Source organism: Pseudonaja textilis, chromosome 2 (assembly GCF_049901715.1).
Source record: "Pseudonaja textilis isolate UNSWEBS1 chromosome 2, rPseTex1.2, whole genome shotgun sequence".
Taxonomy (NCBI): domain Eukaryota; kingdom Metazoa; phylum Chordata; class Lepidosauria; order Squamata; family Elapidae; genus Pseudonaja; species Pseudonaja textilis.
The window spans coordinates 119,715,660-120,261,904 of NC_141991.1; the positions used below are offsets into that span (position 1 = coordinate 119,715,660).

The window sequence follows — 546,245 nt, forward strand, 5'->3', positions numbered from 1 at the left end:
ACACAATCAAACTTTATGTGGCTGGCAACCGGCATGTATTTATGATGGTTGCAACATCCTGGGGTAGTCATTTGCAAACTTCTTAGAGAGCTTCTGACAAGCAAAGTCAATGGGGAAGCCAGATTTGCTTAACTACCACATGATTCACTTAATAACTGTAGTGATTTGCTTAACAACCATGGCAAAAAGGGTCGTAAAATAGGGTATGACTAATTTAACAACTGTCTTGCGTGGTAATGAGAATTTGGCTCAATTGTGGTCATAAGCTGAGGACTACTTGTAAAAGCTTGTTTTCTATGTCAGAGTCTTGGCACAAGAAATGAAGATCGTGGGGGCGGGGAGGGCAGGGGCTTGAACAACTGTGGCCATCATTGTGTAGGAAGTTAGCACCCACTTCTCTCCTAGAAAAATGAAATATCCTGGGAAATATTAAAAAGGCAGAATATTTCCCCTAAAAAGAGTAGAAACTCAAGAGCAGAAACTCACCTCAGAAGCAAAAACTCACCCACACCTTTGTTAAAGGGTGGGTCATTAAGGCCTGGGCCAGAGTACTTTACATAACAAAGATCTCCAAGTAAAATTATAGCAATTGCTCAAAAGCCCTTCCAGTGCATCATCCAGCAAGGCTCAACCAAGCCTGGAACTCAGGACAGCCTACAGAGTTTCCCCTGCATGGCCCCATGGGAGTCTGACAACCAATCAGAATATAAGCTCCAATTCAAATCCCAACAAAACCCAGGCACTCTCAGTGTACCAGCCCTTCTTGATCTTCTCTTTTCACCTTGGAGCATGTGATCATCCTTTTCACTTTGGAGCTCCAGGCCATGTGGTCCTGTCCACCACTAAACCTTCCAAACAGCCTCCATGGTTCCAGTGTCTTTTTCCCCACTTGGAACTGAACCCAGAAGGATATTTCTTCCAACAACAGACTAAATGACAGGCTTCCTTTCAAACTGCACCTACACACATCATTTGTAATCAGGGTTTAGATCCAAACTTGGTACAGAAACAGCCACGAGTAGAGTTAGATGGATGATCTCAGAGAGGGAGAGGGCAATTGTGTTAATATTCCTAGATTTCTTGACTGGGAGATATCTACTTGGCCCTTGGGATTTTACTGATTTATTTACTGGATTTACATCTGCCACAATCAAAAAGATCCATAGCGGCCCCACAAGTTTTTATTCCTTACTACCAATATGGAACCACTGAGAAGGATCACATTGTTTTGGAGCCAGTTGCCTAAATGCTGATGATATTCAGCTATACTTTTCCTTTCTTGAAACTCAAATTCTGTTATGAAGTCAGAATTATAGCCTGAGGAATGGGCCCAGACTCTCCATTAAGTAACTGATTTGCAGTCTGAGGGTCCTGCTAGGACTAGCAATAATACTAAACAGCCTCATAAGACCAGTTGCGGGGAAAGTTTTTTTTTTTTTTTAAATCACCTTCAGCATCTAAAACAGCTGAGTCTATCCACAAAGGACCTGATAGTAGTGATTGATGAACTGATAATCTCAAGGCTCAATTTTTGCAAGCTGTTCCTTGTGAGATAGTCATGAATGACATACTGGAAACTGCAACTAGCCCACAATATAGCAGCCTAGCTGGCGCGGTGAGCCATGATGGTGCAGTGGTTAGAATGCAGTATTACAGGCTAATTCTGCTGACTGCAGCAGTTCGATTCCCAGCAGCTCAAGGTTGACTCAGCCTTCCATCCTTCCAATGGAAGATTGGTAAAATGTGGACCCGGATTATTGGCAGCAACAGGCTGACTGAACTGCTTAGAGAGGGCAGTAAAGCACTGTGAAGCATACATAAGTCTAAGTGCTATTGGTAGTGAGTGGCACCATTTGGAAGTACTGTATCAATCTTGTACTGAAGCCAGTGTACCAATGGCTGTTGTTTTTTGAATCCCAAATATACTCACCTTGATATGCAAAGTTTTACGGAGCTAGGCCAAAGTCACTTGCAGAACTGCTTACTCTCACACCTATAGTTCCCTGTAAAGACCTGCAAAGTATTTTCCAACTATTTTGTTTTATATGGTATGGTTTCTGGCTATTCTACAGAAAAATTACTTCTCCTTCTAGGCAATTTTCAGCATTCTATCAAGGGCATTTAAAAAATAATTCAAGAATCACCTCTTTAGTCTCTTTGATGCAAATTAATTAACTGAAACTCCAGAATTTATATTAGGATGCTTCTGGAAAATTGACAGCAATGGTCTATTAACATTCCTCACCTTGTTTAATGCACAAACATTCTAAAAGGGGGGGTGGAGAATGACAGACTGTTTCAAAGTACACTTTAACATCTAAATTATATCACTAGAACGCTTACAGTGCAGAACAGAAATAAAAATAAATCTGTAATTTAATTGTGGGCCAGATAGCAGCATATTACATGCAAAGTGTGATAAATCTAATTAACATTTTTACCCCTTTCTTTGAAAGGAGTTGGGAGTTAGGGCGTTTAGGAAGACTCAAGCAATAAAATTAATAAATCGAATAATGAATAAATAAAAAGTCAGTTTCTGATACTATATTTCTTTCAAGAGTAAAATATTTATTCTACAAAAAATGCTTAGAAGAACAACCCAGTATTTTGTTAGTTATTTTACAAATCTCAGTATTTCATAGTTGAAGGCTTTATGGTTTTGAAAGATAACCCACACAGCTAATTCATAGTGATATAATTGTAAAAACTCGGGGGAGGGGGGTTAGGAATTAAATCCAGGAAATTTAAATTCTTATTATGTCATGCAACACACACACACACTTGATATTTCAGCCAAAAAAAGCATTAATGTAAACACTGGCATGGACCTTAATAAAGTACTACAATATTTTAAGATAACACAATATTAAGAATTTAGTCTTATATATTGTCTAAATAAGACACGTATTATGATATATTTCCCATGTAAAAAGACAGGAAGCATGACCAGATGGGCTAATTCTCCTTTATTGTAAAACTACAGTATATTAACAGAATCTTACAAGTTTGAAAGTACCAGTTTCCCAGAACCGCTCCATAACAGACTGAGAAGCTATGGAGGGTCCGTTCTGAGTCTCTTCCTCCACCCATTATGCCACTGTGAGCTATGTCCTCTTTTATCTGACCTAGGCAGCATTTTCTTCTCCTGATTCTCAAGGTCTTTTTCACATGCCACTGCATATATACTATCATATAAACTGCACAATATTTGTCATATATATTACATGATTTTAAGGCACCATATTAGAAACCAGGAAACCATGAGTTTTAATCCCACTTTAGCCATGAAAGCCAGCTGGGTGACTTTGTGATAGTCACTGTCAGCCCAACTCACCTCACAGGGTTGTTGTGAGGAAAATAGCAGGAAGCAATATTAGATACGTATTTGAGTTGTTCATAAAAATAATAAAGGTGGCTCTGCACTAATTCTTAAATTAATCACTCCCCAAACCAATCTGTTTAAGCATGTAATAAAAATGAAAATTTGCATTTATAGGGTACAAATTATAATGTACTGGAAGAATATAAGAAATGAGCAGACTAACCAGCTATTTATGCACAACCAGGGAATCAAAAAGTAAATTTAGTCATTATTTCTCAGCCTTCAAGCACTCGCTTTCATTATTGTAACAAACAATAATGCTTCTCTGGATAACAGAGTAATGTAACTTGATTTAGGACTGCTATACACTCCAGGCTTTGACTGGATTCTACAAATATCTCCCCAAAATTCATTGAAAAAATTAGCCCATCTTCCCTGCTTTCACAATTTCATTTCAGTTTTTGCTGCACTGTTTAGATAAAATGGGAATTGTGTTGGAAGTCTTCTGATTTTCACCTTCCAGCAGGCCAATCAACTGGTAAACAAGTATGTTATCACTGACATAAAAGGACAGATATTACATTACTCTCTCTATTGCACAATCTCTCCCATGAAGACACAATATTTGCTGGCAAAGACATTGCTTGCTTCTTCTTCTTTTTTTTAACCTATCAAGGTTCTTGCACCAGAAGAGTCTGGTATGAAATACTTTATCCTAGTATATTCAACACTCCTGTCCAATGTTTATACTGTGATGGAGTTTCTCCTCCACTACATTCCCCATCTCCTCCCATAACTTGCTTTAAGAAATCCCCTCAACTCTCTAGCAAAGTGGAGGGTGTGTGTGTGTGATGGAAGCAATTCTACTGCTAATAGCCAGCTACATTTCATACAGATGGTATATGGAAGGGCCTATATGCTTTGTTCAAAGAAGGCACAACACAGATGCAAAGAGTTGTAAAAGACTTTGTAGTCATTTAATATACCCACCCATCCCATTCACAGAATGGGACTCTAACATGCCACAAAGCATTAACCTCGAGCATAACTTGCATTTCCATCAGTTTCTCTGACACAGCTTAAAAATACATGGAGGGTGTTTGCTTATTATACAGAAATGTTGGTATTTTGCTTTTCCATAAAATTCTTTTAAAATTTCAGATAATTCCATTGCCCCAAAGACATTGGGAACTCTAGTCAAAATATTAAGGCAAACAGTTGCCAACACACCATAGAATTTCTGCCTAATCTCTAAACTTTTTGAAGCTCTTTAGCTCTCAGTTGCTATGATTTTTTTTTCATTTCAAACCAGCATTAAAAGATCAAGACAGCTTTGATTAATTTATGACCTCTAGAACATTGAACACAGGACACAGGACAGGATACACGGGGCAGACTGGTTTTTAAAAGTAAAAAATGGCGCAGTGATTAGAGTGCAGTACTGCAGGCTACTTCTACTGACTGCCGGTTGCCTGCAATTTGGCAATTCAAATCTCACCAGGCTTAAGGTTGACTCAGCCTTCCATCCTTCCAAGGTGGGTAAAATGAGGACCCAAATTGTTGGGGGCAATAGGCTGATTCTGTATAAACTGCTTAGAGAGGGCTGTAAAGCACTGTGAAACGGTATATAAGTCTAAGTGTTATTGCTATTTTATTCTTGAAACAATTATAAGTTTCCAATTTGCTGTTGGGCACAAATAAGTCCTGCTGAAAATATAGAAAGCCTTAAAATATGGAAAGCCTTAAACACTCTGCAGGGAAAGGTAAAAAAAACCCAGATAAGATGACATTTGTATATGTGTTGATATTGATACATATATCAAAAGGGAGGGGCCTAGATTGTGCTATGATGACCTCCAATTTCCTGTTTCTTTTCTCTCTGCAGATGCCCCTGAAATCGAGATATTTGAGGAACTGCAGCTTTCTGTATCCACCAGCCTAGTGTTTGATATCCATTCTTTTCATAGGACCATTTAGGTAACCAAACATGATTACTAATATGAAATTGGCCAGCCCTTATTGCTTCTTACCAGGCGGCATCGCTTTGGCATAGACTGTATAAACCTTTGCACGTGATCTTTGGTGACAATGTGGTGCCAGGCTGTAATAATGGATTCAAACAGCTCCTGCTTGGTCTTCGGATGCTTCTTGCTTATTTCATAACCAATCTTGGCCCACAAGTTCTCAATTGGGTTCAAATCCAGGCTCTGAGCTGGCCAATCCAGGAGTCGAACACCATGCTTCTTCATCCACTGCTGGACGGACTTGGCTTGATGACAAGGAGCGTTGTCATCCTGGAAGTAAAAGTCCTTCCCTACAAGTTGCTGAGCTGAAGGAAGCATGGTCTTTTCCAGGACTTCAACATACTGCTTGGAATTCCCTGCATGATTTGTATCTGACCAATACCAGAAGCAGCAATACAGCCCCAGATCATCACTTGCAATGGATGCTTTACAGATAGATAGATGCAGGCAGTACGGCCTAAATTCTTCATCTGGAAATCTTCTGACATACTTATTGCACTGATTCCCAGTCAAGTAGAAATTGCTCGTCACCGAAGATGACCTTGGCCCACTGTTCGTTGGTCCACTTGGCATGTTGTACAGTCTGCCGAAGCGATGCCACCTGGAGATAAGCAATAAGGGCTGGCCAATTTCATATTAGTAACCATGTTTGGTTACCTAAACAGTCCTTTTCAGGGCTACAAACAATAAAAATATTAACAAAACACTAGCATCGGCCTTAGTAACACGTATGCCACTGGGTATGCATCAATTAATCTGTTTTCATAGTCATTGTAAGCATGCATTGTAAGCATGCAAGAAAATTCACAATCCCCAACCAAACAGCACCACATTGCAAAAAGCTTATGTTTTTCACTTCAAAACCACCAGTATTTATTTAAATATAACAATATTTGCATAGCAGTTAGCATAAAATATCATAAAATCAATGGCCTATCCAAAAAAGTCATAAACTGTAAACCGTGCAGGACTTTTTCACACAGCTGTAAATATTAAATTGTAAAACTGTGAAATGGGCAGTGCCACTTCATTCAGTAATCAGATAATATAAAAACCGAAGAAATGCTTAAACAAGTTATTATGTTATGAAATTACTGTATTCAATCAACTTTAAAATTACAAGAAAATGTAACGTTTTTAATGAATTCTACCTTCATGGAACCTTTCCAATTAGCTTGCCTCCAGAGGAACTTTTAAATATTGAAGAATATTCTCAAAATATGTTCTCCACTGCAAAATTAATACACAGTAAAAACAAGTCATTCTGATGGAATTACCTTAGATCCTTACACTACACCAACATGGCTTTAAAGAGCTGGGGAAGATCATTACCAGTAATCAGTAGGCTGGGAAAAATATTTGACAGCTACATTGCCTTCTACTGTATGGAACAATTTACACTTTCTCAAGGATCAACTGGTTCATTTTGGATTACCAACACAGGAAGAGCTATCTGGAGCATCTGATTCTTTGGCAACAGCTGTCCAGAAATGAAAAAATCCTGGAATATCCTTCAGCAATCCCATTTGAAACACTTCCATAAATTTTCTGACTGGTCTCCCAACTCAGTAACTTCCAGCAATTGCTGATTTTTGAAGAGGACTGGTTTATAGAGGGAAAAGGTCACATTACAGTATCAACCCCAGAAGGAATAGAGAGAAAGAATTCTCGACAAAAAGATAGAAGAGCTCATACAAGGGAAATAATTTCCAACTTCAAAAAATTAATGGACACTGCCTATTGAACTCTAGTCAAGAGGAAAGAGTTGAAAATGGCAAAAGATAAAATTCTTTACAGTTCCAACTGAAGAAAGAAATGAAAATTCATACACATATGCCCTCCAGATCCTCAGAAGGAAAAGACTGAAAAGGCTGAAGGGATAGCTCCAATTGATGAAACAATGGAAATGGAAGGAAGAGCGCAACATGTCCCATTGTGCCAGTCTTCAATGATGTGAAGGAGTAAGGAGGCAGATGTTCCACTGAAGGATGTAGTAAAGTTTGTTATGATCTGTTCCTGTTCTTCTGAAGCAGAGGCTGAATGGTCTGACCTGACAAGTTGTCAGGGTCAAACATCAGGAAGCAATCAATTATCTTTGAAGCTGGTCACAGAGGCAATGAGCAGGAGCAGATAATGGCAGACTCAAATAATATGGAGCCAGATTCTGGCAGGTCACCCAGAAAAAGGGCATGAAGGACAAAGCAAAGGCAATCTGCTTGGCAAGGATGACAATGAGCTAACTGAACAGTGCCCATAGCTGGAGCTACATAGCAGTAGTACCAGAACCTCGGTGTCCACTGTAAACAAGTCCCCCAAAATCAGGCCTACATTCCTATATTTTTACTCTCTTGTCAAGAGTTTATGACTCAAACTGGCTTGTGGAATTCCTTTGTTTTTGAATCTTAGGCTGATACAGAACATTCTTGTTTCTCTGCCTCACCTCACACCTTTTATCTGGACCCGCTTCCCATTAACTGCCAGTCTTTTATCCCTGCCTCTTGTTTGTTGTGGCTACAATTTTGGACTGTAAATCTCTAGGATTTTTTTCCTCTGGACTCTCTGCTTCAAGCTGCATTGGCACTGCTGGCACAGTACCCTGGCTACCAGACAAGATCTCACCTTCCCTGGAGTTTGTGCCTGAGTGTTTAAGCTGAGTATTCTACTCTCATCTTTGTTTTCTGAATTACAATCCCATTATTAAACTAGTTGCAACTTGCTACTATATGATTGCTCAGTCAAGAAAAGGATAAAGAGAAAGGGAGATATGGTGTAAGAACTGAAGTCAGTGAGGCTGGAATCTCTGATTCTCATGCTTAAGACAGCCATATTGTAAACAAGAGACAGAAGGTACAAACCCTCAAAACTGAGCAGTTACACAACAAACATTTGGTTCAAAAAGGCAAGAAGAGCTCTAGAATGAAACCTGGAGACTAGCATACATAGACAGCATGATTCTACTATGTTGTTAGACAGAATATTCCTTGATATATATGGTTTCTTAATTCCCTTCAGGAAATCTATACATCCAAACTTCTTGTGTCTGGTTGAGACCACAAAACAGAGAAAGGGTTTAATTGCTTTACTGACTCTGAAAACCATCTTTGCCCCCAAAGCCTCCAAAACATTCAAAGATTCCCAGGAATACAGGTTTAAAAACAGTGCTGTAACAGAACCCAAACAACATTAAACCTACATAATCCACTTCTGATTCATCAGGATTGCTGGCCAAAAGTATAACAATTATAAAAAAGAATACAAATGCTGTAGAGGTAACTGGAAGATATTTTCTCTGGCTGGTGAAAAATTTCAAGTAAAGTATTTTGTCACGGAATGCTCTATAACTGAATTACAAGCTTTAATTTTAACACAATCTGAGCTAATAAAACATTGGGAATATTTTTATTTCCAGAAAAGCAATTCAATCTGTTATGGCACAAACAAAAATACAAATGCTATCCAGCATATGTCACCAATATTTTTGTTGTGATCCTGAGACATCTGAAAGTGTACTCCTGTAGAGAGCTATAAACATAGAAATCTTCCATTTCCATAATAAAACTTTCTATGGAGTGGGGAAGGGCTATCCATTTTTCTAAAGAAATCAATATAAAGATGATTTCCATATAAATTCAGTCCAAATAAGTGCATACCTTCCACAATTACAGTTTCCCATATAAGGTTTAATGGGTCTTCATATATAAACCCATGCATCAATACGCTATACTATTTTAGGGGAGGTGCTAAGACTGCAAAGGAGAAGCAGCTATTTACTGAGCTAGTCTTAATTTTTCTATTTAATTGAACAGTTACTGTGCACTATTTCATTTTTATCCATTTTTTAAAAAATTGAATAAGCATACTATGGAGGGAGGCGGGTTTAAATCTCAAGATCCTGCTAAGATGGAAGAGCCTCTTACTACTTTGGAAGCAAATTGAATGAGAAGTAAAATCAGCAACAAAAGGATTGGTAAGCACAGTATAAAAAGGGCCAAACACAGGTGTTCCATCAAGAAACATAGAACAGGGGTGTCAAACTCAAGGCCCGTGGGCCAGATTCGATCTGCTGGGTGCTTAAATCTGGCCCATGGGGCCAGCTTGGAAATAGCAAAGAATTGGCCCAGTGCACCTCTAGCAGCTGAAATGGGGCACGGGGGGCCATGTGGGCCCCCCCGTGCCCCATTTTGGTTGGCAGGGTGCTGCAGGAGGTGTCCATTCTGTCCCCCCCCCGGCCCAGCCCAGTCCGCGGAGGACAACTACAACACTGATACGGCCCTTGAAGAAATCCAGTTTGACACTCCTAACATAGGACCATCAAATCTCAGAAAACAGTGATTGACAAGCAACCACAAACCTAAGGATTAATGGCTATGCAGGATGAAGCATATAAGCCTCTTTCATTCCTGGTATCCGTGATTATACATTTACCTGGAAGCTTGCAAGCTATTATCTTATCATAAAGTACCAGTACCTAAAAGACTTGGAATTATGCTATTTCATCTCAACAGCATACAAAATGTGGTCGGCACACCGATTACTAAGTAATACCTATTTTCATATATCTGGAATAAATTTCTGGCTTACTATCTTTGGACATGCAAACATCTGTAATTATTCCTTTCAGTTAAACTATCTGCTAGAAATCATTATTCTTACATAAACAGGCAAGGCCACATAAAATCAATATTACATAACAGCCAGTTCAATTTATTTTTAATATGAGAATATTTTTAATATGAGAATTCTGACAACGGCATTGGAGACATTCGTAGCAGGATTTGATTTTGATTGCTTTAGGATATATTTGTTAGATGACTAATCAAGGGGCTTCTGTATTAAAACAGAAAAGATTACTCTTGGAGCTAATAAGACTTACAGAACAAACACTCTGCAGTACATGAGCCCCCTAGTAATCCACTGAAAATCTCTCTGCAAGGCTGGAGGCCCTCTGAGCAGAGCAAAGGTGATGCTGAAAAATTTGAGTCACCTTCAAGAAGCCTCTGCTAAATCAAAGACTCTTCTGCAACCAGAAGGCACTCTTATATTAGTGAAAGAGCGAAGATTAATCCAGAAAGTTACCTCCATTTAATATTAGTCAATACATAACATTTCATTGATAGAAGAGAATATTTGTAGCTCAGGGTTGAGCTATGGGGATGGTCTATGAGCTTGGTGGTTTTCTTGTATATGTTTCATTACCAAAATAGGTAACATACATCAGTTGTGAGTTTGGTAATAAAACATCTGCAAAAAAAAAAAAAAAAAACAGTTGAGAGCGCATCCGATGTGTAGAACTGGAATTATGCAGATAAGACCAAAGATTTATCAATATGGCTGCCTGCCCAAGTTTTACACAAACAATTGTCCATTAACTCTGAAATCAAAATATTTTTATTAAGCTACTACATTTCATTGACTTAATTTAATTGAATCCCTTTTAATTGATTGTATTAAGAACTGTTTAAACAAGCCTTCAGGAATAAAGATGCTTTATAAAGTTTACAATGCAATCTGAAATTCCAAGAGAAGCAAAAAGATTCCATTGTGGAAAGTAATATCTGCTTTCTATCATTTTTGTTGCATGCTACTGGCTGTCAAATTGGGTTTTGTTGTCTGTTACTTTGATTATTTTTCACATAAAATTTAAGGTCTGGACTCTGAAAGTAGGAGAGTGAAGAAAGGAGCATCCCAATTTTTTCCCAAGAAAAGAATTTCCAGGAACAAAAGAGTACAAACTCCCAATAGTGATTTCAGATACTGTCCATTCACAGAGTTAAAATGCTATCTACAAATCTTATCAATATTCCATTATAGTCATCATAAATTCTGAAAAACTCTACCGCAGGGGGTAGTAACTTCCATCTACTTAAAAGCTGCACCATTTTTTTTCCCCGGGAGAGGGGAGAAAGAGAAAGCTCAGACTAAGATGCACCAGATTTGAGTGATATGAACCAGTCACATAAACAGTGTTGTTGTAGAGCGGCGGAATAACCTGAGGAAAACTTCAGCTGTTACTTTATTGAAACAATAAGGGGTTGCTGTGGCTGCCGCGCTAACAAGGCAGCCAGCTGGCGGACAACAGCTGATGCCGTTTGACAGCTCCCTTTTATAGCCAGCTGTCAAACGGCATCAGCCAATAGGAACGGTCCGTGTTCCCGCTGGAAACACAGACCGGAGTGAAGACTTCGGCTGAGTCTATTTCGAACGCCACACTCCTTTCCCCCAGAACGGAGCATGCATAGTCCTTTAGATAACTCGGGCGCTTGCGCAGGCGGCCAGATCTTTTAAGTCCTGACGAAGCTGCTGCTGGAAGGAACTTCTCTGCTTGCTGGGCAACTTCTGGTGCCAACGAAGCTGGCATCTTGGCTTCAGACGTTTCTGGGCGAGGGACCGATGGCAGTTCAGGTAGGCTTGTGTTCTTGTCGGATCCGAGGGAAGTTTCTTTGGGCGCTGGCAGTTTCTCCGTTGCAGGAACGTTTTGAGGGCCATCTGCAAATGCACTCCAACGCCTTCTAAGCTGGTCGATATGGCAGCGCCAGATGCGCCCGTCTTGCAGTAGAACCCTGTAAGACTTAGGACCAGTTACTGCCACAATTTGCCCAGGCATCCACAAAGGGTGTCCCACATAGTTCCGGGCATAGACCTGGTCATTCTCAGCGAACTCCCTTGCCTGGCTTTTTGACCCTAGGGGTGTGACTGGGGCATAATGCAGATGGACTCTGTCTAGGCTGGTCCTCAGACGTCTACCCATGAGAAGTTCAGCTGGAGACTTATTAGTGGTGGCACAGGGGGTTGTGTGCTGGGTCAGGAGGTACTTAGTGAGCCTAGAGTGCCAATCTATAGGCCCAAACCTTGCCAGGGCCTCCTTAACTGATCTGACTGCCCTTTCAGCCAGGCCATTACTGGCAGGATGAAAAGGAGCTGTAAGTGCGTGCCTTATTCCTAGGTTGGCTAGGAAGACCTTAAACTCACAGGAAATAAACTGGGGGCCATTATCAGACATGATGGTGTCAGGGAGGCCATGGGTAGAGAATATCCTTGACAGAGCCTTAGTGACAGCTTCTGAAGCTGTGGTGGTCATCAAGGTCAGTTCTACCCATTTAGAAAAAGAATCAACCATGACCAGGAATGTACGCCCATGAATGGGGCCAGCCAGATCAATATGCACCCGGGACCAAGGGGCCACAGAATCTTCCCACCTGCCTGGCTATTTGGGATGGCTTAGGGGAATAGTGGTTGGAAAGAATTTCCTGCAATTCTTCCCATGGAACAGTCTTAACTGAACATGGAGCCAATAATGCCGTAGCAGTGTCAAATACTGTGGCTCTGCAAAAACTTAAAAAGTAGGACTTTTTCCTATGGTCGGAAATGTCAACAAGATCTATGGCATCTAGTAAAAAGTCAGATCGGTTTCTGTAGGACTCCCATGTTTCCGCTGTCAGTCTGAAAGGTGGGAATGCAGGGTTCAAAGTCATCTCGACTCAGCGGTGCTGTATCTTTCGAAGAAAGTTGAAATTCACGCTCGCAAATAGTGACAGTAGCTCTTAAAGTGACGTTCAGCTTGGTAGTGACTTCGGCTCTTTTTGTAGTGACTTCGCTCAGCGATTCTTTGCCTCTTATGGGGATCTCGCCCTCGTCGCCAGTGTTGTAGAGCGGCGGAATAACCTGAGGCAAACTCGGAGCGTACTTCAGCTGTTACTTTATTGAAACAATAAAGGGTTGCCGCGGCTGCCGCGCTAACAAGGCAGCCAGCTGGCGGACAACAGCTGATGCCGTTTGACAGCTCCCTTTTATAGCCAGCTGTCAAACGGCATCAGCCAATAGGAACGGTCCGTGTTCCCGCTGGAAACACGGACCGGAGTGAAGACTTCGGCTTAGTCTATTTCGAATGCCACAAGTGTGATAACTATTTTTTTTACTTGTTTTACTTAGGGAAATTTTGAAGTAAGCCTCTCTCCCTTATGTGTGAAATGAAATAATGCATTTGTGTGTTGTTTTTAATGAACCAAATGCCATTAAAGCATAAGTGTTCAATTGTAATTTTTTTTGTAACCTGTAAATGTATTTATTTACTAAATATACAGCTTTTCTTTCTAACCCAGTAGGTTTTAACCTATTGTAGTGTATCCACATACAAATTCCACTTAAGTAATTATTGGTTTGTGTATAGCCTTTTTCTTCTCCCTGTTCTGTAGAATGCGGCACAATGGCTCAACGGTTAAAGACGCAAAACTTGTCAGCTGGAGAACTGACAGCTCAGATTTGAGAGCCGAGCTGCATGCAACTGGGTGAGCTCCCATTACTTGCCCCAGCTCCTACCCACCTAGCAGTTTGAAAGCATGCAAATGTAAGTAGATTAATGGATACCACTTTGGTGGGAAGATAACAGCGTTTCCTAAGCCTTTGGCATATAGCTATGCCATATGACCATGGAAGCATCTTCAGACAATGCTGGTTCCCTTGGCTAGGAAACAGAGATGAGCCCTGTGCTCTAGAGTTGGACACAACTGACAGGGAAACCTTTTATTCTGTAGAATAAAATTATTTATTCTGTAGAATAAAATTATTCTATTATCTGCTTACTTTGGCCAACGGAATCATATGAATTTCACCAATGTTAAAAAAAAAAAGGTAATGCTCTCTTTTCCCTATTTTTACTGTTACTGCTTTAAGGTAACAGGAGAAAATAATAGTATCCACCGTAGTCAATGCATACAATGATCATTAAAACACAGATACCCACAAAATGTATTAGAGAAGATGTAATTTGTGATCATACATATTTACTGAAGACATTTCTCAGTGATAATTGAAGTTAGTCTTGATACCTCCTTGATCAAAGGCCTCATACCTTAAATACTGTTGGAAACAACAATGGAAGTGGAATTCATCATCGTTAAGTCATTGCCATAAATGGCTGGATAAAATAGGTTATGGGGTTGATTCAGGATTTTTCTTATATTCATTATTTCCAGAACAAAGCAGCAACTATGTTAGAATATGTCCATGAAGCCATCCATTTGTTCATAAAGTTTTTTCTACTCCAAGAGTACCTAAAAACTGCTGGGTTTTTTTTTTGCTTTTTTTTTGCGGATATTAATTCTCAGAGAAAATACTATAATTCATGCTCTTCCATGATCAACAAGAAACTTCAGCCTTGAATAACCAAACAATTATTGGTAGAGACTAGACAGTAAATTTTAGTCTAAACACTAGGCTAAAAATCTTTCCATGACTCCAGAATGGGGTCAGTGGGACCTGGTCAAAGGTAAATGCTTACCGTGGTTTTTATATATGTTAGGGGAGTAAATATAAGTAATAACGTTATTCTAAAACTAAGTGCATTGTTAGTTTTGAAATGGAAAATTTTATTTGATAATTTTTATTTACTGGTACCGAAGAAGTGATAAGATTTTTTCCCATTTTTAAAAGGAAAAAAGTTATTAGGTATATAAGAAACTCAGAACATACTTTGTCATGTCTCGATTAGTAAAGTTCATGTTCCTACCATCCTAAGATCACTTTTACATGGTTTCGCATTAACCATGGTTAAGGGAGTAAATGAACAAACATGTCTCATATAACAGCAATCAAGGCTGGCTTTGGCTTTTCAGCCTCTCACACCTTCTGTTCAGTATCCAACTGATGAGCAATTCCTGGATTTTTAGAATTATTTTTTTTAATGAACAGGTAGAACTAATTGTTTTGAAGAAATAGAAAGTACAACTGTTATGACAAGGATTTCAAAATAATCTCTCAAGTTGCTCAGTTCTATTCTACCATTTGTACAATACAGATAGTCCTCGACTTATAGACATTTGTTTAGTGACCATTTGAAATAACAACATTGAAAAAAGTGACTTATGACCGTTTTTCACACTCACAACTATTGTTAGCATCCCCATGGTTACATGATGAAAATCTAGATGCTTAGCAACTGATGGTTGCAGTGTCTCAGGGTCAAGTGGTTACTTTTTGCGACCTTCTGACAAGCAAAGTAAATGGGGAGTCCAGATTCACTTAACAACCATGTTACTATTTTAATAACTGCAGTGATTCACTTAACAACTGTGGCAAGAAAGATTATAAAATAGGGCAAAACTAATATAATAAAAATAATGAATGCCATTTCATTATTTGGGATTGAAACTTACTATAATAGTATTTCCTTAAAAAACAGCAAGTAATAACATCCTAGGAGGAACATTAAAATTGGAATAGCACTTCTGAGGCTTTCCTTAAGATTATTTCAAGTGCAGACATACCATGACTCACTAGTCAAATGTAGGTGAAATGAATTACTGACTCTTAACTTTAGAAAAGAACTTCCTATGTGTTACTCTGGGAATATACAAAAGTGAACAACTGTAAATATTTTTTAATGCTGTATTTTCTCCTTCTTATTGTGGTCACTGAATTGATAGGGGAGAAAAGAAATACATTGATGATAAGACAGCTGTATTTCCCAACCAACAAAGTTAGACGACTTCAGTTATTTTGATTACAGTTTGGCTACTTTTGGCAGGGGTCTCCAATCTTTCTGGTTTGGTGGACTGGTGGTGGCCACAATTGGGGGGGGGGAGGATAGTTGCACGTGCAAGCCGCTTTCATAAATGCCACTTTGTGCCCACACACATGCTCACCTACCACTTCCAGAGTCTGGCTCCTAACAAGGTAGGCCACAGACCAGGAGTTGGGAACCCTGATTTATGGCACATAATCAGATTCCTCCATAGGAGATTTACAATAAGACATGGCAAAAGTATGTAACTACAATTCTTCAAAATTTCCAGTAGTGAAATACTGGCTGAAAGATTCTACAGGATGGGCAAACCTATAAGTAAAAGTGAGCACATACATTAACAGCTTGCAATTTTTTATGTCAGGAAGGGACCAAAGAAACACAGGTGCTAAAATGAAATAAAATGTGTGAGTTTTACAACACTCCGTTCCATGCATTTTTCACTGAAGACTCATAAAAGTAATATCCCAATTGACTCCGATTGGTTAAGTAAAATCACTTGCACACTAATAACATTTCAGGATAAAATATTTGTCATGGATCAATGTGTGATTCTACCACAATTACTTGAATTATGTAGATACTATATGTAATCTTTAAAACAGATTCATCACTCCCATGACTGACGCATATGTTTTTAACAAAATAGTTGTAATTAGATTCCATTTTAACATTTCTAAAACTAGAAAAATATGAACTTTAAAAAATATTATACATTAGAAACGCTTTATCTTTCATATTATATATTAATTACTAAATCTCAAACAGGGATTTGATAGATACGTTTTATTAGATAGGACCATCATATATGCCTGCTTTTAATTGGAAATCTTCCCCAGTCATATTAGATACTCCTTTAAAAAGAGGATTCCTAGAAACACTTAAATAGAAGTAGTCCTTGCTATATATACTAGGGTTTATTTCTTACCAGTGAGGATCTCAGATATGACTGATTTTGGCCTAGTATCCTGTTTATACTATGGTTTCTCAGCTGTGATATATTACTTAGGATGATGCATGAGCATAGCAGTAAGTTCATTTAAAACTATAGCTTTAGTTTACTCATCCCATGAAATTACTAACCAAAGGATAACAGCTTAAAAAATATTATCCTTTATAAACTGTGTTTTGTAATAAACAGAACACATTGTCTCTGTGGGAATTCACAAGTTAAAAGAAGCTGGGCATTTAGTACTTTTTATTTCTTTCAAAGTGAATGTATTTGAGTCAGAAAATGTTTGGGCCTCTTTTTTTTTCTTCTGAGATGTATTCAGAACTTGTTATCACAAAGCAAACTAGAGATCTTTCTGGTAAGTTTATTGAGTAACTCTCTCACATTCATACTGCAATGACAGAGGTGGGTGAGTGTGAAGGAAGTGTTGTGGTTTGCCAGCATCTGGTGCAGATGGCAGAGGTATCAGACAGTGAGGACAAAAGGGAACCTAGTCAGGGAGTCTGAAAAGGACTTGGACGAGGGTTCTGCATCCGATGCCAGGATGGGGCCAGGAACATCTGAGAGTGGGGTGCTGCCTTTGGAGCTTTCGGAGTCTGGCAGCAACGAAGCAGAGGACCCCGGGGAGCCTGTTCCCAGTGCGCGTGTGCAGAGCTGCTAGAAGCAACTGAAGCAGCAGGGGCAACTCAGGAGTAAGGCTGGGAGGTGATTGCTCCTCCCATCAGGGATAAAAGCCAGCCCTCGGTGACGTGCTCTTTGCAGGAAGCAAAGAAGTTCATTAGATTCTGATTCCTCATTGAAGCCCTAGGAACTCTGGTTTGTCTTTGCTGGAATTTCTGTCAGCTTATATTCTAAGTAATTGAACTTCGGTTTCTTGGCAGCCTTTTACAACCCTGAAAGACGTGAGCTTATTTCAGAGAATTGTGTCTAATGAGCTTTGGCTGGGAATGCAAGAAACTCCCAGCGTTGCATTAAATAGGTTTGATTTTACACTCAGTTTGTGTTTCCTTAATTTGGACGAAGCCTGGGTCAGTACAGGAAGAGCCCGAGGTCCTAAAGCAGGATATAAATCTCTAAATAAATAAATAGCAGAAGTAACATCTCTTAAAATGATCCTGTATTTTCCTATGCTGAAGAAAAGAACAGGTAATAAAATATTTATCACTTGCAAAGTACTTCTGTGTATATTCAAAAACCTCATGAATGAACAAACGAACATTATATATTCTCTCAAAATCCTTACACCAATCATCTGAATTAGATCAACATTAATATATTCAGCCACAATTTGATGCCTTCTTTCACAATTCTGAGTTCCACAACTATATGACAGTAATTATCTTTTACTAAATATGAATTTGTTGCATTATTGCATGTTTTCTCCATAAATTTAACAAATTTGCGTCTAGAAAAATGCAAAGTAAGATTTGTTTATACGACCAGATTTACAAATGTTATGGGCTTTAGATTTATAAAATCTGTTAGCAGTATTACACTCATTATCAAACATTAGATCATGGAAGATATTTGGTTTGGTCACCATCTATAAATATCAGAGGAAAAAAAGCTGTATTGCAATAAATGACTTGAAAACCATAATTTACCACAAAAACATAAACTCTCCTCAGTTTTAAATTTAGAACTTTTGCAAGCTTTTTAAAGCCTACATCTTAAAATTTTATACCTATTAGGAGAAAATGCAAAATAACCAAAGTTTTAAGCCTTTTCTCTCTTTTAATACAAGATATTTACTTTAAGAATTACACACACACACAAATGTTCCCCAAAGATTTGTTATAATTTTAAATTGTACTTATGGAATAATGTAACACATTATTTTTGCTATGTCTTTACATTTCCTTTTAATTAAAAAAGCTAGCATTTCCAAAACAATAATTACACTATAATACTAAACACATTTACTCAAAAGATTAAATTAATTGTTACCATATGTATTCTCAGTTAAGTGTGAACAGCAACCTTAATAAAACTGTATTTTTTATTTTATTTAACTGTAAAAAAAAGTATGTAAAAATCTTCTGATTTAAATCATATTTGAACAAGTTGAAAAGATAATGCTTAAATCCTTAGTTTCTGTAGTGCAGATCTCAATCAATCAATGAATCTGATGACTTAGGCTAAGATCCATGAAATCTTACACAATAATATATATGTTGGTCTTTAAGTACCACTGTGCATTTGCTGTGAAAAGTTAAATGATATCAACCATATCACTGAAAATGTTGAGATTCAAATATTAAGGTCATTTCCTCTTATTTGATTGAAATATGGATGCCTATTTTCAAGCTTTGGTTCTACAAGTTATAATATCATCTTAATGAAACTTAATTACTACTTATAAATTGCTTTGCATAAAAAGTTACGCTTGTACAAAAAAAATCCCTCTACATGTTGTGAAACTATATGATTTTAAAACCATGTCCAAAAGACAAATTCCAAGAAGAAAACTGATTTTAAGACATTTTCTTTGCATGTGTATTTTCATCCATGTATTTAATATATTGATATATAAGTACATACTTGTATATTCACATTGATATTTAAGTTAAAACACTGGTATAAAAGTATATTAAAAGTTATGGTTTTGATATTTATCATATACACTAAATATCAAAACAGTAACTTTAAGGTATGGACAGATATATTCTTTTCTTATTCCCTCTGCAATTAAGTACAGTACAGTGCTCTGTTTTTGCAACTGCTTTTAAACATTAACTTTTCCAGATTATCTTGCTTAGGACCCTAAAAAGGAATTCCTTCTAAAGCTGTAGTCACCAATCTGAACATTTCCTTCCCAACTCAACTCCAATTCCAAAATGTTCCACCCCACACCAAAAAAACAATAATTAAAAAAAAATCCCTACTCATCATTTAATTCCAACTTCAGGAACCCAGAAGTTGCTGCTCATCCTAGAATGGGGGGGGGGGAGGGGATAATAAAACCTACGTGACCACTTTTTTTGGTGGTGAGAGGGGTAGGGATTTTTCCCTTTATAAACGTTAAAAGAGTTGTTCGTTGCTAAGCCTCACAAAAGCCCAGAGACGATTCTCGAGGAATTCGCTTTTCCTATCGCCCGCCCTGTAAAAAAGCTTCCTCCTTCGCCCGCCTCACAAGAGGCAAGTCTGACTTGGCTTCAAAAAAAAAAAAGAGAGAGACGGAGGGAGAAAGGGGGGGGGATCAGAAATACACACACACACAACACACACACGCCTTCCAAGGGTGGATTTTTGCGCCTCTTGCCTCCAAAAGCCTTGAAGGTACCGCTCGCCTGCTTTCGTAGTGAAGGACCCGAATATCCGCCTTCCGTCGTAACCAACAGACCCCGCTTTCCACACACACACACATACACAAACACACACCCCGAAACAGTTTCGTGCCCAGGACCCCGGCGGAGCCTCCGCGTAAACAGCCCAGCCCGCCCACCCCACCCCCACCCCACCCTCCGCTTCGCCCCGGGCTGCGACTTCTGCAGGCCCCTCCGCAACCACAGGGCCCTCTCCGGCCAGCCCCGGTCCGCGCTCCGCCGGGGACGGAGAAGCCTTCTCCTATAATCCCGAGGGACCGCCACCCGCCCCCCCCACCCCACCCCAGGCTCTTCCCAGGCGGCTTCGGAAGGCTTCTCACCCGGTCCCAGCCCCGGCGGAGCTTTTTCCCCCTTCGTCCCTTCCTTTTTCCCAGCCAGCAAACAGGGAAGTCCTGACTTACCTGTCATTACTTTCTACGCCATCTTGGATCCACTTGTCAACGTCCTCCCAAAGCATTGTGGGTAAAAAAGTGTCTTCTTTTCCTCCCCTTCTTTCCCCCCTCCCCACCCTCCTTCCTCCTACGGCGCTTCACCGCCCCTTTCCACGTCCCACCCACCCCTTCCCCCCCCTCCCTCCCCCCCTCGCGCGCCCCGATCGGAGCGAAGGGAACGCTTCAAGAGGGAGGAAAGTGCCGCCCGGATGGGTCCTTCTGTGGCGAAAGAGCGAAAGGCGGCGGGAGATCGGGTGGTTTGCGCCCCGAGCAGCGGTGGGAGGGAGGGTGGGGGGGAAAGGAAGGATGGATGGAAAGCAAGATGGTTGGTAGGCTGGGGGAATCGGCGCTTTCTACCCGGTTTTTAAAACCACCGTTTGGGCGTTTTGCTGTCTTTCGGGCGGAAAGGGTTAATGGGTTCCGATGGACTCCCTGAGCTGCCTCGCGAGCAAAAAGGGGCTCAAAATCGATCTTGGCTGAATAGGGAGAGAGATGCGCGTCCTCAGGATTACTAATGCATGCATACCCTTCTTTTTCCCCACTGCAATCGATTCTGAGAAATTTGGGCTGAGTAGAAATTGCAACCATCTTGGCGATGGATTGATATAAATTGGAAAACGGCAGTTAAAGTCGTTCTGCCATCCGGAGGCTGACCTAGAAGTGGGGTTTCCCCCCTCCCCTCTATTTATAAATTTTTATTGCACTGTGCTGCATCTGGGAGTTAAAAGTAATTCTTCTAGGCGACGGTACTAAAACGAGCTTTCATCGAGTGGTATATCAAATAATTCAGCTAAGTAGCAAATACGGGTAGTCCTCAACTTACAACTGTTCATTTAGAAGGGCCCTGAAAAAAAGTGACTTGTGACTATTATTCACAGTAAATGACCTTTGCACATGATCAATATTTGGAGCCTTGGCAGAGTTGGTTCATTTTTATGACAGTTGCAATGTCCCAAGGTCATGGGATTACTTTGTGCGACTTTCTGATAAGCAAAGTCAACTGGGAACCCAGATTCACTTAACGACCGGGTGACTAACTTACCAATTGCAGTGATTCATTTAACAACTGAGGCAAGAAATGTTATAAAATGGGGACTTAACAAATGTCTTGTTTAGCAACAGAAATTTTGGGCTCAATTGTGCTTGTAAGTTGAGGACCACCTGTATTTGGGTAGAATGGGCTAATGGGTTCCGATTGACTCCTGAGCAGCCTACTGAGCAAAAAGTGGTTTGCAGAGCTGCTCATAATCAATCTTGACCTCCCTAGGAACAAGTAGAGATGTACACATTCATACAATTATTAATACATAAAATTATTTTTCCAAAATTAATCAATTCTGAGAAATTTGGACTGACTAGAAATTGCAACCATTTTGCAATTGATTCTTATAAATTGGAAATAGTAAAGTCGTCCTGCCATCCGGAGCCTGACTTAGATGTGAGGGTTTGGGGTTTTTTTTTTTTCTATTTATAAATTTGTATTGCACTGTGCTGCATCTAAAAGTTAAAAGTAGTTCTAGTTGATGGTATTAAAATGAATTTTCCATTGAGTGATATATCAAATAATGCATCTTAGTAGAAAATGCCTGCTGCTATGAATGACTAACCTCCAGCTATTTTTCCTTCAGCTTTCCAAGGATAACAAATTCTTAAAGGCAAAAATCATGTCAGACTTATCACTTAATCTCTTCAATGTGCAGTTTCCTGCAAGTGAAAGAGCTGATGCATTTGTTTACAGATACTTTTGCACAAATGTATTGCTTATTTTTTTGCAGATCTAAAACCAAGAACAGTATTTGTGGTCATTTCTTTTTATTTTCTCTCATGATAAGCACTTTCCGAGGTTTCTGAAAAGGTTTCATTTCTTCTCATTTTCACCGATTTCTAAAACAGTTATTACTAAGAAGCCCTCAGTATCTGGAATAAATATAGGTAGTCCTCAACTTACAACTGCAATTCAACCCACAATTTCTGTTGCTAAGCAAGGTAGTTAAGTGGGTTTTGCCCCATTTTACGACCTTTCTTGGCACAGATGTTAAGTGAACCACTACAGTTTTTAAAACAATGGTTGTTAAGTGAATCTGGCTTCCCCATTGACTTTGCTTATCAGAAGGCTGCAAAAGATGATAATGTAACTCCAGGACACTGCAACCGTCATAAATACAAGCCAGTTGCCAAGCATCCGAATTTTGATCATGTGACATGAGGATGCTGCAATGGTCATCAGTCTGAAAAATGATCAGAGGTCAGTTTTTTCACTGTAGGTATTGAGATCATTAAGATCGCAGATATGTCATGATGTCATTGTACAAATTACTTCAGATCACATCAATATTTGATCCTAGACCAGCATGTAAAACCCAAAAATCACAGTTAATTAAGGTAAAAGGAAAAATGCAATTATTTGAAAATATCTCAAAAAGATTAGAGTTAATGCATCATATTGTGCAGTCTATAGAACAGTACTTGGCTGTGGTCAAGAAAATAAAATCAGATTGATTTAATCATAACTTCTTGAGATAAAACAAAGTGGAACGAGCCGGATATTTAGTAAAAAATGGGAATAAAAATTTCTGGTGAGTAATACAGAATAATATATTTAGTGCAGTTGATTTATGATATTTGCATCAGTTGCCCTGCCATGACACCCCTTGTAGTAACTACTTTTGATTCTGGGTGTTGTTCAGTAATTCCAGTTGCGTAAACATGTCTCAACATAGCTAATAAGGTCTGTGCTCCAGCTTGCCTGCCTGGGCTCTTGAGGATCTGCAGTTTACTACTGTCAAGATGAAAGGGTCCATCTGTAAGCAATTAGAAATTCCAAGGTTTCAGTAGTATAAACTTAACAAACATTTAATCTAGAGGCACTGGTTAATGATATTGTCCTTGGATTCAAGGGGGATAAAGATGATTAGTTGATTGCTTTGTGTTTCAGTAGATGGTGCAAACCTAAACAATTGCATTAATTCACTAATACCATGTTTAGTTAAACATGGGTTAATATATAATGCAAAGACAAACCCCAAAGTGCCCCGTTGGAGGACAAATGTACCTCATTTGATTTAATCATGGAGTCATGCATTTCATTAAGTCACAATATGATCTGACAGGTTTGGGCTTAAGTGTTGTGTGAATCCAGCCATTGTGGCTTCTTAACAAAATCATGGCTTGGGTGCATGAACCTACTCCTTTATTTGAAGAGAAAGAAAGAAAGAAAGAAAGAAAGAAAGAAAGAAAGAAAGAAAGAAAGAAAGAAAGAAAGAAAGAAAGAAAGAAAGAAAGAAAGAAAGAAAGAAAGAAAGAAAGAAAGAAAGAAAGAAAGAAAGAAAGAGCAGGAGGAGAAAAAGGGGGGAAATTAATGTATTCACACTCTCTTGGGAGGGGTTTTAAAGTTCACAGAAAGGATGCTGGAACTCAGGCAACTCCTAAGCTTTTGGTCTAGCACAGGGGTGTCAAACTGGATTTCTTCAAGGGCTGGATCAGCATTATAGTTCTCCACAGGCCGGCCAGGGGGTGGGGAGACAGGACAGACACCTCCAACACCCTGCCGGCCAAAATGGGGCACCATGGGCCAGTCCTTTGCTATTTCCAGGCCAGCCCCGCGGGCTAGATTTAAGCATCCCATGGGCCGAATCTGGCCTGCGGGACTTGAGTTTGACACCCGTGGTCTAGCAGTTAAGGCACCAGACTAGACTAGAAACTGGGGGATGGTGAATTTTAGTCCCACTTTAGGCATGAAAGTTAGCTGGGTAACTTTGGGCCAGTCATTCTCTCTCAGTCCAGCCTACCTCATAGGGTTGTTTTTGTGGGAAAAATAGGAAGAGGAGCAGGGGTGGGATTCAATTTTTTTTTACTACCAGTTCTGTGGGCGTGGCTTGGTGGGCGTGGCAGGAGAAGGACACTGTAAAATCTCCAGCAGAAGTGGTATTTGCTGGTTCTTTGAACTACTCAAAATTTCCGTGACCAGTTCCCCAGAACTGGTCAGAACCTGCTGAATACCACCTCTGAAGAGGAGGTACCAAGAGTACAAGTACACTTTAGGCGAAACCTGAGAGGAATCTTGGAGTCCTAGTGGATGATCACTTAAACATGAGCCAGCAGTGTGTGGCAGGAGCCAAAAAAGCTAATACAATCCTAGGGTGTATAAACAGAAGCATAGAATCAAAATCACGTGAAGTTGTTGTGGCCTGTTGGCCACCAGACCCTCCAGCAGCTGAATCAGAGGAGGAGGAGGAGGATGGATGAGAGCTGTACCCCTACCTCTCAGGAAAAATATGATGGCAAAGGTGAGGGGTGTGACTAGCTCTGCCCAGTTCCATTGGAGAGCAGCTGTCAGGAACTTGCTTTTCCCTCTCTCCTACTATCTGACTTGAGTTGACTGCTTTACCAAAAGCCTGATGGGCTATAGGAACAAAAGCCAGAAATTGTGATTCAAGAAAGTCCACCACCAAGGGAAGGTTAGCCAAGACTGAATAGTTTCCAACTTACAATTTTTCAATATAGTGACCATTCAAAGTTACAATGGTCCTGAAAAAAGTGACAATAACTGTACTGACCCAAGCCTCGTTCAAATCAAATAAACACAAAGTATATATAAAAGCAAACTTTTTTACTACGTCTCTGTGAATTCTGTTCATTCACAGCAAAGAGTCATTAAAACTAATTGTCCCAGATAAGAGCAAGCCCTTTCAAGGTTGTGAAAGGCTGCCAAGAACGCAAGATTAATTGCAAGGAACAAAAACAAAAGTCTCTGAAAACAAAACAGACTAGACAAGACTTCCACAAGAATTTGGAGTTGAAATAACTTATTTGCTTCCTGCAAAGAAGCCAACCCTGAAGGCTGGCTTGTATCCCTGATGGGAGGGGCCATCACCTTCCAACCTTATTCCCGAGTCGCCTGTGCTACTTCAGCTACTCTTTCCTTTGAGCAACCCTGTGCGCATACGCATTGAGCACAGACTCCCTGGGGTCCTATTCATCACTGCTGTCAGACTCCACGACCTCCAAAGGCAGCACCCCACTCTCCGATAGTCCTGGCCCCATCCCTGCATCACACACAGGTCCCTCATCCAAGTCCTCGCTCTCAGAGACCGCTGCCATCTGCACCTGTTGCCAGCGAACCACAACAATACAGTTCTTCCCAACAGCCATTGCAGCATTCCCATGGTCATATGATTAAAATGTGAACGCTTGGCAACTGGTTCGTATTTATGATGGTTGCAATGTCTCGGAGTCACATGTTCACCTTTTGCATCCTTCTGACAAGCAAAGTCAATGGGGAAGCCACATTCACATTACAACCATATTAGTAATTTAACAACTGCAGTGATTCATTTAAGTGGCAAGAAAGATCATAAAATGGTCTTAACAACTGTCTTGCTTAGCAACAGAAGTTTTGGTCATAAGTTGAGGACTACCTGCAAACAGAAATGTCAATACATTTCTAACCACTTCTTTGTAGCTTGGGAGAACTGATTTTCTCCTTTCCTGTTCACTGTGTGTCTTTCTTTGCAGTTTTTAAGCAGGTCCCATCCTTCTGATTTTAATGACAGTAAGATACTTTGAGTGACAATAATGATCTAGACAAAGTGTGTTAAAATTGCATTGGACCCCATCAATAAATGATAATGATGAGAATGGTGTGGAAATCCAATTATTAAATAAACGTTGAGGGGGGAAAATCCACCTTCAAAACTTTGGCTTTGGCTAAACATTTTTTTAATTATTTCAGTGGTTAACATTTGAATCTAAAACAGAAACAATCCAAATTGTGACAGATGCCAATCAACTGCTACTGCAATACCTTTTCTTCCTCTGCCAACTTCTTAGGTTGAAATGGTCTTCAAACAGACCTAAACTGAAACCCTGAAAATTGACCTACTGTATTGTACTTTTATGGTACAAAAGTTTTTATTCTGAAGAATGTATGAATTTACTTATGAAGCTTGACTGCAGGGAGAGAGATCTGAAAGTTAAATTTATTTTATGTTGAATTTCTCTATATATTTTGCAAGGTAACTGGTCAGATAAAATAAATCACAATTTCCATCATAGAAACTGTAGGTAGTTAAATAACACTGCTTAGGCACTGTGGTGCCTGCATGCAACACATTTCATTCCTGGCACAATTTCCATGTTTGCTGGATGCCCTAGTTTCCTATCTCTAGGTCAGAGGGAAGAAATGGCTAAGTCATACATCAAGTTGGGGTCAAGATAAGTAAACTAATAACAAACCTTGGATATGGTAGGGGCAGGATGAACTCTGCCCTACTTTGCAGAAGTTTTGAGTTTCAAAAGATGACTAATGCAGTTTGAGCACTACTGACCTGAAGAGGTATGTCACAGAGATGCAGTCTATAAGACTATGGAACTGATCCAGGCCAAAATATTGGGAGAATAACATATTTTGCATTTGATACAAATTGAAAATCAGCATAGCTCTGCAATTATTTACTACAGTGACTCACAACTATGCAACTTGCTCTTACATTACTGTATAAGTGTAATTTGTAATTCTCAGAGCCAAAGAAAATATACTCTATACCAGGACATAGGAAAATTAGAGCTTTTTACAATCCATCTGAAAGATCAAGTATGCCATTTCCTGTGAGCGCCATGGAGCACTGATAGCCTGCTGGGAGCAGGACTGCATTTGCAAGGAGAATCATGGCTGGATATCAAAATCGGGAGGAAGGAGAGATCATTGAGATTATGACTCTGGACAGTTGCTCGTCCTGAGTAGACCACAGAAACTGCCATTCTGCAGTTGGTTTATGAGTTGAGTTAGCTAGGAATCAGGATTTCATCAAGCTAACACATGAAGCAGCCTTTAAGGACATTAAGCTTGACTTAGCCTTATTCACTTATTATTTTTATTTGGAATGGAGAGATTAAGACCCTTTAGACCAGGGCTGCCAAACTCTCAGCCCACAGGCTGGATGCATCATGCGCTGGCCATGCCCACACCAGTTTAGCAAAAGGAAAAAAGTCTCGATATGGCACATAACACCACCGTGACGTGAGTTTGACACCCCTGCTTTAGACTGATAAGGATCATTTATTTATTTGTATCCTGTCTTTAGTCAGGACAATGGCTCAGTGATTTAAGACGCTGGGCTTGTCAGCCGGAAATCCGACAGCCCAGGTTTGAGATCTGAGCACCTTGGGACGGGGTGAGCTCCTGTTTCTTGCCCTAGCTCAGTGGTGGCTAACCTTTTTGGGTTCCTGTGCCAAAAATGGTGCGCACGCGCACTTGTGTGCCAGCACCCAGAAGGCAATGCATGCGCCTCCCATGCCCCCTGTGCATGCACACGCAATCCCCTGCCCCCTTACCTGCACTGCACCTCCCAGCTGATTTTTGGCCTGTTTGAGGCCTTTTTCAGCCTCCCAGTTACTTGAGGAAAGCCTTTGCAGGCTGAAAAATAGGGCTGTTTAGTCACTTCTGGTATTTCTGGAAATACAGGAAGTGATGAAACGAGCCTATATTTCAAGCTGCAGAGGCTTTGAAAGCACGCATATGCGAGTGGATAAATAGGTCCTGCTTCAGCAGGAAATGTTTACTGTGTTTTGTACTTTCACGCTGGCTATGTAACGGAAGTATCTCAGACAATGCAGGCTCCCTCAGCTGAGAATTGGAGATGAGCATTGCTCCAAGTCGGTAACAACTGGAAAGGAAAACCGTTAAACCTTAAATTCTGCCTTTGTTATTTTTACAAATAACTCAAAGGTGGTAATCATATCCAGCACACCTTCCTCCTATTTTCTCCCACAACAACCCTATAAGGGAGGTTGGGTTGAGAGCGACTGGCTCAAAATCTCCCAACTGGCTAAAGCAGAACTTGAATTTGCTGTTTCCTGCTTTCTAGCCTGGTGCCTTAGTGACTAGACCAAATTTACTATATTTATCAGTGAGTCTCCTTATCCTTAAGAGGAAGATGGTATAAATTTGATTTTAAAACTTTTGGAAACATGGAATTTTTGGATGATGCATATGGATTTTTACAGTGGATTAATGGTCCAGATTGATTTAGAATTATAGCTTAATTAATTAGAAGAAATGTTCCCTTGGGAAATAGTGATTGTTTTGGATCTTCTTATAAGGGGACCTTGAAAATTAGATGCTAGGGAGCTAGAGGTTAAAGAAAAGACTGGAGTAGAAATGAGTATTTGTCTGCCAAATTCCTTGGTAAGTTATATGGACAGAGTTACAGAACAAGTTGCAGTGAATAACTGTGAAATTATTTTGAAGGGGGACTTAAATGCACTAAGCAATGAGGATAGGGAAAAAGATAGGGAAACACAAATTGAGGCAATCAATAATTTATTTCCTAAAAAAGAGATGTATAAACATTGAACCAGAAAACCGATTTGTTTTTTTTTTAAACTGGACATACAAGAGTTCAGTGAAGTCCTGAAGGATTTTATTAGAAGTGACAAACAAGGTATATACATAAATTTGTAAAAAAAAACATAGGAACAGAATACAAGGTTGCCTACTTCTGTCAGGGCTAAATAAAAAATATTTATAACTGGTTGCCCTTATTGGATTTTGCTGACAAAAGAACAACTGACATTTAGATTATATTGCTTAAGGGATGAACTACTGAGTGAAGAGAGATTATGTTGAATTTAAGAGATGGCAATAAACCATTAAAATTATCTCGGTAGGATGAAAGGAGAAGTTTTTGCACTTTTTTCCTTTTTTGAATTTGTTTTTATTTTTGTAGATTTTCTTTGTAATTCAGGTTTGTTTCTATTCTTTTCATTAATAATTCTTAATAAAATTATTTAAAAATTAAATCTAGTATGGACTTGTGAACTTTCCAAATTTCAGTTTGACCTATGGCTACTATTCATTGTTCCTTAAATACAAGTCAGGAGTTCAGAAGGATCTCCGGATCATGAACTGATTGTCCTCTTTCCTACACCCTTTCCCAGCATTATGGGTTGTTCAAGAGATCTAGGCCTTTGTATAATATCTCCAGATTTTAATTTGAACCCAGTTGGTCAGAACAGAAACAAACACAAGGCTAATGTGAGAGCCATGGTGGCGCAGTGGTGAAAATGCAATACTGCAGGCTATTTCTGTTGACTTCCAGCTGCCTGCAATTTGGCAGTTCAAATCTCACCAGGCTCAAGGTTGACTAAGCCTTCTATCCTTCCGAGGTCAGTAAAATGAGGACCAAGATTGTTGGGGGCAATAGGCTGACTCTATAAACTGCTTAGAGGGCTGTAAAGCACTGTGAAGCGGTATATAACTCTAAGTGCTATTGCTAATTCAGTCTCCTGTCTCAAGCCTTGGCTCAATTGCCGATTTACTCTCAGTGTGAGAATACATATCTTGTTTAATGATAGTGTGGATAACTAGTTCAAGCTAAAGAAATTTTGGAAATTTAAGAAAGGAGTTTGCAGTGAACTGCTGTTGCCTAGGACAGTATATTGAGTATTAATTTCATCATGCTTATTCCTTGAATAAAAACTAGAAAGTTTTACATTAGAATGCACAGCAACTTTCTCCACCTCTTAATTACAAATCACGTTTTGATTGGAGAATAAATTAGTTTCTTTTTGCAGAGAAAGATTGCTCGTTTGATATTAAAGTTCATCTATTTCACAATGCGCAATTACTCCAGTTATCTGTTTTGATAAGGGGAAAGCAGACAACAAATTGCCTAGAGTTTCCTTTGATGCCATGAAATGAGTCCTGTAATATTGATTTATTATCGGGCTGCAAGCTATTCAGGTTGGACCAGTGGTTAATTGATGCTCAGTACTTTAGTTTTGTTAATGTCAGGAAAATAATTACTCAGTTAAGTTGAGAAGCGAAGTATATTTCCCTTGGGGCTGAAGGGATCTTGGGAAAGTAGTTCATCACCACTCCTAATTATGTTATTTGACCTATAGCAGGGATTAAGGCACCTGTGAGCTATGAGCCAATTGCAATCCTCAAGCCTCCCCCACCCCCTTTAAGCATTCTGAATTTTAGAAGCAAACTAAAAAGAGCTTCCCAACTTACCATGGAAGAAAAAAATTAATAAAATGGAACGTATGGTCTTACCGCTAATTTGATAACGTATGTAGCCTTTGGAGCTAAAAGAACATTGTCTTTCATACTACAGAATTATTCTTACTCTTGCTTTTGGTTTTTGTTACAAGTTATGTTGATCTTCTCAGTGGGTTCAGAATAGCTAGAACAGGTTCAGGCAAAGGCAGCTAAAATATCATTGAGAAATTGAATGAACTGTGAATGTTTAGCCTTTGAGAAAACAGAGGGCTATGAGCGCATTCTTTCAAAATGTTGAAAAAACGAAGAATAAAGGATTTAAATAATAAAACAAATATCAGTTAAATATTTGACAACTCTTGCTAATAGCAAGTCTTAGCACTGGAATCAGTTGCCCAGGGTTGAAGCTGAGACTATCCTAGTACAATGATTTGGACAGAGATTTAGACTTGCAGGACCAAATCACCCTTCCACTTGATGCTAATATTTAGATATAGTTAAAGGTAGAGTTTTGATGTATCAGAGATATAAATTAAGATCACTAAGTATAGGGGAACATATTACAGGTTTAGGGAGGTTGTAATGTGTACGTTTTATTTGCCTCATACTCTTTTTACCTTTTAGAAACTACAGAATGCATAAAGTTCTCCAGATCACTTCAGGAAATGTCCTTTGATAACATGTAAACATGTATACACATTTCCCTTAGACATCATTCTATTAAAAGTGACATGATACTCTAGAAAGTATACATACCCAAACCTTGAATCATGTTTCAAAATCAATACTCTGAATTGCTAACAAAGTAAACACAGCCAACATTGTGCCCATTAAATGTTTTGAAAGACAACTAGCACAACTCTCCCACAACACAACTTATGACTCAGAATGGTAAGAGAGGTGGTCTAAAACATTCAGTGGGCACCAGGTTATTTTTTTAAACACTTATAATGAATACTATATTTATACTGTTATTTAAGCAAAATTTGTGGTTTTCATATGTACACCTAATAAATCATCCTAGTAGATGTTATGATTTATTTCTCACAACATATTAAGCCATAATGCAGTTTATTTAATTTTGGCTCAAGTTACATGAATCCAGCCATTTTATTTTACAAACCATTGTTTATGGTTTAGTATGTTCTGCAAATCCAACCATTTGTCATTTACCAAATCTCAATTAACGAAACCATGGTTTAGGTCATCAGGTGACCTAATCTTACCAAAGTACTGTGTAAAGAAGTAGCAATTGTCTAGAAGCATTAAGTGGCAGTCAATTGTAAATCTAGTATTTTTTTTAAATTCAAGCACAACAGAATTGCATGGAATTACCACAACATAGACTCCTATTCCTTATTAAAATTATATCTCAAGTAGACACCCTAAAAATTTACACTCTTGCTCAGACAAATCCGTGCATGCAATCTGATTTATCTCATTCTAGATTAATATAATAAACATTCAACATGTTATCTGATACTGTAATCCCAATCACTCCAAAAGGTTTGTAGTGGTATACACTGAGAATGATATTCTGCTGGTGGATCAGAAAGTAAAATACTTATTTTTTTACCTATTTGAAAAAATATTGTGTGGGGTAGTTGCAATTGCTGAACAAATGTTTCAGAGCACATTTCCTATTTTTTTTTTTTTTTAAGCGTATAACCTTGCTTTTCAAATTAGTTTTTGTCTCCTTTTTTCATCAAAATTATACTTAATACACCATTCCTCTCTTCTGAATTTTATTCCACTGCACTGGAAATGGAAATGAGTTTGAATCTTGTTAGTTAAAGATGGAACTTCAATGGGATTTCATCAGCTCCTGAAGAAAAAGGATTTGCATGTTAATACACCATTTCAGTCTGACTCATGCGGATTAAGTTGTCATAATGCACATGTTAGCTGCTTTCCACAGGAAAACGTGAAGGCAAGAATCACTATTCTTACTAAGGCTACCTATAAAGCGATATTTGTCTGGTTTGCAATCAACAGCAATTGATTGTATCCTTCTTTTTGGATACAATTTCCATTAAACAATCTTTAAACCAGCTTTATATATTATAGAAAATATACAGCCCATGCAAGACATCATTAATGACTTGCCACTTAAGACCAGTTTCACTTACAATTAAATCAGTTCTAATTCGAGGCTTATTAGGGAAAGAGATAAAAGTGAAATACTATACCTACCAGCTTATTTCAGTAAGTTGTGACTTTCCCACCATGGTTTCAAATGTATTGTATACAGGAATCATACAGATGGGGGCTTCAAAACAGGAGTTTTTTCAGTTTGTTAAGTTTGTAATTAGGAAAGTATCTTGCTGGAGTGGATGCTAACTTTCACCTAGATCACACAGCACATAGATAACGCAGTTGTTTTAATTGATATGTTCTGGGATCCCAGCCACAAGAATTTTAAAATTACAGTGCAGACATGGCCCATTTTGGTTTATTCAGCAAACTTTGATTAAGCAATGACGTAGTGGAATGCACGTCTCTGATGAGTGTTTAAAATGATCTCTAGAACAGAATGGGGCAACTTGGCACGGCCAGCTCGTCACAGCCAACTCACTGAGGGACAGCTTGCTGCAGAACAATTCAACAATTTAAAGTAATTTTGTCATTTTGTCCCTTCTTTTGCATCTTTTCTTTAATGTTTCACCATTTCTTTGATATTAGTGTAACCCTTGTCCCATGGTGAGTTAGCCGCAGCGAGTTGTCCTGCAAGTTGGTCACAGCGAGTTAGATGTGGTAAGTTGGCTGCATCGAGTTGTCCTAGACCCCTCTAGAAAAGGTAAAAGGAATCACATGGAAAATAAAATATATTTACCCTGTAAGTTGAATGTCATATAAAGAGCACGGGGAAACCATTGTTATGGTAGATAGAAGCTCAGGAGAATTTAGGATTGTGTTATAGAAAGAGGGCAATTGGCATTTGTTCAGATCCACAGAACTAAATGAAGAGTGGGCAGACGATTCGTTTTTTTGCCACTGATTTTTTTTTTTCCAAAGTGTTGTAAGTAAAGAACAATGGCACAAGAATCTAGGGGAGGGATGTCAAACTGGATTTCTTTGAGGGACAGATCAGCATTGTAGTTCTCCTCTGTGGGGTGGGGAGCAGGGGGGAGGCAGGAAAGACACCTCCTGCAGGAATTTGCTGGCCAAAATGGGGTTCGGGGGGGGGCTCATTTTTGGATTCCATGGTCTCCTGCAGCACTCTGCCGTCCAAAAATGGGCCACATGGAGACCCCGCAAGGCTCCTGCACAGCCCATTTTCAGCCTCCAGCAGCACTCTGCCAACCAAAAATGGGCCATACAGAGGCACCCCCGCACTGCTCGGTTTTTGCAGAGTGCTGCTGGAAATCCGGGAGGCCAAAAATAGGCCACAGCCAGTTTTTTGATATTTCCAGGCCAGCCTGCGGGTCTTGAGTTTGACGCTCCTGATCTAGGGGAAGTTATCTAAAAATCAGGTAGTGGGGAACCTTCTATAATCTTTGTAGGCAGTGAACAAAATTTTGCAATGCAGCGAAGGCAACAGAGCTCAGTTGACATTGACCTTTTAACACGGATAAGAAATTAATCTCTCAATGTTGCACACCTTAATAGTAATGAGAATCAAGCATGGTTTTAGATACTCACTGGGCTCGTATCATGACATGAGGTAGCACAATATAGCCACACATAATATGCTGGACAAGCACTTTATGGTCAAGTATTGCATCTTCTGGTCCTTTGTTACATTAATAAGACATCACATGCAATACATAACACTTAAAGGTTAAACTTTACATGGCCAAGATTGGGATGGCTGCTTTCTTCTAGGAAAGTATCCACTGCCTTTTGCTAATCTACTCAAAGACTACTCCTATATCAAGGAGATTGAGGGGAGTTGGGGGAGAATATTCAGAAATATCACTTTCCATTCTCCTCTTCTACAGGCATTTCTCTCTAAACCAAACCATTAACTGGGGTCCAGGGTTTAAAACTCTGATCACGAGATCGCTGAAAGCTCCGTGTGGACTCACTTCAAAGTTCTGTTAGAAAAACATCACATACAACTATCAACAATTCTTATATGGAATAGTTGAATCTCAGAATGAACCTGAACAAAATTTGCCTGTACAAGCAACTGTTCTATTACAAGCAACTGTTCTATTTACATACCATGCAAAATGGAACAAAACATGTAACATAAACTATTTTTGTTTGTTTATATAGGCTATGATCCAATGTTGGATCAATTTGTTCTTTAGAATAGCAGAGCCCACCCCTTACTTCATGCCACATCACAATCTCTCAGTGAATATTTGTGAATATATAAAGGAATACAGTTTTTAAAAATGCAAGCTCAAAGCATTAACCTCAATGCACCCAAGGCACTTACCTATGCACACTTTGTATTGTTTTAAGTGCCATTTTTAAAACATGTTTATATGGAAACAACCTGTGGCAGTATCTCAACATGGCTCATAATTAATCAATCAATCAATCAATAGCAGCAGTTAGCACTCTGCAGGCCTGTACATTTAAAATTTGACCTTCAAGTTTATGAGCCAAAACTTAAATGGCTATTTACCAGTTGAATGCAAGGTTAGAAAACCAGTTTGACTTATTTACATTCTGCTTTCAGTTTAGATCTTAAGGTTACTTGAAACAGCGTAGATAATTTCCTTCATCAAGACATAATGAAGTATCAGTAATGCTGTAGACCTTTTTTGGAAACTGTTTGTGTTAACGTACCTAGCTAAATGTAAGTGAAAAGCATCGATGTATAAAAACATACAAAACAGCTACAACTTAATTCCATGCTATTCTTGATCTGCTATAAACCTACCATACTTTAACATAGGAGAGAAATTATACTTGTTTCATGCTTGAACTTTCAGTCTAGGAGAATCAACATTAAATAAACACTTTGTCACATTTCTTTATAAAAGAATGTATTACAACATATATCTAACAGTGTAAAAAGATATGCAAATCAGACAAATCCAGGATGAATTGGGATAAATCAAAGGCCATTTCCATTACACAAGCGGTACAATTTTATTTTTCCCCATCAATTGCAGCAAAAAAAAATGTTATAAACCAAATCAATAATCAAAGGAACTTAATTGTCAACAATTCTTCAAGAGTGATTATGTTCTAAGTTTCATCTGGAAGGGAGAGATGAAAAAATATACAGTGGGATAAAGTCTCTATGGCCAATTCAATGCCTCTCTAAAGCATTAAGGCTACTGAGGCACCTTATTGCAAGTTATGTATCATCTCCTCTTTGGCAATGAGGTGTGTAGTTTTGTTAACTAGAGCCATCAGCGAATTGAGCTTGTGAGACCAGTCATTGAGTAAGTTATTTGGGTCCTTGGGTCTCTGAAAGTTGATAATTCCTGCCAGCCTATCAACTTTTGCAAAGATGGTCTTATTCACCACTAAGTTGGACAAAAATTCTTCAGATTCCTGTAAAGCAAATAAATGAGAGAATCAGGTAGTCAAACTAACAAACTATTTTGGATGAAATTTCATTGTTTCACAGTATTACGTACAGTTATCCATACTCTGAAGAAATGAATATACAGTTAGTCAACTTATGACCATAATTGAGCCCAAAATTTCCATTGTTAAGTGAAGCATTTGCTACGTGAGTTTTGCCCCATTTTACAACTTTTCTTGCCACAATGGTTAAGTGAATCACTGAAGTTGATAAATCAGTTACCTGACTGTTAAGTGAATCTGGCTTTGCTTGTCAGGTCTCAAAAGGTAATCACATGACCTGGGACACATCAACGGTCATAAGTATGAACCAGTTGCCAAGCACCTGAATTTTTAATCACATAACCATGGAGATGCTACTTAGGTCGTAACTGTGAAAAATGGTCATAAGTCACTTTTTCCAGTGCTGTTGTAACTTTGAATGGTCACTAAATGAACTGTTGTAAGTGAAGGACTACCTGTAAATGCACATACATACTTCCAAGGAAATGTACTTAAGAAACATTTAAATTTGGCTGGCATAAGTGGTTCAGCACTGAAACTTTGATTGCATAGGTAGTCCTTCACTTATGATCTCAATTGGTTCCTGAATCTCAATTGAGTGAAGCAGTTGCTAAGCGAGATGCCCCATCACCACTTTGCTCATTTAGCTGCAATCCTGAATCTCCTAGCTGTGTTTAAGTGACTTGGGGGGAAACGGCACAATTATACATCTAAGCGCTATTGCTATAATTCTCATGATAGTTCTCCCTGGTGGGGTGCGGAGAAAGCCCAGGCCTCTTGGGTGTGTATGTGGGGTGGCCCTTCCTCCAGAAATGAAAATGGTAGCAAATGCCATTGTTCTGGAAGGTTCAGAGAGCTGGCTTTCACTAATGTTTTCCACTATGGAAGGTGGTAACAATGGCATTCACTAAAATGTTAGTGAACGCCAATGTTCCGACTCAGGTTCCCCTCCAGCAGAGTAGAGATGATATTGACTAAAAGATGCATGTTCTGAAAGGCTCGCTAGCTTTTTTGTTAGATTTGAGGTCTATTCCCCTACACGTGGGAGAATTTACGCTCCCTACACGGGGAGGTGAGGGGAAATCCCTTAGCATTCTGGGGAAACAAACCTCAAATCCAATTTCCCTTCTGCTTGCAACATTTTCTGCTGGCTTCTCCGATGATTTTCTGGGAAAGCTGGCAGAGATTATTTCAAATGCAATCACATGATTGCAGGGCACTTGGCAACAAGGCAGTAATGTCAACAGGCTGCCAAGGATCTGAAATGCAATCATGTGTCCAGTAAAGGCTGGCATGACATTTTATAAGCTAGAAAGCACTGGTTCTGAGGTTGTTGCGACTGCCAACCACTGTTAAAATGACCAGCCATATGTAGAGGATTATGTGTATTCAAACACATTCAACCAATCTTAATATATAAATTAGCTGATCAATATGTCAAATTAATCTTGCATGAGGCAACACAAATCTGTAACTAATAAACTGTATGTGGAGCAGAGTCCTAGTGGGTGTAGTGGTTGGAATGCAGTACTGCAGGCTGACTCTGCCTACTTGCCAAGAGTTCAATTCTGAGCAGCTCAAGGTTGACTCAACCTTCCATCCTTCTAAGGTCATAAAATGAGGACTCAGATTGTTGGGGGCAATATGCTAATTTTGTAAACCACTCAGAGAGGGCTGTAAAGAACTATGAAGCGGTATATAAGTCTAAATGCTATTGCTATTCTGGAAGTGTCTTCCAGAATTCCATGTAACTATGATGGCTAAAAAAGGAACACAAAAATTATCTACAATCCTATCCTTCCATCTGAACACCTCAGGTAGCAAAAGAAGCAGAAGCCGATTCATTTGGGTAAAGATTTAAATGTATGGAACCCATTAAAAAACCTAGCTTTCAACAGTTCAGATACCCACAACTGTTTTGACTAATCTAGAAGCTACAAACTTGAACAATGGCCATTCTCAAAATTGCACTTCAACTCCAAAATCTTTCCCAGGCCCAAAATTGGGAATGCTAAGTGCCGTTTGGTTGTAGAAAGACCAAAATATTTGAATAACGGCAACATGGGGAGGCAGGTGGGAACGAATTGGATACTGCTGAATAAAAACATCTGAAGCAGTCTAAAAGAAGCTCTACCTAACTGGACACTCTTTCTACGGCCCCCTTTTTTAAAGAAGGTATGTGCTGGATGCACCTACTTTAAGGTACTGACAACATCCCCAGATGAAGGGGGATAATAGGATTAGCAATTACAATTAGTTTTTTAATTGGCCTATCATTGGTAATGCTAAGAATGCTAAGAAATTACATCTTAAAAATGTTTCTTTCTGTTCTGCATACTTTTTACAATATTATATTTACACAGGAAATATAAAAAGTATATCTCATCAATTGACAAACCACTTTTAAAAGACCTCCCTCCCAAAACTGCAGAGACTAGTCACAGCAATGGTCAGGAGCCAACATTAATTCAAGCAATAACGCAGCCCCCTCCCTCCAGGATTTAGAACAAATTCATGTAAATTTTGTCAGATATAAGTTCACCTATAAATAAGTCCAGAGTAATATGTACAGGAGCAGAATCTCAATGAGATTTATTGACTCTACTACTAAATTAAATGTACATCACCATGGAAATCGGTTTCTAAAAGCTCCAAAATTACTACCCGTGCTCTTTTTTTTCAACTGTGTCGTACATTTTCTCTCATGTGAAAGCCATAAGCAATCTCAAGCATCACTTACATCAACTGATAAATCCAAAAGTTGTGCCATTCTCTTCATAGTAATTCTGGTATAATATTTTGCCATTATTCTAATATTCTAAAGAAAACAAAATCAGAATAGACCCTTGTTAGGTATTAATTGAAATAATTTCCCAAAATATAAAAGGAAATCTTGCAATGGATTCAAGCATTTGCTTGTGTTTCAAATACTTACTAAGAAAGAGTTAAATAATTTATTCAGTTTATTATGTAGGAAACATAAGATATTCTCAGATACAATTATAATGTATAGCAAACAAGTTGCTGGAAGGAATTAGCAGTGAATTACATTTTAAAGACAACGTTTTTCCATATTCCTCTCTTTATCAAAGTTTATTTATATGGAACAACACTGCCACACTATTCAATTTATATTCCTATATTCCAACTAAAACAAAGATATGTATCTGTCAAAAATAACTTCTCAAATAGTTTGGCAATAAGCATTGTCAGTCCCACTGACAAAAGTTTGAATGAAAAGGACTGGTATTAATGACGAAGGGCTAAAAAACAGAATTGACTTACATGTTCCACTACTCTGTTTTTTAAATCTTTCCATCTTTTTTCACCTTCTTCTGTGTAGCCAAATACATCTGTTGCAGGACTTTCGAGGGATCCTTCCCTCAATTCTTTCCCATAATCCTCCACAAGATTAGTCCAGCGCATCAATTCCATCGTAGTAAACAGTTTTAAAAGATCTCTGTTTAAAAAAAGAAAGTATCTCTGTAAATGGCCAAATCCTCTCCATGTCCATCAGAACACTGCATCTTCTAAAAGACTTCTGCCAGTGCTACCAGTGCATTAATCTACCTTACTTGCTTTATTAGATATGTGTAATTGCATGAATACGTTAGAAACAAAACTATTAATTTAAAAGAGTACACCAGCATCACTATACATATCAGTATGCACATAGCTATTTACCAAAAATTCTTTACAAATATGCATCAAGGATACTAATAGAGTTTCAGTTTAACATATATACAAATACAAACTTGGGAGCAGAAATCGATAACTTACATGCACACCAACATCACAAGTATCATTTTACGTTCTATAAACGGAGTAATTCAGATATGTTCAAGACATATCATAGCCATCTCCCAACCAACGACACATTATGATTATTATATGAAATTCTACAAGAAACATATTCTGCAAATTAGCATTTGTGGCGATGTCATTCCCAAATGTATTCTTAAATTTTTTTAAAAAAATAGAAGCCACATACTTATATTTGGGGATGTCTTCTAGTTTTTTATCGCTGCTTATTCTGTGCACCAAGTCAGACTGTTCATTATCATAAGGGGATAGGATGACATACAACACAACGCTCTTCAATGCCTGTTTCAGAGAAAGAGAAAGAAACCGATCATATCAAAATAAACAACTTTATTTGGAATAAGACGCTGATTTTTTTTTAATGTACCAGTTTGCAATCAAATTCCGAATTACAAGTTTGGAGAGCTGAAAGGAACCAAACTAACCATCAATTTTATATACAAAATGAGGAAATTAATTGAAAACAATTTAAAGCTTTCTTGCTAGGCTAAAATTCTCTATTTTAAAGAAGATGTAAGTGGAATTAGTGGGATTCCCATATATGTACCTGAAAGCATTTTCAAGACCTTGGAACATTGTTCCATAAATTTGTGTGGAGTTTTCAATTCCTAAGATACCTTTGACAAGTAAGCAAATAGGAACTCTGGTTTCCTGCATCTTAAATAATGTGTATTTTTATCAGTAGCAAATTACTAACTACATCAGAGGTATGAAATTCAAGGTCTGTGGGCTGGATCCAACCTGCAGGGTGCTTAAATCTGGCCCACAGGGCTGGGCTGGAAATATCAAAAGACCAGCCCGCGGTGCCTCTACTGGCCAAAAAATGGTGCCTCCCCAGCCTCTAGCAGCACTCTCCAGCCAAAAACGGGCTGCACGGGGCATTCACACAGCCCATTTTTGGCTGGCAGAGTGCTGCTGGAGGCTGAAAATGGGCTTTGGGGGGCCTCCATGTGGCCCTTTTTGGCCGGCAGAATGCTGCAGGAGACGTCTGTCCCATCTCTCTCCCCCCCGCCTCCTGCCGTCCAATGGAGGAGAATTACAATGCTGATCCGGCCCTCAAAGAAATCCAGTTGGACATCCCAGCCCTACATGCATGAGAATCAAGATTGTTTTAGATTCCTACTACAGACTACATGGCCAGAGCAAATGTATACAAGGTGGAATGAGAGATGAGCATCCATGGAGAATCCTGCACTTATGAAGGTCACTCATCAAAGGTTCTACCCAATTCTAGTTATCATAAACAGAACGTGGAAAAATCTGCATTGTTTTAAGTTATTTAAGCAGGGTCAGGTTAGAATGAGCTCCCTGCTCAGTGTTTCCTCTAGCAATGCAATAGAGGCCTGTATAACTGGGTCTCCAGTGTACCCATATAATTAAAAAGATGTTGCAAAACAAAGTACCAGCCTCCAGCACAGCCTGTACGTCCAACAATGCTGATTTTTCATTCTCCTTGCAGTTTTTCAATCTTAATTCGGAGAAAAACTCTTTGAGCAATATGTGAAACTTTACAGAGACACATGAAAAATTACTTTCTACTTCAAAAGCTTTGACTGAATTAAAGTAACTTTCAAGAGGTAAAGAAGCATTCCCCATATGCCAAATAGTATCTATTTTGAAAATACAGTACTTTCCAAATGGGTTGATAAGATTGTGTTCCAGTGGTCCTCAACCTTTGCGGCTTGATGGGGGAGAGGGGAACTGAGCCACATGAGCGGTGGGTGTGCGCATACAGGCATGCAGCCCTTGCACAAGTGGTCAGCTGGCGCATGCACATGTAGCCCTTGGTCAAGAAGTGGTCCAGCGCCTGAATGCCCACCAGCCACTCATGCAGTCCAATTCTGCATAGGCCACGGCCTGATAGTGGGCCGTGGCTCAGAGTTTGGGGGGCATTTTAGAGTTACAATTTATTTAATAAAGAAAGTAACCTTGAAGCTGTTATAGAAACAACAAAATGCTATTTCAAGAAAAGTACATGGAATATAAATCACTTTTCCCTCTAAAATATTGATAATGGGAAAACGATAACTTTGACTTTCATTGCCCTAAAAATTAAATGTGTACCTTCATAAAGGCAGCATTTGCTTACACAGACATTAACAGCTTATAATCCATTTTCCTCTTCTTTTTACCTGTTGCCATTTTTCACCTTCAGCCTGGATGCAGGGTGTATCATAAATAGCTCTATAGTGTTTACAAATGGAAAGATAAGAACCTTCATGCTGATCCAACTGAATCATTAAATTGTAGTATTTCAATTTTAGTTTCTGAAACGTCAAATAACATTGGGTTAGGGGAGACACATTAAGCATACACATCTGTCACTTCCCCAGCAGAGGACTATTTAAGATGTCTGAATTACACCCCATAAACCAGCAAATCAAAAGTTTTCTACGACCAGACGTACTTCGGTATTTTCTTCCTGGAAAAATTTGGTGTTGATTTTTTTGCTTATAATTTGAGTTCGAATGTAGTCCTTTACAGCCAGACAAAGCCTCATCTGTTCCAAGATGAATTCCACACGTTCCTTCTTTTCCATCGATCCATAGGTCTCCACCTAAAGTTCAGAGCATTAAAATATTATAGACTGAGACATGTGAAATTCTAAGAACTGCACACAAAGCTAATAAAAACATTATTTTTTAATTTTTACATAAAACTTCACTTAGTAGTTACAAGTCTACAGCAAATCAAAACAGTTACAGTATGACAAGATTCTGTAGACAAAGCCTGCTCAATTCCCAGTTGAATAAGCTTCATTTATTTTGAATTTTGGTAAAATTCAAAATGAAATTTAAGCTTTTTGACAAATAACAGATTAAGTCCTCAAAAATCTATTCTTTTTTTTAATCATTTTTTTTAATTTTATTCTACATATATATACATCAATGCATAGACAGTATGGCACCTAAGCATCATACATTTTGGTGCAAACAAAAACAACATTAATCATATCTCTTACATTCACCAAACTTACATAATTCTAATGTTAATACACATATTTGTATTAAATTATAATCGTTCATTATTTAATTATTCATCATGCCAGTACATTCTTCTAATGCCAATCACCATATTGTTTAAACATCCATGATATCATTATTCAATTTCTTCTTTTGTTTTTATTTTTTAAAAAAATCTCTTTTGGCGAGTAGTGCGGTTTCAGGTTTTTACATTTCAATACAAACATGATCATAGTTACATATGCATCATTCTTATTCAATTTCATATCACCTTATTGCTTATTCTATTTTCTTTTAAATATTCTCAAATATTAAATTCATTAAACTTATTTTATCCAATTTCAGTTTATACCTTATTTCATTTTTCTTAAAATATTCTCATATCTTACTTTACAATATTATCTAAGATTCTTATTTCATTTCTACATTCTACACATATTACTTTTATCCGTCACATTTGCAATTTTATCACATATTTTTATTCCATTTATTATTCAATAATTCCATCTCTCAAAAATCTATTCTTAAAGGCTGGAAGCCGGGAGAGAAAAAAACTCCCGTTGCAAAAAACGATGTCATCACACTGGATTTCAGACCCCACCTGAAAATCTTCATTGTTTTTTGGGGGGGATTGCCTACAAAGATGTTTATCTTCTAGCTGGAAAAGGTAAGCTTTGCAACCCTTATTAGGAAGTAAACAATACTGCGTGGGCAATATATTTAACCGCTTTATTTAATTTAAAAGGTTTCTAAAACACAAGAAATAAATACCCCAAAACCTCTGCATTATTTAATGTTCTTATATGACTAGTAGACAACTGATCAAAACATCTTTTAAAAATTGAAAAATTGTATTTGAAACACGGGCACTGATCTCAAACTAAGCTATTATTTTTTATTACCTGAAGTTCCTGCAAAATTGAGGCTGCTTCTTTTACGTCACCATTTTGCTCTTTTATTTTTGCCAGTGTATTTGTCAGCCGAGCCCTTTCAATTTCAACATATATCTAAAAACAGCAAGGTAGAATTAAGAATTAATCACTGCATAAGCCTAGTATTGTATATGTGGAAGAAGCCTTATTATTTTTACAAATATAAAATATATTTATCGATGTCATACTTAGAATCACTTATACAAGCAATCTGTTTATTAATATCTTAAAAATAATGGATAAAAACTTTTTTCTCAGTTAAGATTTAATTTATCTAAATCTTATAATCTATATTCTATAGCATCATATTGTATTTTATAATGTAAATAAAAAATGAATTAGAAAAAAATAAAAGCCAAAGTAAAATAAAATACAGTAAAAGTTTAATGTGCTAATGAGTTGTGTATGTATGTGCTAATGAGTAGGCCAAGGCCAAGTTATTACAATGAATAGATCTTTCAGATATACCATGACTGAGGAGAGATTTGGAAGGCATATAGTTACCAAAGTATCCTGGAATTGTGGCAGAGGAGGGACAGCCAGAGCTCCTGCCAGATCTTCATCTGTATACTGATTCTGTGCTCTGCTGTCTATTCAATAATACTTTCCAAGCTAATGTGAAGCCAATTATCAGCATTTCGTAAATGCTGAGAATCAATTACAAATCCATCTTACAGTTACCTTACCCGCATTTTGTCATTTCTTTAATGAAGATATTATGAGAGACTTTGCTGAATGCCTTGCTGAGAAGACAGTGTTCCTTATGTACTAAGCTAGTAATACTGTCAAAAATTGACATCAGTATTTCCGCCATTTGGGCTAAATATGTCAAAAGAAACATAAAAGTACCCTGAATGAAAACAAGAGTAAGTTTCTTAAGAACCTCAGGTGATAAAACAAAGACGGGCAAGAATGAATGGGTAAATCAATATATGCAGATTGAATACAAATGTGAGTGACCAATATAAAATAGATGGCTTTTATATAGAGAGAATGAGGACCGAATCACAAGGCAAATAGAAGAATAAATGGATCAAGATTAACTGATTATATGCCATCAAGTTGTTGTCAATCTTAGTAACCCCACATATTTTCTGCATGATGATCTCTTCCTAACCTAGTTCTTCAGGTCTTCTAATGGTGCACTCACCACCACTATAACTGAGTCTACCCACCTTGCTGGTGGTCACCCTTTTCCTTTCCATCTTTCCCAGCCTTTGGAGAGCTAGGCTTTCCAATAATAGATCTAATTAGAGCCTCATCATTTGTACCTCAAATGAAAACTCTGGGCGCGTTCAATGATCTATTGGTTTGTTTTCTATGGTAGTTATCTACATTCTTCTCATGAATCTTCTCCAACATCAAAGTTCAAAAGCATCAATGGGTCTTTCTACCTTGCTTTCTCCAAGTCCAACATTCACTTTTCATAGTGTCACAGGTAATATTATGGCTTGTATGATTCTGAGCTTTGAAGGTACAAACACATCTTGGCATTTGAATATCTTTCCCAAGGCCTTTAAAGCTGTTCTTTCAAATCCTAGTCACAGATGTATTTCTTGACTTCTTGGAGTGTTTGGTTCTATGCAGTTTTATACCTTCCATTAGCAAATATTAAAGCTGGAATTTATCGACTTGTTTCATGATAACTATATTTAGTTTGCAAGGCACCAAGAAAACTCTGACAATTACATAAATATGACAGAGAAATTTTAAAAAACCACAGATTGTGGAAAGCAAAATATCTTACCTTTCCTTCTGTCACTGTACGTAATGTGTCAATCAATTGCAATTTGGTTGGCAAATCTGTAATCTCTTCAACGTACGTACAGCACTGTTGGACCATTTTAGCAACTGCCTAGCATAAATAATGAGGAAGATTACACTTACTGAATATAAACTTGCAAAAACAGTATATGTGTTCATTTGTTTCAGTAATATTGCCTGTTATGCAATTTTATTTCAAAATATCAAAGGAAACTGAAAATGTTTGCAATCCAAAGAAGAGACAGGACAAAACAAGTAGATTGTCAGTGATTGTTTCCCTTCATTTTCACATATGTACCTCTTGGAGCAAAAACAAACAAACTTCCTGCAAGAGGATATAGTGGAGTTATTTTTGTCTATTTTTAGTAAGGTAAAGCTGCTAAGAAAAAACTTCTCCAGTACTATGTGGAAAAGAACAAATCATTTGCCTACTTTAGGATTTCAAAAGAATTGTTTCTTTACTTATCGTGACTTCTACAACTTAAAATTAAAACCAACACTAATTTTTCCTTGCATACTATACTAGCATTATGTACAACTTTACTAAAAACAAATATAACGTAATTTAATTTTGCCTGAGACTTTGAACTATTTGTACTCTATATATCTTGTACTATTTGCTTCATATGCAGTTTTTGTTTTGTTTTTTAAAGCAATCAAGTGATAGTTGAAAGGGAGCAAAAGACTTTAAACAACATAAATAAACTAAGTCTCCCACACAGCTTGTCAATTTGTTGAGCATCACATTTCAGTCAAAGCAATGTTATTATTCATGGTCACTACCACAGTAAATCCAATTACAAATTGTAGTCATTTTTATAAAACAATAAAAATAGAGGCTTGGATATTAATCTATACCAATTGAATTATTTATGATCAACATAAAAACTTCTTCATTATGTACCTTCAAGTTATCCAATCAAAATTACCTAGAAACTCAAGTAATTTAATTTAGCTATCTCTGAATCAATTATTGTCTCTGTGTCTCAACCCAGCCTACTTCAAAAGACTAAAAGGAATTTAGTTGGGATGCTACACAAAGCACACTTATGTCACTATGCATAAACCGCAACAGATAGGAAGTAAAAAGCAGACTTTTGCACCAGATCTAATCTTTAAGCAAAACCTACTATTAAGTTTAAGCAATAAAAGCTGATCTGTACAAGATGGTTAAAAGTCATCAGGATTTAATCCCTTACAGAAATCTTAAAATAACAGGAGCAAATAATTTTAAACTGCCAGAAAACCATCTTCAAAACACAGAAACACTTTTCATTTGACCTGATATGATTCAGGAAACAATTAAATCCAATTCTCTTTTACACATATGAAATCTTGATCTGTCTACTTACAACATGTACCAATAGTTGCCGAACTGTACTGTAGGAGACCACATCAAAGAAATACAGATAGTCCTCAATTCATAACCGCAACTGAGACTGGATTTCCAACCATGAGTTATTGCAGTCATAAGTTGAGGCACCCACATGACCAAACCAAAATGCACAGCATTTTTTTGTGGTGGTGGTAAAGCAAATCACTGCTGTCATTAAGTGATACAGTCATAAATAAGGACTCATTCTTCTAGATGGGCATTTTTTTTTTTGCCAGAAATCAGCAAAAAAATAAATAAATTATCACAAATTGCAGTCATGTGACTGTGGGATGCTGCAACCAATTGTAAAGTTGAGCCAGTTACCAAGCATCCTAAATGTAGTCATGTAACTTTTTTTTTTTTTGGGGAAACAGATGGACAATATCTTACAAGAACGGAAAAGCAGGAGAAAACCTTTTAAACTTCCCCCTTTTCCCTCAGTAAACTCACCTGTTTTAACTGACTCCTCCTTTTCGAAAGAAGGAAAATATTTTCATTAAGAGCATTCCAGTCTTTAGCATCGTAACACATTTTTACTACAGCAACCAAGATGCGAGATGTGGAAACCATATCAGAAGCCTAAAAAAAGAATAGGAGATAAAATATATCATTTTTAGTGTAAAATACTTGCAAGAGTTCCTCTAGAAAATTAAAAACTTCACTATTTATGAAAATAAATATATTTCTGATCACAAGAGGAAAAGTAACTCAGAATTCACAAATGAACAATTCATTATTCTAGTATTCACATTACAATTTTTCCATATCTTATTCTTGCTTATAAACGGAGATTTTACTTTATCAGAAAATGTACTATTATTTAAGCATGAACTCCCATATTCGTATACTGTAAACTAATTCTCCTTCATTGTTTTCTAAAATTAATGAGAATCTCATTGTCTGTAAGAACATATAAAAAAGCTGGAAAAAAGACATCAATTGCTATTTTGATATCTGCAGAAGAGACACATGCAATTTATAAGAAAAAATGAATGTCTAATTTAAAAATTGAAGAAATGACTAGTACATTTTAAAAATGCTTACAGTTCGAGTCTGTTTTTCCAGTGACAGCAATGTTTCAATAGCTTCCTGAAGCCTTCCATCCTAAAACAGAAATATGGTACTTAAAACAAAATGAAAAAAGTACTTCTAAATTAACTAAATTGCCAAGTTATATATCAGTAAATACAACATATCACAAAGATGGATGAAAATGTGTTATTTATTTAACCATATTTAAGTACCGCCCATCTCGCTGTCAGAGTGACGCAGAATTAGGAGTGATTATAAGTTAGAAAACTATAGTTTCAAAGCCAAAATATATCTTGCTTGTTTATGGGAATCCAGCAAGACTACTTTGTAAACCATGACTGATTAGATCACATAACCTAGAAAATGGTGGTTTCTTCAGTAAAACATGGCTAAACAATACTGCTTGCTGGAAGATGTTACTTGTTTAATTTAAAATAGGAAAGCTTGTACTAAATGTAACCAAGCTGCATGGAAAGCAATTAAATTTAAAAAGAAATACAGAATCACTTATCGTGTTGATTTCAACTACACTTATGTCAATATTAACTACACCAGGAATAAGACTATGAATCAATCTATCAACCTATCAATCTCCAGTCTAACTTCCTGTGCTTCTTTTGCAGGTGGATTGAAAAGCAAAGTTTCACTCTTTAAATTACAACCACTTTGTAAAGGTAGTCCTCGACTTATGAAACATAATTGAGCCCAAAATTTCTGTGGCTAAGGAAGACATTTGTTAAGTGAGTTTGCCCCATTTTATGACCTTTCTCCCCCAGTTGTTAAGTGAATCACTGCAGTTGTTAAGCTAGTAATAGTTATTAAGTGAATCTGTCTTCCCCATTGACTTTGCTTGTCAGCAGGTCACAAAAGGTGATCACATGATCCAATCCACCACTCCCACAATTCAAGCTCTGCAGGTGTATGTGGGCTGGCCCACCACTCGCACAAGTTGAGCTGCGTGCATGCACCAACCGACCTCTCATGCAGCCCTGTTCCAAACAGGCCAGAGTCTGGCAGTAGGTCGTATATAGCCATTTTAAAAAGTGAGAGTTAAACTATACCTGTAAGTTTCCTGAATTTAGAATGTGTTTCCTTAATTTTATACTCAATTTCAAAGGAAGAGGATGCTATTAAAGCTGCCTTCAAATATTATTTGTCTAATATTTATCAAGATCAAATCTATAAGGTATTCATTCAGATGCCAAAAGGGAAATTACAGCATGCACCTCATTTTGCCAGATGCAAGTTGCTTCTTCTCTCAAGTAAACAGCAAACATATTTCTGTTCTGCTAAACATAATACTCTATATTAGCTATTCTCTTCCAATTAAATTATTGCATCTAATTATATGTACTTATATTGCCAAAGTGAAAAATCCCTTGCTATTGCAAAAAAAAAAAAAAAACTAGGGAAAATGTTTAAACAAAGAAACAAATTCAAAAATGTATTACATCAAGCCCATCACGACAAAAGACAGCAGGGTTAAAGGACAACATTCCTGCATAGTTCTTTCCAAATCAGGATAGATAGATCTTCTTCCAATAATTTAATCATAGCAACAATATGGAGTAACTTGACTGGTGAATTAGACAGCTATCTAAATGGATGGAAGTTAGTTAGTTCCATCTGTGTGCAGTAACTTCTTTAACCAGATAATTTTTACCATTCTCTTGCATAAAACTCTCTTTTCAATGTTTTAGATTGTATTTAACATTACACATTTTCCATGTACAATTTAATCCTGGTTTACTCCAATATAAAGCAGGTGACTGCACTTAGTCAACCTTAGCTGACCTGATATAATTATTCAAGAAAATTCCAGAAGGAATATTTTAAAGAAAAAAATGGGCAAAACCTAACTATTTCTGTATTATTGCCAAGAAACCGATATGGATGCATTCTTGAAATAATCAGAAATTAAGATCAATATTTTAGAAGGGAGACTTTACCACTTAAATTCATACAGTATGCTTAACCATAAAAGCATCACAACACTGAGCTAATCCAACAAACTAAATGAAAATCCAGTTTGATAATCTGGAGTTCAACAAGTCATGTGTACACAACCTTAACAGGACAACATGTAATCAATAAGTCAGGGAGCAACAGTTCTTCACCATCACCATTTGGTCTGGATAATGATGGGCACTTCTGTATTATTTTCTAAATTCAAGATCATTAGAACCCTGGATAGATTCTTTTCCCCATGGACTTACATCTTTTAATAAGCTATTACTTCTCTAGGAAGTAATCCTAGGTTAGCATCAGGAGTACCCAATTCTAAAAACAATGTGAAAATACTTAAGTATCCAATCCACCTTTTTTTTTGGGGGGGGGGGTGGTATGTGCATTAATAACGCACAGCAAATGAAAAGAAAACTATGCTAAGCAGCGATGCCATGTACACAAGAAACAAATGAAACCGTACAATTCATAGGATAGCCATGATTTGCAGTATAGTACAATATCCATGCAAATCTTTTAATATTACTTCAACATACGCCACCAATGTTCTTGTAAATCCGACAGGAGTTCAAAAGGAAGCCAAAGGGTTCCCCTGTGAGAGAGACGGGTGGTTTCTAAATAAGATTAATCAATAAAACTAAAAAGTCCCGAAGCAGCAGCAGCTACACCGATTTACATTGAGGAAGAAACCCACTAAATTTAAAGCTCCAGTTAAAACACAGGGGAAAATGTCAACCTTACTTCTACAAACCTCAAAAAAACAAAACAAAACACCCCATAATTGCCTCTTTTCTTCCAATGCAAGCAAGACACTTTCTTACCTCTCGGGACGAGCCGCCCTCATACATTACAATAAAGAAAATGTCTTAATTTTTTTCCCCCTATTTAATATTTACATTTTTATTTAATTCCGGAGGCCTCGTTCCTCCGGAAAAACAACGCACTGGGGGGAAAGGTCCGTCCCGGTTTCTACCCCTCCTGAATTATAGAACCACGGGAGCGACCCGCGCTTTGCCTACCCCACGCACGATCGGCCCTTCCCGGCGGGAAAGAGAGCAGCAGCAGCAGCACCACCACCAGCAGCAGCAGCATGTCGCCCCGTTTCTCCCATCTCGGCCACCCAGATGCCCATTGGCGGCATCTCCTTGGCTTTCCCACGCCGGGCAACGCGGCTTGCGGAGCCGAAGGGGCCCCCCCTTCTCCACCCCCTCCGCCACCTGCTTTGCCAGAGTCCCCCGGCCAGGGTCAGTCCGGAGAGGCGATCCTTCCCCCCGCGCCCGCCTCCCTCACTCCCACCGGGAGAGCAGCGGCTCCCAAGCGAAGGGCCGATGCGGCCTAAAGTCGGGCCGCGCCATGACTCAGCCCTCGGCGGGGCCTTTGCTCGCTTACCCGGGCCATCTGCTCGCACTCGGGCAGGCGCTGGTCTACCGTGGCGCTGTAATCCACCTCCATTTTTACGATGCGGCCATCGGCCCGCTCCGCGCCCCCGTCCGCCATGGTCCGGTCTCGCCCAGCCCGGAATCGCTCTCAGGGCTCTCAAGTCAAACACTCAAGTCACGCACTGACTCACCGGAACCGGAAGCCCCTGGCTAGAATGGCAGAGGCAACCACGAGGACAGCCGGCTCGCCGAGGACCCCCCTCGCGTCTCACACCCGGCGACAGGCACTGCGTTAGTCACCTTGGAGGAGGGAGGGAGGAAGGGGAAGAGGAGGAGGGACGCTTTTAAAATCACAGCAGCCCTTCTGCCATATCGGGACGCCTTTGTGTCTCTTTATTTCTGCCCTCTGGTGGGCATCCGAATTTTTGCAGCCCGGATCTGGAAGTGGAGTGTGAAGGATGCATGTTTGTGTTTATTTTCATGGTCATGATGTGCACTGAAGGTGGTGTTTGATTTCGTTGTACGAGGTGCAATGACAAACTCAACTCAACTCAACTCAGTATTAGTCTGGGGGGTTAAGAGAAAGAGATGGGAAGCAAGAAAGGTTGTTGAGGGATAAAAGAGAACATATGTAGCTCAGGGATGAACTTGGCGCTCTCTGAGCTCGGTTGTTTTCTTGCAAGCATTTCATTACAAAACTAGGCAACTTCATCACTGCTTGAAGGTAGTGGGATTTTCTCTCTTTATCTACAAAGGTCAATTTTGGTGGGAGGTGGTCTTGGTGGTTTGGTTCCTCGATTAGGATGTTGTTATTTGTATATCTGAGTTGGTAGTTCCTTGATTGGGCTGTTATTTACTGATGACTGTCACCTAGTTGGGTAAGGAGATACCTGCAAGATATCAAAGCAAGGCTAGGGAGCACCAAAGACCCCAAAGAAAGGAGTGTATTAAATAGGAAATTATAAACCTACATCCCCCAACTTGGTACCCTGGAGGTGTATGTGACTACAGTTTTTCAAAAGTCCATTTCAGGAGGCAGCTGAAATATATCAGGTGGAAGAAAGCTGCTTGACCATCACTCTGTTCAGGAAAGAGTTGGGAAAGAAGGAAAACCCAAGTTAGAGAGAAGCTCCATTTCATTGAGGTTTATATTATGAATCATTTTACCTATTCTCATGAAAGCAAGAGATGTCAGTCAAGTCACTTGTCCTGAAATTATGAAGTGGAAGAACCATTGAGTTCAGTTGTGGTTCTGAAAATAAATGCCTGTGCTCAAATGCACTCTTTTCCCTAATTCTCAATGTAAGCTTGACCCAAATCATTTTCAATCGGTGTCTAGCTAGTAGGACCTGGGTTGCAGCAAAAACCAGGCTAGATCCAAGGGCAAGGAAATTGACTAATTAACACTTATATAAAAATACACCATTAGTCTCTGTCTAAAATACACCTTAATACATAGCTCTGGGAATGGATGGGGGCAGGAAGCACCCTAAGCAGATAACAGATAATCGGAGTTGGAAAGGACCTTGTAGGTAATCTAGTCCAACCCCCTGCCCAAGCAGGAGACCCTACACCATTTCTGACAGATGGGAGTCCAATCTCTTCTTGAAGGTCTCAAATGATGGCGCTCCCACAACTTCCAAAGGCAAAGCTGTTCCATTGGTTGATTGTTCTCACTGTCAGAAAGTTTCTCCTTATTTCCAGGCTAAATCTCTCCTTGTTCAGTTTCCATCCATTATTCCTTGTTTGGCCTACAGGCACTTTAGAAAATAGCTTGACCCCTTCCTCCCTGTGGCAGCTCCTCAAATATTGGAAGACCTCTATCATGTCTCCCCTGGTCCTTCTCTTTACTAGACTAGCCAAGCCCAGTTCGGTGGTGGGATTCAAGAAATTTTACTACCGGTTCTGTGGGCATGGCTTGGTGGGTGTGGCAGGGGAAGGATACTGTAAAATCTCCAGTCAGAGGTGGTATTTGCTAGTTCTCCAAACTACTCAAAATTTCTGCTACCGATTCTCCAGAACTGGTCAGAACCTGCTAAATACCACCTCTGGCCCAGTTCCTGTAACCGTTCTTCATATTTTTTAGTCCCCAGTCCCCTAGTTGCTCTTCTCTGTACTCTTTCTAGAGCCTCAACATCTTTTTTATAATGTGACCAAAACTGGATGCAGTACTCTAGGTGTGGCCTTACTAAGGCTTTATAGAGTGGTATTAATACTTACTTCACTTGATCTTGATTGTATTCCTCTGTTAATACAAGTTAGGACTGCATTAGCTTTTTTGGCTGCTGCTGCACACTGCTGATTCATATTTAGCTGGTTGTTCACTAAGGATCCAAGATTCCTCTCACAGTTACAGCTATTGGGCCTGCTTTCACCCGGTCTGTATGTGTACTTTTGGTTTTTCTTGCCTAAGTGTAGGACTTTACTTTTCTCTATATTGAATTTCATTTTGTTAGATATGGCCCAGTGTTCTAGTCTGTCAAGATCCATCTGGATCTTGAGCCTATCTTCTTGGGTGTTAGCTATTCCTGCCAGCTTAGTATCATTAGCTTTCTTTATACAGGTAATCCTTGACTTACGACCACAACTGAGCCCCAAACTTCTGTTGCTGAGTGAGATATTTGTTAAGCTAATTTTGTCCCATTTCATGACTTTTCTTGCCACAGTTGTTAAGTGAATCACTGCAGTTATTAAGTTAGTGACACAGTTGTTAAATGAATCTGGCTTTCCCATTGACTTTGGTTGTTAGAAGGTTGCAAAAGGTGATCACATGACCCCAGAACACTGCAACTGTCATAAACACGAGTCAATTGCCAAGCGGCTGAATTTTGATCACGGGACCATGGGGATGGTGCAACAGTTGTAAGTCTGAAAAATGGTCATAAGTCATTTTTTTCCAGTGCCATTGTAACTTCAAATGGTCATTAAATGAACTGCTGTAAGTCAAGGACTACCTCTATTGCCATCAGGTTACTAACGTTTGGGGGCAAACTTCAAAGATTTATTTTTCTACTTTTCAGTTAAATTGGGGAGGGTTTTTTTTTAGCTACTAACACATTAAAGTATTCATTCTCACATTTTCCTTTCAAGGAGGAAGAATAATAATGTCTCACTGCTATGATTATCGCAACTTTCCTCCCATGTAAACAAGAAGATTAAGTAAGTTAAAGAAACTCAGTTACATATTACATGGATGCTATCCAAGACAATTAAGAAAAAGTTTTTTTGGTTTCACTTCGGCTGATTTCCTTCACTTTGAAAAATATTGAAGTTCTCCATTATTCGGGGGGTGGGGGGGTTGCCTCCCTTCAGAAACCTTTTTTTTAATACTAGGCTCTATTTTTATAATCTTTTTTATATTAAACTCCTGATTTTCTTACACAACTCCAAGGTCAAGCTTGATAACAAAACTATTTGGCTTGAAACTGTTAATCCATTGTCACATAAACCTGTATAACTTGTCTGGGGAAGTCACAGGAAGGTTAGCATCTGATCTTTGGAGTGATAACTGGGCCTACTGCTATTAATTGCTATATAGGATCAGGCAGAAATTATGTTTCTCTCCATAACCTTTCCGTGCCACTGTGGATAAAAGAATGTGGGTATTTTTTTTTTCAAAAGTAATAAACCACATTTTGTTAAAGCAATAATAGATTATTTTTTCTTTAAAAAAAACTGGTTTAAAAATGAAGCCATGATGAATACAAACATTTAAAACTTACTCAAGCATACAAGCTTTTAAAACATAAGGCATGAACTTCCACCAATACTTTGAACAAACAAAAACAATGTACAATGATTAGCCTAATTTAGTGGCCTGGACCCTCCCAGACATTCCCTCCATTCAGGGTCAGGGCCTATGTCAAATAGCATATCCTTGAGATGGTTTGCTGAGAGCAAACATACAGTATATTTGCTAGGTCCCAACTAATACTCATTTGTGAAGTCTCTGGGTCAGAAAATAAGTCTTGTGTATGTGGCCTGGAATCGAAACCAAAGTTGTTTAAAAGTATCACAAAGAAGCCCCCCTTAAGAATACTGCCAGGAAAAAAAATCTTGTAGCATTCTTAGATACCAATTTTAACTAAGGGGAAAAATATCACCCTAAAATCCCCATCCTACGATTAGTTATCTTACACTTCCCCCCCCCACACTGTTAAAATAAATGGATTCTCCTCCCTTTTAAGTAATCTATGTCCTTCTCTTTCCCCAACCCATAGATTCAGGCAATGTTTTAAAAATGTCCAGGAAGCAAAATTACAAGAAACAGTGAAAATAGGAAAGACAGATGCCTGGGAAACAGAGGAAAGAATAAAAATGGTGTACTCTGAAGTTGGACTTTAAAAAAAGGTAGGTATCAGAATAAGAAATGTGACATAATCTGTTTTATTTAAAAGGGAGTCTCTGCAGTTTTTATTCCACTAGTCGTAGCCCTTTCAAAGCTATGGAGCGAGGACTTTCTGAAGACATTTCCATGGTCCTGTGGCCAGCATGATGTCATGGAGCGTTGTTACCTTCCCACTGAAGTGGTACCTATTTATCTACTTGCATTTTCATGCTTTCAAACTGCTAGGTTGGCAGGAGCTGGGCGAGGACAGGAGCTCACCCTGTTTCATGATGCTTGAACCTGGGCTCTCAGCTTTCCAGCCAACAAGTCCAGCGTCTTAACAGCTGAGCCACCCTGCTGCCCCAATCTGTTAAAAGCCATCCTTATAAATCTGATCCATCATCTCCAGAGATCTATGTGGCTCTTTTCCCTCATCAAGAGGTCTAAAGTCTAGAACCGGAACTCCTTCTTTGGTGTCTTCTTAGGAGCATCTTCAGGCAACGTCCGTACTTGCAGCAGCAATCACAATTTACCTAGAGTAAGATAATGAGATGTCAGAAATAAGTCGTCCGCCAGGGTTTCTTCAAGGCAGAGAATATATCAACAACCAAACAAGTTTCAAAGCCATAAAGTGCAAGGCAAAGAGTTTTTTTAGATGTGGAAGCAGAAAGAAACAGCAAAATGTCCATAACAGAAAGTCTATATCTTTACCCTGACAAAAAGTAATCAACTACTGTATTCACTGTGGCTTCAATCTAGTTTCCAGTAAAGATTCTTACCTAGCTGTGCTGTTGACTGTCAGAGAGATTTCAGCCAAGTTTGTGCCTCATTCAACCACATTGACTTGGCATTTAGACATTTAAGTCAAGATCCAGTCCAAGGAACCAAACTGGAGGCTATACATGCAAAGCAAACATTCCCAAAGCAAACATTCATGCCTTGACTCTAAATGTGAGTATAGGTACATTGAAAAAGGTGAGTTACAACCGTTTGTCACAGGATCAAAATTCAGATGCTTGGCAAGTGGTTCATGTTTATGACAATTGCAGCATCCCAGGGGTCATGTGATCCCCTTTTGCAACCTTCTGACAAGCAAAGTCAATGGGGAATCCAGATTGATTTAACCAGGTAATGGACTTATCAACTTCAGAGATTCACTTAACAACTGTGGCAAGAAAAGTTGTAAAATGGGGCAAAACTAGCTTAACAAATGTTTCATTTAGCTACATAAAGCTTGGGCTTAATTATGGTCATAACTCAAGGACTACCTGTACATGTAGTCCTTGACTTATAGCCATTCGTTTAGTGACCATTTGAAGTTACAAAGGCACTGAAAAAGTGATTTATGACCATTTTTCACACATAGGGCCATTGTAGCATCCCCATGGTCACATGAGCAAAATTCAGATGCTTGGCAACCGGCTCATAATTGTCCTCACCTCAGTAAAAGCAGAAATAGGGAAGTTCCTTTATAATCCCAAAATGTCTTTTCCTTAGTGGAGTAACAGACTTGGAGGATCTGCTAGTCCAATCCCCCTGGTCAAGTAGGAGACCCTATACCCATGATGGCAAACCTGTGGCATGCATGCCATAGGTGGCACGCATAGCCATTTGTGCTGGTACACAAACTGCAGGCAAATTTACCTCACTGCGCATGCGGGGGGCCTCACAGCTGATTTTTTTGGCTGGTTTGAGGCCGTTTTCGGCCTCCCAGAGGCTGTAATACCAGAAGTGATGAAACAGGCCTATTATTCGGCCTGTAAAGTCTGCAGAGGCTTTTTTCAAGCCCCGGGAGGCCAAAAAAGGCCTCAAACCAGCCGAAAAATCAGTTGTGAGGCACAGTGCAGGTAAGAGGGCAGGGGGGAATGCGCGCACATGCGCGGGGGGCGCGGGGGCACATCGCCTTCTGGATGCTGGCATGCAAGCGAGTGCAAGCGAGCACACAAGTTTTGGCACAGGAGCCCAAAAAGGTTAGCTACCACTGCCCTGTACCATTTGAGACAAAGGACTATCCACTCTCTCTTTAAAAACTTCCAGTGTTAAAGCATCCACAACTTCTGGAGGCAAGTCGTTCCCGCCTTGTTCTGAGCTCATAAAGTGAAACGTTGAGTCCACTGAATCCTTGCTAAAGTAATACTTCTCAGAAATTACTTTTGATCTAGAATGTTACTCTACCTGATTTTTAACTTCGGATTCAAGCATACATGAGAACATGACCATTGTGTTTATTATTTAAAATGGTTTATAGCTGCCCATTCCAGTAGACTAGGACAGACTATTGAGAGCTGGCTTAGTATTTGTTTGTTTGTTTGTATCTCTGCCTTTATTATTTTTTTATAAATAACTCAAGGCAGCAAATCTATCTAATATTCTTTCCTCCTCCCGGTTTCCCCCAAACAACCCTGTGAGGTGGATTGGGCTGAGACAGAGTGACTGGCTCAAAGTCACCCAATCAGCTTTCATAGCTAATGCGGAACTTGAACTCATGACCTCCTGCTTTTTAAGCTTAACTGCCAGACCAAAATATTCATGGTTAAGCATTTGCAAGTCCTTAATCATCTTTTTAATAAAGCTTTGTAATACACACGGTTTACCATCAAAATGGGCTGGTTTCATAAATGATAAATTACAAACTCATGTTTTATATTTGTTTATTGTGAGAGCTTAGCTCAAGTTGAGCTAAGTGAGCCCAACCATATCTTTGCCCTTGACATATGCTTTCTAGCCAGCCCTGGACTTGTTGGCTTCATTCCTCTCCTATCACCTTGTCAAAACAATATACCTTGTTCTCCTGTGGAACAACAGCTGGTCAGCTATTTTGAGAAAGAACATCTCTTTTCCACTTATACAGCGGAGCAGTAAAAGAAAGCGCTGATGTCTTCATGCTGCGAGGGAGGGGGGGATTAAAACATCTGTTAAGCTACAGATAGAAAATTGGGAGGGAGAGGACAAAGGTTTCTGCAGGCATCATAGGTACATCTTGAAAAGCCCAGGCCTATGCAGAGGAAACCACAGTACATATAACATGCAATAGATTCCACTACAATAACCATATATTCTGTTTCTGTTTGCCTTCATTTCCCCTTTGGTTAAATATGTTTTTTTAAAGGTCCAGGAACTCATCAATCTTACTTTTTAAAAAGTCTTTTTCAGGTATCTTCAAACTTTAGGGCCATTTAGTGGTTGGCATGATGGGTTTTGTGATTATAAAATACCTAAAATATTGTTAGAGGATAATAGTTGATTATACAGTCAAATGTTATATGTTTGGTTATATAGTTATAATTGTATAAATAATGATTTTACATATATAATGAAATCATTTTTATATTCATCGGAAGGGTGAAATACAAAAGAATAATTTTAAATGTTAAAAACTTTTTAAAAATTAAAGGATTACCAAATACACAAACACACACATACAACATGAGAACAAGGCAGTCAAAATGTTGCAATAAGTAAAAATATCTTTTTAAAAATGTTAATAACTATGTATGTGCAGGAAATAATAGAATTGCAATATTACTATGGTTGGTCACACAGTCAACCGTAGATGTTTTGTCTGGATTTGGTATTTTTATCTACCTATCAAATCACAAGGACCTGGGATAGAAAGATTTTGTGGTCTGATGGGGTTAAAAGGTATCATTGCAGCATGTAAGCTACTCCAACTAAAGCTGCCTTTTGCAAGTGACGGGTGATGATGTTGTCAATGCCAATAGTATTCAAATGCTGATCCAGGTGTTTTGGGACTGCACCCAAAGTGCCTTTAAGATCTTCTTCACTGACATTTTTAATCTTCTTGACTTCAGTGTACTTGATGTTGTCAACTTAAAGGATGCCCAGATATTTGTAGTGTCTTCCTCCACACTCTTGAAGTTGTTTCCATAGCCATCCTGATTTCTTCAGTTTTCATTACTTTTTCCATTGATGGTTAGGGTGCCACATTTGTCCAATCCAAATTCCATTGCAGTATCTTAGCTGTGTATGTGGACAGAGTTGAGCACGACTCTGTATCAGGTGGTGTTTTCCCATACAGCTTCAGATCATCCATGTAAAGGAGGTGGGATAGCTGGGTAGATTTTTTGATGTTTGATAGCCACGATCTGACTTGTTCAGTATTGTTGACAGAAGAATCACTGCAATGGCAGGCAGCTGATCTTTTGTTCCTCTGCTCTTTGGGCAGTTTCCTTTCTGTTCAAGTGGAAAAGAGCATGTTTTCTACTAGATACTGTTGCATCGCCTCAGCTACTGCACAAGTTTAAAAAAATTAAATTGTTGGTAAGCAAGACCTGTTGCCTGGTTCTGTCCCTTCTGTTAGATCTTTCATTATCAGGTAGGTTTTGCCAGGTGTTAGACGTTCTTCAATTTTGCCTCCTTGCAGTAAGTTGTTAACTACTTGCCAACAAATGGGGGGGTGTCAAATATTTCAACCAAAAATCATACAGTTTATCTTCACCTGGTGATGACCAATTCTTGGTCTTCCTTGCCGTTTTCACCCTTTCTTCCACCCTTTCTGCTGTTATACAAATTCTTTCATTTCAGCTTCTTTTTATTCTCATCCACCTCCATTATTCAAGTTGCATGCCATATGCTAAAAATAAATAAATCCAAGCTGCATTCTTGTTGTATTTGTTTGGATTGTTCCATAGCTGCACCAAGAACTGCATTGTTTCTTCTTTGTCAGGTATTGGCTATTTTACTGCAGTTTCTCTCCATGGATGGATTTGGTAGGAACATTTTTGATTTGACTGAAATTGGAGATTTTGACTATTGTATGCAATTTGAGCTTCGTATCTACTGATCTTCTTGCTAATTATTATTTGCTACTTTATTATTTCCAGTGCTTCCTTATTTTTCTTTGATTCTAGGTGTTATTTCTTGGTCAGATATTCTTTGGTCTTCCTGTTCTTCAGCTTTTCTTTCATCTGTTCTAGTTTGCATCTGATCTTAGAATGTTGATTTTATTTTCCAAGCTTGCCTTCCACTTCTTGATGCATTGTTTGACTTTCTTTCATGTGTGTTGATTTTGCATCCCAGGTATTTGGTTACAGCTGCAGCTGTACACTCCAATAGTTGGTTTGTTTCTTGCAGTGAGCTGATGCTTATAGTTGGTATTACAGTATTGACATCTTTTAATACTTGTGCTGTTTCTTTGTAATGAGCTTCAATGCGGAAATCTTATTCTGTTGTTTTTGTGCTGCCCTAGATGTTCAGTTATTCTTCGTTTCAATTCTTCTTTTTCAGTTAGGGCTTTGTTCTTCTAAGAAGGCAGAGGAGAGGGTGCCTGGTTTAGGAATGAAAATGATTCAATAGTTATGCTGACTTCCACTTCTGCTGACTCCCGCTGGTTTGCCTTTATAGTCTGAGTTACTTCTGGAAAGGCTTTTGATTTCTTTGCGCTGAATAGACTTTTGCAGTTCTTCCAATTCTTTTTCTGTAAATAGTTTATTTCATATTATAAGTCAACATTGTGTTCTGTTATTTTTTATTCTGGATATTGTTTTTTCCCCCAGAACCAGTGTATTTTTTAGATATCCTCTTCTTATTGGACTTAATTTGTAATAACAGTTTATTATTTCTTTGTTTTCCGTCTTTGTATATCTGCAACAGGGTAAACAACTTTTCTTCTAGTAGTCCTGTAATCTTTGGGCCTATTTGATCAACTAACAGTCCTGAGTCCTACAGCCCATTTGTCACCATATGTACACCTACTGCTCTCCTTGACAACCCAGCTGATTGTTTTATAATCAGCGTGTGCAATGTTGCAAGAGCTGAGTGTATGACCTACTATTTTTTCTATCTCTTTGCACAATCTGCACTTTGAATTTGATGGTTTTTTCCCCCAATTTTGGCCTTGATTGTATTAGTCCAAATAGCTTTCTCCTGAGCAGCCAAAATCAAGCCTTCAGGGTTTTTTTTAATATTACAGTTGTAAGCCATTGCCAGGTTTCATCTTTATCCACTTTCCCTTTGATATTTTGTAGAAATTGATCACATAATGCTTTTCCTCGCCAACATTGTGTTCATGTTTTTATTACATTATTTCAATACTCCTGTTTTGATTCCTGAACATTCAGTAAGTTCCAATTTTTAACTTGCACCAATGCTTGTTCTTGGCTTTCTTTTGTGTATAATTTATACATTACAATGTATAATTTCATGTATAACGTATAATAACTAATGCATAATTTTCTTCTCAGCATTTATTGGTGACTGATCCTTATTTCTGGGATACCTTGTATAAGTTGCCAGAAGCATTATTAAAAATAAAGATGATTTTCAAGATGTCAGTTCTTATTTTATGTTAAAATTAATAACCTAATTTCTATGTTGCCTATGAAGCTTTGTACCCTACTGTGACATTAGTTCTCTGCCATATGGGCTCAATCTTTCCTCACTCTACCCCATCTGAACTTTCATTGGAAGTTCAAACAAGGGAAGGAAAACTCTCCCTCTGACATGTTGGCTGTGTTGGCAAAGTTCTGTGTGACAATTGCAATTATATTATAACCGGTAGATTTTGCAGTAACTGTTGTGCTTAACTCTTAAAGCAAACTCTTGACTAAAAAGGAAAACATTCCTGAATGTGTTTTCAACATTCTAGCATGACACATAGAACTATCATTCCATTAGAAGATGGTTACTTCATTGAAGTGCTTCCACATGTCAGCCTTTACAATAATTTGAGAATTGATTATACATAAATTCTATGGCTTTGTTGTAATAAGAAATAATTTCCTGAATAAAATTGTAATAGAAGAGAGATTTAAGAAATCATATTGTTTTTCTTCCGTAACTCCTTAGAGACACCTACTATAGATCAATTCGGATCCTGAAGAACTTTATTTCTTTTCAATACTTATCAATGGAGACCGAGTGGAGCAAGTGGCCAGTTTTAAGTTTCTGGGTGTTACCCTAAAAGAGGACCTGACCTGGGGTGCCCACATTGCAGCCCTGGTCCAAAGGGCCCAGCAGAGATTATACTACCTGAGACTTTTCAGAAAACAACAACTGAATGGAAAACTGCTGGTGACCTTCTACCGCTGCACCATATAGAGCATTTTAACATACTGCACCTCTGTATGGTTTGCCAATTGCACATTGGCAGATAGGAAAGCACTCCAGAGGGTTAACATCATTGCCCAGAAGATCATTGGTTGCCCTCTCCCCTCTTTGGAAGAGCTTTTTACCTCCCGCTGCCTTAAGAAAGTTCAAAACATTCTCAACCTGGGAACCCTTTTTTTGAACTATTACCATCTGGCAGATGGTACAGAATAATAAAAACAAGGACAAATAGGCTGAAAAACAGCTTCTATCCCAGGGTAGTAGCTCTGTTGAATTCTACTATAGAGTGCAGTGGTGGTGTGGTGTTGGGGGTTTTCAATTCAATGTGTGGAGTATGAAGGAAGTGTGTGTTTATTTTCATGGTCATGGTGTGCACTGAATATGGTGTTTGATTTCGTTGAACAAGGTGCAATGACAATAAGGTAAACTAAACTAATACAACTCTATACGATGGAGTCCAATCAGCCAGTAAGAATTATTGTAATTTCAGAATAATCCTCTTTTTGCAGTAGAAAGTACAAATGCATCAAAATGAAACTTAGAAGTGCTCTATAAATAGAAATGATCAGTGGACGTGACATATAAGAGCAGGATATAACCTCACCCATTTTCCGTTAGGTCACCATTTCATTAAAAACCATTTCATTAAAAGGTTTGCAAGCTAATCTCCCACATTGGCTAGAAATATAGATAAAATTTTGTATATATTACTACCCTGCTATTTTTGAAGTGAAGATTATGCAACTGATAAAGGATGCTGCTGCGTGTACATTTGACATTCATTAGTTAAGGCGATATTCATTTTTTGTCTGACTGAATGCTCCAAATGTTTCTTCACTTTTATAAATACATTTACAACTCTGAAATCTGAAAAGTATCACAAAAAAACCCATCATCACCAACAACTCCATAATCCTTTGTGGAGTGGAGTCTGGGCAACTGAATGGAGCTCGCAGTGTGTTGAATGGCCGAATGCCCTTCCTGTGACCAATGCGGAAAAAAAATATCAGAATATTAGGTAACAATAAAAACATCATTGGAAGATGCTTTTTCACCCTTTTGCGATCTCCATAGACCCTTGAATCATCCAATGAAAAAAGATCTGTTTGTCTCCAGGTCTAGTTAAATAAACTGATGCTGCAGCCATCACCAAGGTTGTGCAACGTTTGGGATTCAAGGGCAAAAAGTTTTAGATTTGGATCACCTGAAGTGCAAACCAAGCTGCAACTCCTTAATCCAAATCCAAAGAACTGCACATCACTACTCATTCCTGTCGATGTTTATTTAAGGCAATGCAGCAGCTAGTTGACAATTTTTAGAAGATATTTGCCTATCACACCTAGCCTAGTCCATATTACCCCACATGGGACTGGTGATAGAAGAATTGGAGAATCATAGAAGACTCTATTTGGCTTGGGATGGAATTTTGGAGAGGATTCCAGACATTTTCATAGTGACCATCATGATACATAACAAGATGCTGAGGTCCAAGAAAGAGTGCAAGGAAGAGCTACAATGATGATGAGGGGACTGGAAGCTAAATCATATGATGAATGGATCTAGATATGTTTAGCCTACGAGAGAAAGCTTAAGGGCAGTTGTATGATTCAACCGGTGTAACAACTGGTTCGGTGAGCGTGCGCTTTGTGTTTTAAAAAAACACTTTCAGATCTAATACTTACCTTCTTGTTATATATGGACTATATTGAAGAGGCAGGACAACGGTAGGAGGAAAGGATTTCTTTATTTAGCTCTGAACAAAAGACTGCTGCCCGGCGTGCCTGCTGTTCTTTTTACAGGCTGCTGTCCACAATTTCAGCCACTGACGGCTGTTCATTTTCCTGCCTGGAAAATGAACCAATGGGGGAAGTCTGACATCACTGACTTTTCCCATTGAATATCTAACACTTCTACTGCAGCTTCTGTGAATAAAACAGCTGAGGCCCAGCAAACCACTCTGCCATACGAATCAGCTGTGCTCTAAAACAACGAAATAAAGCACAGGAAAGAGCAGGGGTGGGTGGCTGGGGCCAAAGGCTCACCGGAATTACCCTGTTTAAGGGAGACATGATAGAAGTTCTCCAATACTTGGGCTGTCACAGGGAAGAGAATATTGATTTGCTCTCCACAGCACCTGAAGGCAGGACAAGAAGCAATGGGGTTAGGGCAGGGGTGGGGTGCTACCAGTTCGGCCCAGTTCTATAGAACCTGTAGCTGCGAAGAGCAGCTGACACTGAACTAGTTTGGTCTTTGGCCTACCTGCCTGCCCAGGGTCTAGGCTATCCTTTATTACCTGCTTTTCCCTCCTCAGCTGCTTTGCGCGGCACAACTGAGGTTGAAAAAGCAAGAAACAAGAGGATTTTCTTGCAAACGCTGCACACACAATTGTCCCCAGTTCAGAGAACCAGCAAATCACTTCACTGGCTGGCCCCTCCCCTCCCTGCCCACTCACTCCTTACCTGGCATGCGAGCCATCCAACTTGCCTGGTTTGGTAAGTTGCTATTTTTCCATTTTTCCCCCCCGACCATCAGCTGTTCTGCTCTGCCAGGAGATTTAGATTAGCTAGAAAGCAAGAAAAGCAGAACCAAACCTTCCTTAGGACCAAACCTTCCTTAGGACTGAAGCTTTTCAGTGCAGAACTCAGGTAGCCGATTGCAGATAGATCGATCTCTAAGTTAATCTGTGATTCTGTGAGCAACTCAATCTGCCTGCCTGCTTTGCCGGCTTTGGGGTAGAAGTTGTTCTTTTTTTAATTAAAAAAAATCAATATTTACATACATGGTGGTTGTGAGTTAACTTTGTGAGTTTGCTTGCTAGCAAATTATATGAGTTTGCTTGCAAGAAAAATTTATATGTCAGATTCAGATAGCCGATTGCAGATAATTCTAAGTGAATCCGTGATTCTGTGAGCAACTCAATCTGCCTGCTAGCTTTGCCTGCTTTGGGGTAAAAGTTGCTTTTTTAAAAAAAATAAAAAGTCAATGTTTACATAAATATTTATAATATTTACATACAAGCCATGCCCAGCCAGTCACATGACCACCAAGCCACACCCACAAATTAGGCTACACCCACAGAACCGGTTAAGAAATTTGAATCCCACCCCTGGGGCAGGGGTGGACCTGGATATAAGGAGGAATTCCCCACCAGTGAGAATGATTACTCAATGGAACAGCTTGCCTCCTAGGGTTGTGCTCCATCACTGAAGGTTTTCAAAAAATGACTGGACAACCATTTGTCCGAGATGGTATAAGGAGTCCTGTCTTTGTTAGGGGGTTGGACTTAGAAGACCTCCAAGATGCCTTCCAGCCCTATGATTCTGACTAGCTGGCCCTGGGTGTTACTATTGACTGTTGAGATAATTAAAATCCATGGAGGCCAGGGGTGGGCTGCTGGGGTTCACAGCTCCTAGCTAAGATTCTGCACAGTTTGGAGACCCCCGCAAATCCCACTACTGGCTGGCCCCTCCCGCCCTGCCCTTCCCAGGAATCCCCATGCAGCCTGTTTTGGATGCAGGTAAGTGCAGGGCGTGAGTGGAGGCTTGGGGAAGGCAAAAAACGGGTCTCCCGGAAGTTCAGGAAGGCCAGAAGTAGGCCTGTTTCTGGCTTCCAGAGAGCCTCCGGAGCCCGGGGAGACCATTTTCTCCCTCCCAGAGGCTCAAGGAAAGCCTCTGGAGCCTGGGGAGGGCAAAAACACACACACACCGCCACCATGGTGCAGGAGGCCGACTAGGCCATACCCACTGTTATGGTCAGCAGGTCCTCACCACTCACAAGTGGTGCTCTCTCTTTTTGCCTCAGGAATTGCCTCAGTTCATCAGCATCCCATCTTCGTCGCCAGTTTTATATTTGGCGCGCTTAGAAGAAGAGGCGGAGGCAGTATAAAGCTCTAACAGGCTTTACTGTTAACTTGTAACTCAGCTGCGGCTAGCCGAGGCTCAGCTCACAGCAGCAGCTGAGAGAGAGAGAGAAACAGCTGATTCCGTTTGACAGCTCCTTTTGTACTGGAGCTGTCAAACAGTCCAGCCAATCAGGGACTTTCCCGGTTCCCGCTTAAACAGCGGACCGGAGTGAGGACTTGCTGGCCATAACACTCACCATGGCCACGCCCACCCAGCAACCAGGCAGAGAACCCTGATGGAGGCTCACTGCAGACTGGAGAAGAGAAGGGACCTTTAACATCCTTGTCATTCCTTTGGGGATAGGCCAGATCAAAAGACACTGGGGCATGGTGAAAGACACAGGTATGGCAGAGATCCTGGGAAGGTACTGCAACAGAATTGTGACAAACCTTTTACTCTATATAATACAAAATCAAGATGGGATGGGATTTCTTTCTAACACTTCCTTCTTTCTCTGGGACTATGATCTTTTCTGCCAGACAATCTCCCCAGCCTGCCTTTTTTTTTTAAAAAAAAGGCTCATCCCTTCCTCCACCCTCCCTTACTAAATCTTTCCTATCTTCCCCAAGGTATTTTGGGTGGGAGGTTGGACTAGATGACCTACAAGGTCTCTTCCAATTCTGTTAACATGTTAAGATCAGCTCTCAATTCCGCTATACCCCCTTTCTTGCATTTCTGTTGCACCTTCCCTCCATAATTTTGAAGACAGGGAAAAAAGGAGGGTGAGTAAATATGTAACTGTAGTCCTCAGCTTACAACCAAATTAAACTCCAAATTTCTGTTGCTCAGTGAGATGTGTTAAATTAGTTTTGCCCCACTTTACAACCTTCCTTGCCACAGTTGTTAAATGAATCACTGCAGTTGTTATGTTAGTAATACGGTTCTTAAGTGAATCTGCCTTTCCCCATTGACTTTGTCATAAGATCTCAAAAGGTGATTACATGATCTAGCACACTGCAATTATCATAAATATGAGTCTATTGCTAAGCACCTGAATTTTGATCATGTGACCATGGGGATACTGCAACGGTCATAAGTGTGAAAAACAATCCCAAATCACTTTTTTTCAGTGCCATTTCAACTTTGAACGGTCACTAAATTAATGGCTACAAGTCAAGGACTACCTGTATCTCACTTTGCAGATGTTTTAAGCTTGGAAGTCAGGAAAGGTAAACTTCAAAGTAACTCTCCTTTCACAGTCTTTGCTATATTAAGAGCCCAGGCGGCGGTAAATCTTTTACAACAGAACTTCATTCAGAGGCGCTGCCAAATCCATAACTTGATCCAAAGTCAAGGTTTGTGTGACAGGCAAGATCTAAACAGAACCTACTTCTGTATACTATGCATATCTTAATATTTAGATTGTACACCATAATCTGGTGTATGAGTCCTTAAGAAAAGCAGAATCACTACATTACACAGTCACTTTTGTGATGCTGATTCATGCATGCAGCATCTGTTCCACTGGAATGCTTCAAGGTGTCGAAACCATAAAGTAGTAACATTTGTCATTTGTTGTGAGTCTATGTGCTAAAATATTCTTAGTTCGCCCAAATCTATAGTAGCACTATTCTCTGTGGATTACTACTGAATTCAATTATCTTAACTTGCTGAATTCAATTAATAATGCCAGGGTGTCTTGTATTATCACCTTTCTTGTGTTTTTGTGAATAGACTCTATTAATATTGTCATAGTCACTATACTTTGTGCAGGTCATTTCGCTGATCTTTACAATTCTCTCTTCTGATCAGATGTGTATGTATACTCCTGCCACAGTTGTTAACTGAATCACTGCAGCAGTTAGGTTATTAACACCGTTGTTAAGTGAATCTGCCTCGATTTTGCTTGTCAGAAGATTGCAACTGGTGATCATATGATCCTGGGACATGGCAACTGTCATAAATATGAGTCAATTGCCAAGTATTTGAATTTTGATCATGTGACTATGGGGTTGCTGCAACAGTCGTAAGTGTGTGAAAACCAGTCATACATCACTTTCTTCCAGTGCTGTTGTAACTTTGAACGGTCAAAATAAACTGCTGTAAATTGAGGACTATCTGTAATTTAATACAATGTTAAATTAAGAGATTCAAAACTCCAGCAGGAGAAATTCCATGTGAATTACTTAATAAAAATATTTTAAAACAATCAGCCACAGACAACTGAAATAACTATTCATATTTTCCGAAAGTATAAATACAAAACAGTTTTCTAACAATTAAACCATATAAACCAAAAGAGCTTAGAAATTGGCTCGTGCTTTATATTATATGTTTTAGAATCACAATAAATACATTCCCCATTTAGATGTCTCAGGTTTCATTCTTTATACTGTACTAAAACAGATTTTATGGCTACTCTCCCTAAAAATTAAAAGGAGCCTGTTTGCAATCAAGTCTTCTCAACAGACACAAAACCAAATCCACGTAATCTGCCGATCAAATCATCCCATTTTAAAAAGAAGAATCCAATCAAACAAGAGTGGCAAAGGATAATTTAAGCAGAGCTTTAAACTAAGAAAGGATATAATGTAATACTGTATGCCGCAGTTATCATTTGCCCAAGGAACAATTATGAAATGTAAGAGATTTTTTTTAAAAACTTTGATTTTCTTTTCTTTCTTTTTTTACCCATGCAAGGATTACAGATAATGTTTATGTATACTCAGATGGTTTGGAAGGAGCGAGAAAAGGGGCCTGGCCTCTTAAAATGGAGTTCTCCTTAATTCTCTGCTTCAGTTCCCTTGTGAAGCATGTAAGGCTAAGATCACATGCTCAGCAAAAACGCCGTTAGTGTTTCTCTAGCTCAGCCCGCAGGGCTTTGCACAATAAAATCTGTCAAGAGAAGGAAACCAGATGGAATGTGTAGTCGGGGCCCTGCTGTATGTGCTCCAACTCAACACAGATGGGCTTTGCAGGAATCAAAGCTCAGCTGCCTGTATACACACAACACCTACACCCTCCCACCCCCCACATACAAACATACGTCGTCCCCCCTTCCTTTTCTTTGTCTTGTCGGAATGAAGTCCCTAGAAAAGGCTCTAATAAGAGTCTTAGGATGTATACATGCACACACAAACAGAGGCTACCTTTCCTTTCTCTGCGCTGCTGAAAGACTGGCGTCTCGGCTTGCCTTAGATTTCACCTCGAAGTCCACGTCTGGACGGGTGTCTCGCCGTCCAGGCTGCCTGATTAAGAGAACAGAACAAGGGGTGGAAGGGACCTTGGAGGTCTTCTAGTCCACCCCCCTCCCTACTCAAGGAGGATACTCTATATCCCATTTCAGGCAAATGGCTGTCCATCCTTCCCAAAGACCCTCATTGCTTCTACCCCCCGCCCCCCACTTCCCGGACCCTGGAGATTTCTTAAACTTGCCAGTTGCCCTCCACTACTCCTCAGAACTTACACGTTCACACGCACGCCCGTTTTAAAGGGAAAAAAAACCCCTGAGCTGATTTTGCCCCCCAAGCATGCCCTCCTCCTCCCCCCCCTCCCCCGCCCGCTGCTGCCTGGCGTGCAAGCGGCTTTCCTGTCCTGTCCTTTCCCCGCCGCCGCTTCAACCGAGGCAGGCTCTGCTGTTTCAAAGGGTCGCCTGCCTGGCTCTGCCTCGTCCCCATTGGCCGGATGGGGCCCTCCTTCCTGCCGGGGCTGCTGATGTCAGCCACGCTCTCACACCCTTCCTAAGCTTGCCGCCGCCGCCGCCGCCGCTCCTGCTGCTGCGGCAGAACCTCCTCGGCGCGATCAGCCACGACCCGGAGCGACAGGCTCTCCGCCGGGGCAAGGCCAGCCCCGCAGCCGATCCAGGGACCGAGCGGACGCCGCTCCTTCCTTCCTTTCCTTCTTTCCCTCCAGCGCTCGGTCGGAGAGGACGGAGGGCGCTTGTTTACCGGGCGGAGAAGGAAACGGTAGCGAGCCGTCTTTTGTCTTGGAAGGAAGCATCTCCTCGATTTTCCCGGGGTCCGGGAGGCGCGCTTTGCTCGCTCCAGCCTCTTTCGCCCGGACTTCGGCTTCGGCCAACATGTCTTGAGGTTGCGGCGGTTAAGAAATGCCTCTGGCTGGAGCGGTCCCGGCGGATGCCTTTGTATGATCGCCGCTGCCGCCGCCTTTGGCTCCCGACCCTCCTTCGGCGTGTGCATGTTGTGAAAGGCAGCAGAGCTTGACCGCGGTTCGAAGCTGCCAACCTGGAAGATCGGAGCAGAGCATCGCGGCGGTGTTTTCGCCGTCCTTCTCCCCGGGGGCTGGCTCAGCCTGCTGGATGGTAGCAGCAGCAGCGGCGACGTCTACGGCCCAAATTGCCAAGCGGGCGACCTCCGGGGCGCTGTAGACCAGCGGCGGCGGCTTTGCCTTTGCAGGATCGGGGGGGTGCCCCGTGGTTCGCGTTTCTCCTGAACTGCTGGTTTGCCTTGAATGTGTCGGAATATGCTCATGAAGGAGTATCGGATCTGTATGCCTTTGACAGTTGAGGAGGTGAGTGCGCGTTGCCTAATACGGGCTGAGGGGGATCGCTTGAGGAGGGTGCCTTATGCGAGGGAGAGGGGGGATCGTCGGCGATCCAGTGACGGCTTTTCCACGGCTTTTTCTTTTTATTCCCTGCAAATGCACGGAGGGAAGCCTCGTTCTTCAAGAAGGTGGATGTCAGGCACAGTTGCATCAGAACCTCCATTGGCCACCCAGCTTTGCTTTGGGGAAAAAAACAAAAAAAAGAAAGAAATACCTTCTCACACACATACCTTGGGTGGCCCTGATGTGGGCTGCAGTTAATGTAAGAATGCATTTGGTGAAAAAAATAAAATAAAAACAAGTTAACAAGAAAAGATTCGCGCGCGCTCTCCCTCTCCCCCCCCCCCGTTATTTTCATTTCCCAAGTTTATTTAGCTAGCGATACATGGCCGTTTCTATGATTTAAACTGCCTTCTTTAAAGAGGGCTTTGCTACTTTCCAATTACCTGGAATCAAGTTAGCCAGCCTTTCTTCGAGGGATTCGGCTTAAGAAGCAATGCGTATCATAACATGTGCGCGCTGCGCTAAGGTGCCTAAATTGAAGCGGGTGGCAAACAAGCATGACGGCGGAGGAAGAAGGACTACATACAAGGGGCTGTTCATGTGCAGAATACAACAGGCTTCGGGGGAGGGGGGTGTCATACCAGCTATAGTTGTAATCAAACTGATACGGTGTAATAGTCGCTTTACTGACATAAAGTTTGGATGTTGTTTATACCGTAAAAACTTCAAATTGTCTTTCTCTTTCTGTTACCCTTCTCAGTTTTGGCTGTGAAACTGAAAGGCTGCAACCTGAGTCGGAGAACCGTTTAAATTTACAGTTGCTGCCTTAATGGCAAGCCAGTCAATACATTCAAGTTTCTTTTTCGCCTTTATTCTTTTGGCGCTGCCAAAATATATTCGGTCTCTTCCTCTCATTCTTCCTTCCAAAATCTGCTGTTCGCCACAAGGGGGCGCGTTTTGGATAGAATTCTCTCGTCTAGAGCGGTGTTCTTTTCCTTTCTGTTTAATGCAGATACTGCAAATACGTTGGGAAGAATCCTATTTGTAGATTTAGGGGTGCGGAGGTAGGTAGGTAGGTAGATATTTTTTCTATAATAATGTTTTATTCTTGCATTCCGACATTTTTCGCTCCTTGCCAGGATTTAGAATGAGTTTTGCAGTTGCAGAAAAACTAGTTTAAACGTTCTGGGGTTGCCACGATCTTTTGCAATTTGTGTCATGAGAAAATAAAAATGCAGATGTCAGTCATATGATTCACCTTATTCCGCCTCTATATTATTTGAGCCCGCCAAAATCCAGTGCCTATGGTCTATTTTGTATTTTTAATACTGGGGGCTGCCTGGATGTTGTATGAACTTTTCCTCCAACAGCTTCGTGGCTTTTTTTTTTTTTAGGCTCTTCTGTTGGAAACCAGCATTCTGGTAGTTAAGGAGAGTTTTGCCAAGAACTCAGCAGAAGTTGCTATTCCTTAAAAATGAATGCATCTAACCCTGTGTTGTTAATGTTCCTCTTTAATTTATCAGTAGTTAAATTTTAACACTACCTCTTCCTCCCTTTCCATTTCAAGCCTGGTTGCCTAGAGCTTGTCACAACCAAACGAGACAAATGGCTGTTTATAAGCCTGACTTAAAATGCATTTTATAGTTCAATACAGAGGAGCAGTTTGGTGTAATGGTTAAGGCAGAGGGCTAAAAACCAAGAGACTCTGAGTTCTAATCCTGCCTGGGGCATGAAGTCAGCTAGGTCTGGGAGTTGAAGTCCACCAGGCTTAAAGTTGCCAAGGTTGGCGACCCCTGAGCTAGGTTACTTTTTATCTCACCCCTAGGAAGAAAGCAGGGACAAACCACTTCTGAAAAATCTTGCCAAGAAAACTGCAGGGATTTGTCCAGCCAAATGCCAGAGTGAACATTGATTCAAAGGAACATACTCACATAGACTAATATAGTTCGGTAGAGGTAAAAAGCCAATTATCCTTAGTTCTTTGCATAGATGCTTTCCCTCCCTGGGTAATGTCTGAATTTGCGAATTGTGGTCCATAGTTTCCTTGCTGAACAGGACTGGCTCAAATGATTTTCCACTTTGGGAAAATATACAAAATAGAGGTTTTCCTTAAAATGAAAGAGGGAAGCACAGAAACACTGAATTCAGATTTGGGTTGCCAAATTGAAATCTTACGTCGTGTATGAATGAACATTAATTAACTTTGGGGGCTAAAAATATGAATCAGGAACAGAACGTCATGGATTTTAGCTCAACCTTTTTACAAGTAACATCAAAGGATTGATTGTGTTTATGATTGTGCAGATGATGTGAGGTAAGATTTTTCTATATTCACAAAAAGTGTAGATATACCGTTCCCACTCATGGAGATGCGTGAGTCCTACTCTCAGCTATGCTTCTCGAACTGGGGTGGAGACCCACCAGATCTTGAGATATTTGTTTTATAGCCACCCATCTTATCTCAAAGTTGCAGAATTTCCGTTCTACACCCAACATGGTCAGTGATAGGGGGATGCTAGATGATCACAGGTTGCCTCTTTCTGAGTGCTCTTGGCACCCAGTTTGCCAATCTTGGCTGCTTATACAAGGGGATATAGTTCAGTAGTCTTTCCTTGGAACGTGTTCCTTCAGATTATGCTTAGATATCAAACCTAGCTTAGGGTCTTTACAATCATAACAAGAATGAAACAACTCATCCTTTTATGCAAATATAAAGTCTCTACTCTGGAAGACCTGTGGTTTTGAATTGTGACCATGCTATTAGTTGAAAACCATAGCGGTCAGTGACTCTACTTGTTTCTTCATCAAATACTGGAAAATGTATTTAAATAAGTTCCTCTTGGTGTTTTTTATTTCCTTCTCAGCAACTGTCACCTTCTCATTAATGCTCAGAATCTTTTGCCGTGTTGTACTATAAGCAATGATAAATGCACAAGTACATTATGTGACTAGGCTTATAGCAACAAGCTGTAGTTTTCCTTGGATCCTTGGTTGCTAAATCGCTTTCCTTTTATTAATAAAAAATGGCTATGAGTATCTGACCTTTATATCATCAAACTGGACTTTTTCCTTGAATAGTTTGTGTATTTGCTGTAATCCCCATGTGACTTGAGTCAGATTGGGATAAAATGTCAAAAGCTCAGATTTAGGCTGTTGTACTTACTGTATGATACAATTTCTGGTAAAATTTCTTCCCAGATGGGAAGAAATATAATGTAGAAAATCTGACTTTGTTAAATTGCTGATTATATGTTGACTAAGGATCTCATTACTCGGTTTATATTGCTTTACCTAAATACAGGTAGTCTTTGATTTACAACAGTTCATTTAGCAAACTTACAGTGGCATTGAAAAAAGTGACTTATGACCATTTTTCACACTTACGACTGTTGCAGCAGCTCCATGGTCATGTGATCAAAATCCAGATGCTTGGCCACTGGTTCATATTTGTGACAGTTACAGTGCCCCAGGGCCATGTGATCATTTTTGCAACCTTCATATAACAATTGTGGCAGGAAAAATTGTAAACTTAATAATTGTCTCGCTTAGCGACACAAATATTAGGCTCAATTTTGGTCATAAATCAAGAACTACCTGTATTGCATTCTGAGCAAAGTCTGGCACTCACTAATATTTCAAATAGATATTCACCTAATAGCTTCTTTAATACAAAAATACTCTAGGTTGAAAACATTAAGGCTACTTCCTGATAACATGTTTGCTTACAATAAACAAAGTCCCCTTGGCATAATTAGCATTTAGGAATGGAAAAAGGTCTGAAATAAATTTTCCCTGAAGATTTAATTGTTCCTGGTTTTTGTTCAAGTTCATGGCATGTAGGCAGGGCTTCCGCTTAGCACATTTCCCCAGACTTCCACTAAGTTACAATGCTGTCTTAATTTCATGATTGCTTATAAAAATAATTTTACCCCTTGCTTTCAGAAAGCGATAAAAGAACCTTGATGGCAGCTGTCAGAAACTGATAAAAACAACTCATTATAAGTGAAGCATTACAACAAAACATGCAAACTAAACATAATTGAGGAGCAAAGGAGACATAGGACAAAATATTCAGTTATTGAAACAGATGTAATGCCTGGTATAGTAGAAGTGAATTGATCAAATGACTGAATTTCATTAAAACAAAGAGCTGAAAAAAGAGCTTCTCAGGAGTTCTGAATCTTAGATGCTGGATCTAAACATAATTCCCTATTCAAACTGTGTCATTGGAATATTAAACGAGAAATACTGTCCAACAAAGAATATTTATTATAATATGTATTGCTAATAATGTTGTGCTGGTTAAACACATCTGCAGCTCTCATGAGCTGGATGGTAATGAAAGAAATGAGATGCTTGATGCAAAGCTTAATCAGCTTTAACACATCAAGATGTCTTAAAATGACTACTGGTGGTGTGTTGCAGGTTGGATAACTATGATAATTTATAGGTAGTCTTCAACTTACGACCACAATTGAACCCAAAAATTTCCATTGCTAAGAAAGACAGTTGTTAAGTGAGTTTTGCCCCTTTTTATGACCTTCTTTGTTGCAGTTGTTAAGTGAATCACTGCAGCTGTTACGTTAGTAACACCGTTAAGTAAATCTAATTTCCCCATTGACTTTGCTTGTCAGAAGGTTGCAAAAGGTGATCACATGACCCCAGGATGCTTCAACCATCAAATACATGCCAACTGCCAAGCATCCAAATTTGGATCACGTGATCACAGGGATGCTGCAATGGTCATAAGTGTGAAAAACAGTTATGTCACTTTTTTCCAGTGCTGTTGTAACCGAGTTTCCATGTTGGAAAACGGACTTATGCCTCAGTTTTCCCATTCTAGGTCCCACACTGTACCTTAACTGGCCCATCAGATTGACATCACTTTCTAGCTATAATCATTTGGGTCAGAACTTCTCCTCAGCTTGGTCTTGTTATAAAAATGCCAGCCTTTGTGCTTGCTGGTAATCTATTTCCAACTGACCTTGGGAAGTGATGTAGCTTTGCAAATTATTCAGGTAGGGAATCTGTCAAACTTCCTCTTTAATTCAAGGAAGTGGAGGTAGATGGGTTTTTTTCAAAATGATTTTTTTTTAAAAAAAACATTACTTTTTAACTTTCCATCTCTCTCAGAGAGAAGGACTCATTGGTATTTCTGTTTGCCAGTTACAAATACTCAAAAAGGGATAGCTGTGACATTGGCCTTTTTGTTATTCTTGCGTGATATTTTAACAATGTTCCATGATATACTTTTTCTTTTCTGCAAACTTTTTCTTTCCTTTGGATCTGCTCGTTTTTTATTTCAAATGTGTTTTGTGTTGATGACAAGCTGCCAGCAAGAAATACTCTAAAATTCTCTTTTGCATGGTGTCTGTTACTCTTACCCAACCTGCAAATTATTAAGGTCACCTTTGCATGAAGTTAAATTTATTTGAGCCCTGCAGAAATGGAAGGTGGTGAGACTCCTGATTATTGTAAAGGCTGCTGCAATTTTCAGATCTTCCCACTTTGTACAACATCTTACAAAGGGTAAATAACTAATTAATGCATGCCCTAGGACAGGGGTCAGCAACCTGTGGCTCCAGAGCCCCATGTGGCTCTTTTATCTCTGCTGTGGCTCCTTGTTGTCAGTCAGCTCCACAATTGATAAGGCTTTCAGTTAGGACAGGTAGAGGAAAAAGGACACTGTGCTAGGAAAAGGCTCTATGGTGGGGGAACCACCATAGAGTCTGGTTGGCTCCAGAATTGAACAGGGGGCTTCCGGTTAGGACCTTTGTGGCTCTTTGAGTATTTACGGTTGCCGACCCCTGCCCTAGGAGAAATATAGAGCCCTATTCCCATCTAGTACCATTCTGCCTAGAAAGCTGCCATGAAGATTTTCGAATTACGACCCAAATTGAGCCCAACATTTCTGTGATTGAGACATATGTTAAGTGAGTTTTGCCCCATTTTATGACCTTTCTTGCCACAGTTATTAAGTGAATCATTACAATTGTTACATTAGTAATCTGTCTCCCCCATTGACTTTCCTTGTCAAAAGATCACAAAAGGTAATTACATAACCCCGGGACACTATAACTGTGATAAATATGAGTCAGTTTTCAAGCATCTGAATTTTGATCACTTGGTGATGGAGGTGCCGCAATGGGCACAAGTGTGAAAAACGGTCATAAATCTTTTTTTTTCAGTGCCGTTGTAACTTCAGTGACTAAATGAACTGTTGTAAGTCGAGGACAGAGGTGGGATGCAAATATTTTTACTACCAGTCCTGTGAGCGTGACTAGGCGGGAATGGCCATGTGACTAGATGGGCGTGGCTTTTTTTGCAGCACCCTCCCTCCCATGCTCCAGTTTTTTTGTCTCCTGGGCCTCAGGGAAGTCTCCTGGGAGGCTGTTTTTGCTCCCAGGAGGCTTCCCTGAGGCTCAGGAGGCCAGAAACCGAGCACGGGGGGTGGCGGTTTCGCTGCAAGGGGGATCCTGGCACAGCTGATCAGCAGAACAGCTGATCGTTGGGAGGAAAGAAAAGAAAAGAAACACTGGTTTGGCTGAACCTGTAGCTGTTACTACCGGTTCAGCTGAACGGTAACGTTTTTTACTACCGGTTCACTTGAACTGGGCCAAACCGGTAGAATACCACCATTGGTTGAGGACTATCTGTATTTAATTTTAATAGAGGAACACACTGCATTCATCTTCACTGCTCTCTTGACTTCTGCTATTTACCCATTGCGAAATGCATTGCAGCAGTGCTAATGGGTGTGGCAACTACGTTTGCTAGGCTCTAAGAAATGTTTCATTCAAAATATGTTTTAATGTATTTTTCACTCTATTTTTGGAGAGTCTTATCTTTGTATTGACTTTCTTTTGACATCATATACGTCACCACTGCAGTTTTCAGATTCAGATCTCTCTTATTTGATTAATTCGTGCCTAATTATTATACTCCCATCAGGAAAAAAAGAACAACAACCAAGGTCCTTATGGTGATTGAAAGCCTACTTCATTTAGTCTTATATATTCCAGGGATGATATCCATTTCATTATGGATCTTTATGCTAAAGCTGGCATTTCTATACACCCCTGCTTTTGAGACACTGAGAATTGTAAGCACCGAGATTAGACAAAAATGAGATAAAAGAATAGAATGTGATAATTACCTTATTGGTTGTAGGTATTCAAAAACAGAATGGAGCAAAAATCCTTTTTTTTATCTCTAATCTTTTTGGGAACTTTACCTGCAGGCATTCTGTTTAAGAGCAGCTGAGTCTCAGCCATCTCATATCTTTCTTCTGGGTAAAGCACAGAATCAATAGAATGATGTAGTAGGTAAAATATTGGATTAAGACAGAAGACTCACTGCATAACTATTGCTGTCCCCTGAACCAAGTAGGAGAGAGGGTTATAAAAGAGTGAGCACACACAGACACACAGAAAGAGAGAGACAGAGACAGAGACACAGAGACACACAGAGAGAATGAGAATATCTGTCTCTCTCCATCCTTATCCCTCACTCTATCCCTCACTCTATCCCTATTTGACAAGCAAAGTCAGTAGGAAGCCAGATTCACTTAACAACTGTGTTTCTAACTTAACAACTGCAGTGATTCACTTAACAACTGTGGCAAGTTAGGTTGTAAATTGGGGCCAAAATCACTTAACAACTGTTTCGCTTAGCAACAGAAATCTGGGGCTCAACTGTGATCGTATGTCGAGGTCTACCTGTTCTGGCACTTGGGGGGGGCGGGCTCTAGTCGATTTCATCTATCAGCAATCCGCATCTTAATCTTTCTGGTTGATTTGAATCATCAAAAGCCATCGGGCTCCATTTTTGTCGCTGGTATAAGCAGCCTGCATTGAACTCTTGCTCTGCCCCACTGCCCTGACCCTGGACTCAAATGAGCCATTTCTCACTCATCACCCCCTCTGCTATCACCTAACAATCCCAGCTGCAACTGTTGGGGGGTGGGGAAACTCCTGCTTGTAAAGCAGGACTATTAGGCCATCATTACAGCTTTTGGGAGGAGGGGAATTTATATGCAGGAAGAAGGAAAAATTATGATGGCTGGGCAGCTTTCTTTTCCTATCAACTCATATTTTTTTCCGCAAAACAGCTTCCACTGAAAGCTATTAATAAACAGTTTTTAATTCTGGCATAAGTAAAAGGAAGTTGCATAGACATACCACTGATAAGAGGGTTAGGACATAAAAACAAGCTATACACCGCCAGAGAAAAGAGAATTGAACGTTAATTCTCAGTTTATCCACATAGCACTACTCACAGTCAACCATTAACAAACATGACAGTGAAAATGTATTTGGTCTCGCATGAGTGCTGCCATCTATAACTTGGGAGATTCTGAGGAGCAAAGCAGCACCCTAGTCCCATATGCTTTATAGCCAACCTAGGTGGCCAATTTAAATGCAGCCCAGAAAAATCTCAAATCAAGCGGGTTAACAGAACATACAACAGGTAGTCTTTGACTTAGAAGAGTTACAACGGCAAAGACTTATAACCGTTTTTCACAATTATGACCATTGCCGCATCCCCATATTCAGATGCTTGACAACTGACGCACATTCATGATGGTTGCAGTGTCGTGGAAAGTGATGCGATCATCTTTTGTGACCTTTTCAAGGGGGGGAACCAGATTCACTTAACAACCGTGTCACTAATTTAACAGCTGCAGTTAACAAATGTGACAAAAGTTGTAAAATGGGGCAAAACTCGCTTAACAAATGTCCCGCTTAGCAATAGAAATGTTGGACTCAGTTATGGTCATAAGTCGAGGACTACCTGTACAGATTAATCCAAGGTCCCTTTCAACTCTGTTAATTCTGTTATTCTGTTCTGTTATTAAAAGTATACATTTATAAAATGATGGTCTTTTCAAAGTTTTCACTTTCTGTGTTGAAATGACTCCAGCGAGAGAATAAGGGATTGTCCCTCAGTGACTGCTTAAATGCTTCACACCAGGCAGGGGTTTTTCAATCATAGTTTATTAAGTAAATCACATTTACCTAGGTGCAAATTACTACATTCTGGTCTCTTCCTCAAAGTCATATTAATATGCATTCCTCTAGTGCAGTGATGGCTAACCTTTTTGGGCTCCTATGCCAAAAATTGTGCGCACATTAGCATGTATGCACTCGCGTGCCAGCACCCAGAATGCAGTGTGCCTCCCCCACACCCCCTGCACATGCGCACGCAATCTCCCCCCCCCCCGCCACCCCCTTACCTGCACTGCACCTCACAGCTGATTTTTTTGACTGGTTTGAGGCCTTTTTTGGCCTCCCAAAGGCTTGGAAAAAGCCTCTGCAAGGCTTTTTGGGATGAATAGGCCCGTTTCATCACTTCCTGTAATATAGGAAGTGACGAAATGGGCATATTATTCAGCTTGAAAAGCCTTGCAGAGGCTTTTTCCAAGCCTCTGGGAGGCCGAAAAAGGCCTGAAACCAGCAGAAGAATCAGCTGTGAGGCACGCGCATGCACAGTGAGGTAAGTTTGCCTACGGCTTGCATGTCGGCACAAATGGCTCTGCGTGCTACTTGTGGCATGTGTGCCATAGGTTCACCATCACGGCTTTAGTGGCTGAATTAGCAAAAAGATAATTTACACTGGTGCTGTAGTCAAGCTCAAACCTGCCCCAGTAACAAGGTTACTTACAAGTGGACCAGCTCTTACAACTTTGTGGACAATTTCAGAACAGCAATTATTAGTGTTTTATTCTGTAATACTACCATACCTACATTCTAAACATTGTCCTCCTTCCACCCACCTGGTAAAAATTACCACTTTCTCTCCTTAAAATGTGGGTTATGGGCTCAGGGAAATGTGGGCTGAGGCTAGGATGTGAGCCATTTTCAAGTTGCCTGAGTGACAGTTACCAGCGTGGAAATGCTCCACCTTCGTATCTCTGGGTTGTTTCTGAACACAGATCTGCTGGTTTTCTGGAAAGGTATTGGAGTTGGATGAAAAAATAACCCAGCTGGAGATGAGATAAAAGTGAGAAAGCTTGAACAAGGCTGATAAAGCTGTGTTCTGCTTTTATCTTAGTTTATCCTTCACTTAGCAACCTGTCAGATGAACTGTTTTGGTTTAGAAGCCTTGTCACTTGGGTTACAACCAATATGGCTTGTAATGGGCTACAACCTCCTGTCTTGAGGTATCACAAATCATTCATACACTGAACCTTGGGTTGGGAGAAGAAGATAGAACACACTACAAGTGGATCTTGTTTAGTGACTGCTTCACTTAATGACTATTTGCAGTTACGACAGTGATGTAAAAGTAATTTTATCATCAATCTTCACATTTACAATTTTCTCAGGCTTGTAAAGGAAAGGAAAGCCAAAGTAAGATCTTAAGCACCATAGCTATTTCATTTACTTACTGCTTTGCTGAATGGCAGAGTTGTTGTTCCCAATTATAGTTCCTAAATGAGGACTACCTGGATGATAAAACCAGAGGGGCTAGAATAGTTTTACTTCCATAGTTGACCAGGGAGAAGACAAACGTTGCATTATTTTTTTAAATTATTTTTTAAAAGTAGTATTATTGTGCTTTCTTTGTTTATTTTTATTGTTTAATTGCTTTGCTATTGTTATGTTTATATTTTTCTAATATTATTTTTTCCGTTTTACGGTGGTAAGTGGCCCAACAGTCAGATGGGCGGTAAATAAATTTAACAAAAAAATAATAAAATAAATAAAATAATGAGGAGATATCCTCAGAAAGTGATGAGTGGGGCTATTCTGAGTCATCATTAGCAATCTTTGTGCATTGTGTGAATTAAATCTAAGTATAACAGCATCATAGGAAAAGTACCGCCAAAGAAATCACATTTCAAAAACGGTTTTCCCGCTTGGGTACTTTCCACATGAATGGGCTTTAGCTTCCATCATTCTCAATGACAGTCATGCTGATTAGAGAATTTTGGGAACTTAACTCCAGATCAATACCAGGGAGAAAAGCTAAAATACAAATAGGCAACCAAGCATAAGATGTGTAAGGAATGGAACTCTTCTGCATCACACATATAATTTTCTATATAAATACCAAGGCAGTCTTGCCTGTTGAAGCGTATGTTTGATATTTGTACATTTTGTGTCACCTATTGTGGTTCGCCTGCAGCCGGTGCAGATAGCAGCGAATCGGACAGTGGGGAAGAACGGGGACCAGTCAGGGAGTCTGGAGAGGACTTGGACAAGGGTCCTGCGTCTGATGCAGAGATAGGGCCAGGACCATCTGGGATTGGGGTCCTGCCTCTGGAGCCTTCAGAGCCTGGTAGCAGCGAGGCAGAGGACCCACAGGAGCCTGTTCCCAGTGCGCATGTGCGCAGAGCTGCTAGAAGGCGAGAGCAGCTGAAACAAAAGAGGCAACTCAGGAGTAAGGCTGGGAGGTGATTGCCCCTCCCATAAGGTATAAAGGATAGGCAAAGATGATGAAACCTTTGCAGGAAGCAAAGTCATTTGTTCGGTTCAGATTCATTCTTGAACTTCGTACTTTGTACCAAATTTGGTTGGTTTTTTTCTACTTCATTAGACATTTCTGTTATTGACAGGACTTCACAGGGAAGAAAGGTGGGTGCTTATCTCGTGGAACTGTTGGAGAGTCATTACTAGCTGGGAATTAAAATAATTCCCAGCGTTGCAATAAAACAAGATTTGTTTTTAAAATAAGCGTGTGCGTAATTACAGTCTCAGAAGCCTTGGTCAGAACATCACCATGCCAATAATACATACAGTACTTATTATGACTGTTACAGCATCCCTTATGTGACCTTCAGACAAGCAAAGTCAATGGGGAAGCCAGATTCACTTAACAACCGTGTTGCTAATTTAACAACTGCAGACACTGACTTAACAAATCTGGGAAGAAAGGTCGTAAAATGGGACAAAGTTCATTTAACAACTGTCTTGCTTAGCAATGGAAATTTTTGGCTTAGTTGTGGTCGTAAGTCGAGGATTGCCTATATTCCCTTTAGTTTGTTGAATTTGTTCCTAGTATTATATGCCCTTGTATGTATATAACTCCTGGATTCTTTTTTAGCATAAGGTGTTTGTGATCTATTAATCAGAATAGTAATTTATTAAATAATAATTTATTAAAATTGTATGCTGCCCAACTCCCAGTGACTTTGGGCAGGTCACAACAATCTAGATTCATACCTCATTTTGCATTCTGTTATAAAGTCACTAATTAGTGCTTGTACTTGAAAGCTTTTACTTTAGTGATGCTTAATTTGGACCAATAAACGTTCAGCACTAATTAGTATCTTGAGTTTTTAGAATCTCTTTCTGAAACAATTTATAGATAACAAATTTCCAACGGTAATTTAAATGCTGACTTTTAAGAATAATATATGGATATCTTAAAGAGGATCCAATTATATTTTAGTTAATTACTTCTTCTATGATAAAGTTATATATTTGCTTTAGTTGAACTGATAGCCAACATCAAAGTGAAAATCTTTGGTGTTCTCTAAAATAGTTGGAGATTTTGGAATGCAGTACTAATTAGGATTGCTTTTCCCATTAGTAAAGGAATTAGAGGGATGTTTTGATGTGATAGTTTGTGGTTTAATCAAGATTTATTATTCTAGCCCTAAATAATATTGGAGTATAGTAACAATATTTATTGAAATTATGCATGTAATTTTATTAAGGATTAGTCTCTAAATCCATTTTTTCTAAACATCGGTTTGAGTCTTTCTTAGAACTATGTGCTTAAAAACAATCATGCTTTAGAAAAAACACAAAAAGAGACCAAAATATGGAATAATGGAACTCAGATTTATATTAGAAAGGCAAAGTGCATCTAATCCAGATTCTAGACAGTATTTCAATATTGACAAGGGAGTAATCCTGCCCTTTTATCCTAGGGCAGTAATGAGTAGTATTTTTTATTGCTAGTATTGTTTTAAAATGTTTTACTGTTGTATATTTTTTGAATTATAAGCCACCCAGAGCCTTTGATTGAGAAGGGTGACTATAAGAAAAGAAAAGAAGAAGGAAGGAGGGAGAAAGGGAAAAGGGAAAGGGAAGGAACTTTTTAGATAAAAAATATGTTGTTGCTCACTTTGCATATGTTCTTTGTAATAAGGGTGAAATGCCATTATGAGTCCATTAGCTGAACATATGTGACTCTCAAGCAACTACTCTGCCTCCTTCATCTCTGTCCTAAGTATAAAAGAAATGTGGAGTTCAGATGTGGTAGGAGAGCTTTGTCAAATCAGACATAGCACAGTATAATTCAAGTTCAGAATGGGACAACTCGCCATAGCCAACTTGTTGCAGGACAACTTGCTACAGCCAGCTCGCCATGGGACAACCTTTTGCGGGACAATTTAACAATTCTATTTAATTACTTAAAATAAATAAAAAAATATTTTAATTTTTGCAGCTCACATTTCATTCTGTCCCTCCTTTTTCATCTTTTCTTTAATGATTCTATTCCCCTATTTCTTTGATATTAGTGTAACTCTTGTTCCACAGTGAATTGGCCACAGCAAGTTGGCCGTGATCACTTGTCATAGACCCATTCAAGTTAACATCGCGATTTGCAAGCTGCCATTGTTCTCAGAGGTATTGGTATTCAGGGTTTGTTTGTGTTGTGGTTCGCCAGCAACCTGTGCAGACGGCAGCGGAATCGGACAGGGGGGAAGAAAGGGGACCAGTCAGGGAGTCTGGAGAGGACAGGGACCAAGGGTCCTGCATCCGATGCAGAGATGGGACCAAGACCATCTGGGAGTGGGGTGCTGCCTCTGGAGCCTTCGGAGTCTGGCAGCAGCGAGGCAGAGGACCCAGGGGAGCCTGTTTCCAGTGCGCGTGTGCACACAGCTGCTAGAAGGTGAGAGCAGCTGAAACAAAAGAGGCAAATCCGGAGTAAGGCTGGGAGGTGATTGCCCCTCCCATAAGGTTTAAAGGACAGGCAAAGATGACGAAACCTTTGCAGGAAGCAAAGTTGTTTGTTCGGTTCAGAGTCATTCTTGAAGCTCTTTGTTTTCAGTTGGTTTTTTTCTAGTTCATTTGATTCTTCTGTTATTGGCAGCACTTCACAGAAAAGAAAGGTGGGTGCTTATCTTGAGGGACTGTTTGCAGTTCATTATTGGCTGGGAATGAAAACAATTTCCAGCATTGCAATAAAATAAGACTTGTTTTTAAAATAAGCATGTGCGTAATTACAGTCTAGGAAGCCTTCGTCAGAGCAGTTTTTTTAAAAAAAACTATGAAATGCAATTAAGAGTTGAATGTTTAAAAGGATAAAAAAGCTGCATTTAATGAATTATAATTAATCAATTCAACAAATGTTCTCCCCCACTTTCAGTTAAGCACATCAGGATGTTCCACTCCCTTCAGCCAAAGTCAGCCTTCTGTAAAATTTATGTCCTTCCGATGGCTTGGAATTACAGTTCAGAATGGCTGAGGGCAAGGAAAGCTGAGAGGTCTTCCGAATGACATCAAGTTGCAGTGGATGGGCCTAAATTGTGGCTATATGAATGCATATATATTTCTCTCCTCCTCCCCTCCCCCACACCCAGTCCCACTGCTTTAAGTTTTGTGCTCTGGCTTTGCTTCTTGTTGTTGTGTAATCCTGAAACAATACCCCAATCAACTACCAACTCAGAGGAACAATCAAGTAGTAAACAGCCTAATCAGGGAATCTCCAAGTCAAGACCACTCCCACCAACACTGACGAGGCAAACCACTTGTATATAACTAAAGAACAAACCTCATTCCTTCAAGGACTGATGATGTTACCTAGTTTGTTAATAAAACATCTACAAGAAAATGAACAAGAGCAAAGAAGCATCAAGGATCTCACAGTTCAATCCTGTGACACAAATATTCTCTTCTATCCTGGAACTGTTTGTTGGGAAATAGTTTGGCTGTTGAATTGCAGTAAGTTGCTAGCATTCTTTTTAGACCACTGGTTTGGATTAAGGTGTGTTGTTCCACCAAAAAGAAACAACCGTGGCAGTTTGATCAGCATTGAGAAACTGCTCTTATGAAAGTGATTGGCAATACCTGAAGGAACTCTGCTTCAAGCATATAGTATGGGGACGGACAACTTTTGTTAAGCCTGTAGATTTATTGCAGCTTGCCTGGCTGACTCATGGAAACTATGGGACTTTGAAGACCTCCCTCCCCCTTCCTCTCATCTCTAAATTATCTACCCCCTCGTCTTCCCAAAAGCTGAAAAGAAGGTACTGGAAAAACCAAGACTTGCTGAGCCTCCAAACATTCCTGCTAGAGGACTTGTAAGTCCAGCTTTGCTTTAACTCCATGCAGGATGGAAGAAAATGAGTGACGTGGAAGGGGATTGATTCTAGTCAAGGAACAGGATGTCTCCTCCTAAGCTTCCCCCTCCCTTTTTGCAGTTTACTTAAGGTAGATGACTGGCAAAATCTGATCTGTAAGCAATGTCCCATGCTCTTTACTTCATATGATTTAGCTCCTTTTCTCCCACAACTTAGAATCATTTCTACAGGTAGTCCTCAACTTACAACTATTTGTTTAGTGACTGTTCGAAGTTACAATGGCAATGACAAAAGTGGCTTACAGCCGTTTTTCACACGATCATTGCAGCATCCCCATGGCCATGTGATCAAAATTCGGACGCTCGGCAGCTGGCTCATGTTAATGATGGTTGCAGTGTCCATGGGTCATGTGATCACCTTTTGTTACCTTCTGAGGCGCAAGGTCAGTGGGGAAGCCAGATTCATTTCACAACAGCCGTCTTAGTAACTTAGCAACTGTAGTGGTTTGCTTAATAACTACACCAAGAAAGAGTGTAAAACCGGGCAAAACTCGCTTAACAATTGTCTTGCTTACCAATGGAAATTTTGGACTCAATTGTGATCATAAGTTGAGGACTGCCTGTATTTGCATTTGTTTTGGGGTCCTCTATCTAAGGATAAACCATTAAAATATCAGCTGTCAGTCAAAGAGCATGAAATTGAGACATTTATTGTAACAACATTAGTAGATGGGAAGCCAGTCATTTGTTAATATGAGAAGAAATTATGTCATGCTCTAATTGAATGAAGAAGGAAGAAAACTGTTAGTCTTCTGCGCACAGTAACACTGGTGCCATTTTAAGTTTTACATATCAATCTCTGCTTTCAGATACTACTTGAGTTTTCACTCTCACGATTTGGAAATTCTAGTTGATATTTTGCTTCAGGCAAAGATCAGCTCCTTCTTTTGATTACTTTTCTTTCCCCTGCAGCTGTACAGCATTGACAAACCTTTGTAGGAAAGTATATGTAAACTTCTGTTTTATCCAGAAGACTTATTTACATGAACCACACAGAGAAAGTGTCTCTGGAGTTTTCTCAATGGCTTACTTTCCTGTGACATATAATCCTTCCTTTCAAAAATTAAATAAATAAAAGCAGAGATTTATTTGGAAGACCGAGAGAAAGAAGTGTCTGATAATTCAAAATTCAAGTTAGGTATTATCAAATTGATTCTTATTATGTACAGTAATTTTCATTGGACCAACTGGAAGCATGGGTGAATCTGGATTTTGATGCAGGGTCCTAATGTATTCAGAGTTAGGAGACATTTTTGAATTCAGATTTAACATAAAATCATGTTTCTTACTTTGGGGGTGATCTTGCTGGAACTAGACTGATGCATATTTTATCTTGCATGTTCATGAGAAAATAAAATGTTGGCTATTGTTTTTAAAATGTTGTTTAGGGGTTTTCTGTTTATTTTTTGTAATGGTCTACTGTTAGTGACAAAATTCCATCTCTCTTGAGGTTGTCAATATTGTATTAAAAACAACATATAGGAAAAATAGATTTAAGACATGATATTTACTTGTTTTAATAATATGTTTAAAACAAACCATGAGGCCCTGGTTCACATATTACTCACAACCAAATTGCATTTGTGACATAAACATTGTGTGTGAATTCAACCACTAATTAGATGCCTTTTTTGAACAGGAATCCATAAATTGCATTTATGATGTCAACTTGCACGTAAAAGTAGATGCCCTGAATTCAGGTCAACATTTAGTGATTTCATGGGCAGAGCCATTCAATCTTCATGCCTTTGTCCAAATATATTATTCTATCCATAGAATAATATTCTATCCATAGAATAATATCAGTATTGTGAAAAGTAGCCCTTAATATTAATGCCATTCATTCACCAATGTAGTCCATCCCATTTAAACTTGGGATTGTCAAGTTGAGGAATTGAGCTAATTCTTCTGAGATCCTATACATTTTTGTGATTTACAAGATTGGCGCCATCAGAATGTCTCCATCCAGGGTGGGGACTCAGTAGATCTTATGTTTCACCCCATCACTGGGTAGCTCCAAATCCTGTTCCACATAAGATATAAAAACATCATACTATACTAAACCTCTGTGTTAGAAGCATTGAGGCACTCCCATGGTGAAAGAATCAACCAGTGACATCACCATTGACAGGAGACAATGGCAATATCTCCTGGCCAGTTGGGGGCTCTCCTCCTATTAAGTTGCCCACCAAAGTGGTACATAGGAAGGTTACAAATGGGGATCATGTGTTCCCAAGACAGTGCAAGTATCATAAATGCATGCCAGTTAACAAGCAGTCATGGAGCCACTGCAATGGTCATAATTGTGAAAACCAGTTTATAACTCAGTTTTTGCAGTGCCATTATGACTTTGAACAGCTACTAAACAAACAACTGTAAGTTGAGTACCTTCCATTAGAGCAGGGGTGGGGAACTATGGCCCCTTTATGATGTGTGGACTTCAACTCCCAGAATTCCTGAGCCTGGCTGACTTAGGAATTCTGGGAGTTGAAGTCTACACATCATAAAGGGGCCATAGTTCCCCACCCCTGCATTGGATGCAATGGAGTTCGACTCTTTGGAAACTTGCTGTTTTAAAGCAACAGTACACATTAACCTGGCTGGTTGTCTCTTCCTGACTGAGCCATTCAAAGTCCTCTCTCTGGTTAAATATCTCCATGTCTCCTCCTTGATTTCTGCTGCTTCCAGGGATGTGCTTCACTTCACCAGGTCCCTCCCTCCCTCAAACTCTGTTCTTTCTCTCATTGTTCTGGTGGCTGTGGCTGCTATTCCCCCCTGGATATCTTGGAAGTTTATTCTCAGCATATAAGTTAACGTTAAAGCTATTATTCCTCTTCCATATCTTGCTTGGTTGATGCTTTTCTCTGCCACTGCAGAGAAAGAATCCTTGCAGAGCACAATTGGTCCTCTCCCCATTGCTGGAGAGAGAGACAAACTTCCATTTTACCCTTAAACTGCTTTTCTCTCCTTATTCCTTTTATTAACACACACACACCCCGCAACCTCCTTGCCTTTTTGGCCAAATTTCTGCTGTGCAGGCACCTTCTCGCTTTGCTTCATCTCCTTCTCCCCTTTCTTTCATCAATGTCTGCTCTCAATTTTCCACTAAATTTAATTTTGGCTCTCCTCCTCCTTGGAAAAACACCATCCATCTTGAAGACTTTTTGACTTTCATTTCTCTTCTGTTTGTGTCTTGCCACAATTCTGCTGGCGCCTAACAAGCAGAGGATTGCCCAAATGGATCTCTACAGCAGCACCTGGGTATCAGAGCATTAGGTTCACAGGGTACAGGTAGTCCTCAATTTACTATCACAATTGAACCCAGAATTTGCATTGCTAAACAAGGCCGTTGTTAAGTGAGTTGTGCCCCATTTAACAACCTTTTTTGTAACAGTTGCTAAGTGAATCACTTCAGTTCTTAAGTGAATGATACAGCTGTTAAGCAAATCTAGCTTCCCACATTGATGTTGCTTGTCGGAAACCAGCTGATAAGGTTACAAATGGTGATCACATCACTCTGGGACAGTACAACTACACCTCAGTTGCCAAGCATCTGAATTTCGATCACATGACCATGGGGATGTTGCAACGGTGATAAGCATGTAAACTGGTAATAAGTCACTTTTTTCAGTGCCGTTGCAACTTCAAATTGTCACTAAAAGAATGGTTGTAAGTCAAGGATTATCTGTACCCTTTTTTTGCCTTTGTGCCATAATAATGTAATGTTTGGTTTGTCTTCCGGCAAATTATTTATTGCTCTTCAGAGCAGAGGCGGATGAGGGGAAGCCAAATGTGTACATGCTGATTGCTGAAGTCTTCATTCATCTTTTCTCAAACCATTCAGCTGCATAAAGCCTTTGCCAAGAAGGCAAAAAAAAAAGTAGAAAAGATGCTGCTATCTACAGATGGTCTCTGGCTAGTGGTAGCTATTCAAAATATCACAAATTTCTTGGCAAATAAATACTATTTTGTTGACCGTAAGCCCTTCAGGTTTTAGGAAATTATTTGGAGGCACGGGCGTGAGATAGCTAGGGCCGCATAAACAACATTTTCAGCCCTTATGGAAGCAACGTGGCACTGAAACCTGAGTGGTTTTTCATTAGACGGAAGAAAGCAGGCCCTGAATATCAGATAAATGCTTTGCCAAACAAGTCAGCAGAAAAAGACCGTAGCATATAGCAACCAGAGAAGGAGTTAGCTTGTAATCAAAGGCCTAGTTGCTTAGACTGAAACCAAAGATGGAGGTTTATAAGCTCAGATGAAACTCACTGATCCTTTGTATCGCCTGAAAATTTTACAAGGGCCTCTTGTCCTTTGGATGAGCATGTTGGGGCCACCCATTTGTAATGTTGGAAGAAATGTCCATCTGGGTTCAGTTGCAAGTGGGGAGAAAGACACTGGAAACATGGAGGTTGTTTGGAAAGATGGTTTAATGGTGGATAGGACCACATGGCTTTGAGGCCCTGGGCAATTGAGCACATGGGGGAGAGAGAGAGAGAGAGAGAGAGAGAGATTGATTTATACCCTCTGTTGGGCTTTGAACTTCAGCTTCCTGTTCCTGTGGCAAGAAATGTATCCTATTGGTTGTCAGGCTTGCAGGGGGCGGGGGTCTTAGCTAAATTTGTAGGCTGCCTGTGTCTCAGGCTTGGCTGAATCTTGCTGGGTGGTGATGTAATGAAGAGGGTTGTGTTCTGAAAGGGTGTTGGGCAATTCCTATTATGGCTTAATGGCTTTGTCCTGGTTTGGATTTTGAGTGAGGGCTAATCCTGGAGCTGAAGGCCTTTTGTCTTGTAGATAGGATGGTCCAGTCTTTCTTGGGCTATTAACAAAGGTGGCGGCTGCTTTTCAAGAGCATGTCTCTCCTTTTCTCATCCAGGGAGGTATAATATTCTGCCTTTTTAATATTTCCTAGAATATTTCATTCCTCTAGGAGAGGGGTCGGTACTAACTTTCTACAGTAAATTGTGTCTACAATTTACAATATATCCTCGATTTACAATAATTCATTTAGCGATTGTTCAAAGTTAGAACAACAGTGAAAAAAGTGACACGACCATTTTTCACATGACCATTGCACATCCCCATGGTCACCTGAACAAAATTGGGACACTTGACACCTGACATGACATTTATATATTTATGACATTTGTCAAGTATCCTGTGGTTACATGGACAAGGGCCCATTGAAACTATAGCTCACATCATGCTATACCGCAACTTCTTATAAGGTCTCATGGACTCTATAACACCTCACCTAATAAAATATATGGGAAATATTGATCTGTTTTATGTGCAATTATTGTTATCAGATCAGTACAAAGTAGTTTCTCTTAATACGTCTAAATTCTGTTATGCTGCTTGCAAAATTAGACAGGCTAACTGTCTACTGACAATCCACCACCAATTGCAATAAATTATTCCGTCTGTCTTCTTTTTTTTCACTATTATTGTTTTAATGTTTTTATTTGCGATGCTGATCTGTAATAAAAATTGATTGATTGAAATGAATGCAGGAATGAGAGCTGTAGGAAGCTTGGAGTTTCAATTTCCAGCAGGAGGGATTTCTTGTGTTAAGTTTTGGTGAGTGCTAGTGTTAAATCATTGATTAGTGAAATAAGTTTCTCAATTTCAAAGTTGCATACTCAGCAGAAATTTACTCAATAATTTTGCTACATATCTCTTGGAAACCTCATCTGGAATTCTCAAAGAACTGTCCTTTCTCTATGAGCTCCAGGCATTGTTTAAACTCTTCTTTCTACACTATAAAAGATATTTACCATCGGAAGACTTGAAAGGCCAAGTTATCATAGAGAAAATCTATTTATGTGTTCACTACAAATAAAAAATGGCTTGATGGCATACAATCAAATGATATTTAAGAGCAGTGAATAAGTTTACTAGTTCAGTTACTTTTTTATTCAAACCTATTTCTGATCATGTCTTTTATTAATTCTCACATAACTCTTCCAGAACAGCGCTGGAATAGCTTAGTTGCTCAAATTAAGCTTTTCAGAGTGTTCTGCAGAAATATCGCTAGCAAAGGTTAGAAGAATTTGCATAAATAGACTAAAGTGGTTATTTGACTTTCAAGATTAATACCTTTAAGAAACATTTTCAAACACTTTAGTGAGCTTCAGAACACCTGATATTGACATTTAGCTACTTATTCATTCCTACCTTTTTTAAGGCCAGGAATATCACAGCCCAGTTGTGTGGTATTCACAATTTTCACAAAGTGTGAAAATTCACATGTGAAAGTACACATATGTATTTTCACTATTTCTTACTGCAAATATATCCATCTACTTCTAGAATTTGTATTGGTGTTTTTTTTTTAAAGGATTTTTTGGTTAACTGATTAAATGGGATTTGAAACTGGCCTTTTCCCCATAGAAATGATTGAAGGCAATGAGCAACTTTCAATATTTATGGACTAGAGTTATAATTATGGGAATGATTTTTTGATTATCTACTTTTTGAATTTCATTCTCAAAATCAGAATCCCTTGGTAAGGTTTATTATATCAAAGCTAGTGAAAAATGCCCTTATCATGGTATAGAACTACTATTATTCAGGATTAGCAGAGGGTACTACGATTCTGTTTGTTTAAAGATGTGCAAGCTCTTATTCATTTCATTTTAAAAATCCAAATAATATTTCATATAACAAGACACAATAAAATCAGGTTTTTTTAAACTATAAAATCAAAAATTATTAGCAATGGCTGATAGTATGACTGGTGAAAGATTTGAATAAATAAATAATTCCTTCTTATTAGGTACTAATCTTGATATGGAGACTGAAGAAATAATTTCACACAACAGAGGGCATCCTTCTCAAAATCCTCATTGAGTGGTCAGCAGTCGTTGGCGTGGAAACAAAAGCATAGGACTCAAAGATTAGGCAGACCTTTATAGAAGAAGGAGATTCTTCAGATCCAGACTATTTCAATCAGAATAGAGCTAGAAGGAACTTTGGAGGTCTTCTAGTTCCACCCTTTGCTCAAGCAGGAGACCCTATACCAGGGGTAGGGAAACTTGGCTCTTTTATCACTTATGGACTTCAACTCCCAGAATTCCTGAGTGAGCCATAAAAGGTTCCCCATCCCTGGCCTACTGGTTTTTCAGGTGTGGGGGAAATCAATTTTTGACTTGAATGGGGCTGTTTAATATGTCAAAAATTGATTTCCCCCACAACTGAAAAACCAGTAGGCCAGGGATGGGGAACCTTTTATGGCTCACTTAGGAATTCTGGGAGTCCATAAGTCCATAAGTGATAAAAGAGCCAAATTTCCCTACCCCTGCCCATACCATTTCAGACACATTTCAGACAGGTGGCTGTCCTGTTTTTTCTTAAAAGTCTCTGTTACTCAGCTAAAAAGTTGAACATGGATTGGTAAATAATTATAAATAAGTGCAGAGTTTTCAAGCTAGGCACTGTTTGAGTACAGTCAGAAGGTCTGACTTAACTCAGATTCAGAATCATTTCTGAGCTTCCATTTTTCAAACTAAGTTGGATGTCTTCATTCTTTCCCCTCTCTTCACTTTAGTTTATTTCTTTACTGGGACAAGGTCTGAGTACACAAAAGAATTCTCTCCAAGGTGAATGTGGAAATTTTTCTGTCATCAAGCTGAACTTTCTGCCTGTGGGTAAAATATTGCAACTTCAGATAAACAAAGGACCCTGTGTTTGCAAAAATTAGTTGGATGTAAAGATGGGCCTTCAAGTTGAGTTTCATTCTTGGTAACTTTCAGGCCAGGATATGTCAGCATCATTGGTAGAATAATATGAACATGATTTGTCATTACCACTTTTTCTATTTAGCTTTCTAAGATCCCAAGAGATTCATGGTATTATCTTTATCCTAAGTACCATTTAACTGAGTATACATTATGCCTTGATAATGTTAATTGTTTTCTTCCTCAGCCTTTAACTACAAAATCATTACTTAAGTCTTGGCTTATTAAGACAGAGTTTAATTCTTAACTGCTAAAGTTAAGCATTGTGCTCAGGGAAGCCCATGTATAATATAGCTGGATCACTTATTGGAAGAATGAAATATTTCCTTATTGTTGTTTAATTAACAAGTTGTAATAGAGCAGCAGGATTCTTAATTCACAATTTTGTGTGTCAGCAACTATGGCTATGGCACAGTCTGGAAAAAGAACTGATAATGATTTACTGGTTGTTGGAGGCAATATAACAGCAGGAGCTATGATTGGAATGCCCGGGGAGGAAAACGTTTTACTGCTTTCTTTGCAGTAGCAATGCTAGTGAATACTTCTTTGTTTTCAAGGTCATTCTGTGCAGATGCCAGGTGCTCAAAGATCTTTACCATCTGTACCTCTCAGGAATCTGCCAGAATCACAGTGGCACCCTAACCTGACAGAGCTGCAAAGTTTTCTTCAATTAAAATGCATTCTTCCAAATTGGTCGGCCCATGATTTGCAGTATAAAATATTCCATTATTTTATTTCATTGATTTTATTTTTTATATCCAGGGTTTTTTTTTTATCCTGGAGGGTGTTGAGAGAATTCTTGTAGAAATGTACTTTAGCATACTTTAGCTTTATTAGTTTAGCTTAATTTAGCTTAGTTTAGCCTAGCCCAGCCCAGTCATTCAGTCCAGCCCAGCCCAGTCAGTCCAGTCTAGTCATTCCAGTCCAACCCGACTTATTGCAGGCCATTTTTTCTTGCTCCGGAGCTTAGTACAGATAGCCCTAGACTTATAATCACAATTAATCCCAAAATTTATATTGCTAAATAAGGCAGTTTTTAAGTGAGTTTTGCCCCATTTCACAATCTTTTTTGTCACAGTTGTTAAGCAAATAACTGCAATTTTTAAGTGAATGATGCAGCCATTAAATGAATCTGGCTTCCCCTATTGACTTTGCTTATTGGAAGCCATATGGGAAGATTACAAATGGTGATCACATGCCCAAGTTTTGATCACACGACCATGGGGATGCTACAACTGTCATAAGTGTGAAAAACAGTCATGTCCCTTTTTTTCAGTGCCATTGTAACTTCCAACAATCATTAAATGAATGATCCTAAGTTGGTCTACCTGTATAGGCAATGAATAAGGATATAATTGGGGGTGGGGGAAAGACAGTGATTTCCTTCCAAATATGTAGGTACTACATATCTGGAATCTTTCACTTTTCTGGGAAAGGTAATGCTATTTTAACATCTATATTCCATAGTTCTTTACAGCATTCTTTGGGCCGCCTACAAGGTCAGCCTATTGCCCACAATAATCTGAGCCCTCATTTTACTGACCTCAGAATGATGGAAGATGGAGTCAACCTTCAACCCTGTCAGGATCGAACTCCAGGTTGTAGGCAGGATTAGCTTGCAATACTGCACTGTGCCACCACTGCAAACACTCCTTGTTCTCTCCTGCCCCATCAGGGCTGATACTACATCCATTCACCTTTAGCCTGCTTTTGAGGCAGAATAGTTGTTCTGGTGTGGAAGTGGTATTTTCTTTGTTCTCCCAACACAGAGTTTGGCCTCTGAACAATCTGGGGCTTCTCAGTGATGAACCCAAGGATATCACAGTCAGGGGTTGAGAACTGCCCAGGTTTTATTGATTCTGTGTGTCTGTTCTGATCATGAAGCACACACCTTGTCCCCACAAAACCCCTTTTTATTAGGCTAACATGAATTCCTACCATTCACATCCAGCAAAGTCCAGGCAAACAGTCTTTCAAGGACAAATTACAACCACAGACTTTATCAGACTTGGAGAGCTGCCAGGCCGATAGCTTCCAAGCACAGTGCTGTACAAGAAAATACTTGGCAAGGAGTCTCTGAGAGTCACGAAAAAATCTTCACACTAATTAAATGAACGAATTGTCTCCTGTAAACACCACTCCCCTTTTGCTCCTCTTTATTCCCTATGGGAGGGGCCATTCACTCTCCACCTGCGCCTTTACTCTCAAGTCGACCCCTGTTCCTTAACTATTCCCTTCTCCTGGCAGTTGTGTGAATGCGCACATTGGGACCAGGCTCCAGCTGTTCTTCTTCCCCGTTGATCTCCAACTCTGAAGGCAACTGATAACTGTCGGACAGCCTTTGCCCTATCTCTGCCTCTGACGCAGAGCACTCATCAGAGCTTTCCCCAAACTCCAGGGCTGGCCCATCTTCCTCCCCAATCTCCTCATTGTCCGAGTTTGCTGCCAGCTCCGCTGGCCACTGGCGGGCCACAACAATGTCTGCTTTGGCCATGTAGAGTCACTGGACACTGTAAAGGTATTGCCCTTTTGTCTCAGCTTTGAGTGAGATTGGATACCTGGCTTGGGAGTTATAAAAATTTGGCTAGCAATTTTACATTGGTGCAATGTTTACTCATTTTTGGCAGGATAGGGTTGGGGAGAGAGATGACATTCTGTCAGGAGAAAGTTCTATCAATCTCCTGGTAGATCTTCACACATCACATTTAAATAGACAAGTAGAGCGGAATGCAATGGCAAAAGCTGAAGTTTCCAGCCAAGGCAGTGGGGAAGCTTGCTTGCTGTTGAAAACTCTTAACAGGCTGCCAGACGTTGCAGGGAGGATCTATCAAATTCTTGGGAATAGTGATCTCTCTATATTCTATATCTTCCAAAAGACCGAGAGATTGTTATACCTTTGGCTTGAAATTTTTTGAATTTTTTTTTAAAAAACAGTCCTTGGCTGTATACCTCCTGTCTACTAATCTAATGGAGAACTTGGCTTCATCTTTTTTAGTAAACTGACTCATTTGATGCACTCATTTGTTCAGTCATTCAATCTATATAGCTGTTCATCTCACATTTGAGGCCCTGGGCAGCTCCTATAATTAAAATGGTAACAAAAACAATCAACATAATACAAATAAAACACGGGACAGATTAAACCATTAAAAACCAAATTAAAACTATAAAACATAATCAGCAGGAGAATATAACCCATGTATCTCAATCAATACAGTCATCTAGCAGGCTCCATACCACAAATGGATCCCCAGGCATGATGGCAAGATCATGTCCTCATTGCCTTCTGAAAGCTAATCTCTAGGAGAATGGTGTTCCAAAAGGCAAGTACTATGGGAGAAAAGGTCTCTTGTTGGGGGTTGTCTGATGATGCTCCTTAATAGATGGGATCTATAACACGCCTCTTCTCCTGGACCTGATGGGACAGGTAAATGTAACCATGGGGAAGAGGTCCCTCAAATCATCTGTCCCCATGGTGCAGAGAGGGTCAGCGTTCCAGCAACCTTCCATTCCAATCAATAACTCCGAGACAGACATCTCTCAAAGGTACCTTTATTTGGATAGTAACTGGCACACCTGTGGAATCCCGAATCTGAAAGTTTTGGGCTTTCTTGAAAGCCTGCCTGCCTTCATCATCATATTGAAGGTACTTCATCTTATGGCAACAGATGACGAGTGGCTTCATGTAGATGTTAAACAGAGGTGGAGAGTACCAACTGTGGAATCCTGTGGAATCCTGTAAAGCAGGGGCCAAGAATGGGATCTCTCAATTAACACCAACTGGAACTGATCCTGGAGGAAGGACAGTAATCAATGCAATCTCATCACACACACACAGCCCAAGGTCCATGGTATCAAAGGCCACCAAGAGGTCTAGAACGGTAAGGATGGATGTACTACCCATATCCCATTCATGCAGAAGGCCATCCAAAAACACAATAATTGCTGTTTCAGTCTCATGCCCAGACCTATAACAAGCCTGAAAGAGGTCCAGATAATCCGTTTCATCCAGGATCCTCTGACACTGTTGCACCACCACCACTTCTCAACAACCTTCCCTAAAAAGAAGGATGGATACAGGATAAAGCTTGCCCAGTATGGTTGAGGGTCATGATGAGAAGGGAACCAGCACCTCATTTCATCTCTTTTTCTCTTAAAATAGTCAGATGTGCTCTGGTTTTCCACAGCTACAAGGGGTTTCCACAGAGATTTTGATTGGTCCTCCAACAAAGCACCAAGACCAGCAGCAAAATAGGAAGGAAGAAGAAGAAGCAACATTATTGTTGCTGCAATCCAGCATTTGAGTGAATTGGGTGAATTTGAGTGATGGGCAGGAGCAAGGTAGTTCGTGTAAGTTAGCAGAGGATGCTGAGAGGTAATGCCAAGTGATAGGTACCAAGAATGGGCTGAAGTTGCTGGTCCAGTTTTGTTCCAAGGGGTTGGTTGAAAATGACAGGTGTTCAGCTCCTACCTGTGAGATCTCAGCAGACCTCTTGAGGATTGAGGACAATCATGTTCCTTTTCTTGAGTTTCCATCAAACATTGATAAGACAGTTCTCTCCCTTATTGGAGAGGTTGATCTTAAAATTCTTTTTTTCCTTTTCCAGCTTTTCTGTTATTATTTCCCAAGGGTTAGCTCTTTGCTATATTGTAGGCACAGTCAAGAAACGGTCACAGCAGGGATTTCAGGAGTGCCTTTTAATGTAAGAAAGGGCAACAGAATCTTGAAAGGCTGTCATAGTTTCTCTCTGCCTCATATTTAACAAAATAAAAATGGGGTTTCTGTTTAAATTGCAGAATAATCTTTTATTCTCCCCTCTCCTCTTAAGGATTTGCTCATCTCTTTTCTATTTTCAAGACCAGATCTATATTCATTCACACCAAGGACTGCAAAAATAACATTGTGTATTTTATATCAACAACCGGATCTCCCTTCAATGTTTGTTAGCAAAAAGATAAAATAAAAAAAAAGAAAGTTTCCTACAGTTTTCTGTTAATACGGAAGTCTTCCTTCCTTCCTTCCTTCCTTCCTTCCTTCCTTCCTTCCTTCCTTCCTTCCTTCCTTCCTTCCTTCCTTCCTTCCTTCCTTTCTTTCTCTGGCTAATAGAGCATAAGACAGTGTCCAACTTCACAGGGTAAACCAGATAGAAATCACAACCAAACAAGTACAATCCTTCCCCATCCTTTACAGCTCAAGAAACAAGGGAAGCTCTCTTCTGAGCCTTTTGCCCTGCCCATTTTTGAGTTGCAAGCTATGCAGTCTCATCTGGAGCCAGCCTTTCAAGATCTTCACCATGTACCATCATTGGTGGGCAAGCATATATGGGGAGGGAGGAGGCAGGGTCCCCCCCATATATTCTAGAGAACAATTGGTGATTGGCTTTCTGATTGTAACTGATGCCAGCTAGGAGGAGAAATGACAGCCAAGGGTCTACAACGGGTGGGAAACTATGGCTCTTTTATGACTTATGGAATTCTGGGAGTTGAAATCCACAAGTCATAAAGGAGTCATAGTTCCCCACTTTTGGCCTATAAATTGCATCCCTAAAACCCCCAGTGTTAACTTTGGTGGAGATAAGAAATAGCAACACTGCCTAATAACAACTCTTGACAGTACAGTGAAGGAATGCTCTTGGAAACACAATTTAGGTCAATTATCTATCTATCTGTCAGCCTCAAGGACAGAAAGAAAGCATGTCAAAGCAGCTGCATCCTCATGGTACTTTCTCTGGAAGCCTCATTCTCTAAATCACATTAGGCTCGGGGAACGACACCAGGCGTCTTTGGGAAAAGGCCTGGTGCAACCAGAAGCTGCCTGGGACAGGATACGTGGGCCTCTCAGCCACAGGAGGAAAATGGCTGAAGGTGAGCAGCATGTGGCAAATTCTGAGAAGCGCTCAGCAGCAAAGCAATTGCACCAATTCTCAAGCCCTGCACACCTTGAAGAATGGCATGAGGTGGTATTCTTCAGCACCACTAGGGCTGATGTGAAGGCAGGAAGGAAGTAACAGTTAACAGAGACCACTGAAGGCCCCAGATCTCTACTTTAGACCCAGCCTGAGTCCTGCCACGATAGTCACTATGCAGGGTGGCCTAGTTGGGGGAGGGGATAGGATGAGGGGGAGTTGCAAAGCCGCTATTGTCATAAATGTGGAAGGTTGCCAAATGTCCAAATTTTTTTTTATTCTAGAAAAAACTTTTATTTGACATACATTTAAAACGGACAAATCAATATATATATATGTGTGTGTGTGTATGTATGTATGTATGTATGTATGTATGTATGTTATTCAGCTTTGCTCGGGTATTTTCCCACGTCATTGTAGTTGTGCTTTTTAAGTTGTAGCAACGTTTCGGCAGAATCTCATCTGCCATCATCAGGCTTCTGTATTGTGTTTGTCTGTGAGTCAGACTTTTACAGTTGTTATTTGTTCGCCTGTAAGTCAGACTTTTATGGTTGTCTGGCTCACAGACGAACACAATACAGAAGCCTGATGATGGCAGATGAGATTCTGCCGAAACGTTTGGCATGATGCACAGGGGACTTCGTATATGCCTTGGTTTTCCAGATCAATTTTATCTTTGGGGTTTCTAAGGATGGCTGCTATTTTTCTGTCTGTTTTGAAGGCAGTCTTGATGTGATGTAGCATCTTACTGATACTACACAGGCATCACATCAAGACTGCCTTCAAAACAGACAGAAAAATAGCAGCCATCCTTAGAAACCCCAAAGATAAAATTGATCTGGAAAACCAAGGCATATACGAAGTCCCCTGTGCATCATGCCCGGCCACATACATTGGACAAACCAATAGAAGAATAAGTACCCACCTGGATGAACACAAAAATGCAGTAAAAAAGCTGGAACACACTTCCTCACTAGTCCAACACATGAAAGCCACAGATCATAGCATCAACTTCAATGGCACCAAAACCCTAGCCACTATAGAAAACCCCAGCCACAGAATTATCAGAGAAGCCATAAAGATTGAAAAAAGACCTGAAAGCATGAATAGAAGAGATGATTTCACCAGACTGTCAATCATTTGGAAGCCTGCACTCACAAACAAAAATATCTCCACACCACTAGCCAGGCAAACACCTGGGCACAAACAGATCCCCACTGATACCTCCAGCTCAAACACACCCCAACCAGGCACCCAGATGAAACCTAGCTTCCTAACAAATGATAGCCATCCATTTACTCAAAGCCAAGCTGCACTAAAAGCCTCCAATACAGGAACACAATGTTGCCAGCCAATCAAGCCACAAAACAGACAGAAGATATTAGAAACACCAATCAAGCAGAACACAGCAAACTCCAAGACCAATAAACACAGACCAAGACTCCCAACCAATCAGGATGAAGAAAAAACCATTCTAGCACAGCAGTAGGCTAGCCCCAAATTTAAAACTGAAACGGCTGTAAAAGTCTGACTCACAGACAAACACAATACAGAAGCCTGATGATGGAAGATGAGATTCTGCCAAAACGTTGCTACAACTTTAAAAGCACAACTATAATGACGTGGGAAAATACCCGAACAAAGCTGAATAACATATATATATAATCTGGTTATTTGGGTTTTCTCCCGCGTAAAATTGGAAGTATCTAGGCGACGTTTCAATGAAGTCTCATTCATCATCTTCAGGCTTGTGTCTTCGGCTTTGTGCTTCTCGGAGTAAGTATATATATGTGTGTGTGTGTGTATGTGTATATATGTGTGTGTATATATATGTATTGACTTACACTCCTGGAGAAGCGTTCTACTTTCAACCACAGGGGTAAGCCTCACCCCTAAGTACAAATAATAATAATAATAATAATAATAATAATAATAATAATAATTTTTTAAAAAAATTAAAGTTAGAGGCACGAGAATCAGTCCTCCACAATGGAAGGTGACAATGTCTTCCGCTCCAAGACAAATAAGTCCCGAGATAAGTCAGTGGGCCCCAAAAAGGCCCCTAAGGCGGCAGATAAGGATGCCCATAGACGGCACCAAGCCTTGGAAAGGCAGTTGCAGAAATGGGCCAGGGAGGCGGACAAGATGGCTATGACACAACAATCGGATCAGGGCCCAAGTACATTGTTGGGGCCCTTGGACTTATCCACCCAGCCCAGTCAGGCTATTTCTGGACAGCCTCCCATAGGCATATCTCCTCCAATGAGCACTGCCCGACGAATCCCAGAGACACCCTTCACCCCTACGGCCGCCGGTAAGACAGGAGTAGGGATTACCTGAGACTATTCCCATCAAAATGAGGCAATGGATGGAGATGGCCATACAAAAGGGCATTGCGGCTGGAGTTCAGCAATCCATCCAGACCAGACACTTTTTGGCTACTTCGGAAGCGGGATCCCTGTCTGCTCGATCCTTTGCGTATATGAGACATCATCAAACTCAGGTATTCCTCAATATTCCTGACATACCAGTCCAGGATCTTCAGGAGGAGGTGGAATTAGATGACCAGGATGTTCCCATGGAGTTGGGGTTGATCCATCAGATGGACTTGGGGTTGTCAGAGGCTGACCCACTAGAACAAGGAATGTCAGATGATGAAGGCCTCATTCCGGACCAACCTACCTTTTCTTGCCTTTTTCGTTCTTTAAATCTTTACTGTTCAAAGCAAAGAACACCGCTAAACTAGGCACATCAAGCCCTCATCCATTGTCAACAGGGTCTCAGGACGAATCCGAGGATCTAATATTCTCACAACCGGCTAATGAGGCAGAAACTATTCCTGTCCCTCGTATGCTTGCTGAATTAGTACAAAATCAATGGGCATCAGCAGCATCCTACCCAGCCCCAACAGGGTACGATAAACAATATTATATTTTGGCACCAGAGTTTTCAAATTTTCTCAAAACGCCGGGGGTGGATGAGCCCATTGTGGCACTGGCCTCTTCTTCAACCTTTCCCAATGAGGCCGAGGAAGCCCTGAGACCAGAGGAAAAGAGAGCAGAGTTGGCACTCCATAGGGCGCATGTTTCTGATGCTTGGGCCATTAGGGCAGCTACAGCTGCTTCCTTTTTTACACAGTCCTCCCTATGATGGCTCTTCCACTTGAGGGATATATTGCTTGCGTCAAATGTCAGAGCCCACCAAGACATTGCTAAGATTATTGCAGCGGCAGACTTCTCCGCCGACGCCACATTTAATGCAGTCAAATTCTCGTCTAGAGCCATAGCATCTCACTTATCAGCACGGAGACTGCTATGGGGAGCTCACTTCCAATCCCACACTGCACAAGGAAGTTGGATTATTTCTGAACAATCACAAAGCATCGACCTGTTGGAGCTGCGAGCAGTTCATCTGGCAGTTTTCTACCCCTTTTCCAATCACGCAACGTTCTGGTCTTGACAGATGATATCACAACCAAGGCCCACGTAAACAGACAGGGGTTACCCACTCCAAACTTCTGATGCTGGAGACGGCCAGGTTGTTCAAGTGGGCCAAGGCCAATCTGTTTTCGCTCAAGGCAGAGCACATAGCAAGGGCCTTAAACACACAAGCTTTCTTAAGGGTGCTGCAAACTTACGACCTCCTGTAATTCACCGCTATCCCACTTGGGAGCTCAACAAGGTGTTAACCACACTTACAACTGGCCCGTTCGAGCTTTAAGAACCGCTAGTCTCAAATTCCTGACATATAAGGTGGTCTTCTTAATTGCGATCACATCAGCAAGGAGGATTTCCGAATTGGCAGCATTGTCGATGAGAAAGGACCTGTGTGTGTTTCATGCGGACAGAGTGGTTCTCAGATTGGATCCATCGTTCACCCCTAAAGTAAATTCAGTCTTCCACGGAGCACAGGAGTTGGTGCTTCCAAATTTTTGTCTGAAACCATCCCATAGACTGAAGCATCAATGGCATCAACTTGACATTTGAAGGGCATTAAGCATCTATCTAGACCGCACGGCGGCATTTCAAAAATCTGAGGCTCTATTCCAATCCTTCAACCCATCCACTTTAGGACACAAGGTGTTGTCGACAACCATTGGTAGATGGTTAAAAGCCACCATAGCTAAAAGTTACGAATGCCAGTCCATCTCAGTTCCTAAGGGCATTACAGCCCACTCAACAAGGAGTGCGGCAACATCAGCAGCATGGGCTACACTGGCTTCCATAGACGAAATTTGCAGAGGGCCAACTTGGGCTTCACCATCGCCCTTTGTCAGAAATTATAAAATTGAAATCTATGCCTCAGCAGACGCTTCATTTGGCAGAAGAGTCCTGCAGAGGGTCCACAGAGTTTAGGAGTAGATTTCGATCCAGACGGAGTCCCTCCCTAAGGACAAGCCAAGCTTTGGTATGTCCCACTTCTGGATGCTCTGAACAGCTCATGGGAGAAAGGGCGTTGGTACTTACCTGATACGCCTGTTCTCTGTGAACTGTGAAGAGCATCCAGCCCCACCCATTTCTTTCCATCTGGTGGGGTTCTGTTCCGGTCAGGGATCTAGATTAGGTGATGAGTTCCGGACTTAGGCACTCAGTCTTCGCAAAACTGGGGGACGTTGAGGAGATATCCCGTGGAGGAGGAGGAGCATCCCGGAGTTTTAAGCCCTTTCCAGAAGAGACTGAAGCACCTCTCACTTCTGGATGCTCTTCACAGCTCACAGAGAATGGGCGTATCAAGTAAGTACCAATGCCCTTTTTCTTGGCATCCTGTAATAATTTATATTTCACTCTGGGTTTTTTCCTCTGCCATATAAATTTAGATATACATTTGTTTAATTCTACAAAAAAATTCTTTTCCAACTTGACTGGCACTGTCTGAAACAAGAACAACAGTTTTGGCAAAATATTCATTTTTACTATTGAAATACATCCCAATAGCGATAACTGCAATTTGGCCCAATTATCTAAATCTTTAACCATTTGTGTTATTAACTTATCATAGTTATCTTTTTTAATCGCTGGACATCTAGCAGTCAACCAGATCCCTAAGTATTTTACTTTATTTACCACCTGCATACCTAATTTAAATGTCCAAATTTTGATTATATTACTGGGGGTCCAATCAGTTCCATTATAAATTGGCAGCTGAATGAATATTCGTAAGTCAAGAAATATCTATATTGATTTTACCAGCATGCATTGATTTATTTATTCAATATTTTATTTGTTTATTTGATTGATTGAGTTTTGTTCCAGCTTTATTAATTTATAAGTAATTGGAGGAGACGAACCTTCATAATTCTCCTCCCTCCACCTATTTTCCCCACAACAACAAGCCTGTGAGCTGGATTGGGCTGAGAAGAACTGGCCCAAAATTACCCAGACACCTTTCATGCCTAAGGTAGGACTAGAACTCACCATCTCCTGATTTTTAACTCAGCATCTTAATCATTATACCAAACTGGCTTTAGTCTGTAAAAGACATTAGATGGTAAACAAAGTATAGTAGATTGGATAATTTTCAAATTTACTACAGTATTGTCCTTAATCTTTGATCTCTTGGAGCTTTGCTTCACAATAAACAATTTGTTTGCATAATTCACTTTTTAGACAATAATTAACAGGACAAGAGATTGCTTTAAAACATTTCTTAAACGTAAATATTATCAAAAAGTATTTACTAAATGTAGATAGGGTTAATATATACATGTTTGAGCCTAGTAAGATGCACATTTGGAATAAAAAGATTGATTCTACAGATTCTGGAATAAAGTTTATAAAAGCACATTCATATTAAGCTAGAAGTGTGATTCCTTCTACTAGTGATTGGACATGATATCCAAATAGAAATCACGGGTTGATATGTCCTTTATAAGCCAGGAGAAGAATCCAAGCTTTGTTCCTGTGTTAAAAAGCTTTATTTATTTGGAAACAGCAAACAGCCCCAGTTTTGGGCAAAAGCTTTGCTGTATAAAACATGAATGACAGGAATAAGAACTACAAATTGCTATGCCGATAAATGACATGCCCCAGTGAATTCGTGCAGATATTGAAAAGAGTGGGCAAAAAAGAGAACTTGGAGCATTCCACAAAGTAGGGACTCTGATCCTCCCATCAACACTAATGAGAGCTACCCCATTCAGGAAGAAGAATTACTGCAAATCACTTCCCCAGTTCCAGTCTCTTGAAAACAACCCTGGAAGGATGTTTGATTGGTTCCCATCTTCAAAAAAGGGAAAAAAAACAGACCCAGGAAACTATAGACCAATCAGCCTAACATCAATACTCGGGAAGATACTGGAAAAGATAATTAAAAAACAGATCTGCCAACATCTAGAAACAAGTAAAGTAATAACTAGCAGTCAGCACGGGTTTGTTAAAAACAGATCATGCCAAACCAATCTTATTTCATTCTTCAACACAGTGACTAAATTAGTAGACCAGCAAAATACTGTGGACATAATATATTTAAAGCATTCGACAAAGTAGACCACCTACTTCTTAGTAAGCTAGAAAAAAGTGGAATAGATAGCACCATCACTAGATGGACTCGCAACTGGCTGGCAAACCGTACTCAGAGTAGTCCTTAATGGTCTAAGTCTACATGGAGGGAAGTAAGCTGTGGGGTGCCACAAGATTCCATCATAGGCCCAGTACTCTTCAACATCTTCATTAACGACTTAGATGAGGGAATAGAAGGGGAACTTACCAAATTTGCAGATGATACTAAGCTGGCAGGAATAGCTAACACCCAAGAAGATAGGCTCAAGATCCAGAGGGATCTTGACAGATTAGAATACCATATCTAATAAAATTAAATTCAATGTAGAGAAAAGTAAAGTCCTACACTTAGGCAAGAAAAACCAAAAGTACACATACAGACTGGGTGAAAGCAGGCTCAATAGCAGTAACCATGAGAGGGATCTTGGAGCCTTAGTGAACAACCAGCTAAATATGAGCCAGCAGTGTGCAGCAGCAGCCAAAAAAGCTAATGCAATCCTAAGTTGTATTAACAGAGGGATACAGTCAAGATCAAGGGAAGTACTAATACCACTCTATAAAGCAGGGGTCAGGGAACTTTTTTACCTCTTACCCCCCAAAAAATTTATAAACGCAGACGTTACCCCTCCCGGCCTCTCCCCCTCCCGGCCACCTCAGGCTGCTGACACATAATTTGGAGGTCGAGGCGGGAGGAGGTGCCCTCCCCCCGGCTGGGAAGAAGGCGGATAGCTCGCTCCAGGGAATGAAATGTCACCAGGCTTCCCGAGGGCTTCTGGGAATTTTCTCGAGGCCAAGGCGGCAGTTGTAGGTGCCTCTTCGCTTCCTGTGTGCCTGGCAGTGATGAGAGGCTTCGGGGAGGGAGCCGGGCTGGCTGGCTAGTTGGCAGGCAGGCAGGGCCTGGGGGCAGGAAGCGGGAAGGGAGGATGGTATTTGGGAGCCACGGTGACACAAACTGCGCGGAAAAGCGTGCGGTCATCGCAGCGCGGGGAAAGCGTCCCTTTTCCCAAAATGCTCTGCCCTATGCCAGAAGCTCGCCTTCCCTAAAAACGGGCGGCGCGGCTCTTGCAGAATCTAGCCTGGAGTCATTTCCACCCAGGAAACAAGGGTGGGGTGGAGGGGATAAATTTGCCTCAAGGGTGTTTTAATAACTGCTGCTATGCCGATAGTTCCGCCATTGGCCAGCGCAACCTCCTCATTACCCCCAGATTTTCACTTTTACCCCATTTGGGGTAATTTACCCCTGTTCCCTGACCACTGCTATAAAGCCTTAGTAAGACCACACCTAGAGTACTGCATCCAGTTTTGGTCACCACATTATAAAAAAGATGTTGAGACTCTAGAAAGAATACAGAGAAGAGCAACCAGGATGATGAGGGGACTGGAGGCTAAAACATACAATGAATGGTTGCAGGAACTGGGCTTGACTAGTCTAGTAAAGAGAAGGACCAGGGGAAACATGATAGAGGCTTTCCAATATTTGAGGGGCTGCCACAGGGAGGAAGGAGTCAAGCTATTTTCTAAAGCGCCTGTAGGCCAGACAAGGAATATTAGATGGAAACTGAACAAGGAGAGATTTAACCTGGAAATAGGGAGAAACTTTCTGACAGTGAGACCAATCAACCAATGGAACAGCTTGCCCTCGGAAGTTGTGGGAGTGCCATCACTTGAGACTTTCAAGAAGAGATTGGACTGCCATTTGTCAGAAATGGTGTAGGGTGTCCCGCTTGGGCAGGGGGTTGGACTAGATGACCTACAAGGTCCCTTCCAACTCTGATTATCTGTTATCTGTCTGGTGGTGAAGGCACAGACTAGAAACCAGGAGTTAAAGTCCAGCCTTGAGAATGAAAGCCAGCTGGATGATCTTGAGTCAGTCCAACTCATCTCACAGGGTTGTTGTAGAGAAAATAGGAGGAGGAAGTTGTGTTGGCTATATTGGCCACCTAGAGTTATTTGTAAAAACAATAAACATAAAAGTAAAGATTCATTAAGTTAATAAATTATATTCATAATTTGATATAAATAAATAAATACAGAGAGAGAGAATGAATGAATGCACGCATGCATGCCATGGTTGATATATCAAAAACACTGAGAGGTCAAGGAGAACCAAGAAGGTCGCATTCCACCGTCTTAACTTCCATTCCTCTATATTATCTGATCTTGGCCCAGCTGTTATAAATTACAGTATAATATAGGATTGCATTAATAAAAACAATAGTTAACCCTATAGAACTATCCATAAGGAACAAAAGCTAACCCTATGGAGTTGTCATAAGCTATGTTTAGCTTCAGCTGTATCTCCAATCTGCATAAAACTTCTGCACAGCTGCACCATTAATTCTTGGGCATAGATCTTTCAATATAAGGGCAGTAAATTCACTGGTTTAGAATTTGCCTTGGTTGGGATATTTTCAATTACTGTATTTTACAATTTACACAGAGATTTGCATGTTTCTATAGTTGTAACCTATTTCAGTAAAGTAGAGTTCTAGTCTCCCTATGGACTCAATCTCCTGGCCTGTCTACTTTGTAAATCTGAAAGAACGCTTGGCTTTAGTCAAGAACTTTTACCATTCACTTTTTCTGAATCTGAAAGTTGATAGGCTGCTATGGTCCTATTCATTGGTCTATCTCAGTCCATTCAAGGCAAGATTTTTTTTTCTACTCTGGCAAACTGGCCTGAGACCAGAATAAAAATAGACAGTGGTGCTCTCTAGCTGTTTTGGTTTAAATTCCCATTGGGCTCCAAACATTTCAATCTGCCCCATGCAAATATGGGGCTGCAAAGTGTGTAGCATAAACATCTGGAAGATTCCAGGTGCTTGCTTCTGATCTATGGGACGACATTTCAATTCCTAGCAGTTAAGTTTGCCATCTGTTACCCACTGAGTATTAATTTGCTCTTGCAAAAACGTGTCATGATTCATGTTCTAAAATATATCAAATTAAGTTTTAAAGACGACATTGTTGGCACATTAATCACTTGGTGTTCTAGCTAGGTATTCCATCTTGAGAATACTAATGATGATAATTTTAGGCAGCAAGTAAGATTCACAAGAAAATGTTCGTTCTCTAATGGCTGCCCTCAAGTTGATCTTCCTTAAATAACATCTCATGGCCATGAGATTAGAAACACTCTTCAGTGTTGTCATTCATAATATGTAACATGGTACTGACAGAAGACAAAGTGGTTAAGTACTATCACTAATGATATCAACATGAGTTGACCCCTCAGAGGAACAAATAGTGACTGATTAAATTATGTGCAGCAGGTTACAATAGTCAGAGGCAACTGAAGTGCTGAACAAAAATACGTTATGACATGAAAGGTTTTCAGGGACACACCATCTCTTTTTCTATCAAAGATAATACACATAATTCTGTCACTCAAAGAAGCATTTAGTTAGATATTTTTCACAAGTGTGTAGCCTCAAGTATAAATCAATTTTAGTTCATGCAAAAGTAAATGTTTCCCCTGTCCAGTTGTGTCTGACTTTAGAGGATAGTGGTCATCTCCATTTCTTAGCTGAGGGAGCCAACATTGTCCAAGGATGCTTTCATGGTCATGTGGCTGGCATGACTATATGCCGAGGCATATAGAACAGTGTTACCTTCCCACCAAAGTGGTATCTATTTATATACTTGCATTTGCAATCTTTTGAGTTACTCGGTGAGCAGGAGCTGGGGCAAGAAGTAGCTTTTTGAAGTAGATTTTGATGAGAGAGTTACTGGTTCCCAGCTATGTTGCTGAATGAGAATTGCAAAACACTTTTTCAGATCTCTTATTTGTCATTATACTATCTGTGTCTTTTACCCTGCTATTTTTTTTCCAAGAGACTCTAGGTTAGAACCATCCTTGTATATCACAGTTATCTCTTACAATTGTTTCCTAAAGATCTTGGTGCTGGTTTCAGTAGGGTTATCCTCACCACAGGCTATTCTCACCATATTCTTGTTGTTTCCTGAAAATGTTCCTTTCAAAAATCTTTGAATGTTTCCTAATAGATTTTTTTGGGCAATTTACAAGATTAAAGGCAAAATGAATGTTCCACAAATTTTAGTGAAAGAGGGGATCCTTAGCATTGAATAAACTTAAATGGCAACGTGAGTAGTCTAGAGTGATAAGGAATTCTGGAATTTCAACACTGTTTGGAAATGTACAAGATCCCCATCTTTTCTGTATGTAAACAATTAGGACTTTGCTTTTCTGATTTTAATTGTTACTTTGAATTTTATAGGTATGTGTAAAAATAGCTTTCTCTTACCTGAGAAAGCTTCTATTTTATGCAAACAGATATGCTGGTGCTTACTGGATGTGAATATAAACTTTCTTTTTATTTATTTATTTTATTTATTTGTCAAGCAAGTATTAGATAACAGGTAAAGTATAAGCATGGTTATGAATACATGAAATGAATACGAATAATTTCTCATCTTCCATGGAAAGAACTGAAAATGAAGCCACAGCACTATAAAATATATGAATGTTGTTGCTATAAAAATACATAGAACATTTATTAGCTAGGTTTCATTGGGCTCAATTCTGAGAAAGTAACATGTATATGTAATTTTGGAGCCAATTTAGTGGGACCAGCTGCGTTTCATGGCAGACTGGGCCTGGCCAATTAGGAGGAGGGAGGATCAGCATCTGGAAGAACAAGCTTCTGAAATTGATGTTCTTTGGCATCCCGCTGTGAATGGGCAGAGACTTCCTTTTTTCTTTGTCCAAAAATACATCTTACTGAACCCCAGAGCCTTGAGAGAATTGCAGTAGAGTGCCATATTTAACACTTAGTTTTCACAAAGAGTTGCACCCCATTGCCGATTGGTTGGTTGGTTGCTTGGGTGCTTCGCACTGGTGGGTAGCTTTTTATATCCAAATTTGATTGAAGACATTTATGAAGTAAGATTATCTTCGCTTTGTTTTTCATACTGTTCATCTATTCTTTTTTAGATTTAAAAAGGTTGACAATATGGTTAAATTTGTTTTTTTTAAATAGGACTTTTTAACTTTCAACTAGAAATCTCTAGAAATAATGATGGTGAAGGTGATTAGTTTAGTTAAATAGAACTTTGGGCGAGTAGTAGGATTCAATTTTTTTTACTACCGGTTCTGTGGAGGTTGCTTGGTGGGGGTGGCATGGCTTGGTGTGTGTGGGTTGATGGGCGTGGCAGGGGAAGGATACTGTAAAATCCTCATCCCCTCCCCACTCCTGGGGGAAGAATACTGTAAAATCCCCATTCCCTCTCCACCCCACTAACCTGTTTTCCAGCGCTGTTCTCCTGTGCAGGGCAACTAAAGAAGACCCAGCCTAGAATAGCTTGGACTCGGGAGGCAGAGAATAGATGGGGATGGGGCCAGTCAGAGGTAGTATTTGCCCATTCTCCGAACTACTCAAAATTTCCGCTACCGGTTCTCCAGAACTGGTCAGAACCTGCTGAATACCACCTCTGCTTTGGGCCCAGTTCTAGGATGAAAAAGGCCTTGACTGACTTATTCACAGAATTATAACTTTGGAAAATACTTTGTTACTTTCGACTTGCTACTCCAGCCATCTATTCTGTGTAAATTTCACTATCTGTTATATTTTCCTGTAAAATTCTGAACCCCTTCTTCTGCTTCTCCATTTGTGTTGATTTTTTTTTATCCCAGTCCTTGACTTGATGTTCAGTTTCGGATTTTTGCCACCATCCATCTTTTTTCCATCTTCCTGATGAAACTGTTAAGGCACCAGTCAAACACTTTCCTCCCTGTTTTTGTAACAGGCATTCTGTCTTTCTTAGGTTTCCTTCATGAAGTTAGCAGGGGCTATTATTATAGAATCCAGTTCATTTTTTTGCAGCATGGCATAGCCAGTTGTTTACTTCCAAGTTCTGTTTTCTCTTTTTTGCCTTAATCCTCAACTGGAGGAAACTACCCGTGATCTCAATTTTTTCATTTTACTGTTTAAAGTATTATTATCTCTGGAAATTATTTCAAGTTCTCTTCTGGCTCCATCATTCATCTGTATGTATATCAAGAGGAAGGGTAGTTGTTAGTGGGTATGGAGAAGAAGTGACGGAACCTGGGGATGGAATCAATAGAGGAACCAGCCTAGAGTCTCTCTGGAGCCATAGACTTAGACTGATTCCTCTTTTGACTCTGTCCCCAGGTTCTCTTACAGTGAGCTTGAATAGTCAGGTATTAACTCCATCATGTCCTGGATATGATCATCAGGAAGCAGGATATCACACTGCGTGCATCTGCCTCTGTTCCTCTTAGCAGGGAAATTGTCTGTTGTGGCGATGTGCCTCTACTTTCTCAGGGTGACTTTTCAAGTATTTTTTTTTTAAATTCTTAGAAGCCTACCTTCTCTTACAAAGATCTATGGCACTTTGCTCAGACGGCTGTCTTCCATTCTCTAGAGTCTAGAAGGAGAAATAGATGATGGTTCTCGAGTGTCTTATATTTTTCTTGTTGGGTCACATTCTTCCATGTATTTGGAAGGAGAGAATGAAATGCATGTGTTTTCCATTCAACCAGATGTCAAGAATGCTATGTTAGAAACAAATTTCCTAAAGCAGTTGGCATATTCTGCAATAATCAAATGGATGAAATGAGATTGAAAATGAGCCCGGGAACATTGTGTAAACAATTGCTTAGGAGAGATGTGAGACTTAATTAGCTTTTTGTGTATGAAAGGATCATATTGTTAGCTCTGTTATTTTATATGGTCCAAGTTCTTCTAGCCTTTTGAATCATTAGAAGTGGGTGGACATCTTAACCTATGCTTCCCTTTGCCAGACAAAAGTAGAAGTAATATGAAATGGCAGTATGTCATCCAGGCAATCATTGTGGGAGTGAGAGGAGCATTTCCTTTTGTTTGCTCTTTATAAGAAGTCTGTTTGTATTTCTATTGATCAAAGTCTAATTTCTAAGCCTATATTTTTATTCTTAAATACACTAAGAATCAGCCAGATGTTAAGCAAAGAACCATGCCCAGCGGTCCCAAGTGGAATAGACTCTACAGCGGGCTTCTGGAAATTGTCTTTCAGCACCTTTGAAAGACCAGAAGTTCCTCATCCCAAAAGACACAATAGTAACTATTTACACCATGCCTTCTACCTAACATTCCAGCTTAATTTGTTTTTAAATCGTCATCAATCATCATCACCACCACCATTATTCCTGTGTTTCTCTGCCAGGGAAGATGAACCTACAACCAGAAGTTTAAGAATACTTCAGAATTAATGTAGAGATAAATCAGCATGGTGATAAGGAGAAAAGCCTGCAAACAATGATTTCTGCCTGGGAAAACTGGAGACAATTAATATGTAGATTTGGCAGTTAATATATCTTTTTGATAATTGCAGTTTGTTATTTAGAATATCGAGTAAATGAATATCTTCCCTAATCATCTCTGCTTGGCAGCCACAAGCACAGTTAGCCATGAACTAGAGGATTGGATTCCATCCACTTGTGTTTGAAACATTTCAAAAATTAAGGGAAGCAAATTATATTTCACATGGGAAAGTTTCTTCTGATCTGAGACTTATTTCAGAACTTGAAAAGCCACAATGACCAATTATACATCCTGCTTATTCTAAAGAAACCGCATTTCTCAAAGAAATATTTTTTGTTTGTTAGTTCTTTATTAATGATATAAAAGTTGCAGCTTTGTTGTGGATAAACAATGACAATAAGTTACCATTTTCTTTACCCATCGTATTAGGAGTTTGATCTTTGCTCTTTGATTTAGTGATGTCTCTTTGTAAGAATTCCATAAGAGAATTCAGGTTTAAGATATACAAACTTTATTGTGAAATCCTGTGCATGTGTAATGCATCTGGATTTCAATTTCAGTTATATCCCGGCCAAGTTTAACTATTACTTGCCAACAAGGATACAAAACAAGGATCCTGATTGCTAAAACATTTTTAAAAATAAAATTGTTTACAAGTCAGTCATTGCAGCTAGTAATAGATGTCAAAGAACTGTACATACTTTGAGTTCTACATGAATTATAATGGAATTGTTTAGCTTTATGAAACTAATTTTTGTTAAAGATAATCCCCTGCAATATGGATGTAGCAGTGTGTCAGTGTGTGACAATGGCATTACTTTCTAGGATTGTGGATGAGTCAGATGTGATTCAGAAAAAGCTTTGGACCCTTCCCACCATGAGCACAATACCTCTCTCATGCTCATAAAAGCAGCTGTGTCTTTTTCAGGCTTTTGTGCAAACTGAAAGGTGCTACAGCTTTAAGAGTCTCTTTAATGAATTGACTGTTTCTTAATGCAAAGAAGTTCCCAAGATGCAAAGCAGTCATTCTATATCATTTTTGATCCATATGCAGGGCCATAATTTCTTCTCTTCATACAAAATAGGTGACCACATGGGTCATGATAAACTAAAGGCCTGTTGCTCTTCCTTGGGATTTTAAAAAGTGCAATTTATTTAGATTATTGCTAATATTGTAGTCTTCTTGCTCCTTTGTTCATGAGGGATGGCTTCTGTGGTTTCCATATGATCTGCTAAGACTTTATCCTGCTATTAATAGTTCTGCTGTTAAATACTATACTGAAAGTAATGGTTTCAGCCAACTAGTTTCAATGTTTCACTTTTTAGATATTTGAAGTGAATCCATTATTTCCTTTTTTTTGTTCCTCCTACCACCACTGGAGTTAAACAGCATTTGTTATATATATATCTTCTCTACATTATCTTACCAAATATTTGGTAAGGTTTGATCATTTTTTCAAAGAAAATTGTGGGGGTTTTTCCCTCTAAGAATTCAGCTAGCTACAATTCTGACTTTCTAAAATGAACCATCGGCAGAGGTCTTGCAATGTTAAGAGACATAATTGTATTCCCATGAAAAAAAACCACAAAAAATCCACCCCTTATTTGAACTGTTTTTTGAATTGGCTTATTACTGAATTCTCTTTTAATTTACAGATATTTTGCCCTCATTTTCTGTTTACCCTTAACATAATGCTTCTATTGCACTTATTTCCCCAATATCGTAAATAGTTCTTCAGTATTGCCAGCACATTTCACTAGCAGTTATTGGCATCTGGAGAGCTGCAGGAAAAAAAAGCAGAAATCAGTTAGTATGCAATTAAAACAAATTCTTGGCCTGTTACATTTTATTTGATTATTTGGCAGCACATATTAAGTGTTGAGGATATAATTAAATTCATAGCAAACATCCAAATGTGTTGGCTTTCACTTTTATTATATTTTCAAAGTTTTCCATGCAACTTGAGAAGCATAAAATATTTAATCTTGCTATTCTCTGGATTCATTTGAAATGCTTAAGACAGATTCAAAGCACATTGACATGTGAAAAAATTAAAATCTAAAGTTCATATCCAAGCACATGAGACATACGACATTCTCAAAGAATGCCTTTTCTCTGTGTGGAATTTTTTATATACTGAATCAAACAAACTGCTCCAGGAAGTTGGCAATCTCATTTATATTAGTTTGATCAGGTCATATTGTAGTTCTCAAAAAAAAATAATTTGAAGAAAATCGTTTAGGCATGACACTTAGGAAATTTGTCAGGGAATTGTGCAGCAGGTGTCCAAGTAAAGTCAGATATGCTCTGTGTGTCTGTATCTGTGTGTGTGTGTGTGTGTGTGCACGGGCGCGTGTGTGTGTGCAGACAGTCAGACAAAGAGGAGCATCATGAGGTGAATCACAGAGCACCCAGGGCACCCAGAAGAAAGAGGTAGGGAAAAAGTTAAACTCTCCCTCCAAACCCACAACAACCAATCACAATGTAGATTACCTAACGCAGGAGCCAGCACTCTCCAACCAATATACCCAACTATAAATGTATGTTCTGGCTCATTGCACAACCCCACTGCTCCAGCTACTAAATTTAAATATCTTAACATGACTCTCTATTTAAAAGTATTTGGATCTCCAGGTTTTGGAAATATATTCAAGTAAGTTTCTTCAGTGAGAACAAATGCTAAATTGCCTAAACAAGAACTGTGGGATTAATTCTCTACTGAGTATATCCAGGAACATTTTGTAGGATGGAACACAAACTCAAAACGTTGGCCACAACTATGCGATTGAAGTTTTATTCCTTTTTATGTGTATTATGTAAATTATTTTTTAAAAGGGGACAGGAATTCAATCACATGGTTGTGGTCACAAACTTGACATATTTTTTAAACTTCTTTCTCCAATTACTCTGGATAGATTGAAAAATATTATCAGGCCTGAAGAATGTTGCATTTTCAAGCTCCTTAGATTCCTATTCTTTGCAACTGGGATTGATCAGCAGCAAGTTTTGAGAGTTGTTTAGAAGACCTGTGATTTACAAGTAATCCTTAACTTATGACCACAATTGTTGAGGTAATTCCCCATTAGGAGAATGAGCGAATACAGGGAGATGTAGTTAGAGTAATGTTGAATAATACACACACAGCACACAGATACACTGTACAGTAAATGTAGGTTTTTACTTCCAATAAACGTTTAAGCACAGTCCAAGATAAGCATTCCAAGTCATTCACAGGTAAGGCAGTCAGTGTTCAGTTCAGGGATAATCCAAATATCAAAGTCCAGTATCAAAAACAGTTCAGTAACAGACTTACATCAATGATCAGTAACAGTCATTAGGAGGAACAGCAACTCTCTCCAACAGAAGGAAACAGAGACTCACTGAGACTCACACACTCCCAGGTTTCTGGCTCCATCTTATGGCCGTTTGAGAAACCACACCCAATTACAGTTTTTGCATTTTCTTAAAGATATAGTATTAAAATGTCTATCCTAGTTTATATATTTCCAACCCAAATAACTGTTAGATGACTTATATTCCTAACAACAATTGAGCCCCAAATTTCCATTCCTAAGCAAGACAGTTGTTAAGTGACTTTTGCCCCATTTTACAATCTTGCTGGCCACAGTTGCTAAGTGGATGACTGCAATTGTTAAGTTAGTAATATAATGGTTAAGTGAATCTGGCTTCCCCATTGACTTTGCTTGTCAGAAGGTCGCAAAAACTGATCACATAACCCTGGGACACGGCAACTGTCATATGTACACTACATGTCAATTGCCAGATGTTCAAATTTTGATCACATGACCATGGGATGCTGCAACTTTTTAAAGTACAAAAACCAGTCATAGCCGTTGCAACTCGCGATTAATAAATGAATGGTTGTAAGTTAAGGGCTACCTGTATTGATCGTAATCTATGTCTTGTTTTTCCTATTTTTTAAACTTCTCATTTAGGGCTTCCAAAGCTTTCCTTAGTTTAAAAAGAATAAAATATTTTTTTAAAAAATGAAATTAATAAAGGAGCCATTTTGTTTATTATTCAGGTATTTTTATGTGTAGGAGGTTAGCACACACACCTCTCCCAGAAAATTGAAATATCCTAGGAAAAAAAAGGCAGAATATTTCCCCTAAAAAGAGTAGAAACTCAGAAGCAGAAACTCACCTCAGAAGTTAGAATCTCACCCCCACCTTTGTTAATGGGTGGGCCATTAAGGCCTGGGCCAGAATTCTTTACATAACAAAGATCTCCAGGTAAAACTATAGCAATTGCCCAAAGCCTTTTCAGTGCATCATCATCCAGCAAGACTCAACCAAGCCTGGAACTCAGGACAGCCTACAGAGTTGCCCCTGCATGGCCCCATGGGAGTCTGACAACCAATTAAAAACAAGTTTCAATTCAAATCCCAACAAAGGCTATAAAACCCAGGCACTCTCAGCATATCAGCCCTTTTTTTGATCTCTTCCTTCACCTTGGAGCATGTGATCATCCTTCTTCGGAGCTTCAAGCCATATAGTCCTGCTGTCCACCATTCAACCTTCCAAACAGCCTCCATGTTTCCAGTGTCTTTTTCTCCACTTGGAACTGAATCCAGAAGGATATTTTTTCCAACAGATGGATCACCATGAGGTTATAAATATCCTTCAACAGAAAACATACTACCAGTCGGGTATTTATTGCTCATCAGTGCACCCATGTGGGAAAGCTGTCAGTGGAGAATGTTACTTTCCACTTGATGAAAGATATATTTCTATGTCAAATGTAGCAAAAAGGTTACCATATTTTCCAGCTGCATTTTTTTTAATTGACTAAAAAGAAAGCATATTTTCCTGGAAATCCTGGTTAAACATGGGAGCAAATCTCTTATAAATATTTCTATTCTGGAATTCATGTAGTATGGGAAAGTTTAGTTACACTTGTCCCAAGTCATTTTTGGAAGAAATATTATTATTATTATTATTATTATTATTATTATTATTATTATTATTATTATTATTATTATTATTATTTGTAAATTTTATTTGAGTTTTCACAAAGAGAAAAATATATAAATAAAACATCTTTTTTGAAAGTAGGGTAATCCTGGGTTACATTTCTTCATACAGACACAAATTCAGGTTCATGCTCATTTTTATGTTCTATTCCATATCTTATTACTATTTTACATTTTCTGCATAGCTTCTCCCCTCTTTTAATTTTCTCAATTTTATTTTAATTATCTCATCTCAATTCAAATCATTGTATTTATATTTTTTGTCTGTCCTGTTTCAATTATCTATTATCTTTTCTCATTAAACAAAATTTCTCCTGTAGTTACTGATTTGGAGTATGACGCCTTTATATCTTTTCCCTAAAGTTGTAACATTCAATATAATACATAACTTCCATTCAAATTCTGCTTGGTACATTCTTAAAATACACACTGTATTCTTAAAAAAAGAAAAAAAATTATAAATGTATATAATTAAAACAACATTCCATTCCAAGTCAATTAATATTAATATTAATATTCATTAAAGTCTTAACATCTTTAACATTACTTTTCAATTAAATATCATACTTCTATGGGAACAATTATAAGCTTTCCATAGTTAATTCCCCCCCTCTTCACTTATATTTTATAAAACATTAACTAGTTAAAATGTTCCCATTCCTTCCTAATTCAATTTTCTCATTTATTTTATTTCACTTATTTTATTCACAAACATTTCACTAAATTACACTAACTGTTTTATCCCTCATTTTAATCATACGTTGTTTCCAATTTTCTAAAGTTATTTCTATTACTGATATAATGATACAATCTTATGTACCTTTACAGAATCCCTTTTTCAGTTAGATTTTCACCAATTTTCTCTAAATAGGTCCTGTTTCTCTATATCTTGTCCCGGTCCTTTGTAACTTCTTTTCCTTTCCTTCTTCCCTCTCTTCTTCTCTCTCCCCTTTTTACCCCCTTGTCTCTCTACCTCTATTTCTCTCTTCTGTATTCCCCTTTTCTGTTGCTTTCCAGTATTATACTTGTTTTTTGAATTACTTTTCTTTTCTTTGGTTGTTTTTTTAAGTCTTAAATTCTCCATTCTCTTTCCCCTCTTTCCTTTTTCTTCCCACATAGAATTGCTTGTTCATTAAAGATGGCTTCTTCTTTGTCCCAGTCTTCTTGTTTTGCAGTCTTTTCTTCTTGTTTCTCATAGTTCCAAATCTCCATTTCTAAGAATTGAAAACGAAGCCAAAAGAACCCTTCCTTCTTGCGCATCTTCTTTGTACTTTTTAAGTTCCATTTTCAATTCATCCAGAAGTGGTGCCATTGTATAAATTTTTAAACAACCACCCGATTGATTTTAGTCATTCAAATATAATAACCAAAAATCCAAAGATCACCAAATAGTCCAAATACACTTAAGCTGTTTCTTTTTTGCTCTTTTTTTTCACTTTCTCTTCCTGGGGTTACTATTTAGTTGCAAAGTTTCAGTTAAAATGTATCTTTTAGAAGTCTTGTTGAAGTTTTACTTTAGATTCTTTTTAATTCCAGGCAGTCTCCTCCCTCTTCCAGATCCTGCCCTTATTCTTTTTCTCTTTCTTCCTGATTATGAAAAAAAAAGTTCTTAATGTCCAGAAATCTTTATTATCCCTTTGGCATTTTGTTTTATTTTCAGCTTAATAGCCTATTGATGTCAAAGCGGATTTTTCTGATATCTTATTTAAGTCTCTTAGTTGTCAGTATAGGGAAGGAGAGAGAAGGGGGAAAAAAAGCCAAACCTTTCCCTTTTCACTTTCCTTCGCTGCTTCCGACTCTTCTTTGGGAGCGATGTTATTTTTTGTAAGTTTAAATTCCAGGGTACCTTGGTTGTTGCTTTTACAATTTAACCCGGTCAGCCAAAACTTTCACTTCTTATCTTCCTCCAGCACATTCTTTTCCAGTCAAGTTCTCCTTTGTGGTGGCCATTTCTGAGCACCGCTGCAACCTTCAGGAAAGGGAGTAATGGCCAGCTGAGGAGGAGAGATGTGGCTCTCCTTGACCCTACTGGCGGTCTTCCCCCTCTTCACCACCTCTACAGGGTGGCTTAGCCCCGAAACCAGCCGGCTCGGAGCGCTCCAGCGGCAAGCCCTGACAGAAACTGTGCACAATCACGGATTTCTGTCTGTCGCCGAAGCCCTTCAAACCGGAAGTCCTATTATTATTGAGTGTAGAATTCATCTAGAAAATTGAGGAGAGTTTTGTAAAATGCCCCCCCCACACACACACACACTTCAGTGATTTTATTGATCCCTCAATATATTTATTTGAGAAGAACTGCTTCAGGATAATTCATTTTTGATTCATTGCATTTTGGATTGAAATGTTAATGTTGACTCGGTACCCTTTTTCCACAGTCCAAAAGCTTAGGATTAAAACAAAACAAATACCAACACCCTCACATTTGGTTTATTTTCAAATGAAGCACACCTGAGGGCTTATTATTTGTTTCTTGCAAGACACATTTTTTTAAAAAAAGAAACCCAGATGTTTTTTTTTAAATCCTTTTATTCAATAGTACAAATTTTGAACTGTCTGTTTTTTAAACTTAGAGCATTCCATTGACATTGTCCATTCTCTGGAGACCCATGTAGCACTGCACTGCTCAAATAAAACAAATAAAACCCACAGCCCACCAGGAACTAGGCCACAGAAGCGAGTGAAGGCCCATCCTCGCACACACAGGATCCAGACCAGAGGTGGTATTCAGCAGGTTCTGACCAGTTCTGGAGAACAGGTAGCAGAAATTTTGAGTAGTTCAGAAAATCGGCAAATACCGCCTGTGACTGGAGATCTTACACTATCCTTCCCCTGCCACGCCCACCAAGCCATGCCCACAGAACTGGGAGTAAAAAAAATCTGAATCGTACCACTGAACCAGACAGCATGCAAAACCACACACACACACACCTGATCTGTGGAAATCCGCCCTCCACCGAACCAAACTCTGGCCCAAAAGGTTGGGGGCCACTGTTCTGGTCCAATCCCCTCCCCCAAGGTGGGAGTCCTGATACCATCTCAGGCAAATGATTATCCAATTGTTTATTGAAAACTTCCAGCAATGGAACACTACAATTCCAGGATTTTGCTGTTCTCATGATGATTTATCAAAATTTATTGATTAAATTTTTATGCTAGCCATCCCCCCCATTCAGGGTGGTTTCTCATGAAAAGAATGTCGCTCCCCCCCTTCTGAAATTTCACCAAGGTAAGGTAATAAATGTTGAGGTAGAGAATGAATATAATGCACCTTTTCCAATTCCAATTCCATTCTTCCCCAGCTTCTGTTCCACCACGCTGTTTTGAAATTTGGATCCTTTGATGACTTCTTGGTCAACAACCAATTGAAACTCTTAGGCAAGGATTCAAAAAGCACCAAACTAGCTTGCATCCGCAAGAAAAGTTTGGCCTATGTTCTGTAGCACTGGTTCTCTGATCAGTCAAAACAGATCAAGGTATCAATCAAAGGAAAGTCAGAATTTGACTACAATACATGTTTGTACTTCGGAGTACGTCTAAAGCTTCTCTTTAGATCTCAGTTTTTCCTTGACATATTCTAAGAAAGAATGATGAAGCAGAATTTCCTCCAGCAAAGCTTGTTTCATTTATGAGAGTGCTGAAATATTTGCAGCCAGGTAGAAATGTCCCCGTGGCATTTCTCCAAGTTTCAAGAAGACCTAACATAAGATAAATTGTGGACATTTCCTCTGTCAGTACAATTGTTCTCTGTATACGTGCACGCACATTCCTAGTCAAATTTCTTTTCATCAAGATTGGAAATCTATACTTTAATTAGCAAAAGGAGATTCCTGTAGCAATACTTTAAAAATGGAAATTGGCACTATTCAGATTTGACTAATTTTGACGCTTGAACATTTGCCTCTGTAACTTTCTGCCTACTTCACCACTGCATATTGGGACATGTGTCAGTGACTCAACATCCCTGCCAGAAGGCAGATTCTTCCCACAAAGGAGATATTCTGAATTTAGTTTTGAGAACTGCTATCAGGGAGAAGTCAAACTTCATTAGCATGAAAGCCCTGGGGTACCCTTATACTGCCAATTGTTCAAGGTACTTAACTGATTGAAAATTGAAGAATCTTAGAGCTTCCCTTAGGGATTTTCCTTTATTTAAGCTTTGCATAACCTACTTGTAGTCCAAAGGCAGAAATACCCTTCAAAGAATCGTCTTCTTGTGGAATCTGTCACTGAAGCCCTATTTTAGGAAGACTGATAGTCATGATACTCTATGCGTTAGAGGGGTCTTATGTCAGAAAAATTCATTTTACCCAATAATTGAATCCCAGCCTGTATTTAATTTATTAGCCCCCCTTCCATATGAATGGCCTTACTAGAAATGCATTGTTCATTCTAAAATAAACTTTCTTAGAAGTTTGGATTGAACGGCCTCAAATTTAGTGTATTTAGAGGTGCATGGACAAAGCTGGGTCCCACAGAGAGGATGCAAATGCCTTGATTGTCGATAATTTTACTGTGATGAAAAGTATTTACCCTAACTAGTACAGGTAGTCCTTGACTTACAATCACAACTTAGCCCAAGATTTCCATTGCTAAGGAAGACTGACGTTATATGAATTTTGCCCCATTTTTTTGCCACAATTGTTAAATGAATCACTGCAGTTGTTAAGTTAGTAATATGGTTGTTCAGTGAATCTGGTTTCCCTGACTTACAGAAGGCCGCAAAAGGTGATCACATGACCCCGGACATGATAACCGTCATAAATACATGTGCCAAACATTTGAATTTTGATCATGTGATTGTGGGGATGCTGCATCAGTAGTAGGCGTGAAGACAGGTCATAAGTCACTTTTTTCAGTGATGCTGTGACTTTGAATGGTCATTAAACAAATGGTTATGAGTCTAGGACTTTCTATATAGGAAAGATGTGTGATACCCAGTCAGGTTTGGAAATAATTCAGTGGGTGTCTCTCTCTCTCTCTCTCTCTCACTCTGTCTCTCACTCACTCACTCTCTCTCTCTCTCTTTTCTTTCTCTTCTCTCTCTCTCTTTCACACACACACACACACACACAGACATACACACACACATTTTCCAGCTTCAGCACCAAGCCCCTCAAAAATGGGGGAATGACAAATGCAAATAGCTGTTCTAATAAGTCAGGCTTGGTTAGAACAGGTGATCCTGTAGGTATTCAGATGCCAAGGCATATGGGCCTTTTTGGTCAATACCAGCATCTCTTCTACTGGAACCCAATCAGGACTCACTGAATTGATGTTATATATGAGAGCCAGTAACAGAGGTTGCCATACTGTGGACTAGTTACACTATCCAGGTTGTCTTTAAAGGCAGTTGCCTGTTACTGCAACAGTGTATCTTGGTAGTAATGAAGACCTGAGTTATGTTAACCTTGTCCTCTTGCCAAGGGACAACTACAGCTACACACCAACTGAAACTATGCATAAGCCCATGTGTTGATGTTTCACTGGGCTGATCACGCAGGAGCCACTAGTGCAAAAGAACCCTCAAATTGTTGGCCTAATCTTTCATGCAGTAGTGGCTACCCATGAAGAATCGACCCTGGTGGACAACCAGCAACTTTCTCTGCATTGTGTTGGCATGATGATATTCTTTTTAAATATATATATATATTGTTCCATAATTTGTTTTAACCATTGCTTCATGGTCATTCTACAGATTCTTCAAAAGGCAGATAAAGGAAACTTTTATATCTATATTTAAAAAGAGCCACCCACAATTTGTTATTTCTAACAGTCAAAAGTGTTTGTAAAAATCAGGAAAGCAAAAACAACTATTTTTCACTCCTTGCCTTTTCCATTATTCCTTAGATATTAGAAATTTGATCTGGGGTGTCACCTCTGCATCTAGTTTGCTAAGGCGTGCATTCTTGTTTCTTGTGTTGTGCTGGATTGCAAAATCTTGACTACAGTATTATCTTAGTAGCATGTAAGAAAAAATTAGGGCGTATCAAAATTTTCAATTTTCAATTCCCAAACATAGGAGTGTTCAAAAGTTGTGATATGTCTTGGGGATTGTAAAGATATTTGGGCTACTTTAATATAATTTAGATGTGCTTGGTAAATAACTACATAAATATCATAACTTTTTAACATTTTGTTTAATTTTGTAAGATAAGTGCAGTGATTTGTTCATTTAGGCATTCTTTAGCACTGTTATTTTGTGTTTTGGAATATAAGTGAATTTCCCCCCAGTTCCTTGGTCACTGCTATGTTCTCCATACCTAATTACAAATTGCAAGCACCACTTTAGTTGTAAGATTTTAAATAATCCTCCGGTAGTTCATGAACTCTTGCAACTTCTTTTACTTCACTTTCCAGAATTTTTGGCTTTAGTTCAAAAAAATTGTAAATATCAGTTTTGGAGTCTTTCTTCTCTATATTTGTTTAATCTTTTTGTATCTTCTTTCTCTGGTAGATCTTTGCCTCCTTTGTCTTTTATATTCATCTTCCCCCTACCCTACCCCTGTGCATAAAATACATTTTGTGCCCAACTTTGCATAACAAATTCCTTTGATTTCTGTAATTTTCTTAAATAAAACTCCTATTGTTTCCACTTGATTGTTAACCTCAATTTCTTTATTGCTTCTTTAAATATAGCTTATCTCTTTTGAATATCACTTTGAATAGCTTTGAAAACTTTGCAAAGTGAATGACTGTAGGCAGTTTAGTGGGAGATAGGATATGCAATTAATGTTGAGGAATTTAACATGGAATCTGTAATTAGTTTAAGGTCTGAGTTTCAGAAAACAAACTGCTTTTGATTGTTTCTTGGAACAGGTCAATCTCCAGGACTCTTACATAATACTAGCATTTTTTTGGTTGTTATTGTTCTTTTAGGCAAAAACATGTGTTGCTTTGGTGGCTATTCCTTTGATTGGACTAAACTTTGGTCTAGTCCATTCTTTCCTAAGTGGTGTTCCCAAAAACTTTAAAGTGTTATAGCTTCTCTCATGCTGGCTGGGGATGAACATAATTGTAGTCCAGCCCATGTGGAGCACATCAAGTTGGGAAAGATTGATCTGGTCTCCATTTTGTTCTGCTTGGAGTTTCGATATTTCATTCATTTCCTGCTCAATAGCAGCCCAGACTACAAGAGTGATTACAGTTCTGAGAAGCAGAATACTGCAGTAGTGCAGTGTAAGCTCATTCTGTGTGGTTCGTGGACTTTCTGTCTTTACAAAGCTAACTCATTTTGTCCAACTTTTTCAGGAGTCTAAAGATATTTAGCATATGTTTCTTCGCCATTGTGTTTTTCACATCCTAATCTTTCAAGCAAGATGAACGGATTTAGTTCAGTGGCAATGGGTGTACTGAAAGGAAGAACTGATGGTCTTGGAGAATATCTATGTGGTTTCTAAGAATCAGCACCAATGATGGCACATAATCAACCATTCAAAAGCAGTTTAATAAACAAGGCACTGCCACTGAAGTGGTAGCCCTAAGAGTAAGGAGGAAAGAACACATGGCCAAATTATTGCAACAATGTTAATGAATACTTCAGCTTTAACAACAACAACACTAGAGTGCACAACAGATATAAACTAAATGTAAACCACTCCAAACTCGATTGCAGGAAGTATGATTTCAGCAACAGAGTGGTCAATGTCTGGAACTCATTACCTGATTCTGTTGTCACCTGGTCAAACCCCCACTCCTTTACCCTCAAACTAACCTCTATTAACCTCACCCCATTCCTAAGAGGTCTATAAGGGCATAACCTAAGAGGTCTATAAGATTGTGCATAAACGCACAATCGTGCTACTGTCCCTGTCCTATTGTCCCCAATTATTAGTTCCTATTTTTTGTATTTAAACTTATGTTTATTCTTGTTTCTGTTATATTGTAAGCGTTTGACAAATAAAAATAAATAAATAAAAACAAAAATTTATCAATATTCAATGCCACACAGACTGGAAAGAAAGAAAACAGCAAAGTACCTTAGTGCTTTCATGTGCATGGTCCATTGATAAGAAGAATACCTTATCAACTTCCCTGACTTGACACTGAGAGGGAGATGTAAAGCTGTCAAGCCAACATTCTCTTTATAAGACATTTTTGAACCTGAGAGGAGGGTGAAGATGGAGGGTGAAGGGAGGGTCCCATGAAGAAAACTGCCCATGTTCTGCACAGCTGTGGCAGCTTTAAAATCAGCTTCAGGGCAAATTCACTTGCACTGCATATGAGCCAGAAGTAAATCAATTTAGCAGCTAAAGAGAAATGATGGCACGGGATCAAGGGGACTAGCACAAATACCTCTTATAGAAGTGCTGTAATAAATATTTAATTGCTTTATTGAACTGAATCATTGATGTTAGGTCTACAGAGGCCTTGGGACTAGTAGCCATGCCTCATGTTCTCTAACCTTGTCAGTTTTCAAGCGGTCTGCTGTATAGTTAATTAACTTCTACCTCCATTCTAGCTTCAGCTGCAGTATTAATGTTTTGCCCCATTAATGCTGGAATTGCAAGGCAGACATTATCTCATTGGCTGGAGTTCTCACTTCATCCTAACTTCTGAGTCCCAGGACCTTCTCACTTGCCTAGTGAAAAGACTGTGGTTGTCCCCATTTCTTATGAAGACTTATAAAGTCAAAGGGGCAGAGCTCCTTGCTACCCTTTACGTGGACATAATAATATTATTTATTTTTATTTTATTTAGTTGTATTCCGCCTTTATTATTTTTACAAATAACTCAAGGTAGTGAACATGCCTAATGCTCCTTCCTCCTCCTATTTTCCACACAACAAACATTCTTTGAGGTGGGTTGGGCTAAGAGAGGGCAACTGGCCCAAGATCACCCAGGCAGCTTTTATGGCTACGGTGGAACTAGAATTCCTAGTCTCCCATTTTTTAGCCTGATGCTTTAATGAACAAAGAAGACAGCCGATGAAGTTTCTGACATTTTGAGAGGGAAAGCTGGTGGCTTTATGAAAGTCCTCTGAGAGATGGTGGGAAAAGTGACATCGCTATTCTAATTACTTATAATTTTAGGGATTGTTTTTATGCCCATGATGAACCAGGGTATTATTGCCCTTAAATTTCTGTTGCTGTTTGATTCTTACATGGCAGGAATGATGCAATATAGCATACAAGCAACTGTTGTGATTCTCAGCTTGTTCATTGCCCTCTCAGGTTTTCCACAGAATGTGAAAAGTACAATTTGTAGTCTTCAAAGCCATATTTGGAGAATATCAGTGGTGGGATTCAAAAATTTTTTTACCACCTGTTCTGTGGGCGTGGCTTGGTGGGCTTGGTGTAGCTTGGTGGGCATGGCAGGGGAAGGTTACTGCAAAATCCCATTCCCTCCCCACCCCACTAACCTGCTTTCCAGCTCCGTTCTCCTGTGCAGGGCAACAAAAGAAGACCCAGCTGATCAGCTGGGTTCAGGAGGCGGAGAATAGATGGGGGCAGGGCCAGTCAGAGGTGGTATTTGCCGGTTCTCCAAACTATTCAAAATTTCCACTACCGGTTCTCCAGAACTGGTCAGAACCTACTGGATGCCACCTCTGGAGAACACCATTTAGAAGCAGCTCTGTGCCCCACAAGGTGCGGCATATTTTCTTTGTAGATAAATCACGAGGAAGATTATCATTGTAATCTTCTCTCACACGCATGAGAGATTGTTTAACAAGGGGCTCATTGAAACGGCTGTATCTCAAAAAAATCTAGGGCAACTTTTGAAGGTTGAACTACTCCAGTGTTGCATAGTTGCACTAATCTACAAGGTTTAGAATGTTTATCCCAGTAAGTTATTTTAATGAGATTGTCTTACTTTTATTGTGATCTGTAGATCTTTATGAGGTGTCTTATTTCACTAAACATTACTAAAAGAGACCCTAACTTAACCAGGGGGCTGAACTCAGCAATAGTTCCTGGGGATTTGTGGGGTTCAACACACACACACACACACACACACACACACACACACACAGAGGGAGAAAGACTCTCATCAAATTCTTGGATGCCGAAATAAATTTAATGGTTGGCAGCTCTGTTTTCCTTATCAATTATAAATAAATAGTTTCCCATTAACAAATGCGGTCACCCCAGGGATTCAAGCAGTATCGGTGAATAGCATACTCAAGTCAAAAGAAGATTGTGGTTAAATGAACTATGATACCAAATTAACCCAATTGCTTCAGTTTGCACAATAAAGTGAACTATATGCTAATAATACAAAATGTAGCTGTACAAAATACAGAGTCGCCCCAAGTTAAAAGGCTGTGTTCCGACTGTCCTTCAGCTGGTAGAAAACTGTTCCCTCTCCTGGTTCGGACTGACCGTCACCAGTGCTTACTCTTTTCATACACATCCTATATATGATAAGCAAAGTCATTAGTGGATCACTTCAACTTTGCAGTCCTCCTTCCCTCTTCTGGATATCACCAGCAGTGGGGAAAACAGCCATCAATAATTGCTTTGCAGCAGGAATGGCTCAGATCCGGCATACTGTTTGCTGAATGAAGTTTAAAACCTTAACACAGAGATTAGAGTAATAAAAGGCAACCGAGGATTGAGCAGCATTTTTATGTAGAATTTATCTCCCCCTTTTTTTCCCCCTCCGAGGATATAGGCAACAAATGCCAATTTCCAGATTCTTCCACAATCCGTTTAGGAGGCATGGAAAGGGTACCTCCCACCATATCAATAGCCATAGCATTTAGACTTATATACTGCTTCACAGTGCTTTACAGACCTCTCTAAGCACTTTACTGAGTCAGCCTATTGCTCCCAACAACCTGGTGAAAATCAAACTGGTAGCAGTGGAATGCAGAGTTAATCTGCAACATTGCATTCAAACCACTGCACCACTGTTCTGCTATTTCAGTTTTAGGTTAATCAGTATAATACCCCAAGTCAGTATCACTTCTGGGACTGTTGGTTGATGCATCTATTGCTATTATGCAATTCTTGATAGAATTGTGACAGCCATTGGATCAAACCTCTAGTCCAGGGGTGTCAGATCTGTGGTGTCAGGTTGTCATGTGGCATATCACAACTTTCGTCCCCTTTGCTAAAATGGGTGGGCGTGGCCAGCACATGACCCATCCGGCTTGCAGGATACGAGTTTGACACCTCTGCTGTAGTCCTTTTTACCAGGATTAAAAGGGTCAGTCCCTGGTTCTTGAATATTCAGGAATGGGGAGGGTCCTTCTGATATTGCCAAACTTCACCAGCTGGGAAAGATCAAGGAAGCAAGAACTAAAGAGATTCTGCTGTATTTTTAATGCTAGTCTTGGATAAATACAGAATTTTGGAAAGATTTCCCAGCCTTATTTAGAATGATTAAATTCAGGTGGCATCTCTTCCAGTGATTTAAACTGCTTTTCCCCAGGTTTTTCAGCTGGGCTCAATGGCTGTTTATGGATAAGCTGTTGGCTGACACACCTGCAGCCTCTTGACTTTCCTTTCTCAGCCTCCTCACCATCTTTCACAGCCACCGCTCTCAATAGTGTGTATTAGAGGCTCCTCTCTTTGCTTGCACTCACAAACATATTCTCTGCCACCCTGTTCAACCAAGGATGTAAGTTGAAATGACATACCTTGTTCTTCAGTATTACTTATGAAATGATGCTGAACCATATTAGTATATTTATTTGCTTGTAATTCTGGAACATCTCTGAAAGTGGTTACTTTGTACTGGTAAGTGCCTAGATCAGGGATCTCCAACCGTGGCAACTCTTAAGATTTGTGGACTTCAACTCTCAGAATTCCCCAGCCAACCATGCTAGGTCTAGAGATGCTAGGCACCTCTGCCAGTATTGGCATCCCCAGCACTTTAGGGAGACAACAACAGAATGGAGACAGGTAAAGTTGACCTAAGGAACTGGAGGAGAGGAACTGTGCCTGCCTCCTCTGACCCAGCCAGTAAGCATTGCTCTTCTCCCACCAATTAATGGTCACTTCACTTTGCCTCTGATGAGTGCGTCTATTTAAATTTATTGGCTACCCAAATCCAGTGGACTCTGGGGTGGCCAATTCATGGTGAAATATAGCACACTTGGGTGTTGCTGTCATATGCTGTGGGCTTAAGGGAAGAAAGTAATACTGATACAAGACAACTTGAAGGTGTCATCTGCATGGCTGGGTATAAAATGAAGGTATTATGCGAATACAACGGGGGGAAATGTTGCTGGGCAAGTTGTGTTCTGTGAGTAAAGCCCCATGTTATAATTTAGCCTATTGTGCAGATCCAGCCTATATATGACCTTAAGCGCAGCCCTTGTGCTTAAATACAGCCCTTGTTTTTGATTTGGAATGAAAAGCTGTTGAAACTGGAATGATTCAAACTGTGAGTAGGAGAGAAGAAAAAGTTCAGTTCTCTTTTCATTCACACGGGATTATAGCCCTTACAGCTATTATTTAGGGAGTAAAAACCAAGAACACCAAGGCTGTATTTACAAGTGACATCAAGCCATGGTTTTCTTAAACGTGGTTCATGGAATAAAGCCTCATTCATAGAGTTTAGACATAGTGTAAAGCCAAAACCAAATAATCATACGTGTGCATGGCAGGTTGGAGAGGCAGAATGCAGTGTAAGTGACCAAAAATGAGCACAGTATAAATCAGGGATGTCAAACTCAAGGCCCATGGGGACACCCTGGAAACAGCAAAGGAGCGGCTGCAGTGCCTCTGCGCGGCCCTCTCGAGCTCCATTTTCACTGGCAGAGGGTTGCAGGAGGCCATTGCAGCTGAAAACGGAACTCAGGAGCCCTCTTTCGCTGGCAGAGCGCTTGGGCCACCATTGTGCCCCCGATAAAGGTGATGTATCATGTATCACCATGACTACCCTGGCCATGCCCTCCCCAGCCCCCTGATGTCAAACACAACCCTGATGCAGCCCTCAGTGTCATCGAGTTTGACACCCCTGGTGTAAATGCTGTGACTTGCATGCAATCCTTTGGTCCTATATCAACAGGCAAGTACAAAAGGCTGGGACTTGTGCCTTGATTTCACGAGGCTCATTTGTTTGTTTATTTATTTATTTTTGTCCTTGCAGTTTATAGTGGCTGCCTAAGGGCTTCATATGATCAGGCGGTGACTAATATAATGGACTTGTTTGTTATTAAAACCATATTTCATTTGACAGGATGGAGGGAAAATAATTCTCAATGAGGAGAAATGGGAAGCTTCATGTCTATATAGTGACTGCTTGGTTTGTAAGCAGATTTAGTAATAATCTGTTAATAGCCTTCAAAATGAACAACACTGTTGTCCTAAAATCATCTGAAGAATATTAACAGCAGAAAAGACAACTCTACCTATACCTATGCTTTTTTAGAAAGAAATATTCTAATTTTTGCAGCATATCTACCATTTTAAAAGTCTATTAACAAAATGTACCACAACATCCCCCTTGGGATGCAAACCACAGCATATACTTGCTATCCTGTCCATCACTGATATGATAAATCTAAAACCTGTTGTAATATTAATGAATAATGGTGTATGCTAGCAATATCATACAGTAAATAATGTATGCTTGGACTTTAAATAGATTAAAACAGATTTCTCCAGTAGATGTTTCAGGGATGCAATGCACAGATTCTTGCCAGCAGATCAATAGCAAAAGTTAGTTCCAACTCTTCTTAAAGTGTAAAAGACCAGGAAAACTACACTTAGGTAATATTTTCTCTAAAATTGCTGTTTAGAGACCATCTGCTGTTGGTCTATAATCTGACCTAATACATATTGTGTATTGAAACTCTCATAACTCAGTTGCTATAATTGCAATTTTTAAAAAACAATTGAGCTTAATGTAAAGTAAGAAAGTCAGGTAATACTGTAGCCTATTTGTGTTGTACCAGTTGCCTGTGACTTAAGAAACTGGGAATGCACAGAGTCAGTGTGTGTGTCTTTTATTTGCTTAAAGAGGCTTACAACTCCTACTTCTACAGATAGTCCTCGATTTATGATCATTTATTTAAGCACCAATTCAAGTTATGACAGCCTCTGAAAAAGTGACTTATGCCCTGTACTCACAGATACAACTGTCATACCACTCCTGCATTTGCAGGAGCCTAATTCAGGCGCTTGGTATCCAGCTCTCCTTTAGGATGTTCCAGTGTCCTGCAGTCATGTGTCATAATTTGCAACCTTTTTTTTGCTGATTTGTGGCCAAAAAAGGATCATAGGTTTGTTTAATGATCACTGTAAAAATTATAAAATCGAGTCCAATTTTATTTACAACTGCAAGAACTTATGGTGGAAAGTCCTGTCCAAATTGTGGTCATAAGTCAAAGACTGCTTATAGACATTATGCTTCTGTTCCTGGTTTCATCCTGGTTTGTTGTCAAGAAAAAGGAGAAGCAAGCAATCCAAAATCACGAAATTTGTACATGGGTATTTCCACCATTTTCAGCACTGCCAGCAGCCCACATTCCCAGTATTTCCATGAATAAGGCAAGCTGGTTGTTAAAACAGAAGCATTGTGTCAAAACGGTGTAAAGCAAGGCACTTGTTATAGGAGCTGAACAAAGGTTGGTTCAGATCAAACACAATATGGCAATCTGGAGGGAAATTTGGATCAGCAAGGTCTTTAACCTTCCTTCTTTCTGTAATATACGGGTCTTGGCACCATGTCCAGAGTAAAGAGCCATAGCGCCACATCAGGTAGTTAAACGGGATCTTAAACCAACATTACATTGTGATGTGTAGGCTGATTCTCTGTATGTTTTTGGATCTGGTAGCTCAATGATGCCTCATACTAGCTCTGCTGAGGATGTTCTCCCCGCTATGGCTGCTGCCCTTATTCCCAGGAGAGCCTGAAGGGTGCAGGCCTTGGATCCAGTACAAATTTTCTCCCTCAGATGTAGTCATTAACTTTTCAACTGATGACTGATGTTGGGGTGGGGTGCCAGCAAAGTGACTTACCTTAGGACCCAGATAGCTCTGCTTGATTGGCAATGACAGCAGCACAGTCATGCTGATATACTTTTCTGACAGTACCCAGATGATATGACAGCAGTATAATTTGATGTAATGTAAATCTCGATAGTCCAAATTTAATTACTAAGAACTTGCATCTCTGTCTCTATTCTGGGGACATCATCACGCATGTGTAACTTGCTCCCCAGTAGCCATGGGGAATTTATATTATCCCATAATAAAGCATATTGTGAGGCATTACTTCTTCAGAAGGCAGGGACAATTTGGCTGTATATCACTTCACAGAAACAATTTCAAGGGATCTTCCTATTGGTTGTAAGAAAGAATGAACTGTGTTTGCAGGAGTATGTATGTACATATTCCTGCTGATCAGAAGGAAGGGCACTATAGCGCACACTCAGCAGCATGTTCACATGTCTTTATTAAGACCAAGGAGGCTTGTGACTTTGGGGGGAATTTTTGGCTTGAAAGACAAGCTTGGCCAATGTTCACCAAACAATTATTTCAAGTACCTTCTGACTTGGGTTACTGCTCTGCTCAGCCATCACCTTGTTTAGGAAAACTTTATAATTGCAACCCCTACAAATGGCTTGTTCTGCAAATGATTGCTGGAACTTTGAAATGGTTGGTTTGCATAGACTTTTAAAATTAAGCCAAGAACGGTTTCTTCCAGTTTTATTTACTGTTTTCCTGTACAGGCTGTCTTTGCTTTCATTGCATTCCTGCCAGTTAAATTCACATAAAACACAGACCTTTTGGGGAATTGACCCAAAGGTACTTGTCCTGGTGAAGCTTGGTTGAAAGGTATGAGCAAGATTCAGTTATATATCTGAATATAAATCTATATAAGTCTTTTGCCACAGAATTTGAGTCCATATTATTCAGGGTGTGTTGGGAAACTGCCAGATAAGCTGAAAGGTAAAGTGAGGGCCTAGCTTAGAATTCTTGCTTAGCCACAAGTGGAGTAAGATTGACTTCTCCCAAGATCCATGAAGTCTTATCTGGTTGTTCTCAGGGGAAGGTAAGTAATATGGGGAGATTCATAGGATCACAGCTTTAAACATTTTCTCAGGACAATGTTTATTATTTAGAGATGTGTCATAAGCATCTGTTTCAGTGTAACCAGATTCTCCTCCATGCTGCATCGAGAACCCAGGATGGGTTGACTCCGTCCTATGATGTCATTTAGCTGAGTCTGTACTAAGATATAAAAACCAGCCCCCGGAAGAGACCCCAGCTTTTGACTCAGCTCCTTTCAGTCAGTAGCTGTGTCTCTGAAAGCTTCTGTTAGATAACACCAGCGATCTTCAGTGCCGTTTTTCCTCGTTTCAAGCAAGGTTGGGAGCAGCGTTGCCAGAGCGCTGTTCAGGCAAGTTGGGCAGCGTCTGTAGACCTCCCCCACGGGTTTGAGCGGTCGTAAAAAGTGATTGGCAAACCGATAACAGCTTCAGCCAGCTGAGGTTCTGTACATAGCACTCACCAGCGATCTTCAGTACCTTTTTTCCTTGCTTCAGCAGCTCCCAGGATCTGGGCAGCTGCTCTTCCAGGAGAGCAGGGCTCTCTCTCTCCTGCAGCTTTGGGAGCAGCGTTGCCAGAGTGCTGTTCAGGCAAGTTGGGCAGCGTCTGTAGACCTCCCCCCATGCCTGCGGTTTAAGCAGTCATAAAAAGCGATCAGCAAACCGATACCAATGTCAGCCAGCTGATCGTGTGGCCCGAGGCTGCCCTTTCCTTTGCTGACTTCACTCGGGGCTCTTTATAGCCTAAGGAGAAATTCTTCGATCTCGGAGCCTGTCTCCCATAGTCAGTGGCCATCTTGGATTGAAGCCTTCCACCACGAGGTGAGCGGCCATTTTGTAAGCCCAGGGGCCAATTTATACCCAAAGAGGCTTAATACAAAAAATTTACAAACAGTTTCTTTCCATCGTAAGAGCCTTTATTCTTCAAATGGAGCAAGATAAGGGTCAGGCAGAGTCCTCCCCGCCCCCCAGTGGAACAGTCTCTTAAGAGAAAAAGTTGTAGGCAATGTACCCAATCAGTCCAGAGGGAGGTGGCTGCTAAAATCAGAGCTAGGGCTCTAGCCCCTAAGAAGGCAACTCAGGCTGAGTTGAGGGCAGAAAAGCGCAGACATGCAGCCCTAGAGAGGCAGTTCAACAGAACTATTCAACAGAAGGGAGTGCAACTACAGCATGTTTCAGGTGATACCTGTGGGCCCCATCCAAGCCCTCCCAGGGGAGGAGAAGTTATCTATGAGCCTGTCTCCTGAGGCTTTTGCAGTACAATGATCCTCAGGATCTAAGCAGATCTGGGCCTTATTTCCAACAGGCTTCTGGTTCCTATGCTCCTCCCCCTCCCTCCAGGCCTCGAACCTCTTCTCAGTCTAGGCCTGAAGCCACCTTCACTCCCTCAGCAGCGGGCCTTTGGCCTTCTGCCCCTACCTTCTCCCCTTCTAGGGCCTTCTCCCCTAGACCAGGGGATACCCAAAATGTTGTCTCTTCAAGCAAATCCTTCGACCTCCGCAAAGGGTTCAGGCCCTTCTCCCTTCTCAATCTATAAGTTGCCTCATCACCCTGATTTGCACAGGCCCCAGGACCTCAGGGTCCATTCTTCTCTACCAGAATGGGAGGAGGTTGATGACGAGGGAAGGGTATCACCATCTGAACACAGTTACTCCTCTCATTCAGAACGTGAAGAGGGCAAGACCTTTGACCAAAATCTTCAGAGGAAGAGGACTCGCCCAGAGCAGACATCCTCTGCATTGGTCTTCAATCCTTCTCTCTTCAGGCCATTACTCAGCATGGCCTTGGTCACTGCCAAGCTGTCGCCAGAGGAAGTGGCTCCCGAGCCACAAGGAATTCCCTCTAACCAGGGAGACTCATTCTTCTCCAAGCCTGTAGTGCATGCAGGGGTTTTGCCTTCTCCCACTTTGTTCCTGGACATGGTCAAGGAACAGTGCGTTTCCCCTTCGGCAGGTCCTCGGCCATCTTCTCTGGATAAGCGTTTCTACAACGTCAGCACAGCCCTGGACAATTCCCTGGCAGTGCCTTCTGTTGACATTCCGGTTCTGGCCTCGTTCCCATTTTCTGGCACTCATGTGGGCATCCATACGGTGGCTGCGCCAACTCTAGATTAGATTGCCTACATCTGACCTTCGGTCTCACCGAGGCTTTAATAAGATTATCTCAGCAGTGGAATTCACTGCAGATACCACTCTCAATTCCGCCAAATTTGCATCTAGGGCCATGGTATCTTCAGTAGCAGCAAGAAGACTGTTATAGCCCAGAAATTGGCAGGCGGAGTCACACCGTAAATGGAAGCTGGCTTCAGTTCTTTTCGCAGGCGATAAGCTTTTTGGTGATGCTCTGGAACCTTAATGTCATCGAAACCAGAGATAAACATAAAATTCTCTCTTCCTCTGGGAAGAGAGCCGACTATCGCCCAGCTCCTTCTACTGGTAAACAGACCTTTCGGGAGGGTGGGGATCGTACCTGCCATTGCTCTAAGTAATCCCTCGTTCTCCCCACCCATCGGAGGTCACCTAGCCTTCTTTGCCTCCAAATGGGAGGAGTCAACGGCGGATGCCTGCGTGCTCAGCACTATTAGGTCAGGATTAAAATTGGACTTCCTAATGCCCCCCCCCCAATTTTTTTTTTATCTGTCCTGTCTCTCAGGACATTTCAAGGCAAGACCTCATGAATCAGGCCATTCAACTCATTCTTGAAATCCAAGCTATTCAAACCTGTTCCCCCCTCTCAATGGGAACGTGGGCTTTATTCTTGCCTTTCATCATTCCCAAAGCCTCAGGGTGGGTAGCGAGCTGTCCTGGATCTAAAATTTCTCAACCAATTTGTAAAATACAGGCTATTTAAAATGCAGACTCTGCATTCTCTTTTAGAGAGCGTTCAGGAGGGCGATCTCCTCTCTTCCACTGATCTCATGGAGGCTTACCTCCACATTCCCATTTGGCCTCATCATCACCAGTTTTTCCATTTCTGTTATCAGAATAGCCATTACCAGTATCGAGCACTTCCCTTCGGCTTCTCAGTGGCTTTCAAGAACCTTCACGAAGGTTCTGGTAGCATTGGTGGCATCTCTGCATTCTATTCCAGTGAGGATCCAATGCTACTTGGATGACATTTTGATTTGGTCCTCCTTCATCCATGCAGCCCACCGGGTTCTGCAAATTACCCTGTCATATCTCCAGAGCCACAGATTTTTCCACTCCTGTCCACTCTAATGGTTCCTGCTTCGCTACCAAAGAGCAGGAGCCAGCCACTCATACATCAAGGTCCCGCTCCCGCCACAAATCTGGAGATCTCTCAATTGGTGGTGTTCCCCGTTAATCTGGAAGGGACTCCTTTTCAGGGTCCCAGACAGGCTAGTGATAACCACCGATGCCAGCCTCCTGGGTTGGGGTTCCCATATGCAGGGCCAGATAGCTCAGGACCTTGGTCCAGGTCAGAGCAGGCCCTTCCCATAAATTGGCTAGAGCTCAGAGCCATTTTTCTAGCTCTCAAGCATTTCAGGCACTCAGTGACCGGCTCTCAGCAGGAGCCTAGTCGACCAGGCAGAATGATCTATTCCTCCTTCTCTATTCAGGGACCTTTCCCTCAGATTCGGAACGCCAGAGGTGGATCTTCTCCACTCCTCAAATTGCCCAGGTCACCAGATTCTTCACCAGGTTTCCTTGCCAGTGAGCGGAGGGGACCAATGCCCTTCGGTGCAGATGGCCCAAAAGTCTCCTCTATGCCTTTCCCCCGTTCCCATCATTCCGGCAGTAATTCAGAAGGTGTTGGAGGAACGAGCGGAGCTCCTCCTCCTGGCACCCTATTGGCCAAGGATGCCCTGGTTTGCGGACCTGGTCAACCTGTCGGTGGCTTCCCCTTGGAGGATCCCTGCCCATCTAATCTCCCTGCATCAGGGGATTCTGCTCCACCCAGAGCCCCAGTGGCTCAAGCTGACCATGTGGCACTTGAGTGGCAGTGGCTAGAGGTGGCTGATCTTCCTGAAAGGGTCATCATCCCTATCCTGGCATCTCGCAAACCTCCCACAAGGCGCATCTATGATGCCACCTGGAAGGCCCTTCCCGATGGTGCTTTAGGGAGGGTCTCTCTCTCCTGCTTTAGCCCAGTTGGCAGAGGTTCTTAGATTCCTTCAGCATGATCTGGAGAAAGGTTCACCCCCCAACACCTTACGCAGGCAGGTTGAGGCCCTCTCCTCAGTTCTTTCATGGGGTTCGCTTCTTTCCTTATCCCATTCCTTATCCCATCTTCAGTCAGGAGGTTTTTGAAAGGGGCTTCCAACCTGCACCCTCCGGTGGTTCACAAGTATCCTTCCTGGGATCTTCATGTGGTCTTTTATGCCCTTACAAAGCCCCCTTTTGAACCCCTTAGAACATTGTCTCTCTGTTTTCTGACTCTGAAGGTAGTGTTCCCCATTTCCATCACTTCAGCCAGGTGGGTATCTGAGCTCGCTGCTCTTTCCATCAGACAGGACCTTTGTTCCTTTCACGATGATAGGGTTGTTCTTCGTCTGGACCCCTCATTTATTCCAAGGGTTAACACCTGTTTCACAGGTCCCAGGAAATTATTTTGCCTGGCTTCTGCCCCCTCCCACACCATGACTTAGAGCAGCAGTGGCACTCGCTAGACGTAGGTAGGGCTCTTAGAATATACATTAAGCACACTTCCTCCTTCAGGAAGTCTGAAGCCATTTTGTTTCCTTTTCCCTTGGGGCACAAGGCCTCTTCTCCTACTATTAGCAGGTGGGTCAGATCTTGCATTGAGCAGGCCTACAAAGCTGCGGCCCTTCCAGTTCCTCGAGGTCTGACAGTGCACTCTACCAGAAATGCGGCCACTTCAGCTGCCTGGGCAACCCAAGCACCCTTGGAGGAGATCTGTCGTGCAGCTACGTGGACATCTCCATCTCCTTTCATCAGATACTACCGTCTGGATGCCTTTGCCTCGGCGATTGCAGCCTTCAGTAGACGGGTGCTTCAACGAGTGGTTCAACAGTTGGTGTGATGAGCCAGACGAGGACCCGCCCGTGGACATGCAAGCTTTGGTATGTCCCATTCTGGGCTCTCGATGCAGCATGGAGGAGAATGGGCATTGATAGAAGTTACCGTGAACGCCCTTTCTATCTATGCTGCGAGAGAGCCCAGCCCCTCCCTTGATTCGTCCGGAGAGGGTAAGACATATTTCTGTATTTATTTTGGGCTTCCAGAGACACCTTTCAGTCTGTCAAGTATCTTCGCCAAAGCTGGGGTCTCTCCCGGGGGCTGGCTTTTATATCTTAGTACAGACTCAGCTATGACGTCATAGGAAGGAGTCAACCCATCCTGGGCTCTCTCGCAGCATAGATAGAAAGGGTGCTCACGGTAACTTCTACCAACGCCCATTCGCTGGTCTCTGTTATGTCTATCATTTCTCTTTGGATTTCCCAATTATTGCATTTGGTCTCTGCATTTTTGCTATGTTTTAAATTGTACTAAATTCCACTTCTGGAACAGGGTGATTATTTAATATTTTCCTAACGTAATCCCATTTTGTAAATAAGCTGAACAAAGTAATACAAAAACTCAGAAGTGACCTTTTCCATTAAAAAAATTGCCCCATTTACAGAATGACGCAAACTGAATTTTTCCAGATGTTACCCTAAATAGCAATCAGTACTTTTTTTCCAAGGTCAGATCCACACTTGGCACCAAATGATGACATTCCAGATAATTCAATGCAGTACATGCAGCCAAAACTTGATGTTCCCAAAGTGCTAGTAACTTCAGCAGATGGCAGTTCATAATTGTTGTATGGAAATTAATATTAGGGAGGATTACATAAATGTTCTCCTTAAAAAAAAAAGAATGAAAGAAGAATTGTGTAAACCTTTTAGATTGCTCTAAATTTAAACCCACATTCATGTCTTTAAACTGGGCCAAACGATTTTCAAACAAAATCAAAGAAAAGGGTTACCAGTAACAAACTCCTCAGTTTAAAATGGCCAAATCTTGCAAAACTCAGTAAATTCAGCCCTTCTGTTTTATGCTAATTAGATAGCGATCTAGTCACAGTTGTCAGTTTGTCTGGAAAAACTTATTAGGTGCCAAATTTGTAGTGATGATGTGTTTCACACTTTTCAGTGACCACAGCATTAGAAGACATGTTGTGTTTTCCCATAATGATTCAGTATTTTCATTTCTTCCATGTTGTAATACAATTACTGCTGATATTGTAGAACAATGGCAAAACATGAAAAGGACTTTAAAGGTCATATTTTCATTTTATTTCTCCATTTCTTCTTGCTAGAGCAAGACACTGAAATTTGGCAAAGCATGTTAAATGTTCCATCTCAACCAGGCAGTATTTATTTGTGATTTACAGGTTATGTAGATATTCCAGTCTGCCAGCTTTGAATGGCATCCAACCATTCAAAGGATTAAAAATTTTTTACTACCGGTTCTGTGGGCATGGCTTGGTGGGTGTGGAAGGGAAAGGTTACTGCAAAATCCCCATTCCCTCCCCACCCCACTAACCTGCTTTCCAGCTCTGTTCTCCTGTGCAGGGCAACAAAAGAAGACCCAGCCAATCAGCTGGGACTCGGGAGACAGACAATAGATGGGGGTGGGGGCAGTCAGACATGGTATTTGTCAGTTCTCTGAACTACTCAAAATTTCTACTACTGGTTCTCCAGAACTGGTCAGAACCTGCTGAATGCCACCTCTGCATTCAACTTCTCAATATATATTTGAGTTTTAAAAAACCAATATCCAGTTTACTGTAATGATTAAGATGTTGGCCTAGGAAACCAAGAAACTGTGAGTTCTAGTCTCACCTAAGGCATGAAAGCCAATTTGGTGACTTTGGGCCAGTCACTCTCTTAGTCCAACCCACCTCGCAGTTTAATTGTTGTGGGGAAAATACGAAGGAGGTGTGTTTACTGCCTTGAGTTATTTTTAAAAAGAGTAAAGGCTGAATATAAATAAATGAATAAACAAGTAACTGCAATAAATACTTCTGTGGAAGTGTTGCAATGTACAACATTAGTAATATAGTAATGAAAAGACATCCACTTCCTTGACTGAGAGATAACTGCAATAGTTTGAATTCAATTTATGGAATACAAATTAAAGAACACTTTTCCAACAGTGACCACAACATGATTGACTTTTGTCTCAACATACATCCACACAAAAATCTTCACAATGATAAAATCCCCAATTATAACTTTAAAAAGGGCAACTATGATCTTATAATCAACAATCTCTCTTCCTTTGATTGGCAATTCCTATTCACTGGATGCAATACTGTTGAAGACCATTACAACATATTCTTACGAGAAATCAAAAGAGCCATCAAACTATATGTACCAATAACAACTCCCAAAACCAGGAAGAACAGATTACTCATAACAATAAGGAAGCTTCAATCCAGAAAGAGATCACTTTGGCAAAAAAACAAACAAATCTGTCACGTTGCCAACTTCAAAAGCTGATACAAAGTCTATGCCACCAGATAAAAACTGAATGCACTAATTATCACATTAAACAAGAGGAAAACCTTCTATGCACAAATCCCACCCGTGCTTTCTACAATTATATAAACAACAAACTAAAAGACTCAAGGTCCATCCCACCCCTGAAAGGACCTAATAGCAAAGACTGCAACAACGACACCATCAAAGCAAATCTCTTTAACACATTCTTTGGCTCAGTATTTGTAAACAGCAATGGATCAAGCCCAGTACTTCCTAGTCAAACCACAGACAACTACAATGATCTAATACATATCAATTTTACAGAAGACATTGTTGAAAAAGCACTACGCAATCTAAAACCATCCCTATCTATTGGACCGGATGGAATATGTGCCTACTTCTTAAGAAAGCTATCCACTGCCATAGCTGAACCTCTAAGCATAATCTTTGAAAAATCTTTCAGGACCAGCTCCTTGCCAAAACTATGGTCACAAGCCACGGTCATCCCCATCTTCAAAAAGGGAGACCCCAGCCTAGTTGAAAATTATAGATCAATCTCCTTATGCTGCGTCACTTGTAGAGTCATGGAATCAATTATTAACCAATCCATTATCCTCCACTTAGACACAAACAACCTACTCTCTAATAAATAATTTGGTTTCAGAAAAAAAACTATCCTGCAATCTGCAACTCTTACACTGCAAAAACATATGGACTGCACAACTCGATCAGGGCAAAGCAATAGACGCAATCTACATAGACTTCTGTAAAGCCTTTGATTCAGTGGTACACAAAAAACTACTACTAAAACTAAAATCTTATAGTATCTCTGGACACCTGCATAACTGGATAGAAGCATTCCTGTCAACAAATGGTCGAAATTGGGAGCGTCCTATCAAATTCTGTACCTGTCAACAGTGGTGTCCCCCAAGGCAGTGTTTTAGGACCAACTCTCTTCATACTCTACATAAATGACCTCTGTGATCATATTAAGAGCAACTGCGTTCTCTTCGCTGATGATGTAAAGTTATTCAACACCACAGACAATACTACTACCCTCCAAAAAGACCTTGACTATGTATCAGAATGGTCAATCAAATGGCAACTTCAAATCTCAACAAATAAATGTTCTGTCTTACATATTGGCAGAAAAAAAATCAGAAAATAAAATACAAGCTGAGTAGTCAAGACCTTGTTGAGGATCCAAACTTTGTCAAGGACCTTGGAGTACTCATCGCTAATGATCTAAGTGCTAAAGCCTACTGTAACTACATAGCCAAAAAGGCATTAAGAGTTGTTAATCGAATCCTACGTAGCTTCTTCTCTGGTAATATCACACTACTAACTAGAGCATACAAAACATTTGCTAGACCTATACTTGAATACAGCTCATCAGTCTGGAACCCATATCATGTATCTGATATTAACACAATTGAAAAACTCCAGAAATATTTCACAAGAAGAGTTCTCCGCTCCTCTACTCATTGCAGAATACCTTATGCCACCAGACTTGAAACTCTAGATCTAGAAAATCTAGAACTACGCTGCCTCCGGTCCGATCTAAATTGCAATGTCCTACCTGCAAATGCTTCAATAATAACACAAGAGCACACAATAGAGACAAACTCAAGGTTAACTGCACCAAACCTGACTGCAGAAAATACGACTTCAGCCACAGAGTGGTCAATGTCTGGAATACTCTACCTCACTCTGTGGTTTCTTCCCCAAACCCCAAAAACTTTAGAGACTGTCTACTATTGACCTCACCCCCTTCCTAAGAGGCCTGTAGGGGGCATGCATAAGCGCACCAATCGTGACTACTGTCCCTGTCCTATTGTTTTTTATTTTTCTTATAAGTATCTATCTCATGTATTCAAAACTACGTATATTTATTCTTATACATGTATCTTGTAAGCGATTGACAAATCAAATAAAATGTAAAAAAAAAGTAAATGTAAAAAATTGCAGCAAACTTACCACCTTGGCTTGACAGACCAGGTCATCAAGTTCCCTATAAGAAGGGGAAGGGGCCAATCGCCCTCACTTCCAGGCTATTCCAGGTGAAGAGGACAGGTACTGAAAAATGCATTTACATGGCCTCAGATGCTGACAGTCTCTAATTGAGGAGACATGAATTGAGCCCACCTTTCAACACCTTATCAGGCTGGCAAATATGGCAGGAAGAAGTTGGTTCTACGGAGCCTGAATCCTTACCATGAGGGGAAACCAGCCCACTATCTTTTTCAGGGGAACAGTTGTGATTAGATTGAATAATTGTTCTATGGCATGCTAATTAAACTGCAGTAGCTTAATTAATAAGACAGAATAGTAGTTAGAATGCCAAAAATTTCTAAACGTAAAAACTCTTCCCAAAAACTATATACACAACTTCTGCAACCATGTTTTTTGAAAATGCTAAACTAATATTTTTAATTCAACGTCTTCTTCAAATATTTAATGTTTTATTAAATCCCTTTTAAAAAAGACTCATTTAGTGTTGCTATTTTATGGCAGTTTCACATGGTATTATTTTTCTAAATGATAACTAAGTTGTTGGCAGAAAAAGGAACATTGTTCATTATTATATTTAGTTCCAGAAATTTAATATTTAAGTTTAGTTAAATTTAGTTTCCAGAAATTTAATATTTGATTATGTCACATTTTAAATATTCATTTAATTTTGCTATATTTTGCCAGTCTTACAGGGTATCATTTTTATGAATAACTGTTGTTGGCAGAAAAAAAGGAATGTTGTTGATTATTGTATTTAATTCCAGAAATCTGAATCAGTTTTGAGCAGCAGGATTGTGATTCTTGAAAAGGAGAATAGAGACAGGCTGGGTGTGAAGGGTATTTCTAGAAGGCAGCATTCTTTGTATGCTACAGTACAGCTATGCATTTTTTCTACAACATCCAGAAGAAAGAAAATCTTCCACTTACTATCTTACCATCATTGCTTCCTGGAAAACTGACTTCATTATTTCTGAAGATTCAAGTAACTACAATAGCTGCCTCAATGGCAAAAGTCATGAGGACTTAGCTAGCTCAATTTGAACTTGTCATTCCTTGAAAAAATAGTTTTGTAAACTTTGAGAATTCAAGAGTGTATTTTACTGTATTGATAAGTATTTTGGTGGTGAGAACTGGATTCTTATCTAGAAGTGGCAGATTAGATAAACTATCAAATACGTTGATTTCAACTCTCAACAGTCACACCAACTGGAAATTCAAGGAGTTATAATCCCACCACATATGACAGTTTAACAGAATGGTGAAATAAATTATGGATGGATTGAAGTATATAATATAATATAAAATATGAATTAAATTAAAAGAAATCTTAGTTGGCAGTGTTATTGTTGCTGAATTCCTTTGGTATCATAACAGTATCAGCGTCGTATTTGTGAATTGCAGTGTTATATTTGGGAGTATAACTCAAATTTACAGGAGGACATGTTTATAGCTTAAGTATTTCTATAATTGGAAATGTAAATCTTTTAAACTCATTAAAATCAATTTTAAAAGGTTAATTCATATTCCCAATGAAATTATTTTGATCAGCTGAGAGAAGAAAGAACAGAACAATTTAGAACAGTGAAATAGAAAGTATAAAATTATTCACTGGAATCTATCTTCAGACTCTAGAAAAATGTATAAGAAGGAAAATTGGGATATTTTCATATATATATATATATATTTATTCATAACCACCTATTGCACCTTGTATAGTACTAGAATTCATCAGAATAATAATATTTCATTTATTATTTTACAGAACTTACTTGTTGCAAATGAATGTTAGTTTAGCTCCATATACAGCAAAATTATTTCCCTGGACAATGAGGTGGAAAAGTAACTTGCTGTGCTCATTGAAAACCAGATTTATTATCGGCTAAAAATATAGTTCCTAAAGTGCTAGGCCAGTACAAAGTAAAATGAGGCAGGTACACTGAGTCCTCGATTTGTCAGAGAATCAGTCATCGCAATAGCCATTTCCTATTCAAAATCTATCATATGCTTATTTACCTCAACCCTTAAATAATAAACCCTCAAATTGTGTCCTTATTTATCTAAACCCTCCAACCTTGACTCAAATCTCTGTATTCTGATGGTTTAATTGGCCATTTGATTACAAGGCATTATTGTGCCTTACCATGAACACACTGTATTAAACAAAAAACATTACCGTGTTTCCCTGAAAATAAGCCCTAGCCTGATTTTAAGTGTAGTACTAAATATAAGCCCTATCCCAAAAATAAGTCCTAGTGACAAGGGTGAGCATGGCCAGTACAGGAGGCGGTGAGTGAGCATGCATGCTGGCTGACAGTGTCCGGTAGCAGCCACAGCCCACATAGCGCAGGTGAGTTGATTCCCTGTCCAAGCAGCATATGGAGACAGGCACTGTGCAAAGCCGAGCTTCCCACGGCCGCCTGCCTGCTCTGTCCCATCAACTCTCAGCTTTCCCACGGCCCGCACAGTGCATCCCAGTTGCCTTCCTCTCCCTCACACCTCTGCCTCTGCCTGCTGCTTGGACAGAGAATCAAGTCATCTGTGTTGTGTGGGCTGCACAGCCCCACAGTCCCGCAAGGGACCAGCAGGCTGCAGCTGCTGCCAGATGCCATTGGTCCCTGCACGTTTTCTGCCTCTGGTATGCACGCTGGGAGGGGGCACCCAGTTGAGCTAATCACCCTGAAATCACGTTTCCCCAGAAATAAGCCCTAGTGCTTATTTAGAGCCCCCAAAAAGATAAGATCCAGTCTTATTTGGGGGGAAACATGGTATTACATTGTGTTAAAACATTAAAAATCCCAAGTCACTCACTTTACAATGACCAAATAGTAAAATAGAGCTGGTAGAATAGGATTTGGGCCTACACCACTATATATTGTACTGGGACAATTAAATCCTTGTGGTTGGAACTGTTAATATCTGAAAGTACCATGTTTCCCTGAAAATAAGACCCAACAGGAAAATAAGTCCTAGAATGATTTTTCAGGATCCTCGTAATATATGACCTACCCCCCAAAATAACTCCCAGTTAACAACATCAGCCAGACGAACACATTTAGTATCGTATTTCCCTGAAAAGAAGACCTAACAAAAAGCCCTAATGCGTCTTTTGGAGCAAAAATTAATATAAAACCAAGTCTTATTTTCAGGGAAACATGGTAGTTATCACTTGAACAAAGGTATCTAGAGTAGTGATGTTGAAGATTATTTGGATAACCCTACTCCAAGGTAATAGAGGTTCCCTCCAGATTTATATCATGATCACAATGGAGATTGTTATCCCACTGCTCTTCAGGACATCAGGCTGGGGTGGATTGATTTGTAAAAAGCTCAGAAGTCAGCCTCAGATATGGAAACACCTCTGGGATACATTGCTATGGGGTAAATGGAAGGATCTCATGCCCAGAGGATCTCAGGATACTGACATTTATTTTAGACCTCAAAGGCACACTTGGACACACCTTTAGCAGATGTTAAGCAAAGGCTGCTTTCCTTTACAGAGGGTATGCCTTCCATTCAATCCATGCAGGTGGAGAAATATGATGAGGAGCATTCCTTCCTACAGATCTTTCAGAACACACCTGCAAGGACAATACCAGTTAGTGTGTGCAGAATGGACAATGAAACCATTTCTGCAGGTGGAACAGAATCTGGCTACAGAATGTCAGGAGAGTTAACCTAAAGATACTTTCAGCAGCTATAAAATTCTTAGTTCAATCAGTTTGGTGCAGTGGCTAAGGCATCAGGCCAGAAACCAGGACAGTGTGAGTTCTAGTCCCACCATTGCTATGAAGCTGGGTGACCTTGGCCAAATCTTAGTCTTAGGAAGTAGGCAAACCATTTCTGAAACCTTGTCAAGAAGACTGCAGGGACAATTGCCAGAAGTCAGCATTGATTTAAAGGTGTGCATGCAAAACTGTGCACAACACAAATCCCTAGTGAGCTTCCTTCTTTTTTCCATCCTGGAAAAATCTCCTGTGGGAAGAGTTTTCCCCTTTCAAGCCTGCTTTTTAGCAAACATTCCTTATGACTGCATTTAACAGAATTGGGAGGGACCTTGGAGGAATTCCAGTCCAGCCCTGTATAAACAGGAGACCCTACACTATTCTGGACAAATGGCTGACCAGACTCTTTTTAAAAGCCTCCAGTATTTCAGGACACAGTCTTTTCTCTTTGAGAAGCTTTTGAGTGTTTTGGAGGTAGCTATATTTGAAATGTTATAGGGTTTCCTGCCTGAGCAGTGGGGTTAGACTAGAAGACCTACAAGGTCTCTTTCGACTCTGTTATTCTATTCTACTCTAGCTCTGAGTTTACTCTAGCTCTGAGTCCGATTTCTATATATTTTGAACAACTTCAGTAGCACCCACTCCACGCCAGTACCTCTGCTGCAACATGATTTGCCATGTTATTGAAATAGGTGAAATCATTTATGTACATAACTACTTAATCGATAAAAACACTATCAGAATTTTGAAAGATGAAGTCTGGTAATAATAACACTATGAAGAGGTCCCTATTTCATCCCCTGGGTAGGTAGAGCATTTTGAAGTGCTTTGTGTATAGTGCAAAATAGAAATATAATAAATAGGAAGGGTTATTCCATGTGCCTGAAGTGGCTGAGAAACAAAACGGAAGCAGGAGTTACACTGATATAGGAGCAATTTTGCTTCACCAGGCATTCATTGAGGTTTAAATTGCTGCTGTTTTGTACTTAATCTAAAATAGATTGTGACTACTCACTATCCCCATAATGACTATTCATCCAGGTTCAGTTGAGCAATAAAATACTTCTTTAGACAACTGTAAAATCCTTAGTAGAGCTAGTTTGGTGTAGTGGTTAAGGTGTCAGGCTAGAAACCAAGAGAATGGGAGTTTTAGTTTCACACTGTGATATAGCTTAGCTGAGTTTAGCATGCAAGTGTAATCCACATCCTGATGGCTACACCTTATGGTCATTGCTTTCTTATCTCCACCTTTTAGAATTCACATATCCATCCTTTCTTTCCCCACAGGAGTGATATACACTGGTACCAAATTTATCACGTTTTACTTGTTTGTTCATTTTTTTCCCCTTGTAGCTTAGCATGGAAACCCTGCTTTAAGAACGGAGAAAACTGATCTCATTGTTTCAAGATAAATGGAATTTTTAAAAAATTGTACATGGTAGTAATAAAGGCTCAATAACTGTTGTTTTTAAAATAGGGTCTAGTAACGCTCTTTTGTGTTTTTTCCTACATAGAAAAAAAGAACAGAGCAGACAAGCCATATTATAACTTACTTTACCACAGCCAGCTAGTTGTGGTTTGTTCCTAATTGTGGAAGTTTCAGTTCTCCACCTGCATACCTAGCCATCCTTCTGCTCTAAAAATAACAAATGAAAATGTGACCCCTTAATGACTTATCAGTTTATTAAACAAAAATGGATGTGCATGCTTTGTTCACAAAAGCTGATGCCGTAAAAAGTTTGAGGGCCTTTAAAGGGCCATGGTATTCCTCCTTGTTTTTGTTGCTAGAGATAAACGATGCAGCCATTAGGGTTTGGTCTCTTGATTGGGGCACTACCAATGCAAACAAACTTAACAGTAAACAACAACCTAATCAAGAAACTGCCAAAACCACTCCTATCAACACTGACAGGGCCAACCCACTTGTACATAAAGAGAGCAAGCCCCATTTCCCTTCTAGGGATGTTTAGCTTAGTTTGGTAATGAAATGTCTGCAAGAAAGCCACCAAGCCCAGAGAGCACCAAGGACCCCACAGTTCAGCCCTGAGCTACAAAAAGTATCTTCTGTTGATGCAGCTAGGGATCTACTGCTTAGGTCCAAGCTCAGACTGGCTTTTTGTCATCAGCTTGGAAAAGAAAAAGCTAAACCACTTACACCCTTTCTGTCTCCTGCTATACCTACCAGAGTCACCAAGTACAGATACTCCTTGACTTACAACCATTCATTTAGCAACCCTTTCAAGTTGCAATGGCACTGAAGAAAAGTGACTTGTGACCAGTCCCCCTACTTAGACTGTTGCAGCATCTCCATGGTCATTGGATCACCATTTGTGACCTGCCCAGGGGGCTTCCAAAAAGCAAAATCGATGGGGGGAATCCAGATTCACTTCATGACTGCATGATTCAACTGCAGGGATTCTGGGAACGGTGGCAAAAAGGACACACTCTTCACAATCACCTTGCTTAGCAGTGATAAGTCCGGTCCCAGTTGTGGTCATCAGTTGAGGAGCACTGCAGAGAGGTTCCTTCCATCAGGCTTTCTGAGTCGGTTCAGGATCAGACACAGCCTGTCCAGGACAATCTGAACCGAGTCCCTTTTGTTTTTTTTCCTGTCTCTTTTCCATGCAGGTTTTTCTAAGCACAGCTGGTCTTCTACTTTGAAACCTTGCACAACTTGCAGGCAGTTTGTGCTTCCATGGGTGGGAAATCATGTCTCATCTTATCATCTGCCTCTGGATCATAGATTCTTAATGTTTGAGTGAGGCATTGCTTAGAACAGGGGTCTTCAAACTTGACAGCTTTAAGATGTGTGGACTTCAACTCCCAGAATTCCTCCTCCAGTCATGTTAGCTCAGGAATTCTGGGAGTTGAAGTCAACAAGTCTTAAACTAGCCAAATTTGAAGGCCCTTGGCCTATGGAGATTCTCGGTCATTCAGGTCATGGTTGTCCCAAAGGTGCTTTTTTGAAGTGGCAACTGGACTTTCTGGTTTTTTTTCTTTGAAGACATTTCGCTTCTCATCCAGGAAGCTTCTTCAGCGAAACTGTCTTCAAAGAAAAACCAGGAAGTCTAGTTGCCTCTTGAAAAAAAAAAAGCACCTTTGGGGCGGCTTTGAAAGTATATTCTGAACTAGGGATCCCCAACCTTTTTGATTCTGTGGACCAGCTGTTGTGGCTTCGACAATTTCAGCAGTGGGGTAGGGGAAACAATTTTGCATGCAACCTAAATCTTGCATATGTGCAAATGAAGCTTCATGTGCTCACCCACTGCTTCGGTGGCCCGGTTCCTAACAGGCTGCAGCCCAATAGCAGCCCATGACCCAGGGTTTTAGAACCCTATTCTAAACTTTAGGAGTTATTATCTGATGCCACAGAGGCCTTGGAAAACATTAGGATCTCTGTCCCGGGATTATTTGCGATATTTGAGCAATGTTGAAAGGCATACAGTTCATGGAAAATACTAGATCAGATTGGTCCATTGAACCACAAAAGTCTTACGTGATAAATAAGACCCGTTAAAAATTGTGTCTAATATTGCCTTTTATGGGAGGGAGGGTCTGATCTTCTAATAGTTGTTTGGATAATTCTGAGGAAGCTGTGAGTTTCGAAAGAAAAGTTTATTTACGGCTTATTGACAGTTGATTAAACATTTCTTACTTGGTTTATTTGGTCCAAATGCTATTATTTCTGATTAACGGTTGTGGAGAAATTAATTTTGGCATCTAGCTGAAGGAAAATATTTCCTCAGAGAGTGTTTAATAAGAGTCTGTTGCAACCATGCTGCTGTTCAAGATACAATTCTGTTGAAACATTAACTCATATGGTTCAGTCTTGGTCACAACAGTATGGTCAATATGGCTTTGAAGTATTCCCTCTACATTAAGAATGCATATTCTTGCATTCCCTCTTGGTTATATAAGCAAACTTTGAAATCTATGCAGACATAAAGGACTTGGAATTTTCGGGCATAGCTGATGGTTGGAAGAATTGCCATACAACATTCAAAGGCAAAGTATCCCTGATTCCCTATGATAGATTCTGGTTGGATGATTGGGTTTTTTTTTTGTCCACAGTTGAAATAGTATTCTTTCAACAAATTCACACACACACACACACACACACACACACACACACACACACTTTCCCTTCTATCCTAATCTAGCCATTTTAACAGCATACAACCTTGAGTTGAATTGCTAGGAACAGTATCAATTGCAAAAATTGGAAGTGCTCAGTCCTTTCATCCTCATCACTAGAAGGAGAATTTTTGAATGAGGAAGAAATGCAGTTTTGCAGCCGGAAAGTTTTTCCTAGTAGGAAGAAATCTTAAGTTTTTGTAATTGGTCAGCTGGAGGTATACACTGAGCAATTCACTAATATCTTCCAGGTTTGGAGGTAGCTGAGGTAAACATGAAGTGGGGCTTCTAGTTGCTTTGTGTGGACTTGGAGAAAGAAGTGGTGATGTGCAAATGCCCACATTGTTTCAGAAAATTCCTTTCCTCCTTTTTGATCCTAATGTGGAACCACAAAGCCCAGATCCAAGTTCCTTTATGATTTATGATTTCCATTCTGTTAACATGCCATCGTTTGCAAATGTGGGTCTTCCAGGTTGACTATCAAAAGTCAGTGTGGAGCTGACCAAACTTTTTTTCCCCTTTAACAGATTATTTTTTTCTGGTATAAAAAGTGATGGGAGAATCCCGAAGAGTTAGAGATGAAACACACTGTTTTCTGGCTCTAATGTAAAATTCACTGATGATAAAATAAAAGCTTTGTCTGGAAGTAGTTTGTTTCCAAAGCTACTTTTAGTACACATTACTATTGCCCAGAGTGCATTCATGGATCTATGGAGGGGTGCACAAATGAATAAATCTATACAAAGTAGGTAACTTCGCTATTTGTATTTGATCCTGGGACACAGATATGAAAAGCATAGCTCTTATCACATTTTATTCATTCATTCATTCGTTCATTCATTCATTCATTCATCAGAATAGAGCTGGATGGGACCTTCGAGTCCTTCTAGTCCGTCCCTTTGCCCAAGCAGGAGGAGACCCTATACCATTTCAGACAAGTGGCTGTCCAGTCTCTTCTTAAAACCTCCAATGATGGAGCATCCACAACTTCAGAAGGCAAACTGTTACACTGTTTAATTGTGTTCACAGTTAGGAAGTTTCTCCTTAATTCCAGGTTGTTTCTATCCATAGTTTCTTGTCCTGCCTTCTGGTGCTTTGAGAATAAGTTGACTCCTTTTTTGTGGAAGCCCCTCAACTACTGGAATACTGCTATCATGTCACTCCTAGTCCTTTTCTCTAGACTAGCCAAACCCAACTTCTCCAACCATCTTTTATGTTTAGCCTCCAGGCCATTTACTCATCTTCTTTGCATTTTTTTCCAGAGTCTCAACATCTTTTTTGTAATGTGGTGACCAAAACTGGATGCAGTATACCAGGTGTGGTCTTACTAAGGATTTATAAAGTCGGTTGTCTTGAAAAGGTTTCACTGTCCATCTTGCAAATGTCTTCATTTGTTCATTCATTCATTCATTCATTGTTTGTAGAGGCCTGTAATAGATCATAAGAAGCCAAGGAGGAGTGATTTGAGGTTTAGCATTCTGTCAAAGGAAAAATAAAGGGGAAAGAAAGAACTGAAAAGATGAAGGCAAAAGTAGGGATGAGGAACTTAGGGATCTGTCATAAGGACCACTTTTTTGCCACTGTGCTTGGAGGAATGGAAGGACAAGAGGAAAGAAAGAGGAGGAAATTAGAAGGACAGCATACATATATACATAAAGTAGTGCAAATCAATATTAAATAAGTGTGATTATGTAGAATAATGCTTTGTTAAAAGTAGCAACATTGAGAGTTATCTGAATGACCACTTTAATGTTACACGAGAGTCAATCCAAAAAGGTAAATGCATGTAAATAACAACTTAAATATACTGTATTAAGACAAAATCCAAAGATATGGTTTGATTGAAAAAAATCATGGCTGGCTTAATTCAGTCAGAACAATGACCAATATAATAAGATTTATAGACCCTAATTATAGCTGCTTTTATTCAACTATATTAAGCCTTAACCTGGTGGTTAAACTGTATTACGGAAGGTACTGCTTTTTTAATACTTAGGTTACAGCAAATATATTCAGAGCCAAACTACTGGAAAGCCACTCCTTTTAAAGAGACTGTCCATGCTATTTCTCTTCTGTGGGTAACACCCAGAAGATGGCTTATCTCTACCTAATAACTCATGCTTGACTTCCTGGGTTGATGTCCAAAAAAGCCAGGTAAAGAATGGACTCACCAAAACATGTTATCTTTGAAACAGAGCTTGGCATTTATTGTTAGAGGTACACAATGAACAAAAGTAAATTTAGTATCCTTGTGGCTTTTTAGGGATGCCACTCCTAATTGTGCATTCTCTCTCTGTCACAGGGAAACACAAGGCTAGCAAATGTAACCTTTAAACAGCAGGGATGGAACAGCTGCATAAATTGTTGAATCTCACATAAAGCATTGTCAAAGCAAAGCACAGCCAGTTCCTTTCTGTAATCTGAATGCATTTATAACATTAAAAATGAAGATAAAACAAGATTATGTTCCCAATTACAAGCAACAAGGGGAGGCGGAACCCACTGGGGTTATTCATCCAAACACAGAAAAGCAGAATTTAGCTGTCTTTTGATCTTGGCTCCAGGGAATAGGTTTTCCTACTACGTGGCAGTAGGCAGCAAGCAGGAAAATAGCTACATCTGGATGGATATGTCTGTGTCAGGATCTTTAGGTTGTCAACTGGATACTGTAGGAAGAGGGTTGAATGGATTGGGCATACCCACTGCAAGGGACAGCTTCTCCGTATCTGTGTTAGATGTAGCAAGTATGGCATCGGCCGACTTGCCTTTGCAAAGTTTAGAATTGGGAGAAAAAGAGTCTGTGATGCTCATCTTAATGCTTCACTTAAGAACAAGACATTGTACACCACCGTGGAGAAGTGTAACACATGTTCATTCCTATCTCTGTTTGAACTTCTTTGCTCCGTTGGAATGTGAAGGATTCAGGTAGTCCTCAACTTATGACCATTCGTTTAGTGATGGCTCAAAGTTACAACAGCAGTGAAAAAAGTAACTTACAACCGGTCCTTGCACTTACAACTGGCATAGCGTTCCCCATGGTCCTGTGATCAAAATTTGGGTGCTTTCCATTTGGCATGTGTTTACATCAGCTACAGCGTCCTGGGGTCATGGGATCGCCATTTGCAACCTTCCTGGTTGGCTTCTAGCAAGCCAAATCAGTGAGGGAAGCCATATTCACTTAATGACCACATGATGCACTTAACAACTGCAATGTTTTACCTGACAACCATAGCAAAATCATAAAATTGGGCATGACTTAATAACAGCAAAAAATTCTGGTCTCAATTGTGGTTGTGGGTGGGGTTAGGGGGACCACTTACATAATCCAATGTACAGGTAGTCCTTGACTTATGGCCACAATTGAGCCCAACATTTCTCTTGTTAAATGAGTCATTTGTTAAATGAATTTTACAACCTTTCTTGCCTCAGTTGTTAAGTGAATCACTACAGTTGATGTTAGTAACCCAGTTGTTAAGTGAATCTGGCTTTCCCATTGATTCTGTTTGACAGAAGGTTGCAAAAGAGGATCACATGACCCTGGGACAGTGCAACCGTCATAAATACAAGCCAGTTGCCAAGCATTCAAATTATGATCATGTGACCACAGAGATATTGCAATGGTCATAAGTATGAATAACAGTCATAAGTCGACTTTTCTCAGTGCCATTGAATCTTCCAACAGTTGCTAAATGAATAGTTGTAAGTCAAAGACAACCTGTATAGACAAGGCATTAATATCTAGTTCAGAGAACCAGTTTAAATAAAAAACTATACTGCTACAATATCCTTTAAAAATTAAGAAGGAAGAAGCCAAAATAAAAACCTATATATCTTTGTGGGAGTTATGATATTGTGATTAGTCACTGAACTAGGCTGAAAACAACATCACCACATGGAAGCACTATTTTATGTGAAGAAATTAAAAGCTTGGGATTGTTTGATCTACTAAATGCTTAGGTGAAATAATCTGATTGCACTGAAAATATACCAAAGAAAGTAATCCAATAAAAGCAGAATAATTTGAATTAAAATTAGCAGGGATTCAAGAACAAATAAATTGGAAAATTGTACCTAACTTAACTAGTGATTTGAGAAACGTTGCCATATACTGCAAATGAATACTGAGTTTTTCCAAGTTGATGTAAACATACATAGCTTTCCTTTTTTAAAGTAGATAGCGCTACACAGCACTCATGATAGATTGGGCTACAGGGAGTCACATAAGCCCATGCTATGCGTCAGTTCGGTGTGCTAACTGAGTTTATCCCAACTAAAAAGTCAGAGATTACAGTCTTAACTTCGGATGTACAAGTACATTTCTGTTGTACGGGGAAAAGCAAGTATGGCAGCATTTATGTATCTGTTGGTATAATTTATAGCTTCCATTCTGCTAGCTCCCAGCAGTGTGTGTAAATGAAATAGGCATATACTTCAGTGAAAGAAGAAAAATATTTTGCCCTAAGCTCCATGGCACTTACTTAAATGTGCTTAAGTTGGTCGTGGTCACGGTCATGTTTATTTCGATACAGGACAATGAGTGAGGTTGTGTAGTGGAATGGAAACCAGAAACTAATCCATCTAGTTATAGATAGTCCTTGATTTACAACCATTTGTTTAGTGACAGTTAGGAGTTACAAAGGCACTGAAAAAAGTGACACAATCAGTTTTCACACTTAATGACCACTCTAATTCCTGTGGTCATGTCATCAAGATTCAGATGCTTGACAACTGGCATGTATTTATGACGGATGCGGTTTCTGAGGATCATGCGATCACCTTTTGCAAATTTCTGACAAGCCAAGTCAATGTGGAAGCCAGATTCACTTAACAGCCATGTTACTAACTGACAACTGCAGGGATTCACTTAAAAACAGTCATAAAATGGGCAAAACTCAGTTGACAATTGTCTTGCTTAACAACAGAAAGTTTGCTCTCAATAGTGACCAAAAGTTAAGGATTAGGCATTCTGAGGTGCTCAGGTCCATAAAATGGTACATGTGTATTAAATTGATTTATCATGAAGAAGGGGCTTGTAAGAGGGGGAAAGCAACGTTAATAAGCATTTTAACAGTGAACTCTTGGCAGAGCAGGGAAGATGTGAGTATACAAGAAGAGTTCTCCACTCCTCTACTCGTTGTAGAATACCTTATGCCACCAGACTTGAAATTCTAGACCTAGAAAACCTTGAATTACGCCGTCTTCGTTCCAATCTAAGTATGGTATATAAAATCATACATTGCAACAACTTACCTGTCAATGAATACTTCAGCTTCAACCATAATAACACAAGAGCACACAATAGATACAAACTCAAGGTTAACCGCACCAAACTTGATTGCAGGAAATACGACTTCAGCAACAGAGTGGTCAATGTCTGGAATACTCTACCTGACTCTGTGGTTTCTTCCCCAAACCACAAAAACTTTAACCTTAGACTGTCTACTATTGACCTCACCCCTTTTCCTAAAAGGTCTGTAGGGGGCGTGCATAAGTGCACCAACGTGCCTACCGTCCCTGTCCCATTGTTTCTTTTACTTTTCTTATATGTACCCATTTCATGTATTCATAACTATATATATATACTTATACCTATTATCTTGTAAGCAATTGACAAATCAAAATAAATTAAAATAAATAAATAAAATAAATGTATTTGCAAGTCAATGCATTTCCCCTTTTTCATTCTGATGCTGACTGCGGAAGCAAGCTTTGCTAATAGCATTTGACAATTATTTCTCAGAAAGTGGGAATAATGGGTGGAAAAGCAGAAGGGATGAAAACTTTTCCTAACACTTTCTTATCAGAACAGTAGGCTCAAAACGATTCTTTGCAGGGTTTGGTTGGTGAGTTCCCCCTTGTGCTGGCTCACAAACAGGCTTCAACTCTGCGTGTGCTATTAAAGACACACTGCCTGCCCTGCAGCTCCTCCCTCCATCTAAAAGGGTCAGGCTCCCCCAAACAGAACCCCACAATAGATATCTGATCTCTTGCCTTTAGGTAGCTAAATTTGGTCTTAGGCTAGGACTTGGCTGAAATCTTACAGAGATGCCTGAACTAGGGAAAGATATTTCGTGCAGGCAATAAGGGAGACCTGCAAAACAGCTGAGTGCCCACTCTGGGTGTAAGGGTGTTAAAAACCCTGAGCTGATGGTTCAGACATATGATGTTTACCCCCTGCCCTTTTCCCAAAGCAGGAACTGAAGTTGAGCAGTTGACTGTATAAACGGCTAGTTGTCAACTCTGGTCCGAGATCTGCCGAGCCCAATGTTCACTTTTCAAATTTTGTATCCCTTATACTGGGTTTTAAATATTTTATGCAGTACTGTGCATCCTTAATTAAGATATTAATTTTTCTTCTTTTGTGTTGTGTTTTTGTAAAGCGTACATGGTTAGCTTTAAAAATGTAGTAAAATGCCAAGTGCTACATTAGATGTGCTGAATATAACAATGGTAACCAACATAGATTTTGGAATTGACTTTGTCCATATGGAATCCAATCCAATGTGGAGATTGTCCATGTGTGTGCGTATATGTATGTGTCAATTCTGTAATGTGTCAGCAGCTGAAAAAAGGAGAGAGGGAATACAAATATTATATCTAACTTTTTCTCACATCAGAAAGTCATGGAATTGAAGAAAAGCAGATAGTAAAGAATAATTAAATGCAGTGATAATAAAGATAAGACGTTCTTTTGAGCTAGCAGCTTAGAAAAAAGTACCTATGTTCATTGCTTAAAATCTATTTTTTCAGCGAAATACTGGTATACATACCTGGTTGCAATGGTGTCTTAGTATGATGGCACAAAATAAGAACGCCCTGCCTACATCGTGCCAAAATATTCAGGTTTTATATTATTCATATTATTTTATTTATACTAATATCCAGTTACCTGAAGTGGGCCTAGAAACAATTTTGCATGAACATAACTGTTGAAGTATTATATGTCAGGCACAAAGAATCAGGATCTCTCATAATTTCCAGTTCAGAAGATTTATTTCTCAAAACGATACACAAGATTCTAGTCAACTCACTGTCAACACTAAATTAGCACTACATAAGACAATGAAAATCAAAAAAGAGCTGAACTTAGAGTGTTTATATACACATAACAATTCTACGCTGAGTCTTCTCTTGACTCCGCCCCTAGGCTCTGCCAACTCTTCTATATTATATTACTGAGCATTCAGCACCTCATTGTAGACAACCTTCTGCAATATATATTACTAACAAGTTCCAAACTTTTTTCCAGGTTAGCCCAGATAGCCCTGTAAAATATAACCCTGTTAAGTATTTAGGAACTTGTGACCATTCATAGCCTCACCCCTCTACAACTTTCAGAGTTTATGATATTGTACATTACACATTCCTTGTAAACCAGACATTTTGTGCTCTAATCAGGATGGGTGGATTACACTGAAAGCTTTTCATTTCCAGAAAACATCATACATTTTTGGTTGAATAGGTTTTGCAGAAGAACTGCACAAGCCTGTGAAGTGTAAGTAAAGAGAGTGGAACCAATTTACTGTATATACCACAAGTCATTATAGATCTTTGGTATATTCCTTTGGAGGGATTCCGGGCAATCCCAGCCCCTTCACTAAAATGAGCTCCAATATTAGCAGATCTGTTTTGACAGCTCAGGGTCAATATTGGTTGGTTGGTTGGTTGCCTAGCAATATCGGTCTCTTGGTCAGTTGATACTCCTGTGGCAAAAATAGCCTATATTTTCTCAAGTTGCTGCACTGATGCTCCCCACCAAGATTTGTTGAATTTTCTTGTATCCAACAGAAAAGATATTAATGGCATCTTCCTAATGGATGACTAAATTGTGATTTAAATCATTCAATCCTTCTAATTAATGGTTTAAATAAACCCCACCCTGCTAATAATGCACTGTTCATAGTCTCATCTTCCTTATTAACACACTGATGTTCCTAAATGCAAAGCCCAGAAGGGTAGCTGCTTAGGATTATTGAAGAAACAAATGAGGTTTTTGGGACATGCATTTCTGAAGACTAGAGTCTATTCCATCAGCTCAGACTTCCATTCAGTTTGGTATTTATGTGGTTAATGGATGTGTATCAGTAAGGGTTCTTCCCCCCCCCCCCCTTAAGTTCTGGATGACGCACAACTCCAGCTGACAATTAGAAAATGCTTAGTAAAAAGGTCAGTATATGAGGGAGAGAGATGGGATTGTGGACAAAGTTCATCATTTGAAGTATTCTGCGTACAGTAACACACACACCCGCCAAATACACCGAGAGCATCAAGCACCTCAGATTGATTTATTATCTCATTCTCTTTCTCATGAGAACATTTGAAATATAGGCCTGGTGTAAATTGGAGATATGGAATTATTTAAATATCTATCCTCTGCTTGGATGTTTGTAACTGTTTTGGACTGTATTGCTGCTCTCCTTGGAACTAATATACAGGTAGTCCTCAACTTATGACTACAGTAGAGCTCAAAATTTCCTGTGCTAGGCAAGATAGTTGTTAAATGAATTTTGCCCCTTTCTTGCTACAGTTGTTAAATGAAACACTGCAGTTGTTAAGTTGGTAGCACAATTGTTAATGAATCTGGCTTCTCCATTGACTGCTTGATGGAAGGTCACAATAGATCAGGGGTGCCAAACACATGGCCTGCGGGCTGGATACGGCCTGCGCAGCCATGGCCACCCCAGCCCCACAAGAGCAAAAACAATCTCGATACGTAACGATATGGCCCACGATGCGATCAGGTTTGACACCCCTGCAATTGATGATCACATGACTCCAGGACACTGCAACAGTCATAAATACAGGCCAATTGCCAAGGGTCTGAATTTTGGTCACATGATAACGGGGATGCTTCAAGAGCCACATATGTGAAATACAGCCATAAGTCACTTTTTTCAGGGCTGTTGTAACTCACTAAATGAATTGTTGTAAGTCAAGGACTATTTGTGTTCCAGGAAGTGGTTATATTTCTCCATTTCTACTTTGACCTTCCTTTGTTCAACATATTGTAGGAAATGACCAGGCTGAGCCTGAAGGAGGGGTCAAATGCATCATCAGTCTTGACTCCCTTTGAGCCCACAAGAGATCTAAATGCAGTCCACCTTAAATTCTCTTGACTCTTATCTACACCAATTTGCTTTGACAGCTAGTAGTTCAGATTCTTGCAGAGAGCTTAAGCTTGCAATAAATTTTATATTCATGTGAACTGCCTTGAACTGCCTGGATTTCATGATTTCCCGAGCTTGGCACCTATAGTGTTGTGACTAAAGCAGCTTGTCCCTAGATATTATTTGTCAGAAAGTCAAGTCCATAATCTTTTTCCCTTTCTTTTCTTTCCAGTTACTTTTGGGATAAGGAGGGTGGGAGAGAGAGGAAACATTAGTGTTATATTCTATCATATACAAGCCAGATCTTTTGACATAAAATTATTCTTGGCTTCAACGGAGGAAATCTGGGAGCAATCTGTGTTTATGCAGTTTTAAAGAAGAAAAGTATCTCTGCAAGTCAGAAGACTCACAAGCTTTTAAATTTTATGCTATAAAAGTGGTCGTCTGGGGAAGAATACCTTAATTATAACAAAACCCTTTGTGCTCTTGTTAAACACAATTTAAAAATAACAATTTAAATGTTAGTTAACGCAGCTGAAGAACTTGTTTTTTATAAAAGGCTCGAAGGCCAAAATATTGTGCTGTGGAGCTTTGTTGTGGGTAGTGATACAATCTCAGTTGTAGTACTTTGAGAAATGGGCATCTCCATAGTTCCAGGATACATGCCTAATTATATAGCTTAGACTAGTCATTCTATCTTAAATAGCAGGCTTTCCCTTTTACATTACTAGCAACCCCAACAGAGTTTTTCATATGGAAAAATCACATCACAATTTAATGCTCTTTGTTCAACATTGTCTAACAAGGCTAAACAAAATGGAAAACAACAAACTTTGAAAAATACCCAGTTTGGTCACACAAATATTTACAGCTGTGTCTAATTCCAATAAAGAGAACCAGTGCTAAAGGACTAAAAAAAATGTGTTAAGAGAAGTTTTTCACTCAGCTAAATTGAAATCACATTCTATTATGAAAATTGTTAAGTAACACATTTTAGCTGGATGGTTTTTAACTAAAAACCTCCCCAGAATTGTACTGAGTTTCACATAACTGCAGATGGTTCAGTTAGTTTCACATGATGTTTTTTGTTGTAACAGTTATGAAACATTGAGAAACTTGGACTTCTATTTGCAGATAGGTTCCAAGGAATTTCCAAGCTCCTTTGAAGATATTTTCGGTGTTTCATTATTATTATTTTCTTCAGCTGTAATGCTCAGGTTAATACGTAGAGCCTATAAGGAAATCCCATATAAACTGAATTTATATGTCAGGGGTGGGCAACTATGGCCCCTTACGACTTGTTGACTTCAATTCCCATAATTCCTGAGCCAGCAAGAAGGCAATGGTAAACTGTGTCCATAATGTTGCCAGAAAATGATAGCTTGCAGGATATTTTACCTGTGTAGTATGTCCCAATTAGATCAGATCTGGTGCATTCACAAACTGAACTGAACTGACAAATAAGCTGTTTATACAATCCGTGGAGCATTTGCAGTCGCTGGCTGCACTTAAGAGTTCAAAGCCTGTGTTTATATATGCAATAGGTTGAAATGCTACTCACCCTCCCCCCTATATTCTTGAGACTATTTCATGTGAGACAATTTACAGATACATCATACTATAATTTTGTCTAGATAGTTATGAAAACTTTCTAAGGGGGCTCCAGATAAAGGATTCACCAAACATATTATTGTAATAACAATGTAGAAGATGATCAGGCTGAGCTGGAAGGCAGAGTTAAATGCGTCATTAGTTTGGAATCATTGCACAGCCACAAAAAAACCAAGTCCACTCCTCCCCCCATGAATTTTGTTGAGACTTATCTAGCGCGAACTTAGCTTTGGCCATTAGTTGATCAGATTTCTTGTGTATAGGTAGCAATAATAATTCTTCTGTGTCAGGCACAAGAAACAGGGTTGTTTAAATGAATACAAGTTCATTCCATGCTAGCTCTCTACAAGAATCTGATCTACTAACAGTCAAATTGGTAAATTAAAGTCAAGCAAATTCAAGGTTGGCTGGATTTAGATTTCTTGTGGGTGCGAAGGGACTCCAAACTGATTATATGCTTGACACTTCCCTCGGGCTCAACTGGGTCATCTCCTACATCCTGTGTTTTGAACTCAATGAGTGTTCCTGGTTCTTTGCACCTGAAACAATCAGCTTTTAGCATTGTTAGTAGTTTCCATAATTGTTTTTAAATGTGCTACTCACTGTGAAGATGTTTTCTTTAAGGATTATGTAAAAAGAAAATAAACCCACCACCTAAACATACTTTTTCCTTCTTTTTGCATTGCAGTACAGAATTGGACAGCTGTACATGATCAGTAAACATAGCCATGAGCAGAGTGATCGTGGAGAAGGTGTGGAAGTGGTACAGAATGAGCCCTATGAAGATCCAAACTACGGGAATGGTCAGCTGACAGAAAAACGGGTCTATCTGAATAGGTAAACATTCCTGTAAGCGTTCTGCCATTGCATCCTCCTCCCCTAATGCATAAGCAGCTTTGGAAGTAAACTCTGGCTTTAGTGCACTTTGCACCAATCCTCTGTTTGTGGCTTTATGAGAATCCCACAGTAGGACATACCCTGAGAATGGCCAGGACTCCTCCGATAAATTACATGCTCCCTGGTTCAGATATGTGGCGAGTCGCTTCCTTCCTCCATGTTAAAAACTTTGGAGAAAGGAAAGTTGTGAAAATGAACAGAGTCATGTCAGATATTTATGGGTTCATACATTATGTTAAGTATATGTGATCACCTTTTGCAATCTTCTGACAAGCAAAGTCAATGGGGAAGTTATATTCACTTAAGAACTACGTTGCTAATTTGAGAACTGCAGTGTTTCATTTAACAACTGTGACAGTAAAATGGGACAGAACTCACTTAACAGCTGTTGCTTAGCAGTTGAAAATTTGGGCTCAGCTGTGGTCACAAGTTGAGGACTAGCTCTACTGTATGTGATCTGGATCATCAGTGGGAATTGGTACTGATCAAAACTTATGCAATTTACAAGTTACACTTATCAATATTTGTGCAGATTTGCATGAGCAAACCCCACACAATCTCAAAGATTTACGTCAGGGTGTTGTGTAAACAAACTCTCATTGAAATCCAACACATTATGTGAATGCTTGAAGATAGTTTTAATGGACCGGAGTATGATCACTCTAGTTTTTTGCTCAAAGAAATCAGCGATTAATTTGTTTTTTTTCTCCTATGGTTTCAACAGAAGAGAAAATGATATTGCTGTAACTTGAGGCTCAGAGAAGTAAATGCATCTGAAACTCCCAAATCAGTAACAAAAACCTTTTGCAAGGAGAAAACTTGCTTTTAAAATAAAATTCTTTTTGGTACCAAGGTCAAAATCTGACCTTGTTTCCATTTGTTCAACATCAGCAACCTGGATAAAAATCAGTCTGGCTCAAAGCATAGGAAGAACTGCTTACGACAGGAATATCCAACCTAGCTTCATAAGAAATGTATTTTAGTGAGTTCCTTAGGTGGCAAAATATCTTGGTAAAGAACAGCACCATCATGAATGATTACTAACCTTGTGCATCACTGTCCCCAAAGCAGTACTATTAATGATTTATCAAGTGAAATACTTTTTCTTGTCTGATACTTTTTAAAACAAAATCTGCATATTTTGTAAGATACTCAAACCTTGTTACTTTTACTGCCATTCAAGAGATATATTATGGTTTCTAAAAAATATACATATTGCTTCACCTACCACTGTGATTTGATTAGTGGTAGTCTAACTAAATATTGATACTTTTTTTTTTTGGCTTCTAAGCCTGGGGTCCATTGACTTCTATTAAGCTTGTGACCTTGGTAACAGACATAGCAATGATGTGCCCCTTACATCATGCAGTGCAGCTCTAGAATTTTGATACTTCTGACCTTTTGTAATTGTAGCATTTACGCTATACCAGCTATGTTCAAGTTGAAAAATCCGTTGAGGCAAAATGTTTCTTTAAGCTCAACCACAGTGTTGCCCTCAAAACAAAAGCTGAGTATGTTAATCAGCCTTGCGCACAGACATCTTCATTCCCAGCATGTCAAGAAATATACACTGTTCAAAAAAATAAAGGGAACACAAAAATAAAACATCCTAGATCTGAATGAATGAAATATTCTTATTAAATACTTTGTTCATTGCATAGTTGAATGTGCTGACAACAAAATCACACAAAAATTATCAATGGAAATCAATTTAGCAACCTGTTATGACTCCCCTTCAAAATTCAAACGAACAAAACAGAAAGCAGCCGTTTCACAATTAAATCAAATGGAAAGAAGTCTTACAAGATAACGGCTGGCAGAAACCACAGCATAAATCTTTACTCTGTCCGGCAAACCAGTCCTGGCAATAAATCTCCAGTCTCAGAGCTCCTTGCTGTAACGTCCTCACTCAAATAGTCATTTTGTTCCTGGCAAAATGTACCAGCCCAGCTGTGTCCTTTTATACTCATTGAGGCAATGTGCTAATTTACTGACTTTCTCTTCTCATTCGCTCCAGCTGATTTTGCCTTCTCAACCGTCTTCTATTTTTTACATTTAACCACAAATTTTCCAAGTTCTCATCTCCACTAGAAGACTCTCTCAAAACTTCCCTGTCAACCATACCCGGCTGTTGATCAGATAAGGAACCAGAGGAGGTCAAAGGTCCTCACAATTCTAATACATCAGGTCTGTCGTCCTTTGTCACATCCATCTCCTCATCCTGGTTATCAGTCCAATCACTAAGCCAGGCCGGCTCATATTTTTCTGCGATGACCTCCTCACTTGAACTCATATCAATCACAGGAGCTGAATCCAAGCCCGGAGCCACAACAGCAACCCATGGAGGTCTGGATTTGGAGTTACACTCAAAATTAAAGTGGAAAAAAACACTACAGGCTGATCCAACTTTGATGTAATGTCCTTAAAACAAGTCAAAATGAGGCTCAGTAGTGTGTGTGGCCTCCACGTGCCTGTATGACCTCCCTACAACACCTGGGCATTCTCCTGATGAGGTGGCGGATGGTCTCCTGAGGGATCTCCTCCCACACCTGGACTAAAGCATCCCCCAACTCCTGGACAGTCTGTGGTGCAACGTGGCGTTGGTGGATGGAGTGAGACATGATGTCCCAAGATGTGCTCAGTTGGATTCAGGCCTGGGGAACGGCCGGGTCAGTCCATAGCATCAACATCTTCGTCTTGCAGGAACTGCTGACACACTCCAGCCACATGAGGTCTAGCATTGTCTTGCATTAGGAGGAACCCAGGGCCAACCGCACCAGCATATGGTCTCACAAGGGGTCTGAGGATCTCATCTTGGTACCTAATGGAAGCAGGCTACCTCTGTCAAGCACAGGGAGGGCTGTGCAGTCCCCTAAAAAAATGCCACCCCACACCATTACTGACTCACTGCAAACCGGTCATGCTGGAGGATGTTGCAGGCAGCAGAACGTTCTCCATGGCATCTCCAGACCCTGTCACGTCTGTCACATGTGCTCAGTGTGAACCTGCTGTCATCTGTGAAGAGCACAGGGTGCCAATGGCGAATTTGCCAATCTTGGTGTTCTCTGGCAAATGCCAAACGTCCTGCATGGTGTTGGGCTGTAAGCACAACCCTAACCTGTGGACGTCAGGCCATACCACCCTCATGGAGTCTGTTTCTGACCGTTTGAACAGCCACATGCACATTTGTGGCCCACTGGAGGTCATTTTGCAGGGCTCTGGCAGGGCTCCTCCTGTCCCTCCTTGCACAAAGGTGGACGTAGCGGTCCTGATGCTGGGTTGTTGCCCTCCTAGGGCCTCCTCCACATCTCCTGATGTACTGGCCTGTCTCCTGGTAGCGCCTCCATGCTCTGGACACTACGCTGACAGACACAGCAAACCTTGCCACAGCTCGCATTGATGTGCCATCCTGGATAAGCTGCACTACCTGAGCCACTTGTGTGGGTTGTAGACTCTGTCTCATGCTACCACTAGAGTGAAAGCACCGCCAGCATTCAAAAGTGACCAAACCATCAGCCAGAAAGCATAGGAACTGAGAAGTGGTCTGTGGTCACCACCTGCAGAACCACTCCTTTATTGGGGATGTCTTGCTAACTGCCTATGCTTTCCACCTGTTGTCTATTTCATTTGCACAACAGCATGTGAAATCGATTGTCAATCAGTGTTGCTACCTAAGTGGACAGTTTGATTTCACAGAAGTGTAATTGACTTGGAGTTACATTGTGTTATTTAAGTGTTCCTTTTATTTTTTTGAGCAGTGTATCTTTATCTGACTGAAGAAAAATGAAGAACCTATTGAGATAGATGTTTTGGAAGGGATTGTCAGAGCTTGCATAAGACTGGTGCTTGCTTACTTTTATTGACATCAATGGAACATCTAAGTACCAACAAAATGGAAGAGTTACCTGAAAGGCTGAAACCTGCCAGGCTTGGTTTGTTCAAAGAAAAAAAAACCCAAGAAAGCCTTTTGAAAAGCACTTTTGGGACCAGCAACCCTGACCTGGATGATTGAGTATCTATAGACATTTGCCAGGCTGAAAGTTTGCCTCCAGCTGGCCTGATGTTACAAAAAGTATGAGGGAAGTATCTCAATCAGGAAAAGTATCCAGAATAATGCACTCAGCATAATTCTTCACCCACAAATAAATATCAGAAAACCCTGCATTAGAATCCCACAAAGAATAATAGTTTCTTTAAACGAAGCTTTAACAAGGCTTGGAGGCCACCATATATAGGGCAAACAGATGTTTTCCAAGGGAAACTGGACTTACCTGTGAGAATAAAGTGGATCAGGATTTTGCCTCAGAACATCTGTTTCACATCTGTATTTCAAGTGAGGCATTGCCATGCAGATCTCCACATAAAATAGCCTAGTTCTAATAAAAAAACATTATTTGACACAGATTGAAGATTTGCAGTGTTGTTCTTATGAATGTTGTCTTAATTGCTTTTGTGATCGTTTTATCTTTATTAGCATAGAGTGGATGCTGTAGAGTAGGAAGCTGAGCACCTTTTCTCTAAATAATTTAACTACTGCAGGGCAAAGTTATTGCCATTTGCAATGAAAATAATAATAATTATAATGTACTAAGCCTTTGAGGCATATTTATTATAATTTCTCAGACTTTGTTGTTTCCAAGTACTAGGAAATTGAAAGTGGATTGCTAAATATTTGAAAACCTTAATCTGTTTAGTGTGGATATTTCTCCGCCAATTACAATGGCAGTTGGTACATCTCTTATTGAATATGACTACCTTCATTTTAGAGTAAAATGAAGGGTTTTATTTTATTATTGCTAATGGCTGGAGACTCTGGGTAGAGGGTCTCTTTCTTGAGCAGAGTTCCTTCCAAATCTGTTATTCTGTTATTCTAATCTCTGAGTCATGGAAAGAATGATGACATCATCTACCAAATGGAAGATGGAAATAGGCTGATATATTTAAATTTTGAGAAAGCCTGTATTATGGAATTGATATACAGGTAGTCCTCAACTTACATAAATTCATTTGGTGAGCGTTCTAAGTTACAACAGCACTGAAAAAAATGATTGATGACCGTCTTTCAAACAGCCATTGCAACATCCCCATGGTAACGTGATCAAAATTGGTAACTGACTTGTATTTATGATTGTTGCCGTGCCCTGGGGGTCATATGGTCACCTTTTGCGACCTTCTGATGAGCAAAGCCTAGGGAGAAGCCAGATTCACCTAACAATCATGCTCCTAATTTAACCATTGCAGTGATTCCCTTAACAGTTGTGGCAAGAAAGGTTGTAAAATGGAGCAAAATTCACTTAACAAATATTTCACTTAACGATAGAAATTTTGGGCTCAAATGTGGTTGTAAGTCAAGGGTTACCTGTAACAGTTAAATAAGAAGGGCAATGATGTATCTCTATTTTAATAGTCTTTAGATTGGGGAATGGTAGAGAAGGATTTCATCGTCAAAGCAAGTAGGAATTCTGATGCAACGCCATAATTGGTCAGAGTAAATGGTGGTCTGTAGTTCTGATTATCAATCTCTTTCAAAGCAACTCCGTCTAGGAATTAAATCAAATGCTGTCTTCAGCTCAGAGAAGGCAGCACAGGGAGATTTTCATCGACAACTGCTATATTTTTCTGCTGGATGTTATGCAATGCTTTGGTCAAAAGTTGATCCATTAAGTATGAGGCTGGCTTGTTCCTTAGCCGGCGCCTTTGCTTAGATAATCCAATCAAGGAACTTATTATAGAAGAATTTAGCACACAATTTACTTTACTAAGCAAATTAGGCCAAAAATTAGTGGGATTGAATTATTGCAATTGGAATTGTTATAGATTGACCCCACTCTCCACATCTTGCAGGAACGATCAATATGGTAAATAAAAAGGCTAGCACAAGGATTGCATTGTTCAGAATTGTGTTTGAGGCATTCTGCTTAGACTGAAGTCCACACCCCACATAGTCTCAGAAAGTTTATAATTTTTCAGATCAACAATGGGTTTTGGAATTTTCTGGACTGTTGACAGAAAGCCAGTCAAAGGGGGTGGGGGGGAGCAGAAGTCACCGGTTGTAAGGGCTGCCTCATTATTATTAAATAGTTCATAGAAGTGGTTGACTTATACTGTAGTTAGGCTTAGAATCCTGGCCCCAGAACTGAATTGGACATCAGGAGATAGGAGAGCTTTGTCTTTGGCCTGCTTTGTATCAGTTTTTCCCAGTTGGCCAATTGTTGTATCGATTTATTTTTCCCCCCCAGAATTGCTTTAGATTCTTTTTCATGACACAAAAGTGAACCAATTTAGTCTAATGGATAAGATGCTGGCCCTGAAACCAACAGACTGAGTTCTAACCTTGCCTTAGGCATGAAAGCCAGTTAAGTGACTTTGAGCCTGTCTCTCTCTCTCCCCCCACCTCCTCTCCCTCCCTCCCCTCCCCCCTCTCTCATTATTTATAAAAACAATAAAGGTGAGTTTAAAAAAAACCTGAGAATGTTGTTTACTGCCACATCCAGCCTTGTTCCTTTTTTCTCATCCCCAGACTGAAAGTTTAATTCATTCTTAGCTGCAGTTGAAAACAACCATAAAGTATGTGAGAACTGTAATGGTTTGCCACATCTTATTTCAAAGGTGGAGTGACCAATACTCAGAGCATTATTTACGGACTGTTTAAGGTTGATATGGGCATGCTCTGTCTCCACCATTTTGTAGTCAGCCATGTCTGCCGTCATTCGGCTTCTGTCTCCTTAAAGTGTGGGGAGAATGCTGTGCCTACAGCCCATTGACACTGTTCAGTGAGGATAAACTACCCAAACAACAGTACTGGTAGAACATGATCTTGAGAGATAGGCCAGATCTGTTACCATGCAATACGCAGAAATGCATGACTTAAGTTGAAAACTGGTAGAGAGTCTGTGTAAGAGTCTCAGACAGATACCTCCCTAATTCACATGGCTATAAAAGGGGGGAGGAAGGCCCATCACAACCAGACCTGCAAGCCACTCTCAGTAACAGTGATCTTAGCTTCCTATGAAATTGATTCTTAGTCTGGTCTGCCTGGTGGGTTTGACAGTACTATAAATGGTTTTACTCTGTGGCCTTCTGTGACCCTTATAAGGCTAACGTTCCAAAAGGGTGAAAAAATATAGCTGTCTGAAGATAGCACAACAGTGCAGTCTTTTCATTGCATCCAAGGTGTATTGAACCAAGGCCTGCTAAATCGATGCTTCACTATAACTGGTTGCTGTTTAGTCTGAGTTGATCCTGCTTAATTAATATTGGTAGTGGTGGTATGGCACTTTCTATTATGAAAGACTTATAACTCAAAGCAAACACGAAAAGATAGCTTGGCAGTTGTTTATCGTAACAGTTTGAGAGTTTATGGTATCTCCTGTCATCATAATGAATGATTTGAAGTTGGAGTTGCTTAATGTGAATGGTTTAAAGACAGTGATGAAAACACCACAGGAAAAAAGATGTGGGGATTTTTGTTGTTGTTGTTCATGGATGAGAGATGGAAATTAATATCCATCACTAAGAAATCTTGTTCATTGTAGAATGACTGCATACCACATCATACGTGGTATGAAGGTAAAGGTTCCCCTCGCACATACGTGCTAGTTGTTTCCGGCTTTAGGGTGCGGTGCTCATCTCCGTTACAAAGCCGAAAAGCCAGCGCTGTCCGTAGACGTCTCCATGGTCATGTGGCTGGCATGACTAAATGCCGAAGGGGCACAGAATGCTGTTACCCCCACCAAAGTGGTCCCTATTTGTCTACTTACGTTTTTACATGCTTTTGAACTGCTAGGTTGGCAGAAGCTGGGACAAGTAATGGGAGCTCATTCCGTTACGCGGTGTTAGGGATTTGAACCGCCAAACTACCAACCTTGCTGATCGACAAGCTCAGCGTCTTAGCCACTTCTATACCGTATGTGGTATAGAAGACCCGAACAACTTGGTCCTTCCTTCCTCTTCCACCCCTTCTCCTTGTTATATATTTCTGCTTCTTCCCCTTTCCCTGCTTTTGTAGTGTGTGGGGCTGGAGGAAGACTTCTGGAGAAGTCAAGAATCTGTACCTTTTTTTGTGCTATTGGCTTGCCCTAATAAAGATACAGGCAATACTCATTTATCAACTGCCTCATTTAGTGACCACTCACACTTATGGTGGTGATGGAAAGGTAACCTTGACGACCCGTCCTCATGTTTACCAATTTTGCGGGTCTGAAAAGCAAAGGCAAACTAGTAAGCTTGTAACATTGTGATATTTCACTTCACAATTGCTTTGCTTAATGACCAAGTTTGACAGTCCCAGTTATGTTCACTAAACAAGGACTAACCTGTTCAGGAATACTCAGTTCTGGATATTGATTTTTTTCTCTCTTGCTTTTTTAAGTAATATACCCAATTCTCTCTGATTTAAAAAAATGTCATGCTTGCAGGCAGAGCTGATTTTTGGAGTATTTATCACTACTTTGGCAATATTTTTAATTTATTTGTCAGTAAAATCAAGTGACTCATGGCAGCAGTATCACCACATTGCAAAACAAATCCAGGCGGCTCATAGCTTATAGTCACAGCAAAACAGCACAGTTGCAAATAAAACCTTACAACAAGGTAAAAATATTTTCTTAAAGACCCATTGGTCTTCCAGGAAAAAACATCCCTCTCCTATGATTGCCCTGTTCATATAGATGAGACTATCATCCCACAAACAACTTAATAAAAAGTACTGTTTTTGATCTGATTTTTCTGGAGGGCATTAGGTGGGGCCAGTCTGCTCTTCTGATGATAAGGCAAGAAAGTCTGCTCCTAACTTCATAGAGAAGTATTGGAAGAGAGTGTACTTCATAGAGTATTGGAACTTCCTTTCCAATACTGTGCATATAGGACTAGCATCTTCAAGCTTGAAGAAGTCTTGATGATATTTAGGAGCCAGGCCATATCAAGTTTTATAGATTAATATTAGCACCCTCAAACCTATTGAAAGCCAGTGCAACATCCACAAAACATGACTGTATCAATTCTCAGATATAGTAGATGGTCTACCCCACAGTGCAGTAGTTGCAGATTTTCAAAGGCAGTTGAAAAGGTTTTTCAAAACAGGTTTTCAGAGGCAGCTCCAGACCAACTACATTGTTCTAGTCCAACCTCAAAGTGATTGTGCCCCCCACCCCCCACCCTCAGTCAAGTCCCACATAGTTGGCTAGCCAAGGAGCGAAAATTACATAAATCAGAGATGGACAGTCTAACCAAATTACTAAAAAAACAACAAAGATAGTGAATACTACAAAGTTTGGAACTGTTGGTAGGAATGGTTAAAGAAAAAGCAATATTTGACAACTGAATAAGTTATGAAACTATGAAGGACGTGCATTTAATCATAAAGTACTCCGTGAAATTAAAACATTAAAAGAATGAGGAAGGTACTGTAACAAGGTAGATCACGTCAACGTTATGGGGTAAAAGAAAAAAAAAGAAAAGAAGAATGAAACCAATGCTCAATACCTGCTGCAAAATGTATATATGTATATATATTTGTTTATATGTTTGTTTGTTTTTAAATGTTTTAAATATATGAAACTTAAATAAACTTTATTTAAAAAAAAATTACACAAATATGAGGAAGACACGTCAGACGTAAGATTAAATAGACTCTTCATCTTGAATCTCCCTTCCCATCCAATACCTTGCAAAGCAAACAGAAATATTGGCCCGCAGTTATACACAGTGGCAGATTATTATTTGAATTTTAAGATACTTTCTATATTAAAGAAGACATTAATCGCCCTCTCTTCTCCATCACTCTTTTCAAATGCCAAGAAAGGTGCTAATTATATTTCACTACTTAACATAGTTTCAGTTGAAATTGGGTATTGAAAGCAATACTGTATGCTAAATTGTATTGTTCCATTTAAATCAAATAAATTATTGAGGGTGTGAATTCCTTTGTATTCAACTGGTACAGCCTATCACTTTCACAGATGAGAACTTGTAAAGTCTGTTTAGTGTATCCAGAAAAAGAAAATTTTTAATAAGATTTCATTCCATCTTGCATGAAATTCCCCAAACCCATATGTTAATATTTTGTACAGCCCCATTTCATGTTGCATTCACTTTTTGACTGATTATGTGCCATCAAGTCAGTTCTGAATGTCAGTAACCGTGTAGATATTTTACATGATTAAATTGATTAAGTTTTGTTAATTTATAAATTAGAAGGCAGCTTTTGTCTAGCTAGATACTGGAATAGAATAGAATAGAATAGAATAGAATAGAATAGAATAGAATAGAATAGAATAGAATAGAATAGAATAGAATAGAATAGAATAACAGAGTTGGAAGGGATCTTGGAGATCTTCAAGTCCAACCCCCTGCTTAAGCAGGAAACCTTGTACCGTTTCAGACAAATCGTCCAATCTCTTCTTTAAAACTTCCAGCATTGAAGCATTCACAACTTCTGAAGGCAAGTTGCTCCACTGATTAATTGTTCTAACTGTCAGGAAATTAGTTCTAAGTTACTTCTCTCCTTGATTAGTTTCCATGCACTGCTCTCAGGTGCTTTGGTTACTAAGTTCCTTCTATTATCTAACCAAAAGTCTAGATAAGCAACCTCAAGCTAAAGTCAGAGTTTGCTCAGGAATTTGCAGATTTTTAATGTTGATCAGGTTTTCTCAGTTGATCCATCAAAACAGTTCTAGATTACCATAGTTAAAATGTAAGCACTTAGGTATCTTAAGATTTTATTCACTTTGAGTGACATTCCCAAGCAACCGAACCCCAAGTAGACTTGATCTCAGCAGACCCAGAGATCTCATGCCCTACATAGGTTTTGAATTGAAGACTTGATGTCCCTTATTTGAGATATCCTAGGCAGACTGTTACCATTTCTATGTCTACTTGATCAAGTGCAAGGAGCCAGAACCTCAGACGTTCAGCTGAATTCCAGAAAGAAAGGGAAACAAAGCTCTCATAGTAACCAAGAAATGTGTCCTTATTCATCCATATACTGCTCTGGATTCGGGTAACACCAAGCATCAAGATGATATTAAAGTCAGCTCTGGCCAACTTTACACCAGATAAAAATGTAATAAGTTTATCCACCATCCGATGGACGCTACCACTTAATATCTGTTTACTATATAACCCCCAGATACCGTGCATTTGTCTGTTAATTATCCACCCTCTTTAACGGACCCTCACCATGTTATACTCTCCATATCTCACTATTGCCCTTGTGCCCGCCTAGTGAATATCCACCCCCAAGGTCATTATTTTAACAGTCAGCATGTTCATCGCTCTGCCGATAGCCACCCACAACTTGTGATAGTTCAGCGTCTGACGTTATCAGGGCTCCTCGTCAATCTTCATCGGCAATGCGAACCCCGTGTTGGCTCGCTCGCTGGCAGGTACTTCCTAACGTGGTAGCACATTTGGATGCAGTAGAACGCTCGGTGTCACGGCTCCAGCATGCCATTGGGACGTGACACAGAACAAGACTGTGAGCTGATCAGAATAACTTATTTATTATTACTTGCCTATTTATTTTGCTGGACTGACTGCATCTCTTGGGAACAGTCAGGTAAAAACTTCAATGATATATTTATTTGGTGGGGGAGTGGAGTCAGATTTCAGTCTCATTTCTTCGATGCAACTACTCCAAGCTTGCCAGTTTCATAAATCCACTTCCTACTGTAACTGAAGATTCCACTACAACTTTCACATAGATTACTTAATGTATTTATCTAACATTGTTACCATTTAAATCCTATCATAACTATTAAGTCTCTGTATTAGTCTTAATACACTTGTATATAGAAATCTATATAGAAAAATACAGGAGTGTATCTAATGAAGAGTTAAGTGCAGTGTCCTTCCAATGTACTTTAGATCGATATTTGTCTATGCGTCCATCAATTTCCCACCCCTCTTTCTTTTATGCAAACTGCATATCTATATCCCATCCCATCCCCACCCCCTGTTTAACCTGTTTTTGTGTCAAGGAACTGTATATAAGTTTGGTCACCAGCTACAAAAAATATATATCCACACTGGCAATCTATCTCAGTGACATCGTCACATTTGCAACCAAATAGATTTGGAATCACAAATGTGAGAATTAGTGGTACAAGAGAAAGATACCAGCCAATAAATACAAAAAGATTAATGGAGGTAGGTATATTGGTACTACAGAAACCATCATTTTCCTTTTTGTGCTAAAATAGACACTGGGGAATATTTATCTTTGCAATAGAGGCAAAAATTTATCTTATATATTGTTAGTCATTTCTCCTGCCTTTGCAGTTGAGAGAAAAATTAGTGGACAGTACTTACTGGGGTGAGAAGGTGAACTAGGTTGGAACTAGGAATACGAAACCATCAGGGAATAATAGGATTATAGAGGTTTGATGAGGAAGTAAAACAAATTCCTGGAGGACATAAGAAATCAGTGACGCGCAATTCTGTATTTTTATGCATAAAACTGCATAGAAGTATACGTTTAGCCAGAGGTCTCCAAACTTGGCAGCTTTAAGACTTGTGGACTTCAACTCCCAGCATGCTGGCTGGAGAATTCTGGGAATTGAAGTCCACAAGTCTTAAAGTTGCCAAGTTTGGAGACCCCTACATTAAGCTATCAGGAGCTGACCTGAGAGAGACACCCTTTTTTGATCAGTAGATTCACAACAATAGAAACATCGTATAAAGTTTCCCATAGGCTGTCTAAATGTTTATTGTACAGCAAGACTAAGCACATTAGTGCGTTCTGGAGAATTTGAATGTCAGTTATGACTAGCTAGCATGTTCAGGGGTAAAGGGTTGTGGAAGCTGCAGTCTAAAATCTCTGAAAATCTGTCCATTATAGTCCATGGGCTATTATTTCCTTGACATACAGAAGAGTTCCTGTTAAGACAAGTAAACACAAAAGGCATTGCCTGTGTGTAGAGAGAGAGAGGGATGGATAATTATAGTTTATCAAGACATACGAACCTAGCTCTAGTGTTTGTTTTGAGTTGGAAAAAAAAATCTGTAAGAGCCAGTGTGGTTAGGAAGATTGGATTTGAACTTGGCAAACATACCAAAAAGATTTAACTGTGATGTTAAGGGAGATTGGCTTGCTGCTCTTCCTTCCACTAGTATCGTATCACCATGTTACATTTAAATGTATTTAAGATCATGAGTTCAAAAATCAGTAAAGTGGTCAATGCAATGGGTGTTTTGAAAGGCTTATCAAATAATTATAAATGCCCAATCATATACTGCCAAAATTACGGTAATGAAGAGGCAAAAGCAAACACTGACGCCACACAGAAATATTTAACTTGTAATCTCTTTTTGTTTAAGCAAATCACTTGTGGAAACCCAAATAATTGCCTTTCAAGAGGGAAGGCTGTGTATGTTTGCCAAATGTGTAGCAATAAAGGCAGGTGCTGTTGAAAATGGAGAGGAGTCATCAAGAGAAAACGGGAAAAGGCTACTAACCCCACCTTCCTCTTCTCACTTTCCAATGTATGTTTGTGTGGTGGGAAGTCTCTGTTCATGGAGACACTCCCCACAAATGAAGAGTGCATGGAGAATCTCCATGAATAGAGAGGTCTACCATACGGTACAGTACTAGCATATCTGAATTGCAAACTCCAAACACCCAGGAGAGGGCAACAAATAGATACAAAAAGTGAATTTTGCTACCATCTGGTGCCTCTACTTGTTATAGAGGCCCTCTACAGGTGAAAGGTAATAAGTGGAGAAGGAAACTAGCACTCAGACTGAATGAGACTAGAAATCCTAAGTATTTCCCAGTTACTGCAATTTGCACAGTTGAACTCTCAGCACACAGAAATCAGGCCTAGATTTCTGTTTGCCTACCAGGCTTGCACAAATCCCTAATTATTTTCCTTTTTGAAGACAGAAAGACACAGCTTCAAAGTTCTCCAGTTTTCATTACAGCCCCATATAATAAGCTGGCTTACACAGAGCCATCTATAACATAGCAGTTGCCTCTGCCCATCATGGACTGAAGAGAATCTTGCTATAGAGTAAGCCTGCAGACGTTTATACTTACAGAGTCCTGAAAAACAAATGCATGAAAGAGAAGACTGTTTGTATAGGTGGATAATTAACTTTACAAATTAGCTTCCCTATTTTGCAAGCAATTCTTAATCAGTAATTATTAATTCAATTAACATATTTTGCATTCTTGGACCAGGAAAGGTGTTTGTGTGTATGGGGATGGCTTACGGTAGGCAGTAGATAGACGCAAACAGAAACATATACAAATGCATTTATGCATAGGTATGTCACATGTGCATGTAGAGGGGATCTTTTGTCCTTTTGAAGAATTGTTTAAATACATCAATTTACCTTCCTATGGGGGTCAGTGTGGAAATAGTTTAGGCAGTCCACAAGTCTTAAAGTTGCCAAGTTTGGAGACCGATGCAGTAAAGCCTAATTCAGCTAAGTCTTTCTCAATCCAGTTTTCTCCAGGTATATTTCAGTCCCAAGGTATCTACAGGTCTTCTGATTGGGGACAGGTTGGCTTAGCATAATAGGGACATGTCTAAATAAAATTTAGCACCTTTGGCTTTTTGTCCCGTACTTGTATCAAGGGAAGAAGAGTTCATCACAGTCTCCTACTTGTCTGGATTTGGAAGCTGAGCCAAGTTGGATCTAGTCTAACCTGGGATGAGGGATTCCAGGGCTATAGAGTTGATGGAATAATCAGAAAAGATTCTGGAAGAAGATTGTGACAAAATGCTTCCATACTGTGGCCTTAAAATCTAGATGGACATGTCTGGTTATCAGGAGTCAGACTTGACTCAGGGGGGCATCTTCATCTTTACCTTAAATGTGAGTTGTTATAAAACTCACCTGGCTACAATTTATTTGAAAAATCAATTAGAGATTCCAAAACACCCTGGACAGCATAATCCTGCTGTGTGATCATTTCTAATTATTTATCTGATTGATAGTCATCCTTTTTATTGGCACTGAATACTTAAGGCAACTCACAGCATGCAAAATATAGATGCAAAATCAAAATTTAAGTGTGATGATGAAACTAGTGACAATTAACCATAAAACCTTGATGACAGGAATAGAAAACTGGATGGGGTCAAATGCAACTCTATCAAGAACACATTCTATGAGAGCCATGCAGAAGTAGACCCTTTCTGATATGCCCAATAAACAGGCCCTGATTGAAGGTTCTTTGTAACATCTGAATATCTTCATGTATGTATTTATTTGATATATCCCATCTTTACTTTTTACAGTTCAAAGCAGTGTACATAATGCTTCCTTTCTTGTCTTCCCCCCCACAACAATCCTTTGAGGTGAGTTGGGCTGAGAGCCAGTGGCTCGTAGTCACCCAGCTAATAGTTTTGCCTGAGGGATGTCTACGGAGATTCTCAGTCATCCAGGTCATGGTTGTCCCAAATGTGCTTTTTTCAGGAGGCAACTGGACTTTCTGGTTTTTCTTTGAAGACGTTTCGCTTCTCCTCCAAGAAGCTTCTTCAGTTTCTGGGAAGAAAAGAAAAACCAGAAAGTCCAGTTGCCTCATGAAAAAGCACCTTTGGGTTTGCCTGGGGGAGTTTCTCACTTTCTAATCCAGCACCATTGCCACTACATTGCATTGTCTCAGTATCACAAAAACTACTGGACTTTCAGATAGATAGGTCCTAACCCAGGTAAGGTTTAAAATGTAAATGCTAGCAACTTAAAATGTGTCTGAGAAATCACTGGCTTAGAACCATCTGTGTTCTTTCCATTAAGTCTCTTTTGTCGGAGTGGGACTTGCCTAACCAATATGTTAGCTCAAGAAAGCATGAGGTCAAGTCCTCCCCATACCTCTGCCTCAAGGAAGTAAGGAATCCTTGAGGATGATCTTGGCAATTTTGGTGCCTCACTGAAGAGTAGCAGGCCTCTAGGTCTGGATGGCCCTTAACCTGTTCTGATTTTTAAAAGCAGCAAACCCCGAGGTGGTATTCAGCAGGCTCTGACCAGTTCTGGAGAACCAGAAGCAGAAATTTTTAGTAGTTCGGAGAACCGGCAAATATCACCTCTGACTGGAGATTTTACAGTATCCTTCCCCTGTCACATCCACAGAACCAGGAGCAAACCTCATGCTTTTCTACAGGGCTTTCAGAGAGATGAACACCATATAAGACTGTCAGCATTTTACTGGGAAGTTTTTGGTGCCGCCAATACATACAGTATGATGGACTGGTTTTGATATTGTTTTAGAATTGTAAGTGACCTAGAATTAATTGTACGGGAGGCACATCCCTGCTCTCTTTTTTTTCTTCAGTTATTTATGACTTTTAATACTGTTCTTCATTGCTTTTGATAGTTTACAACTTGGTTTAATATCTCTAAATTTAAATCAGAATCTTGTTGATGGTCTCTATCCAGTGTGGTTTTAGCCAGTTTCATTTTCTAGCACCTTCATTCTTAGCATAGTTAATTCAAGGGATTTGAATAAGTAATATGACCAAAATAAAAGAGCTTGAGCTTGGTAAATTTAATTTCCAATGATATTTATTTCTTGATGCTATTCTCTCCCTCTTCTCCCTTTTCCTCCCTCTCCTTCCCTCTTTCCCTCTCTCCCTCTCTCTCCCTCATTCTCCCTCTCTCTCTCCCTTTGGTGTCTGAGCTCTGCACATTAGCAATCTCCATATCCATAATTTGAAGGAATTTAATTTCTATCTGTGTTTTTATTATCCAGTTTTCACAACTAGGTAGTTACAGAACAAACAGTAGCATTTATTATTCTGTACTTGGTATTATGACTGATATCCTTGCTTTTCCAGATCTCTATATGCTGGTTACCGCAGTACACTCAAGTGATACAGTATTCTGAAAAATCATATAAATCAGTTTAAATAATAAATGAAGTCTTTTTTTTTCAATATGGACACCAGCAGTGCCGAAGGGATAATATCTTCACTGTTGCATTTTACACTAAATGGCACTTCTGGATACCTCTCAAAATTATACTTCCATAACAGCATCTGACAATAAAGGCAATCATGACTGTTTTCTCCCCGCCCAACCAAAATACTTTTTATATTTGGAAAACACATTGCTAATTTTTCTTATCTCAGTGAATGCATGAAAAAAAATGTTCCCCATGCACAGTAGCCCTGCCACCAAGTTTTTTGTGCATCCAGTTAGTAAGCATGTCCCAACTCGTTGACTACCTCAATTTTTCACATTGCCTTGGTGAAATTCCCTGTTCTGGAGTTTGGGCATACTTGAACCGAACCTTATTCATCTTATTCATCTTCTGTTTAAGCTAACCACAATCCAAATCCTGTAGGGTTTGCCACCTATCTCTTTATCATCTTCCCTGCTCTCTGCTGGATCCTTACCAGCATATGAGAAGGATTTATACTGACGTCAGCATGCAAGCAGACGGCATTTTTTCCCATGTTAGGAGTATCATCACTCATTTAGCCACCACTTGATAATAAGAAAACAACTTTAGAATTGGGAGAGAAAAGTAAACCTTAAAAGTTATTAGTTGCAATACATAGCTAACATTTTGGATCGTTAATCAGAAAAATGCTACCAGGCTGTATTTTTGTGGTTGTTCATTATTCAGGGTTTATACAGCACCTAAACATTGTGTAGTGTAAGAACACTGGTGTGATTATTTAGATGAAGACAAGGGGTTGAGTTTCTAAAACGTGCAACACAACTCATATTTGAAAAAAAATCAGAACATTTTCATTTTAATAAGATATTTATTTTTGGTCCTTTACTGAATTATAATATATTATTGATGCCTAAAGTATATATTTGTTATAATAAGTAACTGGCTTGTTAGAAAAAGGGTTAAGTAGGGGAGGGAATCACCTGCCCTCTGGAACATTTCCCACCCCCCCACCCTGCCACCCCCCGATGTGAGGTTGGCCCCATCTCTCCTATCCATTCATAAGGGGCCAAAACCTGGCTGTGACAGTTAGCCTGGGGCTCACCTATATATATTATTGTAAACCACCCAGATTTAACCTGTGATAAGATGGGAGGCCAATGCATTTTATAAATAAAATAAATACATAAATCATAAATCAATCACCCCAGGTGTAGGCTAAGAAAAAAGGCCCAGAGAAGGCAGCGCCAAATCACTTGTGTCTTACTGTCAGGAAAACTACAAAACTGATCTGACAGCACCTGGAGTCAAGCTTGATTTGAGGGAGCTTTTGCATTTCAAACTATATTAACTGAATGGTAACGCTGGGAAAAATAATCCCGCTTTATGGCTGTTTAAAACTAAGCTTCGAAAATACATTTTGAGCAGTTGTCACTGTGGGGGAAAAAAAGGCTGCTATGTATGGACAACGATTTCCCAATTTATCACTGCAACACGTCCAGTTGGGAAGATACCTCTTCCTGTGACACTACTGTCCAAGTTCTAAATGTGCAAATGAGAAACATGGGAAATTTGAGGCTTTTGTTTTGTAGTGTGTAGTACAGAAATAACTATTTATTTATTATTGATTTATGATTTAATTCATTTGCCACCAATAGCTGTGGTCATAAAATATATATCTGTGACACCATCAAGAGTCGTACACTGCAGTACAGCTTTTGGTCTTACAATACAGTATTGCATGCTAACTTACTGCCTTCTGCCAGTAGTTCAATTCTCACCAGCTCAAGGTTGACTCAGCCTTCCATCCTTCTGAGGTCAATGAGGACTCAGATTGTTGGGGGCCATATGCTTACATATCTGTAAACCGCTTATAGAGGGCTGTAAAGCACTATGAAGCCATATATAAGTCTAAGTGCTATTGCAATCTGTCTTTATCCTTATATACAACCTTATATCATCTATTAATTATTATTCATTAGAGGAATTAACAGGGTAGATTGTATTTATGATTCAAATTTTTGTTTCTCTTGTAGCAAACTTCCAAGCTGGGCAAGAGCTGTTGTCCCCAAAATATTTTATGTCACAGAGAAGGCATGGAACTACTACCCATATACAATTACAGGTATGTTTTAAGGGGCTTGTGATGGTAAAGAAAGTAGATGTTTTAATTATTTCAGATGTTATATGATTCTGCTATTTTATCCTGGATTAAAAATGTTATTACCATTTAATATTTTAGAGACTAAACGCTCCATCTAATGCATATTAATTTTCAGTTGGGTATACATATATTATTTGTTCAGGTTTAGAATTGTGAGCAGTTAAATCAGAGGGAAATGACATGCAAAGTCTACACAGAGTGACAATTAGATTGGAGGTTAGTGTTAAGCAAAACAATCACCAATAAACATCAACTGTCACTGTCATTTTATAATGGCAGTGACAGTTGATATTCAACAGTGCTGAATTAATTAACCTCTGCAGTGAAATGGGAAATGATCGGTTCTACTTAGACAAATTAATAGAATGTAACTTTAGCCAAAGTCTTCCCGCGGAATTCTTTTGTTCAAGAATGACCACAGGAACGATAGTAGCAGGCCGGTTGAATCCTGACTGATTCCAGCTGACTCTGAAGATTGACTTTCTAATGTCTGATTTGCATCACTCGATTCTTTTCTGTATCCTGTGCAAATATAAAAAGATATGCAAATGTAAAAGAGGAGCAGTTTTTAGAGTGGGGGTTGTGGATTATGGATGTGATTAGATTTTTTTTCCTCACCCAAAAACTATCTGCTCACATTTCAATTCTTAACTTCTTTCCCCGCTATACTCCCGGTATAGAAACTGTATTTGGGCCCATTGGACAGCCTCCTGGGTTGCTGAAATTTGGATTTCATTCCTGCTTTGGTTCAAGAAACTGGAGCCTCCTGTGCATAGTAGTAATCACCTGATCCCTGAGAGCCAAGGAAGATTTGAGATTTTTTTGAGATGGCCAGATAAGGGGGAATTACCTCAGGCAAGACTGAGTTATTTTCTTATAGACAGATAATCTTTGACTTAAAACCATTCAAAGTTACTGTGGCACTCAAAAAAGTGATTTGCAACCATTACTCGCACTTATAACCATCACAGCATCCCCACAACCATGTGATCAAAATGTCAGTGCTTTGCAAGCAGCATGTATTTATGATAGCATTCTGGAACCATGTCAGTTGCCATTTATGACTTTCCCAGCTGGCTTCTGGCAAGTAGTTAATGGGGGAAGCCAGATTTGCTTAATGACCACATGAGACACTTAAATGCAGTGATTTGCTTAATGACCATGGCAAAAAAGGTCATAAAATTGGATGTGACTCTTTAACAACTGCCTTGCTTAGCAGCTGAAATTCTGGCCTCAACTGTAGTTGTAAATCGAGGACCACCTATGTTTCTCTCTCTCTCTCTCTCTCTCTCTCTCTTTTACTATATGTTCAGTGTGAGGATTCTTACCTTCCCTTGTTTGTAATAAAATTATTTCTCTTTTTTTAAAAAAAAAATTCTGGAGTTGACAATCTGCCTTCTAGCTCCCATCTCAGTTGCAGATTTTTTCAATGCCATTGTGACTTTGAATAGTGACTTAACAAATAGTTGTAAGTTGAGGGTTACCTGTTGTTGAAGCAGGCTGTCTTATTCTCAAATACATTTCATAGCCTTAAAAGTGCCACACAAAACTGTTATTTTCATAACACAAATTCACAAGTAGTCCTCTGGACATTTTTGCTGTTTCATGCGTTGCTCGTTTCCCCTCAACTTTCGTAAGCGAACTTTTTATAAGTTACAGATTAGGAAACCCCCAAATCCCCTTAAAAATAATGACTCCCAATATATATATATATATATATATATATATATATATATATATATATATATATATATATATATATATATATATATATATATATATATATATATTTCTTGGTCTAGTCTTTGCTGGATACATATTACCCAACTTTTTTCGCTGCTGCTTAAATGTTGCACTACATAAAATTGTGAAGTAAGTTTAATGTGTTATAATTCACCTGGTTGCTATAGCCGATTTCTCTCATAGTTAACCTAATAGCCGTATTGCACCAGGGAAATTTTTTAGTAGGGGTTAGAAGGATCAGGCATGGCTTCATTCAGTTCATCCAAGGACAAGTTGCCATTCTTCGTAATTAGAACTTTTGCTAACTGGAGAGGCAAGCTGAACACGAATTAGTCATACGGCTACAAATTATTGTTTATGGTACCAGAGCTTAGTTTGCTCTCTCCACATGCCTATCTGAAAATTGCATTACATGTCCAGGGCATACCCAGTGTTCTTGTAAAAAATAAAAACAAAAACCCTGCTCTCACTTTTGCCATCTGAGGTAAAATGTCAAGGGCATATTTCTCCTGGCACCGCAGAGTTTCTTTGGCACCAGAGGAGGACAGCAAACATGCTCTAACTTTGAGCTAACAGGGAATTGGAGAATTGTGCTGCCTGAAGGGAAGCCAGGGTTGTGAGATGTGTACATTCCCCAAAAGCCACAATGAAGCCTTGACTACTCTCCGGGGACAGAAATGTTCTCCCTGGGTTCTGTTGCTCTCATCCATTTAGATTGTTGTGTGAAACTATCCTTGGGAGTCCATCTCATAAGAATTTCCAGTTGCACCAGCACCATCTCCAAGGGTCCCTCCACTGGAAAAAGGGTCGTTAGCCTAGTGGTAGAACACACATTGACTTCTCCAGTTTACAAATTAAAAATGGAAGAAATATCATGGAAATCTTCTGCCTGAGAGTGGAGCTTTGAAGAACAGTTATCAGTCAGAGGAAAGACTACTGCAGAGGGATCAAAATAATAATTATTTTGGGACAGATGAATCTCAAGGGACTTTTGCCGAGTCCCATGAGTTTAGTTTTCTTATATGGTGCCATTTTTAGCTTTCATGTCCAGTTCTTCACCCCAAACTGTCATATCTACTTTCCTAAAAGAAAGCAACTATTCTCACAGATGAAACAGGATTAACAAAAATATAAACTTCTCTAACAAGTATTTTGCAGTTGTTTGAGGCAAACTTGTTATGTTCTCCATGCTTATTTATGATGGAAGCTTAATCTTTCCCTTGCCCTCCAAAGTGCGTGCTGTAAAAAAAAATCATGAATTGGTAAGACATTTTGGAGCAATATTTTTAAATTCAGTTTCCTCCATTATATTTATTGAGGCAGACTGCAGGGTTAAGGTTTCTCTTACATATACACATGCACAGTTTTTTATCCTTCCTTTGGTGTTGTACAGTTAGTATTTTGATATAATTCATAAAATTCCATCACAAAGAAGTGCACATATATTTGTAGACAAATATCATTATTGTCAACAATTTTAATTTATACAAAACTGAATAATTTATTGGGCAAAACTATAATAATTTAAATTTAATTAATTAAATGGTGACATGAAGTGGTGGTTTCAATTCTCTAAGGCAGGAATGTCAAACTCGCAGCCCATGGGCTGGATGCATCACGCTCTGGCCAAGCCCACCTCAGTTTTAGTGAGGAGGAAAAAGTTGTGATATGTCACATGATGACAATGTGACGACCCCGAGTTTGATATCCCTGCTCTAAGGACTATGCCTGACTCACATTTGTCATTATTAAGATAGCATTTGACACAAATTCACAATGCTTTGACACTCCAGCATTTGACTCTGACTTGAATTACTATGCAGTTTGCTGACTGGAACCCTGGGAGTATTCTTGATATATTAATTCAATTGATTTTCCAGTAAAATTTTGAATAACCTGCATTTATGATAAAATAAAAACTCTCATTTGTTTGGTGTATATGTGCATACATGAACACACATATATACAACACACACATTCAAATAGTTCTGTAACTTTAATATTTCATTAAGAGCAGGGAAGCTGAAAAGCAAAATTAGGCAAAAATGGCACCAAGTTCAATTCACAACTTCCAATAATTTATCTACCCATTCATTATTGAACAATTACAAATAGTGCCCCTTTGAATTGTGTTCCAGCCCATATAATTCTTAGGGCTTTGTATCATGCATCAAAATTAGCAGTGTATTTTGCATTTTAATTAAAGCAATGTGAACAATGAAATAATTTTATGCCATTATTTTTCCTTTTCTTTTATTCCCATCGGCCGAATGTGGATCAGAATACACGGTAAGTTCTGATTCTTCTTTGTCATGTTAAATAGTATTTAAAAGCTATGATTAGAACAAAACAATAGACTCTTGGCTTTTTAAAAGAATAAAAATACTGATTGCTCCTTCTTTTATATAGCTGAAGAATAGTTCTTCTAATATTATTAGTTATGTCACTGATATAAAAATGTAATAATTTCAAAGCTTGATATATTTTGTTACCCAGTAGCTGTAATAATAATAATAAAAAACCCTTTCTCTTTTTATATAAAAAAGAGGTATACAGGCTTTAATATGCTGGTTATTGCTAGTAATAGAGAGACAGTTTTTCATTTTATCTTTCATTAACTTATAAAGCATCCATCTGTCTTGATACACAACCTGGAAAATGCTGCAATCTCCAGACAGAATTAAAAAATTCTGGGCTCGGTGCCCAGAAAACATAAGAACTGAACTAGGCAGTATAAGACAGAAGAGACACAGAGCATACTTAAAAATACCATACCCTCCTCTGAGCAAAATCAATTTCTGTTCCATTGTCTCCTATGAAACAAATCTTGTAGAAATATATTTCTGTAGCAAGCACACCCTTCCCTATAACAGTTTGATCAACATTCTAAATAAAAAATAAAAAAATTCCACAGCGAGTTTAAGTAAAAAGATGGGAAGATTGGCCTTCACAAATTCAAAAGGTAAAGATGTCCTTAAGTCAGGCTTCTCATGTTGACTTCTTGCATCTGTTTATTATCGCCAAGCGTGCTTAGGAATAATTCAGAAGAAGTCCTGTGTGGAACCAAATATGTATGGAACATCTGTCAGCTGCTCATTAAATCATTGGTAGCAGTATGGCAGCTGTTTGTTAATACTGTCTTCTGGGATTTTATTGTTTACGTCGCAGTCTTGCCTATGGTCTTTGGGAGCCTTCCACCCAAGTAGTAGCCAATCCCAATGGTAAGCTTTGTGCCTATACAAGGTTGAGTCAGGTGCTTCCACATGTTAGGAGGTTTGCTAATTAACAGGACTAAACATAAGATTTTAACAAAATGTTATCCAAAAATGAGCCCAGTCATTGTAGGGTTAGAGATTTGTGGTACAAAAAACTTAAAGACCACTAAAGAGAAAACTATGCTCTCAAATTGCCCAAATTTATTCAGGTTGGATCTGGTAAATCTTGAGAGTCCTAGAATAACCTAGAATAGGGGCAAAACATTTATTTATGCTTAGAGTCTCCAAGAGAGCTTATATGAGAGTTCAATCTCATCTTTGTTATATTTAGTTTATTAATTATTCCCTTGACGCATTCCCAGGACAACTAATACTATTTTCTCTCTTTGTGGATGTTTGAACTTCTGCACATGATCTGTGATCTTTGTTTTGAACAATAGTGGCTTAAAGCATTTTATTGTTGAGATAATTACAAAGTATGTTATTGTGAGGACCATCAAGGCTTTTACTTTTGAAGAAAGGAGGCTGTATGTGTTTAAAAATATTCTTCATAATATTCATGCAGGAAGAAATAGGAAGATATAAAGTCATAGGGCAGTGATGGCTTTTCGTTGTCACGTGCCAAAAGTGTCCGTGCGCGTGCGTGCCTGCACCCGTACTGCAATGCGCGTGTGACACCCCTCACTCCCTTGTACATGCGCGGCAGATACCTGACAGCTGGCAGAAGGCGCATGCACTGTGGATCTGTTCCGGGTGATGGCTCGCATGCAGGCAGAAATGGCTTTGCGTGCCACTTCTGGCACGCGTGCCATAGGTTTACCATCATGGTCATAGGACATGAAAAATATCAAAAAGCTGATTTTGTCCATTAAAAAAGCCATTATCTCTCTGTGGACAGAGGGAACTGCGCTGTCAACAGATACTTTCCCATTCCTCTTGCAAACAGGTAAACCCTCAGTGTTATGTGGTCCTGTTCTCTGAAGTAGCTACTCCTGAGCAAATACATTGTAATAGAAAAGCAGATTCATGTGCAGGAGCTGTAACTAAGACAGCTATATCCATGCTTGCGTTATTTACAAAGCAGAAATTCTACTGCATTCATTTTCTCATGCCTAGTGAACATAACTGCAGTTTGAATGGAAAATTCTGCACGGACCAAATGGCCACCAATGTAGAACCTACCTTCTTGAAAAATCAACAATAAAGCTGATGTGCAGTCCTGCATTTTCAGCTGCAACCTCATTGTTTTCATTCATCTCAGCCAGAATACAAATTGTGTCTGTTTTCAGTAAAGGTAGATCCACAGTAGTTATCATCATATTATAGTGAATTAAACTAAGGCTTTTTAAGGCTCTTGAGGAATGTTTGGTATGCTGGTAAAGATGGCTGCTGCAAGACTTTTGACCAGAGCTAGCTATCAGAAATCCTGGATCTTTTGTAAATCTGCCCTCTGCTCTTTATTCTGTTTTACTCCTGCTTTTGTTCAGGGTGCAAAGCTGGTGGACAAGCACATGTACAAATATGGAACTGAATAACCAGTGAAGTAGTTACTTTTAAAGGTTGCTTAAACTAGGCCAGGGGCCTTCAAACTTGAAAACTTTAAGCCTTGTGGACCTCAACTTCCAGAATTCCTCCTCCAGTCATGTTAGCTCAGGAATTCTGGGAGCTGAAGTCCACAAGTCTTAAACTTGCCAAGTTTGAAAACCCTTGAACTAGCCATTATTTGAGAACATAGAAGCTAATAAAAAGTAAGACATCAAGCACACATTGAACAAGTTATCCCAGACCAAGTATTACAAAGGCACCTTAAAGGCTACCTTAATCTTAACAGTTGTTTTCTTGAACCATCACTAAGATCAACTGAGACAATCTGTTTAAGAGCATCATCTGTATAACATTACATACCCAATTTCAAATGTATCACAAAGGCTTACAGACTAAAACTGGAATATCTTATCATGAGGTCAGGTACAGTTAATAGCCTATGCGTTCAGCAGAATTATTTGCTGCGTGTAGGTAAGCAACAGTTGATAGCAAAGTTTTCTGTTAAATAACAAAAACTAAAGTTAGTATGTAAAAGTATGCCTGATGCATAATTTAATGCTAATTGGAAACCATTCTGGAACTGCAATTTTATATGTAAAATTTGCCATATCCAAAATTTGGGTTTAGAATCGATATTCTAATTTGATGTATAATTTATATTAATGACAGAGTGCATTATTCATTACTATAGTATTCTTTCAATGATGTAAACAATATGAACCAAGCATATTTTTAGGTTAAAAGCTAATGGGTTTGTGGATTTTGACTAGAAAAATGAATATAAAATATACTACTAAAAGTTTCCAATGATGTATTAAAATATATTAGCTTGATGATACTTAACATTTGTTATTTATCTACTCATTTCTCAATGGCTAGATAATATTTCTCAATCTATAAGTCATTTTCTTATTTGTACTACCTATTTCTTGTATTCTTTCAAAATATATATAGGTAGTCCTGACTTACAATTGGGATCAGAACTTTTGTTCTGATCTGAACTAAGCAAGGCAGTTATTAAATGAGTTATACTTGATGTTATGACCTTTTTACCAGAATTGTTAAGAGAACCACTGGGGTCATTGAATGAATCACACAGATGTTAATCAAATCCAGCTTCCCCCATTGACTTTGCTTATTGGAAGTTGACTGGGAAAGTCACAAATGGAAATGTTGCAACCATCATAAATTGCCAAACACCCAAATTTTGATAATGTAACATGAGGATGCTGTGATGGTTATAAGTGTGAGGACTGGTCATAAGTCACTTGTTCAGCACTGCCATAACTTAGAATGATTGTTAAACAAAAGTTTGTAAATTGTGGACTTCTCTAATAAAGAAATGGGAAGAGAAATATATTTTGAAATATAAGATAAAACATGTCCTGAAATCCTACTAACATATGAACTATCTTACTCTGAGTCAGACTCTCAACCTATCTTGATCCAACTAATAATATGATGTTATACAAACCAAAGTTATTAACTGAAAATACCAGGAATTATGCAAATTATGTTTCCCTTTTCCCCAGCGACTTTTTCTAACTCTTATTTGGTTTTGATCCTTTTCTGTTTGATATATTTGTCCTTCCTATCATTTTGAAAGAAGTGGGAGGTTGAATCATGCTTTCCATTTAGATGTTTCAATTTCATATTGAGGGAGACTGATCTGTTATCTTTTGCATTTATATTAACCATTACTCAAGGATGCTTGAAAGTTAGAATGTATCATATGCACAATAAGTAGCTTTCAATCACCATGAATCATTGTTGTGGTAATGAAAGAATTTAATCAGCTACTTTAAAACTGTAATTTGACAATTTCAGTTGAACTGTAAACCTGCATTGCAAAAACTGTAACTTCAAAAAGTGTGTTTATTTCAACAGTATGATTATACTTACTATCTAATATTATTGGTGGCTTCTTGCATTTAAATTGGTGCATAAAGTAATTGGAGAGAAAATTGATAATTTGTTTTGGAATGTCAGATGAAATGCTTGCATTTTTATTATAACCTGGTTGGGTTCAAAATTTAATTTATTTATTTTATTTTGTAATTATAAGATAACAGGTATAAGTCCAAACATAGTTAAATTGATACATATAAAAAAAATAATAGGACAGGGAGGGTAGGCACATTGGTGTGCTTATCCATGCCCCCAATAGACCTCTTAGGAAAGGTGTGAGGTCAATAGTAGACAGTCTAAGATTAAAGTTTTTGCAGTTTGGGGAAGAAACCACAGAGAAAGGTAGAGTATTCCAGGCATTGACCACTCTGTTGCTGAAGTCGTATTTCCTGCAATCAAATTTGGTGCGGTTTACCTTGAGTTTGTATCTATTGTGTGCTCTAGTATTGTTATGGTTGAAGCTGAAGTATTCATTGACAGGCAGGACATTGCAATATATAATTTTATTTACTATACTTAGATTGGACCAAAGGCGGCGTAGTTCTAGGTTGCCTTGGTCTAAAATTTCAGGTCTGGTGGCAGGTCTGCTATGAGTAGAGGAGTGTAGAACTCTTCTTGTGAAATATTTCTGGACTTTCTCAACTATAATAATATCAGATACGTAGTGCGGGTTCCAGACTGATGAGCTGTATTCAAGTAATGGTCTAGCAAATGTTTTGTATGCTCTACTTATTAGTGTGATATTACCGGAGAAAAAACAATGGAGGATTAGGTTAACTCTTAACGCCTTTTTGGCTATGTAGTTACAGTGGGCTCTAGCACTTGGATCATTAGAGATGAGTAGTCCAAGGTCCTTGACAGAGTTTGGATCATCAGTAAGGTCTTGACTACTCAGCTTGTATTTTATTTTCTGATTTTTTTTGCCAATATGTAAAACAGAGCATTTATTTGTTGAGAGTTGAAGTTGCCATTTGTTTGATCATTCTGATACATAGTCAAGGTCTTTTTGAAGGGTAGCAGTATTGTCTGTGGTGTTGAATAGGTTTACATCATCAGCGAAAAGAACGCAGTTGCTCTTAATGTGATCACAGAGGTCATTTATGTAGACTATGAAGAGACTTGGTCCTAGAACTCTGCCTTGGGGGACACTACTGTTGACAGGTACAGAATTTGTTTCAGTGTTTCAGAACTTTCACACTTGAAATGTGAAATATTTGTGAAATATTGTGTCTATGAAATAAGATTTGGTCTAAAATATAGATATTTGTGGTCTGAAGTTTAGATTTCCAAACTAAGTCTGAAATGTCTATTACTTTGTAAAGAGTTGGGAGAAAACAGAGATATATACAAGGACAGACCACACAGCTTCTTTGTTTCTTCCCCCTCTCCTCTCTCTCATCATGTGCATTTATTTGCTGTCCTGAAGGGTAAGGCTTACTCATTTCCTGCTCTTGTGTTTTAAAAAAACCTCAGTTACCCCATTACTTTTCTTAGAAATAACATAATAATAAACCCTTTTTATGCTGCAATTAAAACAGTTAAAATGCTAAAATATCAGCATTTTAATGATTCGTGTACATATTCTTTACTGCCAGAAATAATGAAAATAACAAGAGCACTACCCCCACCCAGAAATCTGAAAATATAGAAAAAGAAATTTGTTTTATTCTTTGCTTTGTTCTCCCATGAGCTGTGAAGAGCATCCAGTGGTGGGAGGTGCTTCAGTCTCTGCACGTCTAGGCTGGGCTTAATTTCTGGAACGCTCCTCCTCCTCCACAGGACTCCTCCCCAGCGTTCCCCAGTTTTGGCTCAGCCTCGTGAGGGATAGGCAGTACTTGTGATTCTTCCTTGGCTGAAACAGGAAAATTCGTTTTTACTAGCAGGTTTGAAAATTGACCAGTTTGTCTTTAGGACTCTTTAGCCTCCTAATCACATTATGATCTCTCAACGTTGGCTCTTTAACATCAGGCAGTCAGAGATTGCTCGCATTATAGGGAAGCGCTGATTCGCACCCCGCAGTGTAGGGAGGCTTTGGCGTTGCTCTGCGCCCCCTCCCCACAACCGCTCTTTCTACCCCTGCCATTCTGATAGATAGCCGCAGAGTTTATTACATCTGAACAGCGGCATGAGCTTTTTTGCTCACAACAGAGTCGTATCGCTCTCCTTCCCCCCTCTGAATACTGCCTGGGGGTGGAAGATTTAAATGTTTAGTTCCTTCCACCCTTCCCCACCATTTAGCCTTATAGGAGAAGCCCTTGGAGGCTACTCCTCCATGCGGCGGGAGTTTGCTGCCGGGGAGCGCGCCAAAAGGTTAACGGCCAGAGGCTTTTTTTTTTTTTTACAAAGACCTCGTGGCCACGCTGACTGTATTTCATTTTGTGCTGTGTGAGGTACTTTCTTTTCCGAGCAGAGGTTTCTCTTTGGGAACACTTGGGATCATTATACCCTCATCTTGTTTTTACTACATTCAAGGCTATCTGTACATTTAAATTGTTGGCTTAACACTCACTGCCCAATCAACCCAGCGGCACAACAGCGAGCACCTAGGCCTGTGTCCGCCTGCACAGGGAAGCTTTTGAAGGCCTCTACCTTCATCAACTTGGGCCTTTAGGCGTTCTCAATTTGGCTGTTTGGATTTTCAATAATTTTAGCTTTGTGCTATTTATTTGATATCCATATATATATATAGCTATATATTAGTGATTTAATAATAATAATCATCATCATCATCTATTTGGTATAATATTTTAATATCAATCAAATATTATTACTGAGATGCGACTCATTATAGATAGGTATTTAAAAAGGCGGGGGAATAAAACATCATCAGGGCAACCAGTCTGTTCTTAGATCAGGCCCCTGGGCATGCCAACCACCTTCACAGTATTGCATTGAATAACGAACATACTGTAATTCCTTCAATCGAAATGGCAGGCAGTAGTAGCTCTCAGACCTCAACCCTGAAGGTCAAAGCCAAATCTCAGCACAAACCGAAGCAGACTAAAGGGAATTCTAAAACTTCAGAAAAGGATGCCAACAGGTGCCATAAAGCATTAGAAAAGCAGATACATAAGTGCACATGGGAGGTGCACAGGGCTTCACCGGACTTTCCACCCCACAGTCCAGGTCCATCTACCTCTTCCCACCCTCTTCCTCCCCTAGATCTCTCCCTCTCATCCAGGTGCAGCTTGGCTCCCCAGAGCCAACAGACCCAGTTACCTGGAACACTGACCACGTGAAGGGCTCCTGAAGCTACATTTATTCCAATGGCTGCCAGTCTTCGACAGGACGACATTCTTCCAGAGGAAGTTCCAGAGAAGATGAAGGCATGGATGGAGCTGGCGATCCACCAGGGAATCGCAGCAGGTCTTCAACACGCAGTTCTGACCAGGGAACATCCTGTAAGCGCTGATTATGATTCCCAATCACTGAGGTCATTGACCAGGTCGGAGCAACACTATACCCAGGTACATTTACAAGGGGAAGCGCCCCTCCAAGGGCCAATGGAGGAGGAGGAGGCAGAAGAAGTGGAATAAATTGATCAAATGGAACAGATTGAATCAGGATCAATACATGACAGTGACCCGTCCCTGTCAGAAGCGGACCCCTTAAAAAGGGGGATGTCTGAGGATGAGGGTCTTGTTCCCGATCAACCTGTATTTACAGGCTTATTCCGCCCACAACTATTCAAATCACTCTTGTTTAAGGCAAAAAACATTGCACGCCTGAACAAGTCGACCTCTTCTACCACTCCAACTCATTCAGAAGAGGGACCAGAAGATCTAATTTTCAACCAACCAGTAGTTGAGGCAGAGGTGATCCCAGTTCCTCACATGTTTTCGGACCTGGTACAGAAACAGTGGGCGTCTGCAGTGGTGTACCTGGCCCCCACTGGATATGACCGGAAATATTTCAATTTGGCCCCTGATTTCTCAAAATTATTGAGTACTCTTGAGGTAGACGAACCTATAGTGGGATTAGCGTCCTCCTCCACTCCCAATGAAGCGCTTGAGGCATTAAAGCTAGAGGAAAAATGGGCCGAGCTAGCCTTACGCAGGGCCCATTAGTCTGATGTGTGGGCCATCACAGCAGCCACAGCCGCCTTCGTCTTTACCCATTCTTCTCTCAGAGGGCTCCGCCTCTTACAGGAGCATGTCCTCAATTCCACCATTAGAGCGCACCAAGATATTGCAAAACTTATAGCAGCCGCTGAATTCTCAGCTGTCACGACTTATCACGCGGTCAAGTTTTCAACCAGAGTCTTTACTTCACATGGCACAGTGCGAAAGCTTACTATGGTTAAAACATTGGCAAGCGCACATTAACCACAAATACAAGCTGGCTTCATCTCCTATTGGGAGAGGCAGACTGTTTGGCCCTGCCCTCGACCAGCTGGTAATCGAAACCCGAAACAAAAAGAAAATTCTACCTTGCCTTTTTCGGAAGTCAGATTCTAGAAACTCTCAGTCCTTTCGGAGGGGATCCTCTCAGCCCTTTTACCAGGGACCCTTTTCAGCCAGATACCAGAGACCCCCATCATTCAGACCAGGACAGCATCCAGACAGGTCCGACTTCGGGGATAGGAGCAGAAGGGGTGGCCAATCCAAGAGATCTTTTCGAAGAGCAGGAAATACTGTAGGTTCTTCCGGCATCCAAGATAACTCCCTGGACCCGACTCCCATTGGCAGATGCCTTAAATTATTCACGGACCAATGGGACTCCTCGTCTGATTCCTGGGTCAGAGATACGATCAGATTTGGCCTTGTGCTGGAGTTCCAATCCACTCCTCCAGATTTTTTCATGTCATGTCCTCTTTCCAGAGATCTGGTTAAACGTAACCTTATGGAAACAGCTATCCAACATCTACTGGACATACAAGCCATTCAACCAGTAGCTACCAACCAATGAGGATGGGGTTTCTATTCACATCTTTTTGTTGTTCCCCAAAGTTCGGCGGGGTGGAGAGCAATATTAGATCTGAAACATCTCAACCGTTTCTTAGTATATCGCAAGTTTAAAATGCACACCCTGCAATCTATCTTACTCGGCATCAGAAAAGGTGACGTCCTTGCGTCTATAGATCTGATGGAGACATACCTACATATTGCTATTCGGCCTTCCCACTGTAAATTTTTGAGATTCTGTTATAATAACCACCATTTCGAATATGTGGTCCTTCCTTTCGGACTAGCTTCTGCCCCCAGAACCTTCACAAAGGTTCTCGCAGCTCTAGCTGCTCATCTCTGAGGTATCCCTGTACAACTCCAGTGTTACCTCGATGACATATTAATTTTGTCATCTTACCATCATCAAGCAGTCAGAGATACTCAGAACACATTACAACCCCTACAACTACACGGGTTCTCAACAAATTGGAAAAAGAGTCATTTAACACCATCAACTCAGTTAATCCATCTGGGGTCGGTCATAGATATGGCAAAGTTTTCCTGTCACCAGATAGACAAAACAGCATTCAGTAATTAGTTAAGGAGATCAGGGATCTTAAGTGGGTGTCCCTAGCTGAACTATCAAAATTGTTAGGCAAGATGATCCTATGTATATCTAGTATTCCTTGGGTCCAGCTCCACACTAGATCCCTCCAGTGGTTCCTGCTCCCGTACCAGGGCTCCAGCCGAAGCAACTCCAAATACAAGGTCAAGGTACCATCAGAGGTCCTCATATCTCTCCACTGATGGACCAGACCAGTCATCAACAGAGGTTGTCTCTTCAAAGAGCCCCACAGACTTACCATCACCACCAATGCGAGCCTGTTTGGATGGGGAGCTCACTTTCAATAGCTCACAGCCCAAGGCCTCTGATCCATCATAGAACAGTTGTGCAGCATCAACTGGCTGGAGCTTCGAGCAGTACACCTGGCTCTCCACAGCTTCCTTCCACAGGTATGCAATCAATACATACTAATATTGACCAACAATGTAACAGCCAAACCTCACATAAACAAACGGGGGCACACAGTCGAAACACCACATGCGGGAAGTGGAGCGCTTGTGTCATTGGGCAGAGAGCAACCTACTTTCCATCAGAGCAGAGCACATTTCGGGCCTGTCGAATACACAGGCAGACTGGCTAAGCAGGGCCACGATTGATCAATTTGAGTGGCGCCTCCATCCGATCCTGTTTCAAGAGGCGGTCAGGAGATTCGGGCAGCCGGTGATAGACTTGTTCGCTTCCCCCCTCAACTCTCAGCTCCCCAGATTCATTTCCAGGTACCCCTCACAAGGAGTGGAAAACTTCAACGCGCTCCGCTGCCGTTGGCCCCAGGGTCTTCTGTACGCATTCCCACCACTTCCTCTGATCCCCAAGGTCATCCAGAAGCTGCTGGACGAGAGGGCGGAGCTGCTGCTAATAGCTCCTTACTGGCCCAGACGGCCGTGGTTTGCAGACCTCCGCAGTCTATCCTTATCAACACCATGGAGAATTCCGCCAGACAATGTTTGGCTAACCCAGGGACCCCTTCAACTGAATAAATTTCCTTCAATCCTTAGAAAAAGAAGTTCAATTCCAAGTTTAATTTCTTGTTCTCTTTTGTAATAAACAGCAAAAGGGTGATTAGAACTCGGATTTTAGAAAGCTATAAATGGACTAAGGGTCCACGGGGATTTGAAATAAGATTTTGGAATTAATTATAACAACCTTTCCCATGGGAAAAATGTTTTTATTTTGAATTCTCTTTTTAAAAATGTTAGGATGAGACTAAGGAGCTAAGGATAACAAAGGAGAAAAATACTTAAATTTGACTTAATAATATAGAAAGAAGCAAAATATCTCAACATTGGATGTATTAAAGGATATTTGTGAACAATAGACCCAGACATTAATGTTAAACAAGAAAGATTGAAAAATGTTATGAAAGAGGAACAAGTTTTACTGAACAAGACTCAGACTGATCTGAACATGGATTTAAAAGTGACATGAGACGAGAATGATATGGAAGAAGATGCTACACTGGATATACACATTATTAAGTTGATGTCTTACTAATTAAAAGAAATATATGAATAACAAACCAAAAGTAATCTGGATAACCTTCATATAATGGATTAATGCAGAGTAGAATTGATATCACTAGTCCTTGACAATAATGCAGATAATACATTTGAAGAAAATAATATATGAATATTCCATGTGTTACCTAGAGATGATCAATTATGTAATTATGACAAATAAATTTTTACTCCTCCTTTTATTTGGTAGACTCAATAATTCCCAGTGATTCAGAATTAATGCTTCAAAAGAACAGTATAATGAGAAATGACTTAAGAATCAGTTCCGCTGTTCTGTAAACATCCCATCAGATATTACCACACAAAACAGGTTCCTCAAATGAAAGAGTGAAGAAATGTTAGCTGTCTTCTTTTTCAATATTTCTATTTCAGAATATTGTAATCTCATTATCATTTCAAGCATGGTTGGTATAATTAGAGCAGTCAGTACTGACTGATAAAAAAATGTCATGTGTTTTCTGTTAAGTGTCTTTAATTCTTTGGCAGTTGTCCTAGCTTGCGCAAATTATACCATGTTCGTGCTGTTGCTTCTTATTTCCATGGAAACGTTAATCAATCATCATCCTAAAAATAGCCTTAATTCTTTTTTCTTTTCTTTTTTAATAGAAGGCATCTGTAGTGAATTTAAACTTGACTATCACTATGTGCTTTCCATGGCTGTTTTCTTTTTTTCCTCTGCCTAGTAGGGAATACTCACAAAGCAATTAATTAAGTCCGAGTTTAATTTGCTACCACTGTGGTATGCTGAAAGCTATTCTCTACTGGTTTTACATTAAAATATGTGAAGACAAACAGTTCTGGACACATGATAGGTGGGAAACAAGCACAGCCCTTTGTAATCATGGGCATAGAGTCTCTATGCATTTCCCCATTACTATTAGAAATCTGAGAGAGGGCTGAAATTTTGAGAACTTGTCTGGAATGTCTGTGGAGATTCAGTTCTGATGAGAAGTGGAATGCTTTCAAGGGAAAAAAAAAAAAAGAAAGCCCAGTTGCCTTTTGAAAAGCACTTTTGGGACAACTTAGCTGCAATTTTATGCAGATGTATACATTTTTAAATAAATATCACTAATATTTTCCTCAAAGGCAAAATGAAGGCAAACAGACAGTATTTTGTCAGGGTAACTTAGTAATAAACTACTAGCTAATACTTTAGAAGAAAGAAATGATTTACAAATAGAGAGGATCATATCAGTATAAAAGTCATCAAATTAAAATGCATTGTTTTTCTTCTAGGAATAGAAACAAATGATGCCAAGCTGTGAGTCAGCAAGTTTTAGATTCCATCAAGAAAAGAGTTTTCAAACCAAAGAGTTGCTTTCTGTTCCACAGTGACAAAAGCACACATTTTGGACCTCATACATTCAGATAGATTGGAAAGAGAATCTTCAGAGGGGATGAGTACTAAGAGGGGATGTGTTTAGTTTAAAATAGGTAGGGTATGACACCAGTTTTCAAATATGCTGAAAAATTTCTACATAATCGCATGTGGAACAAATTGATTTTGTGGCGAAAACCCAAATAGAGGAGCCTGAGTAATGTTGGCTTAGGAAATTGTTAGCATTTAATAGATTCCCCCCCCCTCATGTTTCTCAACAATTTGACAAACCGGACGCTTAGTATGAGATTCTCCCATGAGCTGCTCAGAGCATCCAGTAGTGGAAGGTGCTTCAGTCTCTACATGTCTAGGCTGGGCTTAATTTCTGGAACACTCCTCCCCAGCGTTCCCCAGTTTTGGCTCAGCCTCGTTGAGGATAGGTAGTGCTTTTTGTTCTTCCTTGGCCAAAACAGGAGAATTATTCAGCAGGTTTGGAAATAGTCAGGTTTGTTTGTTTTTCCAGGCTTTTAGCCTCCAAATCACATTACGATCTCCCGACATAAGCTCTCTCCATGTGGCTGTCGGAGATCATTTGCATTTTCAGGCAGCGCTGTTTCACACCCTGAAGCGGCGGGCGGCTTCAACATTGCTCTGAGCCCCCCCTCCCAATTGCTTGTTCTACCCCTTGCCATTGTGATTCCGCATTGCCTTTTTCTACATCGGCAATAGCGGCATGGGCATTTTCACCCTCTTCTGAGTCATATCATTTGATTTTTTCCCCTCAGAACGCCGTCTTGGTGTGGAAAGCATAAAAGCTTAATTCTTTCCACCCCTTTCCCAGCTATTTTTTAGCCACAAGGAGAAGCCATCGGAGGCATTTTCTCCACACGGCGGGAGTTTGTTGCTGGGAAGCACGCGCGTGCCAAAATCAACGGCCATTGTTTTGCATTTGTTTTAAAGATCGTGTGGCCGTGCTATTTGTAACTCAAGCTGTGTGAGGTAGTTTTCCTTCCCAATCAGAGGTTTCTCTTCAGATAACCTAAGTAATTATTACACCGTGTTTTCTTATTAGATTCGAGGCCATCCGTGCATTATTGTTGGCTTAACCCTCACAGCCTTACCCACTCAGCGGCACAACAACGAGCACCCAGGCCCGTGTCCGCCTCTGCAGGGAAACTGTTGAAGGCCTCTCTTTAATATCTTGGCCTTTCAGGCATTCTTAATTTGGCTGTTTGGATATTCACGATATCAAGCTGCTTTTCTATTAATTTAGATATGTATATTTATATCTATATATATTGGTGATTATCATTCACTCCAATAATGATGATGATGATGGTGATAATGATGATGATGATAATAATAATAATAATAATCAGTATTAATATCTTAATAATGAAAGATATTATTACTGTGATACGACTCATATTATATATATACATATATCTTTAAAAAAAAAGAAGGGGATAAGATATTATCAGGGCAACCGTTCCCTTCTTGGATCAGGCCCCTGGGCGTGCCAACCACCTCCATAGTATCGCTTTGAATAACAAGCATACTGCCTTTCTTTCAATCAAAATGGCAGGTGGAAGTAGCTCTCAGACCTTAACATCAAAGGTCAAAGTGTCTCTTACGGGAGCATGTCCCCAATTCCAACATTAGAGTGCACCAAGATATTGCAAAACTTATAGCTGCCTCTGAATTCTCAGCTGACGCAACTTATGCAGTCAAGTTTTCAGCCAGAGTCTTTACTTCACATGTCACAGTGGGACGCTTACTATGGTTAAAACATTGGCAAACGCACATTAACCACAAATACAAGCTGGCTTCATCTCCTATTGGGGGAGAAAGACTGTTTGGCCCTGCCCTCGACCCGCTGCTAATCGAAACCTGAAACAAAAAGAAAATTCTACCTTGCCTTTTTCGGAAGTCAGATTCTAGAAACCCTCAGTCCTTTCGGAGGGGATCCTCTCAGCCCTTTTACCAGGGACCCTTTTCAGCCAGATACCAGAGACCCCCATCATTCAGACCAGGACAGCATCCAGACAGGTCCAACTTCGGGGATAGGAGCAGAAGGGGTGGCCAATCCAAGAGATCCTTTTGAGGAGCAGGAAATACTGTAGGTCCTTCCAGCATCCAAGATAACTCCCTGGACCCAACTCCCATTGGCGGACGCCTTAAATTATTCGCGGACCAATGGGACTCCTCAACATCTGATTCCTGGGTCAGAGACATGATCAGATTTGGCCTTGTGCTGGAGTTTCAATCCACTCCCCCAGATTTCTTTATATCCTGCCCTCTTTCCAGAGATCTGCTTAAATGAAATCGTATGGAAACAGCTATCCAACATCTACTGGACATATGAGCCATCCAACCAGTAGCTACCAACCAACAAGGGCAAGGTTTCTATTCACATCTTTTTGTTGTTCCCAAAAGTTCAGGGGGGTGGAGAGCAATATTAGATCTGAAACGTCTCAACCGTTATATCGCAAGTTTAAAATGCGCACCCTGCAATCTATCTTACTCGGCATCAGAAAAGGTGACGTCCTTATGTCTATAGATCTGACGGAGACGTACCTACATATTGCTATTTGGCCTTCCCACTATAAATTTTTGAGATTCTGTTATAATAACCACCATTTCGAATATGTGGTCCTTCCTTTCAGACAAGCTTCTGCCCCCAGGATCTTCACAAAGGTTCTCGCAGCTCTAGCTGCTCATCTCCGAGGTATCCCTGTACAACTCCAGTGTTACCTCGATGACATATTAATTTTGTCATCTTACCATCATCAAGCAGTCAGAGATACTCAGAACACATTACAATCCCTACAACTACACGGGTTCTCAATCAATTGGGAAAAGAATCATTAAACACCATTGACTCAGTTAATCTATCTGGGGTCGGTCATAGATATGGTGGAAGGCAAAGTTTTCCTGTCACCAGATAGACAAAACAGTATTCAACAATTAGTTAAGGAAATCAGGGTTCATAATAGGGTGCCCCGAGCTGAATATCAAAATTGTTAGGCAAGATGATCTCATGTATATCTATTATTCCTTGGGCCCGGCTCCACACTAGATCCCTCCAGTGGTTCCTGCTCCCGTACCAGCGCTCTGGCTGAAGCAATTCCAAATACAAGGTCAAGGTACCATCAAAGGTCCTCATATCTCTCCACTGGTGGACCAGACCAGTCATCAACAGAGGTTGTCTCTTCAAAGAGCTCCACAGACTTACCATCACCACCAATGCCAGCCTGTTTGGATGGGGAGCTCACTTTCAATCACTCACAGCCCAAGGCCACTAGTCCTCCATAGAACAGTCATGCAACATAAACTGGCTGGAGCTTCGAGCAGTACACCTGGCTCTCCGCAGCTTCCTTCCACAGGTACACAATCAATACATACTAATATTGACCGACAATGTAACAGCAAAAGCTTACATAAACAAACAGGGGCACACAGTCGAAACACCTTATGTGGGAAGTGGAGCGCTTGTGTCATTGGGCGGAGAGCAACCTGCTTTCCATCAGAGCAGAGCACATTTCGGGCCTGTCAAATACACAGGCAGACTGGCTAAGCAGGGCCATGATTGATCAATCGGAGTGGCGCCTCCATCTGACCCTGTTTCAAGAGGCGGTCAGGACATTCGGGCAGCCGGTGGTAGACTTGTTCGCTTCCCCCCTCAACTCTCAGCTCCCCAGATTCATTTCCACGTACCCCTCGCAAGGAGCGGAGAACTTCAATGCGCTCCGCTGCCGTTAGCCCCAGGGTCTTCTGTACACATTCCCACCATTTCCACTGATCCCCAAGGTCATCCAGAAGCTGCTGGACGAGAGGGCGGAGCTGCTGCTAATAGATCCTTACTGGCCAGGACAGCCATGGTTTGCAGACCTCCGCAGTCTATCCTTATCAATACTATGGAGCATTCCGCTGGACAGGGTTTGGCTAATCCAGGTACCCCTTCAACAACTGGACCCTCAATGGTTGCAGCTGACCATCTGGAGGTTGAGTGGAGATGTCTGATGAGCGAAAAGCTTTCCAACAGGGTTATCGCCACCATCCAAGCTGCCAGATGCCCCTCAACAATCCGCATTTACAATGCCAAGTGGTCCCGTTTCTGCAAATGGTGTACTAAGTCTCACATTGATCCCATCTATCCATCACTGGCTCAAATCCTAGAGTTTTTACAAGAGGGGTTTGACAAGGGATTATCACCTAATACGTTGAAAAGGCAGCTGGCGGCCTTGGCATCGGTTGTCACTTGTGAGGGTCTACTGTTTCTTTCTCATCACCCACACATACAGAGTTTCCTTCAAGGAGCCACAAATTTACACCCGCCAGCGGTTCACCTTTATCCCACTTGGGACCTTAACAAGGTCCTCATTGCACTCACTAAGTATCCTTTCAAACCTTTGAAATCATCAAGTCTCCAATTTCTGATGTATAAAGTAGTTTTCCTTGTAGCGATCAATTCCGCTCGTCGTATTTCAGAACTGGCAGCTTTGTCAATCAGACAAGACCTTTTCCACTTCCATTCTGACCGGGTGGTCCTTCGTCCTGATCCTACGTTTATACCCAAAATTATTTCGGCTTTTCACAGGGCACAAGAGCTGATACTTCCTAATTTCTGTCCCCGGCCACCTCAAGGGTTGGAACTACAATGGCATCGGCTTGATGTGAGATGAGCATTGTGCATATATATTCACCACACAGTGACTTTCAGAAAAATGGAAGCTTTATTTGTGTCATTTCAGCCCAACACTCAGGGATGCAAGACCTCATCTTCCACAATAGGCCATTGGATACAGGCTGTGATAGCAAAAACGTATCAGACTCAGTCACTACAGGTGCCCAGGGGCATAACAGCTCATTCAACAAGGAGAGCCGCAACATCAGCAGCGTGGGCCACGCAGGCACCAATAACTGAAATTTGTCGAGCCGCAACCTGGGCCTCTCCATCGCCCTTCATTAGGCATTATAAAATAGATGTGTTTGCATCTGCTGAGGCGTCCTTTGGCAGAAGAGTTCTGCAACGGGTCCACAGGGACCAGGAGGGGAGTCCAAACCAGACGGAGTCCCTCCTGTAGGACAGGCCAAGCTTTGGTATGTCCCACTACTGGATGCTCTGAACAACTCATACGCCCGTTCTCTTTGAGCTGTGAAGAGCATCCAGCCCCACCCTTTTTCTGTCTGGTGAGGTCCTGTTTCAGCCAATGAATTGTTAGGGCATTGAGGTCGAAGGTGTTTATTTGTCTCATCTTCCCCAAAACTGGTTAACGCTGGGGAGGAGTCCCGTGGAGGAGGAGGAGCGTTCTACAAATTAAGCCCAGCCTAGACAAGCAGAGATTGAAGCACCTCCCACTACTGGAAGCTCTTCACAGCTCAAAGAGAATGGGCGTGTCAGGTAAGTACCAACACCCTTTCTCTCTGTTGCCTGCTTCAGTTTGTGGCAAAGTATTGTGGGGTTTCTAAATCTCTTACAAATATTATTTTGATTATTATTTATCTGTAGAGCAGCACCTGGCCACTTCTAGAAATGTTAAATAGGAAATTAGAGAATATGCTCTGTGTATTCCTTTATATGCCATGTGTGGTAACAAAAATGCTACTTTAGTACTTGAGAAGTGTATGCCCAAGGGAAGTGAAAGAAGAAGGAATCATGTTTTAAATTTCAATATACTTGCAACATTAATTTTCTGCATTTGTATCTGATTTCCTGTATGAATTAATATGTTGTCATTAAGATACCATTCTGTATGTTGCAATCATTATTACCTTTTCTAAACTACAATGGATGTATAAGATGAATCTTCAAGTACTTGCATTGTAATCTTAGCTAATTCTAGCAATATGAGCATAGCGCTCTTTGGGGGGAGCACTAAACACCTGCCCCAAAACAGTCTAGCTAATGTCAGAAGGATGAAGGGAGGCTTAATAAAAGCACCAGGGTCCCTATCACTTCACCCACCACCTCTCCTCTGCATCATAACAACCCCAAATGTTTTTGGAGTTGTCCAAGAGACGAAAGAGCTAGGCTCTGGCCTCCAAAGAGCAGGCTCTTTCAACAGACAACTTTGTGTTATTCTGGTAAATTGTTCTTTTGTCCTGAAGCACGGACATATGGATGGAATACTGCAATTATTTACATTAACAGGAATATCTCCATGCAGCTGAATGTACTACTTATTCTGAGGTTTGCTGTGAGTGCCAGTGTCTGCCCCTGTAAAAACCACTGTCATATCAAAACCTTTGCCACCCAAAGCAACAGAACATTTACAGTACACAGCAATTAGAACTCAGATCTGTTTCCTGGCATCAGTCATTCCAGTGCAGCACAATACTTGAACAATCTTTAAACCCTTGTTCAAAAAACACATCTAGCACATCTGAAGAGATTTTAGATTTTAGAAGAGATTTCCGGTAGGCCTTGATTGATTACCACAATGGAGCCCAACATTTCCATAGCTAAGCAAGACAGGGGTTAAATTAATTTGGCCTCATTTTATGACCTTTTCGCCATAGTTGTTAAGCGGATCACTGCAGTTGTGAGTCATACGGTCATCAAGCAAATCTGGCTTCCCCCATTGACTTTGCTTGTCAAAAGCTGGCTGGGAGGGTTACCAATGGTGATCACATGACCACGGGACAATGCAACTGTCATAATTACATGCCAGTTGCCAAGTGCGTGAATTCTGATCACACAACCATGGGGATTCTTGTAGTGGTCATAAGTGTAAAACATAGCTATAAGTCACTTTTTCGGTGCTGTTGTAACTTTGAATGGTTACTAAACTCATGGTTGTAAGTCGAGGACTACCTGTGTATAAGATCTGACAAATGCTAAGAAAAGTGCTATCTGGAACTCACATGAATAGATTCCAGTATGGAAGGTGATGACTGGTCATTGCTGCAGCTCAAGCCAACATGGCTATGGAGTTCAGTGCCCAGTAACTAGAGGAAAAGTCTTTCCCATAGCAGATTAAAGGGGTGCATAAGAAATGTGTGTATTGCAGCCTCAAGCACTGTCAATTGTGTCCTAGATTGTGGCCATGACCCAAATTCTGTGTGGTGGAAGAAAGACTCCTTGTGAGGTTTCTTCCTCTGTAGACTGGGGATGAGACAATGGTAATGGCATGAAGTCATGTCACATAAAGTCCATTTGTGGGGCTTCTTTATGCAGAAGGACATGTAGATAGTAGATTGACATCTTACAGCAGGGGTGGGAAACTATGGCCCCTTTATGACTTATAGATTTCAATTCCCAGAATTTGTCAGCTGGTCATGTTGGGGAATTCTGTGAGTTGAAGTCCACAAGTCTTAAAGTTGCCAAGTTTGGAGAGCCCTGTCTTATAGGGATGGTGATGCTATCCAGATTTATTTGTCTTAAATCTGGAAATTGTTACATCAATGAAAAACATCTCCAAGTATACATTAAGAATTCTATGGCAGGAAAAATAATTCGGATAATTGAGCAATTAAAATATGATGAGTGGCAAAAAGATTCAACTTCCTTCAGTTCATATGCCTCTTACATCTGCTCTTCTGTTTTTCTTCTCAATGTTTGTTTTCTCTAGAAATTGGTTTCCTTTTATTGCTTACTTTGCAAGTGCAGCATAACTATCTTCACATAAAACTAATACTTCAGTTCTGATGAAAGTGTAACTTGCCAGCAAAATTTAGGAAACCCCATGGACTGAAAAATTAATGGAGAACATTGAGACTGTTGAACTTGTGAATTATTTTTTTCCCTATGTCTTTATAGAGATTTTGCACTTATAAATATCAGACTAATTCTCCCAAATACGGGGCAAGTAGAAACTATAGCCTGGTTACTGTAATGGAGAAAGGACATGATGAAACTGTTAATGGGTATAATTGTTGCATTATATGTTATATGTTTTCTTTGCAGTGCTCATTTTTGCCCAAGTTCTCCATTCACATAGAGACCAAATATGAGGACAACAAAGGAAGCAATGATAATGTAAGTATTCTCTCCTTTCAATAATTGAATGTAAAATACATTTAAAAGGTGGGGCAGATAGCTCAGAAGTTGTCAGGGTGTTAGGCACAAAAAAACAAGTCCACACATGAAGGTTCTAGATTATTGGTTTATTGTTAAAGCCTACGCACAGAAATATTTTCAGACTAACGGCTTGCACCTGGACTACAGAAGGATCAACTGCTCAAGAGGGGTTGGACTTTGTACTTTTGTGGCTATCTAATGATTCTAAACTGATACTTCATTTAACTCCTCCTCTTGGCTCTGCCAGTATCTTTTCTGCACAAAGGGAGATTGTGCATGGCAGCACCATGTTAGGATACCACTTATATGTAATTTAAATATTTACATTAAAAACCTTTTAAGCTTGAATATTCCTGTTTCATAGATTGTTACCATAGATAGGTAATACTTTTTATGAGGGTAACAATTTCTAGGAATAATTATCTTTCTTTTTTTATACCAAAACTGTATGGATGAACTGCCAGTATGTTAGTCCATGAATGATATGTGGGTAGCTAATATATTCTCCCCACCCAATTCTTGGTAATTATATTCATAGGCTGTTTTGTAGGTCCTAGGTTGGGCTTCTTATTGTTCCTATTGAATAATATAATATAAAAATCCTGTCAGGAATTTTTATCCTACTCCCAAAAGTCATCAACCAAAGGAGAACAGAACCTAGTCAAAAATGCCAAATGGTAGGCAAAGAAGCATATTCTGGGGTTTCAGGTGCTATAAAATATCTGATCGTGAACAAAATTCTTGAGTAGAATTGTAGTTTTTAAGGTATTTGGACCTCTGCATGGGTGTTTCCTTACAGTTCAGCCAATTTCTCCAACCAGTTCTTAACTTTTTTTCTCATATTTGAAGGGCAGAAATATGGCATTTGATGGCATGCAAGTAGAATCCAGGTGGGAAGAAATAAAATATACTCACATTACTTAATTTTGCACTAAACTGGTAAGAGCTACAGGCTTAAAGTACTAAGGCATTGTTGGCTAAACAGTCATAATGCCTTGGGCAAACCCAAAGGATCTCCAGTTTTTTAGAGATCAAGAGTAGAATGGTGGCAGATGTGACAGATCAGGGCCTGGGAAGGACATGTTTGAAGTAGCCTGAAATGACCAATTAACACCCTCTAATCTCACCCACTGCTGGTCACCAGATTTTGCTTCTGGGGTAATAAGGGTGAAGCATAACAGATTTCATTCATCTTGAGGTTGTATATAAATGTTCTCAGCTTAAGGGAAAACACTCCTTTAACATCAATACAGCTAAAGACAATTATTGCAAGAAAGAGGACATGTCTATGTTTATACCTGAAACCTGCAATAACCTACTCTATGGGGTACAATAGACAGAGATATGGTAGCTTTAGAACCCGGCATTAGGATATGAATTACTGTCTCCCATTCTCTCTTTTTTTTTTGGTATAAACTTTTTTATTTTATTTTACAAACATTCCATCTTTTCTTTATACAGCGTGTCGTCTGGGTACAAATGTCTTGTGCATAATATTTGTGGTTAATACAATTCTCCCATGAGCTGTTCAGAGCATCCAGAAGTGGGAGGTGCTTCAGTCTCTTCTGGAAAGGCTGGGCTTAAAACTCCGGGATGCTCCTCCTCCTCCACGGGACACCTCCTCAGCGTCCCCCAGTTTTAGCTCAGCCTTCGTGGTAAGAGGATGTGCACTCCCTGACTGGAATGGTTTCTGATTCAGCTAGTCAAGATTCAGGTTTGCTCTTGGGTTAATTCGGCTTGCAAATTTCCCCCCTATTAATCTGGTGATTTCAAGGCTTGTGGCTCTATTAGGTTATCCCCCCGATCAGTTGAGAACAGCTCTTCGTGACTGACAGAGTCTGCCACTTCGCAGGCAGTCTGAGATGGCCGCTTCAGGCAATTAGCCTATCTAATTCCCCAATCATCTTATCTTTGTGATCTTGGCAGAACGCTCGCAGCCGCGGCTCACTTCTCCTTACAGGATCATTTGTCTGACATTTTAGAGTGTCAGCAGCAGCGGCTCGTTAAACTGCTCAGGCATTTAACCTAGGAGATTCTGCCTTCCCGCCATTTTAAACGGCTGGCTTCAAGTTCGGGCTTCCATAGACGAAATCTGAAGAGCGGTGACTTGGGCTTCACCATCACCCTTTGTCAGAAATTATAAAGTTGATGTCTATGCCTCAGCGGACGCTTCATTTGGCAGAAGAGTCCTGCAGAGGGTCCACAGAGTTTAGGAGTGGATTTCGATCCAGACGGAGTCTCTCCCTAAGGACAGGCCAAGCTTTGGTATGTCCCACTTCTGGATGCTCTGAACAGCTCATGGGAGAAAGGGTGTTGGTACATACCTGATATGCCTGTTCTCTGTGAGCTGTGAAGGCCATCCAGCCGCACCCATTTCTTTCCATCTGGTGGGGTTTCGTTCCGGTCAGGGATCCAGATTAGGTGATGAGTTCCAGACTTTGGCACTCAGTCTTCACAAAACTGGGGGACGCTGAGGAGATATCCCGTGGAGGAGCAGGAGTGTCCCGGAGTTTTAAGCCCAGCCTTTCCAGAAGAGACTGAAGCACCTCCCACTTCTGGATGCTCTTCACAGCTCATACAGAATGGGCATATCAGGTAAAAACCAACACGCTTTTTCTTACCATAACAACAGTTACATTACATTCTTATTTTGAACTAATATACATAATATATCTTATCATTGTAACCTTCCCCTTTTTAATTTCTTCCTCTCTATATTCATATATTAGATAGATAGATAGATAGATAGATAGATAGATAGATAGATAGATAGATAGATAGATAGATAGACAGACAGACATTTCTATGTTCATATATTTAATTTCTAATTTCCATTTTTCTTTTCCAACCATTGTTAAAATAATGATTCTTTAAAAATGATATATATAGAGATACTCTTACAGGTAACGAGTAACATATGGCAGTGCAATATTTGGATTTATCATGGAAATTTTTATAAAATGTCCATTTCAGAACAGAATATTAATCAAACAGACATAGAGACTTAGTTTTTCAATATAACTCGATATACACACACACACACACATATAATGTATATCCATATATATCAAATAGATATATTGACTTTTTTTAAAAAAACGGATACACACACACACACAACTCTTGATGTAGACAAAGAACAGCAATAGCATTTGATGAAAGTAAGTTAATATTTAAACCAGCTTTATAACAGTAAATGTTTTTTGTTAAGATCTATTAAGTTGTATCCTTTGCTTACTTCCTGCCTCTGACTGCTTTATACATATCATCACATATTTATTTGGATGTTCCCTATTCTCTAGATAGAATTGGTCTCTAAGGAGAGCATTTCCCCACTGGTTCTGTTTATTCTACCAGGTTTCAACCATATCTGTTATCTCCATCTTCCTATAAAACTAAAGCACTTTAGCACATACACAGCCCAATTTGGCTTAGACCTTTGTAGTGATACCCAATAAACCCAAAGGTGCTTTTTTAGGAGGCAACTGGACTTTCTTGTTTTTTTCTTTGAAGACATTTTGCTTCTAATCCAAGAAGCTTCTTCAGCTCTGACAGGATAGTGGGGAATGGAAGGATTTATATTCCTTGTAGACAGCTGGTCATTTGCATCCTTTTAGAGGGCCGTTGAAACACTTGAAGGTTTATCTGTGTCCTCAGAGTCACCTGATGAGAAGTGAAATGTCTTCAAAGAAAAAAACCAGGAAGTCCAGTTGCCTCCTGAAAAAAGCACCTTTGGGACAACCACGACCTGGTTGACTGAGAATCTCTACAGACTTTTAGCTATACAATTTGGGATGAACACCCTTTGAATGGTGTGGGTGTAGGAATGGATTTCCAGAGAAAAAATGCAGACTACAGGAACCAGGTGACCCTGAGGACACAGATAATCCTCCAAGTGCTTCAATAACCCTCTAAAAGAATTATACCCAAGAAACATTTTCCTGTGGCATCCTCAGCACATTGGTAGCATTTGACTTTCCCGTTTGTCTTCTTCCCCCTCTTGGAAGGAAATGTTTCCTGTAGGTAGATCAGCATCTTTCTCTATTTAACACTAAAATGAAATTTGATTAATTTGCCCAAATTAGCAATAGCAGAATGCTAAGTCTTTACTCTGGAAATGCTGACACAGTGTTGATGACGGGAGTTTCTATATTAAGTTGAATATGATGCTCTAGGACCGGGTTAACGCCAGTCCACAGAGATAGAATTGCACACTGAAGCTTATTGAGCTCTAGCCATACATTTCCAAGTTCTTATTTCATGGGCAGAGGTTACAAGAAAGGGGGAAATGTTATTACTTGCATTCCGCTCACTAAGCTACTCTCAATATATGAGTGCACACAGTATATACGCTAATAGAAGACAATATAAAGGCATATCCCTTCCCGTAGCCTTAGTTCTAGTCTTATAAAAAGTGTAAATATGATGAAGGGGTGATTTACTCAGTGGTAAGGCTTTGTCAGAGTCATGAAGTCACATGCAGCTTAGCAGGTTAAGAATAGTTCTAACATAAAACTGCAAGCAGACAACTGGTAATTCTTTGAGATATATAACCTGTTCTACATACTTTTACTTGGTAACAACTGATTTTGTTTGGAACTGCCTAATATAAGTACTTAGAACTGCTAAAAGCAAAAATGCACTGTCTTTATAAAGTGTAGTTTTTATAAAATTATATATAAAGTTTCTGCTTCAAAGAGTTCAGATCTATAATATATAGAATAAAAGTTATTATCTGGTGGGATTCTACAGGTTTGGACCAGTTCAGTAGAAGTGGTTGTTACGATTCTGCCACAGTATTTTTTCCACTGCTGCCTCATTGTCGCATCTTATATCCTTCTGTATCAGATTTCTGCCAAATACCTCCCTTTCACCTAATCCCTTCAATATTGTTGGCCTGTATTTTTCTAATGTAAGGTTTTAATGTTTTACTTTAATGCAAATTGGTTAGGGTCTTCAGTTGATTTAATCTCATAAGGTAGAAAATAAATCTTTAGGGAACCCAGACAAGGTCCATTAATATGGTGGGTTCTCATTAGCACAGAACATGGAGTGTCTTTTGTAATGAGGACGACTTAACATTGGGAGGATTGATGCTGTGAAATACAGGTAGTCCTTGACTTACAACCACAATTGAGCCCAAAATTTCTGTTGCTGAGCAAGGCAGCGCTAAGTAAGTTTTACTCCATTTTATGACCTTTCTTGCCACAGGTATTAAGTGAATCGTGATAGTGGTTAAGTTAGTAATACAGTTGTTAAGTGAATCTGACTTCCCCATTGACTTTGCTTGTCAGAAAGACACAAATGTGATCACATGACCCAGGGACACTGCAATGATCATAAATATGAGCTAGTTGCTAAGAGTCTGAATTTTTCTCACGTGACCATGGGGATGCTTGCAACAGTCATGAATATGAAAAACAGTCATAAGTCACTTTTCTCCGTGACTTCAAACTGTCACTAAATGAATGATTATAAGTCGAGGACTACCTTTAACATGTCCTGTATAAGAAAATTTCTCCATAATATTTGGAATTCCAGTTTATTGCAGCTCATTCATGACGTATAAAACAATGTCAATATTTTTGATTTGTACTCTTATCATCCAAGAGATCATCCCAGCAAGGTCATAGTTTCTTTCCAAGCTCACCATCTTAAGTGCTTCATGCTTTATATTGAATTCTTTCAGGGAACAGATAAACATTGTCAGGAGGGCCACAGCAAGTTCCCAGCAATCTGGATGAATTGCTATGAGCAATTAGTGCTGGTTGGCTGGCAAGCCAATCTTAGAATCAATCTTTGTGTTGAATATTAGTTTTTTTTTTAATATAATCTAAACACTTCAGTGAGCTGTCGCTGTTCAAATAGAAGAGCACAAACAGTTATCTATAAATGAAGTTTTTCAAATTAAGACATTGATGACAAACTCTGAGTAGAAGGCTGGAATTTCAAGAGCTTAAGCCTCAATTCATACATTACTCATCCTTTAAATGGTGGATGAAAGTCATTATGTACCTCTTATGTAGAGCAGAGCTCTAAGCAGCTTGCCTTAATTTACTTCTATAGTACAAAAAAGAATTACAGGAAAATGTTCATGAAAATTGTGTCTCACTAACTGGATTTTTATGTTTTATTTATTCATATCCTGCCTTTATAATTTTTTACAAATAACTCAAGGCAGAGAACATATCCAACACATCTTCCCCCTACTATTTCTCCCCACAACAACACTTTGAGGAGAGAGAGAGGAGAGGAGGAGAGAGAGAGGAGAGGAAAGGAGAGGAGAGAAAGAAGGAGGAAGGAAGGAAGGAAGGAAGGAAGGAAGGAAGGAAGGAAGAAAGAAAGAAAGAAAGAAAGAAAGAAAGAAAGAAAGAAAGAAAGAAAGAAAGAAAGAAAGAAAGAAAGAAAGAAAGAAAGAAAGAAAGAAAGAAAGACTGGCCCAAAGTCACCCAGCCAGTTTTCAGGCCTAAGACAGAACTAGAATTCACTGTCTCCTACTTTCTAGTCTGATGGTTTAACCACCATGACATCATATAATGTGGCTTTTAAAATAAGTTAACACAGGTGATGTGATTAGTAACCCATTGTGGTTTATTAGAGTAACTGTAAAGCAAATAACAATTATATAGTAAATAACAGTACCATGGTTTGCTTAACCATGATTTGTTCAGTAAATTACTATTTAGCTGGACTCACCCAACTTTCTAATCTGTATCTATTAATCAATTAAACCAAAATCATGTAACAATATTATGCTTTAGTTGTGTGAATTTAATGAGTGAATTCACTCACCAACTTGATTCACATATTGTGCTTTAACCACAAGCTATTTATTAAATAACAATTGGAAAGATTAATGTCATAAACTTAACGCTAAAGAAATTACAATAAACTCAGTAAACCCAGACGTGTTATCTATAGGGAGAGAAGAATCAGCTATTGTATGCTAGTGTATAAAGGGCTTAGAGAAGTTATGAAGTGAAATGCATACATACTCTGTACTATTTTCCTCGACTGAAAGTAGAAATCTTAATTAAATGGTTGCTTAAGCAACAAATGAACAACTTTCTAGGCAAAGCAAGCTCGGATTACATCCTACCAGGACAGAGTTGCTTCGGTAGATCATCATCTTCATAGATTATGGTGATTTTGTAACATCTGGCCCCATAGTTACTCTGGGGGCTTTGGTAAGCCCAACAAAAGTTGGTTGGTGGCTTGGTTCTTCTGCTCCTGTGGTCCCTTTTTAAACATCAAGTGACAGCTGTGACCTGCAAAGACTTTGTCAAACTTTAGGTAGAATACTAGTTGTGATTCTACCTGAACCAAGATGCCCTGGTGATAGTAACTATAGCCTGAATGGATTGCTGCCATTTGTGGAGTTGTTTTCAGAGACAACTCAAAAGCTATATCCCAAAGCTATACTTGGTATAAAACGCAGTATCTTAAATTCCTGATAGCTTCATCAGATCAGATAACGCCCATTCTGAGGTTCATTCCATCAGTTGCCAGGAGCTTCCAACTCAAAATGCCTTTAAAGGACATATCCTCTTTACAGTTTAGCATTGGGGATTATTAGATAAGACTTTGCCAAAATCAAATCTAGTCCAAAACTAGTCCAAACAGAGGGGGCCACTTGTATGACTTTCCCACTCATGAGTTTTATGGAATGTGACTCATTGATGATGATGGCTCCCATTTCATGGAACACCTTCTGCTGGGACAAAATCAAGGTTTTGGGGGTCTTTGGATGGGGGTCCCCAGTGATTATAGTTTTCAGACACTGAGCCCCCTCTAAATTAGGCAGATTGGAAGAAGCAGGAAGAAGGGTTTATTCCACTGGCTTAAGTTCTGCAAGAATCTCTCCTATTCTTCAATCACTTCAATCACACTAAAACTCTGGGGTTGGGAATGAAATAGGAGTATCTCAAAACCTCAAGACTAAGCAGATGGATATTTCAAAATTGAGAATGGTTAGCTCCTTTTTTTCTGGAGAAAAGCGATTCAAATAACTCTCAGAAATCCCACCTTAATGAATTCTCTACTGATTGAATGCTAGAATCTTGGTGTGTTCAGTTTCCAAGATTCTTTATATTAGCCGTATATATTTTTTACTCTTAACCGTAAGTCTACCTAATGGGACTTACAAAATCTAGTGAATACATCTAACTAACGTGAGCCTTATTTTCTGTTCTCTGTGATATGGCTTAATAGCACGCCTTCCCTAACTAAGGAGAGGAAGTATTGCAAATTGGCAGCAGTATTGCTGCTGCCTGAAATTATGACTAATGCAGAAGCAGCGCTGGAAGAGATGGCATAAAAGCAGGGGTGCCTTCTGCAACCCTCCTTCTCTACAACTCCCATTAGGATCCTAAACAACGAGGTGTAAGGTTTGAGGCAGGTGAGACAGGAATCAGCAGTGTCCAGTCCAGGACCCGGGAGAGATTTAATACGTGTACAGTTTTACAACCACAAGTATCCTTTAATTCCAAAGATATGGGGAGGAAGAAGGCATGATTCTGAGCCATCAAAGATAGGGGAGGGCAAGGAGAAAAACAATGGAGAGCTAGAACTAGCAATATCCAGCCAGACACATACGGCTTTTTATTCCTGACAGCAATGTGAAAATGGTCCTCTAACCAAGCCGTGTCCAGCAATCTTTTTGCAAGAAGAGGGTCAAACCAGAATGTGTGTGATTTACCGCTGAGACCAGGTTTGCAAAACCTGCCATCACATATGTTGAGGATGTAAGTTAAAAAAGAGCTTGACAACCCTGTGTATGCTGGCTTTGACTATCTCTGTACCACATAAGGCTTTAAGGCCCATGCAGAATGCAGAAGCTGTCTTAGAAATGAAGCTGTTTTTCCAGTAAGACATTTTGCTTCGCAATGTGCCAGCTTCTCTGCTTTTTGATGTTAAAGAATCTAATTTTTTTTTTTAAAGAATCAGGCAAAGCAGACAGTTCGACAGGTATCTAAGGAAATGGCTGCAAGGACTGAAAGAGCTCATGTGCAACCCCAAGGCACCCAGATTTAGAATAATGGCCAATACAGATAAGACATGTTGTAGTTCAAACTATGCAACCTCTTCGCTTTGAATTTTTGTTTCTGGCCAGCCACACATACAGCACATACTGAAAACTGTGGCAAGAGAAACCCTAGCAATTAATTTTGTGTCACTGTTATGTGTAAAGTATTAATAAGAAGGAGACAATCGCTGCAGGACTGGCCAGAACACTGATCAGATGTTATTTTAAAAATTCATCTACTGGTCATTTGCAAGGGAAGAGTCTGAACAGTGATTGATTGATGGTACTCTCTGGGCGTTCTTTGTGTTTCAAAACTGGCAGAAGAGAAAGATGATGAGAGGTTGTTTCCTAATTACTTTGGGATTGGAAACGCTGGCAGTATGGAAATGCTCTCAAACAAAGGCCTTTTTAAAAGTCTTCAGTCCGTTAGAAACAATTGATATATTTAATCAAGCATGAATTAATAATGGTTCTTTTGTTAACTTTAATTTTAATTAGTAAGTGTGGAATATGCTAAAGAGATGTTGTAGTGTAATCATTAAGATGCTGGAAGAGCCATGAGGAAACCTGGATTCTACTCTATTTTTAGGCACAGAAGCCAGCTGAGTGACCTTGAGCCGGTCAGTTATCATTTGTCGTTGCTGTTCAGTCACTAAGTCGTGTCTGACTCTTTGCAATCACATGGACTATAGGATGCCAGACCCCCCACCCCCATCCTCCACTGTTTCCTGGAGTTTATCCAAATTCATGCTCATCGTGTTGATGATACTATCCAATCATCTCATCCTCTTCCATCCCTTTCTCCTTTTGCCTTCAATCTTTCCCAATATCAGGGTTTTTTCCAATAAGTTCTTGCTTCTCATTAGGTGGCCACAGTATTTGAGCTTCAGTATGTGCCCTTCCAAGGAATCACTTGTCACAGCCCAAATCAATGTCAGTCTCTACAACTAACCCATTAATACCTTCCCCTCCTCCTCTTATGCATTGATCAATTGGTTTTAAAATCTAGATGAGCAAACAGAGCTAAAGTAAGTAGGATCTGCAACCTTGAAAGCTAAATGGTAAGAACACAACCACAGATACTATACATTTCTAACCTTGTTACATCTTATTAGTACAATACATTATAGATAATGGGAAAAGAGAACAAAGTTCTCTAAGCCACAGGAATAGCCTTTCAAAGCTTTGATCCTCTATTTATTGTCCTTTGGGAGGACCAGAAGGTTACATTACTGTATTACATTTGGTAATACAGCATTTGGGGTACCGATATATGCAAATATAAAAACTACTCTCTAGAAAACCAAAGCAAATCATATATGATTCTGCAGGGGGGACCTCTCAGTCTGGATTATTATATTTCATTTGGAGTCTGTTGATGAATGTTAGCATTTAAGCTTTAATGCTTCATTAGCTCAGATAATCTTATCTCTCATTAATGCAATTTTTAATTTATTGTAAAAGGTGGATCCTAATCATAATGAACTGATTTAGGAACACAGAGAATGCAACCTGAAACTTTATGTGTGTGACTTGAATTAAAATAACAGCCTTTCCAGGATTCTGCGAACATATTTTTAATGGCAGCACTTTATTTTATGTTCTTCTAATATAACAGAGTTCTTGCCAAATCCTATAGTTCCTCAGCCAGCAAAGTTCAAGGATTACAGCTAAATTTCATTTGGAATTAATAAAAAATGGGCTGTAGTCGATTAGGGGTGACATGATAGCAGTGTTCCAATATCTAACTGCCACAAAGGAATCAATCTATTCTCTAGAGTACCTGAAGGCAGGACAAGAAGTAATGGGTGGAAACTAATCAAGAAAAGAAACAACTAGAACTAAGGAGAAATTTTCTGATAATTATAACACTTATAATCAGTGGGATGAGTTCCCTCCAGAAGTTGTGGATGCTCTCCAACATTGGAAATTTTTAAAAAGAGATTGGACAACCATTTGTTTGAAATGGTATAGGGCAGTGGTAGCTAACCTTTTGGGGCTCCTGTGCCAAAAATTGTGTGCGTGCTGCTGTGCGTGCGCTCGTGTGCCAGCACCCAGAAGGCAATGCGTGCCCCCCTCATGCCCCATGTGCATGCATTGTCCCCCACTCCCCACCGCTCCCTTACCTGCACTGCGCCTCACTGCTGATTTTCAGCTGGTTTGAGGCCTTTTTCGGCCTCCCAGAGGCTTGAAAAAAGCCTCTGTAGGTTTTGCAGGCCAAATAATAGGCCCGTTTCATCACTTCTGGTATTACAGGAAGTGACGAAATGGGCCTATTTTTCACCCTGCAAAGCCTGCAGAGGCTTTTTTCAAGCCTCTGGGAGGCCGAAAGAGGCCTCAAACCAGCCCAAAATCAGCTGTGAGGTGTGTGCATGTACAGTGAAGTAAGTTTGCCTGCAGCTTGCATGCTAGCACAAATGGCTCTGCGTGCCACCTGTGGCACATGTGCCATAGGTTCACCATCACGGGTATAGGGCAGAGGTGTCAAACTTGCGGCGTCACATTGTCGTCATGTGCCATATCGTGACTTTTCCCCCTTCTCTAAATCGGGTGGGCGTGGCCAGCAAGTGATGTGGCCCGTGAGTTTGACACTCCTAGTATAGGTATTTCCAGTCTGAGCAGGCAGTTGGACTAGAAAACCTCTGAGGTCCCTTCCACCTCTGTTACTCTGTTATTCATATATTTCTGTCTGTACAGTATCTGATCTGTTGGTCTAAATTCTGTCTTGACTGTACAATAAAAAAATCAATTCAGACTACCTTTGACCACTTCTGCTAAAGAACAGAGCAAATTAAGTCAATTCCCTTATGCTTCCTAAAAATCTGCTCTGGAAAGGATGAGAAATGTTCCAGCGGATAAGAGAATGGAGAAGAGAGAATGGGGAAAATTGCTTTCTTCCTTTTCTTCTTGTGTGATTCTGCACTGGATTTCATTACCATCGATACTGGGCAAATAGCTTTGTAAATACAATAATAAAAAAGAAATGACTGACATTTTATATAAAGGAGATAATTCATAATTCACTTTCGCTTCTTGAGAATGCTTGATTTGGTTTAGTCATAGGTGTTTTATATTGCTATATTATATTACTTCCAAAAAGCAAGCCTCTCTAATTTCTCTTTCATATCATAATATTTATGACTCTGTTCTACAATCCTGACATTGTTAAGAACACCGAATGTTCTTGCCATTTTCTTTCTGCTCTTTGCCAGCACAAAAAAAGCCAGTTGGAAAGCCTTCTGCTTTTCCCCATGAACTTTAATTTTCCTTTTAAAAAAACTTTTAAATATCCCCAGCTCAACCGCATAATTAATGAAATTATCCCTTCTACAGACTCTTAAATATTTCAGAGAATATTTGGCTAGAAGCAATAATTATATACATTGATTTAGTATATAAATAGCTCGATTTCTTACTTCTGATGTAGCTATTTATTTACCTTAATAAATTTCACAATATGAAAGCAAAAAGTACCCTCTCAAATCATTTAAAATACAATAAAATATTAGATAAACTAATCAAAGCAAAAATGCACAGGCCATGTTGTCACAGCAGAGAGTGTTTCAAGATGAAGAAATTAGACCTCCATCTGAATACAAGAGTAAATAATACATGAATAAAAACTTCAGACATCCCAGGAGTAAAATCTATTAGATTTAGAGTCCACTTAAAATTAATTGGGAAGATGAAAGTAATATCTTATGGATAGTAGAGTTCTTTGCCATACAGCTGTGGGGCTTATAATCTGTAACTCAAATCTCACATCAGGCATTCATATTCAACAGATGACCTTAGTCAGGCTACTGCCTCCCTATAAAACAAGGCTATCACACTAGCCCACTTTACAAAATGGTGGTGAACCATACTTATCCAATGCGTGTACAGTGCTTTGAATGTTTGCAAATGGGTGTGTTGAAAAGCCAATATAGATTCAACTTTTTGTTGTTGTTGTTAACCAGAAGGAGGAAGAAGTAGAAAAAAGAAAAATCATTTGTTTCAACGAAAGGAGTTTAATTTAATTTGAGTTTCATTGTTATTCATGTGCTATCTCAGCTGACAATTCTGGGTGATTTTATCATCCGATGAAGCCATAAAAGATGCAATAAAATAACGAAATAGTAAATAGGTTCCATTCCAAAAATTTTATAGCCTTCCTAGGAATTCTTACCAGGCGTGGCCTATTCTAGAGCAAGGAGGTTAAAATTGAAAAGGCCTTCATCTAAGCTCCTGTTCCCTTAATATTCGGGGAGTGGTAAGCATCCCAATCAGGCAGCACATGTTGACCCACTGATTCTATATCTAGAATATCATAATATTTGGGATTATTCTGTTCATTTGCTGTCACCAAAATCTCACCATTTGTACTTTCCAAATCAACTTCAAGGACAGCCCCATGGAAAGCAAATTGCAAGAAGCTTTCCTTGAGAGAAGTGCTTAGAGGCCTTGTCGTATCTATGTATAACATTTACTTAGCCAGGAAGAGAGGGCAGAAAGACAGTTCTGACTTCCAGGAATATTTAATTTGCTTCCCATGGATAATGGGGTAGCTTTATACCAGAGCCTATAGCTCAGAGAGACTGGCTGATTACGGCTAATGGTTAACCTTCCGCTGGAATGAGTCAGATATCAGAACTTGGGAAAGATGAGGCAGCTTTGTTAAGAAATAAATGAAGCAAATTCTGTAAATTTTCAGTGGCCTCTGCTCCCCCAAAATCCAATCCAATCGGAACATTCTTTTTAGCCCAGAAGTTGTGGATTGTACAGTTCATTCAAAAATAGCATTAACATTTTATCAACATATATCAGGGTCATGGAAATGAAGAATAACAATAGGTTTACTCTGAAAGGGGGTGTGATGGCTCAGCGGTTAGCTTGTCAGCTGGAAAGCTGACAGCCCAGATTTGAGCACTGCATAATAGGGTAAGTTCCTGTTACTTGCCCCAGCTTCTGCCCACCTAGCATTTCTTTTTTTAAAAATAAATTTTATTGATTTTACAATTAAAACAAACCAACAACACATACATAAATGAAAGAGAGAAAAAGAAGAAAGGGAAAAGAAAATAGAAAGAAAAAAATAGAAAACAATTAAAAACATTCTCATCTTCAACAGTTTGTAAGACCTCTTTTTTATCCTTATTTTATGCCATATACACACACCTAATCCTTACATATATCTGTGTATCACTACTATGGATTTATCCTATCCTCTTTTGCCTTTTAGTGTGAAGTCTATCTTTGGTCTATCCATTTGTACCAGCAGTTCCAGCTGTTGTAGTATATTGAAGTGTCTTTATTTTTTAATGCCAAAGTTAATTTGGCCATTTCTGCACAACTTGAAATTTTTTGAATGATCATCTCCTCTGATGGAACATGAGGCTGCTTCCAACATTGTGCAAAAGCCAATCTGGCCGCTGTCAAAATGTGTATTATTATATATTTCACTTTTTTATATATTTGTTTATCAAAGATCCCTAACAGAAAGGACTCTGGTTTGAATTCGATCTGTTCTCGTGTCATTTCTTCCAGCCAATTTCTAATTTTCTGCCAATATTTTTGAGCTTCTGTACAGGACCACCACATATGGAAAAAAGTTCCCTCTTTTTTTTTTGCATTTCCAGCAATTTGGACTCATATTGGGGTGCATCTTCGCTAATCTCGAAGGAGGAAGGTGCCATCTATAAAACATTTTATAGGCATTTTCTTTGTATGCTACCGATTTTGTAATTTTATTATTTCTACCCCAGACCTTTTCCCATTCTGTTATCGTGATGCTACGTCCTATATTCCTACTCCAGGCTATCATGTTCCCTTTTACAATTTCTTCTTCTAATTCTACTTCTAATAAATAATTATAAAATTTTGTTGTTGTTTTTTTTGCCTGATCCTAATAAAATTTTATCTAATTGCTGGAGTTTATTGTTAATTCCAAATTATTTCTTGTCCTGTTTATATCTACTTTGAATTTGAAGATATGCCCACTGATCAATTTTTAGTCCCCGCTCTTGAAGTTCTTGCCACAATTTCAAATTTCCTTGTGTATCCAATAGATCCTTATATTTAATCATTTTAGTGATATCCAGATTATTTGGGTGAATCATCGCCTCATTGTTGAAATCCAAATTGGTATTTTTAAATAGTGTTTATTCCGTATTTTCTTCCAATTAGTTAATAATGAGTCTCTGATTAGGTGTCTGTGAAAATATTTCTGCCTAGTTTTCCCTACATCCCATAAAAAAGCATGCCACCCCCTTTGCAAGTCATGGCCTTCTAAGAATAATATTCTCTTATTGGTTAAATTCATCCATTCCTTCAACCATACTAAACAGGCTGCACTATTATACAACTCCCAATTTGGAAGTGCCAGCCCTCCCTTGCTCTTCATATCCTGCACTGCCTTTAAATTTATTCTAGTTTTTTTTCCCTTGCCAGATAAATTTTACAGTTATTTTATTAAGTTCTTAAAAAAAAAAAAATTGTGTTCTTTGGGCAGTTCCGGTTTGAGCTTCTTCACGACAGACCAAAACCTCGTCTCTGTGAGGCTTCGATCCATGCTCGCTGCTGGAGTGCCCCGAGCCGGCTGGTTTCGGGGCTAAGCCACCCCGTAGAGGTGGGGAAGAGAGGGGAGACTGCCAGCAGGGTTGAGGAGAGCCGCATCTCTCCTCCCCAGCTGGCCATTACTCCCTTTCCCGAAGGTGGTTGCAGCAGTGGTCAGAAGAGGAGAGGAGAGCCGCATCTCTCCTCCCCAGCTGGCCATTACTCCCTCTCCCGAAGGTGGTTGCAGCAGTGGTCAGAAATGGCCACCACAAAGAAGAACTCAACCGGAAAAGAATGTGCAGGAGGAACATAAGAAGAGAAAGCTTTGGTTGACCGGGTGAAATAGCAAAAGCAACAAATATGGTACCCTGGAATTGAAATTGTTAAAAAACAATAACATTTTTCCCTAAGAAGATTTTTAAGCTGTGAAGGAGAGAGAAAAGGGAAAAGATTTGGTTTTCTCCTTTTCCTATACTGACAGCTAAGAGACTTAAGCAAAAAATTGGAAAAAAATCCACTTTGACATCAATAGGCATTTAATGCTGAAAATAAAAAGTCAAAAGGATAATAAAGATTTCTGGATAATTAAAAGCTTTTGAAAACAGGAAAGGAGAGAAAAAGAATAAAAGGGTAGGATCTGGAAGGGAGGAGACTGCCTGGAATTAAAAAAGAACTTACAGCAAAATCTCAACAAGACTTCCAAAAGATACATTCTAACTGAAATATCGCAACAAAAACCCCAGGAAGAGAAAGTCGAAAAAAATTAAGATATAACTCGGGACTATCTGGATTACTTGATGATTTCTGGATTCTTGGTTATTGTTTTGAATGACTAAAATCAATCAGGTGGTTGTTTAAAACTGTTTAAAATGGCTCCACTTTTAGAAGAACTGAAAATGGAACTTAAAAAGTACAAAGAAGATGCACAAGAAGGGAGAGGTTCTTTTGGCTTCGTATTTCAGTTTTTAGAAATGGAGATTTGGAATTATCAGAAACAACAAGAAATGCCTGCAGAACAAGAAGATTGCGACAAAGAAGAAGCCATCTTTATTGAACAAGTAATCTTAGATGGGGGGGTGGGAAGAAAAGGTGGGGAAAGAGAATGGAAAGTTTAAGATTGGGAAAAACAACTCCAAAAAAAAAAATAGAGTGAAAAATAAGTATGAAATCAGAAAGCAACAGAAGAGGGAAATGCAGAAGAGAGAATTAGAACTAGAGAGAAAAGGGGGTAAAAAGGGGAGGGAGAAGATGAGAGGGAAGAAAGAAAGGAAAAGAAGTTATAAAGGACAGAAGCAAAATATAGAGAAACAGGGCCTATTTAGAGATAATGGGTGAAAACTTAATGGAAAAAGGGATTCTGCAAAGGTACATAAGATAGTATGGTTATATTAGAAGCAGAAATAATTTTAGAAAATATGGAACAATGTATGATTAAAATGTCTGATAAAATAGCTATCATAATTCAGTGGAATGCTTGTCAATAAATAAATGTAACAAAAGGTATATTTAATGATTTATAAAACATATGTGAAGAGAAATAAGGGAAAATTAATTATGGAGATTATATGTGTTTTTAAGGAAGTATGATATTTAATTTAAAAGAAGTGTTAAAGATGTTATGGTTTTAATGATTATTAATGATAGAACTGAACTGGAATGGAATGAGAGTTTATAATTACCTATATTTACAATCTTTCTTTTTTTTTGAAAAATATAGTGTGTATTATAAGAATGTGCCAAGCAGAATTCGATTGGAAGTTATGTATTATGTATTATATTGAAGGCCATAAACTTAAGGTATATATTGAAGTTTAAATAAGAGTTGAATGGATGTAATTAAAAGATATAAAGGTGTCATACTCCAATTAGTAACTACAGGAGAAAATTTGTTTAATGAGAAAAGATAATATGAAATTGAAACAGAACAGACAAAAGTATAAATATAATGATTTGAATTGAAGATGAGGTAATCAAAATAAAATTGAGAAAATTAAAAGAGGGGAAAAACTATATAGAAAATGTAAAATAGTATAAGATATGGAATAGAATACAAAAACGAGCATGAAATTGAGTTTTGTGTCTGTATAAAGAAGTTCAACCTGGGACCATGCTATTTTCAAAAAAGATGTTTTACTTGTATTTTGTGTGTGAAAACCCAAATAAAACTTTATTAAAAAAAATATTGTGTACTTTGATTGGGATCGTCTGAAATATATGTAGAAATTTTGGAAGAATATTCATTTTAACAGCAGCAATCCTGCCTAATAATGAAAGTTGTGGCTTGCCCCATGTTTCTAAATCCTTCTTTACCTGTTGCATCAATCTGTGATAATTATTTTCCTTAAGTGTCTTTCAATGTGCTGTCAACCATATTCCTAAGTATTTAACTTTCTTTATCACTTGTATTCCCATAACTTCTTCTAGTTCTATTTTCTGTTTTTCTGTTAAATTTTTAGTCATTAATTTTGTTTTCTTCCTATTAATTTTAAGTCCTGCTGCTGCTTCAAATTGTTCTAATTATTCATCAATTTTTGTCCTCTTTCTATTGATTCCTCAATGAAAAAAATCATATCATCCGCAAACCCTTGCAACTTATATTCTTCTTTCTTAATCTTTAATCCTTTTATGTCTGGGTTCTGTCTAATTAGCATTAGTAATGCTTCTAATGATAATATGAAGAGCAGGGGTGAGAGTGACTGCCCTCCCAGCATTTCAAAAGCATGCAAATGTGAGTAGATAAATAGGTACCATTTTATTTGGCAGGTAACAGTATAGCCATGCTGGCCATATGACCACAGACAGTGTCTTTGGACAACACTGGCTCCTTTGGCCAAGTTGAGCACCATGCGCTAGAGACAGACACCACTGGACAGGGAAACTTTTACCTTTATTCTGAAAGGGCTAGGAAAGGGCTGCTTGTCCTTTGAGTTTTTTCCCATCTTACATCTTAAATCACTTTTTCATTCTATCACTTATGAGAGTAACATGGAAAACAGGTCAGAGGCATGAAGTACATTTGGCTTTGTGCATTGAAGTTATTGCTGGGAGCCTGCATAATTTGTGTACAGCTAACCTATAATTAGGAACCAAGGCCAAGAACATATCCTGCCACTTTTGAAATTGGCAGTTTTGTTCCTTGAAACAAGTTGTGCCAGTACACAACGTTCACAGAGTTTGGCTTCCGAATATGTGTGTCTACTACAACATTTAAGTGTTTTTGTTTTCAATCTTGCAGATATTTGATAATGAAGCCAAAGATCTTGACCGAGAAGTCTGCTTCATTGATATTGCCTGTGATGAAATTCCTGAGCGCTATTACAAAGAATCCGAGGTAAATAAAAGACACAATGCTTTTGACTGATATTGTGCAAGTAACTCATGGAAATACTCAAGCTCCCTTGGGGTGAATGTTCCCATTCTGGAGTAGTTCAGCTGTTGTTGTTTTTTAAATCATTAAATATTAGCTGGAACCAAGAAATATTCCTACATATCATATGCAGATTTGTGATAATTTGGATTGTACATTTGTGCTGCATTTAAAGCACACGAGAAAGACAGTTAGGGCAGACCAAAGGCCTCTCTAACTTCCTGGGACATCAAAGGCTAACTACTATGTCTGGAAAGCACAAAGGCATACCATACATACCATAGCACCGGCTGCCTGGAGTAGGTAGTAAGTTGAATGTTGTTCCTGCAATAGTAATATATACCGTAATTTTTTTGCTCACGATTCCCCAACTGCTTCCTTTTCATCTATTTGCCTTCATGCCATCTACCTGCACTTTTTTAAATAGGTACTCTAGGGTTTGACCTCTTACTTCCTCTATTAAACAAACCTCTTTAGAGTTTCACTCTCATTGGCTTTTACACATTATTCCATAGGTAGTCCTTGACTTACGATCAATCGCTTAGCGAACATTCAATATTAAAATGGGCTCCTGTCCTCCCAAAAGGTACTTAGGAGTTGATTTCAAAGTTACAAGGCCACAAACACAAGCATATGGACACACAAGTCACATGATTTCATTTTAAATAGTTGGCAACCAGCTCACTTTTACGGCCACTTGTACATCCCAGTCATATGACCATGATTTTTTTTTTTACTTTTTTGCCAATTTCTAGCATTTACTTCCCATTTCCAGTTAAAAAAAACACCCATTGGGGTAAAATTAATTTGCTTAACGATTGTGGTGTTTGTTTAATAATATTATTAAAAATATTTCCAAATTAGGGCCAGTCACACAATGACCCTCTTAACGACCGCAATGACTTATGGGCTCAATTATGGGCTCAATTATGGTCCTAAGTCAAGGACTACCTGTGCGGTTTAGATGGTGTAGTAATTTAGGAAAGATTTTTCATGATTAGGCATAGCATTTCTCTCCTTTATATCTCAGATGCTGTTCCTGTATGTATATGTATATTTTAAAAGCAACTCATTAGTGGTATCTAAACTTCATTTATTTATCTAATTTATACAGCCACTTATCCCATCAAAAGTGACTCTAGAATGGCATACAACAAAGTTAAAACTGAATTAATACATAAAACCACTTATCATTATTAATTACAAAAGCATTTAAAAACTTTAAAAAAGAGAGAACAAAACATAGAAATAACAGCAAAGGGAAATTAATAATAACACAGCCACCTCACAAATTCACTATCCCCTGGCTGGGGCTTGCAGGTCTTAAGAATGCTTGGAAACTCAGGAGTGATGAGACCAACCTCACTTTGGGGAAGGGCGGAGGGACAACCAACCCAGAATTAAGGAGAAATTTCCTAAACAGTGAGAACAATCCATCAGTGGAATGGCTTGTCTCCAGTAGTTGTTGGTGCTAGATAAATGGAGGTTTTTCAGAAGAGATTGGGCAGCCTTTTGTCCAAAATGGTATATAGGATCACCTGCTTGAGCAGGGGTTGAACAGAAGACCTCCAAGAATCCCTTCCAACTCTGCACAGCAGAGACCCAAAGACCAGCTGGCCAGTGGGAGGCGCATGCACGAAGGAGCTGAGCTAGGCCAATGGCTTGCATGCCCAGAGAGAGGGCTCCGCATGCCACCTCTGGCATGCATGCCATAGGTTCGCTATCACGGCCTTAGGGGGACTCAAAAATCACATCTTTAAAAAAGATGTAACTATTGGAATTTGACTTCTCGCTCAAGGTCAGTATTCCTATGGTTAGAACTTTTTTAAAAAATATGCTATAACGCCTTCTTATGAGTCTTCTGATATTTTTCATTCTACTCTATAAATATAGATAGATGCCGAGTGTGTTGTGGGACAGCATGCTGTGTTCCTGGCTGGCAAAGGAGATGACCCCGTTTCCAAACTATAGGACCCATTCACTTGCTGGCTGTCTCACACTTCTATTTAAATGTCTTAAAGGCTTGATATAAGAACCAGAGCTAAGCAGGTTAGCTCTCTTAAAAGAAAGGATGCATTACAGGTAATTCTCACTTAACAATGGCAACTCAGACCAGAATTCCCGTTAGTAAGTGATGCAGTCATAATGAACAATGTTATATGACTACATCGCTTAGCCACGGCAGTCCAGGCAGTCCCCGAGGCATAATAAATTGTTAAGCGCGGACCTCCTTGCAACTTCCTGCCAGCTTCCAACAGGCAAAATCAGTGGAGAAGCTGCAGCTGAGTCCTGTGAAGTAGCTAGTAGTGGGCAGCCAAATGCCTGCTGTAACATATGCATGGTGGGGTCAGAGGTAGCTGCTGCCAGTTGCATGAAAGGGCATTGGTAGCCATTGCGGCACCATGCCATTGTGGCCAGGCATGTATGAACTGTAAAGTGTGGGCTAGGAGATGCTATGGCTGTGCACCATGGAGCTATTCCGTAGTTGGGAGTCCCTGGCAGAAAAAGCAGTGAAAGTGGAAACAACTTAAAGGAGCAACTTGCAATCTTCTCTGTCAGTTTCCCCATTGACTTTGCTTCTAGGAAGCCAGCAGAGAAAGTCACAAACAGCAATCGTAAGACTGCAGGAAACTGCAACCATCGTAAGTGTGAGCCACTTGCCAAGACTCCAGGTTGTGATTATGTGAGTGGTGTGTGTGTGTGTCTGGGACAGCCAGAACTTTGAGGACTATTGTTCAGTGCCTTCATAACTTCAAATGGTTGTTGAACAAGTCGTTAACCAAGGATTATCTGCACAGCAGTAGGAACACAGTCAGTCCCTTTACTATTAAAACAGCTTTATGGCTCTCTCCTGGTAGAAAAAAACAACACCTGAGTCCTCTACTGCCTCTTGAACACAGAGGAAGGAGAGAAGGCATTCTGGAGATAGGTCATCAAATTTTTGCTGAACTCATAGTTGCTGAAAATAGCCAGAAATAGTCAAATAGTCTTTCCTTCCCTCCTTCCTTCCTTCCTTCCTTCCTCCTTCCTTCCTTCCTTCCTTCCTTCCTTCCTTCCTTCCTTCCTTCCTTCCTTCCTTCCTTCCTTCCTTCCTCTTAATTGCCACTCCAAACATTGGAATCTGAATGGCATGTTGTCCAGCTTCTCATAGTTGGCAAACCAACGAAACAAAAAAATCACTCAGATTTCAGAAAGGCCTCTTGGATGCTAGTCTACTAGATACTAATCTTGAAAACTGGAAGACTACATTCTCAGCCAGACTTACTGTGAGTTCCCTAATGTGGAATCTTTTTAAAGCACTTTCTTTCCAGAGCTTTTATAACTGGATTGTGTTGCCTCTTCTCCTATGTACTAAACCTCTTGCTCCTTGGTTTCCTTCACACAGTCTCACACACCTAAACTCCCAATATAATATTTGGATTAAAACAGTAAACATGACATAGATATTGCTGCTAGCAATCAGTCACAAAGAACATTCCTTCCTGCTTTCCAAAACTTGATAGGATACAGAAGTTCAGCTTTTGTAACAACAGTGCTGCGCTACTGTACAGATGGCAGTAGCCCTCTGAGAAAGGCGCTAACAAATACACATTCTTTATTTGCAAAAACTACCCAAAAGTTTTAACCTTTTGGTTTTTTTCTCCACAATTTGCTTTAAGGAACCAAATAAAGATAATGTTCCTGCTTTCCTTGTGTTTGCCCTGTTTTATGTTGCTCCTCCCATGAGGACTGTGTAATACACATTAACTACACTCCTGTTCACTAGAAATGTTATTTAATTGTTTCTAAAAAAATTTATTGCTGTCGCAAATACACTCCTATGTTTTTCTTCAGCCACAAGGAACTGCATGAAAATTCCATTTGAAAAGATAAAAGCTTCATTTCCAATAACGATAAGGCTATCATAAAAATGTTACAACAGTAGCTTGATGAAGTCAACTCGGATCTCCCAATTTAGAATCTTGATTTATTCACCCTTCATAGTCTAAGCTATAAACAAGAAATGCGCACAATAGGAAATATCAGAGGCGTGTGTCTCCTCCAGGCTAGATTCTAGCTGAATATGCTTACCAGATGCAAACAGACAGAGGCTATTCACTAATAAAAGGAAGAAATCCTGCAGTAAAATTCTACTTTGTAGATGTAATACAACTAGTCCTCAACTTACGACCACCATTGAACCCAATTTTTTTGGTGCTGAGGGAGACAGTTGTTAAGTGAGTTTTGCCCCATTGTACACCCTTTCTTACCACATTTGTTAAGTGAACCACTGCAGTTGTTAAGTTAACAAACACAGTTGTTAAGTGAATCTGGTTTCCTCATTGACTTTCCTTATCAGAAGATTGCAAAAGTTGATCATGTGATCCCGGGACATTGCAACGGTCATAAATATGAGTCAGTTTCCAACCATCTGAATTTTGATCACGTGATCCTAGGGATGCTGCAGTGATTGTAAGTGTGAAAAAGGATCATAAGGCATTTGTTTCATTGCTGTTGGAACTTCGAACGATCACTAAATGAATTGTAATTTGAGGACTACCTGTATTTCATTATTATTTTTGTCTAGATTAGTAGATTCTATATCACAGATTTGCAAGTTTCCAAAGCAATTTGTCAGGTGCCTTAGGTTGCAATATGTGGATGTGGATGTATGTGTGTGTGTGTGTGTACTGACACCCATATACACACATACATACATTCCCTTAGGCATACAGAGTTTTTCTTGTGATATTACTGGTACCATTTATATCCCTAAGCCTTCAAGAGCAGTGAAATTTTTTAGTCTCGTTAAAAGTTTTCTCACATACATGTTTTTCACTGTGTTCTTTCCCTATTTGTCCTAAGGTACCTGTGAAAAGCAAAACAACCCTCTAACATTTAACTTAAGGTTCGCTTTATAATTGTTCTGCAAATGCTACGTTAAATACCTTTTTAAATACCTTTTTCAATCACTCGTGTTAGAATTCTCCTTTGTTCCCTTTTGGGCTTCAGTCAAACATAATTTATGTGGCAAACTCATTTCGATGGAATAATTTTCCTTCCAAATAGCACAAATTGCTCCATGTTTTCAGTACATTGTGATGCCAAGCACAGGATGTTTTAAAATAGCACTTTCAAGCCTTGATGCACTGCTTATCTGCGCTTTATTTGCTTTGGAATCAAAGGGAGGAAAAAAAGAAGCTGCCAAATGTAATTATTTTTGGTGTGGGAGTGGAGGAGAGAAGTGTGCCAAATATATTTTGGAAAACCTACTTCCAAATACATTGAAGAAGCTCTTTTAGATTGTCAGGATTATGAATGAGATGAGCAGTTGGAGAATGGAAAGCAGAGAATTATCTGGTATCAAAACTACCCCAACTAGTTGCAAATCTTCCTGAAATATCAAAATTAAAATGTGCAATACATTATCCATTATTTAAGTAGGTTAAACATTTCAAAAAGATCTCACCTATTAGTAAATCTTACTCTGCCCCAAATGAATACATACATTTAAAACAGAAGTAATATTGAGGATAGAGGATAATTTTTATAGCAATAACATGAGGCAGGTTTGGCGAGGGATTCAACAAATTACAAACTATCGATCGACCAATGTCATCCCTGGTGTGGGGGATGACTCATTGGCTGAGGAACTGAATCATTTCTTTGCTCGCTTTGAAGTGCAGACATCAGAGACAGATAAAATACAACGAGCCAATTGTAGCCCCCACCTCATTGTGGAGGAACAGGAGGTGAGGAGCATTCTGAGGGCTGTGGACCCTAGAAAGGCTGCCGGTCCTGACGGTATCTCTGGCCGGGTGCTTAAAGACTGTGCTGATCAGTTGGCTGGAGTCTTTACCAGGATCTTCAATCGGTCTTTATCCCGGTCCACTATTCCATCTTGTTTGAAGGCTTCCACCATTGTTCTGCTGCCAAAGAAGTTCCCCATCAATAACCTCAACGATTACAGACCAGTGGCACTTACTCCTATCATCATGAAGTGCTTTGAGAAATTGGTCTGCCGGCACATCATTTCTGGTCTTCCGCAAACATTTGATAAACATCAATTTGCATACAGAAGAAACAGATCTACAGAGGACGCTATAGCCATCACTCTTCACACTGCTCTGACTCATCTAGAACAGCGGGTGGGCTATGTGAGGATCCTTTTTATAGCTTTTAGCATTTAACACAATTCTTCCCCATAAACTAGTGTCCAAACTTTGGGACATTGGCCTTTCTTATTCAATCTGACTTTGGATTATGGATTTCCAGTCTGGCCACTCACAGAGGGTCAGATTAGATAATCATACCTCTTCAGGCCTTATTCTTAACACTGGTACACCCCAGGGTTGCATGTTGAGTCTCTTACTCTATACTCTTTATGTGTATGACTGCATTCCCACTCATGCTAGTAATACTATTGCTAAATTTGCAGATGATACAACAGTGGTGGGACTCATCTCCAGGGGGGCGGGGGTGAGTCTGCCTACTGAGATGAGGTGGACCGGTTGCTTTCGTGGTGTGGAGACAATAACTTGGTCCTCAGCACCAATAAGACCAAGGATCTTATAGTGGATTATATAGAAGGAACAGATCAGACATCCAGGCCTTGCTTATCAATGGAGACCGAGTGGAGCAAGTGGCCAGTTTTAAGTTTCTAGGTGTTACCCTAAAAGAGGACCTGACCTGGGGTGCCCACATTACAGCCCTGGTCAAAAGAGCCCAGCAGAGATTATACTACCTGAGACTTCTCAGAAAACACCAACTGAATGAGAAACTGCTGGTGACCTTCTACTGCTGCACCATAGAGAGCATTTTAACATACTGCACCTCTGTATGGTTTGCCAATTGCACATTGGCAGACAGGAAAGCACTCCAGAGGGTTAACCTCATTGCCCAGAAGATCATTGGTTGCCCTCTCCCCTCTTTGGAAGAGCTTTATAGCTCCCGCTGCCTTAAGAAAGTTCAAAATATTCTCAAAGATCCATCTCATCCTAGGAACCCTTTTTTTGAACTATTACCATCTGGCAGACGGTACAGAATAATAAAAACAAGGACAAATAGGCTGAAAAACAGCTTCTATCCCAGGGCAGTAGCTCGTTTGAATTCTGCTGTATAGTGCAGTATTGGTGCAGTGTCAGGGGGATTCGGTTCAATGTGTGTGGGGTGAAGGATGTCTGTGTGTGTTTATTTTCATGGTCATAATGTGCACTGAAGATGGTGTTTGATTTTGTTGTACAAGGTGCAATGACAATAAAGTAAACTAAACTAATATTTGATGGAAGCTTATTAGAATGTGTTCATTTTTAGCCTATATTTATAATTTTGAACTGGAATACCAACACCCAATCAGCATCCTGCCTCTGCCCTGATCTTTGTACAGCTTAACATAACTATACTATGTATGCTAAACATTGCAAAGCTATTTTTATTTGATACCCAAGGAGATATAGGTAGTCTTTGACTTATGACCACAGTGGAGCCTGGAATTTTGATCATAAAACATTGTGATCTTAAGTCAAGGCATCATTTGACCGGACTTGATTTTACAACCATTTTTACAGAAAGTCATTAAGCAAATCACATGGTTGTTAAGCAAATATCAGGCCCTAGCCCAAGACACTGGGAGCTTCACTTGGGTTCATGTATCAGGTATAAGAAATTAGGAACCAGGACAGAACTTCAAGTTTATTTCATGCTACCTATAAACAAAAATCTGAACTAGTAATGGTCAAGGCAAATTGGTGTCAGATAGGAATCAACAGACTTCAACGGCAGTTGGACATAGGTCTCTTACAGGGATATAGTGACTCCAAACAGATTCATGGGTTTGAGTCCCACCCTTGGGCTCTGCCTCATCATCTCCTACATCATGTCAGGCACATCCGCACGTGAAGATTTATTGATGTATTACTATAGCCTGTGTGCAAGAATCGTCTCACCCGACAATCAACACCAACTCCAACAGTTCAGTTATTTATTTGCTTACACCTTCATTTCATTTCATGTATGTGGCTGCCAAACTCCCAAATGTAATTTAGAGAGAATGTTATATGAGAAAAATGCTTCAATTATGTCTGAAGAATAAGGTTTGGGATTAATACAGTTGTTTTGTTAAAATCTTCAGTCTGCTTCTCCAAGCAACCAGCTTCCAGCCCTAATATTAATAAATATGGAAAAGAAACATGAAGTGAACATTTTTCCTGAGATGGATAGAAATAAGTTTGAGAAGTCCCGTTCTTACTAGTATAGGTAGTCCTTGACTTACAACAGTTCATTCAGTGACCATTGGAAGTTACAACTTGTGACCGTTTTTCACACTTACGCCCGTTGCGGCATCCCCATGGTCATGTGATTAAAATTCAGACACTTGGCATTTGACTCATATTTATGACAGCTGCAGTGTCCTGGGGTCATGTGATTGCTTTTTGTGACCTTTGACAAGCAGAGTCAATGGGAAAACCAGGTTCACTTAACAACCGTGTTACTAACTAAACAACTGCAGTGATTTACTTAACAAATGTGGCAGGAAAGGTTGTAAAATGGGGTAAAATTCATATAATGAATGTCTCAAGTAGCAACAGAAATTTTGGGCACCATTGTGGTTATAAGTCAAGGACTACCTGTAACAAAAAGTGGGTTTTTTTCCTCCCAAAGGTAGACTTCAGTCTTAACTAGGCTGCTCATTCAGTCTTCTTGTTTTCAATAGGATCCTAAATGCTTCAAATCAGAGAAGACTGGGAGAGGCCTATTAAAAGAAGGTTGGAGAGAAACTCAAGACCCTATTATGTGCTCCTACAAACTTGTATCTGTGAAATTTGAAGTATGGGGACTTCAGACTCGAGTCGAGCAGTTTGTTCACAAGGTGAGTAAAGGGCAGTGTCTGCAGATTTTTCCCTCCTTTACCTATCTTGTACAGCTTTTATGTAGAGAAAATGGTGGCAAGCTGAAGGGTCAGCAATGAGCATTATACACAAAGTTGATGTGATTATATTTATAAATGTTCACAATGACTTACTCTGACTCTCACTTTCTACTTACTTTGGCATCAGACTGCCTTGCCAACTCTAACGCTCCCTTGTGATCCTGTGATGTAGGCCTCATATCAGCCCATGATATAAACAATCCTGACAGTTTTTTGTAGACCACAAATAAACCAAATAATTTTTCCTGTTTAATCCACTACAGGGCTATGGCATATACACTTCATTCTGATTTCTCACAGTTCCAAGGGAAGTGCATCCCCATGACTAGTTTTGCTCAGTCATTGATTAATTCCTAAGGGAAGTATCAGGATTTTAGGAGAGGGAGAGAAAGAGACAGGAAATTCATGCCAATCATCCTCAAAATAGTTGCTCTACCACAATTTGTTTGTTAGTCAGCCAGGAAACAAGAAGACCCAGGGTACATATTGCTATCTTGCCAAGATATTGTAAAGCTACAGAAAGGGCTGAGGTCTTAATGTGTAAAACACCACCAAAACTGAAACAGAGTATGCATGACATCAGGATTGCAATAAATTGATTCAAGCATTAAACACAACCACAAAGAATATCTACTAAAGGTTAACAATGCAAAAAAAGCAGGAAATCGTGTGTACATTTATTCCAAAATATAACATGCTTTAACCATAATGAGAGTGATTTCCATGAAAATCTACATGCTTTATACCATGATGTTGCAAATCTCGGCTCAGTTGAGTTGCATCATAATAATTTCTATATGAAAATAAATCCACTGAGATTTCATCGAGTGGTGTATAAGGGCAAGAAAGAGAGGAAGAAGAGTTAAGGATGGCAAAATTAGAAGCAACAATCAGAAGGCAAGGAATGATTGACTCAGAAAAAGAAACAATGGAACTATGAAACAATGCCAACAAAAAGAAGTTAGGGCAGGAGCTGAAGGGGAAAAATTAAGACTGAAATTAATTATGTCCTTCTGAAAGCTCATAACAAGAGAAGCAATTATCTGGTATGACTTACTTTTCCAGAATTCAGAATTTCATGTCATTCTGAAGGTACGGAATCAAAATAATTAAGATTTCTTTTAAAAAGGAAAGAGAAAATACTTCTAAAATGTCAAAGCAAATCATGACTCCTGTCCTGGAGGTCACCTACAGCCTTTGTCTTCTCCATGAGTTTACCTAATCCATTTTTAAGCCTACCAAGTTGTTAGGCACCACCCACCCATTGAGTAGAGAATTGACAAATTAAGCTGGCCACATTTGAGTCATCATCCTGTAATTAGAGAAAAATAAATTATCTTTGTCCATTTTCTCTGTACAACACACATTTTCATTGAATGCTATTTCCTTTTACGTATTTCTTAAAAACAATTAAGTTGTACAGTTGAAGTATTTATCGTCAAGGAAGTTGTGCCAGTTCTTTGGCTCTAATCCCATCAGATTAGCTTTATCCTATTGACAGAATACACAATTTATTAGAAAAAGCTTTCTTAGAGGCCCTATCAATTTACCAACCCTAATTTTCTTCCAAAATTGCATAATTAACACTTTCTTGGGTAGTTTCTGCTCACAAGCACCATGGCTGCTGACCCACCGTAGCACTTTTTAAAATTCTATTTTGACAGAAACCTGCATGAAGGTTTGAATGAACACATGCAAATGAAACTAAGCAACATTTCTCTTCCCTTTGATGCTTTTGATGTGCATGAAAGAGAAAGATAAATCCTTCGCTATGTGTTTACTTGCTAATGTAATCTGCTTGTAATTTATGTCCTCAAATTCTGCACAATTTTTGGCTTATATTAGATGGAAGGTCTGAAACAGACAAAGAACAAAATGGAAAAGGAAATTCTGCAGAATATAAGAGGATATGGATGTTATTTTCAGGGAATGCAGGACTGATGATTATTTGCATCTAACTGAAGTCCTAACATGGAGTCTATCCTGATAATAAATCTGATAAATCTATCCTGATGATAAACAGCTGTTCTGTGTTTCTCAAAGATAGTGAAATTCACTTTTTATAAATTATGCCCCAATTCTTGACTTGCTTTTTGAAGATGAGGTTGCCTAGAGTCTAAATGCCCCATTTTAATACCCTCCCCCAGGATTTAGAAGCAAAGCTAAATATATCAGGAACCATGTTGCTTTGTTTTAAATAGAAATATTTAACATTAAGTAAAACATTGCACCCTATCTACTAAAATCTTGGTATATAAGTACAAGTAGTTCTCGACTTACCACCACAATTGAGCCCAAAATTGCTAAGCAAGACAGTTCTTAAGTGAATTTAGTCCCATTTTGCAATCTTCCTTGCCATGGTTGTTAAGTGAACCACTGAGCTTTTAAGTCAGTAATACAGTTGTTAAAGGCATCTGGCTTCCCCATTGATTTTGATTGTCAGAAGGTCACAAAAAGTGCTTACATGACAGTACAGCCATCGTAAATACATGCCAGTTGCCAAGTGTCTGAATTTTGATCACGTAACCACGGAGAAGCTGTGAGAGCCCTAAATTACCTTTTTCAATTCCATTGTAACTTCAAACTGTCATTAAGCAAATGGTTGTAAGTTGAGGACTACTTGGGATCCAGTAGATGAGAATGCAATGCATGCTGTTAGTTTATGAGCCATTCGTCAAAAGTTGCCTGCTGCCATGACCCTAGTTCTCTTCTACTCAACTGTACGTGGCAGGTGCATGTTTTTCCATCTAGCTACTCAAAGATAATGTGCACTTCTTACTGCACAAACCTTGCTCACTTTACTGCTACTACTTGCTATTGTTTTTTTGCTACCTTCCTCACTTCTCTTCCCCCTCTTCTTCCCCACCGTTCTCCTATTTACTTTTGTATTTTGTACCTTATTTTATCTTATAACTCAATAAAAATGTTAAACCAAAAGAATTATCATTCACCACAATGTGAGAAATGGGAAAGTAAGCTAATGGTAAGTCTGTTAAGGGGTGTTTAGTTCTAGCTGCAAAATCACTTGTTGGGATGGGACAATTATCCAAGGCTTGCAGAAAAGATATTTTCCAATAAGATGCCAGGGATATCGAGGCAAAATCAGCCTATGATCCCCCGTATCTTTTTGATACCTTCCTAACTTCTCATGGGGGCAAACAGTTGAATAGCAGAGACATACTATAATTGTCACACACACACACACACACACACACACACACACACAAACCCCAATAGAGTAGGACTCTTAAGCTTCTGATAATTTGAAAATGCCAATTTTATAGAATTTTTCAACAGCTTTGCCACAATGCAAAGAGTAAAATCGGGTGCTGCACTCTAATGGCTTCACCTTGTTACCACCTTGCCCTCTGTGGCTCTTGAAGATGGAAAAGAAAAAAGAAAAACAATTGAAAAAGTGGGATCTAGGCTTCAAACAGCTTGTCACTTGGTTCTAGTTGTGAGAATTCTCTTAGGTTGCCTACAATCTTCAGGACCCTGGGAGAGGAATGTTTTCCTGTTGCTGACCTTATTCAAGCAGAGCTGCTGTTGCTGCTGCTGTTCCTTCCCAGGATGGTAAGGAATAGAAAGGATAAAATATTTGTCAGAAGATTTAAGTGTGTGTTTGTGTGTGTGTGTGTGTGTGTGTGTGTGTGCGTGTGTGTGTTGGTGGGGGCATCAAAGGAGAGCACAAAAACCAAACTTAACCACCTGACTTGCACACTGTAAACAATGTGAACAACTGCTGGGAAGCCAGAGGCCATGAAGGAGAAATTGAAAATGGGATTCTCAGAAGCAGAGATAGAATTGTGCAACAAATGAACTCTGGCATAAAAACCACAATTGGGACAGCCAGGCAAGACACAGTAAGCTCAAAAGGAACCCGCTGCTCCAACTTAAGTATATTGAATAACATTACAGGGAGTCCTTGACTTACGACCACAGTTGAACCCAAAATTTATGTTACTAAGTGAGAAATTTGTTAAGTGAGTTTTGCTCCATTTTACTTCTTTTTCCTTGGCCACGTTTGTTACTACAATCACTGCAATTATTAAGTCACTAACGCCTTTGTTAACTTTCCTATTGACTTTACTGGTCATAAGGTCACAAAAGGGGATCACATGACCCGAGGACACTACAACCGTCATAAATATGAATCAGTTGTTAAGCATCCAAGTGTAAATCACATGACCACTGGGATGCTGCAAGGGTCATAAATGGGAAAAATGGTCATCAGCCGTTTTTTTCAGCGCCATTTTAACTTTGAACGGTCACTAAACTGTTGTAAGTCTAGGACTACCTGTACTCTACTCTCTAGCCCTGAGTTTCATGGGTTTCTTTCTTCCTGAGGGATTCCAAAGACCATTCCTGAGGCTTTCAGAGACTTTTAAGTGATCCTGATACTCTCATGTTTTTTTTACCTCTACCACACACTATTCTTTCTGGCTCTTGTCCTCTCAAGTCTTTTTTAAATCTTTCTTAATTCTCCTAGGTGGTCAAAGACATATTGCTAATTGGTCACCGACAAGCATTTGCGTGGGTGGATGAGTGGTATGGTAAGTCATGTATTTTTAAAAGATAACTATTTAGAAGCACAAGAACTATTTCAGACATGTACTGATTGGCCTGTTTATTTTTTATTCAAGTTGTTTTTATTAGAAAAGTTAAGATGGAGGAGAGCGTGTTCTATCTTTCAGACAAAATGCTAAGAATTTTAGCATGTTTATACTTGTTTGTAGCTCTGGGTACAATCCTGCTGCAATGTTGGCTTCATAATTTTATCAAATGTGTACTTTAGTATCTGTAACTTTAAGTAACAAGCTTAATTTGAATTAAATTCTAAATCTATCTGGTTCAAATCTAACGTACCTGTTTTAAAGAGTAGTACCAAACTTCACATTGTGATATTAAAAACATAGCTTGCATTTCAGTACCAGCCCCATGATGTAATGGCTAAGATGTGTCCTAGGAATAGTTTCAAATATGTCCCCAGTCGTGGAAACTCAACACATAGATGAGTTTCAGCCAATCAGTCTCTCAACTAATCTGTCTTAAGGCTAGGAAATTTTTGTGAGGATGAAATGAAGGGAGACAGTAATATGGGTGGCCTTGAGTGCTTAGAGTAAAGGAGAAATTGAAACAATTAATTGTGTTAGGGATATCCTTGCCAAGCAACAATTCTGCAGAAGTTTCCACTTCTCCAAAATAGAGACAGGCACACATTTCAAGTTTATGGCTTTCTTCCAAGCTCCAAACCATAATTCTGTATTGTTTCTCTCCTAGTTCATAATGTTCACTGCAGTGCTGAATAAGGGCTTCATGGATCAGAAAAATTGAGGATTGTGAAATGGGTTGAAAAACTCATTTAATGGAGCCAATTTAAATCTACTGATTTGTTGCGGTGGATGATATAAATATACATCGGTATAAATGCAATAAACCAATTAAATAAGTAAGCTGTAAACTTATATTGTAAAGAGATATCAGGATAGAGGAAAGAGATATCAACTATAAAAATTAGCATAATGATTAAATTGTAAACTTCAGTACAGTTAATATTATTTTATATTAGATAACTTTATTTTTTCTTTAATAAAACAAAAAAGTTATTCACTGTAATAAATATTTGAAATCAATCAAGTTCCTATTTGTTTAACTTAGGAAACATGAAATAGGGAAAGGAGAATGAAATTAGTCTGGACGTCTGGAAAGTTGAATTTTTGTTCCATTAAATGCACTGTGATCAATAATAAGACTTATTCAGATTTATAATTGAGCCTCCCAGCCAGCCTTTATTATCCAGACTTGAACCACTTTTCAAAGATTAAAATTTCATTTAGTTATAAAAGGATAAATCTTTAAAAGGAAATATCACTGGAGTTTGTTTCTCTCATGAGAATAACTTTCCACTGTTTTACCATTTGACGTAAATGTCTTGTTGCAAAAAGTTCCAAATGGCCTTTTGTTTTAGCTTTGAAGAAAAGTAGCAGGTTGCCCATTTCTTACAACTGAGTCCCCTGTGATAATGGTGCTAATAACTTTTTGGCAGGCCCCAAATTGTTACTGTAAATACATGAGACTCATGAGTGCTGCAATGGGTGTGAGGCCTTCTGGTGCACTTACATTTTCCTGACAGCTCTGCATTTGGATTGTTATTGTTGAATAACAGTAGATGAATATATAAAATTAGAACATTTTACAACTTTGACCAGTCTTCAATATTTCTTCAGCATGGGAAGCATATGTTTCTTAGAGGTATCAAATGATTTCCCTGGACTAATATAGAACTGTCCAGGTTCTAATTTATTTTAAAATATACATTTTGTTGATACAAAGGCTTCATCTTCTAATTGCAGACTAATCCTCAATCCTAAACTTGTTTACAAAGACCTGTTGCCATGATTTTACTGTTACTTACTATCCTGTAGACATGTGTAAGATTGTTGACTAACACACCGTTCGCTTTGCCATAAGGCAGCCTTCTTGCATTAACTTCAGTATTGCTAATGAAGAGCATGAATACTGCTTGGCAGAAATGCTTTTGATCATGCCGGTCCCATTGCTTAGAAGCTTCTTTGATGAGTGCCTTTTAATGTCCTTAATTTTAAGTGAGGAAAAAAGGAAAACATGATGATAATATGTGAATCATATAAGTATTAATGGAACGTATTATGAGAGTTGAATTACTAGAATGTGCTAAAACAGGAAAGTGCTAAAAAAATATATAATTTAATGGCGTCTACTGCAATATAAGAACACTCTTTCCTCCAAAGAAGAAAATAGAATTCAATGTTCACATGATCCTGTAGATATTTTTAATATTGTTCATATATTCATGTTTCCACTCTTGTGGGAGAACTGGATTGTGTATATTTCAACTGGATAGCCTTATGATAAAAAAAAATGAAGAGATACTGATGGTTGCTTGACTTTTAAAGCATTAAAAAATTTCAGTTAATCTATTGCTCACCAGTACTCTGCTATTAACATGATTCAATATCCTCTACAATCTAAGCCAGGTAGTGTTGAAACAATTTAATATATTGATGGGGAGCATAATGTTATTTAAAGTAGTGCTCTATAATTGTGTTGCAAAGTTCCTGACAAGGTAAGTCGATTTTTGAGCTGTTCTTTAACCCTTTCTCTTTTTTCCACCAGGAAATCTTCTAAATTTATTTTAGAAGATGTCTGCCTTTGGCAAAGCCTGCACCCTGCACTTTTCTTGCCTAGCTCATTTCACAGAAATAACCACTTTCCAAATCCTTACACTGTGATTCCTTTTAACCGATCCTTCTTATAACTTACTTCCTTGGCTGGTTTATCTAGCTATTTGCCTACTGATACCCAAATTGGCTTCCTGCTTTGTGGCTTTTGCTAGGAAGAAATTGAGTTTGAATTAATGGAAGGTCCCATCATCTTGAACTTTTTTCAGATATGACTTTCGAGGATGTTCGAGATTATGAGAAAAATATGCATGAAAAAACGAACATTAAAGTGTGCAATCAACATTCATCTCCTGTGGATGAAATAGAGAGCCATGCCAAAGGAAGTGTATGTAGTGCCTTTAAAAATATTGCCCACCATCTCCTAATGCAAACAAGGAACAGAACATGCTGTGCTTTAGGAGATTGCTATGGAGGTCACTGCAAATGCCTGCCTCTTTTATGCCATTTTCCCTATCAAGTTCTGGAAGGATCAACACAAGCTTGAAAAGGGTTTTGCAAGCTAATATATTTTGGTGGGTTGGCTCAGCGTAGAAGCCTGAGAGAGAGAAAGATACTGTATAAATATATATATGCATTTCGGTGTATAATTTTTGCTTAAAAATTGAATTCTTCTTATTTTCTGAGCCGGCTGGACAAAGGCGCTGATGTCTTGTTTTCCAGAACATTTCTTTTCTCTTTTGTCAAAAGAGTCTCTCATTGTCTCTCATTTTAACAATGGGATATTTTTTAAAAAATAAAATAAAATTAAGGGGCTTAAGATGTATGTGTTTGAAATAAAACAAAAAATTGGTGCTCTCTTGAACGAACTTTCTGCTAAGCTTAAAAAAAATAGACACGACAGAGTGAATGGCATTTGAGTTGCTGATTACTGATTACTGCTGATCCTTGAATTATGAATCAAAAATAAACCCAAGGGATGATGCATTGCATGTCCGTACACATCTTTAGCTGCAGTGAGTTATCTCCAAGGAAAATGAAATTGTCAGGTTAGACTTAACTGAATGTACCATGTGGCAGTTTTGTCTCTGTTCTCTCTGCCTATTGATGGAACAATCCTTTATGTGATCAATTAGATCAGATTCAGGCAATTAATATCCCAATGATACAGTTTTCTTTAGAAATAGATAATATCCTGGTTCAGATCGCTGAACTAGGACCAGGACTTCTTTAAATTTTGGTTTATTCAACAAGCTATAATGGTACAGTTTGTTGGCATATAATACTCAGGCATAATGGATGGGTTCATTCTTCATACCATGCCGAGAAATAATTAAGCAATAATGTTTTTTTATGTACAAATCAGGCTGCTATTTTATGCAAGTGGACACTATCACTTTCTCATTCCATTAAAATTACTGCATTTCACTCAAGTAGCAGTGATCAAATAGGAAAAGGAAATGGAAGTGGCACTTTTATCTCCAAGGAAAAAAAAGTATTAATTGGGGAAAAGTAAACTCTCCTTCAGTCAAGCTCAGCTCTGGATGACTTCATAGATAAGATTCTTGGCAACAGTACAGAAGCATTTTGCCATTGCCTTCTTCACCATTTTTTTTTAAACCATCCATTATAGTTTCCTGGTTTTTCTTACACTCCCCCATCCAAAAACTAAGCAGGTTTAACCCCATTTAGTTTTTGGAAATCTAATAAGTGTAACTGCTGGTAGATGGTAAGGGCCAGCTGGATACTGGAACAGACAAAGAATAAATTGTTTAATGGCGATGGAAATTCTTGCAAAAAAATTTCCAAATTTTCATATTAAATAAGAATGCACCTTTTATGTTCCCTTTTTACATATAGGTAGTCCTCAACTTACAACCACAATTGAGCCCAAAATTTCAGTTGTTAAGTGAGACATTTGTTAAGTGAGTTTTGCCCCATTTTACGACCTTTCTTGCCACAGTTATTAGGTGAATTGCTGCAGCTGATAAGTTAGAAACCAGGTTGTTAAGTGAACTGGGCTTCCCCATTGACTTTGCTTGACAAAAGGTTGCAAACCTTAGGACACAGCAATGGTCATAAGTATGAGCCAATTGCTAAGCATTTTGGATCACCTGATCATGTTACTATGAAAAACAGTCATGTCACTTTTTTCAGTGCCACTATTACTTTGAATGGTCACTAAATGAACTGTTGATAGTCAAGGACTACCTCTGTTAAGATCTCACATGGTAAAAAGGAAATAATCCTCAAATTAGGCTGTTATCAAAACTAGAAAAAATGGAAAGGATAGCTCTTCCCCTGCTAGCCCTTGACATAGAGCGGGCGGGAGGAACAGGGACAAGAAATCTTAACATTCGTTTTGGCATAAATGTTCAATAAACGAGGCACTGGAAGTCTACATAGACACATGGTCAAAATTCAGATGCTTGGCACCTGATTCATATTCATATGGTTGCATTATTCAACTTTTGTGACCTTCTGACAAGCAAAGTCAATACGGAAACCAGATTCACTTAGCCACCATGTTATTGACTTAACAACTGCAGTGATTCACCTAACTGTGGCAAGAAAACAAGATCGTAAAATGGGGCAAAATTCATTTAAGAAGCGTGTTGCTCAACAACAGAAATTTTGGGCTCAGTTGTAGCTGTAAGTCGAGGAATAGCTGTAAATATCAAGAAAGCCAGTCTTATGGTACGTTTCCATTACCATGCTTCTCTCTTGCCTTTGTCATGACTTCAGCCATTAATCCAAGTTATTGAGGAGCCACATAATGCTGATATCAGTAACCAACTGCTCCTTTTTAAGTTTTTCGCATGTCACACTATTCATCTCCCAGCAGTGATGAGTGGTAATTTAAAACTTTACTAATTAGATTTTCTCCAAGTGTATGGTTTCAAAAAACTCTTAACAACCATTTGTTTGTCATTTGTGTTTGAACTTCTCTTAGTTACCTTCCTTAGGAATCCATGCTCACTGCAGGAAAGTTGAAACTCAAAGGAAGCTGGAATTTCTTGTGAATAAAGAAACTCTTCCCTAATATTCAAAACATTAACCTGGCTTAAAGTGCAGAACCCTCAAATGACCTTTTGCTGAACCCATCTTGAATCTTGAATTGTTAGAAGGAAAAAAACCAAGGAGATATTTACTCTATGAAATTTGTAATGTATGTTTAAAGAAAACACACATTACAACAAAGTAACTCTGCCCTCTGGTGGAATTATTCAAGATGTAATATTTTATGTATCTGAATAAAAATCCAAGATCTTTCAGTTAGGTAAAGACTCTGACCTGATCGTTACAGCATCCCCATGGTCACATGAACAAAATTCAGGAGCAGCGATTTGCTTAACTGTGGCAAAAAGTTGTAAAATTAGGCACAACTGCCTTGCATAGCAACAAAAATGTGGGATTCGGTTGTGGTCATAAGTCAAGGACTACCATAATTCTGGAAATAAACAAATGTTGCTATCTTAAGTTTTTCGCTCATTGTGAAAAAAATAGTTTAGTTTTGCAGTCTCAGACTCTTCTTTCAGTTCTTAACAGTGAGATGAATGCTGTTCAGAGGTGGCTCCTGAGATTTCAGCAGTACTTCTGAACTAGTGGCCGTAGTTCCTCTTAAGTAGATACGCACGCTGACAGGCATGACTCCTTAAAGACAAAATACCCCAATAAAGCTTTGCGCTGATGCCAATTTGCACAGTTGTCCTAACCCATTCTTTCTTTCCTTTTCCTTGAAGACATGACTATGGATGAAGTCCGAGAATTTGAACGAGCAACTCAGGAAGCCACCAACAAGAAAATTGGAATCTTCCCTCCGGCGATATCCATCTCGAATATCTCCCTTCCCTCTTCAATCCGCAGTACTCCTTCTAGTGCTCCGTCTACACCTCTGTCCACAGACGCACCAGAATTCCTAGCGGTTCCCAAAGATCGTCCGCGGAAAAAGTCTGCCCCAGAAACTCTCACATTGCCAGATCCAGATAAAAATCCTCTCTAAACCCAGCATGGCTTTCTCTCCTTATGACAAGCTATGACTGACAGAATATCATTTGCAAATTTCATGGTAGTTGTTTTGGTTTAAACAAATATTGATCTGGAATCATGTGTTTCCCATCCCCCCATTCCCTTAGGCTTCCCCTGAAACTAGTTAGCTAAATGCATGCAAGGTCATAGTTCATGTGCTCTGATTCCCAAACTAAAGCTGTAAGCCATAATGACAAATGTTGCTATCAACCCAGAATGAAGTAGCTTGTAAAAAAAAAAGCAGTCTCTTGTAGTGATGGCTGCAAGCAGAAGATCTAAAATTGCAGTGTTGATGACTGAAGGGGGTTACAGGGATTTGATGAAGCTGGCGAGGACATCCTGAGAGAATGAGGTTCTCCTTAGCTAGATTTCTCATTTCAAGCCATTATATCTCCATTTCTGAAATCCTTTTTTACTCTCAGGCCGAATGCACCTTAAAGTAAACCTTGGAACTGCTGATTCACTGATCAACACTTGAATACTAATAGATTCAGATTCCTTTTTACAGAATACAACTCAGGATTTGGATGTAGCTAATGCACACTTTAAGCTCTTCAGAAATTAAAGAACCAACGTGCTCTAGCTTTGTCTTAAATTATAATCATTTTGAGACCCTGGAACTATTTGTATCTTGCACAAAAATTTGTAACTCCTTTTTATTCTGTGCTGTTGTGAAATTTTTCTGTGTTGGTTTTGGAGAATTGGGACCTATTTCAGGAAGAAAAATGGAAACACAAACAAATAAAATAGGCTCCAAAGTCCAAATGGGACAAATATATCCCAAGAAACAATGCTATTATTAATTCATACTTCAATTCAGGTCTTCTGAGTTCCTATGAAATTAATGAAAGTCAAGATTGAAAACCCCATTAAAAAGTCAGCCCATTTTTTGCAACATTGTAAGCAGTCATTCATCTATTCAACAACTTGAAGTTTTGCTGAAGGTGAACATGCTGGCCTGTTAAAAGCAGCAGATTATAGCATAAAATATGTTAGGCTTACTGTGCAGATTCTTTCCCTCATTTAAAAATCGTGCATATGTATTTGAATGTGTGTGTGTGTGTACATGCATACATATATACAGGATTTTTAAAATGAAATCCACACACACACATACAAGATTTTTAGAATCTATAAATATATGAAATAGTGAACACACTGTAAGGCCGAGCCATGAATAAAATTAAGAAAGAAAACTTGGGGAGATCCTAATGAAAAAGTAGGTTTACCAGTAAGTCTAATATATCATGCTCAAGAGAGACAGATTCAATGCTTTGTCCCAAAAAGATACTTTTTTTCAACTATGCTCATTATTATTATTTCCTTTGAATGCAGGTAGTCCTTGACTTCCAACTGGCTGCTTAGCAATTGTTCAGACTTAGGACAGACCACCTCGGGGAACTTACAACCTGGCTCCAAAGTTCCAACAGCTATACTCCTCCCCTCCACCACTGTGGTCACATGACTGAATTTCAGCCACTCAGCAACTGGCCTGTATTTATCGCTGTTTGTAGCGTTCCACATCCCATGACCACGTTTTATGACAATTTTTGCCAAAAAGTGGCATTTGCTCCTGTTTTTTGGCAAAACCTACCCATAGGAAACAATTGGTTTGCTTAACAACCAACTGCAGAAAAGGTCATGAAATCAGGTCAGTCATGTGGGTGACCGCTGTACAATTGTCACAATTTACAACCATAATGGACAGCTCCATTACACTTGTAAGTCAAAGACCACCTGAATTCAAAATGAAAAGGAAAACATGGTGCACTGCTACAGTTGACAACTCATTCAGAAGCCTCCGTCTAGTCCTTGTTTAAGAGCAGAACAGTTTATGTGGGAATCTTCTGACAGAAATAAAAACCTGCCAGCTTCCTGAGTTCCTTCAATTGTATTCTTTATCGACAATGAAAATAGGAGTGTTTTTCTTTTGGCTTTTGGTACCTCAGAAAGTGATTTTAGTTGCACCCAGCCATAGTTTGGAGAGACAAAATATTGGCCTGTTAATTCCATCACCCTTCAGTCTCAGGAATTAAAGATACTTCTCCGATGTAAAATTTAGGACACTTGGCATCTGTTCCTTTCCTTACAATTTATTCAGAATCTAATTTAGTAAATTAAGTCAGTAGTTAACCACATCTAAACTAGAATCATTTGTAAAAGTGTCATAAACATATAGCGATAGTACAAGGGGAATATAGAAATATATATCCAGTCCTCAGGGGGATAAAGATAACTTTGAATAATTAAGAATTTCTAGTAAGCATGGCAGCATGAATTTTCATATTAAAAAATCTCCAATTAACTCTCAAGTGACTTCTTACTTAAATTGTACATACCAAGGGGACTATTGTTTATTTTTTAGTCATAGAAAGGTAGAGTGGAAGAACAGAATGCACTATGTGCATTTGAAAACTCAAAATATGTAGTAGCTTTAATTCTGTCTTTAATTCCCCTCATCATTTAGCTTCATGCCTTTTCTCAGTTATTACTCAAAATATCTTTTTCTGTCTTGCTCAGCATTCTGAAGTTCTGTGTGACACTTGTTAATACATGTTTTCATTATTATTATTATTATTATTATTATTATTATTATTATTATTATTATTATTATTATTATTACATTTCTATACATAAATACACCCTGAGTTTGTGGCTTTTAAGTTAGCAGAAAATTATGATAATTTCTGTAATTTTAAGCCAAATGTTGCTCTCCCTTATCTGCTGTTAGAATCTTGCACAAATGGATAAGCCAAGACATCAAATTATTGTGTTGATTTATTTTAACTATTTCACTTCTTCCTCAATACTTTGGCTTGGGAATAAGATCAGGTGTTTTTCAGTTATATATATAGATATATTTTAAGAATATGCTTGTTAAAAGGCTGCATAGTACAAAAATGAAAGGTAATAGCATGCTATGGAAAAATAATGGACTTTTCTATGATACTTTCTGCTCTCAATGCTGCAGCAAGAATTATTTGTTCAACTTGATGTGCTATCCAAATTGGGTGCTTAATGAATTGACAAAATTTGATTCTTCTGCATGTCTAAATGATGGCTGACACAATCCATGTGTCAGTCTGCCTACTCTTTGCTTTTCCTATATTTCAAAGGAATTAGCAAAAATCAAATGGATGTTTCTTCAGCATATACACTCTCAAGCACCTATACTCTTCACCAATTATTTTACGCTCTTTTGTCACATTTTTTTTCCTTCCGTAGGTTTTGCAACTGAGGTAGTCAATTATCCAATTTACTTTTCTTTCTTGATTTTTGTCATCTGCTTTAAAAATGTATATTTCTGACACAGGAAGAATAACTAAATTAAATTGCTAGCATATTTTTGGTTGCACTAATGTGTCTTTTCCATGGGAAAAAAGTTTGGCTGAGTTGTATTGTTGACTTGTCTGTTTTATTTTGTACAGAATCTGCTGTATATTTTTAGCTGTATGTTTTTTGTGAGGATCAGACCTGTGGATGTTTATCTATTTATTTTGTGGAACAAAGTGGCACTTTCAATAAAGTCTGGTGCAGCAAAGAAAACTGAAGCCTGACTAGGCTTTTGTACCTTAGTCCTGTTCCCCCTTTTTTCAGTGAGATCATTTGATTATTGCTAAGAAGAGGAAGGAGGACTATGTATTGAAATGAATATACTGCTGGCTTTCCTGAAATTATCTGTTTAAAGACCCATCTTTGACTTCCTAAGCAAAGAAGAAAAGCTTTTTTAAAAGTTTATTCATGAGATTCTCATAAGGTTGCTCAAACTTTATTGTTGAAAACTCTGGCATATTTTTCATCGTGCTTTCCATGTACATAAATCTTTATAAATCCATGTACATGTGCTAGAAATCTTCATGGGGTTATATTTGCTAAGAAAGTTTGCAACGAAAGTTTTAAATTGCCATAAAATAAATTTGAGCCTAGCTGTTTTTCACATATCAATGTACATACTGCAATTGATGTACATTTAGATCAATTGTTTCATATTAAATTAATAGAAACAGTCTAATTCACAAGGTTGTTGTTCTGGGGAAAATAGGAGAAGGAAGGAATATTAGGTATGTTTGCCCCCTTGAATTATTCATAAAATGGGATAATAAATAAATCAAATTGCCATTAAAGAGCCCAGCTGGAATGCTATTGTCTAGAATAGAAATGTTCTGGGCAATTTTTCTTAGTGCAGATTTCTGTTTCATTGGCAGTATTTCATTTTTTTAATGAAACTTTTAAAAACTTTGTTAATAGAAATGAAAATTGCTGTGCTCTCTCTAATAGGAGATATGTGTGTCTTTAATGGGGTTATATCCTGAGGTTCCTCTCTGAGCAGAAAAAGTCAAAACAGGCTGACCAAACATATTAGTTAGCCTTCCGTGCTTAGCTGAGGGCCTATATTCAAGCAAAATTCCTCTCATGCAACTTTGGATTGGGATTAATTTGCTGCACTGGAACTTTAAAACATGGCTGTTGTTTAAAAGACATCCAATGTATGCACTTCCTGGTAGTTAAATCATAAGATGGGAAGGGTTCATGAACTTGCCATTAGGAACTCATTAATTACCATCCTTCAGTCTTCTGTTTTCATAAAGGCTTGAAGCTAAACTAATCGTGGGGAAGGGTTTTCCTGTTTGGAAGGCATCGTCTTAAAATTACAATTGTCTATGATTTTTTTTAATGTTCCTTCTAGAAATAAGGTTTTTTTTTTGTTTTATTTCTGTGACAATCTTTGTAACTTTGAGTGTTGTGTATAGTAATGAGATTTTCTGAGGTTTTTGTTTGTTTGTTAGTTGGTTTTTGGCTGTAAGGTTAGTGTAATGAAGGAAGGACCAAATGCTCCAAGTTACACATACAAGACATGAAAAGAAGAATCAGAGTCTCATGGTTTCCATACGTACATAATTGTTGCTTTTTCAGTTATTTATTATTGTTTGTAAAACTGCCTTTTCTTACATTCTGTTGTAAATAAACTACAAGCAATCTTCTTTCCAAGACTGCCTTGCTTCATTTCTGAATTCATGCAATGACCAAATGCTCACCTTGCTATATTAAAGGTTTACCTCTTCAGCTCTAATCCATGGCGTCAAAATATCTAGGATAGAACCAAATGAACCAACATTAGAATATTCTCTGGTGGGAAAAGGGTGAATATTTGGATGATGGATAAGAAGATAGTAGAGTTTCCAGTAGAAGGCATGGTGGACATTTGATGCCAAACCAATGAATTGTTTTTGAATACCTCAAAAGACCAACAAACACACAAACTTTCGTCAAGTGTTTACTGGAATGAGTGCCATATCAATTATAAATAAATAGCTTCATCAGATGTATGACAAAATGAATTTGTATTAGTTCAGATCAGTTTTTAAGGTACAATAAGATGCTTTGCTTGTGTAAATAAAAGATTCACATAATGAAAGAGTTGGAGTAGGCCTAGAGCGAGCCAGGCTGAAGTTCATTCTCAACCATGGAAGCTTCTTGAGAGAATTTGGTCAGTCACTCTTAACCCAATCTATTCATAGCATTGTTGGTTGTGGAGAAAATATGGGGAGGGAAATGCCATGTATGACTGACTGACTTTCTTTCTTTCTCTTTCTTTCTTATAAATTATTTTTGAAAAATATAACGTCTGTATATTTGAAAAATAAAATAAAGTAATTCCCATGTCATTATGATTATATAATAGATAGCAGGTGCCAAAAAGTTACCACATTCTGAATTGAGATCTAGGCAATTGGGAGGCTTCCTATAAAGCTTTGTATGTATAATTAATGGGATTCAGAGAGGAAGGCGTGGGGTTAATTCTACAGTCAGTTAAGGCTAAAGTCATAAAGGATGACTTTGTAGGATGACTTGATTCAGTGTCATTGGTAATGTAAATCAAATGACTGAGAATGATAATTTTAGATATGTTGAGTGTCCTGTATAAGCAATGGTTTTATGCTAAGTAAGACCTTTGATCTCTCTGTTATTGAGTAGTCCAGAAATAAGGACCTTTTCACTGCAAGCTTTTTAGTGTATTTTTAATTTAAAATGAAAAGGCCTGAACTTGGAATTTTCTGCATAGAAGGAATGTGCTGGGTCACTACACCTGCTGTTTATGTCAGAAAATTCTTTTTTGTGGTTTATAATTTACAGCTTCTTCCTTCCAGTTTCTTTTTTCTTTTTGCAAAAAAAAAATACACTGTTTACATAAAGGTTTGTGCTACCCTGTTCAAGCTGACTGAAGTAGATGATATGAAGGCCATTTATTATTATCATCAATGTCTATGTAGTTTTGCTACTGCAGCAATGTTCATATATTACGTTGGGACCATTGTTTATAGTAATTAAAACTACAGTTGATTAAAAAACAAAACAGTTTTAAAAAATAGCTAGTCAATTTAAAATAGCAGTAACAGGCAGCAACAATATGGAAGAGGTCCAGAGGAAACCACTCATCAAAATCTAGCAAGATTGTCATTTAAAAAAAAACACTTTTTACAGTTAAAAAAATAAAGGAGCCATCCAGACTTCTGCATGTCAAAAGCAAGGAGGTCCTGTTCCAAGTCCTACAACTTTATATCTAGAACCTTCAGAAATAATGGAGCTTCATCCAAAACAGCCTGGATCTATTTCTACATCATTGTTTCTGTTGTTGAAATACACTTCTGTTTAAACGCAAATCTAGTATGATAAAACTAGACATTTACTTCCCCGTTTCAAATAAAGAAGACTGTAACTTTTACATTAAAAGTTGATTCTATAAGACAGGGACTGCATTCTCTCCTCTGTCCTCATTTCCTTTGTGTCATCTGTTCAGACTTTTTTGATCCATCTAAGTTCAAATAACAAAAGTCAACAAATGGAAACAAAAGATGCTGAGATACATTGGAAAATAATCCACAGAAGAGTGCTGAAGATGTTTCATATTATCTGTAAGGCAGATTATTTTTGAAATGTGTAGATTTGTTTGAAACCAAAGGAAGTTTAAGTGCCAACTAAAATCAGCAATGGTGGATGCCAACTAAAATCAGCAATGGTGGATGTACATTCTGATAAATTATACAATATAGCAATAGCAATAGTACCTAGACTTATATACTCACTTCACAGTGCTTTACAGCCCTCTCTACTCAGTTTACAGAATCAGCATATTGCCCCTAATAATCTGAGTCCTCATTTTACTGATTTTGGAAGGCTGAGTCAAACTTGAGCTGGTCAGAATTGAACTGCTGAACTGCTGACAGTCGGCAATCAGCAAAATTAGCCTGCAATCTTGCATTCTAACCAATGCAACACCATGGGTCCCAATATAAATGTATCTGTTGATAAAGAGGGCAACAATTATGGATATTTTCATTTATAAGAGCGCTCTTATAAAAGCTAGAATACTCATTTGAGATACCTTGAAGCAGAACTGATCAACCTTTGGGTTGATGGCCCGGGGGAGAGAAGGGGAAAAGAGGAGTTTTTGTGGGAGGGGTAGGTGCATGTTGTGTGCATTAGCACCCATTGCTTGTGTGAGCGTCATGGGCTTGCATGCTTGCGTGAGCATCACAGGCACTCCCGACTAGCCTGGTGCCTGTGATGCATCACGCATGGCACCGCCCATAATCTCTGAGAAATCGGGGCCATGAGCTCCTACAATGCTGGCACACACCAGCCAGCCACTCATGGCTCGGTTGCGAATAGGCCACGGCCCGGTAGTGGGCCGTGGTCCACCGGTTGGAGGTTCCTGCCTTAAAGCAAGAATTTTGAACAAATTAATTACAGTAGTGGGCCTGCTTTATACACCATAACAGCAACTGCCAAAGTTGTAATCCAATCTTCAGCCAAACTGTACATTATATCTGAAAGAAAAAAGTGCACTCCTTCCCTGAAAAATTATAGTAACAATTTTATTTTTAATATCCAAACACTTCATGATATTAATACAAGTCTGTACTGATTCTAAATAAAATAAGGAGTTTGTAATATTTTTTTAATTTCTTACAACCAGATTTATCTCGTAAAGAGGCAGTAAGTTTCATCTGAAAATAATTCAGAAGTATGGTTTTGTGTGGGCTGATTTTTTCTGAAGATTTTAATCAAATGTTGTAGAACTCATCCACAGTACACAAATGAAACCTCTTTGGTATGACTAACCATCCATTGAACAACTGCTAGAAAAGTCTTATTAATTCACAATAATAGATCCCGTCTCTATTTCTAAGACCGTAGTCTTACCCCAACTTGTTAATACACAAAGGCAGTGCCATCATATGGAAATCTAAGGCAGTCGCCTTGGCTATTAACGGGGATTAACAGAAAGACAAAAAAAAAGTCACTTATTTCTCTCTAAGCCCTTCTATATTACCAAGCTGAAGTGCTGTGAATCTGTTTTTTGGGTGGCAAAAGGCTAAGCCTAAAGATATTTGTTCTCCCTACTGCTGATCCTTATCCTGCCGCTGTTTCATTTGCTCCCAGTCAACGCTAGTCACTGGGCTTCCTACCCGACTTGAGGCCGTGATAGAATAAAGTGGAAAAAATACTTCAATAATAGTACCTGTGAGGATTACTTAAGATCATCTTATTCATTGGCTGAGGATACAATGAAGAGATCATGGGGATGAAGGGGGAAACATGTTTGCGAAGCATGATAGTGCAGTTGGGACATTGCTGAGATAAAAACCATTTTCACTTAGTTTATTTTATTTAGTGTATGGCATATCCATGGACTTTTAGTGGTTCAAATGTTAATATCCATTCAAGGACAGGGTGGTCTATGTTGAAAAAATCAGACATTGGGCTGGTGTAAGCTATTGATGGACGTTCGGATACAATGTGATGGATATTTCAGTTAGTAATATAATACTAATAGTGCTTAAGGCACCAGGCTAGAAAACAGGAGTCTGTGAACTCTAGTCCCACCTTAGTCATGAAAACCAGCTGGGTGACCCTAGACCAGTTACTCTCTCTCTCAGCCTAACTCACCTCACATGATTATAGTTGGGGGGAAAATAGAAGGAGCAGGAGTATTAGGCATGTTAGCTGCCTTGAGTTATTTATAAAAATAATAAAGACAAGATATAAATAAATAAAATAAAACATGCATATTGTCTAACATGAAAATATTTCCTTCACTACTACTTCATCCTGACTTCAGACTAAGAGCTCTTGAAATATGCTCTTCCTTTCATGACATTTTGAAAATGATTAACTTCTTTATTTTTCTTGTTCAGCCTCTCTGTTACTATTGCTGCCAAATGATCTGCACAACAATATTCAGCTTTGACAATGAATAACAATAATCCATGAAATAACCCTAGCAGGCAAAAACAGTCTGCATTAATTACCTAAACCTGGGTTCAATTGCAAGGCTCAGCAAGTATCGTATGTAACATACAATATAATAATGTTGAACCTTTGCACACATCTAAGTGGGAATTTCTGTTCCTGTCAAGGAACTATAACCATATTACTGTTGCCCTTCAATTAGGAAGAATACCAAAGTCCAAAGGATGCTATTCTTGAATCTTCTAATAATCTGGAGTCCGGAAAGACAGTGTGTATGTACCCCAAGCATATAAAATAACTACTGTATATTAACGGCTGAAATCTTACATATTTGTTTGCAACCTGGGGAAATAAAACCAGGAACAATGGAATAGTAGCTGGAGCCTCTACTGTTTGGGGCACTTTCACACACAGGAGGATTCTGTGCCAGTTCAAAAGCAGCTTAAGAGACAAGCTCATTTATTTTTGGCTTTCAGTTATACGATGTATCTGAAAGGGCATTAAAAGCATTTTAAACAAACAGGTGTCTCTATGGAGTTTACACACTATCAGTTTCCCTGCTTATAGGAAATAATGCTTTCAAGTCTGGAGCTTTCAAGGATAAAAATGGCTTGATGTGTTTGCAATTCCTCACCATAGAAACTCCTGTAATTTTTTTGCATACAATCAAGCAAACACACACAGTTGAAATAAAGTTGGAGATGAATGTGTAGGTGTAGAGGTCCTGGCCTAGAAACCAGGAGACCTTGAATTCTAATCCTGCCTTAGGCATGAAGGTCAGCTGGGTGACTGGGCCAGTCACCTTCTCTGAGCCCAGCCCACTTCACAGGGTTGTTGTTGTGGGGAAAACAGGAAGAAGCGGTATTAAGCATATTCATTGCCTTTAGTTACTTATCAATTAATAAAGGCATATGTGTGCATACAAGCAATTCCCCCGTTTTTGGTTTTCCATGTAGTGGGATGAGAGGATTTTTTACTGAAGTATTTGCAGCAACTCAGAGCAAGCCAATGATCCTTGATTTTGGCATTTGAAGGGTGGCAGATATGAAGACAGATGGGAATAATCTTAATTGGCTTTGCAGGAATTGGAGTGGAAACAATGGTAGCTTAGAAACCCTCTTTGTGGCTGCTTTTATTACCAAATCAGGAATTAACTGTCGCTTAACAAAAACAGGCAGCATTCTGCCCAAATCGTAATTTAATCTATGGTCCTACTAAATTTGCTAAACCTAACCTCACTGAGGCTAATGTGGCATGTGAAATACACTGGAGTGAAATTCAATTCACTTCATGGATTGCACAAAGCAGAACTGATACAGGATATAAACTGGAATGATGCAGAGGGAAAAGACTAGCTAGTTATGCAGATGCAGGTTACATGTGAGGCAAACGACAAATTTAATGTATCTGATGTATTTAAAAAAAAATCCGATGTCTTTATTGAGACATTTTGAGAAACTGGTTGATGTATTCAGCCTGTCTTGCTCAATTGTGGATTGTATTGGTAAAGTTTTTTTTTAAAGTTATTTTGTGATGGAATATCCTAGGGGCTTAAACTGTTCAGATACTACTTTGTCCTTGTTTTGAAACCTAATATCAAATTGTGTATGTTTTCCAAACAGTGTTGATTCCTGGTGACTGCTCAGACTACTCCTTGCAGTTGTATTAGTAAGATTACAGAAGCCCTTGTCTGTTTTCTAGGGCTGAGAGAGAGTGACTGACCCAGCATCACCCAGCTGGCTTTGTGCCAAAGATGAGATTAGAATTCCCAGTCTCTTGGTTTCTAGCCAGGTGTCTTTAATCATTGCCACTGTGGACTTCAACTCCCAGAATTCCCCAGCCAGCCATGCCAAATTGCTGATTGGGAAATTATGGGAATCAAAGTCCACAAGTCTTAAGGTTTCCAAGGATGGACACTCCTACTGACTAAACCAAACTGGCTCTCTTGATAGCAAGCAAACGTCCATTAATTCTTTTGCACTAAGTTTACTGTTTGCCCTACGTAGAATCCAGCAGGGCATTGTTGGCAAATGATGCCATGTACCACATAATGTGATGCGCCTCTGAATTCTACATAGGCCAATATGACCCTTTCTATGCCTTCATTTACAACTGAAAACTGGTACTAATCTTGGTGATTGCCAGTGGTCGGATTCAATTTTTTTTACTACTGGTTCTGTGGGTGTGGCATGGTGGGCATGATGGGGGAAGTTTACTGCAAAATCCCCATTCCCTCCCCACTCCTGGGGGAAAATTACTGCAAAATCCCATTCCCTACCCAGCCCACTACCCAGCTTTCCAGCTCTGTTCTCCTGTGCAGGGCAATAAAAGAAGACCCAGCTGATCAGCTGGGACTCAGGAAGCAGAGAATAGATGGGGGCGGGGCCAGTCAGAGGGGATTTGCTGGTTCTCTGAATTACGCAAAATTTCCGCTACTGGTTCTCCAGAACTGGTCAGAACCTGCTGAATACCACCTCTGGTGATTGCCCCTTTTTGTATTGTTTATTAATATTATTGCTTTCTGTCTACTTTTTACTTACCATTTTACTTACATTAGATCTAGTCACCATTTGAGGTTTACAATGGAATGGAAAAAAGTGTCTTATGACACTTATGAAGTGTTTTTCACACTTACATCTTGTTGCAATATCCCAGTGTCACTTGATCAAAATTCAAAATGGCAACCCGCATATATTTATTATGGTGGCAGTGTCCAAGGGTCATGTCCTTTGTGCAACCTTCTCATAAGCAAATCAATGGGGAAGCTAGGTTCACTTAACAACTGTGTTATAACTGCAATGGTTAACTGAATATCTGTGGCAAGAAAAGTCATAGAATGGGACAAAAATCACAAACTGTCTTGTCTAGCAAAGGAAATTTTGGGTTCAATTGTGCTTTAGGACTATTTTGAGGACTACCTGTATGCCTATGTAGTGTTTTCTGTCCAAAAGGCTGCAATAAAGGTTCTGCTTGTTAATACAATAGAGCTCTAATCTTATAATATTAAATTGATTCACACTGGCATCATGATTGTCAAGGTTTGTTTTATCTACTTTGTAGATAGCAAAAAACAAAAAACAAAACCCCCTAACAAATTAGCAATAGAAATACATACCAAAGTACTGAAAACACACAATAGCTACAATACACAGCAGTAAACTAGGATCACAAATTTCCATTGCCAGCTTCAGACAATTAGTAGATTCTCTAATGACTGCATCACACATACAATGGTTTGCACACCAAAGATCAGTGGCTAATTTACTGTTGCGGTAAAACCAATCTAGATATGTAGTTTACGGTTCAGTCTTTCAGGAAATTTACTAAATCAGGTTAATAGGAATAAGCAGGTCAATACCTCTCTCGGAAACAAGTAAAGCAATCCCAAGCACTTCCCTTCATCCAACATTAAAGCTCCCTAGCCTAGACCAGGGGTCTCTAACCTTGGCAACTTTAAACCTGGTGCTTAAAGCAAAGCTGGCTGGGGAATTCTGAGAGTTGAAGTGCACCAGGCTTGCCAAGGCTGGAGACCCTTGGCCTGGATCTCTGGCCCATGTACTCTACGCTTGCGTCGCGTTCGCTTTCCAACAGGGAGCGCTGCAGGTTTTCGCACTACAGAAGGCAACCGCGCTTGAATTACGGCGCGTTAGGGAGGTGCGGGGGGGAGAGAGGGGGAATCGTAACGCAGGCGCATTGCGGTCTTCCCTCTCGCGAGGCTTGACTTGCAGCGTCTCGCGCGCTTCGCAAGATGGCGGCTTTCCGAGAGTGGTTCACGTTGTGCAGCTTGCCCGGGATTCCCCCTCAGGCGCCGCTGGGGCTGGAGCCGGACGAGGACCGGGTGCTGGTCACGGATCGAGGTCGGACGGTGACGCTGTATAAGGTAAAGGCAAGATCCAGCGGGGCTTGGCGAGAGGGCCGATATCCGCGGGCCCTGGGGCTCTGCGGCAAGGTAGGGACTGGGTCGCACAAGGGCTGCTGAAAGGTGCGAGCGGGTCGCGAAAATCCGGCCGATTCCGCAGGCTGCATCGGCGGCGTCAGCAGCAGCAGCAGCAGCAGAGACAGGATTTTTACGGTGTCTCTTTGCAGCCCGAATGCGGCGTGTGCGCCCCTTTCAACACGGCTAACGGGAGCCCGGGCTCTTTGGAGCGCAGTCTCGTGCTTGGAAAGCAGAGTCCCAATGATGCGTGACCCTACAGGGGCGGTAAGGGTTTGGTGCCCGGTCATCGTGGAGTACCCGAAATCGAATCTATTGTGACCCTTTGCAATCTGTACTTATCACCTCGACGCGTAAAGGACATTTCTCTCCGCTTTGAAGATTTATCGGAGTGCCTCCTTCACCTGGAATGAAATGACAACTTGAAGCCGCTTCTGTTGGACTGGAGATTCTGGGCACCGAAGTCCTGGCCTTGTGGAAGGCGCCAGTTGAGGTCTATGACAATTCACCACAGCCAACTCGCCATGGCCAACTCACTGCAAGACAACTGGCCACAGCCATCTCGCCTCAGGACAACTCGGTGCAGGACAAGAGTTACACTAATATCAAAGAAATGGTGGAATAGAATAATTAAAGAAAGGATGCAAAAGGAGAGACAGAATGAAATGTGAATGACAAACATTACAATAATTTATTTTAAATCATTAAACAGAATTTTTAAGTTGTCCTACAGCGACTTGGCTGTGATGAATTGACCATGGTGATTTGACCACGGCGAGTTGGCCATGGTGAATTGGCTGTGGTGAGTTGGCCCATTCCCACTATAGGTAGTCCTCGACCTGCAACAGTTTATTTAGTGACCATTCAAAGTTACCACAGCACTGACGAAAGTGACTTATGACTGTTGCAGTATCCCCATAGTCATGTGATTTACATTCAGATGCTTCACAACTGGTTCATATTTATGATGGTTGTGGTGTCCTGGAATCACGTGATCCCCTTCTGTGACCTTCTGACAAGCAAAGTCAATGGGCAAGCCAGATTCACTTCACAACTGTGTTACTGATTTAACAGTTGCAAGTGATTCATTTAACAAATGGGGCAAAAGTTGTAAAATGGGGCAAAACTCACATTTCTCCCTTAGTAACATAAATTGCGGGCTCAATTGTCATAAGTTGAGGACTACCTGTATCCTGCATACAGGCACACACATGCATACCATGTATTCTAATTTTTAAAAAGTTTTAAAGGACATTTTAGCATTGTTTTTTATTAGTATTAGGCTTTGCAGCTTCAAATGATCAAAATTTGGACACTTGGCACCTGGCATGTATTTATGACAGTTGCAGTGTCCCAAATTCATCACCATTTGTGACCTTCTGACAAGCAAAGTCAGCAGGGAAGCCAGATTCACTTAACAACTGGGTTACTAACTTAACAACTTAACAAAATGGGGCAAAACTCAATTGTCTTGCTTAGAAGTGGAAATTTGGGGTTCAATTGTGGTTGTAAATTGAGTACCTGTATGGCCTTTAATCTTTAGTTGAAACATTGTTTTCTTCAATTAGACCAGAGATTCATACAATGGATCTATTCTTTTTAAGAATAGTGTCCCTTGTCAGAAAAATGTATTGAAATGCATAAAACAAAATACACAGGCAAAGACTAATGTAAAGAAAATCACAAGCTCAAATTTAATTCAAATAATTTTAGATAATGGGATTTACTGAGGTTCACATTTGGGGACTTACTTTACCTACATTCATGCAAGCTAAAGTTGTCAACGTATGCAACTGGACCTGTACTAACCCAAGGATCTTTAAACTTGGCAAGTTTAAGACTTGTGAACTTCAATTCCCAGAATTCCCGAGCTAACATGACTGAAAGAGGAATTCTGGGAGTTGAAGTCTACAAGTCTTCAAGCTGTCAAGTTTGAAGGCCCTGTACTAACCAAACAGCTTAGCCTGGATACTAGAAGTCGCCTATATACCTGCAAATTTATATTCTTAAGAGATACAGCTCTTAAATGGAAAACAATTAAACTGTATTAAGTTATCATTAGTTAAGTATCTGAATTGTGGAATAATTTTGAAATACCCATTTTGAACACAGTTGGGTCCTCCAGATATTATGTAAAATATATCTTATGATTTTTATGATTTAAAAAACAATCCATATTTCATGTTTATTAAATCTTTCAGAGAATGCTTAAAAGGATATTAATTTTTTTCCTAGTGGCTGCAAATCATGTACTTGAACTCAGAAGCATGTGATATTTTATTCTGATTTCCTTAATTACTGATGAATTACTGAGCAGCCCATTATATTTGGAACTTTCTTTTTTTCCAAGGTATCTGATCAAAAACCTCTGGGTTGTTGGTCAGTCAAACAAGGGCAAACAATTTCATGTCCAGCAGTATGGAACTCTGAAACAGAAGAATTCATTCTTGTTCATGATGACAAGGTATGATTTCTAATACATATGATTATGGGTGTGTACCAATTTTTTCAATGTTTTATTGAAGCTTATCAGAAGTAAATGAAAGTTTGTTTCCATTTTCTAGTACTTTCCCTTTCTAGGGAAGGAGAAAAGGGAAAGAAAAATGCCTATGTAAATAAATACGTGGTGACATTGCTTGCTGTGGGAATGTTAAATGCTTTATGTTTTCGTTAAGTTGATCTTTTATTCCATAGTAAAGTGAAGTTGAAATCCTAAGAAAGAAAGAAACTGTTCATGGGAATGAGTTCTCTTGCCCAGTACAGTACAAGAAGGAAAAGCAAAACTGCATTCTTATCTCTTTGCCTGTCTTTCATGCACCTATCTGATGCATGTATTCGATGCCACTCCAGAATATATAGGTCTGTGATGGCGAACCTATGGCACGTATGCCACATGTGGCAGGCAGAGCCATTTGTGCAGGCATGTGAGTCCCAGCCAAACTTACTTGCACTACGCATGTGCATGCCTCCCAGCTGATTTTCGGCCCGTTTGAGGCTGTTTTCACCCTCCCAGAGGCTCAAGGGAAGCCTCTGCAGCCTTGGGAGGCCGAAAAACAGGCCTTCCGGAAATACCGCAAGTGCCGAAACGGGCCTGTTATTTGATTTTTTTCCCCAAGCTTCAAGAGGGATAGTTAACAAATACTTTATTGTGATCTTTCTAAAATGGTAATTCTATATTTTTTTAAAGGTTTTACAGATCTGGAAAGAAGATGATACTGACTTGGATAAAGTTTTTAAAGCCACAGTAAGTACTGATAATATATTTTAAAGTAATTATCTCGTGCAGCTGAAACCTGAATACAACAAAAGATTTTACTGAAGAAAGTTGTGGGTTTTTGCTTGCAATTATTATTTAGTTATAGTTTGCCTTCAGTTCAAAACCTGCTGTGGAGAAAGGCTGCTCAGAAGATTATGCAGAATTGTGTAGAGAATTGCAAAGTTATTAGGAATCAGTAAAAATGTCGTTTTTTTTCTTTCTCCTCTCCCTTTCTATGCTGGTCTGTGACCATAAGATTGTACTCTACTCTTTTACACATCACAGTTTAATGTCCCTCATCAAAACAGGGACCAAAAGACCAGATTATCTCCAGAAATAAAGAAGTGGATCAGCTCAATTGAATAGAATCCTTTTGCCAGTGAAGATTCTTTCTTTCAAATCATAATCAGATTTGTTTTGCTGAAACAAGAAAATGTTTCCATTTTGGAAAAGTGAATGAAGAGCAAGTGACATGAATCTTGTGCAGGTTTACTTATCTAGAGAATTGGAATGAAACTTATTCCCCTGCTCACTAGGAGCATAAGATTATTGAAGCTGGATGAACAGAAATTATCATTTAGAATAAATATTTAGTTTGACAAATGTTTCATTTGTTACATGTGAGAATATGTCTCATTCTTGCAGCTGTCATCAGATGTGTATCGGATACATTCATTACCACACACTGAGCCCTTAGTCCTGTTCAAGGGTGGAGCTGTTAAAAATTTGGATGCTTTGCTAGCAGATCCAAAACAAGAAGTTGAAAATGTTATTTCCGATGAAGTTATTAGGTGAGTGCCGCTCCCTGTAGTAGCTTTAAAATTCAAATTTTAAGTAATGATCCTGATATTTCATCATTTTGAATCCCTCAAATGAAGGGATTGAGATTCTGTCATCGCTTGAACCTAATCACAGAAGATTACCTCTTCTTTCTGCTACATCCCCGTGATATTACCTTATCTTGACCCCAATCCATAACACTATGCTAGGTAGCTGCAGTAATGTTCAATATTTTGTTTGATTGCATTTTTCCCTGTAGCAATAACCATTATTTTATTTTTAGGTGGAGCAGTGCATTAATCGGAGTGGAAAAAAATGTTCTTTTATTTATTACCGAGCAGGTGAGTGTTAAATCTTAAATAGTTGTAAAGTAATAAAATGATAAATACTTTATGAATGTGGCAAGGCTGCTGCTTCTAGTAAGATATTAGCTGTATGTTCTGTACTTGATGTATTGTTGATGCATCTTTGTATTGTTTTATTGTTGTATCTTTCATTTATATCAGTGCAGTAAGTGTTGTGACAGTTCCCAGTCCTTGGACAATGGTATAAAAATGTTCAGCTCTATTTCTCAGTATCAACAAATACTGACTTTCTGAAGGCTGAATAATATTAATTAGCTTTTTAAACACCAAAGACATATTTGAAAACTTTGTTTTATTTCTTTATTTTTATTGCATTTATATCCTGCTGCAGTCAGATGACTCTTGGCAATTTTATGAGGACTAAAGATTTGATCAAATGTTCAGATGATCTATAAATATCAAGAGTTTGTTTATTTTTTAAAAAATTCAATACCTCTTACGAATCTGATCTACTGGCCTCTGGCCTTATTTGTGACCTCCCCAACTGACTTCTGACAAGCAAATTCGATGTGGGGGAAGCCAGATTTACTTAACAGTTTACACAGTTGTTTCACTAGCATGGTGATTCCTTTAACTGTAGCAAAAAAGGTAATAGGATCAGCATGACTTATTTAACAACTACTTTGCTTAGCAGTGGAAGTTCCAGTCCCAATTATTGTCATTAGTCAAGGACTCCCTATACTTTGTTTAGTCTGGCTTCCTTAGACACTGCTTTTTTCACAATGACTATATTGGCATATATTTCGTATTGAATTATCATTTCTGCTTAATTGGGGCTTCAGTTACCTAGGGTTAACTATTATCTTGCTTTTGTGATATTTTCATGAGATAGATACTGATATTTTAAAAAGCCTTTGTTTTCAGGATGGGAATTACTTCATATATGTGCAGCATTGCAATCCATACACCCTTCAGAAGTTTAAATTTGAACAAGGAGTTGGGACATCTACTCCACTGAGTTTTGCAGCATATTTGAAAAACAAAGTTATCACACTCTTTTGCTTATGTAAGTATAACTGTGTTTTCTAATTCTGTTTAATTTTAAAGCAGAGCCCCAGTTTAACATATCATAGACAATGTTTTAGATATCCAAAAAAACCCTGAGTGTGTGCTTTGTAAATAGTATGCTTTCTGCTTCATTAGTCAGTAGTTACAAATAGTCTTATTTTCTATTATAGTTATATAAGCATATAAAATGCATTTAGTTCTGGACACTATGATTAGATTTACACATGATGCTAAACATTGTTTTAGTCATCTTGGGGTTTGGAGAAGTCATAATGGCCTGTTTCACACACAATATTAAACATAAACTGTAGCTTACAAATGACACAAGCAAATTCCCATGTGCCAAGCAACAATGAACTAAAAGTACCTCATAATGCATGACATGGATCAATATTACAGAGAATGGTATTTTACTTTTTACTTGCTGTAAATATTTATACTTAAGGCTGCTTTGGAAGCTCTGGGTGGAGTTTATGTAAATGTTTGGCCAGCTATATTACTGTAGGGTTGATTGTTGCTAGTCATTTTACCATGAAACGCATGGCAGGGAAATAAATTTTCTTCAGCTCTTGGAAGTAATCTGGCAAGTGACATACTTAGATTTTTAACTCTTTGATTATAATTAGTTTAGGCTTGTGTATGTATGTATACATGTACTACATATTGTAGATTACTCATAGCAGAGGGAAGAAAGTGATGGCTATACCAGTTGGAGAAGTTCATAGATCTCTATTAACTGTCAGTTCTAGTTTTCATATTTTTGAAAATCAAGATACGATTTGATTTTGTAAACAGATTCCAGTGGCTGTGTGTATAAGATTCTGGTGCCATTACAAGAGAGTAAAACAGCAGAAACACAGATTTTACCAAAATCAATTCTACTCAGACTCAATGTGGGTGGAAATATTCTTAAAGGAACTTCAATTGTGATTCTTGATAAAGACCATATTGCAGTAACAGGATGCCTGGATTCCTCAGAAAGAAATGTCAAAGGTAAACCACTGAACAATTGGACTAAAATAACTTAGCTTAACAATTGGATCAAAACAAAAGGAAAACATCCAAGAAACATTTGGAAAAGCATTAACAATCAGGACCTCAAGTTACATTGTTTGCAACACAAAATGTGAATTAAAAAATAATGGAACCTGATTGGAACTTGCTAATCATGTCAACAATGAGGGAAATCAGGAAAGATTCTATAATGTGAAAGAAAAAGAGACTAATTATTTTGATCTGATAACTCATGTTTAATGAGACTGTTCCCAGAAAATATTATCTTGATATATTTTCTTTCCGAGACACTAGTGTAGACCTGGGCATTTTACAGGCCACATCTGGCCCACACCAGTGGGGGGTGGCATAGTGTCAGCAGCAGCAGGGATTGTGGTGCAGTATCTGTGATGGGGGGCAGGGCATCAGTCATCCACACCAGTCTCAGTTTCTCATGTGGCCTCTTGGGAAATTGATTGCTCGCCTATGAGATACTTGATTATTAATAGCATTCAACAAGAATGATCTGATGTGTTAATTACTTTGGGGGCATAGAATATTGCCAAAATACTTTTAATTAGTGTCCAAGTGACATTTTATAAATGAGAACTGTGCATATGTAAATCACACACAGATAAATTTTGTCTTTCCTCTTGGTAGACTGCTTTTCAATATGGAATATTAAGTTTCAAACTCTGGAAGCATCAAAAGATTTGCCACAAGGAACAACAGGACAAGTAAGCAGAGACCAGTTACTTGATTTTAACGTATCTGTAGCAATTCTGTCATAATAGAAACCCATACTTATCTAAGAAGAAATGGTTTCAGTCAGTGTTTTAAATTTTTTCCCTTTTGTCGAATATATTAATCCATTAGCATAAGTGAATCTTAAGCCTAGGTGCTCCCTTTTCTTATCTTGCTAATAGAGACTAGAACAGCATAGCATACTTCATTTGGCTACCTATGGTTAAGCATAGAAAGAATTTGTCTCCAGAAGCTCTCAGTGTATATGCAAAACAACAGTAATAAGTAATAAGAAGAAGGTAGTAGGAATAAGAGAAGGTAATAGTAAAGATGAGAAGGATAATAGTACAAACATTGCATATTGCATGGGTAAATATACATAAGACAATACTGTGGGAATTAGGTGTTCAGAGTGATGACACGAGGGAAAACAATATTCTGTAGCAGTGTCTCACGGGGAGGAATTGAAACAGTTTACATCCATATATATGGAAGCACTTATTTCTGCATTCTATTTTCTTTATCATTTGGATTTAGAATTGTTATTAAGTTTTGACTTTGAATACAGTAGTTTATAAAACGTGTTTAAATTTGCCTTACTTTGGAAAAAAATTGCACTAAATCAGATGTTTTGTATATAAAACTCAAGGTGTGTTAACCCACAACAAATGCTTCCAAAGTCATCCAGTCACCCAGAAGAGAGGGGAAAATGCATTATACATTAGTTTTGGCAAGGGTACTACTGTCAGAAACTTCAGTGTCCCATGTGGGTCGCAAAATCATAGCTGTGACCTTTCAAATGTTTTAGCAAAATACAATTTTTAATTTGATTGATGAGAGTAATAGTTTAATACATGGGGAATTGGCACATTAAATATATTTAATTCAGTAACAATTGAAATTAAATCAGCTTTCACTTTGCTCTGGCTTCATCTTTTTTTAGGGAGTGCTACCATCAGCATTCCATTCAAAATCAAATACAGCTTAATAAAGGTGGTATATTCCCTGTGAATATAGCATTCTGTAATGAATAAAGCAGTGAATTTCATTATTTTATAAAGTACAATTTGACGGGTTAGATCTCAGCATCAGAAAAGGTGGAGTGCTGAGCCAATTGCTCTTCTCCCAACTCAGCTTTTCAGATTATTTTTGCTCGTTTTCTTTGATTAATATCCAACTAATTGGCAAAATGTGCAATAAAGGGATGTCTATGAAAGGTAACTCCCTGAACAGATAAAAGAATTAAGCCTTATTTGGATGAGTCAAGGATGACTGAGACACTCTGGCATTTAAGAAAGACATGGGTGGTGGAGGAAAACTCTAAAAAATAAATTAAAAATAAATTAATTTATTTTTAATTTAAAAATAAATTAAAATTAATATAAGGACAGTGTGATCTGAAAAGCAAGGAACTGATGTTCAGCATAATGCTCTTAAATTAGATCTATTAAACTATTAATTCATATACGAACTATGTGTGTTGGGGGTTAAGATGAATAAGGGATCTCTCAATCAGATCCTTTCAGCACCACCAAAAAAAAACCCAAATCGGCCCCCCCCCCCCCACCCCCCCCCCCCCCCCCCCCCCCCCCCCCCCCACCCCCCCCCCCCCCCCCCCCCCCCCCCCCCCCCCCCCCCCCCACACCCCCCCCCCCTCAGCACCCCCCCCCCCCCCCCCCCCCCCCCCCCCCCCCCCCCCCCCCAAGGGCGAAAATGGTCTTTTTACAGGAATCATACATCTGACAAGCAAAGTCAATGGGGAAATCAGATACACTTAACAACCATGTTACTAATTCAAGAATTGTAGTTATTCACTTAACAAATGTGAGAAAAGCTGTAAAATAGGGCAAAACTCACTTAACAATTCTCTCGCTTAGCCACATAAATTTTGGGCTCAATTGTGGTCAAAAGTCAAGGACTACCTGTAGTAACTTTAAGGACAATGTAAATCATTTTTTTCCCAAGACCATTCTAACTTTGAATCATCATTAAACAAACAGTCCACAACATGAGGACTATCTGTACAGTTTATTGATATTTGGATTATTATGCATCAATTAACAAAAAGCCTATTTTACTTATTTGCTCCAGTAATTTTGGGCTTCAATTTGAATGCCAAAATCCAATTTATTCTAATTTGCTATATAATTGCAAATAAAATGCTTTGCCCCAGAATATAGGGAAATTTTTTTTTTTTTTTCAAAAAATGGCAGCTGTATGATTGTTAACCATAAAATGGGGCACCATGAAGGCAATAAAAGATGAATGTTTTTAAATCAAGTAAGAAGAATTTATCAGCAATCTACAAAGATGGTAAATGTATTACATTCCAAAATTAAGGATTTGTGAATAAGTTATAATGAAGCCTACTTTATTAGTATCCACAGATATTTTGAAAAGTGATAAGAACAGCTACTACATAATACTAGCCAAAAGGTTTTGTGGAATAAAATCCCATAACAGCTGGCCTAACTAATGGGTTCTGTAGATGTTTCTGGTACAGGGACACTAATGTCAGGTACAAGCAACCAGAGCCACCCATAAAAAACTATAATAAACAATTTTATTGTTCTCTATCTAAGTTACAAGAATATCCCCTGAGAAAGTCCAGATAAGGCTCCATGGATCTTATGGGAAATCAAACTTATGCCAATTGCAACTGTGCAAAGATTCCAAGCTGGGTCCTTTCTTGACTCCTCCATCCAGTCTTGCTGGCAGTTTCCCAACACACACAAAAACTAAAAAACTAAAAGGACACATTATAAGACAAAGCTTGATAAAAGTATGCAACTCTATGAGGAAAATAGTAAGTCCAAAAATATCACAATCATTTTTTCACCTAAATGGTTTTCATGATGGAGATAATTACAGTAAGAAAAGTGTAATTGCATATCCCAAAATGGTCCGCCCAGATTACTTAGCAAAGGCTGGAATGTACCATGGCTGACATATCTACAAATTGCTGGAAGAATAAAATCTGGCCTCCAAAAGGAAAACATTTTTATTCAATACTAAAAAATTAAAAATTAATAGAAGGAGCATATCTAAGCCACAGAAACAAGGAAAATAAGATAGTTCAATTTTCAAATTACATTATTTTGAAGGCAAGTCATTTGGGACATATTACCTTCATAATTTGAACATTCAGCAAGGCAATGGATACAGCTACAAAATATATAGAGAACAAAGCCATTATTTTCTTCTTTAAAAAAACTTTAAAATTGTGAATGAGTAATATGTCAAAAAAACCAAAACCCCTATACTTCTGAAATAAAACATGCACCTTTGATAGTGCGCATCTCCCTCCTAAGCCTTTTACTGATACCATATATCCAAAATCTTGTCATTAAGACAGGTAATAATTGAAGCCTCAGAGCAGGGGTGTCAAACTTACATCCTCACGGTGGTGTCACGTGACATATTGGGACTTTCCACCCCCCTTTGCTAAACTGGACATGGGTGTGGCCAGTCTGTGACGGATCTAGCCCACGGGCTTGGAGTTTGACAGCCCTGCCTTAGAGGAATCCCAGTTTCAATAGAGTAAGATACTTCTACAGTAATAAGAGTCCAGGTAATAATGAAGAGATTGAGTTGCGGATAGTGTTCCCTCTCTCCTGGCTAACATAGCTCCATCCATGTATAATGCCATACACTAAAGGACAAACATAGCTCCAATGTAAATCCTTTCTGAATAGAACCCTTTTTAAATAAAATTAATGCATTTAGAAGATATACAAAAAACATTTTTATTTGCTCCTCTATCCACAGTAGAGATTAAACAATTTTAAAAATGGCAAGTGGCAAAACACCAGGACTAGATGGGTTCCTTTTCCAGTGCATAAAATATAAAGAAGGTGGCATTTTGTTGTTTAATTTCTTCTGAAATTATCATTAATTACCTTTTCCAACCCAAAGGCACCATCTGAATGATAATAAAAAAAGCAAAAGTTGAAAGTGTATATGTTCACTAACTACCTAATGCCTAACTGCCTAATGTATTCTATCCTAATATATAAAAATATGTATATTCATTTATTTCAGTGTTGGTCTTACAATGATAAGCTATTCATAATACACGGCAGAGAATTAGAAGTAATCCTATACAAATGTGAAACATCCTCTTTGGCTGCTGCAGTTGGAAAAAGCAAGGATACATATATTTCTGGTAGGAACTTAACTGCAATGTTTTTCAATTATAGCTATAGCAGTAGCACTTATATATACAGCACCTCTGAGTAGTTTGCAGCGTCAGCATTATTCTATATATAATACTGTATATTAAAGTGCTTTTGGAAAATTATATGTTAACAGTTAAAACCCAAAAAATTTATATTATGCTTCGTTTATTAATAGAAGGCATAGTTGAGCGGTGCGGTGGCTTAGAGATGAAGACACTCACCTCCCACTCGAAGGTTGAGAGTTCAGTCCTAAGCACCAACAAATGTTTATTTATCAGGGTACAATGAAAAAATATCTGTTGTGAATGCTGCATAGGCATCAGGAAGGGCATCTGGCCAGTAAACCCTCAGCTCCATTTAGTCTCCCTGACTCCACCCTGATAAAAGGGATTACAGGGCCATAAAGAGAAAAAAAGGCATAGTTCTCAGGCTTTTTAGTACAAAAGCTGTAATGTCTTCCTCCAAGTTCTAAGAATGCAATTAATAAAGCTGGGGACAATTCTCTTCCTGTTTATTTCTTAAGTCTAACCAACTGTAATATTTATTAATCAATTAATTGAAAGTTCTGAATTGATTTTTAAAAGCCCCAATAAAACAGTTTCTTAATTATTGAAGTTTATCTGTGTTTATGGTTCTTTAAATGATAAGGAAAGGGAGCTACTGACCAGCTTACAACTTAAAAGGGAGGAGAAATTTGCATTGTGGAAGAAGAGAACAGGCAAATTATGAATATGAGGAAGTTCATGCTTTGAAGCTGTGGGAGGTTCATGCTTTGAAGCTGTGGGAAGCTGACATAAAAAAATAATAGGACTGGGCATGATTTAAAATGTTTCAGAAGATGTATTCCCAAATATGTGGGGGAGTGCAACACCTTTTTAAAAGCACACGCATCTTTTTTTAAAGGACACACAGAAGCTTGAAGAAAATTGCATGTGTAGTTTTTAGGATTGGGACCAAGGTCTATTTCTTGCTGCTTATATTTCTTTTTTAACACTGCAGTATTATTTCTACTAAGAAATTAGGGGAAAGAATCCAATTAAATTATCAGGTAATCTTCTCTAGCTCAATCTGTAAGGTGAAAGAATATCTACAGTAATTGGATATTATCTGAATGACAAAATGCGGGCTCTTTAGAACTGGATGACTCTTTAGAACTGGATGACAGAAATTTTGTCTTTACAGGATCCTAAATAAAAACTTTTTGAAGCATGATCAAAATGTACACCTTCTTGTACATTTTTGAGTCAGAAGATGAACAAATTGCCAGGAAATTGGTGGGGTGGGGGGGAGAATAACAATAAATATTTTGCATCCTTTAAAATAAAATTATACTTTTCCAGAAATGAAATCTATGCCTGTTGATTGGAGTAGGCTTCAGGAAGATGGCATGATCTGTGCCGAACCTGATAAACCTGCTAAAGATGAATCAAAGAGGCTGGTATGTTTATTTTGATGTGATTATTTTTCCTTTCCTTTGTGTGTAATACAATTTCTTATATAATACCTACTCAGCATGGTATAGATTATTATGTTAATCTTCTGATTGTGCTGAATAAGAGTCTCATTAAGTTGTGTGGCCCCTAAATTGAATGGTTGAATAAATACTAAAGTAATATGGGAATATGAAATTGCTTTTCTTCAAAACTATTTTGGTTTCTGAAAGGTTTTTCTTCCAATGACTTGATGAATTAATCATCTGTGCTCCCTAAACTTGATGTGAAAAATTATGACCAATCAAATCTTAATTGATTTCCATGCAGGCTAAGCCTGACAATTAACTTCCAATCCTTGGTATAATGTACATACTCATTAACTCTATATTTTCAGGCCAAAATATTTTATACTACTACCTTAATACTATTTTACTGATCCTGGATTGTAGTTGATACTGCATAGTGGGATCCACAATTAATAGCCACCCGCTTAACCCTAAAAATTCTCAACTGTTTTTGTTAATTGTCCAGATTTGTGTGAACAGTGGTGGATGGTGTGATTGTGTTTTCCCCAAAGACCAGTTACCTTGTGGATGGATAAATATAAATGTTAATGGAATTAATGCGAACTAGCATATTCCCATCTGTGTTTTTTTATCAATATCAAGAAGATGAGCATTCAGGCATGCCTTGCTTGGGGTGGCGATTATAGAGAATTAGCTTTTTCTCCCCTGTGATATTCTGAGATACAAAACTGATGAGAGCAGATCACTCTCTTTCTCTTACCTAAATGTAACTTCTTTCTCCAGCAGTGTACTCTTGATCTTATCTTACATATGTTGAGTATACTAACATTTAAAAGGTTCAAAATTTGTGCAGGTATATATCATTTGCCTTTATATTAACATGTATTTCAACATTTTAAAAATGTATACAGTAGAAAATGGAATGCAGTTAACTAGTGAATTATATCTCATAGCATTGATCTCATAGCATTGTTTCTGAGGCTATTTATTTCCAACCTAGGGCATGAGTTGCATTATGTGTGTGCTTGTATTGTTGTAGGAGAGAGGCATATGACAACTACCAGGTAAACTAAGGAACATGTGACATTATTATGGTTGGTTGCATAATCAGCTGTTTAGATTGGAGCTGGTATTATTATTCATCCTATTGAATCCACCCCAAGGATCTGGGATGGGCAGATGTTGGGTTGATGTTAAAAGTTTTATTGCATTTATATAAGCTGTTCCAAGTAAACTACCTTTTGCAATTGACTGATGGTGATTTTATCATAGCTGATCTTGTGTAAATGGTGCTCCAGATGCTTGGGATTGCACCCAAGGCAAACACACTATAAGTATTATTTTCATTTTCTCTTGCATAGTCGTTCTACTTCTGTTTGCAAGTCTTTGTATTTTGTGATTCTTTCCAGTTTTTTCTCTTTTGATCTGCTGTCACTTCTTCTATCTAGACTTTTTTGTCTGTCTTACTGACAGTTTTAAATCTGAGGTGCTATGCAGCAGGTGCCAGTCTGTTTGAAATCTAAAGTCTCAGAGCACTTTAGCTTCTTCATTTTCTATTACTTTCTCTATTTTGTGGTCTCAATTTTTGCTTGCAAGCAAATTATATTTCTTGCAGATATTCCAATGCACCATTTTATTATTATTGTTGTGTGATAGGCTTTGCCTCATCTAAGTACAGGAGAACATCTGGTCTTGACCATAATTCGTTCCATAACTTTGGTCGCAACCCGATTTGGTCATGACCCGAACTTAATTTCCTCATTGGATTGAATGTGTATCATACACATGTGAGGTAATTTGGCACTTATGAAAAAAATGGCGCGAAAGAGGAAATCAGCCAAGGTCCAGAATTGGTCATGGTCAGAAGCATTCGTGATCAGAGGTTCTACTGTATTTCTTAAGCCTTTTCTTACCTTTTTTCAACCACCTTCATTCATCATATGATTCTGACAGTGGGGTGGAGAATTATTTCAGAAGCTGCAGAGAAAAATTCATGCAGCCAGCATGTTTGTGTTTAAAGGGGCATTAAAGTCACCCAACTTTAGAAGTATCCCAAGCACATTTTTAGGAAAAGCCTTCCATAGACTTTGATGGAAGTTTCTTTTCCCCTTCTTGAATGCCAGTAAAAGGTGTCATTTTGGAACCGAACACCACGTGGCAGTTCTAGATGGGGTCACTAGGTGGCTCCCCATCAGTAGAAATAAATAGCTGGATCATCTTTGAACAAGTGGAAAACCTGTTTTCTCTGAATGCATCTCTCAAGCTGTTGCCATCAGATCTACACCTAGTCTCTAATGTGGCTGCTAACCCAGGCTTTCTAGCCTTGATTCTCAGAACACCATTTCTTTTTTCAAAACATAAAATATATTAACTTGAATTGAGATATTCTCATAAGATTCATGATCTTATCATTTTAATATGGTTTGTCACACAGTCAGCCAGATGGTCAGGCTAGATTTGGCATTTTGGGGTCTGCCTATTGAGTCCTTCCAAAGGATCTGGGATAAGCAAGTGTGGATGTTTGATGATGTTACAGATACATCACTGCAGGATGTAAGCTGTTCCGAGTAAAGCTGCCTGTGGCAATTGATGGATGGTGAATTTGCCAGTGCCAATGATGTTCTTCAGTACCAAGGCGCTAATTACTGCTTTCATCCTGTTTCTATAATATTTATAATATTTGGTTCATTGCAGTCAGCCAGATTTTCATATTGGATTTGGTATTTTTATCCACCTATCAAATCCTTCCCCAAGGACCTGGGATAGGCAGATGTTGATTGATTGATTAATTAATTATAGTATAACACATAATCACATGTTAAAGATTTCTTCAGATTTTAACTCACCTCCTCCAAACAAATCAGTAAGCAACATTTACTGGTCTAATCCTAACCAGGAAGTTGGGAGGGGGGGGAGGGGAGAGATGTTTTTGGGTTTTTTTGTGATTTTTGACTCATTTTATAGTCTTGGTAGTACCTTGACATGTACATTGTTTTCTTAGCATGATTTTTGGAAGTGGTTTGCTATGGCCATCCCCTAGGGCTGAGAGAGAGTGACTGTCCCTAAGTCATTCAGGTAGTTTTATTCCTAAGGCAGCACTAAAACTCATACAGGTAGTCCTCAAGTTATGACTATTTGTCAGCGACTGTTCGGAGTTATGACAGTGCTTAACAAGGACTTAAAATTGGCCCTCAAAGTTCACACTGTTGCAGGACCCCCACAGGTATATAACTATTATCCAGCTCTCATTTAAGAATGGCTGCAATGTCCTGTTATCATAATATTGCCATTTGCAATCTTTCCTGCCAGTTTTCCCCTAGACAAGTCATTGGGGAAGCCTGCAGGTAAGGCTGTAAGTCACTCAGGTAAATCTCCCCCTCCCAAGCCTGTCTTTGCACACATAACGCCCTCCTTTCCCCCTTAGCTCACTTATAGAGCACCCTCCTTCCCCCTTCATTCACACACGCAAACACACATCCTTTTCAGGCCTCTCTGCTTTTTCATGCATCACACTCTCTCTCCCTGGCCTTCCTCATTTACATCACACCCCAGCTCCTCACTTCCTCAACTCGTGCATGACTTGCCCTGCATCTCTCAGCCTAATTTTGGTTTGATGAAATAGAATAGGGTGTGCTTTGGATGCCTCTATTAGCAATTTCAACATAATTTATGAGGGCCAGCAATGGCACTCCTATTTCTTCCTATTACACAGTTTGTTTTGGATCCATTCTGGAGCGTGGGTTTTTGTGGTATAGAAGAGAAACTTTTAAATGTATTTGTTATATTTGTAGTGGGTAAAATAACTGCTGACATATGCCTGGGTCACATGATCCTTTTCATCTCATAATGTCACTCTTACCCAGATGGTATAAAAATGAATTAGGGGTTCCTGTTAGAATGGAGATCGCATTGAAGACATAATCTTTGATTACTAGTTTTGAAGGAATCTTAACTACTTGTTTCAGAGAATCTTTATTTCTTTGTCAAAAATTGCAGTTGAGATCAAGAAAGAATGTTCAAGAAGGGACCCTGACAGTGGAACAGCTTCTTAACATTATTAAGGTAATTATGAACACTTCCTATTGAAAACAAAGGGTGACACGGCAATCTTGAGTGGCATTTTCTCTATGTACAAATGTGTAGTGAAATATGTACCTAAATGAGTAATTAATTTGCAATTCTCCTTTAAGTATCAGCAAAGCAAATTAGAGATAAACATCATGGTTATATTAATTAGAATTTTTAAGTGTAATTAACAAATCTGGTCAGTGTGATTCTTTAAAAAAAAGTTGTTCTGTAAACTGCAAAAAATAGAGCCAGAGATAAAATATTTCTTAATCTATAATACATCTAAAAATGTTTCTCTTTACAGATTTGGTCTCGTGAAGAATTAATGGACCAAACTCTTACAATAAGCCTATTGGATGACTAGTGCAGTAGTTAATAATTTTAATTAGCAAAGAAAAAAATAATTAAGTTGGAACCAATAAGTAAAATATTCTCTTTTTTAGGGTGCTTCTCAGAATACTGTAGAAGAAAAACTACTGGCGTTTGTGTCTAGTACTCCGACAGTCTTTCAAGCATCAGTTGGATATATAGTATCTGCTCTTGTGAATAGATGTAAAGCAGAATCTTCATTCTATCCTCGCAGATGCTTGGTACAGCTGATTCAAACACAAGGCCTCTCTTATAGGTAATAAATATCTAATCTTTTCTAACAAACAGCCTGCTTCACATTTTTGTAGCAATAGCTCTTGGGAATTGGTTACATTATAAACCAGAAACTTTTAAAAGGTGTATGGAAATGTGTACAGGAAAAAAAAGTGCTAGTTTGGTGTTGTGGTTAAAGTGTTGGTTTAAAAACCAAGAGAATGAGTTCTAACCGGGTAACTTTGGACCTGTCGCTATCTCTCAACCACAACCCACCTCACGGGGTTATTGTTGTGAGGAAAATAGGAAGCCAGGAGTATTAGATATGTATGTCATCTTGAGTTTTATATATAAACAAGGGTAGGATAAAATTATAGTAATAATAGGGACTCAGTGGGTGGACAGAAATGCCAAATCCAGTCTAAACATGTGCTGATTGCAACCAATCATAATAATGTTGAATATATTGAGAACTTTACTATTTTATCTTCCAGCATGTGTCCAGAACTGATGGCAATTGCAGTGGAGAAAACAGATATACATCTCTTGCAAGTCTGTCTGCAGCAATTTCCTGATATCCCTGAAGAAGTTATTTGTACTTGCCTGAAGATTTTTCTGAGGTAAATATACATATTTCTGTTTATATTTAAATTTATTAATAGTTCTTGCAAAATTTTGTTTTGAAATAGTTGTTTCTTTCCCAGTTTAGTTTGTTTATAAAAAAGCTCTGAAAAGATGGCACTAGTCTTAGATCTGCATGTGGACAAGCTTAAAAAATGACAGCTACTATAAATCATCTCTTTTTCTTTGGAGAACTTTTCAGTTTACCAGCTTATTTATTTAGGTCTACTTAATACTGCGTGAACCTAAATAATTTCCCTTTTATAAAATCCAGATTGTGGATTCTTTTTTCTTTTAACTGATTCTGACTGGGAAAAATTCATCTTCAAGCAGTTAACCAATAATGGCTTTTATCATCCTTGATGTACTATCATCTCTATCAATTTTGCCTGTCAAAAGCATTTTTTTCCCTATGTTCTTCTATTTAACAGCAAACAATCTGTCTTGGATATATTATGGTTTCAACTTCAAGATTAGTTTTAAATAACATTTTGTGGACATTTTGTTTCTTTGTAGCATTGGTGATGACCACCTTGAAACGATGAATATGAATTCAGATTTTGTACCAGATCATGTTCATACTGTTGAACACAACAGAATGTCTAAAATTGTACAGAATGGCTGCACTTTTGAACTCATAGAGGAAGATAGTTGTGATACACAAACAATACAGAAATCCCAAGAAATAGAACTAAGTGAAATATGTCCAGTTGGACCACACAAAGCAACATTACTGTATCCTTTGAAATTTATTTTTGATGTGAATGGTTAAAAAGAAACTACCATTATTATTCCTCCTATTCAGTATAATCTGAATTGAAAATGATAACCTTCAGATGTAGTCTTTGGTCTCTGAATTGATTGTGGTATACAGTAAGGATGTAAAAAATATACAGTACGTATTAATTGGAAGAAAATGTAGCAACGCACCAAAAAGCAGTGAACAGATTCTACCTACTTCTTTCAGTCTCAGCTCCAAAATTTACATAAAAGTATACATTTAGGAAACCACTGCATAAAATAACATTTGTTGGAATGGCTATGTGTAAAAACAAAAGACTTTTTTAAAAAGCCTAAATAAAATATTAAAACACCGATCAATGAAGATTATTTTTGGTTAAAATAATTGATTCACCTAAATAGTATGTGAGGGTAGATTTTGATATACAGTAAATTGTATTCAGATTGTTTATCATATCCCTAACAAATTTTACCAGTATTGTTACAAAATATGTATGAGCTGAAACAAAGTTGCGTATGAGATTTATTTACTAAAGTCTGAAAGTGTCTTAATTGCTAATCTCATTTGTCTTGTGGCTATTTTTCAACAAAGTACCACAAGATTCGACTTTTTTTAGCACACCACACTAGAATATTCGCGATTTCGCTTGAGCCACTCCTTAGGCAATGTGATTCCTCAGGAATTATATGTTTTGGAAATTACCTGTAGAGCCAGAAGTATCCTAGAAGTTGCCCTAGAATCAAATGGATACAGCGAGAAATAAATCTTATAATTCCTCTGAAAAGTAAAGGATTACATGTACTGTTCTCCGCTGCACTGCTACAATATCTGATTGCAAAGATAAAGACCAAACAAGTCTTTGCATTCCTTAATTTTATTCCTTTTTTGAGGAGCCACTGCTCAATATATGTTTATTTCTTGTGATCCTTAGTCCCAGCCCATGTCTCTCTTCATTAAACTGCCTGCAGAAAGAAATTTTTTTCTCTTGAATCAAGAAGCAGCAATAACTGCTATTTGGTTCTGCTAAATGTTCACTGAAAAAATGATGTTGGTGTTCATGATGTATGCATAGAAATATCAACATGCATAATCACAGTTAACCTTTTCTAATTTATGTAAGTAAAATACTGGTCACATTTTTTTTCTCTTTCTGAGAGATCGAAAGACTTGGTAAAGTTGTGGCTAGGACCAGCAGCCTTAAGTTGCAGTCCTCAGATTTTGATTTTTCTTGTTCTGTAATTTGGATCACTCAGTTCTTTGTTTGATGAACAAAGGCTGCTTTACTTGCTAATTTTTTTAAAAAAATTTAGTTTTAAAAGTACTGCTTTTTTAAAAAAAATGGGATAAAATAATACACAAATCTGAATAGAAGTAAATCCTTGACTCCAGTATCTCTACCTTATGCAGAAATACAATTATTTGTTCAGCTTACAGTGAAACATTTCTTTTACCTCATTTGAAAGACCTCTCTGCAAAGGAAGTCATAGTAAGTATTGGTTTGTGCCTTCAGATTTCAGTAACGGTGTCAAATTAATTTTACACTTGATTATGACTTCACTGAAGTTGTCCCTTTTATATCTGATAGTTTAATGTAAAGCTACAGAAGCCTATTTATAAATGTTATTTATAGCTAACTTATAAAAGTCATCACGTATATACTTTCTGTTATGGGCTGTTGGGTTGCGGTTGAAATCCTAGTTCATTTTGCATTACACTTTGAAGAATCTAGCTCCCTACCTCTTCCATTTGGCATTAGAGTCTTCATTAAGCGGTTACTCCTCTCTTCCTATAATGCTAAATTTTAAACTTTGAATAGGGAGTTATATTTGTAATAAAGCTTCCCCTTTACTGCTCTTACAGAGATGTTGTTGTGCATTGCCTAGAATTACCTTTAGTGAGATGGACATTAAATGAGATAAATTGGAAAATAAAGAAAATTTTAGATGGATCCAAGCTTGGTGACTTTCTTGCACACGTTTCATCACCAGACTAAGTAACATCATCAGATCCATTATCTGCAAGAAAACCACCAAGCATGGAGAGCACCAAGAACTCACAGTTCAACCCTGCACTACGTGTACAGGTAGTCCTTGACTTACAACCATAATTGAGCCCAAAATTTCTGTTGCGAGACATTTGTTAAGTGAATTTGCACCATTTTACAAGTTGGGATTTCTTGCCATACTTGTTAAGTGAATCCCCACAGTTGTTAAGTTAGTAACCTCATTGTTATGTGAATCTGGCTTTCCCATTGACTCTGTCAGAAGGTTGCAAAAGGTGGTCACATGACCCTGGGACACACCAACCATCATAAATATGAGTCAATTGCCAAGCGTCTGGATTTTGATCACATGAACATGGGTACGCTGCAGTGATTGTAAGTGTAAAAAACGGTCACTAAATAAACTATTGTAAGCCAAAAACTATCTGTATTCTCTTCTAGCAGATGAAAGGTGGTTAAATTTCAATTGTGTCGATATAAATGATGCACAAATGTTTGTGTAATCCACATGAACATCATAAAATTAACACAAATTTAATTCCCACATCTGGACTGCTTTGTATGTATCACACTTTGTCTGGGAGGAGAGTTCACTGTATTCTCCCCAAAAGAAAGTTTTACTGTAAGGCAGGGGCCCCCAACTTCTGGGCTGTAGCCCACTACTGAGCCTTGAACCCTTTGGAACTTGGTCACAGAAGTGTTGGGCAAGCGTGTGTGTATCCCCATTTGCGTCAGCAGAGACAAGTGTGTGTGCATGTGCAAATGGAGCTGTGCACACGCTTGCCTGCCACTTCTACAGAACTATCCCCCCTCCTTCACTCCTCCCCCTCCCTCCCCACGGGCTGATCTGCAAAGCTGGAAAGGTTGGGGAACTCTGCTGTATTCAGCGACACCTGATTTTATTGTTTTCTTTTTAGTTATTCCTCCAGTATCTTCAGTACGTATATGTGCAATGTAGTAAAGAGTCCTCCACACACTTCCCTGGAATATTTCATCTGACCATACAACAGGTATAGAAAAATTTCATACGAAAACTATCAAGTTATTCTTAAACATGCCCAAAGAAATCTTTTTAGAGCATACTCAGATTTAGAGCCTCTGGAAAAATAATGAGATAATTCTTCCAGCTCTCACTGGAATAATAGACTATATATATAAGAAAATGATTAATTGGCTCTGCTTGCCACCTATTACTAAATTCAAGACAGGTAAATTCAGATTAGGCCTGTTTGTTCTAATGAGTCTACTACGGGATGGATAAATTAGGTTTCAACATATTGTTATGTGAAAAAGTGAAGAGACATTAATACAGAAAATCTAGTCTTGCTTGTAGATCAAGAGTGGCATCCCGTAAACAATATGAGCACATTGATGACTGTAGTGATTGCATTAGAGCATGGGTGTCAAACTCATGCCATGATGTGATTTTTTTTGTGGAGCTGGGGTGGGCATGGCCTGTAACGCATCTGGCCCATTGGTCGCTAGTTGATACCCCTGCATTACAGCTTCTACTCCTATAATGCCTTTGTTTTTATTTAGTTTGCCATTTATGGTGGGAACATCCTGTAATGTGATGATACTGGGAACGCCCTGTAATGTGATGTCCCTTTTAACTAGTTTTCAGTACTTCCTATATTAAAAACTAATATATAGCAACATATTTCTAGTTAAATTTGTGGCAATGAACTGATCAAATAGCTGTGATTATGAGTGAGATTGCATTGCTGGGAAGCCTATAATGTTTCTATATTTCATGGGGGAAAGGGCATTGGAAATGGTGCTAGAAATGTATTTGCACTGACAAGAATGAAAGTCACTTGCCCAGGATTGAAATGGAAACACCTAATTTGGTAAATTCTTCACAAATTTACCATGATTGCAAACAAAAATAAAAGTTATAATTAAATATGCTGCCTTCTTTAAAATGTTCAATTTGAACACTGAAATTAAAAGGCTGAATAACAAGTAGGTACACAACAAAATTCTGTAGGTAGTGGACTGGCTTGCATTTTAATGGCTGAATACTGAAATGTTCATTCATGGTGATTGTGTATTTTGACTTTATTTTCAGATTATGGACTGGTTGTGCCTCCTACTAGATGCTCACTTCACAGTTGTTGTTATGCTGCCAGAAGCAAGAGGGTTGCTTTCAAAGCTACACAAGTTTGTTAGAGCCCAAGTAAGCTTTCCTCCATTTCAATACTATAATCACAAGCAGACATTGATCATGGTTATTGTAGAAGATAGTGATACCAGATCTATCTTCCCACTCTTACAGAAAAAACAAAGCTCTGCTGTTTTACTCATTCTGCATAGTTATTACTGTGGTTCTCATGAATGTGGGTTTACTTTTTGACTAAATCTTTACTTTTACTTTTTAGGTTCATTTTTACTCAGAATTGAACAAGATTGAAGGAAGTCTGAAACATTTACAGAGAATAAACCACCCAGAAGACAAAGGCTTATATTCCATAGAAGTTATAAAGCTTATTTGAAATTCGTACATCTTCATTAAATTATTATTATGAATCTTTTGTAAAGAGCCTTTCATTCTATTTCAGATACTCATTCTATTTCAGATATTACCATGTGTTTCTCACTCTAATGAACATTTATCTTGTCCCTATTAAGTCATATTAATCATCTTATCTGAAGACTACAGATATAAACATAAATTGGCCTTTCTTAAACTAAATATGTGACAATGTTCTACAAAATCAAGTGTAATATTTTTCAGTTTTAATTGTTCAAAACTTTAATGTTGACCATCCAAACTTTTGAAATTTTAGTAGTCAATTTTTTTGAAATTCCAATCACACCTTTCTTGAAATGGATCTCTTTTTTTCTGAAAAACAGGTATATTCTCTTGAATTACCATTCTGACTCCACACATCAAATAATTCTATCCATAAAAAAGACCCTTTAGTAAATTACCAAATTTTAATTTTAATTAAAATAATTTTAATATTTTCCACAGAAGTTGAGACCATTGGAGTGGAAACCATTCCAATTCTGCATCAGACACCAGTTGTAGGGAAAAAAATCCAGGCTGGAGAATGGACCTAGGAGTACTTTGGAAAAAAATCTATTAGTCTTCATAAGTTGTTTATAAAAAGTTACTTCATCTTTATTTGGAGCATAAACTTCCTAGCCAGAGGTTTAACTTCACATAGTATAACTTTTGCTCCAACAAATCTACCACTTTCATCAATTAAAACACGTTCTGGTTTGTTGAAGATTAATATACAAAAGAGCTCCATTTCTCTTCCTAATATCTCCTGAGTACATCCAATCCAAAGTTTTATAAATCAAATGTTTCATATCTTTTTTCCTAATTGATTTGCTTGTAGGCAAACAATATATTTCTTTTTAGAACACTTTTGTTTGAGCTTTAAAAATAATTTTATAAAATGATGTATCATTGGTATTTGTCACTAGAGAAATTGCCTAGAATATATAAAAGTACTTTTAATTTTTGCTGAAAGGATGAACATGGAGCATTTTACCATGATAGTTAGGCATGCAAAAAAAGCTAAAACATGTTGGATATATACATACACACATACATCCAGGAGATTTTAAAGGTTAAAGTACAGTTGAAATCAAGAGGCTTTTCTTTTGGTATTAATGGATAGAGGTTACAGAACATTCTTTTAATATATGTTAACCACAATTAGACTATTATATACAAAAGTGTAAAGGTTTGACATTACCCATAACTAATGGCTGATGATATGGTGGAACTGGCAGAAGAAAAAAAACTTTATGACTGACTGGAATACCTTAAAGACTTTTTGCATGAAACAGAAAGAATGAATGAATTTATGTTGTGGTTTGGATGATTAGAAAAAATGGGTAATAGAAAAAGGAGCTTTTTATAATCATAGAATAAGTCAATATTGTAATTGTGCTTATATTTACTGAAGGAGAAATTGAAAGCTTTCTATTCCTTTTGGTTTTATTTTTCTGCACTTTTTTTCCTTCCTTTGCTTTTTATTGCTTTGTGCCAGTTTTTATTTTCTTTGTAAAATCCTTAATTTTAAAAATTCTCAAAAAGTGGTTCTATCCAGTGTGCAGGTACAGAAAAACAAGTATGGCTCTAACAGATAGTTTGATAGATACAGGAAGTAGCTACCAGGATGAAGGTTGATCTAAATTTGGAATATGTAAAACACTTCAAAGTGCATTATCACTTTGTTTGAGGTTTGGACTTTACTACATCATCTCATCCCTTTCTTGTATTCTTCCCTTCCCTTCCCCTTCTTTTCCTCTTCCTCCTCCCCCCATGACAAAAGTAATGGGCCAGGAAGGCATAGCATAATTTTGTCATTGCATTTCCATGCCACCTCTTTTCAAACCAGCCTGACACTTTCGCATACCTCCTACAAACTTTCCTTAGTATCATGCACACATGCAACCTTGCGTGAAGAAACCAACCAATCAATCAGAACAAAACGAGGGGACTTTGGAGGTCTTCTAGTCCAAACCCCTGCTCAAGCAGGAGATTCTATACCATTTGAGACAAATGGCTGTCCAGTCTTTTCTTAAAAACCATCAGGGATGTAGCACCCACAACTTCTGAAGGCAAGCTATTCCACTTGTAAACGCCAACGGCTCTCAATCTTAATTTCAGGAAGTAAATACGGAGCAACCGAAGAGGCTTGAAAAACCTAATTCGGCGTTATGAGAGGCGACGGCACCTGCTGAGGGCGTGAGCGACATAGGGTCGAAAAGACAGGGCCTCTCCCTTACGGAGGGCTAACAGGTGTGTGGGGTGATTTGTGAGATGGGATGCTCCCCGAGAGGATAGAAGCGATGCTACAACCGGCCCTCGCTCCGCATCAAAGATGGCTGGGAAGTCGGGCGAGGGGAAGCCGCCGCCGCCGCCGCCGTAGGTAGGTGTCAGGCGCCCCCAGGCGGCCAAGTCCGGCCTAGAAAGCCGGTCACGTGAGGCGCTCTGGGCCTGCCGCCGCCGCCGCTTCCCCCAGTCAGAGCGGAGCGATCCGAGGCAGAGACGAAGAAACAAGATGGCGGCCGGTGGCGATCCGGAGCGGGACGCCGGCGATTCGAATTGAGCCTTCGGCCCTCGCAAGTCGGTGGAGGCCCCTCCCTCCCCCCAGAGCTCCGACCGCGGGGAAGAGGCTCCCGGCAGCCTCCCGCCGGACCCGAGTGCCCTCGTTCCCCTCGCTTCTTCTCTCCCCCCCCACCCTTGGCTAGCGCTCAGCGATGCGGGGCCGGCGAGGCAGGCCGCCCAAACATCAGCAGCCTCCGGCGGCCCCCGCTCGGGTGAGCACCCCGGCTCCCCCCGCCCCGCCGGGCCCCATTGGGGGTCTGAGGTCCCGATTGCGGGGCAGCAGCCGGGGCAGGTGGGCGGCTTCGGCCCAGGCGGCTGGGGCTGCGGGGCCCAGGTCGAGGGGGTCCGGAGCTGGCCAGGCCTCCGCCGCCGCCACATCTTCCTCCTCCTCCTCCAGGGGGGGCGGCAGGAGGAAGGGAGGCGGCGGCAGCACCAGCACCCCTGGTGGGGGAGGCAGTAGCGGTAGGGGCCGGGGTAGGGCTGGAGCGGCGGCGGCGGCGGCGGCGGGGGGAGGAGGAGGCGGAGGCAGCCGGAGCAGCAGCAGCAGCCAAAGCAGGGCGGCCGCCTCGTCCAGGAGGAGCGGCGGCGGCGGCGGCAAAGTAGTGTACGACGATCATGAGAGTGACGAGGAGGAGGAAGAGGAGAGCGTGGGGTCCGACGAGGAGGAGGAGGAGGAAGACGGCGAGGCGGAGGAGAAGCCCAACTCCGAGGAAGAGGAGGCGGTCATGGACGACGACGACGATTCCGATTACCCCGAAGAGATGGAGGACGAGGATGATGCCAGCTATTGCACTGAGAGCAGCTTCAGGAGCCACAGCACCTACAGCAGCACCCCAGGTAGAGAGGGAGGGTGTCGGCAAGGGAGTCGGGGGTGCGTGGGTGTGGGGTCCCGGGTGGGTTCGGGAGGGGGTCGATCCTTTGTGGGGGGAGAGGGGCGTCACTCCGCTGGTCCTGCATCGGGCTTGGGGCGAGGGGCTGGTCTGGGCGCCTGAAGTGAGAGAGCGCTGCGAGGGCAAACCCCGGGGGAAGGGGGGGTGCCGACTGTATGCAGACGAACAGACGGCGGAGAAAGACTCGGAAGGGACTTTTTCGGGGGGAAAAAAAAACAACAGGGCGGCGGATGTCTGAAATGCAACAATGCCAGAGCTGCAAAGGAAACAGAGGAAAGCGGGGTGGGGGAGCTCATCCTGTTGTACTTGTGGAAAGGTGGAGTTTGTAAGTAAATATTGGCGTAGGAGGGTTTCTCGGCCATCTGCTTGGAACTGGACGAAGGGGCTCTGCTCTCAGCAGACAGTCCAGGTGAGTTGTACAGGAGCAAGGCAGATGCGTTGTATCCTGAACGTTAAGGGAGGGGGAAGTGTGTGGTTTAAATGTAGTGGGTAAGCCTGCTTCCCTGCTTCAAATTAAAATGGGCATCTTCGTTTTAGGTGTCAGCTGCTATTTTTAATTTAATAGCTTTCTGCTGTAAAACTGGTTAAGGTCACTGAAACTGTTGCTTGTTTGGCCTTTTCTATTCTGTGGGTTTACTAAATTGATAATTGTTAGCACTCATTTTCCACTCTTAATATACCCATATTATATACTTACATAATTTAAATTATAATATTGATTATATTTTATTTCCAATAGGTATTATTAGAGTGAAAATTATATAAAGCATCATTTGACACATTAGGTGTGTCTTAAATTAAGTTCCATTGAACTTAAACTTCTGAGTAAATATTGTATTCAAGCAAAATGTTACTAGGTGAGATTACATGTACTTAATTTATTCTGTTAGGTAATTTATTTTTGTTTCTGTTTCTAAATTAATATAACTAGATAAGTTGAAAGTAAAATATTTTAGTTCAAGGGAAACAATATATGATTTGCCAAAATACAGTTTATTGGGGTTATGTAAAACTGATTTAATACATTTATTCTACATGTCAAGGATTTTTAATAGTTCTATTTTTAATATCTAGATACAATAGATATATTGGGTTTTCTGGATACCTAAATCAGTCTTTTCCAGTCTAACATCCTTCATTCAGATTAGATTACAATTCTTGTAAATCACAAGTAGGAATTTGCTGATTGGGGAGTAAGGGAATTATGTACATTTGAAGAGTACCATATTGTCCTTCCTTCAAATACATTAACCTAATTTTTCCAATTTGTATAAAGCAAACTCTTCATTTCACAGGTCAGAATAGATTGCATAGAAAAGTATAAAGCTTTGTTTATCCATATGTTTTACCAGCTCAGAGTTTATTGATCTCTTTGTTTTGATTCCTCAGTGACAAGGGAAATATTTTATACAATTCAATGTTTAACTAGCATGTTTGAATTAAATTTGTCCAAGGACACATTGATAATTATGCTTCTCTAGGAAAGCAAATAACAAAACTGTTTACCCATGTTCACAACATGTAATGCATTTTTAATTATATGCACTTATGATTTTGAATGAACTTTAGTACTATTTAATACTTCAGAGTTGCATCTAATTTGTGTAAACTATTCTTTATATAACACTAATTATGTGACTATAGACATTATTGTATGTAAGATTATTAAAAAGTAAAGATTCTTGTCAATATAATAACATATCAAGCTTGTATACTGCCTGGCTCTCAATAACTAATATCAGATAGAGTAGCCAGTTTTATTTTATAGATATATTTTACTTTCAGAGTTAATGCCAGTGTTTTCTTATTGTTTTACATAACTACCAGTGACAACCTGACTAAAGTCTCTTTGACCACAGCAGTGCACTAGTTTGCAATTTTTGTTTCTACCTGTTGTCCTATATTGTACACATATATGCAGTATTACTGTAGCTTAATATGCAGCTTTTAAAAAAAGTTTTCTTAAACCGCTAAAAAGCAAAATATTTCTAGAAAATACTTTTATTTTGAGCCAAGTATGTTTTTTTTTCTTCACAGATTTTGGTAAACTCTAGTTAATGTATAATTTAGCATAGAAATGTGCAATCTTTTTTTGCAATCCAGGTAGAACATCATGGCCACCATATCTCACAACTTCTAGTTCAAGTAATTTACTTCCCAATATGGTCCTGAAACTGGCATATTTTACAAAGCAGAGATTTAGCATTGCCTGGATAGGGTTCAAAATTATCAGGAGTACTCTGGAATGTTTGCTTCCTGAATTGCTGAATTTTGCATATCCCTAATTTAAAGCAATAAGCATATGATAATTATTCATATCTTTTCCTCAGTTTCCTAATTATGCAATACCTTGGGGGTCAGTATTTTTCCTTCAGTTATCGCTTGCACAAAAGTATTCTTCTCACTACTCTTTGAAAGTAAATATAAAGCATGAACGGTGAAATCCCATGCTTTGGTTCCATCAGCAGTAATCATTTTCACTGGTGGAATAAGGGTAGGGAGCTTCCCTTCTCTTCACCTAGATGTTGATGTACAGCCCAAGAATCCTTTGTGAAGGAGTGTAAAAAGCTTAATATAGGCTTAGCAGATTTCTAATGAAAGGAATTTCATAACTTGAAGCCATTGATGTAGAAAGAAAATTAATGAAAGTTGTCGTTTTTGTTATGGTGGTTAGACACAAGAAGCAACAATTCTCTATCAGTTTGATTGAAAAGCCATCTTTGAACCAAACTAATTTTAATACTCATAGACTTGTATCTTTTATTTTGTATTTAGAGAAGGGGGATAGTGATACTGTAATTCCAAAGGACTTCATAGAGGAGACTTGAGTATTACGACCCATACTGTATCTTCAGATCGTATAAACCTTTCATCTTAAAAATATTATGACCCATATGTTATATGGAGTAGCTCTTGAGTGCCCTAATAAGTTATCGTTTACCAAGAGAGACATATGGTTGTGGTAGTACTCTGTCTATTCAATGATTTTTAATATCATTGATCATAGCATCCTTTGTTAGTATTTGAGAGAGTTGTGGATTATATGTGCTTATCTGCTCTTGGTCATGATCATAAAGAAATATCTCAACATTTCAGGAATTTTAGGTTGTCTTGGAAAGAGAGTGAAGCTGCCCAACATGGTTTGTGGGGAGAAAAGCACCTTCAAGTAAAATTATCTAAAGATAAAACATCCCAAAATTTTATAGATGTTACTTTAGAGCTGTTGGTATAACTCTTGAGAATTTTTGAAGAATAGGTGATTCCAATGGATGACCAGTTTGTTGGTCTTGTTATTGAAAGAGGAAAAAAAGAAAACTCAGAAGTCCATATATAAATCATATTAAAAATAATACATAGAAAAATGTAGGATAGATTTAAGTGCCTGCTCTGTGACCATCTAGAAAAGGATGTGTTGACTACTAAGAACCATCATATAGTCAATAGCTCCTCTTACCCTTCCCTTTTTTTTGTATACTGGAAGTTTGCTGCTTTAATCAGATCTAATCTAGACTTTATTTGGTCTTCAGCATGCCTTGATTTTACCTATTGCCTCTAATTTTGTGTAGATTCTTAAATGGGAGCAATAAAAATAAGAATTGTGACCCTCTTATGTACCACTCCCTACATCAGAGGTTGGCCTGCCATAAAAACCATCAGCTCAGAGTCCCTAAAAGAATGTGGCCCACAGTAGTACTAAGTTTGTTAGTACAAACAGGACCCTCTCAGAATTTGGTTTGTTTTGCTTGGATTAAGACATTAGTGAGATTGGTTTTGACAGGATTTGACTATCAGGGTGAGGAATAGGTGAAGGCAAGAGTGAGCTGCTATGGCCCTTTTATGATCTGTGGACTTGGCTCAGGAATTCTGGGTGTTGAAGTCCACGGATCACCAAGGTTGCTCACTCCTGAGTTAAGTAATCCTTTTGATATGAAACTAATTGCTGGTGGTATAAGTTTTGTTAGGAAGGGAGCCATACAGTCATTTTAGGGAGTCAAGGTATCACAGAATTTGAGAATCTCTGAATTAAACCTAATCGGTAAATTGTGCTTGTGAAAGGCCAGGAAGACATGGCTTTTTTACTCTGACACTGGGGCAGAGTGAGGGTATTTTGGGTTGGGGCAGCCCAAGGGGATGACTGAGGTACCAGGTTTTAGTTATGTTTTATGGTTTTTATAGTTGTAGGTTTTTACTGTGAGTTGCCCAGACTTGTGTTTTGCAATGAGCACATATACAAAATGTTTAAATAAAAATTATGGGAAAGATGTGAAAGTCTTCAGGAAAGCATTGAACAAAGCTTCTTATAATATCCTTCAGGCATATGGTAAAATAGAGGTAAAATAATGTTACTGTGTATGGTATATCAAGGAAGTTTACAGGTGAAACTCAAAAAATTAGAATATAGTGCAAAAATTCATTTATTTCAATAATGCAACTTAAAAGATGAACCTAATATATGAGATAGAATCATTACATGCAAAGCAAGATAGTTCAAGCCGTGATGTGTCATAATTGAGATGATTATGGCTTACAGCTCATGAAAACCCCAAATCCACAATCTCAGAAAATTAGAATATTGAGAAAAGGTTCAATATTCTAGGCTCAAAGTGTCCCACTCTAATCAGCTAATTAAGCCATAACACCTGCAAAGGGTTCCTGAGCCTTTAAATGGTCTCTCAGTCTGGTTCAGTAGGAATCACAATCATGGGAAAGACTGCTGACCTGACAGTTGTGCAGAAAACCATCATTGACGCCTTCCATAAGGAGGAAAAGCCTTAGAAGTTAATTACAAAAGAAGTTGGATGTTCCCAAAGTGCTGTATCAAAGCACATTAATAGAAAATTATGTGGAAGGGGAAAAGGTGGAAGAAAAAGGTGCACAAGCAGCAGGGATGATCACAGCCTGCAGAGGATTGTCAGGAAAAGGCCATTCAAAAGTGTTGGGGACTTTCACAAGGAGTGGACTGAGGCTGGAGTCAGTGCATCAAGAGCCACCACACACAAACGGATCCTGGACATGGGCTTCAAATGTCGTATTCCTCTTGTCAAGCCCCTCCTGAACAACAAACAACATCAGAAGCGTCTTACCTGGGCTAAAGAAAAAAAGAACTGGTCTGTTGCTCAGTGGTCCAAAGTCCTCTTTTCTGATCAGAGCAACTTTTGCATCTCATTTGGAAACCAAGAGTCTGGAAGAAGAATGGAGAGGCACACGCTGCAAGATGCTTGAAGTCCGGTGTGAAGTTTCCACAGTCTGTGTTGATTTGGGGAGCCATGTCATCTGCTGGTGTTGGTCCACTGTGCTTCATTAAGTCCAGGGCCAACACAGCCATCTATCAGGAGATTTTGGAGCACTTCATGCTTCCTTCCACAGACGAGCTTTATGGGGATGCTGACTTCATTTTCCAGCAGGACTTGGCACCTGCCCACACTGCCAAAAGCACCAAAACCTGGTTCAATGACCGTGGGATTACTGTGCTTGATTGGCCAGAAAACTCACCTGACTTGAACCCCATAGAGAATCTATGGGGCATTGCCAAGAGAAAGATGAGAGACATGAGACCGAACAATGCAGAAGAGTTGAAGGCCGCTGTTGAAGCATCCTGGTCTTCCATAACACCTCAGCAGTGCCACAGGCTGATAGCTTCCATGCCACACCGCATTGAGGCAGTAATTGCTGCAAAAGGGGTTCAAACCAAGCACTGAGTACATATGCATGCTTATACTTTTCAGAGGTCCGATATTGTTCGATGTACAATTCTTGTTTTATTGACTGTATGTAATATTCTAATTTTCTGAGATTGTGGATTTGGGTTTTTCATGAGCTGTAAGCCATAATCATCTCAGTTACGACAAATCACAGCTTGAACTATCTTGCTTTGCATGTAATGAGTCTATCTCATATATTAGTTTCACCTTTTAAGTTGCATTACTGAAATAAATGAAGTTTTGCACGATATTCTAATTTTTTGAGTTTCACCTGTATTTCTAGATAAAATTTTAGTTGTGGTAAACTGAAAGGTGAAGAACCACGTATTTGGGCACTAACATGTTTGCAAGGGGCTCAAGATAATACAGAAGCTTCTGCTTACTCTGAATCTAGAAGCTTCTCACTGCAACTCCTGATGCGGTTCTCCTTGTTATATATCTTAGATTTGTTGGTTTTCAAAAAAAATGTTTCTAACTTTGACCTCCTTTTTGCTAGAGATGGCTAATGTTCTTTTCTGATTGGTTTATACTTTGGTAGCTCTCATATCCAGACATATTTTTTTAGTCTTTAGTCCATTTAGACTTCATAATACATCTAATTCCCAGAATATAAGAAACAGTCTTTCTTCCATATGTATATGTTTCAAAGTTAATGAGCGAATACAAGAAGTTTTCTCATCTCTTCCTTTTCTTAGCCCCATCAGTTAAAAAATAGTTTGCATTTTTTAAAAATCCTAAAGGTTACAACTCTATCTCAAAGTAAGTAACATATGGTAGCTATTTTTTATTTAGGTTATGTATTCCAGTTTACATTGTACGTCTACACTTGTACCCATCATGCTGTTTTCTACTGAGGTGAGCAGCATTATGTGGCAAGTAGAAAAGGGGTAAGAAATACCCTGTTTCTCCAACAATACGGCCTCCCCCCATAGGAAGTCCCAGCATGTTTTATAGGCATGAAATGAAATTAAGCCCCTCCCCCCCAAATTAAGGCCTATATTAAAACATGCGAAATGGGGGGGGGCTTGCCATTAGGAAGTACTTTCGTTGCACACCTGGATATGGTGCTGCCTGCGTTGACCCCGATACGAAATGCCCCACCAACGCTGAGGTCAATATCCAAGCCATTGCCGCCTACCCGCCCAAAGATGCAAGGGGGGGGTGAATTAAGTCACCCCCGAAAAGACGGCCTAGCCATTTTTGGGGGGCTCAAAAAAAAATAAGACCCGGCCTTATTATATGAGAAACATGGTAATCGCTCAAAGAAATTAAAGGCATGAGATCAGACAGAAAAGAAAACAGCTAAAACTAATTTACGCCCCCATATCTTTCTATTCTTACAAACCATCCTTGTTTCCTCTGCGCCTAACAACTGCTTCATACGTTGCCTTTTCTTCTCCAGTCTTCTTGCCTTTTTCATTTGGAGGTTCTTAGCTCCATCTCATTGCAGCTTTCTGTGTCTTCACCTTCCTCTTGATTCATTCACTTCGTATATTTACAGTGTTTTGTAGTTTGAGCCTTATTTTCTCTGTATGACCAAATCAGTTTAAATAAGCTTTTTTTCATACCAAACACTTTAAAAATCCAGTTTGCATCCATTCACATGTTATCTCCTTGAAAAAGTGAGCAACAATCACTTCTTAAGTACTCAAAATATCCCTTTTAGACTGTAGTCAGTTCTGATTTCTCCTAATATACCCAGCTCTCACTTAGCAGAAGCAGTCTTATATATAGCCATTTTCTTTCTTTATCCCTGTTTACCATAAATAACCAAGTGGACACCATACAACCTTGTCTTACTTATAGTTTAATGTTGAACTATTTGCTAAGCAATGTATTTTTTTTGCACGTACATGGGGTTCTCTCTGGGATCACAATTAAAGTTTTTTGGGGGGGTTGCTTTGTTCACCTTGCAGTGCTAATGGGTGCAGTGGTAAGGATTTTTATATACTGTTTCTTAATTTCTGGCATGCTGCTTTGCTGTTAATTGCCATTGTAAAGCAAAGATTGTGTAAGTTAAAAGTGAATTGTATTGTGGGTGTTGTTTTTCCATTTTTATGTAGGGGTTCTTGAGACCTGAAAATTAGGTTGAGAAACATTGGTGCTTTCTTTAAATCAATACATTTAACAATCTTTCTCACATGCGTGCATATTTTTAAATCACCTGCTGAAGAGCAAAAACTTGGTACATAACCCCTTGTTCTGCAGAAAACTACCTTGTATAGCTCAGATTTTTTTCCAATATCATATTTCATACCTTTCCATTCAACATTTTGACACCTTCTGAAACTAAACTACCTGAATATTTATTTTTGACTCCTGCTACCTTTCCTTTTAAATCAGCTATTGCCCTGGGTATTTTCCGATTGTCAAGCAACTGTCACTTTGTAGACAAACCACATATGCATTTAACATTTCTTCACTTATAGCCTACACTTGCAGCTATGCAATTTATTGATATTCTCCCAGCATTTATGACTGCTTATCCACTTTCCATTTATGATTATCTAACATCCACTTAAAACTACTTGCAATATTGGGAGATTAATTTTTGTGCCAGTATCTTTTCATATAGGATTGTATTTTTTCTTTCTGCAGTTATTTTGTTTTCATTCCCATTTCTTCAACATGTTTCTTTCCGTGTCAGTTTTTCCCAAGAGCACCCCTTGACACTACCAAAAATTGGCCTGTCCAACATTCAAAACTTTTCATCACATTTTAATCTTTCATATTTCTCTTCGTCCTTCAACATCATCAAATGGGTCATGCTTTTAAACTTGTGTTCCATTGGATACACAGGAAGTCTTTGCTTAACAACAATTTTTTCAACAACTCAAAATTATGGCTGTGCCGAAGGAATGGTATTTATGCTCAGTTGCCAAGTTTATGACTGTTGCAGCACCCCACAGTCGCATGATCAATATTTGGGCACTTGGCAGCCCACCCCTATTTGCAACCACAGAGTCTCTTCAGCTTCCCCCAGCCATCTTCCTCCTCCCATCTCTGCCTTCCTAGCCACCCTGTAAGCCAGCACTCTTCAGTAGTAGTGGCAACTGTTCTGACCTAGGCTTCCTTAGAAAGCATAAAACACAATCTTAGTTCCATCAAAACGTCTTTTTATTTCAACGGCTGTGAAACACATTCATTCACGGCCTGCAAGGCTTCACAAACAGTCTTTCAGGGGAATGTTTATAAATACCCACCTTATCACACTTGGAATGCTGCCAGAGAACTAATTGCCAGGTGTAGGGCAAAGCCAAACTTGACACAGAGTCAAACTGAACTTTTCAAAGCTTGAATTGACCAGACAAATAATTGCTTCCTGCAAAAGCTCATGTCCCGTTCACTCCTTTTTTATGTCCTATGGCAGGGGCCAATCATCTCCCAAGGTGTGGTCTTACTCCTGAGTTGACTCTGCTTTCTCAGTTGTTCTCGTCTTCTAGTAGCCCTGCACATGCACAGGTTGGGAATTGGTTCCAGAAACCCCTGCCTCACTGCTGTCTGAGTCTGAAGTCAGCTGATGACTGCCAGCCTGCCCTGGCCCCATCCCTGCCTCCGATGCAGAGTTCTTGTCCAAGCCCTCCTTAGCCTCCAAGACTGGCTCAGGCTCCTCTCCAACCTTCTCGCTACTGTCCGACTCTGCTGCCAGCTCTGTCAGCCGCCGGTGGACCACAACAGCAACACAGGCTGAAGTAGAGAAGCCGAGGATAGTAGGCCCTAGGCGGTCTACTTGAGCTCTAGCACTGCCACCAAGGAGTGCCACTGTACAGGGCAGCCAGAAGTACAGAGTTGGAGGGGGAGGCAGGTTGAAGAAGAAGGAGTCCCTTATATTATTGAGACTCGGGCTGGGAGCAACCAAGCTAGGAATGGCTTGGATCAGTCTTTGCCTAACAATTTAGTTAACAACGGTAATGAGGATTGACTATGCTAAGTGATGTGGTTGCATGATATACTTTACAACTGAATCACTTATTGACAGAAATTCCAGTCCTAATTACTGTCTTACCTTGAGGGACTATCCATATGTACATACATACATATGAGTAGACTTGAACTTAAACTTTGCAAATGAAACCAATAACTTTTTAAAAAGATATCTCATCCATTCTTATTCCTTGAATGGTCCTGTCATTTTTTTTTCTGTACTCATTTGTCTTATTCCCATCAGTTCATTCACGTTACCTAGAAGAATAGATTTTTCTTCTGGGTTGTATTCATGCAGAATGTTGCATAATTTTTCTGCAAAGTCACCTCTGGCTCAGATAAACAGTTATTAGAACATAATATGTAGTTATCACGAGCCTGTGGATTCTTCTTTTAATGCACACTACAACAGCCTAGATGACAACCATTGATACATTTAGATGTACAGTTTAGCCCTTTCATTCATTATGAAATCGAGAAAGAGAAAGAAAGAAAGAAAGAAAGAAAGAAAGAAAGAAAGAAAGAAAGAAAGAAAGAAAGAAAGAAAGAAAGAAAGAAAGAAAGAAAGAAAGAAAGAAAGAAAAAGAAAGAAAGAAAGAAAGAAACACAGTGTTAAAGCACTAAGTATCTTTAGTTGGGGATGGAGATTTGAGTGCAAATTGCAGTAATCCCAACAGATTAATTTTCTTATTTGTGAAGCTACTAAGAAACAGTTAATTGTGTGCTATTAATGTTTTGCTGTGAAGAGTAGCAAAATAAATACTATAGGCAGTTTTCTTATTTAGAAGAGTAAACTCCCTCATCCTGAATCATGGTTTGTTTAACCATTATTTGTTAAATAGGCCAAACTTCAACCACAAAACATATTCAACCTTAGATAGGGATTTACTGACCACAACAATCATCTCCAGAGTTGGAATGAGTGTACCCTTCAGGTGAGAAAAGGAGAAGTGGCAATTGTCCATTTTCCCTTTGTTATGCAGCTACTTGGCTTTCTTAAACTTGACCACTTCTGGGTCTGTGGATTTCAATTCCTCACAGTCCATAAACTAAGGTTTAATATAGAATTCGACATTCTACTGGGATTTGAAATCTTATATGCCTGGAAATTGTCACGGTTGGGAAACAACAGTAGACCAGCAAAATGTTCCTCCATTCTCTAATCTCTCTCGAAAGGGAAAGAGAAGAAGTGGCAAGCACCTTCCTCCCTGAATCCAACAGGCAATTGCTGGTAAAAGAGCAGACAGTAGCTTGAGGCTGTCCTCTGCCAAACAAACAGAACCTTTTTTTATTTTACCCTTGCTCCCTTCATTTCAACTACTGTGCAACATTAAGGGAAGGATCTGCAAAAAAATAAATAAAAGCAATCTATCCTATCTTTATTGAAAGTGGGATCACTTATGCAGTGGGATCACGTATCTGTTCATATGCTTTGGGAATATTTAGGTCTAGAATGAAGATTGAGATGTCTAAATCTCATTAGTCTTAACTGGCATTTTTGTACTGGGAGATTACATTTTGTTCTCTGAAGGAGCCTTCAAAAGGGAGAATGAATGCTGCAGGACACTTCTCTGATTTTGAATGAGAATCCCTAAGTCCAACTGTGGATCAGTAATTTTCAAATTATAGTGAAAACTTCCTTGTATATAGTGCACAGCTAGATGTCTGTGGAGGTTATTTTCAGTCATCCAGGTCAGGTTGTCCCAAAGGTGCTTTTTCAAAAGGCAACCGGACTTTATGTTTCCTGGAAGACTTTTTGCTTCTCATCCAAGAAGTTTCTTTACCTCTGAAGAAGATCAAATTATCAAGAGCAGAGATATCAGTAAAAATACTATTTGCATGCTTTTATTAATATATTTGATTTTACATAGTAAGCATTGTTTAGGTCTGTAAACATTCTCCTTAGAATATGAAGACATTTCATTTTATCTTTAAGATACATTAATTTTCCAGATAGGTTTTTCTAGAATTCTAGAATGAAGCAGCAGGTCTTAGCTAATTATATCATGAAACTTTTTTCATGATATAATTTTGGAGGTAAACCACCGAAAGCAGAAATGTTTTGCCTGCTCATAAAGTTTGATTAAATATCTGTTGATTTAGATACAGGTAGTCCTCAACTTACGACCCTAATTGAGCCCACAATTTCTGTTGTTAAGTGAGACATTTGTTAAATGAGGTTTGCCCCACTTTATGACCTTTCTTGCCACAGTTGTTAAATGAATCAATGCAGTTGATAAGCTAGTAACCCGGTTGTTAAGTGAATCTGGCTTCTCCATTGACTTTGCTTGTCAGAAGGTTGCAAAAGGGGATCACGTGACATTGGGACACACAGCAACAGTCATAACTATGAGCCAATTGCCAAGCATCTGAAGCTTGATCACAAGATCATGGGGATGCTTCGAAGGTTGTAACTGTGAAAAGCAGTCGTAAGTCACATATTTCAGTGCCGCTGTAACTTTGAACATCACTAAATGAATTGTTGTAAGTCGACAACTACCTATACAAACCTACTACTTGTACTTTCCTTTTCTTTTTTTTTACTTTACTACCTGTAAAAAAAGCTGCAGATATCATTGTAACAAGTGAAAATTCAGTCAGGATCGTCACTGGGGATGTTTCTGCTTTTGCTCACTATTCTCACATTCTTACTTCTTTACTGTTCATTTTATAGGTAGAAGGCGACAGAGAGTACATCGACCGCGTTCTCCAATCCTGGAAGAAAAAGACATCCCTTTTCTTGACTTGCCCAAATCCTCAGAGGACTTAATGGTGCCTAATGAGCATATCATGAATGTTATTGCCATCTATGAGGTACTGCGGAACTTTGGCACCGTTTTACGCTTGTCCCCTTTTCGTTTTGAAGACTTCTGTGCTGCTCTAGTAAGCCAAGAACAGTGTACACTGATGGCTGAAATGCACATAGTGCTATTAAAAGCAGTTTTACGTGAAGAGGACACTTCCAATACTACCTTTGGACCTGCTGACCTCAAAGATAGCGTTAATTCCACATTATATTTTATAGATGGGATGACTTGGCCAGAGGTTTTGCGGGTATACTGTGAGAGTGACAAGGAGTATCATCATGTTCTTCCTTTTCAAGAGGCAGAGGACTACCCTTATGGACCAGTTAAAAATAAAATTCAAGTTCTGCAATTTTTAGTGGATCAGTTTCTGACAACAAACATTGCACGGGAGGAATTAATGTCAGAAGGGGTGATACAGTATGACGACCATTGTAGAGTTTGTCACAAACTGGGGGACTTGCTTTGCTGTGAAACTTGCTCAGCTGTCTACCACTTAGAGTGTGTGAAACCGCCTCTTGAAGAGGTCCCAGAGGATGAATGGCAGTGTGAAGTTTGCGTGGCACACAAGGTGCCTGGTGTAACAGACTGTATTGCTGAAATCCAAAAAAACAAACCATACATTCGACATGAACCTATTGGATATGATAGAAACAGGCGGAAATACTGGTTCCTGAACAGGAGGATTGTTGTGTAAGTACATATTCTAACTATATCAATGTTATACACCTTTTAAATAAAAGGCATTTGATGGATAGATTTTTTTTAACTTGGGTCCAGGCTTCATATGTTATAGTTTCTTACAAGATTAAACAAAATCCCCATATTATTTGCGGGGGAAGGGTTTGTGGTAATTGTAGCTGAAAAATGCCAGATGCTTATTTTTCAGTTTTAAAACTTGATATTTGAGCTTAGAAAAATTGGTTGCTTTTTCCTTTTTGTGTTAGTGCTGCTCTTAAGGATTTTTCAAAATTTAAGAAAGCAATTTATAGTTTTTACACCTTGTATCTCTGAAATGGCTATTTTACTTGCTTCTTCAAAGTGGCAGTTTAACATTTTCCATCTTACTTGCAGTTTTTATATGAAAACCCAGGTAACAAATTCATATAATTTAAAATGCAGCAAGCAGTTACAGGATGATGATGATGACGACAATAACGATGATGAGGAATCTGGAGTTCAGTTTTATTTTTTGTGGAGGTCTGGTAGAAGCCTGAAATGAGGGGTTTGGATAACCACAGATACATCTTTCTATTTGACAGCCAGCATGCTATAGCGGTTGAAGTGTTGGGATCAGAACAAGGAGACCCCTCATTCATCCATGGAAACACCACTGGATTATTCTGACTGCCTATTTTCTCTCAGCCCAGTCTACTTCACAGGGCTGTTAGGACAAAAAGAAATAGGTTTTGTACTGCATTAGGCATAAGGGTATTCCAGATTAAAAGATAGTAAGATATAATTTGCTTCCAAAGAACAGGACATTGCAGAAGAATCAAATGTTGACATTCTAGTGTATCACTGGTCTAATCATACATATACCACATTATGATTTATTAGACAAACCAAAGTGACCTGGTACAGACAAATTGCAAAGCCATAATCAGTGATGATGTCATTATGCTTGTCCAAAAACAAACTACATTATATTTTAGTATTGTTTGCCAACCTTTATAGAAGTTAGACAAGGCACTGTTAATCCAGAGTACATCATGAGAGAATCTGGGGATCTTTGACAGTCTGTTATGCTTGATTATGATTCTAGTGGCTCTGGGTTCTTAACAGAATTGAAATGACCAGTTTCAGTATTAATGTGTTTAATTTTTTTTAAATAACAATTAATTTCATAAGATATTGGCAATGTTTTAGTTTCTTTCTGGTGTTATTTGTAACTAAGATGGTGGTCAATATTTCTGTTCCTAAAGGAGTGTATTTAAACCAAATGAACTAATATCAAATGTGGTGTTATTTGTGAAGAGAGAAAGCCATATATTTTTTGTCTGCAATTTATACTTTCATCACTGATTGTGTTCGTGTAGAATGCTAAGCCAAATCCATTGAAATAAGAAAACCCTTACTGAATTCTTCTTAAACTGAGTTTTTTTTCAACTATTCTCAGTTCTTGCTTTTGAAGTATTCACTTGTTTGACAGGAAAAAGTTAGGTTCTTTACACTGATTTGATATTCTTGACAAACCATATCTCTTCCTCTTGTGAAAGGTTTTGTTTGGAAAATCCATTAAGCATTAGTAGTTGTGATAACTGAGAGCAGAAAAAGCGTGCAAGCTGTTGGATTAGTTAAGAGGCAGCCTCCTCATGAAAAACCAGGTTACTTTCTTGACAAACACTGCAGATATGTCTGTCTGGACTTTCTTCATCTTCTGGAGAAAAGAGCTTAGCCACTCTAGTGGTTTCTTAATCTAATGCAGTATTTCTTAAACTTTTTGCTGCGCGGCCTCTTCTTAGTTTTAAAAATTATGCAGGGCCCCAAAAGAGTTTCTCTCTGTGTATGTTTCATATTTATCAATATTTATCATTGATGCATTTTTAGAATATTTAATTTATTGGCTCATGTAAAAATAATATTGAACCCCTTAGATATTATCATAAATGAAATATTTTTCATGAAAAAAATCCTATAATTTTTAACGATCAGAAAATAATGAGAAGAGTGGATGCTGTTTTATACTTTTGCAAATATCTTCAATATCTTGCAATTAATTTTAGTTTGGCAAAGCCCTCATGGAGTTTGGTGGACCCTCAAGGGACCTCAGAACACACTTTAAGAAACACTGGTTTGATGCTACCACTTTTTTCTCATTGCTACTTCCTTTCCATATTTAGAAGACTGTGCCCAGCACTCCACCTATTTTTGTAGAAATGGTTCTCGCTGTCAGAAAATTTCTCCTTAGTTCTAGCTGACTTCTCTCCTTGATTAGTTGTGGCAGCCCCTCATATATTGGAACACTGCTATCATGTCACCCTTGTTGGAAGACAATTTTATATATTCTATTATTTCTTATTTTATTGTTGAAATATATTAACTGAACTTGTGGCCAAATAAAATTTTAAATGGATATTAAAATGGATATTTCCGAAATGTTGATTTAGTACAAAATGTAACTCACAAAAACCAAAGTAAATTGATGTAATTATAAAATAGTTACATTTGTGCATTTCATACAATGGTATCATTCATTTCCAGAACTGTAATTTACAGTTTTAAGCTGTAAATTAAGCTGTATGCTTGCCTAAAATGATATGTATTTTTATGTGTATTTCAGGGAAAGCTAATGCGTAGGGTTGAAGTGCTGACTTGAAGGTCATACTAGGTTTAAAGGATAAAACTGAAGTTTTACACCTGAATGACTTAAGGCTGTTTTCCTCTTAATCTCAAGAAAGTGTAAACAAAAGAAGGTTGAGAAGCTCTATGCATCTCCAAGCCATCTTTTTTGCATCTCTACTTTAAGGAGATTATATAAATTAAATCTCGTTCAGTCCCCTTCTAAACTGTTTAAATTGGTAACTATCCCAGTATATTCACTGTTTAACTACAAGTTGTATAAACCAGGGGTCACCAACCTTTTGGACCTCAGGGACCACCAAACTCATATTTTTAAATCACAGGGACCACTAACCAGTTCTGTGGGTGTGGCCTAATTTGTGGGTGTGGCTTGGTAGTCATGTGACTGGCTGGGTATGGCTTGTATGTAATTATTATAAATATTTATATAAATAGAGTTTTTTTATATAAATATAAATATTGAATTTTTTATATTTTTATATAAAAAGAACAACTTTTACCCAAAATCAGGCAAAGCAGGCAGGCAGATTGAGTTGCTCACAGAATCACAAATTCATTCAGAGATCTATCTATCTGCCATCAGCTAGCTCAGTCCATCACATAAAATTTGTTTGCAAGCAAACTCATAAAATTAACTCACAACACGCCATGTATGTAAATATTGATTATTTTATAACAAAAAGAGCAGCTTTTACCCCAAAACAGGCAGGCAGATTGAGTTGTTCACAGAATCATTCAGTGATCTATCTATCTGCCATCGGCTAGCTCAGTCTGTCACATAAATGCACTGAATAATAGAACCTTCAGTCCTAAGGGAGGTTTGGCTGTGCTTAAAAGCAGAGCCGAAGAACTAAAGACTAGCTAGAAAGCAAGAAATCCAACCATTTCCTGCTCCCTAGCTAATCTAAATCTCCCGGTACAGCAGAACAGCTGATGGTCGGAAAAAAGAAAAATAGCAATTTAGCAGGCAAGTTTGCTGGGTAAGGAGTGAGTGAGTGGGGAGGGTTCCCGCTGGCCATGTGGGTGGTGCATCCTTGTGTTTCTGCGCAGCCTGGATTAATTGCTTTGGGGGATGCTCGGGGGGGGAGATTTCTCTGCAGCCCACCGGTTGCCGAATGCTGGTGTAAACAACACCTTTTATTCAATCCTGAATGAATAACTTAATTCAAATATTAAAAAGAGAAAAACCTCTATCCCCCTTCTCCATACTGTGAAGGAAATTTCCCAGTATGCCTTAACTTTAAAAGATACAAACATTAGGCTTAAATATCAGTGTCATTTTTTTTTTCCTGTAGAACTTCATTGCAAAAGCAGCAGGCATATTAGTTAAAACTCAATGTCTGCATGTTAATATAAGAATTCACATAATAAAAAGGGATTAAAGGTTGTATAACAAAAAATTAAACAGCATTCAGGTACAGATTAGCATGATATCTGTATTAATGGCAGTGACATTAATAATCCTAGATAACACAAATGAGCCAGCAGTGTGCCACAGCTGCCAAAAAAGGCCAATGCAGCCCTTTTAAGCTGCATTAACAGAGGCAAAGTATCAAAATCACATGAAGTGTTAGTACCACTTTATGCTGCACTGGTAACACCACACTTGGAATACCAGTTTTGGTCACCATGATATAAAAAAGATGTTGAGATTCTGGAAAGAGTGCAGAGAAGAGCAAAAATATGATAAGAAAACTGGAGGCCAAATCATACAATAAAAAGTTGCGGGAACATAATTCATAACTCATTTAATTAAAAAAGGACTAAGGATGACATGATAAGTGTTTCAGTATTTGAAGGGCTGTCACAGAGAGAAGGGTGGTCAACCTATCCTCCAAAGCATCTGAGGGCAAGATAAGAAATAACAGATGGAAGCTTAAGAGAGATCCAACCTAAGAGCTTGTTTCTTGTCAGTGAGAACAGTCAATCAGTAGAATTAACCCCTGAACTAGGGGAACAGTTTGCCTCCAGAAGTTGTGAGTGCTCCATCACTGGAGGTTTTAAGAAGAGATTGAACATTTATTTGTCCAGAATGTTACATCTTCTGCTTGAGCATAGGGTTGGACTAGAGTAGGTGCCCCGACCTGTAGGCCGTGAGGGGTTTGCAGCCGGGCCACAGAAATGGCCAGCGAGCGCACGCGTGCACAAACAAGTCAGGATTCCGGCAGTTACCCCCATTTAAATCATGAGTCTTGAGCCAAACTTCCAAAACTTAAAAAGGATTTATTGGGAATAAAACTGTCCAGCACTACCTGGGTGTAGCGAACTCTGAGAGACGTAATTCATTGTCACCCTTGAGCCTGGTTTTCCCCCACCCCCTGGGTGTATGGTAATTCATATTCTCCAATGGGACACATCCATAGCCCAGAGTCATCAATCATGTCCTCCAGCTAGAATTTTGAATGGCAGAAACTTCCATCGCCTTGTTACTATCTTAGAAAACATTTATGGCAGTGGTTCTCAACTGTGGGTCGCAACCTCTTTGGGGGTTGAACTTGACAGGGGTTGCCTTAGACCATTGGAAAACACATATTTTCGATGGTCTTAGGAACTGAGCCATAATTTTATGGTTGGGGGTCACCACAACATGAGGAACTGTGTTAAAGGGTCGCGGCATTAAGAAGGTTGAGAACCACTGATTTATGGAATGCAGTTTCAGTTTGCAAGCGGTTGCACTACTCCCCCCTCCCTTTCTGTTGGCAACTCTAAAAAGACCATAGAAATATTTTATGAGTTGACAGCATCCTTATTTGCGTGAACAGCGGGCCCACATGCATATGCTCTCCATTTAAGTGAGAGTCAGGGATGTGTGAGCATCGCACAAGTGGAGTTGTGCGCACACTTGCCTGCCACTTGCACGGAACAATCTTTTCTCCCCTCCGCTGGTCCAGAGAGCCGGAAACATTGGGGAACTCTGGACTAGAAGACCTCCAGGGTCCCTTTCAACCCTGTTGTTTTGTATTCTGTATAAATATCAATGTAGTGTGCAGTTGCTGTTAAAAAGTAAATTCCATGCTGGGATACAGAACTAGAATTAAAATAGCCAACATAGTTAAAATTTTATATAAATCAATGGTGAGACAAGACTAGTATGGGCATTTCTGGTTCTCACAACTGTTAAAGACCACTTTGTTCAAAGGTTCCAATAAAAGACAATGGATTAGCTGTGACCAGTTAGGCTAAACCTATTGACGCTTGCCTAGTTTGTCCATATGAAGAGTTCTTAGTCTTTCTAGTCAAGACTTTTCTCCCTTTAGCTCTGGTCTATCAAAATAGAAAATAAGATTTGATTTTTATATATATATGTGTGTGTGTGTGTGTGTGTGTGTATGTATGTATATATGTATGTATATATATATTATTCAGAACAAAGTTAAAATAAAAATTTATGTATTTATCAAATTTATATGGCTACCCATCTCACAAAAATTAACTCTGGGCAGTGATACATTGAGAGATGTGTTGGGAAAAGATATATTAGGCTGTCTGCTCAACAGCCAGGGTGATAGATCATAAAAACTTCATATTGATCTTGAAACAAGCAAGCTCTCTAACCGTGTGGTCTTACATGCAGGCATTGATTCAGTGAGAAATTCCTTTATAAAATCAACTATTGAAGATGTATAGAACATAAGCAAGTTTATTGGCGAAAGGGAAATTGAAGAAAAATAAGAACATTTGTAACTCAATGAACTAGACTCCTAGAATTCTCAGCTACAAGTTTGCTGGATTGATCTGGGAATTAAACCCATACATCTGGGGGGCACAAAGGTGGTCCTAATATAAATATTGTACCCGTATTCATGGAGTTTTATTCACAAGAACCTTGGACAAAAGTCCCTGGGATAATTGTATTGTATCTGATATACTGTTGCAAAGGGACTGCATAAATTTTGCTTTGTTTCTTAAAGTAGAATCCATGTTGCATTTTCCTTCTCATAAACTTAAGTTGGAAAACTGTGTCTCTGTTAGAAGATCAGATTTGGAGAAACAAAATTAATATTTAAAAAATTAATATTTTTAAAAAATCACCAACAATATCATGTCAGATTAATATTTTTTTTAAAAAAATAAGATTCTCCAGGGTGGAACTAATTGTATATGCCTCTTGCTTCAAAAAAATAACTTCTCTTTGCAGATTATAAAATTTGACCTAATGCATTGTTTATTTTAATGGTGTGAACTTATACAGATCAGATCTATTGAGAAGAGAGAAAACACTTCCTATACAACCAGCATATCACATTTACTTAAGTTTGCACCGCTCATATCTACAACAAAAATAACAAAAAAAAGCTAAACAAATTATTCAAACATATGTATTGTGCATACATAGGTTGTACATTCTTAGACAATTGAAGCAAAATGAATTTGCACACCAAATTTTGCATACCTTCCATATTTCATAGCAGAACAAAGTCTGTGAAGAAATATTGAAACTCATTTTTTCCACAGAACTGGACCAAAGCAGGACCAAAGAATTTTACCACCATATTATTTTTAGTTTATCTTGCATTTCTGTTTCTAAACTAATTGAAATCACATATATCAAGCCATATCCTTATTATGTTCATAGTGCCTTCCCCAGCACAGATTGAGTTTCTTATTGTTTCAGAGAGTTTCCAAAGTTAGCATTATAGCGATAGAGGTAACCATCTGTTCTTTCCCAAATTGGAGAAAGGGCTGTATCAATTATATTATTTTTCTCCCAATTAAAGTTCTATGTCTCGAGTAATTTTACCACCACCCAGCAGAATTAATTTGGTATTTATCTCTATACTAACTCGATACCTGCGCTTCGCTATGAAACTATGTGATTAGACGTAGTTTTTGGGGAAAACTAATGGGAATATTCTGCCTCTGCCTACCAGCATCCATAGCTGTTTGGAAACTGAAGCAATATTTGCTCTGTGAGCAAGAAGGAAACAGCACGGAGCCCGGGCATGGTTTAGCTCAACTGTTCTGTACTAAAGCTGCTTGATGCTGTGAAACTGAAACTCCTCTGCTTGTGTTTTGCATTGGGAATAGATGTCTTTTCAGGTGGGGAAGGGAAGTAGAACTCCTTAGCATCAGAGCGTGTTAAAAATAATATACAAAATACTAAAACTGTGATGGTCATTTTGAAAAATCCTTTCAAGTTTGTAAGCTTTACGGTTCTGGAGATTTTGTGATGATGCATGAGAGGTATTTCGCTTTTATATAGATAGATAGAAGATAGATAAGAGGTCTTTGCCACTTGCATGGGTGATGATGTCACCTAGTTTGGGTAATAAAATATCTGCAGGAAACAACAAAGCTTAGAGAGAACCAAAGACTCCTCATTTCAACCCTGAGCTATAAATATACTTCTTTATTCTCATCTATCAATATAAAACTGTGTACATTAAAATTCTCCTGTCTGTAGTTAATTGGGCAAAACAGTGCATCATAGGGCAAAACCTTTTCAATCAAGGTATTTTAAATGGGCTAACTTATAGAACACGTCTAAAGCTGACTCTAATGGAATTGAAATGTGGCAAATATTATAAAACATTTTAGGACATAATTGTCAGAAGGACACATTACTGTTGTCAACTCTTGTTATTGGAGACTGCAGTTGACATGAACTATTTTCAAGGCAAATACATTTCTTAATATCTCCCTGAATTTTGGGGAACTTTTCCAGTGAAGGAGGTACATTAGAAGCTCTGCCATAGTTGAAGGCATTGAGGAATCTGGTAAGGAAATATCCCAAGGGGTCAGAGGTTGCCTAGTTTTAAATGAGACTGATGGTTCCATTTCATTTTGATTCTAAGAATCTTCTTTGCCCCTTTAGTAAACTATTTTATTCTCTGCAGAATGTTATTAGGTATATTTTGATGATGTCTGTAAAAGAATAGAATACAGAGAGTCCTTGACTTACAACCACAATTGAGCCCAGAATTAATGTTGCTAAATGAGAAATTTATTAGGTGAGTTATGTCCCAATTTATGACTTTTCTTGCCGCATTTGTTAAGTGAATCACTGCAGTTGTTAAATTAGTAACATAGTTGTTAAGGGAGTCTGGCTTCCCCATTGACTTTGCTTGTCAGAAGGTCACAAAAGTGGATCACATGACCCGGGACATTGCAACCGTCATAAATATGAATCAGTTGTTAAATATCTGAATGTAAATCACATGACCATGGGGATGCTGCAACAGAAAAATGATCATAAGTCACTTTTTTAGTGCCATTGTAACCTCGAACGGTCACTAAATCGTTGTAAGTCAAGGACTACTGCACTACATTGTAGTTGAAATGACCTCATCTATATCCAGATATTAATTTGTACATAATGCTGTTTGGAATACCTTCATTATTTTGGTTCATTGTTATGTTGACATGATTAGGAAAAAAAACAATTCCTAACAGTTGGATAATTTTTAATGTTTTCCTTCTGTATGTGTGTGTGTGTGTGTACATTCCTTCCTTCCTCATATCTCATAAACTATTATTCTCATACTATCACAGAGAGGAAGATTCAGAATGTGAAAAGCATAAGAGAATCTGGTACTATAGCACAAAAGTCCAGCTGGCAGAATTAACTGAATGCCTAGACAAAGATTACTGGGAAGCTGATATCTGCAAAACTCTGGAAGAAATGCGTGAAGAAATTCATCGGCACATGGACATAACAGAAGACCTTACTAATAAAGCACGGGGCAGCAACAAGTCTTTTCTTGCAGCAGCAAATGGTAAGAACCAATTAATCTTGGCTTTTTACAATTTTGATTATGATGTCTCATTTTCCAAAAAAAAATAGAATTGTGAGAAAGAGGTATTAATGCAAGAGGGTAGGGAAAAAAAGGCACAGCCAAAAGTAGTCCTCATTCAAGGAAGCAGTATTTATTTACAAAGCCTAATAATTATTGGATCCCAGAATCCTGAAAAAAGTGTGCAAATGCAGCTAAGATAAGCAACTTTCAGTGTACTAGCTAAAGCAAAGGATTTCATCTGCAGAATGAATTGGACATGCAATAAATGTTGCTTAAGTATTTGGTGATTATTATTCCATTTGTTTGAGAGAGAAAGAAAAAGGAAGGCCAAATTCTGTTTGGTTTATATTTGAAAAAGATAGTTTTCTAATAGCAGCTTTTATGACAATGGAATCCATTTGAGAAGATTCCATTAAATCTAAGTACCGTTGTAGAATTTTTGAGGGATGACAAAAATAGACTTGTATATGATGAAATCACCTGTAGCTCACAAAAGGATTGTTCCTTTAATAGAATGTGCTAGTCATTATGTTACCAGACTTGGGGCTATCATATATCTCCTTCAAATAGTGAGTCATGTTTTCTTGATTTTTTTAAAAAAAACAGTTTTTTGAAAACCAAGACAGATAATTAAAATGTAATTCATTGCATCTCTGTTGAATATATATTACAGGTTAATGATTGTGTCTTAAACTATCAAATCCTAATAAGATGTAATACACTAGAAAGATATTTGCCTGGGTTTAGTCCTTTTCTGCTCCACCGCCACCCCACCCCACCCCTTATACTTTGTAGATGAAAAACCAAGAAACCACACGTCTGTGGAGATTTTCAGCCATCCAGGTCATGGTTGTCCTGAAGATGCTTTCTTTCAAGAGGCAACTGGACTTTCTGGTTTTTCTTTGAAGACGTTTTGCTTCTCATCCAAGAAGCTTCTTCAGCTGAGCTGGAAAAAAAAACCCAGAAAGTCCAATTGCCTCTTGAAAAAAGCACTTTTGGGACAACCAAGAAGCCACAGTTAATCATAACTTCATTATGCACAAACAGGAAATATAGTTAATAACTTGTAAGCAAGGTAGGTCTATTTGCAATCTGTTGAACCATTGTTTTAGAGATAAGACATAGGAAACTGGTTTATTGTATCTCTCTGGCTTATTTCCACACTCATGGGATGGAGTGAACAAAATGGCAGCTAATTGCATCTTGCTGAATACAACCAAGTGCATAGTGATTTTTGTTTTGTTTTGTAAATGCAGAATACTCTGAATGAAAATAATTCAGGGGAAACTCTTCCAGTGACTTATCCACTGGATATACATGTTGGCATTATTATTCAATGGAGAATGTATGCAACCTCATATCAATAATGGTCATTATCTCTCTGGGGAAGCCAGCAGAGAATGATTGCAGATGGAGATCACATAATTGCAAGGCACTTGGCAACCAACCGTACATACAGACAGATTGCCATATGTCCGGATTGCAATCATATGATTGTGAAAGTGGAGGGGAAATATTGAAGTGGCCATAACTTCAGAGAATGGTCGTAAGTCTATTCAGCATTGTTGTTCCTCTGAACTGTCACTGAACGAATGATCATTGTTAGGGATACACCCTAGCAGAATCTGCACGTCAGGCAGGCAGGCAGGCAAAATATGTGAGATAGACGTTTTTGTAGCTTACACTCAGTAAAACAGATACACCGTGCTAGTTAAATAGTTTATTCCAGTAAGAGTTATAGCATAGTAAAACAGTCCATATATCATTCACTAATTCAGTCCATCCAGGGATTATTCAGTTGCAAATTCCAGTGTTGAAAAAGAGGTCAGTAAACTTACAAATATCAGTCCAGTAATATATCTCCTCGCAGTAGAGATATGAAGAAGTCAAAACTCCTCTCTTCCTTCAGCAACTCAGCTGTAGGGAAACACGCAGTTAACAAACCATCAATCCATCAAACCAGTCAGGAATCGTCAGCAATTGTCAGGTATCGTCAGCAATCAATCAGGTTCTCTTGCTCCCTCTTATGGTGGTTCACAACCGCACCCAAAATTACATGCTTTGCAGTTTAAAAGTGACACACACTTAAACTTACAATCATAGTTCATATATATTATTTTACCCAAACTACGTTAGGTAACCTATGTTATTCCTAACAATCATAAGTCAAGGACCAATTTTTTAGGTGATCTTGGTGATGGGATTCTTCGAGGCATCTTTGGTTGGTCTTCTTTTCATATTTGGATACTGTGATTGTAATGTGCCATTTAATGAATGACTCTTGATGTCATATTTCTAGCCATTGGTTAACTTAGTTTTTAAAATGCATTGTTTTATTTTAAAAAATATTAGTGAGTTAGAATGGTGGACATTTGTATTTGCTAATAATCATCACATCTGACTCTGTGAAGTCTTATTAGAATGGATTTTTCTGCAAATGGTTAGGTTACTAGCTGTATATAGTCTAACAACTATAACTGGTATCTCTGTCTGGATTCTGCTTTGCAATTATCAACCTATTTCTTCAGTAGATTTGTTTTTATTTGTTTGAAACAGATTTTTTGATCGTTCAGGGCCCTCATTTAGGTCTTATGTTTTTCAAATATTACAGTGAATAAACACACTGAGAATGGAGTGGATTAAATTAATTATCTTCCTTCTTGGGAAAACTCTTAGCTGAAGGTTCATTTAACTCCACCATCCCATCTAATTTTCAGCTAGGGTAGAGATTTCCGTGTGTACGTTAAGAGAAGATACCCAGGTTTTTAGGGCCCCATGAATGGCTAACAAGGTTGGCAGAGTTATGCTGCCAGTTGATAGTCCAGTTTCTGGTTTGTTTATGTTCAATAAAATCAATTCTGCATATAAATTGCACAAGAAATGGCAGTTGAATACAGCTTTGCCGCACACCTTTTCCAGTCTACAACCAGTCTACAGAATAACTCTACGTTCAATAACCTCAAAGGTTTACAATAGTTGATTAACTACAGATATGCTTCCTTTTGAAACTTCCATGTTCTATTGAACATTTGCAGTGTGATCTCAAGTGCCTCTAAAATCACCTGAATCTCTCTTTGCATGATGAGACCCAGTTGTATGATTTTCCATAACATTTAATATCAGATCTGTTACGCATTTCTTGAAGTAGACTCATATGTCACCTGTCTTTGGGATTGGGGTGAACACTGATATTTTCCAGTCTTTTGGCTGTTTACTGATATCCCACCTTTTGGATATAGTTTTGCAGTTGCTGCTGTGGATATGATAATACAGTGCCATCAATTCTAGGCATTTTCATTTTTGACAGACATTTCAGTGTCTCTATTATCCTCATCTTCCGGTACACTATGTTCTCCTTCAAATTTCAGTTTGTTGAAGAACATTAGTAGTCACATACAATTCTTCAGTCTGTTTCTTCCATCTAGTTTTCATTTGATTCCGATTCTTCACTTCCTTCCCATCTCTGCCTCTTTGTTCCTCTGTGTAAAGTGAATAGTGTCTGGGTTTTCTTTATTAAGACAAAAAGATCTCTGGTATGTTCTTTTTCATTTCTATCTTCCATTTCTTTGGAAAGATCATTCCGATAATTTTCTTTGGTTTCTTTTTCTAGATTATTTTATTTAGCTATCTTACTTTATCTTTTACCAATGGTTTTAGCTTTCCTACTCTGTTCAGCAATTTGAATTGTTTTTCCCTGAAAACAATTTGCCTTCATGCTGGTGGTGGTGGTGGGGATTGGATATGCTCCTGAGGTGTATTATTGATGAAGCTTTTTCTTTTTTCTTCCCATAACCTATTTAGTGGTTTTTCCACAAAGTGGAAAATTTGTTTCTTACTTCAACTTTAACTGCTTATAGAAATGAAATGAAATCATATTTTCTAGGTGTTGTTCATGTAACAGTTTCGAGGTGAATCTGAAACCAGTTTTGATACAAGTCATCCATGATTAAAGCCACTGTTTGCAGCAACCTAAGTTTCATGAGAAAGATTTCTGTTTCCCTCTTTGGCTGCATAAGATTGTGATACTTTTGTCTACAGTTTCATCTACTTGGAGATGTCCATTTCGATTAAATAAACCATATAGTGGTGATCCTCAACTGGTTTTCTTGACAGAAGTGCATCAAGTGGTCACCTGCCGCATTCTTTTCTCCTAAAATAAATCCACTGATAAGTTTCCACTTCTTGGTCTCCAGTGTTCAGGTTGAAGTCTCCCACATTATATTCTTTTTGCATTTGTATTAGTTATTTCTTGAATGTCAGAATACCTCTTTATTTCTTCTTCAGATATTCTGTATCTGATGTTATTGATGCATAAATATAGAAAGTTACAGGTATTCCTTGAGTTATGATAATTGGGATCAGAATTTCACCTGTAAATTATTGCAATTATAAATTTGAGATAACGTGATTGGAAATGACATTTTTTGAAGAGCCACCCCATTTTTTAAAAAGGTAGAAAAAAATTAATGATGTGCACATTGCTGCATAATTATCAACTGTCAGTTGTACTCAGTTCATTTTCACATATAGATCTGCTGCATACATATTTTGTATCTTGAAAGGGTGTTATGGTGCATTAAAAAACCAGAATATATCGATGGTACTCTTATACTTGAAAAAGTTGGCCTTTTCATCTTCTACCCCCATGTTTGCTTTAGAAGAAATTATGGAAGCAGTCGGAGGCAGAAAAGGGGAAATATTAGAGGACAGAAGCTCAGTTGCTGATGAAGAAAAAGCTACGGTTGATAATAAAGAGTGCACAGATACTGAGAATGAAAAAGAAGAACTTTCAAACCAACAGATGGAGGTCAACAAGGAAATAGTAGGAGAGGAAAGTTCTGAAAAAGGAGGAAAGGAAGGTAATAGTGATATACCTGCTAAGTTAATGTATTTGTTTCAGTAGCAATGCTGATACATTTTAAGCAGTGTACAATACATATTTAAATTTTATAATCAATACAGCTATTTTTTTCACTGAAGAATCAGATGTAATTTTCCAGTGATGCTATTTAGGACAGATGTTGCTAGCAGCTTTTTATGAATTTATTTTCAGTTTAAGTTCAATTAACATTATTCCCCACCTTGAGTTATTTATTAAAAACAGTAAAGGTAGGTATAAATAAATGGTTGGTAAATCAATATTTAAAATGCTTATCAACTTCTATCATGCATTTCCTATAGAATCAGGAAATGTGTGTGATGAAAACAATTCTGTACCATCACTTCCTGGAAGCAGCATCACAAATGTTTCTGCAGAAGAGGCTGATGCTTCTGAAGAGAAGAATACAGTAAGATGTGATTCAGAAATTCCTGAAGATAATAAGGCAGACAAAAACATGGCATCAGAAGATCTTAAGGATATTTCAGGTACACAGATGGTTTTGTTTTTTGTGTCTTGAGTTGAATGAGTAGTTTCCTAAAGTTAAATGCTGTTTGCTTTTCTTTATCGCTGTATAGTTCAGTTCAGATTTTATTGAGCTGTGGTGGCGCAGTGGTTAGAATGCAGTATTGCAGGCTAATTCTTCCAACTGCTAGCAGTTTGATTCTCACTGGCTCCAAGTTGATTCAGCCTGCCATCCTTCTGAGGTCCGTAAAATGAGGATGCAGTTCGTTGGGGGCAATATGCTGACCTTGTAAACTCCTTAGAGTGGACTGTAAAGCACTATGGTTTATGTAGAAGTATATAAGTCTCAATGCTATTGCTATTGTTGGAGTTGTGGTTGGTATATATCTGGATTTTTTTACAGTTTTACTTTCTATAAGAGACACAGTTTGGTTTAGTGGTTAAAGAAAAAAGGTTAGAAACCAGGAGACTGAGTTCTAAATCCATCTTAGGTATTTTGTGACTTGGATCAGTCATTCTCTCTCTGCCCTAGGAAGAAGGCAGTGCAGGTCACTTCCAAGAATATTAGTTAAAAGCCTACAGGAAGTTCAGACAGTTGCCAAGAGTCAAGACTGACTCAGCACAAATTTAGTCTACATAAACTCTGGTGCAAAATTAATAAACATTGGTTAAACGTGTTTAATGAACATCTTTCACATTACTATATTTGCTAGTTATACTAACTGATGGTTTAATGATGCCAACTGAGTGTTTAATGCTGGCATTTACAATAAAATATAAATGACATTCTTTGGATTATAAAATCCAAAATCTTGCTATCTTGTATTAGTAAGAATTGTGGATTAAAGCTTCCTTGTGGGGAAGACTATTAATCACAAAGTGTCCAAATTCCTCCAGTTTCATAATCACTTGTTAACTATATTTAATATTATGACATCAATTTCAGATGGTGGCTTGTCAACCTGATTTCTTGAAATAAACCCTTAATGTAATATTAAATACATTATGAATGGGCGGTTGTTTTTCCTTATAGCTTTTCTTATCCATCTGCCCTCTCCTCCCTACTTCCAGTCTAAAATAATATAGATATTTATCTATCACATAGAATTAAGAGCTGTTTTCTGATTTCAGATGTTAACATTTTCTATTGGAAGTGCTCTTCAGATGAATACTATGTACCTAAATTGGCTTCTTCTTCTTCTTCTTCTTCTTTTTTGTAGATGAAACAACTAAGACAATTCCTAATTTGAACATTGATTTATCTGCTGAAGCACTTTTGTCAGACCCGGAAAACAACAGTAGCAATGAACCAAATTCTACGCAGAGTGAATCTGTGAAGAATTCTGATGAAGTGGAAACCACGGAAGGAGGTTCTCAGAACTCAGAGGATCTAGGTACAAATAATGCTTAATAATAACAAGAATGTGTTGAGTGCTAATTTTTAGTGTAAAATGGCTGTGCTCATTTGCCTTATTTGTATATTCCTATTTAAGCTTTTTTTTTCCCTGATAGGTGATAAATCTAATGGTGAGAGAAGTGAATCTCCAAACAGTGGAATAGGTACTCCAGGTTCAACACGAATGGTCACTAGATTACGAAATCCAGATAGCAAACTTAGCCAGCTGAAAAGTCAGCAGGTTGCTGCTGCAGCACATGAAGCAAATAAGCTTTTCAAAGAAGGCAAAGAGGTTTGTGTTACTGTTGAAAAATACAAAGTGTTCTGATTCAGTGAAATGGTAAAATAATAAGAGTTACAAACAAAACCAGAAACAAATATGCATGGAAATGCCAGCAATGAAGGCATCAATAGCTATGCACACATGTGTATAATTATTATAATACTTGTATGCTTCTGAATCTGGAATGATACTTGTTTTCCTAAACATGTGCTTTCAGTTTCTTTGTTCTGGAATTCAAAAATTCTGTGCTACTATCAGAGATCGTGAATCATGCTTATGTTCTTTTGGCCAAACATGTTAATGGGATGCAAGCCTAGCTTATTATTAAGGTTTGTTCATGTGTTTATTTATTACCACTATACAGTACTTGCATTGTTGAGTTCCAGAAAGACTTTTAAGTGTTACAAATAATAGAGAAATAAAAGAAAAAGAAAAACAAAACATCCCTGTCAAAAGAGATAATGGTAAACCTGGTAATAGAGTTAAGTGTGTAGAAACTAAATTTTGGTTTAAAAGCAATATCTACCGTGGTAGGTAGGTAGACTAATTATTATAAGAGGCAAACCCTATGTGGTCAAATATATACCATAGAAAACATTATTGCTCATTCTTAACATGGTAGCTCCCAAAGACTGTGGAATTTTGCCCCTTGTTTAAAACTTTGAGATTTAATATTTTTTTTAAAAAAATGTTCTTAAGTTTTGTTGCTTTTGTTGCTTTTGTTTTGACTTCAATAAGGTGCTTGTGGTTAATTCTCAAGGGGAAATTTCCCGAATGAATACCAAGAAGGAAATAATCATGAAACCAGGCATCAGCAATTATTTTAAGCTGGGTCAAGAAGGGAAATATCGTGTCTACCATAATCAATATGCTACCAATTCTTTTGCTCTGAACAAACATCAACATCGAGAAGACCATGACAAAAGACGTCACCTTTCTCACAAGTTTTGTCTAAGTCCTGCCGGAGAGTTCAAATGGAATGGTTCTGTCCATGGGTCAAAAGTTCTCACAATATCTACACTAAGATTAACAATAATTCAGCTAGAGAATAACATCCCCTCCTCATTCCTCCATCCCAACTGGGCTTCACACAGGTAAAGGCATCTATGATTTTCATAGATATATTGGGCATAGGAGCATTAAATTATGGGAAAACACACCAGAGTTAAGGAGCTTTCATTTGAACATTTAACACTGGGGAAATAAAGAAAAAACAAAGGAGTAAAAATAAGGTAAACATAAAAGCAGTAGGTAGGTGCTTCTGTTGCAAAAAGAGAACAGCAATAGAAAAGACATTGCGGGGGTGGGGGGACATTAAGAAGGGATTTAAATGAAAATAACACCAGATTTTATATTTTATCATACTATAGATGTACGGCAATAGACCCAGGATTGAGGGTGAAGATAGGGTTAAGTTATACCATCACTTCAAGGTTGTTGGTTTTTTTTTTTTTTTTTTTTTGTTTTTACATCAGTGTGGCTGTTGCTTGCTATTTTATTGTTTTTGTTTGCTGTTGAAGATGGCTTAGTGAACACAACCTACTTAATGTGTTTCATATTTTTGTCGAATCCCAGATCTAATTGGATCAAAGCTGTCCAGATGTGCAGCAAACCTAGAGAATTTGCATTGGCTCTGGCAATATTGGAATGCGCAATTAAACCAGTTGTTATGCTGCCCATTTGGAGGGAATCCTTGGGTCACACCAGGTAACATTTGAGTGTGTATAAAAGCAGTTCCGATAATCTCTCCCAGAGTACTTGACAATGCTAGGCCAGGTTCATACCTTAAATGCTCTTATATGTATCTTACGATTAGGTTACGCAGAATGACAGCGATTGAAAGGGAAGAAAAAGAGAAGGCGAAAAAAAAGGAGAGAAAACAAGAAGAAGAAGAAACCATGCAACAAGCAACTTGGGTGAAATATACCTTTCCCATCAAACACCAGGTATTATTTCTATGTAACATTATTCTTTTTTCCTAACTTATTTTAGCAGATTGCTACTATTCTTTGAGTAAATTTTAAAGGCTGTGAATATTAATGGAATGAGAGTTGAAATAATTGCAGTAATACAATAAATAAAAAAAGAAGGGACCTAAATGAATTTGGAGTGCTGTTATAATCAGATCTCACTCCATTAGGGACGTAATCTTGCTCATTTGATCACCAAACATCTTTGATATTGAATGTGGTTAGAGTTAATTAAGGGAAATTCTTAGATGGACCCTTTTTCTTCTCCCCCAGTGAATTCTGAGTGGAGGTCAGTTTCTTAAGGAGTCCAGCTGGGAATGGCAAACCTATATCCCCAAAAGAGTGTATGTGATCTTTTTCTCTCTTACTCTGGTAAGCATGGTGCATAGATGGTTGTTAAACAGTTAGCTGAGAAGATCACAGAATTAGAATGCACTGACTTTTAGCACATGGAAATTCTAACAACCAGAATCTGAGCAAGAGGGAAAAGTAAATTATGGAATAAAATTGCTCCCCTTTTTTCTTTCAAGAATCCTTTTGCAAAGCTTGTGGAGTCAGGTACGCTCTTGAGTTTCCCATTTTGTGGGAATAGGGAAAAAGAGACAGCTCTGACAGGCTGTGCATTCATGTGTGATGAGTAAAAGGATCATATCCCGAAGCACTGGTATTACAAAGTGTATGACCTGAGAGCTGATTGTTAACTATCGTGGGTGACTTTTACATCAACAGGTAGAACTCTTATCATTGTGACCTCTAAGGCTTGTCTGAATTTCTGCCTGAGACACACTCAGAAGTACAACTTGGTAGTACGCCCTAAATTTAAAAAATTGGAAAATGAATGCAATGAGTCAGCACACCCAGTTGGAAAAAGAGGGCAAAGGTTTCTCAGATCAAAGAAAGATGACACCACAACAGGAGTTGACAGAGGATGCAACTGTTTATAATGAAGTGAATCAAACAAACAAAAAATAAGGCCCAGTGGACAAAAGTGACAACCAAAAACAAATATGACATGACTGCCTGAGAGGCAAATGTTGCATCAATAAAAATACATATTCCAAATCATGTGACGTAATATTTGTACAGCATACTTTCCTTATCTAGTCCTGGAAATTCCACAGTAATAAAATTTTAGGTAAACTCAAGCAAATTCAAAGAAGGTCAATAAAAATGATCTGGGATAAAGAAAAATCTTGTGAAGAGAAATCAAAGACATTAGAATGGTTACTTTTTGAGAAAGAAAAAAGGGGATATGATAGTAGCAGATACCTGAAATAATTTCTAAAGGACATGAAGATCTGTCCTTCTATATGTAGAAGATGATTTCAATGACAGATCCCATTTGAATATTAAAAAATAATGTCTAAGGGGTCTGGGCAGATTGTCAGTGGAGCCAGTTATGGAAAAACTGAAAGGTAACAAAGGTTACCTAAATTAGGTAGCTAAATCTCCAGATTTTGCTGTACTCTAGGAACACTACCAATGTTGAGGAATACTGGAAATTATAATTCAGGAGTAGCTGGAGAGCCACACATTTTCCTGTTCCAAGTATGAGCTCAAAAGAATGAAAATAATGGGAAAAATACCCAACTCTCTATCGCTATAATAGGCCTGCCCACAGGAGTCTGGAGCAGGAGTGCTTATCCTAGCAGTATAGTCTATTGCTACATGGCATATTCTATTGCAGTTCCCTTGGTTTGTATAATTGTAAACTTGCTTTTTTAAACCTGGTGTCCCTGTGTACATGTGATTTGTGACTTCTTAATTAAGACTTACATTCTTTTAGTTAGCCCCGGTAATATACCAGACCCCAACATGGTGGCATGTTTTTTTAAAACCCTGTTATATATTGGTTATTAATTTTCCCTACCAAATATAATGCTGCTTTTAATGGGTTGTTTTTGTTCCAGCTTTTATTTTAGTTTAATTCCAGACCTAGGATTTGTAAACTGCTTCAGATTTCTTTGTAATAATTTATTATGCTGTTTTTTTATAACTAATACATAAACTGAATGAGTTGCCTTCTTGAATGCAGTTCATATAGTACCATAGACATACTTCTCGTTTAGTGTCTGTGTTTTGTTCCAGAGACAGCTTAAGCAGAATCGTCACTAGTGGGACATGGGAGGGAGGGAGACAACATACAGAGACTACAAAGACCACTGGTTGCTGCAGTCTCATTCAGATAAAATTCTCTTGTGCAGTAGGCCAGTCTTACTCAAGCAGGCATTGTTGTCAGGCAGATGACATTTGGTTGTAAATGTGTACATTGGCTGGAAATGAATTTTTAATTGGTATTATATGCTGTCATATTTGTGAATGGTTGCTAACTTAGATAATTGAGCTAAATGAGGGATAGATGTATGGTTACCCTGAAACAATATTCACAGTAATTTAGAAGAGAATATTCTTGGTCAATCTTTTTAGCAAGGTAATAAGGAAAAGATAAAGGTTCAGTTTTAAATATCTTGCCAGTTTCCACTTGAATTAATCATCATTGAGAACCTAAGCATTGTTTGAACTTGGGAAACTAGAGAAATCAGGGTTTAATATTACTCGTCTGCCTTTTTCAGGTCAGATGTCTGTTCCTGATATACCAATCTCTGGCAGTGAAGAATGACTGTTAACTTAAGGCGTGTGAATTCGCACCAGACCTTAGATAAATATTCAGTTTAGCATTAGCTGTATTCGTGTAGACATAAGATAATTTTTTTTTTAAGCTAGCTGTTTTTTATGCTCACAAAATCTGAATAAGTTCTATTGTCACCTTTTCATTCCGATGAAAAGGATTTCTGTTTTAGGCAGAGGCTGTTTGCTCTGAGGGGCATGTGTGCACTCCTAACCAATTATTTCTAAAGTCCTGTGTAACTTTTCATTGTAAAAAATAAGTTGCCAAGCAAAAGATTGTTTAGAACTTGGGTGAATAAAGCATTAACACCTAAGACAAAAAAAGAAAAAGAATATTGAAACTATTTCAAAGCCATATTTTATGTGTTGTAAGGATGCAAATTCAGAAAAAATTAACAAAATGTATTTCAACTTTTTCATAGGTCTGGAAACAAAAAGGAGAAGAATATAGAGTAACGGGATATGGTGGATGGATATGGATTAGTAAAACACATGTTCATAGATTTGTACCCAGATTACCTGGAAATACTAATGTCAGTTATAGAAAGTTACTACTTGGTAAGTGCTGGAAATCTTCATTATCATTTTTATTATTTCATTAAATGTTATTATAACTGACCAGTCCAATAGACTCTGGGTGTCTTAGAGCTATGATTTTGAAATATGAAGTCAAGTTTAAAACACCAAACACCATTTTTCACAATATATTTTCAATAAATATTGTAATATTATTTTAATTTCTTTCTAGTTACAGCAAGCATTTTAGGAGAAAAATATACATCTGTAAAATACTCTGTTTCTATCAGTTAATTATGGTGTTGCTTTAAAAAGTTGCTAATTATTCACATGTGTTTTAATTTTCTAAATAATGGAAGAAGCAAACTACTGTAATTGGTTTCATATAAAATTTCTACATCTAGTCCATTTAACTATATTAAATTTTGTAATTAAAGAAAAAAATTGTGTGTTATATCCTCAAACCCCAATGTAATAGATTCAAAGCTATATAGAGCAGACTCTAACAAATAGAATGTTTCCATAGATGAAAATCATTTTTATTGATTTCCCCCCTTTCTGATGTGATCAGAAAATCTTTTCTGGAAGGTTAGGGGGCCTTTTATATGATAGGAAAGCACTGCAGCAGAAAGAGAAGGGACAAAATCACCTGTTTTTTCCTAGTGAGAGGCTCTACAAGGTCAGAATCTCTTTGCAAACAAAATGGTTAAGCTTGTTACAACAATGTCATTCTCTAGTTATTATTGATACAGAAATAACTATCTGTTTTTATTATGTGGTAATAGCTTTTAATACTTTTGGTGGTCAGGTTTAGTCAATTTCCTCTGTTAAGATCTGATTAGATCTTATGGTCAGATCCTGTATGATTTCATGGTTAGTAGCATTTCTATAGAAAATAAAATGCATTTGGGGTGGCGGGAGGAAATAAAGTGCTCTACTATAATTGCAGTAGTCCTGTTTCTGAATATAGTACTAGGCTTGGAGTAAGCCTTTTGAAAGTATATGCTTCTCTGAGAGGCTTATACTGACAAAGAGACCAAAATCATATGAGTATCTGCGTATTTCTTTATCAGCAAAGAACAACACTGCTGCTATTACAGAACAACAGCACGAATTGGATAAAAGGAAAAATCCAGCAAAAGTAAAAGTAGAGCATTGTTCTTTGAAAGATAGAATAAAGAGCTTCCATGAACCACATAAAAAGGACCAAAAAGAAATTGAATATTCTGAGACCATGAAGAAAAGTCAAACCAAGGAAGAAAATGAACTAAATGAAGAAAAAACTGAAATTGAACGACATTTTGAAAAATCAGATCAAGCTAAGGAAGGTAATAAGTGCTTTTATCCATTTTAATAAACATCTAACCTTTCATGGTTGAGCAAAATGTTTATGTGTACAACGTTTATTTGAAGACAGTCTAGATAAAATAATTATTCATGGTAGAAACAGAGTGCTTTATTAATTCCATATGCCTGCATATATTGTTGCAAAAGAATATGTAATGAGCCAATTTAGATTAGCCTTCCTCAGTCTGAATTCATTCCAAATGGAGGATTTTGGATTTCCAGGATTCTCTACCTAATTCAGCTATGAGCTTTGGTGATGCAGTGGTTAGAATGCAGTACTGCAGGGTACTTCTGCTGGCTGCCTACAGTTCAGCAGTTCAAATCTCACCAGGCTCAAGGTTGACTCAGCCTTCCATCCTTCTGAGGTGGCTAAAATGAGGACCTAGATTGTTGCGGGACAATATGCTGACTTTGTAAATAGCTTAGGGAGGGCTGTAAAAGCACTATGAAGCGGTATTAAGTCTTAAGTGCTGCTATTGTTGATGCTGTACATCAGAGATGGGGAACAATGGCCCCTTTACAACCCGTGGACTTTGACTCCCAGAATTCCTGGGTCAACCATAGGTCATAAAGAGGCCATCATTCCCCGCTCCTGCTGTATATAATGATAGGAGTCAGTTATATAATTGGATGCTGCCCTGGTTGGGTAGCTCTAACTTGGGTTGTCAATATATGTGTTAACTAATAAAGTGTCCTACTGATTAAACATTTTTTATAGATGAAAAAGGAATCTGTGAAAATGATAAAGACATCAAGGAAGAACCTATGGAAGTAGATGAAGTGAAAATGGATACTTCCCCCAAATGTGAAGAAACTCCAATCAGTGCAGATTTAATAAACGTTAGTGAAGGTTTTCACTTAAGGACATGTTATAAAAGGAAAGTGAAAACATCAAAATTAGATGGACTACTTGAAAGAAGAGTAAAACAGTTTACCCTAGAGGAAAAGCAGCGATTGGAAAGAATTAAGCTTAAAGCTGCTTCCACTTCCTCAGATTGTAAATCTCTGAGTCCACAAAGGAATACAGATGACTTATCATTAGCTAAGGCAGTAACAGATGAAAAAAGAGCCCATATTTCAGGTACAAAGCAATCTGAAGATCCTGTTAAAGACTGTTTGTCACCTAACAACCTCCACTTGAATAAAACCAGTGAATCAATCCAATCCTTGTCTTGCTTGAATAGACTTTTAGATGAAGAATCAGGCCTCATTTCAGATCTGTGCTCAGATTCTCAATGTTTGATAGCAGCAAATGCTCATGGAAGTGCTTCTGAACCAGTGAATACGGAAAAACATAAAGTGCTGAGTAAGGAGGGTGATAATTCAACCATGGAACATTCTCAAGCAATAGACAATAAAGAATCAACTAAATGCAGTGTGTTAGAGGACAATGAAAAAAGTTCAGAGGAAATCACAGGGCCTAATTGTGAACATAATATGCAGCCAGAGGGAATTGAACAGAACTGCGAAAAAGAGACTGTATCTTTCATTAAAAAAGGAAATGAAACCTTAAAAACTGAAAAACAGGGCTGTGATTCTGTAGAAGCTTGTAATTTAGAGGATGATCATGCAGCAAATAGCACAAACGCAAGTCTACCGAAAAGCAATGAAGATGCATCTGAACCAAAGATTGCATTAAATCGCAAGCAAGCCGTTGAAGGCCTAGAATCATTACGTACTGAGCTTATTTCAGAGAAGGCATTTGAAGCCCAGATTCCTGACATGATAGGAGAAAAAATTATTGATGAAATTACACACTGTAAAATTGCTGAAACAAATGGCGAAAAGCTAGAGCAGGCAAAGTGTGATCCTCCAACTTCCATAAGCAAATGCATCGATCAGATTAAAAGCATTGCTGATAACAACAACAATAAAAATGGAGAACACGATGTCCAGATGGACGGAGGAAAGTCGGCAACATATCAGATGAATGGAAAAGATGCTGATTTTAAAGTATTACCAAATGAAGAATGCTTAAAAAGAGAAGCTGAGAGTAACCTTGACTCTAAAGTAAATAGTATTAATAAAAACAATCTGCTAGGTAAATCATTTCCTTCTAATGAATCTGTAAAACCATTTATGAATGGAGATATTGCTGTGGAAGATGTGAATGAGAGAAAAAATTCAGACAATGAGTTTTCTGTACAGAGTTCTGTGGCTCCCAACTGTGATCCTGGAGGTGGTGTTTTACCTCAGGAGGATACATCTCGGTCTGCTCAAGACAGTGGAAGGAAGCAGTGTTCTTCTGAAAGATCTAGTCCAGTTGATGATGCATCCCTCACAGCTGTCCATTCCTGTAACGAGAACAGTAGAAGTAGTGAAACAGAAGGTATGGAGATTGAGTCATCGTGTATTAAGAAGGCTGCTCTCTCGCCTGTAATTTCATGTGAAGAATCTAGTTTGAGTAACGACTTTGCTGATCAGAATGGACTGCAGCCACACAGAGTTAAAAACATCAATGGAGAGAATGCAGTGAAAGCCGCTGTGACCGAAGTGACCACTACGTCTACCATTTCTACAGAATCAAAAACTGTTTATAAAGTGTCAGAGCTTTCAGCAGTCAAGGAGGATAAAGAACGTATGGTGTCATTAACTGAAAATTGTTCCATATCCACCGTAACAACCACCACCACCACCACTGTAACAAAGCTTACCACTCCCACCACCGACAGTAGTACCGATGTTATTTCTGTAAAAGAGCATAGTAAAACCGTGGTTACGACGACAGTGACTGATTCCTTGACAACCCCAAGTGGAACATTGGTGACTTCTATGACAGTCAGCAAGGAATATTCCACAAGGGACAAAGTGAAACTAATGAAATTTTCAAGACCTAAAAAAACTCGTTCTGGGACAGCATTGCCTTCTTATAGAAAGTTTGTTACTAAAAGCAGCAAAAAGAGCATATTTGTTTTACCCAGCGATGACTTGAAGAAGCTGGCAAGAAAAGGAGGGATTAGAGAAGTTCCTTGTTTCAACTATACTGCTAAGCCTGCTTTGGACATCTGGCCTTATCCATCCCCAAGGCCAACTTTTGGTATCACTTGGAGGTACACTGTTATAACAATGTTAAAAAATAATAACAACACTGAGTGGGAGAAGATTTTGTTGTGCACGTGTTGTGAATATATTATTATCCAGTACTTTAATTGTCATCACTTAAAAAATCTTAATTGTTTATGATTTTGTCCCTAAGATACTGGACCTGTTTTTAACAGGAGAATAATATTCCTTGCATGTGTATTTAGAAAAAAAGATTTACTAGCTGCTTCTCAGTCAGGAATATGGAATGATATTGGGGTAGGGAATCTTGTACCTAATGCAAATTTGGCAATTTTCTGCATATGATATGTGGAGTGATGACGAAAGAAGAAAGTTTGCAGAGGGTATGCACTGTAAAGATTAAATACGCTGAAAAGTACCCACTGAAACAACAAACTAGAGAGTGGAAATATTCTGGAATACCATTCCTTTTAACTTGAGCCTCTTAAAATGAATGCAACCTAAAAAATTAAACACTGCAAAAATTTATTATTTTAAGATTATCCAAAAGGATGGGTGAAAAACTCTGGTTTCCAGTTCTGAGCTATGGCACAGAATTATTCCTATTCCTTTCATGATTAGTCCTGTGGCTGGGGTATGTGGAATGAGGCAAGGGAGGGCTACAGAATTGTCATGGCTAGACAAATGCGCGGCATAGTAAGTTGGCTTTATGTTATTAAACAGGGTTTTGCTTGATAAACGTCATTTTAACAGCAACTAAAAGCTTGAGAGCTTTCAAAATAATCACAGTTCATGTTCTAATACGTGCCACTAGTATTATTTTGAGCATTCCAATACTAGAAATTTTAAATCATAAAAAATAATTTTCAAATTGCCATTGCAAAATAATGTTTTTTCATAATGTTTTTTACCTTTTTTGGTCAACTTATCAAAGCCATGAAAAAAACATCTAATACCATATTAATTTGGTTTCAGTAAATACTTGAGACTAAAACTATAATTAGTTGATCCACTATTCTAGAAATATTCTGTAACTTGGCATTTAAATGAGCAGAATTCAACATATGATAGCATAGATCTATATAGAGGTAGTCCTCAACTTACAACAATTCAGCCCAAAATTTATGTTGCTAAGTGAGAGAGCTAAGTGAGTTTCACCCCATTTTGCAACCTTTCTTGCCACCATTGTTAAGTGAATTGTAGTAGTTGCTAAGTAAGTAACATGGTTGTAAAGCGGATCTGGCTTCCCCATTGACTTTGCTTGTCAAAGGGCACTAAAAGTGGTCACATGACTCTGAGAAATTGCAGCTATTACAAATATGAGCCAGTCGCTTAGCATCCAAATTTTGATCACGTGACCATGGGATGCTGCAATGGTCATGCGAAAAATGGTCGCATCAGAGATGGCATTCAGCAGGTTCTGACCAGTTCTGGAGAACCGATAGCGGAAATTTGGAGTAGTTCAGAGAACCAGCAAATTCTACCTCTGACTGGAGATTTTACAGTATCCTTCCCCTGCCACACCCACCAAGCCGCACCCACAGAACCGGTAGTAAAAAAAAATTAATCCCACCACTGGGTCACATATTTTTCAGTGTGGTTGTAACTTCAAATGGTCACTAAACGATTGGTTGTAAGTCAAGGACTATCTGTAATCACTGCTTATACTATGTATGCTTCTATATGTGAAAGTACACTCCATTTCTAACTATGATCGAAAGAAAAACATTAATTTTATCTCAGAAGATCAATGGCTGTTCCTTTTAGGATATTGAAGATGGCCAGCCAATGAATTTCTTTTGGGGTTTTTTCCAGGTACCGACTTCAGACTGTAAAATCTTTGGCAGGGGTAAGCCTCATGTTGAGGTTACTCTGGGCATGCCTAAAGTGGGATGACATGGCTGCCAAACCTCCACCAGGAGGAGGAACTACACGGACAGGTAGAGTTGACTTTAAAAAATCTGAATAATTAAACAGTTTTTCAAAATGCGTAATATATTATGGGAACTAGAACTCTGAAATCTATTATTATTATTGTGAAATTCTGTTTTGGGTTTATTTATATTACGCTTTCTCTTCCCGCCCAATATGTCATACTTGGATGAATATAAATGAAACTGAAACTAATTCCAGTCCATGATTTAACAGGAAACTTTGGTCACACTACTAAACACAGACTCAAAAAAGAATTGATATAGCAAGGATTTTGGATGTTGTTGTTTAAGTAGGAAGATATTTATTGAAAAGAAGATACCCAGAAATGCCAACCAGTGGCGCACTCTTATCTTCCTAGATCATACCTGGATTCTGTTGAACATAAAACTCAAAGCATGCTGACACTGGTTTCAGGGGAAACCATTCCCTGGTATTAGAAACCAAACTCATGCATAAAAGACAACACAGTGCATTTAACCATGGGTTTTCTGTGATATCTACATTGGGGGAACTGGTTCAAATACTTCCTATAAATTAAAACTGAAGTGGTTTGCATTGCTGGTTTGCCTCTTACTTGTTGGAATGTTATAATAATGCTGGTTTAACTGTCTTTGTTGCTGGGCAAAGAGGAGGGAAGAAGAGCCAAGCTTTTGATACTCATTTCCATAAAGCATTGCTTATTGGGACTTTATCTGAATATAAATATAACCTGTGACTTGACTTTTAGCTGGTCAGGCTCATTTTTTACTAAGTCTTTCACTCCTTCAGTATTCCATCAATATTGGGATTTCAGCATAACATAATTCCCTGGAGATTAGACATGCTCTGTCCTTATTGGTTTTTTGTAAGGCCCTAAAGACCTGGTTTTGTGGCTAAGCCTGGGGCCCAGGGTATGTGGTTGGCCAGGATCCTGGTACTGAAGGGCAACGCTTTGTTACAATCAGAAATATCATAAGCATCTTTGTCCATTTTCAGAGTTTCAGAATACATAAGATAATGTCAGTTTAAAAATCGATCCTCAGAATAACTTTTTAAGAGAAGACAGTGTAAAAAACAGTGCAAAACCAGTTAAATCTCTTAGTTTTGGTTTTAGTAGTTTTTAACATTTTATTCTGTGTAGTTTTTAATGTTATAATATTTTAATTATTATTTTTTGCTTGTTTTATAACTTGTAAGCTACCCAAGAGTCACCTTGTAGAGGAGAAGGGTGGCATAAAGATTTAATTAATTAATTAATTGTAAGCCTCCACATATATAGACTGCTTGTAAGAGAATACTGCTTAATGTGGATTCATTTTTAATATATTAGTCATTTAATTGATAATCCTGCAACTGCTGAATATTTGCAAGAAGATATTGAGGGAGAATATCACAGAGTTTGGGATTGAGTCTTGATCATTGTCACTGAACTTTTCCAGACCAGAATTCGTTTGGGCATGACAATATTAAAAGGCATTTCCCTTTTTTCCCTATGTGTGTGCAGATATTCTCTTGCCTCCAAATGCAGCAGGCTATTATAGATTTCTTCTGACACAGATCTCAACTATTTGCTTTACAAAGGGTTTTTGAAGTTGCTTCAAGGGCTATAGAAGGCAGAGTTCTGAATTAGTCAATGAGTTACTCATTTTCTGGCTGGTAGAAAAGATATTTATGTTTCTCATTCATTTTAATGTTTTGCAGTTAGAAATTGCTTCTATTCTGTTACTCTTTATTATTAACTATAGTTTAAATTATGGCTATTCTGCATATTATCTTAAAGATCTTATGTTCAAAACAGGCAGCTATTTTCATCAAATAAATATAAGACTTACAACCACAATTGAGCCAAAATTTCTGTTGCTAAGGCAATTGTGAAGTGATTTATGTCTCATTTTATGATCTTTTTTTGCCACAGTTAAGTGAATCACTGTAATTATTAAGGGAATAATTTGGTTGTTAAGTGAATCTGGTTCCCCCTATTGACTTTGCTTGTTTGAAGCCTGCTGGGAAGTTTACAAATGGTGATAACATGTCCCCAGGACAATATAACTGTCATAAATATATGCCATTGCCAAGGGCCCAAATTTTGATCATGTGATAATGGGGGTGCTGTAACAGTCACAAGTGTGAAAAACAGTCAGAAATCACTGTTTTCAGTGCTGTTGCAACTTTGAATGGTCACTAAATGAATGATTGTAAGTTGAGGACTACACGCAAAATCCAGTAATATTAGTCACATTTCTGTACTTCATTTTAGCTTCATTACGAGTTTCACCTAATCAGTAGCTTAAACTTGAAGTTACAAAATTTTAAAGAGTATCCTGACATACTGCACAATTGATTAAAACTTTTATTAATCAATAATGGAGGTTAAATGTGAAGTACCAGGAGAGGGGAGGGTTGGTGGGGTTCTGCCCATATGCTAAAACAAACAATATGTGCAGTTTTTAAACCGAAACTCCAGAATTTCAGCTAACATTTGTGGTAATGTCTTTTTACATGGGTGAATGAATGTTCAAATATATTTCTAGAAACCTCAGAAATGGAAATTACAACAACTGAAATAATCAAACGGAGAGATGTTGGACCATATGGGATTCGATCAGAGTACTGCATACGGAAAATTATTTGTCCTATTGGTGTTCCAGAGGCCCCCAAAGGTAAACATGTGAATAAAATACACAGATAATCTAGATAGGCTAAAATGATCTATGCTCATGCTGATATTTAATTGATTGATGTCACTTTTTTGTCAGAAACACCAACCCCTCAGAGGAAGGGTCTTAGATCGAGTGCTTTGAGGCCTAAAAGGCCAGAAACACCAAAGCAAACAGGACCAGTCATCATTGAAACCTGGGTGGCAGAGGAGGAGTTGGAATTATGGGAGATAAAAGCATTTTCTGAAAGGTAAGGTGACAACTGAAACCTGTTCTAGCTATACCAAGGTAAATATTTGAATGCATTTGAGTTATGCCAGTTGGCTTAACAAACAAACTGAAACCTCAGAAAAATCACAGAATATGAACAAGAAAAAATCTTTAGCTCTAAGGGGCGGTGCTCATCTCTGTTACAAAGCCAAAGATCCAGCGCTGTCTGAAGATGTCTCCGTGGTCATGCGGCTGGCATGACTAAACGCCGAAGGCGCACATGGAACACTGTTACCTTCCCACCAAAGTGGTCTCTATTTTTCTACTTGCATTTTTACATGCTTTCGAACTGCTAGGTTGGCAGAAGCTGGGACAAGTAACAGGAGCATACTCCATTACGCAGAGCTAAGGATTCGAACTGCTGATCGACAAGCTCAGTGTCTTAGCCACTGAGCCACCATGTCCCTCAGGAAAAAATCCCCTTCTTGATAACCATTGTTTCTTTATTTCGATGAATGTAATGCAAAAAAAATATTAGCTGTTGAGGCTGTTAAACTGATTCCAGTTAAAAAAAACTGTACGGTCACTTTGCTTTCCTGTTTCTTCATTTCTAGTCATTCTTTTGCCTAGTTATAACCTACCAAATTATGTGTTGGAATTTTTTTTGTATATCCTTTCTTTCCCCGGTTTTGTGGTAATTCTACTTGGGTCCAAAATCTTGTTTAGTTTTTCCAGGTCTCCTTGTTTTTAACATGTTTATACTCAGGAAAATCAAATTTTGAAAAGTGGAAACTTGCCAAATTTCAGTATTCCCACTCTTTCCACTTATCTCATCATAAGAAAAAATTGCCTTATTAATCGAATGGGCAGCATATAAATTCAATAAATAAGTATTGATACCATTCTGTAGCTTTATATCCTATGACTCTCTTTGACTTCATTGTGCTTCTTTTAGGAGTTGCCAGGCTTACTTTAACACAAGGCAATAAAGTCCTTCCATATTTGTTGTACATTGAGTTCCATAAGTCCTACCATGATAACAGTATTATCTGGTGGTAATCAGAATTGATGCATTGGGTTGCCTTCCCTTGTCTCAGTTTGGGCACCTTTCTTCCAAGCTTTTTAAGATCTTTTTTTAAGTTTTTGAGCTTTAAGCCCCTACTTCACTTACTAAAGATAAATTATCCATTGTTTCATTTAGGTAACTGTTTCACCTGGACATTAAAATAGTTCGACCAATGCTGCAGACAAATCAGATATTGCAAGCATTGTCTTAAATTAAATTCAGAGGTGGTCAACAGTTGGTTCTAAAGGATATGAATGGAATTCTCCAATTCTCTTGTTATGGGAATGGCGTAGGAAGAGTAACTGGGGTCTACATAGGGAAAATGTAATGAGACATTCCTTTTTTTCCTCCCAGCAGGAAATTTTCATTAGATCCAAGTTTCCTCTAGACTTGCAGGGAATCAGATTTAAGGGCATTCATAAAATATTTCAAAAGGAAGAATAATTTATAAGGTTAGATCATGTTGACATTTGAAAATTTCAGGAACTTAAGATGCACTGTACTAATAGCTTGGAAATTAGTTCTCTTGGTATAAAAATTGTAATTCCTTGATAATGCTCGGTATTTTCTATACTTCTCTTTTTCAGGGTGGAGAAGGAAAAGGCGCAGGCAGTTGAACAACAGGCTAAGGTTAGTGAACAGAAGAAGGCAGAGGAGTTCAAGGCTCAAATGGAGGCTCAACTCAAACAGCAACGATTGGCTGCCCAACAGGTGGGGTAGCCTTTTAGAAGTCCCACCTGTTAAAAGTTTGCATTTATGTACAATTAGCAAATTAGCATGGAAGTGTGTCTTCCTTGAACATTTTCTTATGAGTAACAATATATGAAACTCACTAGTGGGAATCTAAATTGGTACTTCAGATTTTTGACATTTGTTGTACTTGCTTACATTACACTTCGTGTGGAGGCTTTTCTGCAGGGTTGTATGCCTCTCCAAATTTCTGTTGCAAAGCTATTAATGTAGATGTTGACAGACTATCTAATTTGGCAGGGTCTGGTGAATGTAACTTTTGGCATTCTACCAAGTATGCAATCAGAAACACTTCCATGTTGGAATGGAAATGGGGTTCTTAGATATATTTATATAATCTTTGATACAGAATGCATCTGCTGTGAATGAGACATGCACCCAAGGCTGACATCTGGTACTTAACTGTCATTTTCCTAAATTTCTTTTTAACAGTTGCTTTTTCTCTTAATTGTTATTGGTTCTTTATGTTATGTCCATTTCGCTTTTCCAAGTGAAATGCTCACCCAAGTCAGGTTATGTATTCATATAAAATGAAACAGAGCACATCTTGCTGGATTTGGCACTCATGAACAAAACAAGCAATAATAGGAAAAGCAAAATGGGAGTTAAAAAAGATTAATTAGAACACCTTCTTTTCATCTGCTTTATTGACAAGGACATTAAAAACGGTTCTTTTAAACACTCTAGGAAAGTGTTCAGTCCTTACTTCTCTAGCAGACATGTTGTTTCATACCAACTTTTAATTAAATATTACAGTATAGCAACACAAGTAAGAACTATCGGTTCTTATTAATATTTCAGGTATCAGAAACTACTCAGTAATATAGGTATCCTTGCATGCATATACAAACAGAAATATATATTTATTTACAAAATTGATTCATAATCTTCCTACAACTTGTATGCCACTTAATTCTCAGTAGCATACATCAAGCAACTACATGAAAACAAATCATAACAATCTAAATAATAAAATCAATAAGTCAGCTTGATCAATTATTGGCGTATTAGATTAAACTAATATAAAAGTAAGGAAGATAAAATTTTCATATTTGTGCCAGCTGTTGCCTCAAACAATAAATTTCCTCCTGAGTGCACCAGCCAAGAAAAAGATGTCCTCATTATCCCCAGATGGTTTCCTGAGAAGCTACGTTTTCAAATCTCTTCAGAAATCCAACAAAGTAGGTTGTTCTGGTATCAGGAGCAAGCTACTCCAAGCAAGGGGAGGAGGGGGGCATCACTGAAAAAGCTGAAATATTTAAGAATCCCTGTAGATGGCATTCCCTTGGAGAAGAGATCCTCTTCTTCTAGCTCATTCTGGGTGGACAGCCTATCTAGAAATCATTGCTGTAATCTAGGTAGATGATGACAAGGGCAGGATTGAATAGGCACTATGCCTCCTAATTCAATAGGCACTATGCCTCCACAGTTGATGCATCAAATACAATTATGCAAAAATCCTGGATATTATCTACTACTGGGAGTCTGGGAGGATCCCAAAAACCCCTCAGGCTGCAAGTTAGCTCTGTCTGGGGTTGCACAACCTCCATTGAGAACTAGTTTCTGTATTGTTAGCTTCCTAATACACAGCCACTACATTTTGCTAGGGTGGAGTCTGAAACAGTTTTTTCCTATCCATATCTACGTAGACACCAGGTCACGAGCTTTGCTGTTTCTCTTGTCTAGTTGGGATCAGGTCTATTTGTCTGTTTATTGATGCAACTTCATCCCATACAGACTGGGACGAGCTTTGCTATTTCTGCTCCATATCCGGGCCTGAATCTTGTCTGAAAGAGATTCAGAGGACCCATTTTGTTTCAGAGGTCTCTGCAGCTGTCTGCATATTCTCAGAAATGTTCTCCAAGGATCAAGTGATGGCTTCTTTAAGAGGGAGCGTACCATGTTTTTTCTACTGAGAAGGGAATGCCTTTCCCTCATGGAGGTGTTCACCATTGACTAAATTCTCCCTTCTTTAATCTCTGTGGCAGTTTTCTCCAGCCTGGTAGTGAAAGGGTCCAATCCACTAGATTAATAGCACAGAGGATTGTGTTAACTTCTGGATCCATATGTTCATTTTGTTTATTTTACAAAATTTATATAGCTACTTACTCATAGCGACTCTAGGCGGCTTACAAACAGTTGTTCAAGATAAAGTTCTTTCATCTCAATTATCTAGAATTGCTGCTTTATCCAAAGTGCCTGTAGTATTTCATAAAATAATATTGCCCAATTAAAATCTTACATAATAATAACTGCAGGCCCAGTTTTCTTAAAAATGTATCAAATAAGAGGATTTTTTTTTAAAGAGTCTGACATTGATTCTTTAAAAAACCACTCCTGATTGAGTAGTTAAATATTTTACTTTCGCCATCATAATAAAAGACTTCACAGAGTGTTCCAAGCATTGCATATTACAATGGGTTGGAGCCAGAGCTGCCATGTTGTGGAATCTGGTGAATTGGATATTCTGTGGAGGAATTCTCTCCAGTAAAAGGTGCCATCTGAGCTGGATACTGCCAGTCAGTGAAAAAGAGGATCCCAGATATAGAATCTCAAAAGCCACTTGAGGGCTTCTCTTTCCTCACACATTCTTTCTTAGAAAGCTTCCAAAAATTTGGTGCCAGTGCTTTTTCTTACAACTGGTGAATGGGGAATTGGATACAAGAGGAAGAGAAACAGGAATTGTATGAGGAGCTTCTCAAATACTGGCCAGGGACTCCCAACTTGAACAACTCTTGACTGCTGCTGAAAATTTGCTTTAAAGGTTTGGGATCCTTTGACAAAAACCGCAACTAGGTATCTATGATCTCAGGAGGGTGAGAATTAATTAATATTTACTGCTTTTCATGAATGCCATCCTAAAGCACTCTTCAGCGTTACTACAAAAAATTGAGTTTCGAAGTGCCAAGTTACAGAAATGCTACCAATCTAAGAAGGAGCTCTAGGAATATTCTTTGTAGGTCAATTTCTTAGCTGCTATATTACAATATAGCAGGTTTCGTATGGTCAGGACTTCAGTGGATAACAGCTTCTGTATTTTAATGTCGTGTGAAACTTTGTAATGGCTAACTGTCCATTATAGCTGGCCTTTTCTTTATAAAATTTTATCTCAAATTAGTGGAATGACTTGAAGGATTATGTGAGTGAGCTTATCTTTTGCACATTTACCCAGTTGTATTTGCATATTTACATAGATATCCAGTTGTATTTGTAAGATAACCTTTATTGTCACTTTTTTTTGTGAACATACTGGCACACATTATAAAATAAAATTCTGATGCTTACTCTGGAAAGAATATAAATACACACACATACACACACACATACACATACACACACACACACAATCTATACACACACACATACACGCATGCATGCATATATTAATACATTAATCACAGTCCATTTTGAAAACATAGCAGAAAAAAGAGTCTTGAGAGTTAACAATGTTGATATTAGTGCTTGGTTCCAAAAATATAAATGAAATTCAGCCTTAACTTGCCTGGTCTACATAAGAACTCAAATCTACCTTTTCTTATTCTTGGGAACATGTCTGGTATGATCGCCAAAATAGAAAAATGCATCCCCTCCCCTCCAAAAAAACAAAACCCACTACATTTTGCCCATATGAGTGATATGACCTTGCTTTTTTGTCCCTCTTCCCTGTATAGCTTTTAATTACAAATGTTGTCCACCTTTGTATTTTGGGATAAGAATGATGATGCAGTGGTATGGAGGAATGGCAGCTGTTCTTTGTGATAGTATGATGTTTAACTTTCTTAGAAGCGACTGGAACAACAGAAGCAGGTGCCTGTCGTGTGTGGAGCTGCTACAGCTACTACAACCAGCAGTACTGTGACCACAGTCTCCACTCCTCAGAAAGTTGTAGTAGGCCCATTACCACGCTCCATGCCCAGTGGAGCCAAAGTAGTGCTGGCCACCAAAATGGGATCTCCAGCTACAGTAACATTCCAGCAGAACAAGAATTTCCACCAGACTTTTGCTACCTGGGTTAAACAAGGCCAGCCTTCAACAGGTAAAGGACTTAGTTGAAATATACTCTCCGTGGGTTATCTTAACTGGGATCTGTAGTAACAAGTTTTTATTTACAATATTGGAGCTTGCTTATACCAGGGGTGCCAGCTATGGTCTTTGGAATTATGGGGAGCTGCCAAGGAGGCTACAGCTAAGAGACAGTTTTACGGAGCTGCTGTTTGCATAACCTGGCATTGCCATTACTTGAACAGTGCAGCTCAGAAAGTTCCTTACACACAGTTTCACCTGGAGATGTCAGCTGAAAAGCAGAACCATCATGCTAACTATCCTGAAGACAATTGTATGACTGGTGGAGGCTGCATCCTGGAATTATTAAGCCTAATTAGAGTGTTCTTCCGAAGACAGATTCCGCAATTGTGTATGATGGCAGTGCGTTTTGTCAGCATGATATATTTGTAAACTACTTCCAAGAGATTAAAAATTGCCTTTGTTGGATGAAGCTGAGACTCACTTGTTAAGTCAGTCATGTGGTCATTAAGTGAATCTGGCTTCCCCTCCTGACTTTTCTGGTCAGAAGCCAACTGGGAGGATTACATGATTCTGGGACAGTGGCATTGTCATAAATGCAAGTCAGTTGCCCAGTGCCTGAATTCACATGGTCATGCAGGCCTACTGCTACAGTCATAAGTGTGAAAAACAGTCATAAGTCACTTTTTTCAGTGCGGTTGTAACTTTGGTCACTAAATGAGTGGTTGTAAGTTGAGGTCTACCTGTACACATTCTTAAAAGGAAGGAAATTCTTAGTAGAATTCTGAGCTCAGCAAACATGCAACTGAACATTATCTGTGCAATGGTTTTAGTTCACGCTAGGGATGCTGAGGGTATATACAGTATATTTGTGTGTGTGTGTGTGTTCAGCCTAGTTTCTTCCATTAAATTGGGATATAAAGCATGGAAACAAATCCTTGGGATATTGAGGATCCCCCCCCCCCTCTTTTGCAACAAGGAAATATATTCTTTGTGCTAGCTAGCAAACCACAAGGAATGGCTATGTGTGCTGATTCTGTGGTGTAAGCCCCACTGACTTCAGTGGCTCCTGTTACAAGTCATCGGGCATCGCATTCTGTCCTCCTTCCGACCTATGTTGAGGGTGAAAGTCTGTAAGGGAGATTCTGTAGGGATAGAAAGGATAGAGATGCCCCGCCTTGAAGACTCATCCTTTGCATGTGGCAGAGAACAAAAGGAGGGTAGGGATGATGTGCTTGTCTCATTCCCTCTTGAAGTAAGGCTTCCACCTTTTCTCATGCTTTACCTTCCTGCCTGCCTGCCTTATTTATAAATAACTCAGGCTGATAGACAATAGCTAATACTCCTTCCTCCTCCTCCTATATTCCCCAGAATAACCACCCGGTTAGATGGGTTCGGCTGAGAGAGAGTGACTGGCCTCAAGTCACGTAGCCAGCTTTCATGGCTAAGCTGGGACTAGAACTCACAGTCTTCTGGTTTCTAGGACAGAACCTTAACCACTACACCAAAGTGGCTGTTACCAGTTCAGTTATTTTCTCCTCCTACACAGTTGCCTGCTTTCAATTATATCTTCCTCTGTCATTGAATTCTGGAAAAAATATAGGCTGACCCTTCCCCATTTGTGGAGAAAATTATTTGAGAGAAAGCTGTCTTCTTTTGCCTTCGTAAGCTTAAACCAGCTGTTAGTTTATATATCAGTTTTGCCACAAAATTTTAGAGCAAAGAGCTTGTTCCAACGACTCCCACACTCCAACGAATTTGTATTTAAATTAATTTAAATGTTGTAATAAATGTTGAAAATGTTTTTATGCATTACCACATCCATCCATAATTTTATAAACCTTAGTCTTGCCCTCCAACTCTAATTAAGAAAAGATTCTTTAGCCTTTCTTTGGTGAAGGCTGTGTATTTAAAAATCCAAGTGAATGCAGCTGCACTTACATAATGATGTCATCTGGGCAGAAGAGTGAAATAGAAACATTGCTATTGATTGATTTATTGAAGTGAGTTAACTGTCAAAAGAAATCTACACATATACATTGGGATTTTTTTTTGTTTTGTTTTTGGCCCCAATTTCTGGTTTATTAGCCACCAGCACGGCTGCTACATCAGCAACTACCATATCTAGCAGTGGTCAGACTTTCCAGATTGCCAGCAGTCCAGTAACCATGGCGGGCAAAGTGATTACAAAGCTGCCTCTTCCTGCAAATAGCAAAATAGTTGCTGTTAATGTGCCAGCTACTCAAGGAGGTAGGAAAATTTCATGACAAACTAAATTCTTTTTTTTTTAATTGGGGGTTTCCTAGTAAATTATCTATGACCTTTCTTTAGAGAAGGTTACTTGGGATTTGTTCATAATCTGTTTTAATTTCTTTAACTGGCATTTGTTCACATTGGCATCTATAAATTCCCATGCAGTTGTCTTTCACAGTCTGAATTGAGAAACAGTGTTTAAAATCAAAGTCGGTATACGGCTTATCAATGGTAGAAATTAAAGAAAGCCAGTAGCAGACTAAAGGCCCAGGTTATATATTTTTTAATTTGACAAGGTGTTTGTTATTACATGTACTACTGTAAAATAATCACATTCACGATATTAAATTTTTATTATCTTTAAACTTAAATGAAATCAAGTTTAGCTATTGTCTATTATTATTTATTTATTTGTAACATTCATGTCTTATATTAAACTCTGGGTCCCTCCCCATCACAATTAAAATTTCATCAATAATAAAACAACGCAATACACATAATTCTAATACCATAAATTTTAAAAACCTGGTACTAAAGCTGAACTTCCAAAATATGGTCCCTCCGTTAAATCCTCTCATCCATCTCACCCTGTCCTAGCACTTAGGGTTAAGACCCCGGGTCCTTAGTGCTTTTTGGAAAGCTAGCAGTTAGAGAGGCCTGCTGAACTTCAAGGGGAAGGCAATTCATAGGGCAGGGGCTGCCCTAGAAAAGGCACACTTCCTGATCCCACAAGATGGCAATGTTTAAGAGAAGAGACTAGGAGGGTGCCCACACTACCTGAATTGGCAGGATGGCTAGTTGCCCTTAGGAAGAGGGGCCCTGCAGGCAATTGCAGAAGTTGTGAGTGCTCCATCACTGGAGGCTTTTAAGAAGAGATTGGACAGCCACTTGCCTGGAATGCTGTATGGTCTCCCGCCTGAGCACAGTGTTGGAGAAGACCTCCACAGTGTTAGAAGACCTCCAAGGTCCCTTCCGACTCCGTTATTCTGTTACTTGTTGTAACTTGGCCCTGGGCCACATAGAGCTTTAAAGATAATAAGCAGCACCTTGAACTGCACCTGGAAGGAAACTGGAAGCCAGTGCAGTTTGTGCAACAGAAGTGTTCAAAAGATAAACCTAGGGGCATCCATCATAGTGCTGCCCCTGCATTCTAGACTAGTTGTGTGGTCTTCAAGGGCAGTCAGCTCCATATAGAGGGTGTTTCAGTAATCCAAAGCAGGAAGTGACCAAGACACGAGTGTCAGCCCTTTCAGGTAAACCAGGCAGGGAACATGACTAGATGAGTTAAATCTACTTTACTGAAAGGCTGCATTAACAGAATCTTGCAAGCAAAAATTCCCGCCACCACTTTTAAATGTCTGATCAATTAAGTCAGGTCCTTCCTGAGTATTTTTTCTATGACTGTTAAGTGACTATGCGCTCCTCTCCCCCACTTATTTGATTGTTCCCTAGGCAACACTTTTCTTTCGTCCCCAAGGTCATTCCCATGGTCCATTACAATGAGCAACCTTTCTGCGAGGAAGGGCTCCCAGGCCAGGAAAGGACACAGCACAGCAGATGCAAATGCCTCCCCCTCACTCCCAAAAATGGCTGCCATCTGATCCTCCAGTAGGAGCCATTGAACCTAAGAGATACAGATTGCATACCAACTCAGTCTGGGGGTGTGGGGGCATTTGCCACCTCATATAAAGTCAGAGATTAAAAGTCAGAGATTAAAAGGCCTAGATAGCCAAACATTCAAGTCATTCCGTCTTGCTAGGTTTGAGTCAAAGCTGGTTCCTCCTCATCCAGACCCTTGCAGCAAGGGTGGGATGCTACCGGTTTGGCCCAGTTCTAAAGAACTGGTAGCTCTGTAGAGCAGCAGATACCGAACTCGTTTGCTGTGATGACCTTTTGGTCATCTTTTCGGCCTGCCCGAGCTCTGGGATGTCCTTTATTTCCTGCTTTTTCAACCTCAGCTGCTTTGCGCGGCGCAGCTGAGGTTGAAAAAGCAGGAAAAAAGAGTATTTTCAAACGCTGCGCACAGCACTTGTCAGCTGTCTGGGCAGTACAGCTGATGTTTTTTTCCAAATGCTCCTCAGGTGCGAATAGTGCACGTGCGCACGCAAAACACACTCTCGCTGAAACGGTAGTAACACTGGTTGAATCCCACCCCTGCCTTGCAGCATTTCCTACCCGGCTGGGGGAAGTTCTATAACTGGGTATCATCAGAATACTGATGACACCACACACCGCATTGATGACCTCCCTTAATGGTTTAATGTAGATACTTAAAAAGAGAGGTGAGAACCCTGGGGCATCCCACATTGCGGGGGCCTAGGTCTCGGCCTCTCCTCTCCTAAAACACAGGCTAGAACTGGCCGCAGAGGCTGTAACACAGTGCCTCCTGCTCCCAAGCCCCAAAGCCTGTCCAGAGGGATAAGTTGGTTGATGGCATCAAAAAAAAACCCCAAAAGTATTAAATGTTTGTATTCACTATATTTCACATTATGAATGCAGGATAGACCTGTTCAGCCAAAATGTTGTTTAATTCACAAGTCTAATCCTCGTCATGTGTAATACGAATTTTTTAACAGTTGGAATCTTTTTTTTTTTTTAATCCATCAGAGTAGCATTTTAAACAACATGGGTGTTATCTTGTGTCTTGGCAGGCGCTTTGAAATTAATAAATACATTGCTCTCCTAATAGGCGTAGTTCAGGTGCAGCAAAAAGTGTTGGGCATCATTCCATCAACTACTGGAGCAAACCAGCAAACATTTACTTCATTCCAGCCAAGGACAGCAACTGTAACTATTAGGCCAAATAATACAGGGACTGTTTGTACAACAAGTGCTTCACAAGTAAGTTTCACTCTTTCTTCTATTGGGATAATACAGGATCTATTTGAGTTTGGGATGATTTCACTTTGGGGTGATTTCAGTTTTCATCTTTTAATTAGTACTGTAATACATTGAAATCCTGTCTTTTTGGTTGCTTCAGTTGATCAGGGTAATACTGACTGGCAGTTCTGGGTGACATATGATTCAGATATTACTCTGTCAGGGTATCCGGGGTAGACTGCTTTACTCAGATATGAAATGTCTGAGAATATGTCATTTGCATTTTTTAAAATCTTAAACCAGCTGTCATTTTGGGGAGAGATGCTGCAGCTACTGCTGCTGTTGAATGAAGCTATATGCAAAAAAAGGGGGGTTAGGGTATGAACAAAAAAAGGGAGGTTTAAATAGGAAAAAATGCAGTTTTATTTTTAAAAAGCTTTTTTGTGGCTTCTGTGGAGAGTATTTTATTTTCATAGCTTTGTTTTGTATCCTTAGACAACTTTTAATCTATATATATAAATTACTTTTGGCATATCGGCTGTCCTTTGCAGGGTAAGAAAAAGTTAAACGGTTTGTTTGTTTAACTTGTACAGGTAATGTCTGGGACACCTCTACGGCCTGGAATGACGGTCATAAGAGCACCTCTTCAGCAGTCAGCTCTAGGAAAGACCATCATCCGAACACCTGTAGTAGTACAGCAAGGTGTTATTCCAACTAGTAGGTTATATTTTTAAAATAATTTCCAGTGTGCGCAGGTTGTGGTTTGTTCCTCTATTTTGAATTTTCTTCTGTATCGTTCCCACTTACTCAGACTTGTCCAGATTGAAGGATTTGTATTTAAATAATCGATAACACTTAACAGCTTTAGATTCAGTCACTCTTACCAGTACTATAAGTTAAATGTCCGGTTGCATTTTATAATACAGAGTTCCTTTTTCCCATTTGAATCAAACGGGATCAAAACTGATGCTTAGGCTCGGGCAAAGAACTCATGGTAGTACAATCTTTGTTCTTTTTTGAATAGTTAACATCAATCACAAAAGGTTATTAAAAGTCTCTACTGTTTCAAAAACATTTGCCATGGAGCACTGGAAGGTCTGTTTGAGATACACAATTCCTAAGTCCTCTTGGAGAGTCAGAATAAATTGAACATTTCTGTACATTCTGTCCTATAAACAATTGCATTCAGTATGTTAAAAAAAAAATAATTCCTCAGAATATTATTAACTATGTGACAATATAAACTATTTTCAGCCCTTTGAAGAAACTGATTCTGTTAAACAGTGTGCTGTTGATTTTTCTGGTTACTGGATCTTACTATTTAAGAAGAAAAATACAGTTTTTTAAATGATTGGGTGGGTTAATTCTTTAATAAGAGCGACTAGCCAGAGAATTGTAAAATCCTGTGATATCTTAATGCAGGCCAAACACAACAAGTGGTCACTCAGATCATCAGAGGCCAGCCTGTGTCAACAGCTGTGTCTAGTCCTACTACAGTTTCTGGCAGCCAAAAGGTGTCGTCAACTGCAGGAATACCTTCACAACGCCTGCAGCCACAAGCCCCTCCTCCACATCCTCCTCGGCCTCAACAGGGACAGGTGAAGCTTACCATGGCGCAGCTCACGCAGCTCACACAAGGACAGGTAAGCACTCGTGATTTGGGAGAAGGGGACTCCTATAATGAGTAAAAGATCACAATAAGCACACCCCAAAAGATACCTTTATCAGGGAGTGCCTCAGGTAAGGAGAACTCTGCATTTTAGAGATATACCACTGAATTTCAGCAGCACAGTTTCAGACTCTCCAGAAGCTGCAAAATGGGGTTGGGGGAATTGTTGTTGCCCTGAGCTCTGTATTCAGAAAAAAAGACTATAGCTGTTTTCAAGGGGTACATTATACTATAAAGGGAAACTACAGAAGTGCTTATAAATTTTATCATCATTTTAGAGATATTTTTCATCTTCTTTAGTTTGAATTCTCTGCGTTTTACGTACTGTGTGCATTTCCTCAGTGTGCTTTGGTGCTTGAAACGCAAGTCGTGAGGTGTTAAAAGAAATTCACATATCAAAGTTTCTCCTTTTGGTTTTACATTTTCACGGGTGAATGTTATGTCAATTGGTAGGAAATGTTCTTCTTTTAGAAAACATCTGCATTGTAGACAGTGCCGATTGCAATGTCCATATTAACTTTTATGGGGTTGCAGTTCAGAAAATAAAGCAGCGGTTGGCTCTTTTACTGACATGAATAACTTTTGCTTTGTATTTTTCGTCTTGTCTTCCTCTTAGGGTGGCAGTCAGGGATTAACTGTAGTAATTCAGGGTCAGGGTCAAACAACTGGGCAGTTGCAGTTAATCCCACAAGGTGTGACGGTAATCCCAGGTCCAGGTCAGCAACTGATGCAAGCCGCTATGCCAAATGGTACCATTCAACGCTTTCTGTTCACCCCATTAGCTACAGCAGCTACAGCAGCCAGCACCACTTCCACGACAGCTTCCACCTCAATATCAGGTATACTTTTTATATATAACATTCACACACCCCCACACCCCCATTGTGATGATTGGGAAAAAGTTGGATGACTGTTGGGCAGAAGTATTAGCTTTTGCTATTGTTGCTATTTTTGTTTTGGGAGCACTTGGGTGGACTTTGAGTTGCTGTGCTAGATTGCACCCTAGTTGGAAGAGTGCAGGTTTCAGATGTGAGTCGAACAAGAATGGGACGTTGCCCTGTGGAGGCGTAGGAGAAACGATTTGACAACTTTCTAGCGGAAGTGGAACGGGCTATATCCAATCTTGGCTTCGTTCAGTGCATTTCCACCTGGGATCAAAAGGTGGAGTCTCAGCTCAGCATTAACAGTTTTGAGGGCCTACCCCAAAAGAGTGTAGCACAACTGAATGGGACATGAATTGTGTGACATGAAGGCTTGCAGATGAAGCAGGCTGGTCTCTCTAACGAACAGGTGGCTTGTGGTGTCATGGTGAGAACTGGAGTGGCAAAAGCTTGGTTGGATGCCTGATCCTCACTGTTGCCCTGTGTAGACTGGTGATAAGCGTGCGAGAACTTTGTGAGAACCTGGCTGCCCTGAACCTACTGAGAAGCAGCAGGGGAGGTGGATGTGATTAATGATGTCTGAAGCAGATTGATAGGTTGGTAAAGATTTTCTGGGGTCTTTAGAGGTCAAAAGATAGAGACTGGGCAGGACAACTGATAGGGCAGATATTAGATAGGGCAGATATTATTATCCAAGAGGTGAGAGTTGTAGGGAAATATGATGAAAAACCAGGACCAAGCTTTACATGGTGCAGGAAGAGTTCATGGTTTTCTTCCTTTCTTCAGGGCTGGTTCCAGTTGATGTTAATAGCTCTGGAAAGGTCTGATCCAAGGCCCCTGATTGTGGACTGCCTTAGGATTCAGTGATCTCACCTCTCCTGTTTATTAACATGACAAGAATCTTATGATTGTTGATCCCAGCCACTTGTTTGTTAGATCTATGTCCCTCCTGGCTGATTAAAGTCTCTGCGGGGGAGTAATATGTAGATGAATCTATATGGTGCTAATTTATCCTCAGAGACTAGGAGGTTCTGTCTGGCTTGAAAGAGGCAGTGGTGCATTCCCTTCCTCAAGAAGCAGCTGCTGGATTTAACCATCCTGAACAATTGTAATTGAACTGGTTGGGGTTTGCTTTTTCTTTTCTTTTTTTAAAGCTGTGAAGAAAAAGGTCTGAGCATAGCTCCAGAGAGCTCTGGAAGAAACAGATACTCTAAATGTGCTTCAGTAAGGTTTCAGGCCAGAGGATATCATAGAAGACAGCACTGATCACATTTGTTGGTTACCCCTGGTGGGATCAGGAAAGGAGTCACGTGGCTGTCTTAATTCTTTTTTGATCTCACAGCAACTTCCAGTATCATTGATCATGGTGTTCTTCTGGGGACAGGAGACAAAATATTGCAGTACTTTTCTTCCAATCTCTATGGCTGGTTTCAGTCAGTGTGGAGAACTGGGAAAGGATCTGAACCAAAGCTCCTGTTTTGCATGGTGTCTCTGTTTGATACTTTTGACTTTCTTGTTTCATATTTAAATGAAACCATTGAGCGATGCCCTCTGTAGAGTTGGGTGCCATCAGTACACTGATGATACTCAGCCGTGTAGGATGATGCTGTGAACTTGGCATCTAGAGACTGTTCAGATCTGGAAGGGAAGAAACAAGCTCAGGCTCCATTCTGACAAGACCAAGTTGCTGTGAATATTCGGCTCTTTTGATGCTTTTCGGTTGTTGATTTTGGATGGGGTAGCTGGACTGAGAATCCTATCTCATGATCAGGGCTTTACACGATGCTGTCCTTGAAGACTACTTGCAAGGTGTAACTGATCCAGAACTGATCCAGAGCAAGGTGTAACTGATCCAGCAAGCAGCTATCAGCATACGCCTAACCAATACCCATATAAACTCAGCTAGTTACCAGTAAGCTCCCTGGATGCAATTCAAGGTGTTGGTTCTCAGCTGTAATGTCACTGATGGCCTGGCTAGGGTTTGACTAGCTGGGAGATTGCCTGCCTCTCACCATTTTTGGGTGTCCTGTAAAGTTCATCATCTGAGGTCATCTGATGAAACCTAAAAAGGATCCTTTCTCTCTCATGGTGCCTGTTTAATCTTTAGACGCTTGGCTTCTTCTGGGGTAGACTGGTGTGGTGCCATTTGGTGTGTGGTGTCTCTTGGTTTTTGTATATTGTTTCCACTGTGTCTTTATGTCATGTTATTTTCTCTGTTTTTAGGAATTTTAATAATACACAACCCAGAATCTCTGCTAAGTCGGGAGGTTTTTATAAAACTAAATTATGTATATATAGTTACACACACACACACACACACACACACACACACACACGGTTCGGGCTTCAGATCACTGGGTGTATTGTGTGATGAATGTTTTTAAGGCAGAGGAGCTGTTCTTTGCAGCTGTGAATATGAGTCTTGTTTTTATCCCCCCAGCTGCAGGAGAACAGAAGCAAGCATCTCTTGCAAGGACCCAAACACAGCCAACACCAGCACTTCCACCTGCTGAGCCCAAGCCTGCCCCTCCTCCGCTTTCAGCTCAGCCTCCAGGCAGTTCAGCTCAGACTGTGATGCCGGCACAGACCCAGACTGGGCAGGCACCAGTTCCAGTTGAAACCCACCCCTCCCCTGAAGCTCAGGTTCCACCTTCACTTCCAAGTCCAGCAATCACCTCTGAAGCACAGCCACCCAGAACACAATCGACCATAACTCCAGCTGTGGCTCAGCCTCCGCCCCAGAGCCTTGCACAAGGACCCCCTTTAGCTCCAGCACAGAACCAAGCCCAGCCAGTTGTGCATCTGCAGATCCCACCCAAAGGACAGGCGATCCAGCCAACTCAAATACAGACTGTGGCCCCGCAGCAGGTTCAGATCCAACCACATCCACCCTTGCAGATCCAGACCCAGCACTCTCAGGTCCCAACGTCAGTTCCAGCTCTGTCGCCTGTTTCAACTGTCAGCCAAGTCACGATACCACCTCCACGCCCTCAGCTGCAGATTCAGCCCCCCCAGACCAAGGTCATTACTGTGCCGCAGCTTCAGCAGCAAGTCCAAGTGTTTTCCCAGCTCCCGTCCCATATGGTGGCCCAGATTCAAGCTCAGCAGAGCGGCCTGCCTCAGCAGATTAAGCTCCAGTTACCAATTCAGATTCAACAGGCCAGCGCAGTGCAGACCCACCAGATCCAGAATGTAGTAACTGTTCAAGCCAGTGTCCAAGAACAACTGCAGAGAGTACAGCAGCTTCGAGAGCAACAGCAGAAGAAAAAACAGCAGCATATTGAAATAAAACGGGAACATACCCTTCAGGCTTCTAATCAGAGTGATATTATCCAAAAACAGGTAAAGTGTTTTAAAGAGAAAGCAAAACTTTATTTCTCAGTTGGCATATCACTACATTTACTTGAATCAAAGTGAATACTTCCTTCACCCCTGGAATTAACTTTTAAAAATGGGAGAATGAGCTTAGATTGGCTGTGAATGTTATAAAAGAAACAAATGAGACAGACTTTTTTGTTTGTTTGTTTAATTATCCTTTTGGAGAGAGGTTATTCTAAATTTAGCTTCATCTTTGGTTTAAGTATGATAAGGAGAAATCATGGAGTTTTTCAGGATCAAATCCTTGGTGATGTACCTTTTATTTTCTTCTTGTCAAAGTAAGAGATGTTCAGTCTAAATCTCTTTAACATAACTTTTCAGAATTATTGAATTATAACAGAAAGCTCTCCTCAGTCCTAAATTAAACAGCAGAATTAAAAGAAAGATTGGATTAACCAAGTCTGTGCTCCAAATTCATCTGTTCTCTATGTTTAGCCTTTAGAATTTTGGACTTTCAGTAAGAGTCATCTTTTGTACCTTCTTCAACTGTAGAATATTAAGGATACATTTCAAGAAAAAAAAAATCCTAGGTGTGACTGTTGCCAAATACCTAAAATATTTTCAGGTACAAAATATATCACACAAATGATCTAACTTTTCCAACTGCAAAAGGAAGTGTCCTTCCATAGGTTGTTTCCCACCTTTGCTCCAGGAAGCAGGGAGAAGCATCAAATGTCTATGCTGGGATGTCCAACATTGGCAACTTTAAGATTTTATGGACTTCAGTTGCTGGAATTCCCCAGCCAGCGTGGAATTCTCGGAATTGAAGACCATAAGTCTTAAAGTTGTCAATGTTGGACACCCCTAGCCTGTAGTTTTCTGCGGAAGAAATTCTTCTCCCATCTTATCCCAAGTTCTGGGTCAGTGATGGAAATACCGGAAGTGCTGAAACAGGCCCGTTTTTTGGCCTCCCAAGGCTGCAGAGGTTTCCCTTGAGCCCCCGGGAAGGCAAAATCAACCTCCTCCAAGCTCCAGAGGCCCTTCAGAGGCTGAAAATGGGCACTTTGATATTTCCGGAAAGCCCGTTTTTCAGCCTCCCTAGGCTGCAGAGGCTTCCCTCGAGCCTCCGGAAGGGCGAAAGCAGCCTCATACGGGCCAAAAACCAGCTGGGAGGCACGCACATGCGCAGTGCAGGTAAGTTTGGCTGGGCTTGCGTGCCCACACAAATGGCTCTGCTTGCCACCTGTGGCACGCATGCCATAGGTTCGCGATCACGGTTCTAGGATATTGTTACCTCGCTTCTGAACCCCTTCCTGTTTTTTCTTCGTTTTCTTTGGGATATTCTTGAAACTTGAAAAAAATCTATAGAAGGAAAGGGATATGACAAGAATCTAATAAGGAGCATAAATTTTAATGATAATTATCCCAAAGGGCATTATTGATTTCTGATTATTTTATTGGAGAGTAGATCAAGGACATTTTGGAGGAAGGTATAAACACAGAGAGAGATCTGAAACATTGAACATGATGGTGAACTAGGTCCTAAGTTCAATGTCTCTCCTAAACTCTTAATGCTAGACTGATCCCTCCCCCCAAACTATTTAAGATAGTGTTCCTTATAGACATCTCCTCATTTCTACTTATTTAGATGCCTTTCTTTCATAGCTTTTTTTAAAAAAAACATTTCACTTTCCAAGCATCGATATGTGAGTAATATTATACTCCCAGCCCTGGTCCTCCTTTCCCTACATTTTCTCTGCAGCTGGTATTTCCACCTCTCCTGTTTCTTCCTCCTTTTGGGACCTCTTCAGGTTTGCTTCAGAGGAAGGCAAGTGAATACCTTTTGTCCAAATTGCAATGACAGTAAGGTGGCAATTAAAGACCATCTTCAGTTTAATCTCTCTGGTGCTTAGATTTTGAGTTATTTGTAGGTTTTAAGAGTTATTTCTTGCTCTTTGAAGTTTTCATATATTGAATTCCCCCCCTCCCTTGTCTTCAAGGTGGTAATGAAACACAATGCTGTGATAGAGCACTTAAAACAGAAAAAGACATTAACTCCTGCTGAACGTGAAGAGAATCAACGGTAAGGCAAATTATAATTAACCCAGTATGGGTCTTTCAGTGTTTCCTGCTGGACTATATGTGATAGTGCAACACGAGTTATAATAGCTCCCACAATAAGTGGAATCCTGAGTTCTCATACACTAAATGGAAATGGCTTTTCTGATCCAGCAGAAAGTTTTCCTAAAAAAAGAACAATGTAGTTATTTTTTGCATTTATTTTCCTTCCCTGTATGACCGACTGACTTTCTCACTTAATGTCCTTCATATTGCAGATATTCCTCCCTATTATTTGGAGACCTTTTAGAGTGCAAGCTACTGCCATAGGGAATAGTAACATTTCCTCCTCATCCTTTTCCATTAAATGTGTCGTCCTATGATTTCAGAGATCTAAGCCTATATTTTTAAGAGATGAAAGGCAGAAACATTTTTCTGTGTCTCCCAATGTCAGAATTCTATTCCATAGGGCAGATGTGTTATCCAAAATTAAGCAACACGAGTTCTACTAATTACCTGTCATGACTCCCAACTCGCCACATGATTGTGAGATTGCTAACATAAGAATGCACAAACACAGACCCACATAAGATGTAAAAAGTGGCACAGGAATTGCCACATTTGGACTATCTGGATAGGTGTGCGGGGTCATCACTGAGACCCAGCTTGGCAGCTCTGTAAATGAACTAAGTCTTATTTAAGACTCCTTCCTGTCAAAGGCTCCTGGGCACCAAGGCAGAGCAGGCTAAGGACTGACAGCTCCTTATGTTACCGTAGTTAAGCATTGCTCTTTGGTAGACCTGCGTACAGCAACTTTCTGTACTGTTACCTGAGATGAGGTAATCTTGTCTATTTGCAAACTTCCAAGATCCATCCCTATGATGGGCAGAGGCTCTTCCTGAAAAATAACTAGGTCTTCTGGTATGATACCAATAGAAAGATTGAAGACCATATCCCAAGGAAGAAGCTTGTCCTTTCCAACTCCAGCTGACTTTCTACTACGTTTTCCAGAATGCCATTGACACCAGAAGGGGTTATTATAAAATGGGTGTTCGTTGCAGTAGTTAAATCAAATTTGTCTCTTGGATATTGAGTTTATTTTGCTCCAATCCATGGCTTCTTTGTGTTACATGGTGGAGTAATAACGGTGTATTAAATTGCTATTTGCTGAGGTAGGAGGAGCAGGAATAGCAAAAGTCAGCAACTATACAGTATGAAAACATAAAACTAAGAAAGGGAAAATGACTGGTTGGCAATCACTGATAAATAAGGAATACTACATACATCTGATGTGTCCTTTTCCCATTCTCTGCTTCTCCAAACAAAATATAATTGGTTGACAAGAACTATATCAAACTTGCTAGATGATGCTTCTGATTTGGTCATCCACACAGTCTGTAATAAAATGTGTGTTATCAGGTGCAACTAACCTAACCGTTGACTTGATCCAGTGACGAAAACATTTCTTTGGTTTCTTAATATTGTAGGAGGTACAGATCAGCATGTAATGATGTGCTGCGGGCAAGCTCAGAAGCTCTTCCTTTTAATAAAAAGACTATTATTCTCAGTTGAGAATTATGTAGTTTTGGGTATAATTATTATAGTGCATAAAATTTAGTTGACAGTCTCTCTCTCCCCCTCTCCCCTCCACATGATTACTATTTAATTACATCCTTTTGTATTTCTTCTCCAGAATGATCGTGTGCAACCAAGTCATGAAATATATTCTGGATAAAATAGATAAAGAAGAAAAGCAGGCAGCTAAGAAACGGAAACGGGAAGAAAGCGTGGAACAAAAGCGCAGTAAACAGAATGCTTCAAAACTCTCTGCTCTACTCTTCAAACATAAGGAGCAACTGAAAGCTGAAATACTGAAGAAAAGAGCACTTTTGGACAAAGATCTGCAAATTGAAGTGCAGGTAAAATAGTCATTCTTAATCATGCCTGGAGACGTGACACAATATTTTGATTTATCGTTTTGCGTCCACAGGCAAAACGTAGAGTTAGCCCTTTTCAGCTTATGTCCTTTTCCACAAAAGAGCATATTTAGTTCCTCCCAATCCCATATGCCTAAATGTGTAGTTTACTATATTTTCCTGAGCTTCAATTTGAAGGTGACTGGTGAGACAGATGGTTCATCTAATTCTGATAGTCATTGGTCACCTTTGAAGTCATTTTTATTCTGGGTTGCTAATCGGTTGTTAATATTCAACTGTGCAGTGCTTTGGATTCAAAGGGGAGGGAAGGGCTTCAGAATGCATTGGTTTCATGGTGCGGTTTTTAGGGAACCGTGGGAGGGGCCATGATGCTCTGCATGAACAAGTTATGTGTGCCAAGTTGCCAGCAGCCCAAAGAGCAGGAGTCAGGCAAGCATTGCGTGAATGCCTGCCTGCATTTAGACTTATCAGCATGGACAGAGAGCAGGGGATTATGGTTTGTGTGCTTGCACATTGTGTTACCAGCACAGAGAGTGAGAGGTGAGATACAGCTGTCAGGCAGCCTAGTGTTGGGCAGGAGGGAACCATTAATAGCGTGTGCAAATCGGCATGCCAAGTTCTTTCTTTCAAAGACAAGGGTGGAACATGGAGTTCAAGAATCAGTATTCTTTCTGACACTATCGGAACCAAAATTGTCATTCATTACTTGCTAACCTATGTTGTTTAAAAATACAGTATTAAAATCCCATCAAACAGTTGTGAGAAGCAGTAGAGACAGCAAGTGTGTCCGTTTAGTGTAAATATTGATAAATATAACCCATACAAACAGAATCTTGTTGGCTGTTCTCTGTAATTTTTTTAAAAATGGGAAGGGGTCCTGAGAGAAAAAATGTTTAAGAAACGTTGGGGTAGAAACCAGATGTTGTTGCTTCTAGCAACTGGGGGATTAATGTATTAGCGACAGTGCTGATATCCTATGATGTTATTTTCTTCCTTTTTAGTAGTTACTGAATGGCAGTGGGACAAATGCTCGGATTTGGGAGAATGTCTTTTGAAAGCTTCCTTTGTCTTGTAGCTGAAACCTTTTGTTGTTACTATTCCTTTAAGGTGCAGAAACAAAAGCTGGGTTCATACAAAGTTACCTACTTGAATTCGGCATGGAATATTAATAAATTTGCCTCCACTATTTTTTTGAACAGCATAAATATTTATTGTACACATAATTAAGCCAAAACCAGTTTATTGCTAGTAACATAAGATGTTTTTAATAACTTGTTGTCCTGCAACAAGCTCAGTGCCAAGGTCTTCTTGGGTGGAAGAAATTTGAAAAGCTCACAGCAAGAAAGCATATGTGTTTTGCAGAAGTGACTAGCACTAACCCTACCCAAATACTTGTTTTTCCATAGAAGTTTGATAGACTTTGACATTGTAAGATGTATCTATGTGTATTATTTTGTGCTTCTGTTTTTCTTTAGGAAGAACTAAAGAAGGATCTAACTAAAATTAAGAGAGAAAAAGAAAAGGCCCAAGCGGCTGCAGCGGCTGCAGCAGCAGCTGCAGCACTGTCTCTCCCACCACCTCCGCCACCGCCACCACCTCCACCTCCACCACCGCCACCACCACCACCTCTACCACCTCCCAGTGTTCCCTCCACCACTTCAGGCACATCCTATATTTCATCCCACAAAAGGAAGCGAGAGGAAGAGAAGGAGTCTGCCTCTTCAAAATCCAAGAAAAAGAAAATGATTTCTACTACCTCAAAGGAAACCAAGAAGGATACAAAGCTTTACTGCATCTGCAAGACGCCTTACGACGAGTCCAAGTGAGTAAGGAATCTGTAGCGCTGGAAGGGCTTTTAGTTTAGCTTTAGCCTTTAGTTTTTAGTAGCTGGGCTGGAGGGATGGAAATGGAGCGAAACGTTAGATGCTGTTTTATTTCGTAATTCGCTGAGAAAGGACTAAAAAGGATTCTCAACTGTATGTTTTTTTTTTCAAAGCAGGCCTTTGTGATTCATATCTTACTTGCATGTTTCCATTGTATGATCTTGTCTCACATTGCACATTCTTTACTTTGTCTCAACCCCCTTCTCACTCAGAATCAATGGATTATAGATTAGTTTTTGGGGCAGGCTCTAGATCATTTCTAAATATATTTATGGGTGTGTGTGTGTGTGTGTGTGTGTGTGTGTGTGTGTGTATAAAACTGTTTGGCGGAGAGGGGACTTTTTAAATGCCAGGATACACATTTTATATTCTGAATTTGCCAGATAGGAGGTAGATTATAGAGTAATTGAAGGATGAATGCGTTACAGTACAGTTTCTGTAGAGTTCCAAGTGCTGTCAATCTAGATGAATCTTTTAATTTATTTTATTTCAGGGGAAATGGAAGGGGGCAGGTCTTTAAAATATTGTTTAATAATAAAAATGAAAAATACATTTATGTAATTATTAAAAACATCAGTATACCATCGCTAATATAATTGAACAGGTCAGAAATAAGCTTTTGATCTGGATATCGCTGGATATCTGGATCATTTAAAAAGGGCAAGTAATATTTGAGAAATCTAGCTGGAGACCTAACTATTCCACTCACAGAACTGACTTGACTAAAAAGTTGGCAGCTTAATCATAATGGCATAGCTGAAGTTTTTTATGAACATGTCCTGGTTTTCTTGTTGTTTATCTAGAGTTCTTTGTCAAATCAATACTAGAACTTTAAAATTCTAAACTTATATGGTTAAGTGCAATATTTATAGGAGACCTGAGTCTCAAGTCTGTCTATTGTATAAAATTAGCATTTACTGAGAGAATGTGAATAAAAATAAAAAACATCTCCTTCAAAATGTGGCACTAGAAGTTAAGCCCTAATAGTATTTGTGTGTGTGTGAGTGTGTACGCAAGCATGTATGTTGACTACAGTAATTTTAAAATAAATACATATATAAAAATTATTGTAATCAATAATAGTTGCTTTTCAATTCAGAAAGAGGATTAGATCTTTTACCATGCCGAAAGTATTGCGAGAGTTCATTGGAAGATCAGATAATTTATAGATTAAAAATAGTTAAGATTCAATAAGGCCATTGCTTTCCTTCTGTTGAACTAGGCTCATCATTAATGGAAGGGATGAAAGCAGACTGCCTTCTGTACATATTTTTATGCTGCATTGTCTTTTCCCTTAAAATCCTGGGTAAAGATAGCCTAAGAGTGAATCTCGTTGACTTTAAGCCTAGGAGAAGGGTCTTGATTATGGAGCACCTAGATGTTAATAGAATTTAAGCAGGACTGACTTTCCCACACAGTGGTCCTGAGAAGGAGTTTAGGGGGACAGTGCTATCAGCTTGATTTACTCCAGTAGTTTAGGTGCCAGCTATAATATGCTATATGTTTCTTTGGCATATTTATATCAAAGCTGTTTGCTTAGAATTAGTAAACAATCATTAGGACTGCATTGGAAAAAGGGTGGTGGGGTAATTTTTGGAGCGGTTTGTAAGAAAAAGTTATTTCATTCTTCATTTAGAGCAGAAGCCATAGCAAATGTTTGCTGGCATATTGCAGGGAAGGTTTTCTGTTTTCTCAGGAGTGGAGATCAGTGTGGTAGGCCTACAGAGCACTCTATAGCAGCATGACGCTTCATAATGTAGTATTCAAAGGGAGATTATGCAGTAGGGGTGGTGTTAAGGATATTCTAACTGATTTTGAGATTACAGCTATCAGATATAATATCGAGGCAGATATAGGTAGTCCTCAACTTACAAGTGGACACTTAGTGGCCAAAGTTCTAACAGACAAAAATAAGATACTTTTGACCCTAATTCAAAGTTATGGTATGCTGGGGGGGGGCGCTATCCCACAATCATGTCATATTTGGGATGCTTGGTAACAGGCCTGCAATTATGGTCATTATGTAAATTGGGCACACTCATGTCATTCTGAATTCAATTACACCTGTAGGTTGAGGACTACCTGTATAGCGGTACACAAATGAAACAGGAATGAGGGAAGTTGTGTTCCTTTCTTCCATACCATTCCCTCCCTCAGAAGTTTGAGGCAAACTATATATCTGGTAGGCAGCACTAGCATCACACTTGAATCACTGAAAGAAGAAAAGAAGGGAGTGAGGAAGGGGCAGTAAACAAAGGGAAGGGTCCCTTTTGAGTTAGAGGTTAGTTTTGCATGGCATAAAGCCATGTTACCTCTGTTCCAAGCCAGAGGTTCTTATAAACAATGGCCTTTCCCCTTATTTTGTTATAATAGGTTGAACTTGAATACTGTCAAGTGGAGCTTTGTAAGTACACTAGGATGAGGTTGCCTACTTGTATGCTTTTTGACCTGACACAAAGTTTTCTAAAAAGAGATGTTTTTGAATAAATAGCCTGCCCTAATTTTCGTTTTTAATTTGAGAGAAATTTCAGGCAGTTTCGTAGAAAACATGTATCCACATGTCCCATTTTCCTTCATGTCATGTTATACCAATATGTGTTTTACATATGGCTGGTATGCATGCTGCTTTTTAAAAAGTGTACCTGTAACTTCTAGATGTATCTGCACTTTGCTTATTATTATTTTTACATTGAGACCTATGTTTTCAAAATTTAAGAGTGATCAATGTGTTTCATAGTTTTTTAGCAAAAGTTTTGAAAATATAGATCTTTTTTTTTTTTGCCACGTCTTTCTGCATTCATAGTTGAGACATTCACATTTTTCAGATTTCAGTACTTTTTGTTGTTTGTTGTTGTTGTTGTTTTGCAAAAATATGAAGAACTGTCTATTAAAGTAGGAGCTGGCAAGTTTTTATTCTATGTTAGTTTGGGAAGAGTAGATTAATGTGGTTAAGGAAATTTAATTCAAATAGACAGAGTCAGGTTAGCAAGTGCCTTGCCATTTGAAATGACAATTACATTGTCATTTTCATTGTAAATACTTTTAGGTTCTATATTGGCTGTGATCTTTGTACTAACTGGTATCATGGAGAATGTGTTGGCATCACAGAAAAGGAGGCTAAGAAAATGGATGTGTACATCTGTAATGAGTGTAAACGGGCACAAGAGGGCAGCAGTGAGGAATTGTACTGTATCTGCAGAACACCTTATGATGAGTCACAGTGAGTTCTGACAAGAACCTCTTATTTAATATTTAGGTAGCAAACTGCTCTGAGTTTGGTAATGTGTTTCTTGAACAAAAAAATATTGTTCAACATCTGTTGTATCTAGTGACATGATTTTAAACATCTCTAAAATGACAGTAAATTGTATTATGTGACACTCAGGGAAAGGGAGGTTTCTAGTGAGTAAAACTTGGTATTCGTCAAAGCAGACTATTTTTTTATTGATTTATTGAGCAAGTTTCCATAAAATGCCTTCCTTACCTGCTAGGAGTTTGTAATTTATTCAAACTCATATTAATTTTAGTTTAGGCTAAAGTTATGATTATAATTTCAAAATCAGTATATAAGTGCTATTAGTGCCCCATTCATAGGACTCAGTTGTCAATTTTCTACAGATAGTCTACCAATGTAGTAATAGTATCTTTTACAAAATGTTGATCCAAAGGATAGGAGAATCTCTGATAATCTTGTTTGTAAATCACAGTTTATGATCTTCGTTCCTTTCAGCACTAAGAAGTTGTCTGAGATAATAAGCATGGTTGATAAAGCTGTGCTTTCAATTGGGTTTCAGAAATTTTAAGTGTGAACTTAAGAATCCCATTTTTTTAAAATTTGTTAACCAAGGAAAAGTCATAATGTGGAATTAAAGGTGTTAACCGTTTTCTTTGGGATCTTGCAGATTTTACATTGGCTGTGACCGATGTCAGAATTGGTATCATGGGCGCTGCGTTGGTATTTTACAAAGTGAGGCAGATCTCATTGATGAGTATGTCTGTCCACAATGTCAGTCAACTGAAGATGCCATGACAGTTCTCAGTCCTTTGACTGACAAAGATTATGAAGGGCTAAAGAGAGTGCTACGTTCATTACAGGTAAGGCTGAAACTTACATTAGAGAATATTGTTGAATTGATGCACCAACAGACTCTAAGCCAGAGACGGGCAACTATGGCCCCTTTATGATCTAGAATTCTGGGAGTTGAAGTCCATTACATCTGTAAGTTGAAGTCCACAGGTCATAAAGGGGCCTTAGTTGCTTGCCCTTCTCTAAGCCTCAGTTTCACAAGATCACAGGAATGGGTGTCCATTAGATTCAAAGTCCATTAAATGCAAATGGAATTTTGTCCATTGCATCTGAGGTCTATTAAATTGCAGTCTAGTAAATCAAGGGATTCACTGCATTACGATACACCTTTGGGAAGATGAAGCTAACTTAGTTCAGCCAGTGAGATGAAAACTGCTGAGCAGACCTTTGTGAAATGAACCTCACCTGAAATCAACAGCCCACTCTGTTCAGTTTGCAGGGAGCAGTAGGACAGAGTTCTTCTACAAGCGATTCCCTCCCTGCTTTTCCCAGTGTACAGCAGCAATAGAGTTGATGTGAAAGCAGGCTTGTCATATTAATGAATGATATATCTTTTTCCTAATAGGCTCACAAGATGGCTTGGCCATTCTTAGAACCTGTAGATCCCAATGATGCTCCAGATTATTATGGTGTTATCAAAGAACCTATGGGTGAGTGAATTCCAGGGCATCCTGTATGGATCTAATTTTCATATGCTTTATTTCTTCCATAGGTTAGATGGCCATGGTATGCTTAACTTACAGTGGATTAAATCCAAAACAAGAGTCATCTGAATGCTTAGAAGTCCATTAGAATTTAGAAATAAACATGCATTGGATTGAAGCTATAATAATTTCCTTATGATTAGGGCAGGATATTATTTGCACATTTTTTATTCCTGTGGTCCTTCCTGTTTACACGCTGCCACATCACATTATAATGCAGATTAAAAACAAATAAAAATGTGCACAATATATACAGTCATAATACTTACAAAATAAGCACCAAAGAACCACAGAGCTTAATAAACAAGACTGCAAAAATACTTTTTGATTTTTAAGTGACACCCAAGATGGGAACATTTGATAGCTGTTCTCCATAAGGTGCAGTAATTGATTCTTGTGATATTGCTAAATGAGAACGCCCAGAAAATGTTCACAAGGATAAGGATCGTGCAGTGGGTGGTACATTCAGTTCTGTTGCTATTTAAGTGATGCTTCACCAAAGTTTAGGTTTTTTTTTAATGCATTTGCTGTTGGTTAATTTCAGTGAGATTCATTTAACAGTATACTGTGTGTCTTTTTGATTTTTTTTTTTTAAATATTCTGTAAATTCTGTATTGCATGCATAGTTAAAATAAGAGTATCTGTAGCCTTTGGTTAAGGGGTAGTGAGCAGGCTGCAGGCTGTACAAAGACCATCACAAATGCCTCTGAATATTGGACTGCTCCCTCCTGCCTAATTTTCAGTCACAGCTGCAGCTTTTGGCAGTCCCAAAAGTGGTTTTTCAAAAGGCAGCTGGGCTGTGTTTTTTTCTCTTGAAGACATTTCGCCTCTCATTCAAGAAGCTTCTTGGATGAGAAGTGAAACATCTTCAAAGGAAAAAATACCTTAAGGGGTAAGTGTCAGGCAGGCGGGGTGAGTGAGCATCAGCCAGGCAGGGCAAGAGAGCCAGTGGCGGGCGGGTCAAGGGCGTGGCCAGCCAGAACTTACTACCGGTTTGGTGATCCATGCCAAATCCTTGCTACCAGTTCACCTTAACCGGTGCGAACCGGCTGAATACCACAACTGACCTGGACAATTGAGAATATCCATAGACCCATAGTAGGTTTTTTAAAGTTCTTCCAATTTTGGTGGGAAGGCAGGAAAGTGGGGAGATAATTACCTTAATAATCTCAGTTATACAGAGCTTACTGGGGGTGCACCACACATGTAAGTGTATCAGGGCAGATTAAGCTGTCAATCCATCCTTGGCAGCAAAAAAAAATTCTCTCTTGGCCTGAAATGTAAGAACCATCACCTCACCAGAGAAAGCATTCCTTCTTTTTGGTGCCTCACTAAAAACTGAAAGAAAAGGGGCAGCCAGGAACAAGATTTCCAGTAACTGCTGCAGAAACTGGCAGTTTAAGTGAAGTAAAATGATCTTTTAAATATTCACTGAAAAAAACCTGTTGAGTCACAGTTTTCAGTCAGAGAACCATCTTCCCAAGACATGATTATTAATCAATTTTCATTTCCCAAGTTTCCTTCCAAATTCAGAATCACATTTCATACAATAAAACCAGATGTTAACCCTACTTCTCTCTCTTAAATGGTTTAGGGGCACTGCTCATAATATTCTTCTGCATAGAAATAGCACTTGGACTTATATACTGCTTCACAGTGCTTTATGACCCTCTGAACGGTTTACAGAGTCATCCTATTTCCCCCAATAAACTGTGTCCTCAATTTTACCAACCTCGGAAGGATGGAAGGCTGAGTCAACCTTGAGTCTGGTGGGATTTGAACTGCCAAATTGCAGGCAGCTGGCAGGCAGCAGAGGTAGCCTGCAGTGCTGCATTCTAACCACTGTGCCAATGCGGCTCTTTTTTTTCTTTTTTTACAGTATCTTGTGCCAAAGTACCTAGTAAGATTTCTTTAAAAAAAACATTTTTTTTTAATCTCCAAACGGCAAATTCTTATAAGATTTCAAATTTTGGATTAGGTTTTGGTATCCTTGTATGAGATCATATGAGAGCTCTATATAATTTATTTTTTGCTGAATAGTTATGTCCATCACTATTACCATTTTTCTATTTTCTGCTATATCTTTCTGGACAGATTTCAGTTTGTATTATTTGCTCCATTAGTGTGGTGTTTTTATTCTTAATTTTATTCACTATTGGACTTTATTGTTCTCCCTTTTTCCTTGTTGACAAAATTCTTGAATCATTTGTGGCTTTCCTAAGGATCAAACTTTTAATTGCGCTGATTGAAATTTTCAATTTTTTCTATTTTCTTTCTGTTTTCATAACATCACAACTAGATCTGCTCCAACAATTGATCAGTGGAAATACACATATTTATTCTGAGGAGCTTTAGTCTATATATGTAGTCCGATTTCTCCTTCAATTTTAACAATATCAATCATTTGTTTATTTCTTTACATAATCATGGTCTTTATGAAGAGGCACAGTTTTGCTTTGGTCTTGGTTTGCATATTACATCACATTAAATGCAATGTAGGATTCAGTCTTTCTGTAGCATTTCTTGTAATCAAAATATTTAGTATTTTGTACAGATCATCTATTGTGTTTTTCATTTTGTTTGTTTGTCAATAGGTCATTTGCCATCTTTTCATTTCTTCCTGACGCAGGTTCATGCTTTGTTGTATTCATTCTGATCTTGTTTCTTCAAATTTCATATTCTTATTTCTGGTTCACATTTCATAGATGTCTTCAGTCTGTCCTTTTCAAATTGTAATCTTTGTGCTAATATGAAGTCTCTCTTAAGCGGCTCTTGCTTCTTTTCTCAGTTTTTGAAATGTCATTTAGGCTGTATTCTTTTTTTTCCCCCCAACATTTTATTGTGTTTTTCCGTTTATACATAATACCATAACTAATTGAACAATACTGTGACAATATATATACATTTATACATCCTATTCAATCTGTATTCTTAAATCTGCTCTGAAAACTGCAATTAAGACTTTGGTGTTTTTTTAAGGATCTGTATGCTTGTATGATTCCTTTATTTTGCTATCCTGCTTATTCTGATATTCCCGTTGCTTATCTCTTTCTGTAATATTTTTTTTCCCTATTACTCTAACCCCTTTCCTCTCCTTTTCTCTCTCAGTTTTTCTTTTTCTTCTTCCTGGCTTAAAGGCTATAAACCTTGTATTTAGCTCATTCTCAATTCTCCAATTGTTGTTTAACTTACCATTAGATTTATCTGTTTTTACAGATCTGACAATAATACTTTTTTTTTTTGAAGTTGCTGAAGTTACTGCTTGAAATTATATATCATGAGATTTCTTTTAATAAGGTAGTTCATAGTTCTTCACTGAACTATGTACTAGAAGCAATTCTCTTATTCATTGGAATAGGATACTTCTTTTAGGATGGGTGAGAAGCTAAAAGAACAATAAAGTAATTAGTTTGTAAATTGATGGGCTGACAATTTTTTGGATTCTAGACTGCTGTCGAGGATCTAGAATTCTTTTTTCCATTGTCTAGAAATGCATCTTTCATATTCTCAGTTAAGCCAAATATGAAAATTCCTGTTTCTGCCTCTATTTTAAATTGTGGTGAGAATATTGCTCCCCATCTGTAGCCAAAATAAATTTTTGTATTTTTCCATTATTTCCCATAAACAGCTTCAATTCTGGGTATCAACAGTCAAATGGAAATTAGCAAACTGCGTTATTTAGTTACATCCAGAGTGAAAGCTGAAATAATTAAACGTCAATTGTGGTCAGCCAGTGAGAAAAATCTGGTGCATGAAGACAGAATTTAAATGCTCAAGTGCACAATAAATCTTTACAACGAGGGAATCTCACAGTGATACTCCAGGGAGATCTTTCATTGTCCATTTCCCTTTTTCCTACAAATAAATAAATACAAACAAAATTTGCAGCCTGCTTCCAGCCTTTTCTTTCTTGGGTTACAGTGTTTTAATCAGTACCCTATATATTCCTAGGTAAACCATTATGAGGGTTTTCTAACTAGATTATCAAGTCTGCTTGTCCTTATTTTTAGCAGTGCTATAACATCTGGGGTTCAAATAGATTTGTGAGTATAAGGGTGTGTTAGTGCTACTGATGCCATACATTTTTAGATACCGTTCTATTTTCCCCACTCTTTAATGAGAAGTGCACAAAATGTTTCAAAGTCAAGAAACAACAACAAGCTCGCCTATTTCTGTGACTGGTAGTTACCAACTGGGGTCTTTGATCACAGTGTGTTCTTTGTGCTGCAACTAATTGAAAGGTTCAGACAAGGCTCTGAATTGAAATAATGAGTGCTCAAGAGAAATTAAGCATGTTTATATGCACTAATTACTTGGGGGTAATTAAACAACAAGGAAACCCCGAACCAGAGAGTTCCGAGTATAAAAGCCAACCGGTCTCCAGTGGAGATGCATCTGTATAAGTTTCAGTGTGTGCTCTTCAAACGGCATTTTCAAAAGTACATCTTTGTAACCTGTCTTGTCTTTGATCTGGTAATCTTTGATAAGGAGCATTTCTTGCTGCCTGCTCAACGTTTTCACATAATGCCCTAAATACATATTCTGTATACATGACTGGCATTCTAGTCAAATGTCAGGGTTTTTTTCTGACTTACTTCCGCGGGTTTGGACTGTTATGCTGCAAGTTTCTGAGCTTTGTTTTTGAATAATCTTTTTTTGTTTTGAAGATCTTTCCACCATGGAGGAAAGAATACTGAAGCGTTATTACAAAAAGGTGACAGAATTTGTAGCAGACATGACCAAAATATTTGATAATTGTCGTTACTACAATCCAAGTGACTCTCCTTTTTATCAGTGTGCAGAGGTTCTTGAGTCATTCTTTGTACAGAAATTAAAAGGATTCAAAGCAAGCAGGTATGTAGCTTTTTCATGTAATGTGATTTTTTTTGTTGGTATGAAATACACTTTACCACTAGAACATTTCTATTTTTTTGCAGCATGTCTAATTCTCTCCATATACTAGAGTGAGGCAAATAACTACTAATTAATCCAAATAAAATACAATTTTGTGAAATAATTCAGGTCTTTTTGTTTAAATAACAAACTGGATAAAGTATAGTAAGAGGAAAATAAAGCATATAGAATGAAGCTGAATTTTGAAATAGTGAGCATCTAAATCTGTTTAATGCCTTAGTCTCCAAATATTTCTAGCAGATCTGAGAAATGCAGCCCTAAGCTTGTTGATTCAATAATACTCATGCCCCAGTTAAAAAAAATGCAATCTAAATTAGAAGCAAGGCAGAAGTACATTTAAAGATTGATATAGTTATTTTTTTTAATCCATTCATATTGGTGATATGCCTAAATATCTGTTTAAATATTATAAGTGGTGTTCAAGTATTTGCTTTGAACTTAATCCTGTCCTTTGGTTCTTCTAAGTGATCAAATTATAGACCAGGGTGGGCAATTAACTCTCCCAAAGGGGTCACATGAGAAACTGGGACTGTTTTGGAGGGCTGAATCAACAAGGCTGTAAAGGTGGGTGGGCCCACACAGAAATGGGTGGGTGGGTGCAGAAACCAGCATCCTTCAAAACAAAAGCAATACGGTTTGTATTGCATGCCTAGCATACATTTATTTACATTTGATTTCTAATTTCCTATTAATTTCACACGGGCCAGACATGGACAACCAAAGGGTGAGATGTGGCCTACAGGCCATAAAATGTCCAGGTCTGTTTGAGACACATTCCTAGCGAAGGAAGGTCAATTTCAATGACATTTACTACCACACAGTGGTTATAAGGGATTGGAGGCAGAGTTGTTTTACTAAAAGATTGGGAATATCTGCTAGCAAAGCAGCACACACACACACACACACACACACACGTGTTGCTGTAATATCTGACCATGCTTCTTAAGTTTCCTCTGTCAAATAAATTATTTCAGGTTGCAGCTGAGCTGACAGTAGTTTATCACTTTTTCCTTTTTCGTATTTGCTTTCTTGTCAACATTAGATTGCTTGGCTGCAACTTCCACATTATGTCTGCTGCATTCTTTGTTTGCAGATAACTGATAGCTTTAGTTGAACTTCTAGCGAGACTCAGAATGGAATGACTATAACCTGTCATAGCTTACCTTTTCTTTTTAAAAAATGTATTGATGCAGAAGCAGTCACTTGCTAACAACCGTGGTAGAAGATGGTCAGTCATTTAATACTGTATCAAAACAAAGTCCGATAATAATAATAAAGCCCAAGGTGTTACCAGTTGTGTCCTCAAAGCAAACATTTCTGAAAGAGAATGATCAATTACCATAAGTGCTCTTCCACTAACAATAAACGTTATCCTCTTCCCAAAACAAAGTGATTTGCATGGCTGCTCTTTATCTGTGCTTGCCTCAGAGTGTTACGGGATGTTTTCAGATGCTAGAGCTGCATATGGTGTAAGTTCAGATCTGCCTCTGTGAAGGTGGAAAAAGTCTTGCTTTGTAACTGTTGTTGGTTTATAAAAGTTGGAAAAGAGAGCAGCAAATTGTGTGCACTCCCCACCAAGTAGTTGGATTTGGGCGCCTGCTTTGATGAAGGTTTTGATTACTTGTTCCCTTTTCTGCATCCTGCAGGTCTCATAACAACAAACTACAGTCGACAGCTTCTTAAAGTTCTACGTGTTATTGTACCACAAACCACAAGAATCTGGTTGCCTAAATTTTTTTAATTGGGGAGCCAGAGGTTTTTAGTCAGGGTGTCCTGACAAGTCTTGATGTAAACTGTGTTTTTATCAGTCACATCAGATTTATATTATTGGCTAATTTTGTCCAAAGGACGAAAGAATGAAAATCGGCAGAATCGTTTTCTTGTCAAGATCAAATTGTGCTGTTGTGGCAGAAACAGGAAAACATTTTGCTGAAGGACAGGAAAGAAAACAAGCAAGAGAAAACAAGATAACCATAAAATGGGGTCAAGTTCTAACTCCATGGAAATGCCACATCTGTTCTTCAGTGAAGAAGCTGGTTTATAAATTCCACACAGAGAACTTTAGACTGTATTTATTTATTGTTGCAAAAGGACGCTTTTTTTATTGCTGCCCTCATTTGTCAGCTGATTATTCCTCCCCCCCCGCCCCCCGCCTTATAAATCCAGCCCTGGTTGTATGTTACCCATTCTGTATCTTACCATGATTCCTGTAGGTAAAAGTACAAGATGACCTCTAGATGTCTTTTCTTTCTATGAAAGGAGCTGCTATGTACACATGTGCACAAACCAACTGGGAATCAACATTGAGTTTATCGTTCACGGTAGAGGAAACCAATTAAGCTTGCATTAAAGTTGGGCGAAGTGGTCATGGACTACAGACTTTGTTGCCTTGAATATAAAAAGTAGAATATCATTTACTCTGCAATGGACTGATCTGAGTAAAATCTATTTGAAGGTATCTTGTTTGTAAACATTTGTCAGATTCTAACTTTTTTTCTTTTTGTATTAAAAAAAAAAATCAAAACATGGATGTATATGAAACAAATAAATGGAGATCATTGTTCTCTCCACATATGTAGGTGTCGTTTGAATGTTCACTAACATGTTTGTGAGGTTTGTTCTTATGTGTAAGATCCTCAGAGTACAGAAGGGAAATGCGGGAAAGGGAAAGCAGGGACAAAGTGGCCCTAAACGTGTGATTCTATTTGTTTTTAATCGACTATAATAAAATTCTTCTTCAGCAGCAGTTGGTTTCTGACTATTACACCTATTTTAACTAGATTTTGCACTAATTCAGAATTTTTGCCCTTCGATGATCTGGAATTTATCTGATTATGGATAAACTTCCCTTGGGTTTAACCTCACCCTGCTATGCAAAAATCTTTTCTGTTAATTTTATTAGACATTGCTACCGTTCACACTTTTCTTATAAGTACAGGCTCAGGTGTACAGATAATATAAGGTTAATTTTCTCTAAGAAAGCTTCTGCTTTTGTACATAGATGCTATCATTTAATCCATATGAATTCGAAAGGAAGTTAATGTTCAGTGTGAGACCATCCATTTATGTTTCTTAGACAGTAGGAAGAAGAGTATTTGTGTGCTAGGGTATATTGTCTTAGGACTTTTTTCAAAGAGATGCTACATATTGTATGCATTATGTTTATAAAAGAAGGACTTTTCCAAATTTAATCCTACAAATACTGCCTCTTCATCATATTTCTTTATTACTCATACTTATGGCTGACCTTGAAAAACCATGATGAGAACTTTCCTACTTATAGGCAATAGATCATTGTTTTTAACAGATTGTGACAAACTGAAAAGTAACTCTTTTTGTACATAATAGGACATTTCATCTTAGACAAATAAAATAATGTTGGACCTCAGATTTGGTGGAGTTCCTAATGAAACATCATTTGTTTAGAATAAAATATGTAGCGCTTGGCATTGCCATACTGTGCAGAAATTCTTTGAAGTTTTTCATATTAATTATGAATGAGGAAAATGCTACTTTCATACACTTTTTACCAAGCCTCATCATTTTTCCTACTGCTTTGTAATATATGAAGACAATTCTTAGCTGTACCAACTATGGTAATTTTTAGTTTTTTGAAAAACTTTATTTATGAGCCAGTGTAATGTGTGTACATTTTAAATACCACTTCTGTAAAAGGAATAAAGAAATTATACTTTACTCAGTTTTTAAATGAAACAATGTGCAGAATACTTTTTTTTTCTGATCACTTCATGCCTCACTAAAATCACTCACTGGGTATCAAGTGTCACAGACCAAATGAGCTCAATTTTTATTCACAGTTCCTCAATCAAATGGAAATATTTGGTGTTACAGCTACAAACTTCCAAACACTCATTTACTGCTTTGTTTTTGTAATGAGACGTAAGCTGGAATTGTACTGTCTTGAACAGCTGCAAAATATTTGTACCACTATTGGCAAAATGCTCAGTTTAAACTGGATAAGGTAAGAAAGCTCTCTGAATTGCTGCTCTGGATGCCTGAACTGGACATATGATTAACCCTTTATTTTAATTTTTGATTAAATTAAAACCATTAAATTGGAAAGCATTTTATCCAGGTGAATTACTTAATGTGTGACATGCTTTTAGATACATGATAGTTTTATTCACTATAATTTTCTCTCAGAAACACACAAATGCACATACTAGCTTTGTTGAAATAAATGTTTTCCAATGTTTTATTAATGATTGCTACTTATTTTAACAGAAAATAATATTTGCTTCAGTTTCTAGAATCCTTTTGTGAACAAACCACATGGTAGTATATGCAATCTATTTGCTCTCATTTTCCTTCTATTTAAATCTCGGATGGATTCTTTCACACAGTGACTAAAATAGCAATCCTGGCTTATCACATACTTTAAAGTATCATTGCTTTTATACCTGCTTTTGCAAATAACAAACCTGGATAATAAACAATAATTCCTGGTTTATATATTTAGCTGGCTACACTAGCAGAAGAAGCTAAGGCAAGAAGCAAACTTTGGACTGGAAGATTTTTACAAATTGCTGTACTATTGGCAGAGGTGGGTGAAGCAAACCACCTTGGAAAAGACTAGTGACCTAGATCAGTGGTCCCCAACCTTCTGGGCACCAGGGACTGGTTCCATGGAGAATGTTTTTTCCGTGGACCAGAAGGGATGTGGTTTTGCATGCTGCCTACATCCCACAAATGGGACTTCGCTTGTTTGTGCAGACCTGTTGTTGGCATGCCACAGACTGGGGGTTGGGAAACCGTGAATTAGGGCATCTATTTTCTGGATTCAGGTCTGAATATTGAACAGAATTGGTCTCCACTGTTCTGCAACTCTTACATTTGCTGGAATGTGGCTTTTGATACCACTGAGTCAGTTATCCTCATGAAATGGCTCTAGGCAAGAGATCAGGAGCATTTTTATGGAGTAGCTTAGTATAGGGAGATTATAAATCAGCAGTTGCCTTGAAGCAGATTCATTGCTGTTTTTTTTTTATGAAGTTTTTAATGAATTTTAAGATAGCAGCCCTCAATCTTTAGGGCTTGGTGGTCTGGCAGAGGGGAAGGGGAACCAGTCTGCCGCTTGTGCAAGTCAAGCTGCATGTATGCACACCAACCCACCATTCATGCAAATTGAGCTGCCCACACCTGTACACTAGCTAGCTACTCATGGGGCCGGTTCCAAACAGGTCATGGCCCAGTAAGGGGTCATCGCCCAGGGCTTGGGGATCCCTAAGGGACTGCTGGTGAAAAAATACCATGCAAAGCTGCACCCAAAGTGAATTACTTTTAGCTACCGTACGTTTTTAAAGCTGAACTGAAAACTATTTCCTAATTTTTAAATACTCCAATCTCACCCACGTTAATATACAAATGTGTATACTCCAATACAGCATTTGTGAATACATAAATGTTGTAGACTTCAATGCAATGAAACATGGAATTACCATTGCCAAAGAAAATAATAGCTGTTGTTATGCACAAAACCATCATTTCCTTTTAAAAACATTTAACAAGACTCAAAAGGTAGAAAAAACAAAGAAATGTGGCTCATTTATACCATATATAAAAGACTTGAGGCAGGTTTTTTTTAAATTTCTGATGCTTTAAAAATATGAAAAACAGTACCGTATTATATTAAGGAATCATTTGTAACTTGAGAAAAAGAACAGCATTTCCCTAGACCTAAAACAATTCCTTGCTAGGCCTTAACTTTTCTTCTCCTCAGGTAGAAAGGCTGCTTTTGCCAGTCCTTTATTAATAGACTAAGTCTCTCAATCTATGATTCTGGAACAGTGAGAAATTATCTACCTATTACAGACCAGTACTAAATAGACTTTTTTCCAGACATAATTTTGTAAAATTCATTGAGAGACTGTGTGGAGAGACTGGGGAAACTGAGGCAAGGAAGTCACTGTCAGCTTCAAGCATATACATAACCTACAGTAGGAGAATAATACTGATAAATTGCACAGAGCTCTCACTTTGTAAACTAGAGTTGATATAGGCTTGGGTTGCAGCTTAAACAAATTTCCCTTTCAGTTGTGAGAATTAGAAGCTTCCACAAGTAGTAGCTGTATTTGTATAGGTGATTTAGGTATGCAATAGGAAACTGATTGCTCCATTTGAATTAGATCATTATTGTGAAGTGCTTTTAAAACATTCTTAAGCCCTACAGTACATAAACGTTACTAATTGTCTCAGAGCCCTTGGGCTGAGATCCCCAATTTCTATGGATTGACTTCCTTTTTGCTAGAAATTCAGCATCGCATGGATGGCACAGCATAGGTTTTGGGAAATATAAAATTAGACTCTGAGCCTTTCTTATCTATGGAACATATTTATGGATCCATGGGAAAACCTTACAATCATGTAATGAACACACTGTGCTTCCTCACATTAAAGAGAGGCAATTTTAATTCTAGACAAGAACAAAGTGACATGCAAGTGAAACCTGTGAATCAAAGCTTTCATGTGATTGACATCCAATAATTTTTAAAACTTCATACATTGGTTGTTAGCATAATTTAATAGTATTTCAATTGAATATTTTTTAACATTACAACTACTCTTTTTAAAACTGGTGCTGTAGATTTCCTCCTACAAAAAAAAGCTTGTAATGGAAGTCTCGCACAGACACAAACATACCGGTAGATGTATCTGTTAAATACAGAAAGCAAAATAAGGAAATGAATGCGAAAATAAATTGGACACAAGCTACTTCCCCTCTTCCTCCTACTTACAGGCTGCTTCCAGGAAATTTATTTTGTGATAATAAAGAGCTTTCATTGAAGACACTGAAAACTTTTCATCGGAAAAGTTTCGGCACTGACATAACACCATATGGACTTAATATTTCCTGCTTCTGTTAGAAATACATGAACCTGTTTGAAATCCTAATATCTGAAGTGAAGAGGCATTTATTAAGATTTTGCTTGTACTGTGTTAAAAGCTCCTAAATGATTCCAGGCACAGCTGGCTGGGTAAATGATAGAGAATGATTAGATTCTCTAATGATAGAGAATGCCAATGACTGTGTCTTTTAGATTATTAAAGCAAGTACTTTCATGCTAAATTATTCCAGCCCACAATTCATATGCTCATTGTCATTGGTGTCTGCATTTTTCCAGCCATTTCAGTGTTCCTCCTCCTAGTTTTTACAATTCTGATAATAATATTGTAATTAGTTGTAGGAGCATTAACAACTTTTATTACATCGCTGACATTCTTGTCAGATAGCATTTACATTTGAATTCACATCATTTATATAAGTATCTCTCACAACGTTTGAATGCTTTACTTCTATGTTAGCAATAGCATTTATGAACCCATTAATAAAACTAGCCAACCATTTGCTAACACTTTACATATTTAGTTTGTATCACATTTTCCTATTTTTTTTTTTTTACAGTTGTGAAAGCCACAATTTAAACTTTAGAAATGAATGCAGAACCACAGGAAACACTTCACTTAGTGGCCATTTGAAGTGATGATGCTCCTATGAACAGGGACTTGCAACCTGGTTTCAAAGTTCCAACATCAGTCCGTCCCCCACCCTCCGTCCCCCCGCAATCACATGCCTGTGTTTTGTATGCTCAGCAACCGGCCCACATTTATACAGCTATGTGCAGTGCCCTGTGGTCATGTGACTGCGATTTACAACAGTTTTGCCAGAAATTAGCATTTACTTCTGGTTTCCAGCAAAAAAAAAAAAAGGCCCAAGTAGACAATGGGTTCATTTAATGACTATGGCATTTGCTTAATAATCATTCCAAAAAAAGGTAAAAATGAGTCAGCTGATGACTCATGACTGTCATGACATATGACTGTAATTCCTAATGTCAATTACAGTCATAAGGCAAGGACCATCTGTACTGATGTTGTGGAATAGAATTATTAGCTAGGAGCTAATGATAACCATGATGTATATAGAAGATAATCCCTAAAGGTACCTGGAAAAGCATTTGATGAGTGACTGGTTGACTTCGATCTGACCAAGCAGATCAGTTAATAGAGATTAATTACAGGGAGTAAATATCATGCCTTGATAACTGGGTGAAAAGATTAAGAGGCTTCAGCAGGCTCCAGTTCCTTGTTTAATAGCAAAAGCAAGCGATTTCTCAGACCAAAAGTCTTATCAGCCTGTAGCAAAACCAGAGAACACTTTTTTATCTACCTGTTACTCTAAAACTGCTTTCAGATCCAGAGAAAGTGATGGCTGAGTTGCCTTCTCATCCACACTTGGACCGAGCTGCCCCTTGAACCTTTTGATCCCGCCTTCTGTTGAACCTCTTCATGTAGCTGTTGCCTCTGCAAAGCAGCCCATCTCCCGGCCTCAGGCGGCCCCTTACACGCTCCTGCAGAACCGCAGGCAGTTGCCTTCTCCGGTGATAGAGGTGGCCCATCACAATGTACCTGCCGCCTGCAAAATAAGAAAAGCTAAATCTCAGAAGCGCCTCTGGAACATGTTTATGCGCAAGGGGAATAAGGTCACCCATTTCCGATTTAAGGTTCTTGCCCATAGAAAATAATATCCTTCAATCCTTCTCTCTGCAGCATTTCCCCTCTTCAATCCTAAGGATAGGAACTAAGGTAAACAGCACAACTCTTCATTCTGAACTTCTTGGGGCCATATTATAAAACTGGGCTGCATAATCTGCATAATCACTGAGGACAATGGGACATTTCCATAAGGGACTTCTTCATCTCCATACTAGGCCTGTCATTTCCCATTAATTGCACAGCTTGTTAGTATACGCTGAATGCAGCAGATTCCATGGAATGAAGGAGAGTTGGCTATCTTCATTGTAGCCCTTTTTTGGACAGTTTCTGGAAAGATTTGTTGTAACTCCCTGCCACTGAGTCTAGTTTGGTTTGGATGTATCTCTGAGAGTTCCTTCCCCTTACTTGCTACCAATTAAAGATGTTAAGGCTTGCAGTAAAAGTAGAACAAAAAGAGAAGAGCAGTCTATTTGTTGTTCTTTGACCCAGATTCATGAATAACAAGGATTTTTTCTCCTTCAACCTCCATCCTCTTTTCATTTTGCATTGTTTCTTAAATTGCAAGCCTGCAAGAAAAAAAGGATTTTTAGTGGCCAGCTGCATTTAGACACTGCACACACTAATGAGTAGATCCTTCCTTCCTTTCCTTCCTTCCTTTTTTCTTCCTGCTCTTCCACCCTTCCTGATGGCCCTGAGCTAGGATGTGTCAGACTTTGGAAGGTTGTTTGGCTGGGGAGTTTTGGGAATTGGAATCCATATATCTTGAAGTTGTGAAGGTTAAGAAACACTGATCTAGAGAACAAGTGCTTAAGTTCCCAATTCAATGTGATTTGAGGGGGTAAGAATTACAGAAAAGGCCTTCCCAGTTTTGTAATTACTATGTGGAATACTATACGTTGCCCTTGGTGATAAGCTTGGCCCCTTACATTTGACCTTTACAGAGCTTCTAAAGAGACATTGGCAGCTGGGTGGCATCCAAGATAGAGAGCGAGAGAGAGTTGATAGATGAAATGGATGGTAGGTAATAGATAGATAGAGATGATAGATGACGGAGATAAAGATAGAGCTAGATAGAGGTAGGAAAGAGGTAGAGATTGAAAGAGATGAGAGGTGATAGATAGATAGATAGATAGATAGATAGATAGATAGATAGATAGATAGATAGATAGATAGATATAGATAGATAGATAGATAGATGATAGATAGTTGAGAGAGAGAAAAGAGATAGAGATGAGATGGATGGATAGACGATAGATGTAGAGATGGTAGATATAGATAGATTAGACTAATAATGGATGGAATCTGAACAAGGAGAGATTTAACCTGGAAATAAGGAGAAACTTTCTGACAGTGAGAACAATCAACCCATGGAACAGCTTGCCCTCGGAAGTTGTGGGAGCGCCATCACTTGAGACTTTCAAGTAGAGATTGGACTGCCATTTGTCAGAAATGGTGTAGGGACTCCTGCTAGATGACCTACAAGGTCCCTTCCAACTCTGATTATCTGTTATCTGTTATGAGAAAGAAAGAGAGCGGGGGGAGAGGGAGAGAGAATGATAGAGAGAGAGAATGATAGAGATTAGGAGAAAGACTCTATTTACCAAGTTGAAAGTCTGGACAGTGTGTGCTACAATTCAGGGCATCCACAACAAGCATTTGAACTCGAAAGAAGTAGCCATCAGGGTTGAGGAACAGCCGATTTGTCTTGTAGAGTCCATTGTTGTTCACCAGCATGGTCACCAAATACATTCCTTTGTATATCATGGCAATATCATGAACGATTCCATTCACCACTTTTTATAAAGAAAAGAGTAGAAAATTAAGTGGGTTGCTGCCCTTAACTGTGCAATGAAGGAAGGCTATCTCTAAAACCATTGCAGTATATAAACCACTTTCAGTGTGCATGCAATATTGTTAAAATGCCATTAAGTACTGTGAGAATGTGGAAAAGGAAATGTCCTCAGCATTTCGTAAGAGCATCCTCGAACAAGCAAGATCTTTTAAGCACTGTAAAATTTATTTTTGCTTATTCCTAGCTTTCTCATGTATATTTTGAATCTGGTTCATAATAAATCTATCCTAGCAGTGGTAAACTTGCAGCATTTAATCCAACTGAATTTAATAGAGTCTAAAACAGTATACAGTACAGTTAAATTGGATGTTATCTCTATCCCCAATTTTGAAAGGAAGAGAATAAATTCTACTCTCTGGCCCACTGAGATGATTTATTTGATAGCCCTATGAAACGATTGCCAAAAATACTTGGAAAAGAAATTATATTTACAAGTAACATGAATACACAGACTGCATAAACTATGCCCACCAGTTAACAAGATCATCTTACCAAATTCACTGCTACAGTAAGCCTCTATTTCCTCAGGTTCCCTCTTGCAACCAGTCAAGCATACTTCTAGATTGTCAACATGATCTATAATAAATCCAAAATGTACAGAAGTGAGTATGGGGGTATGTGGGGAGAAAAGGATCCACCTTAATAATTACAATAATCAAGCAATGAAACACATGGATAAATTGATCTCTGACGACTCTTAGTTACTTCTAATATGGCTCAGAGAGCCTCAAGCTTCTAGTATTCATCAGCTATACCTTAGCTTATCAGAGAGCTGCAACTTATAAAAGTAGTCCTTGGTTAATGACTAGTCGCTTAGTGACCAAATTTACGATGGACACACTCCCCCCAACAAAGTATTTACAATCTGGTTTTGGAGTTCCCATGTCTGTATGCCCTCCCATGGTCATAAGACCACATTTCATGCTCTTGGCAGCTGGCTCACTTTTATGGCCTGTTGCAATGTTCCATAGTCACATGACCATGATTTACCTTTTCTGTTGGTTTCTGGCCTTTTTAACCAGTTTCCTGCAGAAAAATGCCCATAAGAATATATTGATTAATGACTGCTACCAAAAAAAAAGCCATAAAATGGGGTCCGATCATGTGGGTGCCTTAACTTAAGACCACCATGGCTTACAATGGAAATTCCAAGATCCGTTATGTTTGCAAGTCAAGGACCATTGCATGCCTCTTGTTTCTGAGTCAAAAGTAGAACCCCAAAATCCAATATTTTTAGGAAACTCTGATGGGAGGTTGACAGATGATTAAAATTTGCAAATGATTTTCTGCTCAGAAAACATGATCTAAAATGAATAGAACAGAAAAATAGAATAACAGAGTTGGAAGGGACCTTGGTCTTCTAGTCCAACCCCCTGCTTAGGCAGGAAACCCTACACCACTTCTGGCAAATGGTTATCCAACATCTTTTTTAAAACTTCCAGTGTTGGAGCATTCACAACTTCTGGAGGCAAGTTATTCCACTGATTAATTGTTCTGTCAGGAAATTTCTCCTTGGTGCTAAGTTGCTTCTCTCCTTGATTAGTTTCCACCCATTGCTTCTTGTCCTACCCTCAGGTGCTTTGGAGATGACTGTGATTGGTTCTGTCTCAATTTTAACGAGCAAATAAATGCCTACATTCATACCTCTAGTCCAATTACCATAGTGAGCAAAGCTGACTTCTTGGATGGTAGGTGAAGATCTCAAGTGTCCTCTCCCAAAAACCTTCAGGACCTCCACAACTTAACCTTGCTTTCTGTCCTGGGATAGCAGCTCCGTAATTCCTGCCACTACCGCTATCTTCTATGGGAATGCCTAAAGTGTCAGTTTCCCGCAGGTTCCCTCCTAACAGCCAGTATGTAGAGAGGTTGGGTATTCCAACTGTGCTGATGTTCTAATGATTTAAAAGGGTACAAATGAAATAGTTTTGCTATAGCACTGCTTCCTGGCTGTATAGCATCTGAGTTTGTGACTAGAACTATCCTGTTATCTCCCCTGCCCTCCAGGAGGTAACCTAATGTCACAGGTGATAAAGGAGGGGAAAAACACATTATTTTTAAAGAATAGAAAAAATATAAAAGTGCAAATATAAAAGTTTGTTAAGTGCAAAAATTTATAATTATAAATATATAAATATGCAGTGTTGAAGGATCTGGAATGCTGGTGGTCCTCATCTTACAATCACAATTGAGCCCAAAATTTCTGTTGTCAAGGGAAACATTTGTTAAGTGAGTTTTGTCCCATTTTATGACCTTTCTTGCCACAGTTCTTAAGGGAATCACTGAAATAATTAAGTTAGTAACCTGGTTGTTAAGTGAATCTGGCTTCCCTTCTGACTTTGCTTGTCAGAAGATCGCAAAAGGTGACCACATGATCACGGGACACAGCAACCGACATAAATATGAATCCGTTGCCAAGCATCCAAATTTTGAGCACATGACCATGGATGCTGCAAAGGTCGTAACTGAGAAAAATGGTCATACGTCACTTTACCCAGTGACGTCATAACTTTGAACAGTCACTAAATGTGCTGTTGTAAATTGAGGAGTACCTATTTTGATTGATTACATGCCATCGAGCTGCTTACCAATCTTAAACGTGCTGAAGCCTTTCATTAAGCTCGGAGTCTGTCTGTTTGTGAGCCAATAGGGTTTAGCGATATCCCGGAAGAAACCATGGAATTTGTGGTAAGGGTTTTTCTTCCCAGGCCGGTTGAGGTGATTCAAGTCACCAGAGCGTTGACCAACATTTGACCCTGTGTTTTTCAACGTAGATGCTTCCGCCAGAAGTCTGCCTTGGCAGTGGGGATATCCAGGCGGATGGAAGTAAGTAGACATGCTGTTGGCAGATTTCAAGCGGAGCCGGTTTCTGCTGATTTGGTTCCTTTGACTCAGGTAAGCGGTAGGGAGAGATGCCTCCTCATGACTGAGGGAAGGAAGGCCTTTGGCATCCTGAAAGGACTGCTTCCTTAAGCCTGTCTGATTCTCCACTGATTTTTTCATATTTTTCCTTTTATCCAAGAGTACCTGGAATGTGTTTAATGCTTTCACTTCCAAGGGATTCCACTCATCTCGAGGTAGGAACTGGTCCTTTGGGTGCTCAGCCCTCTCAATGTAGCTAATGCTGCTACCTTGAAGAGACTTGTTCTGGGGAGGAGTGGCACCCCCAGACCCATAAGCATCCTTGTTGAATGTCTTCATCGATTTTCCAGCGTGAGGCAGTGTCCCTGTCTTCCAAAACACACATACACACACACACACACACAAACAAAAGAGAGACTTTAAAGGATGAGAAATAACAGATAACAGATAATCAGAGTTGTAAGGGACCTTGTAGGTCATCTAGTCCAATCCCCCCACACGAGCAGACCCTACACCATTTCTGACAGATGGGAGTCCAATCTCTTCTTGAAAGCGTCCAGTGATGAAGCTCCCACAACCTCTGTAGGCAACTTCTGTTCCATGGGTTGATTGTTCTCACTGTCAGAAAGTTTCTCCTTATTTCCAGGTTAAATCTCTCCTTGATCAGCTTCCAATCATTATTCCTTGTCTGGCCTTTGGATGCTTTAGAAAATTGCCTGACCCCCTCCTCTCTGTGGCAGCCCCTTAAATATTGGAAGACTGTTATAAATGAGGGGTCCTTGGTGCTCTCTGAGTTGAAATGAGATCTGATGAGAACAATGGTCTATCATGTGAGTTCTGAAAGCTCAACAATATTATGGGGCCTTCCTCACTGAAGTCTTCCTTGAAAAGACAATCTTAGTTTAAAAAAAAATGGAAATAAAAGCTGTGTTTGTGAGAAGCGGGTTGGACAGGAGAGCAATGGGTGCAGGATTTTGAATGTGAGAAGTACTTGTCCTTTTATTTACTAATTGCAAAGACTTTGAATTGGGACAGGCAATATATTTACACAATTTAAGCATTGTGTGACTTTGTGCTCCTGAACTATCTGGGTGATCTGGTATATGTCAGAATTGGCCTTTTCCTATCCTGCCTCTCCTTTGTCTTCTTTGCACAGCACATTGAGATACTTGAAATAGTCCATCTAAGGCGGTAACGCACTGTGGCAATATCTCAGCAACGGCTGGGACTGGCTTGACTTTGTGACAATACTTCATTTCCAAAGCCATTCTTAGTCTTAGCCATTAACATCAGAGTGAAATCTCAGAATCAAATAACTACAAAAGGCAATACTCCAGTAGACAACACAAAGTCTCATCAGCCATCTTGATCATTCCTGTCTGGGAGGACTGAGAGTTGTGCAACAAATATGGAGGGCAGATTTGCTTCCAGATTGAGGAAGACTGAAGATGTATAGCAAGCCCACCCAGATATGCCAAACTTGGAAGGTGAACCACAAGGAATGTTCTGACATCTTTCAGCTAAGGCTTCATTTCCACAAGGAGGGAGGAGGCAGCTCTGCAGTGGTCACACAGGAGCATGAAGATCTAACATTTTTCCCCTGTTTGTGTTACAAATTAAAAACACAATTTATAAACAAAATTGTTTCTAAAAAAAGAAAACTGGATGTCCAGGGAGCATCCGGGGAGCAGGGTTCACATCATATCCTGGTCTCAGTGTTTAAATGTATCTGACAAACATGATGTTTAATTTTCCCATCCATGGGAAGCTTTGTGGAGGTTTGTTGACAATGTCATTTGCGTTATTTAAGGCCTGTCACCAGCTTTGCATGGGTGATGGATAATTATTTAGACTTAAAGGCAAAAACAGTTGTTCAAATACTCTCCAAAAGACCTTGAATCTACCTTAGATCATGTTTATTCAGATGGCATGTTTACGGGTGTGACATCTAAAGCAAGAATGTTTAAGACTGCACCGCTAATGAACTTGAATTTATGGAATATGCAGCAGGATTCTCAGTTTCTAAAACTACCATCTATAGGTTTCTTTTTTCCTTTTTAATTTGTAAATAAAATTTACATGTCTTGAAGTTTGTCCACTTAGCTCTCCTAAGCAAATTAGATACTGTAAATTATAAACTTCTTCAGCAGATATATGGTGGGTTTAAAAAAATATCCTTGTTGTAGCAAACTACCTTATTTTTTTGCAACAAGCATGGGAATCATGAAATATGGTTGACAAAGTAAAGAATGATTATTATGACTACCAGTTTCATTTTCCACACACAAATTTCTTTAACCAAGTGGTTCAGTACATTGAAGCTGAGATTTTCCCAGGCAGAAGAGCAAATGGTGGTTGCTTCTCTGTAGTCATTCCAACTTTTCTTTCCCACCTGGGATGCCATTTGTCAGTAAATTGAATTTTTGATTCTAAATATATATACAAACAAACCTTACATGGTTGGCTCAGGGTTCCTATGGCTGATTCTGATGGTTGGTTCAAGTCCATTTCCCAAGTCTCCTGTCTGTTGACTTCATCATTTATTTGTCTCTTTCCCATGACAACAGCTGGTGAGAACAAAGATTGCCCCATCTCGCCTGTGAAAGCAGAACATTGCCATGAAGTGAAGGAAGATTAATGTGAAGCTGTGGAGAGTTCAGTGCTGCAGGCAGCTTTTTCACCTCAACATGTTCCTTTCTGTTCATCTCTCCACCCCATCAACTTCATTCTGCTTTGATCAACCAAGCCTTTCATTTCTGTTGTGCCTGGGATGATCACTCTCATCACAAAATTTGAAGGGCGAGAGATGAAAGATTAGATTTCCATAAAATGCTGATTTATTTATGTTAATATTGCATAAGAGAAGGTTCTTATGTAGGCACTATCCATTACCCCATTTATAATACAAGATATATTAGTTTATGTTTTATATCTGCGAAGCGTGTTGTGGTGTATGAATAAGAAACAATCAGAACAGCTTTAGTTTCTCTCACAGGGTTGGTTGACTTTAATGAACTACACAGCTAGACTGGAAAAAACCAAGCAATGTTCTGTAAGATTTAGGACATAGAAATTAGGAGATATCTGGATTTAAGGTACAATTCAGCCACCAGACACAAACCTTCAACTTAACTTAGGTTGCTGGATGGCTGAAAAAGAAAAAAAATGAATCATGTCATGAAATGGTTGGGAAAAAGCCAGAATAAAGGAGTACAATACTGTAATGAGAATACCCCTAAATATTTAATGGATAACTAATTACCTACTCACTGCCTTATTTGTTTTGGTTAATTACTTCTGGGCAAGAGAGAAAATATAGCCTGATGGACACTATTTTAGACTAACTAGGATTGCTTAAATCACTGGTTAGTTTATTATTAAATGGAGAGAGGTCTGGAATCTGGGCAGTTAAGAATAATGTCACAAAATGAATTTAAGTGACTGGCATCTGAGTTCAGGGCATGTTTATTCAGAAACAGGCCTAGTCAAATTCAATAGAGATCAGTCCGGCATTGTCCAAGATTGCAACTTTCATCGAATGCAGGAGAGATTAACATTCCCTCCACCCTCTTTCAAAAAAGAAGGTCACCATTTTTTTTTCTTTAAAAGTCACATCAATTTACATAGCAGTAATGTAACATAGAATTTGATTATTCATGTATCATATTTAAGAACCACCCTTCTCCCTCCCAGAGGGATGCACCTGCCTCTTTCACTCCCTCCCCTTCTACAGCTCAACAACCAAGACGAAAAATGGTTGCTTTTGACAGCAGTTAAGAGGCCAGACTAGAAACCAGGGAGACAGTTAGTTCTAGTCCTGCCTTAGGCAGGAAAACAGCTGGGTGATTTGGGGCCAGCCATTTTCTCTCAGCCCTAAGAAGGCAGCAATGGCAAACTGCTGAAAAACCTGGCCAAGAAAACTTTAGGGACTTGTCCAGGCAGTCTCCAAAAGAAAAAGAAAATCTTTTTGAATTTCCTTCTCTCTCCCCCATTTACTGCAAGGAAAATCAAGTTCCGTCTGATTTGCCCCCCCCCCCCCCTTCCCAATCCAGGTCCACCCTCTCATCCGAAGGGGCTCTCGCCTCAGTGAACGGAAGAAAGGACGCCAAACCTCCGTCTCTTTCTCGTCCCACCTGCCGCCTCCCGAGCTCTTCTTCCAACCCATCCACCTACCCACCCGGGTTTCCCGAGGGTCAGCCCTCCGCGAGCCGAGCGCACCCCGAAAACACGCTCGGTCGGGGGCAACAACCCCTGGATAGACGGCGAAGCCCACCTTCTCCCCAAGGAAAATACGAAGGTGCGTGGGGCAGGGACGGGAGACAGTTTTGGGGGAGAGGGTTGAAGCGACGAGGCAGCTCCGCAAGGGGAGTGGGGGGGGGAGGCAAAGAACCTACTTTCGCCCGCCTTCCCGCCCGCCAGCCGCGGTCTGGTCCTCGGGCGCGTCCAGAGGGCTGCGGAGCCCGGCAGCCCTTCTCAGGACTCTGAGGAGAGGCGCTGCCCCAGCCCGGAGAAAAGGCGGCGGCGCCTCTGAGGACAAATTTGGCGGCGGGGCGGGCGGGGAGGGGCTGCCTCGGATCGACCTCCCCGTCCCACCTGAGCCTGGGGCAAGACTTACCTGCTACCTCAGAGGAAGAGAGCGAAGAAGAGGAGGAGGAGGCCAAGGCGAAGCACAGGAGCCAGGCAGCTTCGAGTGCCATTGCACTCTATCTCTCCTTCTCTTTCTCCCCCTTTCTTTTTTTTTCTCCTCCCCGCCTCACTCTTGCCCTCCTTCTCCCGTTTCTCTCTCTCTCTCTCTCTCCCTGCCTCGCCCACCTCTCTTTTTCCCTTTCTCCCCCCCTCCGTCTGTCTCTTCTCCCTATCTCCCTCTTTTGTTTTTCTTTTTTTCTCCCTCTTTCCCCGTTCTCTTCCTTTCCCTCCCTCTCTCAATCCTCCCTTCTCTTTTTCTCCTTCCCTCTCTCCGTCTCTCTCAGTTTTGGCCCTCTCCGCCCGCCCCCATGCTAATGAGAGGCATCCTTGGGGAAAACGGGACTCGGTCCTTGACGAGAGCTGAGGAACCAGATCAAATTGGGCTCCAAGTCCCGGCCACCCTCCCTGGCTCCTTTCAACCCCACCCCGTTATTTCTTAGCTTTCGGCAAGCCGGTGAGGGACGGTAGTCCGATTTCGGTGGCTCCGGTTTAAAAGCCACACACACACACCGCAATCGCACCGCCTAAAAACCAAGCAGGTTGTTCCGACCGGGTGAACGTCTGACGGACCGCTCGGCAGCAAAGCTGCTCAGCCTCAGCGCCGCCTTTTTTCCCGAGTTTGATTGCACAAATGATACGTGCTTCTTCGATTAAAACTTCCTATTTCGTGGCAGTCTACCTTGGGAAAAATGGGTACTCGGAACAGACCCATGATTTGGCTCCAGTTCTCTGCCAGTGTGCCAACGTTATAGGGTATGAAAATACCACTTTCACTACGATTATCTCTAACCGTCTAACAACAGGAAATATTTCCAAAACAAATAGAAGTAGTCCTCACCTTACCATTACAATTGAGCCCAAAGTTTATGTTACTAAACGAGAGGTTTAAGTGAGTTTTGCCTTATTTTATGACCTTTTTGCCACAGTTGTTAAGTGAATCACTGCAGTTAAGTTAGTCACAAACTTGTTAAGTGAATCTGGATTCCACCTTGATTGACTTTGCTTGTCATAAGGTCACAAAAGGTAATCACACATGACCCAGGACACTATAACTGTCATAATTATGAGTCGATTGCCTAGAGCCCAAATTTTGATCTCCTGACAATGGAGATACTGCAATGGTTGTACGTGTGAAAAACAGTCATGTCACTTTTTTCAGTGCCATTGTAACTTCGAATGGTCACTAAAAGAATGGTTGTAAGTCGAGGACTAACTGTATTTTAGAGGATGGTCAGCAGTTGCCTATTTTTTGCATGCTCAGCATATAAGCCCAGCAGCTATATGTATTATTATTATTATTATTATTCAACCATCTCCATAAGCTATCTTTCCAGCATTTTGCTCATTATTGCTAAAGCAAGAACTGATTAAAATAAACATCTCGGCACTAAACAGTATTTAGAAAAGGATTGAGAACTAGAAGAACTTGCTGAACTGCTTCCCTATCTCCTTTTTAAGGTTCCTCTTTGGGATGAGATATTCCTATCCTTCTCTCCCCCCTCCCCATTTTTTTTGCATTCTAGAAGAAGAATATGGAAATAAAATTAAGCGATGAATGTTTATTACTGTTCTGTAAAAGCACTTAAAACTAAAATGTTAAACTTACTTAGGCTTTACCCAAACAACTAGAGATATATAGTATTTGATTATTAGATTCAGTTTGTACCAAAAGTGCTTTTTCAAAAGGCATTTTTATTTTTCCTTGAAGACATTTTGCTTCTCACCCAAGAAGCTTCTTCTTTTTTGACTGAATGGTGGGAGAATGGAAGAATTATTTGCAGTCATCTGGTCCTTAGCTCTCTTTGTGAGAGTCACTGAGGCCACTTGGAGGTTTATCTGTGCCTGCAGAGTCACCTAAATAGTGCAAATGAGCAGGGAACCTTCTGGGAACTGCTTAAAGGACTTGTGTTGTTAACAGGAGATAGGTGGTGTCATATCTCTCTGCTTCTGTTGAGAGAGGGCTGTTCAATCTTAACATAGATGACCTCTTTGACCCCTTTGAAACCAGTGGCCCTCTCGATCCAGAATGTGGACATTGTTGTCTTCAAAAGAGTGGCCTTTTTCTTCCAAATGCAGATGCACTGATGAATCTTGTCCTAATGGGTTATAGAAAATTGGAATGGAATGGAATGGAATAGAATGTAAAAAGAATAATAAATAAAGCAAATAAATAAACAAACACACAATTTTCTGTTTTTGTGGGAGAGGTTGGCACAGCTTGTTTTCCTGCAAAAAAATGTCCAACTTTATAGTTTGAAGTTATTGGAAAACATTTTCTTAATCCCTACAATTACTTGAAGGACAAGTAATATGAAACTATCAAACTTTGGACATCGCTGCTTAGTAAGAAACCTGTTATATTAAGGATGACTTCAAAGCAAGGCTTTCCTTCAAACCGCATACGAAATTAGTTTGCTTCCTGATGAGCAGTTAATAAAATGCAGTGAATGAGATATTCAATGAATTGTAGAATGGAAAAGCAAGAAATAGTTTAGTAGAGGACTGGGACATTGGACTTTAAAGAGAAAAGACCTAGGAGGAAAAGTTCCAGAATAATTTGAGTCTATAAAGACATGATGAATTTTAGACCTTCAAAATAATGTTAACTTTATCTGACAAAAGATTAAGAGAAACAACTCTGAACTCTGCTTAATAAGACTAATTTAACATTGCAGAACACTTGGGGTGGGGGATGGTCAAAGAAGTTAAAGAAGAAGAATCCAAAGGGAAGGAAGTGTACAAAGATGAGTTCAGACTGAACATACTTTGTTTTAATTTGTGTGCGAAGGAAAGAGATGAAAGGAAAGCCCCAGGAATTCAAGGATGTAAAAGATGATCAAATTAATGGAGGAAGTTAATTATATTATAAGCTATGGGAAGATGTGACAGTAAAAAGGGTCTCCATGTTTAGAGGTAGTCTATGACTGGGAACTGATACTTTGCAGGAACCAAATAAAACCAAACCAAACAAAAAAAACTACAGTAGCTGACAGTGATGCATAACAGAGATCAGTTACCATGATAAGCTAGGTAATAATGAGAAATAACACTACTGTTAATGCAGACTTGGAATTTAAGGAGGATGTCTTGAGGGCAAGACTAGAGGCAGGACTTCAATTGGAGAGGGGCTGTAAAATGGCTATAGATAAATTTACTATTTACATAGTGGCAAGGCCATTAAGCAGTGATATCCATTAAACGTTAGTGCAGGACCCCGATGTTGACCTTTCCCCCACTGTTCAACAATGTTTATAAAAATCCCTATAACTAGAATTATTTAATAAATCTGAGAAGCTAACTCGACCAGAATAACAACCATCAAACTCTGCTACTTCATCCTGAGGTTGGAAATTTTTGATCTTATATACTTGATGCTAAGTTGACACTTGTTGCCAAACAAGAAAATATTTCCTGCTTGTCTCAGACCTAATCTTTCCTTATGAAATAAGACTTGTTCAAATTCCAGGTAACCATGATAGAGATTTGGGGATACAACCCTGTAATTGACTCAGTAGTTGGTTTTGTGGTTTAGTTTCATGCCAGTTGGCCACCTTTGCCTTTGCTTCTCAGTGTTTTTATTTTCTTGCTGGTATAAAATATCATAATTTTTAACTCTGAGGTTTAATCTATATCTGTTTTCTATTCCTTTGTTTGACCTTACTTTAATTTAGATTTAAAGAGCTATAAGATTTCTGTTTTTGCATTGTCCTCACAGTTGGCAACTCACAGGCCTAACAATTAAGGCACAGAGGCCTTTGTGATCTGTGGCAAAGGTTCATATTGAAACGAATCATAACTGCCTTCTATGATCTGAGAGAGAGAGAGAGGGAGGGAGGGAGGGAGGGAGGGAGAGAGAGAGCTTTCAAAGTAGTCTTGATTTTTTTATCACTGCCTGGACAAGTCCCTGAAGTTGATTAGGGAACTGCAGGTTTAAACATATAAAGAAGGTTATTGGAATTGGGTATATCTAGTTTAATGTAAACAAGGACTATGGGTGACAAGATAGTAGTGTTCCAATATCTCAGGGGCTGCCACAAAGAAGAGGGAGTCAAGCTATTCTCCAAAGCACCTGAGGTAGGACAAGAAACAATGGATGGAAACTAATGAAGGAGAGAAGCAACCTAGAACTAAGGAGAAACTTCCTGAGAACAATTAATCAGTGGAACGACTTGCCTCCAGAAGTTTAAATGCTCCAGCCCTGGAAGTTTTTAAGAAGAGACTGGACAACCATTTGTCTGAAATGGCATAGGGTCTCCTGCCTGAGCAGGGGGTTGGACTAGAAGATCTTCTAAGGTACCTTCTTAGTCTGTTATTCAGTTTTCTTGGCAAGATTTCAGAAGTGGTTTGTCCTTGTGTCCTTAATTGGACTGAGAGATTGACTGAGATTGAGGTAACCAAGGTAGCTTCATGCCAAAGATGGACCTAGAACTTAGGGTCTCCCAGTTTCCAGCCTGATGCCTTAACGACTACACCAAACTGGTTCCCAACTAATGAGTAATTATTTTTAATTTGTGCAAATTCTGTAGTTTTTCCCCATGAATGTGATTTTCCCAGTCAACTGTTGCTATATGCCGACGACCTGATCCTCATCTCATAAACTATGGTTGGGAAAGACATTTATCATCTCTAGGGGATTAATTTAGTGTTTAATTTAGTGTCTGACCCTGTACAATACCCCTCCGGCTTTGATCTTCCCAGGAAAAACTGGAGAGCACTTTCTATAGTTCAGAGGTGTCCAACCTTGGCAACTTTAATATTGTGGACTTCATCTCCCAGAATGGCTGGCTAAGGAATCCTGGGAGTTGAAGTCCACAGGTCTTAAAGTTTCCAAGGTTGCCTGCTGTTAGTCAATCACTGAGGCTAAAAGTAAATCATATTTTGGCAACAAGAGAGTGGCTTTGAGGTACAATCTGGTGATAACCAAGTGGCTTTGAGGTACAACTTGGATAGTAATGTTAACATGGAAACCACACCCTGAATGGTAATCACCCAGATGATTACTTTGCCTCTATATCTACATCAACATCACAAGCCCCAACAAGCACACACAAGAGTTTAGAGTTATTTTAATAAACTCTTCCCCTAATATGATTCATGCAGTCATCTTCCAGAGAAGCCTCTTTGGAATCTGCTGGACGAATGTTGTACAAAAGAATGGACACAAATTTGGCATTAGAACTCATAACAAGGACAGAGTAATATTAGAGCATTTCATCCTTCTAGGACACTCCTTGGGCCTCAAAGTTACTGTTTTGGGAAAAAAGCAGGGGTGGACATTAACTCCAAAATTGAGTAAAAGGTTGCTGAACTCACATTAAAAGGTTTCAGAAAATCACAAAGAGTCTTAACAGTACTACAGTTTTAAACACAATTGTTAATTGATAAGGGGCTGATCCTTTGTCTCACGTGTAAATTACAACTACATAACCAAGCTGTCATCCACTCTCTTCCATCCCCACCCTCAATTTAAATCCTAAATCAGTCTCACCATTCTGGCACCAAGTGAATAAGCAAAGAGAGAAGCAGGTGTGGTGGTAATGCAATGAGGAAATTGTAAACAATAATTTGTACATACTCCATTGGCTAGAGATGCCAAACTGGGGAATGTGTTTAGGAAAATGTGGGAACTATAATAAAATGGGAGTTCCAGAAGGTCTTACTGTTCTCATCCTCATGAAAAAAGTACACATAGGACAGGAAGCAATAGGTACAAATGAATCTGCAGAAACTGACTAGATCTAGGTCAGCAAAGGAATAAGACAAGGCTGCATGTTCTAATTTGTTCAACCTGCATGCTGAATACATTACTGAGTAAGACTGTGCTAGGAATGATCAGTATGGTTTTAAAACTGAAGAAAGAAAGATTATGCGATACTGATACTACTCAGATAGCTGAAAAGGCAAATGATTTGCAAGTGTAATCATGAAAGAAAAGCAGTCCCAAAAGTGCTTTACAAAAGGCAACTGGATGTTCTTGGGATTTTTTTCCTTGAAAACACTTTGCTTCTCATCCAAGAAATGACTTCAGTTTTGAATGATGGGGAATAGAAGGATTTATATTCTTTGCATCTGGTCATTAGCACCCTGAAGACATTTGTTTCTTTGTTGGTTTATTTAATTTATAGGCTGCCCATCTTACCTCAAGATAACTCTGGACAGTTTTTCTTCTCCAATAATTTCTGATTAACAACTAAAATTATATAATAACCTTCAGAGCTCAAAATAACTTGGTCAATTACAAAAATAAAAGTTTCTTAAATAAACAAGAAACAATGGATGGAAACTAATCAAGTAGAGAAGCAATCTGGAATTAAGGAGAAACTTCCTGATAGTGAGAACAATTAACCTGTGGAACAGAAGTTGCCTTCAGAGGTTGTGGGTGCTTCATCACTGGAGGTTTTTAAGAAGAGACTGGACAGCCACCTGTCTGAAATGGTATAGGGTCTCCTGCTTGAGGAGGGGCCTGGAAGACCCCCAAGGTCCCTTCCAACTCTATTTTGATTCTGATTCAGACAATTTCTTTTCCCTAGGATGTTTGACCTAGGATCTAGTTCAATTCTTGACCAGTCACCAATAGTTCTGTTTAGTTGCATTTTTGCTTCTCTAACTGTTCCTAGGTTTAATCTCCTTATCAAATAATTTGCTCTTTAAAAAAAAGCTGAAGGCTTCCCTTGTCCAGTCATGTCCGGCTCTTAGATTCTTGCATTTTAAACTTTTCTTGCTACACTATATTTCCTTTCCAAAAGATCTACTTTAGCAGCATATTCCAAGAGTTGCTGATTAATTGCCTGTAATATCATCAACAAGTCAGAGTTTGCAATGTCTCCTGCAGTAATGATGAAAGACTCCCTGGAGATACAATCACTCAGTATATCTTCCATTCAAACTGAAATTCCAGCCAAAATACTCTAATGGGTGTGTGTGCATGTATGTATGTTTATACCGTGTTTCTCCAACAATACAGCCTCCCCCAATAGGAAGTCTCAGCATGTTTTATAGGCATAAAATCAAATTAAGCCCCTCCCCCCAATTGAACATGCGAAATGGGGGGGGGAATGGTGGTGGGGACTTCCTGTTAGGAAGTACTTTTGTTGCATACCCAGATATGGTGCTGCCTGCGTTGACTTCGGCGTTGGTGGGGCACTTCGTATCGGGAGACCTTCCACCACCGTTGCTTTCCCTTCTCCCCATGTTGCCGTGGCGTTTGGAGCAACACTGCGAAGTTTGGCACAGCCACGCGCGGCCAGCCAGGGCTCCCCCCTGCAACCGGAGCCCAGCGGAGACACTCGGCTTCAGGCGCTCCTGGTGCCGCCTTCCCTTCACCTTCGAAGGCAAAGCCAATTCTTTTAAAAACGACGTCCTTCTACCGGTACAACAAAGCCTCCCCTGCCCGAGAAGGCAGCCCAACCCCACGTGGGAAGGCGAATCTCCCGGGGCCACAGCACGCGATCGGCCCACCCCGGGAGAAGCGCCCAGCCGCCATCCCTGCCTGGCACCGGGCAGAGTGTGAAGAGCTTCACCTGGGGCGCCGGGTGCAGCTGACAGGCAGGCCCACCTGCCCGGCGGCTGAGCTTTCGCCAAGGCAGCGAGCGCCTCCCCACCAGGCCCTTTGGTCCTCCCGCCAGGGCTGCGCCAGAGCCGTGCGGGCTGGGCAGAGCTGGGAAAGCAAGCTGCGGGTGTGTGCCTGCCTGCCAAGCGAAAGAGCTGGGCCAACCTGAGCTTGGCTTCCTTCCCAAGTCCTTCCAGCCCGAACCCGAAGGGGCCACCAGGAGACGCTGCCTGAGGCAATGATAGCGCCCACCCATCCACGGACAGGGAGGTGAGGTGACGGCAGTGCTGCTTCCCTGGCCGGCAGGTCCGGCGGAGAGAGCCTGAAGCCGCCCGTCCTTTCCACCCCTCACCCAGCCCATCCCCATCCCCACGCATCTCCAAATGCACCGGTAGCTCCAAACGCTGCAGCAGCACAGGCATCGGGCAGAGGCGCTCACTCGGCAGGGCTCAGCTCGGAGGATGCAGCGCAGGCCGTCACCTTGCCTCCCTGTCCAGGGATGGGTAGGCGCTATCACTGCCTCGGGCAGCCTCTCCCAGTGGCCCCTTCAGGTTCAGGCTGGAGAGACTTGGGAAGGAAGCCAAGCTCAGGTCGGCCCGGCTCTTTCGCATGGCAAGCGGGCGCGCACCCATGGCTTGCTTTCCCAGCTCTGCCCGGCCCGCACAGCTCTGGCGTGGCCCTGGCGGGATGAGTAGAGGGCCTGGCAGCGAGCGCCTCCCTGCCTTGGCGAGAGCTCCGCCGCCGGGCAGGTGGGTGCTTCTCCCGGGGTGGGCTGATCCTGCGCTGTGGCCCCGGGAGATTTGCCTCCCCACGTGGGGTTGGGCTGCCCTCTTGGGCAGGGGAGGCTTTGTTGTACCGGTAGTAGGGCGTTGTTTTTAAAAGAATTGGCTTTGCTTTCAAAGGTGAAGGGAAGGCAGTGACAGGAGTGCCTGAAGCCGAGTGTCTCCACCAAGCTCTGGTTGCAGGGAGGAGCCCTGACTGGCCGCGAGTGGCTGCACCAAATGCCACGGTGTTGCTCTAAATGCCGCGGCAGCACGGGGAGAAGGGAAAGCAATGGTGGCGGAAGGTCTCCCGATACGAAGTGCCCCACCAATGCTGAAGTCAACATCCAAGCCGTCGCCGCCCTAGGATGCAAGGGGTGGGGGAATTAAGTCACCCCCGAAAAGACGGCCTAGCTGTTTTTCGGGGGTAAAAAAAAAAAAGTCCTGGCCTTATGTTGTGAGAAACACGGTATGTATGTAATTTCTTAGGTGAAGTCACACTCCTCCTAAGTGAGATGTAGGTGGAGGGTGATATGACAGAAGGCAGCTGTTCCATAGTGGGGAAAAGAATGCAGAGAAGGAAAAGGCTGCAAATATTTGTTGATGTAGCAAATGATCTCCCTAAAACTCCAAGGGGAGAAACAATATAAATAATAGTTTTATTAGTTCTTCCTAGCAATCCAAAACACGTTCGTCATTTGAAGAAGAGAGAGGAAAAAAACCCCGAGTCTTGATAAATCACAACTTTGCTGAAAGTCACATTATTGAATCCTACACTGATTGGACCACTGACATATTCAACATAGTGCAGATTCATAAGCATACATGTTAAAAATGGCACATTTGATGTGTAACTCTTTTGATTCTTGAGATACAGTGGTAGGTTGGTATTCAACTGCTTTGAACTCATCAAATTTGGCACTCAACACATTTGACATGAAAATTTTGTCTCAGTACTCATTGCTTGTTTGGTACTGAATGAACAAGCCAGAAGTTGTCAATGTCAGCTGCCTTGTGACTCAATACATTACTCCTCATAAGAAAAAATTGTTTGGGACTTATCATTTTTGGCACTCATTGTGCCTCCCAGAACTAATTAATAATGTGTTCCAAGGTACTACTATATATTAATAAAAGCTAACGCAATAGCAAAAAGATAACCTGTGGCATTGGTTCAACTCTGCAACTCACCAATCTTTTTAAATTTGGATCTGAGAAAGGAAGATGTTATAGCTGTGGAATAATAGCAAACATAACATGAATAATGAGCCAATAATTAGAAAAGGTAAAAGACTAAAATAGCTGAGTTACTAGAACAAGACTGAATGGGGGGAAATCATAGAAACAGAATGAATTCTAACTAAATAAAAATCACAAAGAAAAGAAGGAAGTAAATTTGAAGTAAATCAATATAGTAACAGAAAGATAGGAGTAATCAGAAAGGCTGTTAAACAACTATAAAATGGGTCAAACCAAAATGAATATTTAAACAAATATTAAAGTATTAAATGCCAGTAAGAATAAAAGAAAATTAGAGCCAAGATTTAGGGGGAACAATTAAAAAACACCAACTAAGAATGAAAAGTGATAGGAGACAAAAATATTTGAAAAGGGGTGGTGGGGAAATAAAGCCAAAAAAAGAAATTAATGCAAGAATAAAGATCACTTCACTTCACAGAATTATGGAAAGCATATGAAAAAGAGCGATGTCATAGGAATAGGTTGTTATCCAACTTTGAGGGGAACTCTGGAAAGAATTGAAGTCCACAGGTTGTAAAGGGGCCATAACCGCCGCTAAAGAACAATAGACACTAAACAACCATTGGGAATGGTTTAATTTGGACTTTTGCAGAAAGCATAGGTAGATTTATTCTCCTAAATTGAACCTCTCAATTTTATAATACTAGTAGACAACCTGTGATACCTTCAGTTATCCTTTTGGAGATATTTCCTACCAGATTCCGCAATGCCTTCAACAATAACAGGGCTTTTAATGTACGGTCTTCACTGGAAACATCGGGGTACATTCCAAGACATATTTTTTTTTGAAAACAGCATGTGTTGAACTGTATACAGGAAGTCTATGACTTACAACTATTTGTTTAGTGACTGTTCAAAGTTACAACTGCATTGAAAAAGTGATTTACAACCAGTTCTCACACTTATGACCATTGCAGCATATCCCTGGTCATGTTATCAAAATCTGGATGGTTGATTACCAGCATAATATAAGTGATTAGGACAATTCTTATGAAAGTAGATAGTTCTTTGTCTGCCACATTTAAGGCAAAGATGAATTATATGTAACTTCAATATACTTTTTGACTCTGACCTAAGTCATCTTTCACTATTGGTCCCGTTTGCTAAAATTGGCAAGAGTTGGTGTCCAATGTCATTTGAAAGATCTCAGATGTGATATATAAAAAGTCAACTTCCAGTATAGTTATGTTTCTCCCTCAATGCTGATTATTAAATGTGAATGGGAAGATGGAATCTTTAAACATGCCTAAGAATGAAGAGATTGTCTTAATGCAACTGCTTGTGTATTTTATTCCTAGCTCAGAAACATCTTGGTAACATTTCTAACATCTTTATAAGTAATGGGGAATTTATTTATTGGTTTTGTATCTTTTTAGGAGTGATACATATTTTCTAAAGTACTAAAAGGCAAGACAAGAAACAATGGATGGAAACTAACCAAGGAGAGAAGCAACTAAGGAGAAATTTCCTAATGATGAGAGCAACCAACCAATGGAATAGCTTGCCTTCAGAAGTTTTGGGTGCTCCATCACTGGGCAAACTTTTGCCTTAAATTATATAGGGCGGGGTGTCAAACTCATGTCACAGTGGCATCACATGACTTTTTCCCTCTTTGCTAAACCAGGCGTGGGTGTGGCCAGCACCTGAGGCATCCGGCCCATGGGCCAGGAGTTTGACAGCCCTGGTATAGGGTCTCCTGCTCAAGCAGGGGATTGGATTAAAAAAACCTCCAAGGTCCCTGGTCCAAGGTCCCTCCCATTATTTTATGTTCTATGTTTTAAGTTGAGGAAATGTTGCCTCAGAATTGACAAAATTGCAGATTTACAGATCAAAACTGTTAGATTCTAATCTGGCATCAGTTCAAAGAAAACTCACTGACTTCTGGGAAGAAACTTAATTGAGACCCAACTTTTCATCCACAAATCACTGTATTTCTGAACTGGAAATATGAACTGGAAGACAAAACTGCTGATCAACAATATGAAAATTTTTTCATCCTGTTCAATTAGTTGGGCCCACCTTCCTGGAAATTATGACAAAATGTTAAGGGAGAAAAGAAAGCATATTTGAATCAGCTGTTAAAGTTTGGGTTATGGAATCAAAATGAGCATTTGGCTCAAAGGGAGATTGTGGACAGCCGTCTGATTATAGTTGTAATGTTCTTTAGTTTACCATTTATATTAATAACTTGCATTATATTCTGTTTATTGTACATTGCTGGAGGCTTTTTTGTAGTGGAGTTTGCAGATACTGTTAAATACTTAGAAATTCTTTTCCATCTACAATTACTAAAGCTCATTTTTAAAATACAATACAATAGTTCTCAACTGACCACAACTGAGCTCCAAATTTCTATTACTAAGCAAGGCATTTGTTAAGTGAGTTTACCCCACTTTACAATCTTTCTTGCCACAGTTGCTAAGCGAATCACTGCAGCTGTTAAATTAGTAATATGGTTGTTAGTGAATGTGGCTTCCCCATTGAGTTTGTTCATCAGAACGTTGCAAAAAGTTGATCACATTGGACACCAGGAATACTGCAAAGATAGCAGCGTTCCAGTATTTGAGTGGTAGCCACAAAGAGGAGGGGGTCAAATTATTCCAAGGCATCAGAGGGCAGGACAAGAAACAATGGATGGAAACTAATCAAGGAGAGAAGCAACTTGGAATTAAGGAGAAACTTCCTAACAGTGAAAACAATTAACCAGTGGAACAGCTGGCCTTCAGATGTTGTGGGTGCTTCATCACTGGAGAAGAGACTGGACAATCACTTGTCTGAAATGCTATAGGATCTCTTGCTTGAGTAGGGGGCTGGACTAAAAGACCTCCAAAGTCACTTCCAGCTCAATTTTAATTCTAAACCATCATAAATATGAATCAGTTACCAAGCACCTGAATTTTGATCCCATGACCTTGGGGATGCTGCAATCATCATAAGTGTGAAAATGGTGATGTCACTTTTTTCAGTGCCGTTGTAACTTTGACTAATCATTAAATGAACTGTTGTAAGCCAAGAACTACCTGTACTTGTTAGCAGTGCTGAAACGGAACATAGCTTTAGTGGGATTAAAACTGTTATTCCGTGTTTGGTGTAGTGGTTAAGTCTGGTATAATGGATAAAACAGCAGGCTAAAATTGGCAGATGGCAAGTTGTAGTCCTGACCTAGGCACCAAGCCAACTAGGGCCAGTCAGCTCTGGGAAGCAGACCACTTCCAAAACACCAAGAAAACTGCAAGGATTTGTATAGGCATTCACCAGGAACCAATACACATAGGTGCAAGAAATTAACAGTTGACCATACATCCAACTTGATGTCAAAAAGACATCTCTAGCTCTCTTTACTCTAGAGTAAATTGAGATCCAGAACTTTTTGTGAAGACTTGGCACCTGCAACTGATATTGGAATTCATCCCTCTAAAGTTTGAAGAACCACCACAGAATATGCAAAGTGAAGGAGCATTTGTTGACCATAAATGTGACTATTTTAAACCAGTGTTTTTCAAACATGGAAAGTTCAACAGGTATGGACTTCAATTCCCAGAATTCCCCAGCCGGCAGGGTGGCTGAGGAATTCTGGGAGTTGAAGTCCACAACCACGTTTAAAAAAACACTTGATTTAAACTGTTTCCCCCCCCTTTACTTTGTATTATCCGCAGATACGAAACAACGTTTTCAAGGGAGTTCAATATTGCTTCTAAGCAGTCACGCAAAGCGTGGAAAAGATCCCCGGGGTGCATCTGGCGGTAACAACCGTTTTTGAGTAGAGGAGACCCACGAGCTTTCCTGAGGTAGCTCGAATGCTAACAAGCCTTACTCGCGCCCTATCTCCCATTCATCGTGTCAAGAGACCCATGGCCAGGGTTTTTATTCTATTACAGGGTTTTTATTCTATTACAGACCGATGGTGAGAATGAAGAACCAAAGCGACTAACAAAGCCTAAGAAACACACATCATCAAGCTCAGGAAACATCTTCATAATTTTTAATCCCGCTGCAAAATAAGAACTTCGAACGACCCAGATGGGACTCGAACCCACAATCCCCAGCTCCGGAGGCTGATGCCTTATCCATTAGGCCACTGGGTCACTCGACAAAGAGCTCTGAGAGCCGCGTTCTAAGGGCCCCTCCCGATCACGCATGACTCCGCCCACCCACGTCCGTCCTTTCCCTCCTGGTTTAGTTTTCCGTCATTAGGAAATTGGCCACGCCCCCTCCCGCTCGGTTAGGTTCGTCTTCTACCAGCTCACGCCCCCTCATCTCGCTACCCTTTTGAGTGGGTTTGGAAGCTGGCCGCGTTCTAACTCCTCCTCAAAGGTTTGCCGGCCTGAAACTGATCTACCGCCCGTCTGGAAGCGTTTACCGCTAACCGCCTATCCATAGTGTCACCACTTAAAAAATCCTGTATGTGATCATATAAACAACGAAGAACCCCCGGTAACCAAGCTGACGACATAACGGTCAATTCTACGCCACGCGGAGTTCGTCTCGGAGCCTTTGCTTCGCAAATCACCGCCCCTTTTACGCTGGGAAATGTAGTTCCGCGGGCCTCGCACTTGGGCGTTGAACATAACGATCGCGAGATCTCGGACTCACGAGAGACACCTCCCTCCTTTCCCTTCTCTCCTTCCCCCGGCCTCTCTCTCTCTCTCTCTCTCTCTCTCGGGAACGCGAGAGCTTGAGCGTCTTATATTTTTTCAAACTGGCCAATGAGAGGTTTGCTTGGACTCGAATTCGCCAATGAGAGCGTGAGGCCTCAAGAAATTTAAATCACACCTCGAGGAGACGGGGGAAGGAAAACGAGAGTGGGAGGTCCGCAGCTCCAGCAGTTCGGCGCAACGTGTTGGGTCGCTGTCGGAAAAGCCGCGCCGAGTCTACAAGGAGCGAAGGGTGCGCTGAAACTTAGGACGGTGGGGTGAGGCAGGCTTCCTTAGAGGCGTCCGAAATCGGGGAAACGTCGGGAGGCTGTGGTGGAGAAGGTTCAAAAGCCCGGGGACGGAGGAATGTTAATAAAAGAGCTTTCCAGACCGGGATGGTTCCGGTCACCCATCTTCTCTCTGCCGCCGCCGCCCGCTCGTTCGTTCGTTCGTATTTGTTACGTTGTTTCACGAAACCTTCATTTCTTAGCTAGGGAAACAGCCAGGGCACTTTTGGTTCTCCCGGGTTGGCTCATTTAGCCGAGGTTTAACTCAGTTGGCTCACTTTTCTGGGCTCGCGCGACACTCTGGTCTGTAAATTGATGAGAACCAAATAAATTGCGGTTGGCTGGTTTGGGGTGGGGTGTCTTGTGAACACTGCCGGCGAATTAGGCGTGTGTTTGGGGAGAGGATGTGAGGATAAACAACAGCGTTGCGTGTAATGCCTAGTGCCCTAAAAATTCTCTTTCGCAGTTTCAATGGACTTTCCGCAAGAGTGACTGCGGCCCCAAAGTATAAGTCCAGAGTTAAGGAAATAAGTTAAGATATTGTTGAGCTCACTTCCTTCCGAAGAGAAATTAAAACGCTATGAAAGCCAATCCCTCTTAATTCAGAGGCATAAAGTTTGAAATCGAGTCAGCTGTGTATCTTAAACGTTCTCAAACTTGAAACCGAAAGGAAAGTTTATATTTAAATACCATTTAGATCAATATTTGATTAAAATAGGCTTGGAACAGAGCTGCCTCTTAGGCTGTAAACTGCCTTTTGCCCGGTGTTTGCCAGCTGTTGGTAATTTACAAATGGATGCCAATTGCAGTTCTGCAGTCAATATAGTTGAAGGGTAATATCTTAATTTTAATTACTGGGTCTTTTTGTAGGTTTAGAGACAGATCTGTATAACAGTCGCCATGTCTACCAATGAGAATGCTGGGGCAATGGCTGCCCGCCTGAACAGATTCAAGAACAAGGGCAAAGATTCCAGTGTGAGTAACTGTCAACTGGAGATACAACTGCTTGTATTTTTAAAGCAGTAGCTCAGCTTTTCAATGTATGTGTTTTCACTAGGAAATGAGGCGACGACGAATGGAAGTCAATGTAGAGCTGAGAAAAGCTAAAAAAGATGACCAAATGCTTAAAAGGCGAAATGTAGGCACTTTTCCAGATGATGCTACTTCACCTCTGCAAGAAAATCGGGGCAATCAGGTAAGTGCCTATTGTATAAGCAGGGGTGGGATTCTACCGGTTCTGTCCACTTCTGTAGAGCCAGTTGATGTGAAAAGCAGCAAACAGAGCATACCTAGAACCCGTTCTATGTTTGCTGCTGTTTTGACCCACCCGCCTGCCTGGCCTCTTACCTGACCTTTATTTCCTGTGTTTTCAACTGCAGCTGCTTTGTGTGACACAGCTGTGGTTGAAATAGCAGTAAAAAAAAAGTGCTTTTTCAGCTGCTGGGCACCCGCGCGCAGCACTGCTCAGCTGTCTAGGCAGTTAGATGATGACGATATACATGGGTGCATCAGGCACGCATGCATGCGCAAAATGTAAAATCACCGAACCAGTAGTTATACCGGTCGGATCCCATCCCTGTTTATAAGCTTTCTGAAGATTTGTCTTTAGTTGTCTACTTTAAGCTATAGTTCTGGTTTTGCACAGGTGTTTTTCCCAGTCCAAATGAAGGGGGCAGAGATTCAACCTGAGGCTTTCTGTTCACAATTATTGAGCTGTAGGCCTTCCTCATTTAGAATAACACATTTTTTATCTATTTTCATTTGACTTCTGTGGACAAATTAAGTTTGAACATTGGAATGTTAAAAGAAGGAAGTGTTTTGTTCTATTTTAGTTAAATGAAACTAAAATTAATGTGTGTAATGTAAAATTTGTGTTTGTAATGGTATAGCATTAGTGAGGTCATTTTCTAAGACTACTATAATTGTTAAACTTAATGTAGTTGTTTGAAATCTTGCCTTGTAGGTTGCTGTCCACTGGTCTGTTGAAGAAATTGTCAAAGGCATTAACAATACTAATTTAGAATTCCAGCTGCAGGCTACTCAGGCTGCCAGGTAAGTGTCACTACTAATTACATTCTGCATGAAACAAACTGCAGATAAGAGATGAAAAATTGTAACTTGTGGTTTCATAGTAACACAGGACAAGAAGATAAAAACTTGATACAGTTTTTAGCACAGTAAAAATGCATACTTATTTAATGGGTTACCCAAAATCTATTTTTATTTAGTTTTGGCAATGCAGTGTACAATCCAGAAAATTGTGACTTTGTGCAGGATATGAGCCCAACTGATATATAATGGTTAGATGTGAGTAATGGGAATATCTAAATCTTTAGGAAACAAATCAGCAAACTAATTTTGAAAACATCTCTCGGTACAAGATATTGGTACAAAATAAAGCATTAGTTGGGAATATGCAAGATACTGTAAAAGTGATAGTATATGTCATTCAGTCTATTAGTAATTGCTAGAAAACTTTGGGCTTGCTATATGTGTACAAAAAGCTGTGTGAACCTCATCCATGTTAATTGCCACTAGACAGAGATTTTGTATCTTATGATGCTTTGCAACAAAAGGAATATTTCATTGTTCTGCATCTAATTGAAACTGTAGTGACCAACTTTCCAAAATAAAATATGACTAACACCTGTTGTCATGGAAATGTAAATTTTCTCTCTAAAATATAGATAGGAAAGCTAAATTTATTTCTTTTACACATAGGAAACTGCTATCCCGAGAAAAGCAGCCCCCTATAGACCAGATTATTAGGGCTGGCTTGATACCAAAATTTGTGTCCTTTTTGGGAAAAGCAAATTGCAGCCCTATTCAGTTTGAAGCTGCTTGGGCACTGACCAATATTGCTTCCGGCACATCAGACCAGACAAAAGCTGTAGTAGATGGTGGAGCAATTCCTGCCTTTATATCTCTACTGGCTTCTCCTCATACTCACATTAGTGAGCAAGCTGTATGGGCTTTGGGGAATATTGCAGGTAAGTTAGTAAAATTGGTGTGTTTCTTATAAGTAATAGTACGCAAAAAAGCCAATGGGTTTCATTTGAAATGCAAGTCATTTTTTCATATTTGTATGGTGCATAGATGCATAACTGTTTTTCCAAGTACAATCCTATGCCAGCATTTTCAACATTTAGAGCTGAGTGCGCTGTATTATATGGAACTTATGTAGCTATTTCAGAGCCTTTTCTAGAATTCATAACATTAAATGTTGAAGGCCGAGGGGATATCACTTAATATATGGGAGTTTGTTAAATATGCCCTTGTCCTTAAAAGCTTCATTATGGTGTCTAGATAGAAATTATGATTTTGTACGTTTCAATGCAACACATTTCAAGATTTTTCCCCCCAACTCTGCAATGCTACTGTTGAAATCATTTCTGCGCAGTGGCATTCAATGACTAACATCTGTGACTGCAATGTTCTCTGGCTTCTGGCTGATAGTGGCTAGTTCCAAGGGTTTTAATGCTGTTACCACTTTTCTTCTTGAACAGTTTTCTATGGCTGTTATATTATTTTTATAATGCTTGGATTGTGATCAAGTCAGCTTGTCATGGTGATATTCCTGCCCTGAATTAGCAGTAATTCCATATGACCTCTTAGTCTTAGCATTTGACACTCTATTTCTGCCTTCAGGTGATGGCTCTGCTTATAGAGACTTAGTTATTAAATATGGTGCACTCGATCCACTTTTGGCTCTGCTTGCTGTTCCTGATCTCTCTTCTATAACTGTAAGTGGGAATTCTCAGCTAAAATCTTAAGCATGAAAATCAATTTCAGCATTACTTAATCATAACCATGTTTTTCTTTTCAGCTTGGCTACCTGCGTAACATAACTTGGACTTTGTCAAACCTCTGCCGTAACAAGAACCCTGCACCACCCATTGAAGCTGTTGAACAGATTCTGCCCACTTTAGTTCGCCTATTGCATTACCATGACCATGAAGTTTTGGCAGACACATGCTGGGCTATTTCTTATTTGACTGATGGCTCAAATGATAGAATTGAAGTAGTGGTCAAAACTGGCCTAGTGCCACAATTGGTGAAACTGCTAGCATGTGGAGAAGTTCCAATAATGGTAAGATAAATTAGTGAAGGTTATGAAGTGCTGAAATTCTTTGTATAGGAGATAGTTCTGTAGTAATGTCAACTTCTTGAGAAGTGTACTTTTAATATTCTTTGGTTTAGAAATATTTTCAGTACATTCATGTTGCTCAAATTGCAAGCTCTTTGGGGTGAAAATAGTGTTCTGTTGAGATGGCTCTACCTCCTCCTCTGACATAAATTATTGAAATATCCTTGTGATTTTCTATTTGGACATAACTGATTTTTCATATCACAAAGTTCTATTCCTGCCTAAGGTATAGAGCTAACTGGCTACATTTGGACCGGTCACTTTCTCTCAACCTTAGGAAGCAGATATTAGCAAAAAGAAAAAAAAAGTAAACGTTGATATCCTGCCAAGAAAGCTGCAGGGACATGTTCAGGCTGTTGCCAGGAATTGACACTGATTGAATAGCCATGGAATTGACCAGATATATGAATTCCACAAAGGTGCCCCCTACTGTATAATGATAAGATTTTAAAATCTTTTAAAAACATTTTTACAGTGGGAATATAATTGTTCTGTAATGTTGCTGTTGCATTTTATGTTTGTGATGAAGTAGATGATCTAGGCAGCTTTTAACAATGTTCGTTAATAGTATATACATAGAATAATATTGAGAATTGCATTAAGAACTTTTGTGGGTGGGCAGGCTTGTATGTAAATATTGAGATATTGCAAGAATTTCTTCCATATTCTGTAGACTGAGCATGCCTATGGGCCACATATTGTCCCAGACAGCTCAAAATCCTCCAACTTTCAACATATGATTTATACACTTTAGCTATGTTATATTTTTATATGCAGCCCAAGACCTTCCTCTTGTTCAATATCTGAAACCTCTTTTCCAGACTCCATCATTAAGAGCTATAGGAAACATTGTAACTGGGACTGATGAGCAAACCCAAAGTGTAATAGATGCTGGAGCACTAGCTGTCTTCCCAAGTCTGCTTATTCACCCCAAAAACAACATCCAGAAAGAAGCTGCGTGGACTATGTCTAATATAACTGCTGGCCGCCAGGATCAGATCCAGAAGGTTGTGGACCATGGGCTTGTTCCATATCTTGTTAGCATCTTGAAAAAGGTAACACTGAAAATATATTTTGATATCTCTTTGCCTTGCAATGAACTTTGGCTTTAAAAACAAATGATTTGCCTCTGGGTAGATATTTTTAAAGAGAAAAATTATTAAATTCATAGTCTGCCTATAAGGTTTTATTTTCTATCTTTTTAACTTTTTGGGAAAGTAATAAAAATAAGTCTATGAAATACCTTTGCTATTTAAGAACATGGGATCTGTCACATCTGTCACATTCCTAATTTAAAAGGTATACTTAAGTAGTGTTCTTTAAATGTTTTGGCCATGTAGAACTAGAAGAAAGAAGGAAATTTGTTTGATCCTATGATACTTTAGAAGGTTCTTTTATCCTTCAGGTGGTTTTTGGACTTGAACGTGCTGTCTTGTTTTCAGCCTGATATTTTAAAGAACCAATTTGCTCTAGTGGTTAGTCAGCTAATTAGAGAAGTGCTAGGTTTGAAGATGCAAACTGCCTTATGTTGGTTACTTCTCATCTTTTTCTCATCTTTTTGAGGTTATTGCAAATAGAATAAACTTAAAACCATCAGTTTTATGTACCAAAAGCAGTGAAATGGTGCAGGAAATGTCACTGCTTAACACTGCATTTAAAAAATAATAATAAAGCGCACTAATTCTTCCATGATGTATCCAAACCAGAGTCCTGTGCTAAGTGGCTGTACAAATCAACTAAACCTTTCAAAGGGATAGCAGAAGTGTATAATCTTACAGTTAAACATGTATTTGTAAGCGTGTCACAAAACTAACTTTACAATATTAAACTTTGTCAAGGCTGTTCTATTGCTATCTCCTTATTTTCCTGTATCTTAAAATAGGGAGACTTTAAATCCCAGAAGGAAGCTATATGGGCAGTGACCAACTATACAAGTGGAGGAACAATTGGCCAGATCATTTACCTTGTCCAGACAGGTGTATTAGAGCCATTATTGGATCTACTTGTGGTTAAAGACAGCAAAACAGTCCTGGTGATTCTGGATGCTATTACTAATATTTTTATGGTAAGCTGACAATGCAAATCCACTCTGGGGGTGGGGGAGAATTTCACTACCAAGAGCTCTTAAAGCTAAAGCATGTTCAGAATATCTTATTTGTCTGAAATGAAATGTCCATTATAATGACATTATCTCTATAGGCAGCTGAAAAAATAGGTGAGATTGAAAAGCTGTGCATTTTGATTGAAGAATGTGGTGGCTTAGACAAAATTGAAGCTCTACAATCCCATGAAAATGAGCAGATTTACAAATCGGCTGCAACTCTGATTGAAAAATATTTTTCAGCAGAGGTAAGTAAATTCAAGTTGTCCTCAGTAGAGGTTGCTATATAATCAAAAAGCTACTTGATAAAAAGTAGATACAAAGTTTGTTCATGTAAGGGCTTAACATTCTATAACAATAACAGTAAGGGTGCTGCTGCTCTATTAAAAACATGAAAAGATTGGTACTTTTTATATGTACACAAGCACCAATTTGTGCTTAAAATATGACAGTGTATTAGATAGACTGTGAAGAAACTTAGAATATTTTAAGTTTTACTCTTTTATTGCAGGAGGAAGATGATAATGTTGTTCCAGAGTCTGGTTCTGATGCATATACATTCCAAATTCAAGACAGTCCTGATACCTTCAAGTTTTAAGTCTCTTGACCGTCTTCAGCCTGTTTTTTTTCCCACTTTCTGTTCTGTCTCTTGCACTGCCTTTTTTCTATGTGAAATGTGAAATAGCACTTTGTTTCAACTAAAACTACTTGAACAGATCATGGCAGTTACATATGCCAAGTGAACTTGTGTCTTCTACTTATATGTCCTTTTTTTACTCTGTAAATTCTCCAGTTCTGAATCTACTGCCTTTCAGTAGTGGATGTACCTAGATTATATCCGTACTACAGTTAGCTAGACAGAAATGGTTTGTGAATTTTCACTCTCCGTTTGGTTTGCAGAACATACAATGTTCATTAGCAAAAGCAAATCTCTCAGACGGATTTTAAAGAATACTTGTTCAAATGAAATAAAGAGTACTTGTTGAAATGAAATATTTGAGTATCATCCAAAGTATAAAAAATCTTTTTCTGGAGATGCAAAAGAATGCCTGTTATTGTGCTTTCTATTTTAAAGAGAACTAACACAGACGAGACCACTTAATCTTGCTGCATGTCAACAACTCTTTATACATGTATCAGAGTCATGTTAGTAGAATGAAAATTATTTGGGGCAGGAAAAGATGGCAAATGCAAATTGAAACATTGATTTATTGTTCTCAAAAGGCCCAATGACATTTTTATACAACTGTCTGGTCTACTGTTTCTCAACCTTGGCAACTTTTAAGATGGGTGTAGAGAGGGCCACATTCAGTTATCACTAGAGTAAATGCATTATTTTGCTCATGTAGGTGGAGGTGATTTCCCTTGTTTGGGGGAGCAGGGTTATGATATGTCAGCAGAGACGTGTTAGGCATTTTCCAATTTTTTTGACCTGCTGAGAGCAAAAGGTTCATTCTCTTCTACAAATTCAAAGTGAACTTTGCCACTTTACATTTATCCTGAAATCTGGACACAATTGCAAAATATAAATTTCTAACAGGCATCAGCTGGTCAGGAAATACTCTGAATATTTGCTTACACTAGAGAATAAAAGGCCATGTGATTGGAAAGTGTAGCCGCTTTAGTAGTTTAGGTTTGTATACTTTCATTGTTACCAAGAAAATACACTGCTCAAAAAAATAAAGGGAACACAAAAATAAGACATCCTAGATCTGAATGAATGAAATATTATTAAATACTTCGTTCATTACATTGTGGAATGTGCTGACAACAAAATCACATAAAAATTATCAATGGAAATCAAATTTAGCAACCCATGGAGGTCTGGATTTGGAGTTACACTCAAAATTAAAGTGGGAAAAAACACTACACGCTGATCCAACTTTGATGTAATGTCCTTAAAACAAGTCAAAATGAGGCTCAGTAACTCTGTGTGGCCTCCACATGCCTGTATGACCTCCCTACAACACCTGGGCATGCTGATAAGATGCTCTAGACACTACGCTGACAGACACAGCAAACTTTCTTGCCACAGCTGGCATTGATGTGCCATCCTGGATGAGCTGCACTACCTGAGCCACCTGTGTGGGTTGTAGACTCCATCTCATGCTATCACTAGAGTGAAAGCACCACCAGCATTCAAAAGTGACCAAACCATTAGCCAGAAAGCATAGGAACTGAGAAGTGGTCTGTGGTCACCACCTGCAGAACCACTCCTTTATTGGGGATATCTTGCTAACTGCCTATGCTTTCCACCTGTTGTCTATTCCATTTCCACAACAGCATGTGAAATTGTCAATCAGCGTTGCTACCTAAGTGGACAGTTTCATTTCACAGAAGTGTGATTGACTTGGAGTTACATTGTGTTGTTTAAGTGTTCCCTTTATTTTTTTGAGCAGTGTACTTATTTTACTTGTATTTAATTATGTAACACATAATTTGTACCAATTGGTGCATTTAATTTAGATTTTAGAAATTTGAAAACATTTTTTCAGCTCTCATTTTATGCATACTCATACTGTAAAAAGGCAACAATACGAAAAAAATACAAAATCTTCCTCCAAGGTAAACCCAAGTGCGGAGTAATCTTTAGAAGATTTTTAGTAATCAATGTTTTTTCAGTTGAAAAAAAATAAGTGTCCCCTAGATCAGTGGTCGCCAACCAGTGGCCTGGGGACCACTTGTAGTCTGAGAAAATTTTGGTGGTCTGCAGAGAAATGTCACCCTCCCAAGCAATTAATCCAGGCTATGCAGGAACACAAGGCTGTGCCACCCCACATGGCCCGTGGGAACCCTAGGGTAGCATCACTTGTATTGCAAACAACACAAGGTAGGGGAGGGGAGGAAGTGGGGAAGTTGCCCCACTCCCCCACATGCCTCGCCTAGCCACCGGGCTGCTTCTTTCCACTTCTTTCTTCTGCCTTTGGCTGCATGCAAGGGAAGCAGCCAAAGTCTGTCTTTCTCTCCCCCCAAACTCCGCCAGAAATGAGTCTTTGGGACCCTGCAAGGCCGCCCGGCAAAGACTCATTTCTGGCGGAGTTTGTGGGGAGAGAGAGATTTCTGCTGCTTTCCTTGCATTAAGCCAAAAGTGTCTCCCCCCCCCCCCCCCCCAGAAAGGAGCTGGAGACGGTATCCTGCAATCCCAAAAGAATGATTGATTGGTAGGAAAGCCGGGTGGGGAATTTACCTGCAGAGTTTTGGGGCATTTTCCCAGGGTTTCTGGTCCATGGGATTTAAAATCATGAGTTAGGTGGTCCCTGAGGTCCAAACGTTTGGCGACCCCTGCCTTAGATAACACCATAGATATCTAGGCAACACTGAATTTTTTCAACTGAAAAATATAAAAATACTTCTTTGAGGAGTTTGAAGGAAACAATTTGTGGCAGGTAGAGGTATATTGATCTATATAAGACAAGAAGCACTCCATGGACTCAAGTGTTAAGCAATCTCCAAATCTCCCTTTTTGGGGAAGGATAAGGTGATGAAACGGAAGCTTAATCTAGATTCAGTTGAGTTTCAGGCTGGAATTTTTAGTTTTTGCAGAAGCTAACCAGGTGCTCCAGTGTTTCTTCAGCTTCTTTGCAGAGGTGGCATTTCTATTTTTTTCAATTCCAGTCAATTCTGGCTTTGTATATTTGCAACGAGTAAACAAATTTTCTTCAAGTGGTCCTGCAGCTGTTGGCCCTGGTTGCTCAGCTAATAACCTTGAATCCTGTAGAACACTTGTTTTCCTCTAGTCCAGGAACCTGAACACCCAGCACGCATGGTCCAAATGTTTTTAGGTTTCTAAAATTCAAATTAAATAGGCTGATTAGTAGAAATCCTTGGCCTGGGTGATTACTGATCTAGTATAGCTTCCTGTAAATTACAGGCTAAGAAAAAAGAAAAGTTAACTAGACCTTGTTTATACAAATAGCACTCCCAATATGTTATCTTATTTCCTTGCAACCTGTACTAGCTTCATTACACACTGATTCATGTTGTTTTTAATATTTCTTTTTTGGGAAATTGGTCAATTCTATCCAACCCTATTGTGATCTTTCTCTTATTTCATTCACTCTTCCACAATTCTACAATTAGATTTTCAGGCCTCTTCGATGTATTTATGCCAGTAACTTTATATTCAGTCTCCATTCATTCTTGATCCTTGCTGCACATTCTTTTGAGTTCTCAGCCAATATACAAACAATACACACATCTTTATATTACCAAACTAACATACCTCTAATGCTATCTCAATACATTCATTCAGAAATACATTCAACTTCCAAGGGAACTTTAAACTTCCTTGTCTTATTCACTATTCAATGCTGAATCATTTGCTAAGCATCCCATCCGTGAATCATTTTATTTATTGCAAAGCTTAATTGCAGTACAAGCTTGGATTAAGACTTTAAATCAATTGCTACATCATGGCTACTTTTAAGGATTTTTCTTGCCTTCAAATTTAATTTGGTCTTCCCAAATTCACAAGAATGGAGGTATCTTCTGCTGAAGCATATTCTAATACAGGGCTGTCAAACTCGTGACCCGCAGGCTGGACGCGTCACGCACTGGCCACGCCCACATTTGGTTTAGGGAAGGGGAGAAAAGTCAGGATATGTCGAGGTGACGATGCCATGGCAATGAGAGTTTGACCACCCCTGTTCTAACAGATCATTAATCGACCAGATGCTTTGGCTTTCTTGTTTGGCTGAATCCATTACAGAAATACAACCTATATCAAAAGCTTAATTTTAAAGTGGACATTTCTGGGATATTTCAAACATGGACTAAAGAATTGGAATTTCCAATAAAGCAACAGCGATGGCTTCATTTCCCTAAAAATGGTCTAAATGGTAGCTACAGATTTGCGATTCAGGTTGATTAATTTTTAAAAACCCTGTATTTGAGGTATACTGGACTTCCAAATAATATATTTGAAAAGATGGACATAAGGTTTTTTATATAAGGAATCTGGGAACTCACTGACATAGAGTTATGTGGTATAATCATGAGATGATTTTCTTTTCTAGTTTGTATTTTTAATTTTATGTCTCTTTTTTTGTAAGATTAAAATGTTTGTAAATTTCTAACAGACATCAGCTGGTCAGGAAATATTCTGAATAGCTGCTTACATTAGAGAATAAGAGGCCAGTTGATTGGAATGTATTTCCCTTTAGTATTAGGGTAGCATTGCTAAAGGCTTTCTAACAGCTTTGTTAGAAAAATATACACTGCTCAAAAAAATAAAGGGAACACAAAAATAAGACATCCTAGATCTGAATGAATGAAATATTCTTATTAAATACTTTGTTCATTACATAGTGGAATGTGCTGACAACAAAATCACACAAAAATTATCAATGGAAATCAAATTGAGCAACCCATGGAGCTCTGGATTTGGAGTTACACTCAAAATTAAAGTGGAAAAAAAACACTACAGGCTGATCCAACTTTGATGTAATGTCCTTAAAACAAGTCAAAATGAGGCTCAGTAACTGTGTGGCCTCCACGTGCCTGTATGACCTCCCTACAACGCCTGGGCATGCTCTTGATGAGATGGCGGATGGTCTCCTGAAGGATCTCCCACACCTGGTCTAAAGCATCCCCCAACTCCTGGACAGTCTGTGGTGCAACATGGCGTTGGATGAAGCGTGAAATGATGTCCCAGATGTGCTCAGTTGGATTCAGGTCTGGGGAACGGGCGGGCCAGTCCATAGCATCAATGCCTTTGTCTTGCAGGAACTGCTGACACATTCCAGCCACATGAGGTCTAGCATTGTCGTGCATTAGGAGGAACCCAGGGCCAACTGCACCAGCATGTGGTCTCACAAGGGGTCTGAGGATCTCATCTCGGTACCTAATGGCAGTCAGGCTACCTCTGGTGAGCACATGGAGGGCTGTGTGGCCCCCTAAAGAAATGCCACCCCACACCATTACTGACCCACTGCCAAACTGGTCATGCTGGAGGATGTTGCAGGCAGCAGAACATTCTCCATGGCGTCTCCACACCCTGTCATGTCTGTCACATGTGCTCAGTGTGAACCTGCTTTCTTCTGTGAAGAGCACAGGGTGCCAGTGGCGAATTTGCCAATCTTGGTGTTCTCTGGCAAATGCCAAATGTCCTGCACGGTGTTGAGCTGTAAGCACAACCCCCACCTGTGGACGTCAGACCCTCATACCACCCTCATGGAGTCTGTTTCTGACCATTTGAGCAGCCACATGCACATTTGTGGCCCGTTGGAGGTCATTTTGCAGGGTTCTGGCAGTGCTCCTGTCCCTCCTTGCACAAAGGTGGAGGTAGCGGTCCTGATGCTGGGTTGTTGCCCTCCTACGGCCTCCTCCACATCTGATGTACTGGCCTGTCTCCTGTTAGCACCTCCATGCTCTGGACACTACGCTGACAAACACAGCAAACCTTCTTGCCACAGCTTGCATTGATGTGCCATCCTGGATGAGCTGCATTCCCTGAGCCACTTGTGTGGGTTGTAGACTCCGTCTCACGCTACCACTAGAGTGAAAGCACCACCAGCATTCAAAAATGACCAAACCATCAGCCAGAAAGCATAGGAACTGAGAAGTGGTCTGTGGTCACCTCCTGCAGAACCACTCCTTTATTGGGGATATCTTGCTAACTGCCTATGCTTTCTATCTGTTGTCTATTCCATTTGCACAACAGCATGTGAAATTGATTGTCAATCAGTGTTGCTACCTAAGTGGACAGTTTGATTTCACAGAAGTGTGATTGACTTGGAGTTACATTGTGTTGTTTAAGTGTTCCCTTTATATTTTTTTGAGCAATTGTATTTAAAAAATAAATATATTTTAAAAATAAAATTCTATTAGTTCTGATATTATTATTATATTATATTAGTTCATCAAAATCCTGAATATATCATGCACTGCATATGCTTTTTAGATGACAGGATGCATACCATAATATGTTGGGTTACAAATCCTAATGATCTTAATTTGCATAGAATAACATGAGTATATCTGGACTAAACTGAACCAAAAATATGAAACTGACAAATATTGTCTCATTATTATTAACAGAATACACATGTAACATATCTATTCCTGAAATTGCAATCTAGCATACTCTGTCTTCATAAAAAGCATTATATAAAAATATTGTTGATCAAACTCACCGTGAGTGATTGCAATAGTCCATATTCATGGGCCTATTTGATAAAGGCTATTATTAAGATAGGGAGCATGAGATGCTGAGCAGTTAAGATGCTGGGCTTGTCAACCAGAAGGCAGTTTGAGACCCAAGTACCATGTGACGGAGTGAACTCCTATTACTTGCCCCAACTCCTGCCAACTAGCAGCTTAAAAGCCTGCAAATGCAAGTAGATAAAGTAGACCTTAGAGTCAGCATGACTGGACTGGAGAAACCTTTATTTTTAGCTTTACTTTTTTATTGTTAAGATATAATAACCAAACATCCTGGTGGGTGTTACGAAATTATCCTTGTCAGAGGTCAAATACAGTAGGCTATCTCAACATTGTTCTGTCCAATTATGTACTACGTGTTTATACTCACATTTCAGATGGTAGAAAACATTTTCTTCTTCGAATAGATATACATCCCAAAGAACTTTTCCATTGGTCAATAAAAGAGGGTGTTACAGAAAGAACATGAAGCAGAAAAAGAGTATTTCTTGCCAGAGTTGACAGCTCAACGGAAAGCAGAAAGTCTGTTAATTATACTTACTTCTTTGCTTGCATTTCTATGGAAAGCAAGCCAGTGGGTTTAAATGTTTTGAAGGTATCAAACATGTAGAAACCTTGCAAACTGATAGGTCATTCCTGTAAAATAAATAATACATTCCAAATTGTTTGTGCATTTTAGATTCCTTGTTTGGATTAAAGAGCAAGCTGATATAATCGATGGTTTTTAATCTGCTGATATGGCATATGTAGTCCATCTTTCCTGAATTTTCAGACTAGAGACACATAGCAGTTACATTACACAGGATCATACCCCAAGATTACATGATACATTACTTTCATCACCTTCCTTGGATGAGTGGTGGTGGTGGAAAATTGTGTAAAATTCTTTACATTGTCTCTGTGTGTGTGTGTTTGGTTTTTTTAGTGTTGGTACATAGCATACATAGTTGGTGTTTGATGTTGATACACTGATAAACAGTGTTTAATGCAGAGTTGTCCAACCTTGGCATTTGTAAGACTTGTAGAGTTCAACTCTCAGTATTCATAGCTGGCTGAGGTATTCTGGGAGTTAAAGTGCACTGCACAGGTCTTAAAATTTGCAAGGTTGGATGCCAGTGGTTTAGTGTTTGGTGTTTTTTTTTCTTTTTTGTAAATTTTATTTGAGTTTTCACAAAGAGAAAAAAAATACAAATAAAACATCTTTTTTGAAAGTAGCGTAATCCCGGGTTACATTTCTTCGTACAGACACAAATTCAGGTTCATGCTCATTTTTATATTCTATTCCATATCTTATTACTATTTTACCTTTTCTACATAGCTTCTCCCTTCTTTTAATTTTCTCAATTTTATTTTAATTATCTCATCTCATTTCAAATCATTGTATTTATATTTTTTGTCTGTCCTGTTTCAATTATCTATTATCTTTTCTCATTAAACAAAATTTCTCCTGTAGTTACTAATTGGAGTATGACGCCTTTATATCTTTTCCCTAAAGTTGTAACATTCAATATAATACATAACTTCCATTCGGATTCTGCTTGGTACATTCTTAAAATACACACTGTATTCTTAAAAAAAGAAAAAAATTATAAATATATATAATTAAAACAACATTCCATTCCAATTCAATTCTATCATTAATATTAATATTCATTAAAGTCTTAACCTCTTTAACATTACTTTTCAATTAAATATCATACTTCTATGGGAACAATTATAAGCTTTCCATAGTTAATTCCCCCCGTCTTCACTTATATTTTATAAAACATTAACTAATTAAAATGTTCCCATTCCTTCCTAATTCAATTTTCTCGTTTATTTTATTTCACTTATTTTATTCACAAACATTTCACTAAATTACACTATTTTATCCCTCATTTTAATCATACGTTGTTTCCAATTTTCTAAAGTTATTTCTATTACTAATATAACAATACAATCTTATGTACCTTTACAGAATCCCTTTTTCAGTTAGATTTTCACCCATTGTCTCTAAATAAGTCCTGTTTCTCTATATCTTGCCCCGGTCCTTTGTAACTTCTTTTCCTTTCCTTCTTCCCTCTCTTCTTCTCTCTCCCCTTTTACCCCCTTGTCTCTCTATCTCTATTTCTCTCTTCTGTATTCCCCTTTTCTGTTGCTTTCCAGTATTATACTTATTTTTCAAATTATTTTTCTTTTCTTTGGTTGTTTTTTTTAAGTCTTAAATTCTCCATTCTCTTTCCCCCCTTTCCTTTTTCTTCCCCACATAAAATTACTTGTTCATTAAAGATGGCTTCTTCTTTGTCCCAGTCTTCTTGTTTTGCAGTCTTGTTGTTTCTCATAGTTCCAAATCTCCATTTCTAAGAATTGAAAAACGAAGCCAAAAGAACCCTTCCCTTCTTGTGCGTCTTCTTTGTACTTTTTAAGTTCTATTTTCAATTCATCCAGAAGTGGTGCCATTGTATAAATTTTTAAACAACCACCTGATTGATTTTAATCATTCAAATATAATAACCAAAAATCCAAAGATCACCAAATAGTCCAAATACATGCAAGCTGTTTCTTTTTTGCTCTTTTTTTTCCACTTTCTCTTCCTGGGGTTACTATTTAGTTGCAAAGTTTCAGTTAAAATGTATCTTTTAGAAGTCTTGTTGAAGTTTTACTTTAAATTCTTTTTAATTCCAGGCAGTCTCCTCCCTCTTCCAGATCCTGCCCTTATTCTTTTTCTCTCCCTTCCTGATTATGAAAAAGAAAGTTTTTAATGTCCAGAAATCTTTATTATCCCTTTGGCATTTTGTTTTATTTTCAGCTTAATTGCCTATTGATGTCAAAGTGGATTTTTACGATTTCTTATTTAAGTCTCTTAGTTGTCAGTATAGGGAAAGAGAGAGAAGGAAAAAAAAAAGCCAAACCTTTCCCTTTTCATTTTCCTTCGCTGCTTCCGACTCTTCTTTGGGAGTGATGTTATTTTTTGTAAGTTTAAATTCCAAGGTACCTTAGTTGTTGCTTTTACAATTTAACCCAGTCAGCCAAAACTTTCACTTCTTATCTTCCTCCTGCACATTCTTTTCCAGTCAAGTTCTTCTTTGTGGTGGCCATTTCTGACCACCGCTGCAACCACCTTCAGGAAAGGGAGTAATGGCCAGCTGAGGAGGAGAGATGCAGCTCTCCTCGACCCTACTGGCGGTCTCCCCCCTCTTCACCACCTCTACGGGATGGCTTACCCCCAAAATCAGCCGGCTTGGGGCGCTCCAGCAGTGAGCCCAGACAGAAACCGCGCACGATTGCGGATTTCTGTCTGTTGCCGAAGCCCTTCAAACCGGAAGTCTGGTTTAGTGTTTGGTGTTTTCAATTACACTGACCACCAGGAGGCACCATGTGACTGTCTTCATCTGATTTAAGATTGGCCGTATCAACCAAAATAAGACAAAATTGCTCTTATGGTGTCTTCTGGTGGTCAATGGAATTGAAGATAGGATTTAAGAGCAGATGAGTCCACATTCTAGGGCAAGGGTCTTCAAACTTGACAGCTTTAAGACTTGTGGACTTCAACTCCCAGAATTTCTGAGCTAACATGACTGGAGGAAGAATTCTGGGAGTTGAAGTCCACAAGTCTTAAAGCTGTCAAGTTTGAAGAGCCCTGTTTTAGGACCACATAACCTATTTCCTTAGCTCCAGTGCAAAAGCACTTGATGGTGGAATTCCTATGCCTTTAAAATTTACCCTTCCTCCAGAAAAAAGGGAGGGGGACAGTGTTACAGGATGTGCAAAAAAAAAAAAAAATCAATTGACTGTGAAAACCTAGCCTCTCCCATAATCCTAGTCTCTTCAAATGAGTTCTGAAAGAGTCCAATTCTCCTTACTATGTTCCATTTAAAGCAATCTAACCACCAACGTACAAACTATGTTGTACTACTGAATCTCAGTTGCTGGTTTCTAACAAACCAGTTGGAATTTCACAATAATTCTCTGATTTGAGTCCTCATCAGGGTTTAAACTGAATCTTCCCATGCCATCTATGTAATTGTTCATAGCAATGTAGCTCTCTTCCACCAGAGAGTGCTCTAAGTACTATGTCTTAATTAAAGACAATGTTCAATAGTTGGACTCTCAGCTTCTCTCCTTAAATTTACATTTGAACTTGGGGAGTTCTATACTAGTTTTCCATAATACACTAGTTCAGAGTTTGAGAGAGAGAGAAAAAGATCATTTTAAAATAAATTTATTAGACCTGATTGTCCTAGCAAGCTAGTAGGCAATCAAAATTTATCTGTAGACAAGGCTATGGCTTCGCAATAGGTAGAGCTACGTTGCCTCAGGGAGCAGATCCTACATGGAACCAAAAGGGGAAATCCCCTTGCTATTCCCTTACATTACATACCACAGTCAAGGAAAGATTCCAATACGAGTAGGATGTTCCTCAAGGGAGCATGAGCTTGACCTTTGCTTCATACAAAGAGAAGAGGAGGGAAGACAGGTAGTAAATTCAACTCTGAAGCTGGTCCACCGGACCAAGAAAGTATGGTTCGATTCATGATGAAACAGATTCTAAAATCTATGTGTGATGACGCTGCAAAAGAGAGCAAACCACAATCCCCAAGTTCCTACTTGCCTTATTGCCTCTGAATCCTTTTGATATTGCATTGAATCAGAGCAGAAAAATGTGCTAGCAATCTTATCAGTTGGGATGAAAGTCAACCATTCTTGCCCTTGGTGAGCCTATCTAAGCTCAATTCATTCTTGACATCACTAGTCACCCATCAAAGGAAACCAATGAGTTAGCTAAAGATACATATTTTCCTAAAGACTTAAGACAGGGGTCCTCAAACTTGGCAACTTTAAGACTTGTGGACTTCAACTCCCAGAATTCTCCAGCTAGCTATGTTGGCTGGAAAATTCTGGGAGTTGAAGTCCATAAAGTCTTAAAGTTGCTAAGTTTGGAGACCTCTGACTTAAGACATGAAGCATGACTGGAGGAAAGACCTCCCCTCCCTTCTCAAGTGATTATCTATGTATTCAAGGGAAAAAAGCTCTGACAGGTAGGATTCTGATGATGATGAAGGTTGCTTTCTCTTTTTTTATTGCAGGGAGCAGACCAAAAATGGAGAAGAGCTGCAGTAACTTCCCAGGCTGCTGAAGTTCACCTACCATATTGCAGCAGATGGCTTGAGGGATGTGAGCAGAGAAAAATATAAAAAGCACAAAAAAGAAAAAAGTGCATAGTTTGCTTACGTGCCATCATCAATTTGCATAAATTGAAAACCAGTAACCATTAGCTGAGAGCCAGTTTGAAGTAGTGGTTCAGGCCAGAAACTGGAAGAATGAAGTTCTAGTCTCACTTTAGGCACAAAGCCAGCTGACTGAGCCAGTCAATGTCTCTTAGCCCTACCAAGAAGGCAATGGCAAACCACTTCCGAAGTCTTGCCAAGAAAACTACAGAAACTTGTTCAGAAGTCAACACTGACTCGAAGGTTTGCATGCAAACCCACCCACATGCATGCATGTGCACAAACACACACACCCAAATTCTTAGTTAAATCCCAATGACTACCTAAGCACAGTGGTGATGGGTAACCAAAACTTGCATATCTGACAGAAAATTTGATTAGTTGTTAAGCAAAATAGTTACTAAGTAAAAATAAATAAATCACACAACCATGACTGTGCTTGTGATTTTATGCGAGACAATGCATGCTAACTGACTGTAAGGGCAAACATGAGATCAAGAGAGCGAGGCCCTAAAGATTGTGGGCATTAATTGCAAAGTTATGTTTCCTCACCCTCATAACTGTTAATCGTTACTAGAGCTACCTGTACTAGAACTTACTAGAACTACCTGTATTTTTATGAAGAACCTAATAATATATAGTTTTTCAGTTATACCTCAAATCGCCTTTTAATTCTATTTTGTACTTTCTTTTCCCTTTTTAGCCATCTAATCATCCTGTTGGAGGAAAATGTGGAGCATCAAACAAGAAATTAACAATTAGTTGCCTTATTCCACTTTCTACTATGACATGTTGGAGGACCTTGGTAGTTTGGAGTATGAAATCTTGCATCGTGCTGCAATCTTTCTGAATACTAGGGAATACAGCCAGGTTGACAGAGAACCTTGGATATACTGGGGCTATTGGAAATCCTTGAAAAATCTCCAAAGTGCATTATCCCAGCCTCCGAAAAATTTCCTCTTGAGCCACTCTGTGAAACAGATGTGGAAATTGCTTTTTTCATCAGCAGGCAGCTGGGTAGACGTTCAGTTCCAGAGGAATCTTCCTCTTAGCGCTACACTAAGAAGAAGTTCTTCTAATTTCTCTCCCCAACCCCCATGCCAGACAGAAACAATTCTCGGACATTTTTCTTTTCTGAATCGGTTCGCTAGGAATGGGGAGGGACTTTTGAATCACCTCCGCATACCATTTCATTTCCTCTGACGGCTGGAAAAAGAGCATTGTTTCAACAGTCTGACTTAGCACAGTGGGAACATTATGAAAATGACAGCCCGCCTTTGAGAAACCCTCGACAGAAATTTCAAGGATCTTTGAAGAACCTTCCTCTGAGAGGATTTGGCAGGATATGTCTTTTCCATGTTGAGGGCTGCATTCTGCATCCCTGGCATTACCAGCCTAAGCAGATTTCAGGCTGTGCTACTCACACATTGGTGATTGCAGGGACAACAACTGGAACCACTGGTCTGCCGTGCTTTAAGGCTCCTTCAAAAAACACATTTGATTGGGCTTAGACTTTGCCCCTTTTTCAACACACTTCCGTTAGCCAAGTTTGTACAAGACGCAGGGCTGTCAAGGTATGATTTACAATGGGATTAACACGACATGCTAAACCCAAACCGAATCATTTAGGTGAGCCCAGCCTTTGTGCTCAGAGTTACTAGAAAATAAGAGGTCATTGAATGAGGCCCACCATTGGAATAAATACAGTCCTAGTTATGCCCCAAAACACATTTATGACTCTCAGCACGTGAAGCATTTTATAGATGAGAAATCACAAAGATAAATACTTTGTGTTTTGTGAGATGCTAAAATTTTATCAAGGGGAATATCAAATAACATCAGGACAACGATTTATGACAGAGGAACAGTAATGGTTTTTTTATTTATAGTTATAAATAAGCCTCCCCATCCCCAGATATATCTTCAACTAGTGGCGTATCCTGGCTGGGTCTGGAAATGACATGGATTCTTTCTCTCATTGGTCACTGCTATGTCTTAATGAGTTCTTTTGATGATTAATCTTTGTTTAGCCAGTCTGCATTCCAATCAACATCATTCTTTTCAAGAGACATCTTATCCATCCAGTTTTTTTCTCATAAAACTCACTCTTCTGCAGTCCAATTTCATATAAAAATGTTTGTATCCAGGAACAGATGCAAAAGATGCCAGTATGCACCAGCCAGCTTGCGCAATCCAAATCCTGGCAGCTGGCAATGTTAAGTGTAATCCTTTGTATCTCTTTACAAGAAAGCTCTAATGAATTATGTTGGAGGCCCTCCCAGAGAAGGCTTGCAGTTGTAATCATTGTTCTTATCATTGTTCTCATATATTTTAAAATGGGTATGAAATTTACAGGTAAATGTGTGAATTTCGTATGTTTTGGAATCCATTTCCAAGTGCATAATGAATGTGATGCAGTGGTGGGATTAATTTTTTTTTACCACTGGTTCTGTGGGTGTGGCTTGGTGGGTGTGGCAGGGGAAGGATACTGTACATTCTCCGTTCCCTCCCCTCTCCTGCGGGAAGGTTACTGCAAAATCCCCATTCTCTCCCCACCCCACTTTCTAGCTCCGTTCTCCTGTGCAGGCAACCAAAGAAGACCCAGCTGATCAGCTGGGACTCAGGAGGTAGAGAGTAGATGGGGGTGAGGCCAGTCAAAGGTGGTATTTGCTGATTCTCCGAACTACTCAAAATTTCTGCTAACAGTTCTATAAAACTGGTCAGAATCTGCTGAATACCACCTCTGACGGGATGGAATGTTCTTGACAGCGCTCCACATTTAAGGAGATCTGGATAAAATATCCCTGAGAATCCTCTGTCAGTAGTAGGGCTAAAATATCCAAGCTAGAAAAGTCTAGATAACCACTAAAAGTAAAGATAAAGGTTCCTCATGCATATACGTGCTAGTTGTTTCTGGCTCTAGGAAATCTCTCCTGAAGACAATGTCTCCGTGGTCATGTAGCCGGCATGACTAAATGCTGAAAGTGCATGGAACGCTGCTACCCTCCCATCAAAGTGGTCCCTATTTTTTTACTTGCATTTTAATATGCTTTTGAACTGCTAGGTTGGCAGAAAGATAACCACTAGCTACCTAAAAATTATCTGGATTTTTTTAAACTAATACATTCTGGTGTCTAAGGAGGTTCTCAATCATCCAGGTTCTGTTTGATCCAAAGGTACTTTTCCAAAAGGCAACTGGACTGAAGAAGCTTCTTGAGAAACAAAATGTTTTCAAGCAAAAAGTCAAGAAAGTCGTTACCTTTTAGAAAAACACCTTTGGGACATAGATTCCAATGGATTTTAATTGTCCCAAAATTTGAGATTATGCTATATCAGGGATTCTACAGGATAGTGAAGGTGACCCAGTCCACTCAGAAGTCTAGAATGAATCCAAGGAAATGGTATAATATCATAGCTGAATGTTTTTCCCCTTTCCCTTTATAAATTATGGTAACATTGTTCTTGTAATTGGGTTTCTGTCACTTTTTTCACATATTGCTTTAACTCATAGCACTGTTTGGTTTTATTTAGTGTGCAGTGTGAATTTGTCTACAATATTTGGTTCACTATTGTGTGGGACAATGGAATAGCAATGTATTATTATGAAGAAAGTTTACATTTATTAAAATAAAGTGATTAATTCTGCCAAAAATTAAACACAAGCAATTTTTTGTTTGAATTAATTTACCGATTACAATGAGAAGGGAGCCATTTTCAGTTTGAATGATATCCAGTAATTGGGTAAAAGCAGCCTCAAATTTCTCCATTAATATAACCAAGAAATCCAAACCATTTATAATTTTTCCTTTGCTAGCTGACCTCTGATAATAGTTGGAATTGCAAATGCAAATACTGAACATTTCAGGATATTGAGTGACTCAGATGGTGTTTTGGCATCATTTCTTTAAAAAACCTGGCTTTAATGCTCAGAAAGCTAATTGACAGTTTGAAATATAGAATTAAGATCTTTATGTAGAATTAAGATCTAGACACATGGGGAAAAATCCTTTCAGGGTCAAATTCACTGTTCACATTATTCACAATCATTGTTATCTCAAAAGGCTGCTAAGCTAGGCACAGAAACTGACAGGGAAAAGAACATTTTGATTACTTGTTAGAAAAATTGACATTTTTGTAGCATTATGTCATCGCATCTAAAATATTTGTGCAAAGCAAATATTAGAATAAAAACTTTTCATGGAGTTACATATATTTAGATTTCCTCAGCATCCATATTTCTAGTAATTTCAAGAACTTGGTGCATATAAAATCAGAAATATGGTAATATGATGACATAATTCCTCCAAATATAAACTAATCCTGCCTCCAAATGTAACACATTTAGAAGCATTCTTTCCCCCCTACTCTTGTATTGCTGACAATGTTAGCAAATTAGTCCATTCTGAGACAGTGATAAACAAGTATCTTTTATATACAAACATCAATAATGCTTCAATTATTTATTTATTTATAAAATTGATTTGCAGTCCATTTTACCTCAGGGTAATTCTGGGCATCTTACAGTCATAAAAGATTTTAAAAAATGTATAAGCTAAATGACACAAATTAGTTCATATAAAAAGCCATACACTTAAAAGACTGGGGGAGGGGAGGAGCAGGATTGGGGGAGATGGGATTATTTTTAATCTATAACTACCTCCACTGTGATGCTCCCCCATTATGGTCCCAAGCTAACACATTACCTAGTTAAATGTTGCCTTCTCAAAACACTATGAGCAAATGTTAATCTCACATTTTCTAGGAGTCTAAAAAAAAAACATTTGAAGTCACTTGGCTGAGGGGAAAAAAGGTTATTAATGGATGGGTTATCCTCCAAACCAGTATTACTGTTACTGCATCCTCATAAGAACCAAATAGTTTGTAACATGGATTTAGTCACTGGAAGACTCACATGCATTCACATGTGCCTGGGCTGCTGTAGTGATAATTCTATCATAGCCATATAATCATACTTATCTTTTCTTGAATCAACATGGATCTTTATTAATTGATGGTGAAAACCCATGGTTGCAAATGTTGCAATTTAAAAAACCTCTGAGATATACATACATACATACATACATACATACATACATACATACATATGAATATATATATATATATATGAATATATACATATGAATATATATATATATATATATATATATACACACACACACACACACACACACACACACACACACATATATACATGTAAGTACTGCGAAAACTTACACACACACACACACACACACACACACACACACACACACATATATTCTGAGGTTTTTGCGGGTATTTGTATGTGGATATTTGGTTATTTGGGTTTTCTCCCGCGTAAAATTGGAAGTATTTTGGCGATGTTTCGACGAAATCTCATTTGTCATCTTCAGGCTTGTGTCTTCGGCTTTGTGCTTCTTGAAGTAATGTGAGCTTGCAGCTGTTTTTTCTTTTAACTGCCAGTGGGAGTGTGGCTTGACTGGGTGGGGGCTTGGCTGTGTTCTGATTGGGTGGGGGGGTGTTTTCATTGGTTGGGGGCCTGGCTGTGATCTGATTGGTTGGGGGGGGGTTTGGCTGTGTTCTGATTGGCTGGGGGAGTGTTCTATTCAGGTGGGGGTTCAGGTTAGTCTTAGTTGTCGGGGGATTTGAGCTGGTGAGCTGTGATCCTGTTGTTTGGCTTCGCGTTCGTTGTCGTGCCACATCTTCATGTTGGGCGTCAGTTCGCTTCATGTATGGGGCAGAGGGGTTTGAAGCGGGCAGTGATGCAGCTGCGGTATGGCTTCTGGTCCGTGGTCGTGTCTCATCATCTGTGTGGGTGTGAATCTGCTTTCTACGTGGAAGTGTGGTGGTAGCATCTTGTGTGGCCTTCGTGGGTGTGGGTCTGTTGTCATTCTTCATGTTAGGTACTCGTTTGTTAATGAGGGTGGATTTCTAAATGGCTGGTAGGTGGGAGGTATTATCTCGTTTATTCATGCTGTGTGGGCGTTTTTCTATCTCTATGGCTTCTCTGATTATTCTGTTGTTGAAGTGTTGAGTTTTGGCATGCACTAATTCTTCTGTTGGTTTGTCCGATGTATGTGTTGGGGCAGGCAGTGCATGGGATTTCGTATACTCCTTGGTTATCTAACTCGATTCTGTCTTTAGGGTTTCTTAGGATGGTGGATATTTTTCTGTTTGTGCAGAATGCTGTCTTAATGTTGTGTTTTTGGAGGATCTTGCTGATTTTGTCTGTAGTGCCTTTTATATATGGGAGGAGGGCTTTGCCGTTCTCTTGTTCTCTATCCTGGATTTTGGTTGGGGTTTGTTTTTGGATTAGGTGGGTAATCTTCTTTCTTTGGAATCCATTGGCTGTTAGCATGTTAGTGAGAGTGTGTAGTTCAGTTTTTAGGTGTTGTTCATTGGCTAAGCATTTTGTCCTGGAGATGAGTGTCTCAGCTACGGAATTGATCTGTGATGGGTGGTGGTGTGAGAGAGCGTGTAGATAGCGGTTTGTATGTGTTTTCTTCTGGTAGATGGTGTGTCCTAGGGAGCCATTGGATTTTTTTGTATACTAAGACATCTAGGAAGGGAAATTGATTGTTAGCTTCTGTTTCCATGGTGAATTGTATTTTTGGGTGTAGGCTGTTGAGGTGTGTGAGGAAGTTGTTCAGTTTTACTTTCCCGTGTGGCCAGATTATGAAGGTGTCATCTACATATCTGAGCCAGAGTTTGGGTTTGTGATCATATTTTTCTAGAGCTTGTGTTTCAAAGTGTTCTATGTAGAGGTTTGCGATGACAGGTGAGAGGGGTGATCCCATGGGTGCTCCTTCTATTTGTTTGTATTTTTGTCCATTATAAGTGAAGTATGTATTGGATAGGCAGTGGTTGGTCAGATCTTGGATGTGCTTGTGGGGGGTTGTATTTGTTTTGGATGGCTGTCAAGGCTTCTTTTATAGGCACTTGGGTGAAGAGGGATATGACATCGAAGCTCACTAGTAGGTCGCTGGGCTGTAAGTTTTGTTTCTTTATGATCTCAATGAACTGGAATGAGTTTCTTACGTGTGAGTTGATGGATTCTGCATAGGGCTGTAGTTGTTTGGCAAGGAATTTGGCTAGGTTTTGTAGAGGTGAGACTATGGAGCTGACTATTGGTCTAAGTGGGGTTCCTTCTTTGTGTATCTTGGGGAGACCATAAAGCTTAGGGCATCTGGATGATTTCTCTCTAGGTATGATTCTTTGCTGGATTTCTTCGCTGATGGGGAAGCTTTTATTTTGGATCTGGTATTTTTTTCTAGGTAGGTGGTGGGGTCTGTGTTTAGGGGTTTGTATGTGGGGTTTTGGAGTAGGTTGGTTAACTTGGTTTGGTAGTCAGATGAGTTCATAACCACTGTCGCGTTGCCCTTGTCTGCTGGTAGGATTATTATGCTGTCAAAACATCGCCAAAATACTTCCAATTTTACGCGGGAGAAAACCCGAATAACCAAAGATCCATGTATGTATACATATACATATACATATACATATACATATACATATACATACATACATACATACGTACGTTTTCTTAAGTTTTCGTGGGTACTTACATGTAAGGTATTCAGCTTTGTTCGGGTATTTTCCCGCGTCATTGTAGTTGTGCTTTTAAAGTTGTAGCAACGTTTCAGCAGAATCTCATCTGCCATCATCAGGCTTCTGTATTGTGTTCGTCTGTGAGTCAGACTTTCACAGCCGTTTCAGTTTTAAATTTGGGGTTAGCCTACTGCTGTGCCAGAATGGTTTTTTCTTCATCCTGATTGGTTGGGAGTCTTGGTAGGTGTTTATTGGTCTTGGAGTTTGCTGTGTTCTGCTTGATTGGTGTTTCTAATATCATCTGTTTGTTTTATAGCTTTTTTTGTCTTGATTGGCTGGCAACATTGTGTTCCTGTATTGGAGGCTTTTAGTGCGGCTTGGCTCCGAGTAAACGGACGGCTATCCTTTATTAGGAACCTAGGTTTCACCTGGGTGCCTGGTTGGGGTGTGTTTGAGCTGGAGGTATCAGGGGGGATCTGTTTGTGCCCAGGTATTTGCCTGGCTTGTGGTGTGGAGATTTTTTTGTTTGTGAGTGCAGGCTTCCAAATAATTGACAATCTGGTTGAATCATCTCTTCTATTCATGCTTTCAGGTCTTTTTCAATCTCTATTTTAATATATATATATATATATATATATATATATATATATATATACCACACACACACACACACACACACACACACACACCATAGAGATTAAAAAGATATATATATATATATAGGCGTATTCGGGTCTTTTTCAGTGTAAGATTGAGAGCATCTTGGCAACGTTTCCTTTGTTGAGGGGAAGAATTTTAGCTTTTGGAGTATTAAGACATATCTTAAACAGATGGCAGAATTGAAAGATATGTAAGCAAGCATTCCAGACTAAGGAACAACATATTTATACATCACCTAACATTACTAACACAACCAAGGATGGACTCAGAGGGTGATTAACTCTTGGAAAAATCTGATTTATACAACTGCAGCTTTTAACAAGGTGGCCACTGGCACTCAGTCATTTCCATTCATAGATGCATCATTTCCCTTAATTGCATCCTGCTTCAAAGGCTGTGTCTGTTATCTCATGTCCTGTCCTCTCTTTTGATAGGCAAGGATTTGTCTTTTATCTATCTTCTAATTCAAGCATGGCACTCAAAATGTGACAGAACCAGCTTCAGTAAGCTTCAGCAAGTTGTTTTAAGTATGCTCCTGAGGAGCATCAGACCCTACAGGATTTCTCCATATTCCTTCCTTCATACATACTGTTCCATCATGAGGTCTCTGACAGCTGGTGCATGAAGTGAAGAAACTCCTTTTTGTCAGAAATGATGTCATCCAAAAAGTTGAGCTGCTGGGTGATGTAAGGCACTCTTTTCCCTCTGGGCTTATGCTTTTTACCTCATCCTGAAAAGATTAATGACTTGATGATACAGTCTCAGCCTTGAGTGGAACACAGATCATGGGACAGAAATTTACTTTAATACTTGAATACTCTCTTCATAAATGGCACTCGTAAAATATAACACAGTGTAAAAAAACCCCACTCTCATCCATTTTCTGCCATTTGGATAGCAAAATATTTTTATCCATGATATATTGATTTAAGGATTGACGTTTCAGGCAAAGGGTCAAACAATAACAGGGTGGAGTAGGAATGATTAGCAGCACAGACAGAAAACACCCAAAGTTACCAATCACAAAATTCTTGTTGCATTCCTTTGTGGAGAGAGAAACCATAACTTTGTGGAACTGCCAGATGTTTTATCTCATTTAAGCCAGTGGTGACAAACACCCGTTATTGGCAACAAAAGGCCTGTTAAAAGGGGCTGGATTAGTATCAAGCTTGCTCTCTTCATTTTTTGTTCATGATAACAGCTATTATAGCATTCTGGCTCTGCTCACATCATAAACTAAACCAAGGGATGCACTTAATGATTTTGGCTTCTTAGGAATGGTAGGAGGTGTGACGTGAGACATTGTGACCTCACTGGGCAAGGTAGTGGTTGGGTCTATTTTTTGAAGTTTAAAAAGGTGAAATTTGAAGTTTCTGCAAGTCTGAGTTCTGCACTCCTGCACTTTCAAACCCTCACCTCTCAAAACCCAAACATGTTTAAAAACTGGTCTAATCCAAGTCAAAAACAAGCAAGTTTAATTCAGTTTACTTTGTTGTACAAATTCCTTCTCATTAGGAATAGTCAATTGTTGACTGTGATAATAAAAACTACATTTAATTAAAGTAAGGAACTATTCAACCAGAGAAAGCTGAAGCTTTATACTGTATACATAACTTTCAATATGTTTAATCTTTTGCTACTTTATTTCTGGTCCTAGGCTGGTTTATTATTCAAAGTTAGGTCTTTTCCTAAGAAACTATTTTTCTGTTTTCCATTTCTGACTTCAGGTTGGTTTTGACTCCTGGTGACTGCATGGACAAATCCCTGTAGCTTACTTGGCAAGGTTTCAGAAGTGGTTTGCCATTGCCTAATTCCTAGGGCTGAGAGAGAGTGTGACGGGCACTGGCATGCTATTTCATGGCAGAAATAGAATTCAGAGTCTCCCAGTTTCTAGCCTGCTGCCTTAACCACTAAATCAAACTTGCTCTTATTTTTCTATGATGGTACTGAATCCATATCCACAGATGTTCAGAGTTGCTGTAGGATTAGGGTTGGGAGCTAGAGAAGGATTGAATAGATTTTTAAGAAGCTAGAAAAGATCTCCCTGGAATAAAATCAATATTTTTCCTCAAGTGGAAGTTTCTCAGCACTTTTTAAACATGAACTGAATATTTCCACAGAAATGTATCTTCTTCCTGAGACGAAAACTCTTAGGTTGGGTTCATGAATACACAAGTTGGGTTCTGAACACTAACCAGCCCATTTTAACCTTGCATGGTCATTAGCTTAACTGATAATTAGCTTGTGACATAGTGACAATATGGAGATAACGTAATTAAAACCTCCTGCTTCCAGGAAATCAGCCTTTGTGTATCAAGGTAACAAGGCATGATAGCTCAGTCAGCATAGTCAAACACATGCCTTCTAAATATTTACAGCTGCTGCAAAAGATGCTAGGAATAAATTTCCCTTCCTTTCTTCCTTGACAGAGGGAACACATTCCTTTTTCCTGGGAGGTGGAGGAGAACTGAGATAAGACTACTGTGATCAGGACTGGCATCAAGATGGACAGTTAAAGAGAAGCTTATTCTGCTCACCACCTTTGCCCATTTTTCACTTCCATGTGGTCATGGGATACAAGTGCACACACGAGTATGAGGAAAATTAAAATAGCAACAGGTCTAGAAAGGCATCATTTATACAAAGTCTATATGAGCTTTGACTTCAAATTTACTTATCTGGGAAGGCAAACTTGGGTTTGTTTTGGTCTAAAACTGTCTAGATTCCTGTTTTTCCCCTATTTTCACAATTCAATTATTTCCTCTCCATTGATCCAGTTAAGCGCATTGTGTAAATACAGAATTGGATTGAGTAAATAACTTTTAACCATAGAGCCTCTAAGTGAAAGACAGGCTGGATCTTGATACTAGTGTTGGAAAGGAATGCTGGAGAGACAGTCCTTTAATCTGATTCAACTAGACTATTGAATGTTTTTAAATAATGTAATCTTATTCATGTCTACTCAAAGCTCAGAAGGAAGTATTACTTAATTCAATTGGACTTAATCCCAGATAATTGTGTATAAAATTACAGCCAGTCGTAGTGTACTCGAATCCTTAATCATTCCAGAAGGCATTACTGAAAGTGTAATCGCCTGTCAAAACCTCAACACTTCTGACAAAACATATTTGTTTTAAAATAGTTGCTAGGAAATGAAACTAGCTTATAGAAAAGATGGTATGCAATTATTTGAAATCATATTTAAATGTTGTAAGGACAATTGCTAGATAGACAATAATTTTGCAATTACTTATTAAATTACTTTCAAAAAACCTAAAGGATTTATTTAACTATTTCCCAGCAATACCATTTAAAAGACATTTTAAAGTATCAAATATATTTAATATAGTCAAAAAAAGATTTTTAGGATGTTCTTATGTTCTATTTTGGTATTATTAAAATATAGAAAAACTGTAAAAATCTGGGCTGTAATTTAATCAGAATTTTTCAATTCTAGTTCTAAGTTTATTTCATATTTTGCAAAGTTATTTCAATTATTTCAATATATCTAATTACTGTAAATATCCTGCCCTTGGAGCGCTTTCCTTAATTCTACAAACTTACCTGCAAATCACCTGCTCATATACCTGTTTGACACTTTTTACGTCAAGGAACTGTAACAGATTATGTCAATACAACATGTGTGACGTATTTGAATTCTTTACAGAGATCTGTTTTACTGCTGAGCTGCTTTGAAGCCCCATGGATGGTATTTCACAATTAGGAAGATTAAGTGGGCTGATCTGTATAACACCTGTGATATGAGACTCAGCCTTTTTTTAAAACTGCAAGTGTGTCAAAGACTTAGAAATGTATTGTGAACATAGCAATATAATTTTAATAACACAAGAATAATAAACACTATGATTTTTAAGATCCAATCAGGACCAGAGGTTTAGTCTTCTGAGCTGTTGGACTTGTGCTGGAGTCCATCCTCAGGGAACTTCTCTGAATACATTCCGGTGGAGAGAAGTTCCCTGAGGGTGGACTCTAGCAACAGTCTGAAAGTTCAGAAGATTAAACCTCTGGCGCCAGTCACCGACCCAGATTGGATTTTGCAACATTTTCCTCAGACACATATATTTGCCTTCATTTGTGACTATGATTTATGTTACAAGGATCATAGGCACTAGATTTGTGGCTATTAATTAAAATTTTAATTTCTTTTATTTATTAAATGTTTATGCCACCCATCTCCCCTAGAAGGTGATATTGTTATTTTTGTAATGTGTAAAGTAATTCAAGTTGAACAAGTGATGCTTTTGATTTGTAATAATTAAAACAATTATCAATTTGAGACTCTAGATTTGATATAGCTACTTCAGGGAGGCATATTTTAAGTATAACCTAATAATATTTCAGTGTTTCTGTGCTGTCCAGCCGGTGTATGGGAATTGGATAGTTAGGTAGCAATTGTGAGCTGTTCCCTTAAGGGAATGCATCATGGTAAATGTAGTTAAGGTGTCCTGGGAAATGTAGTCCATGTCACATGACCACATCTCTAATTCTAATTGGTCAATAAATTGACCCTCGAAGGATTGGGGGAGTTTTCCTCACTCTTGTCTGAACTCATGGACTTGTGGTAACTGCTCTACTTCTATCGTTACAAGATGGGGAAAAAAGGATAGGAGATAAACCTTTTTACCTACAAGACAGATATGCAAAGGATTGGTCATTAAAGATGAACTTTGTCACAAATGTGAGTTATGAGGATATCTGATGAACCAATAAAAGTACTTTGTTATGGATGTTTTGTGGAGTTTATCTATCTGCATCTGTACAGGATACAGAATAATTTCATTCTGCCATAGAAAATCTCTGATTTTCCCCATCTACATATTCTCTTGATATTGTAATGTTAATCCTTGTTCTTATAACAAAGATCTATTGAGGTTTGTTTTGTACCAGTAACATTAAGCCACTTGCTCTGCAATGAGTTTCAACAGAATGACGCCTGAGTAAGTGATTTAAAGTCATCAGCATCAATGATATAAATATTAAAATATTTGAGAGCACAAGCTGAAAAATTGTAGAAGCAGTCCTGAAGTTAGTCACAAGTCATCTCATACAGTGTGAGTAATAATAATTCCATCAATAACTAACTTGCCAGACTTTTCAATGGGGTCCTATGTCAGGATAGATGGGTTTGCTTGTTATTGCAAGTTCAGATATTTATCTACAAGACTATATTATTAAAATTCAAGATGACTTAATATGCTGCTTCTTGCAAAGTCACTCTGGTAATTAATGTAGCTAATAAATTGATTATATATATATATAAATCTCTCATTTTAGCTTATAGGTACAAATTCCAGAAATACCATCAGGTATATTAGAATCTACATGATTAAATATCACCCTGAGCTTTTAGAACAATTCCAAAGAATTTAGGAAGGAGAAACATGAGGAAATTAGAGAAAAAATAACTTCATAACCTTAGAAAAGAAGCAAATACAAGTATCTTTCTTCTAAAACAATGATAAGGTTAAAATTAACCTGCAGGCATGTGTGACCTCCTCACAATTAAATAACAAAGTTGTACTTGCATCTGATTTTAAAGTTTGTTTAAAAATCAGGTGCATGTACAACTTTGCTGTTTAACTGTGAGGACACCATTGATGTCTGCAAGTTAATTTAGAAGGATATGTGGCTGCTTTGGTTAAGAAGGGATGCTAGATAAACAGTGGTGGGATTCAAAAATGTTTACTACCGGTTCTGTGGGCGTGACTTGGTGGGCGTGGCAGGGGAAGGATACTGTAAAATCTCCAATCAGAGGTGGTATTTACTGGTTCTCCAAACTACTCAAAATGTCTGCTACCAATTCTCAGAACCTGCTGAATACTATCTCTGTAGATAAAATAGAAAGAAATCTGAACAACAGTACGGATAATTTGCCATCTAGCCAATGGTTGCCCAACCCTTTGGCTTGCTGGGTTGAGCAAAGAACACTTGTCTTGATCTGAATATAAAGTATATAATATAGTTAATATATATAAACAACAAACTTCCTTTATTTTTAATAGTTTTTATTATGTGGGACTGAATTACTAGCTCTCCCTGGCTGCGTGCAGTCTGCAGGCTGTGGGTTAAAATGCCTGATCTAATCTAATATTACCTGTATACTACTGGCTTTCCAAGGTTTTTTAGCAAGCAATCTTCTGGAAGTTAAAACAGCAAAAATACCTTTGAACTTAACTCCTGATTACTATACAGTACATCCATACTGTTTTCTTGGAAATAGCACACAAGTCATTAGTCAATGTCATAGTCTCAGATCCTTTTAAATGCTCCTGTCTAACCTACAACCCTAGTGGGCCCCTATCCAAGATTAACCATTCATGATTTCTACATAGTTTTCAGCGAGTAGTTGATACTATAGTAGCATCTACTGAGACTTCTTCAATACTGAGCTACAAATCCTTTCATCTTTTACCACTGACCATGCTATATTGGATTGTATTGAATATTGCCAATCCTTGTATGAAATAAGTAATCCAGTGTTTAATTCAAGCATTAAATATGGAATATTCATTCATGGCACAGACTCCAGATTTTGCTTTTCTGCTAGTTGCTGAATTACCATTTCGTTTTACTCATGCTCTGCCAGCCCAAATAGTTACCAGGGACCTAGATTCCTGAAACCCATCAAACTAAAAAATGAGAACTACATCTATCTGGGAATTGTGAACCCAAAGAACATTAGAGGACCATGTGTTTATTACAGGTACTTCTTGACTTACAACTATTCATGACTGTTTGAAGTTACAATGGCACTGAAAAAAAATGACTTATGACCATTATTTACACTTATGACCGTTGCAGCATCCCCATGGCCTTATGATCAAAATTCAGATGCTTGGCAAGTGACCTGTATTTATGAAAGTTGCGGTGTCTACTTTGAGACAAGCAAAATCAGTAGGGAAGCCACATTCACTTAACATGTTACTAACTTAATAACTGAAGTAATGTAATTCACTTTATTGTGGCAAGAAAGACTATAAAATGGAGCAAAAAATATATATAACAACTGTCTTGCTTAGCAATGGAAATTTTGGTCTCAACTGTGGTTGTAAATAGAGGATGATCTATATGCTAACAGGCTGACCCTCGCCCAGAGCTCCAGCTAAACACCTTCCTCATCTTGTTTTGCGTAGGAAAATGAATGAACCTCCCAATCTTTTGGACCTCGGATGGAAGTGATCCTAATATCACTGATCAACTTGAGTAACTATAGCCACCAACTGTAAATATTGGAAGGCTTCGCGAATGACATCACACTGAAGACGGAAATTTCTCCAGGCCCAAAACACAAGTCTACACTCAACAACTCTAGAGTGCCATTAACAAAAGTGACCTCTCTCTGTGTTTGAGAGGGAAACCTTGAAAAAATAAGCCCGAAATCCGTGCAATCTCCAAATTGACCGAGGAGCCCAGGTGTTTCAAAGACGAAGGGGCTTCCGCCTGAACTCTCAGGCAGGCCCAGCAGCTTCGCCCCGGGAGTGTGGGATACCCTCCTTGGGTGTGCTGGGCTCAGTCCTCGGCGCTCCTGGGTCTGACTGAGGATTCTCGCCCCACTTCTACGGCCAGGGGAAGCCTGTTTGGGACGCCCTGAGGGACTCCCTCAGCGCGTGACGAAATCGGGGTTTTGCTCATTGCAGCCTGGAGAGCGCTCTAAAGGCCGGAGGCGGCAGCAGCAGCAGCAGTAGCAATAGCCGCGCTCGCCCAGTCAAAGCTGCTCTCTCGGCCTCTCGCTTTGTTGCCCTGGCCGGCTGAGCCTCGGGCAGGGGGCGGAAGGCAAGGCGGCTGCGTCTCTTCCTCCTCCTCCTCCTCCTCCTCTTGGCGCTGCCCCCCGCTCATGGCGACATTGGGCACATCCGGGCTTTTCTTCCTTCGGCGGCCGCCGCCGCCGCCGCCGCCGCCAACGTCGCTGCTGCTGCTTCTGCTGTTCTGAGCCGCGGCCGGCCCGACTCCATTAAAGGGTCCCGTCCCTCCCCGCCCCTGACTGCCTGACTTCCCTCCCTCCTTCCTTCTCCCCGCCGCGTCCCTGGCGGGGAGGGCCCGAGAACGGCTGCGCCGCATTCTCGGAGGATTCCCGGTGTCATGTCCAACCAGGGCCCCCGGAGGAACGGGCCCGTCAAGCTGCGCCTGACAGGTGAGGAGGGCTGCTGTGCGGGGCTGCCGGGCGCACACGTTGCTGGGCCCGCGGAGGGCGCCAGGCCTGGGTGTGTGCGTGTGTGTGGCTGGGAAGGAGGAGACCCAGGGGTCGGGAAGGGCGCCGCGGCTGAGGGAGGGAGCCCCTTGACCTGGGAACGGGTTTGGGGTGGGGGGGGGGGGTGGGGTGCGGTGCGGAAGAGAGGAAATGTGTGGGTCGTCCCGTGGGCGGCGTGGCGAGGAAAGCGTGGCCCGGCTTTGTTTCAGTGGGGAGGGAGTCCGAGAGAGAGAGAGAGAGGGTCGCAGGGAGGAAAGCGTTCTCGGGGGTGGCGGGGCAGTGGTCGGCTCTGGGCGGTGAGGGAATGGGAGGTGAGGGCCCGGTGCAGGGAAGGGAAAGGGGAGTTTGGAGAGAAGAGACGGGAAGAGCTCCGAGCCCGGGTGGGAACAAGCTGCTTGGGTGCCTTTGAGATTGAACCTGGGGGGCTCCCGGATTCCACCGAAAGCTTCCAGGCCTTGGGAGAAAAGTAAACTCTCCCGCACCCCCACCCCCCAAAAAAATATGGGGAAAAAAAAAAGACGCGGCTGAGGGACTGGAAAGGGAAGGGCGACGGAAAGGTTGGTGTGCCGCGGAAAAAAAGAAAAGAAAAGTGAAATCCTAGAGACGAAATAGACGCCTCAAGGACTTGCAGGGCTGGTTATTCGGAAAGGTGAAAAACAATCCCAGTTTGAATCGCTGGCGTGAGCAGGACGGATTCCGCCTTTCCATGGTTTTAATTCTTCCCCTGATTCTACTATTTGCAGGGTTTAGGGGGGATTAATTAAAGCCAGTAAACGGTTTATGCTGTCTGAAATTAAATATTGCAACGCTTCTAGGATTAAGTCCACTTGAAGGTTCAGTGTAAGTTCCAAAGTTTTTGAGTGTAAACTTGAATCAGTTTTCCGCCTCTTTGTACTCTTTGTTTTGATGTGCTCCGCTGCTCTCTTGAATCAACCACCATAGGGGAAGGTTGTGTAAGGTTACCTGGGTATATAGCTCCTTGGGATGTTGTATGGAATACAAGTGTAATTAGATTTTTTAGAACCTTTACAGCTTACATCAATATCTATCTGAAGTAGATGAGTCCTGTAGCTTAAACAAACAAACCCTACCTTTTAATACTGCAGTTTACTTGTACTTTAAACAAAATACATCCTTTTGGTGGAACTTGGTCTCAATCAGTTCTATGTAGGATTGTTACAGAAGCATATAAAAACATAAACAAGTTTTATATTTTGATGTTGTAGCAAGTTTTTAAATGCCAATATATTTTTTCATATATTGAAACATTAAAATGTTAGGTTTGTTTTCATTTACAGTATTGTATATGATTGCTGATATACATCTTACATGTTTATGTTCCAATAAATCTGCAACCCATGTTTTACTCAGAAAGTTAATTCTGAGTAAATTCTGTTCAGTAGAGTTTTTCAAATACATTCTTGAAATGTTTTGTAATTTTGTTTTTGATATTACTAAGCTATCATATGGTGGAACAAATCTATCTTTTAAACTTTAAAAGCCTGATGTGCAAAGGGGAAAATATTTTTGAACAATTTTTACCTCTGCATTTCTACTTTAGTTTCTAATTTTTCTGCTACATGCTAATATATATGACATTGTTCATGATAATACCCTAATTAAGAGATTAAAGGGAAATCAGATTTTCATTTATTTTAAGAACTCATTCAAATGGCAAACACAGTTAATTTAAGAGGTACACTTTTTAAACTCAGTGTACTCACATAGATCCTAAGAACCTTGAGTAAATAATAGTATTGTAATTTGGTTACCAAGCAATTTTGTAATATTCCTTGAAAACAATAAGAATTAGAATTGTCTATTCTTAGTAATCATATACCAACAAAATATTTGGCATTGGAGAGGATACACCATTTGGCAAACTATCAAGTCTGTACTTAATGTCTCTTTTTCCATTGTCTAGGGAATCTTTAGTAGTTAAGATGCTTTGGAACAATATTTAAAGAAAAAATGCTATAATCATAATATTTATTTAGAAGTAAGCAATATAGGACTTTGGGACTTCTGAATAAAATATATTAAGGCTTTGTAGAATGTCTCAATTCCATGCCTCCTGCAGTTCGATTTCTCATCCTGATAAAAAAATTACTTCCAATAATTTTTGATGCTAAAATTATGCAGATTTTAAATATCTGAAACTACAAATTTAACTGAAACTGTTTGAATAGCTGTATGCTATCAGTATGTTTAGATGCTGTTTGCTCTAAGAATCTGATTTCTTTGTACTCTTTAGATTCCATAAATTTTGGAACCTCTTGTCTAGATTAATTATATAGCAAACATGTAATACATATTTCAAATTTGCTATCTCTGAGTGTGATGGTGCAGTCTGAAAAATAGTTCGGAAAAACTGGATTCAATTAGCTATTTTCAGGATGTAAACATTAAAGGTTCTAGCGAGAAACATTGTTGTGACTAACTTGATAAATTACAGGGTAATGTTTGATGTGAGTCCAAGAATTGATTTGGACCTAATGCCCAACTATCATTTTGAGCAGCCAAATAAAATATTTAACCTAGGCCTGATTTAGAAGAAAAGGCTGATTCTTTGTGCAACTTTAAGAATGCTTGAGGAATGTTTGGCATACCTTTGCTGTAAGTGTTACATAGGTCTTTATTCTATAATCATTACAAAGACCTAATTTTATAAAAGATCTTTTCATGGTTTTTTTCCCATATTAATTTTGAAGAGTTGTAAATTGAATCATTTGTGATATTTTTTCTCAGATATCAATAATATATGGATACATTATTTGTCAGACATCCTACTCAAATTGTTTCTGCTTATTCTACCAGAACCAACATGGTAGCCATGTTCTGAGTACCTTCTATTAAGCAGCGCCATCTTGTGGGACTTAGGAGTTAAGCCTTCTCTGTTGCAGCACCTGTCCTGTGGAACAGCATCCTCCCAGAGATCAGATGGCCCTGACTCTCTTGGCCTTTTCTAATTCAGTAAACACCTGATTGTTCTCTCAGCATTTCAGCCAACTTGTTTGTTGGTTGGTTTATTTATGGCTTTAAAAAAAAAACCTCTTGATTGTAAGACACAATGTTCTTTTCTGATCTCTAACATGTGATATATTGGTTGATTATAGTTGTAATTTGTTTTCAATTAATTGAGGTTTTTTAATTTTTTGCCACCTAGAGCCGAAGTTGTTAAATGGGTAGCCATATAAATTATTTAAACAAATATGGACACATATTAGGATAAAAATTAGTTTCTTCCTTCAACTTTTCTATTAATGACAGTAGTGTTAACCATAGGTCAGGGATTACTAATGTCATTTGCTTCATATAAATTAAAGTTGGAAAAGAATTTGATTTTTTGAAGCGTTGATTTTGGATTTCCTTCATTTTTTAATAAAGGAAAAGGCCCAGATGCTTTTGTTAAAATATAGGTTTGTTCTGCTTTCCGTACTGAGCCACAGCTGAGAAATCATTTTTTAGGAATTACAGGTGATAGTTTTCTAGCGCTATTAATCAAAATGCATTATGCACTATTCAGATTCTCACTCCTTAACAGATTTTCACTGAAAAGAAAATAGGTAAAAGCAACAGTTTTAAATAAAAATAGCTATGGAAAGTATCTATATCTGAATCATAAATGTAATGAATGAGGCAAATAACTGCTTGATAAAAGCTTTATCTGCATTTAAAAAACATCTAGCAGTATAATAGACGGCTAAATTAAAAAAAAAAATCCAGGAAGAAAATGGCAAACTACTTTTGCATAATTGCCAAGAAATCAACATATAGGATTTGAGATTGATTCAATGGAGACTTTATTTTTAATGAATTTCAGATTGTTCTTCATGTATCAGTCATTAACATTCCACAGAATGACACACCAAATAAACTTTAAGGAAGATGCTTCACACACTATTTGCATAATACTTTGAATGAAAGATTGTTCTATCAACCTAATGCTGTAGTTTAAATGCTTTTTAAGAGTATGTATATTGCTATTGAATTTATGGATTCACAAAGTTGCTGAATCCTAATTATAATAAGGAAGTACCTGTAATACCATAAAACTTAATAAATACAATACAGAAGAGTAGCATAACAACTATTTTGTATTCATTAAGTCATTAAGGAAATGATGAAGTATGGGAATTATATTAGTCTGTCTTGTTTAAGGACATGTTTTTTGAGAAAAAAAACAAGTTGGTGGCCACTTTATAAACACTTGTGAGCAGTTCTGGTTTTTATTTTGTATTGATATATCTGAACTAACATGAACCAAATGACTCAGAAAGAATTTCTAGAATTATCTGGAAAATGAGTTGGATATACACAAAAACAAAGCAAAACAAGGCACTCAAAATTTAAAAATACATCACTGTCTCTTGGAAACTACTCTCAAATTCTTCTTGGTTATACTTCTTGAAAACAACTTGTGTTTTCAGTCTGTGACTTTAAATGATATTATTTTAAGGAATAGAAGATTCTTAAATATGATCTGGCGCAAGAGTTGAAAAAATTGCAAAAGATAGTGATCAAGGAGCTAAAAATAATCCTTATGAGGAAAACAGAATGAGTTTGATTGGGAATGATAGACATGTATTAAATAATATAAGACAGGGAGAAAATGGTAAGAAAAATTACGCTAGGACTGGAGATGAAGAGAAAGTCAGTATAGATAGAAAGTACTTCAGATAAACCATCTGTCTGTCTCTGTGCTGTCATTGTACAATAAGTAACAATTCTGGAATAGCAATAGCACCGCTTTATAGTGTTCTACATCCCTCTCAAAGCAGTTTACAGAGTCATCTGGTTGCCCGCAACAATTTGGGTCCTTATTTTACCCACCTCGGAAAGTTGGAAGGCTGAGTCAACCTTGAGCCTGCTGGGATTCGATCTGCCAAATTGCAGTAGAAGTAATAATTGCAGTACTGCACTCTAACCACTGCGCCACCGAGGCTGTTGCTTTATTTCTTTATAATTTTTTTTAGAACACTCTAAATAATTAAGACTCGACAGTGAATAAAAAAGCATGAATTAAAAACAAAGTAAACAAAGAAAAATTATAAATCTGGGCATGATCAAGTTGGCATGAAGGCATAATGAGAGTTGCAGGACTGCTTAAAACTTTTGTGAATCCTTATGAATATTCAGCATTTCTACATAAAAAACAGTGATGTGCATGGCAGGATTGTAAAGAGAAAGCCACTACTCTCCAAAAAGAACATTGCCGCCCATCTACAGTTTGTGTAAGACCATATGGATGAGCCAGAAGGCTATTGAAAGAATGTTCTGTGGACTGATGAGACCAAAATAGAACTTTCTGGCTTCAATGAAAAGCATTCTGTCTGGCAAAAGTAAACACTGCATTCCAGCATAAGAACCTTGTCTCATCTGGTGGCAGTATCGTGATTTGGGCCTGCGTTGCTGCACCAGGATCAGGACAGTTTGCTGTCATTGATATAAATTCTGAACTGTATTGGCAAATTCTACCAGAAAAGTATGTGTTTGAACTGAAGCTCGAGAGAAAATGGATCATGCAGCAAGACAGTGATGCAAAACACACAGGCCATATGACTAAGAACTAAAGAACAGTTAAAGAAGAAGAAAGCTAATGGCCAGATCTCAATCGTGACCTTAACTCTATAGCAATGTTTTGAAAGACCTGAAGTGAGCAGTTCGTGTGAAGAAGCCCAACAACATTTTTGAGTTGAAACTGTTCTATAAGGAGGAATGGACTAAAATTCCTTCAAACCAAATTGGCAAGACAATGTACACTTATCAAAAATGTTTAAATCAATTATTGTTCCCGGGGGGAGGGGTGGGCACACCAGTTACTGAAAGCAAAGGTTCACATGCTTTTGCCACACACACAAATATGTAGCCGTGTTGGGATAGTGGTTAGAATGCAGTATTGCAGGCTAATTCTGCTGGCTGCCACCAATTCGATCCTCACTGGCTCAAGGTTGACTCACCTTTCATCCTTCCAAGGTCAGTAAAATGAGGACCCACTTTGTTGGGGGCAATAGGCTGACTCTGTAAGCTGCTTAGAGAGGGCTGTAAAGCACTGTGAAGCGGTATATAAGTCTATGTGCTATTGCTATTGAATAATTTTCCTCAACAAATAAATGAACAAGTATATTTTTAACTCATTTGTTGAATTGTGAAGAACAGTTCACATTTTAGGTTATATTTATGCAGAAATGTTGAAAATCGAAAAAGGTTAACAAAATTTTAATCACCACTGCAATTCTGTCTTGCAAAATACAGAGAGAAAATATACCTCTGCAGAATGTGTTGTAGAGCATAGGGGCTAAGATAGAGAATGCCTGGCACCTCACCCATATCTCATATACTTTTTGCTTGGGGCGAGACACATTCTCTTAAAAAGTTGGTACATTTTGTCAGGTGCTTGATATATCACAGAAAAGATTTATAGATTATAACAGCAATTTTACAAACTCACACCTGGATCAGAATGTGGTTATGTATTCTGTGTTGGCCTATCTTTGGAAATAACATGTAAGTTGCAGTTGGCACAGAAACCAGTGGCCAAACTGCCGGTGGGGCAACCAGCTACTGCAGGATGGCAGGAATATTAAAAGTTGCTGTATTAGTTACTACTAGCTGCCCAATTCAAAATATTGGCTACCAGCTCAAGGATATTAGAAAGCTTCCTCACATGAACTGCTCACTTACAGTTCTTCTACAATATTTCTATACCATTAAGGCTTGGTCTCCAACCCGGTCTTTCAGATCTTCCAATGGTGCCCTCATCACCATTGAAACTGTGTCCATCCACATTGTTGTTGGTCATCCTCTTCTCTTTCCTCTCACATTTCCTAGCATTAGAGCTTTCTTTAGGGAGCTAGGTCTTTGTATAATATGTTCAAAATAAGATCATTCAAGCCTGTCATTTGTGCCTCAGCTGAGAATTCTAAGTTGATTTGTTTGGTGATCCCCCATAGCTTGCATGATTCTGATCTTTGTAAGCTGCGAGACATCATGGCATTTGAATATCTTCCAAGACCTAGATGGGTGCTTTACCAAGTGCTAGTCTGCAATGGAATCTTTGACTGCTTGTTCCTTTATTGTTAATGGTTGATCCCAAGTGGCAGAAATTATCTACCACTTCAACATCTTTATTACTCATTCTTAAATTAGTTGATTTCTCAGTTTCATTTGTTTTTTTAATTCTAGACTCATTTGTTCACTGTGCTCATTGAGTTTTATTACTAAGGCCTGCAGATCTTTTCTGTTTTTAGCTATCAGGGTAATGCAATAGGACAGATTATTGAAGTTTCTTCTCCAATTATAAAACCATGCTTATTTTCCTCCAATCTATCTTTCCTTAATATATATTCAGCATATAAGTTGAAAAGGCGGGATAAAAATATAGTAATAGCACCTGGAGACAGCAGAATAGAAGAGAAAGAACTGGTAAAAATAATAAAATAGAAGTATAAATAGAAGTAATATGAAAGCAAAGATAGTAGCAATAATAATAGGCACCTTGGATGCATTCTCAAAACAACGGAAGCAGTGCATGTATACCAGCAGCATTGACGAGGTCACTCACACAGTCAATAGCAAAAGGCAATTTTGCTTGGGATAGCTTACACCCTGTGAGGATACTTTTTAACATAATTAAACAATATTTCCCTATCCCAGGACTTTTGGAAGGACTTGATAGGTAAATATAATGCCAAATCTAGTCTGAACATCATGCAGACTGTGTGGCCAACAATTATAATAATGGAGAGAATACAGCCTTGTCACAGTCTTTTGCCAACTTGGTGTCAGTCTGTTTTACCATGTTCTGTCCAAATTGGGACTTCCTCACCTGTAATTAGTTGCTCATGAGGATGAGATGTGGGATTCCCAGTGGGATTCCTGTTTCTATGGGATCCTTTGGCTTTCTCAATTTCCTAGCATGCATTAGTGTCTCATGTTCTGCAGCCGTTTCTAAAGTCAGATTCCTGTGGCATCTTTTTCTATGTAGGACTCTAATCTGTGTTTGATGATCCTAAACATTATTGTGCTAGCATGCAAAATTAGGGATATTTTATGATACTTTGCACACTCTGGTAAATATTTTTGTGGTACTCGAACACCTCTTCCTGTGTGTTGCCAATGTGTTCTCTATATTTGCCAACACAGCTTGGTTAGAGCCTTTACTGATACTTCTGTTGCTTGCCATTATTTCTGTGATTCCATCAGCTTCTGTAATCTTGTGACTCAGTATTGACCAGAGTGTTGATCTAACTTCATTTTCTTGCATTAGAGATTTTTGTAAAGTACGGAATATCTTTTAAGATGACCTGGATATTGACACCTCTACTGTACTGTGTGTATCCATTCTTCATAGTTTAATCTCATTTGAATTGTTTTCTGTCTGTCCATTGGTGTCCTTTAGCATACCAATTTGTGATTTAACCTCTTTTTGAGTTCAAAGATCTTTTGAAAAACTCTTCTTGTTTTTCCATGTCTGTTTCCCTCTTTCCCTACAATATCTTTACAGATATTGTAATAAAATTATTCTAAAGATTTTATAACTTGTAGTCATCATAGTTATTATATATTATTTCTAGTAACAGGCAATGTGCTTCTCAATGCTCATTGCTGGAGGAAGAGCAGCTGGGGATACAAAAAGGCTACGTTTATGTTCTACTTGTAGACTTCTGATATGTGTCAGTTTGGCCATTGCAATGTACTTTCAAAGAACTTAATCTTTGTGTAGTCTTTGTATTTCTTCCCTCCAGTGAAGCGACTAGTTTTTCACGTGTTATTTTGTATCAGATAAATTTCACTAGTGATTTTCTTTCTTTGCTAGATAACAGGTTTACAACATAAAGGTTCCAGAGGCTTACAAAGACTAGAAAAAAAATACCATCTTTGAGCATGTTATAAAATTAATGAATTCTTAAAGACACTAGTCAACCAGAAAAAAGATTGTATTGAAACTGATTGCGAGGGAAGTTAAGATTTTTGCAAATTTCTATAGTTTCTATAACTGGTCGGGATAAATAATTCACTGTTTGTTTTACAAAATATTTTTTTGTTCAAGAGTCTGTAGGGCCTACCTGTATATCAGTTTGTTATGTTTTTTTCAGCCTTATGCTAAACCAGAAAGAGCAATAAAATTAAAACTGCTATAGTATTGCTAGTTGAATAATGTAGCCCAGTTGTGCAATGTAAATAGGCACAGGGCTGCAGTACCTATCATTCTAAGTAGAACAGTAGCAGATGAGACTTACCTGGGATTGGAGGGGAGGTAGTATGTTTGTATCAGTTGGAAACAGTAAATTTTTGTTGCCCTCCTCTAGTTGTACCTAGCTTTGCCTCTGATAAAATGGGAGAAGCGTAACAGATTTTACATAAATTGCAGTTTCCATTGAGATTATGTGAGCTTAAGAGTGAAGATGCTACTTTAAATTAATACAGCTAAATATTACTTAAGCCTGTCTTATTTATGGAGTGGAGATGAGATAAAAGCAGTGCCAATGGAACGTGGCAGGAAAAATATGTTGCCAGGACATGTTTATGCTGTGGTTAGGTAAAAGTGAGGAAAGGCCCAGGGCTTATGACAGAAAATATACAAATTTAAATGGATTATTTTTTCGTCATAAAGATTTCAAGTTGCTAAAGTGTGGGAGGAAAAAAACTATTAAATTAGTCTTAAAACCATAGAATCCAATAATAGCAAAATGCCTATTAAGTATTCTATGTATGAACTGTAGTAGGCAAAAGCATGCGATGGCAGTGCTTGCTAACCTTTTTTTATTATGTGCCATCAAATTGGTGTTAGCTCTGATTCCTCAAAGTCCAACTTTTGCTTTCATGGACTACAACAGGGGAAACAAGTTTGTATGATTTTAATCATTGTAGGTATAGGAAAATCGTTGCATCAGAATATTGTTTCCAAAGCTTTCATCGCTATTCTATTGCTAGTCTATGGCAGTTTTTAAAACCACTGGTTCATTTATTGGTTATAGTCAGTTCAAAAAAGCAGAAGCTACCACTTCAGTATCTTCATCTTCAGTTAGTTGCTGTACCTGTCATCATTCGTTCATTTTTTAAATGTTTAATTCTAGAGTTGTTTTTCGTGTCTAGAATTTGCAGTTCATTTACATTTCCAGCTATCAGCATAATTTCACATTACTTAGCGCAGGTCCTTGATGTTTCTTCCTCCAGTTTTAAAACCAGGCTCATCATCTTCCAATCTAGTTCCTCTCACTATATATATTTAGCATATAGATTAAAAATCATGACAGAACATACAGCGTTAGTTTTGATGACCTGGAGCCTATTTGTTTCACCATGTTCCATCTAGGCGGCTTCCTGACCTGTATACAGTTTTGTATCAGGACTATGATATACCAGGATTTGAAATTAAATATATTGTATGATAGTTTGCATACTCTGGTCATATCTGAGTTGTTTTAACAGTAGCTTTCCATATCCTTGAAAAAATCACATGGTCAGTTTGATTTTTGTGTAGTATATTCCATCTGGTGATGTCCATGTACAGTATACAAGAATTGTTTTTAGTTGTTGGAGAACTGTGTTAGCAATGAAACAAAATCACTGGATTAGTAGAATGACATTGCCCTGCTTGATTTCAATTTCCTATGCCGTACATTCCAATTACATTTTCTTCCATAATATTTCCAATTTTGACATTCCAGTCTTCAACTACAACAGCATATTTTTCTTGCATGTTTTATTGATTTCAGATAGAATTTGACCATGAAACTCATCAGTGTACTTCTCTTCCACATCAAGGATTGGAGCATAAATGTGAATAATCATGAGATCAAAGGGATGTTACAAAATCTAATTGATGCTATTCAATCATTGACTGCACTGTACCCAAATATTGCCCTTGCTATCTCCTTTCTGACTATGAAATCAACCTCATTTCTTTTTTCTTTTTGATATCCAGGGATGTAAATAGTATAGCTAGTCCTCAACTTAAAATCATTTGTTTAGTGGCTATTTGAAGTTACAACAGCACTGAAAACAGTGACTTATGTTTTTCACATTTATGACCATTGCAGCATCCCCAGAGTCACATGATCAAAATTTGGACCCTTGGCAACTGACATGTATTTATGATGGTTGCAGTGTCCCAGGGTCATGTGATCACCTTTTGCGACCTTCTGAGAAGCAAAGTCAAATGGGGAAGCCAGGGTCACTTAACAACTCTGTTACTAACTTAACACCTGCAGTGATTCGTTTAAGGTTGTAAAATGGGGCAAAACTCACTTAATTCTCTTGCTTGACAACAGAAATTTTGGGCTCAGTTGTCATCAATTGAGGATTACCTTATGATATTCGGAGGAAAATGTCCAATTCCAGTCCATTTCAATTGACTGATGTCCAAAATGTCAGGGTATACTCAGTTCATATCAACTTTCCTCTTCAGGCTTCTTGTACCCTATGCTTTGACTATTTTTTGCAGCTTTGGATGTTCTTTTCCTACATGGCAATATCAGCAACGAGACATCCCAAAGGTTTTCACTTAGCTACATTATAAATACCATTACTATTCTGAAAAATTCCCAGCTCTTCCTCAGTAGCATGTTGTGCCATTGGACCTGAAAGGCACTTATCCAGAGCTACATTGACAATCGTTTTACAGTGTCTATTCATATGATTTTCTTGGTAAATACAAGCTTAGCACTGTTTTTTCGTACACTGTGTGAAATTATACCTTTGCTGATGCCGTTACAGTGATCATCTATACTAGTATTTTCATGCATTGCTGTTGCCTAACAGGTGCCTGCTTGATTTAGCTGGACAACTGAGATGTCTTTCAGGTTTTGGGTGAACCTGCTGGGATTTTATATTGTTGTTAATATATTATTGATATACACTCCCAATATTCTTCATTTATTCCTCCTTGGAATACCACAGTGAGCAGCACAGCAGGATTTCAGGGGATTTTTAAAGTACTTGTACATATTTTTTCTAAAGTGTATTAGATATTTTGACATAAGCATTCTGTACTAGCTTAAAAGCATTTTTACTTCTCACAGTGCCAAAGGTGTTAAAGAGCTAAACTAATTTTATTATGTCTCAGCTGAGGAGTGGTTAACATGATTGTGTAACTCTTGTTGTTGCTCATTGGAGGAAACTCTTGACCCACCTCCTCTCTCCTTCTGATAGCTAATCTAAAAATCCTATAAGGAGAATGCTGATATGAAGACCTTGCATATCCTGTTTTATAGAACAGGCTAAAGCAGGGGTCGCCAACCTTTTGGACCTCAGGGACCACCAAACTCATAATTTTAGATATCAGGGACCACTAACGGGTTCTGTGGGCATGGCCTAATTTGTGGGTGTGGCTTGGTTGGGCATAGCTTGTATGTAAATATTATAAATATTTATATATATATTGATTTTTTTATAAAAAAGAGCAACTTTTACCTAAAATCAGGCAAAGCAGGCAGGCAGATTGACTTGCTCTCAGAATCACAGATTCATCCAAGAATCTATCTATCTGCCATTGGCTAGCTCTGTCTGTCACATAAAATTTGCTTGCAAGCAAACTCATAAAATTAACTCACAACACACCATGTATGTAAATATTGAATTTTTTTATAAAAAAAGCAATTTTTACCCAAAATCAGGCAAAGCAGGCAAATTGAGTTGCTCACAGAATCATTCAGTGATCCATCTGCCATTGGATAGCTCAGTCTCTCAAATTTGTTCGCTGTGAGTCAGCGCTGAATTTGCTTGCAAGCAAACCTTCAGTCCTAAGGGAAGCAGAGCCGAAGATCTAAAGACTAGCTAGAAAGCAAGAAATCCAACCATTTCCTGCTTCCTAGCTAATCTAAATCTCCCAGCAGAGCAGAACAGATGATGGTCAGAAAAAGGAAAAATAGAAATTTTAGCAGGCAAGTTTGCCAGGTAAGGAGTGAGTGGGCGGGGAACGTTCCTGCGGGCTATGTGGGCGGTGCAGCCTTGTGTTTCTGGACAGCCTGGATTAATTGCTTTGGGGGGGTGCTCTGGGGGTGAGATTTCTCTGTGGCCCACCAAAATTTTCTCAAGGCCCACCAGTGGGCCATGGCCCATGGCCCACCGGTTGGCGACTGCTGGGCTAAAGGAACTGATGAGGAATTTACAAGACTTATTCTAAAGTGTCTTTTCAGTACTGGTCCAGCCATGGACCAGAGCAATCAATCCCCAGGATACCTGGCTACAGAGACAGAAAGCCAGTCAATCTTCTGTTACCTATGGTTTTTAAACAACCTTGCCTGTTAAGATGCCAGCCATAGTTGCTGGTGAAATGTCAAATAATCTGTTGTCTAGATCAGTTTTAGATATCAGCCAAAATATACACCAAAAACTTGCTTTGGAAGTAACTTGGTAGTTGAGATTTTAACATTTTGTGTCACATTTTATGTACATGTGTGTTATGTCCCACCTTCCAAAATAAACAGATAAGGCTGAAAGCAGCAGTCCTCGCAAATAAAGGCAGCAAACAGGAATCTTCACTGATAACAGCTGTAGTTAGCCTCTACAAGATAGTCCAAGTTAATAGTTCCAAGGAAATAAATCCAAGTCCCAACAAGATATTTCAGGTTTAAATCCTCCAAGCCAAAATCTTCGGTTCTCCTTGCAAACAGTTTGTTCCGGACAGAGTGCAAAGTCATCTCTCTCCCTTTATAGAGCAGCAGCTAATTAGTCTAATTACTGATCTGCCCTCCTCCTGTGCTCCCGTTGGTTTCTTCTCGTAAGGAGACGCCTGCTTCTGACATCCACCCAGCAATCATCTAAATTATTATTATCTTCACCTGACGTCTCCATAAGTTCCTCATTGTCAGCCGTTCCCGGCTGATAACCTGATTGAGAAGCAGAGGAGGTTGAAGGTTCAGGCCGGTCCTGCAAATCAAATGTGTCCTCCCTTGTAACATTCTCATTCAAAACTGCAAGCAAAACTGTTAGGACTCCCTTTTGAAATTCAAACAGTCATTTCACAATCAAATCAAACTAAAGGGAGTAACGTTCTCATTCAAAACTGCAAGCAAAACTGTTAGGACTCCCTTTTGAAATTCAAACAGTCATTTCACAATCAAATCAAACTAAAGGGAGTAACGTTCTCATTCAAAACTGCAAGCAAAACTGTTAGGACTCCCTTTTGAAATTCAAACAGTCATTTCACAATCAAATCAAACTAAAGGAGTAACGTTCTCATTCAAAACTGCAAGCAAAACTGTTAGGACTCCCTTTTGAAATTCAAACAGTCATTTCACAATCAAATCAAACTAAAGGGAGTAAGCGTTCTCATTCAAAACTGCAAAGCAAAACTGTTAGGACTCCCTTTGAAATTCAAACAGTCATTTCACAATCAAATCAAACTAAAGGGAGTAACGTTTCCTGGTTCTGACGTCAATCCACGATCTAACAGTCATCAGATTCAAAGTTCCTAACAGGATTGGACCTTCCAATCACAACACATGTGCATAATTATTATCTTTCCTATTTTAAGGTTTCAGAATGTGACAGGCTGAAAAATATGGTAGATAGAATTATGTTTTCTGTAATAAAAAGTACGTGTAGGGGAAACTTCATCAGAAAGTTTTTAAGATGCTAAAAACAGCAGTTAAAAAGCACCAGTTTGCAGTATCTTCATGCGTCTGTACATGCATATACCGTAGTGTTGACTCCTGGTAACTGCCTAGATTAGTTCCTGCAATTTTCTTGTTAAGATATCAGAATTGGTTTGTTATTGCCTTCATCTTCAGGCTGAGAGTGAGTGGCCCAAGGATATTCATGCCAAAATGGAACTAAAACTCACGGTCTCCTGATTTCTGTTCTTTATGGGCTTTGAATGTAATAAATGTAGAGATGTGCCACGAGCGTCTGTGAGAATTCATCATATCTAGCACAGTTTATTTTATAATCTAAATATCTGTGCTTGTTTTTTTTTCCCCCAGTCCTTTAAACAGCAGAAATAGTTGGGAAATACAAATTACAGTGACAATCAGGTGACATCCATGCAGTGAATTGATTGGATGGATACAATTGAAGGAAGAAATTCTGATACACTTAATAACTACCATACATTTTACTCTTTTTCTAACCTATCTATATTTTTCACAACTTTTATCCTGTGGCAAAATTATTATTATTATTTTTAATCTCGGATCCAGTTTTCAAAATCCCACATTTGCTCATTTGTTAACGGGAGTAGGAATTAATCGTACAGATAAAAGCGGTGTGGTTAGATTTAGTATGTTTCTTTTTTTAGTAATAGAATACTTGAGAATTTTCCCACAGATATATAGTGTGGAACTCAGATGCAGGAAATACAAGTCCTCTTTGATTCTTAAGCAAAATGTTTAATGCCATATGAGTTTTACCCTCCAGGTTTCTTAATGTACTGTTTATTGTGGTATAAATTGCATAGTATTTTGTGTGAATAAAATGCATGTTAATATATTGGGGAAGTAGCTGCAACAGTCCTTAAATCAAACAATCAATATTGTAATAATAATTTTATAACAATTTGATATCAGATCACTTGGAAATTTAAAACAAAAGTATAACGCCAAAGCTGGAACTAAAAATATTACAAGATAAGCTATGAAAGGGGATTTAAAAATGTGTTTATAACCTTTTAAAGAGATAATGAAGAAGCCAATCATCCAAATTCAACAGGAAGTTGAAGTCCTAAAGATGTAGGACATTCAAGCGTACAACAGCTATAGGAAAGCTTTGTTAAATACTGACTAAAAGATTGACGAGGTTGTAGGAAAGCAGTGGGGTGTGTGTGTGGAAACTGCTTGCAATCAGAAATGGGTTTTGTGAAGAACTTGGCTGCAATATCTGTTTTACTGAGCTAAGAGATATAGCATGAGGTACTGAGTAGGCTGTTCCAGGGAAGAGAGGTTGCAGATTTCTTCTAAATCTGTTGTTTCCACTTGGGCTACTAGGACTCAGTTGGTGCTGGTTAATGCCAGGTTTGTTTGTTATAAAACTACCCATGATTTGGTGGTGAAAAAAACAGGCAGATCTGATGTGTATTATTGAGATTTGGCTGAAGGATGGGGGGCACTGATGTTGCCCTTAAAGAAATCTGTTCTGCTCAGCTTCAGGTCCTACACCAACCTTGATGCCAGGGCTGAAGAGAAGGGATGTGTTGGCCTTATCTGTGGCCAAGGTAGCTGTTCCAAAGGCTGGGTGTGAGTGCATGTGTGTTCAGTTAGGCCTTTTGATGTGCTGGCTGCTATAGTGCTTGTTACTAACCCTTTCTGAGATCCTGGGCCTGGTCAGTGATCTCTATTGGTTTTGGGGACTTCAATCTCCAGTTAAATAGAATCATGCATAGTACAGGCCAGGAATTAATGACCTCCATGAAAATCGTGGGCCTGTCAAAGGTTATATCAGTTTTGATGCATTTGAGCAGTGAGATCTTAAACTTTATTTTCATTTTAAAACAGTTGCTATGTGATGGGGAGATGGAGGGTATTACCATCTTCCTTTGTCATGGCCGTTCCTGATCCAGATGTGATTGATTATTCCCTACTTCCTCTAGAGAGCTGGACCCTTTTGGATGTTTGCCCCATATGCATTAGATTTGTGTTTTCAAGCAAGTGCTTGAGGATGTTCTTACAGATTTTGTGGGCAAATAATTTGAACGTCTGATTTATTGCTAGCATGGGGTGTTATTTTGGTCCCTTGACAGAATAGCCCTTCAGCAGCCTATCTCTGCTGGCTGATCCCAGGGAGCTCTTTGTGGTGGAGTCTTGCTGTGAAACACTATGCTGCCATATTACCTGGGCTTCCTTCTGACCTGTTAATTCCAAGGAACTGGATTGGATAGTGTGTGTAGGATGTCTTCCACTACCTGTAGTTTAGGTAGACTAAAAAATCAACTCCAAAGGAAGAGTAAAACTATTTTTATTGAGAGTGGCTACAATGACAGGGTGATGGTGCTGTTCTTAATACTCCTGTGAATAAGGTATCTGTCTGTATGAGTCCCTTCAAAATATTTTCTATATCTGTTATGGACTAGATACTTGTTTTGTCTCTCATCGCTTGGGTAATAGAGCATACATATCTATGTTATGGTCATTTTCCTTACTCTCTACACTGTACCCCCCGATTAATCTCTAGATGGGTTGCACTGCTCACGAAGGAGCAGGTCGCAGACCTGCTCCTTCATTATCCTCCTGGACTCACAGATCCTGCTTGATTAGCAGGTAGAGGCTGTGACCAGGAAATTTTTCGATTGCTGAGCCTTATTTGAATGATTAGGCTACTGCAATGAGTTCTGTATGGAGTTGTGTTTAAAGATAATGGAAGCTTCCATTGATGCAATATGTAGTCTCCAAGGTGTTCATTGGTGCCTGCTGATAGGCACATAAATTTTTTTCATAGGTTCTTCACTGGCTTCCTATTAGTTTCCAGATGCAAAAAAAAAAATAAGTGATGGTTTTAATCAAAGCTTGTTATAGCTTGACACAGGCTTATCTGCAGGACTATTTCTCCCCACTTCAGTTGGATCAGAAGAAGCAGCTGGTTGTTCCCCATCTTGGGAAATTTACAGGACCAAAAACATTGTTTTTTTCTATGATGGACTGGTTCTGTGGAATGCCATCTTTTTGAGGTTTGATTGGTTCTAGTGTTAATTTCCTTTCCAGAAAAAGTTGAAAACAGGGCTTTGGGGATTACTCAGTAATCGAAAAGCAGAAGCCAGAATACAATTGTCAGCTTCAAAGAGTCCAGTGTAGACTAACAACAACAACAACTTCCTTTAATAACAAGTTGTTCTGCTGTCCTACAGAAAGGCATTCATGGTGTTAACTAAGATCTTGTCAACCTTTGAGACAAGAAGCCAAATCTGAGAGTCTTAAACACTACCTTTATTGTAAATTTACAGTAGCAGAACCTTGCAAGTCTGAAAGAACTTCTCCCTTTCCTTGCCTTTACTTTCCAAAGAACTAGGGAGGATCCCTTCTGAGACGCTTTCTCTGTCCTCATTCCTTCTGTGAGCTGAGATCCTCTTGTCAGACAGATGGTGGCTCTTTCTCCTATTTCCCAAATTATTCTCACAGCCCATTAGGGGCCTCTGATAATCTCTTGGCTAGAAATCGCCATGGATCAAGAACACAAAAGTTCCAGCAACCTGTTTACATTCTCTGGAGTCATAGTTGTATATTTTAAAATAAAAGTTGTCTTAAAATAAAAAGTGCCCAAGACTTTTCAAGTACAAAGTTGACTTAGGTCATACTAATACAGAAATAATGTTAATTCTATAAAAGTAACTGTTAATAGCCCAGAAGCTGAAGTGTTTTTTTTAAAAAAACGACTTTGTAGATTTAAGTGAATTTATCATGATTTTTAAACAGATGGTCTACCAAATAACTTTATTCTGTACAGAAGTTTAAAAATGTTTTTCTCTGTTTCTTCTCCCACTCTTTTATGCTTCTGTTTGCACACATATGTTGCACACAGACTCACAAATTTAAAAGAAATTATTTGAAAATCTGTGAAAATTATAACTCAGAAGAGTTCACATATTTTAACGTTATAGAACCTTGCCTTTAGAATGTTAATATCATAATAAAGGGTATTGTACATCATTGTAACATAGTAATGTTTCTAGTTTAGCTTTTCTAATTATTTCTTTCTAAAACAATATAGTTGCTAGTGAATATATCTGTCAGATTAAACTGCTGCCAACTGCTACTTTCCTTCTGTTGTTACAAAACTTCATGTATATCATAGGGTTTTTTAAAATAATGCTAGTGAATTAAAGTTAGGTCCGCACTATTTAGCTTCACATGTGCCTGGTAAACAGGACAAAGTCTAGTCTCACAAATAACATTAGGTGTTTTGCTTATTGCTAGATATACAGAATTAGTTAGCCTGTAACAAGGATACAGGAAAAGCTTTACAGAAGTCTGCCTTGTAGGCAGAAAGCTTGCCAAATGGGAAGTGATTCATCGTCTCTGAATGGGATGAGCACTAAACAGAAATAGTTAAAATTTGAGATTTATTTGGCTCAAATACCACCAGTAAATGATTATAACGATATCTCTCTTCTATATCTCATTATTCTGTTCCCCAGAATTTATCAGAACCAAAATACTGTGCCCGAAATTGTTTTTCATCAGTTGTATGAAGACTTACATATTGAATTTTTGACAGGTTTAAATTATATCCATATATACAACATTTATGTTCTTCAGTTAGATTAGTTTTATGATAGCAGTGATACATGAAAAACAAGAATGTCATGATTTACTAGACCTAAAATAATTTTGTTGCTTACTTACTGTCTTTGTATCCTCTGGGAACTCCAGGCAAAAAGACCTGGTTGTCTTCCTCATTTTAGCCTCACAACAACTGTTTGAAGTAGTGCTTCTCAACTTTGACTGCTTGAAGATGTGTGGATCTCAACTCCCAGAATGGTATGCTGCGGCTGTGCTATCTGGAGAATTCTGGGAGTTTATTTGATTTATTTTTATCCCAACCTTTATTATTTTTACAAATAGTTCAAGGTGGTGAATATATCCAACACATTTTCCTCCTCCTATTTTTCCCACAACAACCCTGTGAAGTAGGTTGGGCTGAGAGAGAGGACTGGCCCAAGGTCACCCAGCTGGATTTCATGGCTAAGATGGGACTTCAACTCACTGTCTCATGGTTTCTAGTCTGGTGCCTTCACCACTTGATCAAACTGGCTCTTAGTTAACAGATAATCAGAGTTGGAAGGGACCTTGTAGGTCATCTAGTCCAACCCCCTGCCCAAGCGGGAGACCCTACACCACTTCTGACAAATGGCAGTCCAATCTCTTCTTGAAAGTCTCAAGTGATGGCACTCCCACAACTTCCGAGGGCAAGCTGTTTCATTGGTTGATTGTTCTCCATAGAGCTGCTGCAAGCATCCAGAGTGGGAGGTGCTCCAGTCTCGGCTCTCACAGGCTGAGCTTGAATTGAGGAACGCTCCTCCCCATCACGTGGTCCCTCGTAGCGTTCCCAGTTTTAGCTCAGCCTTGTGACAGTCAGGCTGTGTTTTCTCTGAGCTCTTGGCCGACTCAGGATTTCTCTTAGGATTTCTTCTCCAGGTTGGACCTTTTAATTTGAGTTATTCCTGCGCTGTTTACCTTGGGGTCTATAGCTTCCCTAGGGGAGTTTCTCCCCCTCCTGGGGGGGTTTTTATTTTTTTTATTGGGAAGAATTCCAGCACTTCGCGTTGCCGGCCCCCCCCGCCTACTGCTTCGTTCGCTCTACCGCTGAGCGCCTTTTCGTTCCTGCCTTTGATCGGTTGTTTCCCCCCCACTGAACGCCTATAACCAGGGGAGATCTAACTACCCCCTGTTCCTCCCATTTTCGGGCCCTCATAGGCCTCCTTCCATGCCGGGAGAGTAATCTGCCGCTGATAGCCCCTCTTCGCAACTCGCGGCCGCCATTTTGGGCGCCGCGTGGCGGCCGCCATTTTGGGTGCGGCCTCGTGGCCGGCTGCCATTTTGGGGCCTTTCTAACAGTGCAACCAGGCTGCGTTGATAATTTGTCTCACTAGGCAGATCCCTGGGGACTGCTTAGAGCCATCGCTCGTTCCCTCAGGGTCTTTTTCGAGGGTCTCCGAGCCTTCCCAAGGTCTGTTGGCTTCCACAGCCATGTTCAGCTGGCGAGGTAGCAGCACTTTCTTTCAACCCCCCGGTCTTCGTCTGGGGAGGCAGCTGCTGTAGGCCATCATATTTTTTCTCAGGCCTGGCGTTCGTTTCGGCTGATTGATTTACCATCTGTAACTTACAACTGCTGCTCCCTCCCTTCTGGAGCAACTTTAAAGTGCATTAATAAGAGTAACAAATAAAACTGAAAGGCCAATAGGCCCAATTTCTTCATATATATATATATTCATCTTGCTTATATCTCAATTTCAATCCGTTTTTTTTTAAAAAAAAAAGAAAAGAGAAAAAAGGAAAACGATTAATAATTAAATGATTAAATTCAACAAAATATATATATATAAAAAAAATTTTCACCAAAAGGGGGGCGTGAAACAACCGCTGTGATACCCGGCCTTGGTGCAGGTCGCAATCAGACGAGCCAACTGTCTCTTACTAATTTTAAATAAATTTTTTCCAGCTTTTTTTCCAGATGGCAGATGACAATTGTTCACGTGGACGTTCTCTGAAGGCCAAATCCAAAATGCATTACCTGCGCAGACAGGCACAGGAGACCTCCAAAGCCTCACAGAAGGATACCCTCAGACGCCACAAGGCATTGGAGAGGGAAATAGGCAGTCTAGAGAGTCATGCTCCATGCCTCTGGCCCTACCCCCGCCACTCCCCAACCTCCACCCAACCCCCTCCTTCCTCACCTACTCAATCTTCGGCCTCGGTGCCTAGACAAGTTCCTGAAGCTACTTTCACCCCCACTGCTGCTGGCTTGCGCCAGGAGGAACCAGAGGAGGATTCCATGGTCGAAATCCCTGAGAAAATGAGATCCTGGATGGAGTTTGCCATCCGCCAGGGAATCGCGCAAGGTCTCCAGCAGATGGCCGGTCCAGCCCCTCGGCCTGCGGCCCCTGAAGTCCAGGCTCCATCCGTCAGATCTCCCCCAGATCGGATGCTTCACATGGTCAGGTACTCTCCCAGAGGGAACTGCCTCTCTCTCATGGGGTAGAGGAGGAGGAGCAGGAACAAGATCAAGGGGACCCGATTCATTTCGGGGAAGAGGAGGACCTTGATTTGGGGTCCATGATCTATAGCGAACCCCTCTCGGGGCAGACCCAATGGAGGGGAGATGTCAGAGGATGAAGGCCTCACCCCGGACCAGCCCACCTTTGTGGGGTTGTTCAAGCCACATCTGTTCAGGTCCATCCTTTTCAAGGTCAAAATATCTCCGGCCTGATCTCCCAGCCTCCCCTGAGCCCCTTCCCGCAGCCTCGGGGGCCATGACTCCATCTTTAGTCAGCCAGTAGTAGAGACCGAGGTCATTCCGGTCCCACCTATCTTTTCCGATCTGGTTTCCAAGCAGCCCCCTCCAGTCAGGACAAACGGTTTTTCAACCTTGATCCTGACTTCTCTCTCCTGTTAGACCCCCCCACGGTTGACGAACCCATCGTAGGCTTGGCTTCTTCCTCCACCCCTAGCGATGCTGTAGAGGCCCTGAAACCAGAAGACAAGCGAGCCGAGCTGGCCTTATGCCGGGCCCACCAATCCGATGCCTGGGCCATTAGATCGGCCATGGCCGCATCTTTCTTCACCAGATCCTCAATCAGATGGCTCCACCAGCTAAAGCAACATGTCCCCGCGTCCAATCTTAGGGCACACCAGGACATTGCGAAGCTCACGGCCGCGGCCGAGTTCTAGGCCGACGCCACTTATCAGGCTGTAAAATTCTCCACCAGAGCCATATCCTTGCAGGTCACAGCTCGCTGCTTGCTCTGGCTCCACCACTGGCAAGCGGACATTAAAAACAAGGTGAAATTGGCATCCGCTCCCATTTCGGGAGGTAAATTATTTGGTCCGGTCCTTGATCCCTTGCGGGTTGAGAGCCGTAACAAGCGCAAATACCTCCCCTCTTTTTTTCGGAGGTCCGACTCCAGAGCCCCCTTCGATGAGGATCCTTTCGTTCCTCCTTCCAGACCTCTTTTCCCCCCAGATACCAGAGATCTCCCTCCTACCGGCCGCCCCCATCACAAGATCGGGCCGAGTCCGCCGAGAGGTCCAGAAGGGGTGGCTCCTATAAAAGGCCTTTCTGGGGATCTGGGAGCAGGCCTTTTCGGCGCTCCAGATAACTTAACCCTCTCCCTCCCCATCGGTGGCCGTCTCAAGTACTTCACCAACCGATGGGAGGCCCCTACCACCGATGCATGGGTCAGGGACACAGTCCGTTTTGGCCTTGCCCTTGAGTTCCAGTCCCCCCCTGTTAGGGATACACCCTAGCAGAATCTGCACGGCAGTCAGGCAGGCAGGCAAAATATGTGAGATAAACGTTTTGTAGCTTACACTCAGTAAAACAGATACACCGTGCTATTTAAATAGTTTATTCCAGTAAGAGTTATAGCATAGTCAAACAGTCCATATATCATTCACTAGTTCAGTCCGTCCAAGGATTATTCAGTTGCAAATTCCAGTGTTGAAAAAGAGAGGTCAGTAAACTTACAAATATCAATCCAGTAATGTATCTCCTTGCAGTAGAGATATGAAGAAGTCAAAAACTCCTCTCTTCCTTCAGCAACTCAGCAGTAGGGGAAACATGCAGTTAACAAACCATCAATCCATGCAATCCAGTAATTGTCAGGAATCGTCAGGTTCTCTTGCTCCCTCTTATGGTGGTTTCACACCGCACCCAAAATTACATGCTTTGCAGTTTTAAAGTGACACACACTTAAACTTACAATCATAGTTTATATATATTATTTTACCCAAACTACGTTAGGTAACCTTGTTATTCCTAACACCCCCTCCTGACTTCTTCATGTCCTCCCCCCTCTCCAGAGACCCTGCCAAGCGGGCCCTCATGGAGGCCGCCATCAGTCACCTCCTCGACATAAAAGCTATTCAACCCGTCCCCGTCCCTCAACGAGGACGGGGTTTCTATTCCCATCTGTTTGTAGTGCCTAAGCACTCGGGGGGTTGGAGGGCGATCTTAGACTTAAAAAGACTGAATCGTTTTCTGTCTCCCCACAAATTCAAAATGCACACGTTACAATCAATACTTCTAGGAACCAGACGAGGGGACTGGCTCACTTCAATTGACCTTTCAGAGGCGTACTTGCACATCGCAATTTGACCCTCTCGCTACAAGTTTCTACGGTTCTCCTATAACAAACAACACTTCCAGTACGTCGCGCTTCCCTTTGGACTGTCCTCCGCTCCCAGGGCCTTCACCAAGGTCTTGGCGGCCCTGGCAGCCCACCTTAGAACCCTCCCAGTCCGTTTCCACTGCTACCTGGATGACATCCTCATCCAGTCCTCCTCAAAAGAACAGGCAGAGAGAGACACCAAACTCACCCTTGCTGCCCTCCAGGACCACGGGTTCCTGATAAATTGGGAAAAAAATCACCTTTCCCCTTCTACCCGATTAACCCATCTGGGGGCGGTGATTGACACTGTTCAGGAGCTGGTCTTCCTGTCCCCAGAAAGACTCCTTAGCATTCAAAAATCTATTAATCTTATTAGGCGTACAAAAAAGATTTCTCTGTTAGACTTGTCAAAATTGCTAGGCAAGTTGGTTTCATGTATCTCTGTTTTTCCTTGGGCCCGTTTTCATACCAGATCCCTTCAATGGTTCCTGCTTCCGTATCAGCGATCAGGAAGGAGCAACTCAAGGCTCCTGGTCAGAGTTCCTCCAAGAGTCCTCACGTCCCTCCTCTGGTGGACCAGACCGGCCATCAACAAGGGCCACTACTTCAAAGAGCCCAACAGGCTGACCCTCACCACAGACGCGAGCCTGTTTGGATGGGGCGCTCACGTCCACTCTCTCTCGTCCCAGGGAAGATGGTCGACAACAGAACGACTCTGCAGCATAAATTGGTTGGAGCTCCATGCCGTTTACCTGGCACTTCGCAGTTTCCTACCTCAGGTACGCGGGCGCCACATCCTGGTCCTTACAGACAACGTCACAGCCAAAGCCCATATCAACAGACAGTGGGGCACCCAATCGATTCGGCTCATGAGAGAGGCCGAACGCCTTTGTCGATGGGCGGAAGCAAACCTGTCATCCATCAGGGCAGACCATATCTTGGGGGCTCTAAACATCCAAGCAGATTGGCTCAGCAGAGCCACCCTAGTCCAAGCGGAATGGCGTCTCCACCCATCCCTATTCAGGGAGGCAGCCTCAATCTTCGGCCTTCCCAAGGTGGACCTCTTTGCATCCCCCTCAACGCCCAGCTACCAAGGTTCTTCTCCAGGTACCCCTCTCAAGGGGCGGAGAACCACAACGCCCTGCATTACTCATGGCCCCCAGGGCGTCTTTACGCCTTCCCCCCGGCCCTTATCCCCAGGGTCATCCACAAACTAATCCTGGAGCAAGCGGAAATTCTTCTGGCGGTCCCCTATTGGCCCAGATGTCCGTGGTTTGCGGACCTCCGCAACCTCTCAGTGGCCCCCCGCTGGAGGATCCCCCCCGACAAGATTTCTCTGTCCCAGGGCCCACTTTCACATCCGAAACCCCAATGGCTCCAATTAGCCGTCTGGAGGTTGAGCGGGACCGCTTAAGGAGGGAGAAGTTCTCCAGCCAGGTCATAGACACCATTCTGGCAGCCAGACGGCCCTCGACCACACGAATATACAACGCCACGTGGGTCGCCTTTCGTAATTGGTCCCACAAACTCCAGATCAATCCCCTCTCTCCCTCCATTGCACAAGTCCTGGATTTCCTTCAAGAGGGCCTTAACAAAGGACTGTCCCCTAACACCTTAAGATGGCAGGTTGCGGCCCTGGCAACCGTTATTCCCACTGGTAATGGGGGTTCCCTCTCTCATCACCCCCGTATCCGGGCCTTCCTTAAGGGAGCTTCCAATCTGCGCCCCCCAGCTGTCCACCGCTATCCCACCTGGGATCTCAATAGGGTCCTCGTTTCCCTCACCAAGCCTCCCTTCGAACCCATCAGGGAGGCCTCCCTCCAGTTCCTGACACTCAAAACTGTGTTTCTCGTTGCTATCACATCTGCTCGCCGGATTTCGGAGATAGCAGCCCTGTCTATCAGAAAGGATTTATGCATGTTCCATTTGGATAGGGTTGTTCTCCGACCCGACCCCACCTTCCTACCCAAGATTAACTCAGCTTTTCACAGAGCTCAGGAGCTCATCCTCCCGAACTTCTGCCCTAGACCCTCTCGGGAAAGGGAGAGACAGTGGCACACTCTTGATGTGAGGCGCGCCCTAAGGATCTACATCAGGCGCACCCAGCCCTTCCGGAAGTCAGAGGCATTATTTCTGTCTTTCCAACCCAAGTCGCTCGGTCACAAAGTGTCACCTGCCACTGTTGGCCGCTGGATTAGGGCCGCTATCTCTAAGGCATACCAGACACAGGCCCTACCTATTCCCCCTGGCATAACTGCGCACTCCACCAGGAGCGCGGCTACCTCGGCCGCATGGGCCACGCAAGTTTCAATAACCGACATCTGCCAGGCTGCCACCTGGGCATCCCCGTCCCCTTTTATCAGGCATTACAAAATCGATGTGTTCGCCTCGGCTGAGGCCTCTTTTGGCAGGCGGGTCCTACAACGGGTCCTTGAGGATCCAGAGGAGATTCCGAACCAGACGGGATCCCTCCCATAGGACTTGCCAAGCTTTGGTATGTCCCACTCTGGATGCTCGCAGCAGCTCTATGGAGAAGGGGCGTTGGTTCTTACCTGATACGCTTCTTCTCGTAGAGCTGCGTAGAGCATCCAGCCCCACCCCTTTTTCCGTCTGGTGGGGAATCTTGTTTCGGCCAATGGATTAGTTGTTAGTTAGGATGAGAATAAGGCCTTTCCTTCTCGTCTTCGCAAAACTGGGAACGCTACGAGGGACCACGTGATAGGGAGGAGCATTCCTCAATTCAAGCTCAGCCTGTGAGAGCCGAGACTGGAGCACCTCCCACTCTGGATGCTCTATGCAGCTCTACGAGAAGAAGCGTATCAGGTAAGAACCAACGCCCCTTCTCACTGTCAGAAAGTTTCTCCTTATTTCCAGGTTAAATCTCTCCTCGTTCAGTTTCCATCCATTATTCCTTGTCTGGCCTACAGGAGCTTTAGAAAATAGCTTGACCCCTTCCTCCCTGTGGCAGCCCCTCAAATACTGGAAGACTGCTATCATGTCTCCCCTGGTCCTTCTCTTTACTAGACTAGTCAAGCCCAGTTCCTGCAACCATTCATTGTATGTTTTAGCCTCCAGTACCCTCATCATCCTGGTTGCTCTTCTCTGTACTTTTTCTAGAGTCTCAACATCTTTTTTATAATGTGGTAAACAGAACTGGATGCAGTACTCTAGGTGTGGTCTTACTAAGGATTTATAGAGTGGTATTACTACTTCCCTTGATCTTGATTGTATCCCTCTGTTAATACAATTTAGGATTGCATTAGCTGTTTTGGCTGCTGCTGCACACTGCTGGCTCATATTTAGCTGGTTGTTCACTAAGACTCCAAGATCCCTGTCACAGTTACTGCTATTGAGCCTGGTTTCACCCAGTGAACCTCTCTATATGTGTACCTCTGGTCACATTATATTATCTAATACTCATTGCGTCTATTTGGATTAATTGGATCTTGTGTTCTTCAGCATCATGATGTACTAGCAGATGTTGACTAAGAATAAATTATAATAAAGAATAAAACTACTAAGAGAAGTCCCAAACACAATTAATTTAATATATTTTTTGCTTTCACAGTTTGAAAAATGTCTGGCTGTTATCTCTGGGGAGCAGGGATATATGGTAAATCTGAAAGAACCTGTAAAATTAAAAAGTTAATTTTATACATTCTCATAACTATAATATATAGGTTTACTTGCTTCCCCATTATTAATGTCTCATTGTCCTGTTTTTGACAATTAAGTAAATATGCAGAATTTTAACAAAGATGAGAATGATAGAATGAATTAAGCAAATAATTTTGTATGTGTTTTCTTTTCCGTTATAACTCTGGCATAGGATGGAAAAATAGGAGGAATTGTGGAATAGGAAACCTTTTGTTTACTGTAAAACAATATTGTGAAGTAGATATGATACTTAAAACAGGAGTCTAAACATGACGGATATAGGAAGGCTTCATCTGGCTATGTCTATAAGTCAGTCAGAAATCATAATCATAGATAAGCAACTGGCAATTTTTGTTAAGTAGCAGTCACAAATGACTTGTGAATCTTGTCCTCATTGTAAATTATTCTGCTGAAACAAATATGGACATAAATGCATTTTTCTGAACTCTGTTAAGTCGTGATACTCTTATTACTCTTGTTACTTCATTTTGCTTTTAGGTCTAGAGGTTGTGTGAGACTATCAATAATAACCTATGATGACATGGATTGTATTAGATCTTCACATCATTGTATATTATTTTGCTTTTTACTAGTATTATTTTTATGCTGTGTTGGTTTGAATCCTGTGCTGTAACCTTAGAATTGCAATTGCAATTGCAAGAATGAAGGTAGTGTAAATTGAGTGAACAAACAAACAAACAAATAATTTGCAGTCAGCTTTAGTTGGTAGATCTTTAGGTGAGGGCTATAGTAAAAATGGAAGAAAAAAGAAACATAGGGAAGTCAGAAGAAGAACGATGAACTTTGGATGGTTGCACAACAGATGTTTGCTTTCACTAATAGCCAAGAGAACAGGCATTGGATTTTGGACTATTCCCCTTGATCTACCACACCACTACCTGAGATGACAGTGTGTAGGAGGAGCTGAAATAGGTACTTCTGAGGAGGAGGATAGTGGAGGGTAGGATAAGTTTGAGTGGTCAAAGGCACACCAATCCCAAGGGGAGAGTTACAGTATGAACCAGACAGCCCATTTTAGCTGTGTGTGTGTGTGGGGGGGGAACCAATGTATCACTTTCTCCAAGTTCTAATCTCATTTAAAATGAATGCTTTGCTTTAACCAATTTCTGACAGAAAAGAATCAGTGCAGCACTTTCACCTCCAAGAAAATGCTTCATAGACACTTTCTCCCACCCAATCTAGATTAGGGAAAATCTTATTTTGAGAGTTACTTGCAGCTATTGATTTTATTGATCATTTTACATCCCTTACCTTTCCCCATCTTGTCTTCTGGAATCAGTTTGAGAAAAAAATAAACTTACTGGAAACTCCAGAAAAGATAGAACGGGGGTCTCCAATCTTGACAACTTTAAGACTGGCGGACTTCAACTCCCAGAGTTCCTCAGCCAGCAAGGTTGGAGACCCCTGAGATAGAGGGCTGATTGGGAAAGGAGACTAACATTGATAGAGTTTTTGTTTAAAACCCATGAGATGGAGTATTTATTTCAGCCTATATTTAAATAAGAATCATAAAAAAAACTCCCTCAGGAATGACAGACTATGGGTCTTCTTAAATACAGTTTCTGATGGATTCAGAAGGAAAAAGAAGAATTCTCTAAGATGAAGTTCCTCCCCTCCTCTCCTGCTCAGTATATAGACTGTTTAAAACATAACTAGTTTCTAATATGGGATTCCATGCTATAAAGGTGACAATTCTGCCCATTAAAAATAAATTGTCGTGACAGAGGTTTCCTCCCAAGAGAGAGGAAAGGGGGGAAATATATATTTTTTAAAGTTGCCTTATCTAGAATGTCTTTCTTTTGGGTCCATTATTTGATAACTAGTTGGCTACTTGTCAAGTCCAACTATCACTCCACTGGTGATTTAATCATAGCTTCTCAAAAAATGCAAATTTTAAATGTTCAAATTGAATCTGCCTGCCCTGATCAAATGTATGAGTTATATGGGAAGTCACATATAGGAAGACAAATTAAACAGTTAAACTGTATTCTTGTAAAGTAATAACGCTAGGTAAACATTTTTCACTTGTAATCTCAGGTGGTAGCATGCTTTCATGTTAATGAACAAAGCATAAATTAAAAGTTCTTTTTTTAATTACTAGTGGCTTACTCTTGGCAATGCTTAATTTTGGTTTACATTGCCAATTAAGTGTGTCTCCAGGTGAGATTCTTATTGTGTAATTATTCTTTTTTTTCCGAATCAGAGTCTCCATTTATAACTGTATAATTTTTCCTACTACTCCTGTCAGGTTTCCTTCTTCAAAAAAAACTTAAGAAAGAAAAAGATCTAATGATGCGAATGTACCCTACGTGGAAGGACCCACAAATCAACCTGTTTGGATATCTCTTTGTGTATTATGTTTGTGTGTATTTATTTGTGCCTTCAAGTCAATCTTGCCTCCTAGTGACTGCAGGGACAAGTGGAATTGCAAGGCATTATGTTATCATAGCAGAGATTAAAAGATATGTTTAACTGGCATATCGAATTAGTGTTAATTGTGACTGCCTTTTGCCCTAAGTATCTACTATAGTTTTCTTAAGAAAATGTATTTCTTCGAGTTATATTGTCTGCTAAGTTAAGCACAGGTTGTTTTGAGAAAGAGATTTTATGGGCTTCAGGCATATAATTGTATGAAAGTTCTAGATGACAAAAATCTTCATTTGTAATGTTTTTCTCTCTCTCCATACATTGCATTATACTTCATTAAAGAAAATACCAAAGCTGCACAATAAGTTTTGATGGTTAGCATTAGACAAAGCTAACAAATGAGGGCTGCGTAAGTCATTCCATATTGAGTTAGATGACGGGTCTGTTGCAACAGATGCAGGTAGTCTTCGAGTTATGACTGTAATTGAGCCTGGCAATTATGTTTATTTGTTATGACAGTCATAAAGCAGGTTACCACCCAATTTTGTACTTTTTCACTGCTGTTTTTAAGCAAAGTCATTGATTGCTATGAGGTGTCATGCCCTAAATGGGGAGTTAGTGCCAGTTTCCAGCAAAATGGTTGTAAATTGTGAACATGTGACCCACAAGATGCTGCAAAAGCCGTAAATGTGAGTCACTTGCCAAGTGCCCAAAATGTGGTCATGTGACAGTAGGGAAAACCCAGTATCAGAACTGGGTCCTAAGTAGCTTTTGGGGCGGCGGGTGTCTGCTGTAACATTGAATGATTGCTAAGCAACCAGTTGTAAGTTGAGGACTATCTATCCAGGTGGTCCTCAATTTACATCCACAATTTAGCCCAAAATTTATATTGCTAAGTGAAACATTTATTAAGTGAGTTTTGTCCCATTTTATGACCTTTCTTGCCACATTTGTTAAATGAGTCACTTCAGTTATTAGTAATCCAGTTGTTAAGCAGATCTGGCCTCCCCATTGATTTTGCTTGTCAGAAGGTTGCGAAAGGGGAATCACATGACCCCCAGGGCAGTGCAACCATTATAAATATGAATCAGTTGCCAAGCATCTGAAATTTGATTGCATGACTGTGGGAATGCTGTAATGGTCATAAGTGTGAAAAATGGTCAGTACTTTTTTCAGCACTGTTGTAACCGGTCACTAAATGAGCTGTTGTAAGTTGAGGACTACCTATATACAGTAGCTCACCTTCAAGAGCAATTATTAAACATTCCAATTGAGATATAAGAAACCTAGAGAAAATGAATATATGTAACCAAATAACAAATATTTTCTCTCAGTAGTGCAAAAAAAGCTGGACTGTATCACTAATTCCTTTCAGACTCCCCTGATATTCAAAATTGGTATGCCGTACATTGGTATTTGGTAGATGTCTGACATACTTTCTTCTAAAGAAAACTCCTTGTTTAAATGACATTAATTATGTGTGTATAGTAAAACTGAAAAAGGTGTTTATGAGGAAACAAGGAAAAGTTTATAAATAAAACGCTACTGACTTTAATTTAGTGAAATGACTAACAAGATCTTTCTTATCGGGCCCAGTAGTCGCTATAGATCTTCTGGGGATCCAAGAACAATCTTGAGTTATGTGATCTTATTTAAGAGAGTGTAGTAAAAGCAGGCAAACTCTCCCTTATACAGTGACCAGTTTTTGTCATTCTCTTGGGTGAAAACTAATGCTTAGGGGGAATTCTGGGTTTAGGGATTTTTTTTTTTTTGTAGTTGAGGCATAGAACATTTTATGTTGGAGAAATATTTCAGTTTTTGTCCCATTGTACCTGGATATTTGAATGATGTTAAGTGAATTTCCTAGTCTTTTTTGTTAACCTGGTTTATAATTTTTGGGAAGGCATATTACAACATTACAACCCCTCCCCACGCCAAATATAGCTCCGTTGTTTTGTGAGTACATAGACAATTGGATGGAGAAACTTTTTTTAAAAAAGTTCTCTTCTGAAAAGAGGGGGGAGCCACCAATATTTTAATATCCCTGCCTTTGAATTGCCAGTGCTGCTCTCTGATTTCAGAAGTACTATTTTGAAATGGAGAGCTTTCTATTTTTCTAATTCCCTCCCTTCCAGCAGTTTCATTCCAATCAGCAGCATAATTGGAATACAACCACTGTCTGGAGGGAAAGGGGAATTTTTGGCAAGAGGCAATAGAGCAGTTGGAGATTTATTCAGATTAAAGCATTGCTTGTACAACACACATTAACAGCAGTGTAGCATTGTGTTTCTACAGCTGGGATATATATATTAATTATATATGCAAACATAAGGGAACCAATCTGAGAATACTATGCTAATGAATTCCAGTAGAATATTATTTTGAATAGAAGCTGAATTTCTATTTGAAGTGGGTTGTGAACTTCCCTTTTCAGTTTGCCCATTTCCCCCACCATATGCATTCCTCTGAGAAAGAGGATGTTGCATTATTTAGATTTTTTTTTAAAATAAATAGACTTGGATATAATGATGCTTTTTTTCTTTGGTGTGATGACATCAGAAAGGCGGAGAATTAGAAAATTTGAGATCAACTTCTTTCTATTACAACTTTGTTCTTTTGTTAGCCTAGAAATTACTACTTCTGAATATTATAATATTATAATTACTACTTCTGACTATTATTATATTGCTGATGTAGAAATACACATTGGAATTTGAACAATGAAAAAGCCTTGCTATTAGATTTAAAAAACCTTTTGCTGTAAAAATAGTATAGTTTTTATTTTTTTAAAAAAAAATCTTAATGTATTACATTAAAGGCTTTATGCATGCTAAATAAATGATAAGGTCTTGCCAAGCCTTAGTTTTCAACTGTGAGATTGTAGCAGATAAATTTGTTGTTAGTGTTCAGTGTGCTTCATTACTAGATTACCAACAGACATTCCAATCTTGTTTTCTTGAAATTATTTTTCTTGTGGCCTCCAGTGTTTTTCAGATCTTTTTTCCAAGTTTTTATTTTTGTTGTTGATTAGAATTTCCATTAGTTTTTTGGGGGGGTATGCAGTCCTGCAGTTTAGTATTATTTTATTAAGATACTTTCCTCTATTAAGCAATCTTTATTACCGTCAAAAGCATAGGATAATTGGAGTGCAAAAAAGATACATAAAACAGCTAATTACTTTCCTCTATTTTCTCTGAATTGTGATAAAGGCAAGAGGGGAAAAAAGAGGAAATACATGTTATTGACTGTTTTCTTTTTGTTGACTAAGGGAGTGAGAGTTTTTCATTTGTTCATTTTTAAGGTTCATTTTCACTTTACTTTTTACCTTTGTAAAATGCTTTCGTCTGCTGTGTAGGGAAGATCAGAAGGTAGCGGAAGATTAAAACACGAAAATTAATAAACACCAGTGATAATAAATAAAACAAATTCAATTTGAGTTATATTAGAAAAACAGAAAAGTATCATGCAATAGCTGAATGTTTTTATTCTAAAATGTTAATTTAAAAGCTGCATTTTTGCAGTCATAAATGCATTTTGCCCCATTAAAAACTCTCAGTTCATTCAGAGCTGCATTGCTATACCCTGGTATTAAATGATACTGTTATTGCATCAGAACAAAAATCAGTCCTTCGCAAATTCTGCTTCATATTGTGCCATTCTTTGTTCCTGCATACTACTGTTTAAAACTCAGAAATATGTAAATAGTCTCATTCCATGTTAAGAAATAAGAAATTTGGAAATTATTTTGCTTAAAGCTAATAAACTCAGAAATATGTAAATAGTCTCATTCCATGTTAAGAAATAAGAAATTTGGAAATTATTTTGCTTAAAGCTAATAAAGGTTATGTCTTTAACAGGTGGCAGCACTTGAATGACCTTGTCTGGGCTTAAAAGTTAAGCAGGATTAGTACTAGGCTCCTGACAGCTCTGGGTGAGATTGCAAGTCAAAAAACAAAAAGGAAGGAATTGCAAACAATTTCTGTAGAGTATTACTGCCAAGAAAACTACATGGATGTGTCCATATAGTTGGTAGGAGTAGAGCTTGATTTGAAAGAGACATTATCATATTAGACATATAAAGTATATAATATACTAACAGCCATCAAAAGGAACATTGACATTAACAACATCTACATACCAATCAAAAGAGACAATCAAAAAGCCAGAAAGGAAACAAAAAAGACTAAATACCTACTCACCAGCAATCAACACCCAGATGAGCAGAGATTAATACCAAGATTAACATTAGACCAACAATCAAGAAGCAAAGAATAGCCCAATCAAGGAATTGCCAAACGAGCAACTGTAAATAATATTCAGTCAAGGAATCACCAAGGCCACTCCCACCACCAACACTGTCACAAAATGTAAACATGAGAGCAAACCCCATTCCCTACTAGCTGTGGTGTTACCTAGTCTAATAATGAAATGTCTAAGAAAACAAGCAAACTCAGAACAAGGACCCACAGTTTAAACTACAAATATTGAGCTACAAATGTTATCATCAGTCAATATATCATAAGGTTAATGTATATAAATAATACACTTCTTTTTAAAAATATTTCTATTATCTTATGGGGCTGCATTGCTAGCTGTCAGGACTGCAGGTTGGATTTGCCTGCTTTAATAATTTATTTTTATACAAAATGTCAATTTCTTTTTCTTAAAAATCGCTTCCATAGTTCTTTTTCTTCCAATATTTACCTGATCATATCTGTTATGATCCATGGGCACAGCAGCTTCCATGTGGGTCTCCATCATGCCATCATTTGTCTGTGCTATACTTCTGGAACATTCTAAGGAGAATATTGGCAAAACTAGTAATTCAGCAAGGAAAAGACACCAGTGGAGAAACCTTTCTTTAATTTATTATAGAATAGATTACTTTATTGGCCAAGTGTGATTGGACACACAAAGAATTTGTCTTGGTGTAAATTATTATTTATCTGATTTGTCAATAGCTTATAAGATAATAGGTATAAGAATAAACATGAGTATGAATACAGGAAATAGGTACAAATAAATGGGGGCAATAGGACAGGGATGGTAGGCACGATGGTGCACTTATGCACGCCCTTTACAGACCTCTTAGGAATGGGGTGAAGTCAATAGTAGATAGTTTAAGGTTAAAGGAGTGGTGGTTTGAGCATGTAACAACAGTCAGGTAGTGCATTCCAGGCATTGACCACTCTGTTGCTGATGTCATACTTTCTGCAATCAAGTTTGGAGTGGTATACATTGAGTTTGTAGCTGTTGTGTGCTCTTGTATTGTTGCGGTTGAAGCTGAAGTAGTCATTGACTTGTAGGACACTGTAGCAGATAATTTTATGTACTATGCTTAGATCCAACCATAGGCTGAGTAGGTCTAGGTTGTCCAAGCCCAAAATTTCAAGTCTGGTGGTATAGGGTATTCTGTTGCGAGCAGAGGAGTGCAGTAGTCTTCTCATGAAATACTTCTGGACTCTCTCAAATATCCGATATACAGTGCGGATTCCAGACAGATGAGCTGTATTCAAGTATTGGTCTAGCAAAAGTTTTGTATGCCCTAGTTAGCAATTCAGTATTACCAGAGGAGAAGCTTCATAAGATTAGATTTACAACTCTTAATGCCTTTTTAGCAATGCTGCTACAGTGAACTCTGGTGCTTAGGTTGTTTGATATGAGCACTTCAAGGTCCTTGACAGAGTGAGGGTTGTCAACAAGGTCATATCCGCCTAGCTTATATTTGGTGTACTGATTTTTTTTAACTATAACTTGATCCAATTCAACTCCAGACAAATCTAGTGACGCATAATACACCAGACAATATAGAACAATATAACAAGCACAAAGAAGAAAATTGAACTGGTAGAGAAAGAAAAAAAGGCCACATGACGAACTTGGCAGACCCCCCCCCGCTGCAAATATCCCTCCATCACATATTTAGCAAAGGCAACTTTCCTTGCTAAGGTAAAAGTTCCGCTTGCATATATGTGCTAGTTGTTTCTGGCTCTAGGGGGCAGTGCTCATCTCTGTTACAAAGCCAAAGAGCCAGCATTGTCCGAAGATGTCTCTGGTCATGTGGCTGACATGACTAAATGTCGAAGGCGCACGGAACGCTGTTACCTTCCCACCAAAGTGGTCCTTATTTTTCTACTTGCATTTTTACATGTTTCTGAACTACTTGGTTGGCAGAAGCTGGGTCAAGTAATGGGACTTCTTTCTATTATGCGATGCTAGGGATTCGAACCGCCTAACTGGTGACCTTTCTGATTTGCAAGCTCAGCGTCTTAGCCACTGAGCTATGTTATGTTAAAAGAAATGAATTTGAGACAAATCAACTCTGCTCATACAATGTACTAGATACGGCTTAGTATTAGCCGCAATTACCAGTAGGTGCTTACTTTATTGTTTTGCTTTGCAACACTGGAAAATTTAGCTTCATTTCTCTAATTACAAGAAATCTTTTCCTCTCCTCCTCTATTTTAGAACTCTACCTTATCCTAACTTTTTTCCAGATACTATTTCAGAGCTTTCAGGTCCAGTCTTTGAATGTTTTGCTAATAATCAAACTAATATTTTTTATTTGAATTTGATTCTAGGTGCCCTGAGCTAATATGGAGTGAATGAGAAAAATTAAAGTCGTAGTATCATTTATTTCAGTGTAATGGATTGGGTAATGGATAGAGGACTAGGATCAGGGAGGTTTGGGTTCAAGTCCTTTCTTAGCTAAGAAAGCTCCTTGAGTAATCTTGGGCCAGCTCTCTGTCAGCTACCGTTACTGTTTCAGGGATAAAATTGAAGTAGGGGTAATGTGAGTGTCAGAATGCTTGGAAGAATTGTAGGGTATAATTTAGGAATAATGGGATCTAAATTAATGTTTATTAGTACATTTATGGGGAAATGTTCAAGATGTTAATGTGATGTTAAATTATATACAAAAGCTTCGGAATTTGACATTTTGTCAGGAATAGTGGTTATTCCAGATGTCAAGGAATAATTGTTGGAAATGTTTGATGTATATGTTTTGGAAAAGGCAATTCTTTCTGCCAGTCAAAGGATGCAGCAATATTTGTTATTATGAAAGAGATTCTATGATATATAGTAGGGAATATAATTTAAGATCTTTGTCTTAGTTTGTATTTTTGTTTGTATTTTTAAAGTTTTTTTTAAAAAAAGATTAAAGTTTTTTTTAATTGGCACTTGTCATTCTGTGCTGCTGATACTTTGCTTATCTGTCTCTTAAGCATTTGCCTGTATAGGTAGTCCTTGCTTATCAACCACAGTTGGAACCAGTAAGTCTATCGTGAAGTGAAAAATCACATGATTATTAAAACATAATTACATCTTTGGACTCTATAAGCAATAATTATGTCTAAACAAAACAAATGGAATGACATTTAGGACAAAGAAATAGTCCAGTGTTCCCATTTACTGTCTTCTGAACAAAATAAAATTCAGGGAATTTGATATTGTGACTGGAGATCTGCAGATATGTATCTTTACTAGGGCTTAATCCAATTTGATTCCCTCCTTGGTATTACCACTTAAGCTTTAAAATCCTGTATTGTTCAAGGTTCAAAAATATTGAATAAGTTGAGGGTTTGAGCCAGATTTTTTTTCTCATTAATTATACCATATCCTGTATAACTTCTTTTTTCTAATTGGTACAAAGCAATTGTTATGACAGCATTTCTAGAGCTGATATAGCATATTAGTTGTGTTTTTCTCACTATAATATGTTGAATAAGCATGCATAGAAATGACCAACATTTAAATTATATTGGCTTTTAATTTATAAATCAAAAAGTATACTCCATATATTTTAGCCAGTGATATTTGTTTAGAGGTACGGATATAATCTTAGTGATGGTGCTTTTAGGTGGGCTGCGCCAAGCTCAGTTTCTCCACTGCCGATTCCAGTGGATGAAGATACTGAATAACAGAATGCCAACTCTACAATATGGCTGTGATCCTTGATCTGTAAACTGCATGATGTGCCTGCATTTCCAAGTACATTTACAATGTACTTCTGCATATGCCTGAGATTGTGTTGTTGAACATTTGGAAATACTTAATAAATACATTAAAACTCAAAATGCTATTCTATAATTATTTTTTGTTTGTTTGTTTTGGTTTCAGTTCTCTGTGCAAAAAATTTGGTGAAAAAGGACTTTTTCCGTAAGTACACCTTTCTGTTTTTATACCTTTTATTCTGTATTACAGAGGATTCAAATTCAAAGATACTGTCTTATATTAGGTATGGTAGCATTTCATAAACCATTAAAAAGAATGCTCTGATATAGTCAGATTATCTACTCGCCTTTAAGTATTGTTTATGGTCTGTGCTAACAGAGTATATTGATATACTTGCATTTTGAATATAGGCCAGTGTTGTATGATCGTTAAGACCCTGTACTAAAAGCAGAGAGACTGAGATTCCAATCTCAACCATAGAAGCTTATTGGGTGGCTTTGAATCAGTTATTATCCCTCAGCCTAATTGGAAAAAGAAGTGTTGTGTATGCTGTCTTGAACCCCTAAAGGAAAGGTGGGAATAAGAAAAATATTATTCTTTTCCCCTTATGACTATATTCTAATTTTAAAATATATTTATATTTATTAAATATTTATAAATTATAGTTAATTTGTAAACCATCGAGAGTAACTCTTTAAGAGTGAGATAAGTGGTACCTAAATTTGAAAATTGAATAAAAGAGGCACGTTGTAATGTTTTAATTTGTGTACATTTCTCAATAAGAGTAGCAGTCATGATACCATCATCTCTCGACGTCTTGTTTGCGAGAGATGCTAAGAATTGTAATTCTGTAATGTCATTAATGCCAATTTATTGTGACATTAAAATCTAAAAATGGATTGGTATTATAATATGCTTTAATAAGAACTAAAATTCAAGATCAAAATCCATTTCATAGCATTAACTTTTTAGGGCATCCCAAAAGTCCCTTGAATTTTAAAAATAGCATGAAAATTTAGCATAAGAGCAGTTAGAAAGAGTTGCTGCCACCAAATACTTTACACTGGTTTCTTTTGGCTAAATTTGTTGTTTATTAAAGAATTGCTTTGACTATGAGTGCTGCTAAAGTCAAGCTCATTTCAGTCAAGTACCACTACTGGTGACTTCATGAACACATCCATGCAATTTTCTTGGCATTAGTGTGGATGTGGTTTGCCATGATAGTCTTATGGAATGTTTTTCAACTTTGGAACTCAGCTTATCTATTGCAATTACCTGTTGGTCTCCCATCCAACTTCTGCTATAATCAGCATGACCTAGTTAATTTTCTAAGCCCAGTCAAGGTCAACCAGATGCTACCACCTGCTGATGTTTCATTTGTGTTACAGAATATTTATAAATAGCTGTGTGAGTTTCATAATGATTATCTTTTCATCTCTACCTTTACAATGAAATGCTTCAGAAGTACAGGCAGTCCCTGGATTAAAAATGAGTTATGTTCCCTAAATCTGTCTTTAACCCAAATTTGTATTTAAGTCAGAACTCATACTTACAAATGATGGGTGGCATTCATTACTAAAAATGGGTGGCACTGGTTTTCCTCAATCCAATGAAGTGCTGAAACCAGGCAGTGCTTTCAGGAACTGTTGAAAACATGTTGGCTGTGTATTAAAACACCTGGCTTCAGTGCTATATCTTGACTTTGAATCTTTGTATTCTTGAAAACATTAGAACGTTATCATTTACAATGGTAGCCTGAAGTGTCTTGAAACAATGTTATATATTCACATAAATTCAGTATAGATTGTATCTTGCAATGAACAAACAAATAAATAAATTATGGAATTCCTAGTAGAATGTGTTCTTTATATAAAATTCTACTTTTACACAAAGGATTGGTACTATTAATCTAGTTGAGTACAACATTTTCTCAAAACCAGATTGATAGCATGATGAGATTCCTTTGTTCATTGGATTATAAAATGTAGATGCTTTCTAATGGACCATCACATAGAAAATAATATCAATTAGCAGCATCCTCATTGTATTATGTATTTTCTGACAGGGCTTCCTGATCCATTTGCTAAAGTGGTGGTGGACGGATCTGGCCAGTGCCATTCTACTGATACTGTGAAGAATACCCTTGATCCAAAGTGGAATCAGCATTATGACTTGTACGTGTCAATACAGAGTATCTAATATGATCAAACTTTAAGCTGGGTAATTGCTAAAAAATTAAAATATATTAAACCAGGGAGTCTTTGCTAAGAATTACTCTGAAAAGTAAGGCAGGCCTATGCTAGCTGTCTGGTTTGTTTATATAAAGTAGCTGGTCTTTCATTGCTAAAACATAGGGTTGGTTGATTGATTTGTTACGTGTCATTACACTTGTGTCAACTCTTAACAACCACATAGATACTAATTCTTAAATACTGCTTTTTTGTATAAAATCAAAGTGTTTACCTGAGAAAACAGGTGTGTCTATTTTTTGTGACAGCTGAGAAATAGAGACAAAATACAGATTCTGGACGAGGAGTGGAGATACCTGGATTATCAGATAGATTGGATTCCAAATTCACACCAACTCCTCAAGTGATTATGGGACTTGTAGTACAATTTTAGTGCCATAGATATAGCATTCTTCCTTTAACTAAGGTTGGTTGTTTCAGAAGCCAGTTATTATTCCAGTATGTTTACTTCTAATGATATCAGTATATCATTACCTATATTAATTGATATATCGTAAGTTTATACATAGCACCTAAGAAAATGAAGTTGGGCACTAGTAGCTCTTGAAATAATTCTGAAAGCTCTAACTTAAAAGACTAAAATAATCATATCAGGCAACTTTCAACAGCAATATTAAAAAAAAATAAGTTTTCCTAAATAAATTAATATATTTCTACCCTGGCATCCTATTATAGGGCTCCCCAACCCCCAAGCTGCAGCCCGTTCAGAACCGGGCTTTGGAAGCAGCAGGCAAGAGCACACTCACAGCTCCATCTTGTGTGAGTGGAGGATGGCCGCACTTCTGCTTCTGCTTTATTTGTGTGAGTGACGTGCCCAAATGGAGCTGTGCATGCTCATGTGTGCGCTCACCACTCGCACAGAAACATCCCCTCTTCCTGCCCCCCACCGATCCACCAAACTGGAAAGGTTGGGGACCACTGTTTAAAAGTATTAAAAATCTTCATGCTTTCTTCACCCCATCTCAGAAGTTCTTCTCTTCTCCATGTGTAGAAGGGAACTCCTGCACTGGGTTGGAGAAACCCATAGAGATCCTAAAGATGTGAGATTCGTTTCTATAACCTGATAAAAGGATTTCCATCCCTCCTCTTCCCGGTGCATGGAGAGAAGGGGGAATCCTTTGGTAAGTGATGGCAGCTTATAATCTTCCCTACCAGCTTCCCCAGTGAATTTCTGGGGAAACTGGTGAAAAAGATCCCAAATGGCAATCATGTGATCACAGGGCACTTGACAATTAGTCATGAGTGTGAATTACGTGGCTGTGAGGAGGTGTACTATGACATTTTACAATGGCCGGAGGTGCTTTATGGAATCTAAAGCACACTTTCTAAGCTGTCATAATTTTGAGTGGACTATCTGTATACAAATGTAGAGTGATTTTCTTGGAACATGGGCAAAAATGCACACTACATGTGACATTAATAAATAGTTCTTCTCTGGTTGCTGACACCACAAAATAATTGGTGATTGATTTGTAAATTATGAGAGCATTTATACAAGTCGTCCTCAACTTACAACCACAATTGAGCCCCAAACTTTTGTTGTTAAGTGAGACATTTGTTAAGTGAGCTTTTCCCATTTTACAACTATTCTTGCTTCAGTTGTTAAGTAAATCACTGCAGTTGGTATGTTGGTAACCTGGTTGTTAAGTGAATCTGGCTTCCCTATTGATTTTGCTTGTGAGAAGGTATCAAAAGATGATCACATGACCTTGGAATAAATATGAACCAGTTGTCAAAACCATCTGAATTTTGACCACATGACCATGGGGATGCTGCAAAGGTTGTAACTATGAAAATGGTCATAAGTCGCATTTTTCAGTGCCGTTGTAACTTTAAACAGCCACTAAATGAACTGTTGTAAGTCAAGGACCACATGTGTTTTGATGCATTGCAATTCTAGGGTATGTGTGTTGTGAGTGAATAACCAATTTAAACGAGTGAGTGCAGAAGGATGTTTTAGTAAATTGAACACTTAGATGTTTGTACCATGACAGAATGCATGTAATGGAAGAGGCTTACTAAAAACATCTCCCAGAGAGAAACATAATTCTTAACTGTTACAACTCGTCCTCCAAATTAAACACTCAACAACATACCATTTTTTCTGTTTGACATACTGTGACTGTCTGGCCAAAGGAAGTGAGCAATATATGATTTACGTAAGATATTTTTAAAAAGCTCCTTTGACATTTGTTCAAGTAGAATCTTTTAATGAATAAATTATGATGGAGACACATCTGTGTATAATGCATTTGACTTCTTCAGCATAAAATAAAAATAACCATTTTTATATTATATTATGAAGTTTTAAAAATATTTTGCAGTCAAAAATTGTGCTTTATAGACTATTAGTGGTATGCAGTCAACATATGTTTTATTGCTGATTCCTTTTTTTCCCCACTTAGATACATTGGAAAGTCTGACTCTATAACAATCAGTGTATGGAACCACAAGAAAATCCATAAAAAACAGGGAGCTGGTTTTCTGGGTTGTGTGAGACTTCTTTCTAATGCTATCAACCGCCTCAAAGACACTGGTTGTAAGTAGGCAGAACAAAAGTGCTTTGGTATTTTGGGGTAAGCTTTTTAGAGTGACTTTAAAGTTAATTCTATGGAAATTATAATTTATTTATTTGTATCCTGCCTTTATTATTTTTACAAATAAGGTGGTGAACATATCCACCACAACTTTGTCCTCCTATATTTTTCACCACAACAACAAAACTTGTGCGAGGTGGGTTGAGCTGAGAGAGAGTGACTGGCCCAGCCGGCTTTCATGTCTAAGGCAGGATTTGAACTCACAGCCTTTGACGTTTTAGCCTGGTACTTTAACTACTAGACCAAAGTGGCTTTGGGGATGGTGAAGACCAGTATGCTTTTCGTCTTCTTTTGAAATTAGAAATGTTTAATTCAGCAATATATATTTTGTCATAGAAATTATACCCTACATAATCATTACATAGAAATAAGGCATATCTCCTTGTTTGTTTTTGTATAGATCAGAGATTAGATCTATGCAAACTTGGGCCAAATGACAATGATACAGTTAGAGGACAGATAGTAGGTAAGTAATGATTTTAATTAGTTTGCTTAATTTTTAACCTGCCTTGATTTTTTTTATAAATAACACAAGGTGGTGAAAATGCTTGTTTCTTCTCCTGTTTTCCACACAACGACAATGCTGTGAAGTGAGTTGGGTTGAGAGAGAGAGAGATGGCTCAAGGTCACCCAACTGGCTTTCATGGGAAGGCAGGATTAGAACTCACAGTTTCTTGTCTGTGGGGATTCTTAGTTATCCAGGTCATGATTGTCCCAAAGGGTTTTTTTTCAAAAGGCAACTAAACTTTCGAAAGCATCTTTGGGTCACAGTCTTTTTGTTTCCAAGCCAGGACCTTAACTACTAGAACACACTAGACCAAATTTAAATATGTATTTCAAACACCAGGGTGGAAATAGAAAAAAAAGGAATGCAAGTATGATCTTCTGTTATTTAAGTCTTCTTTTGAGTCAGAACGGCATTATTTTGCTATAGCTCTATGTAGGTTTGACAGAAAGCGCCACCTAAAGCTACAATAATTCTTCATTCTATTGGCAAAGAAGTTTTGGGAGGCTTCTGTGGTACAGATTCCTTCCTAAGAATAACACATAACAGGTAATGCAGTATAGTCTTTTGGAAGAGGTCCCTGTAAAAACGTGGAAGAGGAATGGTACAGAGTACATTAGGTGAAACAGATTGTCCATAAAAACCCTTTGATCCAGCAAATGTTTTTTATGAATAAAAATGAATGGCATTTTATTTCCATTTTCTCTTTTGTATGCACCTCCCCTCCTCTTTGCCTTCTCCCATGTGGCTCATGAGGATTCCCTATTGTCTGAAGAAAATTTGGGGAGATTAAAGCATAGGCAGAATGAAAGCGTTCTCCCCTCTGGAGCTTTGCTGGGTGATTGGATTTCAATTTTGATTGTAAAGAGAAACCATTGCATGAAACATTTTTATTTCTGCTTATCAACATTACTTGGAATTCATTTTTTTCTTCCTTGTTAATAATTGCACACCGCTTACCATTTCTGTTTAAGCTTTGGAAAATATATATAATTTATATAGATTTTTAACAGTGACAGTCAGATACTGTTTAACTGACATGCTTAAAGCCAACTAAGTTTACGTGTTATGTACTGCTTTATTTTCTCTTATTGAAGTTAATGTTTAATATATTGCTTTAGCTATGGTTCGATCAATCCTGTTAATATGTTTGTTAACCCTATGAATTTGTTTTTCAAGAGTAGGGAGTGTGAGAAGGGAAATTGACAAGCAACTTTGTGTTGTGATGGTCTTTTGAAATATAATTTGATTGATCTCACACCTGTGCTGCAAGTTATGTGTTTCAATATTATATCCATTCCAAACATCTTATTATGTAAATGGTAGTAGGCTCTGTAGATGAAATTGAACCTTATCATTCAGTTTAACATTGCTTACAGTACTAACATTTAAGAATCCATTCCGCTGAATGGCTGTCTATGATTTAACAAATTTAAAAAGTTGGAGGAAGAGTAGATTGCCTCTACTGAGAATTTGATTTAGACATTTGATTTATAGATTCTATTCTTGCTTCCAAGTTGTTGTTGTTGTTGGATTTTTTTTTTCTGAAAATGCTGATCCCAGCAGGTGGAATTATAAGGATCTGTTTACAGATGGTGCCCTACCTTCAGAACACCAGCATTCCTTTGGGATCAATGGGGCCCAGCCTCTGTTATCTTTCGCCTGGTTGATGCTCGTTTTGGTCTAGACTTGAGCTTTCAGTTCCAATCTAAACAGGATTAGGAAAAGCCCATTAATCTTAATGCCACAGAAACCACAAATAAGTCATGTGTTCAGTTTCATTCTTGACTGGCCTCTTTATAAAGTAAACAGAACTACTTAGGTTTACACAGACAGCCTTTGTTGTATTATTTGCAACACTTTAGGCACAGAATTATCATTTTATTTTATTTGTGAAAAATCCTTGTATGTAAGAAATGTTAGCACTAAAGATTGTCTTTTTAATGCAGGTGTGAAATGGGAATTGTTCATATAGATTTAAACTATTTTTGCAATAGCACTGTGTCATATATGCCACTGTTAAGACTTGTTACATCTTCCAAAATGCAAGCAAATAAAAATTGTAAATCAACATTTTTTAAAAATGAGTGAAAAACCAGATCATAATATTATAGGATAAATTAAATCCCTGATATGGAGATGCCTTTTACACAGAAGTATCCAATTCTTAGCAATTGACTTATGCTAAATGATAAGGCAAGTGGTAATCATATTTATGGTCTATATTTTCCACACATTTAGTGAATTAAATTTCCCAAAGACTTATCTTTACTAGCAAGATTTATATGTCAGCTTTAAGCAAAGCTTTTAGTGGTGGAAATAGGAGGAAATAACATAAAAATAGGTGTAGCATACAGGAAAAAAACAGCAAATAAAGAAGAAGACTGACATGTTAAAAATAATGTGATAACAAAATATCTGACCAGGCCAAACCATAAGAATGTCACTAGGCAAGTTTCTTTGAGGAGGCAATTCTACAACCGTGGCATGTTAATTGAGAAAGCTCTCTCTCTTTCTGGTCACCACTTATTTACATGGTCCTTAAAGGAGATTCTGTGAAGAAACAAAGCATCTGTTGGTTCTCAGGCACTCAGTTTTGCCAGGACCAAGTTGCTGCTTATTGGCCCTTATTCAGTTTATTATTATTCTTGATATAGTTTCATTATCCCTCATATGAATTTGAGGAAGAGAATGGGATGTTATCAGCAAAAAGGTGTTGCTTCATTGCACCTCCCTATTGCCTTTTCCAATTTATTTTTGGTCTTTCAGAACCATGGAGACAACCAAAATCTTGCAGGATCATATAACATTGACATATTCCCTCAGAATCACATTTTGGAGTTACTTCTTTTAGGTAGAAATGGAATTACTATGTCATTGTTTCTCCCAAAAGAATATGGAATAGTAACATTATAATATTGATATTGGAAGTTGCTAGATATTTCAGAATTAACAAGATCCACATTCCAAATAAATCATCCATTAATATACTGTTAGAAATCTTTGTATTAAGTAATCTTTTCTAACAAAAGTATGTTTTGTGTTCTTCTAGGCAACTATGAGGAACAGAGTGAAAGTATAAGATTGTAGCTTGAGGTTATAGAGACATGGTTATAGGAATACCTGTTTACTGAGCTAAAATTTCCAGGGTCAGATTACTTGCATTTTGGAATCTCATCAAACTGCTTTGCACTACCTTGGAGAAATCTTCAGGGAGTTTAGTGAAAAGATAAGAGCATCCTACATATTTTCAAAATTCCAAATGCATATATCACTGAATCAAAAAGATTTGTGCAAGATATTCCATAATAATGTTCTAATTTTAATTTTTGTTTTTTGATAGTAAGTCTTCAGTCCAGAGACCGGATAGGTACAGGAGGGCAAGTTGTTGATTGCAGTAGATTATTTGACAATGATTTACCTGATGGGTAAGTTATTTTTTTTTTGACAGTTGGAATAAAATAATATATTGCATGTGCCAAACATTGATTTCATTTGTACTTAATATTTGCAGTGATAACAAAAATGAAAGAATGCTAGTTTAAAATGTATTACACATAAACCTATTTAATAAATAACTTTATGAGCTCAAACATTTTAAAATCAAACTTCTTGTAATGTACACTTTTCTTTCAATACAAAAATATTTAGCTGGGAAGAAAGGAGGACAGCTTCTGGAAGAATTCAGTATTTGAATCACATCACACGAACCACACAGTGGGAGAGACCAACACGGTAAGCATTCTTTTAAAGAGCTAAAGGTATGGTGTGCCTACAACTCTAATGGTTGTTAATGCTAGGAATTATCCAATTCTAAGTTGATGTGCCATACTGTGTCCTTTCCTCCCAAATTAAACTTTTTCTCACATATTTAATATACATTACATTACTGTACAAAAATATAGAACATATTTGCTCATGAGAATCTTTTCATGGAATCTTGAGAGCAGAGCATCCAGATTAGTTTTCAGTTAAATGAGAGGGTTTTTCTTTTTTGAATTCCCCTCTGCAACAAACATTTTGCTAGAATATTTAACATCTCAAACTTCTGCATATGCCTCAAAAGAGTTGCTTATCCCTGTTTTGTTAAGTTTTCCTTAAGTCCTTATTATTTATTTATTTAATATTCAATAATAAGTAATAAAATCAGCAGGAATAAAGGGGTCATATTTATATATACAGATAAACCCTTTTTTAACAGAACTCTGGTTTTGGTTAAATTAATTCAAAGTTTGTTACTAGTTTATATATCCTTTCTAGGAAAGGGAGAAACAAGGGGAACAGTTTTGGACAATGCATTAAAGAAATTATTCCTATTTCGCTTCCAGTTGAGTGGAAGATGGTGACACTTGTGCACCAGTACAAATGCACCAGGATTTTCCTGATTCTTCTATGATTGGTTGTAAAGTTGGCAACTTTATGTGTTATTGCGAATAGGTAGGAAATCAGATTTCTCATCTCCCTTCCCCCCAAGTCTCCTTCATTCCATCTTTAGTACAATGCAAACAGTGTGAACATTTCCCAGTGTGGGGATGGTTTTAGAATTCTTACTATCAAAGGAGGCATTAGTGGTCTCTGTGGCAAGGAGAACTTTTTTCTAACTGCCAGCTGTAACCATTCCTTGTCAGGGCTAATCTGGCCTCAGCAATCCTTGTGGTGACAATTTTAGGGCTGGATTACTGGAAATATGCTTTACACAGAATCACCCTGGGAGCTGAACTGGAAACTGCTTCTGGTGTAAAACGTTGCAGCCAGATCATTGAAGGGACATATGAATGTTTTATACCCATCTACTAATCTGTTCATATTCATATGAAAAAACTGTTTGGATATTGGTGGTAGATGCTTAAAGAAAAATCTATTTGTCACATGATAATTCATTTGATGGCAGTGCTGAATTTATCAAGAATTTGCTATGCCATAATCCAAGAGAATGTCCTCAACACTTGTGCTCTTTTTTACTCCAGCGTCCAGCCATCTTGTGCAGCTTACCTTTTAATCCATTAAATTTTATTTATTTATTAGAATGTGGTTTTCTAGCAATGTGTTTTGAAACTAGTATTTCTTGACACATTACTTAAAACTCTAATTTTAGACTGCAATTCCCTTTTAATAGAAGAAACAAATATTGTTGTTTTTCAATAGGCCAGCATCGGAATATTCCAGTCCTGGTAGACCTCTGAGTTGCTTTGTGGATGAGAACACACCTCTTACAGTAATAAATGGTGCAACATGTGGACAGTCATTTGACCCCAGGCTAGCGGAAAGGAGAGTTAGATCTCAGAGGCATAGGAATTACATGAGCAGGACCCACCTGCATACTCCTCCAGATCTACCTGAGGGATATGGTATGTGTTCCTGAAATTGTATAACTATCTTCTTGTCTTTTATAAATCTCTGTAAGTATCTATTTTTTAAATTGAAGTATGGTGCTGGTGCTAACTATGATGATTTAGCAATTGTGCAACACTAAGGAGATGCTGGGACTTTGTGGTTAATAAATATTTTAATCAGTGACATTTTCCTCTCCATAAAACTCTTACATTACAACCCAGTGTGGTCATAAAAATGGCTAATTTTGAATCAGTACCATTAGGTGAAGTGAACTTTAATGAGGGATTTTTTAATGAGGTATATTATATGGCATTGCAAAGACCAGTGAGGGTATATTTGCCTTTTGTGAATATGGACACATTAGATACATTGTTTTTAAAAATTTAGAAATCTGTAACTGCTTTAGACAAGTCACTAATGTTATGTATTCTCTATTTCAAAATGCATATATCTATACCAACTCCTTTACTCTTTTTCTGTTTTCATTTGTTTTGTATGCGTGGTGTCTGTCCAAGGGGTTGTGCTATTGTTATTTTTAATAGTCATGCAGATATATTAATTTTGGAGATGAATATACTTGTCCCAGGATAATGTTTCAGGATCCAATCTGGGTCAGTCACCGGGACCAGAAGTTCTGTCTTTTGAGCTTTGGACTCGTTCTGGACTCGTTCGAGAGAGAGAGAGAGAGAGAGAGAGAGAAATTCCCTGAAGATGGACTCCACTATGAGTCCGAAAGCTCGGAAGATAGAATCTCTGGCCCTTCTCACTGACCCAGATTGGATCCTGCTATATTATTTTGTTATATATCATGTAAACTACTGAACGCCATTTGATTGTAGCAGGGTATACATTTAATAAGTGTGTGTGTGTGTGTGTGTGTGTGTGTGAGAGAGAGAGAGAGAGAGAGAGAGCGAGCATGCACACACACACTCATACATGTATTTCCTCTGGTTCAGATATCACAATTCTACCAGAACTCAGCTTTTATTATTCTAGCATTTTTCCTTAGACACTCTGAATTTTTGTATTATAGAATATATTGTATTAAGTGTTTGTATTACAGAATTTTTTAAAAAATATGCTATTGTATTTAAAATAGCCAGTTCTGAGATCTTAAAATCTGTACCAGAAAGTTGTCAGAAGGTTGCATCATTATTCAACCTTCTGACATTTTTGCCTGGATGAGTGAGAGTCTTCATTGACATAGCAGAAAGTTTTTAATTGATCATCAGAGCATTGGGATTCTTCGATCAAATTTAAATAATGTTTGTAACATTTATTGACATGTATTTATTTGCATTTGTGCATATATGATGCTTTTTAAGGGAAGAGAATGAAACGAAGTCTCTCCCCCCACACCAAATTCTTACGATTTACTTGGAAATTTGTATTGATCTAGCTGGCATTGAGCTGTCCATATGCATGCAGACTCACCCAATATGTACCATTTCTGTATTCCGTCTGCAGAATCTGTTAACATATATAGAACACACTAGCAGTTCTGAGCTGGGGATATTTGTAATTTCAGGATTTGTTCTTTTATCTTGTACAGAAATGCATTGTTGCTTTGAACAAGGATGAACAATGTATTACTGAAACCTGCATATGAGAAATTCCTGTTAAAGTTAACTCAGATTCACATCTCAATATAGAAAAGTACAGGTAGTCCTTGAATTGCAACCACAATTGAGCCCAAAATTTCCATTGTTAGCAAGACAATTGTTAAGCTATTTTTGCCCCATTTTGCAACCTTTCTAAGTTGTTAAATTAATCACTGCAATCGTTAGTAACATGGTCGATAAGTGACTCTGGCTACTCCATTGACTTTGCTTATCAGAAGGTTGCAAAAGATGATCACATGACCCTGGAATACTGCAGCGGTCATAAATACGAGCCAGTTGCCAAGGGTTCAAATTTTGATCATGTGACCATGGAGATGTGCATTGGTCGTAAGTGTGAAAACGGGTCATACGTCGCTTTTTTCAATGCTTTTGTAATTTTGAATGGACACTAAACAAATGGTTGTAAGTCAGGGACTACCTGTATGCATTGTAACTCAGCAGCGCCTGAGAATTTTCCTCCATTTGTAGTGCAAAATCTCAGATCACTATAATCACCATAATAATAGGCACTGTCTTTTATTTTAATTCTGCAATAATTTATAATCCTCATGCTATCTCACAAATTCCTTCTCCGGATACCTCCAAGTCACTTTTTTTCATTGGCATTGTAACTTTAAACGGTCACTAAATAAATGGTTGTAAGTCGAGGACTCCTTGTATTGTGCATTCAAATACTTAAGTTATTACAGATATTGGAGACTCTTTATTTCCCCATTTTGTTTTGTGTGCTTACTTGTTCAGTATCTTTCCAGTCACTTCAGTGGAATAAAATTCACTGTGGCTGCATGGGAGAAGAGCTTTAAAAGGCTCTTTCCCAAAAAATATTTTTCTTTTCTTCTCCCCCACCCTTGCAAATGTCTTCATCCCGTGACAGACAGGCAAGTCTCAAGGGAGACTGTTCTGGCTCTGGGAAGGTTAACAGCAGTTAAAAATATAACATAGAAACAGAATAAAGGTTAGGCAAATGTATTGTATGAAAAAATTACCCCAGTCTTGCTTAGACAAACTGATCAAAGTAGTCCAGATCTGGAACCCTTAATAGCTGTTCTAGAAAGACCAAAATGGAGCATTATGAGGGGAAGTTACATAGATTATAATATTTATGTCTATAATGTCAATGATAATTGGAGATCCAGGGAATGTTCTTTAGAAAAGGAAACAATAATTTGAACTTCCTGATTTATTTTTGCATTGATCATTTCCCAAACAGAGCAAAGGACAACTCAGCAAGGGCAGGTGTATTTCCTACATACTCAAACTGGTGTAAGCACATGGCACGATCCCCGTGTACCTCGGTAAGAAAATAATGTATCTTCATTGGTGCTGGAAATTAAGTAAAGCCCCCTTACAAATAAAATGCAAAACAGCACACACATTTCTAATAATTGCACCCTTGCCCAGTGACAGAATGGTGTGCGTTGTTGTGTGATTCTGTAGACACTCAAATTGAGAACATGGTTCAGAAAACAATGCATTCCTAAAAATCTCAATCTCAATTTAAAAAGAGTAGCTTGGTCTGAACACTTGTGTCTGAAAAAGAATGTGTTACATGTCTAATACATTCACAAACATCTGAAGGGGTTTGAATAAGATATTTCTTTGATCAGAAATGAAATTAATTAAAGCTAAGTTTATTACTTACTTGCCTCCAAGTTTCTTTCCAAAGAAAGTCAAATCAGTAAAGATTTTTTGCTAACGTAAATGGCTTTTGTTAGTGGATTTAAGAGAGAGGCACTGCACCCTGCTCTTTACATTCAGAGAAATCTTAACATTCAGAGAAATCTCTGAAGCAGCTCTTGGGGTACATGGACACCTGTGAGGTCTTGGGAACTGAAGATGATCTTATCACTCAAAACAGACTTCCACTTAATAACTTTTAAAGTATAAAACTTGGTAAATGATGTAATAGTTAAAGCACTGTGCTGGGACTGTGGAGACCCATATTCAGGTCCCTATGGAGTTATGAAATGTACTGTGTAATCTTGGATTACTTCCTGTTGTCTAATCTATCCTGCCTCACATAATTGTTCTGGGGGTGGGAGGTGAAACATGTACAGTGCAGGATATAGAAATAATAAGTAAATGGAAGGCTTCTTTTACAAACATTAAAAGGTATTAATCATACTGTATTGAGAAAACTTGTATTCATTTAGGGCAGGAGTGTCAAACTCAAGGCCCGCAGACCGGATCCTGCCCACAGGGTGCTTAAATCTGACCCACAGGGCTGCCCTGGAAACAGCAAAGGACTGGTCCTCAGTGCCTCTGCCTTTTCACTGGCAGAGGACTGCAAGACGTTGAGTTGGCCATGCTACCCTGGCCACGCCCACTCAGCCCTCCGAGGTTAAACACAACCTGATGTGGCCCTTAATGAAATCAAGTTTGACACCCCTGATCTAGGGCTTGTCATTCTTTCTCATGGTTAGTCTACATGGTGGGTTAAAGTCACCTGTGGTACACTGCAAGCTTATATAAACTCTATAGAAAATAAGGTCTGTTTTCAACTTTAGAAAAATCATTTCAAATATCCTTAAAAAATTAAAAAGACTTGTTAAAATCATGACTAAAGATAAAATCAGTGTTAAACCCCTATAGTAAGGGTGGCTTTTAAATACTTACATATTTCTAGTAGGAATTATGCTGATTAAAGGAATATTAATTTATTTATTTTAAAAAAGCAGTATAGCTTTTGTGTGATAACAGCGTTTCCAAGGCACGTGCAGTGCAGTGTCTTTCTAAAGAGTATGTTTTTTTCTTTTACTTTTGTGGACTTACTCCCAGGGACTAGAGATTTCAACTGAAGAGATAATGTTTCTGAAACAATGCATATGCACAGACTTCATGGAATAGTTATGTTACATTTCTGCCTGTTTGGCTCAGAAGCCCTATGCTGAGATATTCCTCGTTTCTATTTGTTTTTTTGCAGGGATCTTAGCAACATCAATTGTGAAGAACTTGGGCCTTTGCCTCCTGGATGGGAAATCCGAAACACAGCCACAGGCAGAGTTTATTTTGTTGATCATAACAACAGGACCACACAGTTTACAGATCCACGACTATCAGCTAACTTGCACCTGGTTCTAAAGTGAGTTAATGTCACTGATGTCACCAATATGTGGCTAATAACATTTAGAGCATTTAAGGTAGTTTTCCAGGAATATCTCTTATGCCTCTTAATTTCTACACGTGCATTTTAGATTAACCTAATCTATAGCAGAATGTTTGATCTGCTGTAGGCATGGATTAGCTTGTGTCATGGAGGCTAATGCTCTAGAAAAGAGCACGTTGAAATTGTGTTCTGTTTGATAAGTCACTGATTTGTAAAGGGGTGTTAGGAATGTTACCATTTTTGTTAATCATTGGTTATATTTTATTTTTAATGCTATGAAAAAAACCATGTTCTGCATTTCTTCTGTTTCTGACAACCAGGTTTCTCCTTAATTTCTTTTGTATCTGTCCAAATTAAAATAGAAAAACCTAAGATATACGAAGCATAGAAAGAATAGAAAGAAAGGAGAAAAGGAAAAAATGAGATTCAGTGTCATTCTCAATTTTGGAAGATTGGTACTTGGCTTAAAGTATAGAATACTAATTTATATATAATATGAGAAAATTTCTCTATGCTGATTGAAATTGGCTCTCTGGTAGTAAAGTATGATTTATATTTTCATGGGTAATTAATCTAGATGGGGATTTTTCAGGAATATCTGATTACATGCTTTCTAAGGAAATTAACATCTTACGTAGTTTTAAATTAAACTCTAAGAGTGTTTTTCTGTTGGTGGAGTTGAAACAGAGGGACCTAAGGAAGCATTTCTAATACAAAAAATTGTTTTTTTTTCTGCACCAGAAATTTTCCAGTTTTGCACCTGCATTTAATACTTCTATTCTTCCCAAGAGCAAAATTTGAGCAGAATTTGCTATTGTCTAGACACAATTATTTATCATTTCAGATCTTCCTAGAATATAGTTTCTGAACTCTAATACCTTTATATCCCAACTTTAAATTTTAACTTATTAGGTATTTAACACCCAATTCAGAAACTATCTTTCTTTACTTTTTTTCTTAACAAAAGCCTCAAAGGTATGACTTAGCTTTATTAATCTGTTTATTGCAGATAAGAATAAAACAGTATACTGGTGGAAGATTTATCCACTTCAATACATTGAAATTAAACTCCTTATATAAGTTCAGGGTTTAAATTCAAGGCTTTTTCCTCCTGTCTTTCCAAGTCAATAAATAGCTATCCATTCTCTTGATGGCCTTGGAAAATACTCTGTATGATCTATACTGAGGTCTGGGAACTGCTGGTTTCTGCTTTGCCAGCTTCATTCTGCAGATGTGGCTAATAGTTGCGTGTTCACTTGAGTCTCTTTTTAAAAAAGTGTTAAAACTGTTTTTCACAGAACAATATTTGGGAATAGGACTCTGGAAGATAACTTTCTTAGTTCGATGAACCCAAAGCAGGTTACAAATTATCTAAAAATGTTTGATTTTTATATACCTGTTTTAAAATGTAATTACAATTTTTTAGACAATCTTTTGCTTTGCGTAGCTGTTCAAATCTGGTTTATCTATTTACTGACCAACATGGTATTACAGCAGATTTCTATCTGGAGCAAATGCCAAGCACTTTCCAAAGACTTAAAAATAGGCATTTTTTGGCTAACGATCAGTATAGAATATAATTTGTGTTTCATGTAGGCTAACAAAAAGGTTTAACAAAATAGGCTTCTTGCAACAGAAAAAACATTCTATTTGTCAGGTTCTAAAATCACAGGTGGTTTTTTTTTTGCACTTCATACTTTATTTTTTCCTTTATGCATACTTTATTTTTTCCTTTATGCATCTGTCTTTCATTATGAAAGGATTTCAGAAATTCAGCTAGCAGTGTCATCAGCAAAAGTATAGTATCTGATTAATTTTATACAGCATTTGTTTCTTTATGATATACGACATAGGATAAATGAAGATATTTTCTTCTCGTGTTTGCACTAAAGAAAACAAGTTAGTTGTTTCTGTATATTGAAAACCAGTTACGAGTGTCTCACCCAATAGGTAATCCATTCCCAAACTCAACTGGAGAGCCTATTTGGTTTGGCATTTAATGCATCTGGCTAGAAACCAGGAGCCTGGGAGTTCTAGTCCTGCCTTAGGCATGAAAGCAATGTGGATGACTTTGGACCAGTCATTCTCTCAGACCAACTCACTTCACAAGGTTGTTGTTGTGGAGAAAGTCAGTCAAATAATTTCAGCAGACAGGGTACAGGAGAAGGGCCTTCTCTGCTGTGGCTCCTGCCCTTTGGAACATCTTATTCCCTGAGGTGATATTGGCTCTTATTCTTCCGACCTTCTGCAAGAGCCTGAAGACCTGGCACTGCCAGATGGCTTGGAACCCTTTGGGGGGAACATCACAGTGAAGGTGGTTGTGAAATAAGAGACAACCCCACCTACACACTCACATCCTGGTTCCTGACCCATCTTTTAAGTATCATTTTACCTGTGATTGTAATTCTATTTTTATTGCTTTAAACATATTTATCTTTTATGATTTTAATGCTGTAAGCCACCCAGAGTTGTTTTGAAACGAAATCAATATAAAATAATAAAATAAGATAAAACAATAAAATAAAATTAAATTAAAAATATAGTATTATTAGGTATGTTTGCCACAGTGAGTTACTTATAAAGGTGGGATAAAGATAAATAAATAAAAATCCAGATTTTTAAAGGCAGGCTAAATGATTCCTGGAGTGGGAACACTCTTCCAAAAGACTGGAGCATTTGACATACCACATTTGCTACCTTTAATTTATTCCTTTAATTTCTACCTTTGATAACCTAAATATATTGACTCCCGAGAACATAAAAAAGCTCATTTTTAAAAAATCTAGTTGAAAGTCTACCTGTTCCTGAGAAATGCTTCATTTTGTTATTCTGCCATTCCATTAAAGCAGATAAGCTTATACATAATCTTATTCTTAAACTGAAGGTAAAATAGAATTGCTTATTATGACTGCTGACAGCAGAAAAGTTGTGGCTGGAAGAACAGAAAATTCTGTCTGCCAGCATGAAGTTTAAAAACAGCAGCCACAATTTTATTACTTGGCAGAAACCGACAACCAGGGGAAGAAAGCATTTGTTGATGATGTCTTGACCTGGCTGCTTCTGGTTTATGTTGGCTGCTGCTTTGTATCCAGGTTGGCAACAGTGGTTTTTGATATTAGTAAGCATGGTTGGCAAACGTCTGTTGACAGTAAACAAGACATCTTGGCTGCCATGGTCAATGCCTGGTACTGAAAATGTCAATTATAAGAGCAACAGCCATCTCTTTGTAACGAACAAGATGCTTTCATCCCTTATGATACTATCTAAACATTCTTATTCCATTAATCAGTGATTACTTAGTTTATAGCAGGGTTCTCATATCATAACGCAGAAAAATCTGAGAATTAAAGAAAGAGAGCTCTAATATGATTCATGCAACTATATTAACCAGATAAGGGTTAAAAAGAAGAAACAAAACTAAATGACTTGCATTCCTATCACAAGCTATCAGTAGTCAAATGGTTCTGTCTGAGGAAATCTAATCCTGACTAGGATTGCACAGTCTTGACCAATTGGCATTAACTTTTATGAATTATGAGTTATTGAGCAATAGATTGACTTCATGATATTCTTTAAATTTTATTAAGTATCCTGAGATGCTAATGAAGATGTGAGCACTTACAACATTATATAACTAATTACAAATAAACAGTAGGTTGGAAATTTGAAAATTTATGTCCACTATTATTATTTGTTCAACCTAACAGTTAATTGAACACATCCCTAAAATTTGCTTTGGTTTATCCACTGATAGATTTATCTGTGAATATATATGATAATAATTAAGATTATATATTAATGGATAAGATCATTCGCAGATGAGCCAACCTTTGAATTTGTAACCAAATGCCACAAAAATGGATAAGCCAGGTGAAAATTATGACACACTAAATTTCAAGTGTTGATTTATCTGCGAGTGGTATATTTTTCTTAATATTTAAAAATTGAGGGTCATCTTATCTATGAATGAACTTATCCACATGTATATTTAAGTCTTTACTGAATTTTTTATCAACCTTTTGATAAACAGTAAATCCATGTTTATGTTCTATTACCTATCAGAATTATTGTGTTCCATCTATATTTGCCTCTCATTTCTCATAAAATTAATGAATTTGATTGACATGGTTGGCTTTGTTTATCATTGGCTTCTGCTAATAATTGGAAGAGGCAATGAATTATGTTTCTCCACATCGTGGCTACTAAGAACTATATTACTTTCACAGTTTCATCTGACATTTCATATAGTCTTTTAAACAATCAGATTTAGACATTTTTCTTAGCAAAACTTTTATTCTGAAATAATGTTCTTTCTACTTAAAATGCTGCAGATTTTGGCATGAGTTTGTAACTATAAAAAATGTCAGAAGGTCCTACCTTGAATATATCATGTTTTCATCCCTTACTGTCTGAACATAGTTTTAAAACATTTTCCTTAATAGCTAGTGAAAATATTCATTTATCTGTGCCAATTGTAAAATTGCCTACATTCCTGTGGTTAAGACAAATTCAGGTACAGTCGATATCATCTTAGCCAAACTCTCTACAAGCATTTTTGTAAATTAACTTTTCAAGAAAAGCAATTAAACTGTATGATGGTATTCTCCTTTTATATTATTTATGTTTGGACACACCTGAAAATCTTGAAAAAAATAGGTCAATTTGAGACATTTTGAGCAGTGTCCATATTGTGATCTATTTATTTTCTTTATAAATAAAGGAGTTGAAATGTTCAGTATTAAAAGAAACAGGAGTATGTACTCTTCCAGGCTCCTTCAGAGAATTTTGATAAAATTGCACACTGAATATTTTCCCACATGTTAGCTCACATGCATTTTATGGAGGCTGTGGAAATGAGATTCACTGGAAGTCTTGGAATCTAGAAAGTCAAAAGTCGCTCTGTTTCTTTTCAGCCGTCAAAATCAACTTAAAGATCAACCACAACAGCAGCAACAAGTTGTTTCTCTGTGCCAACTTTCAGACGAGGCTGAATGTCTTACTGTGCCAAGGTACAAGCGGGATTTAGTACAGAAACTCAAGATTTTGAGACAAGAGCTCTCCCAGCAGCAGCCCCAAGCTGGACACTGCCGTATAGAGGTCTCCAGGGAAGAAATTTTTGAGGTAACGTGAGAACTATAAATTACTGCTGAATTAAAATAAAAGCCAGTGCTTATTATGGTGATCTGGGATTTTGCACTACAAATGGAGGAAAATTCTTAAGGCATTATTGAGCTACAAACCATACAGGTAGTCCTTGGCTTACAGCCATTTCTTTAGTGACTATTCAAGGTTCAATTGGCACAGAAAAAAAGTGACATATGACTATTGTCACACTTATGACCATTGCAGCATCCCTGTGATCAAAATTCAGACGATTGGCAATTGGCATGTATTTATGACAGTTGCAGTGTCCTGGAGTCATGTGATCACCTTTTGCGACCCTCTGACAAGCAACGTCATTAAAGAAGCCAGATTCACTTAATAGCTATGTTACTAACTTAACAACTGCTGTGTTTCACTTAGCAACCCAGGCAAGAAAGTTTAGGTTTTTTAGTTTACTTTATTGTCATTGCACCTCATACAGCAAAATTAAATACCCTTCAGTGTACATTATAACTATGAAAATAAACACAAACACACATCCTTCACATTCTATATATTGAATTGAAAACCCCTGATATTGCAATAATATTTCACTATACAGTAGAATTCAACAGAGCTACTGCCCTGGGATAGAAGCTGTTTTTCAGATTATAATATTAAGAAAGATCATAAAATGGGGCAAAACTCACCTAGCAACAGAACTTTTGGGCTCAATTGTGTCTGTGAGTCAAGGACTACCTGTATTTTGAGATTCAGTAGGGCCTTATGGAGACAGCATCCTTCTAGTAAAGTCTGAAATTAACTTGTTTATTTTCTCTACAGACTTTTTCAGAATTCAGTGATTTTTCTTCAATTGACAGGACATACATTAGAATAAATATGGATAAGACCAAACAACATAATTTTGTAGGGTGGTTTCTGGGGATTTTTCAGGAATTGTGGAAATTATATTAGAAGAGTATAGGTTTCCTATAAAAATATAAAAGATATTTTTTTCCTTAAGTAAACGAGATACTGATCAGAACTTACTGTTTATACTTGAATTTATAAACCTATGCAAGCAGCATCTCTGAACACTAATGGCTCTTTTATTGATCTGATAATTAAGAATATAACTTTACTAATTAAAGCAGTAGTGTAAATTTTATACAGTCTAGTTCAAGTTGAAAACATAGTAAGTATTTGGCTAATAGCTACCTAATGTAATTGCAGGAATCCTATAGACAAGTCATGAAGATGAGACCGAAAGACTTATGGAAGAGATTAATGATAAAATTTCGTGGGGAAGAAGGCCTTGATTATGGAGGTGTTGCCAGGTAAATAATAAATCCAGCTTAAAATATATTTTAAAAATATATGATGATAATTGAACTAACTTTAGATCCTAGTACCTTTGAGAGCAGTATTGGAGGCAATGTTCTGCAATTTTTGGTAAATTTAAATGCAAAGGAGGTCTCCCTTCAAGTTAGTTAGCATACTGGTAGCATTTCATGGGCCAAACCTATCCTTTAATTTGACATCTTTTTAGAGTGCAATATATATAGCATAACAAGGTATTCAGCAGTTCTTAGCTGTGTTCTAGAATGAAGCCTTTTATGCTCATAACCTTTTGACCTCCTTTGAAAGGCCATTGATCTTGGAAAGTTATATGCTCAAAGCTTGCTTTTTACTACCTCAAATTAGGAAGTATGACTAATAAAGAACTGACAAAGGCTAAGAACAGATAAAAATTTAAAGTCAAGCTCAAGTCCTACTCATTTAATAAAAGAGTCCGTATTAATCACAGTACAACAGAAGTTTCCCATTGTATTCTTCTGGAGAGGTTTTTGACTTCCTAGTCCAACCTGCCAAAATTTTTACAAACCTGAGTAGTTCTTGGTAGTCTCTCACCCAAATATTAAGTAACTTTGACTTTCAACTTGACTTTGTCTTTCAACTTTGATTTTGGCCAAGATTGTTTAAGAGTTGGCAAGTTTCTTGAATGTGCTTTTATCCACAATAATTATAACAATTTTAGAGTAGTTATTGCACTGAAATATTTAAGTTTATAAAATATTTAGTGTAAAATTATTTACACTAATAAGGCTCCACCTTGTGGTAATGTTTCATAAAGCAAAGAAGCTTTACCTAACTGCCTGGTTTTCCTTGAAATTGTATTGTTTTAAATACTATATATGATCTAATCCATTATAGGTAAATTCTGGAGTGGGAAAATGAAAAAAAAAGAAACAACAGGAAGGCAAATGGTAGTTCAGGAAAATGGATTCAAAGGGAAAATAATTTTGGATTTATTTATTTAGCGTATGGCAAATGTGTGGACTTTTAGTGGTTCAAATGTTAATGTCCAACCCACCTAGCCATTCAAGGACAAGGTGGTCTATGTTGAAAAAAATCAGACATTGGGCTGATGTAAGCTCTTGATGGACATTCAGACACAAGGTGAAGGATATTTTGTCGAGGAGCACCACAGTCACACTGAGGGGTAGAGATAAGACCCCACTTAAACAATGAGTCCTGGCAGACACCATGTTGGGTACGGATCCTGTTCAGAGTTGACTAATGCTGGTATGGAAGCTCAAAACCTGGCACCTTTTGTGTAAGATCTTCTGTGTAACTGTCTGTATCTGGGTGTTTAGCAGCCCAGTTGGCTTTCCACTGTGTGTGGATGTCAAAGTTGTTAGACAGCTGTTCAGTGAGTGCCAGAGAGGGCTTCCTGGACTTAAGCCTGCCAATTAATAGATGAGGAAGATCAGCGTGCACAGGAAGAAGAGGGTTTCTCATAGTTTTGTTGTACTCCTTCACTAAGGCTTCCTGCCTTCGTAGAGCTGGTGGTGCAGTGTGGCTCAAGATGGGGAGCCAGCGAGTAGGAGTAGATTTTATGCAGTCACTAATAATTTTGGAGACCAACAGCTACAGTTCCAACTATAGCCTTTCCTAGTTTCTTGAACAATTCTCTCATGTACAACTAAAGAAGTGAGGAATGGCTACCCAGGGGTGGTTCTTAATCTTCTGTATTTGCACTGTGCGTAGATATCAACTAGTGCTTTATGAGCCTTGTACTCAGGAGGAGCATATCTTCTTTCTTCCATTCAAATTTAATCCACATATTTCTTTAGTAACATGTTACCTATATTTTAAAAGTAGAATAGGGTGCTTCTAAGTAATGTTTGGCAGTTGCCTTCCAATTCAGTTCATTTTGGCATGAACCTATGGGCAATGAGATCAGAGCCATTAATTACCAAGGGAAACACATTTATTTAGCACTTCGAAATGTGAACTTTTAACATAATAGCAAGTGAGAGCATATTTAAGCATATTTTAGCATGCTGAGGCTGAGTTGAACCATATGCCATGAGACTGTCATAATCAGAATTACATTTCCAGTGAGCAGAAGCAGTAAAAAATGTTTCACGGTAATTTAAATTCCTGAGACATAGTTGTATGTTTTGTGCCCTTAAATTAATATCCTGTATTTTAAATCTAAAAAAGAAATACCCACAGTTCTAACTGGATTAATGATTTGTTTTCTTTTGCCTTCCTTTAAAATTGTACATACAATTTTAAATAGAAAAAAATCAATCAATTTAGCTAAAAAGCTGTTTTTTCTTTTTTCTTCTCTGAATAAATACAATGTTAACCCTTTACTTGTTTGTCTCTTTTTGTGAAATACAAAATAATAAAATACAGCCTGGATCCTAGAATATAACTATATAATTTCTACCAACGTTTTCCTCCCTATGTACTTTCTTACTTTACAGAATACTTCTCTGGAAATACAGCTAGTCCTTGACTTACAGCTGTTCATTTAGTATCATTCAAAGTTACAAAGGCACTGAAAAAAAATATTTATGAACATTTTTTACATGACCATTGCAGACCATTATGATCATTTTTTACATGACCATTCACATGATTGAATTTCAGGCGCTTGGCAACTGGCATGTATTTATGATGGTTGCAGGTGTCCCGGGGTCATGTGATCAGCTTTTGTGTCCCTTCTGACAAGCAGAGTTAACGGGGAAGCCACGTTTGCTTAACAACCGTGGTATAACAACAGCAGTGATTCACTTAATAAGTGTGGCAAAAAAAAAAAGTCCTAAAAGGAGGCAAAATTCATTTAGCAACTGTCTTGCTTAACCACAGAAATGTTGAGTTCAATTCTGGTCATAACTCGAGGACTACCTGTATAAAATGCCAGGGAAAGAACTAAAGCTGCTTCTCTCTTTTCTTGCCACCATAATGCTGCATAGCAGTGGTGGGTTTCAAAGTGGTTTACCACTGGTTTGGTGGGTGTGGCTTGGTGGGCATGCTTTGCACGTGCGCACACATACTTTTTGCATGCACACACGCCAAACACGCACTTTGCGCATGTGCAGAGGCTTTCCTACTCACCTCCTGCAATCCTGCACTCTCCCTGTAACTTCAACAGCTGACACGCACAATTGCTGTGCTGTGCAAAGCAGCTGCACTTCAAAAGCAGGAAATAAAGATCAGTATGGGAGCCGGGTGGGCCCAACTGCAGAGCTTCGGAGAGACTTGGGGCAAACTGTTCTTTGCCAGCTGATCTTCGTTGCTACCAGTACACCAGAACCGGGCTGAACCGGTAGCATACCACCACTGCTGCATAGTCTTTGTCCCATCTCTATGTTCCAAAATTTCATTTTTTGCCCTACCTTCTTCCAAAATTTGACAAAACATCTTGTATAGATTTAAACACTTGTTGGCAGCTATTTTCCCAGGATTTTGCAAGCAATATACCCATAGCATGTATATAGTAACTGAATTGTGCCTTGACACAAATGGAGTATGAAATGATGAAAGCTCAGGCAAGCCAGCAAGATGCTGAATTCAGACATCATAAAGTGTTGTCCTTAAGGCACAATAATAAATAATTGCTGTTTCATCTTCTGGTCATATTATCGCCTTTTGCCTAAGGCTTCATTGAAAGTTGTTTTTTTGTGCAATGCTTGTGTTTTCTTCAGAGAATGGCTGTATTTGCTGTCCCATGAAATGCTGAATCCATATTATGGCCTCTTCCAGTATTCCCGTGATGACATCTATACTTTACAGATAAATCCAGATTCTGCTGTTAATCCGGTATGACAAAATACTTTAAGGCTTATGCTGTATTTGTCCAGCAGGTTTAAATAAATGTGAGCCATTAGATTAAAAAAATGGATGGGCACAAATCTTCTAAAACATTTATGTTGTAAGAAATCATTAGGCTAAATATAAGGATATTATATTATGTGGTGGCGCAGTGGTTATAATGCAGTACTGCAGGCTAATTCTGCGGACTGCTGAGTGCCAGCAGTTTGGCAGTTCGATCCTGACCGGCTCAAGGTTGACTCAGCCTTCCATCCTTCTGAGGTTGGTAAAATGAGGACCCAGATTGTTGGGGGCAATGTGCTTGTTCTGTAGACCGCTTAGAGAGGACTGTAAAGTCTTAAGTGCTATTGCTATTATCTAATCGTAAGATTAGCTAGAAAATGAGTTTTTTAATAAAAATAATTTATATACATTTGGGTGTTTCTTGGTGGAAGTAAAATAAATGCTTTTATTACTCTTATCTTGTGATATTTGACAGAACCTGCTGTATGCTTAGAAATTGTGCTAGAAGAATCTGATTTGATCCTGATTATATACGTTCTTTCAATTCCAGGAACACTTATCCTACTTCCATTTTGTTGGTCGAATCATGGGGATGGCTGTATTTCACGGACATTATATTGATGGTGGCTTTACATTGCCTTTTTATAAACAGCTGCTAGGAAAGCCAATTACATTGGATGACATGGAATTAGTTGACCCAGATCTTCACAACAGCTTAGTATGGATACTGTATGTATTTATCCCTTTAAAATTATACTATTTCTGGAATAGGGGTATATACTGCTCATTTTTATTTAGTGGCTGTTTTGTTAAACCAATTTTAAATTAGGATTATTTAAATTCTTTAAAGTATCCATTCATTGTGTCTTGCAGCTTATTATTTCTTTAGAGATGCTCTGTGGGAAAAATATGCATTTAAGGATGCATTTGAAGCATTTTTTACTTTTCTTATATTCATTAGTGTTCCAAAATTTATCTCATATACTTGAATTTACTACACACTGTATCCCTCCATTAATTCAGTAGTTTCCACACATTATGTGTATCAACCCTAGAAATGAATCTACCACATGCCAGAAATTCATCATCCCTTCGCCTCTAAACTAAACTAAAAATAGGAGAAATAATGTCATTTTAGTTCTGTAAATGTTTGAGAGCTAGTGGGGAGACTGATACCTTTGAAAAATCTAAACTTTGAGTGAAAAGGTTCTTCATATTTCAGAATGTTTTAGAATTTAATTTATTCTTTTATGAGGAAAATTTAGTGAAGAAGAGGAAGCAAATACACTACCTATTTAGATTGATATTGTAGAGAGAGCTCTATGGAAGTAAATATTTGTTATTATTTTGAGACTAAAAATGTATAGTATGCCTAGACATTTACGTTTTAATTATTTTTCCATGTTTTTTTCAGGGAGAATGATATTACAGGAGTTTTAGACCATACATTCTGTGTGGAGCACAATGCATATGGTGAAATTATACAGCACGAACTTAAGCCCAATGGCAAAAGCATTCCTGTCACAGAAGAGAGTAAAAAAGAATACGTCAGGTATTTCAAAGATTTACTTGTTAGTGCTGTTCTGTCCAGAGAGAATTGTTTTATATATATATAAATTAATAAGGTGCGTTTAGCATCTAAATGTTTTGAATTCCTTTTTTAAAATGATATTTTTATTGCCTTCTCCCTACATCTTAGAACAGTTATTTTGGGTGACAGAATCTGCAGTTTGTGGACAGAAAAAAAATTAAAGTGATAATTGTATTTTTTTTTTACAGGTTGTATGTAAACTGGCGATTTTTAAGAGGAATTGAAGCTCAGTTCCTGGCTCTGCAGAAGGGTTTTAATGAAGTAATTCCACAGCATCTGCTGAAGACATTTGATGAGAAGGAACTAGAGGTTAGTATGTTAATTATCAATGTTTTTCTTCTATATGAGATGTCTGGGAATTTTTCCTCCTTTCTGGTGCATTTGCAACAAAAATCACGCAGACACATAGAATATATAGAATCTCAGATAAACACAAGAGAGGCACAAACTTGTGCTTTGTAAATGTGGCCAGTAATCAGAGCTGAAGATGACCAGCTCGTATCGTCACATGAGATGTTTGTAGAAGTCCTGTCTTTCCCCATTGTAAACCAGATTTGCCGAGTATGAAAAGATGGAAACACCTGTAACATTGTCCCCTTTATGAGTTTCATCATTCTTGTTCTGTTCTATTCTGTTCTGCCAGCATTCCTGCCTTCAGGATTGGGGCGAAAAAATGCCTTCAGTCATCAAATCTGAAACTGATTACCATTTCATAATGGTTTGATAAGGCACTTATTATTAAAAGTTAAACAGTATCTTCGTTCCCTGTCCCTGAGGTCTAGTAGTTTCTGATTTTACACGTAGTTCATGCCATTGATCTTTGCATCTACAATTCTCAACAGCTCATCATTTGTGGCCTTGGGAAAATAGATGTTAATGACTGGAAGGCCAACACAAGGTTAAAACATTGCACCCCAGATAGCAACATTGTCAAGTGGTTCTGGAAAGCTGTGGAGCTCTTTGATGAAGAGAGGAGGGCTCGATTACTACAGTTTGTGACTGGATCATCCAGAGTGCCTCTTCAGGGTTTCAAAGCATTACAAGGTAAAAACAATAATTTCTATGATCCCCTCAAGTCCAGTTTACTGACACAAACATTATCCTTTCCAAGGTAGTGTTTCATAACAGAATTTGCAAAACAGATTTTTGATTAAATACCTGAACTGAAATATGTTGCAGCTGGGTACAGGTTTAATCATATTTGAAGGGGCCATGGCTACTTAAGCCCTATTCTTTTCAGTGCATAAACCTGCGTGTGGTTCAATTTAATTTATCAATTTGCTTCATTCATTCATCCAAACAAACGTTGGCATTATTCTGTGCATCTAGTTTAATCCTAGTTGTCGCAGTCATAATTCCCATTATTTTGCAGAGTATCAAACTCGCATCTCAGATTTTCTTTATTTCCATGGGCAGAGTGGGACCCACATCCTGCATGCTGTGGCACACAGCATATAACTTGAATTTTATAAACATTTGGGTGCTAGTTACTAGTTCACGAAGGACATACCTTTAGACACAGTGTATGTTTCTCGAGTTGTTTTACACATTATTTGAAATATAACTTTGATTTGCATAATTAGTGCTAGTCTAAGTGTACAGTGTAAAGTCTTAGATCAATCTTAATGCAATAGATCTGGGGAAGAAAGAACTTCCTCAATAAGATATACTGTGCACATGTATATCTTATATTGGCATGTGCTTGCTTTCCTTGTACAGTATAACAGTGTTTGCTTCATTGGCTTGTAGTATGTTCTTTGATTAATGCCGTGTAATACAGGTAGTCCTCATAATCATTCATTTAGTGACTATTCAGAGTTATAAAGGTACTGAAAAAAGTGACTTAGGACCATTTTTCACGCTACTGTTTCAGCATCCCCATGGTCATGTGATCAAAATTTGGATGCTTGGCAACTGGCATATATTTATGACAGTTGCACTATCCCAGGGTCATGTGATCCCCATTTGTAACCTTCCCATCTAAGTTTCAACAAGCAAAGTCAATGGAGGAAGCTGGATTCACATAATGACCATGATATTTGGGGCAAAACTCACTTAACGACTGCCTTATTTAGCAATGGAAATTTTGGGCTCAATTGTGGTCGTAAGTTGAGGGCTGCCTATATTGAACAGTATTGTCTTTGATGCAATTGCAGGTGCTGCTGGCCCAAGATTGTTTACCATTCACCAGATTGATGCCAGCACAAATAATCTGCCAAAAGCTCATACTTGGTAAGTCAGGAGCTATTCTCTGTTATCCTTTTTCTTTATTGAAGTTATGCAACTAATTAGAGATATGGTTGTTACTGCTTCAGCTCCAAAAACACGATTAATCTGGTTCAATATATATGCATTTATATATATGGTTTTTGCTGGAAATATTGTGATATAAAATGAAAGAGTATCCATGTTTATAAGTTGTATGTGTGCTTTTTCAGTTCTATCACTCAATTAACAATCCGATAAAAATCTCAAAAATCAGAGAAAGATGGACACCACAGTCAATTGAGATAGGTCAATTCTGTGGTGGTACAATAATTTTCCAAATGATGTCAAACTTCAATTCCAGAATCTCTCACCAGTGGTCATGGTCATTTGGATTTTGTGGAATTGTAATTCAGCAATGCCAGGAGGGGCAACCCTACAAGACCCAGGTTTTTTTTGTTGATTCCATCAAAATGAGTTTTCACTTGAAATTAAAGCTTTAACATGCTCCTATTTTGCTGTTACTACTAGTTGTTCTTTGTGCCGAGGGTTTCTCAACTACAGGTAGTCCTTGACTTACAACAGTTCGTTTAGTGATTATTCAAAGTTGCAATGGCACTGAAAAAAAAGTGCTTTGTCCAAGAGTCATATGAGCCTCTTTTGCAACTTTTTAAGAAGCAGAATCAATGGGGAAGCCAGATTCACTTAACAACCATGTTACTAATTTAACAACTGCAATGATTCACTTAACAAATGTGGGGGGGAAAGTTGTAAAATGTGGGGGAAAGTAACTTTAACGCATTTCTCACTTAACATAAATGTTGGGCTTAATTGTGGTCATAAGTTAAGGACTGCCTGTATTAATGCAATCGGTGTGTCACATTGTGGTAAGCAATTTTTTCAGCCGTGTTTGTAACTTTGTAAAGCAATACCTTATTTTTAAAATATTTTTGAAAATTTCTAGATAGATAACCAGTTTTATTTACGTTGTTCAGATATCTATCTTCTGCTAGTTCCTAGCAGGTCTAGTTCCTATCCCATAGAACAGTCCTTGGGGGACCTGTGTTCTTATAACAATAACACACCATTAAAATATGTAGCTCACCTTCATTAATCAGTATTTAGTTGCATTGCTTATTTGAATCATCGTTATAAGTTGAAATGTTTCTTCTTTGTTGTTTGCTTGCAGCTTCAATCGGATAGACATTCCTCCTTACGAAAGCTATGAGAAGCTCTATGAAAAGCTGCTAACCGCCATTGAAGAAACATGTGGGTTTGCCGTGGAATGATCTTTAGCAGATCTGCATGGAACTGAATTAATATTCCAAGCAGAAAATCCTTTCCTCAGCCATGATACAATAAATGCTTGAAATATAGGAAACTTCCCCCCCCACACACACCTTTTTTTTTTCTACTAGAGGACAATATGAGGGAAAGGACCATTTTTGGAATTCTTCATTCAAGAAAATGTTCTGTGGCTCCTGCCAAGGAATAATTCAGCTGCTATTAAAAACTAGTATCTTGAACATGCAGAATGCTGACTTTTCCTTCATTTCAACAGTTAAGCAGTATTCTCTTTGAAAGACGACTACTATTTTTGTAAAAGGTGATCTGATCTGTTTGCTTACCTGATTTCTACTATCAGAGGTCCAAGGGACAGCTCTTGATACAAGCCACATTCCAGCTGACTTATATAAATGTGATTCTGAATAGCACCTGTACTTGCTATTTTTTTAAATAAAGTATTTTGATTATTCTAACTTTTGCATAAAATTGGCTAAACGAATCACAAACCTTTTAAAGTAAGGCTACTTCACAGTATAAACTGTATTTTCTTATACAGTGCAATGATTTTATTCTGCGTTATAAGCTCAATTTCAGTGGTCCTGTGTCAGGATTTTTATATTTCTCAAGCATGAATTATAAGGTTTTGGTCTTTTTCTTCAGTCAGATTTCTCTAGCAGAATCTTATCTGAATTAAATTGCACTGCATTTGGTACAGTACTTTGTGGTAAATGTGGAAAGCCCTTTTTAAAAATGTAGGCATTCAGCATTTTTTAAATGAGCATTTTTTGTAAAAAGTCAATACTTGAGGTGTTTTTTTAAAAAAATTGCTTTCCATTTTAAATGGAACTGCTGCATTTTAGACTCCTTAAATATATATGGATGATATCATTAGCCTTCATAGATCATCAGTTGATTGTTCAAAACACTCTGTGGATGTCAAATCAACCAAAGCTTTTACGTTCAGATACAACCAACCTGCACTGTATATTAGTTGTTGCTCAATAATCTGATCCAGATAAAATTGCCTTTACTTTGAACTGCTTGTAGTCAATGAGTTGTGGTAGTGGCGAATAAGGGGCGGGGAACCCACAATATCGTTGATTCAGCTATAAAATGCTGATGTGCTGTAATGTGCTCTGTTTAGCAGCTGGCTCAGATACATAGGAAATTATTTGCCTTTGTTTTAATGCAAGTATATGTGGAATGCTTAAAAAACAAAAGGCATCTTCTAATACTGGTGACTTATTTACATTTGAACACGGTCCTTAATTGTTAAGATGTGCATTTGTTGAAGATGGCTCACATTTAAAAGCTTTCCGTGTAAATTCCGTGTGGCTGCTATGACAAGAACAACAGATGGCATAAAAATTGCTGAATGTCATAATCAGTATCAGCAATGGTTAATGCTAGTATTTTCCATATGTCCTACTTACCTATGTGACAGATTAAAGTAGAGCTTGCATGTGTTGAACTAGCCCTCATTCAGCAATGCTGTGAACTTAACAGTTCAGCTGCTTACCTTAACACAATCAAGAGACAGTAAACAATGCAATGCATGCTCTAAGAACTAATTGTAGGCCACCACTTGTTTATTATTATTATACTGATAAGAGTGCCAATTACACTCTGGAAACTGCATAGCTTTGCTGGTCGAACTTTAAGAAAATGTTTTAAAAGAAAAGGCAAGGGCAAAGCATGTTCACTGTATAGTGTTTCTTTTCTGACTTGGTCCAAATGCTGATCCTGGAGTCCAGCAGACTTGTATGGCAATTGCCACTCCCATCAGGCGCATATTGCATTTTGAGGAAAAAATATAGTTTTCATTTAACTGTTCTTGAAAGAATTTCATGGTACCTTTGTTTATGCAAAAAGGAAGAAATTTTGGGATAAGAAGCAATTGCACAAATTAGACTATTGTAGTATAGGAGTTGGTGATGATAGATGGTCTATTTATGATTCCTAGTTGAACAGAACCAATTCAGTTTCTGGTAGATTAGATTACTGTTTATGGGCTCTACAGCATTAGTTATTCAAAGCCTGCTACCGAGGAATGTGCTTAGTTCCAGAGTAGGGAGTTGGTTGCCCTTCAGATGTTTTGGATTTCACCTCCTAGAGTCCAGTCAGCACCATTAGTGATTGGTTGCTACAAAATATCTGTCGAGCACCAGTTTATCCACTCCCAATAAAATGAATTTGAAGCTGATAGGAGCAAGCCTGTATTCCCAGTTAGGATATCTTTTTATACCTGTCTGAAATTTTTTTTCCCCCACTTCACATCGTCTCTGGGATATTCTCTATCTTTTTCAGCTGATCTTTCAGGTTTCAGGAATAGCATTGATTTATTTTCTAGATGTTGAATGAAGAACTTATGGAGCCTTGGTGAGCACCTCTGAAGGTGGATTTTCCTGCCTTTTATAATTGACCATTGAGGTCTTTTCTTTTGTATGTACACAAGCTTCTTAGGAGCTTCTTGGATAAATAGATAAATCCATAGATTTATCTATTTAGCAGTAATAGCCTTGTCTTGTCTTGTTTAAGATACCTCCATTTTGAATAGGATGAAACCTAGCAATCTTAAGAGTGGAAACTGAGAGCAGAAAGAATTTGTTGACAGTGAAGAAAATGGGGTGTTAAGTTTGGGAAAGGCAAATCCAACCTGGTCTCATTCCAAAGCTTGTTTTTGAACAGTGACTGCATTGTTGCTCTACTTTAAATTGTGTTCAGAGAACCTTTTATTACAGCACTAGTCTAATTCTCTATGTATTAGGCAAAATTAAACTATAACCGCATCTTGCTTTGACCAACACTGAGCAGACGAATGCAAATAGAATTCTCAGGTCTCCTGAGTGCCTTTTTATCTGCATAAAAACCATTAAAAGCTTTAAAGCACACAACTTACCGGAAGCTCTTCTCAATCCATCTGTTGCAGCTGTATAGCCATGCTTCTTTTCCCAGTGCTAAATAGGATGCTGGACCTTTGGATTTTTACCCTAGGTTTAAATGTGAATATTTATTTCCAGTGCACCCCTTTTCCCATAGGATTTCTTCATCAATTCTGAACGTGGATTGAATAGTTAAGAGAGATGCCACCTCACATGCTTGCTTTTCAGGAATGAATGTGTTAATATGAATAGTGACAATTTGCCAGGATTCTGTGATTAAGCACTCAGACGCATTTTCAAGTTTAATTTCTAGGTGTAAAGTTTCGCAATGGTGCTTTGTACAGTATGTATTCTATTTTTTGCACATAGGTTCAGTTTCTCCAAACTGATTTTTATTTTTACCAAACTTTTGTGTTTGTACTAGAGTCCAGAGCACACAGATTTTTTTTTTAATTTTTTTTTATTCTGCAACACTATATCTGTTAAACCTGTGGTGCAGTTAAACTGGCTGCATTAATGGAAGGAACTTGTGCTTTTAAATCACATTTGTAATGTAACATGACATCATTGCTACAAATTCTGAACTGCACTATATAATTAACAGGTTCAATTTGTACTTAAGACATACTGTTTATTTAGAAGATTTCTGACTGCCAAATCCTAAAAGTTTTGTTCTGCTAAAACAAACCTATATTTGGTATACTTCCTTCTGCCACAAACTGACACATTTTTCAGTTCCATTTCTATTGTATTTATTGCAGAATGTGTTTAGCATTGATATTGTATTTTCACCAATCTGTTACATGAGCTTTAACAATACATCTGTATAATTTTTTTTGAGTATGTACCCATGCAGAAATTGAGCAATAAAATTGAATGCTGTTTGCACTGTCACAGCATCAAAGGTTTTAAAAGTTGTTTGCTTTTTTACTTTTAAATAAAATAAGTGATCTTAGTAGTTTTTAAAAAATCATATAAGTCCTGCAGAAATTGAGCAATAAAATTGAAAATTGTTTTTCTTTTTAAATAAAGTAGTGATTTTCTTAGTAGTTTTAAGAAATCAGAAATCCTGGATAGGAACAAGGCTAACCTTGGAGGCATCATTCCACTGTTCATTGGCTGATGTCAACTTTGATTTTTTATGTCAAATATTTACATTTGTAATTTTTTTAAGGAGAGAATGCAGTCTTCAAGCTTTTCCGCTACGTTGCTGTTTTAGCTGTCACTTTTAAATACCCTGTTGAAATCAAATTCTGCTGTTTGCCGAAACTAAGGAGAAAGGGGAGATATTTTTCACTATATTCCTAGACATAATATGTGTTCCTATTTTCAAGATTTTTCTTTCTACGTGTCTTGGCATTGTATGACTCAAGAGTTATTACACAAAATATTAGTTATTTGTACTATTCAAATTGTTGTGTCCAGCACAACAGTAAAAGTGTGGAAGAACAGTTATCGCTTTGCTGTAATGTTCATGATCAGCTCTTTCCAAATATGGAAGTTGAGATGTTACAATAGCAATACTTTATATGTAAAATATAACCTGAGGTATTTTTAATAATAAAAAATAAAAAATTTAGATTTAGATTTTCAGCAGCAAAAGTTTCTGGTGCCCCTTTTGCAAATACAAGAAATTTAATTGTACATTTGGCCTTGATATAGCAAAATGTATTTATTTGATTTATAAGATCACCCAACCTAGCACTGATTCCGGATAACATATTAAATTAAATGCAATATCTTAAAATAAAAACTAACCATAATACACCTAACTATGAGGAAGAAAAACATACTTGCCAAACTATACAATATACACTAAATGGGCAAACCACCAGTCTATCCCAGAGCTAAGGCTTCAATGATTGTGAAAAGGCTTGTGGAATTGAGTGGTTTGAACTTCTGGGGAGACGCTATTCAAGAGAACAGTTGCTGTGACAGAGATGGGACACTTTGGGTCCCATCAGATGGTACTGGTTAATAAATGGATAGCATTTGAAGCATGCCAGTTCTGTCACATGATGGGAGAGCAGTGGTCCCTCAGCCACACCCTATGCTGCAGTTTTGCTGGTGATAACTGGTATTTTGAATTGAAACCAGCTCACTGGCAACGGTTAGCAGAAGTGGGAATAATAACCATACAAAGAGAGACTATAATTGATCATGCTGCTGCAGTCTGGATTAACTGTAGCTTCGACATGGACTTCAAATACAGCCTTACATTGAACTCACGGAAAACTGGGAAGAAAACACTCCAGGAAATGGTGCAATTGGAGCATCAGATAAGCCGTACTTTCCTGACCACAGCTGCTGCCTTCATATCAAGTAGGAGTCATGCACTTAAGATAGCAATAGCAATAACACTTACACTTATATACTGTTTCGTGTTCTTTACAGCCCTCTCTAAGCAGTTAACAGAGTCAACCTCTTGCCCCCAACAATCTGGGTCCTCATTTTATCCACCTCAGAAGGATGGAAGGCTGAGTCAGCCTTGAGTATGATCCTCAATTGGGCACCAGCTGTTTAAGGAAGTATAACCTGATGCATAATTAGATGGAGAACCTCCAGTACCAGTATAACCATGAAGCCATAGCAACTTGATCTTGCCAGGATTAAACTGAAGCCTGTGCCTCTTCATCCAGATCCAAATAACCTTTGGGCACAAAGAACAAGGTATCTGGTTGAATAGTATCAGCATACTGCTACTACTTGACTCCAGATCAATGCATGTCCTCAACCAGTGGGTTTTGCATAGCTGTCCTACAGGAGAGGTGAGTGTCAAGCTTTGAGGCACTCCACAAACTGGTGGATTTGGGTTGGACCTCCACATCAGTCAACATTGACTGTGATTTGCCACAGAGAAAGAAGCACTGCAGCATCGTTTCCCACTCTGAGACTACATCTCAGTTAATAGATGAGCAAGCGAAGTGTTTCTCCTGTAGAACGTACCTAAACCCAGCTCTTACAGCTGGCCTACTTTTAGTTTCACTATATAAAGATTTATCTCCAATGGGTAGGAAAAACTATATTAAAAGTTTTTCTAACATTTTTTGCCTAGGAAAGAAGATGCAGTCATATAAAAGCATAGCTCTGCAGAGAAGAACTTTTCCCAACATTAGGTAAATAATATTTATAACAGATCGCAATTATCCATTAGTATCTCGTGAAATAAATATAAGAGTCCCTGGAGATACTTCCTCTAATAAAGTGTATGAGATACAATACTCATAAAACGTTATATAGTAGAAAAATTCTCAAACAAGCAACTAACTATGTGTTTCAATAGAAAACCAAAAGACAGGCTGAAACAACAAGACTGGCATTTAAGACATGGTTAGGGAATATATCTTGAATGACTTCAAAATTAATTGCACCTTACAGAATTGGTGGCTAGCTAATACTTTATATATATATAATTAAGAACATTTGGTAAATTAGACAAGGGCCAGATGATAGGAGAAGAGCAAATACCCATCTTCAAAACGGAGGGGGAAAAATACAGCAAACTATGACCAGTCAGGCAGTTTGACAGCGATACCTGGGAAGATTCAAGTGTCATAATCTACAATTTGGTTTTTTTTAACATTACGCCAATCTCGTGATAGCAATTTACAGGAGCAAAATAAAATTTGGCCACCGAAGTTACACTCAGAGATAGTTGAATTTTGATTATAAAGAAACTAATCTTTATTGACAAAGTCTTTAAAACCATTCGTTTTGAAAATATCAGTTTTCATAACATCAACATAATCTTGGTCTTCGGCCAGTTAACTAAACCACTAATTTTATATTTTTGATTCCGGTCGCCTTGAAAAAAGCCACATAGATACGATACAAGCCTTTAAAGAAACAGATAGTTCTTGCTGCACTGAAAAGAAGCCACCAAGAGTCTGGATTTCAGCCGATCAGCTTCTAGTTCTCGGAAAAACAAATCATCATCATCATGTGTGATCATGTCCTGCAGCTCTTTAATTTCTTTCTCCAGCTTGGATCTCAGTTCACGTTTCACTTTATTTAATGTCTGAAAAGAAAGCATTAGGATTATGTTGAGCCATCTGTCAATTCATTTATAGTTCTAAATCTTTGCAGGGAAAGTGTGCGTAGTTGTCTGGCTGAGCAAAATACTTCAAAAAGAAGTTGGGCCATTTATTTATTATAGTTTTAATCATAACTAAATCTATGTTATAATTTCCTAACGGGGAAATTATTACATAGATTTAATTATGATTAAAACTATAATAAATAAATGGCCCAACTTCTTTTTGAAGTATTTTGCTCAGCCAGACAACTTAGACTTATATACCATTCACCATGCTTTACAGCCCTCCCTAAGAAGGTTATAGAGGCAGCATATTGCCCCTAACAATCTTATTTTTACCACCTTGGAAGAATGGAAGGCTGAGTCAACCTTGAGCCAGTCAGGACTGAACTCCTGGCAGTGGGCAGAATCAGTTTGTAATACTGCATTCTAATCATTGCACCACCATAGCTCTTGTGTACAAATTCAACTACAACATTTGGGAGTCCTCTTCAAAGCGCTGAGGAAAGAATGTGCATTTCCTCTCTATGGGAGAAGACTTACCTGGGTATGTACTCGCTCTCTGGTTTGGATATCTCGACGTTCTTCTGAAACAGCTTCGGCCAGCATTGCAAACTAAAAGAAAGAAAAAGAAAAATTAATAATGGACTGCGAGAGATTTTAAGCACCATCTTTATGATATCAGGAGCAAACCTACCTGATCTTTGTAATAGTTTTCCATGGATTGCAGTTCATCTTGATACTGCTTCTTTTGTTCAGCACGTTTTTCCTTGGCATATGACCTCAACTCAAGAAATCTTTGTTTCTGAATTTCCAAAGCTTCTTCAAACAGTTGTTTAAATATCTACCAAAATGACATTTCGTTAACAAGCATAAGAACAGCTATTTAAAAAATAATAATTTCAGGCGAACATAACTATCTTTAGACACAGATTCCAAGTCCAACTTTGTCACAAAGTCATATATAGAGTGAAATCTTAGTTTCCCTTTTGACAATTCTGATTATCAGTTTTGACTCAGAAGCACTATCCAGCCATTTTATGGATAATTCTTTATTCCCATAGGAGATCCTTCTATTGTTATCAAATTATCCTTGAGCAGAAACGGAAAACTCATTGGGGTTTGTAACACTTACTCTAAAACCTTGCAGATTAGGAATTTCATAATATAAAATATGCTACAAGATCAAAATTCTTATTTTATGCCCTTGTGATGCAAAGGATGTAGCAATTGGGACTGATGAATTGTTTAAAAAAGTTAGCAAGAGAGAGAAGCAATAACCCAATGTGTTCTCCATAAATAAACTAGTCTTCATTAACCTGAATCACAATTAATCAAATCAATTAACTGATCATTTCCTTTCAACTAGTTAATTCACTATATTTATGCATATGCATTTTACTGAACTCCCAGTACAGGTAGTCCTCGATTTATGACCAGAATTGAGCCCAAAATTTCTGTTACTAAGCAAGACAATTGTTAAATGAGTTTTGCCCCATTTTAGGACCTTTCTTACCACAGTTGTTAAATGGATCATTGAAGTTGTTTCGTCAGATAACAACTTCACTTATCAACTTTCGGTTGATAAGTGAATCCGGCTTGCCCATTGACTATGCTTATTAGAAGGTCACAAAAGGTGATTACATGACCCCGGGACACTGCAACCGTGGTAAATACCTGCCAGTTGCCAAGTGTCCAAATTTTGATCAAGTGACCTGGAGGATGCTGCAACGGTTGTGTGACAAATGATCATATGTCCTTTTTTTCCCCAGGGCCACTGTAACTTCAGTCATGAAATGAATGGCTTTAAATTAACAACTACCTGTAATAACTTTTTGAGGCAACAGCAGCATGGGAAATGCAATTTTGATCTTAAAAAGCAGGCAAGTTGGCTCCCAACTTTTAAGTTCATTAACTACCCTCTGACATTTGTGGTACAGAGTTCTCACCACTAAGTTGCCTTTCCAGGACATAATACTCTCTATCCTTTTCTTGATTAAGGAATGGTACACGGCAGCTACAACACCTAAGCACTTCCCAAATTCATCATACTAGCTGGTGGCACTCAACCACCTCATGTAGGCATTCCAAATTTGATGCTGAAATGGGAGTTGGTGGATTTACAACTGCAATCACACCCCATGCTGAAAATGTTGTAAATTGTCCCAAACTCTTTCAATCGGAAGAGTGAGATCCCTAACTTACCCTTTCCTCCCGTGTTCTGGTCCTCATCATCTTGGCACGTAGCTGAACTCTGTAATCTTGATAATATTTTTTGGCTCGGGCAACTTGCTGGCGTCTCTCCCTCATTTTATTCTGTGTATATTTCTGTCTCTCAATGCGCTGCCTAAACTCGTGCTGAAAAACAAAGCCAAAGAGGAAAAGCTATTAAGATTCCCTGAAGACTGAGGAGGGAAGCCGCCCCTGTTTTCTGCAAATATTTAAGCAATGCTCTAAGGCACGATGCCTTTCCCCTTTCCTGTGGTGCAGCTCTGGCTGGAAAAGTGGCAGTGCTCCAGCATGTCAGATTTCTGGTTGGCATTGAAGCAGGTGCAGGAATTTGTTAAGCCCCAGACTTCCTAGGGGAATGATTCCTAGGACTGAGATCCTACTAGGCCCAGATGCATTTGGAAGATGTCCTGCTTTCAGTTTGGAGTCTTAAATGTTCCACTATGTATGGCAAGGGATTACTTTCTAATAGCTGAAGTTGTTTTTTCAATGGATTGTTCAGTTTTTAGTCCCAATTGTGAGTTCTGGTGGCACAATAGTTAGAATGCAGTATTGCAGGCTAACTCTGCCCACAGCCAGAAGTTCAATCCTGACTGGCTGAAGATTGACTCAGCCTTCAACTCTTTGAAGGTCGGTAAAATGAGGACCCAGATTGCTGGGGGCAATATACCAACTCTGTAAACCACTTAGAGAGGGCTGTAAAGCACTGTGCAGTGGTATATAAGTCTAAGTGCTTTCGCCAGTGCTATTGCCAATTATATATTGGTGAGCCACTGAAGAGAAAACTACAGCAGTTTATAATAGCACGATTGGTATTTTCATTTATTATATCTTTATTCTCATAGCTCTATATTTTTATAAAGACCAAATAATTTCTAATATATTGTTAGAAGAAATTATGTTTTGATTAAGTATAGATAGTATATATTTATCCTGTTCTATTCTTGGACTTATATTTTCTTCAGAAAGGCTGCCTACAAATATGTTTTAAAATTAAATTATCATCAATATATTAAGCTTGTTTCCACATATACCAATCTCCTGTTGTGAGCCTGCTCTCTCTTAAGAACGTCCACGAGTAGATTGTGCTTCTTCAGTGTTTCCAGTACCTGAAAGAAGTACACAGATTTTATTCATGTATCACTGATGATGTTACCTACCTGGGTAATGAAATGTTTGCAACAAAACAATCAAGCTCAGAGAGCGCCAAGGACCCCACAGATTTATTTATCACACCTCTGCATATTAACCAATTTAGCAGCTCTCAAGAAAGATTTCTCCACCATGATCTACTCTCTTCCAGAAACACCTGCTGAATAGTTTCCATGCCATCTTGGACTAAAATTTCCAACATCCCCAATCATCATGATTTACTCACAGAAAACCTGACTCACATTTGAAGGCAGATGCATTTTATGTATTTGATTTTTATCCCACCCTTATTACTTAGAATATTTTATCTCATACTCCTCCCTCCTCCTATTTTCCCCACAATAACAACTCACTCTATTTCTCCTCACTTCCCCTTTCAGCTACTCCCTCTGCTTTCTCGGGACTTGTAATCCATTTTCTCCATTACTGCTCCCCCATTTCCTTCCTTTTTCAATGTCACAAAGTGATCGAGTGACATCAGCCTATAAGAATAAAGCTCTGGTTTGAATAAAAAATCTCAGACCCTCCTAGAGTAAACATAGTGGCCAATTCATTGCCATTAACAATGTGCCCAAAAAACCCTACAAGTACTATTGGTACAAGTAGCCTTCAACCTATGACCAAAATTGAGCCCAAAACAAGACAATTGTTAAGTGAGTGTTGCTCCACTTTAGGACCTTTCTTGCCACTGTTGCTAAGTGAATCATTGCAACTGGTAAGTTAGTAACATGGTTGTTAAGTGAATCTGGCTTCCCCATTGACTTTGCTTGTCAGAAGGTTGCAAAAGGGGATCACATGATCCTGGGACATGACAATATGAGTCAAGTGCCAAGAGTCTGGATTTTGATCATGTGACCATGGGGATGCTGCAATGTTCCTTAAGAATAAAACACGGTCACAAGTCACTTTTTTCAGTCCCATTGTACCTTTAAACAGTCACTAAACCGTTCCAAGTCGAGGACTACCTGTAGTCCTGGTTAGCGCATATGACCTTCATCCCACGTTTGTATCTTTTAGCCATTGCCGGCACATTTTTGTGCCTCACTTTTGAAAGGCCGTGACTTTCTTGAGCCTGCCAATAACTCACTTCATTTTGTAATTTCCACTGGTTCCTATCTCTGGGAGGTTTGAATTGCTCAATTTGGGAGAGCTGCTGCTGCCACATCTTGTTCATTGTTGGATGAGAAATGTTCATGTGAGGAAACTCTTCGAGTAGTAAAGGCAAGAGATCGTTCTCTTTGACTTTCACTGAAAGAAAGAGGCAGAGCTAAGCAATGAACAGCTGAAGAGTGGGCCCTACGCTTTGGTTGAGCATCCTTGTGCTAGACCTAACTGGCACGTATATTTATCACATAGACATGTTTGGAGAGCATGGAAATGATCATGTGCCATCAAGTCATGTTGAACCTTAGCAACCATGTAGATTTTCCCCATGATGCTCTGATTCTAACTTGATCTTTCAAGTCTTTCAACAAGGAAACCATCAGCACTATAACTAAGTCCATCGAAGAAAAATGTGTATCTCTTAAATGATTTTTCTTTTTAAAAATGTTTTTATATTCTGTTCTACTTCTTTAAAGGAATGATATTGGCCAGCTCCATAATTACAACTGTACCCTATCTGAGGGAATCTGGCAGCTGAGAATTATCATTGCTTCTTAAGTCTCATTTGCAATGAGAAATAGCTACTACTACTGGTGAATTTATGTCCATGTTTTCCCAAACAGTAATGATATGTGCTTGGACTCAAAAAGACCTTGTAATCCTGACCCAAGAAAAACAATTTGAGGATCCTCTGCATGCTAAGGTGATATTATTGACCCCAGTAAAACTGACAAAGGACAAACTGTTCAGCACTGAAGGCCAGCTGAAATGCATAGCAGCTCACAAAACATCACACAAAACAGTACTTTTAAAAAGCAGTTTGCGAGGTATAAACCATGGCTTGTACGCACGAATCAGTTTGTAAACCCAACAGTCAAACAAGTTATGTTGGTGTTGAAATTCAATCCATTAATCCTGTTTGATTGTGAACTGATTTTTGAAAACGCATAATTTCCTATCTAATAATTTTTACTGCATTTCTGTAATTCTTACGGATGCAGATTCTTCTACTTTGAAACCACAACTCCAAATGAGATACTTGATTGTGTTTGAACTAAACACAGACTAACATTTTTGTCATGTTTGTATGTACATGTATAAAAGCCCTCACCCCAATGGCAGAATACTAAAAAAGAAAGAGAAAGAAATCAATGTTTGAAAAAAAAATGTGACTTTTCCGCTAAGTGGTAGATAGGGTAGCTGCTTTATCTTAGGACTCTCTCATCCATAGATTTGCTCCATCAGTTGAGCATCACAAATACACAGAAATATTTTATTAGCATGGTCATTGTTAATATTCCCTGCTCTTAGCCTATATCAAAACAAGCATAGCAGTTCAGTATAACAGCTGTCATAACTTATTACTAAGCAATATTGCATACCGGTGCACAAATCTGAAGTTACTCAGAGTGGAGTTTTTGCACTTCATATATTGGGTGAGAATAAAGCATTCAGGAAAGAACCATTAGGGGACACCCTTATGGTCTTTTGCAGAACTGACACATTTTGAAATTGAAGGAGGTACAGTAGATTATTTTTAAGCTTGAAATGTTTTGGCTGCTCCTTTTGTTGAATTTTGGCTGCTCCTTTTCTTGAATTAATTATATATAGCTTGACAGCATTCATGGTTACTTTTTTTTCTGGGTCAAGGGGACAGGAGGCGGGGAAAGAAAAGGAAAAAGGAAGGCTGTTGGAAATCTCTGCTTGGAGAAGCATTGATTTGTAAGCAATATACCAATCAGGTGACAGACTAAACTAAAGAGAACTAATAAAGAGTTGCAGCCATGGAAGCCCAGCCTTCCTCGTGACCGTGAAGAAATTGCTGATAAAAGGCTCCCTAAATTCTCTCTGCTCCCCTTGCCCAGGTTTAAGACAACATATGGAGGCAATCAGAAAAGTGTTTTTTCACAGCTATATGCGGCTAAAATGCCAGTGATCTTGGCCCATGCCCTGAAAGAACATGCTTTCAGAGGGCTGCCAGGCTCTCTCTACCAAGAAGGGTTCAGTTCTTACTTGGAGCTGTTTTTTTTGGCTTCGCAAGACCTCCTCTTGAAATCCTCTGGTTGAGTTTGGAATGCCGAGGTATATTTTTTCGAGAATAAATCTTTGCTGCATGTGAGATTCTTGGAGTTCCCTTAAGTATGTTCTCTTTGTATTTTTGTTCCTGGACGCAAACACACAGAGAACAAATAGTTACTGGATCACTTGTTATGCCAGTGCAGGCAGATCTTAATGACAGCTCACGATTCATGCAGAAAGAAGTACAAGAAGAAGCTGGTGAAATGAGTAGATTGACATTTGAAATTAGAGAACAAGAAGATAAACAATTTTACAAAATTTGGGACCTTTTCTATCAATGGTTAGATAATAAAATACAATAATAGAATACTTAGAATTTTAGAAAATAATGAATATATAAAGATGTATTTCTTTTTTTGTTATTATATCTATAAAATGTTTTTAGGATAGATTTGGGAACGATTATATGAATTGTTATAAAATAAACTAAGGAAATTATAGTTATCTCGCAAAGTATGAATGAACAAAATTATAGTCAAATGACTGATTAATAGTGATACTAGGGTATTCAATTTTTGATTGATAATATGAGTTATTATGTAATGTAACTGTAATTGAGATTATGAAATGGATGCACAAAAAATTTGTAAACTTCAATCAAACTTGTTTTTTTTTTAAAGAAGCTGGTGATTTTCTGTACACCAGACATTTAAGCTCTCCAATGGCTAGTTAATATGGCTACATGTCTTTAAGATGAAAGCCTTAAAATATAATCTTAAAAGGCAGAAAGGCCTTTCTTCACACTAATCAAAAGCACATCTTGGCCTCTCTAGCTACAGAAAATCTTATTCCCCCATTTTCAAATATCTGGTTTGGAGCCAAAGAGGTCAACATCTTCCACTTCAAAGAGGACAAAGACTACTGTATTGGTTTCCTCTCAGAGTTTTCCAGAATGGCTTCCCCTGCACACACACTAAGGGAGAGAGGTTGCCATCTTGCTTCCTCAATATTTGGAAGTGATACTTCAATCCAAACATACAACTTTAAAAAAAAACTATATTGTCATCATATCTGTGGTATCTATCTATTAAACGAACAGTGAATAATTTCCATATTAAATCAGTAACTGGTAACTGTCCAAGTAGCATTTTCCCTCAGAAAATAACACTAAACAATACTAAATCTCCGGCCACGTCCTAAAAACAACTGTTTTTCTGACTCTGATCACAGAGACAACCTATTACAGGTAGTCTTCAACTTACAACAGTTCATTTAGTGACCATTCAAAGTTACAATGGCACTGAAAAAAGTGATTTTTTCACAGTTACATCCTTTGCAGCATACCTATTGTCATGTGATCAAAATTTTTATGCTTGGCAACTGGTTCATATTTATGACGGTCACAGTGTCCCGAGATCATTTGATCACTTTTTGCAACTCTCTGACAAACAAAGTCAATGGGAAAGCCCGATTCACTTAACTAGCTTAACAACGGCACTGATTCAATCAACAAATGTGACAAGTTGTAAAAGTGGGCAAAACTCACTTAACAAATTTCTCATTTAACCACAGAAATTTTTTTGGCTCAATTGTGGTCCTAGGTTGAGGACTACCTGCACTAACCACATCAGCTCAGAGTCAATTTTCATCCATAAAACTCTTTTTACAGGCGAACAATTTTAGGTCCTTACAGATTATTTTTACAGCTAAAAAACTAAAATCTGTATAAAAGAAAACAGAAAGAATGCTGAAAAATCAAATCTAGAATTTTATCTTTCTCCTTTTTAAATAAACACGATGAATAAGCAGCTATCCATACTGGGCTATGTGGGTTTCGATTCCAGTAAACAAAAATTATGACCAAGTCACACTGGTGATCCTGATATGACTGGATCTTTCTAGAATTTAACACAGGGTGAAAACATGACCAACGAGAAGTGCACACTTCAAAAAACAGGACCTCCTTCCCAAGAGTCTCAGGAAAACTCATCTGTATGATTTGTCCGAGATACACAAAAAATGACCACTATAGGTAGTCCTCAACTTATGACCACAACTGGGAACAGAATTTCTGTTACTAAGCAAGGCAGTTGTTACGTGAGGGGCATCCAATTTTATGACCTTTTTTGCCATGGTTATTAACTGAATCACTGCTGTTAAGTGAGTTGTAGTGTCGTTAAGCAAATCCAACTTCCCTCATTGACTGTTGCTTGTCGGAAGCTAGATGGGAAGGTCGCAAATAGAGATCACACGGCCCCGGAATGCTGCAACCATCATAAATAAATGCCAGTTGCCAAGCGCCTGAATTCTGAACATCGAGGTGCTACGATGGCTCTAAATCAGACAACTGGTTGTAAGTCACTTTTTTTCAGTGCTCTTATAACTTCAAACTGGGACTTAAGCAAATGGTTGTAAATTGAGGATAACCTGTATTTAAAGTTCTGCTCAGGTAAATTTGGTGGGGAGAAAATCCTCACCCAAATTTTGAAGCTGCCCTTCAAATTTTAACATTCCAAACCATACTGAGAAATATTTCTCTGCGCCTTACCATTTCCTGAGCCTTTGCTTTTATCTTCGCAAGTTCCAGTCTTTCACTAGCTTCGTATGCTCTTAGGTCTTCGTCATAAGCTTTACTCAGATGCTAGAAGACACAAGAAAGTCCGATTGCTGTCTGTAACAAGTTATTCATTTGGGAAACATGCCTTTTGTTTGATCGTTCTACCCTCACAGCAGTTCGCCAACTAAATTTTTCAGAAATCAGGAGTTCCACTTAATGTGGGTCCTAGGCTATTGAAACTTAACATATTTAGATTCAGTTGTTCAGCTGCAGTTCTAGAACAAAAAACTCATATTGAAAGAGCAATTAATGACTGAAAGTTTCAGAGCCAGAAAAAAAAAAGATAAGCTCTCTCTTTCTATTTTTAAAAAACCTGAAGAAATTAAAAATGATCCAAGAAAGACAAAAGTTAACCAACATTAAGGCTTCCCCTTCACTGTTTCCACCTATTTCCACCTATCTAAATGTAGAAGGTAGAAGACATAAAATTGAAATACATGGATATGGAGTTCTGCAATAAAAGATTCTACAATAAAAGATGTTGTTCAGATAAAATTCTAAACCAAGCTTGGGGTTATAAGATCCAATATCCTAAATATTGACAGAAATATCCTAGTTATGTATTAATTTTTATTTATTACATTGATATGCCGCCTATCTCGCAATTTGTGGAAACTCTGGGCGGCTGTCAGTCAGAATAGGTTTTATTTCTTCAAGTGGATGTGACCAAGGGACCAGTCTCAGTGAGGAGATTAGCTCTCAGTAGGCAGATTTCTGAGCCTCAGGTAGGGACTCCTAGAGATTCATTCAATAAAACAAGTAAGAGCACTTGCACTTTTGCTTCCTGCAGTCATTCTACCTATACTCTAATTCTGTCACTTTCTTTTCCTCCATGTCTGTTTTTTACTTACCCAGATTTCTCCACTGGCATTTCCAAAAGTGTCCAGTCTATATTAAGCATCTCTAAATCTTTCAGTAATTATTTTAGCCTCTCATCTAGAATAATCCAATTAATCATGCTTTTGGATTCGTGCCCTTTCCATCTGCATGTGTGGAGATTTATCCTGAAACCACATTGTTGAAACAAAATGCCATTTTTCTACAATGAATCATCAGTTGCATTCATTGCTGTGTCTCCAAACGGTGTGATCACTTTTTATGTACTCTTCTGTCTCATTTCAACTTATCTATTCCTGTTACCTTAATAAAATATTTTCTCTCCTTGGATCACTTTCGTTCAGAATACTCCACAATTTTTCCCAAACTTATTTCTGGTTCTTCTACTATCATCATTCACTGGACAATAACCTTTTTCTCATGCCCGTCCACAACAATTGAGATGACACCAATTCATACTTCCTGGGATAGTTATTAGCCTAGTTAATTTTATATTTTGACTTCACTGTATGATTTCTCAATGCCATACAAGACTGGTCTTTTTACATTCCAATCCTTTACATCTTTCCCCATTCTTAATTTCCCAAATGTACAATTTATCTATTTTTCTTTTATTTCCTTCATTCATCCAGGCTCTTAGTTGTAGTCTTCCACTTGCCATACTAATCAGTAGATGGCCAATAAATATTGACCTCAGCCAACTCCCATGGCTTTGGTCATCAGATATTTTTAGTGTGATAGCAATAGCATTTAGACATATAGACCACTTCACAGTGCTTTACAGCCCTCTCTAAGCAATTTACAGAGTCAGCATATTGCCCCCAACAATCTGGGTCCTCATTTTATCCACTTGGGAAGGATGGAAGGCTAGAATCTTGAGCCTGGTGAGATTCAATCTGCCAAACTGCTGGCAGCCAGCAGAAGTGGCCTGCAGTACTGCATTCTAACCACCATAGTGTGCCACTCTTCAATAAACTAGCTTTACCAGGTTACTAGCTGTAACCATATCTGTGTTCCATGGAACATTCCAAAGGTGGGATTCAACCGGTGTTACTACCGGTTCGGTGAGTACATTTTGTCCGCCAGATGCATGCTGCGCAAAAACCATTAAGCTGTGCTGCCCAGACAGCTGAAAAGTGCTGTGCGCAGGTGCGCAGCATTTGAAAATCCATTTTTTTCCTGCTTTTTCAAGCCGAGCAGAACTGGTAGCATCCCACCCCTGGAATATTCCCTCCCAACAAAGGACAATACTGGTCAGCTTCAGAACATTTTGGCCATTGTGTCACAAGCAGGTCAGTTTTTTCCCCAAGCAAGCGCATGCTATTCTATACAAACTCAGATTTCTAAAGATCATCTAGCAAGCCAACATACAATGCTACCGTCCCACCCATTAGGAGATATGTGCAGCATACTGTCACATTCAGAACATGCTTTTCTTTTGGGGACAATATAAAACCTCTGAAGTAGAAAAGCAGTAGTTCTTTTCACCCAAGTTCTATTGACCGCCAAGGTTCCATGTACGCCGAGAGCATCTATTAATACATTCACTCAGTAAGGCGTTGTTTAGTTGCCCGCATTTCCATTCCTGCTGCCATTACCTTTGTTCTTAACTTCCTTTGATCCTGTTCATTTTGCCAGCATATTCGCACCCTTCGCGGTGGCTCTTCTGCATCTTTCTGAAGAGGACTGTCTGACACATGTGATTGTTGATAATTGGATGGAGGCGGGGAAGCAGAAAATGACCGTCGCCTGCTGGGTGCTTTCCTTGACCAACAAATATCTATGAAAGAAACAAACTTTAGATAGCTCTCCCACAATTATTTAAAAACAAAACAAAAACCAAAGGATCATAAAGGCCCTTTCAATAAATTTCAGAAGCTCTGTTTCTAATGCTTGCCCTGTCTCATCTTTGGGATCAGATACAGGCTGCCCTGTATTACATTCAATCAGATACACCTTTGGAAAAAAGTACCTTTGAGAGGCAACTACGACCTGGATGACTAAGAATCTCCGCAAACAATCCAAGAGACTTTTTTTTTTAACATTTAGCAATTAGATTCAGGCTCTTTGTAAAGTTATTGTTTTTAAACTTTTGACTTAGCACAGTTCCCAATAGTGCTCAAATCCCTCAGTTTAGCTATTGTGACACCCATTATACAAAGAAATCTCTTCAATCTCGCACTTTCTATCTAGAAGGTGTTACTATGAGAATTCTCAAAAGTCCTAGCTAGCATGGTCAACAGGAATTATGAAAGTTGTAGCCCTGATAGATAAGGAAAATGCTAGATCATAGGCAGATATGTAGCTATTTTCTATTCCTGATGGAAATTATATGTCCCAACCTAGAACAATACAATTCGTTCATTAATGAATTTCAGAATGTTACCTGATTGTTGTTTGATTTGGCGATAGTCCATGATGCTGTCACTGTGCTGAGAAAGGGTATCCTCGTCAGCTGACAACTCGGCCTGGCTTTGTTCACCCAAAGCGTGCTTTAACATCTGTAATTTAAAAAAAAAAATCTATTCAGAGTTGATTTCAAAGTAATCTTCCATGACTTTACATACAAAACACTTCCTTTTAATCAAGAAAAATAATTAAATACACAAAGTCTTAATATTTACTTCAAACACTCCATGTCACCACTTTGTGCCACTGGCTATAGGTTGAATCTGCACAAGCAAAGGAATGGCTGATAGAACTCTATAGTGCTATAGATATATAGAGGTACTATTAAAGAACTCTCAGTAGTGCTATATTACTTTATTGCACTATTAAAGACCTCAGCAAAAGGTTCTGCTGTGTATTAATTATGCTTCCTAGAGTGAAAAATCCCTTCAAGTAAGAAACAAGTATCCAAGGTTTATTTAGTCCGTATTCCTTGTTTCCATATTTTCAGAGTCAAGTTTTTTTTTCTTTTGCTGAAAATTGATATTTAGAAATGTGAACTAAACTTAAGAAGCCATACATTCCATTTAATCAAGCAGGACTAGAGTATCTCCTTCTACTGCATGTGTAAGCCAGGCCTGAACATATTATAACCTTGAACTTCCTTTCAAAACAGGAATCCCAATACAATTTAGCAAGAAGCAAGGGCAAATTCATTCTGCGTACATTTCAATTCAACAGACTGATAAAATAGCACTTAGCAATAGACTTATATACCACTTCACAGGGCTGTATAGCCCTTTCTAAGTATTCTAAGAATTCTCATTTTACCAATCTCAGAAGGATGGAAGGCTGAATCAACCCTGAGCTAGTGAAGATCAAATTCCCGGTAGTCAGCAGAATTAGCCTGCAATACTGCATTCTAAACAGTACGCCCCCAAGTGAGCAAAAGAGCCATTTTGCATAAAAATAAATATATAACAGAAATATTATTTGTTTCAAGTGTCTGTAGGTATTAGGGAACCAAGACCACTGCTACATGACCAGATAATGGGAAATAAATATTTTGTGCAACATGTAAACCCTTTAATATGCAATTCACTTTCCTGACTTCAAAATGAGAGGCACTACAACTTAAAGCCAATTTACAAAATGGAGGGAGAACGTAGGGATTCCTACTACCAAGCGGAATCCATAATGGTTCCATAATTTGGGTTGGGTGGGTTCCATAATTTTACGAAGAAGCTTTCATAACTATTTTTCTTTACTAAATACAACCTTCTGGCTAGATGTTGCTCCTGGCTGTGAAACCAGATATTTTCAGATCAGGTGAAGAAATAACAAAACAGATGGTTAAAGAGAGAGAGAAAAAAGCCTGCTGCAGCTCAGTAAGGGAAATGTCTGTGCTTTTCCAGATATGTTCAGTGATAAATAGTCGGTGGTAAAGGAATTATGGAAACTAGAAAAATCCAGCTTCAACGGAAGACAACTCCTTGCTTGCTCATCCCTCAATATCATGCTGTACTAATGAGCTACCATACTCCAATCACTTGCTTTGGGTCAGAGGTTGCAGTGGGTGGCTTCTTAGGTTACACCTCAGGTACTTAATCTGAAGAGGAAAGATGGGGAGGTGAAGAAATAGGGGGACTCAAGAAGGCAGACTTTGCTCTAGAATCCAGAGCCAAGAAGCAGGAAGAAATCCTTGGTCCTTCCCTGACTCTTCATGCAAGAGAGGACCTAACCCTTTCCTGTTGGCTCAGGTCCTCTGCTGACCATGAATCCCACAACAGGCTTAGCTTCAAATCAATTTGCAATCCAATCCAGGAAAAAAACAAAACATGTGACATATTTTGAAGTGTGATTTCAGTTAACCTGTTTCAATGGGCATTTTTCCCCCTTCCAAACAATGCAAGAGGCTAGTGTCAGCCTTGACTGAAAGGCACCCACAGCAACAAACCCAGGGAACTCTGGCAGTCTATCGAAGGACAGATCAAGAGTCAGTCTGAGGTGAAATGACAGCTCATCCAGGCAAATGCCAAACTTACTATTGTGCCATACTCATCAGAGGTGGCCAGACACCGCATCAAATCTACAAGTGCCACCACAAACCGGCTATGATTTCGTAAATTTTATAAATAAGTAAATTATAAATAAAGAATGGTATCTCCTAATTATTTTATCGTGAATACTGGATTACTTTGGAGAAAAGTTACTCTTGTCAAGAGTATTTTACATTTACTTGCTTGTACTTTAGGGTTTAACAAAGCTCAAGAGGATGATTGCAGGATCCTAAATTGGTTCATCTCTATCTGCTTAGCTTCAGTCATGTTGCTTGTTTGGTTAGCACAATCCCAAGAATTGTTGACATTAACTTACTGCATCCAGTTCATTCAGCCTTCGGGAGAGTTTCTGTGACATCTCAGAGAGTCTTTGCTTTGCACGTCTATGGGGAAGAGAGTCTTCTACAAATGAGTCTGGCAGAGCAGGGCGTTCTTTCTGGCTGGGAAATCGGAGTAAAACATGATAAAATAACATACGCAATCAAACACAAACACACAATGAGAAAGAGAGGGAGGGAGAGACAGGGAGAAAGGGAGGGAGGGAGGGAGGGAGGGAGGGGGAGAGGTTGGAGTGCAGAGTAGACCACAGACCACAATGGCTTACAAAATTCAGCCAGAAGTCAAGACCAGGTGTTAATATTAAGGACAGTAGACCCTGAGCTGCATTTTGGCAGTATCAAAAACATTCACCAATAGGTCCCAGTAGATACACAGCTGTAGTTCTATGCTACTTCCATGAATAGTAGATCTGATGATCGAAGAAACAATATTCAATGCACATCTATGAGCTTTAAGATGAACACTGAAAGTATAATACTTTACAAACGGGATCATCTTAAGCATGTAAGTTGGCGCATGGGTCCCTATCCCTGTTTTTCAAGAGGAAAACAGAAAGATGGGTAGGTAGAAAAGAAGAAAAGGAAAGAGGAGAGGAATTAAAAGAAAACGAACATTTTAAAAAAACCAAGAACATTATTGTAATTCAGTTTTGTCTTCTGGATGCTTAAGCTGTCTTTCTTCTTTTAACTGTTCTTCAGGCAAGCTGTCCACATGGACAGCCTCTAAACTAAATGAATGAGTAAATAAAACCTTTATTGCTCTTTATATTAATGCATTGATTAAAAATCTTAACAGGGCCATGTGATCAAGAACATTTTAGAGCCAGCGTAGCGTTCAATCCTGTTCAATAATTTGTATTTTGCTGTAACCTGCTTCTGAAAAATTAGTTTTTGCAAAAGGATTTATTCTATTTTTATTTTATGTATCAAATATAGAGACTTCCCATTTCAGTCACAAAGTGATTCTACCTGGTGCACAATTAAAAACATAGAAACATAAAAACTACATAAACATTTATTTCAGTAAAAGAAGGCAGTTAAAAACAATAATTAAAAAGGTGTGGGGCAGATGTGAAGGCGCTAACCAATCTCAAATTTGTGTGTATGCGACTTGGCAGAGCCAGGCCCTCAAATTCTTTCAAAAGGCCCTGAGAACGGGGACCAATCTCACCACTGAGGGGAGGATATTCCAAAGGGGAGGGGCAACGGCAGAGAAGGCTCTCTTCCTGAATCCCGCCAGTGGGAATTCTTTAACTCAGGGGTCCCCAACCCCCTATCTGTGACCAGTACTGGGGCATGGCATGCCAAAAACCGGGTTGCCCAAGCAAAGGCCCATCTGCAGAATGCAGGCAGCATGCGAAACCACACCCCTTCTGGGACGTGGAAAATCTCTCTCCACAGAACCGGTCCCTGGTGCTCAAAAGGTTGGAGGCCATTGCTTTAACTGATGGGAGTTTGCAACATACTTTCCCTGCAACATCAGAGAGGTAGCATGACTTTTCTTATTGAACACCTCATAGTGGTTGTTCAAGGAACACTGGTTTTCCACAGACCACAGTTAAAGGAACACTGCCCTAACTGACATTGTACCACAACTCCCATCATCTCTAGACAACAGACTGAATGACCTGTAGAGCAGTACAAGGTTAAAAGCCCCAGGTTGGTGGCAATATGTATGAACTTGGAGGAAGGGCAACCCCAAATTCCATTTTGGGTGAAAGAAACACATACCTTTTCCCAGTAAATAGATTCCTTTGTTTGGGCCTTGTGGCTTGTATAGAGGTGAACTGAGGTAATCCATTCTCCTTGCAACTCTGAATCGATATGTACTGCGAACTCTCGCCTATTTCCTTTTAGAAGGGTGGAGAGGAAAAACTTTCATTCAAAGAGCCCAGGATAAATTTAAAGATATTAAACTGGTGTTAAAGTAATAAAGATCAGACTGCATAAAGAAGAATTGCCCAATAGAATTACTATGATAATACCGAAAATTAGGCATCAGCAACCTTTTAAACAACAATATTTACAGCAGGATTACCAAGCCATAAAGGCATTTAGAATTCAAAGCCATTTACATCAATCATTCATACATTAAATGCTTCTTAAGGGGGATAAAAAAGGGAGATGCAGTCTTTCAAAATCTCAACATTCCCAGATCAAAGTAAAAACAAACATAAGCTTTTTAGTATCACATTTTCATAATGGGAATTGTTTTCATGTACGCTTCTCTAAAAAGAGTTGTCATATGTTTAAACTAGGATGATTATAACATTCTAGTTGGTTGTATCAGAGGACCATCAATATATATGCCAAACCAATAAAAATATGATTAAATTGATCATCAGTTGCAGAAATGTCAATATTAATTTGTATTTGAAGTATTACTGGAAGTTAGGGTTTGACAAACTAGCATTAAATCATAGCCAACCTTATTTAGAAAAATAATCAATGTCAGAAGGATACAAAAGAAACATAAAATCCTCAGGCAACTTTTCTGCTCATTGCTAGATCAACTTTAAGCTCCTCCGTACCACAAGAATTCCCTGTAGACCAGAGGTCCCCAAACTTGGCAAGCATGGCTGGCTGGCGAATTCTAGGAGTTGAAGTCCACAAGTCTTAAAGTTGCCAAGTTTGGGGATCCCTGCTATAGACCGTCACCAACTCCACACTGCATCCAAATACATCTTTCATCTGTGATCCCCCCTCAGTACTTACCCTTTTAAAGGTCTCCTACTTTATTAAATGGCTTGGATATTCAAGCTTTCGTTCCTATGAGCCTGATATAGTCTCCTAGAACAGGGGTCCTCAACTCTTGGACCATGGCCTACAGCGGGTCACAGCATGCCAAGAAGCAGGCCATACAAGCGAGTGAAGCCCCATTTGCAAATGCGCGGGATCCAAGGCAGCATATGAAATCACGCCCTCCCTGGTCCATGGAAAAATTGCCCTCCACTTAACTGGGCCCTGTTAAGTCTATATAAGATATAGCACTGTGTAAGTGTTATAGGATAGCAGCTCCCAACCTTTTGGGAGCCGTTATCCTATAACATTTACACAATGCTATATCTTATATGTCCACATGCCTCTTTACAGATGAACCTACTCTGAGATATTCTGTACTGAACCCTTATTTTTCATTTCCTCCTGACACACAGGGGACATATCTTTGACTTCTTCTGTCACATGCTGCATTCTTTCTCAAGATTCCCATTAGAATTTTAGATTTGTAAGATTTGAAGTTTGTTTTGGTTACAATGGAAAGCTTGTAGACAATGATTATTGTGAACACATAACAGATACATCTATAGCCAACTAAACAATGTGTTACCTTTCCTGAATCATGTGAGCTGACTTGTGGCACTGATTCACCAGTTATATCAACTCCTGTTCCTGACAGTTCCGTTGGAAAATCTGAAGAGTCCAAAGAAATTAATTATATAAATTACATACCGATATATAGCTGTAGTTTATTAAATACTAAACATTCACTTATTAGATTACATAAAAGGTAATGCCCAAAAACCCTGCAGCTTGGTGTATAAAAACCAACGTCAACACTATAGTTTTTAACTGGAATTGGTAAGTCTGAGGGACGTAGTTAAGAAAGCTAGGCATTGCACAGAATTTTTTTCTGTATTTATTTACTGTTTCTCCTTTTTCTTTTTGGGGATCGGGATTTGGAGTTCTCTTCCTTTCAGAAAATTATGGTCAATATCTTTCTCATCACAAGGGAAAATAAGATTCACCGTTATAAAGTTATCTCAATTTATTTATTCGATTATGGATTTTTGTCTTCTTTTAAAACAAGAAATTCCAAGAGTGTGAGTAAAGACTTGAAACCTTGATCAAAATATTTGGTAACAAAAGTTTTACTTATAAATCTAATCCAGATGTCCAAGAGAAGATCTGTTTTCTTTTTATCTGATTGCTAGATTTTTAAAGTGTTTCTCCAACTATAAATACAGTGTTGCTAATGTCTGGTGAGCAACATTGTTTGCAAAAATATAGATGTTAGCAGAAAAATAATTGTAAGAATTAGTGCAGCTAAAAATAATTGCATGCTTCTGCCAACAAGAAGCATTTCTACTTCATTGTTGCAATTGTGGCACAGGGTTCTCTTAGAGTATGTCCTGACTGACACTACCATATTATGTACCTGAGGATTTTTGAGCAAGCATCTGTTAACTCACTCATTATGGCTTGTCATTATCCATGAATTCACCCATTATAACTTATTTAAGTGACATAACAAGATTTAGCCCCAAGAACATTACTGTTATTCTCAAGGAGATTTGAGATGATAATGTTTTGTGTAGGAAATTAAGATCTGTATACTTAAGATCTGTCCGCTACAAAATCAGCAATTCACTTGAAGAAACATAACCACAAATGTCCCCTTGTCCCAAGAATGGAAACCTGTTGGATGCTAATGACTATTGCCACAATCAGCATGGCCAATTGTCAAGGATAAAAGGAGGAAGCATCCAGCAATACCTGGAAGGCCATAACTTCTCCTTCCTCAACTTAAAATTCTGACATACAAAATAGAACTCGCTTAAAAAATTCCAGTCCACAAGCATTGAATTCTTACAAGCCCATTCCCATGCTACAAATCAATAGCAATTCAGAGCAGCAAAGAATCTGACTTCCATAAAAGTTTGGAACAAAACACTTTAAAGAGCAATTCTTACAAGAAGTAGCATCTGGAAAAGACTGGATGCCATCTGAAAAAACAGGAGATTCACGCTCAGGAGGTTCTGCAAGCTATAAAAGAAAATGCAACACAAATGAAAAGACATATAGTAAAATGATCAAAATGAGTAGGCTTCTGAAAGATGCATTGATCTTATGGAGCATGGAGTCTAGAGCCCTGGTGGCGCAATGGTTAGAATGCAGTGTTTCAGGCTAAATTTGTCTACAGCCACGAGTTCAATCCTGACCGGTTCAAGGTAGACTCAGTTTTTCCATCCTTCTGAGGTCAGTAAAATTAGGACCAAGATTGTTGGGGGCAATATGCTGACTCTGTAAACTGCTTAGACAGTAAAGCATTATGACATAATATACAAGTCTAAGTGCTATTCCTGTTGCTGTTTTAAAATTTAAATTAAAAAATAATCTACAAATAAAGGAGTTTATACAATTCAGTTCTGCCATTTCTCATCTCAAAGGTTAAAAGGTTAAAATCAATAGCAAATTTTGACTGAAGCACATATTCTAACAATAGAAAAATTGTACTAATTTCAGTCGAAAATTCATATGAGGTTCGCTTACTCCTTTTCCCTACAACTTTTCCCACCCCATATTACGTCAACATCATATATTTCAAAAATATACTCCCACTCCTTTTATCCCACAAGATATGGTAGCTTTTCTCAATTTTCAAACATACTGACATTTAAGTCTCATGGTCTCTAGTTAGCTAGCATCCTTGGCACCTTCCTGAGTAGCAAATGTTTATTGGAACTGAATTCAATTCCATCACTTGATAGTGTGACGTGAGGCATATACATTTAACAGATAAATAACAAATAAAAATTCCGGTAGTTTGGGGATACTTCCGCTTGCCAGCCTCGGTGACAGCAGGGATTTGCGTTTTTTCGCAATCCCCGCTGTGCTCACCGTCTTGGTGCCTCCGATCCAGATGGATTTGGAGGATAAGGCTGCCTTGTAGAGACAGCCGAAGATAGGGAGGATCTGGGGAGGGGTATGGGGGTGCCGCAGACCCCCCCCCCAATTTAAACCTCCTTCTCTCAAGACGATGCAGCGACGGTCTTATGGCCGCCATGAAGAGGCTGGCATCCAGGAAAAGATTGCGCAGGAGGGGTGCTGAAGGAGGAAAAAAAAACAGAGAAAGCTTTTGGCTGAACGGGAAAACAATTAACATCTGAATACCCTGGAACTTTGGCTTTTCAAGTGATATATTGTTTTCCAAAGGATCGTTAAGCTGCGGTGGAAGAGTAAAGGGAAAACTTTTTCTTTCTCTTCACTTTCCTTCCCACGGAGGCAGCAGATGGAAATCCGAAACACCCGTATTGGCAATAGAAGGTGTTAACTTTCAAAATTAAAGCCAAGGGGAAATTATATTTTCAAATATTGATTCTTTAAAACTCAAATCTTTTTGCTTTAAGGGGGAAGGAAGAGAGATAAATGATTTATACTAACGTTTGTTGAAGGAGACTGCTTGGAGTTTTATAAGATTAGAGATTAAACTGTAATAAAACTTCCAAAAAATGTCTTGGAATTATGTAATTGAATTCTCCCCCAGGAAGAGCAAAACATTTGGACTGCTTAAAAAAAATAAAATAAATCCTTTTCTGTTCACAATGGTGTCTTTTGAAGAATTGAAAATGCAGTTTGAAAAACTAAGACAAGAGGAAGATGGCCTTTTTGGATCTATTTTTGGCTTTTTAGAAATGGCGATTTGTGCTTACCAGGAAATGCAACAAGAAAGAGGCTGGGACGATGAAGAAGAAGCCATCTTTAATGGACATATGATTTCAAAAAAGGGTAAAAAGGAGAAGAAAATCAAGAATTTAAGCTCTAAAAAAACAATTAAGAAAGGGAAAAGAAAGGTGAAAAATCAATATAATGATAGAAAGCAATGGAAAAGAGGAATGCAACAAAGAGGGGAGATTAAAAAGTGGGAGATTGAGAGGGGGGGGTAAAAAGGCTAGATTTGACAAGGAAGGAAGAGACAAAGCAAAGGGAAGTTATAAGGACTTTAAACAAGATGTTGTTTGTTTTGTTTATAAGCAACTTTTTTTCAGAGACAAAGGGTAAAATAAAATTTTAATAGAGATTCTGCAAAGGTACACAAGACTGCATTTTATATTTGTATTTGAAATATGTGTCAATAAAATATTGTAGGGACTGTGTAATTGATGTGTATTTAACTAATTTGTTAGGGAATACTATTTTTAATATCTATAAGAATATTACGTTTGTTTTTTTAAAAAATGTTATTTAGAATGTACTAAGCAGAATCAGAATAGAAATAATGTTTAATTTTAAGCGTTGAATTTGGGGGGGAAATAGAAAGGTGTCATACTTCAACCAGTTATTACAGGGACAAGATTGTGTTTAAGAGAAAGATAAATGGATGATTGAAAAAGAACGGACAAAAAATACAAGTGAAATGATTTAAATTGAGATTAAATAAATAAAGTAGAATTAAGAGAGTGAAAAGAGGGGAGAAGATATCTGTAAAATGTAGAATCTTTAATAGGATATGAAATAGTATATAAGCTGAGCATGAATTTAATTTAAGTCTGTACCAAAAGTTATAACCCGGGGTTAAGCCACTTTCTAAAAAGAAGTTTTATATTTTTTATGTTATGTGTTTGTTAGTTTATATTTGCTTATTGAGGAGTAATATTGGATAAGAACATATGAAATAGTAACAATATGAAATATAGTAAGATGAAATATATGAATGAATAAAACTGAATAGAAATAAAGGAAGAAACAGTAAGAAGGTGGAAAACAGTAATAAGATATGAAGTTGAATATATAAGATGCTTATTAAGTTATGTGTGGAAATGTGATAATTTAGAATTATATTGTACTTAAATGAGATGTCTTATTTGTTTTGTTAAGTAGTTGTTGGAAAAGATGTCTTATGTTCTTATGTCTTATGTTTTGTTTGTGTACTGTTTTTTTTTGAAAATTAATAAAACTTTACAAAAAAAAAAAATTCCGGTAGTTTGGGAAATCACCCAGAGCCACCATGTGAGAGAGATAGGTGGTCTCTAAATTTGATATATCAATAAAATAAAAATACAATTCAGCAAATCTGGAGGGCACCAAATTGGGAAGGCTGAAGTATTTGACTCCCCCCCCCCACTATTTTATGTGTCTAAGACTTGATGATTAGATTTCTAATCCAGGGGAATAGGAATGAATAGGAAGGCTAGGGAGGATTTATTTAATTTCTATTATACTCTTCTTAGTCCCTCTTCTCCCTTGGATAACTTGGACAGCATCCAATCAAATCTGCCAAGCTTATGAAAATGTACAATGCCATTGAATGATGACAGTTAAACGAAAACAAAGGAAATATCACACTTACAACAGTAGGTGGCAGTTCTTGAGGTTTAGGTGGTAATAAAGGCGGTGTGGAGTCCCTGTCTCCTGTGATATTGTTTCTTTCAGCTAGATAAGAGACTCCACTGACAGAAGGCTGGTAGGGGGGCTGCAAAGCAATTGCTGGACGGATTGGATCCCCAAGCTTCTTAGCACTGGAACTCAACAGCTCTTCAGACAATTGTGCAGATTTTGCTGTAGCAAACAGGGCAGACAATACTGTGATTCAAATGTGTAGAGTTAACATGCTTAAAATACATTACTGGGGGAGTTTCCTTTGAAAAGGTTAAAAACAAGTGTTATTGATGGAAATTTCATACACATCACCAAGGTATGCTGGCGGAATTCTTTTCTTCTAATATCTTTTAGAGAACACACATTAGATTTTCAATGTAGTAAATGAAATGTAAAAATATGCCACACCAGCATTAAGTCACGCTTCCCCGTTCTGTAAGGGGGTACCTTTTTGGATGGCTAAAGTTACACAGGGCATCATGGGATATGCCGTGCTCTTCAAAAGTGGAGATACATTTTTTAAATTTTTAGTTTCCTTTTTAATTTGGTTTTAAAGCTACTGCTTTTGAAGTATTATTTTATTGGTGGTTTGGTAATTTAAAAAACTACCACGTTTTCCATCAATGGATTGAGCTTCAACATTAAGATTCTCTTTCAATATTGTCTGCCAAAGAAAAACACAGCATATTTTGGGGGAACAGAAAGAACCAACTAAATTCTTCCCAGTATAGGGGAAGTTTTCTTGTGCAGTTTCATGAACAGTCTGGGAAGGATTCCAGACTGCATTTGGAAGCAGCAGCCAAGGAAAAGTCAGGAAAACAGGTAGGGAGACTGTGAGACAATGGTGGGAGCAGAGATGGTTAAGGACGCCACATTTTGTGTTTTACCTACTAGAACATCCCAGTCTAAATCCACCTGATTAAATCCATGGAAGGTCTTCATGGATAACTGCTATATTCCTCACAGAAATATAACCATCCCCAGGATAAGACCTTTGAACATCAATATCATTATCTTAGAAAGATGCTCACCTGGTCTTTCTGAAATAACACTGTTTTTTCCACTGTAGGACAGACCAAATGATTCTCTAAAAGTTGCATGTACTTCAGATCCTGCAGCCTTTTTGGGGAATTCTTTTCCTGATGGTAACACTGAAAAACATTCGTTAGCAAAATATGAATATTTGACCTAGTAATCTCGTGAATGTTTGGAAGTAGGTTTAGAAGCACAAGATACAATCAAGTACCTTCTTTCTGGGCATTAATAAAGATTTTCCACAATTGTGATATCCCACTGGAGGGGGATTTTTATATATTTTGCCCAGGAAGTAAAGGACAAGTTGGGAAATAATCTGCACCTTATTTTCTAGAAATAGCAACAGGCGGAGGAGAAAATCTACTCAAAACTTGGAACTGTATTACACTACATTTAAAAAAAAAAAACCTCACTTTTTACAATCCTGTAGTCCCTATTTGGGGTAGAACTGGGGCGACTGGATGGAGCTGAGCATTTACTGGCTGTGTGCCTTTCCTGATGCCTATGTGGAGTTCACAACAGATACTTTTTTCTTTGTGCCCTAGGAGAGAAACATCTGCTGCTACCTAGGATTGAACTCTCAACCTTTTGAGTGGGAGCTGAGAATCTGCACCACTAGGCCACTCTAATATTATCCAACATTCTTAAAAGAAAATCAGTCTATTAAAATTCTCAAAAAAAAACCCCTCTTATTTTGCAGTGCACAGAGGATGGGGAGAAAACTGCATTGGTTGTATAGATGAATGATCTGACCTATACTCTCTGTGAAAGCTATTTTTAAATAAAGCATATAGAGGTGGTTTTGGGGGGCGGGGGGTGGGGATGGCAACAGCTCACACTTGAGACTTTCAAAGTGTTCCTTGTACAATAACCATTTCATCAGTCGCATTTGGCTGTTCTTTTTCTTGTCAGAGCCTGCTCACCTTCATTTCTCAGAGAGAACAAATAAGCTGTGTCACCAAGCTTAATCAGCTCACTTGTAGATTCTGAACCACCAGCCTCGCAAGATGGATCAAGCAGCTCTGATGACTGAGAAGATCTAAACAGAACATAATAAAGTATAGTAATGTGCTTTTTTTAAATTTGGCCACCAGGTGGTAGAATACATAAGAAGCATCAATCAATGCCTTCAGTCGTTCAGAAATTAAAGGGGAAGGGATGTTGGCATTATACTTCCACTTTAACAAAGCAGGTCAATAAAATATTAGAAAATAACAAAAATGTAAATGACAGAAACACAGTGGGGGAAAAGGTTAACTTCAACTTTCTAGCTGAGTACTTATTGTGTGTAGCACAACTGGTGTTTTTTTTCCTGTGCCAGCTTCTTTCATGAAAGAAGGTCCTGGGGAGATGCCACAGGAACTTTGGCTGCACCAGTGCGAAAAATAGAGGTGTGAAAAGCCCTGAATGGTACAGTAGTGGCATGTGATAGGGCAGTAGGCAGGGCTGGATATGTGGGCAGCTGGCAGGAGAAAGTAGTTAGGCGGCAAAGAGGGCAAAGAGGGCGGGAAGGAGATGGGTAGGTGGAGGGAATTCAAGAGGAGGCAGTCCCTTACCTTACTGAGGCTCTTACTGGGGCTTTGAAGGGACCAAGCTGTGAATGGCTTGGGCTGGTGGATCCACACTTGATGCTCAGATTTAGTTAACAAGGCCATCAATTAACAATGACTGCCGGATTGAAATTATTAAGCAATGTTGTCGTGTGACCATCACACTTTATGATGCCATTGCTTAGCAACAGTAATTCTGGTCCCTATTACCATTGTTAACCGAAGACTATCTATAATTTATTAATTAGGCTACCTTGAGTCTTTCCAATGTGTCAGCCGAATATGTATAACAAGTACATCTAATTGCAGAGGCAGTGATAAGAAGGAAGCAAGTGTTGCTCCAGTAGTAAAAAATTTTAAGCAACTTGGAAGAGAAAGGATATTTACTGCAATTAATGCTAATTCACACAGAATTGTGTCCAAGACAGTTATGGCACCCACTGTCCACATATAAAATATTTCAAAGATGCAGCCAACTGTACATGGCAAAGGTTAAATCTCTGAAAAGAGCATGAACAGTTGCATTATTCCTTATTAGTTATTTAACAAGGTGAAAACCCACTACTAATAAGCCCTTTGTAAACTAGTAAAGCAGCAGGCAACTGTGGACCCGCCTTACCCTTCAGCTGAGGGTTGCTCTAGGGAGGGAACCGGGATGTCACAGCCATCTTCTGGCGGCTTTGAATCAGCGTGCTGGACTTCTGTTTCTGCCATCTGATTAAGACCACCTGTTTATAAATGACACTTTTAAAAGCAATGAACACCCCAAAAAAAAATTAAAAAATATATTAACACTCTTCCCTCCTATGCATACATCTGTCCTGGCACATTTTAGAATCTATTGGCCAATGAAATAAAATAACAAAAAATACAGATAATCCTCAACCATTCATTTAGTGATCATTCAATGTACCCAATAGCATTTAAAAAAAAGTGACTTATGACCGGTTCTCACAACAATTGCAGCATCTCCATGGTCATGTGATCAAAATCCGGGTGCTTTGGCAGCTGGTATGCATTGATGAGATTTGCAGTATTAACCTAGGCATATACCATGTTTTTTGGACTATAAGACGTACCTTGGTTTAGAGGAGGAAGACAAAAAAGAAATATTTTGACTACACGCATCATGTTTTCGGCCTGCAGAGTGCTTCTGGATGCTGGGGAGGGCAAAAATGGGATGCGCAAAGGCTTGGGGAGGCCAAAAATGGGTCCGTATTTATTGTATAAGATGCACAGACATTTCCACCCACTTTTCGAGGGGGGGGAAGTGTGTCTTATACTCTGAAAAATACAGTATATGGGTAAGTGTGATCAAACCTTTTCATTTCCTTTCTTATGGTCTGCTTCTGAACTATAAAACTGCAATGTGTATTATAGTAACTGTAAACCGTTTTGAAAATGACTATATCCAAATAGAAGCCACATGCTAAATAAATAAATAAATAAATCCAAACAGAACATTTCTTTAAATACTCATTTTTATTATCTTACTACCGTAGTAGGCAAATCCACTGATGGCTACAGCAGAGTACAGGAAGTCCTTGATATACAACCATAATGGGGACCAAAACTTCCGTTTGTCGGGCTTTGGGAATTTACTGATGTCTGGCACTCGCTCAGAGCCCGACGCATCACTGGGGCAGCGAGACTGATGGATGTATGGATGACTATCATTTATGCTGAATTGTTGAGACAGCTAGACAGCTGAGAGGCACATGGACACTAATCAGTCATCAGCCTTATTTCCGGATCCGTTGTTGATGTAAACGACAATGTGGGGCTTTGGGAATATCCGTTGGTGGGGGTTTATGATCCTGATTCAGATAGATGGGGGGTGGGAATGGGAGGTAGGTAAGGATACAGATAGCACGGGGAAAGGAATGTAAATAAAGATTAGGTGGTGACAAATAGGCACAGGGAGGAGGCCCGGGAGTAGATAATACAGCAGTCAGGTTGTAGAGCTGGGAGGGACTAGAGCACAGCATAAAAGGCACTGAGAGGCAGGCGCTCTCAGCGCTGCCTTTATTCTGCTGTAATAAATTTTACCATACCAATTGTGAGTAAAGTGATTTATCAGCAAGATACTCCAGTACCCAGTTGAAGCTGAACCCATTAAGCAAGGCGATTGTTAAAGTGAGCCAAGCCCGATTTTACAACCATTTCTGCCACAGTTGTTAAGAGAACCACTATAGTTGTTAAGTATCATTCGGGCATTCAGTGAATCTGGCTTCTCCCATTGACTTTTCTTGTCAGAAGACAACTAGGAAGAGTGCAAATGATGATCACATGACCCTGGGATACTGCAACCATCGTAAATACAAGCTGGTTGCCAAGCACCTAAAGTCTGATTACCTGACTGTGGGGATGCTGACAGTTGTGTGAGAATTGATTGTAAGTCACTTTTTCTAGCAGCATCATAACTTTGAATGGTGAATAAACAAATGGTTGTAAGTTGAGGATACCTGTAACAAATTCCATCACCCGCTTGTTTTGTTGCAAACAGAAGAGGGTTCTTTTATCAACAATTCCTTTCCAATAATTTAAACAAAAGGGTATGCAATGGAAAAGAAATATAAATAACAAGCAACATCACCTCCCACACTTAACTTTGATTGAGAATTGTGTTCAGGGGTATTTTGCACCTACCAGAATTGCAAATGTACATTTGGCAAACCCAAAAAGAAAGCAGCAGCAACACAGATAGATTCCTGTGTCCAGGAAATACATTTAAAGAGATTCTGTTCAATCCTTAACCGAGGTACAACAGCTTTCTCCCTTTGGATTCTAATTACACGTCTATATTACTTACTTTTTTATTTTACTTTTATGTATATTGGGAGTATTTACACCAAGACAAATTCCCTGTGTGTCCAATCACACTTGGCCAATAAAGTATTCTATTCTATTCTTTCACAGAAAGATATTTAACCACAAAATATCCATGAAGAGGATATTACAATTCACAATCTGTCCATAAGAATGGCTCTACTTTGTATAATTGGATTAATCCGTCAATTTATTACAGTTAAGTTTGTTGCTGCTGCTGCACTCATGTGTTGAGCAAAATCATAAACCACAGCCATCCTAGAATGCCTTGCTGAAATTTGACAACAAAGTTGAAAATTGACACTTGTTTCCTCTGAAAACCCAGTAAAAAGGTTTGTTAAACCTTTTGGGAGATTGTTAAAAGTTTCCCCAATTAAAAAAAAAACCCTGAAGAAATAAGAGCCCAATACAGGCAACCTTTTTCTTACAACCATTCATTTAGCAACCATTTGAAGTTACAATAGCACTGAAAAAAAATGACTTACAACGGCTTGCACTTATAACCGTTGCAACATCCCACTCTCATGAACAAAATTTAGGAGTTTGGCAACTGATATGTACATACAACATTTACAGCATTCCGGGTCATGGGATCACCATTTGCGTCCTTTCCAGCTGACTTCTGGCAAAGTCAATGGGGAAAGATGGATTTGGTTAATGATCACATGATTCATTTAACAACTTCCTTGCTTAGCAATGGAAATTCTGGCCCCAATTGTAGTCATAAGCTGAGGGCTACTTGTATATCAGCCTCTCCATCTCCTACAATGTTGCTGGGCAATTTCTATACCATCTGCAGATTTCAGAAGCCAACGTTCCATTTTTACAGTCTTCCTAAGACTCTAAAAACTTGCTTGACTTATTATAAATCAAAATCTACTTGCATCTTACTCAAATTAAACAAACCACATTAAGGCTTTGCATAATTTGTAATCCTACCCAATGAAGGCTCTTCATGTGTAGCAATCAGAATTTCATATAGGAACACATGTGTCATATAAATATCACAAATTGCTTTTACTGAGATGAGAAGGAAATGCACTAATTCCCACTAATTAACGTACCATCTCCTTTTCAGCAAAAGGCAATTTGAGATAATTGCAAGAGACAATTTTAAATTAAATGTTTCATCTACACTTTGTGTAAAAAACGTAATTTCAGTGCTTGCCAGTATTACTATAGCAAGGTGCATACAGTACATCCAAACAATAAAACATAATTACTTTATAACAAAGGCTGGCACATCACTAAATGAACCAGAAAATGCTTAACACTCAGTAATGATTTTTTTAAAAAATTAATTACATCCCAATCTCTTGAAGTAGACATATAAATACTAATAAAAAAGACCTTATTTCTCAAAAAGATAATTTATGATTTAATAAGCTATTTCTCTCACCATCCTGTTGAGACGCAGTTTCACTGATTTCTTCTGTAAGATATTCAAGTAAGCCATCAAATATTTCCAAGAGATTCCTAATAGACTCCTTATCTCCTTTCACAATATTCTCCCCTTAATAAAAACACATAGTATTATTTTAGAAGAGAAGTAAAAGGTTGGGAGGATGCAACTGAACTGGGCTAAGAGCAAAGTCCTGCTTAAAAGAGCATTCCTGATAAGTGAACCTGCCAACTTAAAATAGGAACTGCTCATGTATTAGAATTTATTCTGTTGAGAATGCTGATTTTAATGAAGAAAAATTTCTTTCAGCAACAGGACACCATGCAAAATCAGTTTCTTTCATTCCAGACAACTTTTTCTGCCTGGCCTTCCTCCAAGAAAGGCAATGCTGAAAGAAAAACTCATTATATAATTCCCACAGGGTTATAATAGCTGTCTCAAATCTGCATTGTCCAAAAAACCCAACAACCCAACATAAAAAATTATAATACCAGCACAACTGGGGCACCAAGCTGAATGGGGAAAAATAATTAAAACCAGACATTAATTCTGTGACTTATTGAATCAGCTCAGTGAAAAACATTAGAACATCAGGGACACCATTTGATCTGTGATATGTTTAAGGTTACCATGAGTTTTAAAGGCTCACAACGTAAGTTATTCTTCCCTCTATGCCCATGTGCTTTACCATGAAAGGCATACAGTAATTGCTTCTTCACAGTTTTGATGGGGATTGTTTTGCTACTTTGCTAAAATCGTCCCAAGGAAAACCAGTTTGTTACAACCGAGACTTTCCTGTTAGGAAGATGGCTTGCACTGAGGCAAGTTAATCAGGAAAAGATTCAGCTGGTGGCTCCTTCCAGCAATCTGCAATGCATATTAAGAGCCTAATGCAGGGGTGTCCAACCTTGGCAACTTTAAGACTTGTGAACTTCAACTCCCAGAGCTTTGCTGGCTGAGGAATTCTGGGAGTTGAAGTCCACAAGTCTTAAAGTTGCCAAGGTTGGACACCCCTGGCCTAATGCTTTCAAAGTGCATTCTACAAAGTTTAAATCCCACTAGAACAAGGGACAGTTTAGATGAGAAATTGATTCTTTGCCAATTTTAAATCTAGGCCCTGAATCATTTATTGTGTAAACAAAGATAGGCACATTACATAATTGAGATCTATTGAGATCATTTGGAAACATTTATAATTACAAGTGAATTTGTCCTTACCAATTTTCACTTTATCTGCCAGCTAAAACATTATCAAGGCCTGACGGAAGTATCTTGCATTAAGCGCAGGTTTTTAATCAGCTAATTACATTTTTTTAGTACTAATGAAGCTCAAATGTAGTATAAAAGTATCTTCCTGGCTGTTAATGTAAAAGATAGCACAGCTTTCAATATTGCTGAGATTGACCAAGGTTTGTCAGCAGTAAACAACAAATAGTTGCCATACGTTTTACTATAGTTAAAGGTCTCTAGCATAATTGTGTTCTCGTTCATTTTGACTATAGCTTTCATAAAAGTAGGGCATGCCTGAATGTACGCTTCTAATAATTTTATGCTGTCAAAACCCATTTCAAATTTTCAGCAATGGGTTTAAAATCTGTAAAGCAGATTAAAACTACTTCCGCCTACTTGAAAACAACCCTCCCTGAAGTTTACTTTTGAACAGACATTTCTAAAACTGCAAGTTTTATCTTATTTCACTGATTTTGCTAGAACAATTTATGAGCGAGTTCTTTGGAGAAGATTGCTCAGCAGTTGTCACAATATTTTTAGAGGAATTTACTTATAAGCAAAAGAAAATGTCATAAAAAGTATCTAAGAATATATTGAAAATTTGGATAAAGAAGCATCTAACTTGAAATAAATTTCTATTGGCCCAAAGCACGATCAAATGTAGATCAACTTAAGACAAATGCCTATTTTTAACAGTCTTGTATGTATCACAAATGTATGGTACATTTTTGCAACAATGTTTTTTTTTTAAATTATACTCACCAGTTATATGTGACAAGCTGATCTGCAAGTAGTCCAGTGCCAAAGAATCTATCACCGCCTGCACATTATGAATATTGTCTTCTTGGCAAGAAGGAACAGCTATGAAATCTGTTAACAACTTTTTGACATTACTACTGTGCATTACAATAACTATAAAGTCAAATAAATGAACTGTATCTTAATTTTTTGGAGAGCAAGTATGATTTTTTTCCCCCACCCAAGCCGGCTTGTAGAAATGCATATAATTCTGGAGTGAACAATGAATTATTACACAAAATGTAAAAAATACTCCAACATGGTATTCTCAAGTCACTATCTGAACATTTTAAAAAGGCCTAAAAATTTTATTCTCACCCCTCTGGATGGCCATAGACAAGACCACCAAGACACCACCACTGAGATCCCTTACATTTATTCCCCCTGCCACTCTCTCTCACACACACACACACTTCTCTCACATATATGAGACAAAAGTTAGCTTATCTACATTATCCTCAAATTCAGAATTAAGCTTGCTACCTTTGCTGAGGCTCTACTGTAGAAGATGACCAGGCTGAGCCCAAGGGTGGGGTCAAGCACATCATCCATCTGGAGTCCCTGAAAGAGACCTAAGACCAGCCCCCCCTCAAAGTCTCTTGACTCTTCAATTTGCCTTGAACGTTAGTAGATGAGATTCTTGTGCATAGGGTGCATGGAATAAACTCACAATGCTTTCTGAACTCTATCTTGGCTCCTGGTTTCTTATGTCTGACATCTACTTTATTGAGGCTCCATTTTACAGTATAGATCAGGGGTGTCAAACTCAAAGCCTGCAGGCCGGATGCGTCATGTGCTGGCCCGGCTCCCACCCAGTTTAGCAAAGGGGGAAAAAGTCACAATACATCATGTGATGCTGCCATGACAACACAAATTTGACACCCCTGGTATAGATCATTATTGTGATTTATAATTTATCAGCTCAGACATGCTGATGCCCCGAGAGTGACTCTGAAAATTCCAGATACAGAAGACAGAAAGGGGGAAGTATTTGGGAGAGCAACCAGGACAGGCAGACAAGATAAATACTAAAGCCTGAATTGAGATTCATCCTCTGTTTAAGGGTTTTTATACTTCTGTTTTCAAACTCAGAACATTTCTCCTTGAAATGCAGATGCAGTGAGGAAAGTTAAGTTTAAAAAATTGTTATTAAAGCCTCTTAACTATAGATTTATTACTAGAGTGTTTCAAATGTAAATATGGAACTATTACCTTGCTGTAAGGATAATGCAAGATACATGCATTCTTACCAGGGACTTTTTCTCCTAATATCGATTCATAAAGATGAACAAAAACTTCAGCTCCACAGTCAGAGAGGCTGTTGACATGCAGATCTATGTTACATTTTGTCAGAAGATCATTGGCAACGGTGACCCAATCTGTTTTAAAATTACAAGAGAACATGAAATGTTATGGTTTTAGAAAAAAGCAGAAGATGCATTAACATAAGTAGGGATTCAAACCTCTTTCCAAGCATCCCAATAAGGTTTTTTATGCTTTTATTAGGATTAAAAATAGAACTCAACTTGAATCCAAATGTTATAACCAAAATCTAGTAAATCACACACTAATTCCCACAAAAATGACATTGTAATCAAGAATAATGTTAGTTTAGTAAAACTGAATTTATTCTCCTCCCAAATTCTATCAAGTTTTTTATTTATATCCTGGAGATTACTAGCAAAACCTGAAAACTAAGTATTATGTTTGATGCTTTTGGGGAATAATTGATTTTTTTCACCATTTTACCCAAATTTCTTTGAATTTGAACTATTTAAACAGGAAAAATACAATTTAATTATTCCATTTTATGAAAAACCCCATAGTTGTCCAGAAGTGATTGAACAATGCTTTATCTCATGACTGTTTTTGCTTTATCAATGTATAAAATACAAAGAAAAATAAAAAGTGGTATGTCGTAAGTTGGCCATCTTTTCACCAGAAGTCCCGTCTCACAATGTAATAGTGCCAATTGAAGAAGCAAAGGCAAACTGTAAGTATTATAAATGTGTTTTTTCAAAGCCAGCAGTTCTCCACAATGCAATCCCAATCTGATGTGCCATAGACTCTTAGCAATCACATAGCCTTTAACCTGGTCCTTAAATCTACTCAGAAATAATTCCAATAAAAACCAACAAGACCTATTTCAAATATAAGGGTATTTATTGGGTAGGCTATTCTAAAGCCAGAGCATAATGGTAGTCACGTCATTGTAGGGAAGGAAGAGTATGAAAAAGATGGTCCTCCAGTTTTTTACAACAGCCTGTAACTCACTGAACTACCTCTAGCCAATGACATTGTGTGTAGGTTTTAACCTATCTCAAAGATGTATTATTCTGCATATTATGCAAATATACCTATTAATGGCTAAGCGAGGCATCTGAGGACAATCTCTGTCAATTTTGGATAAACAGGTTATGTACACAACTGACCATTTTAAAATAGGGAAATTATTTTGGAATATTAACAATTCCTCCTGCTTTATGCAACAGGAGACTTATTTGAGTAATTACTATGCTTCGCTTCAGTCAACGGTAAAATCCATTTCACCACAACCTATTTATTATACACAGGCTTTGATTCCTCTCCTCCGTTTTTAAAGTTACTACCTTGTGGGCTAACTTATAGCATGCCAGAGCGTCTTACTCTTTCCTCATTACTCCCCGAGAAAAGAGAATGACGACTACAACATATATACCGGTAGCATAAATATGTTCTTAAACTACCCTGTTCTTTTAAGAAAGCAACTTTGCTCAAGACCTGATGCTCATTCACACGTGCGCGAATCTTACGACGCGTGTAGATTTTTCTCATCTGGAGCTGTAACAGACTGCTAACACGGTTCTCCCCGTACGAGGTCTTGAGGAATTGGCTTTTATTTATTTATTTTTAAAAAGGCTGTTTTCACGGAGCAGCACTGCCCATTTGTGCAAGGAGGATGGCAACAGGAAGGAATAAGAAACATCAAGCCTCTCCTTTTGGGGAGACTGAATCCCACTCCCCAATCCCACCCACCTCTTTCCGTAGCAGAAGCCATTCCGCAGCCCTTCACGCCAGGAGAAAAAAAAACAAAAACCGCGCCTAGCAGCCAAAACGCAGGATGCCAAAGCTTCGGCGATTTAAATCCTGGACCGCTCTCCGGACGTCTGCCTGATGATTGGCCAGCCAGAAGCGGAAAAGGCGGGATTTCCTTTTTGCTTTACTCCCTTTCCCTCCCCTCCCACACCTAGTTCCGGATGGGCTAACGCTGTTCAGTTACGCTTATTGTTTATTTTCCGCGATCGTCGGTTTCTACGGCAACGAAGGGAGGGGAGGAATTATTAGCGCTTTGTTTTTTAAAAAAAAACTAGTTCCCAGAGTGGGGGAGGGAAACAGAGGCCGCGCGCGCGCGCTACGTAAAGCCTCGAGCGGGAACAGGGAGCTGCTCCTCACATTCTGTTGGTAGGGTGTTTGTCGCGAGCGTTGGTACGCCTGGCTTCCTCCCCTCGCAACAATCTTGTGAGTTGCGGTAGACTGAGGTGCCTGCCCAGGGCCATTCCGAGAATTGTATGGTTGAGTGGCATCTAGCTTCTCCTGCAAGGATTTGAAACAGGTTAGGGCAAAAATGTAAAGCGCGACACGCACATTTGCATTCTTGACCGGCTGTCCGCAAGGAATATAAATCCATCCATTCCCCTCCAGTCTTAGCTGAAGAAGTTTCTCGGATGAGAAGCTAAACGTCGTGAAAGAAAAACCAGAAAGTCCAGTTGCCTCTTAAAAAAAAACACCTTTGGGACAACCATAACCTGGATGACTGAGTATCTCCATGGACACACACTCACTCTTTCTGACCTTAAGATTTTCTGTTCAATTCTGTGGCAAAAACATCTGGAGAAGCTCCCTTTTCCACCAATTAACCTCTGTGCTCTTAACAAAGGAGAATATTTGTAGCTCAGGGTCGAAATGAGGGGTACTTGGTCTCTCTGAACTTGCTTGTTTTCTGAGAGACCTTTCATTATCCAAACATCACAATGTTATCTAGTTTGGGTATTGAAATGTCCCCTTGTTTGGATGTCAAGACAAGAAAGGGAGGCCTGGGGAAGGCACCCATCCATCAACATGAGGTCAGAAATCCACTTTTTCAATCTGATGTGGAGAATGTTGGAACTTTCAGTTTATTCCTGAAAAAGGAAGAATGGTCTTGCCTAAGGAGAAGTTGTAGTGCCACAAGATTCATTTGGAACAGGAAGTAGAAGGGGATGATTTGATTATCATTCGCCTAATATCTCAATAAGATAGCTGGAGCAGGAGAGTTGACATACCTGAAGAACCTAAAGTGTAATATTAACATAACAACAGACCCAACCTATATGTCAATCGATCACCACCCACACCTGACAAGACAGATCACGAGTCTCACCTGATGTGACTCTCCCATCACAAGATTTACTTGCCATGTAAAGCCCTTATAAACAGAAGAACATCAACACTAACATTCCCTAAATTCTGCTGAAGATGTTATTTAGCCTGGTAACCAAATGTTTGGAAAGCTTGGAGAATGAACCTCCATTCAACCCCTGCTCAAGCAGGAGATGCTATACCATTTCAGACAGGTGGTTATCCAGTCTTTTCTTTAAAACCTCCAGTGATGAAGCACCGACAACTTCTGAAAGCAAACTGTTCCACTGGTAAATTAACAATTGTTAATAGTTAATTATGCAGAGGGCCCTGATCATAGCCATAAATGACCCAAATATGGACCATTTATTGCTACAAATAGGGACCTCTGCATGCCAAAGAAAATTGGTGTGTGTCTGTGCACACACAAAATGCAAACAGGTTCTGTTTTGAATGCTGGAAATGATGACAAACTCTTAAAAAAATCCCTTGGAATAAAACAAATTCTGGTGCAATCTTGGAGTAATTTTATGGGATGAGTTGGATAAAGCTGGTGTAGGCATTGCCCTCTTCCCCATTGCCTGCCTCATCCGCCCTATGCTAGGTTGCTACTGAGGTCCTACTTCACTCCAATCTTCTGGATGCCTTCCCTCCCGCTCTTAAGCCTTTGTTAGCCAGGCAATAGCCCATGTACTTGGTTTTTGTTTGCATGGTCTCAGAAGCAAAGAATAGGATTTCCGTGCAGCATATCACAACACCTGCCTTCCTCCAAATGTTTGCCTTTCCATCTGTTCCCCAGTCCCGTTACTAATTTCTTGTTTTATTCCTGATACTTCTAAAATAAATAATAGTTCAATATAATAAAAATAATTTCCTTCGTATAAGATGATATAATCTGAAGTGTAGCATCCTGCATTTGGGTCTGTTAGAATCATCAACTTTCAGGTGCCTGAAATAGTACAGGATGTAGCATTACTAAAATTTGTTTGGCCCAAAGCTTACGGTATGTTCAGTTATGCTACATGTTGATATTAGTGAAAATACAGTAAGTAGAAATGAATAATAGTAGTGACTGAACACTCCAAAACACCTGTGAGATATACCAAACCATGCATACAATCTACAAAAGTGACTTTGATGTAGTGAGATTATATCCTGTAAAGAGGTTTTTAAATTAATGCAGCACAGTAACCACAGCACAAGAAAGTTATGGTTTTAATTGAAAGCACACATGAAAAAATAGTGGGGCATTACAGCCACTAAACACCTTTGGGCCATCCCCAAATCATCCAGTTGTCTTGACAATCAACCTAGATATGATGAGATTGGATTTAATCTGGAAAATTTTTCTTTACAGGTAGGCCTTGACTATTCAAAGTTATAACAACACTGAAAAAGGTGAGTTACAACTGTTTTTCACGCTTACAACTGTTGCAGCATCCCTGTGGTTATGTGATCAAAATTCAAACACTAGGCAGGTGAATCAGGAAGGTTGCAGTGTCCTAGAGTCACATGATCAACTTTTGTGATTTTTCTGACAGACAAAATCAAGGGTGAAGGCAGATTCACTTAACAACCTTGTCACTAATTTAACAATTGGAATGATTCAGTTAACAATTGTGGTAAGAAAGATCATAATGGACAAAATCAACTGTTTCACTTAGTGGCAGAAATTTTGGGCTCAGTTGTAGTCGTAAGTTGAGGACTACCTGTGTTTTGCTTCTTGTAGGTGTTGAAAGTCCCATTGGAATCACTGTCAAAAGCATGAAAGTCCTATGGGTGCTGCTAATTGCTGCTTTTTGTGGTTAATACTTGCTACTGTTCAGTTTGTTCAGACTGACTGTTGTTTTCGATCTGTTTTTGCTGCAATAAGTTATCAATCTTGTGTTAACACACCTTATATCTGATTGTCTTTTTCCTGATTTGTCACATGGGAGCAGAACAGTATGTGCTAGGATTGTTTTAATTACATTGGTGTGATGTTGTTTAGCACTAGAGCTCCCTGAAACTCTGCAGTAATGGATATTCTGTCACTGTGATGCGACTGTAATTCATTGCTTAAGGGCAGCCATATGCTATCTTCTAATTCTTTTAGGTTTTGTTGGAAGAAATATCCTTCTGGGTTCAGTGGGAAAAAGACACTGGAAACATGGAGGTTGTTTGAAAGGTTTAATGGTGGACAGGAGGACACATGGCTTGAAGCTCCAAAGTGAAAAGGATGATCACATGCTTCAAGATGAAGGAAAAGTTCAAGAAAAAGGGCTTAGGTACTGAGAGTGCCTGGGTTTTATAACCTTTGCTGGGATTTGAATTGGAGCTTGTATTCTGATTGGTTGTCAGACTCCCATGAGGCCATGCAGGGGCAACTCTGTAGGCTGTCCTGAGTTCCAGGCTTGGTTGAGCCTTGCTGGATGATGATGTACTGAAAGGGCTTTGGGCAATTGCTATAGTTTTTACCTGGAGATCTTTGTTATGTAAAGTATTCTGGCCCAGGCCTTAGTGACCCACCCATTAACAAAGGTGGGGATGAGTTTCTGCTTCTGAGTTTCTATTTTTTTTAGAGGAAATGTTCTGCCTTTTTATATTTCCCAGGATATTTAATTTTTCTAGGAGAGGTGTGGGTGCTAACTTCCTACAGTTTCTTTACCATCTACCGTGCTATTCCAGATTTAGAATACTATGCTTGTTTTATATTAGGCTCAATCATCAATAAAAATGTTGCTATTTTTTTCTTAGTTGTATTAATTTTTCCTAAACAATATATTTACGTGAATGTATTGCTATTATTGTACTATTATTTTATTGCTGATGTTAACAACTAAAATAGTTAAGGAGAATATACAGCATATTATTAATGATCTGACTCTTTAACCATGCAGTATTACAACAATGTAATTAAATATACATATTGGCCTGTTGAACTGGACATTCAGAAGGGCTGCAATATTAATTTTAGTATGAAGCAGAAAGCTGTTGTTTTTTAATGAATTTTCATGGCAGTCACATATTCACTATACCCTAGCTTTCCAAGCTAAAATACAGTGAAAGGAAAAGCAATCTGTTGACATTCTACCTATCATTTTGCTGAATTACTTAATTCCTTCCACCTATTTTTTGCACAACAGTAACCCTGTAGAAGAGACTTGGGTTGGAATAGTGGGACTAAAAGTCCAGTGAGCTTTCATAATTGGGAATAGAATGGAATTTGTATTTCTCATTCTTAGTTCATCTTTAATTCATCCTTCAACTCTTTCACCTTACTGGCTCCCTTAATAGAGATATACTGGAAGAACTGTGTTAAGCAACACCTCAGCCAATCTGAATATTTCATTAATTAAAAGTAGCAGTACATTTATTATACAACCAGGTCCACTTCTTTCTTTGCAAAAACTCTCATAAGACACATGAGGCTTTCTCAGCATATGTCAATTGTATGGGTTTCCTGTAGTTTCATGTTTTGCCAAATGGATATTTTATGTGGTGGAATAAAAACCAGGCACACTTTTCTTGCCGAAACAGAGATTAGACATGAAAGTTTTGCTGATTTCTAGGGAGGTGGTTGTACTTCTTCAACTGTTTCATTCATAAACAACATGCCTTACAAATACTATAATGCTATGGTAGTGGCATGGAACTGATTGCACAATAAAGCACAATGGAGACTTCAACAAAGTTGTACATTGGAGCAAAACTGGTGATAAAAACAACCATGTGGGAATCCAAGGGAGAATGAAGTCATTTGTTTGTGTAAGAATGCTAGGTCTATTAGATAAGCATGAAAGCAGAACTGAACATTAGATAAGCATGAAAGCAGAACCTGAAATCCTTACTAGCACTGATGTTACTACTTTGGGTAATGAAATGTCTACTAGAATAGTAACATTATCAGTGCTAGTAAGGAGTGTGGTTTGCTGTCAGATTATATTCTGGTGGTTTGCCGTCGGAGGTCGTGGGGGTGGTCTTAGAGATTCTTTGGCTGAGCTGTTTACTGTTAGCTCTTGGCAATTTCTTGATTTGGGTATTGTTCACTTGAGTCTTGGTTTGATGTTAATCTATGCTGATCTAGTGCTGATTGCTGGTGGATAAGTGTTTTGATCTTTTTGTTCTCTTTAATGGCTGGTTGATTGTCTCTTTTGCATAGTCTATAGATGTTAATGCCTACATATCTATTGACAGCTAATTTGTCAGAGTGCTAGGCTTCTAGAAATTTTTGGACTTGGCCTGGTCTAGGATTGTCACATTTCCCCAATTGAAACTATGGTTAAATCTGTCTATATGTTATAAAATTAAAGAATTTTCAACATATCTTCTGATTGCTAGTTAGTTTCAAGGATGTGTTCTGCCAGTTTTCTACTTGTTAGTCTTACATAGTGGTCGTTATAGGTTTCATGTTATAGATGACTCCTGTTTTTTCTTCTGGGGTTGTTGGGTCTTTTGGTTTGCTTAGGATGTTTTGAAGGGCTTTGTCTTGTGTGCTATGCTGATTCCATGTGGTTGTAGTAGTCTGTTAGTGTCCCAAAATAGTATGTTAGTGTTTTCAGGAGGCAACTGGACTTCCTTTTTTCTTTTGAAGCCGTTGTGCTTCTCATCCAAGAAACTTCTTCAGCTCTGATAGGATAGTAGGGAATGGAAGGATTTATACTCCTTGCAGATATCTGGTCATTTGCATCCTTTCAGAGGGTCATTGAAGCACTTGAAGGTTTATCTGTGTCCTCAGGATCACCTGAGTGGTGCTCCTGGTTCCTGCAGTCAGCATTTTTTCCTCTGGAA

The 546,245-nt window shown here is 38.8% G+C and overlaps 9 protein-coding genes, 1 long non-coding RNA gene and 1 other non-coding gene across 31 annotated transcripts in view; 5 read left to right on the top strand and 6 right to left on the bottom strand.

The window, feature by feature from the left end:
• HELZ (helicase with zinc finger) overlaps positions 1 to 20,575 on the bottom strand; it is a 120,530-nt gene extending 99,955 nt beyond the window's left edge. For 7 of the 11 annotated variants that reach the window (XM_087925070.1, XM_026711122.2, XM_087925067.1 and 4 more), the window contains exon 1: positions 20,545 to 20,575. Coding sequence is in view for 4 of the 11 variants with exons in the window: in XM_026711120.2 (XP_026566905.1) it covers positions 6,498 to 6,503 (6 nt within the window). In the remaining 7 variants the exon portion in view is untranslated. Of the gene's footprint in view, positions 1 to 6,497; positions 6,577 to 20,544 lie in introns of all 11 variants that reach the window. The other 4 variants (XM_026711120.2, XM_087925066.1, XM_026711119.2 and 1 more) reach the window with 1 other exon arrangement.
• Positions 20,576 to 35,601: 15,026 nt separating this feature from the next.
• PSMD12 (proteasome 26S subunit, non-ATPase 12) lies at positions 35,602 to 51,687 on the bottom strand. 2 transcript variants are annotated; one of them, XM_026711127.2, is made up of 11 exons: positions 51,497 to 51,687; positions 47,974 to 48,033; positions 47,380 to 47,508; positions 45,538 to 45,645; positions 43,761 to 43,865; positions 42,303 to 42,452; positions 42,028 to 42,162; positions 40,065 to 40,177; positions 39,359 to 39,533; positions 38,814 to 38,891; positions 35,602 to 36,037 (listed from the first exon to the last, which is right to left on the bottom strand). In XM_026711127.2, the coding sequence occupies exons 3-11, from the start codon at positions 47,497 to 47,499 to the stop codon at positions 35,828 to 35,830; spliced, it is 1,194 nt and encodes a 397-aa protein (XP_026566912.1). In that variant the 5' UTR covers positions 47,500 to 47,508; positions 47,974 to 48,033; positions 51,497 to 51,687; the 3' UTR covers positions 35,602 to 35,827. The 2 variants fall into 2 exon arrangements, with proteins under 2 accessions (XP_026566912.1, XP_026566909.1); XM_026711124.2 differs by having other exon boundaries at positions 51,316 to 51,503.
• A 3,988-nt stretch (positions 51,688 to 55,675) lies between these two features.
• LOC148127044 (uncharacterized) lies at positions 55,676 to 70,118 on the bottom strand. The gene is made up of 2 exons (XR_015741871.1): positions 69,692 to 70,118; positions 55,676 to 56,165 (listed from the first exon to the last, which is right to left on the bottom strand). It is a non-coding gene; the product is annotated as an uncharacterized LOC148127044 (long non-coding RNA).
• Positions 70,119 to 70,939: 821 nt separating this feature from the next.
• Positions 70,940 to 251,517, top strand: PITPNC1 (phosphatidylinositol transfer protein cytoplasmic 1). Its single transcript, XM_087925072.1, has 9 exons — positions 70,940 to 71,069; positions 163,517 to 163,665; positions 182,608 to 182,700; positions 182,851 to 182,854; positions 207,399 to 207,470; positions 226,307 to 226,402; positions 235,131 to 235,286; positions 239,836 to 239,899; positions 246,250 to 251,517. The coding sequence occupies exons 1-9, from the start codon at positions 71,010 to 71,012 to the stop codon at positions 246,507 to 246,509; spliced, it is 954 nt and encodes a 317-aa protein (XP_087781198.1). The 5' UTR covers positions 70,940 to 71,009; the 3' UTR covers positions 246,510 to 251,517.
• A 7,964-nt stretch (positions 251,518 to 259,481) lies between these two features.
• Positions 259,482 to 283,051, top strand: NOL11 (nucleolar protein 11). Its single transcript, XM_026711168.2, has 18 exons — positions 259,482 to 259,670; positions 262,075 to 262,188; positions 262,912 to 262,968; positions 263,626 to 263,771; positions 264,044 to 264,101; positions 264,990 to 265,131; positions 265,929 to 266,126; positions 266,787 to 266,863; positions 270,912 to 271,035; positions 272,389 to 272,486; positions 276,504 to 276,569; positions 277,019 to 277,200; positions 277,652 to 277,777; positions 278,295 to 278,513; positions 279,928 to 280,006; positions 281,440 to 281,532; positions 282,594 to 282,701; positions 282,904 to 283,051. Exons 1-18 carry the CDS (start codon positions 259,539 to 259,541, stop codon positions 283,015 to 283,017), a joined length of 2,133 nt encoding a protein of 710 aa, XP_026566953.1. The 5' UTR covers positions 259,482 to 259,538; the 3' UTR covers positions 283,018 to 283,051.
• Positions 283,052 to 285,511: 2,460 nt separating this feature from the next.
• On the top strand, positions 285,512 to 366,283 carry BPTF (bromodomain PHD finger transcription factor). Of its 4 annotated transcripts, none has more exons than XM_026711223.2 (32): positions 285,512 to 286,433; positions 298,787 to 299,609; positions 308,712 to 308,935; positions 313,615 to 313,815; positions 314,138 to 314,323; positions 315,521 to 315,694; positions 315,813 to 315,988; positions 316,718 to 317,073; positions 317,555 to 317,686; positions 317,796 to 317,925; positions 321,000 to 321,135; positions 322,167 to 322,421; positions 323,159 to 325,490; positions 327,259 to 327,383; positions 329,889 to 330,017; positions 330,114 to 330,264; positions 331,878 to 332,001; positions 335,824 to 336,076; positions 338,152 to 338,313; positions 341,006 to 341,157; positions 341,730 to 341,853; positions 342,559 to 342,779; positions 343,422 to 343,644; positions 346,127 to 347,028; positions 349,005 to 349,087; positions 350,756 to 350,981; positions 352,475 to 352,821; positions 355,929 to 356,102; positions 356,785 to 356,977; positions 357,535 to 357,619; positions 362,341 to 362,527; positions 364,234 to 366,283. In XM_026711223.2, exons 1-32 carry the CDS (start codon positions 285,749 to 285,751, stop codon positions 364,268 to 364,270), a joined length of 9,708 nt encoding a protein of 3,235 aa, XP_026567008.2. In that variant the 5' UTR covers positions 285,512 to 285,748; the 3' UTR covers positions 364,271 to 366,283. The 4 variants fall into 4 exon arrangements, with proteins under 4 accessions (XP_026567008.2, XP_026567009.2, XP_026567012.2 ...); XM_026711224.2 differs by having other exon boundaries at positions 331,878 to 331,920; XM_026711227.2 differs by lacking the exon at positions 355,929 to 356,102.
• Positions 366,284 to 370,706: 4,423 nt separating this feature from the next.
• On the bottom strand, positions 370,707 to 380,701 carry C2H17orf58 (chromosome 2 C17orf58 homolog). 3 transcript variants are annotated; one of them, XM_026711172.2, is made up of 6 exons: positions 380,428 to 380,701; positions 378,269 to 378,409; positions 375,539 to 376,177; positions 373,446 to 373,529; positions 372,703 to 372,894; positions 370,707 to 371,021 (listed from the first exon to the last, which is right to left on the bottom strand). In XM_026711172.2, the coding sequence occupies exons 1-6, from the start codon at positions 380,507 to 380,509 to the stop codon at positions 370,831 to 370,833; spliced, it is 1,329 nt and encodes a 442-aa protein (XP_026566957.1). In that variant the 5' UTR covers positions 380,510 to 380,701; the 3' UTR covers positions 370,707 to 370,830. The 3 variants fall into 3 exon arrangements, with proteins under 3 accessions (XP_026566957.1, XP_087781200.1, XP_087781201.1); XM_087925074.1 differs by having other exon boundaries at positions 375,539 to 376,181; positions 378,264 to 378,409; positions 380,428 to 380,694; XM_087925075.1 differs by lacking the exon at positions 380,428 to 380,701 and having other exon boundaries at positions 375,539 to 376,181; positions 378,269 to 378,355.
• Positions 380,702 to 394,080: 13,379 nt separating this feature from the next.
• TRNAR-CCG (transfer RNA arginine (anticodon CCG)) lies at positions 394,081 to 394,153 on the bottom strand. Its single transcript has one exon. It is a non-coding gene; the product is annotated as a tRNA-Arg (tRNA).
• Positions 394,154 to 394,256: 103 nt separating this feature from the next.
• KPNA2 (karyopherin subunit alpha 2) lies at positions 394,257 to 402,230 on the top strand. Of its 4 annotated transcripts, none has more exons than XM_026711135.2 (11): positions 394,257 to 394,980; positions 395,860 to 395,964; positions 396,047 to 396,184; positions 396,953 to 397,041; positions 397,711 to 397,979; positions 398,638 to 398,732; positions 398,816 to 399,079; positions 399,958 to 400,191; positions 401,019 to 401,201; positions 401,336 to 401,485; positions 401,749 to 402,230. In XM_026711135.2, exons 2-11 carry the CDS (start codon positions 395,890 to 395,892, stop codon positions 401,833 to 401,835), a joined length of 1,584 nt encoding a protein of 527 aa, XP_026566920.2. In that variant the 5' UTR covers positions 394,257 to 394,980; positions 395,860 to 395,889; the 3' UTR covers positions 401,836 to 402,230. The 4 variants fall into 4 exon arrangements, with proteins under 4 accessions (XP_026566920.2, XP_026566921.2, XP_087781204.1 ...); XM_026711136.2 differs by having other exon boundaries at positions 394,654 to 394,955; XM_087925078.1 differs by having other exon boundaries at positions 394,848 to 395,035.
• Positions 402,231 to 429,460: 27,230 nt separating this feature from the next.
• SMURF2 (SMAD specific E3 ubiquitin protein ligase 2) lies at positions 429,461 to 502,291 on the top strand. Of its 2 annotated transcripts, XM_026711067.2 has the most exons (19): positions 429,461 to 429,965; positions 467,950 to 467,988; positions 469,850 to 469,958; positions 472,439 to 472,572; positions 473,031 to 473,096; positions 476,479 to 476,563; positions 476,787 to 476,870; positions 478,281 to 478,483; positions 481,302 to 481,386; positions 483,015 to 483,173; positions 488,111 to 488,318; positions 489,513 to 489,616; positions 493,283 to 493,397; positions 493,963 to 494,141; positions 494,827 to 494,964; positions 495,192 to 495,312; positions 495,846 to 496,047; positions 497,160 to 497,235; positions 498,398 to 502,291. In XM_026711067.2, exons 1-19 carry the CDS (start codon positions 429,914 to 429,916, stop codon positions 498,495 to 498,497), a joined length of 2,259 nt encoding a protein of 752 aa, XP_026566852.2. In that variant the 5' UTR covers positions 429,461 to 429,913; the 3' UTR covers positions 498,498 to 502,291. The 2 variants fall into 2 exon arrangements, with proteins under 2 accessions (XP_026566852.2, XP_087781207.1); XM_087925081.1 differs by lacking the exon at positions 472,439 to 472,572 and having other exon boundaries at positions 429,641 to 429,965.
• Positions 502,292 to 505,016: 2,725 nt separating this feature from the next.
• Positions 505,017 to 540,251, bottom strand: CEP95 (centrosomal protein 95). Its single transcript, XM_026711236.2, has 22 exons — positions 540,114 to 540,251; positions 538,349 to 538,477; positions 537,063 to 537,170; positions 535,068 to 535,181; positions 531,459 to 531,567; positions 530,213 to 530,328; positions 529,286 to 529,405; positions 528,226 to 528,434; positions 524,849 to 524,921; positions 523,486 to 523,568; positions 521,889 to 522,007; positions 520,136 to 520,259; positions 517,758 to 517,872; positions 516,970 to 517,151; positions 514,466 to 514,558; positions 511,912 to 512,062; positions 509,882 to 510,042; positions 508,677 to 508,751; positions 507,619 to 507,771; positions 506,111 to 506,257; positions 505,957 to 506,028; positions 505,017 to 505,395 (listed from the first exon to the last, which is right to left on the bottom strand). Exons 1-22 carry the CDS (start codon positions 540,133 to 540,135, stop codon positions 505,216 to 505,218), a joined length of 2,655 nt encoding a protein of 884 aa, XP_026567021.1. The 5' UTR covers positions 540,136 to 540,251; the 3' UTR covers positions 505,017 to 505,215.
• Between the last annotated feature and the right edge of the window lie 5,994 nt (positions 540,252 to 546,245).

Bases quoted from the DNA above. Each gene is read 5' to 3' on its own strand.
- KPNA2 (XM_026711135.2), top strand. From the start codon at position 395,890: ATGTCTACCAATGAGAATGCTGGGGCAATGGCTGCCCGCCTGAACAGA. The intron at 397,042-397,710 runs GTAAGTGTCACT...TTTTACACATAG, and splicing joins CAGGCTACTCAGGCTGCCAG to GAAACTGCTATCCCGAGAAA. The intron at 397,980-398,637 runs GTAAGTTAGTAA...TTCTGCCTTCAG, and splicing joins GGCTTTGGGGAATATTGCAG to GTGATGGCTCTGCTTATAGA.
- PITPNC1 (XM_087925072.1), top strand. From the start codon at position 71,010: ATGTGTCGGAATATGCTCATGAAGGAGTATCGGATCTGTATGCCTTTG. The intron at 207,471-226,306 runs GTAAGTATTCTC...TCAATCTTGCAG, and splicing joins ACAAAGGAAGCAATGATAAT to ATATTTGATAATGAAGCCAA. The intron at 226,403-235,130 runs GTAAATAAAAGA...TGTTTTCAATAG, and splicing joins GCTATTACAAAGAATCCGAG to GATCCTAAATGCTTCAAATC.
- C2H17orf58 (XM_087925074.1), bottom strand. From the start codon at position 380,509: ATGGCACTCGAAGCTGCCTGGCTCCTGTGCTTCGCCTTGGCCTCCTCC. The intron at 373,530-375,538 runs GTAAGCAGCTCG...GATTTATTATAG, and splicing joins CTTCAGCACGTTTAAGATTG to ATCATGTTGACAATCTAGAA. The intron at 372,895-373,445 runs GTAAGATGATCT...CTTTATAAAAAG, and splicing joins TTACTGTAGCAGTGAATTTG to TGGTGAATGGAATCGTTCAT.
- BPTF (XM_026711223.2), top strand. From the start codon at position 285,749: ATGCGGGGCCGGCGAGGCAGGCCGCCCAAACATCAGCAGCCTCCGGCG. The intron at 330,018-330,113 runs GTAAACATGTGA...CTTTTTTGTCAG, and splicing joins TGTTCCAGAGGCCCCCAAAG to AAACACCAACCCCTCAGAGG. The intron at 342,780-343,421 runs GTAAGCACTCGT...TCTTCCTCTTAG, and splicing joins CGCAGCTCACACAAGGACAG to GGTGGCAGTCAGGGATTAAC.
- SMURF2 (XM_026711067.2), top strand. From the start codon at position 429,914: ATGTCCAACCAGGGCCCCCGGAGGAACGGGCCCGTCAAGCTGCGCCTG. The intron at 488,319-489,512 runs GTAACGTGAGAA...ATGTAATTGCAG, and splicing joins CCAGGGAAGAAATTTTTGAG to GAATCCTATAGACAAGTCAT. The intron at 496,048-497,159 runs GTAAAAACAATA...ATGCAATTGCAG, and splicing joins GGGTTTCAAAGCATTACAAG to GTGCTGCTGGCCCAAGATTG.
- PSMD12 (XM_026711124.2), bottom strand. From the start codon at position 51,423: ATGGCGGACGGGGGCGCGGAGCGGGCCGATGGCCGCATCGTAAAAATG. The intron at 40,178-42,027 runs GTAAAAAGAAGA...TCTCTGAAACAG, and splicing joins AAGGTGAAAAATGGCAACAG to GCATTGAAGAGCGTTGTGTT. The intron at 38,892-39,358 runs GTAAGTCAATTC...TGTTTTCTTTAG, and splicing joins AAAACAGAGTAGTGGAACAT to AATATTAGAATAATGGCAAA.
- CEP95 (XM_026711236.2), bottom strand. From the start codon at position 540,135: ATGGCTTCTGCTACGGAAAGAG. The intron at 508,752-509,881 runs GTGAGTTATTGG...TACTTCTTTCAG, and splicing joins AGTGGAAATTACAAAATGAA to GTACTGGAAACACTGAAGAA. The intron at 506,029-506,110 runs GTAGGTTTGCTC...TCTTTCTTTTAG, and splicing joins AAAACTATTACAAAGATCAG to TTTGCAATGCTGGCCGAAGC.
- NOL11 (XM_026711168.2), top strand. From the start codon at position 259,539: ATGGCGGCTTTCCGAGAGTGGTTCACGTTGTGCAGCTTGCCCGGGATT. The intron at 262,969-263,625 runs GTAAGTACTGAT...TCATTCTTGCAG, and splicing joins ATAAAGTTTTTAAAGCCACA to CTGTCATCAGATGTGTATCG. The intron at 265,132-265,928 runs GTAAGTATAACT...TTTTGTAAACAG, and splicing joins TATCACACTCTTTTGCTTAT to ATTCCAGTGGCTGTGTGTAT.